The 533952-nt window shown below is 45.5% G+C and overlaps 11 protein-coding genes and 6 long non-coding RNA genes across 34 annotated transcripts; 6 read left to right on the top strand and 11 right to left on the bottom strand.

The window, feature by feature from the left end:
- Window positions 1–7908: 7908 nt before the first annotated feature.
- LOC135400277 (uncharacterized) lies at window positions 7909–8754 on the top strand. The gene is made up of 3 exons (XR_010424573.1): window positions 7909–8079; window positions 8325–8424; window positions 8485–8754. It is a non-coding gene; the product is annotated as an uncharacterized LOC135400277 (long non-coding RNA).
- A 21261-nt stretch (window positions 8755–30015) lies between these two features.
- Window positions 30016–50653, top strand: LOC135400265 (uncharacterized). 2 transcript variants are annotated; one of them, XM_064632049.1, is made up of 2 exons: window positions 30016–30105; window positions 46069–50653. In XM_064632049.1, exon 2 carries the CDS (start codon window positions 46127–46129, stop codon window positions 50588–50590), a length of 4464 nt encoding a protein of 1487 aa, XP_064488119.1. In that variant the 5' UTR covers window positions 30016–30105; window positions 46069–46126; the 3' UTR covers window positions 50591–50653. The 2 variants fall into 2 exon arrangements, with proteins under 2 accessions (XP_064488119.1, XP_064488127.1); XM_064632057.1 differs by lacking the exon at window positions 30016–30105 and adding an exon at window positions 42425–42488.
- A 12862-nt stretch (window positions 50654–63515) lies between these two features.
- On the bottom strand, window positions 63516–66822 carry LOC135400254 (uncharacterized). Of its 3 annotated transcripts, XR_010424568.1 has the most exons (6): window positions 65518–66822; window positions 65409–65453; window positions 65332–65355; window positions 65173–65277; window positions 65082–65114; window positions 63516–64922 (listed from the first exon to the last, which is right to left on the bottom strand). It is a non-coding gene; the product is annotated as an uncharacterized LOC135400254 (long non-coding RNA). The 3 variants fall into 3 exon arrangements; XR_010424567.1 differs by having other exon boundaries at window positions 65409–66822; XR_010424566.1 differs by having other exon boundaries at window positions 65173–65355; window positions 65409–66822.
- A 5298-nt stretch (window positions 66823–72120) lies between these two features.
- On the bottom strand, window positions 72121–104078 carry LOC135378366 (lysosomal protective protein-like). Its single transcript, XM_064611393.1, has 11 exons — window positions 103934–104078; window positions 97033–97223; window positions 91129–91291; window positions 89696–89947; window positions 87251–87342; window positions 85876–85972; window positions 85626–85787; window positions 85404–85534; window positions 76949–77108; window positions 75286–75378; window positions 72121–72572 (listed from the first exon to the last, which is right to left on the bottom strand). The coding sequence occupies exons 2-11, from the start codon at window positions 97200–97202 to the stop codon at window positions 72489–72491; spliced, it is 1404 nt and encodes a 467-aa protein (XP_064467463.1). The 5' UTR covers window positions 97203–97223; window positions 103934–104078; the 3' UTR covers window positions 72121–72488.
- Window positions 104079–116950: 12872 nt separating this feature from the next.
- LOC135378365 (mpv17-like protein 2) lies at window positions 116951–134917 on the bottom strand. 3 transcript variants are annotated; one of them, XM_064611390.1, is made up of 4 exons: window positions 134758–134917; window positions 134585–134666; window positions 129907–130143; window positions 116951–119517 (listed from the first exon to the last, which is right to left on the bottom strand). In XM_064611390.1, exons 3-4 carry the CDS (start codon window positions 130128–130130, stop codon window positions 119169–119171), a joined length of 573 nt encoding a protein of 190 aa, XP_064467460.1. In that variant the 5' UTR covers window positions 130131–130143; window positions 134585–134666; window positions 134758–134917; the 3' UTR covers window positions 116951–119168. The 3 variants fall into 3 exon arrangements, with proteins under 3 accessions (XP_064467460.1, XP_064467461.1, XP_064467462.1); XM_064611391.1 differs by having other exon boundaries at window positions 134810–134917; XM_064611392.1 differs by lacking the exon at window positions 134585–134666 and having other exon boundaries at window positions 134810–134917.
- Window positions 134918–138400: 3483 nt separating this feature from the next.
- LOC135400249 (uncharacterized) lies at window positions 138401–338334 on the bottom strand. The gene is made up of 3 exons (XR_010424565.1): window positions 338238–338334; window positions 138796–138856; window positions 138401–138550 (listed from the first exon to the last, which is right to left on the bottom strand). It is a non-coding gene; the product is annotated as an uncharacterized LOC135400249 (long non-coding RNA).
- Window positions 167353–173218, bottom strand: LOC135400243 (uncharacterized). Its single transcript, XR_010424563.1, has 3 exons — window positions 173117–173218; window positions 168885–169203; window positions 167353–167635 (listed from the first exon to the last, which is right to left on the bottom strand). It is a non-coding gene; the product is annotated as an uncharacterized LOC135400243 (long non-coding RNA).
- LOC135400232 (endochitinase-like) lies at window positions 221367–226843 on the bottom strand. Its single transcript, XM_064632009.1, has 3 exons — window positions 226506–226843; window positions 224693–224902; window positions 221367–222429 (listed from the first exon to the last, which is right to left on the bottom strand). The coding sequence occupies exons 1-3, from the start codon at window positions 226758–226760 to the stop codon at window positions 221626–221628; spliced, it is 1269 nt and encodes a 422-aa protein (XP_064488079.1). The 5' UTR covers window positions 226761–226843; the 3' UTR covers window positions 221367–221625.
- On the top strand, window positions 246911–273999 carry LOC135400224 (endochitinase-like). The gene is made up of 5 exons (XM_064631998.1): window positions 246911–247257; window positions 263792–264038; window positions 267679–267905; window positions 272251–272411; window positions 273500–273999. Exons 1-5 carry the CDS (start codon window positions 247021–247023, stop codon window positions 273813–273815), a joined length of 1188 nt encoding a protein of 395 aa, XP_064488068.1. The 5' UTR covers window positions 246911–247020; the 3' UTR covers window positions 273816–273999.
- LOC135400219 (uncharacterized) lies at window positions 282560–283201 on the bottom strand. The gene is made up of 2 exons (XR_010424561.1): window positions 282897–283201; window positions 282560–282838 (listed from the first exon to the last, which is right to left on the bottom strand). It is a non-coding gene; the product is annotated as an uncharacterized LOC135400219 (long non-coding RNA).
- On the top strand, window positions 291401–299513 carry LOC135400213 (E3 ubiquitin-protein ligase MARCHF2-like). The gene is made up of 5 exons (XM_064631977.1): window positions 291401–291597; window positions 292318–292540; window positions 294022–294131; window positions 298006–298229; window positions 299207–299513. Exons 1-5 carry the CDS (start codon window positions 291544–291546, stop codon window positions 299334–299336), a joined length of 741 nt encoding a protein of 246 aa, XP_064488047.1. The 5' UTR covers window positions 291401–291543; the 3' UTR covers window positions 299337–299513.
- On the top strand, window positions 299996–328900 carry LOC135378507 (E3 ubiquitin-protein ligase MARCHF2-like). The gene is made up of 5 exons (XM_064611550.1): window positions 299996–300104; window positions 306268–306495; window positions 310686–310795; window positions 318625–318848; window positions 328712–328900. Exons 1-5 carry the CDS (start codon window positions 299996–299998, stop codon window positions 328836–328838), a joined length of 798 nt encoding a protein of 265 aa, XP_064467620.1. The 3' UTR covers window positions 328839–328900.
- An 18406-nt stretch (window positions 338335–356740) lies between the features above and the next one.
- LOC135400207 (uncharacterized) lies at window positions 356741–359967 on the bottom strand. The gene is made up of 3 exons (XR_010424558.1): window positions 359886–359967; window positions 357664–357910; window positions 356741–356849 (listed from the first exon to the last, which is right to left on the bottom strand). It is a non-coding gene; the product is annotated as an uncharacterized LOC135400207 (long non-coding RNA).
- Window positions 359968–389492: 29525 nt separating this feature from the next.
- Window positions 389493–437408, bottom strand: LOC135378362 (casein kinase II subunit alpha-like). 13 transcript variants are annotated; one of them, XM_064611383.1, is made up of 12 exons: window positions 437280–437405; window positions 436955–437007; window positions 436437–436592; window positions 436200–436242; window positions 425903–426150; window positions 425211–425322; window positions 421710–422117; window positions 417585–417686; window positions 411964–412064; window positions 408618–408766; window positions 406944–407018; window positions 389493–390413 (listed from the first exon to the last, which is right to left on the bottom strand). In XM_064611383.1, exons 5-12 carry the CDS (start codon window positions 426022–426024, stop codon window positions 390310–390312), a joined length of 1173 nt encoding a protein of 390 aa, XP_064467453.1. In that variant the 5' UTR covers window positions 426025–426150; window positions 436200–436242; window positions 436437–436592; window positions 436955–437007; window positions 437280–437405; the 3' UTR covers window positions 389493–390309. The 13 variants fall into 13 exon arrangements, with proteins under 13 accessions (XP_064467453.1, XP_064467458.1, XP_064467451.1 ...); XM_064611388.1 differs by having other exon boundaries at window positions 425903–426118; XM_064611381.1 differs by lacking the exon at window positions 436437–436592.
- Window positions 437409–460625: 23217 nt separating this feature from the next.
- LOC135378361 (DNA topoisomerase I, mitochondrial-like) lies at window positions 460626–495964 on the bottom strand. Its single transcript, XM_064611375.1, has 18 exons — window positions 495844–495964; window positions 495371–495404; window positions 487402–487603; window positions 486014–486278; window positions 483771–483971; window positions 483507–483595; window positions 483149–483242; window positions 482158–482294; window positions 481985–482100; window positions 480338–480582; window positions 478941–479128; window positions 475321–475609; window positions 472623–472877; window positions 471892–472006; window positions 471355–471482; window positions 466549–466643; window positions 464004–464153; window positions 460626–462778 (listed from the first exon to the last, which is right to left on the bottom strand). The coding sequence occupies exons 1-18, from the start codon at window positions 495880–495882 to the stop codon at window positions 462676–462678; spliced, it is 2745 nt and encodes a 914-aa protein (XP_064467445.1). The 5' UTR covers window positions 495883–495964; the 3' UTR covers window positions 460626–462675.
- Window positions 495965–501501: 5537 nt separating this feature from the next.
- On the bottom strand, window positions 501502–515625 carry LOC135378360 (mRNA cap guanine-N7 methyltransferase-like). Its single transcript, XM_064611374.1, has 10 exons — window positions 515449–515625; window positions 515233–515359; window positions 513202–513333; window positions 510289–510413; window positions 507923–508107; window positions 507443–507607; window positions 505646–505763; window positions 504582–504704; window positions 504485–504518; window positions 501502–501824 (listed from the first exon to the last, which is right to left on the bottom strand). Exons 1-10 carry the CDS (start codon window positions 515491–515493, stop codon window positions 501790–501792), a joined length of 1089 nt encoding a protein of 362 aa, XP_064467444.1. The 5' UTR covers window positions 515494–515625; the 3' UTR covers window positions 501502–501789.
- Window positions 515626–515808: 183 nt separating this feature from the next.
- Window positions 515809–530895, top strand: LOC135378359 (GPI transamidase component PIG-T-like). The gene is made up of 11 exons (XM_064611373.1): window positions 515809–515998; window positions 519141–519318; window positions 520280–520508; window positions 522214–522300; window positions 522376–522463; window positions 523423–523517; window positions 524798–524999; window positions 526869–527024; window positions 527134–527383; window positions 528041–528220; window positions 530702–530895. Exons 1-11 carry the CDS (start codon window positions 515815–515817, stop codon window positions 530847–530849), a joined length of 1797 nt encoding a protein of 598 aa, XP_064467443.1. The 5' UTR covers window positions 515809–515814; the 3' UTR covers window positions 530850–530895.
- The last annotated feature ends 3057 nt before the right edge of the window (window positions 530896–533952 follow it).

Below are 533952 nucleotides of genomic sequence, written 5' to 3'. Positions count from 1 at the left end.
CATTTATTTGCATTATTTGAATCCACCCTTCTTTTTAAAAATCCTGAAGCGAGTACGTATACAGTTGAACCTTGTTACAACGAAGTCGCACGGGAATCGCAAATTGGTTCGTTATATGCGATATTCGCTGTAAAAGTACAGCATTTAAATGCAACTAATGATTCTTACAAATTCCCGCCGGAACACACGTAGCGTCCGCAATATTTCAAAATCAATTCAAAACACAATAAGGCAAACACAACCGTTTTAGTTGAAGAAATCTGTAATCTTCTGTTGCTTCGTGGCAACGGCGCTGTTCACGACAATCAGTTCAACCTTGTCAAGTGAATGAAATGCATCACAAACGATTTCATCGGACGCCGTCGGATGTTCCAGAAAGAAGTCCTTCAGTGCACGTACCATGGAGAGGGCCTCACAGTGCGTTAGACGGCGGTTCGTGTCTTCCAGATCTTCGCACTCATCGTCACTCACCGCTTCTGTAGATTCGCCGCTGCCTTCCTGGCTGACCCCAGCAATGATGTCGGTGTCCATCAGCTCACTTCCCACGGCAACGTTGTTATCTGCCGACACAAAATCGTCGAAGGTGACCTCGTTCACGCTGAGACGTCTCCACACATTTGCTTCGAGATGATGTCCCATATCTTCTATCGAAGTTTCCGTGGCAGGGGACCCGAATCCAGCCTTTAGAAAGTAGTTTCGAATCGTGCTCCTGGTGACATAATTCCAGGCCCCGTAGAGCATCTCAATGGCAGCCTTCACAGTTACCAGTGTGGGGGCTCGCTGTTGATCCATGTCAAACACTAATCTGGACTAATCAAGCCTCTTGCGGTACTGGCTCTTCAACGACCAAATAATACCCTGGTCTAGTGGTTACATGTCTGACTCAATCGCCAGTTTGTGGTATGTAAATGAGTCAAAACCAGAACTACGCAGAAACATGACCTTCAGCTTATCTGGGCAAGAAAGCAGTCTTTCTGGGCAACAGATCAGCGTTTACTCCAATCAGCTCCACCGCTACAGAACACGTACTTGGGCACCAGCTGCAAATGCCCGCCGCTCTTTTTGAGCTCGAGAAGTGCTTGGCATCGGCTCATTTGCATAGCAAAATTTAGCAGTTTATATACAGGGTGTTTGCTATAACGTGTCCAGAAATTATAATTAAAGCGAGCGATAAAAGAAAAGCAAGTGGCACTTTTCTGCTACTTGAGTAAGAAACCGGTACTGCTTCACTAGTAGCACCTGTTTCTTAGTCAAGTAGCTGAAAAGTAGCGCTCGTTTCTCTTTTATATCGCTCGCTTTAAATAAAATTTCAGGACACGTTAGAGCAAACACCCTGTATAAAAAAGTATATGCTCGTTTCAGGATATTTATAAAAGAGGGTGGACTCGAATAATGACTGGCTCCAATTCTGCTATCTCACATTTTTCCGACCCCTGTTCCCCACTTTTTTTCTGCTGTCCACTCTCCATCTGTCCATGTCTGTACGCCGCTCATAGCTACAGTTTCTCCGCGACGCTAACACGGAGTCAAAAAGAAGAGTGCATCCCAGTAAACCATATATATCCCAGCAATATCCATGTCATATCCTGATCTGGATGTTTGGTTAGCCCAGGGAGCATCTTGTAGAGCCCAGGGATATCCCTGGGGTATCCAGAAAACTAGCATTTCGGCCTTGATTGAACGTCGCAGAAACGTCCCAGTGATATCACTTTGAGGCACATGGACGAACATGAGAGGTGAACCACTAACCCTTTGCCAGCAGGCAAGATATGTCCCATCCTCAGTGAATCTTTTGAATCCGAACATCCCAATCAACTGGCGTTGCCAACTGAGATTCTGCAGCCGTGCTAAAAGTGATGTGTTCCAGCCATAATTCAGTGCAATGCGTCACTGGCACCTGTCGTTAGCTCGGCAAATCGGTGTGATCAGCGCAAGTGCCGTACCCCCACCAGCCTTACTCGGGCACTACGGGTGGGGAAAATTTCTCAGCAACGTCTATGAGCGTACTGGATGGAGCATATACTAAAATGCAAATACTTGGGGCACGTTCATTAAAGGGACTATGAAATTTCCCGAACCCCCATACTTTTTTTCGATTGAAACTGTTCTTCCCGCAGAGAAACTAATATGCCACAAATTTTTCCGGACGAAATCGCTCCACTCTGCGAGGAGCGCGCGCTGGAAATGTCTCTTCCGCGTTCCTCCTCTCCCGCGCAAATTTCCCTGCCGATGGTGTAACTGTACGGACCGCTCTTCGGTTCCCCGTTACGTCACCGGTGTTGCACAATGGCAAGTAATGCCGCGAGCTCGCGCTGTGGCTGCCGCCACTGCCGAAATCTGCCGATCACGCGAAAGCTGCTGTCATGGAGAGTTCCACTCCCGATGAACGCATACGCGGGATCCTACGGCGCATGCTCCTGGCGGGATTCCTAGGCTCGGCAACACGTCACGATGACGTGTTGCTGAGCCGGCCGTGGTCGCGTCAAGTTACCCGTTGTGTCTCCGCTCGGCAGCTCGTCACGGCGCGGCGCCAGCTGTCCTCCCTTCGCCGCTCCGTTTAAATTCGCTCCCGAGAAATCCGCTCGCGCGACGAAAGTAAAATTTCGGTTCTAGACTCAGAAAAATGTCTTCTTTCGAACGAAACGAAGAAAAAAATCGTTTCATAGTCCCTTTAAGTGTAGTGTGGCGTAAAGCGTTTGTAACAGTGACGACGTCTTTGTAGTTAATCCGTATGTCTGCAATGGCGTCAAAAGTATATTCGCTAACGTTCCCAACGTCCCTTCATGCCAAATACTGTATAAGTAGTAATTTTCGCGAGGAACTAATTTTCACGAAATTCGCGAACGCTCTTTTCTTCGCGAATTTAGAGTTCCGCGAAATATTCGACCCAATGACACAAAAGTACGCGAACGAATTATGTAAGAAATTTGACTCAGGACGCTGAGGCAACTTATGTACATGGGGTGTCTTACGCTATTACACTGCATTGCCTCACAAAGGGTTGAGTTCTCCGCTGCAAGTGGAGAGAGTAGTCCAGCCTTCACGAATCTCGCGCGGGTGTCGGCGTACCGCGATTTCCCTTGTAAGTCTCGATAATCTAGCAAGCCCGTATGGGTTTTAGCACGCTGCCACGCGGGTCGGACTCTGTACAAGTTGCCGCATCACTATATCGAGTGCCAATCGTACCTGCTCTATACAGTGAGAAGAATGACGGGAGACAAGACACCCTAATCACCGCCCTTTCAGCCAGAAGGGCTCAAAAGGAAGACAAATGCAATGGGCTATTACACAGTTGGGATACCTTTTGTTCCTAGAAGTTCAAGGTGGAGGTCCTCTATAAGACGCCTTATGCACGATCGACGCACCGCGGTACGGCGAATTTAAGGTTCCGCGAATAATTGCCTGATCCTGGCTCCTCACAAATTCGCGAATTATTGAGTCCGCGAATTTAACCACTTATACAGTGCTATTTTTAATTCAAACTGTCGTCTATAATGTGATTATCTGGTAAAAAAAGTTGCAAAACGGAAGGTTCCCGCGTTTGCTTTAAAGGGGCGGTCGCATCCGGAAACCCATTATGAAACCGATACCACTGTCCTCCATAATGTAAAATCCTGATCTGGGCACACAGATGGCCGACGCGAACACAAGACTAAATTGTGTTGACTCATTGACTGTGTTTGACGTGTTGACTCAATCGACTCTTGAGTCATGTGTTTGTGTCGTCCCTATGTGTGCCCAGAATGAGGCTTTTACACTATGGAGTTCATCCACCAGCGGGCCTCCATAAACGCCATCTTGTCGATACCACTGTGTTCGGCATGGCCAACAATCTACCTGGCAAATTTTTTCATTGAAAAAGTGCTTAGATATGAACTAAACGAATTTCAGAAATCAGCAGCTGCAGAAGCTCCAGCAGCGTGACGTCACCCCGTAAGCGAAGGAGTGAGAGGGTGGCGCACAGAGGAGGAAAGGCGCCATCTAGACGCCTGCACCGCCACGGCATCGCCGCCACCGCCGCGTGCCATAATGGGCCGGTTACAGAATGACGTTTTCTCGTTTTTCGAGAGAGGGAATTCCGGCATACCCTCAATATCCGTCGTCTGCTCTTGTCATGTATTCTGCAAAATAACAGTGAAACTACACCAGTATTTCGTATAGTATTTTCGATACCGTGGTGAATGGTCCGCGAGGAATTAAGTGACTTATCACTTTTTACGGGACAGTCGCATCTGTTCCACATGCTAAAACTCCCTAATTGCAGTAAACCAGAAATGTCCCAGAGATGTCCAAGAAGAGTCGCGCACGCCACATACGTTCGAGACGAATACCAGATGTTTTCTGTACGTCCACATTGTCATGTTGAAATTTGTCCCATCCCAGGGACATCTGCAGGATGTAGAAAGAAAGAACCAGAGCGCGGTATTTTGCAGACATCTGGGGCATGCGAGTTTACTGGGTTGCGGAGAAGTTTCCTTTGGCTATTTCTGGTAGTCTGTGTAAGCCAAGCCATTTTGGGAGCCGACATCTTGCAGCTCTTTGGCCTCACAGTCGGTGTTTCTCACAGGCAGATCATCAACACCTCCACATTCCGCATATTCCGCTGAACCTCATCAACACGACCCACGTCTTCTTGCGCATGAACACCGTCAAGAAGTCCCTCTGTTCCCCTTACTCTGATCCGCACCCTGTCCTCCATCGGTTCTAGAAAACATTCCGCATCTCATCGACGGACGAGAGCACACGATCAGCACAGGCTGAAACCGGCGTTCGTGGAAGTGCCAGCTTTAGCTCTTTTTCATCAGTCGGTCCACTGCTAAGATGTGGCTGAGCGTCTTCATCTTGTCCTGACACAATTCTTGGTGTGCTTGCAACCATTCCAGGCAATGGACTTGAAAGGTTTCCTCCACAATACTGCGAATAAATTCACAATAAATTGTCTTTTCCCAACGCAGACGAAAAATGCAGGAGAGTAAACCATACATGATGTTTTCCACATATTGGTCAAAATGACAACTCGAGTGCAATGCGCGCTCCCTTTAGTAGAGTGTTTTCCAATAAACACGTGCAAAGAAACGAGAGTGAAACCGACACGGAGAAGCAACCCATTGCCTCTAGGAGTGCACGGGCACAGAGAAAGGAGAGCAAAACCGAAACTCGACGCTACAGGGAGCACGCGAGGGGATGACCGTTGGCTGCTGGCCGGCTCGTTGTAGCCGGCTCGTTGTAGCAGGGGGTGCTACGAGCTCGTGCGCACACGTAGGTCCCACGGAGGGGCGCTTTTGTCAGTCGAGCGCTGGCTCTCGTAGGGAGAGGACATGCGATCAGTCGCTCTGCCGTCGCCACGCCACGCCAGTTTGAGGCCTGGCTGTCGACGGGAGTGGACGCTCCGTCACCGTGGCGGAAAGGTGATTTGCCATAGCGGTTAGGCCTTTTTCCCGATGTGTCAGGTCTTGGTACATTTTTACCTAGCTCTGCGCTCATCTTAAGCCTTTTCCCTGCATGACTTGTTTCCCCGCATGACTTGTTCACCATCATCTCCATTGAGTTTCGTAGCGTTGTACGTCTTAAGCCTTTTCTCCGTGCCATCGCATGTTTAGCAGTGTTCATTTTTGACTGCGGGTAGCATTTTGTGTTTGTCATCTTGTGTTACCTGTTGAATTTTGTAGCATATTGTGTGGTGACGCTGCGGTTAGGCCTAATCGATCGCCTTAAGCCTTTCCCCCCAATGTGTAGTGTTTTCTCCGTGCTGTTGCATGTTGAGCGGTGTGCAGTGGTTAGGCCTAAGCTCCCCGATGCCTAGCTCTGCGGTCGTCTTAAGCCTTTTCTGCGTGCTGTCACATGTTTAGACTTGTTTAGCAGTGCCTTCCTTGTGTTCGTATGCATTCTTGTTCACACCGTGGTCGCACTGCGATTAGGCTTAAGCACTCGTCTTAAGCCTTTTCCTCGATGTTTTGTACGCGCTTTCAGATGTTTAGACTTGTTTAGTAGTGTGCATTTGTTTAGCACTGTCTTTTTTGTTGCAATTTTTACCCGCCGCTAGTATTTTGTAGTTTTTCTGTCTTCCACACGTATCGCCATGACGGGGAAAGTGGCGCCATCTGGTGTGATGCCTTGCAACTACCAGCCACCAACGAGCAACGTGGTGGTCGGTGGTCAGCCACCCATCCCGGAGCGATTTTGTCAAGCTGGCATCATTGAATTTCAAATAAACCGTTTCTCTCCACTCTATTTCTATCTATTTTTTTAATTTTTTATGACCATGAGTATTCGAAAACATGCAGGGTGGTCTGGACACGAGTTAGATGCTCCCCAATTGATGTGGTAACTCACTGGATGGTCCCAATTACTGTGGGGGGTCCTAACCCTATTGAAAAATCCCGTATGAGACTCATATGGTTCCTATATCAGTTTGTATGGTTCCCGTACAGATTCGTATGGGTCTATATTAATACATATGGACCGCGTATGAAGTCATATGTAGGCAATATGGCATTCTTATGGGTACCGTACGGAGTCATATGGAGTCAATATGATACTTATGTGGGCCTCGTATGAAGTGATATGGGACCGTATATCACATATCTTTCACCCATATGAAGTGATGTGGCAGCAATATGGGTTCCATACGACTTCGTATGTGACAGCAATAGTACACATTGGATGATTGGTTGGATGATGTCGCTTTTTGCTGAGAGTACAATTAGTTATACCCTAACATGGATTTCTCCTGCTTTTTAACCTGTTCCCGTACTCAAAGTATCGATTCTTCAGGTATTTATCTGGAGTACACGGATAGCCTGCTCATCATCCATCAGCACATATACGACAAATTCGGAGCGCCGTCACTCCCGCGGCGTTTGTCGGATTCACGCCAAAATTTGCGTCCAAATAGGTCTCGAATAGTTCTATGATCGGCCAAATCACACCGCGGTCGGGTCTTTAGCGGTTCGGAAACTGTGGGTGAAGACGCGTTCGCGACGCTCTTTTTGCAAACTTTGGGGTCCGTTTTAGGAAGGAAGCTCGCGTTCGACGATGTTCATTTTTTTGTAACATGCTCTACATGACGTACCAAACGTGACAAAATTGAGCGCAGCTCTGTAACTTTAGCGGTTCTCCAGTTCCCGGTTTCCGTGTTTGCATTCCTCACGATACATGTGACGGGCGGCCGCATTTTCCTAAAACCGCCCCAGTTACAGCTACATAGTCGTGTGTAACGTAGTTTTGAAGGTCTCGGTGTGCTCTTTTTAATCGAGTTTGCCCTATAGGCCCGAAAAGTTTCGTTCTCCAAGATGAGATATTGGCTTTGTAGTTTTTCGACGCCGGCGTGCTGGGTGACGACGCCCCGAAACGCTTCCCGCTGTTCAGTGCTGTAACTTGCTTACCTAACGCCCGATTTACCCAAAATTTTGTGTGTGCATGCTCCGTACCCTGCACTACAAGTTTCCGATTCGGACCACCCGTCAATTTCCAGCGGTTAGGGCGTCATTCCGAAAATTGCTGACGCCGACTCCCGTTCTGCGACATTTGTCTCAGTGTTTGGGTTCGAACCCCACGGCAGATCCGAACCTCCCTCTGACGGGCACACGTGCTCAAAGCGGGCAAGGTGTAGGAACTTGCGACACCTTTTTATCTCCCTCCGTTCTCTAGTTAGGATCCCGTGGCAACGGCGGTTTCCTTATACATGGGGCGCGGGGCATTTTTTTCGATATTGGGTGTTTCTTGGCGTAGGAAGGTGAATGAGGTCTCGTTTTGACGGGGAAAACGTCCTCTTTCCGATAGCATTGTTGCCGTGCTCGCGCCGATTTCAGTTCTCTTGATATAGCACGAAGAGCGCCGCGACAGTGGCGCCCCCGATGCCACACTCTGCATCCGCCACTGCTCTCAGTCGACGTTGAGCACCGGAGGTGAGCGGACGCGTGTTGTCGTCGTTCCTGTTCTGGGTGCTTCGGCGTGGCGTTGGTGGCTCGGACTGTTCTGACTGTGTGTTTGTGCCTTGCTAGTGATGTCTGGACATGTTTCTCTGTTTGTACGCCTTGGAAGATACGACCAGAAGCCGTTGGATTTCGTGAATGGAAGGTTAGTGTTGAGGTTGCTGTGTCATGATTCATGCACGGTTTGCTTGGTAACATTCCTAGCGTGTGGGTTCCTATTACTTTATGCACTCAGTGTGATTTCTACCCTCTTGAGTCCTGTTACCTTGTGCTGAACTCATTGTGGTCGTTGCTGTAGTCGTTAACCGATATCGTCACTTAACATCGGGTGAAGACGTCACATGTGATGCTTCATTGGCCTGTTACAAATGTGGAATCTTTGAATTTCAGACGCTTTTGACAGATTTGTTTCTGTGCACAAGACAAATGGGCTGTCGCACTCCCGACGTAGGAAATGAACACACACGTCGCTGAGATCTTAAAAGACAAAGTAAGTTAAGCTACAGGTTATTGCAAAGATTTTTACTGAGTTGTGTTTCCTGCGAAACAGGTAGGGTGTGCACTTCACCCATGCAACTCCAATGTCTGCTTCATGGCAGTGCAAGCTTTTACAACCGTGCCCTTGAATGTAACAAGCCAAATAAACTGGATAACAGAGAAAAGTTTCCTGGTTCTTTTGCCACTATGTTCGCGTAAAGCTACCCAGCTTATCATACCTACATTTTTCTAAGATCTGTACTGCTTTCACAATGTATCCTCCCCTTTGGTGCTTTGTGTGTAGGTGGATTTTGGTTCCCCACTATGTGTCAACCCTGTATAACCTTCACTCCGTATCGTGATACGACCGTTACCCGACCAGCGGCTTCTTCAACGTGGTACATAACCTTATGCTCTCTGCGCCCCGTATAAGCGGTCTCATAATTCCGTTGTGGCTCACACAATCACGTGGGTCTATGGGTCACATGATAATTGTATGGGACACATTTATACGGGATTGTTGGATATGGAGATTCTCATACGGGCCATATGAGGACCCCGTATGGTCTATATAACTCATATGTCCATATGACACATAACCCCATGTTCAATAATGCCATATATATGGGACCCGTATTTATTCGATATGGGTTTTTTCAATAGGGAATTGCTGATTAATTAGTAATTTAATGGTGTCCAGACCACCCTGCATGTTTCCCGATACTTGTGGTCAGTATTTACTACTCACATCACAGCCCCTTATTCAACTTCAACTTTAGAACCCATCACGTTTTTGAGGTTGAATTCCTATGATCGGGTCAGAGGTCGGCGATGGATTTCGAAGTTGAAGCCAATGATGACTTTTGAATTTGAATTCCAGCGAGGGCTTATGTTGTGTCCACCGCATAGCTGCGCAAACTCACTCATGAGGGACCTCATGAGCGCCCCTTCTCCTTTGGTAGTGGTGGCCCACAAGTTGTTATAGTGCAGTTTAGTAGGGTGCTGAGCTGCACTTCGGGGCTCTATATGCCATTTGCAACGATCACGGCGAAGCGTTATCACCCCAAGAACACACGCGGTCCTCAGGATGTCCCCATCATGTCCTCGTTCTTCGAGGTTATACCCAGAACGTCCTGAGGATAACACTCTTGTACTGTCAATGAAGAGTCATTCAGATACGTCCTGTGCCCATCCCTCTGGGTAGCCTGCGGGACGAGAAATATTACTTTATTTAGTTTACCTGCTCACACTCCCTAAACACATTTGTTTAGTTTTGGGGGCCGATGCTGGGACCTGATTGAAAATTCTCTGGCTCCAAAAAGATGACTGTCTATGATACCTAGAGCATTTCTCATGGAACGGAGAGAAACGCGGGATTCTGTCGCACTATTTTGACTTTCAAAGGTTCTACCTGAATGTCTCAAACCAAAAGGAGTAAGAAACATAGACTTTGCATTGATGCAGACCTAATACTTCAATCAAATCCTCACTTCGAGTATTTTTCTTTGCATAATCGAAAGAAACATGGACAGCTCACCCTTCGTTTTGTGTCGCGGGTGAGCAGGACTCTCGAATTTATGGAGGGTCACGTTATAAGCATTAAATAGTATCTGTTGTGGCTTCCGAAGAGAATTCTCGTACCTTTCGGAATGGGTTTCTCGGACTTAGTGCCAGTGACAAGATTTTTTGTGACTCTTTCATATTTCTCTGCTTTCTTTTTAAACCGTTGCCCTCGTTGTCCGTTATGGATTGTACTAGAAACGAACAGCGGGATTTTATTGCGGAAGTTAATCAACATATATTGGAAAACAGAAGTTATCAGGACTGCGTGTGGTTTCGTATCATTTATATAGAAGGAAACCGGAGGCTGTCTTCACAAAGACAGCTTCGGGTTTCCTTTTATTACTCTCTCTGTAAAACACTTTGTATTCAATAAAAAGAAACACTATTCAGGGTTATAAGTAGTACAAATAACGATAGGTGGGTGCAGGTGAAGTCGTCCTCACAAGGTCCTGCAAGTGTTCCAGGTTGACACCCTGAGGATGTGCAGGTGATGTGACCTGGAGTCCCACTTTAACACTGAGGTATCACTGGGAGGACCAGTTGATGACTTCCTGAGGATGTCATCGTCGTTCGGGGTTGACATCCTGAGGACCTTCACAGGACGTTTCGGTGTTGTTGGGGTAAATCCGTTAGTTGTCACTTTTGCAAGACACTGTTACAATGAGGGAAGTAGCAGACTTTAGGGGACCCGCACTCCCTTTCTGTGACTTGGTTTTACTTATTGCTAGTGCGGTTGCTATATGAACCATGTAAAATTTGCTGCCTACCATTTACCACTTTGGTATTGGTGTCCCACATGTTGTTATCATGCTCTGTTACCTCTGTTACTGTTGTCTGTCACTTTTTAAAGACTTACAACAAGGGAAGCAGCACATTTTAAAGGGACCTGCACTCCCTTTCCGTGACTTTGTTATTGCTATTGCGGGTGCTATGAACCATGTAGAATTTACTACCTGCATTTAGTACTTTCGTAGTGATTGACGGCATGTTGGTATCGTGCATGTTAAAGGGCTGCTGTGCCGTGCTTTAGGTTTTATATTTCGTTCACTAATATAAGCAACTAAAGGACCAATCCCTCGTATCACTGGTTCCAAAGCCATAATAACAAATAATGCTTTAAAGTTCACTGGGATTGTAGCATGGGTAGCCACGAAATCCTTGAAAAGCAGCACTGGGCCCCATTAATATGAATCAATGCCCTCATATCGCTGGTGCCAATGTCATAATGATAAGAAAATAGGTTTTAAACTTCACAGGAAATGCAGCAGTGGAAGCCGCAAAATTCGAAAAGATAGCACCAGGCCCCTTTAATATGGACTACCCTCGTATCGCTGGTGCCAATGTCATAATGATACGTTTTAGACTTCACGTGGATTGCAGCAGTGGATGCCACAAAATTCGTGAAAAGTAGCACCAGACCCCTTTGATATGAACTAGTGCCCTTGTATCGCTCGTGCCAAAGTCATGAAGATAGCAAATAATGCTCTAAAATTCACTGTGGTTGTAGCATGGGTAGCCACAAAATTCTTAAAAAGTAGCATCGGGGCCCTTTAATATGAATCAATGCCCTCGTATCGCTGGTGCCAATGTCATAATGATAAGAAAATAGGTTTTAAACTTCACAGGAATTGCAGCAGTAGAGGCAGCAAAATTCGCAAAAAGTCGCACCAGACCCCTTTAATATGGACTGGAGCCCTCGTATCGCTGGTGCCAATGTCATAATGATAAGAAAATACGTTTAGACTTCACAGAGATTGCAGCAGTGGATGCTGCAAAATTCGCAAAAATTAGCACCGGACCCCTTTAATATGGACTAGTGTCCTCGTATCGCTGGTGCCAAAGTCACGATGATAACAAAAAAAAATGTTTTCAACTTCACACGGATTGCGGCAGTGGAGGCCGCAAAATTCGCAGAAACTCGCACAATCACTTTACCTTCAAAGCCCATCACACTGACTTCAACCTCAAAACCCATCACACGAACTACAACTTCAAAATCCATCACACCACACATAGCCCTTCATTCAACCTCAACATCACATGACATCATTGCCCTTCATTCAACATCACACATAGCCCTTCGCTCAACTTCAATATCACATCACCTCATAGCCCTTCATTCAACTTCAACATCGCATCACCTCATAGCCCTTCATTCAACTTCAACATCAAGTCACCTCACAGCCCTTCATTAAACTTCACCTCATCTCACCTCATAGCCCTTCATTCAACCTCACATCATTCCCCATGATTTGATGGTGAATGAGGTGGGTGAAGGCAATCATGAATGAATTCGTCGACCAATGTTCAGAGATAGCGCTGACGCACGGAGAGTGCCTCACAATGCTGGCTGGTCCAGATAGCTCATTTTCTTGTTATTTTGGTTTCGTCAATGATTCTCCTTTCCCACTCTTCGGCCAACCAAATTTTCCATACCTCCGAAAGATGAAATCTGTCCTGGTGCTTTAACTTCAAAGAAGCCAAGGATCAAAGTGAACTGTCTGATCATGGAGCATGCGAGCACCGGAATCAAACTGTCAGCCGTCCCAGTTCGCGAAGCTTCTGACCATGGTTAGGTCAGGAGAGCCTTTTACGTATTTCACACGTTCGAGAGTGGGTCAGTTCATGTAGAATATGCACCCGTGGATTCTGACCAAGGTTAGGTCAGGAGAGCCATGCGGTCGCCCGCAATTCTCCGTCAAGTTAATACAAGTGTAGGATGAAAACCGTGACCTGCTTCTTCCTATTTCCTTCTCACTATTGTTTCAGAGAGTTGTGGCATTGTAGCCTTCTGATCAGCAGAAGCATCGAAAATGAAGTGGAAGGGGCTCTTCCTCGCGTGGCTCCTGGACAGAAGACGGTACGCGGTTCAGCAATTACGCTTCTTGAAGTTCCAGTTTTCGCGCATTTTTTTGCGTCCGCTGTCATTGTGCATTTGAGTAAATTCACGATTTCCTTTTTGTGCCAGGCAAAAAAAAAAAAAGAGAACGTGCTGCCACATCGTCTCCGCACTTCCACTGGACATACCTATGGAAGTTTCCAACGTGCTCCAAGCTCGTCCAGCCAAAGATTCATATGGCTCAAGTCTGACATCATTCAGCATATACCTCCATGTCGGATCGTAAGCACTTCCGCAGCACTACCGTACATCCTGCGGTACCGCCAGTCTTGCTCCGACACGTACGCACGCAGAGTAGGAGCCGCGTTCTTACGCGCTCGTCGCCAGTGTACGCCTTTTGAAGTAGAATTTTCTAACGTCACATGAAAAGTCTAACATCAGGCCATGTCCTGCCCAAAATAGAAATGAAATCAAAAGGGGCTTTTTCGAAAAACGGACGCGCAAAATCCTTTTCCTTTATCCTTTTTTTTTTTAATATGCCTAAACATTTGCCTGTTTCAGCAGATAGTAGGAGGTGTTAGATTCAACTCTTTAATAGGAACATACAATATGCAAGAGACGGGCGAGTCGCCCGTGATACATGAGTTCGCTCTGTCCCAGCAGCTTCGACTGAGGAAAAAGCGTCAGACGTAACGCGAGCTCCCTTATGCTTCTCAGCCTTTAGGTACGTACCCTCATGTGGAAAGCTTCCAATACAATTGCACGTACGGAGAGCACAGGGAACATCCAACAGGAGGTATACGCACGGTAAAGGCACATGCAAGAGCATTAAAAGCTGAGTGAACTGATACCAAGTATGGTAATGAGGGACATCTACAGCCAGAGAAATCACGCGTCGAAGTTGGAACAAACCTGCGCGAGGGTGCATGGTGCCTTTTACGCATTTCACACGTTCGAGAGTGGGTCAGTTCATGCAGAATATGCACCCGTGGAGATTAAGCAAAGTAGGGTCAGGAGAGCCTCTTACGTATTTCACACGTTTAAGAGTGGGTCAGTTCATGTAGCTCGTGGGGACTGACCAAGGTTAGGTCAGGAGAGCCTTTTACGTATTTCACACGTTTGAGAGTGGGTCAGTTCATGTAGAATATGCACCCATGGGGACTGAACACGGATAGATCAGGAGAGCCTTTTACGTATTTCACACGTTGGAGAGTGGGTCAGTTCATGTAGTATGCACCCGTGGGGACTGACCACGGTTAGATCAGGAGGGCCTTTTACGCATTTCACACGTTCAAGAGTGGGTCAGTTCATGTAGAATATGCATCCGTGGAGACTGAGCAAGGTTAGGTCAGGAGAGCCTTTTACGTATTTCACACGTTCGATAGTGGGTCAGTTCATGTAGTATGCACCCGTGGGGACTGACCACGGTTAGATCAGGAGGGCCTTTTACGCATTTCACACGTTCAAGAGTGGGTCAGTTCATGTAGAATATGCATCCGTGGAGACTGAGCAAGGTTAGGTCAGGAGAGCCTTTTACGTATTTCACACGTTGGAGAGTGGGTCAGTTCATGTAGTATGCACCCGTGGGGACTGACCAAGGTTAGGTCAGGAGAGCCTTTTACGCATTTCACATGTTCAAGAGTGGGTCAGTTCATGTAGACTATGCACCCCTGGAGACTGACCAAGGTTAGGTCAGGAGAGCCTTTTACGTATTTCACACGTTCGACAGTGGGTCAGTTCATGTAGAATATGCACCCGTGGAGATTAAGCAAAGTAGGGTCAGGAGAGCCTCTTACGTATTTCACACGTTTAAGAGTGGGTCAGTTCATGTAGCCCGTGGGGACTGACCAAGGTTAGGTCAGGAGAGCCTTTTACGTATTTCACACGTTTGAGAGTGGGTCAGTTCATGTAGAATATGCACCCATGGGGACTGAGCAAGGCTAGGTCAGGAGAGCCTTTTACGTATTTCACACGTTGGAGAGTGGGTCAGTTCATGTAGTATGCACCCGTGGGGACTGACCAAGGTTAGGTCAGGAGAGCCTTTTACGCATTTCACATGTTCAAGAGTGGGTCAGTTCATGTAGACTATGCACCCGTGGAGACTGACCAAGGTTAGGTCAGGAGAGCCTTTTACGTATTTCACACGTTCGATAGTGGGTCAGTTCATGTAGAATATGCACCCGTGGAAACTGACCAAGGTTAGGTCAGGAGCAGTGATTTCCCCAGAAATTCACTGCTGGGGGGGGTGCCGAGCTTTCAAGGGGGGGGGGTATGCTTGGTGAAGGTCCACTTGCGGAATTTTTCTTAGACACAGAAATAATCGTGGCACAGTGCTGTACATATCTGGACAGCTTTCCCGGTTTATTTGTACATGTTATTACGTTAGAACACAGTACATTAGAATACAGATTCATTATGAACGGCATTTCGACATTAAGATGCATAATCACACGACCGACAAAGAAAAAAGACTAGCGCCTTGTCTCACGAAGCTCAATGAATACCTAGCAACCAACGGTGAAAACCTTAGAAAAAAAAAAAACAGAATACCTCGCTTGATTGAGTTGGGCGCGAATGGTTCTTGATGAATGATGATCCACATTGAGTTTGCGTGCCCGCACGCATTTTTGCTCGTATATGCGTGCAATATATGCACTGAACAGTCACTTTCAACTTATTTTGGACAAATGCATGGTACGATCATCTGCATGTCTGTGGTCCTACAGCTCAAGCTTGATACAGGATGTACAGGATGTAATTCGCTGCGCCGGACTCACTACCAGAACGTGTTGGTGGCCAGCTGGTTGGGGTCACCTGAGAAATTTCAGGGGGGTGTTGCAAAAATGCAGGGAGGGTGTACACCCCCCCCCCCCCCTGGGGGGGTGTAGGGAAATCCCTGGTCAGGAGAGCCTTTTACGTATTTCACACGTTGGGGAGTGGGCCAGTTCATGTAGAATATGCGCCCGTGGAGACTGAGCAAGGTTAGGTCAGGAGAGCCTTTTACGCATTTCACATGTTCAAGAGTGGGTCAGTTCATGCATGTAGACTATGCACCCGTGGAGACTGACCAAGGTTAGGTCAGGAGAGCCTTTTACGTATTTCACACGTTTGAGAGTGGGTCAGTTCATGTAGAATATGCACCCGTGGGGACTGACCACGGTTAGGTCAGGAAAGCCTTTTACGTATTTCACACGTTGGGGAGTAGGTCAGTTCATGTAGAATATGCACCCATTGAGATTGACCAAGGTAAGGTCAGGAGAGCCTTTTACGCATTTCACACGTTTGAGAGTGGGTCAGTTCATGTAGAATATGCACCCATGGGGACTGACCACGGTTAGATCAGGAGGGCCTTTTACGCATTTCACATGTTCAAGAGTGGGTCAGTTCATGTAGAATATGCACCTGTGGGGACTGACCAAGGTTAGGTCAGGAGAGCCTTTTACGTACTTCACAAGTTGGAGAGTGGGTCAGTTCATGTAGAATATGCACCCGTGGGGACTGACCAAGGTTAGGTCAGAGCCTTTTACGTATTTCACATGTTCAAGAGTGGGTCAGTTCATGTAGAATATGCATCCGTGGAGACTGAGCAAGGTTAGGTCAGGAGAGCCTTTTACGTATTTCACGCGTTGGAGAGTGGGTCAGTTGATGTAGTATGCACCCGTGGGGACTGACCAAGGTTAGGTCAGGAGAGCCTTTTACGCATTTCACATGTTCAAGAGTAGGTCAGTTCATGTAGACTATACACCCGTGGAGACTGATCAAGGTTAGGTCAGGAGAGCCTTTTACGTATTTCACACGTTCGATAGTGGGTCAGTTCATGTACAATATGCACCCGTGGAAACTGACCAAGGTTAGGTCAGGAGAGCCTTTTACGTATTTCACACGTTGGGGAGTGGGCCAGTTCATGTAGAATATGCGCCCGTGGAGACTGATCAAGGTTAGGTCAGGAGAGCCTTTTACGTATTTCACACGTTCCAGAGTGGGTCAGTTCATGTAGAATATGCACTCATGGGGACGGCCAAGGTTAGGTCAGGAAAGCCTTTTACGTATTTCACACGTTCGAGAGTGGGTCAGTTCATGTAGAATATGCACCCGTGGAGACTGACCAAGGTTAGGTCAGGAGAGCCTTTTACGTATTTCACACGTTTGGGAGTGGCTCAGTTCATGTAGAATATGCACCCGTGGAGACTGACCAAGGTTAAATCAGGGGAGCCTTTTACGTATTTCACACGTTTGAGAGTGGGTCAGTTCATGTAGAATATGCACCCGTGGAGACTGACCAAGGTTAAATCAGGGGAGCCTTTTACGCATTTCACATGTTCAAGAGTGGGTCAGTTCATGTAGAATATGCACCTGTGGGGACTGACCAAGGTTAGGTCAGGAGAGCCTTTTACGTATTTCACATATTCAAGAGTGGGTCAGTTCATGTAGACTATGCACCCGTGGAGACTGACCAAGGTTAGGTCAGGAGAGCCTTTTACGTATTTCACATGTTCGACAGTGGGTCAGTTCATGTAGAATATGCACCCGTGGAGATTAAGCAAAGTAGGGTCAGGAGAGCCTCTTACGTATTTCACACGTTTAAGAGTGGGTCAGTTCATGCAGCCCGTGGGGACTGACCATGGTTAGGTCAGGAGAGCCTTTTACGCATTTCACATGTTCAAGAGTGGGTCAGTTCATGCATGTAGACTATGCACCCGTGGAGACTGACCAAGGTTAGGTCAGGAGAGCCTTTTACGTATTTCACACGTTTGAGAGTGGGTCAGTTCATGTAGAATATGCACCCGTGGGGACTGACCACGGTTAGGTCAGGAAAGCCTTTTACGTATTTCACACGTTGGGGAGCAGGTCAGTTCATGTAAAATATGCACCCATTGAGATTGACCAAGCTAAGGTCAGGAGAGCCTTTTACGCATTTCACACGTTGGAGAGTGGGTCAGTTCATGTAGAATATGCACCCGTGGATTCAGACCGAGGTTAGGTAAGGGAGCCTTTTACGTATTTCACACGTTTGAGAGTGGGTCAGTTCATGTAGAATATGCACCTGTGGGGACTGACCAAGGTTAGGTCAGGAGAGCCTTTTACGTACTTCACACGTTGGAGAGTGGGTCAGTTCATGTAGAATATGCATCCGTGGAGACTGAGCAGGGTTAGGTCAGGAGAGCCTTTTACGTATTTCACACGTTGGGGAGTGGGTCAGTTCATGTAGTATGCACCCGTGGGGACTGACCAAGGTTAGGTCAGAGCCTTTTACGTATTTCACATGTTCAAGAGTGGGTCAGTTCATGTAGAATATGCATCCGTGGAGACTGAGCAAGGTTAGGTCAGGAGAGCCTTTTACGTATTTCACACGTTGAAGAGTGGGTCAGTTCATGTAGTATGCACCCGTGTGGACTGACCAAGGTTAGGTCAGGAGAGCCTTTTACGCATTTCACATGTTCAAGAGTGGGTCAGTTCATGTAGACTATACACCCGTGGAGACTGACCAAGGTTAGGTCAGGAGAGCCTTTTACGTATTTCACACGTTGGAGAGTGGGTCAGTTCATGTAGTATGCACCCGTGGGGACTGACCAAGGTTAGGTCAGGAGAGCCTTTTACGCATTTCACATGTTCAAGAGTGGGTCAGTTCATGTAGACTATACACCCGTGGAGACTGACCAAGGTTAGGTCAGGAGAGCCTTTTACGTATTTCACACGTTCGATAGTGGGTCAGTTCATGTACAATATGCACCCGTGGAAACTGACCAAGGTTAGGTCAGGAGAGCCTTTTACGTATTTCACACGTTGGGGAGTGGGTCAGTTCATGTAGAATATGTCCCCGTGGAGACTGATCAAAGTTAGGTCAGGAGAGCCTTCTACGTATTTCACATGTTGGAGAGTGGGTCAGTTCATGTAGAATATGTCCCCGTGGAGACTGAGCAAGGTTAGGTCAGGAGAGCCTTTTACGTATTTCACACGTTTGAGAGTGGGTCAGTTCATGTAGAATATGCACCCGTGGAGACTGACCAAGGTTAAATCAGGGGAGCCTTTTACGTATTTCACACGTTTGAGAGTGGGTCAGTTCATGTAGAATATGCACCCATGGGGACTGACCACGGTTAGATCAGGAGGGCCTTTTACGCATTTCACATGTTCAAGAGTGGGTCAGTTCATGTAGAATATGCACCTGTGGGGACTGACCAAGGTTAGGTCAGGAGAGCCTTTTACGTATTTCACACGTTCAAGAGTGGGTCAGTTCATGTAGAATATGCATCCGTGGAGACTGAGCAAGGTTAGGCCAAGAGAGCCTTTTACCTATTTCACACGTTGGAGAGTGGGTCAGTTCATGTAGTATGCACCCGTGGGGACTGACCAAGATTAGGTCAGGAGAGCCTTTTACGCATTTCACATGTTCAAGAGTGGGTCAGTTCATGTAGACTATGCACCCGTGGAGACTGACCAAGGTTAGGACAGGAGAGCCTTTTACGTATTTCACACGTTCGATAGTGGGTCAGTTCATGTACAATATGCACCCGTGGAAACTGACCAAGGTTAGGTCAGGAGAGCCTTTTACGTATTTCACACGTTGGGGAGTGGGCCAGTTCATGTAGAATATGCGCCCGTGGAGACTGATCAAGGTTAGGTCAGGAGAACCTTCTACGTATTTCACATGTTGGAGAGTGGGTCAGTTCATGTAGAATATGTCCCCGTGGAGACTGAGCAAGGTTAGGTCAGGAGAGCCTTTTACGTATTTCACACGTTCCAGAGTGGGTCAGTTCATGTAGAATATGCACTCATGAGGACGGCCAAGGTTAGGTCAGGAAAGCCTTTTACGTATTTCACACGTTCGAGAGTGGGTCAGTTCATGTAGAATATGCACCCGTGGAGACTGACCAAGGTTAGGTCAGGAGAGCCTTTTACGTATTTCACACGTTTGAGAGTGGGTCAGTTCATGTAGAATATGCACCCGTGGAGACTGACCAAGGTTAAATCAGGGGAGCCTTTTACGTATTTCACACGTTTGAGAGTGGGTCAGTTCATGTAGAATATGCACCCATGGGGACTGACCACGGTTAGATCAGGAGGGCCTTTTACGCATTTCACATGTTCAAGAGTGGGTCAGTTCATGTAGAATATGCACCTGTGGGGACTGACCAAGGTTAGGTCAGGAGAGCCTTTTACGTATTTCACACGTTCAAAAGTGGGTCAGTTCATGTAGAATATGCATCCGTGGAGACTGAGCAAGGTTAGGTCAGGAGAGCCTTTTACGTATTTCACACGTTCGATAGTGGGTCAGTTCATGTAGAATATGCACCCGTGGAAACTGACCAAGGTTAGGTCAGGAGAGCCTTTTACGTATTTCACACGTTGGGGAGTGGGCCAGTTCATGTAGAATATGCGCCCGTGGAGGCTGATCAAGGTTAGGTCAGGAGAGCCTTCTACGTATTTCACATGTTGGAGAGTGGGTCAGTTCATGTAGAATATGTCCCCGTGGAGACTGAGCAAGGTTAGGTCAGGAGAGCCTTTTACGTATTTCACACGTTCCAGAGTGGGTCAGTTCATGTAGAATATGCGCTCATGGGGACGGCCAAGGTTAGGTCAGGAAAGCCTTTTACGTATTTCACACGTTCGAGAGTGGGTCAGTTCATGTAGAATATGCACCCGTGGAGACTGACCAAGGTTAGGTCAGGTGAGCCTTTTACGTATGTTACACGTTCGAGAGTGGGTCAGTTCATGTAGAATATGTCACCGTGGAGACTAATCAAGGTTAGGTCAGGAGGTCTGGCAAGTGTCGTACATGCCACAACGGTGTACGACACTTTTTTTCAGTGTCGGAGTAGCGATCCCGCTATCTTTTAAATTGGCAACGGGACAAACGTGACAAAAAAAACGTTACAAATAGGGTAGCGGCGGACTCTGTCCACTACCGCTACCAGTGCCTTTGATAATAGAGAAGACGTGGAACACAGAGAAAAGAAAACGGGAGATGACGGCGGAGCGGAATTTACGCTTTCCTTTTTCTTTTTGTTCGTTAGCCGGGCAGTTTGATGTGACGATCTTCCTCAATCTCACTGACTCTCAGAAGCTAAGCGCAATCGAATTATTAATTACGAATATGATCTGTCTTATTCTGTGCACCTTGAACTTTTTTAGCTCACTCTGCGAAACACAAACAGGTATGTATAACATACTGCATAACATGGGCTACGAGGTGTTTCTGTCATCCAATCAGTTCTGTCATCACCAAAACTCGTGTGAGGGTTTGACATAGCACATTTCAAACTGTGTTTTGCAACCTCGGAGCAGATAAATCGAGCGTCGTGCCTTAGGAACAGGAACAAAAAAATATATCTGAAACACAATGAGATATCGCCATAGTCAGAGGACTACAGACGTAACGCCGACTTTGCTTGAAGGTGTTTGTTCCGCAGGTGAAGCATTTCTAGCAAGATAAAATTACTTTAGTTACACACAGTTATACACGATCTAGTTATTTTCTCACAACAAATGCGTTACACATATGTAAGTCCGTCGAACTCAAACGTCGGGGGGCGCCCGAACTTCGCAGAGACCAGAAAACACACGACCACTTCGTAGCTTTGAAAAGAGACGACTATTTTATTTACAAAAAGAAGGGAGAGACAGAGGCACAAGAAACAGTGACCAGATGCGCCTCTCGGAAGACGTTGCTTTGGGTATCAGGTTACACTGACCCATTCGGGGACGTTCCAGCGAGGGGTGCAGGTGCAGCGCCCATTAAATAACATGAACTGGTTGACAAGCCCCCGTGGCTCACATGAACAGTAAAAAAAAACACAGTTCGACTGGCATCGTCAACAACATTCTCCATTACGTTGCTACACGTTGTGATATTCGCCACATTCGGCCATCCTTATAAAATTTCGTCCTCGAAATTTCCATCATAGCAAAAACGTAGAGTTATACATTGCTAAATGAAGACACATAAGACACATAACAGGCTATGCCCTTAAATGCATGGTGGGTACATCAAACATTGAACAGGTTATAGTCTTAATTGATTAACATAGCATTTGAAACATATAGCATCAAAAATAAAACACTTCAATGTAAATTGAACATACGTGGTAAAATGCAATATGTTACACGTTTACGTTTACTCGGAATCCGAGTCTATGTCGTCATCATCATCTTCATTCCCTGAACGCGAACTCCATAGCTTGAGTTGGTCGGCATGCGCCGATAGTGCCCTAACGGCGGCCTTTTTGTCCGCTCAGACGAGTGATGCGGTAGGTGTCGTTAGGTAGCACTGCTTCGATAACCAAGGGACCACGATACTTTGGTTGGACCTTGGTTGGCTTTCCGCCGCTTACGGGTAGTCTTCGCACTGCGACTATATCGCCAATTTCTTATCTTGGGGCTTTTGATCTTCGTAAGTTGTAGTGTCGAGATTGCTTTTCTTGTTGCTGCTTGTTGTTTTTGCTTCTTCGCGGATGGTTTGTATGCTTTTGCTTGATCCTTCGTCGACATCTAAGTCACGCAAACGACAGTCTTGGTGTATTGCAGTGAAACCAAATAGCAACTCGAATGGCGTCTTTTGAGTTGTCTTGCTTCGTGTTTGATTCAGGTTCCGTTGCACTTCATCTAGGTGTTGGTCCCAGTCCTTTTGATCAGGTCGTTCAATCGACATTGCAATCCTTGGTATGAGTGTTCTGTGTATCCTTTCGACTTGTCCGTTTCCTTGAGGTCTTTGAGTCGACACCAGAACGTGCTGGATGCCTTTGCCTTGACAGAATGCTTCGAACTGGCCTGAGGTGAACGCAGTTCCCCTGTCAGTTACAATGCGCTTTGGGATGTCGTAGTCATTTATGTATCGTTCTAAGGCTTTTAACATGTTCGAAGTTGAAGTGTTTCGTGATGGGTAGAGTCGTACAAATTTCGTGAAATTGTCAACTATTACAAGGAGTTCTTGGTTCCGGCTTCTGCTTACAGGAAAAGGTCCTAAGTGGTCCAAATGAAGCACTTCAAAAGGCTGTGCGCCTGGAGGAATCGGATTCAGCTTACCAGGCTTCTTCCCGGTTTCACCTTTGTGGATTACATACTCCAAGGCAAGCCGCCATAGCGGTGGCTAGCCTTTCCCTCTTATTTTTTTTATATATTAAACATATTCCCCCACACACACTCCAAACAGTGTGAAATGAGCCGCTCAACGTATTTCCTTAATCCTGGAAACCAATACCGCCTCTTAATTTTGTCGACGGTTTCTTCGAGATGGCTATGCCCCATGAGGTCATGGTGTTTGATAACCATCGCTTTGCGGTTACTCTTTGGAATGACAAAAAGCCATTTCTTCGCGCCGTCGTTTTCTTCAACCTTGTAGAGCAGTCCATTCTTGAGTGTGAAACCTTTTACATCCCCTTTTTCTCGCTTTGTCCTGTCTTCGGCTTTCTTTTCTAGAATTTTAATTACTCTGTCAACGTATTCGTCTGCATGCTGTATCGCAATAACACGTTCTTCCTCGGTGACAGAGTACCAGACGTCAAGTCTGTCTTCGAAGTTTTCGTTTTCTGGAACTGAAACTGGAGCTCGACTAAGCGCATCAACATGCTCCATTTTCTTTCCCTCTCGGTGGTGGATGGAGAAGTCAAATTCCTGGATGTAGTCCATCCACCGTGCTATCTGAGGTATCTTCGTCTTCGCGGCATTCATGTAGACTATGGCACGGCAGTCCGTGTATATCGTGAAGTGTATGCCTATCAAGTAGATGCGTAGCTTGTCTACTGCCCACATCACTGCCGTTAGTTCGAGTCGCGTCGAATGGTATCGTGTTTCGGCTTCGGTGGTTCTACGGCTGATGCAGAACACCAGATGCATGTTTCCATCATCACCTCTTTGCAGTAACATTCCTGCCAATCCATCCTTTGATGCGTCCGTGTGTAACTCAGTTTCGGCATGACGGTCATAGAGAGCCAAAACGGGAGCTTTTGTTAGCTCTTGCTTCAGTTGAGTGAAGGCTTCTTCTTGTTTCTCACTCCACACGAAGGACTTTCCTTTCTTTGTCAGCTCCGTTAGAGGAGCTGCTTTGGTAGCATGATACGGAATAAATCGTCGAAAGTAACTAGTAAGGCCCAGAAATCTTCGAATTTCGTGAACATCTTTAGGTTGTGGAAACTCGGCGATTGCTTCGAGTTTAGCTTCACCTGGCTGTATTCCGAAACTTGTGATCTGAAATCCTAGGAAGCTTACTTCGGGCATTAGAAATGCACATTTGCTTAATTTTAAAGTCAATCCTGCTTCTTGTAGAGCTTTCAATACGCTCTCAAGATTGCTTATGGATTCTTCGAACGTTTTCCCGGGCACTATAGGATGTCATCAAGATAACAGACAGCTATGTTGAACCGGAGCTGTCCTAGTACAGTGTTTATCAGCCGTTGGAATACACTAGGAGCGTTGCATAAACCAAATGGCATGTACAAGTACTCGTAGTGGCCATCTGGAGTTATGAATGCAGTTTTCTCAATTGATTCTTCTGCCATGGGTACTTGAAAGTAGCCCACTCGCTAAATCGAGGGTTGTGAAAAACACGTTGCCGCTTAGGTGATCTAACTGGTCATCGATGATAGGGATGGGAAATCGATCCTTCTTCGTTTGTTGGTTCAACCGTCGGTAATCGACAACCTTGCGATACTCTCCTGTTTTCTTTTTAACTAGAAGACATGGGCTGGCGTATGGCGATACAGAGTCTCTTACTATTCCTGCCTCCTTGAGGTCCCGAACAATGGTGCGCATGTGCTCCCTTTCATCGTGCGTTGCTCTGTACGGTCTGCTGTAGACTGGCTTAGTATAATCAATTTCTTCGATTTTCATTTCAGCCATCTTTCTTTTTTCGAGTTCGTGGATGTCTAACGCAAAACAATCTCGGTAAGATGTCAATAATGTGATCAGTTGGCTCTTCTGTTCTCGTGTTACCGTCGGTCCGCATTGTACTTCGTGTTCCATGGTGCATCGCGCACCTACGGCATCCTCGACTGTGAGCACTGGAGAAACATCATGGACTTGTTCTATGTCCTGTGCCGTGCTCTCGTCAACGTCGTTGAGCTCGCAAACGTGTGTGGAAACTGGGTCTACTTTCACCGCTCTACCGAATGAAAAGTTCTTCTTTATTGTTATTTCATCGGAGCTTCTGTGTATGATCGGTATTTGCGTCCTTCCATCTCGTAGCTCAAGCAGACATCCGATATCATGCTCGTGGAGGTTAAGCTTAACAGTCCCTGAATTATGGCTGCCTTCGGCCTTTACGTTGATCAACTGCACGGAGTTTAGCGATGATGTAATAGAGCCTTCGTTCACCAGAGTATATTTAATTTCACTATCATCCAGTGTGAAATCCTTAAAGGGGCCGTCCTTACGACTGTCGATTAGTTTCATGGAATTCTTCGCTTTAAGTCATGACAACGTTGTCGAGATCGATCAGCGTTCGTCCCACGAGTACATCGTAATGAATGACATTATCGTTCACAACATAGGCTGGGACTTCAGCTGTGACGTCGTCGATGCATATCTTAATGGCGGTCCTGCCAATTGGCATGGTTTTCTTTTGCGCGAGTCCATATAGCGCATCCTTCTCAGAGACATCGAAAATTTTCAGTCCACATTTTGCTGCTGCGGAAACTGTAATCATGCTTACGGCACTACCTTGATCAATAAATGAAGTCACCAATATTTCGTCGTTGATGACGGCTTGTTTTACGTATTTGCTGGGGCCATTGTCGCCGACGAAGAGGGATCCTTTCGTCGCTTTGTCACTTCCCGACTTGCACTCTCGCTTTCCGTGACCATACTTGTTACATGACGTGCAGTACTTTATCCTCTTCTCTTTGGGGCAGTCCTTAGCTATGTGATTAGCGTATTCGTTACAATTGAAACATTTTTGGTTGCCCTGCGAGTCCTTTGCAGGGGCCCACATTCCTCCTTTACGAGTCTGGATTGAATTTTCAGTTGCACTGATACCGACTTTTTTCTTGTTTTCAGGGGTTGATTTTTGAGTTCCTGGCCAAACATGTCATTTCTTTCGTTTTCCAATCGGACGTGACGCTTTAGATCATGCAGTAGCTGTTCTAATGAGTTGTGATGTTTAGGCATAAGTATTTGGTACGCTGACCTGTCAGCAATACCTAGAAGGATCATTTCCTTCGTTTCGTCGTCCTTTAGCTCACAGCGTTTACAGAGATGCATCTTATCCATGAAATAATCAAGCACTGATTCGCCCTTAACTTGAACTCTGTTGCGCATTTCTTCGTACTTAGTTACGGGATTAGTAACAGGCACAAACATATTCCTAAAATGGTACTCAAAATGTTCCCACGTGTCACATTCCTTTGACTTACTGCGATACCACGTTGCTGCAGGTCCCTTTAACTTCGTCTGTACCACGGTTAGCCTCATAGGCTCAGTCCTTTGGCACTGGATGGACAGCTGTTTAAATGTCTCTAGCTACTCTTCTGCTTGCTTCTCGTCACCGGCACCGTCGAACACATGGAGATATCCTCCTTGGAGATATCCGGCATGATGCGTGCAGAAGGGGCTTGACCATCGGTCCTCTTCGATGAGATTAAGTCGTAGAACATCTTGTCACGAACTTTGTCACGTTCTTGCATATACTTGATAAGTTTTTCCAGCTCAGTCATCGTTTTTGCTGGAACGTCGCTGCCGTCGTAAGTTTCGATAATCGTTGACGAGCCGTCTTCGTCGCTTAAACCAGATTGCTGCTGGTGTTCGTCGCTGGTCGTAACGTTATCTTCGGTGCCGTTAGTTTTCGATCCCTGAGGGCGTCTTCGTTGCGATCTCGGCATTGTCTACCTTCGGTGCTTACGAGCTAAAGTCCAGATGAGTCAAAATTGATGAAAATGTTCACCTGCTCATCAGTCCAATCAGTCCTTATCCCGCTTCTGATAAAAATGTAAGTCCGTCGAACTCAAACGTCGGGGGGCGTCCGAACTTCGCAGAGACCAGAAAACACACGACCACTTCGTAGCTTTGAAAAGAGACGACTATTTTATTTACAAAAAGAAGGGAGCGACAGAGGCACAAGAAACAGTGACCTGATGCGCCTCTCGGAAGACGTTGCTTTGGGTATCAGGTTACACTGACCCATTCGGGGACGTTCCAGCGAGGGGTGCAGGTGCAGCGCCCCATAAATAACATGAACTGGTTGACAAGCCCCCGTGGCTCACATGAACAGTAAAAAAAACACACAGTTCGACTGGCATCGTCAACAACATTCTCCATTACGTTGCTACACGTTGTGATATTCGCCACACATAGGTTCGTGAGCCACACAAAATGAAGAAATAGTAATGTTATTCGGGAGTCAGTGTATGCCAGTGTAGAGGAGTCAGTATGGCAGTGTAGAGGAACTCGTACTGCCAGGAAATGTACAGTACGCTTTTCAAACGCTTTGTAAGGGAATCGATGGCGATGAAACTACCTACTCATCATCATTCAAATGAAGTTGTTGTTTTTGTAAGAGAAGCCGTCGTGTGGCTGGAAGTATGGAGGCAGGGACTATACAGGCAACAACAGTGACTCACAATTCCTGTGAGACCTACGTATTGCTGCAGTATGCCAGCAGCACTCAGCAGGCTCTCTATTTTTCTTGGGATCGAGTGTTGGCCCTGGCGAAAGCATGAACAAACAGTATGCCTTGCAGTGTACACCGCAGTGTACTTGCAGTGTAAACTGAACTCAACCCTAAATTGACATTAAAAAGTACACGAATGGCAACAGTGCTTGTTAGTGAGGTACATTGCAATTATTCTTGCATAAAGTATCGTTACATAACGTGCACTGCACGATTTCCCGTGCCACCGTAATGTAACCCCCCCCGTCCCCCCCCCCCCAAAAAAAAAACACTCGTCGCTGCAATTTTTCGGGAACCAAGCGCAGCTCACATATTTGCGCCAAATTTCGCGGATACTGAAGGCTAATTTGGCGCTGAATTAGCAGAAACTCTGACAAGACGAGTATTTGTACTTACAGCCTGTAATAAAAATATCACTGAGGTATAATCGACGCTTTTGTGCTTTTTCTTAACACACAATAGCTGTTACCTCCTGTAGCAGTTACAAGCCTGTGGTTGCAACCAAATTCTTCCCAATTCTGGTTGGCTTTTCCTCCACTGACTATCGACCCCCATTCAGCGTCGTTCATAACCTCATCATCAGGACACATCTCATCCTGCCCATTGTGCCTTGGGGTAGTGTGCCGCAGCTGATGTGGCGAATTTCCCCATTCATCATCATTAATTTATCTGTTGTTGTTGTTCCTGTCAAAATAAATAGATCCCCCCAATTAAAGTCGTTTAGTTCCATGTCCAACGCGGCAAGCTAAACGTTTTGAACGTGTCCATTACAAGCGAACATTTAAAACGACGCACGAACAATTTATTCATACATGTATTAACAGGGGTAAAAATGCTGGAACTATGTTGTACCATTGAGGGGGACCTGCAGCTCCATGCGTACGAGCAACAACATCACATATGCCAGTTTGGAAGTTTGCATACAAACAGTTGTGAAAAACCAAATGCACGTTTCATAACCTGCCTCTTTTTTTTTCGTAATAAACATATCCCCCCCCCCCTATGCATGGGTGTCGGAAGGTGAGGGAAAGCGGGACGTTAATACTTTTTGTTCTACATGGCCAAGCAAAAAGTTCAGCAGAAAAATAAAAGCGCGAAGAACCACTCAATCCGTTCGTAAGGAATACCTGATCTGAGTGCGTAAAACTAATTCACCATATCAAAAACCGGCACCAAGCAACCTGACCCGTGTATTAGATAAAAGCACGGTCATATGATAAAAATAGGAAGAAGCAATAGGTGCATGAGGCAAGTCACCGGTTCGTTTTATTGTGTGCTATATATATATATATAAATGAAGAAAAATAGCATACGCTCTTTGGCTGCACGTTGAACATATGTTTATAAGTCCCAAACATCGCCACACCAGCATTGGACAGCTGTTTCGGCCTTATTGGGCCTTCATCAGCATTGCGTAGGTGGGCGACGTTTGAGCGAGTGGCGTCGGAAGGTCACGTGGAACGTGATGTCCGTGAAGAGCGTATGCTATTTTTCTTCATTTAATACTTTACTGGCTTCGCACTGGGCTTTCAGAGGTGAGTCACTCACCCTGACGGGAGGACATCACGTTCCACGTGACATTCCGACGTCACTCGCTCAAACGTCGCCCACCTACGCAATGCTGACGAAGGCCCAATAAGGCCGAAACAGCTGTCCAATGCTGGTGTGGCGATGTTTGGGACTTATAAATATATATATATATATATATATATATATATATATATATATACACATTAACCGGCAATCTACAGCGTGCTTACGTTTTGATAAAGATGAAGCGCCCGCCGCCCCTGCGAGATCACATGCGCTGCGCTCGCGTGAACTGGCAGCGCACATGGGCTATAGGTAACGTGATAGTCTCGGGTGTTACACACTTGAGTACAAATACTTGGCGGCGAATAGAACGGTTCAGTACCCAGACAAGCAGGCTGAATTTCGAAAATTCTTTAATCCGAAAATAACCACATACGTGAATAAGTTAAGTTTAAGTTAAGTGTTAAATTTCCGTGCCCCTCAGTGCCCCTCGTGCTCAGTCTCTTCCGCGTTCCATGGAGTGCCTTATCCACCGGCTCCGGCTGAATGTTCCTTATACTGCTCGGCTGCTTCACAAGATAGGGAAGGCGGACTCGCCCAACTGCCCTGACTGTGGCGCCCTCGAGGATTCAGAGCATATACTGGTGTTGTGCACGCGATACTCTGATGCCCGATCGAAACTTCAGCGCTCGCTCGCGGCCCTAGACAGTCGCCCTCTTGGGTTATCTATGGTTTTGGGTGCCCGACCCCCGCATGAAAGTCTGGTTGCGCTGCGTGCCTTGGTCGCGTTCCTGTATGAAATTGGTGCCGACCATAAGTTTTGACTTTTGTGCCTTTGTTTCCATTACTGTTCTTCTTTTTTTCTTTTTTCACTGTTCTGACTTTGTGTGACTATTGCTATGTTTTCAGAGTTGTCTACGTGGTATGGAGTAGCCGGCTTCCACGTTGGTGGTGCCAATTTTCTCAATTTTTTTTTCTTTTTCACTCACTCACTCACACACGTGAATACTGAGTTTGCTGTCGCAGTTTAATGAGAACCCGCAAGGTGCGCGTTAATCGCGTGCTGTCGAAGGTCACGTGCCCGGCTTCAATCGAGGCGCACACGCTGGCAATGCTTTGGATAGGCCGCACACAACTCATTCTAGTCCACCATAGTGCAAGTAAGTCAAAAAACTGCGCATCCCTCTGGCTTGCTCCTATTACCGTTTGCAAAGGCCGTGCACTCGTTGGTTGTGTTTCGGTGGGTAAGCAAATCTGAGGTGGACCATGTGCACTACCACATGGTCTCAGCACCGGGGGCAAAACGAGACTATGCCAATGAAGTGATATATCCAAACGACGACCGCATGTTTGTCGAGTTGCACTCTCATTTGCAGGGATTTTCCCAGAACCCCCCCCCCATGAAAAATAAAACACGCCCCCAAATACTAGCAAAAAAAAAAAAAAGAAAAGGCCACTGAAGCAACAGATATGGGCATCACCCTTCTGAATAGAAATACTTTCCATTGGCTCTTCGATGTAGATCAGTATTTAAATGGCAATTATGTTTGAAATAATCTCCTATGTTGTGCCTCATAATGCCGAAATATGTATTAATCATAACGATTTCAATAATGACCACGGCTCAGGTCTACAACATGATATCTTACCCTTTCACAACCAACTTTGTTTTACACCAAGCGGCGTAGAAACTGCCACGCAAATAACACTTATTCCTACCTTTCAATTTTCGCGTAGCAACAACCCTATAACATTATTCGATACGTTCTGCACAAGATAAGGGACAAGAAACGAGGATAAAAAGTGCTCGAAGGTATCAAAAAGCACAGGTAGCCTGATACGTGATTATGTCGCCCGGCTGTTTTTCACTCTGCTATCTTATGTGTGGATTACCTGTCTCTAGTGACCTTTGCTATCCACTATATCTGCGACAAAGGCCGGTCGTCTGGGCACCCCTATAGTCCTGTGCTATCACGCGTAGATGTGAGGACGTTCAAGCTCATCCGGAACTCCTCGGTGTACGAGATAGCAGAACACATTTAATTTTTGACATACTTTATTATGCTGCACTCATCCCAGCGTTTAACTACTGCCTGGAGGGTGTACCTGGAAATGAAGTGATCGAAATCCCCGATGCAAACTAAAGTGCTGGAAACAAACGTTATCTGACAATAAAATGCACAGTCGCGCGGTGGAAAATGCAAACAGCGAACTTAGACTAACCTGGACATCAAAATGCAAATACTGAACTTGGACTAACCTAGTAATAAATTAGCCAACGTGCTGTTTCGTCGTGTCCGCTGCTGAGCCTAGCGGTCACTAGAATGTGGCTTTCATTCGCTAAAACGACTTGGACATACATCGAAAACCCGTCAATTTGACTGGTTAAATAGTGATATCGGATTTTTAAACACGGCATGTCATCTCACGAAGAAGTCGAGCATTCTCCTTGATTTTCCTTGTTTCGTGACCGTGAATTTCGAGAACGGGAATTTTGCAACCGGGAATCTCGAGGTCCTCCCGTGCCAGGATACCGTAAGCGCAGATAGGGTTTGCTGTCCTTGAGGCGGTAGGAGGGACGTGGTAATACCAGTGATACCTCCCAGACATTACATTACGACAGTTCGTCTCTCTACCAGCTCCCGTGGCATAGTGGTTAGGATGATCGCTTTCCACGCCGAGACTGGGAGGTGACACGGGTTCGAATCCTGTCACCGGCTGTGCTGTCTGAGGTTTTCCCTGGGTTTTCCGAAGACTTTCCAGACGAATGTCGGCACAGTTCCCCCTGAAGTCGGCCCAGGACGCGTACTAACCCCCTGTCCCCCACTCCTTCCTGCTGTACTCTCTCCATCTGTTCACGTCTGTACGCCGCCCATAGCCACAGTTGCTTCGCGGCGCTAACACGGAATTAAAAAAAAAGACAGTTCGTCTCTGCGCAGGGAAGAAGGTAAAGATTGGAGAAAACATGCGGTGAAGTGATGAATAAGGCGTATTCGGTTCACACAAGAAAGTACGCGTGCGCCTCACCTTCAAGTGTTACCCCCTTATTTGACAGAAGGACCAATGAAGTTGCTGCATGGCCCATATACGAGAGGGAGGGAAACTGAGGAGTTATGATCAATTTGCGTTGCGTATTGCAAGTAATGTGCAAGTGGGCCTGTGAGAAATATTTGGGGTGATCAATCCTAGCCACTTACTCTTCAGAGCGGTATACACGCCTCCCAAGACACGACAGTAGTATTGACTATTGTTGGTCGCGTCACGGGTCAGATAACCCCGCAGTGCCACGTTTGTCCCCCAAAACAGTTGCAATGACTTTGGGGTCTGATAGCCGCTGCTCTGGGGATCATCATTTACCAACGTACTGCTGTCTTTAGACCGTTTACACCACTCCAGTGTTACTGCAGTCAAGGGTCTACTCGGTCATCACCTTACTTCACTTGAAGCCCTTTGTAGATTTCCGCCGGTTTCTTCACATCCAAAACTTTATAACAGCACAACAACAACAAATAAATCATGACTATGACCTGGGGTGATTCACCACTGGAGAGCAGTACACTACCCCATTACATGCGAACATCACTACCTTATTAGATGTGAGATATGAGAGTGCAGTTAAAGTTATGTGGTGGTGGTGGTGGGTGAAAGGGCTCGCCGCTGTCGGCCTCACAGAGGTGAGCAACGTCACGACCGACGCCCTGGGGGAGTATGCGCCCTGGGCCGACTTCTAAGGGAAATGTGCCGACATATGTCTGGAAGCGTCTGAGGAAAACCCAGGAAACATCCCAGACAGCACAGCCGGCACCGGGATTCGAACCCGTGTGGTCCCCTCCGGGTACTGGGTAAAGTTATGTGCGAGTACAGCAATTGAGCTCTCCTCCAATGGCTGTGCTGCACGCTACTTCACTGTTAGAAAAATTTATACCTTTTGGGGTATAAACGGCTTGTCCCAGGGCGTATACCTTTTGAGGTATAAGTGCTATACCTTCCTTAAGGTATACTATCTGTATACCTCCCTGAAGGTATATTATTTGCACCTCAAGGGTATTTGCACATATACCTCCTAGGGGTATATGTTGAAGACCTTGTGGTATAATTGCGAAAAACGGTAATATTAGATTTAGTATTTCAACGTCATATCCGAGTGGCGGCTTCCCGGCCCAGCTTGCCACACATTAAAAAAAGGACAAGAGGAATGCTAACGAAACAAGAAAATAGCTGAATACGCTCGCACACAAACTCACAAAGCAAGGATGTGAATCCGAGAGGAAAGAAATGACGTAACAATTCGCATCAAATTCGAAACCAAGAAGCAACGCCAACAAATATTAGGAAAAATATTTCCAGCAGCAGTTGATGATATCGTCCCCGCCACAAATTAATATGATCCCACACGTTGCGGAAGAAAAGGTATACAAAATGGTGAGGGTATAAACGTAATAGAGAAGTACCTTATTGTACCCTCAGCTGCCATAGAAGGTATAGCCTCAGTGATCTATACCTCACACATCGTTTAAACAGAGTATAGACAGCGGTAATGATGCATAAATGTTGTACTTCAGACCTGATTTATACCTTTTTAATACCTTTTCTTCTAACAGCGTTATTGGATCCGCAATGACAGACGGCCGAACAGTGCGGGTGCAATAGGTTTACTGAGAATGAGAAAACGTGGGCGGGTGCGCATGCATAAATGCGCACGTACCAAAAATGATGTCGTTGTCGTTTGTTCCCCCCCCCCCCCTCGACGACTAGCCATCAACGAGGCTTAAACGGCCCCTGAGGTTCTGCAGCCTTGCTCGCGACAGTGGCTTCGTAAAAATGTCTGCGACCAGCTCGCTAGTTTGGCAGTACTGGAGGTCGATGACTCTGCGGTGAACTAGGTCGCGCAGATGATGATGACGTACGTCAATGTGCTTCGTCCTCGCGCTAATGCCTTCGTTAACCGACAGCTTGATGCAACCCTGGTTGTTTTCGAGCAAACACGTCGGCTCGTCCATGCTGTGGTCGAAGTCGATGAGCAACTGTCGCACTTCCTGTGAGGCATGCGCCGCTGAGACGTATTCAGCCTCTGTTGATGAAAGCGCCACAGACGTCTGCTTCCCGCTGGACCACGAAACAGGGCTTCCTCCTAGACTAATGAGGTAGCAGTTTGTTGATTTACGGTCCTTGATGTCACCTGCCCAGTCTGCGTCTGCGTAGCATACCAACCTTGCACCTCGCTCCCCAGACAGTTGCAGCTTGCAATTCAACGTGTACTTGAGGTACCGAAATACCTTCTTAACGGCGGTCCAGTCGCGCTGGCGGGGCTTACTGAAATGTCGGCACAGGTACCCCATTGCACACGCTATGTCCGGGCGCGTTGTCGTGCTCAGGTACAAGAGCTCTCCAACTGATTGACGATAGATCTCGTTGCTCTGCAGTACGTCGTCATCCCCAGTGAGTTTCGGATAGTCCACGTCCATAGGGATGTCACTGCCTTTAGCTTCTCCAAGCTTGTACTTCTCCACTAGGCTGGTGATCCTATTCCGCTGGTGAAGAAAGCGATTATCCCCGCTTCTCTCAATCTCAATTCCAAGGTAGTGACTGACGTGACCAAGGTCTGAGCTCAAAATGCTTGTTAAGGTCCTTCCAAACTGCAGTAATAGTTGAGTCATTTGGGTGACATATCAGCATGTCGTCCACGTACAAGAGAATATACATCACTCCACCATCTACAGTTCAGGAATAGAGGCAGGGATCGGCATCAGCACGCCTGAAGCCTTCTTCGAGTAGTACCTTGTTTGCCTTCACGTTCCAGGCTCTCGCGGCCTGTTTAAGCCCGTATAATGACTTTTTCAACTTGCAAACGAGATGCTCTTCCCCTTCCTGAACAAATCCCTCAGGCTGCTTCATATATATATTCTCTTCGATATCACCATTCAAGAAAGCAGTTTTAACGTCGAAGTGTCGGACCTTTAGCTTTTCTATCGCAGCGATGGTTAGGAGTACACGTAAGGTTGTTAGTTTTGCGACAGGAGCGAACGTTGCGTCGTAGTCTTCGCCGTACTTCTGTGAAAAACCTTGTGCGACCAACCTCGCTTGGTAGGGTTCAACGTTCCCCTGTTTATCTCGCTTCGTTTTGAATATCCACTTGCAGCCAAATGGCTGTTTTCCCTGCGGTAGCTGTACAAGATCCCAAGTGTTAAGCTGGTGTAGCGAGTCCATCTCTTCCCTCGCCGCTGTCATCCATTTCACTTTCTCAGAGGGAGATAGCTTCTGCATTTCCTTCCAACTGACTGGATCAGGGGCTGTCGTAGTCTTTCTTTCTTTCTTTCTTTTATTGCTCTCAAACAACAAAAAACAACATACAATAATAAACAGGACTGCGAGGGCAAGCCCTGTGATGCAGTCCAGGCAGGAACACAATTCAATGAAACACACTGGGCGAGGAGCACTGTCATGAGTACAGTTGGAAACAAAAAAGAAAAAATGCATTAACACATCCGAGTCGATAGGGAGAGTGAGGGAAGACAAAGACAGGAAAAATGACAATAACATGTTGCGATCTATTGAGATGAGCGGAAGTAGTATTTAATACTGCGCTTAAAAGCATTGGAGTTGGTAATTGTGCGCAAGTTTCGGGGCAGATTATTCCAGGTCTGGCTTCCAAAACATGCTAATGATAGTGAGCCATAATTAGTTCGAGGCGTGGGAAAATGCAGTGTATTGGTGTCGTGCCTAAGCGGGTAAGGCCGAGCAGGATTTTGTACGGGAATCTGGTGCCTGCTAGCAGGTGTGTGAAAGAGATCGTGCATGATCAGAGACACTTTGTACTTCAAAAGGTCGAAAATGTTAAGGACACCAAGAAGTGGAAAAGCAAACCTTACGGATTCTCGAGGACGTAAATTGAGTATAATACGGAGCGCCCTTTTCTGAGCCACCAGCAAAGGCTGTAAGTTGCTGCAATACGTAAGACCGTATACCTCCAGGCCGTAGGAAAGGTGCGAATGGAACAGCGCGTAATAAACAGCGAGCAAAGTGTTGATAGGGACAAAGGACCTGAGCTTAGCTAGAGCATACAGACCTGACGTGATTTTATTTTGAACGTGACTAATGTGCGCCTGCCAGTTTAGGTGTTCGTGGAGTATAACACCCAAGAACCTAGCCGTCGTTGCACGGGCAATAATAAGACTTCCGAGGGAAAGTTGCATGCCAGAAAAATCAAGAATTCTTTGGACGGGGTGGAATACAACATACGTCGTTTTCTGTGTGTTGGCAAGCAACTTATTCGATGTTAGCCACATGTGTAATTTTTGTCTGCGCGGTAGTGTACGCTAACCGATCAGATGGAGCTCCTTTGTTGCTCCTAGCTGACTTCCTGGGCATATTAGCTCCCACCTCCTTTCCTTGCACATCAGCGCCTACACTTTGTTGCGGAACAGGCGCTGGCGACAGCACTTTCACTACTACTTCATCGGATGGATCGTTTGCAGCATTAGAGGGGTTACCTTCCGCAATAAAGTCCGGTGAACAGCCTCCTCGTCGTGCTAGCGTAGGTGGTACCGCCTGGGACTCACGACAGAACTTCTCCATGACTGGAGTTTCGTCAATAACAACGCTGCGTGACACCTTCACCATTGTTGGTACCTCCAACTAGTATACGATATCCTTTCTGTGTTTCGCTGTATCCTACCAAGGTCCCTTCAATGGCACGAGCGTCCCATTTGTCGCGGTGTTCCTTTGCGACTTGCATATAAGCCCTACTGCCAAACATCCTCAGATGTGCCAGGTTCGGCTTCTTGCTGTTCCACAGCTCGTAGGGAGTCTTGTTAACCGCTTTACTCGGAAACTGATTGTGCAAGTAGCAGGCAGTAACAACACCCTCACCCCAGTAAGCCTTTGGCAGCCTGGCACCGAACAGCATGCTCCGAGCGCTCTCGCAAATGGTGCGATTCTTTCTTTCTGACACACCGTTTTGTTCTGGGCTGTATGGGACCGTCGTCTGGAGTACGATGCCAGTTTTTCGAAGGATTTCTCGAATTTTCCCACCAGTATATTCTGTCCCATTATCAGAACGCAGTGTCTTCGGATGCCTGCCGAACTTGTTCGAAACCAAAGCCAAATATTCTTCCACCCTCGCAGGAACCTCATCCTTGGACTTCAGTAGGTAAAGGACCGTGTACCTTGAAAAGTCATCTGTGAAGGTAATGAAGTACCTGTTCTTGCTTGGTGTTAGTACTGGCATTGGACCACAGACGTTCGTGTGCACCAAGGCCAAAAGATGTTCCGCCCTTGAAGACGCGTGTGAAGGCAAGGAAGCACGTTTCATCTTGCCCTTCAAACAACTGGTGCATTTAAGTAGCTCGTTGCACTGCTTCAAAACGATGCCGTCCGCTATGCCTTCCCTGTGCAACCTCTCTACAGCTGCTGAATGGCGGTGCCCTAGGCGATGGCGCCACACGGCGATGGTGAATGCAGTCATGGTGACTGGTAACTTGCGTTATGTGCGCAGTACCCGTACCTGCCGTCAAAAGCGTGTAAAGGTCGTTGCGGATCTCACCAGTCACGATCACGTCCCGATTCTTGGAACGACGCATCGGCCTCCTTGGAACGTCACTACATTACCCTGCTGTGCGAGCCTCTTGATTGAAAGAAGGTTGCTCTCGAGCTCCGGAACGTAGAGAGCATTTTCCACTCGGACTTTCTGGAATTCTGATTCGCCACCTTTACAATACAGAAGGCCATTCCCAACGCCCTCCGAAGAGACATGTTGCCCATTTGCGACGGTAATGGTTTCAGTCTTCTCCACGTAGCTCTTCGTGAAAAATTGCCGGTCATTGCACATATGGCTTGTGGCGCCGGAGTCAATGTACCAGTCTCCAGGAGAAAAACTGCTAGCAAAGGCCATATTGGGAGAGGATGACCTGCTTGATACGGCTGTCCGCGCCCGCTGCTTAGTACGTGTTCTGCGAGAGCCTTTCCGTTGTGCTTTCCAGTCCGGACAATCTCGTTTGAAGTGGCCAACCTTTTTGCACCAGAAGATTCCGTTGCGGCTGCCGTGGCTAAACTCTTCGCGCTGTTCTGGGCCTTTGATCGAAGCGCTGATTCTGAGTCGCCCGTAATGGCAGCAGACCCTTGCTTCCTGTTATATTCATCGACCAGCTTCCCTTTGACATAATCTAGCGTGAGATCTCCGTCCGAACGAGCATCAAGAGCGGTCACCAGAGCTTCATAACTGTCAGGAAGTCCACGAAGCAGAAGAGCAGCAACCTGGAAAGCGGTTGTCCCTGTAGCAGCTTCCTTCTTGTGCAGCGCAGATGTCAGTTCCGTGACTCTGGGCCCATAACCTATTGGATCTGCAATGACAGACGGCCGAACAGTGCGGGTGCAACAGGTTTACTGAGAATGAGAAAACGTGGGCGGGGGCGCATGCATAGATGCGCACGTACCAAAAATGATGTCGTTGTCGTTTGTTCCCCCAACAAGTGTACACGCGCCAACAGGGCTTCAACGTACGCTGCTTCGCCACACGATAGATGTATCACAAAAGGGAGTTGACCGGGGGACGTGTGCCCCCGAAAGAACTTCTGACCTTTTTGGACACCGTAGGACTTGGCTCCTCACTGTGAGACCACTCATTATTCCATTCCCCACATCACCACCAGCAATGGGGTAGAGTATCGCCCCTGGCAATGAAACTCTCCGCTAATCATCGTTCAAATAAAGTTGTTGTTGTCGTTACGCATGCTCAGAAACCAATCCGTGCTTTGGGTTTTGGCGGTGTTGGCGGCGCACGCTATTTTACATTTTAGAGTAGCCATATCGGACGCAACGAATCTGTCCGCACAGTGCTTACAGAACAGCGTTCCCGTCACGTAAAGTTGCTTTGCGTTAGTTGCTCGCAGCGCCATTACGGCTAGAAGTGAAGACTTAAGATCGCAGACGAACTACTTTTTTTGAGCATACGCTTTGTTGTTCCTAATAAAAATATATGCTATGGCAAGATAACTCCTGCCATGTTGGGAATGCTCACGCAGTTTCTCGTCGACAGCGAGAACAACGCAGAGCCGCAAAGCCAACTTTGCGTAGCCCCGCAATTTCTAATAAATAGCGAACATATCTCAGTTGTCTCGCGACGTAAACCCCGAATTATTGAAAATAGCGAACATTATTAGTACGGCGCAGTATGGTCCCAGATATCTTTGCGCCAGAAAATTGCAAATCAAACTCAAACTCTAATAAATAGCGAGCTCGCGCAAAACGCAAGAGCTGAGGTTACGTTCTGGGCATGTGCAGTGGGTGGCGATAACTCTCTTCTCGCGCACGCAAAGCTCCTGAGCCCGCTATTCTAACCGCCGTATTCTTGAACGAGCCTCGACTCGAAACTCGACTCGAGCTGCTCCTCCAGGCCGGTTTTGCGCTTCATAAATCGACCTGGACTCGAAACGCCCCTCGAGTGGAGGAATTCCTCCGTGCATTCCTCGAAAATCTCGAGGTAGCATCGGTGCTACCTCGAGAACGCTCCTCAACTCGAGTTTGGCTGGTGTCATGGCGGAAGACAGGTCGTTCGCTGCGTCCATCGACTGCGTTTTGTGCCACGATGGCATTTAACTGGGAGCTGACAACATTACCACTGAGCGACAACGTTCAATAAGGGGCCATCAAACTCCTTTTGACCATTTTGATGATCACGAGTTCCTCATATGGTATACGGTACCGCTTCGTGAAGAAAACCGTACGAAGCCTTTTGGATACATTGCCAGTGGAGGAAAATGTGTGCAATTGTGGGCTGCCTCTACCTCCTGTGCTACAGCTGCCCGTCGACATGTGATTTTATGGCGTTAGGACTTTTCGAACTGCCACGGGAGACATTGTGAATGTGTCAGAAACGACGGTGTGCCGCGTTGTGGAAAAAATCCCACACCTTCTCGCAAGCACACTTTCCAAGACAAGGTGTAATAAATTTTCCTTCTGTCGCGCTATTTAGCACAAAGAAGGTGTGTTAGAAGGATGTTTTCACGCAAAAAGTGATGCAAAAAAAGAAACAGTGCATTGACTGGACATCTAAAAAAAAATAAACATCTGATCTGCCTCCTGAATGTTTTTCCGTAATCTTTATACTGCATCAAGCTGGCCCAACCCCTCCTCCAGCTATCACCGAAACGGCTCAACAAATGTTCCATTCATGTTTTTTTTTTTTCGTTTTCTTTTTTTTTGCAGTTGTTGTTCCAATAGTACGAATTCCGTTTGTTGGGTGGGATAACAGGCTCTACCGTTTAGGCAGAGCGCGATTGAGGGCCATAAAAGTTCGGACGACATGCTCGTGGTGACCCCCAAGAATGGTCTCCCCGATTCTTTGCTCGGGATGTTGTTGTAAAATCTGTTTTGTTTGTTTGATTGTTTATAGCTACCCTCAAGGCGTTGGGTAAACGTACCCATCCGCTAACAAACAGTCATTCACGCCACATATTGTAACATAATAGAAGAGTGACAAGCAGTGACATCATCTTACATATTATTTGATACGAGGTGACCATGCCATTAAGCTAGCTGCTGCCGTTGTGGTTCTAATTGCCAGACCAGAAAACTAGGAAACCTATCAGTCTGTTTCCCTGTTCGAAACACCTGCACCCTTCTTCAAACACTTGCAGACCTTTCTGTTTGTATTTGTAATGCACGTTGGTCGAAATAAAGTAAAGAATTACATTTATTTTTCATGCCATAAGTGTGTTTTAAGCACCATAATTAACATTTTCGAGTGGTCCCGAAAGACGGCTGGGGACGAGACTACAGCTTTATTCGAGGACGGTTTCTCGAGGAGCGCCTTGGCGGAGGAATCCCCGAAGCGGGTTCATGAAACGCATGCGCTCTTCGAGTGGAGCAGCGCCACTTTCCTCCACTCCTTGGAGTCGAGGCGGAGCGTCGAGTCGAGGCTTGTTCAAGAATACGGCGGTAAAACTCCCTAATAGAGAGCTTTAGTTGTAGCGTGCGCTGTCGGATTGCGCACGTAAGGAAGTATCGTGTTCACTGCGCACGGGCTATACGCACAGTCATGTTTTGTGCATACGGATTTGTGCACCCGCCATTTCCTTGCGTATGCAAAGCGACTGCGTATAACATCGGTATCCAAACTCGCCCCAAAGCGAACTTGCGTCGCCTTCGTGCGAGATGTTGCGAGGGAGCTAAAGTGCAGCTAGAGCCACGGAAAGATGTAAAGCAAACACACCACGCTTTTTGTTCCCGTTTTTGATCGTCGGACAGCTTTGGCTCTTGAAGCCGAGAGCTGTGCTCAAGTCACAGTGCCGTATGGCGCCAGGGAGGTTTGGGCACTGCAATACAATGTGCTCGACGTCCTCAATATCCGTGTTGCAGGCAGGGCACTTGTTATCCATTTCGCCGAAGAGCTCACATTTCATTTTCTTTGTCATCGGTGACCCGGTGCGTGCTTGGAACAGTAGGGAGCTCCCCCGGTCGCCTCTGTAATGAGTCACTGTGCTTGGCTTGTCTTTTAGAGTTCGATAGGTGGTCAGGCTGGGTCGTTGGGCCATGTTCCACTTCCAAGACTCTACGTCGACTTTATCTACTTCTTTCCGCTCGAGTGTGCTCGACAAGAGATGGCGCCACAAGCACGCTCGCGAGCGCGCCAGTATGGTGAGCTAGAATCCGAGCCCTTGGTAGCCACCTATCGGCAGGCCCGTCGTCACGACCCGGTTTCAGTCGCAGTTCAGCACACCATTCATTCTAGCTCACCATACAGCGAGCAAAGGACACAGAGACGCGGAGATAGTGATAGTGATAGTGATAGAGAGAGAGAAAGGTCACCAAATGGCGCAGATAGCCTCGCGGGCACGCAACTTGGACGTTGCAACCGTTAAAGGGACTATCGCGTCCGTCCCGGTCGATTCCGAAACTGTAGTGCCTTTTCACTCCGCGTTCATCACTGATAATAACGCCGAAAGTCCGACGCGAATTGGTGTTGTTGTTCCTGCACTCTTAAAAATGAACTTCACCACATAGCACGCTCCAAGCCAACCATCATCCCGAGTGACATCGTTCTCTCCCTTGATTTGTTGAAAACGGGAGGCGTACGCCTTTTTGTGACACTTATGCAGAAATGTTAATTGTCACAAAAAGGCGTACGCCTCCCGTTTCCAACAAATCATGTCAGAGAACGATGTAAGTCGGGATGATGGTTGGCTTGGAGCGTGCTATGTGGTGAAGTTCATTTTTAAGAGTGTGTGCAGTTTGATATAAAACTTGGCAAGAGCAGACGACGCATTCCGGGATTCCCTCTCTGGAAACATCCCACGGACGAGGCCAATCACTGCGCTCCCTTTGACGCGGAGGAGACCAGTCATGGAGCGGCCAGAGGGACCTTGGTAGCCTTGGCGACCGACCGACAGGAGGGCGGGCGATCCGGAATGCTAGGGGACGGCGTCTTTGGCGTCTTTTCTGTGATCGGCTCGCGGAATGTTGTTTCTGGTTAGCGTTGAACGTGTTCGTACAGCCAGGAGCGTAATACCGTGTTTCACGCAACGTGGTTACGTCAGGTCTCACACTGGTAAGCGAAAGTCAGCGTATTTACCGAGGACTTTTCACTTAGTACTGTATATTGCGATGCGAACGCCAAGCAGACGACCTCGGAGCAGACTTGTGCGTAACGCGTTACTAGTAATTGCGTTACTTGTAATCAATTACTTTTTGAGTAATTTTTCGAGTAATCAATTAATTTTTGGAGTAATCGATTACTCAGTAATTGATTACTTTTCCGGCAGAGATTAACTTATCTTTCAGATGTTCTGCCCCCAAGTGAAGCCCCTCATGCCGTCGGCCTTTGTTGTCGCAAGCGCAGGTCACTGTAATAACGTTCTGGAATTTCAGATCTCTTCCTACACCAGTGTGGTGGTACCTGAAGCTTTGGAGGTTTAGTGAGTCATGGGGAAGTTCCGGGCAATCTTCTTCCACAATCGGGTCAACGTCATCCCGGGCGATAAATACAGTAGAGGTAGAGATCTACCTGTCCTACGCGTTTTTGTTTTTCCTGTTATTTTAGCTGTTCCGCTGTTGAACCTTTTTTTTTTTTTTTCTGAGGCACACAAAGACGGGTATAATTTGTGTGAACGCAGAGTAACGAACGGAGTAACGCGTTACTTTTTTACTCGTTACTCAATTACATTTGGAGTAGAGTAATTGGTAACGGTAATCAATTAGTTTTTGCGTTGAAGTAACGGTAACGGTAATCAATTACTTTTTTCGAGTAACGGGCACAAGTCTGCCTCGGAAACAATCGCCTGCGCTGCGCTCCCATTCGTGTGTCTTGCTTACGCCATCATCGTGTTGGCTGCAGATGGAATGCGAACCTTTAAAACTCGTTTATTTAATATGTAAGCTGTTTCCGGAAGAGAAATTTAGCCAAATTGACTCTGAAGCGGTGACGAACATTACCCTATCAGTATCATACATACGTTCCCGGATGCGATAGTCCCTTTAAGAATTTAAACCGAACTTCTCAAGAATTGCTGCTGTTCTTCAAAAAAGTCTAATGGTAATTAGTAACCTGTCTTAAATGCGTTACGTTGTACTTCAATATCACGTGATATCTATCCGCCAATCCGGGGACGACTCCAACTTTGTTCTTTGCGAACATTGAGGGTCGCCCTCTTTCAGTTCCTAAAAGTGTTCCAAATTAATTCGTACGACAAGTATGAAGAACTGAGAGGTGATGACCTGTATGTGTGATCACACAGCCAAGTTCTACATGATGGTACCTTGAAACATTTTGGTTATATTTCACTTTACAGTTCCTTTAAAGTAGAGAAACATAGCCTGTCTGGGATCTGTTATCGAGGGCAGAGCTGAGGTCGTGTACGAATGATATAAATTGTGTCTCGCAAGTCTTGCGGAATCCGTGCAGTGCGAATATATGATATGTTCTAGAATTAGTTACGGAAATGGGACGGTAGTTCAATGGGTATTGCTTGTCGCCTGACTTATGAAGCGGAACCACTTTCCCGATTTTCCAGTCAGATGGCAGATACCCCTGCTCCAGTGATTCCTTAAAACTTAACGACAAAATCACTGCGGAATAACACGAGGTATCATTTGAAAACTTTGGATTGATAGAATAACACCAGAATTGGATGTACCTTGAAAGAGTGAATGCTTTTCTCTATTCCAGAAGTATCTAACACAATGAAGTCCATACGATTGTAACTGGTATAGGAAGTAAGGGTGGATTAGGTACCGTGGAACGTGAGAAAGCCACAGAAAACACCCCATTTAGTACACCAGCAACACTGAGACTCAGGGATGGTGTCGCTAGATAAATTTGTTAAAGCTATGCAAGCGTTTCTCTCGTGATCACCAAAATTCCAAAATTTATTGGGGTTATTTTTGAGTAATGGACTTCTACCCGAGAAACGTCATCATGACGTTGGTAGACAGACTGAAATCGAAACAAATCGGAAGGGGAGGGCAGGGTTCCACGAATGGGCACTTGTACGCTGCCTCCTATTGAAAGAAAAGTAGGACCGAAGGTCGCGTCCCTTTCAAGGACCATCGTAATCCCCTCAAGACCGTGCACTCTAAATCGTTTTACACCTTTAAAGGTGTAAAATAGGTGTATTAACAAAGATCACACCCCTTTCACACCCTACAACTTTGTTTTGGAAGTTCCTGAGGGTGTAACGTCAGTGTACTCCACCCTCAGGTGAAATATGGTGATAGTGTGTCGCCTGGGTGTAGAAAGGGAGTATGTTTGTTTTCGTTCACATGAACAAAAGTAAATATATACAACAACAGGGAACAGGAAGTTACATTACAACAGTGCATGGCCTGGATTTACAACAAGACTACCATCTGGTAATGCATGCGGATTTAGAAGGACTGTTGAGATAGTGCTTAAATTTCTTAAAACACTTTGCTCCTCATTGCAAGACAGAACAAATACATGATAGTGCTCATCATACTCAACAGTAGTTAATGTTTGTATGAGAAAAATGGTATCAGAGTTAATAACATGTATGCCTGCAATCTCAATAAACACGGGTAGGTCCTACTCTGAAGATTCTTTGGCAACAACAGCCAACATCAAATGTGTTATCATTATCAACTGCACTTTTCACATAGACTATAGATTCTGCTTGAATCTCCTTGGAACCATCAGTAGATGTGGCATTTCTGATGAAGGGCTGCGACCACACATACATTTGATAAAATTGATGTCTTCTCGCTAATGAAGGGGTTATGTTCTTAAAATGTCGAGTTTTTCTAGCAACATCTTTAAAATGCTGGTGTTTCCCTTCAAAACGCGTACAACTATACAGATAGGAAAGGACCAAACATCATGATGAGTCGCGGATAATGAACAACATAATGCATTTTACAGTGGTTAGATATTTGTGGGTACAACACTGCAAAGCCTTGAAGAAACGAATAAATGCATCGTTCTAAGTAATGAACATGCATATGGGGGAGGTGCCTGCTCATGAGAAGGTCTACAGTTTCACGAAAAGCTATATACAGCTGCCATGCTTCATTGCCATGCACAGCTGCCACGCCATACATGATTGTCTGTATGTCGGCTGTGCATGTTTACACACATATTTAATCACCTTGATGTGCATACATATATGGACCTCAATGTGATTATAGGCAATATGCTGGTAATTGTGAATACACAGTTACCAGCTTATTTCCACAAACCCAGCAGTTTTATTCGACGTTACACCCTTTACACCCCAATTGCCATGAGGGTGTTAAAATACACCTTAAAAGGTGTGCGCCATGAACGTTTTGATTTACACCCTTTAAGGAGTAAAACGATTTAGAGTGTGCTTTCGGGCGCGACCTTATTCGCCCCTAGCTTCGAGCGTAGTTCAACTCTACCAAATTGGTGGTGCTGTCGAACACTATGACGTCATTTGTTTGCAAGCAGGGAGAGGTCTATTCGGAAAAGAAACAGCAAAAGAATTAGACTTAGCCTCCTTTACAGCGTTTCTGTACTGGAAGGCAGCTCTGCCTCCTAGGTTTGAATTTTTTGATGACCTCGATAACAATGCAGTAATGGACCAAGTCAGTTCGCACGGAATGTGAAAGTACATAATTTATGGCAGGTACTTACACCTTTGGTTTTATTATAGGTCACCTACCGCAAAGACACCACTGGCCGAAGTCTGATTATCTGAAAGCAACGAGGACATGGAGGAAGAAAGATCATTACGGTGGCAAGACATAAGGAAACAAATGCACAAGGCCATATGCGAAAGGAACACTCATGAAGTGCAGCACTGTCTTCGAACCGCATGCCATCTCAGGTTGTGGTTGGATCCGAGCGACGACGAGTCAGCTCTGCACAGAGCTGTGCAAAGCAATGCCTTCTTTATTTACGGTTTACTGCTGTCACACAAGTGCTGCTTCAAAGACGTCGATGAAGAACAATGCTTAAGTGGCCTGAACAACATGCAAAAATCTGAACTCCAACGACAGGAATTCTTTGTGACGAAGTACCACAAGTCTTACCTGCATTACCTCAAAAGTAGATCGCGCAGTCAGACGAAACGAGACCACTTTGAAACCCAAGTAGACAGCATGTTCGAAAAACTTGACAACGTCGAAATCCTATGCACCATCTTAAAAGTATCTGCCACTTCACAGCATCTGAGGATCAGATTCGATTTTGAGAGAGAAAACGTCCAGTGTATGGTAGGGTGTGTGAGCAGATACAATCTCGGAATTACGGACAACAGCACAGAAGAAATCTTTGTGGCAGCAAAGACTAAAAAGCAGGGCCCCCAACAAGTAGACGGAGAGCCAGATGAAGAAGTCTTGGGCACATTGGCCCACGAACTCTGTCATTTTGCCCTTCACCTTGTGTACAACAATGGCGGAAAACCTTATTTCAGCCATGACGTGGAGAAGAAGCTTCGTTATGGAGACATCGTCACAGACATCGAGAGGCGAGTCAGACAGAACGCAAGCGAAGTGGACCCAATTTTGCGCCTTGCCTTCCCCAGCAACAAAGAAGAAGAATTGATAGTTCGGGTTCCACACATCCTTGCCCAGTACGGGTCTCCTGGAGGTGGTATCCTCAAGACGCAGGCACCTGAACTATTCAATTTTTTTAAAGAGGTTGTTAGTCCGGACATGAATGATTACATAAGAGGTGCATGTCCCGGAAAAGACGCGGAAAAAATTCTGGAGCAAAATGCTAGGCTGGGAAAAGCACATCGGGTGGACGAGCTCAATGTCTCATTCGATGATCCCATGCTGTACAATGACTTGCAAGAAGTGCCTCTTCTCCTCCTTACAGCTCCCAACTTGTCGCTGTTAGAGGTACTTGTTCATGATGCCGTGAAATCAGCGGGGCGGCCGTATCTTTTCCTAGAAGCACTCCAGTGGGACGAAAAAATAACTGACCTCTTGTGCGATCATAAATCCAACTTCGTGATTCTGACGTGCAATCACAAAAGGAAACTGGAAAAGATATTGCGATTTTTGAGCGAGGTTTCGGATGTAGTCGGTACCAGAGTAATTCTAGCTGTTGGCGACAGGGACACAGAAGAAATTACGAATTATGTAAAAAGGAACCCTTTCTTTCGATCTGCTGGGAATCATTGCATATCTCGCATTGACAAAGCTACCTTTAAGAACGTCACACAAAGGTGCAAAGAACAAGTTAGAATGAAGTCTCACATACGACTTCAGGGTGACGAGTATGCAGTACGATTTAGCGAAGTAATGGATTCGGAAACATTCTCTCAATTTATTGACATTACTGTATTCTTGAAATTATGTGAATCAAGCTACATTGAAGTGGGGCCATCGGTTTGTGAAGGCATCTGTGGCTATTACGTGAAGCGTAGACTTGAAGCCGCACGCGAGAGGCAGCACGATGACCAGTATCTTTTGGATTCATGGGAGAAAATCACCGTTGTTGTTGGAGTCCCAGGAATTGGAAAGAGCGCGATGGCATTGTGGCTTTCGAAGAAATATAAGGAAAGAGATGAGAAGCAATGGGTGCTGCACATCAACCTCCCGAGAAAAATCGGGCTCGTGGATTCGGAAACTGATGTGAGTGACATCCAACAACTGGCCATTCTAAGCGGCGTAAAAACACAAGGACTGGAGTTCGCTTTGTTTCATCAGTGCGTGCAGAATGGTACTCCTTTTAATATTGTTATGATATTTGATGCATTCGACGAGATCAACGAAGGTTGTCGCAGGTATGTCCTGAAGCTTATAAAGTACTTGAGGGAAACCCTAGTTTATCGTATATATTTAATGAGCCGTACTATATTCAAGACCATGATACAGGATACCATTTACACCTGTCCTCTCGAAATCGCTCCGTTTTCGAATGACAACATGATCAACTACCTCGAAAGATACTGGAGGACAAACGGAGTGACTGCTATATCTGACGATGCATTACACGCAGCAGCTGCGAACACCGTCGCATCCTATACGGCAGAGATGAAGCATGCAGCGACAGCCTTGGAGAATCCACTTCTCATTCGAATGATTGCAGAATTGGAACAAGGTTCCGTTTTCCGCAGGGCATCAGCGCAGGTCGTGGAAAACAGTGGCATGTTTGAAATCTACAGGAAGTTCGCAGACTACAAGTACAAAATATACACAGCGGAGAAATTACAGCTGGACGCGCGTAATTTCACTATAGCTTCAGAATATGAAAATGAAATGAGAGAGAAGCAGTTCTACTACAAACTAGGTCTCCTTGCAGTAAGGGATATCTTTCAAGACAAACTGGACGGGATTCTGACCAATGATGAACTTGAGCAGTTCGAGCCACGGGGAAGACTCGCGGAAGACGTGGCTGAGAGTCGTGTGGGACACGGTTTAGTCGATGGGCTAAGCGACGGAACTGTAGGATTCATTCATTGGACGTTCGCCGAATTCTTTGCAGCCCATTTCCTATTCCACAGGGTAAAGGACAATATCTCGAAGGACGGTAAATTAAAGGACTTGACGACAGACCTCATGTTAGAGCTATATTCTAATACATTTTATGTGCCTATGCTGTTCGTCGATAGTTCCGCCGCTGCACCCTTTCCCCTGCATTGCGCCATTATCAATGGGAATGCTTCCTATCTAAGAAGTAATGTCACCGAACAAAACATGTACGACGTCGATGAGTTCGGTCGAACTATACTACACGTGGCTGCTTTGCACGCGAAGCCTGAGGTATTGAAAGTCCTCCCAATCAACGATTCACTGATGCGGAGAGATAAGTTCGGCATGACTCCGTTAATGTACGTGGAAATGACGCGGGAACGCGATGAGAAATGGCGTAGATTGAATATATTCTGTGCTCGTCTCTCTGATGTCGAGTGGGATGAAGTTATTCCAACCACATTCGAAAATGCATTGCAAGAAAGACGGCTAATGCGGTCAGTTTTCTATTGTGCTGCTGTCGACAGCCTCTGTGCCTTGTTAGATCTCCTTTTGAGACAGTTGTGCAGGACTCAGAGAGAACGTCGTCTCGAAATCAATCCTCATCTTTTGGACATTGATGCTATCAGGGACGATGATTGTAGGACAGTTTTGTTTTATGCAATGTCGTCGGCTATTTTCGAACTCCTCCTCCCTTACTGCGACGTTCGAGCTGTTGACAACCGTGGCCATACGCCATTCCTCTATAATATTCATAGGCTGACCGACAATCGGCAGAAACAGCTTAACCTCTCTGAGGTAACGATGCCGTTCCTTTATCTCCCAGCATACTTTTCAAACATGTGGGTGGAAGTTGGTAGCAAGCTCAACAATGGCCTCAGCGTGTGCAAACAGGAAACGCGGCACAAGGGAAAACGTATTGCCATTAGCATGGAGCTTCTCGACTTGCTAGCCACCATATACGCCATACATTCAGCGAACATGATGTGCACAAGTGCAAGCCTAACAGAGATCGAGACGTTAAAGTTGCTCCTGCTCCGGACACGCACGAATATGCCGGGCAATGTCCCACTGCGATGTACATATAATCATACAGCACCCGAGATCATCAAGTTGCTTCTTCCTCATGCGTGGATCCATTTGCGTGGAGCGCCGTCATCCTGGAACTGTAGCCAGGTGCATCTGAAACTGCATGGGACGACATTCGATTCATTCAGAACTTGTGGTCTACTAATCAGCCTTTATTACTCCCCCGAAAAACTCTGCAACATAGTGTCAGACTGGCAAGACGATGACACGTACGAGCACGCGTTTCGAGCCCTGTTTCCTTATGTGAATACCAGTGATGGACGCAACTACGTTCTGAGGTTCATGCGGTCGGGCGCACGTAGATCTCAGATGCACAGAAGCCAATACCTGCCTGTGCTCAAACACCTACTTTTGGCTGCGCCAGCTTCTCATCGATACGGCTGCGAAGCTCTGCACCACTGTATTGAACTAGGCCATGTAGATGTGATGAAGCTGTTACTCCCACATTCAAATATCAATGCTAAAGACACGAAGGGAAGGACACTTCTGCAAGTGCCTTGTAAGCCTATGGTTAACGAAGGTTCGTCTACGCCCTGGTTTCATTACGAGCCGTTCGGTCAGACCGCCTCGCTAACGGGGGAGAATGCTGCGGAGTTGCTCCAACGGTGGTTACTGAAGGAAGACGACGACGACGACAGTGTTTCCAGCGAGGAAACGTCGTAGGCGCCACACGCCTGTACAGCATACATATGAATGATAGCAGGTAATAAACTTCGTACGATGTTTCGTTCTGTCTTGTGCTTATGAATGTTATTATATTGCTGCACGTAAGCTTAGTCAACGTGATGCTCAATTAGATCTGTCGCGTCATTGATTTTTGAATTTCCACTACGCTAAGATTATTAAAGGACCGTCTCGTACAGCCTGGGTGGTTCCGCAACTTAGCCAAAATTATCTTCACGAGTATTGTACAACTGTACACATACAACCGTCAAAGTTTCATTCAGAATAACCGAGTCGTTTTCGATGAATTTTTTCGAAACGTGCCGTAACAGCAGACTACGAAACCTGCGCTTCACTCTCATGCAACATCACGCATGATCGACATCGTCCTGCGGCAGGGATAGGCAGTATTTAAATACATCATAATTAAAATACTATTTAAAATATAAATACATGTATTCATACCTTGTATTTAAATCCAGTCTTGAAAAATGTATCGATGATTATATTTAAATACCAGGGTTCGGGTATTTATTCTTCTAAATACAGAATATACTGATTCATGTCTTAAACTCGCCCTGCATTTGACTTTTCGGGAAGAAGGGCGAGTTTGGGGCCCAGTTATGCCGTGTTTGCGCTAGCATGCCCATGTGACAAGCCATTTTAGATAACAACAACAACAAATGAAGGGGAAGTGATGATGACATGGGGTATTTCCCCGTGGTAGCCACAGGACCCTACCCGCTTGTGGAAGAAAGATCCAACGCGAAAAAAGATCCAAACGAGAAAGAAGATCCATGCGGAAGAAACATCCATAGGGAAAGAAGATCCACACGGCAAAAAGGTCAATAGGGAAAGGGAATCCAAGCTATAGCGAGGAAGCGCATGAATGTGTATATCGGATCGAGAAGCCAGCCAGGATCGAGGCCATCGTATCATACTGCCAGTTTGTATTAAGTTTGACCCGATATTTCCAGGAAGACCACAGGACCAGGACCACAGAACTTGTGGGAATCCGCCCGTCGAATCCCACTCTGTTGAAGGGCGCGACCTGTCTAACACACCAAACCGCCACGCGAAACAAAGACGCTGCGGAATGTTCTGTGTCTACTGGTGTGTAACGTGTATTATGCAGAGGAATCCGAGGAATTGCAGTCCAGCTGAACCCGATTACACTCGAGTTATTGAGGAAATATATATCCCCCCCCCCCCCGATGCTGCTGAAAGCTATAACAAAAAATGTCAGGCCGTACGGCATATATGCCTTCTGTCAGGTTCGCAAAAATTTGGAGTCACGCACATTAGAGCTTTGCAATAGTCCCCAGCTTCCTCATCCTAAGAGAAGAAAATGGTCCGTTGTGAATCACCACTATTCGGACACGAACTGAGCAGTCTCTCGTTTTGCAGCAAGGTGTCATTGCATTCCGACAGCCAGCCACAAAGTCATTTCAAAATATCCCTAACTTGCACGCCGATATCAATAATTGAGTCCAAGTAGTTCACAACATCAGGAAACGTGGGGACGTGCTCTGCTACATACGTTGCTAATCTGTCCATCTCGGAAAGCAACAGTCTGTTCCTCCGAAGCACGCTTGGGCACTGTGGTCTTCCTATGGCGAGGGGATCAAGCCTCAGAACATGCATCCGACTCTGAGTGACATGCTGCGAGGTTCGAAGCCACTACAACAGCTCTGCCAAACTGGGGTGCCGCCTGTCGATTCGACTCAGTAGGCCGTTGTGTCTGTCTTCTACCATGTTCGTGATTCGAGGCCCGGTATTCTTGAATTGACCCCATATGTCTTTGATGATAGCATTTTCGATCCAGAAGCTCTCGAAGTACCAGGAAAAGCACCGGGTGATCGGAATCGCTTCGACTGAACTGACGGATTGTCATTCGGACAGGGAACCAGCAGACGGCTTGTTTGCGGTATTAGCGAACGATTTTTTATAACATCTTCCTTGCAGTTTACATATTAAGGATATATTATTACTTATTATTGTTTGCTTATTCTAAAAATATTGATTGTGAAGAATTCATGAAATACAGTAAGCAACAACAATAACGAGTGCTTAGGGTGCTTCGTTTTCGGGTTAAACCCGATTTTTCACGATATAGTTCCGTCCCGAACAAGTTTTCAAGATGTTTGTGCAATTCGGACAAAACCGATATCTACCCGAAATTCTTGTGGTCCTTCAACTTGTCGTTCTCTGTAAACTATCGGAAAAGTAAATCATAATATCAGCAAAGACAGCTCTTTGTGACAACCTATTTGTCCTCTATTTATGACCACCTCCTGCAGGAGTCAAAGACGAGCTTTTGTGGAGCTCGGGCAAGTGTTTGAATACCGCGGTCATTCACTACCATGGTTCCAGGCGGGAATATAAATCTTGTTTCTCGTCCACGTGTCACAGCAACGGCTTGTTTCATATGCCTTTCGTTTCACACGCAACTTCCCTGGTGACATATCAAACAGAGATCATGGCGTCCGATTTCTCCCGAATTCTCGGTTGTAAATAGCACCCGATTCCTCCCTCAATAATTTGAAAAATCATAAAACCCGAAAACGAAGAACCCTACTCGGAATGCTTAATAGTGGGATGTTTCGTGCTGAGGCGGCAACCTATCCCACTGCTTGAAGGGGAATGGTGAATGATGATGAATGTTCAGAGCTCACGCAGGAGCCCTGTTGCTGTTAAAAATGTGATGAGGAATTGAAGAGCTCGTACCTGATTCGCTGGGTTGGCTGGAGGCAGGGGCGAATGCAAATCATACCGTGGATTGGTACTACATGACTTCTTAGGAGGAAAATATGTACACAAGGAGATCCACTAGTGGATCTTCTTTCCCTACGGATCTTTTTTCCCTTTGCATCTTTTTTCCTGAAATCGACCCCACCCCACTTCACAGAGGTTAATATGAAAGGATGAATTATGATGATTAGATGACGAGTTTTTCACTGTTGTTGCGGACAATCAGTTGCGACAGCCGTATTACCACGGTCCCTTGATAGCTTTCTGGTCATGCAGCTCCGTCAAAAAGTTGGCCTAGGGACAACGTGAGGCGCGCGGCGGCGCCGTGATCGGAACCCGGTAGAATCTCCCACTCGGGCCAGTCATGGGAACGGCAGATGCAGTGTTGTTTTTGCGCTTTTCCAAACATCCTACAAGAAAATTGTTTGTTGCGATGGCTTTCTGCTACGTTGCAGCAGGTATAATGTGAATAACCGTTTTCTGTTCGGCTTTGTTTTATGCGGAAAGCTGCTTCCGATCACTTCGACTGGCACGGATGTATTGTCGCAAGTCTCCTATCTTCAAACCCTCAACCGGAGATTCAAGCGCCGTTTATGTGCATAGGGCACGGTGCTTAGGTGATCCGTACTTTATTTAGAGGACCTTCTGGAGTTAATCGTAGACAGTTACTGCGCCCATGACGGCGTACTAATTGACGCGATGTGCCGATCGCAATCACACCAGTCTCTCTTATGGTACAAGATGACTTACTCTTAATTGTTGCCGCGAAGCTAATGAAGACAAAAGTATGGTTTCTAAAAGGATCTCGACTGACTCGGACATGTCACGAAATTTAGTCGCTGTGTCCTTGTCGTTCATCTTTTGTTTTGTCACAAGCGAAAATACCAAATCAGGCCCATCGGCAAACCTACCAGCATGAGGCGCGAGCGATCCTGGGTGTTGGTAGTAGAGGTACGATAGTAAACAAAAAACCTTTACAACATGGGCATGGCTTGTGTGTGTAATAATAGGTTATTCATAATTTCAATGCATAATTTCTATCCATAAAAGCACTGAGTTCGTTGTTGGTGTCCACGGCGCACGCTTTCTTTTTGCGGGGCTACGGGGCCGTTTCCCTGCGCTCGTTGTCTGACGGAACGGCTTCGCTGTTTCGGCGTGCTCAGATAGGACGGCAGCCGTCATATGCGCGGCACTGCATCTTCTCGAAGCTTTGGCTTTCCACGCTTGTGCAGCACTTTGTCGCCGTTGATGACGAGCTCGTCATGCCACACGACATCGCTGTGGTCAAAGTGCTTCGTGCAGACACGTGCGTGAGGAGAGTCAAAACTGAAGAGCCACCTTCAATGCGAGGAATGGCACGTTTCCACTTCTCACGTTTTGTCAGGATCCGCAGGAAACGCGAACATGGATACCTTGCCACCTCCATGATACCCAGAGCGACATTTCGTAACACAGCGTGTTTCAGGCATGCTGCTAGCACACAGTTGTCACGCGACAATAGCCGAAATGCGTGTACTGCACTGGGAGACGCAGGCGTTTCCCTCCCGGGTTCCGATGCGAGCGCCACCACGCGGGCGCTCCGGTCCCTGGGCAAAGCTTCCCCATAAAGTTACGGAGAAGCTGCTTGACCAGGAAGCTATCAAGGGACCGTGGTATTACCTTGTTGCACGAAGCATCTTCGTCAAATTTGATACAAGCATTTGTTCATCGGCACCTGTGGAGATGCCGCTTTCCTTTGCGAAGGGAAACCGCCGAACTGCCGAACAGAAGATGCCTAAAAGATGCAGTATTCGAGAAACTTTTAATATTAAAATCGCCATGATAACAAATAAACGCTATTGTTCCTTGCTGATTTGTTATGATTATCGTTATTTCTGTAATTCCAGATGACATCTTCCTCACAGCATTTATGGTAGTAGTTACGGTATTTAAATACTCATACTGAATAGTATTTATGAAGAGTATTTAAATACCATTTTCAACAAAGTATTTTGTGTTTATATTTAAATACCAAAAAATGTATTGATGCCCATCCCTGGCGCCCTTCCATCCATGTGCGTCGTCAGCGACGCTTCATTTCGAAACGTGACCAGTGTGCAACGGGGAGTGTATTGAAAGCGCGCGTAATATATTTTCGGTCGGAGCTGTCGACTGCGCGCTCCCGATGACTGGCGACTTTAGATTTGTGACTGTGCTGTGTGGGGTTGTTCTGCGATTTTTAACTTGTCTCTGAGGATTAACATGGTTCTTCTAAACCAGCACATAGGCCACTTCTTAGAATGTGGGTTTTTCGCCTGAGAAGTGAAAGAAAATGTACGAGGGTTGCCGCGGTCCCCAAGTCACTTCTGAAAGTCGTCTGCTCACGCCGGTGCACTAGCGCGCGCAAAAGCAGACGATTTCTGCATCCAATCAGACTTTCCCGCAAAGCGACGTAGCCGTTCTTATTCTTGCCAACACAGATCGTGCTCTGCAACAGTGCTCTGCAATCTTTATCAACTTAATTCGGTTATTTAATAACCGTGACGCACTTTGTCGGGTAAATGCGCAGTATTCCATTTTCAACAAAGGACAATCGAATGGTACCCTTTATGGGAGGGGCAGTGGTACGAGACCGTCCCTGTAAGGAGTATTGTCGGAGGTATACCTGTCGCTGAAAATGCTAACGGTGTCCAAGGGGCCAAAACGCGCTATGAATGACCCCCTATCCAGATACGAACGGATGTTTTCACACCGCGCTTTACCCAATCTGTGCACAGTTTCCAGTTGCCTCGTCTGCGCTATATTATTTTTGATTGATGTTTAAGGTCTCCCAATCTATACATTTGGCTCCGTTTTGCTGTCGAGTGGTGGTTTTGGTTCTACGTAAAGCGCGGTGAACGACTGGGATTCCTGGAGAGATGCTTTTCGCATGATTGATGGATGGATACTGCGGGTTTTCCCTTACGGGTAGGGTGCATGAATGCTAGCAACTATTCAGCACCCTACGAACGGGCGGAAGCTCGCGCCACCTAGCCTAGAATTGAAACATTACGGTTTGAAAGATCAGTTACTACTCTCCATACGCGGATTATAATTTACAAAATTATTCCTACACCACCAATCATTAAGTCGGTCCTTCGTATTTTGTACTTTGATTTCTTTTTTCTATTCCGTGTTAAGCCTGGTTAAGGGTCCGACGGAGCGCGGCGCATCGCCGCGCACCGCGAGCCGCCGACGGTGAGTTCATAGTTCGACGGCACTCGGCGCGGCGGAAACACGCGACTACGCCAGCCGCCGTCGGGAGAGTAGAACAATGCTCTACATCTGGCGGTGGCCAGCGAGCTGTGCACGGCGTGGTCTCCCGTGGGCTCGCATTTCCCAACATGGCATCGGCCATTGAGCTTTTGATCGAAACTGGAAAGGAACATCCGTGCCTATATAACAAACGGCGGATGGACTATAGAGACAAGCAAAAGAAGGAGAACAACTGGGAAGACGTCCGGCTTTCTTGTTTAATTCAGTGTTCATGTTTGGGGGTACCAAACGTATTACAGTAATACATACATAACAGTGACAACGATGGGAACACGGATTGTCTTTAGTCGGATTCCAGCACGCGGGTACAAATATGACTGCTTTCCCACTACGAAATGTGAAAATCTCCGGTGCTGTTTTCGTTGGGCTGCGCCGAATCGTGTCGGACTATGATCCCGACAGGATGAGGAAGCGTGGCGTAGCGAACGCTGGCTGTCAGCACAGCGCGGGCGGCGATGGGTGAAGACGACGTCGGACTCGAAACCAGCCTTTAGCGTCGTGAAGCAACTGTGGCTATGTGTGTGGCTATAGACAGATGGAGAGAGGAGTAGGATGGAGTAGGGACAAGGGGTTTAGTATGCGTCCTTGGCCGACTTTAGGGGAGCTATGCCGACATTCATCTGGAAAGTCTTCGAAAAACCAAGGGAAAACCTCAGACAGCACAGCGGGTGGTAGGATACGAACCCACTACCTCCCAGTCTTCAGCACGACCTTGGCTACCACCAACGAGTGGAACGTACGTCTTGACCCTCTCGGCCATGCCGCTGGTGTATTTTGTACTGCTTCAATGTTAACATCGTCTCTATTGTTTCAAAAAACCAATGCTTCCCATCCCATCTGATGGATGGATGGATACTGTGGCTTTTCCCTTTGGAGCGGGCGGTAGCTTGCGCCACCTAGCCTAGAATTGATACATTACTGAGACTGAAATTACTTGAATCAGCTGTGTAAAGCGCCATCTAATGACTACGTCGAGAACGCCCATCTGCGCCTCCAGGGTTGTGGGCCCCTCGTTCATGCAATTAGGAAATGGTTCGTTGCAAGAACAACAGGACCATTCCAGCCGAAACCAGTCAGAAGTGTAACTCGACTCTCTTAGATTTCTCTGAAAAAATTGTATGCATTCCTTTAGGGGTGTGTATGTGGGATATAAACGTTTCTCTTTTTTTTTCTTTTTTCCACAAGATTTTGTTTTTGTTTTTTTTGCATTGGGGGCGCCTCGAAGTTGGCCCAAACATGAAAAAGTGTTGTCCGTTCCGCGCTTCCTTCTGACACATGCAGAGGATATTTCTGCGCTTTTATTGTCTGGTGTTAGAGGGGAAATGTCTATCAAGCTTCCCGAAGGGCATATGGAACGACAACAAATCTGGTTGCGTCGTGAAAGCTCAAGAACGGAGCGCGTTTTAGGGCCAAGTTACGATTAATTTTCGACAAGTTAGCCTTCTCGCAGGTGCCTGAGATTATTTATGCTCATAAACAAGTGTATGGAGATTAGCTTGACGTAAAATATCAAGCGGGTCTGTATTCATTGTTTAACTAAGCGATCCGGAATACTGACCATTCGTGCGATAGTGCTTTCACATACCTGAGGCCGCCTAAGAAGTGAAACAAATCGTCCCTTTCGTAGAACAGATCCTCCACTATAACATATTGAAAATCTACCGATGTATTTTTGATTAAACGCGAATTTTTTTTTTCGTCACCATACGCCACTGCAGCTCATTCGTTAGTTGAGGTCATCTAGGAAGTAAAAAAGTGACACCTTTGTGCCTTCTGTGAAAAGACACAGCCAAGCCAAGTCAAGTGAAGAGGCACATGCAGTAATCCCCGCAGTGCATTTCTCTATATGGGGCGTTCTGTGAAACGGCCACGCCGATCCTTCGCTCTGAAGTTTGGCTGTAAATCTGCATAAATTACAGTGTTAAGCACCTTCCATTAGACGTTTATCCTTCCCCGTACTTCAGTGACACACAGGAAAGTGCTGGTCTAGGTCACCTTCGCCTCGCAAACCGTCAAGGAAAGCAGACGTTTCTTCGCAGGCTCCAGAGTCATCACAGGCCTCCTTCACGTAGAAACAGGGCTCCTCATGGCTGTACTACCCAGCAGTGTCAGTTATACCTAATAGTTTTGGAATTTGGAATAAGCTTAGGCCGACGGCAAACTGGGAAAGCTATGGATGTAAACGAGCACAGTAAAGTTCAACATCCGGACGAACGTTAGTGCACTCAACAGAAACGTCCTCGCGTTGATGATGACGATGAAATCGACAATGACAATGACAGCGCGTCATCAATTGCAAGCGACATCTCTAGTAATGGAAACAACATGGACGATGATGGTTTCATCACAGTAGTTCATAAGAAAAATCGTAACGCGGGAATTCCTGTGATTCTCAAGTCCGTAAACCCCGAGCAGTCATTTCTAAAGGCGCACCCTAATGTGGTAGCAAAAGACGTTCTACGAGCAACTCAAGAACGAATAAAAAAGCACAGGATCGCTACTGATGGCAGCCTTGTGATAACAGTTGTCACACTCCCAGCAGCTAAAGCCCTCCTGGCTCCGACTAGCGTCGCTAGCATCGCAGTCATTACACGAGTACCAGACTCCTATGCCAGAAACATAGGAAAGATAAGTGGAATGAGAGACCAATATACGGACGAACAGTTACTAGAATACTTTCGCCCACTCGGAGCTATTGACGTCCGTCGGCAACGGTCCTATCAAGAGACAGAAGATGGTGACTCGCAAGTGCAAAATTCGCACACTGTCATCATAACTTTTAAATCAGAAATAAAGATGCCAGAAATAATCCACCTTGTATTTCACACATACCAAGTTGAAGAGTATTTTACTTCTACGCAGTGTTTCAAATGCCTACGTTTCGGCCACTTGGCTAGAAAATGTATAGGGGTCACACGCGCTACAAGTACTGCGCCGGCCCCCACCAACACAAAGAATGTACAACTAAACGTGAAAAGAAATGTGCTAACTGCCAGGGGCCTCACACTGCCACATACGGAGGCTGCCCCAAACGAAAGATTGCTGCAAGGTCAGTCAAGCATAATGCGTATGAAGAGAAAGTAACCAGAAAAGAAATTCGGACCGTGAATGCATAGTTGGTCCATATACCAGAGACGATACCAGAGAAGTCCGAAGAAAACTTCCCAAAGCTCCCTTGCACCTCTAAAAACCCAAAAATTCAAGAGGCTAACACAAGTGGATCTCAGCCCCGCCCAACAAGGCTAACGAAGGCTACGAAGGTTAACGAAGGCTAACCCCGAAAGGCTAACACAAGTGGATCTCAGCCCCGCCCTGCTGCAAAGCCTACGACATGCGTATGGGAAACAGAAGACACCAAGAAAAGCGTCAAAAACCATGTGCCAGCCCCAAGACGCAAAAGGCGCATTCAACTTGAACAACACAACGTCGAGCAACAGCATACAAAGCAAAGAGGCATGCAAGACAAAGAGGCTGAAGCTTCACACGACAGCCGCTGAGACCCCCAGCAAATAACCCCATTCCTTTGTGTTTTCATCATCTCATCATCGGTTTGAAATTTCTGTATTAAGTGTACTGGGGTAGCCAGTTTGACTTCGTCGAAACTCATATCCCCATTTTTTTCTTTATTCACATGAACCACATCACATCAAATAACCCCATGTGATGGATTCGCACTGGTTATGCAGGTAGTACCCTTCCTAAAAGCTGCACTCAAAGCAGTAGTAGCCTCGGTACCAAATGCACGGGATATCCCAGAAGTCAAGCAAGTTCTCGCACTTGAACCGGAGCTTCTGAGAGTACTCACCGCAACCCATCGTGGATAAGCTCTACTCCACAGCTTGCCATCCAATGGAATGCAAGTGGACTGCAAAACAAGCTCGACGACCTGAGAAACTTTCTAGATAGACACCCCGTCCCTGTCCTAGCTATATGCGAAGCAAAGATTAAGGGGACTATTCGCCTGGCTAACTATGAAGTGTACCTCTCACAAGGCAACAACCCTCGTACCTTACTGGCGGTTCGCAAAGGCCTCCCTTCCTGCCTTCTTTACGTCCCCAGTGCATGTAATATGGAATATGGCGCCGCAAAAATGAAACCGAAAGGGAGAACAGTCACCGTTATCAGCGTTTACATACCCCCTCATTGCACCGTCTCTCTACGGGAAACAAATAACCTACTTGGGAATCTACCCTCCCATACTGTCATCTGAGGAGATCTAAATGCTCACTCACAGCTCTGCCAGACAGACAGAAGAGGACGGCTAATCGAGGCCGCAATTGAGCAAACTGATCTCTGCCTGCTCAATGATGGCTCCCCAACATACTTGAAAAGACCCACCTATTCTTCTCCACTGGACCTCACCATATGCACAGGTGACATTGCTGCGCACCTAGGCTGGACTGTTGACATTGAGACAAAAGGAAGCGACCATATACCAATCCTCATCTACTATGATGAATACAACCCAAAGCCCCAGAGGAGAACCTTAAGAATATACAACTGGAAAAACTTCAAACAGCAAAATACACCATCCCTCAATCAAGGGCACACGCCAAAAGAATTTGCTCAGGAAATTGCAAATAACCTAAAATCAACCAGCAAGCAAGTCAACGTTCCAAAGTCTTATACAAGTATTGACACAGAGTATGAACGGCTGCGCGCAATTCGCCGCCGCGCAGAGAGAAAATACGGGAGAAACGGGGACATAAACTGCTGGATCGAAGCCAAAGCTACAAAAGTCAAAATAAAACGACATCTGAAGAAACTATCGATCAAGAGCTGGACAGATACCTGCAACAACTTGTCTCCGACAGCTACCACGAATAAGATGTGGACCATAGTAAGAAGCCTCAAATGGGTCCCCTCCCAAACACCACCCTTCCGCACCATCTCTCTGAAAACGAACAACACAGAAAAAGAAATTGCCAAAAGTTTCCTGGCAGCCCTAAACAAGACGTCAGAGGCATCCACAAGTGCCGTTTACCACTAGTCTCTACGGTCAGCAATTGTGGACAACAGTATGCAAGGCAAAGCCGCCCCCAAAGAACTGGAAATGGACTTTACAGTCCATGAACTTAAACGTGCTATCCAAGCAGCCTCCACAAAAAAAGACAGTCCCAGGTCCAGACGGGATATCCTATAAGTGCCTAGAAAACATAGGACCCAAAGCCTCGGAGATTCTCCTCGAAATCTACAACAAGAGCTGGAGTACAGGAATCGTACAAGAAGAATGGAGAACGGCACGCATAATTCCAGTCAGAAATCCCAGAAGCCAAAGAAGGTAATTACCTCCTACAGACCAATCAGCCTCACAAACTGCACTGCCAAAATCATGAAGCGAATGGTCCTGTCTCGAATACAATGGTGGTTGGCGCAAAGAAACTACCCACCCGAAGAATTCACCGAATTTAGAACATCCCGTTGTACAACAGACTGCATCACAGACCTCGTAACGGCCGTACAGCATAACAAAGCCTTGTCCATCATCACAGTAGCAGTCTTCCTTGATATCAAATCAGCGTTTGACTCTGTCAGCCATGCCCACGTACGTATTGCAAGCAGCAAGAAAATCAGGGCTGAATGGAAAAACATTCGCATGGCTCACCAGCTTTCTCACCGGCCGAAAAGTCTTTATGGACACCCCCCAGTCACACTTGTACAAGGAGTTCCGCAAGAAGCAGTTCTCAGCCCGACACTCTTCGGAGCTCGCCAGCTTGCTACCACCCAAAGTAAAATATACCATGTATTCCGACGACCTCTGCATATGGAGCAGTGGAAGACAGATACAGGCAATAGAAAACACACTTCAGCATGCCCTAGTCACCATCGCATTCTTCCTTGAAGAAAGAGCCGTGGACCTCTCAACCAGCAAAACCGTCTACTTACCCTTTACAGGAAAACGGCTGAAAAACTCACACACATACTCACAGTGACTGGAACCGAAATAAGGCGGGTCACTAAGCACAAATACCTGGGAGTCACCATCAACAGGAATACAACATGGGGTGACCAAGTTAAACACCTGGAAAAATCCACAAGGACCTACACCAACATAATGAAAATCCTTGGCGGATACCGATGGGGTAACAACAAGGCTCTTCAAGCAATGCACCGTGGCCTCATCAGGCAAAGAATAGCCTACAGCACCCCTTGTCTTCAGAATCTCTATCCTCTATCAGGATAACAAACTGCAACGTATCCTAAGTCGCAGTCTACGCATCTGCCTGGGACTTCCTAGAACTGTCAGAACGGATATAGTACTTGCCGAAAGAAGAGAGCCCCCCCCCCCTCCAAACCCTTCGAAAACAAGAAACTGAGCGCCATCTTATCCGTCTCCCCACAAGACACTACGAGCACCCCCTCATCGACAAGATAAAGCAACGCACCAAATATAGCATGTACAAGGCCATCCGATACATGGACCGCACCCTTCTTAAGCACCGTGCAAAAAGACACTATCAGGGCACGGCCCCCTGGCTCCTACTCCCACCAAATATCTCCACTGAAGTACTAGGGATTGACAAGAAAAACGAAACACCACAAGTGGCTCTAAAAGCATTAGCCATTGCACATATTGAAGAAAACTACCCGGTAGCAGTGCCGGTGTATACCGACGGATCCACATCGAAAAGCAGATCATCAAGTGCTTTCGTAACCGACGGCACAACAAAAGCGTACAGGTTATCGCACAAGACAACATCAGTAGTATAGGACTTATGAGAGTTAGTTTTCCTAGGTGCCTGGTTCGAACCTCCACAGCGTCTGGGCCGACTTTTTTTTCGCGACTTTTTCCCGAGCGCTGCGGGCGGCGCGTGTGCGGAGGGTTGTCCGCGCGCTTATAACATGCATAGACATGCAAAGAGGAGTCATACACAAAAAGTACAAGTGAAAATATATTTATTAATGCCAATTGTAATGCCAATCAAGTTGAAATATATTTATTAAAACCAACAGTGCTGGGAATTGTGCCAATTGTGATGCCAATCAGGTGAAGGAGAAAAATCCAGCCGAAAAACCTTCACGACCTGTAACAGAAGAAACACAAGACAGTACATGTAAAGAATATATGCATTTATTAATCTCCAAATATTTCTTTTAATGTGTCCTCAATAACATTTTAAATGAATTCCTTCATTTCCGACCTTGAAAGAAAACATAAAATCAACATCATCACATTTTCTCACCACACTATAACTCACGTTGGGCATAACACTGACCTGAAAAAGCGGCTATTGTTATTATATGAAACCACACTTGCATTTCAATAATACAGGTGGAGACAAGGACAAAGACAATAATGGACAGGTGGAGAGAGAACAACAGGAAGCAGTGGGGTACTGGGGGACAGTTGTATGCATCCTGAGCATCAGAGGGAACTGTGACAACACTTTAACTGATCATTGCCGTTGAACTATATACGCTCGTTACCCTTTAAAAACGTGTTCAATTTCTTCTGGCTTCGTGCTTCGCGACTGAAAACCTTGAAGGTAAAATACAACCTCCTTTTTCAACATTGCGAATGTGTTTTAGTATTTGTAGGTGAGGTAGGCACGATAGGAGTGCAGGAAAAACAGGCATTTTGCTTAAAATGCGATTTCCAGTGATGGTCAAGCACCAGGTGCAACGGAAAAGGAGACGCACCTTTATTCTTCACATCATACCTATATACGCCTCAGTAAACGAAATGGGACTGCCTAACACATACATTAGACGAACTGGGGCCCCGTGCGGTTCCGAGGGAGGGAACATGGCGAGGGATTGGAAGATAAGTATTGCGTCCTAAGGCTTCGGCTTTGCTGTGCGCCTTCACGATGTTGTAGACAATACGGTCCTGTGGGTCCTGCTTTTGGATGGAGTAGAGGGCCGCTATGGAGTTGGAGGACGCTACCCATGCCCCGGCTTGCGATTTTCTGATGTGGCGTAGAGCTTTCAAAACTGCATGTTGCTCTGCTGCTGTGGATGTTAGTAGTATAGGACTTATGAGAGTTAGTTCCTCTAGGTGCCTGGTTCGAACCCCCACAGCGTCTGGGACGACTTTTTTTCGCGATTTTTTCCCGCGCGCGGCGGGCGGCGCGTGTGCGGAGGGTTGTCCGCGCGCTTATAACATGCATAGACATGCAAAGAGGAGTCATACACAAAAGGTACAAGTGAAAATATATTTATTAATGCCAATTGTAATGCCAATCAAGTTGAAATATATTTATTAAAGCCAATAGTGCTGGGAATTGTGCCAATCGTGATGCCAACCATGTGAAGGAGAAAAACCCAACCGAAAAACCTTCACGACCTGTAACAGAAGAAACACAAAACAGTACATGTAAAGAATATATACATTTATTAACCACCAAACATTTCTTTCAATGTGTCCTCAATAACATTTTTAATGAATTCTTTCATTTCCGATCCTGAAAGAAAACATAAAATTAACATCATCACATTTTCTTACCACATGATAACTCACGTTGGGCACAACACTGACCTGAAAAAGCGGTTATTGTTATTATATGAAACCACGCTTGCATTTGAATAATACATACAGTGTGGTGGCGGCGGACTCCAGTAATCTGTAAGTGAATCTAAATTAATATAAACTTATTCATTTCAATAATACATACAATTCACTGGATCCAACGTTGGGTAATCTGAAAAGATAGTCACATTATCAACATCCATACTCGTTTTATAATAATACATACATTCCTGTGTCGGACTCCAATGATCTGGAAGAGAATCTAATTTATTATTGTAATCGTGTCCTATAACTTTTACTCACATTCTGCGGTTGGCGGCTGGGTTGGCTGCGGTACAGGTGTGTAAGCTGAAAAAGATATTAACAATTAATTATAACTAAACATACGCAATTATATTCCAATAATACATACATAACGGGGGAGGCGACTCTGGAGCTGAAACAAGAAATCAAAGTTTAACACTTTTTTCATATTCATTATATTTCCTTACTCTCTTCAAATGAAAAGGGGCTTGTAGCGAATACTGAAAAAGACAATATTCGTGAGAAAAAAGAACTACGTTGCGAATCAAAAATTTACTACTATCGTCGGACACCGGTGTGTAAGCTTAAAAGATACTAACAATTAATATTAACTAATCATTCAATCCAACAAAGTCATCGGACTCATATATTAACGTCAAATTAAACAAAATTCTGATAATACACACATACTGGCGGCGACGACTCTGGAGCTGAAACAAGAAATCAAATTTAAACACCTCTTCCATATGCATTATAATCACTTACATTCTTCAAATAGAACGGGACTTGGAGTAAATACTGAAAAAGACAAGCGCGCGGTGGGTGGCGTGCAGGTGAGGGGCTGTCCGGGTGCTTACCAGCGGGTCGACGGGCTCGGTGCACCCTTATCGTTGTGCATTTTTCATCCTGGGCCGACTTCGTTGGTGATTTTTTAATTTTTTTCCAGCGCACAAGTGAGGGGCTGTCTGTGTGCTTACCAGTGGGCCGAAGAGCTGAGCTTACACTTATGGTTGTGCACCGTGGGCCGACTTCTTTGGCTATTTTTCAGCCTGGGTCGACTTAGTTCGCTTTTTTTTTTCATGTGGCGCGTGGGCAGTTTACATGCAAGGAGGGGCATGCACAATGACAACACCAGGCCGACTTTTTTGGAGATTTTTTACCCTGGGCAGACTTCGTTCGCAATTTTTTTTTCAGGTGATGCGTGAGTGGTTTACATGCAAGTAGGCGAGGCGGGGCGGGGTGTCCGCGTGGCTACCAGCGAGCCGGAGAACTGCACGTGCCCTTATCGTTCTGTATTTTTCCACCTGGGCCGACTTCGTTCGCAATTTTTGTCAGACGGCGCGTGAGTGGATTAGATGTAAGTAGGGACATGCACACTGTCATCCCAGCCATTCGATGATACAGTCACACCTGGGCCGACTTCACTCACGATTTTCGCCCTGGGCCGACTTCTTTCATATTTTTTCCCGCTACAACAGCTGTGCGGTGGATGGTTTGCATGCAAGTATAGTAAATAGTGGCAGGAATTATGTTGTAACTCTGCGTGAAGGCGAAAAACCCACCCAAAAAACATGAAACGGAAGAAACACAATACACATAATAAGGAATATGGGAAGCTAAGTTGAGAGAAAAATTCATCCAAAAAAGAAAGCAGAAGGAACGCAATAACATAATAAAGAATATCGGAAGCTAAGTTGAATACTCCAACACGACACAATTAATCAATTTCTTATGATGTGAATAGCACACACGCAAGGAAATAATGAGAAATGCAATCAACAGCTAGTAGAAAACCAAAACAATGCACCATCCAACACGTAAAGAAGAGGTACACAAAGGATAAATAATTGAAAAGCAATCTATCAAAACGAGAAACATGCACGCACTTAACACTGAATAGCAGACAAACACTCTAAACGGCGCATCTGCCAACGTGTAAAAACAGACACATGCAGAAAAATAATATCGAAACAAACTATCAAACAAGAAACATCACAAATTTAATAAATTGAAATGGAAATAATCTATCTTTGGGAAAGCTAAGTTGAGAGAAAAATTCATCCAGAAAAGAAAACAGAAGGAATGTAATACATGTAATAAAGAATATGGAACGCTAAGTTTATTATTCCAACACGACACAATTATGCAATTTATTGTGATGTGAATAGCACACATGCAAGGAAATAATGAGAAACACGATCAACTGCTAATAGAGAGCCAAAATAATGCACAATCCAAACAAGAGGTACACAAAGATAAGTAATTGAAAAACAATCTAAAACGAGAAACATGCACGGAAGAATAGCAGAGAAACATTCTAAACGGCGCATCTGCCAAGTGTAAACAACAGACAGGAAAATATTATTGAAACAAACGATCAAACATTACAAATTTAATAAATTGAAATGGAAGTAATCTATCTTTTGAACTATCATAAAATCATCCTTGCAACCTAACAATATAGAATTTTCGTCCTTACTCAGGCACTATAAACATTACCTTGACAGAGGTATCCAAACACGCAGTACCGCTAAGCTTTACACAGTACAGCCAATCTATGCTACTTGAGCTCGGTGGGGTCACTCTCTCCATCTATACACCCCAAAAGCAAAGAAAGCGCACATCCTTTGTCAATCTATGGGGTGGGGAAACCCTCTCTCTTTTTCACATTCTTTCCTCCAAAAGGAAATATTCTTAGGACTGGTGTACAGAGGCGAAATTTTTTATTGATCAACTATCGCAAATAGACATTGGAATTATTCGATTCTCAAGAACACAATAAGAATTATATTAACAAACAAACAATAGCACGCAAAAAGAAAAAATCTAAGAATGGACTTTCATGTCAGTGCAAACTGGTTTTAGAGAACCATTATCTAAGCAAACGAGAAATATTATCGGTGCAAACAATACTCAACCAAAACGAGAAACGCTGCATTTAATGTATTTCAGATCTGACACAACTATTATGCACGCATTATTCTCAAATCACAAAATATCAATCGAGTGAATATCTGAAGCAAAGAGAGAAAATCAAATTTCTTCAATAATAGAAACAATACTCATTCGAAAACGATAATCAAATTTAATTACATCGTTTTATGATAACTTTGCAATAGTAATTTCTACATGCAGAAGCCACAAACAAACAACTCATCTGAAATGCAAATTAATGTAAAAATTTGCTACAGTGAAAATCAACGCACACAACTTAAAAATACTTTTCCAACTAGTAGAATATTTTTATTAATATCAATTGAGCGAACATCTGAAGCAAACTCAAAGCAAGCAGTAATTAATTTAGGCAAACACTTTCTGAAAAAGCAGGGCGATACATCAAACGAACACATCTGTTTCATTCAGAACCCACTAACAAAAAAAAAGAAAAAAAAACGAGTGAGAGAGGGAAGCTGAGCTCCCATGCACTTTCGCCAAGGTTACGCCCGCAGGGAGTAGGGGGATCCCACAATGGTCGTGGTGAAAGCCATAAACTGACTCCAACAACTCAAGCTGGGAATGGACGCCTTTTTTGAGCGGAAAACATCGCCATGCACCCACCTGCGGGCGACTGTCATGTTCATTGTGGGGAGATAATCGGTTTCAAGGTTACGCGGACGTTTGAGGTCTGGTAATGAGTACAATGCGCTTTCACTCTTTCCGCATTCTTCTTCCAATCTTCTCTTGCTACTTTCCCACGCAATGTACGTGCCAGTTCGTAAAGCGTCACCATTATTGGAGGGAAAGACACGACGTTCGACATTCCACCGCCAGGGGCGACGCGAATATGGAAAAGGTCCATTGAGCGTTCTAGCGCGTTTAAAGCACGCGTTTTTCTTACTCATCACATCATTTTGTAAATTGACTTTCATAATTCTCGCGACAGGTGGATATTAATAACATTCTAAACACGATAGCATAATAAATTTTTAATAAATAAAATGAGCACCGATATGATTTAATTGAGTGTCGAGGGACACTAGAAAACAGAACAGACATTTGCTATACATTCAAGAGATGGACGGATTTTGTACTCCTTACCATAGGTCATGGGAGGATGTGATAAAAAGCTGCTTCGAAAAAGAAGAGTTGCGAAATGATTCTATTATCACAGCATTTAAATACGTCCTAGACATGGTCGTATTCGGAGATATGGTGCAAATTATGGAATTCAAATTATTCAAATTCAAAGTTTTTTCTTTTTGCGTGCTATTGTTTGTTTGTTGATATAATTCTTATTGTGTTCTTGAGAATCGAATTTTGAATCGAATCGAAAATTCAAAAATTCAGATTATGGTGCAAGAACTTGTACGCCGAATCTACAATAGTTATAAAAATATTTGCACGTCAACATCGGAAGGACCACTGGGACTGATGGTGGAGTTTTTGAGGTTTGCTAACGAAGAATTGAAATACACTAGACCAAATGTAATTGTAATCATCGCAATGGGCGTTGCATTAATCAAGAAAGCAATCAGATCAAATTATCATATACAAGCAGTCTATATCGTGCGATTCATTACGGATTTGTTGAAATTACACTTAACGGTTGAAATGGAAAGTACATAAAAAATCTTATCACGTGATATGTTCCACTAGAGCCTCTACAGATTTAATTTCTTCTATCAGTTCTTGCAATGATGTCGAATGAACAGAAGTTCAATATTGTCGTGCAAGGTCTAATGTATCATCACTTATTGAGACTCAACAAACATATCAATTGCGGTGGACCATCGGACGATTTTCATCTAATACTCTCTTGTACGCCATTCAAGAGTCTTCGTACAAAGAAAGGAAACATCAATAAGAGACTGAGCAAGTTCATCGCGAGAAAGTGCAAGTTGTTAAAGCAATACAAACACGGCGACAACATATCGCCTGCGTTAATCAACGCTGGATTCAAGCGCCCAATAATCAGAATAAACTATTTGATCCATAACTTAAAAACCCGAGACTAGGGGACAGAAAAACGACAAACACAGACAAGGTCTCAAAAACCAGCTCGCTTGCTACCTCTCTATCCTCTCGTTAAACTATTTGATGTCTTCGGAATTCATCAATCAAGACAACAAAGGAAAACTTCAGTGTTTAGAATGGAATTGTAATTTATGGAAATAAACAAGTGTATAATTGAAATAATAATTGTAATATTCGCCATTGGCAAATGGCAAGACACGCAACATCTACCAGAGCTCTCCCTCCTACCCGTCTATACCTGTAACGACCTCTGCCTGTTAACCTGCACATTCGCCAGTGGCGCTGTGTCCGTACCCGGCAGTTCCGAGCGGACTCAACCTCATATGATAATTTCGTACGTCTCATTCACCCCCTGCAGGACTTTACTATTGCTTGTCGTTGCAGTAGAGTTGAAGAGTCACTCCTCCATCGTCTTCGAATGAATGTTGAACGCACACCCTCACTCCTGTATACAATTCGCCAGACGAACTCCCCCAATTGCACAACTTGTTGTGTGGAAGCTGACATTGAGCACTACTTATTATCCTGCAACCGGTACCTCTCACAAAGACTCATCCTCCAACGCCACTTGTGACAACTTGGCTACCGTAGCGTCTCTTTGACCACCCTGCTCGACCCGGTCCTGCACAACCAGGGGCGGTTTACGACTACCCCAGCTTTGAGCTTTCTTCCTTGAGCTTTCTTCGTGCCACCTGCCTCTCGTCCAACCTCTAAGGCCCCTTTTGTGTGTGTGTGTTTTCTCTTTTCTTCGTTCTTTTCTTTTTTCTTAATAGCAAGTCGGCCTACGCCTGACTAACTTTTCCTCATTGTTTTAAATAAACATATCCCCCCCCCCAACTTGGCAGAATTGTTGTAGAAATAAGGTTTCGAATTTTCATATGTACTTTACGGGTTTCAGCACGGGACCTATTTATGATGGCTTACAAGACTCCTGGAGCACTCTTTGACGCCAAATTTTATTCAGCAGGCTTATCATGCTGTTCAAAACCTAGGGGCCCAAGACAGGCAACTGCTTTGTACGCGATCCGGACCTGTGGCTGGTGGATCATGCAACACGCATGTTGCTTCTTCCTACCCACGCAGACCGAAATTGCTCTCCACAAGACCGTCGTTGCAAATTGTTATTAGCCGCATTCACTACTGCCACTAACCTAGCACTTGAAGAAGCGACACACCGTGTGAGAACCTGGCGAAATTTGTCGTCTGCTAAGGAATGCTCCTATTTACTTACTTACTCCTACGACATACTTCATGATGTAGGGAAACCGAGTGCCACGGACAAAAAAGGGGGACAATACACACGCAGATCCTCATGATGAAGTACCAGCTTGCCTGCACCCTATCTCTACTCTCGACACCTACAGGCTTCCTGGTATCGGCTGTAGCTTCCAGTTCTACGGGAGCCTTTCTGCCAACGACGACGCTTGAGTGAAATCATTCAGATTGACTATCCACAGCACTAGGAATTTCTTGAGCTGACTTCGAGGTACTTCGTTGCTGAGGAAGCGTAACCACCTATCACCGACGTTAACTTATCCAGTGATATGATGCAGTACGGTCACCATGAATGCAGTGAACATTTTTCTTTACTTTTGTTCCCAAAACGTAGCTTAGTAAACTGAGCTTCACGCATTACCGAGTGGCCTTGGAGAAAAATATGCACTGGGTTACGGACACTTCCCACGAGTGACAGTCAACCGTCCAATATTGCACGGTGCATGTACACCGGAATGGGGAAGTTCGAACGCCACAAGGAGATGTCCGAGCAACTTTTGCTTGTGCACCCTCTGAAAAGCGTCGCAGAGTTTAGCCCCGCCATATCCATTGGCTCTGTAAACTGCTCCTGTAACCTCCCGCCGCCCGATGTTTGCTTTCCCATAGTAGGCTGCGAAGTCACTACACGCGATGTGTGGCTCAAGGGGTCTCACGGAGTAGTACCGCATTTTCTGCTCAGAGAAACTAATGTCAGCAATGTCAGTCATGGAGTATGGCAGAAAATCACAAAAAGACTGTAAAATTGGCAATAACAAACACTTTATTTAACGAGGAACAGCGATTAGCATCTGTAAGGCAACTATTTGTGGTACTACATCACTTACAACAACAGTAAATCGAGCTCTGCCAATCTGAATTTTCTTGACGTCTAGGATTGCCCCGCATTACGTATGGATTGTATAATTGTATTGGAATTGATTGAGAATAGATTGCTGTCGCATTAACTATCTATAACCATTCTTACTGCATTAGGAATGAAAGCAAGTGGCGGCAGTAGAAAGGTAGCCAATATCCAATGCCATAGTTATTTCTTCGCTCCATTTCACCCAACTTGCTCGCAGTTCATCGGATGGTACGTACGCCGCCTGCACGCTATGACCCGTTTGAGTTTTAAAATGGCGTGTCTGTAAGGAAGTTCGTAATCATTTTGAGTGCTTGCGCAGGTTTGTCCTGGGGTACCATGTGTCCCGACCCCTGGAAGAAAAGTAAGAGCACAGCAAGTGTTTAATTTTCATGTAAAAATATTGTCTCTGGATCGAGGCATTGGGACACTTTAGTAGTAATTTGTACTTTAAGAGGGATACTAAAAATTTCGCGCCGCGGAATGAAAGATGCCGTTACCTTGAGTGCAATACTACAGTGAACTAGAAGAGGGCAGTGCAGCGAACGGAGTGGAGTGCGCCTTGGGACGGTTGTCAGAGCAAGTGGCGAAAGTAGGGCGGCACTGCTATCGCCAACTACGGTGCGCGGCCTGCGTGGGCATGCTTTGCAAAGCGTGTCGTCTGCGTCTCAACACCTTTACGAATTGAGATTTTCGTTCTCTTCTCTTTTGTTGCGAACATTAACTGCAATTATAATTAATTGTAATTACAATAATAATTGTAATTAATTGTATTGCAGCGCCGCCGCGATAGTCATGCGGAGAGCGCGGTCGTTCCACTGTCCTCTTCTAGTTCATTATACCAATGCAAAAGGAACGGAATTTATCCGTTGTGCGAATGAAAGCACTATTTACGCTTTCCATCTTCTCTCCTTCTCAAGAAGCGCGGCAAGGCTGAGCGCCCTGTCATTGGTCACCTCAAACGATCTCCGGCGATGATTGGGTCACTCGTTTGAGGAAACCAATGACAGGATGCTCCGCATTGCCGCGCTTTTTGAGAAGGAGAGACGGTGGAAAGCGTAAATAGCGCTTACGTTCACGCAACCGATGCATCCAGTTCCTTTTGTATTGCTCTAAAAGTAGCGGCATATTTTTCTGCGAGGAGAAAGTCTTCCCATTTAGTGCCCCTTTAAGGCGAGAATCGTGGAACGAGGTTCGCAATATCGCCCTGCTACTTGGTTTTCTTTCGTCGTGGCGCTTAGACATGTCAAACTCAGACCACTGCCACAACATCACTTAAAGGGACTATCGCATCCGGAAAGGTGTGTATGAGACCGATACGGTAATGTTCGGCATGGTTTCAGTCTTCTTGGCCCAGTTTCTCTTCCGAAAACAGCGTACTTATTAAATAAACGACTTATAAAGATTCGCGCTCCCTCTGCAGCTGACACCATGATGACGTAATCCAGGCACACGAATGGGAGCGCAGCGCAGGTGATTGCCTCCGATGTCGTCTGCTTCGCGTTCGACCGCGACATACCAAGTGAAAAGACCTCGGTAAGTACGCCGACTTTCGCTTACCAGTGTGAATGAAGGTTGAATGAAGGTTGAATGAAGGTTGAATGAAGGTTGAATGTGAAGTTGAATGAATGAATGTGAGGTTGACATTCACCGAATTCACCTTCATGCGTATGCTCCCTGTGCACGACACTTACGACCCCCTAATCGGAATACAGGCAGCGGAGAAGAAGAAAAAAGGCAATTATCATTAAAAACTACAGGAACACGACTGAAGCACGTTTGGAATACATCAGCACACTGTTTCCCAAGAAAAAATGCGTTCTAATCAGCTAATCAGAAGCGTTTAAAGTGCAATAAATACTCCAAATCAAATCGTTTCCCATTGTTTCCCATGGGAGCAACCGGCGCCAGTGGGCCCTTCAACATGGCAGCCGGTTGCCGCACCTCTCTCCCACGTGCCCCTCTCCTATGCGCGATCCAGCCTTTGTATATAGAGATCAGTGGATTGTACACACATTTGTCCCGTCTGTTCTATGCATCCTCCATCCTAGTGGCTCTACTTGACCCCGGGCTCTGGGCTAGCTTGGAACAGAACAGCTCTGTGTTCGTCACAGCTGCTACTCATTTTGAGCCAAGGCACCATTCACAATTTGCGCAAATACGATTGTTTGTACTTCAATAGCTCTGCGTAGTAAAACATCAGTGCGCTATATCGTGCGCTCTCAGTTACTTTTGCACTTCTTTCCTTTCATTGTCTCTGCGATGACTGCTCCGAAATACTCCGAAATCGGCGCCGTTCATTTTTCAGACTTTTTAATCCTCCGAGAAACTCCGAATTTCGGAAAAGTTGAAAACTCCGATAAACACCCTCCGAATGAAAACTCGGAGCCCTAGTTATGACTTAGTTCGCGCTTGCTTTGTATAAAGACACCACGCGTACTTGTGCCCTTCTCGGGCTCGGGCCCTTCAGGCTCAAAAAGATGAAACAGCCTGGTAGCCATCTTTAGGAAGGGCTACCGAAAAGATAGGGCTACCGGTAGAATGGAGCAGAACAAGGCCACACAACTAGTAATACGTAATGAATTACAAAAAAAAAAAAAAAAGCTATATGGGAAGCCACATTAAAGCGTGGCTTTCTTGTGACTTATTGATTTTTTGATATAGTAGTTTCAGTCTACCAAGTTGGCGGCGCTGCTATAGCATCTGACGTCATTTGTTTGTAAACAGGAAGAAGTCTATTCACGTCGGATCTTCGGCGTCATTGTCGATGATGAACGAGAAGTAAAATGGCACTGTAGTTTCGGAATCGACGGTGACGGATGCGATAGTCCCTTTATATCGGAAGACCTTGGCACTGATAGGAATAAGAAGCTAACTGTCATTGCAGCACGTTGTGTTTGTTGTTAGGCCGCCCGCGACAGTAATGAACGGTAGTTACCATACCGTACCGTACCGGGGCCGTACTGCGAATGATTCAGAATTTGTTCCTTCACGCACACTCACACACATACAAGGACGATGACGACAAAGCAGACCAATGGGTCAAAATGGGTGAAAAAGACTTACCTTGACCGTAGCAAATGTGATGTTCCCTTCGTACGTTTGGAAGAAACCAGCCACTTGCTTACCAAGCTTCCAGATCTTATAGCTGCACGTAGGCTATAAGGTATGAAAGAAAAAGAAGATACACGGTGATGTCTATACATAATAGAGCGGTGAAATGACATTGATCATTGCTCGACACGCTACTTAATTAATCGGTCATTCTATCACGACCACGCAAAATATTTTCGTTGGAACGGCATTCACTGCGCAATATGGACTTTACAAAAACGTTAAGCGTTATGCCAAGCGGCGTGAGCTTGGAGGCGTGACCCGATCTGCTGCCGTTACGTAAGGAGCACAGTGTGACGTAAGAGCGACGTTGGGGTAGTCTCGACCGGAGCCTCCCATCGGCACCCCCATCGTGTGTCACTCACCACGCCACGAAGTGATGTCAACCTCACTGATTCTCTTACGTGCTCTCTGAAGGAATTGAGGGGTTTCTTGAGTGCCCGTCCAGATCAATGACGTGTCGCGGGCGTTACAGGTCAGTTACGATTAGAGATGCCACGAACTTTTCGCGAGCCTGACAAACCTTCGAATTTCTGGACAGATTCGCCAAGGTTCGCAAACTTGACCTTCCTAATGAAAAGTTAAAAAATGCTCTTATTGACTTTTATATTTGACAAAAGTGAGTTTCAAATCGAACGAAACCAATGTACAGAACGTGCAGCAAATTTTAAAAGACGTTTGTTTGAGCAACCCTGACGGCGCTACACTCCACGACGGGTAGTAGTACCCATAACGGGAACCTTCCAAGGTTTTCATCTGTCTAGCGCAAACTCAACTGAACACAACTAAATTGACTTGTATCGTCACATTACAGACGTAATACCAACATACGTGGCAGCTTCTCGAGTCCTAAGACGAACGTTTTCGGATTTAAGAAAGAGACAGACGGGCGTTCCCAATGGCAGTCGAATCTCGGATTTTTTTTTTCTCGAATTCTGCGAACTTTTGCGAATTGAAATTTCGACAGGTTCCGTCACTAGTTACGATCATTGTTTTTGAACATTTATGGAGGAGACTTTCGCTACTCCTTTAAAACTAATTGCGTACTGATGCCTTTGTTTTCTAATATACAGTAACAGACAATGCAGTAAAGTACAAGCAACGTACCCAGTGCTACCCGGCATTTAACTCCTTTTGCTACCACAGTGTTTATTCACCATCCCCCACCACCCAACGGGAGTTCAAGAAACCTATTGAGACCGTTGTCACGTATCTTGGTATCCATAGTTAGCGACAAGATAGCAACGCATCTTCATCATGTAACCTTGCGACCGTTTGAATATGTTATTCCTGGCAATCTTGCTCTGTGTACAGGCAGCGCTCTGGTAATGCTGTTCGTTGGTGCAAAGCACGTCAGACGCTCCCAGAACGTCGATCTTTATAGACCGACCTCAATTTGTAAGTAGAAACCTTTCCACAATTTAATGCGTTGCAGAGCTAAATTTGGTTTGAAAGGAACTTAAAAAATAATAGAAAACATAGTACTTTTAGTTGCATCTGACTGGGCGAACCTACACTGAACATACACCTTTTCCACCCTAAGGCACAAAAATTACTGAAATCCCTGTAGGGTTCGGTTCAGCCGCTTTAGCACACACGACGACTACGGACTAACCTGATATCCGAGGGTGTTGACAAACCACTCGTCTCCCAGGAAGTTGCATGCCATATCCACATCGCCATTGTAAATAAGTGTCTTCAGGCCACCGGAGTCAACCAGCCCTTTAACGATCGGCTGCATTGTCGTGTGCTGCATCGTGTAATTGAGGACATTGCTGGAAGCATCGGAGTACGTGCATTAATGTGTTGACACTTGATTCTCACGAATATGCAACACTTCGATGTTAAACGTCGTTACAGCATTGTGTGAAGCTGAGACAGACATGTACAAGATACTCAAAAATGTATTTAAGATAAGAAATAAATACTAATGTGAGTATTTAATTAAGATAGAGTATAAATACATGAAAATTAAAGTAATTAAGATAGAGTACAAAATACTTAAAAAAGTATTTGAAATACAATTAAGATACTATTTATCCTTGAACGCAAAAAGTCACTGGTCAATGCGGCAAGTCGCTGCTATGTCACATGAATAACCTAAACCCCGCGCACAACGCTAGCCGCCGCCGTGTGATAGGAGTCATCTTAGCACAGGTCCCAGAAAGCTGACAAAAAGATACCACATAAGACATAACTGCACTAACTATATGTGACCCAGAACAAAGCAAACTTCTAGCAGGTCCCTGCTCAGCGAGGTCAGAATGGTCACCGCGTCAGGGCACACATAATAAGGAGGAGGAGGAGGAGTGTCGTTGGGAGGAACCCGAGAGGTCTGCCTGCCTGATTAGGCGGCATGTTTCTCGGGAAGGGAAAGGTGGTGGAGAGAAGGAGAGGAAAGGGTGAAGTGGAAGACCGAGAGGAATCCGCTCGGGGGGAGGATAGCTGCGTCCATGGGCCGACATCAGGGGAACTGTGCCGGCATACGCCTATTACACATCTGAAGGAAACCCAGGAAAAACCCCAGACGGCACAGCCGGCCCGCGGATTCGAACCGCGGACCTCCCAGTCTCCAAGCGCACGCGTTACCGCTGCGCCACCGGAGCTGGTTCACATAATAAGAACCCTCACTGGCCAAGGATTAGCACACACGGGGCAAGATTTCTAAATGGGGTCTTCCAAGGAGGGCCAATGTCCGGGTCTAGAGTCACTATCCGGGTCAAGTCCGAGGGACTCAGAAAATTTCCACTGAACAAGCAAGATAATGGAAAGACGATACACAGAAAGTTTGAGAGGAAGATCCAAAATATGTAATTAGAGTATCGAGTAGAAAATACCATAAAATGTATTTTAAATAGAGTATAAATACACAAAACAAAAAGTATTGAGTAGAGTACCAAAATACCGCAAATTGTATTTAAAATACAGTATTTTAAATACAATACTCCAAATACGTACAAGTCTGAGCTGAGATATCAGTCACTCCAGTTCTTTTGCAAGCGTCATGCTCGTCCCCTGCATTTCTAAGCTAGTCATGTCTCGCTTATCCGGAATTCAGGAATGCGGAAAACATGTTATCTGGACTACATTACCGGGAACGAACCTGCTACCATTGGCTTTTGCCTCGGTTATCTGGAATTCGTTATCCGTATCCGGACAGCAAGTACGGGGAGGGGGACCAATGTTCCAGAAACAACGTTATTCTGATTCGCTTATCCGCAAATGTGTCGACGGCCTCTGTCTTTGGCATGTGCCGTGTTTGCGTTGTCCGGAAAAGGGTCACATCTCACGGGAGCCTTCTGTACCGTTTGGCTCTGCTTTCCTCAGAGGTCAATCCCTTTTGACGAGTGCTGGCAGGGCACACAGTAGAGATTGCAGTCGAGAAGCGAAAGAGGTGTCCTGTATCCATCGGGCATAAGAAATTCACATGTGAACGTCGAGTGTTCAAGCCGCCGGAAAGCATCTCCAGACGCAGCTTGCTGGTGCCGCGACGGTGAGCAAACTTCTGTTAGAGCACCATTTTCATGACTTTTCGAGGTAACGATACCGGGGGCAATCATTTAATCGTTTTCTTTTGTTTTGGAACAATAAAAAGGCCTCCTAAATTTTGGGGTTTCCCTGGAAGTTTGCCCGATTAACTTATCCGGAAATTTCTTATCCGCACGAAAAGGGACGACTCCCTAGGTGTCAGGATAAGTGAGACATGACTTATATATCTGTTTTCGCCACGTCCTTTTCACACTATCTATGTTCAGTGCGAAAAAAAAAAATATATATATATAAGCCATACTAAGTCGTTATAAGCCAATTCAAGCTTGTATTACTGTAATTTGGTTTTGTGCTCATTATTGCCGCGTTTCTCAAAAGGTGTCAAAAGTAATAATAATCGCCGAAAATTGCCGCTAATCGACGAAAACCATAAAACCGACCTATACCTAAAGTTCCGCGTTTTCAGCTTTTATTTTTGGCGGATTCGGCGTATGGTTTTCGATGCTTATTAATTTTTACGCAATCGGCGTTTTTCGATGTTTTTCCTGATGTGTACATGGTTTACCCGACAGTTATCGGTGAACAGAAATCACAATGTAATTTCCGCATGACGCTCGTTCAACGTGGCGTTGTTCGCTGCGGTGGTGTTTTACGGCTAACGACAAAGCAAAATGACATTTTTCACAACCATCGTATTTCTGTACGGTTTTCTGATGTCTATCAAACACTTGCTGGACATGTGTAGCAACTTATCTCGGTCATGTCCTTGAATGTCCCTCTGTATTGGATTGTCTTCAGTCACAACCGAATGAGGGAAACTTTACCCGGCGTATGTTTTTCGTCGTTTTTCAATTAAAACCGAAAACGAGGAACACTACCCATACCCAAGCAGCACAACATCTTGGCCCAATATTGGCAATACTGGCCGGATACTGGTCCAATACTGGACCGACACTGCCAATACTGGTCCAATAGTGGACCGACATTGCCAATACTGGTCCAATAGTGGACCGACATTGCCAATACTGGTCCAATAGTGGACCGACGTTGCCAATACTGGTCCAATAGTGGACCGACATTGCCAATACTGGCCCAATATTTGACCGACATTGCCAATACTGGCCCAATATTTGACCGACATTGCCAATACTGGCCCAATATTTGACCGACATTGCCAATACTGGTCCAATATTTGACCGACATTGCCAATACTGGTCCAATATTTGACCGACATTGCCAACACTGGTCCAATATTTGACCGACATTACCAATACTGGCCCAATATTTGACCGACATTGCCAATATTGGCCCAATATTTGACCGACATTGCCAATACTGGCCCAATATTTGACCGACATTGCCAATACTTGTCCAATATTTGACCGACATTGCCAATACTGGTCCAATATTTGACCGACATTGCCAATACTGGTCCAGTAGTGGACCGACATTGCCAATACTGGCCCAATATTGGACCGACATTGCCAATACTCGTCCAATAGTGGACCGACATTGCCAATACTGGTCCAATAGTGGACCGACATTGCCAATACTGGTCCAATAGTGGACCGACATTGCCAATACTGGCCCAATAGTGGCCCAATAGTGGACCGACATTGCCAATACTGGCCCAATAGTGGACCGACATTGCCAATACTGGCCCAATAGTGGACCGACATTGCCAATACTGGCCCAATAGTGGACCGACATTGCCAATACTGGTCCAATAGTGGACTGACATTGCCAATACTGGTCCAATATTAGGTCAGGATGTTGTGCTGCTTGGATTAATTATTTTCGTAAAACGTCACTTTCATGCAATACTGCACGAAAGTCACCTCCATATTTCTCTTTCTTTTTCTAATCAGATCTAATCACAGTCACGATTTCTTTGTTGTTGTTTCCACGAACGTCTCGTTTTATGTTATTAAATAGGTTCTCTCAACCGTCTTATTTTTATTTTTATTTCGACCCTCTCTTCGGTAACTTGACATTGATCTGCGTACCTTCTGCTGTATAATTATTTTCAAAGAACCAGTAGCGGCGTCTTGCTCGTCACAGAGGTACACGGTGAACGCTGGCAAGGTTGCTGGGACGCTAACCTTACACGGCATTTGCTGGGAACACAATAAGTCCAGGGAATGAGGCACTATTTGAAATAAAACTTTAATATACACAAGCTTTCGTGCAGAACCTGCACTTCATCAGGTGAATACACAAATAAACGTACAGCAGAACCGGGCTATTATAACCTCACACATGTCTAGTTTACCCGCCTCTTTATGTTAATTATCTACCCCCCCCCTCACGTGCGACGGCAGAGTTGACAGGACCCCAAACCCAGAATTTATTACCCACTGGGTTACCCAATTCTGGGTTTGGGGTCCTGTCAAGTGTACCGTCGCACGTGGAGGGGGGAGGTAGATAATTAACATAAAGAGGCGGGTAACTAGACATGTGTGAGGTTATAATAGCCCTGTTCTACTGTACGTTTATTTGTGTTTTCACCTGATGAAGTGCAGGTTCTGCACGAAAGCTTGTGTATATTAAAGTTTTATTTCAAATAGTGCCTCATTCCCTGGACTTATTGTGTTCCCACTACTTACTTACTGGACTGTGCATCTTTTTTAGGGATCGGACGAATCCAGAATTTTGCGAATCGGAATCCAAGGAAGGTTCTGCGAATCCACGAATCTTACGAATCTCGAATCTTTCGAATCCTTTCTTTAAAAAGAGACTGAAAAGGTAAGAAAAAAAAAACGATTGAAAAGTGTTTTGAAGCAGAATATGATAAATTTTTTAAATGAAAAAACAAATAAATAATATCATCATCATATCATATATAATCATCGACTACAAAAATTACATCAATTCTCGAGTATGAATGATTTCCATAAAGCCAAAGCGACAATCAAAAGCAACGAACAAACGTGATTGGTGGATTCGAAAGATTCGATTCGCCGTTTTGGGCACGGGGATTCGGATTCCCGAATCTTGAATCCCTGCCTAGGATTCGTTGATTCGGTTAGCACATCCATAATTTTTTTTCCTTCAGTGCCCAAACGGCATTTGCTGCGAAGATATAATTGAAGAACTGAAAATATCTGTCAATCACAGCTATTACGAGCTTCTTACTCACATAGACTACGACCCTTATTCGTTCACCCGTGTCCATCTCCCCGCGGTCTTGTTTGTCACAAATCAAAATATTTTCTTAAAAAGCTAGTGAAGTGACAAGGTGCAAAGCTCAATTCAGTCGAGCAAAAAGAAAAGGAGAAGAGAAAGCGGATGAGATATAAAATTGCTAGAGATGGGACGAATCCAGAATTTCTCGAATCCGAACCGGAATCCAAGGAAGGTTCTGCGAATCCACGAATCGTACGAATCTCGAATCTTTCGAATCCTCTCTCCGAAAAAGGATTTAAAAAGCCAGTGAAAAAATTCTTCTACTGAAAAGTGTTTTGAAGCAGAATTTGATATCTTTGTTTAATAAACAACAAATTTCGGGAGATGACATACCACTCAGTCAGCACAAATTGTTGCAGTGACCAATAGTGCACCAATATTGCCGTGCAATATTGATGTTATGTTGCTAATGACCGCTTTCGTTGTGCTGCAATGATGTTATTGAAACGACATTGCAAAAATGTGATTTTGCAATGTTGATGCAACATTGCCAATGATTCGTTATTTTACAGTGTAGCAACGTTACAAAAGAAACACCGGGGGAGCACTACCGTATTGGTGATATATGTGCAAGTGAGCACAGTACGCTTACATATTCAGTAACCCTCCTGCTCTTGGGCAGACTTCAGGGGAATGGTGCCGACATTCGTCTGGAAAGCCAACGGGGAAGCCCTGGGAAAACTGTATACAGCGCAGTCGGGATTCGAACCCGTGTTACTTCCCAGTCTTTGCACGGTAGGCGATCATTCTAACCACTGTGCCACGCGAGGGTTCAAGGTCTGTGGTCGCACTAACGCTATGAAAGAACGCCATATCGACGGTCAGCGCGCATTCACATGTGCGTGAAAATGGATTGTAATTAATTTCAAGTTCTCGGTCAGATTAATTTTCTTTGAGATTATGTTGTCCTCGTCTCGGTCCTTTTGCCCATAGTCATCTCCCATAGTGCGTTCGCAGTGTTGTCCCGAACATGTCTCTCACAGTCTGAATTAATTCTCCCCATAAGGGTCACACTAACTGTAATGTTCCCTCACTGCAGCACGTGAAACATTGCCTGAGCGACATAATCGTAATGTTTCCAAAATGCGTTGTCTCAAAGTGCTGCACGAATATACAGGGTGTCCCAGAAAACGTGTGACTGAATTATTATAAAAAAAAACTACGCCTCCTAGAATCATGCGGTCAACGGCATTTGTTCTTACTAGGTTTTTGCCAACTGCTGATGTGAATGTCATGTATCGTAAGTTTAATTATGTAAATATTTGCGAACTGAACTCCGAAATTTGCCAAGTAAAGGTAACTTTTGTACCCCACCAATATGAGAGCGTGCGGAATTCATTCAAGTTCATGATAATTGACAGTGATATTCGCAAGCTATCCCATCGGAAAAAATAGCCGAACATCATGCTTTTCGTAGCACCGAATCATAACGCGCGACGACGTTTTCAGCGCAATCGCTCTCAGTCCGACGAAAGGAGGTTCCAAACCCAGCCCACAGAGTGATAGTATAGAAAAAGTGACAGTTCCTGAAATTGGGAGATGGAAAGTGCGATCCCAGCGAAAGTCGGACGCGGTAAACCATACCTGTGTTATGTCTTTCTGCGTTGCAGGTGTGGGCTGGGTTTGCAACCTCCTTTCGTCGGACTGACAAGGATTCCGCTGAAAAATTTGTCGCGCGCTAGCATGATGTTCTGCTATTTTTTCTGGTGGGATAGCCCCTGAATATCCCTGCCAATTGTCATTAATTTGAATAAATTAGACACGCTCTTCACATTGGTGGGGTAAAAAAGTGACATTTACTTGGCAAATTTCCGACTTCAGTTCGCAAAAATTTACATAATTAAACTTACGTTACACGACCTTCACATCAGGAGGTGGCAAAAACCTAGTAAGAACAAATGCCGTTGACCGCGTGATTCTAGGTGGTGTAGTTTTTTTATAATTCAATGACACGTTTTCTGGGACACCCTGTACAACCAGAGGCATTGTGGTAACAGTCCATTTGTGCATGAAACGTTGCCGCAATATTTGAACACGTCGTCAAAAACAAACTGATAAATGACGGGTGAACTTAAAGGGAAGTTCCGAAGATTTCATTCATTGTTTATTGGTGGGAATTACAGACAGAACAAGAACGTGCAAACATTGTGTTACGGGAGCACTCGGAGCGAGTGCCTCGGCAATGTTGCATGCAAAGCGTGCAACATTGCAGCAGTATGTTTGTTTCGATGTTGCTGCAATGTTTCAGACGTTGCCTAGCGGCAACATTTCTATTGCACATTTGCGACGTTTCCTCAATGTACAATGTGCAACATTGCTCTCGCAAGAGAATCACACTGTTAGCTCTACGCATCCTTTGAAATACAGCAGACACATTGATATAATGATAGTGCTGCAGCGCTCAGATTAGGTCGCTGATGCACTGTTTTGTGACCAATGCTATTGCAACATTGCATTAAAATTGACTGCTAAACACAACATCAGCAATGTAACTGCAACATTTCTTCCGTGTAGCACACGCACATTGCTTCGGAAACACAATCACACTGTTACCTCTACGCACCGTTTGAAATACGGCAAAAACATTGAAACAAATATATTGCACAAACGTTGAATTTACGTTGCTGATTAAGCGTTTTGGAAGAAATGCAATTGCAACATAGCATTGACATTGCTTGCAAAACGTTGCATCAACAATGTAAACGCCACATTACCTGAGTGTAACATATTCAACATTGCTTCATTGCAATGTTAGCTTTATGCAATCCTTGAGACACAGCATGAACATTGCAACAAATATATCGCCACAACGACGAATATGGGCATGAAACATCGCTGCAGCACTTCAACGTTGAGGTAACATTGATGAAACACATTTGCAACATCTTGTGCTGTCTGGGAATTACTTCTTCCTAAGTGTAACTTATTTAACATGTTGTTCATCGACTACATACATACATACAATACATAAAAAGGGAGATACATACACTCAGGAGTCTGAATTTCCTCCATAAAACTAAGAAACAATCAAAGCAAAACCCTGTTACTTTTAAACGTCTAATACGTGAGCTTTACGTTGTGGTTTTCGCGCTCCCCGGGGGTCGCCGGCCAAGCAGGCTTGGAGGCGCCGATTTTAAAAAGAAACCAAAAACGTGGTTGGTGGATTCGAAAGATTCGATTCGCTGTTTTGGGCAATGGGATTCGGATTCGCGAATCTCGAATCCCTGCCTAGGATTCGAAGATTCGCGGATTCAGTTGGCACATCCCTAAAAATTGCTCTCCAGCAAACTTTTGCATGCCCCTACATGAGTGATCAACTTTGCCAGTATAAAAATTCCCGAATCAAATCCAAGTTTTATAAACCGCTAGTCACGTGCACCATCCCAGTCGGTTACCTGCAAGATGTCCAGTTCAAGGGAGACTCCTGAACATGAAGCGCCACCTTTACATCAGGCCGGTTGAGGTACTTGTCAACATTTGCTTCATCAATACATGGCGGGGTAAGCCCTACTTGCGAATCGGAGACCTACAAGAAGCCAAGTGAATAAAAAAAAAGTCAAGTATTGATTAGTGGTATCAACCTCGTCATCCAATATATATTGCCATGACTGACATACCTGACTGAACCAACCGAGACTCTTTGTAACCATACTCCAAGCACGGTGCCTGTAAGATGCCCTTGGGTTGGCAATACTCCCAGAGGATTCATATTCGCACGGGTCGTACAGGTTGTACACATTGAGACCCTCAGAACGAATGACGCTTAGAGCATCGTTAACCTACATGTAAGAGTGTATACCTGCATTGTGATGGAACAATAGAAACAGCCCGCACTGAACTTTTGCAATAACTCTGAGGCTCGCTTACAGCTTCCAAACAGTAAACGTCACGTGAGCTGACGAAGTCGCAGGCTTGTTGAGAAACACTTCCGTTGCAACAGTGCTGGCTGAGTCTTGTCCAGAGCCTAAAATTAATGCTTCAGTATCAGATACGTTACGGGATCACAGGCAACAACAACGACACTTTATTCTGATCACGAGAGCTCGAGTATGTGTTCCATCGCGACATGTGGTAGACTCTACCCTATTGCTCGCGTAATTTGGTGCAGATATAATGATAGGCCTCACAGGCGGGGACAGAAGAAGAGTGTCCAGGAGGGATAACAGGGAATTCAACACGCGAGCTCTTGATTCAGAATGAAGAGAGTACCTTGTAAACTAGGCTATAGACCTTCACGTTAAAGTTCCGAATGAATGCAGACTGTCATAGCAGATCCAAGCCATAAAATATGAAACATTACGCCTTGTATAGCGAATAATAAACAGTCGTGCCTCGCTGATCCGTCACTCAGTTAACCGAAAAGCTCATTATTTGGCATGTGCGGTCGGCAACGAACTTTGCTACCCCTATTTATATATATATATACGAGTATATTTAATCCGGTTATCCGGAATCTGTTATCCGTACTCGGACGTGAAGTACTGGACACAACGTTCCAGAACCAGTGTCATTCTGATTCACTCATACGGAAACGTGTCAACGGCCTTGGCATTTGCTGGTGTTAGCATTAGTGAGTTTTAGTATAACGTTCGCTGTCGCTTTTGCGTACGTAAGGGATAGCGTACGATGCGCTAAAACTCTCCACTATTAGACAGTTTTAGTACATCGTACGCTATCACCTTTGCGTACGTAAGGAATAGCGTGGTGTTTCTGCGCAATGCGCGAAGCTCCCTTTATGTTTTGTGCGTGCGCAGAACCACCACGCTATCCCTTACGTACGCAAAGGCGATAACGTACGATGCACTAAAACTCTCTATTGTCTCCGAGGGCCTCGCATCCTGCGTAAGCCTTCTGTTGTATTCTCTGACAACTTTTGGACAGAGGTCTGTCACTGAAGACTGGTGTGGAGAGACAGTAGCGATGGCTCCCGAGAAGCGCAAGAGGTGTTTGATTTCCGCTGGACACAAAAAATCAATAAGCGAACGTCGGCTATCCAAGCCATGCGAAGGTATTTCTAGCCTTCAATTCCGGGCTGAACGAGCCCTGGGCGCTGATGTTGAAAAGTCCACGATCTAGGACGTTCTGCGGGAACAGGAGACGTGCTGGAACGAGAAACTGCATGCATCCCCCCAATTGATTCGCTTGTCCAGAAATTCGCTACCCGGACGATAGAGGGTGAGTACCGAGGTGACCGGATAAGCGAAACACTTACTACAATCAGTCACAACAACACAAAGCTTACGAAAGTCCCCAAAGTCCGTGGTAGTAACCAAAGAAGATGAGGCCGTTTCCAAGAAGGGCAAAGTCGAGGGCACCGTTTCCAACTGTGTACCCCTAAACACAGAGGAGATCCACCATTAAGAGATTTAATTACGTGTCATATCTTCCAGTGCCTTCGTCTTGGCAGACGTAAAGGGACGGTCGCATCCTTCACTGTTAAAACAGTGTGTGTATGTGTGTGTGTGGGGGGGGGGGGGGGTAATGGCAGGATAGGCTCGCCGTTGTTGGCCACACAGAAGTGGGCGTCGTCACGACTATAGCAAAAAAGAAAGAAAGACGGATGGAGGATGAAGGATGAAGGGTGGAGACGCGTAGAGGGTGCATGAGTTCGTCGGGGAGAGCAAAGTGTTAGAGGGGCCGTTGAGCAGGACCCGCCTTCCGCGGAAAGAGTAAGGTTTCTTGCTTTAGCGGAATGCTTCGAGATCGACTGGAAACACTGTTAAAACAGAACTTCACCACATAACACGCTCCTAGGGAACCACCATTACGAATGATATCGTTCTGTCTCCTGATTTGTAAGAAACAGGAACAGTCGCCTACTTTGGACACATTATGCATGTTCCAGATGGGCGCCTCCTGCCATTTTCAACAAATCAGGAGACAGAACGATATCATTCGGAATGGTGGTTGGCTAGGAGCGTGTTATGTGGCGAAGTTCAGTTTTAACAGTTCCGGCCGACACCGACAGGCATATGGCCGTCAAACAGCTAGTTGGAGTGCGTAATCCTGGTATACAAGACATCATGCGACCCTCTCTTCCCACGAAAGATCTTCCCCGTGTTATGCAGGCAATGCTCCATCGGTTACGCACGGAATCTGCGTTCACGAACTCGCAACTGTTCAAGATCGGCTCCAGGGAGGACTCCAGTTGCGATCACTGTAATCATCCTGAGACTATCGCACATATCCTGACAGAATGCCGCGGATACCATACTATGCGGGAAACTCACCTTCCCCACGCCAGGCCTGGCATACTGACGGACGTCCTCTTCCCTGAAGGTTCTTGTGCAGAACGAGTTACAAAAACTCGCGGCCTCGTGCGTTTTCTTCAAGAAACGGGCCTCGCGGAAAGACCACTCTAGCGCACCTCTCATCTACAGTGTGCCTCCGTCGCATCAGTATAAGTCATCCTGCCTATGCCTCATTTGGAAATCATCAACTCTCTTCTCCCCCTCTTTTTTTTTTTTTTTTTTGCTATAGTCGTGACGATGCCCACTTGAGTGTGGCCAACAACGGCAAGCTACTTCGACCCCCCCCCCTCAGTTTTAACAGTGTTTCCAGTCAATCTCGAAACTATAGTCCCATTTTATTCCTCGTTGACCACTGACCAGAGTATCGATAATCCCACGCGAAATGGTGGCGTAGTCAGACTGCTATTCGATGGAATACATGAACATGACTAGGGCAGACGCCGGATGTTGAGAGTATCCTGGAATTCCCTCTGGAAGGCGAAAACGGAATAGGCGAAACGGAAACTACACCACCAATCGGAGCGTGGCATTGAGAAAAGGGATGCCACGGCAGTGCGGGCGTCTGGATGGCACCTTTCCGCTCAGCGTCGCCGTCTACTCCTCCTGTTAAAGAGTGACGTCACGCTGATGTCCTTGCCGCCCACAGGGTGACACAAACCAACCATTGTTGTAACTGCCTTCAAGCGGATGCTTTTCGCAAAACCGCCATCTTGCCGTGGTCGCACGTCATAGGTATCTCCATTTTGAGGTAACGTGACTGTTTACATGTCGTTTTAGCGCTTGCCGCCATATTCCCGTTAGCATGTAAAGTCAAGAAACGAACGTATTTTGCCAGCGAAAACTATGCGGTGCTTCTTCTGAAACATGGTAGCCCATTTCTCCTCAGTTTAAGTACATCACATCGGCTCAGTGCGTCTTAACGCGGGGTCGTCATGACGTCTTTGGAAGTGGTCAACAGTACGAGCCCTCAAGTACAAAACTGCGTGTTTTACTGCGAGATTATCGGAAACAAATAATGACCGGGATCGAAAAACGTCCAAAATGGCGCACAGAAAGAGCAAACGCGTTGTTTACAAACGGTTTGGACGCCGATCACGGGCGCGGCCATCTTTAAGGTCACGTGTGCGGTGACGTGTGACCATGACCTGTCCAGAATGCATTGCGTTCGCCCAGTACGCTTTCGTCTATGAAGCAATACATTTGATGGCACCCCTGTGTTGCCGCCGGAGCCTCTGCAGCTACGGAAGCGGCGCTGATCTTTAAAATCCGCTTATTCAACACCTAAGCACATTTGGCACATTAGCCAAGTAGACTGTTGGGCGACGCCGAACATTGTGGTATCTGTTTAATAGATAAGTTTCCGGATGCGACCGTCCCTTTAAAGGTACGTCAATTACACATCGCATGTGACATCTTTGACGTCAAATTCTACCCACCCTTAAGTTGATGTTGTTATATCGCCTCAGCACGCGTTCAGTGAGCATAGGGACGTAGACACCACCATAGCTTTCTCCAGTGACATAAAAGTCGTTTGGAAGAAGTTCTGGGAATCCTTGAAAGAAATCTAAAATGGCGAGGTAGTTGTCGTCTGCGGTCTGCTCGTCATTAGAACTGTAGCTATATGGGCTGGACGGGTCGTAAGAGAAACCGACGCCAGCAGGGGAGTCAAGGAACAGCACGTTGGCCACCTATCGCGAAGAATGTGGAAAACTTTGTTAACCTCATCCCAAATGTAAAAGTTCTGCAGATCCTCTTTCCCTCTCTATAAAATGTCACACCACACGTGTACTGATATTAGCACCGCTACTACAAATTCGTTTGTGTCGTCTGCGAGCAAGTGCTTTCTCCCTGCAGGGGGGCAGGCGTTAGACGCGTGTCGGTAAGTTGTGGTTTTCTTCAGTACAAATCTGTTATTAGGAAGAATTCTTACATTGCGACACAGGGCTGGCTCAGAGGTATACTCATGCTTGTCTAAAACGTCATCCCCCTGCCGTTTAGTTTTGCAAAAGAACACGTAGTCGAAGACGTGTAGTGACATCACTGTGAATGACCCTGATTTAAGGACATGCTTCTGGGAGTTTCGTTTTCTTTCGATACAAAATAAAACACAATTTCGTCTCGAGACTTAAAAATACACAATCACATACATACAACGGCTCTTAGCTTAAAGGAGGCATTCTGTATGCCCCTTTCTCTCTTTCGTTGCGCACATAGAGCGTGCCGCGATATCGCCCGCTGTAGCCAATCACCGCAGACAATTTCCAACATGGATAACCTGTAGCTACGCGTGGCTGCCTATGAGGCTGATGGCAGCTCATCTACATGACTATGGAAAGCTTGGCCGAGAGGAGATGGTCTTCCTCTACACGAGTCCTGACGGGCGGTGATGTAATTTCCCAGCGGGCAACGGGCGGGAGTTGAATTGGCGAGATTCCTAATGACCACGTCACGTCGATTGGCGATCAGGCCTTGTTTAGTCTAGGTGGCGCCCTCCTCGGTAGCTCAGTCGGTAACGTCTTTGCTAGCAGAGCTCAAGATCGTGGGTTCAAACCCGGCCGAGGAAGGTAGCAATGTGGGGGAGGCAAACATTGCTTCCAGCACCGTCTGTCGGAGATATCCGACGCACGTCAAAAGAACCCCCGGTGGTCGAGATTATCCCCAGTCCTAAACTGCGGCACGAGCAACATGTCGCCATGCTATATAGGCGGTCAACCTTAAGTATAATATCACGGCACCATTATTATCATTTCTAGGTGGCGCTGAGATTAGTAAATGTTCGATTATCTCGAACTGCGTTAAATGAATCAGAAACATGTAATGTGACACCGTTTATGTCGTAAACTTAAGCGCATGAATATTATTCAAATACCTTGTTCCAGCTATAAGGGTTGAGATACAATGTGTCGTTGTTATTGGTAACGTGGAACGGGCCCAACTCTGTAAGCAACGCCAACATGGAACTACATCCAGGTCCTCCAGTCAACCAGATCAGAACCGGATCGTGCTTTGGAGAGTTTTGGCTTTCCACAAACCTGCATGGACCACACTACATGTTACTGTCGGGCTCCGCATAAGAAAGACACCTCGGGTGCTGTGCGGGAGCATTTTGCAACATTTTCCTAAAAACACTCGCGAAGAGCAAGAGTGACGCAAGTAAATACTACTGGGCAACATTACGTAAGATTAAATGTCAGCAGGCAAAAAATATAAAAGGCTGTTTTAGCGAAAGACATAAGCAAGACTAATGAGACGCCCTCATTTCCTTCGGATTTCTTTGTGCTCACTCGCGTGAGTAGTCAATTACATGATCTGTATTATTAAATGCGACAGCCTTTCTGTAACGGACTTTTGGGACGTCGGTGTAGCCGCGTCGCGTCATGCCGGTTGGAGACGGAGAGGGGGGCCCCCTCACTCTCGCGATGCGCACTTTATCCGTCGTTTGTTTCTTCATCGAGTTCCTCTATCGCGAGGAAACGTTTCGGCGGACACCCTGGCTCAGAATAGGTTCGGAAAACATAAGCCAAGCACCTGATTCCCTTGATGTGGCTCACATGCGTCAGACCACGCTGAAAGTTCCTCATGAGGACAGTCGTGAGGCATTGTCCCTCATGAGGCCAGTCGTCGTGAGGCCATCAATACGTGAGGGTACAACGTATTCCTCACAGATGAGGCCGTGAGGCCCTTTGTGAGGAGCCTCACCGATGAGGCCGTGAGGCCCTTTGTGAGGAGCCTCACCGATGAGGCCGTGAGGCCCTTTGTGAGGAACCTCACGGATGAGGCCGTGAGGCCTTTCGTGAGGAACTTCACGGATGAGGTCATGGGTCCATTCGTGAAGGGCCTCACGGATGAAGGGGAAGCCACTGTATCCCCTCCTTTGGAGAAGGTGTGCGGCAGATGACATCACTCTGCGCGAAGGGTCAATGGAAATTCGAAGATCTTCGAGGGTCGCCATGTTCCGCTCTTAGGTTTAATTCCTCCATATACAGGGTGGTCCACCAACCATGATAGAAATTCATAGTAAAAGACGTTGGCCCCGAAGAGACATGCGGTCAATGGATTTTTTTTTCTGCCAATAACTTTTGCCACATATTGGTAACATTTCTATTTCATTTTAATTGACGGAAATTTAATTTCTTGAATTGAACTCCGAAAATTTTCAAGGCAACCTGACGTTTTCTTTGCGGTAATGGGTTCCCCGTGGTCACTTTTCTCAGTATAGCACATAATCCCACTCGCAATGCAATGGCAATTGCCGAAATAAATTCGTCGAAAATTCGTGGAGCTGAGCCCTTGGCTCCGCCTCGTTTTTGACGGCTCTAAGTTTGAGCGCAAAGCTGCGAAGAAAGGAGGTTACATTGACACGCCACACGAGGGGGGAAAGGGTTACAAGCCTTACCCACGGAATAAACACCCGCGGTGAATGCGGGAATCAGAACTAATCAGAGCTGCAAGCATCAGTAAGAGTGGGGATTGAATGTATGGGCCGGGATTCATAACGGAGCCTTTATTTAGCCAATCTTTTTCACGGGACCCCTAAATGCCAACCGCTACTGTAGCGAAATTTTAGATGCCGTGTTCAGCTTTATTGATGACCTGCCTCTTGCTGAACACACCCGCGTGTGGTTTCTGCACGATGGGGCTCCACCTCACAGCGCGCAGCGTGCAGTACAGCTGCTCCGTCACATGTTCCGTGAGAAGTGGGCTGGCCAATTTGGTCCAGTGTCATGGCCCGCCAGGTCTCCTGACTTAACGCCGATGGACTTTTACCTCTGGGGTCGCATCAAAGAAGAAGTATACAAAAGCGAACCACAATCGCCGGCTGACCAGCAGGGGAAAATCACTGCTTTCTGCTCGTCGCTGTACAGATCCGAAATAAAAAGGGCCGTGGAAGATACAATTCGGAGAGTCCACCTGTGCATTGCAGCAGATGGAGAACGCTTTTACTTTAGATGGAGAACGCTAATGATAACCTAATCAAAGTACACAGGAAGTGTGTTGAATGTAAATAAATCCGTAGCATGTTGAAACAAACGAATTGAAAAAAGAAGAGAGCTGACAGGCGTTCGCGCATACAACTCTCTCTCTCTCTCTCTCACACACACACACATACACAGGTTCATGACAATAAGGTGGTGCAGAAAAACTACGAGACCGCTATCAGCGGTCATAGTGAAAACAGCCGCGTACGCACCCAAAAGCAAACAAACACACTGAGCAAAACACGAATAAAGGAAAAAGAGCGCGACCCTGAAACTGACGTGGCCAAAGCTGATACCTGGCAGCGGAACTCTTCTGCGGCTGCGGGTTGGGTTTGTCACCCTTTCCCCCTCGTGTGGCGTGTCAATGTAACCTCCTTTCTTCGTAGCTTTGCGCTCAAACTTAGAGCCGTCAAAAAAGAGGCGGTGCCAAGGGCTCCCATTCCCACGATTTTCGGCGAATTTATTTTGGCAATTGCCATTGCATTACGAGTGGGGTTATGCGCTATACTGAGTAAAATGACGTCGGGGAACCCATTTCCGCAAAGAATACGTTAGATTGCCTTGGGAAATTTCGGAGTTCAATTCAAGAAATTAACTTTCCGTCAATTGAAATGAAATAAAAATATTACAAATATGTGACAAAAGTTACTGGCAGAAAAAAATCCCTTCACCGCATGTCTCTCCAGGGCCTACGTTTTTTACTATGAATTTCTATCAGGGTTGGTGGACCACCCTGTATGAAGGCTACCATGAAGAATCTCACTTCAAAGGGGCATGCGACTTTTTCATAAGTGACCTTACAGATAAGTCATGACTCTCTTACGCGGTCACGTTATGTTGTTGCATAAGATAAAACCCCAAGAATAGGGAACACGATTTTGAAGTCGTGTTTTGAGCGCCACACTACCTCTTGTGGACTCATTTTTCTGCCTGTTTACTGGAATAGCAGCCCAGGGATTTCCCTACACCCCCCCCCCCCCTGAAATTTCTCAGGTGACCCCACCCAGCTCAGTCACCAACACGTTCTGGTAGTGAGTCCGGCGCAGCGAATTACATCCTGTACAGTCAAACTTATTCTGTAGGACCACAGTCATGCAGATGATCGTACCATGCATTTGTCCAAAATCATTTGAAAGTGACTGTTCAATGCATATATTGCGCGCATATACGAGCAAAAATGCGTGCGGGTACGCAAACTCAAAGTGGCTCATCAAGAACCATTTGCGCCCAACTCAATCAAGCACGGTATTCCGCTTTTTTCGTCTAGGATTTTCACCTTTGGTTGCTAGGGATTCATTGAGCTTCGTGAGACAAGTTGCGAGTGTTTTTTCTTTGTCGGTCGTGCAATTATGCATCTTAATGTTGAAATGCCGTTCATTATGAATCTATATTCAATTGTACTGTGTTCGAGCGTAATAACATGTACAAATAAAACGGGAATGCTGTGCAGATATGTCACCATTGTGCCACGATTCTTTCAGTTTTCTTTCTAAGAAAAATTCCGTAAGTGAAACCTTCACCAAGCATACCCCCCCCCCCTTGAAAGCTCGGCACCCCCTCAGCAGTGAATTTCTGGGGGAATCACTGTAGCAGCCTCGTTTGGAGAGGCCCTGTACCGCGTTTTCGAAAGCGCGTGCAGCTGCTTTCCCCCCGCTAATTTCGAATGATTGCAACTGGACACACGCGTGCTGTGTCATGCCAAAGGTGCCATGTGCGGTGTTTTTGTATTTTCTTTTTAAACAAATGTTACCGCTGCTGGGAATGTAATGAGGCTTTGTTTTTATTTTGACATCTCTTGTTCTTAACAGCATAAAGCTCAATATAAAGCAGCCTTTACCGGGCTCCCTAAAGTCTCTGCGACAGCAATAATGAAGGAAGTACTAAGGAAGGAACTAACAAAGCAGAACAAACAAATAACAATCAAAAAGATCTATGATGAAAAACCCGAGACTGGGGAAGAGACGAAAAACAGACGTTGAAATTGAGAGTTTGTGTGCGTCGTCTGTTTTTCGTCTTTTCCCCAGTCTCGGGTTTTTCATCATGGAGTTGTAAGAATTTTCAAAATCTTTCTTTGTCTCCACAAAACGAAGCCAGGAAAACTGGAATCCCCGTGACTGTAGCGCGCCTTTGAAATGTAAAAGAAGGAGAAGAAAAAACAACAACAAAAAGGCACGACCTGATTGCAGGTGCGATTAAGTACAATCGTTGTGCCCAAACACTTCAGCTGTGAGCGTATCCTCCGATTCTGGCAGCAGCGTCATACGGTTCTGAGAATCGAGTACAGGATCTCTTCAAGCACTATTCCCCGCCACCACCCGATCATTTCCGTAACGGTACATCTGCACTGTAGTATTTCGGGCTCCACTTTACTGATGCCAAACACTAACGTTAAACCTCACTGTGACAGTAACAATTGTCAGCACATTTATCCAAGCACAGCACGAAACCCTATAAACAGTTTAATGCCGCGCAGTATCATTAGTACCAACTCCCGACACAGTAGATAAACGCCGACGTCTCATGTGAACATGACGGAAAGTTCTTTTGAGGCTCACGTACGTGTCTCCTAGTGACTTGAAGACACCATGTGGGTCCTCATGAGGTGAAGGTACGTGAGGCCATGAAGGCCCTCATGAGGTGAGGGCACGTGAGGCCATGTGGGTCCTCATTAGGCGAAAGTACGTGAGGCGCCGTGAGGACATGAGGGCCCTCATGAGGTGAGGGCACGTGAGGATGAGGACTCCTGGGGCCATGAACGCACTCATGAGGTGAGGACAAGTGAGGATGAGGGCCCTCATGAGGTCAGGATACGTGAGGCCATGAGGGTCGTGAATAGCCTCATGAGGTGAAGCCATGTGAGGATGAGGATCGTGAGGCCTTTCGTGAGGCCTGAAGTGAGGTTCGTGAGGGAAAAATTTGAAATGGATTGTGAGGGTGAGGGCGACTGAGGTTAAGTTACTGGTGAGGGTGAGTGAGGCTGATAAAGTCCGTGCTTCGTGAGGTGAGGCTGAGTGAGGCCGCAGGAAAATGCCCACCTGTGGCCCCCAGTCTTCAGCACGACCGTGGCTACCACCTACGAGATGATGCTTTTACCGCTAATCAGCTGCATTAGCGGCGTGGAATGCTGTAACGTCGGCATCAGATTCGGCATTCGCGTACACAATGTTGTGCGCTAGAGTTACCTCACTTGCTGTCAGATTTAAACTGGAGGTTATGGGACCCCAATATTTTCGGATGGATTGTGACACTTTGGTATACGTGGTTTATTACTTGAACCCTCGAACAAACTTCCGCGTCGAGCTCTAACGTCGGAGGAGCGAGATCTACGGCAATTCCCATTGGTTCTCGCAAGGCGCATGAGCTCGCCCGCGTTGCCTCACTGACGGAGGTACCTGCAGGGATGTTAGTTTCGGAATCGCGATGGCAATTTCCTACGCGTCTATTATCCCCTTTGCTGTAAAACTGGAATGTCATTTCACATAGATGTAGGTGACCATCTTTTACAACACTGGGGCGAAGTGTCACAATCTCTTGGAACTGCTTGGAGACGTAGGCACAGGCAGGGCCCATGATCGGGTCCAGACAGTAATTAAGTTCCAGTTAAAACTCGATGATTACGATAAAAAGAAAGCAAGCGAGTTGGTGGCAGATATACATAACGTAAACCTGATACTAGGGAAAAATAAATAAAAAAGGACGCACACAAACACAAAGTTTGTTTTCGTTATGGATATCGATGCTTGCATCTGTCTAAAATCTGATTACAATAAGCAACGCAACTTTGATAATCTCACCAGTAGTGCAGTTTGCGGGTACCGCCAGCTTGCAAATACCCAGAAAAGTGCCTGAAGTTAATTGGCTCACTTAGTCCTGGGAGCGTGGTGACTTCATCCTCTAACCGCGCGCAGTGGCTGCTCTGACACAACACCACTACTGCGACGATGACCGCCAAGTAGCTGTTCATGATCCCAAAACGATATTCTTTCTGAAACAAAAAGAAAGGAGCATTATCACCGTCAAGTTGAGGGGCATGGGTCGTAGAACTTTCACTGGTACAACAGTGTTTTTTTTTAAATTCCCTGTTAGCACCGCGAAGCACCTGTTATACTATATGCGCCGTACAGACGTGGATAGATGGACAGGGGACAGCAGGAAGGAGTGGGGGACAGGGGGGTTACTATGCGCCCTGGGCCGACTTCATGGGGAAGTGTGCCGACATTCGTCTGGAAAGTGTGCCGGAAAACCCAGGGAAAACATCAGACAGCACAGCCGGTGGTAGGACTCGAACCCACCACCTCCCATTCTTCAGCGCGACCTTGGTTACCATCAACGATGAGCGGACGCTTTTATACCGACTCGGATATGCCACTGGCGAGTTGACCACATTGCATTCAGATTTATTGTATGGTGACGAAAAGGGGAATGTAGCCAGACGAAGAAGTAACTAAGCCCCGAATGCTTGTCGTGCTTCGCACAGCCCAGCTGACGGCCCCATACTGCACCGACAGTTTAAGGCTATAGTCTCACTCCCCTCTTAAAAAGAGGCAACTTTGAACCAGAACTGTAGCTCTCATTTTCTTCTGTTGGTGGTGAAGCTGGTGCCATTCGGAAGCTATGATTCTTGACTCGGGGGGACCGTCTTCCGATTTTCGGCCAGGCATGCGGTTGCGGCGCCATAAGGCCTGGAACATGCCAATATCTCCGATTATGGGTGGTCTTTGTACGAAACTGGCACAAAGGCAGAGCAGATAGCGGCGCACAATTTGTTGCGTTGTGTTGTTCTGTGATACGTGGAGGGTGGACCGTCTCGCTCGTATTGATATATGACGCCGATAATCCGGAAGCGCCTCAGAAAAACATGAAAAAATGCCTTTCTTTGGCTTCCTGTTTCGAGGTGTTCTAATGTCACCACACCAGCCTAGAAGTGGCAGTGGATGGGCAATTATGCGCAAAACCATTGCTGAAAATTTCAGCATGATTGGAAGAGCACAGCGCAGGTTATTACGTTCCCAAGCCATTCCAAAACATTCCGACCAAACCAAAACTATACAGGATTTTCGGTGGCCACATCGTGGCGGAGCATGTAACCCCTTGTGATCAACTCCAGTATTCTGCGAAAGGTGACGCTTGCGTCACTTGTGTTCGTTACGTCACGTTGGTTGCGTACTGCTCTGGCTGTGCCGCCGCTGTGCTGCGGGACGAATTCATTCACTCCGTGTTGACAGGTGCTGACTGTCGTGTTCTGATTTGAATTGTTGATACTGCGGTAGGCTGCCGCTTCGCACAAACTGGAAACGCGCGGCAATGACACGGCGACACGGCCGTGCAAGAATCCTCGGAAACCGCGGAGTTGCGGTCGGAAATCAGTCCGCAAGCTGCGTCGGCGGCTGGCGAGAGATAAACGGTAAGTTGTAACCAAGTGATTGTAACTTTGTACTGGTGCAGTGCGCTTGCTCTTATTTATTTGTTATTCCCCGTAGGCAATCCAAGCTGTGGTCTTTGCCCCCCTTGTATGGTCTTAGGCATCAGTGGTCTTAGTCTAGTGTCATTGCCTTGACTCTGGGGGCAGGATTGAGAAGCACCTGTATTACGACTCTCCCCCGATGATTTTTTTTCGATAGTTTGAGGTACAGCACAGGAGTAAAAGGGTGAGGACGGACAGCGTTCTCTAGGTTTGGAACTGTCTTCTGCTGTGTATCTCACTTCGATATTTCATTTCTGCCCATGAGAGCATTGCCAAGTTTTTGTTCTCGTACTGTAGTGTCGACTGTATTTGCTTGGCTGGTTAGTTATGTGTATCAAGCGTAAAACAACATCATAGAAACAAAGCACAACGAACCATTGCGCATCATTTGCCGCCATGCTTTTCACCGAGTCTGAGTTCCCGATTTTTCTGTTAGCGAAAAAAAGAAAAAAGACAGGAAATGGGGGAAATCTATTTTTCCCTTTTTTAGACGCGCCTTTCTACATTCACAACTGCAGATTCGCGGAAACCCACCCAGGAACGTTTCCTAAGCGTTTTTGACGAGCGGTCGTTGCTCAAAACAAATGAGAGCAGCATGAAAAGTCTACTCCGCAGCGATAATACCGAAAGTAGTTGAACCCTGGGGATATCGTCTGCGCCATGGTCTGCGAACGAAGTGCGGAAGTGACGACAGCGCTCTGCGGGTGATTTCAGCTGAATTCGTGCTTTCTCGGCGACGCATCGTGGTGGACGAACACAAACACGACAGACACGGACGGCGTTCAACTAGCAACCCAGGTTTATTTGACACAAATCCTCCGTACCGCTACCCGGAGGCGTGTTTCTCGACAAAGGTGACGTCTTCCTTTGATGAGTCCCAAGCAACATGTTCTTTACCTTCTACGTAGTGCTCCACGGCGCAGCGGGTGGATCTGAAATGACCAGTGTGTAACCAGTGTAACAGTCCGTTACGCGAGACCTGGAAATAGACCACCTCACGGGAGATTGACATCCACTGTGCTGCTGCAACTGGGTCAACGTGACACATGGCCACAGGACGAACGAGCAAGGAAAAACAACGAGAATGCGCACGCGTTGACATTACTTCGGTTGTTGTATCTCATGTCTCATTGTAAGAGAGAATCACAGGGGAACGCAACAAAGCTGTTGTTTAGAGCTTGGCTCTTGAGTGTCTCTTCGCTTGTATTTCTGACATTCTTGCAAGGTTTCCACAGAGTAACATATTGGCTTTGGATCGAAACAACTGTTGTGGACAGAACTAAAAATCGTAGCATCCTATTTTTTCCCCTAGTAAGCAATGCGTGCGTGTACAATGAACGCTTGCGGCATTTCGTACAACAGCTGTCTCGTTGCAATCTTTTCGCTACGCGACGGACAAACAGCCCTGCTGCCAAATGGCATATAGAACTATATTCGTTATTATTGTAATACTTATCACAATGAAACTGCAATTATCACAATAGGCTCGAATCAAAACAATTGCGCCCTTCGCTGCGCATGACGAATCAACTTCGGTCTCCCAGTGCCACTGACAACTTCTATGACAGCGAAGCCTGTTAGGGGCGGAAAGCAGGCTGTTACAAAACAATTGTCAGTGCTAGGCGTGAATAGAGAAAAGAATATAAGCCAATCCCCTTCCCCAGAGCACGCGCGTCTTTGTCTCTTTCCTTCTTCTTTCCAACTAGTTTCTTTGTTTTCTACATGTGGGGAAACTGAACGAAGAACCGGAGCATGGAAGGAGGGGGCACCACGATAAATGTTTGTTATGTAGGCAAGGGGAAGGAGTGCTGTCGCATCCATTTTGCTAGAATTTTTGTCGCACGATAACTATCTTGCAATGCAAATGCAATTTCTTGGATTGAACTCTGAAGTCTGTAGACGGATCCTCCGTTTACTCGCAAGTACAACGATCGTCTCACGACAAACTGTGGGCAATCAGCGCCGCGTAATGCGATGGAGACGCATATAAATGGAGACGCATTTCACGCAAATAAACTAGTGAAATGACCACATTTCGTGGCGAAAGATCACACCTCTCGTCATCTCACAAAGCGATAACACAAATCGCAGCCAAATAGAAAAAAAAATCTTCATCTACTAGCAGTGGCGTAGCCACGGGGGGGGGGGGGGGGAGCTAGGGGGGGCTCGAGCCCCCCTACCTGCCACGGACCGACCCACACAAATCGTGCAAATCCGAGAACATAATATATGTGGGGGGGGGGGGGACCAGTGTGACGATCGCGAAAGTTCTTGCAAATCATGGCGTCTATCTAAGAAGCACTCTTGAATGATTTTCAAAGTATGAGCTTTTCAAAGTACTTCCAATCTCGTGACACCACCTCATTGGTCATGACAGCCTATACATGTAATCGTACTGTGAACGTCTAAATAAACTATTTTCGTTCCTTTTTTTAATCCTCAGTTTGCAGTGTGCACAAGTATGTGTGTGTTGTCGACACAGGATCAGCGGGGGGGGGGGGGAGCGAGTTTTCATATCGAGCCCCCCCCCCCCCCCCTACCTTGGAGGTCTGGCTACGCCACTGCCTACTAGTCACAGTCGCTACAATGCCGAATACGGACAGGTTACATAGCGTATAATTGTCGACTTCCCTATTTTACTTCGGTTATGCCATTCCTTTGATTCTTATCATTTTGTGTGCGTACTGTGAGCTGAACTTCTAGTTTCAACAGAACTGGTAATTTCATAATTCATTTCAAGAAATCCTGTTTCTGTAAGCTGTATTGAGATAAAACTGCTACCGATCGGCACGTGAATAGACTCTTCACAGCTGACTGCAATTATTTAGTGTTTGCGTCCATTTTTTATGACGGTTGTTTGACCATTTTGCATTTGAGATCTATATTGTTATATATCTCAAATATATTATATTTTGCACAGTCTTCGTCGTACGCTACGCGCGCCACAGCAACTCCCGTGCTACTCAAAACACGAAAGCACGAAAATCAACTCGCCGTCTTGCACGACAGTTTCAGAAGACTTTTAGTACAATAGCATAGAGAAGAGACTCAAGGTCAAAGGGTCCAGTCAGCAGCTGTCCACACGCGCGTTTCTCCCTAACGGAGTCATCCACGGAAACCGCGACGGTGGCGCCCCGCCGTAGGAAGTCCGTAAGTAAATTCAAGATGGCTACCGTGAGACCGTAGTCTTAACCTCTGCATCTTGTGACTTATATTGAGAGGACTGTAGAGTAACCATTTGTCGAACGTCTACCAGAAGTGTTATAATTGCAACCCGAACTTAAACGCATTTTGCAGCTAGTTTGCAATGTAATTCGATTACTCCTTGCAATAACTTTTCGACTACAGTCTCATGGTTTGATGTGATCGCTGAAAATACGTCAGCGTCACGATCACGACAATCGCACGTAGGACGACTGCCTCTCGGACTTCACGACTGCAACATGCGGAAAGCCTAATAACGTCCTTCGAGTAGAGACCTCCCCGTAAACGCCCCCCCCCCGCCCCCCCCAAAAAAAAAGAGAGAGAGAGAGAGAAAACCGAAGCTTTTCTTCCTTCATTGTACCCAAAGTGACAAGACAAGCAGAATATCAGGACATAATTTCTTTTACAATATCATTTTTCAGAAGGCAACAAATTACTTCACGGGACAAAGCAGCGAAAGATCGTCGTCGACAGCACTTCCATGCTTTCGTGCATGTTGGCTGTTAGTATTTGGGAACAAATTGGTTTGGCCGCGGGACAACGCTTGGAAACGTGCGGATCGTTGAGGCCACGCGAAAGGCGAGCATTCTGCAAATACTGGAAACCGTTAAACTACTTCCCTGACGCCTTACGAGGCATCTAACGTCAACAGTCCCACAGGTGGGTGAATCCTGTGGGACTGTTGACGTTAGATGCCTCCCGTTAGACGGACATCCGACCATCAGTTTCACGCCATGCAAGCGTTTGTGCGATTTTGCGCAGACTCCAAGTTGGTGGACACAGTGTGACTGACTTGTGTGAGTGACTGACTGAGAGTCTTTGTCACTCATTGGTTTTATTGTAGATAGCCATTTGTGTTTTCCTAAGTGATCTGGAGTAGCCGGCTCTTGTAATGAGTGCCTATTTCTCCATTTTTTTTCTTTTCAACTCAACTCAACTCAACTCAGGCATCTAACGTCATGGCAAGTGGCGACACTAATCTCAATATGGAAACGTGCATAACAATCAAGCAACAGGGTCGCGAACGAAGACTAGTGCATGTGCACTCGTATCTCAATATGGGAAAAGCTTCGATGGGCAAGCGATTATCGTTTCCTCGCCGAGTGGTATTGACTGAGAATAACGCAATGCTTCGAGTCGCGGTGTCGCTGGATGTGAATTATTACGTTCCGTTACATGTGAAACATTACATGTGAGAAATCTGCAGGATATTTTTTTAATAACCTGCAATGTTCAGCGATAAAGGTGTGAACAAGAGGCAGGGATGAAAGCTAATGAAGCTGGAGAATGTAGGAGTATGCAAGCTTGGCTGGCGTGGACTTGAGAAGGGCAATATTTCATTGAGCTTGAGGAGCCACAGAAGGACACGGAATGAATTAGACAGGTACAGATTAAAAACCAGCAATGCATGCTTTTGTTCATTGCTGGTTTTGAGTCTCTCCGTAAGTGGAAACCCGAATTCATGATACAGACTGTACGAAGGCACAGAAAATATAGTGTGGCTCGCACACGAAACATGAGGTATGATATGATAGTTCTAGTTTACATATGCATAGAGTTACACAGAAGTGCATCTAGCATTGTCGTTCTCGGACTGCAGAAACGAATGGAATCAATAAAGCAGCGTCACATTCAGATCTTTAAGTTAATTGTGACGCCATAACAGTGCGTTTCGGAAGTGAATTTTTGAAGAGACAGTGGGTCTCTCCCATAATTTTTAAATAAATTGCAGAAAGCGACTTTTCAGTATACCAAAGAAATTACCATATGGGTCGTCTTTGCAGTATTCTCAGCAAATGTTCAATTTCCATTACATGTCCGCGTACATCTGTGCGCTGAAATTGTAAACGAGCTCATTATGCGCTATTCAACCGCCACTTTGTTCACGATTCGTATTCAACAAAATTTACTGTCCTCGTAGACAGGTTTGAGAAGTACCATCCCGTTCTCCCATGAAACTCGTTTTAAACGAGCTCAAAAAAAAGAGAGAAAAGATCCACACACTAACACACTCACAAGTGTCTCACCTTTAGAACACTCCTAGGTGGTGGTGGTAAGTCGTAGATGAGGCAGCAGAGTGAGGTTTGCCTGCACTTCTAAACACTCCTAGGAACAACTTGGAGAGATAGACTAGCCCAGTACACAGTGAGACGCCCCTAGAGAATCTCGAAATAAAAACTATGGTCCTTAGAAATGAAGCGGGACGTGATAAGATAGCTTGGTGTGTGGCGACCACTTGAAAGTGTGCCATGACAGATAACGTTCACCCGTTATGTGAAAGCTGAGAATCGAACGTGAGATGAGTACTGTGCTTCATGCAATCCTTCACTATGACCATGTGATCGTGAACAATGCAAGCGTTTCACGATGACATCGTAAATCATGCAACCATGCATACTAGGGACGTATTGTTACTGCACCTATCAAGACTTCGTTTTCTTTCGAGTGTCACTTTAAGTGCATTTGTCATAGTGTCATGCATTTGTCATGTTGCTGTGTCCGAAGAAGGCAGGATAGATGATGAATAGGATCCAGAACTGGCCACAAGCAAAGATTTTGCGTGGGTAACCCACCCACGCAAAATCTTTGCTACATAAGAATACGACTTTGCATGAAAATAGGACGTAACACCTAAAAACGTATGTCTGTCGCGCAACGAACAAACACAGCCGGCAAAGTTGGATAGCGCATGTATGGGGTTCGGAAAAAGACAAAAAATCACTGTACTCTTTGGCGCACTGCCAAACGCCTACGAAATGATATAGCACTGCAACAGACGAAGCGCGGTGCCTGCGCTGTGACCGTACATGATTTGCGTGCAGGCAACGGCAAACCCGACCATAGCAGAACAAAACCTCCCGGGGTGTTCCTGTGGATATCCTTTCACGGAAATTCGGATCTCCCTGGGAGACAGACATTTTTCCGACGGACGTCCCCCACATCTCCGAGTGGCCACGGTTCGGACTTCCCAAATATATCCGTCGTTTGTCCTCATAGGATGTTACGTGGAGATGTCTGGACATTGCACGGACTTACTTATTTACATGCACACATTGTGTGGATATACAAACATCCGTAGAGGAGAAAGACATTGATCCTCAGTTTTTGTAGAAATCAGCATTTTTCTGCCTGCCATTTTGTTTTAATCCCCGCCTCCGCACCTTTTAATTTCTGTTGCTCCTCTTTATTGTTTCTCGTACATGCCATGACGGAGAACGAACGCAGCGTTTTAATAAGAAAAAATATATATGAAAGCTCCGAGAAGACCACCCATTCCAAGAAGCTCACTTCGAAAGGCAGTGCCATTTCCTTCCAAAGAGAAAACAGATACTACATACTGCTTGACTCGCGAGCATCCCCATATTCCAGATACCTTCTCGCCTGTGAATCAAAATGATGGGTGAGTTGTCTAAGCTTAATTCGATTACGCACGCATACAACAAGGAATGGGGAAATTGATCGGTGTATTAACTTGCTATCAAGACAACGTCTGTGTTTCTTACTGGTTTTGGTTAGAGACATTCATCTGGTACATCGAAAGTCAAACTTCGCAGTGCTACATCGCCCCCAGTTTCTCTCTCTCCCGCAATAAATGATCCGTGTAACATCCCGACAGGGATCTAACTCGGACATTTCTTGAAACAGCCGCGACTGGACATCCTGTGGATACAGATCCTGGGACGTCCATGTATGAGGCTCCCAGTGATATCCGACGGATATATATTTCCGGATATGGACCTTGGGATCTGTTTTGGACGTCCACAGGAGAAATTGTTCCCATGGGCCTCGTGCAGAACCACGGGTTTCACCTGCAAACCCGTTCACTTCTTGTTAAAATCGCTGTACGCTTTGGCGCGCATTTCTGAACATCTAGCCGAGTGTAAAGGCGGCACACTTTGTCGCACGCCTCTTCCTCGCATTATCGGCCGCACGCCGCATATACTCGCTCATGGAACCAACACAGCATCGTAGGTCGTTTGTTCCTCAATGTACCTCTGTCTCGCAAAGAGGTCGTGTGCTTCACAGTGGACACCTCTCGCTCATGGAACCGACACAGCATCGTAGGTCGTTTGTTCCTCAATGTATCTGTGTCTCCGCAAGGAGGTCGTGTGCTTCACAGTCTATACCTCTCGCGCACGGAACCAACACAGCATTGTAGGTCGTTTGTTCCTCAATGTACCTCTGTCTCGCAAAGAGGTCGTGTGCTTCACAGTGGACACCTCTCGCTCATGGAACCGACACAGCATCGTAGGTCGTTTGTTCCTCAATGTATCTGTGTCTCCGCAAGGAGGTCGTGTGCTTCACAGTCTATACCTCCCGCGCACGGAACCAACACAGCATTGTAGGTCGTTTGTTCCTCAATGTACCTCTGTCTCGCAAAGAGGTCGTGTGCTTCACAGTGGACACCTCTCGCTCATGGAACCGACACAGCATCGTAGGTCGTTTGTTCCTCAATGTATCTGTGTCTCCGCAAGGAGGTCGTGTGCTTCACAGTCTATACCTCTCGCGCACGGAACCAACACAGCATTGTAGGTCGTTTGTTCCCCAATGTACCTCTGTCTCGCAAAGAGGTCGTGTGCTTCACAGTGGACACCTCTCGCTCATGGAACCGACACAGCATCGTAGGTCGTTTGTTCCTCAATGTATCTGTGTCTCCGCAAGGAGGTCGTGTGCTTCACAGTCTATACCTCTCGCGCACGGAACCAACACAGCATTGTAGGTCGTTTGTTCCTCAATGTACCTCTGTCTCGCAAAGAGGTCGTGTGCTTCACAGTGGACACCTCTCGCTCATGGAACCGACACAGCATCGTAGGTCGTTTGTTCCTCAATGTATCTGTGTCTCCGCAAGGAGGTCGTGTGCTTCACAGTCTATACCTCTCGCGCACGGAACCAACACAGCATTGTAGGTCGTTTGTTCCCCAATGTACCTCTGTCTCGCAAAGAGATCGTGTGCTTCACAGTGGACACCTCTCGTTGGTGGAACCGACACAGCATCGTAGGTCGTTTGTTCCTCAATGTATCTGTGTCTCCGCAAGGAGGTCGTGTGCTTCACAGTCTATACCTCTCGCGCACGGAACCAACACAGCATTGTAGGTCGTTTGTTCCCCAATGTACCTCTGTCTCGCAAAGAGATCGTGTGCTTCACAGTGGACACCTCTCGTTGGTGGAACCGACACAGCATCGTAGGTCGTTTGTTCCTCAATGTATCTGTGTCTCCGCAAGGAGGTCGTGTGCTTCACAGTCTATACCTCTCGCGCACGGAACCAACACAGCATTGTAGGTCGTTTGTTCCTCAATGTACCTCTGTCTCGCAAAGAGGTCGTGTGCTTCACAGTGGACACCTCTCGCTCATGGAACCGACACAGCATTGTAGGTCGTTTGTTCCTCAATGTATCTGTGTCTCCGCAAGGAGGTCGTGTGCTTCACAGTCTATACCTCTCGCGCACGGAACCAACACAGCATTGTAGGTCGTTTGTTCCTCAATGTACCTCTGTCTCGCAAGGAGGTCATGTGCTTCACAGTCTATACCTCTCGCGCACGGAACCAACACAGCATTGTAGGTCGTTTGTTCCTCAATGTACCTCTGTCTCGCAAAGAGGTCGTGTGCTTCACAGTGGACACCTCTCGCTCATGGAACCAACAAAGCATTGTAGGTCGTTTGTTCCTCAATGTACCTCTGTCTCGCAAAGAGGTCGTGTGCTTCACAGTGGACACCTCTCGCTCATGGAACCGACACAGCATCGTAGGTCGTTTGTTCCTCAATGTATCTGTGTCTCCGCAAGGAGGTCGTGTGCTTCACAGTCTATACCTCTCGCGCATGGAACCAACACAGCATCGTAGGTCGTTTGTTCCTCAATGTACCTCTGTCTCGCAAGGAGGTCATGTGCTTCACAGTCTATACCTCTCGCGCACGGAACCAACACAGCATTGTAGGTCGTTTGTTCCTCAATGTACCTCTGTCTCGCAAAGAGGTCGTGTGCTTCACAGTGGACACCTCTCGCTCATGGAACCAACAAAGCATTGTAGGTCGTTTGTTCCTCAATGTACCTCTGTCTCGCAAAGAGGTCGTGTGCTTCACAGTGGACACCTCTCGCTCATGGAACCGACACAGCATCGTAGGTCGTTTGTTCCTCAATGTATCTGTGTCTCCGCAAGGAGGTCGTGTGCTTCACAGTCTATACCTCTCGCGCATGGAACCAACACAGCATCGTAGGTCGTTTGTTCCTCAATGTACCTCTGTCTCGCAAGGAGATCGTGTGCTTCGCAATGTATACCTCTCGCTCATGGAACCAACACAGCATCGTAGGTCGTTTGTTCCTCAATGTACGAGGGGTGTTCAAGTCAAACCGGGACTTTTCATTTTTCGCAAAAGTAAAATGAACTTACAGGCGAGAAATTAGTTTTATTTTTCAACGTAATCTCCAGCTGCACTAATGCACTCATGTCCCAGCGTTTCACGAGGGCTTGGATGCCAGCAGCGTAGAAATCCTTACCGGCGCGTAGCAGCTATGATCGGACCGCATTCTTGACCTCGTCGTCGCAGCTGAAGTGGCGGTCCCCAAGGAACACCTTCAGTGGCCCGAAGAGATGGAAATCGCTGGAGGCGAGTTCTGGACTGTAAGGGGATGTGGCAGCAACTCCCAGCAAAGTTCCTGTAAGGTGCGTGTCGCGAGATGCGCGGTATGCTGGCGTGCATTGTCGTGTAGGAGGAAGACTCCTTTGGTGATGAGGCCCGGCCGCTTTTGCTTCAGCGCCTTATGCACATCCCTGAGAACCTGGCAGTAATATGCACTATTGATGGTGGTACCAATGGGCAGAAAACCAACATGAACAACCAGTGGCGTATCTAGGGTGTGGCAGGTGTGGACAGGTGCCATGGGCGCCAGGTGAACAGGGGCGCCATTATGTGGTCGGGTGTGAATGTGCCAGGTCGGGCACTCAACCTGGCACATTCATAAATGATCTAAAGCACCCGCCATTAGGGAGGTTGTAGTGTGAAACCTAGTGCAGACCACACGAAAACGCATCCCCAAGGACGTCATGTTAACCACGTTGCCATGGGCGCAGGTAGCTCTAGATACGCCACTGTGAACAACGCCAGCCTTGTCTGAGAAAACCGTGACCATGGACTTACTCGCAGACGGGATGCTTCGGAATTCTTGGGAGCTGGCGAGCCCGGATGCTTCCAGTGTTTTGATGCGCGTTTAGACTCAGGAGTGAAATGGTACACCCACGTTTCATCGCACGTGATGATCCGATCAAGGAACGGCTGTCCTTCAGTGTCGAAACGGTACCTTAGCTCCTGGGAGATTTCCAGTCTACTCTGCCGGTCAAACACGGAGAGCTGCCTCAGGATCCAACGGGCACTAACTTTCCGAAACGGAGGTGTTCATGAATGATAGTGTTCAACGTTCCCACAGAAAGATCCGTCTTTCGAGCCAGTTCGAGACATGTTATCCGTCGGTCCTTGAGGATCAGGCGCTCCACAAGTTGGGTGTTCTAGGGAACTCTGACACTGGGCTCTGAGCCGCCCCGGCCGGGATCGTCCTGCACTGATGTACGGCCGTCTCGGAACCGTTTCCACCACTCAAACGCTTTGCTGCGGCTAAGTGTATCGTGGCCATACTGAGCCTGAACTCTTCTGCGAATTTCAGATGACTTTACGCCTTCATTGACGAGAAACTTCATGACAATTCGCTGTTCGATGTGCGCGCTCACCTCATTGTCGGCCATCTTATCCAGCACGTGTCTTCTGTTTTGCACGAACTTTTGACCACCACGTGGTGAACGCGGAGGCCTCTCGCGTGTGAAAATGACGAAACAGAAGTAGCGCGAGCCAGTTGTACACTCAGGAGACAGAAAGTCCCGGTTTGATTTGAACACCCCTCGTACCTCTGTCTCGCAAGGACGTCGTGTGCTTCGCAGTGGATACCTCTCGCTCATGAAACCAACACAGCATCGTAGGTACTTCGTAAAAAATAAAAATAAAAAATCAGATGTCATCCTCGTGCTATGGTGGAGTAGAGTGCGTGGAGTCTATGTTGTGTAAGTCTCGTGTCTTGATGTCATGTAGGTAGGTAATGTCACGAGTAGGTAAGCGAGTGATGCACCCTCGATATCCAATATCGCGGTTTGTTTACATGCTCTCGTGTAGTATTTAGAGCACTGCAGGGAATGGAGTCATTAACATACAAGAATGAAATGAAAAGTCACTGAAATGTCATCGCACAACAGTAATAGCCATTATCCGAATTCAATACCGGATGATAATTTTCGTTTCCGTCTGTTTCCGGCAATGGAGGACAGTGGTATGTGTTTCCGTTATCTCCAATTTCAGTAATATACCGTTTCTGTTTCCGTTACCCTTCCCTGGTATCGGTTTGGAGTTTGTTTGGCAACGCGGCTCAATGCGCTGTGTAAATCGTAGTTTCGATATCTCACAACGCATATTACGTCTGAACATTTTTTCCGGTTTCGGTTTGGTTCAATGCGAGAAAAATATTTTGGTTCGGTTCAGTTCCGGTTTAGCAAAAAATACGGGTTTTCTTTTCGGGTTTGTTTCCGTTCCGATCACTGCAGACGACCCGATGAAAAAGGCGCTGGTTGCTAGGGGCAACAGAGGAGCGGGCCAACTGCGAAACGCGCATGAGTCACGTTTTGCGGAAAACCAATCGTCTGTCCACAGGGCCTCCAATTTCTTGCTTTTTGTGGGGCTGATTCTCATTGGAGGAAATTGCAGACGCGCGAGCTTTGAAGACGATGAAATCGCTCGGTGGGGCCGTTCCGGAGATACAGGCGCTTGAAATATGACAATTTTGCGTGAATTTGGAGTTATATTTTGGCTACCTTTCATCATATAACTAATGTTTTGGGGCACTTCACGACAGTTTTCAGCAATGAAACTTCGGGATAGCAAAGAAAATGAACTATAGAAGCGAAAAGTATGACTTTCTGAAAAACGACCTTTCTGTCATTTTTCGCGAGCTGAAACCCGCGTCCTCCGAATGACTGACTGATGATGAATAACAGTTCACATTATTGAGCAGTTTGTGCAAAATTTAAGTAGCTGGTGGTAATGTAGGAACAGTTTCAGGTATCAAAGGTATGTACATTTTGCAAACAGGTTGCCTCTATGAATGGGTCCGAGCAACTGTTACTGCAACCGATAATAATCAACAGTGCATCGCTGGACTGGACAGTATACATGTAGTAATGGGTACATAAGGTACACTCTGCTGACACATTGTTTTCTATGTCGCAGCTTGTGAAAGCCTGCGGCGTAGAATCCTATTGGTGCAGTACAACAGGTTTCTGACAAGAGAAGCAGTGAGAAGTATACGTCTGATCCATAAGACGTAGTTCAGTACGGAACCACTGTAATACACATTTTTCGATGTTTCATAACATTTGCATGTTTCCATGTTGCATAATATTGCCATCTTTACTGCATAATCTTTACACTGCCACGCTGAATCAAACTGCCACATTATATAGTATAATGCTCTTTCAATGTGCAAGTTAAAAGGACGGCCACATACACCATGGCCTATGCCGTTTTCCATCATTGATAATGCAACGGTGCAAATTCCCTCACCCCAAAAGGCCATGGTAATTATATAAACAAATTAAATGGATAAGAGTTGCACAGTTCCCCAGGAGCTGTGCTGACGATGTCGGCTACGTCTCCCGCAATAATCACACGAGTGTCAACAAAAGAAAAAAAAAAGTTTAGAATTCTCTTGGGATGTCTAGAGGAGATGACCATTAAACGTAGGAAATAGGGTCACTGTGATCCTTTAGCACCCGCATTTCAACAGCAAGATTGTAAGGATGACTGAACCGAAATGAAGACAACCGCTTCGCTGAACTTCAGGGAACTTGGGGCGAGGAAGCGACGCACATGTCATATCCAGGGAGGCATGCGCGTGCCCCTGGCTGTAAACAGCTGTTTTACCTGTCTGCTCACCAATTGGTGTTATAAAGCAAAGTTAGAATGAAGTTTTCACTGCTCTCAACATCCGGAATCCGCTATAACGGTATATTTTTCCAAATTTCTCAAACTACTTCATTGTACACCATATTGTACACTACACTACACTACACTATTATATATTTATAGTACCTGTGAGTATAATTCCGGTTAAGTTTCGGAATCGTAAGATCTGTATGAGGTCTTCCCTTTAGCATGTGTTTCACAGGGTTTGCATGTCATAGTACCACAGTTATAATTAAACAAGAAAGTGTCTGGTATGTCAAACAATCAGTTTACTGCAACAAGCATGGCAATCATTCTTGTGGTGACAAAAAAACAGTCAGAAAAGTAAAAAACCACCTATACAAAGTTTTGAACGAACTGGAATTCTGTGCTCGTATCTTCATACTTGTATTAATTCCTTGTACATAACGACGCATAACTATCAGTACAACAAATTGAAATGTGCATCATAGCATGGCTCCACATTTCCAAAATCGTTCACTAACATAGCTCACACGAGAACATAACATAACTGTACAATGCCAACGGTAAACATACTGTAACATCCGTGCACTATACCACATTAGCTTACACAGTGATATCTGCAAAATAATTACATGAAGCTCAAATGAAAAGTAACCAGTGACTGTGTATTGCAATATAAGGCACATGGTAAAACCAAAACAGTGTTGGCCTTCGTAAATATATATTAAGGCAGTTATATATCCTATGTTCTTCTTATCTTTGGACAGCCCAGCTCATTGAGCGCTTGTTCTAATATCAGGGTGTCTACCAAACTGTAGCCTTTAAATGCCCTGACTCTTCTAGGTTTTCACTGACTATTTCAAGCGAATTCCCTGACCAAAATAAGAGGGAACTTGGTGTCTGCTCCTACGTTTTGACGCAGTTTCACTCATAAAACAAATCATTTCTTGACTATTTGGATAATACAGATCATTTATTGAATTCAAACAAACAGAATTCAAATAAAAATGTTTCTCTTTTTTTCTTTTTTTTCCTGAGAGACCTAGTGCTGTGCCTCATTTATGATCCTTGTCTGTTTCTTTTTTGTTTATCAAAAGTTGCTTATTGGTAGAGCCTGAAGTTTTAGGGTTTAACCTGTTTCTTCCCCGAATTGAAGGTTGCCTCTTTAGGGTGAAACCCGATTTTTACCCAGCAAATTGCCCTCTCTGAAACATCTGTAGGAATGCACACGAGCTTGTTTTGGCAGCAAATGCAATTACATCACCGTTTGTACCAAAGCAGTACAGTTCGTTTGAGCGATACAGCCTGATTTCCCCCCGAATTTAGCATACTGGAAGTTTTCCACCCGAATTCGCATCAATTTAGATCACATGTTGAGGTCTCCGATTTTTACCCCCTGAATTGGGAAAAAAATGTTTCCCACTTTGTTCTGCCTCTGCTCTTGTTGTATTGGTGAAATGTTACCCACGGCAACGTTGCTGTGTTGTGGCCGCTAAGCCGCATTGATTGGCACTCGCGATTCGCTGCATATCATCTGTCTGCGATCTTCCCTGACTTCAGCTGCTTTTTGGCAACTTCCCTGACAATCCCCTGACATTTTTCTAGTTGTATCACAATTCCCTGAGAATTCCCGGCTTTCCAGGTTGATAGACACCCTGTAATATGTATTTCCTAATTCGTATGCTCTGACAATATGTTAATCTTCTTGTATCCCCACAAGGCTATCATAATTCTGATATGTATGTATCCCAAAAGGAATCACTGATAACAGTAGCCGACCAGGTCACAGGCATTGTTCCGCATCTTTAAAGGGATAGGGTAGCTTGCTCTCCAAGCATTAATTCCTAGATTTTTTGTTTCACCGGGTAATGTAATCCCTAGATTAACGAAATCACTGCTCCATTTTTTGCCAACTTGAGTGATATAATTAGGGCCTGAAGTTTTAGGGTTTAACCTGTTTCTTCCCCGAAATTGCACCCCGAATTGAAGGTTGCCTCTTTAGAGTGAAACCCGATTTTCACCCGGCAACTTGCCCTCATTGAAACTTCTGTAGGAATGCACACTAGCTTGTTTGGCCAGCAAACACAATTACATCACCGTTTGTACCAAACCAGTACAGTTCGTTTGAGTAACAGTGCCAGAGTTCTCCCCAAATTCAGCATACTGGAAGTTTTCCACCCGAATTCGCATCAATTTAGATCACATGCTGAGGTCTCCGATTCTTACCCCTGAATTGGGAAAAAGTATTTCCGAAAACTTCAGGCTCTAGGTATAATTTATTATCAGCATCATAAACAATTGGAATCCGCATGGTTTGAAATTTTCGTATGGAGAGACACAAGTGCAATGGCAGTGTCCGAAGATGTGGGAGAGGATGCTTAGACATCATCATCCCAGCAGAATGTCACCGAAACATCAGACAAGCTGATGAGGAGTTCTTCTGCTTGCTCCTCCCCGTAGGTGCTAGTCTGCTGCCGGCTATCACAACAAATTATGTATAATTCTGGAAATATGTCGCTCAGGGGTTCTCGGAAAAGGGCTTGCAGGAGAGTTGTTTAGAGTCAGTAGACTTGCCCTTGCCACATGTATTTATTTTAATTACGCTGTGGGAGTGAATTTTCCCTTTATGCTCTGTTTCTTTCTTTCTTATTCTTGTGTTTTTTATAAGTCTTTTTTAACAGCTTGTATTTTACTTCACTTTACAGTATTCTTGATCGCATTTTTATAGAAAATGTTCCAAGCTTCTACACAATGAAGAATCCAGGTCCAGAATTCCCTTTATCCCACATATCTGGCAAATGTAATGACTCAAGAACCCAATGCGCTCCTACTGGCACAGTTGGCGTGTTGCAGCGCATGCTAATACAAACAAGCACTACCGTCTTACTGTGACAGCACGTTATACTTAGGGCCTGACTTTTTAGGGTTAAACCCGTATCCGCCCGATATTTACCCCCCGAACGAAATCTGTAAAATTCGGGTTTAACCCGAATCTACCCGAAAACATCCGGGTCGCGTGGCACACTCATAAGCTTGCATTAAAATAAAGTTTGATAACATTGCTTATCATTAGTTCCATGTTAAGACAAATTTTTATTAAACAAAAAAAAAATCACCCTAATACACCCGGATTCCTGACGGCAGAATATGCCGTAACGGGATTTAACCCGAATGCACCCGAATTTTCAAATGAAAAATATCACCCGATATTTACCCCCCGAATTTGGCCAAAAATAAAACCCGAAAAAGTCAGGCCCTAGTTATACTCTACGGCAAGCGTGGTCTCACTAGTGGTACGTAATACTACTGTTCTGGTGCACAGTATAGAACTGCGAGAGTAAGCAAATTCAGAATATTAGCTGGAATTCCTTTTGAATGGGTAAGTATGTATTACTTGAAATTGTTCGTGGGTGGTATTCAATTTAACACAAAGTACAAAGTAAAAAAAAAGGATGCCCAGTGCAAGAAACAAGTTGGCAGACCTCGAACACTATCAGGGGCCCAATCTTGAACTCTCGCATAGCAAAAGTTAGTTATTTTTGAAGCTGATGCACTTTACACGTCACACGGCAGTACATGAAAAGCATTTCGGTAGGCTGCGATGTCAAATAAATGTTGCAATTGGCCTTCGCACAAGAACTGTGCCAAATCACGGGCAAAGTGATGCATTTAACGCACATAACTGGATAACGACAAGTCGAAGATCGTGCCTGTGGTACCGTCTGGAAGCCCGATCCCCGAAATGAAGGTGTTACAACATATGGCACGACACTGTAACGTTGTCGTTAAATTTTCTGTTCTGCTGGCTGCGGGAGTGTTTTCCACAGAGTGCACTCCCATTCTCGAAGTAACAACATGCTTTCAATCACAGTGTTTACAAAGGAGCTTCAAAGGTTCGAGGCCTCGCGAGAACCTTTAAGGACCAGCTGAGGTGTAAACATTGAGTGCCTTACCTCATTACCGTGCTTATCGTTGAGGTAAAGCTTGGGCACATTAATGTTCAAATACAAAAGTGCCTCACCCGCACTGCTGTTTTGTGAACATCTTTCTATACGAGCACCAATGGTTCTCTTTTTTTTCCTTGTGGGAGGTCCCTTCTGAAGACTTCTCAATTTCAATATCAGAGTGAGGTCTTTCATTACTTCTGCTATTTCTGTATTCATGACACAACCGAGGCAAAACGTGCAGTGGGAATGCAGTAAGCACATCCTAAAGCATAACTATAGAAGTGTTCAACTTAAAGGAGCAGTCTAGAGGCACACAACTTAATTTCTGTTTCTGGTCGGTCCCGAAAACAGTTTTCCCACAATTAGCGCAACCGTAGCGAAATTGGGACACCTGCAATAGCCCACCGAATCCCCAGTGCGCGAAACACCCTCCTTCGCCTTCACGATAGACACGTGATGAGCGCCGCCACACGCGTCACTATGTGACGCGAGTGGTAGGGACGCTCCTCATTGGACCTGGGATCACATGATCAAGGTGAGCAACACCGCGCAGGCCGGAGCGTCTGCAACCGCTTCGGAGACGCCAGGCGTTCTCCGGCTGTGTGATGTCCGAAACTGAGGATTTGAAAGCTGTCAACGACACGACCTCGATTTTTTGGGAACGCTGACACCACGGGAAGAACGAGTGGTGCAGCCCGAAATTAACTGTGTGTTGTACAGCGATACCCCAGAGCTTCCTGACAGTGTGCAGCCTCTCTGACCGTTTTCACCGCACAGTTGGTTCAGTGGCTAACAGGTGGCGCCACAATACCGCCGTCATCACTTGCTTTCTGCTACTGTGAGTTCTGAGATTACACAGAAGCCACGGATATATTACTCTTGTGATTGCAATCTTATTTTGTAAGGCTGCATATATGCTTTGTTTTTTTAGAAAACCTGATATAAATAGGAGAGAAACTGATATTCTGAGGCTGGAACAACATAGAAGGGACAGATACAAACAAAGCCTCAAATTGCCTAAGAATTCAACGATGAAAGATGAAAGTCACTGAAAAGGTTAGCCAGCTGTAGGGATCGAACAAGTGAATGTGTATATGAGTGAGCAAAAAATGTAAGAGTTTTTTTTTTTTTTTTGATTGGGTGTTAGCGCCGCGAAGCAACTGTGGCTATGAGCGACGTACAGATGTGGACAGACGGAGAGAGGATAGCAGGAAGGAGTGGGGGACAGTGGGGTTAGTATGCGTCCTGGGCCGACTTCAGGGGGAACTGTGCTGACATTCGTCTGGAAAGTCTTCGGAAAACCCAGGAAAAACCTCAGACAGCACAGCCGGCGGAAGGATTCGAACCCACCACCTCCCAGTCTTCAGCACGACCTTGGTTACCACCACCGAGCGGACGCCTTAGCCCACTCGGCCATGCCGCTGGTAAAAAATGTAAGAGTGAAAGGAGGGTGCGTGAGAGTGAGTGGCTGGTTTATCGTCCCTTCAGATGACGCACCCCGAAAGTCGCTGGAGAGGCGTGTTAGCTTAGCTCAATTCGTAGAGCCCTGGACCGGTAATCCAGAAGATGTGGGTTCGATCCCTACAGCTGGCTAACCTTTTCAGTGACTTTCATCTTTCATCACTGATATAAATCACACAAAGAATAGAACTCATCAAGACACAGCTTGCAATGTTCATAGCAGACGGCTTTCTCTACCAACGAATGAGGGGGCTCTCTACCATAAATGTCACACTAGAGTGGGTGATTTAAGAGAGTGGGTGGGCGACTTTGCAAATTTATTGTGCCGCGGTGAAACAACTTTGGACAAAAATATTTTGTGGGAATGCTTTTCATATACTGCTTTACAAGATGACAGCAGTTTTTGGCCATGTTAGATACCATTTTCATGCTCCTTTAAGAAGGAAAAGAAATCTAGTCCATCAAGTAGATATGTCATTAGACCCTGATGTTTTAGGGTTAAACCCGAATTTTCCCCGAATTTGCACCCCGAATTGAGGTTCACCTATCTAGGGTTAAACCTGATTTCTACCTGCAAAACTGCACCTAGGCTAGGCACCTCAAGGCATCGACATACTAGTTTCTCACAAAATATGCGACTGCCCCTTACTTCTGGCACTCTGGATAAACAGTACAGTGAACGTTTATTCTACAATAATGCCCGATTTCTCCCCGAACTCAGTCTGATGGTAATTTTTCTGCCCGAATTTGCATGAATTTTTTACATCAATTTAATGACCCGATTTCTACACCCCGAATTTGGAAAAATATAAAACCCGAAAACTTCAGGGTCTATATGTCATTGGAGATAAGGAGACGCAATAGCAGGCGAGGCGAAATACTGCAGTGCCATCATGAGCCATCAGTAGGGGAGCGCACTTTCTGCTACAGTGTAGTGTCATGCAACCAGTCTTAACAGTCACGGTCTTAACATATGGAAGCAGAGTGAGTATCATGGATTACATTATCTGGTGCAGGGAGAGAGCTTTTTCTCTTTGCGTCCAGCCATCCCATCTCCGGCACAGTAATATTTTGAGAGCTCACGGACTAGATTTCTTTTCCTTCTTGAGTTTGACATGACTATAGGGTTTCTCGTTTTTGGAGATTATATTTTACGGGGTTTAACAAAGGAGGGTGAAGATAGGTGAAAAAGAGAAACTATCCTGTTGTCTTTTGATGTTGAAATCAATTCGAACTTGTGTTGCTGTCTTCCGGTTTTGCGCACATTTTGCCACGCTTCAGTTGGTCTCAAAGAGTATAATCCCCCAAAACGAGGAACTTTAAGCATAGCACATGAAAGTATTGCAAGTATGAATGGCAGGCTGGATAAAATTACATGTACGGAGAGCACAATAAGAGATTCTCTCACAAGAATGTTCAGTGGTCTGTCAATCTCACTCAGGTTTGTGTATTTAGATCCTTGTGTGTTCAGGTTGTTTCTTCCAAACTGGAGAGGGATAATAGTGTTTGAAGCTAGAAACAGTGTAAAATCTGGTGATATCGTGTGGGAAAGCAGATTTTTCGAGTGGAAAAGACAGAAAGTGAAAAGAGGAACACATGAGATGGCGAGAGGCAGTGCCTAGTGCAAAGTATTTAGTGCTCGCCCATGCTTGTATGAGTGGTCGTGTTTGCGCCTTGGTGAGTTCAGTCCAGATTTGACAGGAACCGACCCTGATGCCAATGAAGGGGGTAAAAACGAGTTTGCATTTAACCCTGAAACACAAGGCTCTGAGTACATGGTAATCACTGAATGCAGCCATTAATGACCTATAATGTAGAAAGCAGTATAACTATTCACATTAACATCTCTGAAACAGGGATCTCCGACACGAAACTATTCATTAACAACTATCATCAAGAAGGCACCTCATCCTGTCTATGATCTTTGTACTTTACATAAGGTGTATAAACATCAAAACCAAATGACACCAGGTTATCAAAAAACACCCTGTACCTCAAGGGTAACACATAGAAGTTGAATACTTGAGCAGGAGGCCAGACGACCCATTCAACACGGTAGATGTGCCCTCCTTTGGTACACAACTCCTCCCATAAGGCAGCAGGCCTCGAACGTTCCAGCACAGCAACAGTGCCGAAATAGACAACGAGGTTCACAGGAGAAAAGACCACCTGGTCGTAGAGGACCTTAAGAACCACCGTGCGCAGGGCTCGGCCAACCATCCAGCGGTCTAGCAGCGCATACCTAGGTATTGTGGAAAAGAAACACGCACTAAGAAACACACACCTTTTCTTCCTCACTGTATACAGAAAAAAAACTTTCCACTATATACACACAAATATGGGACGAGCAGCATCTAAATATGCGCAAAATATGCAGAAATTGTTGTGATGACAATGTCACTTCAGAAGATTTAGCTTGGAACAGTATGAATATGAAACTTGCCTTAACAAAAATATGCTGTGCAGATGTATACTCGTTATGGGAAGTTTGAATCTGTGTTCATCCGTGGGCACTCAGTAATACTTTTTTTTTTGCGTGAAAATTGTGATACATAATACTGCTCCAAAAAGTTATAATATTAATATACAGTAATCAAATGATGTACTACAATGCAACCAGGCAATACTGTATTACAATATGTTGGTAACACAAATATTTTATTTTGAAGCGATTTATTCCCTTCTCGAGTTCCCCCACCCACCCCTTTTTTTTTGCTCTTCTTGAGGTGTGGGGCTGCAAAACAAGAAGAAAGAGAATACCTACTGTGCTCTTAAACATTTATTTAACTGTTTGCACTTTCTGTCCTATTGTTCAACTTTCTTTTTTGGCTGGTAGTCTAAAAAATTTACACCCCAACCCTCTTGCCCACAGCCCTTCTAGAAATGGCTAATCTCCCTTCTTTTCTGGAGTTGTAAAGCAAAGGCCACAAAACCAACCCATCAAAAAGTCCCTAAAAAATGGAACATCTCAAAGATGCTGTAACTAGTAACAATGCCTGGACGCATACCGCAGCTGACTCGCATCATGCAAGTATGCTGGAAGCATAATCGTCTTGTGGAGCAATATAATACCTGCAATGCACATTTTTGAATTATTACAATAAAAATACTTTTGTTGGGGTATGTTATAAACCTAATATGTACAAATATAAAAATGCAATACAGTACTATACTGATACAAAGTTTTGTGATGGACGCCTGCCCCTGCGTGGCACTACTATTTAGTTAGTTTAGCACTGAAGATGTGGAATCATGCATTTGGGCTAATGGAAAGTGAGTAGCTGCCTCACCTATTGTATCAACCCCCACAACCAATGGAGCCAGTGTCACCATTCTGCACTGCACACTTCTTGATCAGTAGTGTGCCAGCATGCTCTACAAGCACTGTGCCCGCGAGGGCACAATGTTGTGCAGCATGGTATATCCGGTGAATTGGTTAAAACCCAATGGTAGCATGACGACAACTGAGACAGGGCACAAAGACAACAGGCAGAAAACAAATAGTTGTCTTTCATTGTCGTTGTGCCCCGTCTTAGTTGTCACCATGCGACCGTTGGAAGGTTGTGTATATTACAGTGAGGTTCCCAGCCCTCTCAAAAAGAGTCACTATGATATAATTGAGATGGCAGTGCTTCCAGAATACTGCTGTAGGATTCTGGGGCTGTTGTCTGCTGTTCTTTGCATTATAATGCATCATTTGTCCAGACCTCAAAAGTTCCTCAGTTCAGCAGACCTCAAAAACGTGACAGACGATGGTAACTGAATGAATTTTGCCTGTTGTCGGTAATCATTAAGAGTGAGGGGGCTCTCTCGGTTGGAGACGTCACAGGGTTTGGGGGAAAGAATTTACGTTTGTGATTCTAATCTACGGCAGTTTACGTTTGTGACTTCTAATTTGATTTACAGTCATGTCTCGATTATCCGGACACCTCGGGAGTCGTCAATTTCCGTCTGGAGCCAAGAAAACTTCCGGGGAAACTGGAAAAATTTGGGACACTTGTTTATAGCTCCAGAAAAGGAAACAAGGAAAATATTGTTACTTCAAAACTTCATGCAAAGTGAGCTGTTTGAAATTAGTAGGCACGCATGGGACAGAATTTTGGTCACAGCCACAGCACCCGCTGCGTCACCCTGCTGTTCAAAGAAGTGTAACGTCTCAAAGTTGGTGCCGCACACATGTTTTTGTTTTTTGCAAATGCCTTTCATAGGCCAAAAGACAGGCAATACTTTCGGACGGCCTGGACACTGACGTTCACATGCGGACTTTTTGCACCCGGTGGATACAGGGCATCTCTTCTGCTTATTGTCTACCATCTCTACCGTGTGCCCGCACACACGAAAAGGGAGTGATCTCTGAAGAAAGGGGAGTCAAACAGTACAGAATGCCTCGGTGAGATGAGACCCTTTCCCAGCATAGTTCGAACCAGTGTTGTACGTAGCGCCGTTACTAGTAGCGGCGCTACCGCATCCGTTACGTTTTCTGTTGCAGAGTAGAGATCACGCTACTTTTTTAAATTGGTAACAAAAGAAGTACTTCCGTTACAAACTTGCGGTAGCGCAATCTTTGAGCGCTACCGCTACTTTCCGAGCTCAGGTTCGCGGCAACTCGAGTTCAACATATCATCAAGCCTCCACTCTGCCTGCCTACGAACAAGCTGCCCAATATCACAGCCCATTCTACGAAGACCAGGCATATAGCCCGAAAGGAGGGCAGAGGTCGATATCTTACAAAGAGGCTCTGCCCTCCATGTGTTCCCTATTTGGAATTAACCTTCTTGGAGATTCGGTGTATAGTTGGAGTTGTCCGCAAACTGAGGTCACTCCTACTGCATTGTGGAACCGTCCCAGCTAGCTATGAGTCATGGAGCTGCTACTTTTAACACAGGGTTGGGTCCACATGACATCGCACCACGTACGCTTAGGTGCTTGAGGGTTGCCATTTCCTGTCCGCTGCAATGGAGGGACCATGGCCTGCTACAGCAAGCATCTTTGAGTATAAGGAGGAGAAAGAAAACGGTAGCGTGGTGTTCAAATGTCTACTATGTGTCTCGGTGGGAAAGCTTATCTGTGCGTCAAGGAAGTCAACGTCCAATTTGAAAAAGCACACAAAGGTATGTTTACTAACTTCTCATTCCAGGGCAAGCTCAGTTCTTTTTGTAACAAAGCTGTAGAGCGTTTTAGTGGTAGGCTTGCTTTGTGCTTTATTTGCTTTAGGGGAAGAGAAAAAGATATGCGGGATATCAACCAAAGCGGCCTTTAGTAGATCTGTAAAAATGGTGTTAGAGTAGAGGAAGGAGCCAGAGAGAGGCGTCGTTTTCGGTGTTTTACTGCTTCCAAACCAAAACGAAGAATGAACCTAAACACAGGGATTCCATGCACGATAAGTAAGGCGCACGACCCCCCATCGTCGTCCTTAACACTCCCCCCTGCATGATACATCATGGCTCCACTTCAAGACGATGTAAAAGCTGAATGGGTCGTTTGATGAACGTGCTGGAAGATGTCCTAAGTGTACACGAACGAACTAGACCCGTCGCAACCAGTGTGTACTTGCTCCACTCGTGCGAGCTTCCAAAACATCCTTGGCTGTTGGGGGTCTGCCAGCAGAACGAGCTCGTTACGTTGAAGGTTAATAGTCGTTACAGAGCGACTCAGGTTTGCCGAATGTAGTTGCATCAGGTAATCGCGAGACCACTGCCTCCAATACCGGTTAAGAAGCCTCTCCCTAGTTTGCAGTGTAGGTGTGTTACCAGGATAAGGTGGTAACATTCACTTCTGTAAGGGCCGTAAAGCCATAAGTCGCTTCCCAAGAAGCAGGCGAGATGGAGACAAGGCTTGATAATCGTTGCGGTCTTCTGACAGCTGCATAAGCGATCTTGAGTTTACAATAGCCCCAATCTCTGTCAGCACAGTTTGCAACTGCTGGAAATCAAGCTCACTACGACGTAACATTCTTCTTAGGGACTCCTTCACTGAGCGAATCATTTGCTCCCAAAATCCCCCCCACCATGCAGCATGTTCGAAGATGAACTCCCAGGAAATGCGACGTTGGGCTGCACACTCTTGCACGTCTTGGAACTGGGAGGACATCATAGCAAGATACTCCTCTGCTGCCTTCTTAAAAGTGAGGAAATTGTCAGAGTAAACCTTGGTTGGTAGCCAACCGACGTGACGTGAATCTTTTGAACGCCATGAGGAAGGTGGCATACGACTGATCGGTGACCAACTCTAAGTGCACGGCTCTGGTCACGGCGCATGTAAATAATGCAACATACGATTTTAGGTGTCCTTCGGTTGCACTGTAATACAATGGGCCAAGTCCACCCCCGCAACATCAAAAGGAAGTTGTTGAGTAACTCTATCCTTTGGCAAAGGTGCTTCTTGTTCTACGCACGGGCAAGTCTTCAAACGCCGACAGAAGAGACAGTGATGTAAGGCGTATTTAACGGACTGTCGACCCTTGATTATCCAGTAATCCTCCCGGAGCTGATGAAGTGTTCCCTGTACACCAGCATGTGACATCCTCAGGTGCTCTCGAAGGATAATGAGACGTGTGAACCATGCTGGAGATGCTGGAGGCAACAATATAGGATGCTTGGAGGAAGGTGATTGCTGTGAGTATTGAAGCCGCCCTTGAAGACACAATGTGCCGTTGCTGTCCTTAAAATAACGAAAGGTCTTAAGATGCGGTGATTCGGCTGGCAAAAATCTTGCCTGCGTTACTCTGAACCAGAACTTTTCCACTTCCATGAGTTCTTTCGCCTCGAGAGTACCAGATCGATGAGCTGCAATACGCTTCGAGTTGTGGACGTAACGAAAAAGCCATGCCGTAACTCTGATAACAAGATCGATTGAACTACTGTTGAACCTCTCAATAACGAATGTCGATTTAACGAAGTCCTCTGTTTAACGAAAAATTTCCGTTGCACGTACGTGTCCCCATAGACGCCAATGAATTTTTGCGCTCAATTTAACGAAGTACGTTCGTTTGGTCACCTCTATTTAACTAAGTCTCTAGGCTCTTCTGCGCGTCTCTTTCCCCTTCACCACGAAGAAAAGGAGGAGAAACCTTCCCTCTCAGTTGACCTTGCGCGAGTTTTCGTTGGTTACTTCGGTTGTCACGTGCTGTAAACACGAGCGTGCAGACATGTGCGTCGCTGCCGTCGGTAATTATCGGTACGCCGACGCTGTTTGGAAACCGGCGTGAGGGTCTCTTCGCACCTGTTTTCAGACAGGAAAACACGTATTGCTGACATCTCGCAAAGTCTAATTTGCTTGTGTTGATGATGACGACAGTACGTTGTGGTTTTGTGCCTTTTCCGCCTTTTCATTACGTGTTTTTGTTTGCGCCGCTGATGCTGACGGTGGTATAATGGGCATGATGCCGGTGCCATTCAAGGTTCCATTGGCGCAGACGTCTACGTGACATGTACCCATTTCTCGTTCTTTTCGATATTCAACGGCGGTGTACTGTTGTTCTTTCCGGTCATGAGTGCAAGTGAACCAACCAAGAAGCTTTGATACGTGAGCGCGCAGGAGAAAGCAGTAGAGGTCATCCGGAGTTACGAAAGTTATGAACGCTCAGAGCGATATTGTGCACAAATTACGAGTTACCTGGCGTTATGTAATGAATAAAGCTTGATATTTTGTGCCAAGCAAGGACCCTGTATCGTCACTAACGCTGATTGGGATTCGGGGCACCGCATCTCTTCTAGAGACGAAACCTCTAGCACGAGCGTAGGAGGCCATGCTTCTGGGTTACTCAACCACTTGGGCCCCTGCCACCAAAGCTTGCAGTCACGGAAGTGTTGTACCTTGACTCCTCTCGTTAAAAGACCAGTCGGATTGTCCTGATCGGGATAATGTCGCTATGACTGTGGACACGTAGGCGTGCAGATTTCTTGCACTCGGTTGACAACAAACGTCTTCCACCTAGTCAGGGGTCCTTTAAACCAGTGTAGAGTTATGTGAGAGTCAGTCCAGTAAAGGCAATCGAGCTGTACTTGCAGGGCTGCACATACAAAACGAGACAGGCGCACCGCAAGGACAGCCGCCATGAGCTCAAGACGAGGTAAGGTATGGCGTTTGAGTGGAGCGACTCTGCTCTTACTAAGGAGGAACTGTGTGGTAGAGCAGGCATCTCCTGCAGGTACGTCCACATATGCTACAGCCCTGTACGCCTTTGGGCTGGCATCTGCAAAAATGTACATTCGCTTCGGGAGTTCGTCGTTGTTTCTTCTGATAAGTCTCGGAATGGACACTTGAGGGAGCTCAGACAACCCGTTGCACCATTCCTTCCAAGTCGACTCAATGTCAGCCGGTAAAGGATCCTCCCAATCAAAACCAGCCTCCCAAACTCTTTGTAGTAGCTTTTTTCCGGTAATGGTGAACGGCCCCAGCTGTCCGAAAGGGTCATGGATCTTTGAGACCGACTGCAGCACATGCCTCTTGTTATTCTTCTGCGACGGGATGTCGGACACAGACACTAGTGAGCATCGAAACTCATAAGCCTAAAGGTCCCACAGCAATCAGAGTACCTTTTTATTTCGTAAGATTCTGTCCTGATTCGACTGTCGTATTCCCATCCTTTATCATCTGTTGCAGCAGGTTGTTGTCATTCGTTAGCCACTTCTTGACTTTCATGCCAGCTGATTCGAATATGCTCAGTGTCTGCTCGTACAACGTGACGGCATCAGATGGAGCATGTCCGAACTGAGGTTCGTACCGGCATGTAGCACGTCATTCAGAGACAGAAATCCTGGCGCGCTGGAAGAAGCGTCAAAGACGATTCTGACCTTTGTTGTCTCTCTATCCCACCTGATTACTGCGAGTGCGTGATGGGGCATGCAGTACTCTGTACCCTTCAATGGCTCCTCCGGGTCTACGCGTTCTGCGTGTCAGTTTGTACTGGTACTGTCGTTTAACTTGATCGTACTCATTCTTGAGGTTCTGATCCTTTGACAACGTATGTGTTGCGTTTCTCAATCGGATCTTGGCGGTCTTCTTGTTATTTCCTAGTCTGTGCAAAAGCTCGTCCTTCCAGGGCAGATGAACCTTATACCGACCATCGACCAACTCAACTGTCTCTTCAAAGTACTGCAGCACGGGATTATCCTTGCTTACACTGGTGGAGTCAAAGATCCCAAGGTGTTCCAAGTCCCAAAAAGACTGCAACGTACTTGAAATCTCGTCATGGTTGCAACTCGATACTTGGGCGTGCAAGACGCTAGCTTGCTGCATAGAATGAGCTTGTGTAGGTCCTTGAAGGGTCCAACAGAAGACAGACTCCAAGGCAATGAGATTCCCGTGTAACTTTATTTGTTTCCCCGTAACCACTGAGGCATAGAAATCTGCTCCCAAAAGGACACAAATTTCGACCGTTGCATCAGGAGAGGAAGTGACGTCTGCCAGCTGTATTCCCACTCCTTCCAGACCCTTCAGTGTGCTCTGATCTATAACTGGCAAACTGTTAATACAAATTTCCGGAATCTCCAGCACTTCAAGTGACACCTCTTGATTGTCAAACTGCGACTGGAGAGTAATCTTGACTCTACGGTGTAGCGCTTCAACTCTACGCCTCCCCACTGTATTACAGTAAAATCTCATTAAGTCAAACTCCCGGTGAAGAACAAAATTAGGCTTAAGTCGAACGTCCATGAGTTCCCGTGCACGGCCTGTATTCCCGTAATGTAAATAATACCGGCTTTAGTTGAAATCGTTTAAGTCGAAATCACGGCTAAGCCGAACAAATGTTTTGTCCCAGGCGACATTTTTCATCTGTTTAAGTCGAATTTCACTTCGGATCGGTAAACACCACCTTTCTCGACTATGGATCGCCATGATCGGCCAAGTTCTTCAAGCCAGCCAGCACAATCCAATCCGATTCCGCCTGATCGAGAGTCGACGGGATCGAGGCTTACATGATCCCAAAACGAGCGCAAGACACTGTGCGCGGGCTAGGCTGTTCGGCGCCAAAAACGCTAGATAAGGACGGAGTGAAGTGAAAGTCAAGAACTGTGTGTACTGTGCGCGCGCTGTTAAGTTTTGTGCTACATGTCATTGTCGATGCTGAGGCAACGCAGGTTGAAGACTCTCACGCTTGCAAAAAAGCGGGAGCTGATAGCAGCGGTTGAAGCCGGCACAAAATCGAAAGGAGAGATTGCCACGAACTTCCGGATACCAAAGAGCACGTTACCACAATTTTTGCAAAGGGTTCAGGGCTTTGTGACACACAAAAGGTATAGGAAGCAAGGAAAGATATCAGACTATTTTCAGAGCTGTTAGAGCACAACCACAACCAGTGGTTTGTAGTAATTGCAGCAGTAGTGGCTATGTTTGTAATCCTTGAAGTACATCTGCAGAGTATTGTGTGAGTTAAGTTATAACTACAAATAAAGGTGATATTGATCCATTTGTGGACTATGCAACAGTTTAGGGACCAATTTTTATCAGAATTTGGCAGTTGTTTGATAAGTCAAAATACTGCTTAAAGGAGTACAGAGGACCATCCAAAACAATTTCAGATTAAGACGTCTGATGAAAGTGTGTGTGTCATTATACCGAATAGTGCGAAAGGTTTTGATGTGTTCAGTTTGTTTTGTTTTCGGCAAAACTATAACGCTGCTTCCTGGGATGCGCCGCAGTTGGCGGCTGGAAGTCTTGTGTCTTTTCCGATAACGTGCTCAATTGTCTCTGCACTCCGCTTCCATTTTGACAAAGTCAAGCAGTCTCTGGAGCAGCACCTGGTGCCGATTGGCCAAAGCTTCAGAAGGATTCCCTTGTGTACCAGTATGCGTACCTTCAGAGGGATTTCCCTGTGGATCATTATGAATCTTCCTCTGGAAACTAAGGACCAAATCCTCTGGTAGTGCTCGTTGAATGACAAGGATAAAGAAGCGAACAATACGATTGTGTACTGGTACCCAAAGCCTCCAAACTTCTCATGTGTCCTTGCACAGTATCATGCAGCCATCTCAACTCAGCCAGGTGTCGAGAAGACTGAACTGGCTGAACACTCAACAGTTCCATCAAGTGCAGCTGAATCAAGGAGTTGGTATTTCCAAATCGTTCCTTCAGCATCGCCACTGCCATACCATACATGTCGCCTGTTAATTGCAATCCCTTGATTGATGCTGCTGCTTCCCCTGTCAGAACAGACGTCAAGTACGACATCTTCTCGTGGTTGGTTATGCAGGAGTTATTGTGAACAAGAGACTCAAACTGAAGCCAAAATTCCTGCCAATGAGCTTGATCACCGGTGAACTTGGCGAGTTCAAGTTTTGGTAAATGAGGTCGGGACTGACTTATTGCAGCTCCTTGCTGGACAACAGGCGGAATGACTTTGGAAGCTTGAACGGCACGCTCCAGTTCTCCTCCGTACTCATCGGTCCTCGTTCTCACCTCAGGTCTTGAGGGCTGTACACAGAGCCGTTGCTTTAGCAGACAGGTGAAAGTAGCCACTCGGTCTTAATATTCCATGACCTTATGGAATTCTGCTTCAGCCTGATCCAATGAGAACGCAACCTCCAACTTGCTGTCGACGTCGCTCAGACTAGGAGGAAAAACGTTGATGCGTTGCTGTAGCACCTCGCAGTGACTAAGAAACTCCATAGAACGGTCTGTATTCTCAATGGCTTGTTGAGCCTCGTTCAGCACCATCGTAAGTCTTTGCCGAAGTGATTTCCTCTTCTGAAGAAATAAAGTCTTATTCACCAATTCGTCCGACCCCTCCGCCATTATGCTGGCCGAAGAGTTCCCCTATATCTTCTAGTTCCTAATTCCAAACAATCTCTCAGGTTTCGGCACCATTTGTTACAGTAGAGGAAGGAGCCAGAGAGACGCGTCGTTTTCGGTGTTTTACTGCTTCCAAACCAAAACGAAGAATGAACCTGAGCATGGGGATTCCGTGCACGATAAGTAAGGCTCACGACCCCCCCATCGTCGTCCTTAACAAATGGTTTTCCAAATTATAGCCTTCAGGCGACCTACGTGTAACCTCCATTGCACGTCGATTTACTATTTTGGGACGTTTGAAGTACGTCATCAAAGATGCTGTCCGTTTCTTTCCTAAAAAGTAGTGCATGAAGTATCGTGTTACCTTTTACAGATAACGGTAGCGGTATACCGCTACTTTTAAGAACGTGCAACATACTGGGATTTTGTTACTTTTTGTTCAAGTAGTGTGTATCCGTATTACGCTACCTTTTTCGGGTGGTGGGTACAACACTGGTGCGAACACAGCACATGCCAGGGACAGAGGACGTTGACACTTTCCTGAATGAGCAAATCAGAATGACCTAGGTCCTGGAAGATTGGTCCCCGTGCTTGCTGTTTGGATACGAATAATGAATTCTGGATAACCAGACAAAATCCATTGGTAGCAGGTTCATTCCCGGTAATGTAGTCTGGATAATCAGTTTTCCGGATATCTGAACTACGGATAAGCGAGACATGACTGTACTTACTTTACTTCATCAATTAAATTACATAGAAGCTAAATTAACTGCAATTGAATTAATTTAGCCCTACACCAAACTGTAATGCCATCACGTTTCATGAAATTTCTTAATTAAGTGACAGCCACATAGATCATGGGAAAGACGTAGATTCTGTGTTGAAAACAGCTGCTTACCAGTAATGACAGACAACACCAGTAGTGAGCCCAGCAGCAGCCATGTGCGAGGTGCGCACTGGATTCAGAACGGATTGATGACCTGACAGGATTTCATAGTGCTGCTGCACAATGTCGCCTGCAATGCCCATGACTGTTGAGAACGTGGCATTGGTGAGCAGGAGGTGACGACCAAACAAGGCACGTCCGATCGTCTTGAGCAATTGCAGAGCTCCGGTTTCCATTCTGAGAGGATATCTATGGGAGAAATTCAATGGTTCACTACAGATTTTTTAAAGGAGCACGCCAGTGACATTCAACATGGTTCACAACCCTGCTTTCGTTCATCAAGTAGTCTATCAGAAGCCACCATGCACAATATTTTTGCCGAGAGCTGCAATAACACTGTGCAATCCAATTTACAAAAACATCCAACGAAATCAGCCGTCAGCCCCACCCGACCTCCACGCGTGATGTCAACAGACCTGCGTGGGGAGCAGCCATAAGGTCTCATTGGCCACCAAAAATTTGTCTCTTCCTGCTACAGTGCTTCGGCCGCACCGGGCTATGTCACGGGTCACCCACCACGTGAACGTCATATCGACTTCCCTCGCTCACTTACACGCTACTGAAGGAGTGAAGGGCTCCAAGAGGGTGTGCATATCCGCAGTCAAAAACTCCAGAAAATTTACGGAGGGGCATTTCACTGCCCTATTAAAGTAGCACAGAAGTCATTTTTAGTACCCCATTTTCTTTGTATAAAACTGCTAAGCAGGCCGGTAAGATGCACCATAAGAATTAATTCACCCCATAGTCATAATTATCGCAAAAATTGAATTTAAACTATGTCGCAAAAAGCAACCGTGCGCAACGGCGGTGGACAGCAGTACCAGCCTGTGATCTGCCTGGAACCTCGCGCTGACGCTACAGGGCCATGCTCACCGATTGGTCTAGAGAAATGTTGTCTGCTACTCGGCTGTTTGGGGTTCTGAAAAAGCATTGCTCCTGACTCGGTCATGATTCGGCCGCTCCTTCTATCCCCATTTCTCCGGGGGAACTGGCAAAACTGGTTTACAGCTGCAATGGGACAGGCGCTGATCCCCACTGACCAGAAGACGAGTTGCCCCTGTAACGTCATCGGTGACATGGCATCATACTTCTTGTTATAACCAGAGTGGCGAGCTAAGGGTGAACGCGTGGAGCCATCTTTATGCAAGTTTTTTTCTGGGAAACAAAGTACACACATCAAAACCTTTCCCACTGTTCGGTAAGATGACACACACACTTTCATGAGATGTCTTTTTGGATGGCTCTCTGTACTCCTTTGAGGTCCTCTTGTACAAATACACCAGCTCATTTTGGGGCTGAAAAATGACCTCTGAATTTGCGCACAAGAAAACTTTAAAGTCTTATAAATTCGAAAATTACTTGTCCTACATTCATGAGCATGCGTGTAGCAAGGCTCGTAGCAAGAGACCAGATTTTTTTAAAAAGAAAATGCAATGTGAGCACAAATACAGAAATTATACCCACAAGAGAGGTAAGAACTTGTGAATAATAAAGCAGAGATAGTTTATCATCATACTGCATGTAATCCGATGTTCAATATAGTCATTTTATTTGTGAGAACAGATGAAGTGCTGGCTTGTCTATCAGACATGTTGTAGTAATAAAACGTTTCTCTGAAGCAGATTATGCTCTTGTTTGCCTTTGGCAATGGTATATGTCTTTAGTTCTGTGACTATATGGCATTATTAAAATTCAGTGACATTACTTATAATCATCTAGTGGATATTAGATAGTAATGTTCAATCCAAGTACGCTGCTTTGGGCGATTATTGTTTTTTTTACACGTCGCAACGAAAATAAATCTGGTCACGCACAAATATGACAGTTGCAAACACTATTTCGTATGTTTCTTTCGTTGCAATGTCCTTAATGGGAAGAATACAAGGGTAAAACAATGCATTAACAGTACTATTCTTAGCCTGAACACGAGTATTGTCACCCTTCCACTAGATAGAGGAAATGCAAGGCCTGACAAACGTCCTGTGTGCAAAATAAAGGCTTGACAACCCACTTGGCAAGTTACCGCACGTTACACAAGGAAATGTATTAGAGACAAGTTGCATTTGAGGTTTCCTTTTGGCCAATGTTAGTAACGCCATGTTATGATTTTTTACTACATTAGACTTTCTTGGAAGCAGCACAAACATCCGCACACTTCCCAAATATACCGAAGCGAAGCATGGTACTTCTTTTTTTTTTTATTCCGTGTTAGCGCCGCAAAGCAATTGTGGCTATGAGCGGCGTACAGATGTGGACAGAGAGTGACGACAGCAGGAAGGAGTGGGGGGGACAGGGGGGTTAGTATGCGTCCTGGGCAGACTTCGAGGGGAATTGTTGACATTCGTCTGGAAAATCTTCAGAAAACCCAGGGAAAACCTCAGACAGCCCAGCCAGCAGCAGGATTCGAACCCACCACCTCCCGGTCTTCAGCACGATCTTGGCTACCTCAAACGAGCGGGACACCTTAACCCGCTGGTCCCACGACTCTTGTGACAATGGCTATAAACAGCATCAATTGCAGTTATGTATACGTAGTTAAACTGACACAAAAACTTAAAGGTACCAAGATGGGTGCTTTCTACACAACTTTTCAATTTGATACTGTACAGCAGCAAAATTGAAGCATGCCTGCAAAGTTTTGAACTGATACTGCGATTGGATTCTCTTAAAGTCAAGTGCAGGCGACATCAGCTTGCCGCACGACAACATCACTTTGCACGCAGTGTGGACATCGCACAAGCCATGATTGACAATCCCTGGACAATCCCCAAGCAAAAAGCAATCAATGCAAACGTATAAACTCCCATTTCTGCACAAATTCGAATCATTTTGGACAGAATGCATAGCACAGAGTCTGCCTTCCCCCCCCCCCCCCCCCCCAAGTTATTTTGTAGCAGTGAAGGTGGGACCAGTTGGAATGTTTGTATCTCTCCAGATGCCACAAAATACCTCTCGTCAGGATTAGTTGCAGGTTCTAGATTCTAGGGGATGTGGATGGCTTGAACCCCCCTCCCCCTCCTTTAATTTCTGCCATCACACAGTGCCACAATTGACCTGCGTGCATGTACATGCTATCCAAGCCCTAACTCCCGCACTCAGAAAAATCCTGGATCTCCTAGTCTAGGACACTGCATTAATCCACCTGAAGTAACTCAACTAACTTTTACTACTCAGTGGTATTACAGCTTGCAACAAGTAGACTCTACAAGATGCAGTCATTGCGATGAGCTGGGAAATCCGAAACACAGCCCTCTCCATTACCCGCATTAGCAACTTTTTAGGACCACAGTTACAGTGTCCCGAATCAACTAGACTATCACTATGACAAAATTATTGGGCCCATGGTTAAACCCAGCCTACCAACCATCTCTACTTGAAAAGCACACTAGCCTTTCTGGACTTTTGGTCCTCACTGTGAAGCTCATAATTAAAGCGTGGATTTTCGTGCCAATGCATGTTTTTTTTTCTAGATATGGTTTCGTATCTAGACGACGCAAAAACACTTGGTCTTTGTTTGTGACTGATCAGAAGGGTTTCATGGTGCTTATAAATGCATGTTTTATACATTACGGCACATTTTGCATAAAGATGCATGAAAATGCATACTTTGACATATTTTTTCAGGTGTGAGAGCTTACTTCTATTTTCATGGATGTTTTTGCTGGTTTCCGGATGGCGTTGGGTCATCTTTTGCAAAAATTCTGGCAGGAGTCGAACATTTTCCATGTTCTGGTGCAGTGTCCAGCCTGCACCCTGGCTGCTCCATCCTCCACTGTGTGCATGGCCAATGGGCCGTACTTCACCTTCGCTGCATTACCGTTACGAAGATGGGCGGCGTTCACATTTTAATTGACATGATGCTGTGGGAAGCGCAAAGCCATGACAGAACATTCTTGAGCATGGGCAACACGAAAAACGTGAACATGTGCATGTTCGTGTTTTTTATGTTGCCCATGCTCAGGCCTGTTTCGTCCACCACCTAGCCTGCGTTTACGCAATTTGATCAATCACGGACGCAAAGCCTTCAGCTCCATGATTGATATATGTGGTGCAAGTATTCCTCGTTGTGTGCAGCAGAGCGAAGGCAGCTTTATTTAATTTGTTATCTGTAATAAAACTCTGGTCTCACTTTCCTAAAAAAAAATACGCATTTGGTGCACTGCTCTTGCACCAAGAACAATGAAAAACATTGCATATATTGAAGGTTTTTACTGCATATTTCGAAGATTTTCAGTGCATAGCTGCATGTATATTTCGGTATCTTTTAGCACATATTTCTCCACGCTCTACTCATTATATTCTCACATAATTACCGAGAGCAACAGGGTCGAATGATGAAACAGGGATGAAACACCCCAGTCATCATGTACTTCAGTACTTGTGGCATGTTCGTGCTCTCCTGCCACTCCTCTAATGTGGAGTGCGCTTTGACCTTCAGTTGACAGTAATGATAATTCGTCACTTTACGTCGTGAGACAACTATGATCATGACCATCACTGGCTACCCAACAACCTTTGGGCATCCTCAGTATCTGACGCGCTTTCGTAGGGTGCAAAGTCGCCATACACAATGCGCGAGTCTATAGTGCAGAGTGGAATGAATGGAGTGACTGAGGGAACTGTCGCTTACCTTGCATTATATCCAGCTAAAATTGTACTCCTCTATATACAAACATGAGCCCGAAACTGCTGAAGACATCTGCCTCATCTCGCTTCAAAGAGAAACAAGAAAGAAAGATATCGAAACTAAATTTCAAGTTCTCCACGTGAATGTGACTCTTCTATTTTGAACCGAATACGTACGTAAACGTAAGCATGACATGACTTGCACCGGCGAAGGAAGAAACATGCTTACTTTTGTTATTTGTATGAGATGACAGTTATCACAAAATGACAAAGTTACATGTATCCACACCCAACACGTGCGAACACTTTATACACAACAAGCACGCACACACGTCGAAAAAAAAAGAAAAAGACAATGGAAAACGAGAATGATGATGATGATGATGATGATACTGATGGCCATGCCCTTCGTAACCACTAATCTCTACGTATAAAGCAGAGTGTCGAACCGAAACGTTTTTCGTTCCGGTTCTATCATAAACGGTCCGGTACCGGTTCTGCTCCGGAGCAAAAAAATAACGGTTCATACCGGTTTTAATCGGTTCCGCTTCTGGTGGGCATATTCATTCCCAGAAAAAAATCAATGTTGCAAAATGTAAACCCGTTTATTCCGCATACATGGTATTTAATATTAATAGGCAGCTGAGAAATTGGTAGCTCCTGGTTCCGGTAGGTGACTGTCTGTTCAAATAGGCTTTCCCCTTTCTTGAAGCGCATGATACAGACTGACTTGTTTGTCGTGGTGTCATACGTAAAGTACTTCTTCTTCTTCTTCTTCTTCTTATGGGCTGGATTGGTGCGATTGCGTCCCATCCGAATGCCTGTTGCTGCTGCCAGCAAGCTAGCCAGCAAGCACCACGGCACCACCGCACGAGTACTACGAAAATCGAGCACTCACAAACGCGCTCGACGACTCCGTTCTTTTTCTTTTTTTTTCTTCGTGTCCTGTCCACAAAAGAGGCACCACTTCGTACGCGCTTGCCCTCTCGGATACATAAATGTATTCAACTTCGCTGCTCTCAAACAAGGGACTCGTTGCGCGACATTACCGATAGAGAAGCCGTTACGCAGCCTGCTTGGGTCGCTATTTATTTGAGTGTGTTTCCTCTTAAGGGGAACGTAACCAGAGAGAAGGGCTTGGGCGGATAAAATGAAAACGAACACTACGGCACATTGGTAGAGTCACAACCGGTCACATGTACCTCTAAGTCTATGTGCGCGAACGATAAAATGTTACACAGGGAGCCTAAGGGTCCATACCGACATACATTCCACCGTAACCGTAACCCTGGTATTTTTTTTAAAAAACCCTCGTACAGTATCCATGACATGACTTCAGAACACGCGACGTCAGTTTCACTCGCCTACTTGTAGTCCAAACCGGCGAAGTTTCTTCTTGGACCGAAAACCGTTAAATAAATTTTTCGGTTTCCCTCCTGAGCGAAAAAAATGTATACGGTTTCGATTCCGTTCCGGTTCGCACCAAAATAGCGGTTTTTTGCGGTTATCGGTTCTGGTTTTCGGTTCGCTCCGACACCCTGGTATAAAGTATAAAGGCTGGATCGCGCATGGGAGAGGGGCTCGTGGGGGAGAGGCGTGCCTTCGGGCCGCCATGTTGGTGGGCCCTAAAGTGCTGTGCACGGTGCTGTGTGTGCCCATAGAAAACAATAGGAGGCAACAGAGATTGTGAGTTTTTATTGCGCTGCTAGCATTGATCGTTGTTTGTCATCACATAATTTTGTAAGGTGCCAGTATACGGATGTATCCTAACAGTGTTTCACACGTGTCCTGCCGTTCGATTCTTAATTACGTTATGTTTTGCATTCCGAAACTAGACCGTCACTGCAGTGCAGCGCTGGGGATTGTACTACAGCACGTTTCCCAGCCAATATTTCAATAAGAAACGACTTGAGGTTAACAACAACCATGTATATGATATCCCATACTGCGTTCTGGACAAAAATTGTTCCATAAAGAACGGTCCGGGAAAAGATATACTCGCATGGCAGAAAGGGATCGTTCTGTAGAATCACAGCCGTTGTTTTAGCCGTGTATGCGTTTAGTATGATTTATATCAAGCATCGCCTTAGAGTCTTTTAGTAAACGACAGCGGTGCTTTGCCTCGCAAATATGGACACACCGAAGCAGCCCAAATAATTACTTCACGCAATTAGATCGCACTCGTTAGGACAGTTAATCAGGTAGTGATGTAAGCTTAATCAATTAAGTTACTTAGAAAGTGGTAACACCTCCTTGAGACACAGGACTTATCTCTTTTTGAAGTACAGCCCTTCTTTGTTTGCTTCTTCCTTTATTTGTTCTGATTATTTGCAGGCGCAGTTGTGCCAAACTGAATGTCCTTCTCCAGCACTCACATGCTTTTGTTGAATACAACTGCAGCGTGAGAAAAGCTGCTTGGGGACGGGGTCCTGCTATCCAGTGCTGACTTTGTCATGCTTGTTATGTGGAGCATGTTAAAAAATGCAGCTCCACGTATGGTCTTCAAATTGCAACAGGACTATTTGGAGCTTGAAACAGTTGTGATTTTGTCATTTAGGCCCTCGTGTACCCAGTCTGTGAAACGCAAACAAAAAAAGTCTAACACGATATGCTTTTGTAATGAAGATCACTGATGATGAGTAAAGACAATGCACGAGTTCAAGTTTATTCAATATTTTATATCATTCATTATATTATTCAACATTTTATGTCAAGTTTATTCAAGTTCAAGATTTATTTCTTGCACTTATGCGTTTCAGGATACAATGAACGTGCAGGGAGGTCTGAAAAGACTACATTTATTGTTTTGTGACCTTGCTACAATGACAATATATATTTTAGGAACGACAATGGACAGGTACACTCTCTAAATTTGTAGCACTCAATTTTAGGTTGGAATGAGCAATGAATAGCAACTTCCCTCCTGATATTTTCTCATATATGCTAAATTTTAAATTTAATGTGATCGAATATGTGATAATATAATAATAATAAATATATAAGAATATAATATGTGATAAATGAATGTGATCAACAGTAGATGTAAACATGAGTAGCCAGAGAAGTGCATTCTCAATAAATAATTTTCTTCTTATAGTGTATATGTGCATGCCTATTAAAGGGACTATGAAATTTCCCGAACCCCCATACTTTTTTTCGATGGAAACTGTTCTTCCCGCAGAGAAACTAATATGCCACAAATTTTTCCGGACGAAATCGCTCCACTCTGCGAGGAGCGCGCGCTGGAAATGTCTCTTCCGCGTTCCTCCTCTCCCGCGCATATTTCCCTGCCGATGGTGTAACTGTACGGACCGCTCTTCGGTTCCCCGTTACGTCACCGGTGTTGCACAATGGCAAGTAATGCCGCGAGCTCGCGGTGTGGCTGCCGCCACTGCCGAAATCTGCCGATCGCGCGAAAGCTGCTGTCATGGAGATTTCCACTCCCGATGAACGCATACGCGGGATCCTACGGCGCATGCTCCTGGCGGGATTCCTCGGCTCGGCAACACGTCACGATGACGTGTTGCTGAGCAGGCCGTGGTCGCGTCAAGTTACCCGTTGTGTCTCCGCTCGGCAGCTCGTCACGGCGTGGCGCCAGCTCGTCCCTTCGCCGCTCCGTTTAAATTCGCTCCCGAGAAATCCGCTCGCGCGACGAAAGTAAAATTTCGGTTCTAGACTCAGAAAAATGTCTTCTTTCGAACGAAACGAAGAAAAAAATCGTTTCATAGTCCCTTTAACTGAAACAATTATCACAGTTCCCTGACAAGTTTTAATTTCTGAGAGCGTACTGTAGAGGCTGCTTAGATCTACAACAGTTCATACAAGGTATTATATACTGTGAATGCCTTTAAAAATCCCATGTGACACATATGCCTTTACTTTCTGTAGGTGCTGTGGTAGTCAAAGTTTGTGGGCATTACGCAGGTTCTGCACCCATTTCTTGAGTATGTCGAGGCAGCTGTGAAGTAACCTGCATTGATGATGATTATTCCAATTTTTATGGTGCATCGACAACAAAGGAAATAATACATCAGAATCTCTAATACATCTCTAATTATTATATTGCTGGGTGAAGGAGCCTAAAGTGTAAGGTGTGTTTCTGATGTGAACATGTAAGAAAATATGCTAAACTGAGAGAGGCCAACCACAGTGCGTGCACTGAGGTTGTTCCTTCCTGTAAAGTAGAAACCAGTGGATGAGGAACGTGATACTTACCTGTACACCCAGCCGTATCACACTGCACAGATTATTCACTGGGTAGCCCTCATGACGAAACCTGTATAGAGAGACCACTTTTGCCTTAAAAACTGCTACAAATAGCACGACACGATACAAATTATTACTATCGTAACAAGATGACGATACAGCTCAGACACAAAAGGCGTTATATTCAAGTCGCGCCACACCACCGTTACGTAGGATTCTTTGTCACAAATCAAACCAAGGCACAAAACAATACCAAAACATGAAAAAATGTGACAATCGTGGTCTCATTATGACGTAATACCGAAGTGTGCGTGAAGGTAATTCAAAGAAATGAATGTGGCACTTGCTTCCGCAGAGAACACCGTGTACCATGCTAGCAATGCATGCAAAAAAGCGCTCGAGTACTCGCACATATTGATGACAACACTACCTGTGTAGTGTAACGTGTTCTTTCAAGCATATTTTGCACGCAAACTGTATTTGCCGCCGGGTTAAATGCAAGTGTGCTCGATTGAAGGTCGGAAAAGCGATCAAGCAACCTGCATCCAGTGCTCGTTTTGGGCAAAAAAACACTTCATAATGGTCAACTAAATATACAGAATGGACGCCTATTTATTCCTCGATAAAGAGTGACTCACCTGTATAAATTTAGGTCCTGTAACCTTGCCAGTACGGCTGGTACGACCGTAATTGCAAGAAGTTGCCATGATCGCTGTGGCGACTGTTGTGGGTACAGTAAGATGGCGGCCGGTTTCTTCACGCTCGCGCTCCCTATCCGCGATCCAGCCTTTTACAATCGAGATCAGTGCGGTGTGCTTGCTGAGCTTTTCGAGTGACCTCTTCCTCCTCCTTTTTAGTTGTACAACTAAACTAAGCAGTTATTCGGGTAAGAGCTCAGGACGACACACAGCCTGCTGAGGCTTGCAGAGAGCGGCTACAACAAGCAGCCAAGCTCAAAATGTGCGGAGCGGAGGCAGATGTCGACGGAGGAGGAGGCAGGTGCCACCATCAATATCGCACCAACCCCTTGAAGAACGAAGGAGAATGGTGGAACAACAACGGCGGACCGCAGGAAGCATTGACCGCCTATACTAGGTATACCAATCAGAGTTACTAACAATACGGACAATAAAATATGTGCTGGCTCATTCCCGTAGGCACTGGCTCCAATATCACAATATTTTGCGCACAAGTTTTTGCAGAAAAAGCATACAAATGAATAGCGCAACTATTGCAAGTTTTTTTTTTATTGCAGTGTCAAAATATTTCATAAATAAAGAAATGTCATGTTTGTGCAAGACGAAGTTAATTTCACAATGGATGGTTACAAACACACTAACTCAGCTTATGCTGGTGCATAACATTCCCTACATGGGAAACACTCGATATCATGTCCATGTTTCCATATACAAGCGCCATTTTCAACGACGAACATCGCAGCGTTTTACGTCGTCTGACCTCCTCGCCCAATGGCTACGAACGCCACACGCCCGGCGATGGTGGCAGGCTGCAAGTAAGGTCACTTCTTCCTTCTCACGACGAAGCTGGTCACGTGCAGCACGCGTTAGGGCCAGTTCTCACTTGGCGACGCCCGATGCGGCGTCGTGAGCAGGCGGCGGAAACAGACGCATATTTCCGGAGTCGGGAGAGGAGAGACGTCGAGCCAAAAAAACTGCCATGCCGACATTCTTTCACGACGTCGGCGAGAGCTGCCGAGAACGACAGCTGGCGACCATTTAGGTGACACAGAAAGGCCACACCTATTGATTTTTCGTCTGCTTTGGACGACTGAATGCGACTGTGGTGGGAACATGAAAATCGTGCACGCTAACGGGGCGGCGGAAATGCGCCTTTACTTCCGCCGCCCGCTCACGACGCCGCGTCGGGCGTCACCAAGTGAGAACTGGCCCTTACTATGGAGACGACGCTGCGCTACGCACCGGCAAGTGGCCAGTAATCCGCCCCAGGACACACATTAACCTAGGGCGTCCGTGCTGACGGCCCACCTCTGTGAGGGCCTGTTCTCACTTGGCGACGCCCGACGCGGCGCCCGACGCGGCGTCGTGAGCGGGCAGCGGAAGGAGAGGCGCATTTCTGCCGCAGTCTGGCAGTCTCGACGTGGAATGCCTTCATTATAACCACTAGGCCACGGGAGCTGGTCGCGCGAATAAACGAACGCAACATGTCTCTCGCGCAATAAGAAATGCCCCAATCGCAATGGCTGGCTGTTGTGCCGTCCTTCCGAGACGTAAATTCTGCAGCACAGCCGACGCAGGTTACAAAGACAACGCTATAGCAGTAGTTCGCCATCCTAGCAGCAATGAAGGTTCCCCAGCGGTTCATGTAAAATATTTGGTCAGAATCTGTTCTTGACTGCAAACTGTCAACCGTATTTTCAGTTCTTGCTCTCGTGCGATTGGACGAAGATGATGCTGGCATTTTCTCGCGCCATCTCGCGAGTTACGAGGGTGGTTCCATAAGTTTCCGGCCCGAGGTAGAAAATGCGCGCGAATTTGAAAATGCGATTAAGGACGCGTGGCGCCATCTGTTGGAGAGCCGGAGCACCACCCTCAACCCTCTCCATGCTTTTGTCGGTTGGAGGGCGGCATTTCAAACAGCCAGGGTGCACTCCTCAGTTAAAATGGAAAAAATCGAGTACCGCGCTGTGATAAAATTCTTGACCAAAGCTGGACTTTCGCCTAAAGAAATTAAAGCGCTGGATTGGCGCAAACCAGGAGAAGCACCCCCAAGAAAAGCCAAGGTCACACAATCCACAAAGAAGATCATGACAACAATATTTTGGGATTGTCACGGGATCTTCAGTAGTAAGTATTCAACCCAATTTCTACACAGAAAATCCATGGCAAGTACTGCACATTTTACTGTAAAATTACTTTAATTTTTTTTAATTTAAATTTTTTAATAGTGCAAAATTTAACTCAATGCAATACTTCTCGTGAATTTTCTATGTAGAAATTGGGTTGTAGAAAAAAATAACTAAACAGTAAGGGAGCAGACAGAGAGAAATAATTTATTTGAAAATCAACGACGCCATCTTGAAAAAATCACTCTGGTGCGTGAGACTGGGGCAGGACGCTTGCAGAGGCAGGTGGCAAGCTAGTTGCAAGACATCAGACGAGATGGCACCACCACCACCATGTGGAAATGCATGTAAGAGAGGGAACAACAAGAGACTAGCGTCAGGTAAAAATGGCAACACTGTTCAACAAGTCTAGGTATGCCAGAGCGCGTGGAAAAGGTCTAACCGCTACTGCTAAACAGCACGGAGCAAACAGTACACATCGGGGAACAGGCGACCGGTTAGGCCTAACCACAGCGTCATCACCTACGAAATTCAACAGCTAACACAAGACAACCACAAAATGCTAGGCTCACAACACTAAACGTACATCAACAGGCTTGGCACGCTACGGGTCAGCGCTAAACAAGTCTAAACATGCGTGTACGGCAAACATGCGAGATAAGGCTTAACATGAGTGCGGTCAAACAACGTACAAACATCGGCAAATCACTCGTTGGTCACCGCTAAAGAAGTCTAAACACGGGGCACGGCAAACATGCGAGAAAAGGAGCGCGGTAAAACAACGAGCAACATCAAACGAGCAAATATCAGCAAATCACTCACCTTTTCCCCCGCGGCGACTGCTCCATCCGAGAGCCAGGCAGAAACTGAGTGGGCGCGGGGACTGCGGAGCAACCGAGCGCACATCTGCTCTCCGCGACAGCCAGCGAGCAACTGACTGGGGCGCCGCGCCGCGGCAGCTACGCATGCGCGCGCGCTCTCTGCGCCACCCGTCCACTCGACCGCGAGCGCAGTGCGCGCTGCCTTTAAAGCTCAGCTCCGCCGATTTTCGACTGCGACAGAATGGAGCCATGCTTGGGCTGTGCGTTCGTTTCCGCACAGGGAGCATACATGTGAAAAATTTTCACCCATTTGTTTGTCGTTTTTAAGAAAACAATTTTTTAAATTTCCCTGGCACGGCGGTCCAGTGGTCGGCAAACCCTGACCAATCCCGGCTCGTCCTGGCTTAGCCGCGCTCGTGGCTTGGCTAACGCCAAATCGTCGATGCGATGGCGGAGATCTATGGGCGAAGGTGAATGTTTTGGGTGTGTTCTGTGATAATTGCTGTCGTTAATAGCCTCAAAGATAGTTTTGCCGGTCTTCTTTAACAAGCCTTACAGGATGGCCTCGTTGTGCAACGACGGCCGTCGTGAGCGGACATTCTGTGCCCGCACTGTGCTTCATGCTACCAACAAGGCCTAACACCTAACGTGTGACGTGCTCGTACGCATTCTCAATAGCTTTGGCAGCGCACTATGCGCGGACTTGCTGCGCGTGCAGAAAGCACCACCAAAGCTATTGAGAAGAGAACGTGCTCGAAGACGAAGTATTTCTTATAAGAAACGTGATAAAACGTGATCCCCGATAGCTCGTGACAGCTATTTCAGCACGATACAGCGGCCATGACGGAGTGTAAACACAAACTGGTTGCCAGGCAGAGCTGGCTAGGTGTGGCTATCCAATCCGCGCAGTTCCAAGTATGACGTCACAAGTGGAACCGCCGCCCGGTAGTTTTTCTCAAATTTCTCACGAAGGAGTATGGAAATTTGGAAAGCAATGTGCGTTTATGAATGAAGTTGGGACCACGGTTCTGAATATCACAACGTCTTCATACTTTCGGAACAGCAGCGGAGCTGCACTTTAAGGGCTAAACGCATGGAGCCCGAGCGCTCGGCGTGCGTGTGACCTCGTAAAAACTAGTTTTTCAACGCGCGCGGTGGGCGTACGCCGGAATCTGTCGACTATAGATATTCGCGCGCGTCTGGGCGCGTTTTCCGAGAAGTAGACAGAACCGTGGCCGTCGTGCGGCAGACAAGGTGGCGTATGAGCAGCTCGCATAAATTTTTGGGACATTATCCATCACACTAAATTTACGTGAACATTTTAATGGTATCTGGAATGAAGGAACGCAAGAACAACAGGAAAGAAGAGCACCGGCACGTTCTAACAGATATTTGTGGTCGACGAATATAGCAAGTAGGCTATACGCTCCGTACGCGTCCCATGCGTTTCGGGTGGTCGCCTCGCTGGCGTTTCTTCGCCGTGTGTGCAAGGCCATGGCGTACGCGCGACGTTTTGAGGCTGAGAAAACGTCCAATGCGTTTGGCCCTTTATACAGATAAATGCGCGGAAAATAAGGAGAGCGAAACCCGGTTACCGCTGGGAGGGCGGGCGCGCGCGCAGTGGAAGGAGCAGAGAGTGAAACCGAAACCACCCGTGGTCGGGTGGAAGGGTGGCGCAGAGGGCGCACGCATGCGTAGCTGCCGTGGCGCCCTAGTCAGTTGCTCGCTGGCTGTCGCGGAGAGCAGACGTGCGCTCGGTTGCTCTGCAGTCCCCGCACCCGCTCAGTTTCTGCCTGGCTCTCGGATGGAGCAGTCACCGCGGGGGAAAAAGTGAGTGAATTGCCGATGTTTGCGCGTTGTTATACCGTGCTCCTTTTCTCGCATGTTTGCCTTGTCCCGTGTTTAGACATGTTTAGTGGTGACCAACGAGTGATTTGCCGATGTTTGCGCGTTGTTTGACCGCGCTCGTGTTAAGCCTTATCTCGCATGTTTGCCCTACGCGCATGCTTAGACTTGTTTAGCGGTGACCCGTAGCGTGCCAAGCCTGTTGATGTACTGCTCGCGACACGGTTGTCTGAAATCTCCAACATGTGGCTGAGCGGTGCCCTATCGGCGGTGTCGCACACGAAGGAACTATACCAATACAGCCTCCTAGGGGACGCCGCTATCCCTCTCTCTCACTCTCTTGCTATGAGACGACACCCCGGTATCCGAGGGTTATTTCTCCCGACAGGCGGCGACTGCGCGCGGCCTCCCCTCCGAGTCCGTATTGGTACAGTTCCTTCGCATCCACATGGTGGTGGTGGTGCCATCTCGTCTGATGTCTTGCAACTAGCTTGCCACCTGCCTCTGCAAGCGTCCTGCCACAGTCACCCGCACCGGAGTGATTTTTTCAAGATGGCGTCGTTGATTTTCAAATAAATTATTTCTCTCTGTCTGCTCCCTTACTGTTTAGTTATTTTTTCTACAACCCAATTTTTACATAGAAAATTCACGAGAAGTATTGCATTGAGTTAAATTTTGCACTATTAAAAAATTTAAATTAAAAAAATTAAAGTAATTTTACAGTAAAATGTGCAGTACTTGCCGTGGATTTTCTGTGTAGAAATTGGGTTGAATACTTACTACTGAAGATCCCGTGACAATCCCAAAATATTGTTGTCATGATCTTCTTTGTGGATTGTGTGACCTTGGCTTTTCTTGGGGGTGCTTCTCCTGGTTTGCGCCAATCCAGCGCTTTAATTTCTTTAGGCGAAAGTCCAGCTTTGGTCAAGAATTTTATCACAGCGCGGTACTCGATTTTTTCCATTTTAACTGAGGAGTGCACCCTGGCTATTTGAAATGCCGCCCTCCAACCGACAAAAGCATGGAGAGGGTTGAGGGTGGTGCTCCGGCTCTCCAACAGATGGCGCCACGCGTCCTTAATCGCATTTTCAAATTCGCGCGCATTTTCTACCTCGGGCCGGAAACTTATGGAACCACCCTCGTAACTCGCGAGATGGCGCGAGAAAATGCCAATTTGCAATTTGCAATGCAATGCCAATGCAATTTCTACATAGAAAATCCACGACAAGTATTGCATTGAGTTGGATTTTGCACTACTTAAAAATTTAAATAAAAAAAAATTAGAGTCATTTTAAAGTAAAATGTGCAGTACTTGCTATGGATTTTCTGTGTAGAAATTGGGTTGAATACTTGCTACTATTCTCCTCATCGACTTCAAAGAGAGGAACACCACAGTGAATGCGACTTATTATGCATTGTTCAGTCCTGCACCGACTGCGAGACGCCATCAAGAAAAAGAGGCGCGGCAGGTTGAGTCGAGGTGTCTGGTTGCTCCAGGACAGTGCCCCTGTCCACACGGCTTCTGTTGCCAAGGCTGCACTGAAGGAGTGCGGCTTCGAAGAAATCCACCACCCACCCTACAGTCCAGACTTGGCACTGAGTGACTACTTCCTGTTCTCAAACTTGAAGAGGGGTCTCAGAGGACGGAGATTTCAAAACGATAGTGAGGTGCAAGAGGCAGTTTTCCAGCATTTTGCGGACCAAACTTCAGACTATTTTTTTCAAGGGTATAAGAATGCTGGTTGAAATGTGTCAAAAGTGCATCAAAGTTAAGGGTGACTATGTCGAAAAGTGATACACTTGTTTCGTCTCTATGACTATTAAAAGTTGGTTGGGCCGGAAACTTAGGGACCACCCTCGTAAAGAGATACTTCGGAACGATCGGCGAAAAAAATTGCTGCACATCGTAGTTGGTGCACAACATCCACAGTATATACCTGCCATCAATTTTGTTTCTTTCTCATGTAACGAGTTATGCCTCAAATAAGCGAGCAATCAAACAGGAACGTGGAGAGGAGTCTTAAAAACTTTCCCGCCCGAAGGCCAACGCGTTACGTCACCCTGCATGGAGCGGACAAGTAGTATACCACGCCGGTCGTAGCCACCGTGTTACATTCCCGAAACAAAACAATGGACATTCTGATCCCGAGACCGCGGGTTCGAGGACGACCGAGGACGCCAGCAACTTGGTGGCAGGGTACAAGATGCATAGACACGCCGTCTTCCGCGAGGGACGTTAAATACGGGGTGCCGTGTGGTGAGCCTTCACGTTAAAGAACCCTCAGGTGGGCAAAAGCAATCCACAGATTGACCGCTGTGGCGTCGCTCATGATCTCAATTGTCTCGCGACGTAAACCCCGATTATAAAAAATAAAACACAACAATGGACAAAAAAATTTGGGATCAGATTACTCAGACACTGATGCGGTCACCTGTTTCCTGAGAGTCAGGAAAGAGCCCAGGAATGATATGACTAAACGCACGGTGACGTTGGCCTACCAGAGAAAGATGATGATGATTGGTGTTTTATTGGCGCAGCGGTAACTTCGACCATAAACCAGAGAAAGAAAGAATACTTCCATGGACGCTCGGCATGAGGAGAATTCAGGGACATTCCCTCTGAACGCTGGCTTTGCCTTACTTTAGAAATGCCTTGTAAGATAAAGATAAGCAATGCCAGGGGTCACAACAGCTGAAAGGAGGAACTGTTGGGTAGGGCGGCCGGAGGCCGCGTGAAACGATTTATCATTGTTCCGCTATGCCGTGATAACCGCCTGATAACCGCCAGTGCGGTTATCAGTTGAATATGTTTTGTTTCTCTGATTTTATTCTTTTTTTTTTACCAGACGCCTGCTAAACACGCTGAAGAAGCAAGCTTGTTTCGCCGCTTTGGTTGTACGCCGATTTGAAAGCTCGCCCTTTTCGGGCTGCGGAAGTACAGCTTAGGAAAAAAGCTTCTGAAACGCTGGGATTTTGCATTGAACTTCTCTCAGCCTCCCCTGCTGCATAGGGGAACATGTGTTGAACAGAATCCTGGGAATAAATCAACTCACGGATTGTGTTCAAGAAATGTCCCCCTAGGGCCGCAGGGGAGGCTGGAAGAATTTAAATACAAGATTTCCAGCGTTATAGAAACTTTTCTCCCAAGCTGTGTTGACGGCATAGGTGGATAGAATATAAAATGTGGGTTTAGGAGAACTCGTCACAAGCCCGGTCGTCACAGGCCAACTGGTCATAGGTGAACTCGTCAAGGAGGCCAACTCGTCACAGGGCATCTTGTACGAGGAACTGCCGTCACGCCGCAATAATCGTCACAGTGAACCTGCCACCTGCTCACCGCACCGTACTTCCCAACGTGTGAAATAGTAAAAGGCTCTTTTGACCTAACCTTGGTCAGTCTCGACGGGTGCATATTCTACATGAACTGACCCACTCCCCAACGTGTGAAATACGTAAAAGGCTCTCCTGACCTAACCTTCGTCAGTCTCTCAACTTTTGTCCGCGCCCCAGCAACGGAGCCCCACGCTGAGTTTTCGTCACTTTCATGCTCTCCGTGCCCTTAGCAAAGACGTGAAATTTGTACGGTCAGCGGTCTTCGGAATCCGGGTTCGCGGAAGTGCGGGTCGGGCACTGGACTAATCCCTTTGGTAAAACACGGTGAAACGCATTCCCTTTGGAACGGGGTCAACCTTGCAACCAGTGTTCCGGTGACGAACCGCCCCCTTGACAAGTGTTCCCGTGACAAAAGGACCTCGTACCAGAGGGCCGCTGTGACCAATTATCCTGTGACGAGTCTTCCGGTGGCGAGTGGGATTGTGACGAGTGGACCGGTTCCCTAAAAAGCCCATCACACGCCTAATCATGAACTGCGCACAGCAAGCGTTATCGTTGTTCACAAAATTGGTGCGCGCAGGACTGCATGCGCATTGGCCGTCGCACTGCATAATGAGGACATAGCGCGTGCTACAGGTCGAAAATTTGAAGACCCTGCCCCTTAGGTCATGTCTCAGTAATCAAAAACAATCTTTTAAAATATGGATTAAAAAACTGGGATATTTAGTTCGGCCCACGTTGCGTTGCACGTTGCAAGCGTTGCGTTGTAAGCGGACTTTTTAAAAACGATATCGGGTGGGTGTGCAACCTTCAGGACGCTTATCAAACAATGCGGCCTTTCCAATACGCGGCTACATTCTGCTATCCTCGTGCTTCCGAAAATCCACTAAAGAGGAAGTTAGTGAGTTAATTTTGGAAATATTCATCTGACACATGTGTACTGTTGGTCATAGAATTAGCACCACGCTGCGTTTGTGTGTATACGAAAACAGAATGAATATGCCACTCATAATTACGGAATCCTGCTATATTCGATATGCTATTTTACCCACACAGTGGCTATCTCTCCCATTTATCAATGCTGCTCTTTGGGTAACCAAGAGCAAAATAACAAATGCGTTCTTCCACACAGTATATACGTCGTGGCGGAAATGATACGACCCATAGTATGGGCGTGCTTAACGAAAAGAAAAATTCGCTAGAGTCGCACGTTGATTGCAAGAAATTATATCAAAACCCCACAAAACAATGTGCTATAAATAAGCTAAGTGGTAAGAAGCTTTCTTATATCCTTTAATTAGTTGCAAGACTTTTGTGCAGCGGTTTCGTTAAAAGGTAGCTAATTAGCCGTTTAATGAGCTACTTTACGAAAAGGTCTGCGTCAGAAACATCAATATTTTTGCAATAGCCAATCCCGTCATAATGAAGATAAATGCGATCGCGAATAGCTCGTGGTGTGCGCGCACCATTCGGGTTTTTTTGATGGCGCCTTTCTTCGTCACGTTTTTTGATTAATGCAGGCTACAATTCTGCTAACTCGAATATTTCAGAAGTCATCCGTAACTGAAATCGCTTCTTACTGTGCACCCACACGACCTCAGGAGCCAAATTGCGTCCTTCTTGGTCCAGCGGTTTGGACTCTGGCTGCATGATCGTTCGGGACAAGCCCCTTTATGTATATTAGTAGTTGTATGTCTAATTATTATCTCAACAAGATTTCTTTTTATTGTTCTAATGATTATTGAAGAAGAATATCAGTACACTGACGGAAATATGCAATACAATTCAATATACACACGATAAAAAGCCATGGATTCAACCCTGAGTGCTGTGATGACAACGTGAAAACGCTGGCACTCGAGCGGATGTCAGCGCGATAAGCGCGGAATTTTATATTTGGCAGTGGGATCATAAATTTATGCTATCGTGACACACCGGAAAAGACGTCGAATAAGCAGTTAATCTACCCGCAGTTTCTTTTCGTTTGTACAGCTCTGACTTTGTGCCTGTATCATTATGCGTCATGAGTGTCTGCAGGCAGATAAACAACCTTCCCGCCTGTGTTTACTACTTGCTTTTAGGTGGAAAACGATTTTTCTACCGCGCTTAGCAAGGGCCAGAATGAAACCCAGATGGCAGGTTCGGAATTGGTTCTTGGAGTCGGTAGAAAAAGTTATTTTTCCAATACGGTTCTGTCCGTGACAAAGACATATCTCCCAAGCACTGTCGCAATCCGTGACCATGATACAGCCATACTGGGGATATTTATTTATTAGCACCCACAGGGCAAAGCAATATAGAGGAGAGTGGGTTATAAAATAATCATATCGATAACACAGGTCATAAGAAAGTCAAAAAAGCAACATCAATTCAAGGGATCCTGGAAAGGAAAAAAAAAAAAAACAATAGTAACGGTTAGCGATGTCATACGAGGTCTGTAGATAAAGTAATGAGACTGGCCGCTTGTCGGCTGCTCTGGCAACCCTGTGATCTCGTGTTTCACGTGACACCAAATTTAGCGTCTCAGCGACCTCCAGTAGGATATGTTTATAACACGTTGCAATGCACGTTGTAGGTAGTTATTCTTAATTACTGCGTTTAGCATGAGATTATTCATGTGGAACAGAGGGAGAATGTCGAACCACGGGTGGTGCAAGAAAAAACCTGTGTCACATATCCGAGGAAGAAGCAACCGCTGACCGACAAAAGCCGGTCCGGTGTCACGTAGCTTCCTGGGTTGCGACACCCATGTATGAAATGAAAGTAAATGAAAATTACTTTGGTGCATGTTGTCCATTTCCGCCGAGTCAGGAAATGCTTTTAAAATAAGGGTAGGGTGTGCCCATAATCCACCCGTGAAATCTGCATTTTGCTAGCTAATGTTACAACTCGCCATTTTCGCCTTCCTCCCACAACTCGGGAAGCCATCTTCCTCACAGCCCGAGAGCCCATTCATGAGGGACTAAAGGGGAGACAACGAGGTCAGCTTTCCTGGAACCACTGCCGACTCCGACCTGATTCCCCAGGGACGTCGCCTGTTTAAGCGAACGCTGTGACCCGCTAAAATGAGAACTCTTGTATACTTCTGTAAATACACTTTCTGTTTCGTTGTGCTCCTTGCCTTTGCCTACGTTCCTGCCCCAGGATGTTGGGATCGGCCTCGCTACCATCCGGCGGTTCGCAACACTAATGAGCACTATCGCACACACAGTTGACGAAGAGCGGTCGACTGAATTAACGTGCGTGAAATCTTACACACGGCACAAAGCATTTAGCATAGCGACAAGTCTTGTTCTTGCTTCCCATAGAACGCGAATAGCCCCGTCTTAGATCGCAGTGGTCTTCTCCTTGTCATTTTGTTGAAATCGTGGGACACATGGTTCATGTGAACCAAAATGGTGTGATGTAAGTTTCGCGTTTTGGTTTACTTTGCCCTCTGATCTGACGTGCACAGGGCGTATCGGTCACAAAGACACGCAGCATGGATATAGGAGAAAAAAACGGTGCTAAGGTAAATTAATAAATGCAAATGAGCATCTTTGGGGTTCTCTGCAACAGGAAGACTTCGCCCTTGCTTCCACGTCTCGCGAGCACATTTTTTTCTTCTTATTATGTGTGAATCATCCAGGCAACGTCTGTCAACTAATATGTACCAGCGGCTATCCACAGGTCAGTGAAGACAGACATGGGCCTGCGGCAGAAAGATAGGGCCGAAGAATGTAACTACAGCAATATGTGATTAGAAAAATCTTTAACGAGGTTCAAATTTAAGAATAAACTGTTGATAACACGAGGCAGAGCCGTAGCGAGGCAAGTTTGCGCCCAGGGAAGGCGAAATCTAAGCCCCCTCCCATTGCCGTCAGGACCCCTATAAACAAAGAAATGAAACGCTTGTTTGCGCTGTCGAGATCGTAAATTCAAATTTTCTTCGTTCCCGCTTTATCTTGTCCAACCAAACTGCCAGAGCCTGCCGTTTGGCGCCCTCTCAGGCGAGGGCGCCCGAGGCAGCTGCCCCTCTCGCACCCCCGTCGCTACGGCTCTGACACGAGGTATTTCCTTTTTCATAAATCACTTGCTTTGACTTAATTTCGGGAGACATAACTATTTCCGAAACTGCTCTCGCGATAGCGTGTAAGCAATAGGGAGGAATCTGGTTCCTATATTTAAGCTGGTTGTGGGTATAAACGTGCAGACCAGCAAACTGCCTACCAACTCAAAGACTCAAACAGCAGTTGCTGCAACGCATCCGCGATATCGATATGCGATTTTGAAGCTTCAACCAGCGAACTGTTAGAATGGTTTCCAGATCATGATGCTCACCCCGTACGAATGACAACGTACTCGTATTAGTTCCATGCATCTACGCAACGTTATCGTTACAACGCTCGAAGTACCGATCCTATAGAACTGTACGCGCGGCTTTTAGCAAAAAGAAAAATAAGAAAAGCGCAAACAGCAACCAGTGCTAAATGCATAAAATACGTAGCAAGGAGGAAATAGAATGAAACAAAAAAGCAATTGAAAGGAAAGAAACGTGGGGCGGGGATTCGAACCCGGGCATTTCTGGGTGAACGCCGAAGAGCTACCGGCGATGCCAGCTGAACACGAGCTGGACCCACGTAAGCCGGCATAAGCTCGTTCCGAGGCATCGTTCGTTGATTGAGAACTTTATACGCCCTGGGCAATAAATTGACGCTACTTGGGTGGCGTTCTTTGTCTGAGTTTGAAGTAGAATCTTTCATCTTCACGTCCCATAGTGGACATTTTTTTGGGATCTTAGCGTTTCGTAGATATTTGCAAGCAAAGGCGTACGGTCACCCGTTACTCCATAGAAGAAACGTGAAAAGACTAAGTTGGTCAAGCAAAAAAAAAAAAACTGTGGTTCTACTGGCGCGATTTTGCTATCAAAATGTCGCAGGGGGTCTCATTCGTTCATCCAGACGTGGACACTTTCTGGCAACACCGGGTTTATTGAGATGCAAGAGAAAAACGTGGTGCAATACATTGCACCTATGGGATATGCAGGTATAGCGGACTTTAGGCAGGGTGTTCCGCGATTCTGTGAATGTGGTGGCTAGACTTTTTCAAATTTCAGAAGTCGTTTTTATGATTCCACCTTCCTTTTCAAGTGAGATATTTCACAACTCTGTTCAGTTCATGTAAATGATTGTGGGAATACAACAAGCTTGGAATCCATTTGGTTGCGAAGTTTGGTTGCGAAGTTGCGAGTAACTCACCGTGCGAAAGGAGCCTACTCGCTGCAACTTCAACTGTGTGCAACGTCGCTGGAACGAAGTTGCAGCAAAAGTTGCATCGTGTGAATAAACCCTATAACATCCCGTGACATATATCCCAGTCAAACACGTTGGAGATATTCCAGATGGAGTCCCGTTGAGATATCCATAGGACGTCCACACAAAGTTTCAACGGGGCATCTCGTGATTTATCGGACGTGACGGGATCGCGAGGATATCCTCGGGACCGTGTTCTCTGGGTATCCTAATGCTGGTCACAGAATATCAGATACGCGCACGCCCTGCTCCACAGAATTTACACACACTTTCTGTGTTCTTTCTGTCACCCTCTACGTCCTTCCTGTATGCAATTGGTACACACCTTTCTGTAGAAAGTCTGTAGACAAGGTGTGAGTAGTAGGGACTTAGGTCCAACAACGATGTCCTTTTTCTAATCCAGTTCCAGGAATTCTATTCTAATCCAATTCTAAGCCAAAATCCACTTTTAAGCCAACACAATCCAGTTGTAATCCAACGCAAGCCAATTCCAAAGCCATCCGATTGGTCGCCATTAGCTCCGCCCACTTCACGTTGATTGGTCCACACTCAGCCTACTGATGGTTGATTGGTTGACCGTAGCTAGTTAGTTGGCTTGGCTCCGCCCACTTCACGTTGATTGGCCCATCCTAAGCCTACTGATCGTTGATTGGTTTACTGTAGCTCCGCTCCTTTATGCAAATTTGTTGGCTCCACCCACTTCACGCTGATTGGCCCATGCTAAACCTACTGATCTTTGATTGGTCCACCATAGCTATGCTAATTACTCGGCTCCGCCCCCTTTACGATGATTGGTGCACGCCGTTCACTGAGCCTCTATGCTAATTAGCCCGCTCCACTGATTGGTCCACGGTAAGCCTACTCATCCCGATTGCTCCTCTTCTCCACAGACTTCTAAGCCCCCTGATTGGCCTACGCTGAGCCCCCCATAATGGCTAGCAGCCCTGATTGGTCTACTGAACATAGCCTTCGCCAGCGCTCGCCAGATGGTGCGCGGATCGCTTGGCAGTGGCTTCAGATGGTTCTAACCCAATTGGGTATCTCTATCTCTTACGTCCAAACTTACCTCGTGCCACCAGATGGCGCGACTAAGGTGCATCAACTCCGCGCGGTTCCGCTTCGACGCGCCACACGAGCGAGAGAACTTCGTCGAGATGTGTTGCCACATGTTGCGCTCCCATTTCACCGCAAACAAGTTGCAGGACATCATACTCGAAATCTTGGACGAGTACCTGTCGGGTTACAGGGAGCAATCACTGCGTGAGCTTCAGGAACTATGTCAGGAAGAAATAAGAGTCCTGGAGACGATCATCAATCGCGCTAGGAGCTATGGATGAAAATAAAGATGCATCACACCTCGCTACACAGTCTGCTCAAGTTATTCCACGATGCGCATGCAGTTCCAGCACCCCGCTCGAATTCTCATCTCCATGTGTGGCAAGACGGTGCTCACGCAGAATATAATGAGACACCCAGAGTTATTTAGCATTGCACTGCAGAAGATACTCTACGTACGAAAGTATGCAGCTGGATGGGAAAAGGATTTCGACGGCGTGGAGTTTATGGACAGGATACCCGCAGATTGGGATGAACAATATCCCACTCTCATAGTTATTGACGATCAAATCACGGAAAAGGGGGTTCTATCGGAAGTACAGTCGCTGTTTGTGCGTGGTAGCCACCATAAGAATGTGTCCGTAATCCTGATCACACAAGCCTTGTTCTATCACAACGCCGCTTTTCAAACGATATCGCTGAATGCCAGTTATATCGTATTGTTCCGGAACGCACGGTCTGTACAACAGATCGAAACCTTCGGACGTCAAGTATTCGGGAAATAGGGGCTCTCCTATTTTCTCGACGCATATAACAAGGCGAGGGAGAAGGCGCACGGTTATTTAGTCGTAGAACTTCACTCGCAAACACATCCTCCCCGTAGCCTGCGAACGGGTATTTTACTGCACGACCGGCAGTTCCTGTTTACGGCCGCGAAATGACCGCCGATCTTAGAAGACATCTCACGCTCCTCAAAGTATTGGCCACCTGCAAATCGGCGCACCGCGTAGAGTTACTCAAAGAGCTCAGCTGTGACGACATTCGAATCCTTTCGGAAATCTGTCTGAACATTCTACGCGGAAATATCCCACTTTCGACGGAACTTCATAAAAACTTGAAGAAACACAAAAAATCCTGCGCTTCCTCGCTTACAAGTCACTTCATAAGTGCCCGCGGCAGTTGAAGAAATGTATTAGGCGACAACGAGGTGGTCTCATTCCCATACTTCCACTGCTCCTCTCAGGGCTATCAAGTCTCGTGGCTGGAGTCGCCGGGCGAGCGATATCCAAAGCCATCGGTCATGGCTCATAGAATAGAAATAGGTGAAGTTCTGAAATCCAACGATTCGGACGACGTAAAGGTGGGCAAAATACTGGAAGCCTTCTATTACTTGCTCAAGCGAGCTCACTATCATCCTCCTCCTCCTCCTCCTCTGGAACCTGTCCATTCGGCACCCGAACCGGAACCCAATCAATTGGATTTTAATCTTCTACCCTCCGGCGTTGATAAAGCACGCGCGAAATATGTGCTAAAAGAATTGAAGAAAGTTTTCACGTGGCAGGCAGCTAATCTTCTAGTATATAGTGGGAAACGAATCAATCGCTGAAACATTGTAGCCCTTGTGAGCTACTTAGCACGGCATAGCGCGCTCATCAAGAAACCCAGTTGGTACAAAAAAGTATAGAAAATTATAAGCGCTCTGAAAATGCACCGCATTGCTCGCTGGAGCAAATATGTGGCTCTATAGAAAGATCAAGGAGAAAGGGTTAGGTGGAGTGGATCGGTACCGGCGTAATCACAAGCTCACAAGCCGAGAAGCCATTGAACAGCTGAAAAAAGAAGATGCTTACACCCTTCACAAGCCCGTGAAGAAAAAATTTAAGTGGCGCTTCATCATCGCAACTCACGTGAGGGATTTATATCAGGCAGACCTTCTGGATATGCGTAAATATCAGAAATTTAACAAGGGCTTGGTCATGGATACGCTATCGAGGTACCTGTACATGGTCCCCATTCGCACAAAGCGCCCGCAAGACGTAACGAAAGCTTTCCAACGAGTTTTCCGTCATGGAATTCCGAAGAATCTCCTCACGGATCGCGGAAGCGAATTTTGGGGTTCCCCCATTCTTCAGTATTTTCAGTCGCTACTAAACCACTATACCACGCAGAGTGGAATGAAGGCGGCTTCCTGTGAACGCGTGCAGAGGACAGTTAGAGAAAGAATAGCCAGACATTTCACTAGTACGGGGAAGTTTAATTATATCAACGCGCTGCCGAAGATAGTGGCCGGCTATAACGACTCGGTACACTCTGTCACGGGCGAAAAACCGAAAAACGTGAACGCTGGAAATGAAGTAGCTCTGTTCAACAGATTGAATCGTAAGACGACCCTGCGCGAGAGCAAGTATAAAGTAGGGGACCAGGTGAGACTCGCGTTAGATCGCGGCGTGTTCGCCAAAGGCTACGATCAAAGGTGGACGGCCGAAGTGTTCTAGGTGTCGCGAACGAGAAAGACCGATCCACCCGTAGTGTACGTGAAAGATTCGGATGGAAAAGAAATACTGGGATCATTCTACGAGCAGGAGCTGCAGCCCGTCCACCATTTTTCCTCGTACGATAAGCGACTCATATCCACGGTGATTAGAAAGAAGAAAATTAACGGGATATTGCACTACTTGGTTCATTGGTTCGGATACGCCAAGATCACTATTCTTGGGTGCCCGCCAGCGATGTCAGAAAATGAATTTTACATGTATCTGCTCTCGAACGCCAGCATGGACTTGCACCCGTCCAACATGCTGAATGACTTCACGATCGCGTTAGATAAGCTGCTACACCTGGATGATTCGTACGTCGTCGGTCTAGAGGGATTTTCCATTCCCAACATCTCCCTGAACGTGAACCAAGCGCCGGATAACCTGATAAAGCTATCAAGGGAGAAGTGGCAAACAAAACAGCTGACGTTCGAAGACACGGACACGCTCTTGAATAAAATATTCCCCGAATATGGGATAGAGTGGACTTACGAAGAAGATCACTACGTGTTTAAGCTACCGTCGCGCGTGCGCTCGGTGAAATTAATCGACAGACCGCTGCATCTCGCCTTTGGAATCGTCGACATCAATGGAGATCACCCGGAGGGTGGCAGAGTACGCACCGTCCCAAACGTGTTACCGCTTGCGGGGGAAAGAGCCGTTATGATGCGAGTTCGCCGGGTGATAGTGATCAATAACGATCTAATTTTGGAACCCCAGTCGCTAATTACCGACACATTCAACGAATTCTTCAGAGCGACGAACGATACAGAATCAAGGGTGGAATACAAAGACAACACTCACTTGCTCTCTCTCTCCCGGCGAATTTCAACTTGTCGACCGAGTTCCTGGACCTCATTCAGGTGAAGCACATCCACGTTGAAGGATCCCGAAAGCGCATCACGTGTAATCCCATAGTGAAGACGTACTCTATCCAGATAAACACTCGAGAGATGGAAAGTCGGCGCATTTCACTTCCACCAAATTACTACGAAACACCGGAAGATCTCGTGAGCGCCATCCATGAGCGTCTGCAGCCGGAGGCTTCCCTCACGCACGATGCATGGGCGGGGAAGTGTTCGTTGAGCTTGCGGGAAAATGTGTCGCTTACATTATCCAATTACTTTGCGTACCTACTAGGTTTCGGCGCGAAAACCGTATTTACCGAAAACGATACGGGCGTCGACGAAGTGACCATAGATCTTCCCATTAACTGTATTATGATATACACGGATCTCGTCACGCCCTCCGTAGTGGGAAACGGGCGGCATCCGATACTGAAATTAATTTCATTCGTATACGATAGAACGAAAGAACAACTGAGTTTCAGCTTTCTTCCCGTTCAGTACTTTAAGTTAATGCAGCGCGAAATTTCCTCAATTGCCGTCTCTATACGCAACGACACGGGTCGCAAGCTACCGCTACAAAATCGCGGTAGATCGACGCTGACGATGCACTTTAAGCATGTACACTAAAGCGGTACCAATCTACGGATTCGGCGTTCCAATGGTATACAGGTCGCACCTGTACCAGAGGGGTGGCAATTTCTTTTCTCAGCTCGGTCGTTTCGCTATTCCACTCTTTAAACGCGTATCGGCCTACTTAAAAAAGACGGCTATCGCCGCCGCTAAGCGCGTGGCCAAAAATCTGTCGGAGGGAGACTCTTTCCAAAGTGCGCTTAGAAGATCGGCGAAAGACACGGGCCACGAAATTCTCCGAGACCTCGGAGGGGCCGGGCGAAGGGGGAGAAAACCGGACGTCTTCGACAGCATAAATCACGCCGGTTGCGCGGCCACAATTTAGTTGTGAGATGGACACGATTAATGTCGTACATCCCGACACTCCTCTGTTGGATAAGTCGGAAACACAATTATTTTCCGTGCCGGGAACGCAGTGGCATATACTGAAGGGGGAATATGAGGTATTCTACCCGGTCGCTGACATATCCTCCGTCATAGAGTTCCAGCTTTCGAATTTGGGGCATCACTATCTCGATTTGAACTCCGTGTACATAGTGACGAAAGTCCGCATCGTACGTGACGATGGTTCGCTACCAGAAACACACGCTGGCGATCGGACGACCTACGACGAGGTCTACCCTGTCAACGCGTTCGCAGTTCGCTTTTCAAGAGCGTAGCCGTCTTCTTGAATCAGACCATGATTACGAATAATGATTTGTATAGCTATAGAAGCTACCTGGATATTTCGCTTCACGCCAGCACCACGGAGCAAAATACCGTGCATAAAGCGGGTCGGTACACGCAAGAAGAAGCGCGTCAATCGGAAAACAACATTCGCGCTCGTGGACCGACCGAACGATACAACCTCACACGGGGCGGCAAGACCATCGACCTGGTTTCCAAGATCAACTCTGACAATGTCCTGCAGCCCAAGCTACTCATATCGGGAGTGGAAATTAGGCTTGTTTTTTATCAAGGCTCCGACGAATTTCGCATTATGAAGACCGATCAGGAGCAGCGCACGCATAAAGTGGAAATCATGAGTGCCGCCTTGTACATAAAGAAAATCACCGTGTCTCCCAGCCTATTCCTCGGGCACGAAACGGAATTGCAGCAGCGCAAGGCTCTCTACACACTGACCGGAAGTGAATCGCGTATTCGTTCGCTACCTGTTGGCAACCTGGATGCATGCCTGGAAGATTTATTTCCAGAGAAGATACCGTCTAAGGTGGTGGTCGCATTCGTGCCCACCCTAGCCTACCAGGAAGCATTCAATCGCGACCCGTATCGACTTGTGAACTGCGACATTGAGTTGGCAACGCTCACTGTGAACGGGACGCAGCGAATAGACAGGTTCGACTTCAACAATAACCTGAACCACTGAAGCTACTTCAACCTCTTGGAGCAGCTGTGCGAGAAGAACGTATCCTACGAATACGACCACTACGTTGGAAACAAGTTCCTATGCTGTACTACGACCTGGATCCCGATCAATCCTCCGTCCACCTGTCACCGATCAGGCATGGAAACGTTCGTCTGCAACTCAAGTTCCGACGTGCCTTGGCCGAACCCACGACCGTATTGATACTGTCCGAGAGTGTGAGCATCATGTCCATCGATAGCAACAGGAACGTCACACTGGATTAGCGATGTTCGAGCAAGATATCGAGAGACTCCTGAAGTACAACGATTACACTTCGGCACTCTTCCGTGGTGTATACGCTCGGTACGATCGTCTGCCCGCGCTGGATAGGCCGGGAATAATCGTGGTCAACACCGATCGGTGACAGCAAGCTGGGGAGCACTGGATTCTCTACGCGAAAATGAAGGATGACCTCATCTACTTTGATTCCTTCGGATTGCCACCCATCGAACCCGAGCTGAAACGCCTCGCCGTCGACGAGTATAGTGATGTCTGTATTCAAAGCCTGTATTCTCCAATGTGTGGTGTGTACAGTTGTATCGTGGCAGCGTTTGGCGAAAGGGAAATCACTGAAGAGCATTGTATTCCTGTTTTCCGATAATCTCGCCGGTAGTGCCCTAAAATCAATAAAGATGTTAGAAGAGTTGTTTGTTGCTTAAAAAAGTGTGGTGTCCTTTATTTTCTATAGCTCCCCAGAAACTATACTTGCTTAGTCGACGAATACGCGCTATAGCACCCTATCATATCATTCTATCAATATAGCTTCCCATCATATCAGCCTATCTTCCTAATCCCATCACAACAACACAACATTTTTTCTCTTAAAATCTTAAATACATTTATTTTTATTTTACTGATGATTACATATGGGACGCGGACTTTCGCTGGTCTCGGTCACTTTTTCTTCGCGTGAGTAAAAGTGATGTCGGGCGATGCGACTCTTTTACCATCCCTGAATCTCTCCTTCTTCTCTAGTTTTAGATCTGGTAATTCTCGCATTTCTTGCAAATCTTCATCTGTGAGTCGGTTAAAACGACTGGGTAGGTACACCTTTACGCGTTTATCGTTGTCCATCAGGAGTCCCACGTACTCGGCCTCCCCGTACATAGTGTTCACTTTGCGTAAGTCCAACACGTCGAGCTTTTCCTTCTTCGGAACAATGCTCATTTTCTGAATGTCCCCATCACCGGGTTTCTTTAGTTTATCCAGCTTCTCGAAAATAGATGACATATCTCGCTTACTTCTCAGTGCAAGTTTCTACGCGCGCCGAATGAACTGAAAATGAGGACAACTGTTACCTAACTTTCCTCATCTTGAAGACAATAGTGAAACATACCTTTCTCGTTGTGCGCTTCACCCGGGGTTGACCGATGGAAGTAGCTTCACAGACCTCAAATGAGTTATATATCGCAACTTTTATATAAAGCACCCCTGGAGGGGCGCAAAGGTGGTGCGATTTTGTTTACACAACCACGCAGGAACAGCCCGTGATATATGATGCGCGCGCGCGAAGGACATTTGGAACTTCTTGGAAACTGCATAAGCGAATCCTTTGTTTTTGGTTACAGAAAGCTTGTTTCGGCAATGACCAGGTGGTCCGCTTTGACGTGGGCTCATAGGAATATTTTTCTTCAGATAGACTTGTCTCATCAGGCAGAACAGTTTACTTTTGGTTTTAATACGCGCGGTCTCGGAAAACATGATTTACGACCTACGATTTACGACATGCAGCCGACTCATTCTCAAGGTGACCCAATTTCTCCGAGAAAGCGAAATCTGTTTATACCACCTTGAAACATACGCAACATTTTTTTCGCTAGGGCCCGCCGCGACGGGTGGAAGTGCGTTTTTGATATTAAACAGATGGCACCATCATGTTGGGGCATGTCTCAAGGTGACCCAATTTCTCGGAGAAAGCCTATTTAGATCACCTTGAAACATATGCAACATTTTCTTCGCTGAGAATAAAACAAAGCTCACCATAGAGTTCTATAACTCATTTTGGCCATGATGGGTAGAAGTGCATTTTGATATAAAACAGGTGGCCCCAACGTGTTGGAACATGCAGCCGACTCATCCTCAAGGTGACCCAATTTCTCGGAGAAAGCGAAATCTGTTTATACCATCTTGAAACATACGCAACATTTTCTTCGATGGGGATAAAACAAAGCTCACCATAGAGTTCTCATTTTGGCCATGACGGGTGGAAGTGCGTTTTGATATTAGACAGATGGCCCCAATGTGTCCTGATCCTCAAGGTGACACAACTCCTCAGAGAGCATGATTTACGACCGTGCGGAAACAAGCGAGCCCCGACGTGTTGGCGCATGCAGCGTGGATGCTGGTTTATAAGCCGCGCGATCACCTCAGGGGGGGGAAGAGTCTGCTTCAACTCGCTTCGAAAGTAAGTTTTTCGCCTCACTTGTTGCACATTTCTTACGGATCCGTTTATTTTCAGTGCCTCGGTGTGTATTCTGCTTTTTTGACCCTCACGATATCGAGGATGAATCGGTAGACGATTCTCGGGACGGCGCACCCCCTACACTCTAAAATAGGTACCCTATAACGCACCTTATATCGAGCTGTACCTGGTAAATATCAGGTACATGAGTGCTTTTCCGCAGTTGCTTTAAGAGATACTGGGCGAGGCAAAGAATCTCGCTTTGTATGTATGAGGTACAAGCATATTTATGAGGTACACGGTCAATTTATGAGGTACCGTGCCTTGTACTGTATAAAGCAGTACCTCTTGCGCGAAATCTTATTGTGCTCTCAGCACTTCTTGCGTTCAAGTAACGCCCCAAAGGATTCGATGCAGTCAGATAATGCATGTACATCGCACGGACTGGGCGATAAAGGTTAGCTGTTGATTTACAACTATGACTGTTTCATTCATGGTGGATGATAAAACATTTCCAGTCTATGTCGTCAGCTAAAGAGCCTCAACTGTGGTACTTTTGTTTAAATTGTCTGCGTCTGTTTCAAGTATATTACAAACACAGGCTAGACAGTGAGCAGGGAAAATCCCGTTCTGTATATGTGATGTTTATTGCTTATTGAGTATTTACATTGACAAAATAGAAAGAGATTGAACTCTCTCCGTGTGTTCGTGAAGGAGGCAGGTTTTCCTTTGGCCAACATGAAAACTAAAAGAAAAAGAACATTCCGGAGCAGATAAGCTGTCGACGAACCGACAAGCCAAGCCACACCTTCCAGTGGTTTCATGAGGTCAGGCGGGTGAGTGTCTTATTTTTTACTTATCTTGCCTCATATCTAGCGAATCGAACCTTTGATACCTACGGAAGGAAACATGCGTTATAAGTGCAACCGCGTCCGCGTGTGAATGTTATTTGTGATCAGGAAGCCGTCGTCTTCGCACAGTTAAGTTGACCGGTTAAGGGGCATCGAAAGGCCGGGAAGGAGTACCTGCTCATGGTAAGTTCCTCTTTAACGTTGTTCATTTCCGATACAACTACGTGCATGCCGTTTCCCAAAACGTGCATGTGTAGGGTGAGTGCACGGTAGCTCGCCAGAGTGCGTATGCGATTGCATTGAGGGTTCTAACAACCTAGAAGCGTTCCACGTCATAGTATTATTTCAGGCTTGTCCAGTGCTGTAGGTTATCGTCCCAGTTGTAGCACTGAAATATTTTTCGATGTACGAGGGGCGTTCAAGTCAAACCGGGACGTTCCATTTTTCGCAAAAGTAAAATGAACTTACAGGCGAGAAATTAGTTTTATTTTTCAACGTAATCTGCAGCTGCACTAATGCACTTGTCCCAGCGTTTCACGAGGGCTTGGATGCCAGCAGCGTAGAAATCGTTACCGACGCGTAGCAGCCCTGATCGGACCGCATTCTTGACCTCGTCGTCGCAGCAGAAGTGGCGACCCCCAAGGAACGCCTTCAGTGGCCCGAGGAAATGGAAATCGCTGGGGGCGAGGTCTGGACTCTAAGGGGGATGTGGCAGCAACTCCCAGCCAAATTCCTGTAAGGTGCGTGTCGTGAGATGCGCGGTATGCGGGCGTGCATTGTGTTGTAGGAGGAGGACTCCTTTGGTGATGAGGCCCGGCTTTCCGAAACTGGATGTGTTCATGAATGATAGTGTTCAACGTTCCCACAGAAAGGTCCGTCTTTCGAGCCAGTTCGAGACATGTTATCCGTCGGTCCTTGAGGATCAGGCGCTCCACAAGTTGGATGTTCTCAGGAACTCTGACACTGGGCTCTGAGCCGCCCCAGCCGGGATCGTCCTGCACTGATGTACGGCCGTCTCGGAACCGTGTGCACCACTCAAACGCTTTGCTGCGGCTAAGTGTATCGTGGCCATACTGAGCCTGAAGTCTTCTGTGAATTTCAGATGACTTTCGCTGTTCGACGTGTTTTTCGCTGTTCGATGTTCGATGTGCGCGCTCACCTCGTTGTCGGCCATCTTGTCTAGCACGTGTCTTCTGTTTTGCACAAACTTTGGACCACAACGTTGTGAACGTGGGGGCCTGTTGCGTGTGAAAAAGAAGTAGCGGAAGCCATTTGTACACTCAGGAGACAGAAAGTCCCGGTTTGACTTGAACGCCCCTCGTAGATACAGTGGCACGTACACTTGCCTTAACCAGCGGAGCGCGTGTCATTGGGCGCTGATAGACAGCTGGAAACGAGATTGGAATGATGCACTATCCCGTTGAAGGGAGGGTCGGTATGCACAGCGGAGATGCCGAAAAGCGAACTCATCCGCTCTGCGTATCGACACTCCCCTCAAGGGAATAGTGGATCATCCCAACCTCGCTTCCAGCTGCCTATTAGCACCCAATGACACGCGCTCCGCTGGTTAAGACAAGTCTGCGCGCCAATGTACCTCCTGTCAGTATAACGAACATGGCTACCCCATGGAATGGCCACCTCCAATAGATTCTTTCGAATCCAGCTCTCCGAGTAAAGAATAAAATTGTAATTCTATACTGGAGCAAAATCCGATCGCCTTGATAGATTCCTTGGGGTTATTTCACGACGGATCATGCAGGGTGGTTCGGTCGACCTCTCCAGTTTTTTTCTTTCAAAGATATATTAAAGCCTTTTTCCTAGGAGGCATATTGGCGCTGAAAGTAGTCGAAAATAATTTGTGGTTACTTTTTAATGAATTATCATTCAGATGTGGGCATTTCTACCATTGCGCTTCCTACGCGGTTTGACGCCACGTATCTTCGTAACTATTTCACATATTCAGCTGAAGTTTTTTCCATGTATTGTCTGGTGTGGATAGCGTTGTATCCTAAGTTCTGAGGATCCTAAGGTTTGCCTTTGAGGAGATAAAAAATCGCAAAATTGCATCATTTGTAAAATATCGAACGTTTCGGGAACCCCACAAGTCGTCCCACAGTTGTGATACCCCAAAGGAATCTACATCATTGTGTTCGTCTCGAAATGCCTTTTCTTCTCATAGCGAGTACATGGTATTGTGAATTAGTGCAATTTCCCCAACAGTCTTTTTGTGAGGGGTGTCTACAGAAAATGCGCAAATTCGACAGCGCGTATCCCATATATTCTCACATGTGACATAGTTCATTTTATTCACAAACGTTCTTGGTCGAATGCAAGCAAATGGTCGAAATGCCCACATCTGAATGATAATTCATTAAAAAATAACCACCAATTATTTTCAACTACTTTCAGCGCCAATATGCCTCCTAGGGACAAGACTTTAATATATGTTTCAAAGAAAGAATTGGAGAGGTCGACCGAACCACCCTCCTGATCCGATGTGAAATCACCCTTTGCTGGAAAGTCAGGCACCAAGAGTAGCCAGCTGGCAAAACATCCATGGGTCAGAATGACGTCTTCACTTAACGGCGTAGCGATGTAGTTTGCCATGTTAGCAATGCAGTTTGTCAACACTAATTATTCATACGATTGAAATAAATCAAGCGAAGTATTCGGTTTTGCTGTGCTGTTACTGCTCAAGCCGACAGTGTAGTTTTATCTCTGATATCTAAGCCTCACTTGTTTCTCAGCTGATACTGAAACTTGACGTTGGATCCCATAAAAGCTTTGATCAAGCAATGGTGGATATGACCAACATCCTGGCGGCTTTTTCAGCCATGAAGGAAAAGAATCGCCGACGTTTGTCCATGTGGACGTATTCTTACGTCCAAAAAATTCGAAGTATGACCTGTGTGGGATATCTAATCAGAAGATAGGGGGCACGCAGTGCCACGGCAACAGCAAGTGGCCGTGGCAGACGAACGTGGTATAAAAGCAGGGGTCTCGTTAAAACTAGGGTCATTTCGTTTGGCCTTGTCTCGACGGCTGAGAGGACAATAAATCTGGTATGTTTGCTTGAATCCGCTTTTGTGCTGCTTGTTCCTTCGCGCACGGAACGGACGGGCTGACGCCCCGGGGTTGTGGGAACGTAGGTTTCCACACCGGATATCAACGGTATGTAGACTGCTTCCTTTGTTTGAGACAATTCTTTTGGAAGGCACAAACACGAACTAATTGCGGCGTTTCTGTCCAGACCGTCCCTGAAGAGGTAGTCTGTCCGGGAGCGAAACTCTTTTTCGTGCAAGAGAGCCTTGTTTGGTGTAGTGACAGAGAGGCTCTGCAGCTGGAACCGTCGGGCATGCTTATATGAGTTTATGCTGCTCTGCTGCTTGACAGTTTACTACTTTAAAAAAAATAAACTTGACATACCCAGCTGCTTTTGGCCAGTTGTTACGCCTGCTGCAAATATATATTGTGGGCGACAACGAATTCCCGAAGCCGTACAGAAAGCCACGGCTTTCGCAGCCGCTGAAATCGCTGAAGCTCAAATAAAGAGCGGTACAGTATTTAGATCGCCTTTTGTCTTTGTCCCGCATGTGTTTGCAACACGTTGGTAACCTTCGCGTGTGTTACAGATGCACACTTCTGCGAGTGTGTATTACTACTACCGATACCAAAGCATAAACTAACAGTACATGATGCGCGTCGTGCATTTTGCTGTGCGTGTGATACGTCACGTATGGATTATGGCACCAGAAACATGTTCCTGTCCGTTATGTGTGGACTGTATACTTCTTGGACAACTGTATCCCTTACACGGGCGTACCTGTTAGACGGGCGTACCTCCTAGACGGCAGTACCTGTTAGACGGCTGTACCTCTTAGGCGGTTGTACCCGTTAGACGTTTGTACCCTTTAGACGACGGTACCTCTAAAATGGTGTTAGACGGCAGTACCTCTTGGACGGATGTACCTGTTAGACGGCAGTACCTTAAAACTGCTGTACCTTGTAGGCGCTTTCGTACCACATCAAATAAAAGGTATATTTTTGCAAAAATGTACCTTATAAAAGGGGGTTTTAAGAGGTACAGGTTTTAGAGTGTACACTGTCTGCTCATGTGATGCGATCGCACCCCGACGTGGATATATCCTTCCTGCCCTTCTTCCAGACTGACACTGCATTCAGAGGTATCATAAGAAAATACGTGCTATTCGCATCTGTTCACGATCACGGAGTAGAGGATTTGCGACAATATTTAATGCTCTCTAACGATATGCTCTCTATATTAAGAGCGCAACGAATACCCTTTAGGTTTTGCATTTGTTCCAATGTTTTAATGATAAAGGAAACTTGGGGGAGATAATCGCCCACTTTATGGCGTTTGCTCGCGAAGTCCACAGCGACGGAGCCATCGCGAATACTCTCATGGACGTGATTCAGGAGTCCACGGGGCGCGTCGAAAATTATCAGCGGGAATGGAGTGGGTTCGTGTCCACCGACGTCCAAAACGTTCAAATGTATATTTCCGCTGTGAAAACTAAAAAAATTTGGATGCACTGGGGCGCTTCCCGATCATTTGGCTAAACGCAGGAACGTGCTAACGAATATTCATTTACCGGCATGTAAGAGTAGTAATGACTGGACACAGACTGTCCGCAACTCTACAAGGCTTCTGGACACGTTGGGACCCCCCACATTAATCAGGACCCACCAGGGAGTCATCACACTAATTGGAGAGCATCTAGGACGTGTCCAGACCACCCTGTGCGTTGCGGACAATCTGTGTCCATAAAAAATAAAAAAATAGGTAGAGATAGAGTGGAGAGAAGGAGTTTAGTTGAAGATCAACGACGCCATCTTGAAGGAAGCGGCCCGGAAAGGCCGCTGACCATCGCCGGGCGACGGAGCACAGAGGCAGGTTGCAAAGCATCCCAGCTATGACCACAAGTTCCGGACATCCTGTGACGTCAGCTGTGACGTCATCATGGCATGTCTGGGCAAGTTAGGACAGCTCTGGACATGCAAGGAGAAAAACACTCGTAATACAGAGGCTGGGAAAGCAAGAGTATGCAAACCATCAATAGCTAACAAGAAAAAACAATTAGTTACACAACAAATGAGCCCACCAGAACGGGAGTGCAGAACGATGAGACTGCTCCATCCGAGAGGCAGGCAGAGAACTGACTCGTAATGTTTTTTTTTCTCCTGTATAAAGCCCCGCAGCTGCATCCCCTAGCGGTTACTTTCTCAACTAATCTCACAACAAAATTATTAAGAATCACGCCAGCGCTACTCCCGTTCCCAAGGCAGAAGATGATAGAAAATGCCGGGGATGCCCGGACAACAGCAACCAGCACCCGACGTGCACGGGCACGAAAATCGCAAACAAAGCGGGAACAAAGTTGACGAAAGCATTAGTTACACAACAAATCACCTCACCACAGCAGGAGCGCAGACCGATGCGACTGCTCTCCGTGACAACCAGCCAGAAACTGAGCGAGCGCGGGGAGCGCACGTCTGCTTTCTGCGACAGCCGGAGAGAAACTGACTGGGGCGCCGCTCCGCGGCCGCTACGCTTACGCGCTCCTAGCGCCCTCTGGGGCGACCACCTCCGAGAGGCTAAGAGTGAAGAGCATTCCTGCGCCCCCTGCTGGCCGTTCTCATTGGTCGTGAGGCTAAGAGAGAAGAGCATTCCTGCGCCCCCTGCTGGCCGTTCTCATTGGTCGTGACGTCATCCTATTGTCTCAGGGCTACCCTGTTTTTTTCCACTAATGCTCCTTTGGTCAATCTACAATGAAGCCACAGTATGACGTCATCATGCACCTGCGTGGCTCAAGGACGCGTACGCTCTAGACAGGGGACCTATTATTTATTGAATCACTATCCCATGATTATTTCCTTTATTCTTCTATAACGATTGAATAGAAAACTATTGCAGAAGAGCACCATGCATGAAAGCTGATCGTAGGAATTCCAAAGTCTTACTAAATGAGACTTGCAAAAGAACAAAATATCCTAACATAACTCCATCAACGACAAATAAGAGGACTAGGCACTCAACAAATAAGCACAGAGTACGGGTAACCAGGAGCGCAGAACTCAGGGCAGCACTATCGTCAAGACAACAAAAAAAAAAAAATACTAAGCGTCAACAAAGGAAAGCATGCATATCGGGGCATGTCAGGACACGGCAGGACAAATCGTACGACTGCTGGGCAACAGAGGAAAACAAACACTTGAACAGAGTGAAAAAGGCACTCACCATCATTTCTCCCGTTCACAGCATTCCCTCATTGTAAATCCGCTCGTCACAAAATCCACCTGCATCGTCGAACACCATTCACCAGTGACGAACCACACATCCGCACCCCATCAGAGGCAGACAGAACCCCACCGAAGCTACGCTCTTCCACTGACGGCCAACGCCAGGAGCAGAATTTGCGTGTCGAGACCCGTCAGTGTCCAAGAGAGAAGTGAATCCTTGCGCCCCCTGCAGGCCGTTCTCATTGGTCGTGACGTCATCCTATTGTCTCAGGGCTACACAGTTTTTTTCCACTAATGCTCCTCTAGACAAGGTCAACCTGAAACAATAGTCTCTCGGTATGACGTCATCATGCAGGTGCGTGGCTCAAGGACGCGTACGCTCTAGACAGGGCACCTGTTATTTATTGAATCGCTATCCCTAGATTATTTCCTTTATTCTACTGTAATGATTGCGTAGGGAACTATTGCAGAAAAACACCATAGACAAGAGGAGATTGTAGCATTTCATTCCCAAAGTCTTACTGTACAGGAAAAAAAAATGGTTCAGCAAGACATAAAGTCACACACCTGTCCCCCTCGCGGTTACTCTCTGAACTAAATGAATCGCAAAATTATTAAGAATAGCTCTACTCCCATTCAAGGCAGCACTATCGTCAAGAATATGCCTTGTACAGAAAGAAAAAAAACTACATGTAGAAGGAAAGCATGTCAGAACAAGCCCAGGCATGGTCAGCACATGTTTGTCAGACAAGGGGGGAAAAGCGAAAAGAAACAAAGAAGGAAACCAGCATCAAACTATTTCTAAGCACACGCACTCCTCTTATTCAAAAACAGTGCTCATCATAAATCTGCCCAGGACAATACACACTATTTTTCTATTGCCACACTTTTTTCCAGTAACGGTCAATGCATTGCTACAGACTGCGTGACGTCATCACATCCTGTCTGAAGAAGTCACCGGCAAAGACTCCTATTATTTATTGAATCGCAAGATTATTTCCTTTGTCTACGATTTTCACCCCAAAGGCTCATCATGGTCATTAGAATTACAGTAAACTGCCACTGCTCTTTTAAAATAATAAGTGAGACCACTCAACATCACCTCCAGGCTTATGTAATACATGACCCTTTCTATGCTCATACATTCGTTGTCTGAGGCTACACCTGCGAGCAAAAAAGGCGCGAAAGCCGGGGGCAAAGTTCCATTCGCGCATTGCGAGCAAAAAGGCGCGAAAGCACAAGACAGAACGCCTTTACGGGAACACGATAGCATTCCTATACTATATTAATGATTATTGCATTGCAGTTTAGAAAAACTACAACTAAACTATAATTTTAGGAGCCCATTAAAATTCTACTTTCTATGGAAACTATAATTGCCCTATTACTTGGATCGCTATTAATGAAGCGCTCCAATTTTTTCTCTCTTCCCATTTCAGCCTTGTCATGCAGGGAAGCAGACTCATATCCAAAATAATTAATTTACACTGAGGGTGCCGTGCTTCAGGAATTCCTATCCTGCGCTCAGATGCAAGCATTTCTTCACGGATACCTTTAACAGCTGACTTCCTCAACATATCGAACACCCAACAAAATCAAACAAACAATCAGAGAAACCCTCTTCTCAGCTGTACCATGCGATTGTCTTCTTCGTAAAATCGGTGATCTGAGGAAGAGAGCAGCGAAAAATTGCGCGCACTTGTGCTTGACTTAAAAAACCTGAAGCATATGCCAATAAACCAAGAAAAAGACACTCATGTCTGGTATCTGATAGTGCCACATACACAGACGCATTGCCCTTGTGTAAAGAAAGCACAGGACAGGGATACACAAATATCATTAGGTGAGCAGGGAAAAGGCTTAAGACCTCATGTCACCACACATCGCCACGCGGCTAGCACAACATGACACCAACAACATACTAGCGGCGGGAAGAACTGCAACACTGCTAAACAAGTCCAGACATGCCATGATGACGTCACAAATCAGGGGAAAAAGCACACGCATGCACGCACAGAGGACAACGCATTAAACACACGGAGCGCTCTGGAATAATCGTAGCGTTACCGCACATCGCTACGAAGCTCAACGTCTAACACAAGACGGCAGCAACAAGATATTAGCGAAGGGTAAAAATTGCAACACTAGTGTCTAGACATGCAACATCGTCTAGCGCAACAACAAGTCTAGACATGCGTCATCGAATGCGAAAACACTGGTGATCGGGGAAAAGGCCTAAGCCTGCGGCGGATCATCATAGAGCATACACAACTTCATTTTTCTATTTTGCGTAAACTAAACGCGGCCTGCTTGGAAAACGACGTACAAATTTTCTTAGGGAGCAGAGAAATATATAAATTTGTACTCCGTGCTCAGATACCAGCATTTCTGCTCAAAAACCTGCAAAATTAAGCTCTGCTTACTTCAAGATATCGAACAAAACCAAACAAACAACCCCACTTCCACTGGTAGAACACTATTCAGCTTTTACGCAGGAGGCTTTCTTCTACATAAAAAGTAGAGAAAATAAGAAAAGAGCAGCGAAATATTACACGCACTTTTGCTCGCATAGCTATAAGAGAATAAAATAAATAAAAGAACGACGCACACGCTAATAAACTGTGACAAAGACACCCATTTCTGCTATCAGATAATTATTGCATAATGCTAAATACTCATTTGCATTGGCCCTGCGTGAAGAAAGCACAGGACAGGGATACACAATCTATCTTAAGCGAGCACGGAAAGTCACTTCTACTCGAACAGCTTGTGGGAGCCTATTCCCACTCTCGGGGGCAAAGCCCGTCCATTCGACTCCCGTGGAAAGCGAGGCACAGAGACAAAGTCAAAATACAGGAAGAAACGTGATATTTAATAACTCACATAATCTTTACACCGAGAATGTTCTCCTAAGCCAGTCGTTCCAAGCACCGTATCCGAGGCCAGCCGCTCCAGGCTCTGATCTCGCTCACACGCGCTCACGGTTTTTGATCTGTCCAAGCCAAGGCCCCTCCCACAGCGCGTGAGGCAAACATCTGACCTAGACACAGGTTTTGCCTGGTGCCATCTATGTGTGGTGGCCGGATTCACCACAAGCTTAATACCATAAAGTCTGAATTTTTGCAAAGAAAATAAAGCCTGAACAGCGCTACGAAGGTGACAGACACATACTAACAAACAAACAAACACTTCTTCGAGTCTGTATTATCTTTTAAAAAATAACGAAAGCACACATAAAAAAAATCAAATCGGCTAGGTAGCCTACCAGACGTTGTGCCTTAAAGTTGGCTCCACGCAATGCGCGAAAGCATGCTGTGAAGCCAACTTGCGGTTTTGCTGGATGCACATGAAGTCCGATTCCAATTGGAAATCGCGCTAAGGACGTGCCAAACGTGGAATTTTCGCAAGATTAATCCCAATACCTGGAATTCTGTTCATTTTAGCGGGAATGCTGGCGCTTGTGCTCCATTATTCGAAATTTTCGAATATTCGAATTTCTCGATTATCAAATTTTCGAATACGAATAGGGTTCGAATATCAACAATATTCGAACAATATTCGAAATTTCGAATATTCGCACACCTCTAGTGAATACTGACACTCAACGATATATAACAAAAAACAAACAAATTCCATTCTCATGAACTCTCCTCTGCCGAGCGGCTTTCTCCTGCTCTACCTGGATGCTGACTTTTTCCCCCTCATCTACATTCTGAGTAAAAGCAGTGACAGAAGAAAAGAACCGCGAAAAATTACACGCATTTGTGTCACAGGACAGGGATACACAAATTTCCTTAAGTGAGCAGGGAAAAGGCTTAAGTCGTACCGCTCAGGAATAATCGGAGAATCACCGCTTATCGCTACGCGGCTAGCGCTTGAACAGCGCTACGAACATGACAGATACATACTAACAAACAAACAAACATACAAACAAACAAACACTTCTATTCATTTCTATTGATAAAGGCGTAAACCACACTACAAGAACAAAGCACGCTGCTTCAGGAAAGCGTATCAAATGCATCGCAACAGGACCGTCTCTCATAAAATAGCCTGCCCAAAACGAAGACTTCACCAGGTTCGCGAGGTAATTCCATTAAAAACGCTCTCGGTCTATCTACAGATAGCAATGCAAGCGCTGCTACCCTTATTTTTTAAGCCACTATTCCACGCAATAGTACATAAATGTATCACTCGTGTCACATGAAAAGGCACACACAAAGAACTTACTTGTCAAGTGGGATCCCTGGTTCAGGAAAGCGCGCGCGCCCGCGCGCACACATACACAGACACACACTCACATTTTCACACTCACAAACACAAAGTCTATTCTCACAACCACATAAATCCATCTTATTCCTCAGGTCAATAATTATCCTACCATCGTCAAAAGATGGCTCACTCTTGTATGCGATCGCAAAGCGATAGGTCCTCGTTCCGGATGTAATAGGATATCGCCACTCGGCCGACGCGAACCAAAAAAGAAAGAAAGGAATGCGCGTTCGCTATACCTCCACAAAGAAAACGGTGCCGTGCTTCTACGCAGCGCTCATCATACAGGAGTGAATTCTCTTCTTCGTTTTCCTTTTATTTTCTTGCACCCATATATTTTGCAAGAATACTATAGAGCAGAACGGACAAATGTGAACATCATTCGCTACACACTGTAGCTCTCATCATTTTTAAACCAAACCACTTAACATGTGTTCATAGGTCTTCACTAAATAGGTGAGCCGATAATGACTCAAAATGAAATGAAATCAAATAAAATAATCATTCCAGCATCGCTGGCTGCAAGCTTGGGTACCCTGCTTGGGTCTGCTGGCGCTGGAATAAAAGATTTATCGCGAGGGTACTACAATGGTGAGCTACAAGGGTGTACCTGTTAATCATCAGAAAGATATCGGGTCACTGATTTCCAAAATTGGAAACCTAATCAATGAGCCTGACCTAGAGAGCCACGTGGACATTATGCATACTGTACCCACGCCAAGGTCTGATACCATGAACATTATCATACAATTTAAACATAGGCAAGTGCGTGACACAGTACTTGATAAGTGCAGAAAGAAACGCATGACGACTTTTGATCTTGGATTACAGGGACAAAATTCTGTTTATGTCAACGAACACCTATGTCCCGCACTGAAGCGCGGGCTCGGGCTGGCTATTGCGAAAAAGAAAGAATCAAAGCTTGCTTTTGCCTGGATTAGAAGTGGTAAAGTTTATGTTCGAAAAACCGAAACGGCCCCCGCCGTATGCGTGTACACCAGTGACGATGTAAATAAAGTAGCTGGGTAGGCAGCATTCCTTCCCTTACGACTGTGACTGTATCTAATGCAGTTTTTGTCAACCATGTATGACGCCCCTGATGCATTGGTCAGACCGAGCAACTCACTTTCGTTTCTTCATGTCAACGTTCGTTCATTACGAAATAAGACTGATGAATTACAACTACTGTTGCAATCTGTAAATTTTTCATTCGATGCTGTCATGTTGTCAGAAACCTGGTTCCGGGATAATGAGGCATTTTCCATGCCCGGTTATTGTAATTTCTATCTTAACAGAAAAGACAAGTGTGGGGGAGGAGTATCTCTACTGTTATCAAAATGTACTGATTATGAGATGATAAGTGACTTCTCTTGCATCACCGATGATTATGAGATGGTTTGCGCAAAGAATAACACAACTGTCTTTGCAGTAGTGTACCGACCTCCTTCTGGAAATGTTAGTACTTTTCTTCGCTTTATTGAAACCCTGTTCTGCTTTATCTCTGTTAATAGGTACACGTTATATATGGGCGGTGACGTGAATATAAACTTACTTTCAAACTGTACGCCATCTGTTGAAATGTCGACACTCCTTGATACATATGGTTTTGTCAATTGCATTAAGCTACCAACGCGCATTACATTACATTCATCTACACTGATTGATATATTTATTACAAATGCCGACGTAGGTACTGTTTCTGCTGGCGTTATATCCTATGATATCAGCGACCACCTCCCAATATACGCCTTTATTAACACTCGTCGTGTTCTGCGGCAAGAACCAATATATTACACGTACCAGTCCATTACTGACACTAAATTGGAGAAATTTAGAACTGCGATACAAGAAGCAGATTGGAGCTCCATATTGAGCTGTCAGCGCGCTAACGAGGCATATTCTAAGTTTCTCCATCAATTTAAACAAATTTATGACTGCAACTTCCCGTTTAAGACGTGCAAAGTTAGTCGTCGTACGCGTAAGCCCTGGGCTACTCCGCAGCTGGTCAGACTTATTTCAGAGAAAAACAGACTGTATCAGCAATTTATTGACTCTAGAGATAATCATATACTTCGCCAATTTAAGGTTTTTCGTAATCACGTAACCGCGGCCATTAAACGAGCTAAATCAACTTATTTTAAGCAAATTTTTAGCAATGCACATGCCCCCGCTACCACATGGAATGCGATAAGAAACCTTACGAAGACAAGTCGCGACGAAATTATAAGTATCAAGGTCGACGGTCGTATGTTACATGGACATGAACTCTGTAACGAATTTAACCAACACTTCGCTAATATAGCAATGCGCGCGTTCCCTCAGCCTTCCAATGATGAAATTGTGTGTGCTGCAATGTCCGGTAATGCAGTTGTCCCCTCCATTTTCCTTTCTCCTGCAACTGATGCTGAAGTATATGCGTCTTTTATTAATAGCAAAAATAGCAAGGCATGTGACAGTGATAACATTCCAATTAAGCCGGTTAAGTTCATCATTGACCTCATCGTTCCAGTTCTAACCCATATCTATAACCTCTCTCTCTCTCGACTGGTGTTTATCCCGATAAAATGAAAATAGCTAGGGTTATTATTTTACCTAAACCTGGCAACCGTAATGACATTGGCTGTTACAGGCCCATTTCAATCCTTTCAATATTTTCGAAAGGTCTTGAGAAACTGATTCATTCTCGTTTAACACAATTTTTTTCTCTGCATAATGTGATTACAAATTCTCAGTATGGTTTTCGTAAAGGTTACTCGACAGAAATAGCACTTTTGCACCAGAAAGAGTTCTTAATAAAAAACCTTGAAAGGAAATTATATACCTTAGGAATATACATTGATTTTACAAAAGCTTTTGATTTTCTCAATCATTCAATACTACTGCAAAAACTGGAACGTTATGGCATCCGTGGTACACCACTATCATTACTTAAATCCTACCTTCACAACAGATATCAGTATGTCACTAACAACAACTGTACTTCGGGTATGCTACCACTGACTGCTGGCGTGCCCCAGGGCAGTGTCTTGGGACCACTGTTATTCAATATCTACATAAACAGTATTGTTACTACCTCACAGCATGGCACTTTTTTCATGTACGCAGACGATACGAGCGTATTTTTTACCGGCACTAACGTCGATGAATTGTTGACAAAACAAACTTATCTCTTTCTAGTATTAACACGTGGTGCAAGAGAAACCGCCTTGGCATAAATGTTGTCAAAACTAAAGGCATATTATATAGGCCCAAAAATAAACCCGCACCTCTGTCACTAAACATTGTCTTAGACCATCAACTCATTGAGATCGTAAAGACTGTCAAAATACTAGGTGTGCATTTTTCGGACAACCTCACATGGGATGCTCATATCGGTTATATCAAATCTAAAATAGGAAAGGCAGCGGGTATACTCTGTAGACATCGCCATAATTTACCAAAAGATGTTATGATTTCTATTTACAATTCATTGATAAGGTCGCATCTAACCTATTGCCATCTTGTGTGGAGCACCACCTCTCAAAATAACATCAAAGACCTGTATCTTCAACAAAAGCGCACAGTGAGGGTGATTGCCGGTGTGCCACCTGGCTATCACACTGCGGAATTATTTACACAACTTCGTATCATGAAAGTTCACCAATACTATGAATACCTCCTTTTGAAGTTCTACATATCGGCCGTAAAAAATAACAACTTTGTAATACTGTCACTATTCAACATGCAGTCACAGTTCACCCAAAGGACACGCCAGGCAGTCTACTGGAATGTACCCCGCTTGCGTACTAATTTCGGTACTCAATTGATACAGTATAATATTGCAACAATTCTTAATAAGTACATCAAGAACGGTATCGATCTTGCTAATACATCATTTACAACTCTAAGAGCCATGTTTGAATTCTGACAACTTGCAATTTCTCTTGCGACTAATATTTTGTTACTAGGCCTTGCATCAGAGTCATCTCTGTAACTTCTATTTCTGATTAATTTCGTTAGATTTATCTAGTTTTTGTTTTGTTATGTCTGTTATTGTGAATTCACATTGATGCAGTGCTAGCGATTTGTTTTGCGATTTGCTTTATTATAGTTTGCTTTATATAGTTGCACAATTGTTGTGATGCTGCTGTACGTTATTAAGGGGGCGTGCCCTCGTCAAGCTGCAGTATTGCCGCTTTTTGGCCGCCTCTAATCAACTGATGTAACATGTTGTGTCTATAATAAATAAAGAAAGAAAGAAAGAGTAGAAGTGACTTTCCGTGCTCGCTTAAGATAGATTGTGTATCCCTGTCCTGTGCTTTCTTCACGCAGGGCCAATGCAAATGAGTATTTAGCATTATGCAATAATTATCTGATAGCAGAAATGGGTGTCTTTGTCACAGTTTATTAGCGTGTGCGTCGTTCTTTTATTTATTTTTTTCTCTTATAGCTATGCGAGCAAAAGTGCGTGTAATATTTCGCTGCTCTTTTCTTATTTTCTCTACTTTTTATGTAGAAGAAAGCCTCCTGCGTAAAAGCTGAATAGTGTTCTACCAGTGGAAGTGGGGTTGTTTGTTTGATTTTGTTCGATATCTTGACGAAGTAAGCAGAGCTTAATTTTGCAGGTTTTTGAGCAGAAATGCTGGTATCTGAGCACGGAGTACAAATTTATATATTTCTCTGCTCCCTAGGAAAATTTGTACGTCGTTTTCCAAGCAGACCGCGTTTAGTTTACGCAAAATAGAAAAATGAAGTTGTGTATGCTCTATGATGATCCGCCGCAGGCTTAGGCCTTTTCCCCGATCACCAGTGTTTTCGCATTCGATGACGCATGTCTAGACTTGTTGTTGCGCTAGACGATGTTGCATGTCTAGACACTAGAGTTGCAATTTTTACCCTTCGCTAATATCTTGTTGCTGCCGTCTTGTGTTAGACGTTGAGCTTCGTAGCGATGTGCGGTAACGCTACGATTATTCCAGAGCGCTCCGTGTGTTTAATGCGTTGTCCTCTGTGCGTGCATGCGTGTGCTTTTTCCCCTGATTTGTGACGTCATCGTGGCATGTCTGGACTTGTTTAGCAGTGTTGCAGTTCTTCCCGCCGCTAGTATGTTGTTGGTGTCATGTTGTGCTAGCCGCGTGGCGATGTGTGGTGACATGAGGTCTTAAGCCTTTTCCCTGCTCACCTAAGGATATTTGTGTATCCCTGTCCTGTGCTTTCTTTACGCAAGGGCAATGCGTCTGTGTATGTGGCACTATCAGATACCAGACATGAGTGTCTTTTTCTTGGTTTATTGGCATATGCTTCAGGTTTTTTAAGTCAAGCACAAGTGCGCGCAATTTTTCGCTGCTCTCTTCCTCAGATCACCGATTTTACGAAGAAGACAGTCGCATGGTACAGCTGAGAAGAGGGTTTCTCAGATTGTTTGTTTGATTTTGTTGGGTGTTCGATATGTTGAGGAAGTCAGCTGTTAAAGGTATCCGTGATGAAATGCTTGCATCTGAGCGCAGGATAGGAATTCCTGAAGCACGGCACCCTCAGTGTAAATTAATTATTTTGGATATGAGTCTGCTTCCCTGCATGACAAGGCTGAAATGGGAAGAGAGAAAAAATTGGAGCGCTTCATTAATAGCGATCCAAGTAATAGGGCAATTATAGTTTCCATAGAAAGTAGAATTTTAATGGGCTCCTAAAATTATAGTTTAGTTGTAGTTTTTCTAAACTGCAATGCAATAATCATTAATATAGTATAGGAATGCTATCGTGTTCCCGTAAAGGCGTCCTGTCTTGTGCTTTCGCGCCTTTTTGCTCGCAATGCGCGAATGGAACTTTGTCCCCGGCTTTCGCGCCTTTTTTGCTCGCAGGTGTAGCCTCAGACAACGAATGTATGAGCATAGAAAGGGTCATGTATTACATAAGCCTGGAGGTGATGTTGAGTGGTCTCACTTATTATTTTAAAAGAGCAGTGGCAGTTTACTGTAATTCTAATGACCATGATGAGCCTTTGGGGTGAAAATCGTTAATATGCGGGGTGCTTTTTTGTTGAATTTTAATGAGAGAATCAATGTCATTAAGAGTAGGACAAAGGAAATAATCTTGCGATTCAATAAATAATAGGAGTCTTTGCCGGTGACTTCTTCTTCAGACAGGATGTGATGACGTCACGCAGTCTGTAGCAATGCGTTGACCGTTACTGGAAAAAAGTGTGGCAATAGAAAAATAGTGTGTATTGTCCTGGGCAGATTTATGATGAGCACTGTTTTTGAATAAGAGGAGTGCGTGTGCTTAGAAATAGTTTGATGCTGGTTTCCTTCTTTGTTTCTTTTCGCTTTTCCCCCCTTGTCTGACAAACATGTGCTGACCATGCCTGGGCTTGTTCTGACATGCTTTCCTTCTACATGTAGTTTTTTTTCTTTCTGTACAAGGCATATTCTTGACGATAGTGCTGCCTTGAATGGGAGTAGAGCTATTCTTAATAATTTTGCGATTCATTTAGTTCAGAGAGTAACCGCGAGGGGGACAGGTGTGTGACTTTATGTCTTGCTGAACCATTTTTTTTTCCTGTACAGTAAGACTTTGGGAATGAAATGCTACAATCTCCTCTTGTCTATGGTGTTTTTCTGCAATAGTTCCCTACGCAATCATTACAGTAGAATAAAGGAAATAATCTAGGGATAGCGATTCAATAAATAACAGGTGCCCTGTCTAGAGCGTACGCGTCCTTGAGCCACGCACCTGCATGATGACGTCATACCGAGAGACTATTGTTTCAGGTTGACCTTGTCTAGAGGAGCATTAGTGGAAAAAAACTGTGTAGCCCTGAGACAATAGGATGACGTCACGACCAATGAGAACGGCCTGCAGGGGGCGCAAGGATTCACTTCTCTCTTGGACACTGACGGGTCTCGACACGCAGATTCTGCTCCTGGCGTTGGCCGTCAGTGGAAGAGCGTAGCTTCGGTGGGGTTCTGTCTGCCTCTGATGGGGTGCGGATGTGTGGTTCGTCACTGGTGAATGGTGTTCGACGATGCAGGTGGATTTTGTGACGAGCGGATTTACAATGAGGGAATGCTGTGAACGGGAAAAATGATGGTGAGTGCCTTTTTCACTCTGTTCAAGTGTTTGTTTTCCTCTGTTGCCCAGCAGTCATACGATTTGTCCTGACGTGTCCTGACATGCCCCGATATGCATGCTTTCCTTTGTTGACGCTTAGTATTTTTTTCTCTTTTGACAAGGAACATTGTTGTCTTGACGATAGTGCTGCCCTGAGTTCTGCGCTCCTGGTTACCCGTACTCTGTGCTGATTTGTTGAGGGCCTAGTCCTCTTATTTGTCGTTGATGGAGTTACGTGTTAGGATATTTTGTTCTTTTGCAGGTCTCATTTAGTAAGACTTTGGAATTCCGACGATCAGCTTTCATGCATGGTGCTCTTCTGCAATAGTTTTCTATTCAATCGTTATAGAAGAATAAAGGAAATAATCATGGGATAGTGATTCAATAAATAATAGGTCTGTCTAGAGCGTACGCGTCCTTGAGCCACGCAGGTGCATGATGACGTCATACTGTGGCTTCATTGTAGATTGACCAAAGGAGCATTAGTGGAAAAAAACAGGGTAGCCCTGAGACAATAGGATGACGTCACGACCAATGAGAACGGCCAGCAGGGGGCACAGGAATGCTCTTCTCTCTTAGCCTGACGACCAATGAGAACGGCCAGCAGGGGGCGCAGGAATGCTCTTCACTCTTAGCCTCTCGGAGGTGGTCGCCCCAGAGGGCGCTAGGAGCGCGTATGCGTAGCGGCCGCGGAGCGGCGCCCCAGTCAGTTTCTCTCCGGCTGTCGCAGAAAGCAGACGTGCGCTCCCCGCGCTCGCTCAGTTTCTGGCTGGTTCTCACGGAGAGCAGTCGCATCGGTCTGCGCTCCTGCTGTGGTGAGGTGATTTGTTGTGTAACTAATGCTTTCGTCAACTTTGTTCCCGCTTTGTTTGCGATTTTCGTGCCCGTGCACGTCGGGTGCTGGTTGCTGTTGTCCGGGCATCCCCGGCATTTTCTATCATCTTCTGCCTTGGGAACGGGAGTAGCGCTGGCGTGATTCTTAATAATTTTGTTGTGAGATTAGTTGAGAAAGTAACCGCTAGGGGATGCAGCTGCGGGGCTTTATACAGGAGAAACAAAACCATTACGAGTCAGTTCTCTGCCTGCCTCTCGGATGGAGCAGTCGCATCGTTCTGCGCTCCTGTTCTGGTGGGCTCATTTGTTGTGTAACTAATTGTTTTTTCTTGTTAGCTATTGATGGTTTGCATACTCTTGCTTTCCCAGCCTCTGTATTATGAGTGTTTTTCTCCTTGCATGTCCAGAGCTGTCCTAACTTGCCCAGACATGCCATGATGACGTCACAGCTGACGTCACAGGATGTCCGGAACTTGTGGTCAAACCTGGGATGCTTTGCAACCTGCCTCTGTGCTCCGTCGCCCGGCGATGGTCAGCGGCCTTTCCGGGCCGCTTCCTTCAAGATGGCGTCGTTGATCTTCAACTAAACTCCTTCTCTCCACTCTATCTCTACCTATTTTTTTATTTTTTATGGACACAGATTGTCCGCAACGCACAGGGTGGTCTGGACACGTCCTGGATGCTCCCCAATTAGTGTGATGACTCCCTGGTGGGTCCTGATTAATGTGGGGGGTCCCAATTAGCTCTAATTATTAATTAAACGTGTCCAGAAGCCTTGTAGAGTTGCGGACAGTCTGTGTCCAGTCATTACTACTTGTAAGGAGGGTGAGTGTTTTAAATACAATACGCTCGCCCTCCTGCACCTGCAGGAAAGGAATTCGTGGAAAAAATGTGAAAACTACGCAGCTGGACGAATCTGAAGACAAAAACAAGATATCTGTGTACGTATACGAGTACGTCGATCAGGGAATGCACGTGTCGCGACCCCCAAAACTCGAGTATGAAAAGAAAATTCACTTATTGGCTATAGACGAGCATTTTTTTAATCAAGTCCCTCGAGCGGTTACTGATTAAGAAAAATAAGCGTTTCGTATGCGAGCGTTGCACGCGCTCTTTTAAGGAGGAAAAGAGCATGGCGAAACATCATCGCCTGTGCGCGGACGTAAACCAAATCATATTGGAATTTTGCGAAACGGGCAAAAACTTTGTAGAATTTATTAAAATTCAGTAAAATTCAGTAAACAGTTAAAATACAGTACAAGCAGCAGTACAACTATGTCGTCGCGTTGGACACGGAGAGTGTACTCGCGCCCAGTGGTGTTGGCATGCAGCGTCACGTCACCTCGAGCTTGCTCGTGTTCACTCACGACTCGAAGGTGATGCGCATCAGGACGCACCACGGTGAAGATTCCGCGAGGCAGTGCCTGAAAGCTTTGATGGAAATGCGGGAAGAGATGATCGCCCTGAACGCATGCCCCGCCAAAATGGTGCTGCATGATGAGCAATGAGCACGGCACAGAGCTGCCACCGACTGCGCGTACTGCAGGTGGGAGTTCACGCAACATCTGCCCCGTGTCCGGCATCACGACCGTTCCAAGCGTTGTACTGCCGGCGAGACAAATTACATCGCGACGCTGTGCAACCCCTGTAACGTGGCGTACACGACGAGGGAAAAACTACCCATCATGGTGCACAATCTGGCCTACGATTTGGCCGGACTGCTGCGGGAATTTCACCTTCTCGGGTGGAAGCGAGCTCCCTTCATCATGGCCAGTTCCATGGAAAAAATCCGATCGTTCGAAATTACCACCTTCCTATTCAGAGATACCATGCAGTACCTAAATTCGTCACTGGGAGAGCTCGTGGAAACCGTCAAATCCATGGGGGGCGCAGAGGCGTTCCAATGCCTGAAGCAGATATTTGGAGACGACTACGAAATTTTGCTTCGTAAAGGTGTATTTCCGTACAGCCACATTAGCTCGTTCGCGGTATACGACAAATTGACTCTGCCGGCAAAATCCGCCTTCCGAAACGATCTGACAGGGGAGGATATAAGCGACGAAGACTATCAGTACGCGCTGCACGTATTTGAACGTTTTGGATGCTCGAATCTGAGGGATTATAATGCATTGTACCTGAAAACAGATGCCTTGTTACATGCTGACATAATGCAGCACTTCCGAGGCCTGTGCTACGATGCACGCGGATTGGAATTGCTTCATTGCGTTTCTCTGGCATCCTATTCGTGGCAATGCGCTCTAAATTACACGCGGGCAAAATTGGAATTGATAATTGACGAGGACATGTACCGAACCATCGAATCGGGTGTTAGAGGCGGGCCCTGTCAGGCGAGCAGCCGTCATTTACGAGCTAACAACCCGCTGTGCAGTGGCTACGATCCCGATAAAGAGGAGGCGTACCCATATCGTACATAGATTGCAACAACCTTTACGGATTCAGTATGATAAAGCACCTCCCCGTTGGCGATTTCGAATGGGTCGAGGATTTTATGCGTCACCCCACGGATTCGGACGTGGGATACGTGTACGTGTGCGACTTGGAGTATCCAAAATCTATCCACGCGCTGACGCGGTACTTCCCCCTGTTTCCCGAGAAGGCGGTCGTCCCGAAGGAATGGCTCTCACCATTCCAACGGGGGCTCCTCGAAGAGTTAATGTATCGGGGGCGAACAGCAAAAAGCTGCTGCTCACGTGCAAGGACAAGGTCGAGTACGTGGTTCATTACGCGCTGCTCGCGCTCTATTGTAGATTGGGCATGAGGGTGACGAAAATTCACCAAATTCTAAAATTTCGTCAGGCACCATTCCTGCGTCCCTACATCGAGGACAATGTTGCCAGACGCGTCGCCTTGGGCACGACGTTCGAGAAAATTTCTATAAAATCTCACATAATGCGGTCTTCGGGCGTACGTTGCTAAATAAATGTAATATGCGGGATATTCGAGTAGCCTTCGATGAGGAGACGGTGAGTCGCCTCGGGAGTCGGGCGGAATGCGTGCGAATGGAAATTTTGTCCCCCGATTGTGTCATGTACGAAATGCGCAAGAGAAAAGTGCGATGCGATTTCCCCCTTCAGATTGGCTTCACGATTTTAGAACTGAGTAAGTTAAACATGTACTCGTTCTACTATGAAACCCCGCAGAGTAAGCTTACTTGTCCGGTGATTACCTGCTACTTTGACACAGATTCTCTGATCCTCGGCCTATTCTATAAGGACTACGAAGATCAGTTACGAGCGATCGCCGACGAACATTTAGACTTGTCTTCCTTCGATCGGGATCATCCACTGTACGGCGAGAGGAATCGCGGTAGGCTTGGCGCGTTCAAAAGGGAAACGGGTAGCATACCCAAGAGGAAGTAATATGCTTGAAAGCCAAAATGTATTCCATCAACTTAGCTGGGGGAAAACAGATAGCAAGAGCTAAAGGGGTCAGAACATTGTGCGCAAACACCTCCTCCATGATACGTACCACGATACCCTATTCAAGCACGCTAGCGTATCGCACGAACAGCTGTCAATAGTGGGAAAGAAACAGTGCATGTACACCATCAGAAATGTGAAAAGAAGTCTGATGGCGTACGACGACAAACGATATCTCTACAATGACGTGGACTCCTACCCGTACGGACTCCTACCCGTGCGCGCTGGCGCTCTACGCCAGCAACTGTACGGCGAGCATCAAGCTCGAGAAGGATAAGCACACGTACGCGCACAAATGCCCGGGCGACATCTTGGCCATCAGAGAGTGGCACGTCGTACCTATGCGGCCCGGCATTAACCTGGACAGGAATGCTACCGGATCGCTGTGCACGTGCCCTCACTCGTTGGACGTGAGCGACAGCTATGAAGATATCCAGTGCACGTGGAAGTGTCAACTCACGGAGGACGAAATTTTTCTCAGCCGCTGTCCCGGAGACAGGATCCGTCACTTCCGCGGAACCACGCCCAGCATCAAAGGAATCAACCTCTCCAAGACCGCCATGCTTTTCCTCAAACATGTACTCAATAAACGCTGAAATGTATTTTTTGTTCCCTGTCTGTTTTGATCGCGTAGAGCCATCTGAGATAGAGATACCCAATTGGGTTAGAACCATTTGAAGCCACTGCTGAGCGATCCGTGCACCATCTGGCGGGCGCTGGTGAAGGCTATGTTCAGTAGGCCAACCAGGACTGCTAGCCATTAGGGGGGGCTCAGTGTAGGCCAATCAGGGGGCTTAGAAGTCTGTGGAGAAGAGGAGCAAATCGGGATGAGTAGGCTTAGCGTGGACCAATCAGCTGAGCTGGCTAATTAGCATTGAGGCTCAGCAATCGGCGTGCACCAATCATCGTAAAGTGGGCGGAACCGAGTAATTAGCATAGCTATGGTGAACCAATCAAAGATCAGTAGGTTTAGCACAATCTGCCAATCAGCGTGAGGTGGGTGAAGCCAACAAATTTGCATAAAGGAGCGGAGCTACGGTAAACCAGTCAATGATCAGTAGGCTTAGCATGGGCGAATCAACGTGAAGTGGGCGGAGCCAAGCCAACTAATTAGCATAAAGGAGTGGAGCTACGGTCAACCAATCAACCATCAGTAGGCTGAGTGCGGACCAATCAACGTGAAGTGGGCGGAGCTAATGGGGACCAATCAGATGGCTTTGGAATTGGCTTGCGTTGGATTACAACTGGATTGTGTTGGCTTAGAACTGGATTGTGTTGGCTTAAAAGTGGATTTTGGCTTAGAATTGTATTAGAATAGAATTCTTGAAACTCGATTACAAAAAGGACGTCGTTGTTGGACCTAAGTCCCTACTACTCGTGTGACCGAAGGCTACAAAAATTAACCAGAAAGTATACAGCACTGCTACACGATAGCTGTATCCTTTCTGTCACCCTCTACGTCCTTTCTGTAGGCAATTGGTACACACCTTCCTGTAGAAAGTCTGTAGATAACGTGTGGCCGAAGGCTACAGAAATTAGCCAGAAACTATACAGCATTTCTACACGATAGCTGTGTCCTTTCTGTCACCCTCTACCTCCTTTCTGTAAGCAATTGGTACACATCTTTCTGTAGAAAGTCTATAAACAACGTGTGATCGAAGGCTACAGAAATTAGCCAGAAACTATACAGCACTTCTACACGGTATATAGTCACACAAAGTAGACCAGAAACTATACAGCACTTCTACACGGTATATAGTCACACAAAGTAGACCAGAAACTATACAGCATTTCTACACCATAGCTGTATCCTTTCTGTCGCCCTCTACGTCCTTTCTGTAGGCAATTGGTACACATCTTTCTGTAGAAAGTCTGTACTACAACATGTGACCGAAGGCTATACACTCTAAGAAAAAACGGTAGGACTTTCTACCCGAGTGGGTAGAACTGCGTTGCAACCAGAATTGTACTCAAATGAGTAGAACTGCAAGGGTACAAAGTTTCCACTTGTACAACAGTTGTACTCAAAACAGTTCAATTGTTATGATAACATAATTATATATACTGTTTGATGAAATCCGGCTGCCGCCATTCAAGCGCGAATTCATCCATCCGTAGGACTGCAGCTTCAGCCGTTAAAGCTACCTAGCGGATAGTAGCCGGCGTGGTTTTATGTTACACGTGAGGTTTGTCTGCACGTGCCGCAGGATAGGACTGCAGATAATTTCGACTACTTTGCGTTCTTTTGATGCTCCTGAAATCTCCGACACACGGTGCTGGAAGCAATGTTTACCTCCCACTGATACCGTCCTCGACCGGGTTTGGATCTACGATCTTGAGCTCAGCTTCAGTAATACTACTGAAGTTGAAATGAACCAGAATTCTTATTAAAGGACTAAGTTTGCAATGCATATTGACATAAAAGTTAGGGTAACATCTGAGGGACCTAGGCGGTACATGGAATGAAATGAACGACAGAAGCTCAGAACAATCAATACGCGAATGGAGCAAAAATATGAAATCACGGTGCAGCCGCCGACAAGAGAGAGTAACCATTCCTAAGTTTTGAAGCAAATAGTTATAGGCATAGTAGGTGGTGATGCCGATGTATCTGTCATAGAAGATTCTGATAAACCTCCTTTGAGGGGGGGGGGGGGGGGCACACGTTCAATTTGTTCGCTGCGCGTAAGAGTAGTTGGGTTCCAGCAAGAGGATGCATTTTTCTAAGTGGCGTAAAGCGAGGGAAAAAATACAAATAGAAGAAACGTGAGGGTTTCGAAAAATTCTGCGTTATCCGCAAGATAAAGCCAATTAGTTTACTCATAACAACAGATGTGATATTATCGAGGTGGGAGGCGAGCGATAGAGAAGACTGTAGAACAACGCCAAGGCCGCGAACAGAGACTACAGGCTTAATCGGTGAAGGTAATAGAGAATACTGAAAATTGATTGTATTAATTCATTTGGTGAACGATATAACGAGCGTTTTGGATTCATTCAGGTTCAGAAGATTATTCGAGCACCATTCCACGACAGACGCAACGTCATCCTGGAGCAATTGACAATCGCTAACACTTCGTATATCACGAAACAATTTCAAGTCATCAGCGTATTGCAGTGTGAATGAGTTACTCACACATGAAAGTAAGTCATTCACAAAAATGTTGAACAATAATGGACCGAGGGTCGACCCCTGAGCCACCCCAGAGGTAATAAGTTATGGGCTAGCCTAATGACCACTGATTCTTACGTGATTAAATCTACCGGATAGGTAGGAGTCGAACCAAGAGCAAAGTGAGTCGCAAATACCGTAGTATGAAAGTTTATATAATAATAATCGGTGACTGACTGAATCAAAGGCCTTGGAGACATGGAAATAGATGGTATCCGCCTGTGAGCGTAGAGAAACGCTTTGACCCACATAATGAAGAGATGGCATCAGATTAGGCTCAACTGACCTTCCTGACATGTAACAATGTTGAGAGGATGTTAACATAGGGCTGACAAATGAGGAGACATGATAATAAACCACTTTTTCAAGGACCTTCGAAAAGCGTGATAATAAAGAGATAGGCCTGTAGTTAGCAGGAGTGGATGGGAAACCCGACTTGTGTATCGGGATGACAATGGAATTTTTCCACAGTGCTGGAAATGTGCCACAAAGCAAAGATTTATTAAATATGGCGGTCAGTATAGGTGCAAAAATAGGTTCACATCCTTTGACAATGAAGTTTGGTACTTCGTCAAAACCGGAGGAAGTGTTCGAGTTTAGCTCACTAATGGCTTTACGTACTTCGAGTATGTCGACAGCGAAAGATGAAAGCAAGAGAGAAGTAGAAGGGCTGTTCGGGAACATACTATAAGGTGCGTTACCCTGTGGGCTGGCACTTCTAGAATACATAACATCGGAGAAGAAGCTAGCAAAGATGCTGGCGACTTCAGTAGGATCAGAAGTAACGATACCGTCCTTGACTATATTTAAGGACGCTTGAACGGGCGAAGTCTTATCTTTGACGTACTTCCAAAACATCTTAGGATTGCGACGCAGTGAACTCTCGATAGAATTGTGGTATGACCCTAAATCTCGCCTGTAGATCTTTTTTATATCATGAGTCATAGAATAGTTCTGATACCAAAAAGTAAGATGGGACTTAGGAATGAACTTGTCCATGCCGTCAATTATGACTTCGGTAAAGAGTGTAACTTCCCGATCGACATCAGCACAATCTGTAACTGGGGGCCAATCCACACGGGGGAAAATGTTGATACAGTTGGAGGTAAGCACCTTTACTGTAAATGTAAGCATCGGGAAATTCATGCTCATGGTGGCGTCCATTTGGAAGGAAAAAAATAATGGATAACTGAGGGGGATAGCAGTCAGGTTGAACCACGGGATCATTGGTGACCTCAAGGTCATGCATGTGGAAATTGCTGATAATTAGGTCGAGAGTGTTATGGGCATGATTCTTAAAGATATTTGACTGTAGTAAGCCCTGATAGCTGAGGAAGTCAAGAAGATATGATATCTTGAGCCTTAGGTCGCCAGAAGTCTGGCTGTAATCGTGATGATGCCAGTCGAGGTTAGGTAGATTGAGATCACCGAACAACTGGAAGTAAGCGTTAAAAATAGATTGTTTTTGTTGCAATGCGTGAAAGAAAGAACTGAAGTGTTGAAAATTACACTGGGGTCTAAAGTAACAGTTCCCAATAACAAAGCGTTCACCATCTTGCAAAGGAATTTCTACCCAGACGGATTCGGTGATCTGTTTCAAGGTCGAACCGACGGAAAGCAGGAAGCGATATATGAACAGCAATGAGGACACCGCCGCCAAACTGAGTACCTGAGACTGAATAATTTCTGTCACGCCTAAATACACGATACTCTTCAGTGAAGTAATCACTGTCGGGTAGGCCACTATGAAGCCACGTTTCAGTGATGCAAACAATGTCGTAGGAAGAGGCAGTCAGGTTGGCAGAAAATTTTCTGTGTTTTGTCCGCATATCTCGGACATTCTGGTAAAAGACTGTTAAGGGTTTCACAGTTTAAATTAAGAACGAGTAGGATCACTTGTCGAGTTACTGTCTGTTACTGTGTTTTACTAAAGAGCACAACGCAGCGAGGAAAAGGACGCAGCTAAGTTGGTAGAGAGTGAGGTGGTACACTGGAATGATTCTGTGTTTCCCTACCGGCAAGCCGCTCTGTGCTTGGTGCTTGCTTGCTTGGGAAGGCAAGGCGCAGCGGCGCGTGGGCGATATCTATCTTGCGGTTCAAGAGAGACGTATCTCCGCTCTATTGCGCATGCACCGGTGTTAGTTCCCCTTTCTCGAACTCTCACGCGAACGAAAGATGTCAGAACACCTAAACTAAGTGACCCTCGTGCCGGACTCTCACGGGAACGAAATACTGTGTAAGTAGCAATTCTCGCGAGGAACTAATTTTCGCGAAATTCGCGAGCGCTCTTTTCTTCGCGAATTTAAAGCTTCGCGAAATATTCAAATCAATGACAGAAAAATGCGCGAACGAAATATCTAAGAAATATTATCCAGGACGCTGAGGCAACTTATGTACGCGGTTTCTTACGCTACATTGCATGCCAAGCGTACCCGCTCGATGGGGTGACAGGAATGACAGGAGACAGGGCAATTCCGCAATGACCCAGATACCAGCTGAGTAAGGACCCCCCTAATCTCAGCCCTCTCGGGCAGAAGGGCTCAAAAGGAAGACAAATGCAACAGGTTATTACCCAGTTGTGATACCTTTTGTTAACTTCTTCCTGGATTTTCAAGTTGGAGGGCCCCTAAGACACCTTGTGCAGGGCAAACTCACCGCGGTACCGCGAATTCAAGGTTCCGCGAATAATTGCCTGATCCTGGCTCCTCACAAATTCGCGAATAATTGAGCCCGCGAATTTAACCACGTATGTTCCAACACCTAACCTAACTGACCCTCGTGCCGGACACTCATCGCGCCCGCCACACCAATCGTCCCCAAATGTGTGTGAGTGCACGTGTGAAATCCAGACCTATTACACGAAATAAGCATGATCACATATAAAAAAGTGACAGTTCTCAGTTGAGAATACCATGATATCCCATACCCCAATGGGAAAGAAAAGTGACATGAAAATTCAGCTGTCCAGCCTCATGAAATATATTCGCGTACATGCTCGACCATGGCCGGCGTTGCCAAGCCCGTACCCGGCCCGGACACGGTGGCTGAAACCCGAGCCCGGCCCAGGCCCGCGGGCCGGGCCGGGCCCGGGCTTTCAGGTAAGCCCGGGCCCGTGCAGTGCTCTAATTCTCTCGTACGCAGTACGGGCCCGTGCTTCAAACAACAGCGGGCTCCCGACCGAGTTGTCATAGAAACCTTCCGACTTCACCTTCTTTTTTCCTTCAGCGTAAGTTCTTAGCGCGGGTTTTGCACTGACAGCTTCTAGCCACTTCTGGGCCTCCCATACCCTTGTTCTGTCACGAACCTCCCTTCTCGTATACAGGGTAGCGTTATCCAAAGCCTTCTCGGTGATGCCTATTTGACTTTACAGTGCCCTTATCTTCTTCCTCCACGTGGTGTTGTGTCCTTGTAGATCATAGCTTTGTAAATTTTCTTTGGTATCCAGTGGTCAAGTAGCATCCGAATTCTGTCCTCGAATAGTATTTTCGCCACAGCTTCGCAGGCGCCAAAGCTGGACCATCCCATGTACCCTTGGATTGCTGCACTTGGCACCGTTCTGTGAGCTCCTAAAGCCGCGCGTCCCGTCTCCTTTTGTTTTCTGTCCAGATCGCTTGTAGTTGCAGACTTCATGCAAAGCACACCGTTCGCATATGTGAGGCCCGGCACGGCCACTGCCTTCCACAGCTCCCGCATCATGTAGAATCTGTTGTATGCACATAGTGCCTTAGTAGTAAAAGGGGGTGTCGATTTAAAGACAGGGCGATTCAGAGACATGGACCCCTGACCCCTGGGTCCTTCGCTAACTTTTTCCCTCTTATCGGCGAGCGCCGCGTGTGCGGAGGATTGTCCGCGCTGTTATAACATGCATAGACATGCAAAGAGGAGTCATACACAAAAAGTACAAGTTGAAATATATTTATTAAAGCCAATAGTGCTGGGAATTGTAATGCCAATAGTGCTGCCAATTGGTGATGCCAATCAGGTGAAGGAGAAAAAAAACAGCCGAAAAACCCTCACGACCTGAAACAGAAGAAATAAGACGCAAGACAGTACATGTAAAGAATATACATATTTTATTCACTATTAATATTTCTAGCAAATCCAGTCATCAGATTCTGAAAAAAAAAAAAACATAAAATCAATATTCATCACATTGCTTGCCAATTGTTCACTTACGGAGCCCCGCACCAACGACCTGAATGATGACCTATTATTATATGAAACTACATTCGCATTCAATAATACATAAAATACGGAGGCCACATTGGATAATCTAAAAAAGACATTTTAATATCAACAATCATACTTGAATTATAGCAAAAATAATCTGAAAGAGAATCTCATTTAATATCATATTCTACTTTCAATAATACATACAATACTGAGGCCACATTGGATAATCTGAAAAAGAAACATTTTAACGTGAGCACCATCATTGCAGCAATGGAGCTTTAATTACAAGTTCTGATAGATATAAGTAATTTCGAGCACAATATGGAAGCTAAGTTTAATATTCCAACATGACACAAATTTAATTAATCAGTTTCTTATGAAGTGAATAGCGCAGACATAAGGAAATAATTCGAATCAACACGATCAACAGATAGCAGTAATATAGAACCAAACCGACATATCCTCCGACATGTAGGGAAATAATAGCTAAACTATACTATATCAAAACGAGAAACGGACACCACATTTAATCAAAGAAGATATTCTTAATCAATATGATTACAATCAAAATTACAAGTTGTATTATAAAAAGTCTAATATTCCTATACGTGAACACCATCATTACAATAGCAGGATTATAATCACAAGTGTCGATAGATGTATGTAATTAATTGTGAACAGCAGAGACCCTGGAAGACCATGGGACACGAACGACACGACGACAAGAACACAACAGGAAATAAAATCTATAACATTACATTTAATCGAAGATATTCTTAATCAAAACAACTGAGGAGAATACCCGGCGTCGGGAACTTGGCGCCCCCATCGCCCGGCAGCCGCCGCAGTAGCCCCCTCCTGCACTCACGGTTGGGTCGCCGCAGGAGGGAGACCCCCACGTATAGCTGTGCGTGGCTTTCCCGTGTCTGGGGAATGGGGGATCCTGGCGGTTGAGTAGACCCGGAGGTTGTTTTGGACCCTTCGGGGCTCCTCCGGGAAAGCAACACACCGCTTTGGCCCCTGCTTCCCATAGACGGGTGGTCCTGGAAGGCCCGGCCAGGACCTTGTGCAGTCCTTTCACTCTCTTGAAACCTGCGCTAGGGTATAGTACAGAGGAAAGTGTTAGTGTGTATGGCACACTCCCTTAGTTGGGCTCGATGGTGGGCGACACACCTGCTGTACTGAATAATAATACTTCTGTTTATGGATAATCAACACTAAAAAAAACCGATCGGCGCCTGAAAAGGAGCCGCACCGAAAGAACTGAGCTAAATCTTTTTGATCTAACTCCAGATCCCTGGTTTCCTAAGTTTCTAGTAATCCAGTCAACCGAAGATGGAAAATCACTGGCAAAAATCTCTCCTTTCGCTGTGGCGAAAGACCTGGAAAAAGTCATTGGTAAAGCATACAACGCAAAAAAACTGAAAAACGGAGACATCCAGGTTGAAGTACAAAGTAACCAACAAAGCACTGCATTACAAACACTGAAAATCATTGGGAATACTCCTGTGAGTGTGACGACACATCGTAGATTGAACATCGTGATGGGCGTGATTTCAGAGGACGAGCTTCTCGGATGCACGGAACCTGGGATTGAAGAGGGTTTGAGTGACCAGGGTGTAGTATGCGCAAAAAGAATCATGATAAGGAGGGACGGCAAGGAAATTGCCACCAAACACATTATTTTGTCCTTCAAACTACACACCATACCCACCAATATAAAGGCAGGTTACCTGAGCTGTAACGTTAGGCCCTACGTGCCAAATCCGAGACGTTGTTTCAAATGCCAGCGTTTTGGGCACAGCTCACTTGCATGTCGCGGACATCTGACATGCCCAAAGTGCGCTGGCAAAGGCCACTCAGGAGAATCCTGCAGCAATGAATACCGTTGTGCTAACTGCCAAGGTAACCATCCAGTATACTCACGATCGTGCCCGCGCTGGAAAGACGAAAAAGAAGTAATCAGAATCAAAACAGAGCAGAATATTTCCTACAGAGCTGCTAGAACCCAGTACGAATTTCAAAAGAAAGGCAGTTTCTCCGAAGTGGTGCGTAGGGGAGTGGCACCACAGAGGAAATCCGTGGAGACTCAAACCTGCTCGCAGGTTGTTGAGCCTCCACCCCACGCTCCCCAAGAGGAAGCTGGGAGCACTCAGGTGTCTCTTGCTATAACGGAGGTCAGCCGTCCAACTGGCCAAAAAGAAGCAGCCACGGCTTCTTCTAAAGCCGATGGCATGCAGTCGATTTGGGATGGAGGCGTGACAGCCCCCTCCCAGAAAGGCCTTCAAAGCATGGAGGTTGATGATGACGACAGAATGTCGCAAAAGTCATCATCAAGCCTCCCTGAAATGCACCCAAAAGAAAAACGAGAAAAAGGCAGAGGAAGAGGAGCAAAGACAAGCGAACCACAGAAGCCACCCCTGCGAAGGGTCCAACCCCCTAAATGAAACAAGTGCTACCCAGTGGGAATAACCAAGTGTTGCGCTTCATTTTGTTACTTCTTGGAATTGCCGCCATTATGAACCACTTCCTCCAATGGAATTGCCGTGGTTTGTTTTTAAATGTAGACGATGTAAATGATCTTTTTGATACCTACAATGCAGCATGCTTTTGTCTCCAGGAAACTTACTTGAATACGACCTCTCCAACTCCTTTACGTAGACACAATATATTCCGAAAGGATCGAAATGACGCGAATCGTTCATCTGGAGGTGTGGCGATTGTCACACGAGCGTCTGTCCCAGCCAGAGCAGTTAACCTCAATACACAGTTGGAAGCTGTAGCAGTGCAGGTGTGCCTGGATAGAGTAGTCACTGTCTGCTCCGTTTATCTGCCGCCAACAGCATCCATCACACAAAACGATATAGAAGATCTATGCAGCCAACTTCAAACTCCTTTCATTCTTTTAGGCGATTTTAATGCGCACAATCCCCTCTGGGGTAGTACAAGGACTGATTGTCGGGGCAAGATGTTAGAAAAATTCTTGCTCTCATCATCCATCTGTCTTTTGAATACAGGAGCACCTACGTATGTACACTCCGCTACACAGTCTTTCTCGGCATTAGATCTGTCTCTCTGTAGTCCATCTCTTTTCAATGTTTTGGAATGGGCAGTGCAAGAAAATCCATTGGGAAGTGATCACTTTCCAGTAGTATTGAAGTATATGCCTCAAGTAGATATCTTGACAACGTGTCCCCCTAGGTGGAAACTTCAAGAAGCCGATTGGAACACTTTTTCTGATAAATGCAACCTCTCTTTAATCCCTGTTACTAGGATGACGATTGACGAAGCAAACCGTGTCATTACCAATGTCATCCTAGACGCAGCAATACAATGTATTCCCGTAACTTACGGTCGTTTGCCAAAGCGACCGAAACCTTGGTGGAACAAGGAGTGTGGAGAAACACGAAAAGCCCAAAATCGTGCATGGGGTAGATTTCGAAGATACCCAACGAGTGAAAACCTTCTTCTCTTTAAAAAGGCAAGAGCCAAGGCCAGGTGGACGCGCAAGCAAGCAAAGCGGTCCTCTTGGCGCAGTTTTGTGTCCTCCCTATCTTCCAACACACCTTCTAAACTTATTTGGGATCGACTTCATAAGATCAGAGGTGCAAACATGAGCCGTGCTACCCCTCTTTTAGTAGTTAATGGTCAGCCATGTCAAGGCTTACATGAACAAGCCGATGCTCTTGGTGAACATCTTGAAAGCGTTTCTTCTTCCTCTAACTACACCAATGAGTTCCTTAAAGTTAAGCGTAGTGCAGAGAAGAAGAAAATTTCAATGCATTGTGGAGACAGTCTGATGTATAATGAGCCTTTCACCAAAGTAGAACTTAATCGTTCCTTAGAGCACACAAAGATAACTTCACCAGGCCCAGACAAGGTGATGTACTCTATGCTGAGCCATCTGTCTGAGGCCATCCAAAGATGTTTTACTCCAATTTTTTAACCAGGTTTGGGTCCAGTGTATATTACCCTCAGCGTGGAAAATTTCTACTGTAATTCCTTTGTTAAAACCAGGAAAGGAACCTTCAAGCCCGGCCAGTTATCGCCCCATCGCTCTCACCAGCTGCATCGGGAAAACGTTTGAGCGTATGGTCAATGCTCGGCTGGTCCATTTCCTAGGGGAGAACAAATGTCTTTCTCAACTGCAGTGTGGTTTTCGCGCGGGTTGTTCCACAACTGACCACCTCGTACGAGCAGAAACAATGATCCGTGAAGCTTTCGTCCGTAGACAGCACTGCCTGTCGGTGTTCTTCGATCTTGAAAAGGCGTATGACACCGCTTGGCAGTATGGTATCCTACAAGACATGTACTCTTTTGGGATCAGGGGACGCCTTCTGAGGTGTATAACAAACTTCCTCCAAAACAAGACATTTCGAGTAGTACGGCTTGGGACAACACTATCCCGTCCTTTCATCCAAGAGAACGGGGTGCCGCAGGGATGCGTCCTTAGCGTCACTCTGTTTCTCGTGAAAATCAATTCAGTAGCTAGCATAATCCCACCTACCATGTCTTATTCATTATACGTGGATGACATTCAGGTTTCTTTCTGTTCCACGAATCTAGCAACATGTGAGCGACAGGTGCAACTAACTTTAAATAAGCTTACAAAATGGTCCCATGAGAATGGATTCAAGTTCTCACATGAGAAAACGGTATGCGTTCACTTCTCGAGGGTCAGAGGACTGTTTCCTCCACCTACTCTTAAGCTGAACGGACAGAACCTCACTATTAAAAGTGAACACAAATTTCTTGGGGTCATCCTTGATAGCAAACTGACATTCTTATCACACATCAAGAACCTTAAAACTAAATGCATTAAGTCCCTAAACCTTTTGAAAGTGCTGTCCCACAAATCTTGGGGGGCCGATCGTGACTCTACATAGGATCTATGTGTCCACAGTGCTGTCTAGACTGGACTATGGATGTGTTGTTTTTGGGTCTGCTCGGACATCTGTCCTGAACATATTAGACCCAGTGCATCACCAGGGACTGCGTCTGATAACTGGTGCTTTCCGCACGTCGCCAGTGGAAAGCCTCTATGTTGAGAGCAATGAATGGTCGCTGGAAAGAAGAAGATTTTACTTATCTGTTTTATATTCTTTGAGGGTAAAAGGGTATCCCAATAACCCAGCCATTTCCTCTGTTGAAGGCACACGCTTCAAGCAACGCTTTCTTAATAAGCTCAGCGTTGTTCCCCCATTTAGCATGCGTGCTCTTCAGGGATGTGAGGATTACAATTTCCCACATAATGATTTCACCGTAGTACAGGCCAGCCCACGGGTCCCGCCCTGGCAATCTCCTCCATGTTTTAATCGTTCCCTGTCTATGTTCAAGAAACATGGCACACCACCTGTTGTGCTCCAGCAGGAGTTTGAGTCCCTTAAAGAAAGTCTTGGGCAACACAGAGCTTTTTACGCTGACGGTTCCAAAACACGCACCTCAGTATCATGTGCAATAGTGACCGACGGATTCACACAATCATATCGTCTACCTCACATGCTCTCAGTGTTTAATGCCGAGGTATACGGAATAATCCTGGCACTGAACTACATCTTAGAAAGTCACACCAAGTCATCGGTCATTTACACAGATTCTCTGAGTTCTTTTCAAGCAGTAGGCAACATAGGGATGTCAAAAAACCTTCTTGTACAAAAGGCACAGTGCCTTGCTGCTAAGGTAATAAAAAAGGGCCTATCTTTGACATTCTGCTGGGTACCCAGTCATGTGGGTATAGCCGGGAATGAACTCGCTGATGCAGCTGCCACAGCTGCTCTTTCATCTGAGGTCAGTCGTTTTGATGTACCTTTTCAAGATCTCCGACCTACACTTATGAGGGCCATAAATAACAAATGGCAACAGCACTGGAATACCCTGCGCAGCAACAAACTTCATCTAGTTAAGCCCACCATTGTAAAACGGACAGAAATTTTTAACAGTCGTCTTCACGAAGTTGTTTCTGCCAGGCTGAGGATTGGGCACACGCATTTGACCCACAGTCACCTCTTCCGCAATGAAGAGGCTCCGCATTGCATGCGATGCGATGAGACAAAATCAGTCTTTCACATGCTCATTACATGTCCATCATACGACACACACCGACTTCACCATTTTCACGAGCTCTACACATATCATACACCTCTACATCCCTCCCTTTTGCTGGGGGATGAGGCTCTTTTACCATTTGAACGGGTTTTTAACTTCTTTCAAGACATTGGCATTTTAACTGCATTGTAGTTTTAGTTATTTGATTTTTATGTCATTTGATACTCTAACTGTAAAGTCTTGTTTTAACTAAATCACTATACTTTTAACTTGTGCTTTTCTTACCATTGTCTTGGCGCATTATGGCCTTCGTTGCTTATGCGCCAGGAAAGCCTGAATCATCATCACTGAGGAGAATAATCTATCATTTTAACTATCATAAAATCATCCTCGTGACTTAATCTAATCGAACAGTATACAATTTTCATTCTAATTGACACTACAAACCCTACTTTGTTTTATGAATCCAACACAGAAAATAGATATGTTAAAAATGAACTTCACCACATAGCACGCTCCTAGCCAACAACCAGCTCTAATGATATCTGCCCTGATTTGTTGAAGTTGGGAGGCGTATGCCTGTTTTGTGAGAGTTATGAACATTTTGAGCGCAATAGGGAATCTAAGTTTCATATGTTTTGTTCCAACATTACACAACTTTTAATTAATCAATTTCTTATTAAGTGAATAGCATAGACATAAGGAAATAATGAGGAACAACACAATCAACAGGTAGCATATAGAGAGAGACAAACCTGGGCACCATCCAACACGTAGCGAAATAATAGCTAAACAACATCATATCAAAATGAGAAACATTACAAATTTAGTACTGTGACTAGCACGGGCTTAACGCTGAATAACAGAGAAACAGTCTAAACGGCGCATCTGCTAACGTGTAAACAACAGATACACGCAGGAAAATAATACTGAAACAATCTATCAAAACAAGAAACCTTACAAATTTAATACTGTGGCTAGCATTGACTTAACGCTGAAGAACAGAGGAACACTCTAACGGCGCCACGTAAACAACAACAGAGGAAAATAATCTATCATTGAACCATCATAAAATCATCTTCGTGACTTAAGCTAATCGAACGTTATACAATTTTCATTCTAACGAACATGAAATTTACTTAAAACTCGAAGAAAGGGTCATCCGCGTCCTCGAAGACGTTTCAGCAACACGCCGGGCCCCAACCTCGTTCCCGAAATCGAACGTGATTCTGCGCCCGACGCGTTAACTCGGTACTGCGCGCGAGCGTGTTGCTTTTTCCGGAAACGGGTTCGTCGACGCGGATGACCCTTTCTTCGAGTTTTAAGTAAATTTCATCCGGAAAATATTCGTACATGGCACAGAGACTCCACATTGCGTTGTAGTGTGTAGAGGAAATATCAAACTCTTCGATTGAAATTCTCTGTCATCGCAAAAGAGTGCTTGTCAAAGTGAGCAAGCTAAAGATTGCGTATTGTGAAATTGCACTATCTACAACTCAGTCCGTAAATCGCAACACCCGTTCAAATTTTAATTAAACACTTAGTGATGTGCGGTAGTCTCCACTTCTCCTGAGAGTGAATCGATAAATTTTAGCATTTGAGCCACAATCAAATATATTGTATAGTATGTGTGAATATATGCACAACTTTTTAATCTATATGTTTAAGAAATGCAAGAAAGAGATGTGCAGTTTTGACTTTGAAAATTTCAACAAGAAAATGATCTTTAGTGTGGAGTTTGCGTTTTACCATGCTATGAGCTAAAAACTTATAAAACTTAAGTATGGCCTTTTCATTTGTAGTGCCCGGATGCTATGACACTAAGAATAGGGTGATAGTTTTTCAGCATGGCTACGGGAAACCTCGAGTACATTTTGTGAATTGGATATACGTTTATGCGTGACCTGTGCTGATCTGCTGATTATAATTAACATTACATATCTTCCATTGTGTTTATGCATGGTGCTCATTGTATATTGGTTACACAATCCTGATGACAGTTGTGTGATTCGCTTCTCCCAAAATCTGATTGCCACTTAGAATTTGTCTCATATACGTTTGTGTGCCGTGTGTTACGAAGATTACGTGATTAGAAATGTAGACTTCGCCTGCACGTCATGCTTGTAAAATCCTCCAATTGCAACGCGGTATTTGATAAGAGATTCCTTTCAACATATATTGTCAAAAGGTGTTATAGACATACTTTGAATTATACATTTGTCGTTTGCTCATGCATAAGAGAGCTAGTCCAACTGTGTGAGAAATATACATGTACTGTGGAATTTAGTTCACAAAAGATTAGTGATCCTCTTTTGTAAACAAAGACTGATGTATCATGCCTCTAAATTTCAATGACCGACCCTTCTCCGGCAATTCTACCCTTCGGTTGTTGAAGTTGTACAGAGTGTAGTCGGGTAAAACCTATTTGATGGTCAGCCCTGATTCCACATGAGAATTCTTGCACATAGTGTGGAATATTCGTTTCCTTAGCAATTATCGTTCTCAATCTAACCATGCTAAATACAAACTGTTAGAATTCATTATATTGATGACAAAGATTATATTTATTATTTCAGTTATACGCTTGTTTATTTCGATAAATTACAATTGTCCTATTCCAAACTCGGACGTTTTTGTTTGTTGTCTTGGTTGATGGATTCAGAATGCATTATATAATGATGTCTTATTGGTCGCTTGAATCCAGCGTTGATTAATGCAATCGATACGTTGTCGCTGTATTTGTATCGCTTCAGCAACTTGCACTTTGTTGCGACGAACTTGCACAATCTCTTATTGATGTTTCCTTTCTTTGTTTGAAGATTCTTGAATGGCGTACAAGAGAGTATTAGATGAAAATCGTCCGGTGGTCCACCGCAGTTGATATGTTCGTTGAGTTTCAATAAGTGATGATACATCAGACCTTGTACAACAATATTGAACTTCTGCTCATTCGACATCGTTGCAAGAAGTGGTAGAAGAAAATAACTGCGTAGCCGTGGTAGTGGAACATATCATGTGATAAGATTTTTTGTGTACTTCCCATCTCAATAGTTAGGTGTAATTTCAACAAATCCGTAATGAATCGTGCGATATACACCGCTTGTATATGATAATTTGATCTCACTGCTTTCTTGATGAATGCAATGCTCATTGCAATGATTACAATTGCAAAAGTGCTAAGCTATGTCTAGGCGTTCCGCGGCCAACCTCCAACCGCGCAGCTATTGCTGAAGCTAGAGAGCCACCTATATCTGTTTTGCGAGTAACCGAATCGCTCAGGCATTATACCCGTTTGGTGTCTCGACATGTCAAGCACCAGTTGGCCGGCTGGATTCGTACGCGAACAGGGTCGAGCATTCACCAAGCTCTGGCGCCCTACTTCCAAGAAATACCTCGGTTCAAGCCTCTGCCTGCATCTCCCATTCCCTCCTGGACGGTGAAACTCCCTCCACTGTCACCAGAGGTGCCAGGCCTCAAGTCAAAGAAGGATACTCCAGGGCCTGTTGTAATACAGCTCGCACGGGATGTGGTTGCTCAGTACTCCGAACTCCAGCAGATATTTACAGATGCGTCCACATCACAAGAGGCGTCGACATGCGCGTTCGTCATTCCGTCATCGGGAGAGCACCGTGCGATACGTCTGTCTCACAGGACGTCCTCAACTGCAGCAGAGCTCTACGCCATCGAGGCAGCTCTCCTACACATAACGTCAAAAGAAACCCCGACTTCATGGGTTATTTTCTCTGATTCAACATCTGGCCTCAAAGCAATGCAAGGTTCGACGACATCCTCACTTGCGCCGGTTGTTTACAGTGTTATCGCAGCATACAACTCTGCCGAAACAAAGGGTCACAACATGGTCACAACATCATCATCCAGTGGATCTCAGGGCACTGCGGTATCAGTGGAAATGAGAAGGTGGACCAGGCTGCTCGAATTGCTCACCATAAAAGAACTACTCACAAAATCTACTTCACGCAATCCGATGCGAAGTACTTGATGGCCTCCTTACGTGATCGCCTCTCTAAAACCATGCGGACAGGCGACGTCATGAATCACTCGTTCCTCGCGCGAATCGACCCCAACTGCGCTTACTGCCTCCCATCGAAGATGCCAAGGCCGTTAGAGTCCGTCATCTATCGGCTGCGACTCAACGTCCCGTTCGGAGCAGCATTCCTTCATAAGACAGGTGTCGTTGGATCGCCGAACTGTTCAACTTACAGAACTGTGGAGAACACGGATCACGTGCTGGTCACCTGCCGACGCTTGGACTCTAGTCGACGAATACTGAAGAACGCCCTCGTGAAACTTGACAACCGACCATTTAGTGTTGAGAAGGTACTGGGGAGCTGGACAAGGCAGCACCAGCAACCGGCGCTGTGTGCACTCACGACCTACCTCAAGGACATACGTGCTGATATAATCTTTTAATTCGTTCAGTGTTCCACACGTCAAGCGTCCTGGAACAGGTGGTCGCACCAGTGCGACCTACGTTTCCATTTCTTCCTTTCTATTTCTATTCTATTCTATTCTACAATTATATCTGGTCTAGTGTACTTCAATTCTTCATTAGCAAACCTCAAAAACTCCGCCATCCTTCCCAGTGGTACTTCCGACGTTGATGTGCAGATATTTTTATAACTTTTGTAGATTCGGCATACAAATTCTTGCACCTTAAATTCTGTAGTTTGTACCTTATCTCCGAATACGACCATGTCTAGGACGTATTGAAATGCAGTGATAATGGAATCGTTTCGCGGCTCTTTTTCGAGCAGTTTTTATCACATCTTCCCATGGCTTATGGCAACGAGTACAAAATCTGTCCATCTTTTCAATGTAGAGCAATTGTCTGTTCTGTTTTCAAGTTCGTGTCTTAATTAAAAGCACATCTATGCTCATTTTATTGTTTATTATGCTATCTGGTTTAGAATGTTATTAATCTCCACCTGCCGTGAGAATTATGGAAATTGAAGATGTGATGAGTAAGAAAAAACGTGTGCTTTCAATGATTCTATGTACAAGACCGCACTAGAATCCTCCTTTCCCTAACTTGATGTTGGTGTTGAGGGCATCGGCTTTCATCACTCACTTTATCGCTTGAATCCACTAGTTAATTGAAACAGACACGTTTCTGTACCGATTCTGTGGTGTATTCACGCTGCTTGCTTAGAAATGATTTGTCTGAATTAATTATTGTTTTGACTTTGTTTCAGGTGTTCACTCGATTGATATCCTATGAGTTGGGAATTATGTATGCATGATGTATTAATTGTGTCTGTTGATTTCCTCTATAGGAAAACTTTTAAATATTTCTCGCTTGCTTAGAAAGTTACTGCCTGAAATAATTATTGTCCTGTATTTGTTTCAATTGTTCACTCGATTGACATCAGTAAAAATAATCTATGAGTTGAGAATGCCTCATATTTCTGAGTTGCGTTTCACAAATGATGTTTCTGTGTGGTTCATCTATATAGAACTTTTTGTTGCAAGATATTACAAAAAATGATGAAATTAAATTCGTTTCTCCTTTTTGATTGAGTATTGTTTCTATCATTGAATAATTTCGACTTTCTCTACATGTTCAATGAAAAATATCGTCTCTGTACAAACTTAGCCGACTTGTACTACACTTTGAATAAAGACTTCCTTTCAAGGAAAGAATGTGAGAAGATAGTGTTAATGCCGACATCTATTTGGGCGATGTACAATAAAATATATCGCCTTTGTACTATCTTATCTGACGTTGAGAGCGTCCTGTTTGCTGGAAGAAGGAAAAGGAATATAGCCTCAACCCTTTGAGTGATAAAGCATGCGCGGCTGCTTCACTTTGGTCGTATAGATAGAGAGAAAATGTCTTCGGGCTTTGAAGAAAAACCGAGATCGTCTCAAATTGTACGGTGCCTGTGTGTCGGATGCCTCAATCAGTGTAAGGTATGTAGCGTTTGTTAGAATGAAAATTGTATAATGTTCGATTAGCTTAAGTCACGAAGATGATTTTATGATGGTTCAATGATAGATTATTTTCCTCTGTTGTTGTTTACGTGGAGCCGCTTAGAGTGTTCCTCTGTCCTTCCAAGTTAAGTCTGTGCTAGCCACAGTATTAAATTTGTAAGGTTTCTTGTATTGATAGATTGTTTCAGTATTATTTTCCTGCATGTATCTGTTGTTTACACGCTAGCAGATGCGCCGTTTAGAGTGTTTCTCTGTTATTCAGCGTTAAGTCCGTGCTAGTCACAGTACTAAATTTGCAATGTTTCTCGTTTTGATATGATATTGTTTAGCTATTATTTCTCTACGTGTTGGATGGTGCCCAGGTTTGGCTCTCTATTAATGCTAGCTGTTGATTGTGTTGTTTCTCATTATTTCCTTATGTCTATGCTATTCACTTAATAAGAAATTGATTAATTAAAAGTTGTGTAATGTTGGAACAAAACATATGAAACTTAGATTCCCTATTGGGCTCGAAATGTTAATAACTATCACACTATTGCAATGATGGTGTTCACGTATAAGAATATTAGACTTTTTATAATAGAACTTGTAATTTTGATTGTAATCATATTGATTAAGAATATCTTCTTTGATTAAATGTGGTGTCCGTTTCTCGTTTTGATATAGTATAGTTTAGCTATTATTTCCCTACATGTCGGAGGATATGTCGGTTTGGTTCTATATTACTGCTATCTGTTGATCGTGTTGATTCGGATTATTTCCTTATGTCTGTGCTATTCACTTCATAAGAAACTGATTAATTAAATTTGTGTCATGTTGACTTAGCTTCCATATTGTGCTCGGAATTACTTATATCTATCAGAACTTGTAATTAAAGCTCCACTGTTGCAATGATGGTGCTAACGTTAAAATGTATATTTTTCAGATTATCCAATGTGGCCTCAGTATTGTATGTATTATTGAAAGTAGAATATGATATTAAATGAGATTCTCTTTCAGATTATTCTTGCTATAATTCAAGTATGATTGTTGATATTAAAATGTGTCTTTTTCAGATTATCCAATGGGGCCTATTGTGGCCATGTATTGTATGTATTATTGAATGCGAATGTAGTTTCATATAATAATAAGTCATCATTCAGGTCGTTGGTGCGGGGCTCCGTAAGTGAACAGTTGGTAAGCTGTGTGATGAATGTTGATTTTATGTTTGTTTGTTTTTCAGAATCTGATGACTGGATTTGCTAGAAATATTAATAGTGAATAAAATATGTATATTCTTTACATGTACTGTCTTGCGTTTTATTTCTTCTGTTTCAGGTCGTGAAGGTATTTCGGCTGGGTTTTTTTCTCCTTCACCTGATTGGCATCACAATTGGCAGCACTATTGGCATTACAATTGGCACAATTCCCAGCACTATTGGCTTTACTAAATATATTTCAACTTGTACTTTTTGTGTATGACTCCTCTTTGCATGTCTATGCATGTCATAACATAGCGGACAATCCTCCGCACACGCGCCGCCCGTCGATAAGCGGGAAAAAATACGCGAAGGACCCTGGGCTCACCAGCACAGGGGTCAGGGGTCCATGTATCTGAATTGCCTTGTCTGTGAATCGACTTTTACTACTCCCTTTTACTGCCTTTTAACCCATTTACTGCCTTTTAACCCTTTTAATCCCTTTTACTACTTGCCTTAGCTGGCAGTACCCCGACTGCTTTGGATGCCTTATTTCGGATCAGCTTCTCATACTCCTGAACATAATCTTGTTCTGCCTTGAACATTACCCCCGGGTACTTTGTCTCAGTGGTGATCTTGATGGCGGGACACAGGGTTGCTAGAATTCGTGTTTGCTTGTGCCATAGCCTATAGCCTTGCGTTGTGGGTACCCTTAACTTGAGTATTTGTGTTCACGCGCATTCAGCCCCTTGTATGTTTAGTCCTCAGGCTCACGAAGATGTTGCTTCTTTCCACTGTACGGCAGTTTATTTACGAGCTATTATTGTGCTCATTTGTTGTAAAGGTTGGTCAGCTGTGATCTCCCATTGCGTGATACTTGCTCTATTTTGTGCTGGGTCAATTATTTTTTTTTTAAAAGAAGGAAAAGCGTCTTAAAACCAACGAAAGCGTTTCGAAGCGCGTGACGTGCGAAGTTGGGCTCGTGTTCATGAGTGGACGTGATTGAGCACAAATCATGTCCCTCCGAAGCCTTCCTTTGCCCACTAGGATTCGGAGGCGGAAAAGAAGCGTAAAAATTATAAAACAAATTAACATCGCTAGTGATTACAATATATAGCGCTTTTCCAATATTGTCAATGTACTAAACGCCTCTCGAACACCAACGCCAACAGTATTTCACCGCATTCTACAGATACCATGTCCCACTCCACCCAGCCCTTCTACTGGGTGACACTCCTCTTGTGCCCTTTGATAATGTCATCCAATTTTTGACCATGTGTGGATTACATAGTCAGATGTAGATGTTAAGTATTAATTCCGCTTAAGTCCGCTTAATTAATAAGTCCGCTTTTATCCAATATCACTGAACTCCTCATGTAAACATCTCATCCTGAATCACCTCATCGCTCACACTTGTAGATACTCACTTGTTATCGTCCGCCAAGCACGTTAGCCTGTTCACCCTCCTCTCTTCCTTATCCTGGTCCATCTCATCGCTCATACCTGTAGATAGCTTTTAACTACCACACACTCTCACATCCCACTCTCATCTCTCCCATAAGCATCTCTCACACACTCACCGTAGTTTTGGAGCCCTATGGCCTTTGTTGCCTTTGTGCCATTAAAACCATAATCTCTCTCTCTCTCGCCTCTCGATCTCGTTGTCCACGACAGCAGCTTCGATTGGGCTGTTTACTTTGTGAACATATAGCATATTGCACGCTGTGGGCTGCATTTTGCGAAATTAGCATGAGAACCGAGCGGATGCATTGCTACGTGCAAAAATACTTATGTATAAACCAAAACCAATTAATTACTAAAAAAAAGTCACTAAATGTTGAGGTGGGCTTTTCGTGGAACATGGTTCGCTGAAGGTCCCGACTAAGTATATTATATACCAGAACGTCTGGAGTGGCGATTCCCCATTCGAACCATCGCGAGCGGGTGACGCCGGCGGCCACATTGGCAGGGGCAAAAACTGACACCGCCAGTACGAATTGTTGCGGGCAAAGTTCCTTGTTTCGCAGTTGCGTCTTGCGGGGAAACCGACAAAAAGAATCAGTCCGTCTGACTATAGTAAGACGGACATACTATATGTTTTTATGAGCACTAAATCTTACATTTGGCAGGTGATACTCGCACTTGCCAGGTACTTATGAGAGTTTTATTCAGCGACTTCCAGCTGTATTTCACGGTCCATTTAAATGGGGCAGTTGGCCCGAACGCATTTTTTAAGCAATTATTTTGCATGTTGGCATAAAAGCACACCTTCTAGAGCTACCTTAGTCACCAGGTGTTCAGTGATTCGCTTTTTTCCTTTAAAAAAAAAGCATTCCAGGAGCTGTACTGCAAGCAATACAGCAGCACAGCTTGTGTGTGTTGAACTACCTTTTGTATTTTTTACTCTATAAGATGAGTCACAGAAGATTATGGGAGCCCCGTGTATTGTCATCCAGCAGCCCCGTGTGTATTGTCATCAAGCAAGGTAACTACCTAGCCTCTAGATAACTGGAGGTAGCCTCTTTTACACAAACTCTATCTTACATACCAGATAACAGCGCTCCAAAGGGCGATTGCTTTTTGTACGTGCATACCCTGCGAACAATCCTGAAACTCCGGAAGAGTCGCTACGGGGGAGCAGTACAGTCCTAGTGGGCTTACTACTTGATATGCCACTCACATTGATCATGATCAGAGAGCCGAGTCGCTGTAAGCCAGCGGCGACAGCACTCCACAGACCCAAATAATGACTGCTCACGGATGATATGTGCACGCAGCTCGGCTGTCACTGCCTGAAAAATAGCCATGCTCCCAACATCTGGGCCACCGAAAGCCGGCACCGGCGAATCCAAATTTGGAAGTTAATTTCCGAAATCAGCAATGCTAGTTGCTTCCGCTCCGCGCGTGCGAGCGGCAACGGCTCCAGGTACCTTACGGTGGCCCAATCAACTGCTGGTAGCCCAAATATTTGCGCCTCCCTACTCCACAGTAAAAGTGGAATATGGCATCCCAAAAAAACAATGTTCTGCTGTCTCAGACATGCCACTGTCCGTGCGACATATCCGAAAACGGTGCAAACGTTCACGCAGTGGGAGGACACCATGGGCCAGCTTCCACTGGAGACTAGCACGTCGGGCATCAAGCCAGCCAGCAGTGATACGCCGCCAGGTGAATTTCGTTGGCACTGCTGGCCTTGCGGGACCCGGTCGCATTTCCCTGTAGGCGGCGTAGAAATCACGGACGCTCCACAAGGAAATGTCTTCATCTGGGCATTCGACACGCAAGCGCCGCACAACAGCAACACAAGCACAAAAATAAGCAGGGAGTACTTCCGCCCTGGGGAGAAGCTCGGGACTTTCAAGGAACCACCTCCCAGCAAACCAGATACATCCAGCAAATGTCCGTAAGATATCCTGCCCAGGACATTTGGATATCCATTGGAGTTTGCCACAGATCCGTTTTACATCCATGCGATATCCCAGCGACTAGCATTTCTGCCATGTTTGTAGATCCACTGAAAGTCCCTGCGACGTCTGTCATGGATATTTGGATATATAAGGGAGATTACGAATATCGTACATATTTTGCTTTTAAAAATTTTGTGCATCACATATTTGGTGTTCGTAGAGTGCGTAGAGAACACTGCAACTGTGTACCAGCAAAAAATATTTGTGTGTTTTAACCCATTTGATACTATTGTTCCCATTTGGGGAACAAAATATTACCTTAGCCTAACAGGATTCATCACAGTACAGCAACACTGTGGGACCTGCAAGCATAAGAGCCGAACCCCGCCCGCCTTACTTGGACCACTTGGGAAAACCCGCAGTAACCTCTATTTGCGAGCTGGATGGAACATATACTGAAATACAAATCGTTACACACACGTTCGTTAGGGGTAGCGTGGCGTAAACTATTTGTAACGGTGATGAGGATGTATCTTCGCAATTCCTGTGTTTCTGCATCAACTCACAGTATACCCAACAACATTTCCGACATCCCTTCCTATCAACTACTGTGTTTTTAATTCAGGTTACCACCTCTATAAGGACAAACAAATCTTTCCTGGATCTCCCATAGATATCCCTAGGATATGCAGGCTGCCTGTCATGGGACATTCAAACATCCAGAGCGCGATATCCTTCCAACGTACCAGGGACATCTGTTGTCTACTGGAGTAAGCCCAACACGCATTGGGATTGTGCGATATCCCATAGATATCCTACAGATGTCGAGATATTCAGGACGTTCGCGACCTTGTAGGGATGTTCCAGGGATATGAATGGTTTGCTGGGCTGGTGGCGTATCCTAGGAAATACTGCAGTAATGCGCAGGCCGGGTGCTCTGACGCACGGAACGCCTCAAAGAGAATAGGCGATTGAAGCGCCAAGCACTTTTCTGGCACAGCCGGTACTCCCAAGCCACACGGTCACGGCTTCCGTGGAGTTGAGACCTGCAGACCCATTCAACGGATCCGCCCCACAGAAAGCCGAACGCGTGTCGTGTGATAGCAGCTTGTATTACCGCTGGCGGTGATGAAACAGCCGCTAAAAACCACAAGCGACTGTAATACCATGCTGCTAACAGCCGTGCCCGAAAAGTGATCGGCAGTTCAACAAACTTAAGTTCTCGCAGCACAACACTACAGCGGCTGAATACTCGAGGCCAGTTGACAGAGGACTGCACTGTCAAAAACAACTCCCAGTATTTTAACCTGAGGTCTTACAGGAACTTGAAACGGTGCAGCACAGGTTGGCTGAACATTTAAAAAAAGAGCGACACTTATGGACCTATTTAATCTTGCCCCAGAAACTGTACCGTAGTCTTCGAACGCTTCGCAGCCCCGTTCGTAGCGTGAAAGAGTTAGCGATATATATTGCGCTTGTCTTGCTTCCGCAAATTCGAGAATCCTGCTCGCCTATCAGTCAAAATGAAGGATGAGGTGTCTAATTTTCATTTTAATTACGTACAAAAGCAACACTGAAGAGAGGAATTGCTCGGAGTATTAACTCACCACCAAGATAACGCCTGTGTTTCTTACTAATGGCTTTGGTTTGATACATTGAGTAGGTCCCGAAATCAAACTTGCGCAGTGGTTGTGGTGGTGACAGAACTGTTTGCCGTAGTCCAGCACGTTCACAAACTCGCGCGGCGCTGCACCATCGCGCGTTTCTGTGGTTGTATTCGTTTATTAGACTCGAGCGACTCAACAGTCGAGAGAGTCCACACTTGATTTGCGAAAATACTGCGGCACGGCTCTGATGACGTAATATCCCCGGTAAAAATCCGAAGATTTAACACTATAGTAATGTTCAACTTAAGAAGGAAAAGAAATCTAGTCCGTCCGCTCTCAAAATATTACTGCGCCGCAGATAGGATGGCTGGACACGCCATAGAACGGAGGTCATGCTCGCTCCTCCGCGAGATAATGTAACCCATTATGCTCACTCTGCTTCCGTATTGGCTGTTTAGACTGGCATGACACTACGCTGCGCGGTGCCCTGGACACACATTCCCCCAGGGCGTCAGTCCTGACGTTGCTCACCTCTGTGAAGCCGACAACGGCAAGCCCTTTTACCAGCACCACCACGCTACGTGGTGGCGCTGCCGTATTTCTCCTGGCGCGCTATTTCGTCTCCGCATCTCCAACGGCGTATGTAGTTGACGGATTAAATTTCTTAGTTGAACACGACTATAGAGGTGCTTGAGATTCGACCCCCAATGACGTATAATGGCTCTCACACATCACAGACAGCACAGCCGGCGTCCGGATTCGAACCAGGGACACCTGCCAGTCTCGACGTGGAATGCCATCATTATAACCATTAGGCCACGGGAGCTGGTCGCGCGAATAAACGAACGCAACATGTCTCTCGAGCAATAAGAAATGCTCCAATCGCAATGGCTGGCTGTTGTGGCGTCCTTCCGAGACGTAAATTCCGCAGCACAGCCGACGCAGGTTACGAAGACAACGCTATAGCAGTAGTTCGCCATACTAGCAGCAATCAAGGTTCCCCAGCGGTTCATGTAAAATATCTTATCAGAATGTGTTCTTGGATGCAAACTGAACTGCAAACTGTCAACCGTATTTTATGTTCTTGCTCTCGTGCGATTGGACGAAGAGGATGCTGACATTTTCTCGCTGTGGCGTCGGTCATGATCTCAGTTGTCTAGCGACGTAAACTGAGATCATGAGCGACGCCACAGCGGTCGGTCTGTGGATTGCTTTTGCCCATCTGAGGGTTCTTTAACGTGCGATGAAAGCTCACCACACGGTACCCCGTATTTAACGTCCCTCGCGGAAGACGGCGTGTCTATAAGCAACTTGTACCCTGCTACCAAGTCCCTGGCGTCCTCGGCCGGGTTCGAACCCGCGATCTCGGGGTCAGAATATCCATTGTTTGTTTCGGGAATGTCACACGGCGGCTACGACCGGCGCGGTATACTACTTGTCCGCAGGGTGACGTAACGCGTTGGCCTTCGGACGGGAAAGTTTGTGCGACTCCTCTCCACGTTCCTGTTTCGGTTTGATTGCTCGCTTATTTGAGGCATAATTCGTTACATGAGAAAGAAACGAAGTTGATGGCAGGTATATACTGTGGATGTTGTGCACCAACTAAGATGTGCAGCAATTTTTTCGCCGATCGTTCCGAAGTATCCCTTTAACTCGCGACATGGCGCGAGAAAATGTCAGCATCATCTTCGTCCAATCGCACGAGAGCAAGAACTGAAAATACGGTTGACAGTTTGCAGTCTGCAGTTTGCATTCAAGAACACATTCTGATGAAATATTTTACATGAACCGCTGGGGAATATAAAATAAAACAATGGACAAAAAATTCCGGATCAGATTACTCAGACAAATTTCAGAAGTCGTTTTTATGATTCCACCTTCGTTTTGAAGTGAGATGTTTCACAACTGTGTTCAGTTTGTGTAAATGATTGTGGGAATACCACAAGCTTGGAATCCATTTGGTTGCCAAGTCTCCGTCTCGTTTTGCACGGAGTAGCTCACCATGTGAAAGGAGCCTACTCTCTGCAACTTCGATAGCGTGCAACGTCGCTGGAACGAAGTTGCAGCAAAAGTGCGCAAAAAAAGCGTGACAAGGCCCCCCATTCAGTCACTTAGGATGGCGGCTTTTGTGGTGGATGCTTGGTGGACGGCATCAAGGGCTTTGCTGATGGCCAGTAGCTCTGCGTCTGTTGATAGTAGGAGCCCGGCAATTAATTCCGCCTAGTTTGTGCCTCTTGCGGGAATGTGGTACGTGATGGCGCTCCTGCGTTGGCTGGTGTCTATGGCGGCATCTGTGTACACTTCAGTGATATATCCAGACACCACCTACACCCCCTAACACTCCCCCAAATGTTCAGTGACACCCCCTTAACTTTTTCAGCTGTGTACCACCTACAGGGGGTGCCCCTGCGATTTCAGCTTTAGACACATGTCGGTAATGATGTGTTAAGGTGTAATGACGTAACTATAATTATGGCCTCCCAATTTTCTCTAACGCCACTCCGTGCTTGGGATTCTGGATAAACCACTGGTACACATGCATGTAGTCCTTGTAGTTGTTGTGGAGGCAGTCGGCTGCGAGTACCCTCGCTACGATGTCCGGTATTTTGTTCTTCTTTTTGATGCCGGTCAGACTTGTTTGGATACTAATTTCGTTGTACGTCCAGGGTAGTTGTGCCCTGGCAGGGGCAGGGGTGTTGCTGACCAGGTTGAGGAATGTTAACAGCGCCGCCGAGAAACGGGTGTCACTGCGGGTTTGGAGCCTTTGTAGGAGTACTTTCCCGACTGCGCTTTTGTGGAGTCGGGCAATCTGCTGGAGGAGGTGCTGGTTGGAAAGCAGCTGCAGTGGTAGGCAGGGCCGGCGATGGGGGGGGGGGAGGGGGGCTTGCCACTCTTTGGGATGGGAACAAGGATGCTCTCGCGCCAGGTGGGAGGCAAACATTCTTGTTCCCAGTGGTTGTTGATGTACTCTAGAAGTCTTGAGGCTGCCGTGTCAGGAAGGTTGCGAAGGCATTGATTGGTAATCCCGTCTGCGCCCGGGACCGACTTTGCCTCGAGACTGTGGATGGCACAGGACAGTTCCGATGTGGTGAAAGGTGGGTCGATGGCACAGGGGGCTGTAGGTGGACTGCTGGCGACGGGAGCGTCCCTTCCGTCGCCGAACATGTCCGCGAACGTTTTTGCAAGGACTTCCACAGACGTATTTTTGGTAAGGGCGAGCGATGGGAACGGGTTGGAGGCTTTGGTGGGTACCATTAGTGCCTTTGCAACACTCCAAATCTTCCTGGCTGGTGTATTCCTGTTAGCGAGGCAGAGAACGCTTTCCACTGCGACCACTGGAGGGTGTTTCCGCGTCGTCGCAGAGTCGCCGATATCCGCCGATAAGTGGTTAGGTTTTCTGGAGAGGAATGTTTGAGCAGCGTTCTCTGCGCACGCCGGCGCCCTGCACGCAGGTTGTGAAACTTGAGATCAGGCCTGGGTCTGCCTGGAGCAGCTGTTGCGATTCTGGTGGCAGACGATAATGCTGTGGCGATGTCTTCGATGATGTTTTGTGACCCGGATGAGGATGTGAGGCACGAGCGGAAAAGCTCCCACTTTGTAACGGGGGACTTGCGTTTAGCGGCACTGTTCTTGTAGGCTAGCACAATGGTAATCGGGAAATGATTCCCCAAGTGTCCATGCCTATTTCCCAATGAGCGGGAACGTCGGGTGAGTGGAGCGTCACGTCAATGGCGCTGGAGAGTGGTGCGCGAAGGAAAGTGTGTTCGCCAGTGTTTGCTACCATTAGGTCACCCTATTCTAGTGCGTCCACTATGTCCTGGCCTCGGGTATCGGTTTCGTTTGAGCCCCAGAGGCTGTGGTGTGCGTTGAGGTCTCCACATGGCAAGAGGGGACCTAGGAGAGCTGTTCTCACTTGTTGGAGGTAGTCTTTGGGGAGGGCTGGAACATTTGCAGTTCGAGGTCGGATGTAGACAGACGCCACTGTAAGTGTCTGGTTTCCAAACTGCACTTTAACTGCCACAATTTCAGCCAGGGCTGAGCAGAGCTGAGATGTTGGAATTCGCAGTTGTGGCAGTTGTTTTGCCACAAACACTGTTGCACTGCAGTGAGGTGCGTACGGTATGGTTGGCATGCTGAATTTGTTGAACCCACGGAGGCCAATATTGTCAGGTAGCTTGGTTTCTTGCAGGCACATGATACTGTAAGAGTTCTTTATCAGGTGCTGTTTGAGTTGTGAGTTTCGTTCGAAGCGAGGCACAGTTCCATTGAAGTACGCAGTGGAAGCAGTCAGCTGTGGGAGTCCCATGTGGGTTACAGGCCATTATTGAACCTGCTGAGGAGGGTTGCGACCTGCGGCTCGATGGCATGACTTGGTGAACTTCTGGGATGTTACTGGCGTTGAGGATCGCCGCGATCAGGGCTCGTATAGTGGTCAGGAGTAGGGGCACGACAGTGAAAACAAGCTGCGCTACCACGTGGATACCTGGTATAGGTATACTTGTTTCGGCCGTGGCCAGGACCTGTACGCTGGATGCTGGGGGTGCTGCCGATGCCGTGGCTCGGGGCGTCGTCTGTATGACAGGCGGCGGCTGTGGATGTGAGCGTCCTTTTGCTTTCACGTCCCAGATGCTGGCAGGAGGTTCTGGTTTCTTAGCTACTTTAGTTGTCTTCTCGGGTGGAAGCCTCTTTGGTGGCGCTGCCGTGTTCTTCGGGAGCGGTGGGAAAGCATTTGTGCTGCGTCGGGGCACTGGAGTACGCCTGAGCTCTTGCCTCACCATGTCAGGTTGGTGTTGCCGTTCCGAATAGGCTTGTCTTCGCACGCGACCCGTTTTGCGGCAGCGGCGGCTGCTCTTCTCTTTGGGCAGCCACCATAGTTCGCAGGGTGCGGACCATGGCAGTTAGCACACTTTGTTTCCTATTGTGTGGTGCAGTCCCTGTAAGAGTGAGGTCCACCACAAGCTCAACAACGTTCGGGACCGCGGCAGTACTTTGCCACGTGCCCGAAGCGCTGGCAGCGGTAACACCGCGTTGGCGTGAAGAATTCTGTCACCTTGTTCTTGTTGAAGCCAAGACTCACTTCTTCTCGCATGGGTATATCGCTTCTGAAAGTTAGCACTACACTGTCGGTGATTTGGGCCGTTGTCTTCCCAGAAGCGTCCTTGACGAAACGCTTTTGCCGGCGGGCTTCGATAACGCCACTAGGTTGAAGGAATTTGAGCATCTGCTCGTCAGAGTAGGGAGCTCTGACACCGGAGATCTTTCCCACATTCTTAGCGTACGACTCCGGTATGCGGGTCGTGAATGTGGTGTTGCCAAAGCGGCGGAGAGGGGTGCAACTGTCACTGTTAGGCTTCTATTTTTGGAGAAACGGTGTCCCTTGATTTTCTTCTGTGTGGTCTTCAGAATCTCAGCTACGATCGTGGTGGGGTTTTCATTGACAAGGTTTGCATTGGGATCGACTGGGGTGAAGACGACTGGAATCCCAGTTTTCCTGTGTTTCTTGGAGATAACTGTGATGAATCGGTTGTATGCGTCATGTGTCATTGTGTCATTGTCATTTCCGGTTACGCGCTCTGCCCTTGGGCTACGAGATGATATCATGGACATGACATGTTGTCGTCGGTGTCGTTGTCCGCCTTGCGTTTCTTTGGCGTAGGGGGCGGAATCCCTGATTAAGCGTGGCTTGTAGATGGAGTGGACGACCTCTCGGAGAGGCTGGGGGCGCCGAGAGACATTGGGATCAGTAGGAGGGTACTCAAAATACTTTCCTTCCTCGTCAGGCACGCTTCCCGTTGTGTTCAGATTTTCAGGTCACTGGAATTTAACACTCTTCTTTCTTTCTTTTTTTCGGAAATCTCTCATTTATCCTCGTGTACAATAGGCTGGTCACACGCTTGACCTTGTTGTCAATAGCGAACTTTGTCAGAAAACGCTTCCTATTCATATTGCCAGGTGAGGTATACTGTAGGGGACATGGTTGTCTAAAATCAGCTCTCCGTGGTTTATCTCATCTCAAATCTCCAGGTATTGCAAGGCTATCACTTTTTAGTAGTAAACACGTGCAGCACATGGTCCACCCTCAAATACAATATTGGCACAACACTTTCAAGCGCAACCGATGTAATATGAGACGGCGAAGTACTGGCAGACGATTTTAGCTAACCGTGTCCCCAACAGTACAAGAGAATACCAGCATTGATTTCCTTGGTCACCAAAGGCGCCAGAGGTTGAAAGACCCGAGCTGACATACTACACGAAGGATTACGAAGTTTTGGGTCAGAAAATATGAACAAAGTTTACATGCGTTCACCAGAGTTCACCAAACATTACTTGACACCAAGACGTTGCAAATGAAAGACGAAGTTTATTCCTTTCATTTGTACGGCTGCGTTCAGAATACGCGTTTCACATACTGCTAATCTCTTAAATATTTCTTAGAGTATTTAGCGCTCTACTCAAATTAATTTCAGGTTTGAGTATTTTGTACTCTACTTTAAATACTTTTACGTGGAGTATTTAGTATCTTAAATGCTTTTGCGCAGTATTTTGTACAAGTGTGTGTTTTTCTGTAAAGAAATGCACGTATGCTCCCTACTCACGTCCGTCTCCGACTACGCTGAGGCCACAAATGTACAGAAGAAAAGAGGGAAAGTTTTGAAAATGTTAGTTTAGTGACCGAGTGAACATTGAGATGATGAGACGAAATAACGCACGTACGGCGCGACATGCACATCCTCTTTTCAGGAAGTTCGACACAATAAGACTTTGTTTGGTAACTCTCCTTATAATAACAGACAGGGGCAGGGTGTCGAACCGCAAAAAAGTAAGGGTTCGGTTCGGATTCACGTTGCTTGGATTTCATTAAGGTTCAGTTCCGGTTCGGCCACGGCAAAAATTTAACTTGTTCGCAAACCGGTTCGCAGCCCCAAACAGGTTCGCGGACCGGCTAAACGCTTCCATTTTATATCTCTCAGAAAACTGCTTTTATCAGGAAATGCGTGGGTAATAGTTTACTGCTGTTGTCTGCATTGATGCTTTTAGTGGTGAGGTACTTCCTTCAGCGAGAGAAAGGAGAAATGGATTAAGACTAGCAAAGAACGTCCCCGCTGATGAAGCGGTGTAGTCCCGCTACTTCCTGTTCTCCAAATCCTTTTTTTTTTTTTTTTTCACATGCACAGCGCCAGCAAGATACACTTATAGGAGGCCTAATAAGATGGACAGCATTTTACATAGACGAGGGTAATTTTCGGCACACTGCATTCGCAGCGTGAATTAATCGATCAGAAACCGTACAGAAGCATGTCGAAAATAAGTCTGTCAGCCTTTCTCTCTCCGAGCTCACAGCAGTGTACCAGTTAATCCCCAACACATAGGCAATGTACCACGACACAATTGCACTTCCAGTAAGCAGAACTACATTCACTTTTCAAACCTCATGTTTCTGACTTGTTTAATTTCTACTGCTCACGTGTAAAGGGAAATGTTGGGCGCTTACTTAATCACATATTCGTCCTATAGAGCTACACAACTGGCCTACTCCATTCCTGCTTCATTCGTCCGCGTGGCGTCTCCTCCCAGAAGAGGAGACGCTGCAGCGCGTGCGTGGGGCGCTAGCCGCGGCGCTCACAAGGACAACGCCAATGCTTGTGCCAGAACACTTCGAGGAACCTTCATCACTGTATTTCCGACCACAAGAGAGTCCTGTTGGAAGTGAGAGAAGTGGGGTTTCCGGGATCCCAACGCCCATGGAGAATGAATACCAAGTTGCTGGATCATCCAGAAGTCGACCAAGAAGTGAAAGACACAATCCAGAGAGGGGTCAAGGATTGTGACAATACATTTCATTGGCGGAAGAAACTTAAAAATGCTGTAAAGAACTGCTTTAAGGCTTGTGGGAAGAAAAAGGCGCATGAGAAGCATGCAACGACGCGCAAGCTCCAGGCATCACATGCGGCGGTTGCAACAGTTCGACGTGGGAGTACTCTCTGGTGTGAGCTACACCTCCGCCAAAGATCACCTCGCACTCCTGAGGGAGGAAAGGTGGGAGGCGTTGAGGTATATGGCGGCGAGGGACAATCTGGAGAAGGAAGCCTGATGCTCCCGGAGGCTCCTCTCTAAACATCTGGCTTCAGCGCAATCGCGCCCGTTGAGGCCCTCATAAACAAGGGCACCGAGCAAGGTGAAACAGCCACTGTGGCACGGGAGTTCTTCGGCAACATGTTTGAGAATGGACTCACGACAGGTGATTCCTTTTGTGGGGGAAAGCCGGGAAAAGGGATTGAACTTAGTTGCAAAGAAGTACAGCGGGATGTTAGAAGTCTGAAGAGTGGAAAGTCGCCAGGATCTGACGGGATTCCGGCAGAATTTTACAAACGGTATTGGAACGTTCTAGGCCACTCTTTGGTGATGGTGCTTCAAGGCGCACTTCAGAAAGGTTCATTTCCAGAAACCTTCCTAGAAGGAACGGTCACTCTGCTGTGCAGCGTAAGGATGAGTTGGGAGCCTCGAGACCTACAACGTCGTTAAATTTAGATAATAAAATATTAGCCAGGGCAGTCGCGGACCGAATACAAGTAAATATAGAAGAGCGTCACCATGACAGGGTGCTGCAGTAAAAGGTCGAAGAATCCGAAGGAAAATATGGGAACCAAGAGATGTTATAGAATGGACAAGCGGAAGGAGAATATAAGTATTCATATGACCTTAGACCAAGAAAAGGCATTTGACCGGCTTAAACACGCATATTTAAGAGAAACTTTAGAAGGAATTAGGGCGGAAAATCCGATAATAAACACAATAGGAGCAATGTATGAAAACGCAAGAGCTTTCAGGTCAAAAGAGGAGTAAGGCAAGGTTGCCACCTTTCTCCCCTGCTTTACGTGTTAAGTCATACACTTGACCAGTCATGACCTTGAGTCATACACAGCCATACACATGTGTAAGTCATACGCGCCCCCACACAAGAATCGCTCCGCGCTCGAATGTAGTGCAGCACCACCAAGTGGGGACTGGGGAGAGAGAGGGAGAGAGCCGGCACTACATCGCGAAGCGGGGGCGTCGTGCAAAGGCTGGTAGCCAATCGCAGGAGCCTTCCACGAATGAGTGGGCGGTTCCAATTGTAGGACTTAAGTTTTAACTGACTATAGGTTCTTCAATTTCCTCGGTAGTTCACTGCAGCTTGGTCATAACTGCGGGCCGGACATTCCACGAAACAGCAAATATATAACTCCTTGAGCAATACCCTTTATGGCAAAATGCGAGCATAGCCCCCATGGGACTAATAAAGATTGGATCGGATTACTACAGGACCGTGAGCTGCAATGGCAACCTCTGGGCAACGCCACGTCTGCTTAATGCCTCCTCTGACTCCTTCGCCATGAGGCGATGGCAGAGGCGATGTCGTCTGCTGCAGCCAATCGCTCCAGATGATTTCAAACACAGTTTTCTGCGGCTACTATAGTGGCTTCCTAAGCGGCTGATGGCGCGGCTATAGTATCCATAGCTACGGCAGGCTTTGTCTACATTGCTGTGTGTGAGGGTGGCGAAATTAAGGGGAAATGCATGTACCATTTCATCTATTCTTTTCGGTCTATCTCAGATCAATTTTAGCAATGTCATAAACCACATTAAATAATAAATGCAATTTCTCCACCTCGAGGTAATTCGGATTCTATGTCGAATATGATCACGAGCAACGCCAGATTGGCAAATTAATCCGCAAGTTAATTTTGCCTACGTGACAGTTCTTTGACGTACGATCAGATCTCTCAGATGAAGTGCATTGCCTTACGCAGGGACACGTTTTGAAGCAGTTTAAAGTATACAGGGTGTTTCATGAAAATCCCCCGTCTCAATAATTCGTGAACAGGTAGCGCTCGCGAAGAAATTTCTTTTTGGTAAAAATCCTTGGGACATCGCCCATGAACTGAGTAGTGAGCGGCTCATTTGCATACGCTCACTAATTATATAAAAATCTTAACTTTTGCTTCACACGCTTACGGAACCTCTGTTTACGCATCGGGACCTTCAGTGAAAAATATTGCAAGAAAAAAACCAGCATCGACATGTGACATCGACAGTGATTTTTTCGAGTAATTAATCGGTTTCGTTTTACATATTTCTTGCGCAGAGCAGTGCACCAATGCGCTCTTTGGATCAGCTATCCAGCTGTCAATTTCGTGTTCATCCGCCTGGTTGACACACGGGGGTGACGGAAGATTAGGAACAGCCGCAACAGACGCTTTGATTCTTTGATATTCCTTCTCAAAGCGACTGATAAACAACGCTGGCAGTTCTGTCGTTACGTAGGTGAGATAGCGTGCTCTTATCATGGATGATGACGATGTGAACTTTGTCGGTACACTCTTAAAAATTAGTTACACCACATGGCACGCTCCTAGTCAACCATCGTCCCGAATAACAACGTTCTCGCCCGATTTGTTGAAGACTGGAGGCGGAGCCTTTCTTTTTGTCCTTATGTACGGCATCATTGGTACTGAAAAAGAAAAAGAAAGACGTATGCCTTCCATACACTCTTAGAAATGAACTTCACCGCATAGCACGCTCCTAGCCAACCTTCATCCTGAATGACAACGCTCTCGCCACTGATTTGTTGAAAACGGGAGGCGGAGCCTATTTTGTGCCGTGCATATGTGCACAAAATAGGCTCCGCCTCCCGTTTTCAACAAATGAGGGGCGGGAACGTTGTCAGTGAGAGAGAAGAGTCTCCTGCGGTCTTGCGGCTGTTCCTTATCTTCCGTCAACCCAGTGTGTCAACCAGGCGGATGAACACGAAATTGACAGCCGGATAGCTGATCCAAAGAGCGCATTGGTGCGCTGCTCCGCGCAAGAAATATGTAAACCGAAACAGACTAATTACTGGAAAAAATCTCTAGTGTCGATGCGGTTTTTTTTCTTGCAATATTTTTCGCTGAAGGTCACGATGCGTAAAACAGAGGTTCCGTAAGCGTGTGAAGTAAAAGGTTAAAGTTAAGATGTTTATCTAATTAGTGAGCGTATGCAAATGAGCCGCTCACTACTCAGTTCATGGGCGATGTCCCAAGGATCTTTACAAAAAAGAAATTTCTTCGATAGCGCCACCTGTTTACGAGTTATTCAGCCGGGGGATTTTCGTCAAACACACTGTATAATTTTTAGTAGACTCATTTGCTTTGTACGACCCCCACTACTGACCTCCTTTGATAAGGAGAGCGTTTAAAACTCAAACCAATGGTCGTATCTGTGTTCAGAAATCATAAGTTATGTTCTCCGCTCAGAAGCGTCGAGGAACTAATAAGTAGAAAAACGTAAGCAGCGTCGCTAGAAAATCTGTGTTTGCAAATGCGATTTGTATACAGTGCTCTATACAAAGGAGGAACTTGAAAATGCAGCCTTTTTAGTGCTCTACTGTGCAATCCGTATGATTGCAGCATGAGTCCCGCGCTCACTCACTCAACATCTGTTCTTCGAGGCCACCCTCACAACAACAGCCACAGTTTCTTGTAGTCATAGAAACACCACATGCTCGTTAAAAAAAAAAAGAAGAAGAAGAAAACGAAAAGGGCACGGTATTATACGATGCTGACGTTGCTCATGCTACCCAGCAATAACTGGTCATGCATAGCGGTCAGCAGAGGATAGGGAAGACCGCAAACGCCACGGTAGTCGTCCAGGCTGATGTCCCAAGCCATCATTCCGCCGAGCGATGAATTGCGTATCAAGTCCGCCTTCAGTGCAAGACTATGCCTGTCGTCGAAGTTCACCCAGACGTTGCTCTTGTGCGCGTAAGCGGACAACGTGTCCATATCCAGCATGTGATCCCAACCACCGTCGCGTACCCACTGGCACACCTCGTAGTAGGGAAGCTCCTTGAAGGTAGCGTTCATTTGTGGCACAAAAGGCTTCTTGGAGACCTGATGCAAAGACCCGTGGAAAACGACCCCTACTATGATCTTTCTTGATGGAATGCCACTGTTCAACAATATTTCGATAGACTGTTGCATGCTCAATATACCCCTGTGCTTTGTAGGGGGCGCCTCACGATATGCAGGAACAATGACCAGGTCGACGAAGCTCGACAATTTCTTGCCCGAGCCGCGTAACCCGAAGACGTCAGCCGTTGAAGGAACGATGATGCCCAACTTTGTTCTCTGGACGCGGAACAGGGTTCCGGTCTTCTTGAGGAGTTTCACCATAGCGTTGCGCCTGTCGGGGGCAGTAGGGAACATGCCGCCGAAGAGGACGCCGTCGATACGGTTGCCCAACGTCCAGCGGAGGACGTTCCGTGCGAAATGGGGGACAGTGTCTCGGCTACTCGACGCCACGCTTCCCATAGCCGTAGTGAGGTTGGTGAAGGTACCCACTGCGACGTACACCTGCGTGAAGACGATGTAGCTGTGTCCTTGAAATTTTTAGACTAGGGGTTACAAGTAAGTACCGCCGTTGTCAAGTGAGCACTATACGTAAATAATGGGTTAAAAGCATTGCCACTCTTTGATAAATGTGCATCATTACATCATACACGCATTGTACGCATTTCACGCCAAAGTACTGAGAAAAAAAAACGTTTCTGTAGGTGTCGTACATAGCGAGATATAAACCCTCGAACACAAGTATACGCCAAGCTCTGGAATCTCTGTTGGATGCTCTGAAGCTTAGCGGTGCCTCACTTGGCGGAGGCGACTGCAGTGATGCCAAAGCCGAATGAGTTCCGGTATTTACGATGCTGATTTTCTATGCATCTTTTAGCCCTTGGAATGCGGGTTGACGTGAATGCAAATTATTGTCTTTCACATCTATTTAGAGCGGTTTGAGACGAAGAGAACGCAACAGTGACAAAACAATGAATACAGTCCCCACTTAACCAGCATTTCACGCACTTGCATTCGGAACTTGCATAGAAGACACAAAAGTGATAAAGATTTGTAGAGCTTCGCAGCTTCGATATATGTTTTTCTTTTCCTTAGCTGCACCAGATTTTAAAAAAAGCTATCAGTGCAGCATAGATACAGTTTTTGTTGATATAGTTGAGTTTTTGGCGAGGCGGACATCTTCTCGAAGAGAGTATATATGTTAATTACGAAATGAATATTTATCTAAAATTCATTAATTAACTCTTTAATGAGGGCTTTCGGGTGAAGGTGAGATAGTAGAATGGGAAACAATCCTCGTTGAAAGCCATTCTATTTTTTAACCAGTCCTGAAAGGAGCACATGCGTTTAAAATAAATATCGATATATCAAACCAATGAATATATCAATATAGAATTAATATATAAAATAAATATCAATCGTCGAATATAGCTATGCAAGTGAGTAAAACCGTGTGCCAGAAGAGCGTATGGCCCTCATCGTCGTCGGCATATCTGGGCCGCAAAGCATTTGATTCAGCCAGATGATCAGCACCCATTCCAATGGACCTTTTTCGCTTACGCGTCGTATCCTAGCTGCTCTCCAGCGAACGATGCTCGGTGCGAGCCAAAACGAATCCACGTGGGTATCACAAAGGATAGAAAACGGTCCGGAGTAGCCCCGTTCGTGCGGCTTCTCCACTGGTCCCCACTTCTGTGGTCTCCATACTGCGCCATCTAGTGAAGATGGAGATAGCCCTCTCCGGCGCCTCAAGGTCATGCGCATGCACATAGGGCATTGTGAAAGAGGTCCACGTGGCCATCTGACGCGGAATCAGCGCCGTGCTCCCTGCGCTCCTGAGGCGCACGGTTTCGGCTAATTTGCGCAAGAAAATTCAGCAATGGATATTTCAAAGTGCGTGCTCGTCTCCGATTTTTTAAAAATAATGGCTCTCAACGAGGGTTGCCTCCATTCTGCTATATCATTTCTGCCCGAAAGCACGTAATTAAACAGTTAATTCAATGGTTCCCAAACTTCGCCGCCCAGCAGCCCATAATAATATAGATGACCTCGTCGCGATGCTGGACATACACTGACATTTTATTGGAGCTATATTCAGAGCGAGTTCTCTGGGCGAAAAAGTCTTGCACAACGGCACGCCTCCTCACGGACAACGCACGCGAAACTGTTTTCTTAGGTTTTTTTTTTTTTTTTGCATCCGCTCTAATTCGAGAAGACGTCACTGCGGGTGCACCGTGAAGGCGGGGCGTCCGTATATGCCGCGATAGAGGCGGACGCGGTGGCCTTTAGTGGGAGCGAGTGTTGTTCTCAGGACATAGATTTTGGCCCTCGTGCACAAGTGAAATCAGGCGTGAAAGCGAGGCTGTGTGATGCATCGAAAGCGTCGCGTACCCCACATGCAAGCTCATTTATGAGAAACCTCCGGGTCTACTGCCATGGCTTTCCTGGTAACGCAGAATAGCGGCCACGGCGTTCTTCTTTCTTTTTTTGTGGGTCGCCTCACGACCCACAGTTTGGGAACCACTGAGTTCATTAATAAATTTGCGTACTTAGTCATCCATAGTAGCTACGTACTCTCTTCGAGAAAATGTCCACCTGACCGTATATAACCCACCTGCAAGAACGGCATCTACGCTGCTCTCATAGATTTTTTAAATAAAAAAATCTGGCTATCATTACTGCTGTTGTCTTTTGTGACGGCGAATATCCGCATTGAAGCGACCTCTCTGCTCACAAATTGACGTGTTATACCAGTAACAGTGTGTACCTGTATGCTGGGTTGTCGTTTTCGCAGATCTTGCATGAAGGAAAAGAAGAGGGGCCTGATTGCACTCTGGTACATGTCGTAGTTGAGCATATCGTTGAACCAATCTCGAAGACCTTCCACGTTGAACACCGCATGTGAGCACAGGTCCACGGGAATGTACTCTGGCGAATAGGACCATGGTGACGGACGGGAAAAGCTGCGAATTTCCACCTGGATATGAGGAGCAACAACGTTATTCACACGCTGTCCACACGCATTCACGCCGTGCTTCTATTTATGCAATGTATTTATCTAATGTGCAATATTTATGCAATGGCTATGCACGCCAAAAGCGATGAAGCGATGAAAAGGTGAAGAACGACTGTTTCTTGTCCATCACCATAACGTCATGCACATGTTTCCATAGGCATATATGTTATGTTTTCCCCATGCACTCTAAGGGGGAAAAGGAGTCAGCTGGGGAGGAATTAGGGTAAGGTGGGGCAAGATGAGACACGGGGCAACTTGACGCGACATTTTTTCCTCGACGCCGCCTATCTCAGAGACGCGTTGCTCCATGCGCATGAAACTTTACTCATAGGTGGCTCTACATGTCCGCTTTATTGCATGTGAACATTGTACATATTGGTGCATGCCTCGAAGAGAAAAAAAATCGGTTACTTCTGCCTGCAATGTAAAGACCCGCCAAAAAGGCTCGATTTTCTGTAGTCCTTTTTCTTGGAATCTGTGCAGCAGCGTTTCGCAGCCTTTTACTGTCAATGCAAGTTCACATCTTATTTCCTTATTCAATAATCTAGATATATGCAACATATGGGCACTCTTGGTTATCCGGTGTTGAACAGGAAAATTAATGCATCCGATGATATGCACGGGGCAAGACACGACGATTTAATGTAATTTAAATTTAATGTGATATAGAAACGGATAAGTCAACTATTAGGTGGCTTTATGCTTGGTCATCAGAGATTACTTTTTTGCATATTGCCTAGGATTTACCAGCAAATTTTCCTGTTTCCTATGATATTTCCAGCAAAGCAGAAGCGCACACAAAGGCGGGCGACCAGCGACACATCAGACCGGCGGTGCCTTGTTTGCAGAGGACAGTGCAGCAAAATAGCACCTGGTTCTGTGTGGTTTTATCGCACATCATGTGTGCGGTGGGCTCAGGGCGGTGGTGTAAGGGGCCCACGGGCTTCATTTTTACTGCTTGGATTGCACAAACTAATTTGTATACGAGAGAACTGATGTTCTGAAGCTGGAACAACATAGAAAGGACAAATACATACAAACCCTCAAATTGCCTAAGTTGCCTTTCATCGTTAATTTGTATAGTTCATTACCACGGCGTGTCTCATCTTGCCCCACGCGATGTCTCGTCTTGCCCCCAGGGTTGGGGCAAGATGAGACAACCTGCATTTTTGAATTTCTTGTTCTGTACTTATATTAGGCCGCCTACGTTCGTTCTGCATTTACAGGTCAGAAGCTCTAGACCCCTGAGAGTGTGTCTATACCTAGTTTTTTTTTTTTTAACACGAAAAATAAAAATTTCACGTTCAATTGCAAATTTCTGTCTCATCTTGCCCCATCTTACCCTAAAGCTTCTAAGATTGTAATTACTTCGCATTTTATTCCCCTGAAACGTATTCCCACTGCGCCGCAAAGAGTCCTGTAAGCATTGCAATGGTGTTGGTGCATTGTCACGAAAAGTACTAATGATTCTGGCAGTGCATCTAGCCCCTCAAAGCATAACAATTACTCGTTTTTTTTTCTCTCTTCTTCTTATGGTGTTTTATCTGAACGAAAGGAAGTTCACCTGACAAAGGGTGAGCGGTCCGAATCCATCGCTCGGAGTGGACCTTGCCTGGTCCTCGATACGTGGGACTTCGGCCAGGTAGCGCACCTTCTTAAAATAAGGGATGAGCGCCCCAGGAAGCACCACGAAGAATACCACCACAAGAATCATGCAGGAGCTCATGGTGTAAACGCACGATGACCGGATGAAGGGGTCGTCGGTGTTCACGTGAGCCAAGGACTTGCGGCTCAGCAGACTCATCTCCGAGAGCGGCATGGCTGCAGAGCTCACCTGTGTCGACCAGACAGTTGGAACAATGCACCTCCTTTCCGACGATTCTTCTTCGGTGTCTTACTACTACTACTTCTTCTTCTTCCCCTTGCCGATGCGACTTGGGCGTCCGAGTGCCAAATGGGGCGGAATAGGCTGAATCGAGTGTCCTACGCCATAAAAGAATAACTTTCTTGGCGGTTGAGGCAATAGATATACCATGGTCTCCTTGCTGTAATGCGCCATATGATTTTAGATAGAGAGAGAAACAAAGAGACACAAGCTACTTTCTAAAATATACTCACGAAGATTATCCCGATTATTGATTATTCGTGATAATTATACGATTTATAATGATTGATTGAACGTGATAATGATACTGATCCGTGACTGCTATGATAAGTACTAATAATATTTTTGGGAATATTTTGTTCTAAAATAAAAAGAGAAGGAGCAGTGACGCTATGAAAGAGGGAAACAGCAGTTTCCAGCGATTTTTCCAGCACCCAGTTCCACAGCCCCTGATTAACGCCCATCCCCAATGATCTTACAACACGTCCCCAAAATAGCTGCCAAAAAGGTTCAAGAAAAGCCTGAAAAGCCAGCAGCTCCGGGTGTTACACACCCCCTATACGGAATTCCAACACACCACTGAGACTGAACAAATCCTGGACAAATCCCTGTCGTCTACCGGGTGCTCCGCACAGCGTTATCGTCAAAAAATGTGTTGCACGTAAATGAAAAGCAATGTAACGAAACGGACACCAAGGAAGCCAATACACCATGCAAGTAGGTCAGCTGTCGGCGCAGCTCCCCAGATCCCCTCTCTCCCCTATTGCCTGTGGAGCCCGTCTCTCTCCCAAATAAGGAGGTTCTGTGTTCAACACTTCCAAGTTGAGTCGCGCGTGGTGTCTTCTGGGGACCCATGCCGGTCTACGAATACCCCCTTATTGCTGCCTTGTGAATGGATGGACGCTTGGTCACGTGGTCTCTCCAAACATTACGCTCTCCCCTGCACAGAGACAAACTGTCGTAGCGTGTAGACCTCTCCGTGTTTACAAACAAATGACGTCAGATGGTACAACTTGGTAGAGAGGAGCTACTATAGCAAAAAATCAATAAGTCACAAGAAAGCCTCGTAATAGCTTTTCATATTGTAACGTTTTTATGCAATTCCTTACATATTATTAGTTGTACGGCCTTGTTCTACTCCATTCTACCGGTAGCCCTTTCCAATGATGGCACAATAGGAACAATCCGGGGTAGTTGGTATAGGTTCATGATGACGAATAGCAGCAAGAAGACAAGGACAGGGTAGAAGTAGACAGGACATCCGCAGACTCTCAACTGAAGTTTAATCAAGGAACACTGCATCTTAAACGCTAACATCTAGGTCACTGACTGTCACCTAAAAATGTACAGAGAGAACAAAGGTTTATGCTGCCGGATGGGAGATAGCACTCAACATCTTATCCATGCGTAGAAAGTCTATTTCCACATCTGCCAACGTGACAGAAGGGGATCTGACACATCTGTCTTTACACGTGGCAATAAGAAATGTCTCCATTATCTCCCGCACCAACTGATCTTTATGAACTGCCAGCACCTCGGTCTGATTGAAAAAAGGCAAACACTTACTAATGATGGCTACCGGGCTCTTCCATCTTCAGGAGGTTGAAGGGTACGAGTTTCTCTCGGAGTGCACGTGGTGTCTCCTACAAAACAAGCGCGAACTAAGTCGTAATAACCAACCTCATTCCGCACGATGCAACCAACCCTTGGGAGAAGCCCTCTTTTCTTCCGCCGTGGACTAGGGAACGCGAATGAAGACACCAAAGCGACTAAAAACGTGACATCATTTGCGTGACTTCATTTGGGACCCTTGACTTTCGTGAAGGAATACAGTTTTGTGAAACGGCGGTGTTCTCCGTCCGCCTTGTTTCGGTTTCGCTATGTCTACCAATGTTATGATTACGTCACGGTGACGTTTCTTAGGTAGAGGTCTATTGAGAGATATCGGTTTTCCTATTTTCCCCAAAACTGCAAATCAGATATGAATATGCTTGACACAAAGGAATATATTTACCACAGGAAATTCCTGTTTCTCAAGCTCGTCGTCCTATGATAATTCATGGCTGTTACGTCGCGAGACAACTATGATCATGAGGGGTCGCGGTGTCGATGAACAGTCGATGGTATCGAGCTACCAAAGGGTTGCTGAGAGGAAGCCGAAAAAAAAAAAAACTCATTTTCTTTTTTTGGGCCACCCGGTTCTGCTACGTTCGCCCAGAATATGGACACTGTATAAACGGGAATATAGGTCGAACTTGTTTTCAAAAATGCACTGCAAGAAGTGGACCCTCGTCTGACATTCCGTGAGGGACAGGGAAAGCAATGAAAGGAAAGCTGGCACAGCCTCTCAACAATGGGTGATGAACGCCGCCACGCCGTTCATTTTTATTTATTTTTTACGCGTGCTTGTCCCCTGTACTACCGTGAGCTCACCATAACTGTATTGGTGACTTGTGCCGAGCAATGGCGCCATCTTGCTTTGCTGTCGTTTTCATGTTACACGCGAAATTAGCGGAACTCGGAGGCAGTATATACAGAGTGTTTTTTTTTTGTTCGTTACAGAATTTGGATTAAAAAACTAGAAGAGCAAAATAGATGCCGTTTTTGCCGTTGAGTTATATGGCCAGGCGAACATTCTCTGGAAGAATGTATGTAACTACAAGATCGTTAATTAACTAAAATTCATTAATTAACTCTTTAATTAGGGGATTTCGCGCAAAAGCGAGCTAACAGAACGGGAGATATTCCTCGTTGAAAGCGATTTCATGTTTAAAAACCCAAAAAACGCGCACGTGTGTTGAAATACCCATCGCTGAATTTCGCTATACAAATGAGCCGAAACAAGAACTACGCACTTTTCTATTGCGCAGAGAGAGCGACAGACAATCCACGTGAGAGGGCCACGTGCCTTGGAGCGATGGAGCTGATTGGTGTAATAGCTAGTCTGTTGGCCCGATCTCCGACCCAGATCAGGCAAAGGGCGCGTCATTTCTGCGCTCGAAAAGTGCGTAGTTCTTGTTCCAGCTCATTTGCATAGTGAAATTCAGCGATGGATATTTCAACACACACACGTGCGCGTTTAAGCGTTTTTTAAAACATGGAATGACTTTCAACGAGGAATATCTCCCGTTCTGCTATATCGCTTTTGCGCGAAACGCCGTAATTAATGAGTTAATTAATGAATTTTAGGTAATTTGTGACCTTGTAGTTAAGTACTTTCTTCGAGATAATGACCATATAACCCAACTGCAAAAACGGCATCTATTTTGCTCTGCTCGTAAAAATTATGTAATGAATAAAAGGAACACCCTGCTCTCTTAAAAATGAACTTCACCGCATAGCACGCTCCTAGCCAACCATCATCTCGATTGATATCGTTATCTGCCCTGATTTGTTGAAAACGGGAGGCGTACGCCATTTTTGTGACAATTATGAACCGCATAAGTGTCACAGAAAAGGTGTACGCCTACCGCTTTGAACAAATCAGGGCACATAGCGATATCATTCGAGATAATGGTTGGCTAAGAGCGTGCTATGCGGTGAAGTTCATTTTTAAGAGTGTGTATATACTGCCTCCGAGTTCCACTAATTTTGCGTGTAATATGAAAACGACAACAAAGCAACATGGCGCCATTGCTCGGCACAAGTGATCAGTAGGTTATGGTGAGCACACCGTAGTACAGGGGACAAGCACGCGTAAAAAATAAATAAAAATGAACGACGTGGCGGCGTAAGACTGGCCAGAATTTTATTAAATTCGCGGTCTGTTTCTCTTTCGGAAAAGTCGTATATCCATTCCCGATGTCGTCTACTCAGAGGCGGTGGTGGTGTACCAGTAATTAATGCAGCCGTCAACTAACTTTCATAATTAGTGAAAATAGGTTGACCGTGCAACTGCAAAGTTGCAGAGCACAACCGTGAGGAGTCTAGTCTGCTAGAATCGAAACCGCAGCGCTTCTGTGCCCTAGGAAAAAATATGCGAAAATGCACTGTTTTCGCGGCTTGCGTGAGTTCTGCGGCCGCTTATACCTATCGCTCTCTCGCTGTCACCCTTTCACAACTGACATCCGGCTATTCCTCAAAGCATGGGGCATCCCTGCTTCCTAGCGTCCTGGTCGATCCCGTATCTTTGTTTTGTTAAACCTGGTAGAACGTACACACTTATCCTTTGTTTGTCAGTTCTTCTGTGTTCCAGCCTCAGAACATCAATTTCCATAGTGTTCAACAGATGCCGCTTGCGTCGACCCCGTCGTTTGAATGCGTGTGCGAGTGAGAAAACATGTAACAGTGAAAGTGGAATGAGTGAGTGAGTGGATGTGATTTGTCCCTTCACATGACGCAACCTTGGAAGCCACTGGGGAGGCGCGTTAGCTTAGCTCAATTGGTAGAGCCCTGGACCGGTAATCTAAAAGAGGTGGGTTCGAGTCCTACAGCTGGCTAACCTTTTCAGTGACTTCCTTCCTTCGTCGTTCTGTGATGCTAAGTTCGTTCAGTGTAGAGATAACTTGATGCGTCGAGATAAGTAAGCGGAACGCGGCTATTGGACAGCGTTGCGCACGGTGCTCCCCGCTGTCCAATAAAAGCGTTCTGATTATCTTTGTCGACACATCAAGTCATCCCTACATTGAACGAACTTAGCCTCTCTGCTGCGTAGCATTCATTTGTGAGCGTCACATTTGTCTCCGTCGTCAACTGGTATTGCCATCCCGTCGCTCGAGCAACAGCTGGAACAACGTAACATCTTCTGTAGTATCTGTCATACCTATTTCTCTAGCACACACTCTTAAAAATGAACTTCACCGCATAGCACGCTGCTAGCCAACCATCATCTCGAATGATATCGTTATTTGCCCTGATTTGTTGAAAACGGGAAGCGTACGCCTTTTCTATGACACTTATGCTGTTCATAATTGTCACAAAAAAGGCGTACGCCCCCCGTTTTCAACAAATCAGGGCAGATAACAATATCATTCGAGATGATGGTTGGCTAGGAGCGTGCTATGTGGTGAAGTTCATTTCTAAGAGTGCAGTCTCTGCACGCTTGTGAAATGTGTGAGTGCTGTGGACATTCTTCTATTGATCTCTGGAAGGCGATTAGTTGTGAACATTTTATCTGGAAAAACGGTGTGCCCAAGGATGTGCAACAGTCACGAGACTTCCACTGCTGTGGACTGCCTGCGATCTTGTCTGTCCTCGTGCCTCGTCTGTGCCTCGTCTGTCCAGGTTCAAGAAATGGCTGCAAATATGAAACTATAGTCTTCCTCGTAATTGTGTCGAGCACCTGCAAACCTGCCCTGCGCGACCAACGCCGTATCCCAACGAATGCTCCTCTGTTGTTGCCAATACCGACCTCCCGAAACACTTATTGGAGGTGTGTGCCAACCGTGTAAAGGAATGCAGTTTCTGCTGCGGCAACTATTTCGAGTCTGGGCCTACCAATCACTACAAAGAGTGCATAGAGTCCCCAGTATCGTGTCGTTGCTGCAACCAAGAAAACATCAGACGCGGCATCATCGAGGAGCACGGCTTCAGTTGTCGTAAGACACCCAAGCCTTGTAAAATGTCCGCTCGGGCTGCACTTTCAAGGCAGATGATGAGGCGATGGAGCGTCACATGACGCTGGAGATGCACGCAACTGGAATTCATGATTTGAAGGTGCAGGTGAACAGCCTGGAAGCAGAAGTACGTCACTTGCGAGAAGTGCGCATTCGTAAAAAACAGGAGCGAGTGAAGGCCAGTGAGCAGCCAAAGGAAGAACTCCATCGACGAGATTGTTAAGATACTGCTAAGATATTACAGGCACAATTGGGCCTGCAGAGGCGCGCCGGATGTATTGAATATTCGTGAACAATGCAAGCCGCACCGACACATATGTACAAGACCGTATATCTCGTCATGGACTATTGTAGCTAAATGTCCCGTGCAACGCCGGACTCCCACGTAAACCTGGAAAGCCTGCTTCCCCCTAACTCCAGTGCGAACCAGTCCACGCCTCTGTGATTGGATGGCCAGTTGTGATGCGAGAGAGTGGGCCAGAGTGAATGCGTGTCCACGCTTTCATGAAAGAGGCCTTGTTATGTTGACGAGAGCGCGATGCCGGCTTAGTGTAATTGGTATAGTACCCCTGACCGGCAATAAGAGAGGTGTGAGTTCGAGTCCCGCCAACGGCACTCGCTGGTCAACTGGCGTTCTTCAGATCGCATATGATACTGAGCATATCCATAGCATATAAGTGGTCGATGTACGTAGACAGTCGCAGTGTCGTGGAAGCAAGTTTGTCCCCGTTATAGTTATTTTCACTTTCTTCCTGCAGTGTCTCTTTTCGACGCTGTCAATATTGTGTTCTCGGTTAGTTGATTGGTCATGGCATTTTGTTGCCCAGTGACTGTGAGGTGACCCGGGTTCGAATCCGGGCACCGGCTGTGCTGTCTGGGTGTTTTCCTTGGGTTTTTCCCAGACACTTTAAAGTGGGACTCCGGAACAAAATCACCACAAAGGTTGTGGTATATCCGTAATCTTTGGGATGTCAGGAAGATAGATGGAGAAGTTACCCGACAAAATAACTCGTTACAAGTTAAGTTACCGTGTGCAAAATGTAACTAAGTTAATAAGGACGTTCTTCAGCATGAAATGTAACTCGCAGTTACTGAGCTACTTAAAAAAAAAGAACGAGTTACTTCCAAGTTACTCCGGACACAAAATAGCATTACGCAGGTGCAGCGCGCGTGAGCAGTTCAGTTAGACCTTGAGTTGCCCGCGGAGGAGTGCAACACGCTTAGATAGTTTTCGTCTGTGTCCAACAATAGACCTCTCCCTGTTTGTAAACAAATGACGTCATAGTGTTCGACAGCGACAACATTTGGTAGGTAGGGGGCGCGCAACGCAAGACACCGATGCGAGCTGATAGCTCGCAGAACTGATAAGGGGGGAGATTTAACCGGCTGCCGAGGTGGGCGTGAGGGCAGTTGCCGCGGAGGCTAAAGGAAAGAGACTTAGTAGCGAACAATGGTTTGCTGCTCTGTGTTGGAACAAGTGGTTCCAGGTTTTTCCCAAACATGTAAGCCGTTTTGTAAGATTAATATATGTTTTGTTCGTTCTGCATTCTGCCTCTGTGTTCACTGGGTTGCGGGTTTGACGGGTCGGGTCCTACACCCGGGTGGGGTTCAGGGAGGGAACCCTACAAACTGGAGCCCAACGTTGGGGCCGACCCGTCTTGCCGCACGCCCGGGGGGCACTGACAGCGTGTGCATTTGCAGTGTTGTTTGTAGCACCTGTCGCTCGTGCCTTTCGCTCGCTGTCGCTTTTGCTGTTTTGTTCGTAGTTCGGGAGTGTGCACTTTCTGGCCATGCCGCCCAAGAAACCTCTCGATTCCGTCTACGAGGACGACCCGCCAGTAGCGGAGGACCTGCTTCGGCAGGTGACAGCTCTCTGCGCTTTATTGTCGCAGCAGCTTGCCAGTAGCACGTCCGCCGCCCAGCCGTCCTCGGAACCCCCGCTACACCTGAACCTGACGGTACCGACATTTTCGGGGTACAGCGACGCCAAGTCCGTCGAAGATTTTCTTGCCGACCTGGAGGCTTACCAGACAGCCGTTACCAGACAACCGACGAAGCCGCCCTATACGCCGGATACTACACTCTTAAAAATGAACTTCACCGCATAGCACGCTCCTAGCCAACCATAATCTCGAATGATATCGTTATCTGCCCTGATTTGTTGAAAACGGGGGGCGTACGCCATTTCTGTGACACTTATGCTGTTCATAATTGTCACAGAAAAGGCGTACGCCCCCTGTTTTCAACAAATCAGAGCAGATAACGATATCATTCGAGATAATGGTTGGCTAGGAGCGTGCTATGCGGTGAAGTTCATTTTTAAGAGTGTACCCGCTGCATTGGTAAGCTCGGCTGTTCTGTGGCGCGGGTCTCAACCCGCATTTCCGTCTATATGACTGAATTTCAGCGGCTGTTTCGGGAGGAATTTTTGCCCCCGGATTACGTAATGCGTATGCGTGAGGAACTCATGAGCCGAACGCAGCACGCGGAGAGAGCCTGTTGGAATATACCCGGGCAATTCAAGAGCTGTATCGCAGAGCTGAACCGCTCGCGAAAGAAAGCGAGAAAGTGGCCCGCGCTATTCGCCAATGCCACCCTCGTTTTAAGCCTTATTTGCGGGGGTGAGGCTTTTCTTCGCGCGATGACCTCGCTAAGGAAGCCCGTGTCATCCAAGCAGATTTGTATAGGCGGAATTGCAGTACCGCCCACCGCCTAGGCAGGAACAAACACTGGAGCCTACACTCTTAAAAGTGAACTTCACTACATAGCACGCTCCTAGCCATCCATCATCCCGAATGACAACCTTCTGGCCACCGATTTGTTGAAAACGAGAGGCGGAGCCTATTTTGTGCCGCACATAATGGCACAAAATAGGCTCCGCCTCTCGTTTTCAACAAATCGGGGGCGAGAACGTTGTCATTCGGGATGATGGTTGGCTAGGAGCGTGCTATGTGGCGAAGTTCATTTTTAAAAGTGTAGCTGCGCATGGAACGGGCCGAGACAGTCGCTACACTGTTAAAACAGAACTTCACCACATAGCACGCTCCTAACCAACCATCACACCGAATGATATCATTCTGTGTCATGATTTGTTCAAAACAGGCGGGAGGCGCCTATCTGGGACAGATTATCTTGTCCCAGATAGGCGCCTCCCCCCTGTTTTGAACAAATCATGACACAGAATGATATCATTCGGTATGATGGTTGGTTAGGAGCGTGCTATGTGGTGAAGTTCTGTTTTAACAGTGTAGACGCGGAACTAAACCCCCGCAGAACTGTTGGAACACACGGCGGTTCGTCCGCCGGACCGGTATATCGTTCTTTGGATCATTTGCATATGAGCAAAGGAACCGAATCAGGTCGGCACGAGCAGAGCCGCGCGAGCGCGCAGCCGATGATGCACGGCATGCACCGCGGCAGGACAGGCGCGACTCGCGAGCAGGTAATACCGCTGGAACACAACCCCGTTGTTACGGTTGCGGCGAACACGGTCATTTTCGTCGTAACTGCCCGCAACAGACCACTACCCCCCCCCCAGACAACCCCCGCAGGGAAACCCGGGACGCCGGCTGCGGTAATTGGGAATGACTCTGTTCTGTCGTCGGCTGCTGAAAACGTCGATAAGAGCACGCGAATTCTAACCATTCTATCTTGTCTGATAACGTAGTGGCCCCGGTCCCGCTCGCATGTCGAGCGCAGGATGACATATGCAACATCGGACCGTTTATCGTGGCGCGCGTTCTGGGTAAGGACGTTGCAGCTTTGGTGGACACTGGAGCGGCTGTATCCCTGATAGGTGACACCATCCACGATTGGTGCCGGGAGCAGAACATTTCCGTACGGACAACCAGGACCTGCCTAAGGCTTGCGCCAGATGCTGTGGTACCAGCCTGAGGAGCAGTACGTCTCACCTTGACCGTCGATGGACAACGTGTCAGACAACGCTTCATCTACCTGCCCGGATTAGCGGGACTGATGATCCTGGGACGCGACTTCATTATCCGGATGGGACTCGTCCTGGACTTACGTCGTGGAGGCTACCAGCATGCAAGCGGTACTACCTTCTACCCCTTCATGGAGTGGACGACGCCGGAAACGGAGCAGAACCGGACCGGTGAGGAGACCCAGGATTCCGGAGCTGAACAATCTATGCCCGTTTTGCTATTTTCCGGAGCAGAACATCAAACAGCGACGGTCGTACCTGCTGTCTTGCACGACGCCCTGAAAAGATTTCCAGGAAGCACGGACCAGCGACGCATGCTCGCTAAAGCATTGCGGCCATTCTCCTGTATGTTCACAGAGAGACCAGATCTAACCCATGCATTCGAGCACCGGATAGAAACCGGCGACGCAAGGCCCTGGCGATGTAATCCTCGGCCTTTGAGCGTGCAAGTGCAAGCTCATCGATGCTGCGCTGGACGAAATGATCGAGACCGGTGCTGTGAGACCTTCCCGTGGTTCTTGCACCGAAAAAGGATGGAACCTCATGGTTGTGCGTGGATTACCGCCGACTGAACGAGGTGACTGTAAGAGATTCGTACCCTTTTCCCTCGATAGACTCGATCATGTATTCGTTGGGGTCCGCCCACGTGTTTACAACTTAGGACTGCAGTAAAGGATTCCTGCAGATCCCGAAAGCACCGGATGATGTTGAGAAAATAGCATTTACCTGTCACAGGGGATTATTTGAATTTGTCAGACTACCCTTTGGACTATCTAATTTCCCCACTAGTTTTCAGCGAGTGATGGACGAGGTGCTTGGCGATGCGAAATACAATTTCGCTATGGCGTACGTGGATGACGTATTAATTTTTTCACGTACATTCCAGGAACACCTTTCTCATTTGAAAGTGGTGTTAGGACGCATGCAGGCTGCAGGATTGACTGTCAATCCCCGGAAGATGCAGTTGGTTACCAACAGCATCGATCTCCTCGGGTTCAGGGTGGAGTTCGGCACGGTCAGGCCGAAGAGGACAAGCTAAAGGCTATCCTAGAGTACCTCCGCCCGACGGATGTTAAAAGCTTGCAGCGCTTCCTGGGTATGATTGGCTTCTATAGACAATTTATACCGCGATGCGCAGACCTAACGCAACCGCTAACTTGCCTTTTGCGGAAGGGAGCACTATGGTCGTGGGGTGAAGCACAGGAACAGGCGTTTACCTCTCTCGCTAAAGCGATTGCGGAAACTACCCGCTTGTATCTCCCAGACCTGAACCGCCCATTTGTACTTCAAACAGATGCGAGCGATTACGGCCTTGGTGCAGTCTCGTCACAAGAGCACAACGGTGAAGTCAGACCCGTGGAATTTGCAAACCGTACGCTGACGCCTCCCGAGCGCAATTATAGCGTGACGGAGAAGGAGTGCCTAGCAATCATGTTCGCGCTACAGAAGTTCGACATGTATTTGGATGGTGCGAAATTCACTATTCAAACTGACCATCAGGCACTGTCCTGGTTAAAGCGGTTGAAAAACCCAGCCGGACGGCTCGCACGTTGGAGTTTAACGTTGCAGCGATATGACTTCTCGGTGGAATACCGGAAGGGAACCTCAAATAAGGCGACAGACGCGCTATCTCGAGCACCGTTGCCCCTTGAGGACGTCGTTATTCCGCAGGAGCTGGTGGCCGCGGTTAACCAGACCGTCTCGGAGGAGGAGCACTCGTGGGGACAGATTGTAAGCAGGAACGACATCCTGGAAACGCGGAGGACCGACGGCCTTTGTCAGCGTGTGTCAAGGTGACTGGAAACGGCAAACCTGGAAGGCACGGAAGACGCTGAGGACAGGTACGACTCCTATCAGCTGAGCGAGGATGGTCTCGTGGTCCGGTACATTCCCCAGGCGGACGACGAGGAGGTTAGTGATAGCCCCTTTCGAATCGTAGTTCCAAGGAAGCTACGGCATGAGACATGATGTTTTGCGGTATACACGCAGCTGTCCGATATGTCAGAAGTCTAAGCCGCGTGGAGGGCAGCCTCCCGGCTTGCTGCAACCGATTGTTAGCCAGAAACCTTGGCAGAAAGTCGCATGTGACGTAATGGGTCCTTATCCCAGAAGACCCCGTGGTAACCAGTATCTGTTAGTTATTACAGAGCACTTCACGAAGTGGGTTGAGCTTTACCCGCTGCGGAAGTTGGTGTCCGCTCGGATCTGGGACAGAGTGCTGGACGTTTTTTTCCGGTTTGGATTCCGGGACCAGCTCATCACGGATAACGCCTCGTACTTTACAAGTAGGGTGTTTGTCGATAGCTGCTCTGTGTTGAACATACGTCACGTAAATACGTCCCCTTATCACCCTCAGGCGAACATAACTGAGCGGGTTAATCGCAACATCAAGATGATGTTGGTATCTTTTACCGAAAGGCATAAAGATTGGGACGCCCGTCTTACGGAGCTTGCACTTTGCCACTCGTACGACGGAAAATAGGTCAACAGGATTTACCCCGGCTTATTTGAATTTCGGGCGTGAAACTGTGTTTCCCCTCGAAAACACATTGCGAACACGGCACGTATACCCTAGTTGTTCGTACGCGAAGTATGCAAATGATCTTCGCAATAGGATTTTGACTGCTATTCGTTTGGCACGAGAGAGTCTTGAGGTCGCAAGAATGGAGCAGTCTCTCCAGTACAACAAAGGTCGACGCCAGGTCATTTACCGCCTTGGAGACCTGGTTCTAAGGCGAACACATCCCCTTAGTGATGCAGCGAAAGGCTTTGCTGCCTTTCTCGCTGATCGATGGGACGGTCCTTATAGGGTAAGCGCACAGCTAACTCCGGTCATTTACAGTCTCGAGCGTTGCAGTGACAACGAGGAGACGGGCCCCGTCCACGTACAAGACCTCAAGGCCTTTCGTCAGCGCATCTCAGACAACGGCAGGTGGGAGAAGGAGCCCGATCCAATATCGGAAGGCCGCCCCTCCTTAAGTACACCCAGGCTTGGACTTCAATCGCCTGAAGAGACTACTGCCCAGGGCGGGGTTCCCGGGATTACCCGTTATAACCCTCGCCCACGTAAGCAACCGAGGTGACGTTTTTGTTTCTTTCTTTGTGCAGGCCTCGGCCGAGGTCGAGGACCCCTCGTGGTTACCCGACGAACGCTCCTCAGAGACGTCCAACCCCAGCTCCTAGGACGCCACTGCACCATGCCGCCACGTGGACTGCTCCAGCGGGCAACGTGAACTTAACCTTTTGCTCTCATCGGCGTTGGAGGGATCAGCTCAGGCCCCTTCGGACCGGTCCTCCTGCAGCGATGCCCGAACCTTTCCGAGGGTACACCCTCCTTGACATCTACCCAGAGGAGCCCCCTGCTTTTTATACTCGGGAGGAACATGAGAGACTCTGCCCCGTGTGTAAGGTTCTTCTGGTCAGCCCAGAAACTCACCGACAAAGTGCACTGCATGCCAGCCGCATGCATCTCAACCACCCCGTGCCGCCCACCCGTTTTGGACCCCGGGATATCCAGGCGGCAGTGGATCTCATCCGTCGCGAACAACCACACCTGCTGGTCAAGATCTCCGACGACGACCTCTTGGACCTCCCGGACATTTCCTCACTGTGACTACTTTGAGGGGGGGAGTGTGGTAGGGGGCGCGCAAGGCAAGACGCCGATGTGAGCTGATAGCTGCCGGAACTGATAAGGGGGGAGATTTAACCGGCTGCCGAGGTGGGCGTGAGGGCAGTTGCCGAGGTGGGCTAAAGGAAAGAGACTTAGTAGGGAAGAACGGTCTGCTGCTCTGTGTTGGAACAAGTGATTCCATGTTTTTCCCAAACATGTAAGCTGTTTTGTAAGATTAATATATGTTTTGTTCGTTCTACAGTCTGCCTCTGTGTTCACTGGGTTGCGGGTTTGACGGGTCGGGTCCTACACCCGGGTGGGGTTCAGGGAAGGAACTCTACAAATTGAACTACGCCCGATGCTAGAGGTGAACAAGGTCGCGCCCGAAAGCCACGGTCTTGAGGGGGTTACGACATGGTCCCTTAAAGGGACGCGGCCCTCGGTCCTACTTTTCTTCCAATTGCTTTCAATGGGAGACAGCGAACAAGTGCCCGTTCGTGGAACCCAGCCCGCCTTCCGATTTGTTTTGGTTTCAGTTCTTCTACCAATGTCATGATGACGTTTCTCTGGTAGAGGTCTATTCGTACGCTTTGCAACTTACTCCCTGTGGGCGCACAATGGTTCAGCTTCATTTCAATGGCAGCGGTTCTTACTTCCTGAATAAAATACTGTCATTGATTGAATATCACGTTTTATGGGAAAAAATGCCATGAAGGAACAGGAGAGAAAGCAAGAAAATATGTGGACGTGAGTGAAAAGCGAGTTAAAAGTAACTTGGAACTTAAGTTACTTTGGCAAAGTTAACTGAAAAAGGAACGAGTTCCTCTGAAAGTTACCACGGCGCAAAAGTACCGAGTTAAGTTACAAGTTACCAAAAATAGGAACTTAGTTACAGTAACGAGTTACCTCGAACTCTGGCTCAGGAACATGTGTAGGAAATATCTCGGTCCAAAACCGCGCAGATTTTACTCAATACGAAGCGAGCGCATCGCCTCTGTGAAGCGAGAGGGCGCTGAAAGCAACACACTGTTAAAGTCCCTCGATCGCTCTTTGAGAAGTAGCGACAACCCTTGCGGCGCCGACAGGGAGCGTTCGTTGGTCGAAGGTGCTCACGTGGTAGTTTGCGCCACTTCAGCCGTGTCGCTTTGCTTCCGTCCGCCATGATCTTCCCAAGTTCGCTCGTCGCTCAGTTCGTGCGTTCGTGCTCTTTGCGCGTAGTTTTTGAAGGCCGAACTATCGCGTTGAATCGCCTATCATAACCGACTGAAAATGACTGGCTGCTGTGCCTTCGGGTGCAATAGTCGTCCTGAAACAGGACAGGCAATGTTTGCCGTTCCAATGGGGAAAAGCAGTAAAGAAGTAGCAAGGCGGAAGGCGTGGCTGCACAAGATTGGAGGAAAAAACTTCAAGCCAACGAAAAGCACAAGTGTCATAGTCTTCATCCTTGTGACCCAAGCCGCCGTCTCTACTTCTCTGCTGACGTTCCCCACGTGTTAAAGAATTCGAGAAACCATTTATCACACGGCCAACAGATATATACAGGGTGTCCCAGAAAACGTGTCATTGAATTATGATAAAAAAACTACACCACCTGGAGTCATGCGGTCAACAGCATTTGTTCTTATTAGGTTTTTGTCACCTCCTAATGTGAATGTCATGTACTCCAAGTTTAATTATGTAAATATTTGTGAACTGAACTCGGAAATTTGCCAAGTAAAGGTCACTTTTTTAACTCACCAATATGAAGAACGTGCCAAATTCACTCAAAATCATGATAATTCACAGTGATATTCACGAGCTATCCCATCGGAAAAAATAGCCGAATATCATGCTTTTCGGAGCACCGGACCATAGCGCGCGATGGCTTTTTGAGCGCAATCGCTCTGAGTGCGACGAAAGGAGGTTCCGAAGCCAGCCCACAGAGTGATAGTAGAAAAAGTAACAGTTCCTAAAATTGGGAGAGGGAAAGCATTATCCCAGCGAAAGTCGGACGTGATAAGCCGTGCCTGTTAATTTGACTAAATTAGACACGCTCTTCACATTGGTGGGGTAAAAAAGTGACCTTTACTAGGCAAATTTCCGACTTAAGCTCGCAAAAATTTACATAATTAAACTAACGTTGCACGACATTCACATGAGGAGGTGGCAAAAACCTAATAAGAACACCTATAGATGGTTAAGATTACCTATGAAGACAACCCGATTGTGACAACCTGACAAGAACAACCTGACATGACAACACGCGCTGAAAAAAAGACCCTTTTCAGGGCCGTTCCAATCAGTCAGCATGAGGCTTGCAGCTGTGTTAGCAGGAAATCCAAATTGTGTGTTTTTTCCCTTATACTTGAGGGTGGGAAAATTATAGTAGCCAGGCATAGGGGCATTAGTGGGAAAAATTACGGTAAACCGAGGCATTACTTGGAACAGCTACCTCCTTACAAGACGCTGTGCAGAAAATGAAAAAAGTGTGGTGTAGTTGAGGTTGAAGTTTGTTTGATTCTGAAAAAAAAAAAAGAAACGAACGAAAAGGCTAAGTTGCAATTCCCTAGCAGATGCATTACAGAGAGTCACTATCGGTCATGCTTGTGCAGATGTTTTGTCTTTTTATCTTCCTAACAAGCAAACGGAGTCGTGCAGGACTGGTAAACAGCACTTCCGAGAAATAGATGAGAAGTCTTCCTTCGAAGACGTTTTCGTTTGGTTTTCATTCAAGCGTTTCACTGCACAGCCAAATGGTTCTTCGTCATGCTGTAACACTAAGCGGCATGCTCCTACTTCTGATTTGGGAGTTCAAAAACAAGTCAAGGACGTTTAGCATTCAAAACGCACGCACATACACAAAATTTCGGTCTGCTGAAGTGAAATTAGCAGGCGGCTAGCAAGACAATGTATCAGCGAACCGAACCGGCGTCGATACCTGGGAAGAACATGGCGGGCGGAGGAGTGAAAGGGAGAAAAATAAAGAGGGCGAGGGAAGGGTTGTCGCTACTTCCCAAAGAGCGATCGAGGGACTTTACACACTGTCAACGCCACCGAGATACAGAAGGCCTGCTTATTGTCTCCTCTCCCTCCTTCGCTTCGTGGACATATACCGGGTGTTTCAGTTAAATCCACGGGATAAATAATTCGCGAACGGGTGCACCAATCGACGAACTTTGTTTTTTACAAGTATCTGTCCGATACCACCTACAAGCTGCGCACCGTGTGAATGAGTGGGAGGCGCTCAGTATTTAAATAGAAATTCAAATTAGTGTCGTAAAAAACATAACTTCTAACACAGGGCGCCGTCGGCACTAAAATGGGTACTACACTCTTAAACCCGTACCTTTTATTGTAACTTTTAGAACCATGTAACTTCTATATAGACGTAGATTTCGAGATTTCTTATAGGTTACACCACTGTAACGTATATTTAGAGGTTAAAAGCGACCAAAGTCATGTCTTTACAACACGAATAGAAGTTACATCTCGGAAAAAACAAAAACAGCTTGTTGTAACTTATAAATGTACCCTCTACTCCGACACTGTAACTTCTAAGCGAAATCTCCAACGATAATTTCTTTGTTAGTTTCTTATCGTTTGTTTTCCTTCTGTTTTTCAGCATAATGCCGCGTTTCAGCCTCCCATTCGAGACGACAGTTGCGAATCTACGCTGTTATTTTTTATCTGTTTCAGCGTCATCTATACGTCGACTACGTGTTATCAATGCTGTATGAACACAGATTATAAGTTCGCAGTCTGGAATACTGATAGTATGTTTCTTTCTAAAGGGTGGAAAACCATTGTCAATGCCGCAACCACCAAGATTTCCGATTTCTCCTGCGTAGCCGAGCCTGGTCTAGGTCTATCCACACAGAGAGCGGTTTCCTTCAGACGCTTAACGCTCGTCGTCCGTCCGTTAACAAGTGTAATCTGTTTTAATCAGTGGTTTTCCTCGCGTTTATCATAGTATCGTCAGGAACAACGGAGAAGCTAGATGTCGCTAGAAAACAAGGATATTTTCGGTGTTCTCAGGGGAAAGTGTAGTGAGTGCGAAGATTGCAAAGAATATATAACCGAAAACGAACGTCACCACCGCAGCCCTAATTCACACACTTCATACACTGGGTAAGTGTACATTCTGTGCTAGGTACGTGCGTTATTTTGATAGCAAGAGCTCTTAGCGCATGTTTGTTGTGATTATGGCAAGCGTTTTGCGGTCCTGCATATGAACGCCACTTACGCTTCTGCTCTTACTTGGTCGCCAAGTCAATACACCGGTGTGCATTTTGCAAGCTGCGGATATATGCATCGAGATATATAATTCGCAGCTTCCTACTTGTTGTATTCTTACGATATTCTAAGACTCAATCGCGGAGTGAACGCCTTCCCGCATTTATGCTGCTTTGTACCTTGTGCTTCGTACGGATTTGAATGGTTCCGTAAATGTTACTCTCATTGCCCAAACTTTTGTTCCCAGGATCCCACATGCAGGTTCACATACCGTCACCAGCGCAATGCAGTACCTCACAAACTCGTCCCAGAGCGCCTCCAACGCTGATAACGCAGTAATGTAGTGTCTCCTGCGTTACTGTACACTCATATTCCTCAAGGTTATGTGCGTTTTATGTAATACTGTATTGCCATTTGCGCTCGCCTCTGCAACACGAATGTGGAATAAATTTTTTTCTGCTGCAATTCTCCATTTCGTTGGGTCTGTTCAGCTTAGCAAACATAGGTCAGTTGTTTTGACTCGCTGGCTTCCTCGCACTTTTATGCATTGCTTCTCACTTAGAAGATAGTTCTTTTTTCCACATACATGGTAAAGCGACCATGGTTTCTCCTCACATCAGAATCGCACTTGTGCACAATGTGTCACCTCTCGACAGACTTCTGTTTTTGTAATATACATATGTTCAAGATTCCTTTTCTGCTGGTTCATTTTGGTACCTTGATGTGTTCTGTAAATGTCTGTCCATATCCCACGCACAGGGCGTTTGTTTTTATTCGCATCACACCAGCGCTCATTTGACAGGTGGGTTATGTTAATTTTCGCAAATTAACCCATCCGTAGTTACAAACATTTCCGACATTTCCTGACGCATGTGTTTGTAACTACGGATCGATTAATCAGCAAAAATTCACATAACCCACCTGCCAAATGAGCGCTACTCTGTTGCGAATAAAAATGAACATCCTGTATAAAAAGCCGCACGTTGGCGTAACCTTTACGGGCAGGTGCTGGATTGAAGGCCGTAACCTCTAATTAGCGGGTTTCCTTGTAACTTTTATAAAAGGTACTGCTCAGAGGGTACCTGGTAGCTTCTGAAATAGAGGGTAAAATATTGCGATTTTTTACCCTTTACTAAAGGGTACCGAGTTAAGAGTGTACTTCTTTTGGGCCTTCAGTGGACTCCTTTCAGAGAAAAACCTGCCACCGAAGCGGGCTATTTGTTGCTGTAATTAATTGGTTTCGATTTACATATTTTGTCGCGGCTAGTCTCAGTGAAACGCAAAAGGACGCTCTTCCACTCCCTTATCCACCAATGAATTATGTCCTTACACCAATGAATTACGTCTTTTTGCGCTTCACCGCGACCAGCTGCGACAAAATATGTAAACCGGAACTAATTAATTACTGCAACAAATGACCGGCTTTGGTGGCGGATTGTTCTCTAAAAGGTAGCGCAAAAGGACGTAATTCATCGGTGTAAGTCATTGGTGTAATTCATTGGTGTAATGACTTAATTCATTGGTGGATAAGGGAGTGGCAGAGCGTCCTTTTGCGCTTCACTGCGACCAGCCGCGACAAAAATATGTACACCGAAACCAATTAATTAAGGAGCGGAATTAGGAGGAGCTTCCGCCGCAACGTTGACGTTACCCCATAACTTTCCACCTGTAAACTGCGCTCTCTTTTCTTACTTCCTACACCTTCGTTATCTGCCTCTATTTTTTTTCTACTCCCTGCGGTGTCTTTTTTTATACAGATTTTTCATAAAAATCTATAAGGGCAATAGACATCCTGTTTTCACTTCTATCATCTCTGGGTCGGCGGACGTTCTTGGCCATCTGTTGCTCAACCGTCGAATGACTAGTTACCTACAAATCGTTAAATAACTTTTTAATTATAAAACCTACGAAGTTGTCCCAACGAGGACATCTGTTCCTTTCGGTCACCTGATATTGTAGCCGTTTTCAGAACAAAAATCCGTTCGGTAGATCGTCCGCAAAAAATTCGTGAACGAACACCATTGTGTTCTTTATTTTGTTCACTGCGCATCCTCGGAGACGCGTCTTTCCTTCACCCCCATTGTGAGAGGGTGAAAGAGCACCGTGCCGCCTCATGCGTCGAAGATGAGCTGGAACTTGCGGAAACAAAACAAACAGAAATGTCTCGGGTGACGCTATCCGAGCTGCCCTTGTCTTGGGTTGCATTTTCTGTTCTCTATTAATCTTTTTCGAGGACTCAAGAGGCGATAGTGTGCTCCTTCACCCTCTCACATTAGGGGTGAAGGAAAGACGCGTCTCCGAAGATGTGCAATGAACAAAATTAAGAAGAAATTGTGTTCCTTCACGAATTTTTTGCAGGCGATCTACCGAACGGATTTTTGTTCTGAAAACGGTAACGATATCAGGTGATCGAAGGGACCAGATGTTCTCACTGGGACGACCTTGTAGCTTTTATAATTGAAAAATTAATTAACGATTTTAGGTAATTAGTCATCCGACGGTTGAGCAACAGATGGCCAAGAACGTCCGCCAGCCCAGAGATGATAGAAGTGAAAACAGGATGTCTATAGCCCTTATAGTTTTTTTAATGAAAAATCTGTATCGAAAGAAAAAAGACACCGAGTATATATATATAGAACACCATGTCTATAACGACTCTGTACCTTGTGAGGACAATGTCTCAACGTAGTTCAACGAACAAAGGACACTGCGCCATTCTTTTCGATGCACTCAAAATGGACGATGCGAATGTCGTCTTGTGAGTACGACCAACCGGAAAGGAATAAGAACTTTAGACGACGACGAAGAACATGTGAAGAGGCACGGGATCAGGAAAACATTGCATAGCAAACAGAACAACGACCATAGGAGAAGATGACTCTGGAAGGGAACAAGCGTCCTCATTTCATCCACGACGACCCATTCGTAAAAAACACATGCGTGTACTCCATCAGCTCTTGCATGATCCTGATACTGGTGTTCTTCATCGTGCTGCCTGGAGCTCTGATGCCGTATCTGAACCGGATCCGCTTCATCCGACAGGTGCCTAAGCTGGAGGACAATTCCACCGAAGAACCACTGTCCGCCGGTCGCCCACTCATTATGTGTCAGGTAAGGAGAGTCCATAAAGTCCTTATGGGTCGTGATTAGAAACCAATACATGTCCACAAAGATGGGTTAAGCCAATAGACAGAAGACTTGTTCGTTTAGCAATTTGTCCAACAGACAATTTCAAGAATTCCCAGAGCTCCTTGCGCACCCGTTGCATCCCTGGCGCTTATTGTCACTGGGAAGAGAGCCCTTGAGGTTATGTCCTCGCTCCCCTTGACACTTTTTGGACTTTTTCGTCGAAAGAGGAGAAGTAGAAACAGTCTATCTCCTCATTTCTGAGAAGTAAGTTTCAATACTCAACAATATTAATGAAATATCGTCTTCAGCTCGAGTTCAACCGGATTTGGTCCGTGCCACACGGTGGGCGTCCTAGCCACAGAGACACACAAGCCAACAGTAATCAGGAGAATTGTGACATTCTCACAGCCCTTTTGCCTCTTATCTTAGCTGCCTTACGTTCAATCCGAAAGTCCCTGAAGTACAAGTGTTACTCACGCTGGAGCCCCTTCTGAATAGTTACCAATAGTGCCCCTCGGATGACACCGATGGCCACTAGCTAATTCAGGACTTTCATTTTCCAGTGGAACTGTAATTGGCTTCAGAACAAGTTAAACGGCTTTCGAACTTTCGTCTATCGTCACCAGTTTCCCCTCATCCCTCTTTGCGAAGCCCGAGTGCCGACTTCTTCCAGACTTTCAAATTAAGTATGTTATATACCTTTCTGAAAGACGCACAGGGCTTAGTCGGGCGACTCTGTGTGAGAAAAGACATTCCAAGTATTCTCCTTAGGGGGTCATCGGATGATGATTTTGAATATGTCGTGTGCAACGTGCGTCTGCGCTCTAGACGCATGACTGTTAATTGCTAGTGTATACATAGCTCCCTCGGTACACATCGAAGACCGCCTGTTCACAGATCTTTTTCGGTTTCTCCATAATCATTTCGTCATGTGTGGTGATTTCAACGCCCATGGTACTGCATGGGGAAGCTCGCATGATGATGTACGAGGCCGGTTGTTACACCAATGCTTGGACGATTTTGACGCCATCGTTTTAAATGACGGCTCTCCAACTTTTTTTTCGCGGGCCCTTGTACTCCAGCTGCATTCATGTCACCTTTTGTCCTACTTCGTTGGCCCGGGAAGTTCACTGGGTAGCTGATATGGACACCATGGGGAACCACATGCCGCTGCTTGTCTGCCACACTGGGCTGCGAGACCCCCATAAGACCAAGCAAGTTACTAACTGGAAGGTTTTTAACACGACAGCTGAAGATTTATTTCGCTCTGCGACAAGTCTGGACGATATTAACCGTGCTCTGGCGTCCAGCCTGTCTACAGCAACCAAGCAGGTTCCCATCCCAGCAACGTATTCAAATGTTGATGCCGAGTTTGAACGCCTAAGAAGAATACGACGCCGAGCGGAACGCCGGTTCCGTCGTTCTGGAAGCCATCAGGACTACCAGGAAGTATGTAAGCTCCGTAGTGTCATCGGAAAACACCTCCAGCGCCTGGGTCACAAAAGCTGGAAGTCATTCTGTTCCACGCTTTCCCCTTATGTACATACCGGCAGAATATGACAGATTGTTAAGACTCTTAGTTGCCCTGTTGAGCAAGAGACTCCCTTCAGAGCTCTCGCGCTTCATTTGAAGATCTCAGAAATTGCAGCTTGTGAAGAGTTCTGCTGTCTGCTCACACGGCCATCTTGTGCCACTTCGACTGGCGCCCACAAGCAATCAGTTGTTGATGCTCTTAGTGGTATTTATTTCGGCTGCATGGCTTGTGGCCCTGTAATGGACATTGAGCTTACCATCAACGAGTTGCAGTAAGGAATCTCCCACTCTAGGAAAGGATCCTTTTCTGGGCCGACGGGATTACGTATGAGGCCATAGCCTCGTTAGGGGCTGCGTCACTTGAAAAACTGCTCTCTTAATGACTCCTGGAAACTGGTGTCGTGCCCGACGTATGGAAAGCGGCTCGTGTTATCCCAGTTTTGAAGCCAGGGAAGTCGCCAAGAGAGCTGGCTTCATTTCGTCCCATTAGCCTCACCAGCTGCGTGGACAAAGTAATGGAAAGGCGAATATTGAACCACCTTGACTGGTTTCTGGAGTCCCGGACGCTCCTACATCCGGCGCAGGCAGGTTTCAGGAGAGCTCTTCGTGCAATAGACTGTGTCTTGAATGTGGTAACCCACGCGGAACACGCTAGATCGGAAGGTCTACTAACCGTGGCGGCTTTCCTTGATATTAAGCGAGCCTATGACACTACAAGCCGCGGTCATGTACTCCATGGATTTTTCTCTCTGAGCGTTACTGGGCGAGCTCCTCCGGTGGATAGCCAACTAACTACGTGGTAGAACTGTTTTTGTGATGACTTCGGATGGTGAAACGTTTCATCAGAGCACAACAGCAGGTGTCCCACAGGGTGGGGTCCTCAGCCCACTCCTCTTCAACGTCGTTATGCCCTTCTATTCCCTTAATGTTTATAGTCAACAGACAAAAGTCAACAGAATCCACAGACTTTCTAGAGACTAGCTGTTGATCTTGTGTTGACACTGCTAGTTTACTTCCTGTTGACTTATGGCCCATTACTTTCTGTAGACATTTGTCTGCAGAATGTCTGTGTATTTTTCTGTTGACTTTCCCCACAACTGTTGTGTGCACCATCCCACGTATGATGTGAAGAGTTTTTGTGGACTTTCTGTGACTTGAGCTAAGTTGAATGGGGGGTTCCCGAAATCTACCATTAAGGATAAACCGCTTAAGAATAACATAACATAACATTTTTTATTCAAGTTGTATGTACAGTTTTATATCGTGGGTGACCTAAGCCTCTAAGGCTTGTGGGTCACACCAGTCAGACAGCAGCTAAACTCACACACAGTGTACACTTGTACAAACTTTTGTACACTTGTTGTACACTTTTGTACACTTGTTTGTACACTTGTACAAACATTACAAGAAAGAAAATCTAAAGGTAGTCACATCACTTAGTGACTGAAATTATAAAGATGTAAACAGAAAACGCTTTATCTGTTTAAAAGCCTTACGTCTGGATGATGCTACCAAAAATTGGTTAGGTATGGCATTAAATGTATTGGGAATATAAAACCTCCTGTGACCTCTCCCATAATTGGTTCGAACACGGGGCTCTTGATATATAGGCAATAAACTTCTTTGAGACCTTTTCCGAACAATTACTTTTGTACTATAGTAATGCCGGGTTATTACAGAATACCGAAAGAGATTACGAAGCGAAAGAATAGTGAAATTGGCGTTTACACCAGACGTACTGTAGGCGATGTTTTGAGAGATGCCTTTAAGAATCTTGTCGATATTTGCTATCCACGTTCTAGGCGCACTTCCATACAGTGTAATGCCATACCTCAAAACACTTTCACCTAATGCCATGTACACCATTTTCCTAATATATGGGGAGGAACAACTTCTCATTCTAAACAAATACAATGACACAAGCCGAAGCTTTTTACACATGTAAAGGACATGTGTAGACTAGTTATGATGTTGGTCAAAAAACATACCCAGGTACTTCATACTTGGCGAAAACTGTAACGGTTTACAAGCGCATTGGTTGCAACTCTCATCATGCATAAATATTGGAAATACATCTCTCTTCTTATGCGGGCTTCCAAAGCACACTAGATTGGTCTTGCTTTCGTTTACGAAAATTTTGTTGCCTTTATACCATTTCATAATCTTAATAATATCTGATTGAAGATCACGCGCGGCCTCCTCAACCGTCTCGCTTACGATTATAAGGGTCGTATCATCTGCGTACTGGAAGATCTTGCTATGCAAACCGATCCCACTAATATCATTCACATATACATTAAAAAGCAACGGTCCAAGTATTGAACCCTGCAGAACACCAGTGTTAACCCGAGTCAATGTACTTTGAAAGCCACACACAGACACCAGCTGTTGCCTATCTGATAAATAATTTGAAAAAAATGAGAGAAAAGGTCCTCTAAAGCCTAGTTTTTCCAATTTGTATAACAGTATTGAATGATTTAACTGTATCAAACGCCTTCATCAAATCTAAACATAACGCAGTGGCAATCTTGCCATCATCAAGAGCAGCTGAAACTAAGTCATTAAAGTCCTCTAGTGCGTTTATGGTGCTTATACCTTCCATAAAACCATACTGTGTCGGTGCAAAGAAACTGTGTGTCACAAGGAACTGCATTGCAATCCGTGCAACATATTTTTCTATAATCTTTGCAAGTACAGGCAGTATCGATATAGCCCTGTAATTGGTACAAACATTCTTTTTTCCCTTTTTGTAGAGCGGTCTAACTATTGCAGTTTTTAATTCTTTTGGCATTATCCCGCTGCCAAGACAACCATTACAAATTGCAAGTATGACAGATTTCAAAATATCAATGTGACACACAATGTCTCTGGGTCTGACACCGTCGAAACCTGCTGACGTATAGCAATCTGTTTTTTTAACAATGTCGTAGAGATCAATTTCGCTCATCTCTGGTAAATACGCAGATTCACAGCTATATTTACCAAAGTAGTCAAATTTCCCAGTATCACATGCAACTAGGTTGCTGCCTGTGGCACCGAATGCAACGTTGAACTCTTCAGCAAGATTGGAATTAACGGTTTTACCAAAGTTCGCTTCTATTGTCCTGTCTATACCTTGTGGTGGTGATCGCATTAAAAGTTGATTGATGAGGTTCCAACTCTCCTTCTTATTAGCCTTTGCTCTATCAAACCGCTCTAGAAAATATTTCCTTTTGGCCTGTCTAATCATAGTAGTTACCTTCCTTCTCATGATTTTATACTCTTCCTTCAAATTCGTATTATTTTTATATTTTCTGCATTTTTGCCATAGGGCATCTTTTTGTTTCAAATGCCATATGATTGTAGAATTGACCCATGGAGTATTCGCCTTCTTCCTTCTAACTGTAACGCGTTTTTTTGACTGTGTATATATTTCGTTCATGTGGTACACAAACGACTGATATAGCGTAACGTGGTCTCTACCATCAAGTAAGCTCTTCCAGTCAAAAGCTTTAATCAACCAATTTACCTTTTTATTATCAAGCGTGGTTTTGACATCCTCTCGTGGGCTTCCACTTACATTATCATTCAGTACCACTAGAGATACAAAATAGTGATCTGCGACTTTCTGTTGGATCACAGCTCCTTTGCATTGGTAGCTACTCATTCTAGCGTTTATATGGTCAATACACGATTGCGTTAATCTACCAGATAAAAATTCCTCTCGAGTGAAGTCTTTAAAGGGACTATGAAATTTCCCGAACCCCCATACTTTTTTTCGATGGAAACTGTTCTTCCCGCAGAGAAACTAATATGCCACAAATTTTTCCGGACGAAATCGCTCCACTCTGCGAGGAGCGCGCGCTGGAAATGTCTCTTCCGCGTTCCTCCTCTCCCGCGCATATTTCCCTGCCGATGGTGTAACTGTACGGACCGCTCTTCGGTTCCCCGTTACGTCACCGGTGTTGCACAATGGCAAGTAATGCCGCAAGCTCGCGCTGTGGCTGCCGCCACTGCCGAAATCTGCCGATCGCGCGAAAGCTGCTGTCATCGAGATTTCCACTCCCGATGAACGCATACGCGGGATCCTACGGCGCATGCTCCTGGCGGAATTCCTCGGCTCGGCAACACGTCACGATGACGTGTTGCTGAGCAGGCCGTGGTCGCGTCAAGTTACCCGTTGTGTCTCCGCTCGGCAGCTCGTCACGGCGTGGCGCCAGCTCGTCCCTTCGCCGCTCCGTTTAAATTCGCTCCCGAGAAATCCGCTCGCGCGACGAAAGTAAAATTTCGGTTCTAGACTCAGAAAAATGTCTTCTTTCGAACGAAACGAAGAAAAAAATCGTTTCATAGTCCCTTTAATGACTTGCTCCAAACCATATGTAGATAACATTGTGGAGTAATCCGCAACGCCGTCCTTATTTGGACATAACAAATCTAGGTTGACATCTCCTACCATAATGACATTGTCCTCGCTATTAAAATTACGGAGGTAATTACCCATTTCAACTAAAAACAGGGGAATGCTTGTGTTGAGGAGCCTATATACCACTACAACGTATACCGTAATGGACTGTTTTGAACAACGAAAAACCATTACTTCAGCGCTGGTAAACATACAAGGGACCTCCTCTGTTAGCCAGTCCAAATGTACAAAGCACATAAGTCCTCCGCCCTTTCTGTTTGCTCTAGACATTGTCAACCTTTGAAACATAGGAATATTATACGCATCACATACATTGGTAGGGGTATTAGCTTCTGTTAAACATAGCACATCCATGTTAGCCATATCCCCTAAGCATACGAATAAGGTGTCCCAATGCTTCGGTACACTACGTATATTCACATGCAGCAGTTTTAAAACCAAGTCACAAGACACTAAGCTTTTCTTCCAGGTGTCAACTGTGAGGAAACGGGTATCTTCTGGAGCGCCCATTGTGAATTTACTCATTTACAGTCAACTTATCCAGATCAGATTCACTATCTACTTTTAGGGCCCTTTCATTTTCTTTCTTACGGACATATGTCACACCATTACGGTGCCACACGTACTTGTAGTTCAAAGCCTTTGCCTTGATTCTGGTCAAATTGAACAATTTCCTGTTGGCTTCAGTCATGTTTTCCTGAACATATATCCGCTCATTATCCGTTTCTACTTCTCTCAGTCTACGTTTCATCTTTAGCCATTCTTCAGCATCCTTTCTGTTAATAAACCATACAATCACAGGCGCTGTGAACCCTACTCTTGAGGGCACTCGATGTATGGCTTCTATGCTATCGGCCGTCAGACGTTTAACATTAATCTTCTGAGCTATCTCGTTAACCTTTTCCATGATATTTTCATTTTCAGTTTGTAATACCCCATGTAACTCAATGTTGTTACATCTTGTGTACTGTTCCAGGCGATTGAGTTCAGATCTTAATTTCTGAACACCCTCCGCTGTGTTTTTCTCCTCAATATGCGATACTCTTGATTTTAAGCTTTTCATTTCTTTCTCATATAATAAGACATCTCAATAAGACATGCAAGAATAAACCGCTTAAAAAATACACGGTTAAAAATATATCTCCTAAAGTAAACCGCTTTCTATCCACGCTTAGAGATCACCGTTTAATAATCCACCATATGTGAAATACGGGTTGAAGCCTCCCGGTCAACTTCAACCCTACCGTGGGTGCCCTAATAGCCAAAAGCTGTTCCCTATTGTCAAACAAGAATGGCTCGGACACAAGAGATGTGACTTACATCGTTTAATCCTCGCCTCCAAAGCACAAAACTCTCTACCACGACCATCACAGCCCGATTGTCCCAGTCCCGTTGTTTTCCCCCGCGTCCCTTCTCCTCCTGGGGTCCTCCCTTGACCTTGGGGACTTGCGGTCGCCCAAGGCCAATACGGAGTGCTAGCCTCCTACGAGGGTGCCATGGAGGACCCCACACCTCCCCCCACCTAAGGCCCAGTCTTGGGGTCCAGGAACTCGAGGAGATCTTCTTCCAGGGACGCAGGGCTCGGCGACGAGTCGACCGCCATACGGTCTTGGCCCGTGGTCACAGGCACAACTGGGGGATCAACCGGCTGTGGCGCTAGGATGGGCGCTGTCCCTCTGGGGTCCGTCCCGGCGACGAGGTCCGGGCGGAAGGCCCGGAGGATTTCGACGGCGGCTGCGACGGCCAGGTTTGCGGTGACCGCAGCAGGTGCCACAGGCCCCTCAGGTGCGGGTGCTGCCGGCGTGGCGTCCGGGGTACCCTGCGTGGCTCCAGCGAGGGCAGCGACGGCGCTAGCGTGGCGGGGACCTCTGACGTGTGTAGGCCGGTCGATGACCAGGCCCCCGCACGTGGTGCACAGACGCGCAGCCTCCTCGTTGCTGTAGACCGCGGCCGGCTCGCTGGGGTAGCGGTCTTGAAGAGTCATCCCCCGGAAGGTGGCAGCCACGCCGTCCGGATCTGCACCTCTTAGTGGCCTGGGCTGGTGGCGCCACCGCGTGTGGGAGTCCAGAGGTGGGGAGTAATGCATTACAAAGTAATGCATTACCGGTAATGCATTACTTTTGAGTAATGAGTAATGGTAATGAATTACGCTTTGCCAGCAAGTAATGAGTAATGGTAATGCATTACATTTCGACTGAGTAATGCAGGGTGGCATTACTCATTACTTTTGTCGAATGTTCATTGCGCCACGTGAAGATTGGGGACATCCAGGTTTTCTTCAACCCGCCTTTAACAATGAGCACAGGGGAACAAGGAAAGAGAAAAGCGCAGCCCGGGGAATTCTGCAAGAGTTCAACAGTCAGCGGTGTGTGCTACAAGTGTATACATGATGATATCACCGATTTTCGCTTGTGCGCATTTGGAGTAAGGAAAATCAATGAAATAGAAACATAGCCTCTGTGAGGGTAATACGTAACAATTGCTGTAGGGATTCACTGTTTTGGTATGGTACCGTGTTAGCTTCTCTTGTGCTGTCAGAGATAGTTTTTCTGCCAGGACAGAACTGTAGGCTGTAATGCTAGAAAAGGCATCATCTGCAATAAATCTTATCTATAGCTTTTGCCTATCAGACTCGCTTGCGGGGATTTAGTGGCACCGATTTGGGGATACTCGGGTGGCTATTGCCTATAGCAAAAAAAAAGCAAGGAAAAACCTTATGCATAGCACCTTTGAGGCTTATGCCCTAAAACGTAAATGTAATGCCAGAGTAATGCCATTACTTCGTTAAAGTAATTGCATTACTAATGCATTACTAATATCCAAAAAGTAATGAGTAATGTAATGCATTAGTTTTTTATACAAGTAATGAGTAATGTAATGCATTAGTTTTTTATACAAGTAATGAGTAATGGTAATGCATTACAAAATAAAAGTAATTTCCCCACCTCTGTGTGGGACACGAAGCTGGCCGTCGTGTCCCCAACCTGCGCCGTCCAAGTTGCTGCCGACCGGCGTTGAGGAGGAGCGGGCTGGACTGGTCGCGCCAGCACCCGTCGGTCCCATGCGCTGCCCCGTCTACTCCCGGAACGGGAGCGGGAGGCACCATCCTTTGGTCGTGCTATGCTGCCAAGAAACCTGCAAGCAGTTGTGCGGAAGCACGGCATGGTTAACGAACGCGCAAATTGTATGCATGCGACCGCAGTCCCGCTTCTCGTGCTCCGCCGCGGGTGGAACAAACGTCCTAGCACGCCGCCTCGGGTGTGAACCCCCCGAGTTTTGTTTCGGCTCTCTGGACACATCGCCGCCCTCAGAGTCAGCCCCCTGATCGCGTTCATGGTAGCGCTTTAAATCACCAACATGAACGGGACCAGCCTCCTCCCCCGTTTCCACACGGCGGATTCGATATGTCAGGCGGGATACCCGGGATAGTACCCGAAATGGCCCCTCCCAACGTTGAGCCAACGATGCAGCAAAACCCATCAAAGCATTGCTCAGTGGATGCGTTCGCCTTAGGACCAAATCCCCGACTTCGTACGACAGGGCACGATGCCCCTTATCGTACTGAAGCGCCTGATCAGTGCGAGCGATGTCTAGGCTCTCTCTTGCGCAAGTCACCGCGTCCGAGAGCCGACTACGCAACTCGCTCGCGTACTTCGACAGGCTACGAGCAATCAGCGTGGTCTGTCTCAGCACGTTCTCCATCGGAAAACTAATCTCTTTCCCGAAGTTCAGGTACGCAGGAGAAAACCCTGTCGACCTATTCACCGTCGTCCTGGTCGCAAAGCCCAACTCAGGTAGACGCTCATCCCAATCCTTATGCTTGTCGGTTAACGCCACCAACATGCTCTTAAGGTTGCGGTTCACCCTTTCCGTGATATTCGCCTGGGGATGATATGGAGTCGTTCTCTTGTGCCGGATCCCTAGGGCCGCACAGGAGTCGACGAACACCCTCGCGAGGTACGAGACATACACCCCAAGCTTTCACCTGTCGCCGACGACGGATCAGGGCTAACCCCAACTCCCGCCCCCGGCTCTACTCGTTTCCCTGCGCTAAGCGAGAACTCCGCTGGCGGTGGGGACAGTTGCGCTTGTAATGACCCAACTCATTACACCCATAGCACCTGGGCTGCGCGCGCCCGTGGTCCGCCGGTGGCAATCTGTAACTGGGGACTTCCCTAACCGGCTGTGTCTGCCGACTCTGTGCCCTCCGGGCAGGAAGACAATTCCTCTCCCCACGCGGACCGTCGTGAGAGGTTTCACAAAATCCCGCACGACGCCTCTGCTCGAAGGAAAAGGGATCCAGCGCCCGAGGCCCCCCCCCCCCCCCCAAAACGAAATCGTTCGCTCTCCCTCCCGTACGCCCGGCATCCGCCAACATGGATGCCACCTCCCTTCCCCTCGGAGCAGAATCCCGTACTCCACCCCACGCACATCCCGGTTCAACCGACTCTTCGGGTCGCGGCGGTGGACGGTACTGCAACTCAGACAAAAGATCTGCCTGAATTACACGAGCCTCTCGTGCAAGCACATCGAGAGAGTCGAACGTCCTTCCCCGGAGATAAGGGCGGAAACTAGGGTGGCTCTGCCGTATGACACGAGAGACCTTTTCCTGCTCACTAGCCCCGGGGTCGGCCCTACTATAGAGCTCCTGAATCGCCCTCACGAACTCTATTAGGCTTTCATCGGCATGCTGGGTACGACGAACTAATTCCTCGCGCATCCGCATCGCGTAATCGGGGGGCAAAAACTCCTCGAATCGCTGCCTGAAGTCTGCCATCGAACTGAACGGCTTCTGCAGCCTTCTCCAGCGCGCGGCATCCCCCACCAGTGCTACCGGCACTACCTGCCTTAACACTGTATCATCAGGCGCTTTGGACGCTGTCTGATAGGTCTCCAGTTCCAACAGGAAGTCTGTGACCGACTTCCCGTCAGAATAGCCCGAGTATGTAGGGACAGCCATACTCGGATGGAGCCTCGGGGGAAAAGAGGAATGCGAGCTCGTTTGCACCACATTCATCTGTTGTGTCAGCGCGGCAACAAGGTTTGTCACCTGCAGCAAGACGTTAGGGGTATCTGCCGCCATCGTCTGGGGAGGAAGAGGCTGCGAATTTTCAACAGCTTCTGCGCTAGTTCCGGCGATGGCGCCGTCCCCGCTTTGTTCTCCCGCGACCTCGGGGTCAACCCGATGTATTAAAAAATACACGGTTAAAAATATATCTCCTAAAGTAAACCGCTTTCTATCCACGCTTAGAGATCACCGTTTAATAATCCACCATATGTGAAATACGGGTTGAAGCCTCCCGGTCAACTTCAACCCTACCGTGGGTGCCCTAATAGCCAAAAGCTGTTCCCTATTGTCAAACAAGAATGACTCGGACACAAGAGATGTGACTTACATCGTTTAATCCTCGCCTCCAAAGCACACAACTCTCTACCACGACCGTCACAGCCCGATTGTCCCAGTCCCGTTGTTTTCCCCCGCGTCCCTTCTCCTCCTGGGGTCCTCCCTTGACCTTGGGGACTTGCGGGGACCATTAAAAATAAACTGTTTCAAAATCCCCTCACCATCTAGCACTGAGGCGGATTGATTGCAATTTGCGCCGGGTTAGATCAGGTTATGTTAGGTTAGTTTAGTTTGTTTTCGATTAGTTGGTGATAGTTTAGGCTAGTATGATCATGTGAGGTTAGTTTAAGCCCCTTGCTTGCTGTTCACTTTGATTTGGGCCATACGACATGACTCTAGCACTGTAGCGTGGATTTGGGGGGATTCTGAAACGATTTATTTTTAATGATATATTCTTAACCGTGGATTCCTTAGCGTGTAGTGAAGTATTTCGCACGTACACATGCTTGATGCCACACAGTGTCGCGTCGCACAATTGACAGTCAATGACCGGCTGCAGTTTGAGTTCTTCTGGCGACCCACGATGAAATGCTGGACTTCAAAATTCATTGCATTTCGGCGAAAGCGACGTCTCTGAAGCGCTGGAGAGAAATGTGTCTGAAATAGAGCGTTTAATCGCAAATTAGTAATGTTCAAACGCAAGTGAGCAAAACTGAGTAAAATGGTCATAGCAACAACAAAGTTGGTTCACCCAGCTTACTGTTCAACAAAGTAAGGCCTGCAAAAAGGAGAATGAAATTAGCAGAATCAACACCAGCCACGAACTGATACTTGTACACTTACCTGACGGGACGCAAGACTGCAGCCGCTGCTCGAAAAAAGAACAAATACTACAGCACAACAGGCATTGTGTGAATACAAGTGAAGCTTATTCACACGCTTCGATCACACAGCTTACCTCTTACGACGCAAAGTCACATACTCCTTTGTTCTTTCATGGCCTGCAAAAAACGGCAATGAAATTAGCAGAAGCAACACCGGCCACGAACTGATACTTGTACACTTACCTGACTGGACGCAAGACTGCAGCCGCTGCTGGAAACAAACAAAAACCTACAGCACAATAGTCACAGTACGAATACAAGTGAAGCTTGATCACACACTTCTATCACACAGCTTACCCCATACGACGGAAATTCGTATCCATGGACGAGCGAACGCTGAGATAGTTGAAACATGTTGCAACCGTTCCAACGACATTCCGATGATGCTAATGGCGATGTCAGCCCCCCACAGCACAGCTCTCGCAAAATCTGTATCAAAATGCGTGTTACTGCGCACGGAGCAATCCGTGCCTCTCTATTGGTCGGACGCCACAAGCGTGTCCGGATTGGTTGACGGAATTTGAAAACCGCACTTCGCGCTTCCTCGCCTGCGTGCTGCGTACTCCCTCGGCGGTTTCATTTGAAATTTGAACGGTGGACGCCGGGTCGGCGGTGTCTTTCGTTGGGAGGCAAGTGCGTTCGCCGACTTATCCGTGTATTATGGTGTCTTTGATCGTGCTGTACTGTTTCTCGACACAAGCATCAGTCTACGAACAGCCAATCGGATTTCAAACTGAAGTGTTGTCGTGAATTCTGGCTCGATGAACATGTTCGAGAGCGTCAGATCTGCATAGCGGTGACAAGAAAATAGGATTCATGAAGCAGCAGCATTTTATGTTTGACGTGTAGCAGGCAGGGACATGATGATCAAGAGATTGTGCGCAACTATGTGACAGTTGTTCGTTGCTGGGAATACGCTGTGTCGATATGCAACTTTGAACTTTGTTCCAGTCTGCTAGAAAGCGCTACGCAATGGACTCTGTACGCTCAGTGCACGTATATGCGTCAACCTGCCCATTGTGTCAGTATAATGGCTCAAATAAATTTCTGTTCATTACGACACTTTATTGGAAATATATTGTATACTGAACTGAAGTATAATAATACGAGCAACCGCCTTGTCAAAGTCATCGAAAATGTATTTAGAGTTTTAATATGTAGCTAAAAGGTGACAATATGGCATTCAAGCTACTACATTTAGTCACAAGTTCAAATTCAAATACCGCTTTGTTTAGAGAGACGACAACACGGATCTCTCTACCTCCCAGGAGGGGTGTACACACCACATGTTTTTTTACTACACACCCTGAAATTGCTAATATTTACCCATACGGGTTTTCTCCCAATGAATACACCCACAAATATTCCTCTATAAACATATACCCCCTCCCCCACAATGGGATGCTCGGTACCCCATAGAGGTCGACTTCTGGGGACATTACTGGCCGATAATCAATAATTAATAATACAGAATTCATCTATGAAAAACAAAAGACGGTTGAAATAAGTACTTGCTACATAGGTGCACAGAAAGTCCACAAACTGTCAACAACTACATCTATATACGTTGTCCACAGTAGGTACACATAAGGTAGTTCAAGAGATTGTCAACAGCTATTCCTGTTGACTTGGTCAACAAGAAGTCAAAGTCAACACACTGTCAAGACAGGAAACTAGAAGTCCACAAGAGGTCTGCAGAAAGGACATATCCATTTTCATAAGGATGGCTGCTCTACCATCTCTCTTGCCAAGGGGGCGTCAACATCACCTTGTATGCTGATGATATATGCATATGGACATCCGGCAAGCAGTGGCCAGCGCTACAGCGGCGCTTGCAGTGTTCCCTTGATGTTGTTGCCGCTTTCCTGGAAAATAGAGGCATGGACCTCCCTCATGAGGAGACTTGTTTTGTTTTTCTTTTGTTTTTTGCCGTTCACTCGCCGGCATTTGAAGAACATTCAGTTTCATATAAGTGGGCATGTCGTGCGGCGTGTTACGCACCATAAGTTTCTTGGTGTGGTTCTTGACCGCTCTCTGTCCTGGAGAGCGGAGGTTCGTTGTCTGAGAGGTAGAGCTGAGTCTCGGCTGAATGTCCTGTGATACCTCTGTGGTACCCGCTGGGGACTTTCTACAGGGGCGTTGCTTGGTCTACACCGGTCCCTCGTACGACAGATGTTGATGTATCATCTTCCAGTGGTGCATAACCTTTGTCCCTCGTCCGAACAAGTGTTGGAAACGGTCCTTTCAAAAAGCATGAAAAAGTGCCTTGGTGTCCACAAATCAAGAGCCCCTGTCATGGTTGAAGCCAAGGAGCCTTCGCTGGTCTTCATGCGGACGGCACAATCTCTTGGGTACTACACGAGGCTCTCCACTCGCCATTACCGTCACGCATTAGTGCGCGACATTCTTGGGCAACCAGCATCCTGCTACTGCCAAGCTGTTTTAGCTCACCGCAGCCTCATTCACAATCATAAAAAACTAACTCTACCCGCAGTCCCACCATGGGCCCTTCAGGCACCACCTGTGCATGTCAATGTCTCCGGCTTGGCTTCCAAAGAATCAGCTACAACAATTCTTCTTCGCCAACTCAGTCTGAGCATGCTTCATCGTGATGAAGGCAGAATTAAAATCTTTACTGACAGCTCATCGACACAGACCGGCTCTGCCTGTGCATTCGCACTTCCTGAGCTGTTGAAAGAGGCGCAAGGCTGTCGCACCAGAGGTCAGCTGCTGCGGCCGAGCCGCATTCCATTCTTATGGCGCTTTCCTTCATTGTGTCCCGCCAACCCCCGATTCACTGGACCATATACAATGACTCCAAAACCGCCCTCCAAGCTCTGCACTGCACCATCGGCTCGTGCTCCCTCGTTACACTGGTGTGTGACGTTCTCAGGGAGTATTCGTGTGCTGTCACACAGGGACATCACATCACCTTGCACTGAATCCCAGGTCACTGGCGACCCTGGGAATGAAGCTCCCGACCTACTTGCGAGACGGGCTCATGTGGCACGTGGTGTACCGACGCACCCTACGTATTTTACCCAAGCGGACGCAAAGCAAGCAATGGGTACCCTTATGAGACGCCTGTGCAGTGAACACTGGCGAAGAAGTGTTCCTTCTACGTCGTTCCTGCGCAAGTTAGACCCAGATCTCCGTTTTCATATGCCGTCAGCGCTTCCACGACCCATCACGTAGTTCATCTACAGGATCCGTCTCAACGTACCATACAGTGGCCGACTTTTGTTTACGCTCGGCAAGGTTTCGTCCACCAACTGCGGTCTATGTGACGTAGTCGAAGACGTGGATCATATACTACAAGAGTGCCCGAGGTACAGTGCACACCGTTGTACCCTTGTGTCATCGCTGGCCCGCCTGGATAATCGGCCATACTCCACCGAAAAGGCTCTTGGGTGCTGGCCCGGAAATCAGCTCATACCTACCATACGCGCCCTTGTGCAATTCCTCGTCTCGACGGATCTCTTTGACACTCTGTGACGCTCCTTGTTTTTTGTGCATTGAGATTTCGCACGTGAACTCTCCTACACTGTTGCTTTTGGTGCCAAGTTTTGTGATGATGTTTTCATCTATTCCGTTTCAAAGTGTATAGGTGTATAGGTATAGGTTTGCGTAGTTTCCCTTTCTTCCTTTTTGAATAACGCGTCCTGGAGTAGCCAGTCCCGAGTGGCTCGGTACTAACATCTCCATTTTTTTTTTACAATAAATCAAGTTACCGTAGTTGAAAGCGGCGTGGTGCTCTCTGAGATTCCCTCAAGTCGTCTATTACGAAGCAGTGTGATAAAGTCCATGTCAGCGAATTGGGTGGCTCAGAGTGAACTAGACACACCTTTAACAGCATGCTGCACTCCAATATGCCATGTGTCGAAACCGAGTAACATAAAAGTGTTTTATCCGAAGGTTGCAGTGCGATTTGGGTAGTGAATGTGGCCTTAAAAAGAAAAATAGCCTAAGAAGTACGCTCCTTGAGAGAGCAGTTGACTCGTTTGCATCCCAGCCAATGCTTTCTCGACGGCTGCGATGTATGACTTCGGTATCGGTCATGTAATAAAAATAAGTCCGAGTGCACCGAAGACAATGGTGCGTCAGCGTCCGAACGAGCACATGACTCCACCTGTCATGTCCAGAGGCTTCCCATAACTGCCCCCGATACAGTGACTGTACCCCACGCCATGTCCTAACTCCACTCCCATCCGTAACACCTATCCTTGCACCGCACATATTGCTTGCGTTCACTCGAAGTGCTAATGCTCAAAGAAAGTGAGAGCAGGAGAATCTTCTGGCGGCATCGTTGTACGTCCCTTCTGTATACGAACACATTCATGACTGTTTCTGCAGGTGAATCCATTAAGCTTTACTCGAAAGGACCCATGGCGTTACTCGGCTCAAGAAATTCCTGTGCAGCTGTGCAGTCATCTTGTTCTCCCTGTGGTTGGTCTGGGGGACTTTTTCAGCGACCTTCAGAACTACGACAGCCTAAGCCTTCCTCCAAAGCCGTTTCACCTCGATGATTTCCTGCGCCTGCGCAAGACAACACCCAGACTGAGGCTCATCATGTCCGTAGGCACCTTTCACAATGCGTCAGGTACACTGCACTGTAGTAAAGATATCCAGAGTGCTTAAGAACACTCCTGGTGCTACGAGTGTCGTCTCGCTGAATGCTGCACGATTCGGTTCTTGCCCCTGGTAGTAGATGTCGCTTAAGAATTCAGGGGCACTGCCATAGCGCAGATGTCTTCCTCCAGCACATAGTTCTAAACAAAACAGGACACCCGCGGCGAAAAAACAAAAAATAGAAGCTTCAAATGTTCAATAAAGACTCGTGGGACTCGAAATGGCTACTCTGATAACCTTACAGAGGAAATTCAGCAAATGTATATTGCAACAACTCAGACCAAGCATCAATACTTACGCTCTAGCTATGTATACCTCTACTTCTACAGCTGGTGCGTGGTTACTACAGCAAGCGATGGAGGGACACAAAAATTAGAGAGGTCGGTCCCTTCGGAGTGAGACCTGCTCCACCTAAATAAAAATCACTCGCGCACACACATTTGTCAACTATCAATAGGGTCATACAGGTCTAACTAAGTGACTCTAAACGTGCCTTATACCGGGTGTTTCAGTTAAATCCCCGGGCAAGAAAAATTCGCGAACCGGTGCACCAATCGAATAACTTTCTTTTTTACAAGTATCTGTCCAATACCGCCTACAAGATGCGCACCGCGTGAATGAGCGGGAGGCGCTCATTATTTAAATAAAAATACAAATGAGTTTCGCGAAAAAAGCTAACTTCTAAAGCAGGGCGTCGTCGGCATTAAAATGGGTACTACCCCTTCTGGGACCTTCAGTAGATACCTTTTAGAGAAAAATCTGCAACCGAAGCGGGTCATTTGTTGCAGTAATTAATTGGTTTCGGTTTACATATTTATGCCGCGGCTGGTCGCGGTGAAGCGCAAAAGGACGCTCTTTCACTCCCATGTCCACCAATGAATTACGTCCTTTTGCGCTTCGCCGCGACCAGCCGCGACAAAAATACGTAAACCGAAACCTATTAATTACTGCAATAAATGACCCGCTTCGGTGGCAAATTTTTCTCTAAAAGGTATCCACTGAAGGTCCCAAAAGGGGTAGTACCCATTTTAATGCCGACGGCGCCCTGCTTTAGAAATTAGCTTTTTTTCACGAAACTCATTTGAATTTTTATTTAAATAATGAGCGCCTCCCGCTCGTTCACGCGGTGCGCATCTTGTAGGCGGTATTGGACAGATACTTGTAAAAAAGAAAGTTATTCGATTGGTGCACCGGTTCGCGAATTATTTAGCCCGGGGATTTAACTGAAACACCCGGTATATATGTGTGTGTATATATATACCGGGTGTTTCAGTTAACTCCGCGGGCTAAATAATTCGGGAACAGGTGCACCAATCGACGAACTTTCTTTTTTACAATTACAATTCTTTTTACAAGTATCTGTCCGATACCACCTACAAGCTGCGCACCGTGTGAATGAGTGGGAGACGCTCATTATTTAAATAAAAATTCAAATGATTTTCGTGAAAAAACATAACTTCTAAAGCAGGGCGCTATCGGCCTTAAAATGGGTGCTACCCCTTTTGGGACCTTCAGTGGACATCTTTTAGAGAAAAATATGCCACCGAAGCGAGTCATTTGTTGCAGTAATGAATTGGTTTCGGTTTACATATTTTTGTCGCGGCTGGTCGCAGTGAAGCGCAAAAGGACGCTCTTCCATTCCTTTAGCCAGCAATGAATTATGTCCTTACACCAATGAATTACGTCCTTTTGCGCTTCACCGCGACCAGCCCCGACAAAATATGTAAACCGAAACCAATTAATTTCAGTAACAAATGATCCGCTTCGGTGGCAGATTTTTCTCTAAAAGGTGTCCACTGAAGGTCCCAAAAGGGGTAGTACCCATTTTAATGTCGACAGCGCCCTGCTTTAGACGTTATGTTTTTTACGAAACTCATTTGAATTTTTATTTAAACAATGAGCGCCTGCCACTCATTCACACGGTGCGCAGCTTGTAGGGGGTATCGCACAGATACTTGTAAAAAAGAAAGTTCGTCGATTGGTGCACACGTTCGCGAATTACTTAACCCGGGGATTTAACTGAAACACCCGGTATGTATATATATATATATATATATATATATATAGTGTGTGTGTATTTGTGTGTGTATTTGTGTGTTTAGTGCGTTTTCTTTCGTTATAGGTTTTTATACAAAAGCTGTGAGAGCGGGCGCTGATGTCATTTGGGCAGGCGGGTTATGCGGCCAGGCGGACATCCTGTACACTCTTAAAAGTGAACTTCACCACATAGCACGCTCCTAGCCAACCATCATCCCAAATGACAACGTTCTCGCCCCGGATTTGTTGAAAACGGGAGGAGGAGCCTATTTTGTGCCCATTATACACGGCACAAAATAGGCTCCTCCTCCCGTTTTCAACAAATCTAGGGCGAGAACGTTGTCATTCGGGATGATGGTTGGCTAGGAGCGTGCTATGTGGTAAAGTTCATTTTTAAGAGTGTAGGACAGCGTACGCAACTACTGGACGACTAATTAGATAAAATGCATTAATTCGTTTCTTAATTAGATGTTTTCTGGGAAATGTTAGACAGCAGAATTGGAGCTAGTCATTATTCAAATCCATCGTCCTTATTACGTACCCTGAGAAGCGAACGTACTTTGAGATAGTGGTTGTCACATTTCGCTATGCAAATGAGCCAAAACCAGAACTATACACGCTTCTCGAGCGCAGAAACAACACGACCTTCGGCCTCGGTCGGAGGCCAGTTCATCCGGCCAACGGATTAGCGCCTACTCCAATCACCTCCATGGCTCCAAAGCACTTGACCCTCTCAAGTGGAATGCATGTCGCTCTTTCTGCGCTCGAGTAGTGCGTAGTTTTGGTTTCGGCTCATTTGCATAGCAAAATTTAGCAATAATATATCTCAACGTACGTTCGCTTCTCAGGGTGTTCAACAAGGATGATGGATTCGAATAATGACTGGCACTAATTCTGCGGTCTCGCATTTCCCAGAAAACATCTAATTAATAGGTTAATTTTAGCTAAGTCGTCGTAGCAGTAGTTACAAACGCTTTCCGACAGGGCGTCCGCCGGGCCACACAACCCGCATCCACAAATGAGATGCATCTTTGCTACCCTCATAGCTTATTTATGAACAATCTGTAACGAATAAAAAAATACTATGTGAGCCGTACCAGCGGTAGCGTCAGTCGAGGGTCGGTCTGTTAAGAACGCAATAAACGCTACTCTGAGCTTCCAATCCGGTGGGCGTCTCGCGCATTTGCAGAGACAATTAGGAATATAGAGACTCTATATCGAAGTTTTGACAAAGTGTAACAGAAAACATGCTACATGACCGAGCAAGAAAGGGGTACACTTCTTGCACTTCTATAAACTGTGTACTCATACAGACATCAGCTAATACAAACATAAACTCTTTCAGTTTCTCATAGTACCGTGCAACGCAATTTGCAGTGAAAGTTTACTTCCTCGCCAGTAAAGTCGCAATGGCGACAAGGTGGCAGCAGTAGTAAAAAGAACTGGCGTCATGTCCCCATTATCCACGAAGTGCCATACCACTAAAAGGTCAATCTACCATAATAGACCCAGTCTGACATTTTAAGGAAGTGCCATGGTTGTTCCTTGCTCAGCCGAGCCTTCCCCTCTTCCAGCATTCTTCTACTCTGTAGCATTGTCACGTGATCGGATCGGCGTTTTTGCGAGAAACCTTCTTCGCTGGCTGCTTCTGAACAACCTCGACGGCATTGTGCTCAACGGCATGTTTCCAGCACCGTTCAAGATGAGGAATGGTATGATCCGGCTGCTCAAACGCATCAGTACGCTATTCAGGCATCGAGAGCTTGTGCTTGTCCTTCCACCTGAGACGGAACTAATCAAGGTATCGCTAAACTGCACAAGTTCAGTTAGCACTGCAGTACTTCTTTCATTCAAGAGTGTCGAAAAATAGATTGTTATCTTCCTGCTGCTGTTTTACGAGCCAGCAAATCTGCCTTAAAGGAGCAGTGAGGTGACATTTAACGTGGCTCGAAACCCTGTTTCATTCGTCATGCTGTCCATCAGGAGCCACCATGCAAAATATTTTCGCTCTGAGGTGTATTATAACTGCGCAACCAATTTTACAAAAACAGTCGGAGAAAGCACTCGTGTGACGTTGAAAAGTCTCCGTACTTTTCCTCTTTGTTTCGTTCTTCTCAGCTTAGGAGCCGTTCTACGTCACGAGTCACGTGCCCAGGGACCACGTTAGGTCACGATGTTTTCTCGTTCTCCTATGGTCATCTGCGCTTGTCGTACCTTCACAGGAGTTCATTTTATTCGTTGCAGAACACGCCTCAGCGAAAAATAAATTAAAAAAATGAGGAGTCACCTCAATGCTCCTTTACAAAAGTGCCACTCCAGACTCGGAAAACAGCGTTCATTTTATTCAGTCCATGAAAAGAAGGTGCCTCAAGGATTCTATACGCGAAATTTCAGTCCTCTTTACGAACGCTGTGCATTTCTGTCAATTTTTGAAGATCTGCTGAGCCTCCACAAGTTTCGATGACGTAATCATAAGCCCACAAATTACAATGATGTCATGTTCTGGAGAGGGCACTCGTCTCCTAGCAACGACGCTGGCGTTCGGGGAGGGTCACGTGGTGGAGAAGTCACGTGACGCTGATCGTAAGAGGGGGAAATGGGAGAGATGTCTTCTCCCTCCTTTTGTTTTCTCGAAGGTCAGAGCCTCCCGTTTTCAACAAATCAGGGCAGATAACGATATCATTCGAGATAATGGTTGGCTAGGAGCGTGCTATGCGGTGAAGTTCATTTTTAAGAGTGTAGAGCCAAAATATTTTGCAGGAATGTAAAGTGAGACAAGAAGATTTCAGTAACATAACTTTGGTAGGATTCTGAAGACACGAGATGTAGTCCGTAGTGGCACTTTAAAAGAGCGGTGAAAGACGATGCCATAAATTTTTCGTTTTTGGCTGCGACGGGTTGCGCGAGGAACAACAAGCGTTCTTGCACAAAAACAATGGTTGTGGCTGACCTGTAGCGTGTGTCCGCTTGACAATTTGATCTGGACGCGCTGTAAGAACCCGTCAACTTCTTCAGAGAGCAAGTAGAAGACGAGTGAGGACGACGTTACTCCGTGGCGTGGGGGGACCGATCAGGGAGGGTAGTTTGGTCAGTGAAGATATAACTTGATGCGTGGAGAAAAATAGTCGGAACGCGTCGATTGGACAGCGGGCAGCACCGTGCGCAGCGCTGTCCAATAGGCGCGTTCCGATTACTTATCTCAACGCATCAAGTTATCTGAACGAACTTAGCCTCCCAGGCGCCTCGTTCACAGCTGTGTTCTACGCTGCTGCTACGTCACGGCCGCAGATCGAGACGCGCAAGGTTGATTTTTTGGGTAGTTCTTTTAATCTGAACTTTGCACAATGATAAGACAACGTTCAGTGAAAATATTTTGCACGGTTACTCCTGACAGAAGACTCGATTAATAGGCTACAACAGTTTGTCCTGTACATTAGAGAGGGCAAACTTTGGAGAAACCACATGACCATGTGTCTGTCCACTCACAAGACAGCGATAAGGGGGTGTTCACAGTCCGGCATGGTACTCAGCTTTGGTTCGCAGAAGAAACCACAGGCGGATAACCTTGAGCTACTACTTCTTATTTGAGAGAGCGACGAATAAGGTCACTCCACTAACAATAGGTGAGAAAGAGAAACTAGGAAGCTGTGCAGACAGTTGACCTAGTTGCACAGCGTATTAAAGGGAGACTTCCGAACAAAATGGATTTCAAGCTCGCGATATTCCCATCATTTACACGAACTGAACACAGTTGTGAAATATCTCACTTGCAAAGGAAGGTGGAATCATAAAAACGACTTTCGAAATTTGAAAAACTCTGGCTCCCACCGAACGTCGATGGAAGTACTTCTTCTTCCTTTCTCTGCCCGGCCAACGTCACCGTGCATTAGTCATACCATTCCTGCGCTGTTTTCTGACTCTCAGGGAAGCAGGTGACCGTTGTTTCTTTCCATTTGTGTCTGAGTGATCTGATCCCCAATCTTCGTCCATTGTTTTGTTCCGAGTATGTAACGCAGCGGCTACGACCGGCATGGTATACTACTTGTCCGCTCCATGCAGGGTAGCGCAATGCGTTGGCCTTCGGAAAGGAAAGTTTTGGAGACTCCTCTGCACATTCCTGTTTCGGTTTGATTGTTCGCTTATTTGAGGCATAATTCGTCACACGAGAAAGAAACGAAGTTGATGGCAGGTATACTGTGGATGTTATGAACCAACTACGATGTGCAGCAATTTTTTCACCGATCGTTCCGAAGTATCACTTTAAGCAGGGTTTCGAGCAATCTTAAATGTCCTTTCACTGCTCCTTCAATAGTTGCGATTCAGCGAACAATGTGAAGCTGATGAATGAACAGTGTGTTGTCGATGCACTAGAGAATGAGTTATGAAGCCCAAATTTCATTAAAAGGAACCATTTGTACAATGCCTCGATGTATCATTTCGATGTTGTAGGTGGCCACATCGTGCGGAACACGTGTTAGGCTTCCTGAGACTTTACTTCTCCTTAGCTTCTGTTGGTATTTTCATCTGTTGCTCATGAGATAAATTATTTCTTTTCTTGATACATTGTTAACGTGTCCTAGAATGTCATAAAATGGTTCATCTTGGGGGTAGCGAGCAAGGCAACCGCCTTAGGCCTCCCGCCTTTGCAGGCCATAGTTATAGATATCCCACGCTCATACATGAATATCCACCATGGTGGAAAGTATGGTGCAAAATGCTTCCGGCTTCTAGTTGAAAGATATACTACGGTTTTCTCTGAAGAATGTAAAAAATGTTACAAAATTTGGGACCCAGTCACATCACCCTGCTTAATGATGTAAGATGTTGTACATTTAATATGGCGCATAGTTCTGGGTTCCAAAATTGATTAACATTCGGCTTAATATTGGGCATAAATGAAGAAAAAATACCATTCCGAGGCACAGGGGTGACACAAGGTTCAGATTTTGTAAAGTGGCAAAATCGCCATCTTGTCCTGACCCCACGTCACTGGAAACGTCATCTTGAAGTCATGTGTCCTTGTTTATGTTCCGCTTAGGCGCTGGCCGACATTTCTTTGTCAGCATAAAATCCTGTGTAAGTGCTTGTGTAAGTTACACGACGCTCCTTACTCGACGTAGCAATTCATTCCTGCAAGTTCTCAGTGCCGGCTGAGTGAGCTCACGCTGGCTGAGTGAGCCTTAGCACCGGCCTCGCTAATAATGGTTGTGAATGGCGTGCAGGACTATAGGGTTTATTCACATGACGTCATCCGCAGGAGAGCGCAGATTTGCCGCCATTATGTATGTCCTCAGGTTATGACTGTCCAGGCCTTCACCCACATCGCTTTGACCGTACATTTGGTGTTTCAAAGTTATTGTACTGTGTGAAGATTATTTGTACCATAGTCCATGTTTTCATTTCATGTTAATGGTCCTCTAAATAGCGCAAAGGTAGCGAACGAAAACCGGAACCAAACTTCGAGGGGCCTACATCATGGCGGCGATTTCGCCTTTTCGAACCTAGTGTCCTCTGGAAGAGTGACGTCAGTGAATAAACTCTATAGGCCACATGCGCTAGCCGACCTGCTTAACAGCAAGAATTCTGGATAAGCGTATGGTATAGATCGAAAGACATCACAAACCGACGCACAGGAACGGCAAGTCGCGTTGTGTACACACGGTTCGGCCGCAGATCTTGAGCACAGCCATTTTTATGGTCGCGCGTATGATTACGTTTGCAATGACGTCAGTCCAAGACCTGTCCAGAATACATTCCGTTCCCCTGGCACGCTATCGTCCACGGAGCGATACGTGGTAGGGCACCCCTTTGTTTCGAGGCCATTGTTGAGATCCCAGCATGTCATGAATAGGGCTGACCGTTAGACGCGACTCGTCCTCTTGTAGCAGCTGCATTGCATCTTCTTGTTCATTTTTTATCTCCTCGACTAAACGAGTTGTGCTCCATGACTTTCGTTAAACAACGATGATTATTCTTGTACTGCAATCGGACGAGCAATACACAACTGTATGAGAGTGATACTGAAACGAGACATGTCAACAAAAGTATTCGATACGTACACTTGAGAAAAAATGCAACAAATGAAAGCCACAGTATACCTGATGGGGTAACTAGTCGGCCATTTCAACCATGTGTTTCCTCTGTAGCGACCACTTGCGGGTCAAAAATTGGGTCACTTCTTCGACTACGCCGTCATTCCTCCCATGGCCCAGTTCGATCACGTCTTTCAAAGTGGCCTGCCTAAAACCAGAATCATTGCAGCTATCGCTTTTGCAGGGGCACACTATAGTGGCGACGACAAGAAAGGGTAGGCTTTCATTTTATCTTCTATGATAACACGATGTTTACGTGATATCTGCACCTTCTTTCTCGGGTGCATGCGAGGCGTCGCTTGCCTTCAACGATACACTAGAAACAACCCCACAATAACCATGGGACGGACCGGCATAAAGAATGATACTATAAAATATCATTCGGCAACTGCTCCGAGAGTATTGAGCCAATACCCGGCAACTAGGAGTCTGCTCCTTGACTGGCTGTCATGAGCATGTTTTCAAGTGCCTCCCTCCTCAATCCCGATCTCGTGTCCGCTCTAATGGCGAATTCCACTGGTCGATCTGGAGCGAGCACGTGAATCTGCTGCAGAGCAACAAAATCTGGCACGGGGTGACCGAATCCGAATCCATTGGCGAAAAACAACCACGCTTCGGCCAAGAGTGTGGTGGAGTGGAGTGGAGAAGTCACCGTTCACGTCCGGCAACTTCAGCGAGTCGGTATCATCGCAAGATCCGGGAGTGACGACCGTGATTCGTCGGAGTTCGGCTGAATCCCAGCTTCCTCATCAGAGAAAGTGCGCTCCGTCGCGGAGCGAGATGATCTCAAGCGACCAGTGAAACATGCCTTCTCCGCCGTGGCACAAAAAAGGAAAAAAAAAAAAAAGAAGAACGCTCCAGATCGACCAGTCGAATTCGCCATAAATTGATCCGCCTCAGGGTTGGTAGCGCGCCGCTTCCGGCGACGTTCGTGTGTCCTGGGCATACTTCATAGGTACCGGTATTTGAAGGAGTCTGTCTGTGGAAGAACCCAGGAAAAGCAGCAGGCATCAGAACCGCGATACGACCCAGACTGAGCGTCGCGCTGCGGTAGCAGCACGCGAGACCCACGGCACGATGCAAGCTGGTCACGTTGAACAGTTGGAATTGGGGACATTGGGAATCGTGGCACTCGTAGCTTGAAAAATGGTGCACAGACGGAACTGAACCATCAATGTATCGGGTTCTTATAGAAGACGCGCTTGCTCGACAAATGCTGCGGCATTTATGTGCTGCTTCAATGATGCAGCGTATTATACCGCCGCGTTTTCTTTTGCCGTTTATCGATAACATAACTGCGCAGGCTGGCCGGATCTGTCCCTTACTACGAACTCTGTCAAAGGAAGGGCAACGCGTCGGAGCAGAACAAGACAACGACCGTAGCCCCGGCGAATCCTTCTTTTACCGACCCTGACACCTTGGAGACCCACATCGCCCAGCTCGTGCTGCAGGATGTAGCTGGATTTTTTGTGTGGGACGTGAGTGTGGATGACGTCATCGGCATCTGTGGTCGCAAGCACGTGCTTCTGGAAACTGTCTACAACACTTCCGTAACGGCCAATTCTCAACGCTCTCGTTCGGCAGTCCGCGCGGGAAGGTCCTCCGAGGAGAATGCATGACACACACGTTTCTCGCAAGTAAAAGGAGGGACATGTCACATGCATCGCGATGAATAAACGTCAGGCACGAATTGGCGTGTCAATTAACGTCAGTTGTCAGAACCAAAATTCAAAGAGTGTATAGAGGCCATCTAAGGCCATTGCCACCCGGTACTTCTTCAATAAAGTTCAGGGAGTACAACGAGGCGATGTCTTCTTACCACAATATATCACAATATAGGAATATCTCCGCACGCTGCCCCTTTCAAAGCGCACGTGTGAGGATGTCTCCTTTGTGCATCACACGCCAACTCCACAAGACCGCCGTTTGTAGTCTCCAAAGTAGAAGTTGTGTGCAGTCAACCACTCACTGCATACAACCCATTGCCGTTTTTGAAGGACGGTCACCGACTCTGAGCACTTTGAAGCACTTTTCCGGTTCAGTTCCAGGGCGCAGAAATAACGGTAGTATTTGATACTACAAAGTTAGAAACTCGGCTCGCAGGTGGGGCCTGACCCGAAACGCAAAGACACAGAGCGCATGGCCAAAAGGATTGTGAGCATCGTGTACCACATTAGCATATAGATGGAATTTTGAATAACATTTGCAGCATATGAGGCAGTTTTAGCCTTCAACTAAGGTGTCCATCACACCTTTCATATCTTTGTCCAAGTGCGTTATGAAAAAATAAATAATTAACGCTGAACCGTTTGGCAGAACCGGTTTGGAACAGTAAGTTTCATTAGTTCCGGCTCAGGTTCAGTTCCAAAATGGCAAAAAAATAATAATAAAGAAATAGTGGCTCCGGTTTTGTTTCGGAAAAAAAAATAGCGGTTCAGTTGTGGTTTTCGGTTCGGTTCGGTTGCGGTTCGACACCCCAACAGGGTTCTACCGAACCCTGTTCTTGGTGCCGTTTTTCTCCTTTTTTTCAAATTCTTCGAGCTCCCTTGACGTATGCCGGAAGGAGCGCGTGGACAGTTCGCTCGTAAGTTTCCCTTGGACATCATCTCCGAGACTTTCCTATATTCTACGCACACCACCATATCCGCTTCCTCGTCGTCATGCCCGTACCGTCGACTTGCCTGCGAGCAGAACCACTTACCAGATGTAAGAAAGGAAACGCACGCGTCCGCTTGAAGAGGCCGAAGTGGCCGACATGGAGATTCACTTCCCGAAGCGAGGATAACCTTTGTGAAATTGTAGAATGTTGCACATAATTTCATCGACGACAAATGGCTATTCAGCGATTGCTGCTCCCTAATACAAAGATAGGGGTAAAAAGAGCTGAAGTACACAACAAAATAGTACTACATATCTTTGGCTTGACACAATAAAATGTGCATACTATACAGTTAACGAACCTGCAAAATTAAAAATAAAATAACAAAAATAAGGAGGACACCAACAAATGCGCGAAGAAAAGTGATCGGACATCCAGCGGCGAACTGCTCTGGAGAGCTTGGTGCCGAACCGATATTTCACGTTGGGCGGCAGCAGCAAAAAGCGCAGGGCTCAAGGAAAGAGTACAAATGCATTATTCGATCCTTCCTGCCTGGACAATGCTTCATCACAAATACGGACATGCACTCCTGCTTTCCTGGACCTGCGCTAGTTGTGGACCTGGACCTCCGCCGCGTGAGGCGAACTATAGCCAGCAAGTATGGCTATACACCACCATGAATGTGACTGGTACAGCTTCATAGTTATCGTCGGCACCCGTCGTCTAAATGTTTGAGTAGTACTCGGTGCAGGATTAAATCGTCCAAGGATAGATTCGACCATCGCTGGAGGAGGAGGAGGAGGAGTGTCGTTGGGAGGAACCCGAGAGGTCTGCCTGCCTGATTAGGCGGCATGTTTCTCGGGAAGGGAAAGGTGATGGAGAGGAGGAGAGGAAAGGGTGAAGTGGAAGACCGAGCGGAATCCGCTCGGGGGGAGGATAGCTGCGTCCATGGGCCGACTTCAGGGGAACTGTGCCGGCATACGCCTATTACACATCTGAGGGAAACCCAGGAAAAACCCCAGACGGCACAGCCGGCCCGCGGATTCGAACCGCGGACCTCCCAGTCTCCAAGCGCACGCGTTACCGCTGCGCCACCGGAGCTGGTAGACCATCGCTAAGGTCTGATATCGGAGGATATTTCGAGCAGGATACTTTCCGCCCAAGGGGGAGCGCGAGCCAAGACCGCCCCCGCGCGTTTCGCGGCCGCGCGTAGAGAGGGGTTTCCTTCTCGCGTTTGAACATGCGTGAACATGTAAAATACATCTTATACCCTTTCCACATCTTTTAATACATCCCCGAGCGGGGAGTTTTAATCGTCATTTACCAACGATCAACTCACCTATCAACTTTCTACACAAAATGGGAGCTGCATGGAAGCTTTTCACTCGATGTTTTGGAAAGGAATATGATGATGAGCGGGAGACGGCGGACGAGAAAAAATGGCGACTTAAACAAGAAATATATGAAGCAAAAGCAGAAGCTGTGAGGTGGTTCCTCGCACACGAGCATCTTATAGAAATGAAGCGTCGTTCCGCGAAAAGTCAAGACGATCAAATCGATTGGTGAGATGTACAATAAATCCATTTCTCACACCATCACTTATTCATTGTCTCATTTACTCTTGCATCGTGATGTCTGACGCAGGTCGATTTGCTTTTATCCACCCTGCAAGGGTTATTATTTGCGGTCCTTCAATGTCGGGTAAAACCTATCTCGTTCGTAACATTTTAAGAAATCTTACAGTATTCACTGTAGTCCCAGAGCAAATCTTTTACGTTAGCAAATATGATGCGACCTGGCAAAATGAATTCGCAAATGATGTTACATTCCAGAAAGAGCTACCAAAGACATGGGATGAGAGCGTGCCTACTTTGATTATAGTCGACGATCTCATGACTGAGAAGAATGTGATGCAAGAAATGGTTCATCTCTATACGAGAGCATCACATCATAAGAACGCATCCATTGTTTTTCTTTGTCAGTACTTATTTCACAACGACGTCAACTATAGAACATTATCTCACAATAGCACATATATAATATTATTTAATAATTTAAGGTCACGCACGCAGCTGGAACTTTTAGGACGCCAGATCTTCGACAAAGCTCAATTACCATACTTTATCAGTGCATTTGAGCAGGCAACAGAGAAACCATTTGGTTATCTAGTGATTGACCTACACCCTCTGACGCAGTCTCAATTTCGTCTGCGAACAGGCATTACTGGAAACGTTCGACAGTTTGTTTTCTTGCCAAAATGAAAACTCTGCGTCATCATTTAACTTTTCTAAAAGTCCTTGCAACATGTACTCCCAAAGAGCGCGATGAGATTTTAAAGGAGGCGCCACCTCATAGCATAGAAGCTCTTTCTAAAGTCTGTAAGAATATATTGAATGGTAATATTAAGCTACCGCCCAGATTGTTCAAAGAGCTGGAAAAGTATAAACACACCATTCGATACATTGCATATAAAACGCTGCACAAATCACCAAAAAGACTAAGATCCTTCCTCTATCGTCAGAGGGGTGGATTAGTGCCACTAATCCCCTTATTACTCACGGGATTAACCAGTGTGCTCGGTGGTGTCGCAGGTCGTGCTCTAGCAAAGACGGTAGGTGTCTAAAAAATGGCTACAAAGGTTGAGGTATTGACTCCTATCGAATCAATTCTGGAATCTAACGAAAGCGATGATATTAAAGTAAAACGAATGTTAACTGCTATGTACTACATTATAAAAAATCATCAGAAACCATCTAATGAAACAGAGCCAGCATCCACAGTACAGGAAGAAAAAAATGATGAGTCACTTCCAATGGGACGCTCATTTGATTACAATTCGCTTCCTTCTAATGTCAACATTAAAAAAGTAAGACGTGTAGTCTCAGTGCTACCTAGGAGCTTGACTTGGAATGATAAGGGAGAAATCATTCATAACAACCAAACAATCGCTGGTTCTAATATAAAAGAATTGGTGTTGCATCTGTCCGGACACAAGAAAGGGAAGCCTGCCTGGTACCGAAAAGTGGCAAAGTTCTTGCAGCCACACAAAATACGTCAGAAGAGGAAAGCAAGGAAACGTATACTCTGGGAAACGTATAAATCGCCCCAAAGAACAAAGTTGCTTTCATCATCATCATCAGATGAATATATCACAGAAGAAGAATGAATTATAGGGATCCAAACGCTGGTTTGGGGGGGGGTTGCCCGATACTGCAGAGGTCGAAACATCTCTAAGAAACAGGCAATCGAAGAACTACAGCGAGATGATGTCTACACACTTTACAAAGAAGGAAGACGTAGATTTAAGAGAAGAAAGACCATCTCACTGCACATCGACGATCTTCATCAAGCAGACCTGATTTCATTCCTGCAGTACAAGAAACAAAATAAAGGATTTTCCTTCATACTCATTGTGATAGACTGCTTATCAAGACGACTCATGGCTACACCCATTAAGACCAAGCGTGGTGAAGATGTGAAGAAAGGATTGATCAAGTTGTATAGGAGGCCATAAAGTCTATCCAAATCTCCTGCAGGTAGATAGAGGGAGAGAGTTCTATAACAAACATGTGAAAGCATGGTGTAAACGTCACTCAATAGATATGTATAGCTCTAGATCAATATACAAATGTGCTTTAATTGAGAGGGCGATCAGGACTATTAAAGCTAGACTTTATCGTTATTTCGCCAGTAAAGGCCATCACAAGTACATTGCTGTTCTCCCAAAGATCATCGCTGACTACAATTCATCATATCACTCGACTATCAAGATGGCCCCGAACGACGTCGATAAAAATAACGAGATTGAACTATTCAATAGACTTCACAGTAAAAATGACAACAAACCAAACAAGATTACATTGAATATTGGTGATCAGGTGCACGTACTCACAAGTAGATCAATTTTTGACAAGGGGTACATTGGGCACTGGTCCTTAGTTGTCTACACGATCACATGATACAAGAACTCGGATCCACCAGTGTTTTACATAGCTGGACCAGATGGGGTCGAAGACGATGCAACTTACTATGCCAATGAATTGCAACGTGTAGTGAAATCGCAAGACGACCCATACCCGATTGAACGCATAGTAAGTCGAAAGAAAATAAACGGTGTCACACATTATAAAGTGAAATGGCTAGGTTACGATGACTCATTTAATTCCTGGGTTCCAGCCCAAGATGTCGCGAAGTTCTGATTTTTACATGTATCTCCTATCCAATGATTGCATGGATATGCACCCGAACAACAGTCTCAATGACTTTACAATCACTCTGAGTGCACCACTACAAGTGAATGAAGAATATGAAGTCGGCCTGCATGAACTTTCCATCTCTAATGTATTCTACAACGTTCCACGGACTAACGATGCTACTATACATATTACTTCCAGAAGCATTATTGAGCTGCGTAAGGAAGTTGTTGTGATATCGACTTTGGAACACGCGCTGCAAGATTTTTTAAAAGAATTCAATATCGCATTTGGTTATGTTGATGGAAGGTACACATTCCAACTACCTCAAATAATTCGTTCTATTAAGTTTTTGGATGAAGAACTGCAACAAGCCATGGGTGTGTCCACTATACAGGGTTTGAAAGTTGCAGGTGCTAAAGTTCCACGTCAGAACATGTACATGGGAGAGGAAGCTATCTCAAAGATGCTTTTAAAGGAAGAGGTGACTATCATTACACAATATGCTCCAATCATATTCATACCAGGTCGCCCTATCACTGTCACACTAAATCGCTTCTTTAAAAGATATGAAATCGGTGGAAAGATACTATTTCAAAACAATACCTATACATTATTGGTCCCACGTCTCTTTGTTATCCCTGAACAACTCAAGAGACTCCTCAAATTAAACTCCAGTAAACTGTTAGAAAATACAACACAATACATTGGAGATCCATTTACATTCAGTTTTAGTGTTGTTCTAGAAAAAGTAATACTTGCAAGGGAAGAAGTCCAAATTCCACCAAATTATTACGAGACACCACGTTCGCTTCTACAAGCTATCAGAGGTGTGATAGGCAGCAATGCTATACTAACGTACAATGAAGATACACAGCTGTTTACTTTCACTCCACTTGATGGAGTAACTATAGATCTTTCTGAATATTTGAGTAATATGTTGGGTTTCGCACCAATTCAGTCTATTGCAAACACCACCACCGGAACCACACCACTCAATCTTAAACCATTGTTTCATAATTTCGTGATTTATTGCGATATTATCGAATCATCTCATATAGGTGCAAAAAAGTTTCCCATTGAACTGGATCGCATTCTGAAAACAGTGGGTCAGCGGGGGGGTTAGAGGGGTGGAATGGCTGGTGGTTAGCAAAAACGGACCATGCTCGCCAGCGGACAATGTCAAATGGTAAGGGGACTGGAGGACAATGATTCCAATTGTGAACGGGATCGCATTCTGAAAACCGCGGGTCAGTGGGGGGTTAAAAGTGTGCATCAGCATCCAAGCTGGTTAGAAGTCGAGCAATGGGTCGCCTTTCACTTGTAGAAAGTGTGGTGGACAATGCTTCGAAACGGCCATTGCATTCCGAAATACAGGTGGCCCAGGTAGGGTTGGGTTGAGAGGGCGATGTCAAAAGGTAAAGGGGGATTGGAAGAGTCTTTTTTGCTCGGGTAAGATGCTAACAAATAAAGCTATGAGGAAAGCATTGTACCTTTTCATTTGCAAAGATGTCGCAGGTCAACGTCGTACACGCACAGTCCCAGCTGGCTTTGAAGGGGGAGTGTGAGTTATTCAACATACCTCCGACCCAAGTTTCAATAGAATCATGCGAGGCGCAAGTTTATTATCCTGTTTCTACAATCAGCGGAGGAGAATCGACGATCGAATGGAACATAACAAATCTCTCAGACTTGTATCTCGATTTATCATCTCTGTATTTTAATATAACTATGCAGATATTGAGGTCGGACGGGAGTGAACCAATTACCCGAAGAGCAGATGGTATCACTGAGGACATTGTATTCCCAGTCAACAACTTGGGTGCCGCTTTATTTAAATATGTAACCATTCACTTGAATCAACGTCTTGCAAGCAGCAACTGCTTGAACTCCTATCGATTAATGATTGATACCCTACTTCATACGAATACTCATCTGGAGAAGACTTTAGATGATTGTGCAATGTATACATATGACACAGGAGAGCATGCAGCAAATGATCCAGTCGCTCGGGATGCAAAGTTGCGCATAGCTAGGACAAGTGGGGGAAAACTATTTGAAATTGTCATGAAAGTTAACACCGACCTCACAAACCAAGGGAGGCTTTTGTTACCCGGTGTGGGGGTTCGAGTGACTGCTCTACATAATACGGATAGCTTTAGATTGCTAACTGGCACCAATGAAACTCATAAGCATCAATTGAAAATCCACAGCGCGGCACTTGTAGCACGCAAAGTCAAAGTTAGCAACTCAAGTTTTATTGCACACCAGAAAGCCCTTAGATCATCCCCGGCATGTTACATCATGCGTGGACTAGAAAGCAAAGTCCGCTCGCTTTCGCCAGGCCTTCATGATGCAATCTTTGAAAACTTATTCCCTGATAGAATTCCTGATCAACTTACTGTATGTCTAGTTCGCACCGAGGCTTATCAGGGTGATTACAAGTCGAGCCCCTTTTGTTTCGAACATTTTAATGTTAGTTCTGTAACACTATCAGTTGATGGACACAGGAAGCAACTATCCTATGACTGGGAAAATGACCTGGGTAGAGCAAGCTACTACGAATTCTTGTATCAACTGAATGAAAAACATGTCGAGTTGAGTTATGAAAAATATTTAAAAAATTCCTTTATCATGCATTGGAACTTGAGTGCTGACGAAAGTTTTGGTTCCTACTTTAATCCATTGCGGAAGGGCAATTGCAGGATTGAAATGAAGTTTGCTAAGCCATTACCTTGCGCAGTGTCGGTTATACTTATTAGTGAAGCACCCAAGATTTTATCAGTCGATGGTGATCTTGTTGTTCGAGTGGACTAAGCATGAATGTGTTTGATCTGGAATTATTGTTTTCTCTGAACCATGAAACTTTGAATATGTATCGTGGGACCTTCGCAATTGATATGGTACCAAGTTTAACGACAGAAGGGTTTATAGTTATCAATACACACCCACACGATGGTCCAGGAGAACACTGGCTATTGTACATGAGAGACAGGAATGACAAGTACATCTATGTGGACAGCTTTGGTCTACCACCGATTGAAGAAGAGCTGCTAGATCTACCTGTTGATCAGTATTGCGAGAAATGCATTCAAAGCATTTACAGCTCACACTGTGGACTTTTTGTTTCTTTCTTTGCTTCCCGCCTTTGTAAGAATTACCAACTCAGGAGCATTGTTTCCTTATTTGACAATAACCTTGTACACAATGACCTCAAGATAATAAAAATGATTGAAGAGGAATACCTCATTTAAAGAAAAATGTCTCATTTTATTTCTTCAATGTACAGACCTCTTTCAGATAGTCCTCCAGACTCGACACCTTGCGACAACCATCTTTCTTGCGACGCACGATGTATTCCGAGTGTTGGATGTAAAAGTTTCGAATTATTGGTCGCTTGAGTCCGGCATTAAGTATGGTTGGAGAGATATTGTCACCCTGACGATACCGTCGCAACAAGTCACACTTGATGGCGACGAAGCGTTGGAGCCTCCGACTAATCTTTCCTCGTTTCGTCCGCATCGGAAACGGGAGAATTTGCATAATGAGACGAAAATCACCCTCTGGTCCGTTGCAGTTCAGATAGGAGTTTAATTTCATCAAATCCTTGTACATCAGCCATTGTACCGTCAAAGCAAATCGTTCACTGGGCTTCATGGTTGATCCGAGCTTGGATGGCAACCGAGATAAGGTCGGATGTTATTGTCTAGCCAATGAGATGGATTCGATGACCACAATCCACCACAACGACAGCGTCGCAGATGCTCATCATATTGTATAAAGAAAGTTCTGGGTGGTGGCTTCAATGTCTTCACAAGAGGAAGATCCCCCGTCAGGAGACAATCAGAATCTTAACAAAGAATCACATTTTTAGAGAGGGAAAAAACGGGAAAACTTTCTATACATACAATCGTCCTCGGAGACCGCGTAGCACTTCTGCGCTTCCATCGTCGACTGTGAGGGGGATGTTGAAAAGGAATCCGATGGAGAGGATGTGCATACTTTCCCTATTGGTTGCGTTTTTCCTTAGTTTGCAATTGGTTGTTTACTACAAAGACTTTTGCTACATGTGGATTTCTCTAGCCCGCCCCCACATCAACATTTTCACCCTATAAATTCGAGCATTGCGTGCAGTGTTTCTCCAACAAGTTCTGTTGCCCTGGTTGCAGTGCTTGTTTCATTTTGCCTGCCAAATTTTGTTTGGTGTGCTACCCTCCTGCTCAAGTTCCAGGCCAAATTTTGCTTGGTGTGCTGCCTCCTGCTCAAGTTCGAGACCAAAGCTTGTTTGGTGTGCTGCCTCCTCCCCAAAGTTTGCTACTAGACCTGCTGAGAGTGAGTATTTTTCTTGATTTATCTTCAGATATTATAACTGAGGCCTTTCCATTTTCTTTTTTTTATTTAGTGCCTCGCTGTGGAATTTGTGGGTATGATGGTATTGATCAATTAATACAACGTATTGAGGAGAGGGAGCAAGCTTTGCAAATTGATGCTGGTGGTGTGGAAGCGAATCATCCGGAGTGGGAATTGGATTTTAATATGTTACTGAATGATGGTCTGTTTGATTCGGATACTCCAATAGATGCCATTCAAAATGACAATTTTGCCGAATTAAACAACCCATTACCACCAGAGCCAAATGTCGATCAGGTACAAGAGCTCTCAGAACATATTAGAGGTGCCCACCCCGGCGTTGAAGTTCCATACCTACCATTCTTTCTAACTCAGAGTGCATTTGGTGGTTATAATAGATGTTTTGTGCTGTTTGCTTCTCCACATGATGACAGTGTGGAAGATCCGATCGATTATGTTCTTTTGTATCAGCATGATATAGTGAGAATGTTGCAGGATCAGTGTATACCGTTCCGATTTTATATGCGACTAATTTTGCATATGGTGAAAGAAGTAGGTGACAATATCACAACTAACATCGCATACATACCAACAACATCACAAGAGATACATAATCTTTCAGATATAATGATTGCACTAAATGAGAGCTTTTCTGAACTCTCACAAAACCTGGAAAACTATCAACGAGTTGGTAGTGGGTTTGTTTCCAGGGATGTTTTGGAACTTGAGGCAACTATCACTAAATTAAAGAAGAAGCGCATTGGGTGTAAAACAGCTATACCCGATGAGTTGAAAAAAAGATGGAAGACAATTACCAATGTGGACTCTCCACCCAACGCCCCTCACGAGTGCTTTAAATATAATACATTGGCTTTGTTGCATCCTCAGAAGAGGCGTAAAAATAATTGGCAAACATATACAAAATACTTGGAAAATTGTGAGTCAGATCCTATTGCTCGTGTGAGGTGGTGGCCTGAGGGTCCAGTCTCATATTCTGATATAGATCTCTGGGAAAATCGTAATCAAGTTGGTGTGTTTATTTACAAGTATGAAGATGGGACATTACATGCCTCTCGCATACCAAAAACGGAATTCTGTGATAGTGTTAAGTTGTTGGAAGTGAATGATCACTTTTTTGGTATCAGAAATTTCAATGCTCTGATGAGTCGTAACGGTCGGGTATTCTGCGAGAAATGTACTCGTGGATTTTGTACAAATGATTCGCTAATCAGGCATATCGTCGTGTGTGTAGGAACTTGAAGGAAGTCAGCTTACAGTTCCCACCACCGGGCAAAAATATAATAAAATTTAATCAATATTTCAATATGTTCGCCTATCCTTATGTGATAGGACTTGACACTGAGTCCATTCTGGACCCTAATACAGCAGTCAAAAATGCCGTACAACGCCACGTAATGAGTTCATTTTGTGCAGTTCTAGTACGAACTTACGACTCGCAGATCATTGCAAAAGATGTATATTTGGGACCTGATGCTGGTTCCAAGTGTGTAGAATATCTCATGCTTCTACACGACATCGCAGCAATGTATAACAGCGAACCAGCACCTATAATTTTGTCAGCTGAGCAAGAGAGTAAACACAATGCAGCCATTCAGTGCGAGTACTGCGGCGTTCTCTTTGATCAAGCTCACCCTAAAACTTGTCATCATGACCATAGTAGGTATGATGGCCCAAACTTTTTGGCCTCTTTGTGCAACCAATGCAACGTTGGTTGTGCAAATAAAGGTAAGATACCAGTGTTGGTACACAATTTGGCCTATGACATCAGTTCTCTGCTTCGTGGTTTCCACGACATGAAATGGAAAACACCACCCAAACTTATTGCAACAAGTAGTGAAAAAATACGGAACTTTGAGTATGGTAATTTCATTTTCCATGACACTACTCAATATTTGAATCAATCACTGTCCTGTCTTGTTGACAGTTTAATGGTTTCTGAGGGTGTTCAAGCATTCAAGTGTCTGAAGCAGGTATATGGCGAAGATTTTCTTCGTCTGACTCGGAAAGGTGTCTTTCCATATTCCTACATTAAGAGCTTTGATGTGTACAAAGAAGAAAGTCTTCCACCCAAGGAAGCTTTTTTTAATGATCTAACTAGGACACCTGTGAGCGACGATGACTATGCCTATGCACAGGATATATTTAATCACTTTTCTTGCAGGACCCTCACCGATTACAACAACCTTTATTTGTTATGTGACACACTGTTGTTGTTGGATGTAATGCAGCATTTTAGGTTTCTATCCATGAAGACGTATGGGTTGGAAGTGCTTCGCTTTGTGAGTTTCCCAGGTTTCAGCTGGCAAGCTGCTCTGAAGCACACTTCGGCGGAAATAGAGCTCTTCACTGATGAAGAAATGTACCGTACGATTGAGGGCTCCATTCGTGGAGGTATTTGCCAACAATCGAAACGCTATGCTCGAGCTAACAATAAGGATTGCCCTGATTACGATGAAGAAAGACCATCGAGCTATTTGGCCTACTATGATGCCAATTCTCTGTATGGTGGTTGTCTCACAAAGTGCCTTCCAGTTGGAGGGTTCGAATGGGTGCCTGAAGAAAAGTTCTCGAGTATCGATTTTGTTAATCACCCAGAGGATGCAGCTATCGGTTATATATATGTATGCGATCTAGTATACCCTCCAGAGTTGCATGAGAAGACACGGTATTTCCCGCTGGCGCCGCTCAAGCAGAAGGTGGACTCAAGTTGGCTGTCAACGTATCAACATCAACTAATTGAGCAGCTTAATTACAGGACATCCGCTCAAGAGAAGTTGCTTCTCACATGTATGGACAAAACAAGGTATGTTGTGCACTATCGCTTGCTGGGGTTGTACTATAGACTGGGTATGAAAGTGAGCAAGATCCATAAAATACTACAATTCAAGCAGAGCAAGATATTTGAACCATATATCATGATGAACATTGAGCGTCGTAGAGCAGCACAAACAGAGTTTGAGAAGAGCTTGATGAAGCTCTCTATAAATAGTATCTTTGGAAGAAGTCTTCTTAATCCTTCTCGTTTCAGGAACATTAAGGTAGCCTTTAGTCTAGAGGAAGCTGAGCGGTACAGCAGTTCAAATGACTGTGTTCACTTCGAAATTCTCTCTGAGAATTGTGTGCTGTACGAATTGAAAAAAAGAACTATCAAATGTAACTTCCCATTGCAGATTGGATTCTGCGTGCTTGAGCACTCGAAGTATGTTATGTATGAGTTCCTCTATTGTACTCTACAGAGCAAGCTCTCCTGTACAGTCATTCCCATGTACACGGACACTGATAGTTTTATCCTAGAGTTGATGACTGACGATTATGAAGGTGAACTGAAGAAAATTGCAGATGAACATCTGGACCTGTCATCATATCCTGGAGATCATGCATTGTACAGTGACAAAAATAAGGGTAAGTTGTTTAGATTCAAGTGTGAGACTGGTGGTCGTATAATTGAGGAGGTAGTTGCTCTAAAGGCTAAAATGTATTCGATAAAGTTGGTTGGTGATGATCAAATAGCTAGAGCAAAAGGAGTGAAGAAGGATATACTTCGCAAGCATTTGCTTCATGATGTGTACAAAAATGTGTTGTTCAACAGTGAAAAGGTATCTCATGTGCAAAGATCAATATGTAGCAAACGTCAGTGCATGTATACCTTGGAAAATACCAAGCTTGCTCTCATGCCCTATGATGATAAACGCTATCAATTCAATGCCATCGATTCATACCCTTATGGAAGTTGTCAAATCAAGGAAGAAAATGTGTGAGTATGTTTCATTCTCATGTTTTTAATTGTCATCCTGTAGCATCTTTGTTGTCTTGTATGTTTCTTCTGTTTCAGGTGTGAAGGTTTTTCCGCTGGGGTTTTCTCCTTCACACAGATTGGCAACACAATTGGCAACATAATTGGCAATCCCCCCCCAGCACCATTGGCTTTAATTGACATTACTAAGCATCATTGGCTTTAATTCGCATTAATAAAATATTTTTCACTTGTACAAATGTGTATGTCTATTGCTTGCATGTCTTCAGGAGGAAAGTATGCTATGTTAAGTGCGGTAGGAAAACTCCCCGCTCGGGGATGTATTAAAAGATGTGGAAAGGGAATAAGATGTATTTTGCATGTTCACGCATGTTCAAACACGAGAAGGAAACCCCTCTCTACGCGCGGCCGCGAAACGCGCGGGGGCGGTCTTGGCTCGCGCTCCTCCTTGGGCGGAAAGTATCCTGCTCCAAATATCCTCCGATATCAGACCTTAGCGATGGTCGAATCTATCCTTGGACGATTTAATCCTGCACCGAGTACTACTTGTTTGGTGTGATTGATCACATGCTCCAGCGGACGTCCAAGTGTGATATAAAGAGGCGCAGAAAATATGAATGTCTTAAAGAAGCAGCGAAGGCCTCTTTGATGTAGTCTTCGTTCGTAGCGGGGGATCTTGCACGAGGACGATGATCGCAGCTGAACTCTTGCGCGAGAGAGGGGTCCTTGTCTGCCACACCCTCTAGGAACCCCTCAACTCCTCTCAGAGAGCCATAAAAGTGAATTAATGACGTTGACGTCACTTTGTGACGTACAGGGTACCCAGCAGGTATAGTGTCGCGCCGTGTCCGTGGCAGACGAATTTAAAGTGGAAAATGAGACCTCGCTGCTACACTGATGCTACGTCATACTCACCGGATTGCGTTACGCCAGGAGATCGGGAGTGGGACTCCGCAACAGAATCACCACAAAGTTTGTGGTATATCCGTAACCTTTCGGATGTCAGGAACATGTGTACGAACGATCTCGTTCCAAAACTGAGCAGATTTTATTCAAACGAATGTATTTCGAAGCGAGCGCTTCGCCTCTGTGAAGCCAGAGGGCGCTGAAAGGAAAACGCAAACCTTTGAGGATCGCCACTTTCCTCCTCTCTCACGCGGTCTACGGCGTCTTGCGTCTCTCATTGGGCTTTCGCTATCACGTGGCGCGGAGCCTGCTTCGTAGCCACCATTCAGGCTGCAGAAAGCAGGAAGACGTAGGAAGTGCCAATGGCAAACTATACGACTGCGCTTGTTTCTGAGTCTCCCTGTTAGTGTTTTATACAAAAAGTAGTTGCTGTGCGTTCGGGTGCCATACCCGATATGGCGAAGGCAAGAGCATTTTGCGTTGCCTTTTCGAGCGGCTTTTCAATACGTTAACAGCATAGCAGGCCGTACAAAATTTCAAGATTGTTCGAAGTAACCCAAAGTATGGCTTATCGGAGCTTTAATAAAGGACGGTCACCTGGGGGGGGGGGGGGGGGGGGGGGGCAGCTACTCCTACATGCCATCGATATGTCTCTACTATGGGAAAGATACTTTTTTTTTTCCCACAGTGTATGCTTTCTGAAACGACAAACAACTTAGATGCAAAATAGAACAAGCAAACGAGTACAAGGACGTCCTTTTAACCAGATTCTTCAATGAGAAGTTTGTAAAAATTGATAAATAATCCGTCCAGCGGTCATCATCTATAGCGCGTGCGACGCGTCACTCCAATGTACCTGCTCATTGCCACAAACACGTGGGCGCTTCAATTTCATGCGTTTGTTTAATTATCTTTCCCTTGACATTTCAGTTTTCATAGCGGGACTAAATTTCACAAGGACATTCGACGAAGACATATTCGGAACGCGCAAACAAAACAAACAGTAATGTTTTGCTTGCCTGAACACGGCTATAACCAACACGGCTGTCGTCTGCTACGGTGCAGCAATCCAGGCGGCGCCACTGTCGAGGCGAAGGGAGAGAAGCGAGTGTGTGTGTGGGGGGGGGGGGGAGGAGTTTGTCGCTACTCTTAGTATTCAGGGACTTTACACACTGCTGACATCATCCGGCATCTTTTCCCGGCGCTGCTTCATTTGACCTGCTCGTGTTTTGGAAGGATACAACCTTTTTCCAAAGCGCACTCGCTTCTATCCCGTTGCAATCGACGTCATAATGGTCGGCTCAATATGTTGCATGAGTGGTTACGGCAAGAGATTCGCTACACCACGGAAATGGCAACTACATCGGACGGCCTTTTTTGTTTCCTTCAAAACGCAAGGAAGAATGCAGGTTTCGAAGCAGACGACAATGCTGGGTGACGTCACGGTATCCCCCTCCCGACGAACCGCCGTAGTATGGAGCCCTGCTTTCTGCTCTTTGCATTTCGATTTCGGTTTGCTATTGTCGTCATTTACGAATTAATTACTCGCGCAAAATGAATGCGGATGTCGTATTCGGTATTGAGGGCGTGGTTCGTGTTCGGTATGATGCTCGCCTATTTTTTTTTCGAATCCTAAGGCAGCGTTCACACAGGGCAACTTTTTCCGGCAACTATGAACAATTTTCGAGTTGCTGGCACTCGGCCGGCACCGGCAACCTCCAGCAACTCAAATTCCTCGAAACTGCTCGGAATCGTTCCGCGACCGAAAACTTGAGAAGTTGCTCGTGCACCGGTCAATCAGCGAGGGGAACATTGCCACCTGACTCCTGATGGCGTGGTAGGTTCCGTTCGTGGGTTCATTGGTTCAAATCTTGCAGGTGCAGCTGAGAAATAGTTTTTTGTTTGCTTGTTTTTTAGCAACGTCACGCAAACATGCCAATAGTCATTTTTTGAAGATCACGATGATCTTTTGGCGTAATAAACTGACTAAAATATGATAAACAACAGCTAAAGAAAAGACGCCACAGTTCGATTCGAACCCACATTCTCCGGTCGCCGCAAAGTTGCTTGTGGGTGGAGCTAGCGAGCTGCTACGTATGAACGCGGTCTCGAACTTGCTCATAAGACGTTGGTTCGAGTTGCTTCGAGTTGCTGGAAAAAGTTGACCCGTGTGAACGCTGCCTTACGAAGTCTCTCTTCTTCAATATGCCGATCGGCTTTTTGGTGCGCTTAGGACTACTTGACGAAAGAAGCGGAGTTTCGAGCAAAGCTAAGTGTCATTTCATTGCTCTTGTAATACTGCCAACCTCTAATGCAACTCACCGACCCGTTCAGTTCTACAGAGAGAGGGAAACTTCATGAGCTCTACAGTTAGAGAGGGAAAAAGCATCTGTCACCGGAACGACGACTTCGACTTCGAGGCTCGATATGAACAAGGGAAAAACTGCTTTAAGCTACAATAATTGTTTTTATTCGAGGGGTATTCCGTAGTGTTGTCCCGCTCCGTTGCGTCCGTTCGTAACACCGCCACCATCGTCACCCCAAAACGCTCCTCTAGCCCTCGCGACAGTTTAGGAAACGCAGCCCGCGGCTTTCCATCAATCTGTCCTTATTCCCATCTCCAATGGTGGACCCCCGTTGCAGTCCTTATGATGGTGGTGGCGGTATCGTGCTGTGTAAGGTAATCGGCGTCAATGTCTAAAGGTGGTCAACTTTGGTTAACGTTGCTACTGTCCAGAAGAGCAGGGCCAATAATGAACGACAGTACCGGCAAGAAGGAATTGCCGCAAATCAAGCGCGATGCTGCAAGTGCGCGGTACCGATCCCATTGAAAACAAAAAATGCACCGACGACATCAGGTGAGAAAAACGCGTTCTACATAAAATATTTTGTCAAACATTCGTGAGAATTGTTGGCTTTTCTTTTTTGCATTGCGTATAAGTGTACTCCGTTGCTTGTAAGAGTTTATAAAGGAATAAATTATTAGTGTAAGGAACCTTGTTCGTTTGTCACCTTACAGCTTCTCTACGAGTGGACTTACTAAACAGGACTAGCTAAACGAGACTGTTTACGGACCGCCTGTTGCCCCCAACATAATTTGTCACATAAAATATATACATATATATATAGTGTAACCAACCCCCCCCCCCCCCCCAGGTTGTAACAGCATCACCATGACCAGAACATTAACGGTGTCGTAGATACAGAAATGGCTGCCACCCCGATAGTTTCCGTTTTATTGGCCGTTAGTTCGCGCTACAGGTGAACAGCAGCTCCCAGTACTTCTATTTTTCTTCTTCTTCTTCTTCTCTTAATATTCGTCTCAACTCTTCGTGCGTGTTTATGTTCGAAAGACTGCGGTGTAATGAAGACAAGAACAAAGTACAAAGGCACGCGCGCTACCAGCCGTGTCGGTGTGTGTTTGAACCACGTGTCTGCTTTTGACACGCTGCAAGGTTAGGCTGTTGGGACGCTTCTTCGGAGGAAGCTCGAGCATTCCAGAACTGCAACCCGAGACGAAGGGCATGGACACGTCGCTAGGAACCAGAAGGAGCTTGGATAGTGACCAAAACTCCATGGTGAGATGATATGATTGAACGTTCTTTTACAGTACCGCACAGAGTTTCACCAGTAAAACGTCGGACCGGGCAAATCGGCAAGTTGGTGTCCGATGATCCAACTTGATCTCAGTCGTCCCGTTCTTGTGTTTTCTATAGCAACGCCTTTCGGTCAAGTTGAACAATTTCCCCCTCTTTTCGCGGCCGTAAAATGTTAGGTACTGAGTGTGTAATTAGGTACTAAGTGTAATTTTCAAGGGTAACCCGGAAGGCATGGGATCGTCAACCGAGATGTGTTCGATACCGAAGCCATTGGGCATGTGCTTGTTGAAAACTGTTCACGCAAGCCCGTGTTGTCCATCTCGACGTGGAAGTGCTCGAAACTTTCAAGGAAATCGACATTGCAAACTCCTAAACGTATTGAATGATTTATCACTCCGTTTCTGGTTTCTAAAAGTTTGATGACGCCTGTGTTCGCATGTTATCGTTTGTTAACTGCATGGTGTCGCTTCGAGTTCCTTCATATATCGAGCCTAGCCAGTTGTGCAATAGGCCAGGATGTCTCAAAAGGCCAACGATACGGATTGCGATTTGCTAGCATATGTTGATGTGACTTATCTAAATGACAAGGTAGCTGGTGGTCGTCGTTCCAAAACATAATTTGCTGTATTCAGACGGAATTTAGTGTTGGCGACATGTGGATTTGTGTTCTATTGTTTCGTCTTCTTTAACCCAATACAGAGGAGCAGCAACAGCAGCCTTTGTAGCTGTGAAGCTAACCCTTCAACAACGACATCACCAGCAGTTGTGGCAGCATCTGGAAGCGCGACTGCTGCCGTGGCTGTAGCGGCCGACGCGCAGAGCACCTGCAGCAGCAGTAGCAGCGGTGAAGGGCAGCCGCTGTGCCGCATTTGTCTCCTCGGCGATGACAAGCAGCCTCTTTTGGAGCCCTGCAACTGCAGAGGTAATGCTTGTTGGACGCCATAGTCTTCTTACTCAGAGGACCGTCGAGACCTTATGATGATAATGTCGAAATTGTATTTTACTTGTATCGTATTTAACCTATAAGTATAGTGGTGCACAAATGAAGTATTTTTCGGCAAAACGCACGTACCGCAAGCTAGTAACCAAGTAGTTACCCGAGAGGCGACCTCGCTCTCCAAATATTGTCTAAAAATTGGTTTGCCATTATTTCTTTGCCATCCAGGCTCACTTAAGATAGTCTTTCGAAGATAAGATGGACAAACAGTGTACCTGATTGTTAACATTACTAACGTCCGAATTTAACCAATTTCTTGTGGTTGCTATTATTAACATGGCGTTTTCCAACATGAAAGCTCACACGAATCGTGTCATCTCATCATAATACTGAGGAAGTATTGGGTACACGAATGTGCATTATTTTAGTTTTTGCATGCCAAAGCCTACTAGATTTACCCTTCAAAACTAGTCCATGAAAAACCTAACATAAGCGTCAGGTAGTATATGGTAGTCATGGGTATCGAGAGCAGATTAGTCCGAATGACTGACACAATACAATACAATACCATGACTGACAACCATCCATGACTTCATCAGGCGCTTTGCGGGATTCAACGCGGTTATTGATTGTGACTTGTTTCAAGGAACAGAGAGCACGATGAGTTGATGATCTCAGGGCTAAGAACATCACGAAATGGTTCTTCAAGTCAAATGAGCTGTGTTAGACCCAGGTAGAAGAAGCAACGATTTCGCTTCCTGCAGTACTGAGCTTGACGAAGCACATGAATAAAATAGATAATGATAAAACAGATAAAAAGCCAGCTAGCTTGTGGCGTATATCCATGACGAAAACCCTCGATGCTATGGAACAAAAAGGGACGCACACTTAGACAAGTGAACAGCTGTGTTTGAGACTTGTGTACGTGTGCGTCCCTTTTTGTTTCCTGGTCTCTGTGGTTTTCGTCATGGATGAAACATATGAGGTTTCTACAGCACTCAAAAAGTAAATACTTCAGTGTTGCTACAAGTCCAGCGCACACATTCGATATGTGATCATTTTGGAGCTCTTGTATTCTTCAGGGGCTTTAGCAGTGAAATTGATGCGGATTTTCTTCTAGAGGATCTGAACACAGAATAAGAAGGCAACAGACTCGTGACTCCTGAGTAACAAATTAGTGAGCAATTGGAGGCACAGAAAAGGGGAAAACAGAATCGTCACCGAATAAAGCCACCGGCGCGTGTCGTACATTCCTGGCTCTTTTGCGTCGTCTTGGGCCTTGCCTTGACGGCAATGGATGTTGCATAGAAATCTACACAGAACGCAAAGAAATCTCGTGAACAGATGCATTCATGGTATTCCATAAAAGAGCTGCCGGAAGCACTGTTAGTGACGCGCATAGGAAGAGGGATGTGTTCATCCACGTTATCCTCTTCTGAGTTTGAGACATTGATTTTACCACGCAGGGAGTATTGGTTCAGTGCATCAGGAATGCTTAGAACGGTGGATCTCTCGTACTGCCAATGGAAAGTGTCAGATTTGCCAGTTCCAGTTCAAGGTGCAGAGAAGGTCCCTGGTATGTCGCCTGTCCTTCTTCACCTCAAGTATTCTCATTTAGAACCATGATTCACTTATGCGAAGTTCACATTGGTGAGATAAAGTAAAAAACTTAGAAGCATTGCTCTGCATTAGAGAGTGCCTGCCCAATGAGGCAAAATCTGCCGTTCACGGGGGCGCCACTTTCCTAGGGTCGGAAACACAGACAGTCAGAGCAGTGACAACCTTTGCCTGCCTTGTAAGCGTACGCTGCCGTATGCTCGGTGCATACGCTGCTCTACAGCGCTTTGCGAAGATAGTTGTCCTGGATGGGTACATGCCGTTCAAGCCTCCGCTATCGAAAGATGCCGCGCCAGTTAGCGTTGGTATGGTGTCTTTGGGGCATCACGTCATGTTCCCGGCTGTCAGACGCCACCGGTTGTAAACTACGCTCTGTATGTGGGAGGACGGCGTCATGACCGATACTGCTGATATCGCATCGAGGTCGCTATCACCAACCTAGGAAACTAGCGCCACTATTGTGGATGAGGCGCCTGTGTTTCGTAATCATTGGCAGGCTCAGACATAGCCTCCTATGTGTAGCATATAGGAGGTATTGTCTGAGCGCAGAAACCGGGAATACAAAATGGTGCTATGGCGCATAGCTGGGCGAACTCATTCATGAGGGCCCTCATGAGTGCCCCTCACCCTCACCTCACGCCTTTGAGGTGAGGGTGAGTGAGGGCAAGCCCGCGATCAGGCCATCCGTGAGTGCACTCATGAGGTTCTTACCCTCATGAGGTCTCCTGTGAGTGCACTCATGAGGTTTTGCCCCTCATGAGACCTCCTGTGAGTGCACTCATGAGGTCTGAGGGGCGTCAGGTCTGTGTGAGTGAAGTCACTGGTGAGGCCTGAGGGGTGTGAGGTCAGTATGAGTGCATTCAGAAATGAGGTTAAATGACGCTTACGAGACGTGGGCAAATTATGAAGGCACTAGTGATATGGTTCCAGCGATCCAGCTACCGGCAGAGTGCACTTTAAAGGGCTGGTGTTCCCGTTTTTAGCAATTTCGTCTACGTCGCGCTGGGAACACAGCCAAGCGCCCTGAACTGACGGATTAATTGGTGATATGGTTCCAGCGACCTAACTACATGCAGTGTGCACTTTAAAGGGCTGATGTGCCCGTTTTTAGCAATTTCGTCTACGTCGCGCTGGCAACAGAGCGAAGCGTCCTGAGCTGACTCATTAGTTGGTGATATGGTTCCATCGACCCACCTACACGCAGTGTGTACTTTAAAGGGCTGGTGTGCCCGTTTTTAGCAGTTTCGTATATGTCGCGCTGAGAACACAGCCACGCGTCTTGAGCTGACTAATTACTTGGTGATATGGTTCCAGCGACTCGACTACAGGCAGGGTGCACTTTGAACGGCTGGTGTGCCCGTTTTTACCAATTTCGTCTATGTTGCGCTGGGAACACAGCCAAGTGTACTGGGCTTTGTTGTGTTCCCAGCGCGACATAGACGAAATGGCTAAAAACCGGCGCACCTGCCCTTTAAAGCGCACGCTCTCGGTAGTTGGATCGCTGGAACCATATCACCAAGTAATCAGTCAGCTCAGGAGGCTTTGCTGTGTTCCCAGCGCGACGTAGACGAAATTGCTAAAAACGAGCACACCAGCCCTTTAAAGTGCACCCTGCTGGTAGTTCGGTCACTGGAACCATATCACCAAGTAATCAGTCAGCTCATGGCGCTTTGCTGTGTTCCCAGCGCAACATAGACGAAATTGGTAAAAACGGGCACACCAGCCCTTCAAAGTGCACCCTGCCTGTAGTTGGATCGCTGGAACCGTATCACCAAGTAATCAGTCAGCTCAGGACGCTTCGCTGTGTTCCCAGCGCGACGTAGACGAAATTGCTAAAAACGGGCACACCAGCCCTTTAAAGTGCACCCTGCCGGTTGTTCGGTCACTGGAACCATATCACCAAGTAATCAGTCAGCTCAGGACGCTTTGCTGTGTTCCCAGCGCAACATAGACGAAATTGGTAAAAACGTGCACACCAGCCCTGTAAAGTGCACTCTGTCTGTAGTTGGGTCGCTGGAACCATATCGCCAAGTAATCAGTCAGCTCAGAACTTTTTGCTGTGTTCCCAGCGCGACATAGACGAAATTGGTAAAAACGGGCACACCGATCCTTCAAAGTGCACCCTGCCTGTAGTTGGATCGCTGGAACCGTATCGCCAAGTAATCAGTCAGCTCAGGACGCTTCGCTGTGTTCCCAGCGCGACGTAGACGAAATTGCTAAAAACGGGCACACCAGCCCTTTAAAGTGCACCCTGCCGGTTGTTCGGTCACTGGAACCATATCACCAAGTAATCAGTCAGCTCAGGACGCTTTGCTGTGTTCCCAGCGCAACATAGACGAAATTGGTAAAAACGTGCACACCAGCCCTGTAAAGTGCACTCTGTCTGTAGTTGGGTCGCTGGAACCATATCGCCAAGTAATCAGTCAGCTCAGAACTTTTTGCTGTGTTCCCAGCGCGACATAGACTAAATTTGTAAAAACGTGCACACCGATCCTTTAAAGTGCACCCTGCCTGTAGTTGGGTCGCTGGAACCATATCGCCAAGTAATCAGTCAGCTCAGGACGCTTTGCTGTGTTCCCAGCGCGACAGAGACTAAATTTGTAAAAACGTGCGCACCCTGCCTGTAGTTGGGTCGCTGGAACCATATCGCCAAGTAATCAGTCAGCTCAGGACGCTTTGCTGTGTTCCCAGCGCGACATAGACTAAATTTGTAAAAACGTGCACACCAGCCCTTTAAAGTGCACCCTGCCTGTAGTTAGGTCGCTGGAACTATATCGCAAAGTAATCAGTCAGCTCAGGACGCTTTGCTGTGTTCCTAGCGCGACGTAGACGAAATTGCTAAATACGTGCACACCAGCCCTTTAAAGTGTACACAGCCAGTGGTTGTGTCGCTGGAACCACATCATGCGTCATTTGATCTCATTTCTGAATGCCCTCATACTGACCTCACATATACTGTTAAAACAGAACTTCACCACATAGCACACTCCTAGCCAACCATCATACCGAATTATATCATTCTGTGTCATGATTTGTTCAAAACAGGGGGGAGGCGCCTATCTGGGACAAGATAATCTGTCCCAGATACGCGCCTCCTGCCGTTTTCAACAAATCATGACACACAATATCATTCGGAATGATGGTTGGCTAGGAGCGTGCTATGTGGGGAAGTTCTGTTTTAAGTGTACCTCAGTGTGAGACCTGGCGCCCCTCAGACCTCATGAGTGCACTCACAGGAGGTCTCATGAGGGACACAACCTCATGAGTGCACTCAGTTGACATTATGAGGGTAAGACCCTCAGGGCTTGCATTTGTGAGTGCCATGAGGGTGAGGGCGAGTGAGGGCCTGTGCTCGTGAGGGCGGTGAGGGTGAGGGCGATTGAGGGCATGTGTCTGTGAGGGCCGTGAGGGTGAGGGCGAGTGAGGGCCTGTGCTCGTGAGGGCGGTGAGGGTGAGGGCGAGTGAGGTTTCACCAAAATGCCCAACTATGGCTATGAGTGGCCATGGGCAGGCATATTCTGCATCTTGGTTTCGCGAGCGTGGAAGGAGCCAGGAGAAAACAGTCCTGCACGCGGAAAGGAAAGCACTGACCATATAGCTCATCCTACACCACTGAAAACTACCATGTATTTCGTGTGACAGTTTAAGGCGCTTTGAAAATATAGCTCGGAATGTACCTTGCTGCCCCGCTGTTGCTACTGCTACAACACCAGTAGCATCAAGTTGTTGTAGTCATGATCCGGAATAGTGATGGCCCCCTAGCATAAACATGTTATTAACACGCCACGAGGTAGCATGGAGTTGCATCACTAATGACTACGCTTTCCCCGTAGCCCGTACGCTTGCTGTTCAAGGACCCCGTTGCTCGCCGAGGAGTGCTCATCTATCTAGGTCTGGGCGCAGTGTTCTCTCTGAGCATTGCCTTCATTTTCTCCCTGGCCTGGTTGTACGCGCTACGGTTGGCATCCTGCTTGGGGGACCGTGCTGCTGCCCTTTTGGTGATCCTGTTGGCACTACAGAACGTAGTTTGGCATTACTTCCCTTTTCTTTGCTTCACGTATGTACATTCCTTGTTGCTACTGACAACATAAGCTTTCCTCGAATCGTGGAATGTAAGGTTTCAAGTTGCGTTGAAACCTATGCGTAGTAGCTACGCACTCTAGCTGGACTTCGCTGCTGTTGGAACTGCCTTAAGAAAGCAGTGAAAGACCTCTTTTCGTTTTCGACAGTGGTGAGGTCCAAGAGAAACGACCGTTGCACAAAAATCGTAAATGACCTGTACTGAAGATCTGCACGGCGCCCAGAAAACCCGCAACTCCTTCAGGTAATGAGTGCTGGGTTTGACGTCACGGGTACCCCATTAAAGTGCCGATCACAGCTGCCCGTTACGCGGGTGCTACATCACAGCAGCAGATCGTGCATCAACTTTGAAGGTCATGTCCAGGCTGGACTGATCATAGACTTTACCGGGAAAGGTCCCAGTGGGGCCCCCCGGCAATGGGTACCCCACCCCCAACCCCGGAAGGCTTTTTATGAGGCGGTTATGAGGCCCCCGTAGGCCGGTGATATTTTTTCCCGGTAAGATTTATCGTCCCGGTCCGCTTTGCGCCCTTCAGGGTTACGAGCAATCCTATTCTGTAAACGTGTAATGAATATCAGTTTGGTTGCACGAAACCACTGGAACAACCGCGCTTCCTTTACAATGCGAAGATTACACTCCCAGTGGAGTGCAATAAATGAAAACATGATCAATGGTTTTTGCGCCAGAAACGCTTTTCCTACCCTTTGGGTTTGGTTGGAGCTTTACGTTACAAATTAAGATGAGGTGCCTTGTAACCGAACCATTGCTGCAAGTACAATTTCGAGATCAGTCGACGGTTCCCGACTATCCCTTAAAGGATGCCATCTGATACGTCTGACAAGGATACAAGGATACGTCTGACATCTAGCGTTGCCGAAAATGGTTTCCGGTTCGAACCACTAACATCAGCGCGCGTGCCAATGTGGTTACACATCATTTCCATATTCTCGTAGGTATGCTTTTGAAGCCATCAAGAAATGGCGCCGTGAGAACACCGTGCTTCGTGTGATCCTCGACCCTCCGGACCATCCTACTGCCACAGGTGCAGGGCCGCAGAATACCGTCCAGGTCTGCGTCTCCTAGAAGTAGTTCCACGGGATCTGCCAAGAGTGATCTTTGGATGTCCTTTTATCCGTACCCTTGTTAGGTCATTTGTTTTAAGTGTCACGGTTGGTGTTTTTTTATGGGACCCGTGTCCCGTCTGGTTTCTGGGTGTTGTTACTGTTGTTGGTTATGTGAAGTAAAGTATGTTCGATTTTCTTTGTCGGTGGATTAATTTAGTACAGGAGTTCGCTCTATGTAAGCTGAAACTGGCCTTTCTTTTCGAACCTGTAATGATAATAGACTCTGAAGGGACATTTGAAAGAAAGACCCATAAGGAGGAAGGCGGCACGTCCTTGGAGATTCCAGTCTTAGTTCGGACATTCTGCGCGAAATGGTCCATTCGGGCCCTACCATTTCCAATATTCAAAATTGTGCGTGTAGAGTGCCTACGCAAATGAGTAGGCGTGGAGGTTCCGGAACGAAATGTCGGAACGCACAGCGGCCCGAATGGGTCATCCGACTGGCGAAGTATGGCCCAGCTACGAAAGCACAAATGAAAAACAGTGCTAGGTGCCTCATTTATACAACTGAGTTTCGGGAATTCTTTGGGCACATGATCGGCCAAAAGAACACAAGGCCAGATCGTGAAGATTGTGATTGCATGACGACAGATATGGAATAGAAGTCTAGCAGCTACTATGATAACCCGCCATACAGCTACGGTGCTGAACCTTCATCCTGGTCATTTCACGACCTACTTAGAGACCTGGACAAATGGCACCTGCCTATGGGTGAGCCGGGTCATGGGTTAGTTACGCTAGTGGCCGCTGCAAGCGCCACATAGCATTGTTGGGAAGAGGAAATGACATGTGCACTACTATCATCATTGCCACTGTCGTTCGTCTGCTACACAGGGCTATACTTGGCCGTTGCTAAGCACGCGCTGACCTCTTCCGTACCTCTTCGTCGTTTTCAACACAGCCCATCGTACATTACCGCGGTTTCGGCAAATCATGTGGTAACGAATGGTGCTAACTAGCGCCAAATCTCATAGCGCAGCGGCTATTGTCAAAACTACTACCCCGGTGCTGGGAGTTTTGCGGATGTCCAGGTCTCTAGTATAGTAGTAGGTAGTGGGTCATTTTACCCGATGTATGGAAACCGAAGATGGAGGAACCTTTGACAGGCAGACTTGAGCATAGTGATACAGAAGCATTTACATAGTATGTCGCATTTGCAGGATTAAAAAAAGTCTCCGTTATAGGCGGAAGGTTGCGTGCACTGATGCTGATGCCGTATTGACGGTGAATATGTCGCATATTCTATGGTATTTTCCCTAATCGCACCTGATCTATAACAACGCATTTTCGAAAATAACTTTCCATGTCACTTGTTTGTGCAGGCGCATGTTTATCTAGAAACTGCTCATATTCCTTCGCGATCTGGCCTGGTGTTCTTTTGGCTGATCATGTGGCCAAAGAGTTCCCGAAACTCACAGTTGTATAACTTGTATAGGGTAAGGTGGGGCAAGATGAGACAGAAATTGGCAATTGAATATGATTTTTTTATATTTCCTCTTATTCAAAAAACTAGTCATGGGCGCATTCGCAGGGGTCTAGAGATTTTGACCTGTAAAGGCAGAACTGACGTAGCCGGTGTAAGGTAAACACAGAACAAGAAATTCAAACATGCAGATTGTCTCATCTTGTCACAACCCTAGGGGCAAGATCTACCGCGTAATCAACAAAACAAATCAGTTTTTTTCTTTTTTTCTTTTTTTTCTTTTTACTATCTAAGCAGACAGAGTAAAGCCCGTGGGCCCCTACACCAACCCCCTTCAGCCCACCGCCCACATGCTATGCAATGAAGCCACACAGAACCTGATGATATTTCGCTCCACCGCCCTTTGCAAACAAGGCACTGCCAGTCTGATGTATCGCTTGTCCAGCGCTTCTGCTTTGCTGGAAACATCATAGGAAACTGGAAATTTTGCTGGAAAATCCTAGGCGTTATGCAAAACAGAAATATCCGAGGAACAAGCATAAAGCCACCTAGGGGTTGACTTATCCGTTTCTAAATTACATTAAATTTAAATTACGTCAAATCGTCGCGTCTTGCCCCGTGCATATCATAGGATGGATTAATTTTTCTGTTCAACACCGGAAAACCAAGAGTGCCCATATTTTGCATGCATCTAGAAGAATAAAAAATAGAATGTGGACTTACACTGACGGAATAAACGCTGCTGCGACGCTGCGCGTCTGGGACAAGATAATCTGTCCCAGATAGGCGCCTCCCCCCTGTTTTGAACAAATCATGACACAGAATGATATCATTCGCAATGATGGTTGGCTATGAGCGTGCTATGTGGTGAAGTTCTGTTTTAACAGTGTAGGTAACTTTGCAACCTTTTAGGCACAACATATAGGTAACAAATATTACCTCCTGAAAGGTATAACTGCTCCACCCTTTTATTTCTGAGAGTGTGGTGGGCAGGGAACTATGTTCTCCATATTCGAAGTTACCGAGCGAACTGACTGCAGGGAGCGGTTGATGCACTGTCGTTGTCTATTTTACATATCGCTTCTTTTCAACAACGGTTCACAACTGAAAACGCATGCGCGTCAACCACACTGCAACTTCCAAGAATCGGTAGTGACCTGTAACTATACCCTCGCATCGCGCTACACATTTGATATTTCACTCTGTCTCATTTTCGTATCTACGTTAACAAAGCGAGTACATGCGCAAAAGCGAAAACGATCTTGGCCCGTTTGCACGAACGTTGAGGAGATTTTCCGGGTAGTGTGTGTGTGTGTGTGTGGGGGGGGGGGGGGGGTCCTCAGTAGCTACGGACACACGCTATATTGCTTGCCGTTGCGGGTACGCTTGCCATTTGCAACCGGCGCCCTAATTCGAACCCGGTGACCCGGGTTTGAACTGGGGCGCCGGTTGCAAAGGGGGTAATAGACGCCTAGAAAACCGGCTCGCGAATACCGAAACTCATGATGTGGTGGTGGTGCTGGTGAAAGGACTCGCCGTTGTCGGCCTCACAGAGGTCAACGTCACGACTGACGCACTGTGGGAATGTGCGTCCTGGGCCGAGTTCTAAGGGAACTGTGACGACGTATGTCTGAAAGCGTCTGAGGAAAACCCAGGAAAAACCCCAGACAGCACTTGCCGGCACCGGGATTCAGACCAGTGTACCTCCCAGTCCCGACGTGATATGGCCAGCACGTTGAGTCACGGGAGCTGCTCCGAAACTCATGTGGCTCTGACGTCACGGCAGGCGTCTCCGCCAGTTAGGAAGCGCGAGAGAGAGGTCACGTGCTTACGACTCCCAACGGGATGGCCGGAGCTTGACGGGTACGTGTGTTCAAGGGTTTATATCTCGCCAAGTACGACACAAAGAAAAATAATAAGAATTTTTTCCCTCAACACTCTGGTATGCAATGCAATGTGTACATGATGTAATGCACCACATCTATCCAAGTGTCACAACACAAGTTCTTTTGACCCGGTGTCTTCGGTAGCCGATTGTGTATCTGCACAGATGAGGATTGCTGAAGTTAATGACTGGCGCAAACTAAATTATATCTGTTTGAACGTATCAAAAACTAAAGTTGGGTCTTTCACAAGAGAACATACAGTCAACCTTGCTGTACGATTATTCCCTAGATGGTGGGAATATACAGCGAGCTGGGCTTATACGGGACATCTGTGTGATGTTTGATAACGCTTTAAAGCTTGATCGCCATGTTTCTTGTGGCTCGTGTATGAGGACACTCGTATTTCTAATTTTTCTGGTCTGGGGTAGCCAGCCTGACTTTGTCGTGACTTCAATCCTCCCCCCCCTTTTTTTCTATCACATCACATCACATCACATCTGATTTTTCCCATTATCATTCACTCATCTGTCTCTTCTATAGTCTTGTTCGTAGTAAGCTAGTGTTTACCACTGTCATGTGGAACAGTATTTCCAAGATTTAGTCCGATTACCTTGAAAGTGTACAAAAGAGACTTGTTAGATATAGATGATATAGATATGATGATATAGATATAGATTACATGTAGTTAATAATGACTGGCTCCAGTTCTGCTATCTCGCATTCTTAGAAACATCTAATTACTAAGTTAATGGATTTTAGCTAATTAGTGGTCCAGTAGTTGCATACGCTGTCCTACAGCATGTGCGCCTGGGCGTAAACCCGCCTGTGTGCAAACGTTACACATTTTGATCGCATCGTAAAATTAGAAGACTGGGTTCATCCAGCACCAAACTTTGCAGACTGGTAGCCATTTGTCTGAAGTTTTGTTGGAATTTTTTCTGAGTATTACGGTCCTGTAGAAGAAAAATTAAAAATCAAGCAAAATCTCGCCCCATGCATTTTCAATGGCCTATCTCACTCAAAAGCCGCCATTTTCTGCTCTGTGCGCTTCAGTTTCATTTCACCACACACAGGTGGCACTAGCATACAGAACAAGACTGGAACAAGACGATTGGAGCATAACGTCAGAATCGGCATGTGACATCGTTGTAGGCAGCGCTACCTGTGGAAAGCGAGGTGAATGTGAAGCAGACACAAGAAAAAATGGCGGTGTTTGTGTGGGATAGGCCACTGAAAATGCATGGGGCGAGATTTTGCTTTATTTTTAATTTTCTTTCTACATGACCATAGCGCTTACAAAAAATTCGAATGAAACTTCAGATAAATGGCTATCGGTCTGCCAAGTTTGGGATGGGCCAAACCTAGTCTTCTATTTTTACAGTGCGATCGAAATGTGTAACGTTTGCTAGAATAACTCTGTAGCTCATCATATAACACTTCGCGACCCGTTTTCACAAAGTCACGAGCGCGCGCGCTCGATTGCGCGTGCGCTGTGTTATGAACGTGCCTATGCTGGCTGCCGCACTGCCCCACTACAAAGGAGGTGTTATATTTTACGCATCGCATTAATATTACGTAAGTAATAAAATAAATATTACAATATATGTTAAATACGAATAACAAAAATAAACAAATGATTGGCAAATAAATGCCGAGATTTCTTTATGGAGGAATACTCGCGTAGAGAGATCTACAACTGCATGAACATAACGGAGGACACTAAAATGTTCTCTACAATAGACTGATTTTTTATTTTGGTCTATGGTCAGATTCAGCCCACCAACGCTCGGTCCTAAATGCACTTCTAACTTTTTTGGACAACGTAGGACTTCGATCCTCACTGAGAGGCTCATCAAGCATGTTGCGTTATATTTTATTTTATTGACTTCGCAATCCTGTTCTACCTGCAGCACCACCGTAAAGTTTACGCGTTCATTCCTTATGTAACAACTTCCAAGCCGACGCTTATTTTGAGGAGAGCGACTGGAGCGCCACTCTGACCCCTACCGTCGGAATGCTACGACACGCGGCCGCTCCCGCCTCGTATGCGTAACTGATAGCAACGGGTAGGACGCATCAGAGTTCGCCGAAAGGATGAGTTCGAAATCGAACTCTGCTCGAATGGAACCGAACTCTACTAAAATCGCAAACTAGTGTTGCGTACGCATAGCAGCAAGAAGATGGCTACGGCAATGACTTGCCCGCCCAAGAAAAGCCCCCGGAAAAGGTGTCCCCGAAAGAAATGTCCCCAACTGGCAGCGTTATTCCGGCTGCCGGCGATATGCAGGCGGTGGTATCTTTGTTGTACTTCAAAGCCAGCTAATTCCTAAAATATGAAGCCCTGAAATAATTATTCGTGACTACTGCCGCAGTTTACCGTTTTCAGTCATAGACTTGCATTGCGGCTATGTAATATCCAAGTATAATTAGTGTATATAGTATAAGTAGACAAATATCGGCATCCGTTCTAATGAAATAGAACACACAAACTTTGACCAGATATAGTTTTCGTCTTCTTGAATTTGCTTTGCATTTTTCCGCTTTTTATGCTAAAAGTCGACTGTGCAGTCCACGCCTCGGATAATTGTCGCTGTGTGACAGTAAGATCTCGGGTCTAGGGACGACGAAAACAGACACACGCAGACAGAGTTTGGAGACATCTGTATGTGTCGGTTTTCGTCGTCCCTCGTCTCGGGGTCTTACTGTCATGAATTACACTCACCAGCTCACTTGTTTTTAGCAATTCTTTCACTGGGTCATCGTTACCAGAAACTCCATATAGCCTCGTGCATGTATACGTGCGCAACCTCTGGTTCCGTACGTATATTAGAAAAAGTTATAGACGTCTGTTTGAACGAGGTGGACATATGATAGCTGATTCCAAATCTAAGTAGTCGAGAAGTTCACTCACGCTGCATGCTGTTCCCGAAAATGCTTCGAAATCATCGGTACTGCGTTGCCTAATGGCTGTTTATTCTGTGTCCATGGTAGCGCCGTGAACATTCGGCACGTGGAGAACACAACCAAAGGTTCCAGGAAAGAGCAACTATTTGTGTGTTGAACCATAAAACAGTTTGCGTTTCTTTTAGAAGTCCCGTTATTATTGTTCAACTGTCATCAATTATAGCGACGAACGTTCTGTTAAGACCCCATTGAATTCGATAAGCACCCTGCGAACTAATCTTTGCCTCGTTCTCGTTAAGCCTGGTTTTTCTCAGAATGAAATTTATACTTTGGCACCCCCAGTGCACCAGAGAAGCACACTAAACACCCTTACAAACAGCGTCATTCGCGACATACACACGTTCTGCATATGTACATCGTGCCGCACATCGTACACGTGTTTCAGCAACTTTTTTTGAAATAATTTGTCGATCTTTTTGACTTTTTTCTATCCCTAAAACAGATTATAAATGATAACGCCACACCAAGTTAGCCAGCGTAGACTGAGCGTCGTCTGCTAGGGAGCGGCCGTGTGTTGAAAAGGTCGCCACTAGCGGCGCTGACACACAAGGTTTGCAGCGCCACCTGGCCCAGCGCAACAGGGCTATAGTACGGCGCCTCGCATTTTGAAAATCTAGTGAGCACCCTTCAGTGCAGGACGACGAAGACGAATAAGAGAAGCCGTAATGAGGAAGAAGCAGGGGAAGATGAGGAAGAAGATGTCCTGGCCCTGTGTCGTGGCGGCATGTTCCTGGCGGCGTCCGGCTCGCCCGCGGATGCCATGACCAGTGAAGGCGCGGCAGTCTGCCGCATCTGCTTCCTGGGAACCAGTGCGGGTTTACTGCTTCAGCCATGTCTTTGCAGAGGTAAACAACCTTCTATTCAGTACGGAAATATCATGGCAAAGGCGGTAAGGGAGAAAAATGAGGCGAGTCTGCATCACTAATCCTGTCTCGCTAATAAATATTTCCAAAATACACACACATTACGGCTCACCGCGGCCGACAGAACTTCAGAAACACGTGTCTCCAGCGACTGATTCAGATGCTCAACTGAATTATCGCTTACCATTTAAAGGAATACACTGACCGTGTATTAACACGAGCGACATTCCCCAGAATACTCCAGCGGAATGCACAAAGCGTCATAGATTTCTGTTGCCGCATTTCTGCTGTCAGGCAATGAAATATCTTTTCGTACTCTTTCAACAAATATCGTGAGGCTCAGCCACAAGATATTCCGTAACAGACGATAGGGCCGGTGGTGTCGTCTGCTACGCCTCTCACGGTGATCAGGCACGCGGCGGAACTTCCACTAGAATATTCAGTGGGGATGTCGCTCGCGTGGATACACGGTCAAGAGCGAAAACTTCTTCTCCACACTAAAACCAGAACTTTACCGCATAGCACGCTGTGAGCCGCCCATTGCCACGAATGATAGGGCCATCGCTTCTGATTCGAAGAGCAAGGGGGCGTACGCCTTTTTGTGTCGATTATCATGTATCCAAACTGACACAAAAAGGCGTACGCCCTCTCTCTCTTCGCATCAGAAGCGATAACCCTCGCTCCGATCGTGCTATGCGGTGAAGTTCTGTCTTTAGCGTGTCGCGGAATGGAAGATGCTTTTACCTTGACTGGAATACAAAAGGAACGGAATTCATCTGTTGCACATAGAAGTAAAATAGTGTATACCTGTCGTTTCCTTCCCCCTTTCCTTCCCCAAGCTCAGGGACATGTTGCCAACGTCATCTGTTGCGTCTTTTATGATTTATTGGACAAGTGGTTTGAGGAGACCAATGAGAGCTCGCTCCGCACTTTCGCACTTCTTGAGAAGGAGAGGTGGAAAGCGTGGAAGGTGGATAACGGTGGAAAGCGTGAATTATGAGCTGCGTTCTTTTTACCTGCACCTCCTGAACTAGTTCAAAGAGTCGCATTCTTTTTGTCATGCCCTCGCACTGCACCTGGGTGTCCCCATTCTTTTGGGGGAGTATGACCTATAGTTCTGCCCTAGTTCCCGATTTTCTTGCACGACGCACATCCCGGTCGTGCAACGGAAGGGTGCAGAGGAGCAGACGAGAAGATGGCGTAGAGCACTTCCTTGGTAGCTTGGCCCGGTGTTGTCGGATAATAGCGAGCGTGTCATTCAAGATGGGGAGTGTTTGCTTGTGACATGAAGCAAGATTTTATGCGCACAACTTTTTAAATATTTGTCATGCTTCTTGTCCGCACAGTTAAAGCAGAAATAAACCGTAAATACGCGCGCTCGCCACCTAGCTCTTTTGTATCCTTTCATCTCAACCGATTTCGCTAAACTGGTGCCATCTCCGAAAGCCACAGGTTTTTCCGTCGTATTTAATACTTATACCGCGGAATTTAATCCTTATACCGTAGAATTTAATCCTCATGTCGCCACTTTTAATCCTTGTTCCGTGGGATTTAATCCTTATGCCGCCACTTTTAATCCTTACACCGTGGGTTTTATTCCTTCCTCTGTTAAATTTAATCCCCCTCCTGCAAATTTTAATCCTTATGCCGTGGAATTTAATCCTGAATTCTCGGGTTATCTGGTTATCTTGTCATTACTCTTTTCACTTCAATGCAATAGTGTCCCGTACTATCCTATTGTAGTGCATAGAGCAGTAAAAGTCACAAAAAAGCCAGTTTATGGCTGTCAATAAGGAAATAGTCAAAAGAGGTCATAAACTATGCAGGCTGAGCATAGCATAGCATCCCGTAGTACACCCTAAGAACTTAACTTCACTGCATAGCACGCTCTGCGCCAACCATTGTCAGGATTCCCAGGAATGATAAGCTTATAGCTTCTGATTCGAGGAGAGAGGGAGGCATACGCCTTTTTGTGTCAATTATCATGTATCCAAACTGACACAAAAAGGCTTACGCCCCCCTCTCTCTTTGAATCAGAAGCGATAAATCTATCATTTGTGGCAATGGTTGGCCCAGAGCGTGCTATGTGGTGAAGTACAGTTTTTAGAGTGTAGAGCATAGCGTAGGCATAGTCGATTTACATCCATAAACAAGGAAATAGTCATATGAGGTCATAAATCGTGCAGGTAGTCCCATGCTATCACATAGCAGCGTACTGTGCAGTGATAATCACGAAAAAGTCAATTTATAACGGTAAACAAGGAAATAGTCACATCAGGTCATAAATTATGCAGGTAGTCCCATACCATCACATAGTAGCGCATTGAACAATAATAGTCACAGAAAGTTCATTTATGGCCGTAAACATGGAAATGGTCAAAACAGGCCACAAATCATTCAGGCAGTCCCAATTTTCTACGTGGCAGAATTTCTACGTGTTGTATTTGACGATAAAAACCCCCGAACGCAAGAACGTGTTAAAGGGGAACTGAATTGCAAAAAATTATCCTTCCACAAAGAAAGATGGCGTTACCTTGCAAGTAATACAAAATGAACGGTATTCCTCGCTTGCATCGTTCGTGATTTGTGAGCGAAAGTTACCAGAATTCATTCTTTCTCGCTTCATCTCCTTCTGAAGAGGCCGACAGTGCGGAGCGGGCTTTCATTGGTCCCTCCAAACGTCATGCCCAATCATCGCGGAAGATCGTTTGAGGAGACCAACCAGAGGCCTCTCCACATTGTCGCGCTTCTTCTGAAGGAGAGAGAGAGGGAAATCTGAAATTGGCGGTTTCTTTCGCTCATATGAATCGACGCAACGGATGAGACCCGTTTCTTTTGTATATTACTTTAAAGGTAACGGCATATCTTTCCTCTGCGAGGAGAAATTTTGCACTTTTGTGCCTCTTCAAGCTACACTCTTAAAAATGAACTTCACCGCATAGCACGCTCCTAGCCAACCATTATCTCGAATGATATCGTTATCTGCCCTGATTTGTTGAAAACACGGGGCGTACGCCTTTTCTGTGACAATTATGAACAGCATAAGTGTCACAGAAATAGCGTACGCCCCCCGTTTTCAACAAATCAGGGCAGATAACGATATCATTCGAGATAATGGTTGGCTAGGACCGTGCTATGAGGTGAAGTTCATTTTTAAGAGTGTACGACGTCAAACGAGCGAGAGCCACGGCCATTCCCATTTGTAGTTGTAAGCACGTGATCTCTTCCACAGTGTCCCACTTGCGGTGATGCTTGCCGTGATGTCAGAGCCGCGGAATAGTTCACATTGCAACTTCTCTCCATTGCGGGTACTGTATCGACCGATTGATCGAGTGCGGATGCGATTGCCGTACGACACGCTGTTCAGACACATGTGTTCTTGATACGGAAATCGCTTGTGTTTGACCAATCACGCCTCCACCCCCCTCCACCACGACTCCTCTCTCCAGTCAGTCATGAACGGGCAGTGATGCGTTTGCACGGAGCGCCTTCGCTCATTGGTCAGCTGCGCAACCGGAGATAACCGCATGGAGTTCGGTCGAACCCAGCTCATGTGGTGCGTGCGCTTTTCGGTTCGCCGTACTTCGTTATCATGACAACTGTGCCACGCCGCATCCGTAACGCGTGAAAATGCATCAGTGTGAACGTGCGCTGCGTGCGCTTGCGGGGGATCGTTGCCATGGAAATGGACAAGCTCTCTCCGCAAGGCCGTTTGTCCGACGCACCGTAAGCAGTTGAGTCAACTTCAACTCTATCGACGCTAGCAACGCAAGCACAAGCCGTCTGCCCAATAGAATCCGAGAAAGGAGCGCATGCGCGCTCTTACCTTAGAGACGCTTTGCACTCGTAGAAATGAACTTCACCGCATAGCACGCACCTAGCCAACCATCGTCTCGAATGATATCATTATCTGCCCTGATTTGTTGAAAACGGGAGTCGTACGACTTTTTGTGACAATTATGAGCTATATTACTAGCTATATTACATGGAGCTATATTTATCTTAGTTTTTCGTCTTTTTTTTCTGGAAAACAAATTGCACACATCAAAACCTTTCGTGCTACTCGGTAAATTGACACACACACTTTCATCAGACGTCTTAATCTGAAAATATTTTGGATGGCCCTCTGTACTTCTTTAACATTCTCAAACTGAGCTTCCCTTGCTCCGTAGGCACCATCGGGTACACGCACCGATATTGCATGCAGCGATGGGTGTCCGAGCGCCGCGAGGATCAGTGTAACATTTGTCTCTACGTGTATTCCATAAGGAAGGAACCAAAGGTAAGCACCACACGGAAACCCTTTTACACGCTGGTGACTCCCATTCTCCCGTAGTAGTTCCAATAGCGTTGCGTACAAATTCTCAATTTACTATATGAGTGACTCATATCGGGGGGTTCTGGCAGGAAATGGTACCTTTGGTATTGCATTTGGGAGAGGGAAACGAGGGGACATCCTCCTCTCCCATGTATAGTCCTCATAGAACCCCTCCCGAAATATTTTCTGGATACGCCGCTGGCCTAGTTTTAGCAAGGCGTCGCACGCAAAAAAAAAAAAAAAAAACCGGTACATGTACGACGGTATTACGCTAATGAAGTCGGCTCTGCTATTGTTGACAGTCATTTTGCGCAAGCCAGTTTTTAGTGCCCCCATTTCGTTAATTATTTGAGGTTAATGACGAACGTTTTCACATATCAATTCTAGGACCGAGTGCCAACTGGAAAGTTGTATGACAGTGCCTTCGAAAACCTCGCGTTCACTTGTTTTCAGTCAGTACTCTAACCTTTTCAGGTGCCAAAAAAAGCGGAAGGAGCTTGAAAAAGAAAATAAAAAGGGAAAACACGTGACAATACGCCTACGCGCCGCGATTCTACACGGCGTGTTTCCTTTTCTTTCTTTTTTGCTGCACCAGATTTAAAAGAAAAACTATAAGCGCAACATAGATCCCGCTTTTGCACAGTGCCGGTTATACGGCCAGGAGGACATTCCTCTCGACGCAAGTATGCAATTTCTATTACCTAAAACTCATTAATTAACTCTTCAATTAGGGACTTTCGGGCAAACGTAAGATAGCAGGATGAGAGACGGTCATCGTTGAAAGCCATTCTATTTTAAAAAATTCTAAAACGAGCACGTGCGTTGAAATACCCATGTTGCAATAGCCCAGTTTTAATATGCAAACGACCGAAACCGTGCGCATCACAAGCGCAGGAAGGACAGCGTTCATTCCACGCCAGGGGGTCACGTGCTTTGAAGCGACGGAGATGATTGGAGTAGGAACTGATCTGCTTGCCAAGGCAACCGCATTGCGGCCCAGATAAGCCTCCAAAGTCGAAGGTCATGCGCCCCTGAGGCGCGCGGTTTTGGTTTCGGCATTTGCAGAGCAAAATTCGGCAATGGACATTTCAAAGCACGTGCTCGTTTCAGGATTTTTAGTAGATGGAATTGAATACACGGGGGGGTTTCTTTTTAGCTGCAATAAGTTTTCATAAAAAGGGGAGTTGCCTTAGGACGCTTTTACTTTTGTCAATGATTACTCGACGGGGCTGCTATACTAGGAAACCGTATTTTTTTCTGAATTAGGGGACTAATTAACGAAGATATTTAATCAACTTTTTAATTATTGACAAAATGTCCACATGTATGTACGCGGACGACACTTGTTTTGTTATCAGTGGTAAGACAGTTGACGGAAGTTAAAGCTGCTATTTCGAGTGAGACTAACTGCATTGCACGCTGGTTTAGAGCGAATCATCTGTCGTTAAATATAGATAAGACATGCTTTGTTGTTTTTAGAAAGCCGTCCACAGTCGGCACGCAGATTGAGTTGAGTATTGAAGGTCAATCTGTTAAACAGGTAGAGGAGTTTTAATATCTTGGTGTCTTGCTTGATTCGTCTCTCACCTGGAAACCGCATATCGATTACATTGCGAGAAATGTAGCGCGGTCTTGTCACGCTCTCTTTTTGGCTCGTCAGTGTTTTTCTATTCATGTAACTAGACAACTTTACTTTTGTCTCGTTGAATCTCATTTGTCCTATTGTATAACCTCATGGGGAAATACATTCCCTGCTTATCAGGAAATTCTATTTAAGTTGCAGAAAAGAAGCCTAAGACTGATAACTTTCTCTCACACGAGGCATCCATCGGTAGACCTTTTCACGAGACTTAACATACTACCATTACCTGATTTAGTTCGCTTTTGGTACCTGAAGCTAGTGTATAAAATAATAAATACCGGGGAATATCATGGCACAACAGGGTTTAATTTGTGCCCTAGAAATAACAGGAGTGTACAACGTCTTATTTTCAAACCTTTTCGAGCAAACAATGTTTATGGGAGCCGGTTGCTAGAAAGCTATGGTATCAGATTGTGGAATATGCTGCCATCCGACTTAAAATGTGGCAAGCATTTTGTGCGCAGCTTACGTCGCTTACGTCGCTATGTGATGAACAGCTCAACCATTCTTTCATCTTAATTATTTTGCTGTAAAATTGTAGTGTAAGTGTATGTGGGTAATACTTTTAATGTCGTTGCACTGCTTCTCAGTGTCTTTCTATGTGACTGTGAATTAATGTTATTGAGGATGAGCTGTGGGAGTCAATACTAGCCTGTGCTAATGACACCCATAATTCCATCCCTAAGCTTTGTATTTAGTAATTTTAATTCAATAAACAATATTACAGTTGCGATAATAAAGCCTGATCTCCGTATGATCCGCTCGAACTATACTGATGAAGCGCAAAAGTAATCGCAGCGCGCGCTGCAGACCTAACTATTCCACCTGCGCCGTCTGCTGCAAACCGCAAGTGATCGTCAAAGGAGTGACAGTGACGTCCACATCCCCGCCCTCGCGTTTTCATTCTCACCCGGCCTGCATTTCCATCCCCAAATGCACTATCAATGGTATCAGTTCGGGAGGTGTAATTCGAATCCCCTAATCGTCTTGCAGTAGGCCGCACCATCTGTGTGCGTTGAAGTGAACATAAAACGATTTCGGGGAAAATTGTGACTTTTGTGTCCTACCCGTGAAACACGAGCACGACAGACGACATTAGAGCCTAAAGCCATTCGGATGTCGAATGTCATTATTCACAAAGCTCGTGTCCCACGTCCTTTTATGAAGAGGATGCGGCCCACTTAATAAAGTAAAATACATGCGATACAGCTACCGCTCGAAAATACTTTAGTATCTTGAGATATATTGTTAAATTTATTTACATGTTGATCACTTTTAATATATTATATAATACAATAATTTGCAATACTACAAATAACACACTACTACTAATAATGATAATTTAATACAACTTGATACAAATACAGCCTGAAAATAATATGTTGAGATATACTTATAGTGTTAAATTTATTTTCATGTTGATCACTTTTAGTGTCTTAAATAATGTGGTCCATTAACGTACTTGGCAACTTGCAAAACAATTACGTCTGCTCTTGGTGTTGTCGTGCGTCTTTTGAGTTTCGTCGGTGGCATTCCAACAGCTTGAATATCGTGACGACACACTTGTGTAAACTAAAATTTAAGAAACTATCTCGTGTTGTAGAGTGGTCTTTCCTTTTCTCTTTTCTGTTAATTGTGCTTAGCCTTCTCCTCAAAGTGGACAGGGGGGCGCAGGTGACATATAAATTGTCTTATTAAAAGAGCAGCTATTTGTTGCTACGCGGACAACAAGACGTGACGCAAGCGAAAGCTCCCTTGCGACTATATCAACGAATATCCGGATTTCGATATGTTCACGTCGCCAGGTGATCGTGATGCAGATGTCGTTGTCCCCAAGTGCTGCCACATAACAGTAGCCATCTTTTTCTGAGTATGCCGTTTCAATGACATCTCTTTTTTCTCCGAATTTCGGATATTACTCCGGCTGTCAAAAACAAACGACAGCGAGAAACTCTGAATTATCAGACAATAATGAAGTTCGCGACAATCCGAAACCTCACCTATAGAGGTTACTTTAGTGTGTGGGCAGCATCACCTTCATCGTGCTTAATGTCCTTGAAGCGACAGTCCGGACCTCCGGAGGGTATTCGGATTGCGACGACATTCGATTGTGCTCCACACGTATATCATCCACGTAAAATAGAAAAGGTGAAGGCTTCTTCGTTTTAGAGAAAATGAATTAAATCCTACGGTTAACCCATATCCGGTTTCGGATTCTCCGTGACGTCACCGTTGTTCCCCACGTAACAATTGTTCAAGACGACACAACAACAGTCGGCGATTTGTTGAGGCGCAAAGTGAGATTTTCAGTTGAGACTTGACCCAATTGGGATTGGCGATTTGGTTTAATAACTTACGTTATTCCGAACTTTGTTGCTTGTGGCATTTGTTATGCAGGTGTTGCTACTGTAACTCAGAGAGATCCACCTGACAAATGTTTATGCTGCGTAGGCCAAATCTGTGACGAGAACGATGTCGACACTTAATAATACTTACTTGTCTCTTCAAAAGGCATTGGTACTGCACCGAGCTTTCATCCAGGACAGTGAATACTGGCTACCGCAAGTGTTTTAGGGGTTCGGTCTCCGCATAACACGAAAAATGACAGTGCCGTTGTGTTTTCCTTCTTGTTCTCACGATGCACTAAGCAACACCTATGCCATCATAGCTCAACAACACAGTCACATATGCAGGAACCAGTCGTCACCATTAATACAAAGCAGGAATGCCGTGCGTATTGAAAGTACGGGAACCAGGAACGACGACGCACAACACACAAAGCACAACACATAGCCCACCGAGAGGAGCTGAGCAGACGTCACAAAGGGCGGAAGAGAACGCTCCTGACGTCACAACTGTTCGAAGTACGGCTTTCATGCAAAAGACGCAAATTGAAAATTGCATTGCAACTTCTCGGAGCCAAATGTAGACGAAATATTTTACATAGTGGCTCGGAAAGATATGAGGAAGGATCTGATAAGGCCTATGTACTTCATATCTCTGGTCCAGACTGTCCCTTTAAAAAGGGCCGTGTGCACTCTTAAAAATGAACTTCACCGCATAGCACGCTCCTAGCCAACCATTATCTCGAATGATATCGTTATCCGCCCTGATTTGTTGAAAACGGGGGGCGTACGCCTTTTCTGTGACAATTATGAACAGCATAAGTGTCACAGAAATGGCGTACGCCTCCCGTTTTCAACAAATCAGGGCACATAGCGATATCATTCAAGATGATGGTTGGCTAGGAGCGTGCTATGCGGTGAAGTTCATTTTTAAGCGTGTGGCTCGAGCCGAAAACGGCATTCGCGATCCGAATAACCTTAGACGATAATAAAGACAAGACGAAGACGGACACGAACAGCGTCCGTCCTCGTCTGTTTCGCGTTGCTTTGATTTGTTTCAACTCGACCAACACACTCTATACACTCTAAGAAAAAAGGTTGTGAAAAGGTGGTAACTTCTATAGTTACCGCCTAGGTCAACATAACGTCTGATAAAGGGTGTAAAAGGGTGGTAAAAGCAATTGTCATATATCCAAATTCCTACAAAAAGGCGTACGCCGCCCTCGCTCACCGAATCAGGAGCGGTAACCCTGTCATTCGTGGCAGAGAGTAAGGTACACTCTAAAAACAGAACTTCACTGCAAAGCACGCTGTGCACCAACCATTGCCACGAATGATAGGGTTATCGCTTCTGATTCGAGGAAAGTGGTGGGCGTACGCCTTTTTGTGGCAATTTGGATATATGATAATTGCCACAAAAAGGCGTACGCCCTCCTCTCTCCTCGAATCAGAAGCGATAGCCCCATCATTTTTTTGACAATGGTTGGCGCACAGCGTGCTATGCGCTGAAGTTCCGTTTTTAGAGTGTAGCAGATAGAACATTGCAACCTTTTAGGCACAACGTATGCGACAACTATTACCTCCTAAAAGGTGTAACTCCCTTTTTCTAAGAGTGTACACTCTAAGAAAAAAGGTGTGTAATGGTGGTAACTTCTAGAGTTACCACCTACACTCTAAAAACTGAACTTCACCGCATAGCACGCTCTGCGCCAACCATTGCCACGAATGATAGGGTTATCACCTCTGATTCGGAGAGAGAGGGGGGCGTACGCCTTTTTTTGTCAATTTGGATACATGGTAATTGACACAAAAAGGCGTACGCCTTCCTCTTTCCACGAATCGGAAGCGATAAATCTATTACTCGTGGCGATGGTTGGCGTAGAGCGTGCTATATGCGCTGAAGTTCAGTTTTTCGAGTGTAGATCGACATAGCGTCTGATAAGACGACATCCATATAAATGGATGGAAAAGTGTGGTAAAAGCAATTATCATATATCCAAATTGCTACAAAAAGGCGTACGCCCCCCCCCCCCCCCCCTCGCTCACGGAATCAGAAGCGGTAACCCTATCATTCGTGGCTATGGTTGGCGGACAACGTGCTATGCCGTGAAGTTCTGTTATGAGACTGAGGTAGCAGGTACAGTGCTGGACAAAAGTTTACGGAACGCGCGAGCGGCGTATTTTCTCCGCGCAGAGACACCCTAGCGGCGAGCGGAAGCGGGCGAGTCCACTCGTTCAGAGGGATGGAAGAGTGCGCTTGTGGCGACCCACCGTGGTAGTAGTAGTAACTTTGCTTTTGAGTGTAACGAACGCCAAAATGGTTTCGTTTTCGGTCTACTGCATCGAGCGCGAGTGGCTATCGCGGGAGGAAGTCTCTCCGCTATCGGAGAGATAACAGGGCGCTGAGATGAATTGAGGTGACAACGGGCTCGCAGTGCCTAGATTTTTTTTTTTTTTTTGTTAGACAAAAACAGAAGAAAAGAGCGTATACCCTTGAACACACGCACAAAAAAAAAGAGGCAGGGGAGATGATACTGTCTCAATACTTTGTCGGCCCCCTTTCGCAGCAATAACTGGGGCCATACGCACAGGAAGGGAAGCGTATAGCCGACGGACAAGGTCCACGTCTTCACGTAGCAAGGGCCACTCTGCTTCTATAAATTCCCAGAGTGTGTCCTTGCTCCTTGTAGGCGTCCGTCTCTTGCTCATCCTATTCTTCAGGCTGCCCCAGACGTTTTCGATGATGTTTAAGTCCGGGCTCTGCGCAGGCCATGTCAGCTACATTACGCTGAGGCGTAAAAAAAGAAAAAAAGCTAGGCACTGCAGCCCGTTGTCACCCCAATTCATCTTAGCGCCCTGTTATCTCTCCGATAGCTGAGGGACTTCCACTCGCGCTCGGTGCAGCAGACCGAAAACGAAGCCATTTTGGCGTTCGTTACACTCAAAAGCAAAGTTACCACTACTACCACGGTGGGTCGCCACAAGCACACTCTTTCATCCCTCTGAACGCGTGGACTCGCCCGCTTCCGCTCGCCGCTAGGGTGTCTCTGCCCAGAGAAAATACGCCGCTCGCGCGTTCCGTAAACTTTTGTCCAGCACTGTACACTCTTAAAACTGAGTTTCACTGCATAGCACGCTCCTAGCCAACCATTATCTCGAATGATATTGTTATCTGCCCGGATTTGTTGAAAACGGGAGGCGTACGCCTTTTTTGTGACACTTATGCTGTTCATAATTGTCACAAAAAAGGCGTACGCCTCCCGTTTTCAACAAATCAGAGCAGATAACGATATCATTCGAAATAATGGTTGGCTAGGAGCGTGCTATGCAGTGAAGTTCATTTTTAAGAGTGTAGAACTTTGCCTCCTATTACCTCCTAAACGGTGTAACTGCTCCACCTTTTTTTTCTGAGAGTGCACATCTTCTTGCACGTAGACGACAGTGTCATTTTTCGTGAACGTGAGGCACGGGTGTAAAACAGGATGGCCAAAATCATGGGGTTGGATTTTGCTTCACTTTTAATTTGAACTCTACGCGACAATATGTGTGACAGAAAAAAGAAAATCAGACAATGCGAAGTGAGTTCGACCCCGACTTGGCACTTTTGCAACGTGATTGTTCACCCTGTCCTTGTAGAATGTGTTGTGAAACCAGACGGATAAAACGAGGAAGTTGGTAAGAGTTCATATCTGAATAATGCAGCACAATTGACGGGACGGAAGGTTAAAACTGTTGTGTTGTGAAAGGCATACAAAATAACTAACTAGCACAAGATCTTACCTGTGGAAATCTCACTGAATGTGCAGTCTTTGGTGGCCGCCTTCTTTGACAAAGATGGGCGAAAGGAACCCCTGATTTACCTGTTCCTGGGTCTGCTGTTCAGCAGTAGTCTTGCGCATGTCTTCGGCTTTTCCATCATCCTGACGATGAACCTGTGGCGCCAGCTGGCATGGTACATCAAGGTCTTGAATACCGTCACCCTGTCTACCGAATTCCTTGTTTGGGCCACAATTCCTACAGTTGCCTTCAAGTAAGGATACTTATATTTTTACACCAGGAACAGACAACAGCTTTCGTTTACACCAGCATTAGTATTGCACTCTACAGGGTGTTTCACGAAAATCCCCCGGCTGAATAATTCGTGAACAGGTGGCGCCATCGAAGAAATTTCTTTTTGATAAAGATCCTCGGGACATCGGACATGAACTGAGTAGTGAGCGGCTCATTTGCATATGCTCACTAATTAAATAATCATTCTAACTTTTAAATTTTACTTCGCACGCTTACGGAACATCTGTTTTACGAATCGGGACCTTCAGGCAAAAAATATTGCAAGAAAAAAACGCGTCGACTCTTACTGATTTTTCCGAGTAATTCATCGGTTTCGGTTTACATATTTCTTGCGCGGAGCAGTGCACCAATGCGCTCTTTGGATCAGCTATCCGGCTGCCAGTTTCCTGTTCATCCGCCTGGTTGACACACGGGGGTGACGGAAGATAAGGAACAACCGCAAGACCGCAGGAGACGCTTTAGTGTTCCTTCTTCTCTGCACTCTTAAAAATGAACTTCACCATATAGCACCATCCTAGCCAACTATCATCCTGAATGACAACTTTCTTGCCCGATTTGTTGAAAACGGGAGGCGGAGCCCTTCCCTTTTTCTTTCTTTTTTTTTTTCTCCTAGGTGCGGCATAATCGGTACAAAAAAGGCGTACGCCTCCCATATTCATCAAATCAAGGGTTGTCATTGTCTTTGTCAAGTTATCACGTTGTCATTCGGGATGATGGTTGGCTAAGAGCGTGTTATGTGGTGTAGTTAATTTTTAAGAGTGTACCCCAATAGTTCACAGCGCTCATGGCGCATTCGTCATCATCCATGATACGAGCCCGCTATCTCTTCTTGATCTTGTGATGTTCCTAGGAAGTGAGGTTCCTAGAATAACTAAATGGGCTCTCCAGATGTGCCCATCGAGTAGGCCAGTCGTATACTTCTACAAGCATCTTCTTTGTGTGTGTATGAGCACCCCTGGAGTGACAGCGGCCGTTTGAAAGAATGGACAGCACGACATGTTTGAACGCCCCCACCCAGAGCTAAGTCAACTGTTGACGAACCAACGTCTAGCACGAAGGTATAGTGCGGAGAAAACTCTCTTTTTAGCAATTTCCCCGTTTTCCCGACTCTTCCCAAAGCAGGGAATAGCTGTGGCCTGCGGAGGCTAGCAGGGCACGTAAACTGAGGCGACAGATGGGAAGAGGGAAGGCGATCACGACTTCACACGAAACCGCCGATTCCAGGAAGCCGTTTCATTACTTGGCCGGCTTTTCCCTAAGCAAGGGATGTGAGTGGGAACGGTGACCGGAGAGTCCATAAAAGGGGAGCAGCTCCATAAGAAGGGAAGGAGAAGTGAGGGCGGACGACCAAGACTCGACACAGAACCGCCTGCAGCAGGAAGTCATCGCTCGGACGGGGAATCCGGAACAACTGGTGTCGCAGGGCCCGACACGGACTTCAGACTGTGCAACATCTCAACAAGCAGCTCGACAGCGTCCATCAACACTGTGCCGTCACAGATTGTGCCCCAAGGACAACGTCCAATTGTGGTGAGCCGACAGCCTGTGCACAGATCTCTTGTGTTAGATTAAATTGTGTGCCCATTATTTACTGGTGTTGGCCTCGTTCCTTCCACAAACTACCCCAAAGGTACCCCTATTTCGTGTGCTGTCGTTCCTACCGGGAGCGGTCATCACATTGGTGGCAGCGGTGGGATACCATTGCTTTGGGGCATTAACGGAGACCCTTACATAAGGACCCCTCCGTTAAAGTGCGTGGAAGGAGAGTGGAAAATATCGGGATATCTGGTACGTTCAGCCGGTCACAATGTCCTTAGAGGTGTCATCCAAAGGTCCGACAATGGGTCCTAGCATTCTTGCTTTCAGCCATCTCATTCCTAACCTCTCGGGAGATGGATCGGGCGTTAGAGATTTTCTGAATATGTTAGAGCAGGTTGCAAAGATGGGAGTCTGGAGCGATGAGCAAATTATTTGCATGTGCAAGTGTAAGATGACCGAATCAGCTAGGGAATTCATATGGAATGATGAGAAAGCTAAAACGGCCAAAACGTTCGAAGAGCTCAAAACTGTCTTGATTGAACGGTTCGACACGGAACCTTACAGTGTGCGCCTCCAAAAGTTCATGTGTGCCGCACAGCAGGTTGGAGAGGACGTTCGATCGTTCGCTACACGCATTCAGGTTTTAGGCCATGCAACACTTAGTAAAGGAAGTGGTGTCACAAATGACACAGCGAGCGTCGCGAATCTATTGCTGAAGGAACAGATGCGGACACAGTTCGTCAGCGGGTTGAGGGAACCAGTACGCCGATTCGTCCTTTCTCGGAATCCAAAAGATCTCAACGAGGCAGTCGATGTCGCGGCCCAAGAAGAGGCCAACGAAGTTCTCAGTAGTGGCGTAGCTCGCATTCGGGTAGTACAGGAGAGCACCAACAAGGACAAGGAGATCACAGACCTGAAGGAAAGACTAGCGACTTTAGAGAAACTGTTAGTCGCCCAACAACAAAGTTCCCAGACGTCCTCCCGTCCCTTCCGGCGTTCATATCCCAGGCGATGCTACAACTGTGGCGAGGCGGGTCATCTGATGCGGAATTGTCCGCATAACTCGCGAAGTGTGCCCGTGGTTCAAAAAAACGAGTAGAATCCCCCTTGGCAAACTGTTGCAAGGGGGGAAATGAAGAAAACGTAGTTGTATGCGGTGGAAAGAGTAGCGCAAGGAAAACTAGCGGGTACCGAAGACGCAAACGACACCGCAAACAAATCGCAGTAGTCAGATATCCAGAGGAGACCAGCCCGATTGTTGAATGCACAGTACACGGATGTCGTCTCAGATTTGTTGTAGATACCGGGTCTCGAATAACGCTGATTAGCGAACGCACCTTGGAAAAACTGAAAGAAGAAAACGGGAGCGAATCAATTCCGGCGAGCAAATTTCGTCATAGTGGATTTATGAGGATATCAGGAGGGAGAGTGAACGTGAAGGGTTGCTACACGCTAAACTTCACTCTAGGTAAGTCTACGTAAAGTCTACGTCTAAAGTCTCCCTGGGGATCTCCTGCCCTGCTGGTTGAAAAGTCAGATGGCACGTTTAGGTTCGTGGTTGATTATAGAAAGCTAAATAGTGTAACCAAAGTCGATCCCTACCCACTACCAAACATCCAAGAAACATTAGACCAATTGGGTTCCGCTAAGTACTTCTCAGTTGTTGACATGGCATCAGGATTCTGGCAAATTGAAATGGATCCTAATGATAAAGAAAAGACATCTTTCAATACGCCAAACGGACACTATCAGTGGAATCGTATGCCCATGGGTTTGGTTAACAGTCCAGCCGTGTGGCAACGCACCGCGGATGTGGTTTTAGATGGACTAGCAGGTAAAACATGCCACGTCTATATGGATGACATCATCATCTATAGTTCTACATTCGAAGATCACATTAGGAACATCGAGACCGTTCTAAAGAGGCTTAGCGGGGCAGGGCTAAAGTTGAAACCGAAAAAGTGTCAGTTCCTGATGTCCGAAGTCAAGTATTTAGGCCATATCGTGTCCGCTGAGGGTGTGCGACCTGATCCTGCGAAGGAAGAGGCCGTTAGAAATTTTCCCAGACCAACGAATGTGCGCGGTGTCAGGGAACTCTTAGGTCTGGTTGGGTACTATCGTAGACATATGACAGACTTTGCGAAAACGGCAAAACCACTGACACTCCTGACTTCAAAATACACTAAGTTTCAATGGTCTGAGGATGCAGAAAGAGCATTTCAATGCCTGAAAGACACGTTGGTAACAGCACCCCTTTTAAGGTATCCTGATTTCGCGAAACCTTTCACATTATCCACAGACGCATCTCAATACGCCGTCGGAGCAGTGCTATCTCAAAAATACGGAAATCGCGAATACCCTGTTGCTTTTGCAAGCCGACAACTTAACAAGGCAGAACAGAACTATAGTGCAACAGAAAAAGAATGCCTAGCGGTAATATGGGCCGTCCGTCATTTTCGGTGTTACCTTTATGGCAGAAAATTCACGATTGTAACTGATTGTCGGCCACTTAAATGGTTAATGAACATTAGAGATCCAAATTGTCGACTGGCCAGATGGAACCTGCAGTTGCAAGAGTACGAGTTTGATATAGAGCATAAGGCTGGACGAGCACCATACGAACGCCGACGCATTCAGTCGTTCCGCCTCGGCACAGATAAACATGATCACCGCGTACGTGCCAACTATTGACGGGGAGAAAATCAGGAAGGAGCAGCTCGATGACACGGAGATGGCAGGCATTATAAGCGAAATCAGGGAATCAGGCTCCGTCACGGGGTATATTTTGAATGAGGCCGGCTTACTATGTAGACTTACGCGACATTCGTGTCGCAGTCGACAGGCAGTGGAAACCGGGCGGGTGGTGATTCCGAAAACACTCGTGCAGGATGTCTTGAGGGCCTTTCATGACGCTCCTTATTCGGGCCACTATGGGACAAAGAAGACCCGCCAGAGGATTGAAAAGAGGTACTTTTGGATAGGCATGGAAAAACAAATCGCCGAGTATTGTGCGCGTTGCAACTCTTGCCAACTTAGAAAAACCGCAAAGCACAAGAAGGGGGCACCTCTGCAGATATTCGACGAGGTGAGCCATCCGTTCGAAAGGACCGCAATGGATATTGTAGGGCCGTTACCGGTTACCACTGAGGGGAACAAGTATGTACTTGTCTTTGCGGATCACCTCAGCAAATATGCCGAAGCAATTCCCATTCGAGATCAGAAAGCAGAAACAGTTGCTAGAAGTTTCGTAGAAACAATAGCATTAAAGCACGGTATTCCAGAGCAGCTTCTCACAGATCAAGGCTCGAATTTCACCTCTAAAGTCATGTCAGAGGTATGTAGATTGTTGGGCATAAAAAAGTTGCGAACTACACCGTATCACCCGGAAGCAAACGGAAGCGTAGAGCGGCTGAATCAGACCATCAAAGGACTTCTGTCGCATTTTGTATCGCGAGATCAACGGGATTGGGACCTATGGATTCCGTACGTAATGTTCGCGTACAACTCGGCTACGCATGAGAGTACAAACGAGACTCCGTTCTATCTGCTATACGGGAGGGATCCCAACTTGCCACAGGAGGTTTTCGCATCGCCCCGGGTCGTGAACTATGGCACACTGGACGACTACAAAGCAGAACTGACTCAGCGTTTGCAGGTAGCACATGATATCGCGAAGGAGACGCTAGCAAGGGCCGCGGACAATCGAAAGAAAATTCATGACGCAAAAGCCGAGGACCCAGAATTCAATATTGGAGAGCGAGTTTACCTTCAAGTAGGTCATGTTGAAAGGGGCACCTCACGTAAACTACAGCCTAAGTGGGAGGGCCCCTACCGGGTCATGGAGGTCGTAACACCTGTCGTCTATCGGCTGCAAAGGGCGGGAAGGAGACAATCATCATTTACGGTGCATGCAAATCGGCTAAAGAGGGCTCACGGAGATGGTCCCTATCCCGATGACGAACTGCAAATGATATCGAATACGGCCGCCAATTCCGAGCAAGATGATAAAGCGGCTGATTCTAGAGAAGCGTCTAAACTCCAAAATGCTGACACGTCAGAAGCGTGTGACATACTCCCGTCAGGTGTGGCATGGCCGGATCACTTTGCGGCGCTCGAATTGTGTGAGCGTATCTCTCAAACCGAACAAGTGACAACAGATGTAGATATGCCGCTCCCGACGCCCAGAATCACAGAATGTAGATATCCCCTCCGAAGTCGAGGTATACAAGTTGTAAATATTTAATGAATCCAAAATAGTTGAAATAATGTACATAGTTTCCCAAGTATCTAAGACTGTGCTGACCATGCCAGGTATCAGAAAGGGGCATGTAGTTGTGGACATCTGTGTACAGCTGTCCGGCACTTTTGTGAAAGACAGACTTTCAAATTACAAGACGCCAAGTGTGATGTAAAGACAAACAGACTGTATCGTTTGTCTTCAAAAAAAAGAGGGGGCGAATGTGATGTTCCTAGGAAGTGAGGTTCCTAGAATAACTAAATGGGCTCTCCAGATGTGCCCATCGAGTAGGCCAGTCGTATACTTCTACAAGCATCTTCTTTGTGTGTGTATGAGCACCCCTGGAGTGACAGCGGCCGTTTGAAAGAATGGACAGCACGACATGTTTGAACGCCCCCACCCAGAGCTAAGTCAACTGTTGACGAACCAACGTCTAGCACGAAGATATAGTGCGGAGAAAACTCTCTTTTTAGCAATTTCCCCGTTTTCCCGACTCTTCCCAAAGCAGGGAATAGCTGTGGCCTGCGGAGGCTAGCAGGGCACGTAAACTGAGGCGACAGATGGGAAGAGGGAAGGCGATCACGACTTCACACGAAACCGCCGATTCCAGGAAGCCGTTTCATTACTTGGCCGGCTTTTCCCTAAGCAAGGGATGTGAGTGGGAACGGTGACCGGAGAGTCCATAAAAGGGGAGCAGCTCCATAAGAAGGGAAGGAGAAGTGAGGGCGGACGACCAAGACTCGACACAGAACCGCCTGCAGCAGGAAGTCATCGCTCGGACGGGGAATCCGGAACAACTGGTGTCGCAGGGCCCGACACGGACTTCAGACTGTGCAACATCTCAACAAGCAGCTCGACAGCGTCCATCAACACTGTGCCGTCACAGATTGTGCCCCAAGGACAACCTCCAATTGTGGTGAGCCGACAGCCTGTGCACAGATCTCTTGTGTTAGATTAAATTGTGTGCCCATTATTTACTGGTGTTGGCCTCGTTCCTTCCACAAACTACCCCAAAGGTACCCCTATCTCGTGTGCTGTCGTTCCTACCGGGAGCGGTCATCACAATCTCTCTTGATCTTGCTTGATTCTCTACGGAACTACAGAACCGCAAGCGCTGTTTACCAGTCGCTTTGAGAAGGAATACCAAAGCGTCTCTTGCGGCTGTTCCTAATCTTCCGTCGCCCCCGTGCGTGAACCGGGCGGATGAACACGAAATTGACAGCGGGATAGCTGATCCAAAGAGCGCATTGGTGCACTGCTTCGCGCAAGAAATATGTAAACCGAAACCGATTAATTCCTCGGAGAAATCACTAAGTGCCGACGCGGTTTTTTTCTGGCAATATTTTTCGCTGAAGGTCCCGATGCGTAAAACAGAGGTTCCGTAAGCGTGCGAAGTAAAATTTTAAAGTTAGGATGATTCTTTAATTAGTGAGCTCATGCAAATGAGCCGCTCCCTACTCAGTTCATGGCCTATGTCCCGAGGATCTTTACTAAAAAGAAATTTCTTCGATGGCGCCACCTGTTCACGAATTAATCAGCCGGGGGATTTTCGTGAAACACCCGGTATATTGTATTAGTGTTGCCATTTCTAGAGTCTAGGCTCTAGAGCGAAACCTTCACTCATTACCCAAGTGTTTCTGCAGGCGTGACCTCACGAAAATCGATATCATGGGGCACATGTGTTGCCGATTGCCTTTATCTGGACCATATTCTGATTGACACTACCCAAGCAGCACAATGTACTGAAAGTCGAGTGCAATAGGGGTGGACGGTATGTGTCTTATCGATGTTCCTCAGTTTCACGAGTCTGTTCAAGGCCTTCCACCTACCCGTCCACCCCTATTGCACCCGACTTTCAGTACATTTTGCTGCTTGGGTAACAATGACACCCGTTGGACGACCCTCTGTTTACAAACATGTGACGTCACGAGATGAGCGGTTCGAGGTTATATTTTGCTGTGGTTGGCAAGAAGCGGGAAAAACGCGTCGGCTGATAGGCCGATAAAGCTGATAGTGCCCACCAGCATACTTTGTGCGGCAGCGGTACGTAATCAATGACGTAGGCCAGCAGCTCGTCTATAGACGAGCTGCAGCCCTATAAAACTGGAGCACTAGACCTATAGCCTAAATAGCACCACTATATATGGACCACTATGGACCACTGGCTAAATAGCACTGGACCTATAAAATGTCTGTCTGTACATGCAAGCCTTGATACACAGGGTGTCCTCTGAGAAAGTGTCATTAAATTTCTATTAAAAAAACTGCGCACGGTAAAATTTTGAGACTTGTAGTATGACACTCCTGAAGGTTTTTGACACCCAAACAAGCGGTTTGCATGAGTGTACACTCTTAAAAATGAACTTCACCACATAGCACTCTCCAAGCCAACCATCATCCCGAGTGACATCGTTCTCTCACACGATTTGTGGAAAACGGGAGGCGTACGCCTTTTTGTGACAATTAACATTTCTGCATAAGTGTCACAAAAAGGCGTACGCCTCCCGTTTTCAACAAATCAAGGAAGGGAACGATATCACCCTGGATGATGGTTGGCTTGGAGCATGCTATGTGGCGAAGTTCATTTTTAAGAGTGTACACTCTAAAAACTGAAACTCACCGCAGAGCACTATGTGCGCCAACCATTTCCAGAAATGGTAAGGTTATAATTTCCAATTCGAAGAGAGAGGGGGGAGTATGTCTTTTTGTGGCAATTTGGATATATAATGAAAGATGGAAGTCACTGAAAAGGTTAGCCAGCTGTAGGACTCGAACCCACATCTCAGTTCATCTCAGTTCATCATCAGCTCTCTCATTGGATATATGATAATTGCCACAAAAAGGCGTACGCCCCACCTCTGTATTCGAATCAGAGGCGATAACCCTATCGTTCGTGGCAATGGTTGGTGCAGAGCGTGCTATGAGGTGTAGTTCAGTTTTTAGAGTGCACCTCATTAATTAGGCTAATTACATTAATTGAATTCAAAATTGTGCCAAGGAAAGGTAATGTCCTTTTGTGTGTGTGTGTGTGCGTGTTAATTACACTCTTAAAAATGAACTTCACCGCATAGCACGCTCCTAGCCTACCATCATCCCGAATGATATCGTTATCTGCCCTGATTTGTTGAAAACGGGAGGCGTACGCCTTTTTTGTGACACTTATGCTGTTCATAATTGTCACAGAAAAGGCGTACGCCTCCCATTTTCAACAAATCAGGGCAGATAACGATATCATTCGCGATGATGGTTGGCTAGGAGCTTGCTATGCGGTGAAGTTCATTTTTAAGAGTGTAGAAGGTCCGTAGCCACAACATGCTATCCCAATCGCAATTTAAGGTTTCTTCAACTATCCCCCCCCCCCCCCCAGTTATTTGACACCCGAAAACTTGCCATCTCTGCAAGTGCGTTTTCGGATTTCATCGCTATCGGCAATGCCCGAAGGCACTCCCACTGCGCATGGAAACAGCGTGAGAAAAACAGAAATAAAAAGGAAGGGCAGGGACCGGCCCAATCACGCGTTTTGGCTTCGCAAGCTTATCCGTTCGCAGCAATCACTTACTGATAATCATCGACATCGGATGTTCTATGTTGTTTTCTGCGTTGTCATCTCCTTCTCCCCATACTTTTTGGCGGGGCAACTTGAACGAGCGCGCCTTGATGAGCGACGTCTTTTTCTTTTCTTTTTTTTTTTTTTAACATTGTGAAAGACCCTGTATTTGTGACTGAAATGGCGTGTTGTGGCTATGGGCTTTCTCTTTAACGGGAAAAAAAGGGAAGAAAGAAAAAAGCGTTACCTTCCTTGGCAAATTCTCGAGTTCAATGAAGCTAATTAGACTAATTGACGAGGTACACTCACAGAAAACACCTGTTTGGGTGGCAAAAACCTTCACAAGTGTCCTGCACTAGGTTTCCCATTTTTATCTCACGAAGATTTTTTTTTTTTTTTTTTTTTGAAATTTAATGATACTTTCTCACCGGACACCCTGTATATAGGCCTAGTTGTTCTACATTGCTCGAGTCAAACGCTATCTCATTTTTCTTGCAAGAATGGCCTGGGAGAGCTGTCAACGTTGGCGACAGCTGAACGCTGACTGGCATATAATTCTGCCCGGAGACGGAGGCACGAATGCCCAGCCGGCGATGCCTACCTCTGCAGACGGTGCAGTCGCGTGACATGCTGGATTCAAGACCTTATACTTCGAAAGGACATTGAATAGAAATTGTCAAGAATCATTTTTGATGGGTGGTCCATTTGTAATCGCGTGTTGTATTCCGATGAAATTAATCGATATTGGGGGACTATATGCCACTGAGAATAGCTGGTGGATCATTGTGGATCTGAGAATAGTTTTTGGTCATGGTGCCAAGTTCTGACCAACTATATAAATACTGGTATAATCCAAATATTCGAGTTCACACGATTCGAGGAATTCATTCGCACATACAGATGTAAACACTAAAATACACTAAAATTCGGGGGAAACTGTTTGTTTTCGATTTTTTCAATAAGCTAAAAGTGGAAAAAAGTGAAACATTTCCAGACAGCATTTTTTTTACAGTATCATTTCGATTGTGCATTGCCAATTTCAGCTTTGATTATAGAAGGCACTAACGCACCATAGAGCGAAGCAGCGAAGGATGACTCTAGCGATTTTTTGCAAAGCGGGTCGTCCGCGGGACAGATGGATCTTGGAAACATTTCACCACATGCGAATTAGAGACTCCAGGCACGTGTCGAGAAGTATGCAATTCTCATTATGCCTCACGAGACATCTGCTGTCATGGCAGGCATGAGCGTCAAGCGAAACTCGTCTCAGTTTGGAAATGTCCATATCAAACTACACAAAGTGGGCGGAGGAACGCGGGCAAAGACTAGGGTACGTGCGCCCCAATCTCAATATGGGAAAAGCATCGAGATCTCCACAGGAAAGCGTTTCCTCGCCCAGTGGTAGCCACCAAGAATAACTTCGACTCGGTGTCGCTGGATGAGAAATGTTTTTATCCCTGTAGTGAAAATTCTGAAGGAACTTATAGGAACACCCTGTATATACATGATGTCTCAATTAAATCCCCGGGCTAAATAATTCGCGAACGAGTGCGCCAATCGAATAACTTTCTTTCTTACAAGCATCTGTCTGATACCACCTACAAGCTGCGCACCGTGTGAATGAGTGGGAGGCGCTTATTATTTAAATAAAAATTCAAATGAGTTTCGTGAAAAACGTAACTTCTAAAGCAGGGCGCCGTCGGCATTAAAACGGGTACTACCCCTTTTGGGACGTTCAGTGGACACCTTTTAGAGAAAAATCTGCCAACGAAGCTGGTCATTTGTTGCAGTAATTAATTGGTTTCTGTTTACATGTTTTTGTCGAGGCGTGTCGCGGTAAAACGCAAAAGGACGCTCGTTCACTCCCTTATCCACCAATGAATTGCGTTTTCTTGAACTTACTCCGCAACGGGGAGTGCTGAAGCAAAAGTAACAGCGTCAGACAGGCTTCGCCAGACCCCAACCCGGTTGTCTGACTAATATGCGCCCTTCAGAATAAGCATGCTTGATGGCACATTTCGTATATGTATTTCCAAACTTTCTAATTTTTCAACAAAAAAAACGTGAAAGAAAATGCTTTTTTTAGTGATTTAAAGTTTCCGGAAATTTTACATGTCTATTCGCACATGGGAACTAACCCTCTTGCGACGCAGACCCTGACGGACTGGACGAGCATTCCACATCAACTACAAAAACTTGTTGAAAAAGTTGGTTGAGTCACTGTCCTGTCTTATACCTATGTATTGTTGGCCGCCGAAAAACGGCATGAGGCATATCACGTAGGAATCTGATGACTGCCAGTGACTGTGGTTGACCAATAAAAGAGCACATTAGCTTCTGTTCAATTTGCGAACCTGTATGAAACGAAACCAGCATCGTGGGCTGTCATTTGATTTGGCCATAAGAAGGGAGGCGGTGGAATCGTTTTACATTCAGATCACCCAAAACAACGTGATGCGTCGGCCCCTGGCGCTTTCTCCAAAGGGTATCAGTTTTCTCCAGGCGGAGCTACGGAGATAGCTTGTTACCATCGTCGTTATCATAGTTTTCGTCAACACCATCGCCATTGTCGTCATCCGGCACGAGACTGTCCGGTGGGGCCACTGATCTCTATGTATAAAGGCTGGATCGCGCATGGGAGAGGGGCTCGTGGGGGAGAGGCGTGCCTTCGGGCCGCCATGTTGGTGGGCCCTAAAGTGCTGTGTGTGCCCATAGAAAACAATGGGAGGCAACAGAGATTGTGAGTATTTATTGCGCTGCTAGCATTGATCGTTGTTTGTCATCACACAATTTTGTAAGGTGCCAGTATACTGATGTATCCTAAGAGTGTTTCACAGGTGTCCTGCCGTTCGATTCTTAATTACGTTATGTTTTGCATTCCGAAACTAGACCGTCACTTCAGTGCAGCGCTGGGGATTGTACTACAGCACGTTTCCCAGCCAATATTTCAATAAGAAACGACTTGAGGTTAACAACAACAATGTATATAATATCCCGCGTTATTTTATTCCCCCCATTCCACCAAGCACTGGGGTAGAGTATCGCCTGTTGCGATGAAACTCCCCACTCTCCAAGGCCGAAAATAAAGTTGTTGTTGTTGTTATAATATCCCGTACTGCGTTCTGGACAAAAATTGTTCCATAAAGAACGGTCCGGGCAAAGATATACTTGCATGGCAGAAGGAGATCGTTCTGTAGAATCACAGCAGTTGTTTTAGCCGTGTATGCGTTTAGTATGATTTATGTCAAGCATCGCCTTAGAAAGAGTCTTTTAGTAAATGACAACGGTGCTTTGCCTCGCAAATATGGACACACCGAAGCAGCCCAAATAATTACTTCACGCAGTTAGATCCGTTATGACAGTTAATCAGGTAGTGATGTAAGCTTAATCAATTTAGTTACTTAGAAAGTGGTAACACCTCCTCGAGACACAGGACTTATCTCTTTTTGAAGTACAGCCCCTCTATGTTTGTTTGCTTCTTCCTTTATTTGTTCTGATTATTTGCAGGCGCGGTTGTGCCAAACTGAATGTCCTTCTCCAGCACTCACATATGCTTTTGTTGAATACAACTGCAGCGCGAGAAAGCTGCTTGGGGACGGGGTCCTGCTATCCAGTGCTGACTTTGTCATGCTTGTTATGTGGAGCATGTTCGAAACAATGCAGATCCACGTATGGTCTTCAAAACGCAACAGGACTATTTGGAGCTTGAAACAGTTGTGATTTTGTCATTTTGGCCCTCGTGTACCCAGTCTGTGAAACGCAAACAAAAAAAAGTCTAACACGATATGCTTTTGTAATGAAGATCACTGATGATGAGTAAAGAGAATATACGAGTTCTAGTTTATTCAATATTTTATATCATTCATTCCAAGTGTCTCATTACGGCCAAAGTCTCAATACGGCCGAAGGCAGTCTCATTACGGCCGAAGATGTCTCATAACGGCCAAATGTCAAAATGTGTATTGTAACCTGCATTGATATGCAATGTCGCAGCCAGGTATGGATATATATTCAGCAGGGTATAAACCATGCACTGTGCCCTTAGGGCCCTTATCATATTTATATACACATATTGCGAGACAAACGGTATGTTATCATACCACAGCACAATGCAACATATTGTGTAATGTGTACTCCCACAAGGTAGTGTAGGCTGTGAAGCAGGCTACTATGTGGAGTTAGCTACTTGTAGAGAGCTAGATGAATATTGGCTTTGTTGTGACGCTTTTGGAGCCATCCTACAGTCATTGGCCATGACAGAGCACCTATCTCAGTGATGTCAGTTTATTTCCATTCGCCTTACAATGATACAATTCTTGCTTCTGGAATGAGTAAACCTGCAAGAAGCGATGAGCAACCATGAATAGGCTAGAATATTAAAAACAACAACAACAAGCATTTGTCTCTACATGGCTCGTTTTAATGTGCACAAGCTGCACACGTGTTGATACGTGTCTGCTATTTCATACAAGGTTAACATAAATATTCATTTAGACAAAAGAATGACAAGCCTTAAAAATGTGACTTCCTGATAAACACAGAGCATGACCATGATATGAATATAGGTTCAGTAGTTCATTCCCTTAATGGAAACATGTGAATATCAAATAGTAATACATTACAATTCATGAAATGATGCATGCATAACTTTCCATTTCTGGTTTCTTTTTTATAAAAGTAGTGCACGAATTAACATTCGTGCACTACTACAAAATTTCTCACTTCACAACAGAACCTTATGATGATCTTAACAGCTCACCTCTTCGCCAGGACTCCCTGGGCAGCAACATCCTATTAGCCATGTTGTTGTTTTTCTTTTTCGGAATCCTTCGTGCAGCCACATACCATGCCTGGAATGGAAAACCAGCTATAAATAACAATGTATTTGAATGACTTCCTCTTGAAGTATTTATTCTAATCAGATATGCTTTGTGCCTACTATGGTGCGCGAAGGCACATAAGTACAACATTTGCAGACGTTCGACGTAAGCAGTTCTTGGAGATCAATTCAAGTACGCCGACTTCCGCTTTTATTTTTGAAGAAATACGACGACAAATTTTAACAAATGAAATATGGCTCACAATTATACTAGTAAATGCTGCTGTACGGTGATGCATTATCGGTATCTTATCGTCTTCGAATAAATTTGTTGTTCCTAAACGCGCAACCAACTAGAAACGGCGCAAACCTACGAACGGATACCGAGTTACATCTATTACAGGCACTTCAGCTGTTTTGATTAATTTAAATTACTCTTATGAGAATCCAACTATGTGTGGACAGCACACTACTAAGACAGGCAATCTACGAAAGCATTACTCACCAGAATTCCTGCTTGACTTGGTCTTGGTCAACACTGCGCGATATACGTTGGGGCTGTGGCGATTCATTCAACTCGATTTTTACCGGAACAACAGGCGCTGCTCGAAAGACAACGACGGAAAATAGAGAGCCGCTATAAAGTCCGCTAATTTGCACATTACAGCACTACAAAGCGATATATGAACACGTCGCAAACAGCAACCGCTCGCTCACACTCACACAAGAAACGAGGTACCCAACGTTGCTGGACACCATCCGAACTCCGATGTGAGAGTAGCAAAACAACAAGATATCAAAACACGAAAGGAAGAGTATTGATCCCCCCTCCTTCTATAGCATGCAAAACGTGATTTGCGCTGAGATGAACATATATGTTCATGACGCGAGTAATTTTCACTTTTCACTGATCCAAAGGAGGTCACGTGGGATTGCTCGACGCTTGCGAAATTGCGAAATCAACAATGAAAATGGCGAAACGAAACTTGTGAATCGTGCATTTGCTCTTCATGGTAGCTGCCAAAAAATCGAATCAAACTTATGGGACACTGGATTACAGGTATGTTGGCATCTTTTTCATTCCTGCATATCATTACACTATACGTGAATACATGGTGTCATGTCATGGGTGTCATGTCTCACGATGCTGGGGAAGTAGTTGCATGGGGAAGTGTGCATGGTTCTAGACTTTTAATTCTTGATCGCGTAATCGAAATATCGGCACCTCTCGCATTGTGGCTTGCATGTGACCAACCAAGTGCTGTTCCCTTACTAGCGCTTCCTACAAACGACAAAACGAAACATGTGGGAATGTATATTTTTGATTACTCATATGTAACAAGAAAATGTATCGTTTTCAGGTTGCTGCCACTACTCCATGTGCCCGCAATTGTCTTGCGTGTATGATTACACTAACGGCGTCGCCCACCACGGCGGAAGTGTTTTGCGTACACGCGTTTCAGCATGAAGCCTGCAGGTAACATCTGATGTTTACCCTTCGGATATTCTGAATTTACATATTGTCGCTTAGAGGAATTCCGAATGCCCAGAGTGACACACACTTTTAACATTGTGACATCAGTGCAGTGGCATAAGCTCTAATGTAGTGCCCCACGAAAATGAACAAGGGGTAGTGGTTTATCCAGAATCCCAAGCACGGGAAGGGTGTTGGAAAAAATTGTTGGAATAGTTACGTCATTACAGCTTAACATATCATTACAGACGTATTTGAAGCTGAAATCGCAAGGGCACCCCCTGTAGGGGGTGCACAGGCAAAAAAGTTAGGGGGGGTCTGGATAAAGCACTGACGAGGGGGACTCCTCCACCCCATGTCAAGCCTCATAAAACACCTCCTGAAATAGTTTCCTGGCTATGCATCTGCATTATTATGACGTAATTGTCATTGTTGTCCATAATTCTTGAATATGTTTTGAATATATGAAAAAAAAAAGTCTGCTTGACAGCATATGTCTTATAGTCATCATCAAACAAGAGCATATGTCATTTTGTTCAGTGGCTTATGTACTTTTTTGTAAATTTCAGGTGGACGTAAATTGTAGAAGGCAGCTAGTGGGGGAGAAGATCATGGTCATAGGTCATGTGACTCCTGGAGCTCCCAGTGGGCTCCCTTGTGAAGTACTTTTCAGAACACACACACATACAGTTTGCTCACAGAACCAACGAGTAGGATGTTGCTTGAATACTGAGAGAAAATGGCGTAACACATACAAATATCGTGTGACACATATGACAATAAAAACATTTTTCACGAGGGATGCATGAGACACTGTCGCAATATTGTGTGCATGAACCATTGTGTGTGACACAAGCCGTGGGGGCACACCGCCTCGGACACATTCTGGGAAGCATAAAACACAGTATATACAGAGCTACTATGGTGGATGCTTCTTTTTTCTTTTTGGCCGTTATGAGACATCTTCGGCCGTAATGAGACTACCTTCGGCCGTATTGAGACTTTGGCCGTAACGAGACACTTGGGGATTAAAGGATTTTCGGCCGTAATGAGATTTTCGGCCGTAATGAGACTTCGGCCGTAATGAGACTCGGGCCGTAATGAGATGTTACCGGCAAGGTAACGTTCCTGGGAGTAACATTAGATACCCATTTCAAGTTCACAGCACACATCTCAAACATATGTCGGCGTGCGGCTTACGGCCTTCATGCGTTATCCAAGGTCAAATATGTTTTTCCACTCCATACACTTGTGTCATTATATTACGCTTTCATACATCCCCACCTCTCTTACTGCATCATATCATGGGGATCCACATATATCTCTCGTCCCTAAACAGCTTACAAAGAAGAGCAATTCGCATCATTACATTCACTCCCACAGTATGCAGCAGTCGGCACCTCTTCATATCACTGCGTATTTTGCCACTCATGCAGCTGTTGCATTTGTCAACAGCTTTGTCAGCTCATGCATTTGTCAGGTGTCTTCAACAATCAGTGTCTTGCAGTAGTCGTTCCATCTAGATCACCTCGCTCCGGTACTTTTCTCCTGCCACGCACAACAACCAACTATGGGAAGCAAACATTCACCTTCGTTGCTGCCAAACTATGGAACGCCTTGCCCGATAACCTAAAGTCAGTACATTCGTTCCATCGTTTTCGGATCATTTTAAGGAACCGTTTCATGAATTACTTACGCATATTCATACACATTCTTTTCATGCACGCTTTTTCAACTATTTGTCTTCTTTCACCCATGGGCTTTTTCGCCTACGCTGTTCACCCTCATAAACGTCACATTTTTGCTCAATCTCAGTTGTTTTTTGTTTGTTCTTTTACTTTTGTGCGTATTGTGCTTTGTCCCATACTGTGACAGTACATCGTTATATTGGATACCTTGTTCTGATGTTTTCACCACATATATGATATTCAGATTGTTTCCGGGAGGCCCCACCTCTAGCTATGCTACGGGGCCCCCACTGTGTACTGTGTATTGCAAATACTACTAATAAAATTGAAATTGAATTGAAATTATTCAATATTTTATGTCAAGTTTATACAACATCAAGTTTATTCAAGTTCAAGATTTATTTCTTGCACTTATGCGTTTCAGGATACAACGAACGTGCAGGGAGGTCGCAAAAGACTACATTTATTGTTTTGTGACCTTGCTACAATGGCAATATATATTTTAGGAATGACAATGGTCAGGTACGCTCTCTAAATTTGTAGCACTCAATTTTAGGTTGGAATGAGCAATGAATAGCAACTTCCCTCCTGATATTTTCTCATATATGCTAAATTTTAAATTTAATGTGATCGAATATGTGATAATATAATAATAATATATAAGAATATAATATGTGATAAATGAATGTGATCAACAGTAGATGTAAACAACATGAGTAGCCAGAGAAGTGCATTTTCAATAAATAATTTTCTTATAGCATATATGTGCATGCTATTAACTGAAACAATTATCACAGTTCCCTGACAAGTTTTAATTTCTGAGAGTGTACTGTAGAGGCTGCTTAGATCTACAACAGTTCATACAAGGTATTATATACTGTGAATGCCTTTAAAAATCCCATGTGACACATATGCCTTTACTTTCTGGAGGTGCTGTGGTAGTCAAAGTTTGAGGGCATTATGCAGGTTCTGCACCCATTTCTTGAGTATGTCGAGGCAGCCGTGAAGTAACCTGCATTGATGATGATTATTCCAATTTTTATGGTGCATCAACAACAAAGGAAATAATACATCAGAACATTGGTTTGGGTGCAACCAGTTAAAAATGAATATGTTGTTTAATAAATGCATTGTACAAATGTTAAAACATCAGTTTAAAACATGGTTTACAATCCCTGTATCTTCTAAAAATTAAAAAGATTAAAAACTATTCTAAAAAGAATATGAGGAACTCTTCTAAAAAGAATTATAATCTCTAATTATTGTACTGCTGGGTGAAGGAGCCTAAAGCGTAAGGTGTGTTTCTGATGTGAACATGTAAGAAAATATGCAAAACAGAGAGGCTAACCACAGTGCGTGCACTGAGGTTGTTCCTTCCTGTAAAGTAGAGACCAGTGGATGAGGAACGTGATACTTACCTGTACACCCAGCCGTATCACACTGCACAGATTATTCACTGGGTAGCCCTCATGACGAAACCTGTATTGAGAGACCACTTTTGCCTTAAAAACTGCTACAAATAGCGCGAACCGCTACAAATTATTACTATCGTAACAAGCTGACGATACAGCTCAGACACAAAGGCGTTATTCAAGTCGTACTACACGCCGTTACGTAGGATTCTTTGTCACAAATCAAACCAAGGCACAAAACAATACCAATACATGAAAAATTGTGACAATCTTGGTCTCATTATGACGTAATACCGAACTTGTGCGCGAAGGTAATTCAAAGAAATGAATGTGCACTTGCTTCCGTAGAGAGCACCGTGTACCATGCTAGCAATGCATGCAGAAAAGCTCTCGAGTGTTCGCACATATATTGATGACCACACTACCAGTGTAGTGTAACACGTTCTCTCAAGCATATTATGCACTCAAAATGTATTTGCCTCCGGGTAAAATGCAAGTATGCTCGATTGAACGTCGGAAGAGTGATCAAGCAACCTGCATCCAGTGCTCGTTTTGGGCAAAAAGCACTTCATAATGGTCAACTAAATACACAGAATGGACGCCTATTTATTCCTTGATGAAGAGTGACTCACCTGTATAAATTTAGGCCCTGTATCCTTGCCAGTACGGTTGGTACGACCGTAATTGCAAGAAGTTGACATGATCGCTGCGGCGACTGTTGTGGGTACAGTAAGATGGCGGCCGGTTTCTTCACGCTCGCGCTCCCTATCCGCGATCCAGCCTTTTACAATCGAGATCAGTGGGTGGGGCAAAACCGAGGAGCACGCACAGCTCCAATGTGTCATTGGTTCTTCTGGGAGAGAAGACACTGACCCCGACTGAACCCCAGGCGGTTACGTCCCATTTCGCCTAATGCGATTCTTAGGACTAAGAGGCTGAGGGCGTGCCATCTCATTAGGCGAAATGGGACTACCAACAAGTGGGCGTTACTATATGACTGATTGACGTCAGCAGGGAATGGCTCTGCCATTGTGTGCAATCTGCACACCTTGCAAAGTGCTAATCAAGCGTCGCCAAAAAAAGCTGGCTGTCCAGAAGGACAGAGTGATGCGGTTCTGCATCAGAGCCTAGCGCGCGGCGCCTGTGGCTCGACAGTCTACGAGCTCTTCTTCGAACGACACATCGGACTTATTTTCACTTTCGCCAAGCCTTGCGAATAACATTGCAAACAATATCAAATCAAAATGTCAAAATATCACTTGTCTTCCCAGTGGTGTCTACCTCTGCTTGTCTTTTCGTGCAACTCGGCGAAGGTTTTTCTGAGACCCTCTGGAGAATAACGTTATAGTCTGGAAGTTGTGGCTGCCCCGTCTACAGCTGTTTCCGCCATTATTAATCCTCTTGTCGCACATTTTAATCCTTATACCATGACATTTAATCCATTTGCCATCGGAATTAATCATCCTTTCATTATTTTTTATCCTCATTTCACATAATTTAATCCGTTTCTCATGCAATTTAATCCAAGTGACTATGTGTGGGCTACATGACTTTTTTGTGTGTATTTTGGGACAATTCCCATGTGTTCGCATATTGCACATGCTTTTCACTAATATTGTGGGTTTCTGCACCATAACGGGATACAGTGGGACTGTCAATCTGGATTACGGTGTTGTGGGACTATTCCCATGTCTACGAGTATTACCCATGGTTTTCATTAAAAACGTGGGTTTCTGCATTGTAATGGGTTACTGTGGGACTCTGTATATGGATTACGATATTGTGGGACTATTACCAGGTGTACGGATATTACCCATGCTTTTCATTAGATATGCAGGTTTCTGCACTGTAATGGGTATAATGTGGGACTGTCGATCTTCATTACGATATTCTTGGACTATAAGCAAGTCTACGGTTATTCCCAGTGCTCTCCATTAAAAACGCTTTTTTGCACTGTAATGGGATACTGTGGGGCCGTCAATCTTCATTACGATATTGTGGGACTATTTCCATGTCTATGGGTATTACCCATGCTTTTTATTCAAAATGCAAGTTTCTGGAGTATAACGGGATAGTGTGGGATTGTCTGTCTGGTTTAGGATATTGTGTAACTATTCCCATGTGTGCGGGTATTACCCATGCTTTTCATTAAATATGCGGGTTTCTGCACTTTAATGGGATACAGTGGGACTGTCGATCTTGATTACGATATCCTGGGACTATATGCATGTCTATGGGTGTTCCCCTTGCTTTCAATTAAAAACGCGGTTATTTGCACTCTAATGGGATACTGCGGGTCTGTCAATCTGGATTACGATATTGTTGGACTATTTCAGTGTCTATGGGTATTACCCATGCTTTTCGTTCAAAATGCGGGTTTCTGCAGTATAACGGGATACTGTGGGACAGTACCTGGACTACTCCTGTGTGTGCGGGTATTACCCATGCTTTTCATTAATTATGCGAATTTCTGCACTGTAATCGGATACTGTGATCTAGATAGACAGTCCCATAGTATCTCATTACAGTGCAGAAACCCTCATTTTGAATTAAAAGCATGAGTAAGACCCGTAGACATGGAAGTAGTCCGACACTATCGTGATCAACACATAACCCTATTACAGCGCAAAAACCTGCGTTTTTAATTAAAAGCACAGGGAATACCCGTCGACGTGGGAATAGCCCCACAATATCGTAATCAGGACTGACAGTCCCAGAGCATCCCATTACAGTGCAGAAATCCGCGTTTTTAATGAAAACCATGGGTAAAATTCGTGGGCATGGGAATAGTCCCACAATACCGCTATCCAGATTGACAGTTCCACCGTATCCCATTAGTGCAAAAAACCCGTGTTTTTAATGAAAAGCACGGGGAATACCCATAGACATGCTTATTGTCCCTGTGGTAATCAAGATTGCCAGTCCCACAGTATCCCATTACAGTGCAGAAACCCACATATTTAATGAACAGCATGGGTAATACCCGCACACATGGGAATAGTTCCTAAACAATCCCAGTAGACAATCCCACAGTATCCCGTTATACTCCAGAAACCTGCATTTTGAATGAAAAGCATAAGTAATACCCATAGACATGGAAATAGTCCCACAATATCGTAATGAAGATCCGCAGTTCCACAGTATCCCATTACAGTTCCAGAAACCCGCATATCTAATGAAAAGCATGGACAATATCCGTACACATGGGAATAGTCCCACAATGTCGTAATTCATATACACAGTCCCACAGTATCCCATTACAATGCAGAAACCCATGTTTTTAATAAAAGCATATGTAATATCTGTAGACATGGAAATAGTCCCACAATATCACAATCCAGATTGGCAGTCCCACAGTATCCCATTGCAATGCAGAAAGCCACGTTTTTAATGAAAACCATGGGTAATACTCGTAGACATGGGAATAGTTCCACAACACCATAATCCAGATTGACATGTCCCACAGTATCCCGTTATGGTGCAGAAACCCACAATATTAGTGAAAAGCATGTGCAATATGCGTACACATGGGAATTGTCCCAAAATACACAAAAAAGTCATGTAGCCCACACATAGTCACTTGGATTAAATTGCATGAGAAACGGATTAAATTATGTGAAATGAGGATTACAAATAATGAAAGGAGGATTAATTCCGATGGCAAGTGGATTAATTGTCATGGTATAAGGATTAAAATGTACGACAAGAGGATTAATAACGCCGGAAAAAGCTGTAGATACTTCAACTCGCAACTTGGACTCTTCCTTTCGACTGGCAAACTGAGTGACCAAGCTATGACCATCGATGTTACCAAGCTGTTCATCTTCAGTTGTATTTGCTCATAGACATCAACGAGTGAGCAAGATGTGTCGTTTTTGACAACGCGACGAGGAGGCAATCAACTTGAAGTCTGCGAACGAAGGCTTCTCTCATACGTATGCTGTCGGACAGCTGATGCACCTTAACCCTTTCGACCCTGGCGTCGTCAAAATCGGACAGGTAAAAAAAGTGCTCGTGCGGCTCGGAAACAAAACCGAAACCACTGGAACCGACATAGAACTGTATGTTGGGCATACCACGCGTTGACGGCATCAATTTTCTTTCGTTAGTCGCGTGCCGAGACGAAGACGCGGCGCTAAAAATGGCGGAGGTGGGTCGGTCATGAACGCGGAATGGGTGAACTTTGTCATTTTATTGTGGCTTTCTCTACAGGGTAACGACATTTATCTTTTTTATGACATAAAGTGTGACCTAAGTGTGTGCGTTGAGAAACTGATCGGTACGCGCTTCCCTTTTGTATTCCGGGGTGTTAACCACTTCGGCGATTTTGACACCATCAGGGCTCAGCGGTTGTGCAAATAGGGCGCGTATGTTGATGGTTCATGCAACACTTTTCGCATAACTTGCGATCATCTTCTTGATTTTGGTACTTTCTCGTGATTTTCAAATAGTGGCCTGTCAGACCATCACTCTGGGGGGAGGGGGGCCTCTTTGTCGAAGGACATACATGAGGGGGAGGGGTACGGACATGCCTTATTGCTGGATTAGGTCGGTGCGAGGCGAGGGGGCGATCGAGCAAAGATAAAGCAGCGAAGGCAGCGAAAATAGCCCAGAAGTGTATGAGGGCACGAGTAGTGAACCATCGTGATAATGAGAAGAAATGTGCGCCAGTGTCACATCTCTTCTCAGCTGACAGCTTGACCAGGTGACAGCTTGCAACGATCTACAAGAGTGACGCACCATATCGATGCATTTCTTTTCGGAGTATATACCAAAAAGCGTGTTGCTCGTGGAATAAATTATCCAATGTTCGGTCCAAGTTTTTTTGCAAGACCCTCATGCTTGGGATTCTGGATAAACCACAGCACCCCGCTGTCTGTTTTGGGAAGAATACGTTACTCCATGTCTGTGGAGCAAGCCTGACAAATGCTATGAAGACCTATTACCCCGTTGTCGTAAGTGAGTATAAGTGCAGCATCACTCTTAAAAATGAACTTCACCGCATAGCACGCTCCTAGCCAACCATCAGCTCGAATGATATCGTTATCTGCCCCGATTTGTTGAAAACGGGAGGCGTACGCCTTTTCTGTGACAATTATGAACAGCATAAGTGTCACAGAAAAGGCGTACGCCTCCCGTTTCCAACAAATCAGGGCAGATAACGATATCGCTCGAGGTGATGGTTGGCTAGTTGCGTGCTATGCTGTGAAGTTCATTTTTAAGAGTGTAGAAAGCGTCGATAAAAATCCTAATCGTTGTAGGTAAACCCTACGAATACGACGCAATCAAGTAAACCCTACGAAAAATTTTGGTTTCGTACCAATATCCTCAAATATGTATCACGTGAAGACGGTTTAGCCTTCGTATGTTCATGCTGCTTGTATTCGAATACTATCGTCATTAAACGCGCGTTCAGTCAGTCCTACCATTCACTACAGATTTTCCCGTCTATTTTAGTCCAAGTGCCATCTGAATTAGTCCGGGTGCCATCTGAAATAATCCAGATGACATTTAATTTAATCCGGATGCCATCTGAATTAATCCATGGTGTTTATAAGCACTATAATCGTGTACTCACACGAGGGACATCCCCGCACACTCTTAGAAATGAACTTCATCGCATAGTACGCTCCTAGCCAACCATCATCTCGGATGATATCGTTATTTGCCCTGATTTGTTGAAAACGGGAGGCGTACGCCTTTTTTGTGACGCTTATGCTGTTCATAATTGTCACAAAAAAGGCGTTCGCCTCCCGTTTTCAACAAATCAGGGCAAATAACGATATCATTCGAGATGATGGTTGGTTAGCAGCGTGCTATGTGGTGAAGTTCATTTTTAAGAGTGCAGAATATTCTACAGACATGTAGTGGAAGGAAAAGTAAAAAGCTGCTGACAGGACTTAAATTCTGCTGCGTCTTATGCTGAGCATTCGCACGGCGCCGAGATATCGACTGTTAAAGCAGACGCAAAGCAGACGACACCATTGGTCATGTTGTCTGCTACAAAATATCTTCTGACCAGAACTGCCGGATATTTCGCGCAGTTAGAATAGCGCGAAAAGGCATGGCTCAAATAGCAGACGACACCACTGGTGCTGTCGTCTGCTACAGAACGTCTTCTCACTGAGCTGCAGGATATTCCACGCGGTTAGTAGAGCACAAAATGCATGACTCACATAGCAGACGGCACCATTGGTCCTGTCGTCGGCTACGGAATATCTTGTGACTAAGCTGCGGGATGTCTTTCCGTGCTCTTCAAACCGCAGAGAATATCCTACGGCAGAGTCACAAGATATTCCTTCGCAGACAGGAACACTGGTGTCGTCTGCTATGAGCATCATGCCTTTTCGCGTTCTGCTAACCGCGCGGAATATCCTGCAGTTCAGTCAGAAGATATTCTGTAGCAGACGACAACACCAGTGGTGTCCTCTGCTATGGGAGTCATGCCTTTTCGTGCTCTCCTAACCGTGTGGAATATCCGACAGCTCAGTAAGAAGATATTCCGTAGCAGACGACAGCACCAGTGGCGTCGTTTGGTATACTTCCGCTCCAACTCCCAATATGTCAGCGTCGTGCGAATGTTCCACATAAGACACGGCACACCTTGAGTTCCATCAGCAGTTCTTTTTTTACTTTTTCTTCCACTACTATACTCTACAAAGATGTCCCCGTGTGAACACACGGTTATAGTGCTTAAAAACACCATGTATAAATTCAGACGGCACCCGGATTAAATTGAATAGCATCTAGATTTTTTCAGATGGCGCACGGATTAAATTCAATGGCGCTTAGATTATTTCAGATGGCACCAGGACTAATTCAGATGGCACTTGGACTAAAATGGACGGGAAAACCTGTAGATTCGCAGCCCTCGTCTCCCATATGCCCACGCAGTCAACAACCATTGAGCCCTGGTGTCCTGTTTTGACGACACGTAGCCATTTTACGAAATAACTATGAACTGAATATTTTTTTGTGTGTGTAAGCATAATAATGGGTGCACAGTAGTAACAAAAAGTAAATTTTTAAAAATCTGGCTCAAAATAAATAATTCCAGGGCCGAAAGGGTTAACGTCTTTTTTTTTTAATTCCGTGATAGCGCCACGAAGCAACTGTGAATATAAGCGACGTACAGGCGGGGGCAGACGGAGAGAGGACAGCAGGAGCAGTGTGGCACAGGGAGATAGTATGCCTGGGCCGACTTCAGAGGGAACTGTGCCGACAGCAATTTAACTGAACATTGTCGTTGAACTATGCTCGTTACCCTCTAAAAACGTGTTCAGCTCCTTCTGGCTTCGTGCTTCGTGAGTGAAACTTTGAATGTAAAATACAACCTCTTTGTTCAACACGGCGAATGTGTTTTCGTGTTTGTAGGTGAGGTACAGGCACGATAGGAGTGCCAGTGGTGGTGCACATGCAGGGTGCAAGGAAAAAGGAAAACCGCCTTCTTTCTTTACGTGACACGTTTATACGGCTCAGTAGGCGGAATGGGACAGCCTGGGCTGCCTGGCACATATACATTAAGCGAACCGGGACCCCATGCGGTTCTGGGGGAGGGAACATGGCGAGGGATTGGGAAATAATCTGATAGCATTAGGCGAAATGGGAATAGACCAAGTGGGAAGACACGCTCCAGGTTACATTCGTTTCTTCGTCCATCATAATTTATTTTTCTCGGGCTCTGGTATCCTGTCGTCACCTGGCTTTTACTCTGGGGGAATCGCAGCAAGCAAAATAAAGCCATTTAATTCGAACGCGTGTCCTGTGTTGTCCGTCAGTGTCTAATATGTCTCCTTGCGGTCGTTACCGTGTTTTTGCAACATATCTGCCGGAAATATGCAGAAGGTATCAGGGCCTTGGGGAATTGCTTCTTAATCTTGTCACGTTGTCTGTGTGTTCTGTTTCATGACCGCTGCCGTTTCGATCAAACGGTGTTCGATCAAATGGCTTTCGTCCAAATGTTCCGCGTTCGATCAAACAGCTTTCGACCAAACGACGTTTGATCAAATGTCCCGGAATCCCTTACAAAAACGAAACAGTTTCTTTCGTAACTACTTACAAAATGAAAAAGACACACACAAGTCAATGAAACATCCCTGGGGCGTATAGTTCTGCAACCGAAGAGAGGGGTGGGCAATTGTAGCATGCGATGAAGATAGAATCCGTAGTTGCGGTACGCGCAAAATACAGAGAAAGTCAGTTCTTTTACGTAACCATTTAGAGTTGTTATTCTCCACTTGAATCCACACATAGAGTAAGAAAATGGCGTTCCAAAAACGAGCATCCAGGAGATCTTGCGAAGCTGGGTAGTGACAGACGAGACGACTCAAATTATGCAGAGTGAACAAAGAGGGCGCGAATAAGTTAGCAGCATAGAACATATACAGCGTGCTGGTTAGTTTCAAACATGGAGAAATAAAAAAGACACACACACAGTACAATTATTTTCTTCCGTAACTACTTACAAAAAGGAAAAAAAAGAAACAGAGTATAATTATTTCAAATGATTTATTTCAGTGCGAGGAGTAGAACAAGCAGCAACATTTCTTTCCTTTTTACGTACTTGCGTAACTACTTACGAAAAGAAGAAAAAAAAGAAACACACAGTACAATTATTTTAAATGATTTATTTAAGTGCGAGGAGTAGAATAAAAGCAGCAACATTTCTTTCCTTTTTCATGAGCTGAGACAATGTTCACGCATAAGAGCGGAGCGAAACGTCGAACTGGCCACAAATTTGGTAATGTAATGACACATCCATGAAGCATAATCGTCAAAACTACGCACTATGAAAGATGAAAGTCACTGAAAAGGTTAGCCAGCTGGCTGTACCAATTGAGCAAAGCTAACACGCCTTCTCAGCGACTTCCAGGGTGCGTCATCTGAAGGGACAAACCAGTCACTCTCTCTCACTCATTCTCCTTTCACTCTTACATTTTTGCACACCAATCTTGTTTTGCAATTTCTGTTGCCTCGTTTTCGTGTCATAGGTGGGACTTACTCCAAAGGAAGCAAAGGTTGTGCTGAAAAGCCACATTTAAATGGCGTGGAGGGAATGATATGTTTGAAGATCTGTAAAGTTTCCGGACGCGATCTTTTCGGAATATGTGGGAATTTCTATGTGGTGTCGCCGCATAAGCTGGGACTGGGAAAGTTTTGTCTGCGTACGTGTAAAGCAATTAAGAAAACTTCGTGTATGGCGACGTTTGGTGACACGCTATGCTACGGTTTTGGGAATAGAAAAGAAAATCTGTATGTAGTCTGTAATGTGTGCTGTCCGGACTCAGTACGTGTACTGAGTCCTCTACCGCGTTTGCAAACCTGTGAAAGAAAGTGCGTTGTGGCATCTTGGTATTAAATTCGTGTATGGTGTCATGTGAAATGTAACTCTATCCTCTGTTCCTTAGCGGATGCTTCACAATTACGACAAAAAGCTCCCGTTTCCCAAAGCTGTTGTGCACGCGAAGCGGGTGGTAGAAACGCGCGCTACGACGCTGTCGTGCAACAGCTGGAATCCAAATGTGCTCAATTACATCATTTCCTCACGCTGCGAGATGTTCGTGGGAAGTAATAATAATCAGTGCATACCATTAACAATGTAGATCTCGCAGTCGTGCCTTGCCAGCAGTCATACAGCTTATACTACCATCGATCCTGTACGATGCCAAACAACAACCTTTGTGCTCCTTCGGGTGTCTTTCTATCTCAAATAAAACAAAACGTACTTCCGCGATTCTTAACAGCTTCTTAACTGCGAGAGCACTACGCTTATTTAGACATTCAAGCCTTCGAGCAAACGCGGATCCCCCTTGACGGCGGCTTCCCCACATTGTAAAATGAAAGCCTCCCGCTTTGCACCAACAAGAACTCCAGGCGAAAAATGCAAAGAGAGGTCGTTCCTTGATACACGACAATCGTGTTTCTTTATCAAAATATTTTTTCCTGCTTGCACTGGACACACTAGTAAGTCTGACACAGCGCATTACTATCACGTCATTTCAGAGGAGCAAGTACCTGACTAGGGAGCCTCCATGGGTGGCTGCGGCTTCTCCCTATACCTGACGGAGCGCGAGCGCCGCGCCGCGGCCACAATTAGACTCGAGGAATCGGGACCACACTTTTTCAACGGCGGCGCGGCAGAGTTCGGTCTCCTTACTTCTCCTCCGTGTACCGGAAGGAGCAGAGGACAGCGGCTCACATATCCCGAGCCGAGCTAGGGAACCTCCATGGAGGCAGCAACCCATGGAGGCTCCCTAAGCCGAGCGCTACCGATGCGCCATCTATTAGGCAAGAGCAGAGGCTGCAGCGCTCCGCCTCCCGAGTCCTCCTATTGGCGCGCTCTTGGTCAGCAAAATCAAGGATAGTCTTACGTTAGTGCGCTAGACGTGTAAGCGATTAAGCCTCCTGGCTGGTGTGAACTTGGTGGGCGAGTTCCCCCCCTTGGGGGGGGGGACTCGCAAAATCATTTCATATAGCTGCGCAGGAAGGTGCAGCTCTGTCCCGTATACAAGCACTGACGATGTGCACCCCAGGGTTTCTTTTGATGAGCTGCGTAGTCCGAGCAAAGCAAAGGGCAGGATCCATTAACAGGGAGCTTTATGCGTCATTATGGCTGTCTTGAGATGTCAAGAGAACCCCACCACAAGGTCGTTTGCAGACGGGTAATATGCTGTAGTATGGCAGCTGCTCGTGCCGAGAAGCTGGGTGAACCCTGTGGGGACATGAGCTGCTTTCCTCTGTCGATGTGTCGCCGAAAGGGCTACTTTTGACTGCGAGGGAACCCCCGAACGCGCAGCTTAAGTTCACACGAAAGCCGCACTCGCCCATCCAGAACACAAAACAAGTCAATCAAACATGCAAAGGTTTATTTTTACCTTAGGCAAGACCATAGACGCCGACTACGGGGATGCGCGGGGGCCCTTGCCCCCCCCCCCCCCCCCGGAACATGAACTAGGGAGGGCGCCGCCTCCCCCGGGAAGTCCCGCTAAGAGACTGACACCAACCTTTGGGGCTCAGCGCGCCCGGGTCAAAAGAGCGAAGAGGCACCAACCCCCAAAATGCATCTTGCAATTTGTAAAATATGTATCCGCCCACCATACTCATTATCGCAGTAGAAGGTGAGGCGAAGAAACACAGAGGATGACACAACACATACCCTGAATTTCGCCCAAAGCAATCAGATCAATGAAACGAAGCAGTCGAAAAGGTACCAGCAGCTGCCAGTCTTCGGAACGCATATCCGTTGGGAGTGGGTTAAACTCCTGCTGCTCCATTTCATTGACCATGTTCATTATATTGCGCGCAATTCGGGTCACACACCGAGGATTCAATGCATTTTGTTCCTTTTGCACTCAGTTTTCAAAGGCGTAATGCCTTCAGTTGTGCACATGTTCACTGTTTACGTTCTCTCTGTTTCTTCTTTTCTGTTCTTCCTTCCTTATTTCTATACCAGTTCTGCATACATCATAGGATCCCGCCAGAGTGTGTAATTCTTCAGCTTTAGTTTTGTGTTCTTCATTTTTCTTTTCCTTTTCTTTCCTTCTTTTTGTTTTCTTTTGCTTTCTTTTTTCTTTGTCTTTTTTGTCTTCCCCCTTTCACTTTTTTTAATAACAAGCCGACATCCGTCTGGCTGACCTTTCCTTCCTTTTTTTTCTTAAAGGGGCACTAAACAGCTCCAGGAATATTCTCCAGTTATCATGCTCTATGAAAGAACGTGGCTCACGATATCCAATTATGAAACTCATTTACTTCTAGCGAGCGCCTTTACCACGAAACAATGCCATTCAAAGAGCACAATCCGCGTGAGTCTCTCCTTCCTACTCGGAGAGCCCCTACGTCACACGTCTCGCACGTGTAGCAAAGCTGCATTCCAGTCACTGGAGATGGGGGAGATTTCGGACTCCTAGCCAATGACGGGCCTCGTTGACACAAACAGCAGCGTGCGGGGAGAACCGGTTGTGAGAACACCGCTGTGACCTCGCGGAGCAATACAGCGCTGAAAACATAGTGCGCACATGAAATGGAATATTATGGGCTTTTGGTACCTTTTGATCTGGCTACCTTGGGTTTGACAAGTGTAAACATATGTTTAGAATTGACCTCAATACCCGATATTAAAACAAAACCAGTGTATAGGCGCCCCGCATTTTGAATGGTTGATGGTGCGCGACGTCAAAATGACGTGTGGCTATTGTCGCCAGGGCATCGCAGGGCGGGGCATGAGCGCGAAAGAGCCCAGTGAATGTGCGGTTGGTTTGGAGCCATTACTTACTTTTTTGCGACAAAATTTTTTGCTAAACGTCACTGTAGGAAACGAATCACACTGCATTACAAAAAAGTGCACCTTGCATACCTGTTTATTGCCCCTTTATTAAACATACCCCCCCCCCCGCCAGAGTACTTACTTCGCGGTGCGCCCTTGCCAACAGTTAAAAAGCCAACAGTTGACCAGCCGTTCAAATGAGCAATGGCGGACCTTGCTTGTCGAATCCATGGACTACAACGTATGAAACGAAGCCATACATTTAATGGGTTGCATGTGGTTTCTCAATCCCTTTAACGTGTCAGCAAGAATGTTACCGACACATTTGACTTGTTCAAACGCTGCATTGAACTACACTATAATGGCCATATTGTTAAACGGTCCTCGACTCGACCCTCCATGGAGCTGCTCGTCGACACTGGTTTTGTGGTTCCAAAATCGACCTTGACTCGAAACGTCTTCCGAGCGCTTCGCGCTTTCCACGAATTCTGCACGGTAGCGCCGGTGTTTCTTTGAAGACCAATATCTTCCTGTCTCATCTGTGAAACTGTCCATCAGGAGCCACCATGCAAAATATTTTCGCTCTGCGGTGTATTATAATTGCGCAATGAAATTTACAAAAACTGTCAAAGAGAGCAGCCGCGGACGGCCGACACAATCCTCTCCTAACGCAGGGAAGTACCAGCGGCATGGCAGAGCGGCGTCCCGCTCGTTGGTGGTAGCCAAGGTCGTGCTGAAGACTGGGAGGTGGTGGGTTCGAATGACGTTTTCCCTCGGCTTTCTGAAGACTTTCCAGACGAATGTCAGCCCAGGACGCAACTAACACCCGCGTCCCCCACTCCTTCCTGCGGTCCTCTCTCCATCTGTCCATATCTGTACACCGCTCATAGCCACAGTTGCTTCGCGGCGGTAAAACACACACACAAAAACGTAGGGATGTCCCCCCAGTGCCTTCTTCCTTTGTTTCTTCCTTCTCAGCTCAGCTGGAGGGCGAACACCAGCGAGTGTATTACGTGACGCTTTCACGTCACGTGTTGGATAGATTCTGGCGTGGGTTGAATTATCCGTGGCTTCTGCGCGTTGTTTCGTCTGAGAAGACTGCTGTGATCGTTTTGTACTGTTCAGTGCGTGAGTGCAAAACTAACGCGACTAAAACAGCGACAGCGTACACTTGCACCCGGTTAACGCGAAACTGCGGAACAAGTGGCTTGTCAGACTCGAAATGGTAAAAACAAATTCCCGTCACAGCCGCGTGTGCAGCAAGCACTTTACAGAAGCTGGCTTCTTTTATCCAGTTGGTGACGCCTTGTTCGGTAATTTTAAATTACATTTGCAACAGAGGTAGCTTAGGAAAGCCTGCAGTATACCTAATGGCGCTGGTGCTTACTGGCCGTCCCTTTAAAGGGCAGAAGAGCAGAAAACTTGCTTGGGGAACGGTACCAAGCAGAAATCTGCCCCTCCGACAGCATGAGAACTACGTGGTAACGTCGGATCGTGCGAAGGGGCTAGAAATAAGCGGCAGATGAGTAGTGTCTGACTTATGGAACGAGACAGGACAGCAGTGTACGATGCACTGCCGTTGTGTGAGGGACTTTTGTCCGCTTATTTTTTACCTGCCTGTGAAGTACATTTACTTATTGATTCAAATGACTTCATTCGTTTTAAATATGTCACGTCATTCATCTTTTGAGCTGTAGCTGCTGGACTTCAGGAGTTTTCTAGGTAAATTGGACTGCATGTTCATACTGTTAACCAGACTCCAGGAGGGCGACAAGAGCTGATTTCATTATCCAGAGTCCGGACCCCAGAATTCAGACACTCATCTCCGAAGAAAAAGAAGCCGTCTGCTACACATGAGGCACAGAAGAACCAGTCGATATAGCCAGTGCTCGACTGGACATTGAGTGGGATAAGTGAATGAAGCTTTTGAAGACTTTGCAGCAGAGATTCCGCTTTGACCTATTACCATATATTAATGACATTGTCGCAATTACTGCTGGGTTGGCAAACATCAGTAAAATGATCTCCTCTGAGAACAAGTTTCCATTCACCTGAAAAATGAAACATCAGACTTGTTGTTGAAAGCTTGTTTGTATTTGCTTTGGATGTGTACACATGCAGGCTTTTGGCCTGGGTCAACATTAAAAAAAGAGAGAGAGGAGGGGGTCACAAGTGTGATGTCGCACAGAGTACCATGCAGATATCTTCATGTGAGTATGTGTCCTTACCCAAATGCAGTTTTGGTTTTGTAAAAAAACATTAGTGAAATCCACATGTATGCTCTTCTAAACTCAGTATGCAGGATATATATTTTTAAAAAGAGAAAGAAAGATAAACACCTTGCAACTAATTCAACAAAGGCCTTCGTCAAGGTTCACACTACAGCTAATGAACTTGCCGTCTTTCTCATACACCAGAGAATCTGCTGACTGTACTTTTGTTACTCTTATCTGCATTTGAATTTGGGGGAAATGGTGGCTCGTACACACATTTTCGCTCTGTCACACCAGTACTCGCTTCATAAATGCAGTTACGTCTCCAGATAATTCGTCCACATCATTTTGGTCCTCCATTTCACGTGAGTCAGGGTACGTGGCATCACAGAAGTTCCAACACAGTTATACGCAAACGCCGCACACGCAGAACAAGCACTCATAGAGCTATGCGTAGTCTGCTCTCCTGCTTCGCATCCAACAACTGACGTCACAGGCTGCTCCCCGCAAGGTGGCGACACCAAAACCTCTCGAGGCGAGTGCCCCTCTACGTCACGAGTCACGTGCTCGGGGACCACGTTACGTCACGACATTCCCTCATTCTCCGATAGGCTCTTTTCCCCGTTGAAGTTTTTTTAAAGGTGTGCAGAACAGAGGCCTCGGGCGCTCACTGTACGTTACCTGCAGTTGTCGTTCTTTCGCAGGAGCTCATTTTATTCGTTGAATAACACGTCGCAGCGAAAGACAAACAAACACAATCTTGGGGGTCACCTTAGTGCTCCTTTAAGTGGAGGAGCGCCTCCACTCACTGTAGTCGAGGCATGCTGTCGAGTCGAGGATCGTTTAAGAACATGGCCGTAAGAATCGGAGCTGCCGAATTTTTCGATGGGAGTAGCGAGAGAGCTTACAGATCTGTGGCCGTGTTCGCTCATCATTCTGAAAGACGCAAACCATTTCGGTGAAGATAAGATCACGATAGCATTCATAACATGAATCAGAAACAATGGACATGATGACGAACAAGTAGGAACTTCAAGTTTTATTTTTCTGCGTTTCACGTTCCAGCTTATTATTTTTTCGTTGCCACACGGTAGTTTGTGATGTCCCGTGGGTCCACAAAAGCCTCACACGAGCATGCAGTCGATTCTTCCACAACCTTTGCAAGCACCAGATTGCGAGGACAGTGCCACGTCTACGTCTGAGTCACTTTGAACATTTTTCCACTGTCTACACACAGCAAATCCTCCACGATTTCGAAGGCACAAGTTTTGCTCAGTGGTACAATGGGGCAGCGACATACGACAATGGCAAGGGATGGTAAAGAAGAGGAGGCGGTACGTAGGCTACGACGGGGAAGGTGTTGTATACTCTGCCTGTGATAGCGCTGGAGTATTGTCCCGTGGTGAGATCGTAGGTTCCTCCCGTGACATCTTTGATGACACCCAAACTGTAAGCCATACCAGCGAGTAAGAAAAAAAGAAGCAAGCGGCCCATCTACAGAAAGGAAACGGCGACAGTTTAGTACAAATGGCACATACGTACACTTCACAACGTATACGCCAAACGTGCGCAAAATGAGTAGTAGACATGCACATCCTCAAAACGAGCCTCTTTGAGGTCCATTTCCATCTTAAAAGGGCGCTAAAATGCACTTCTGCTCAGGGCATGAAAGATAGCGTTACCTTGACAGCAATAGAAAAGGAACGGGATTCGTCCGTTGCCACCGTTACGCCCTCTTTAAGGAAGAGAGACAGACAGAGCCAGACCCGGTAGGTATGATGTGTGTACAGGTCCCGACAAAAGTTTACGGAACACTGGAGTGGTGTATATAGTCATCTGAGCGACATGGTTGCTGCAAACAGGAGCAGATAGACTTACAAACAGGTGACCGGGTACGCGACGCACCTCTCAGTAAGTGTGTCCACTCCCGTTCGCCGCTAGGGTGTCGCTGGTATCAAGAAATACGTCGCTCTGGTGGTCCGTAAACTTTTGTCGGGATCTGTACTATGACGGATTTTTGAGATGACAATATATTCACAATCACGGAAGAATGACGTCGGTGCGTGGTGACGTAGCAAAAGCCGGTCAATACCCATTAACACCCTTGTCTGGTGAGATCAATTCACGGTGGATGGTCCCTTGCGCATCGAGAGAAGCTATCAGCATTGTCTATACATGCGATCTGGTCCACCCTTGTCCTGCTCTCACCTAGTATCTCTCGTTCGGCACTTTGTCGTTTAGTCGACCAATCGTACCGGACACAATATGGCCCTTGCCCTTGCTTGTGCTTTTACTCGCTTGTTTGTGCGCACAATTCGTTTGCGCAAGAATATGTGCACCTCAGACATAACGTGCGTCATGGAAGCGCATCGCAGGGGGACCTTACGAAGTCCATGGTGCATAACAGCGATGGACGTGTGATTGGTACTGAATGCACAGCTGCGAGTTGACAACCTGTCTGTGCAAGAACAGCGTAGGATAGCAGTCAACTACTGACAGGCACTGCTATCGGATGAGGGCACATGCCAAATTACAAAGGACAACCTCGGAATACAGTTTAACACCACCTCTGTACAATGCGAGCAGATTGGACATGTACAGCTTGCATCAGAGTTAACTTGAACGCCATTCCGGTCTGCGGACCCTGGTGGCGCTTAGTAAAAATAACGGCAGAGTTTTCTTTTTTTTTTTTTTTTCGTCTATTTAAAGTTAGAGAGGTGACACTCGTTATGAAGGCGTTGTTTTCTGCTAGGCTCTGCGAGGGTGGGTCTCTTCCTGCTTCGCAGGCTGGAGCAGTGTTCAAGTTAACTTTGACGCGTGCCGTACGCTAAAACAGCCTGCAATGTGAAAAAGTTAATCCAGACACCGATGTTCTCGAGAAGGACCTCGATACCGAGGCGTTAGATGAGGATGCCAACATCTCCATGTTTTTCTTTCTACTACAACAGTTACCATAGGCCTCGAAAACAAAAGCAACAATAAGGTTAAGTGCGGGACCAGTGCCGGATTTACAGTGGTGGGGGCCCCGAGGCACTGTGCTGTAGAGGCTCTCCCGTGCATTCTATGTATTATTCTATGTATTCGTGTATTATATGTCTATAAATGACATCGTTTTGTTTCTAAAGGACGGCGGCCGTGTGGCACACTAGTCCGAGATTTTGCAGCAGTAAAGTTTTGTCATATTTTGAACATTTCGTAGACAAGTGAAATAAATATTCTATTCATGTCTATCGAATGTGTTATTCGGGGTCGATATGCGTGGACGGAGGACAAATTTTTACCAAGTTTCCGTTTCAGGGATGCGTTTCAACTTTCAAGCATGCAAGAAAGATTTCCCTTGGACAAGACCTTTACTGGTGGGGGCCCCTTTGCGGTGGGGGCCCCGGGGCACGTGCCCCGTCTGCCCTCCCCTAAATCCGGCACTGTGCGGGACTTCATGCAACGTAAAGTACAGGGTGGGTGCAGATAAAGTAGCTCCACATCCATGCACGTATGGCGTTGTGGGGCTACTTTATCTGCACCCACCCTGTATTTACTCTTCGAACCAGAGCGCTTCCTTTGTGTGGGTTGGTCTGGCGCGCTTGTTGACGGGGGTTTTGGTCAATTGGAATTAGATATATGAAGAAAATATGGAGATGGCGGTTCCACAAATGTGGTTCCCTCTACTCCATGACACTTAGAGCTGAGTGCTGAGCGATAATGCAACGTTGGTGCGATGTTCGATCTCGGCACATAAGAAGGACGACCGCAGCACATCTGCTAAGCGCATAGCAGACGTTTCATGCATTGGCACTAAACAGTACAGTTTCTTTCCTTCATGTAGCTCACGTCACAGGTCACGAAAGTAAACGTCACGATGTGACGATAGATGTGAACACAGTTGAACATCCTACGTCACGTCACGAGTCTTTGGCTGAAGAGACGGCTGGGAGCAAGTTGCTAAGCTGTAGCTATCTCGGCAGCTGACAGAGGACTATGATAAACACTTCTTGGTGTCTATGTTTATCTTAGCCTCATAGTAGCCGTCGATGTTTCCGCAATACAAAGATGTATACGTAAAGTGAGCGAAAATACACCATGTTTAGCACTCACCATACTTTCTCTCGTATCCACCATCCTTCGACCACACCACTACGAACTGCCCTACCCCTTCGTCCTACGTATATATACAGATCCACATTACAAAACAAGGGCACACAACAAAACTTCCTCCTCTTCTTCCAATACACGCCTTTTTCTTTTCTGTTTCTGCCTTTTCTTCTTCTTCTCTTTTCTTTTTTTTTTTTTTTTCGCAGGCGGAAGTGAGGTTGTTTCACTCATCGCCTATCAGGTGGCGTGCCATTGTGACGCCACATAAGCGCCATTAGGGCTAGCTGGCACAAGTTGCCGTCCGGTAACGAACGTTTGCGACAACCATTCCAGTAACCCCAGCTTTTGTGTTTGCCCGTTGTTCCTTTCGTGGCTCCATTACAATAACAAAAGCGGGCGTCGTAGGCGACTGACTTTATCTTCTCTACCAATCTTTTTCAAACTGTGTCCACGTCAAAAAGAGAGAGAAAAAAAAAAAAGGAGGCGTGGTCGTGGCGAAATTCGTGGACGCTCGTTCAGCCACGCAAAAGGCACGAAATGAAAGGGAAATAAAAGACAATAGATTGAAGGGTGCTTGTTTTAGACCAAGTTTTATTATATTGTGCTCGAGCCTGTTACTGCATTGAAAGTTGATGACGACATTCGATGGTTTCCAAGGTGGGAGAGCGATGTGGTCCGATCTGGAACGGAAGATGAAAATTTTTGATAATGTGCGGGTGTGGTTTTGATTAATCGTGAAGGAAACGAAAGGGGTTGGAAGCGCATTCGTTGTCTGCGCGTGATGTATATTTGCGTGTAGTTATATGAATGTAGGATAGGAAGTCGGAAATCTGGCTACAAAGTACGGGGATCTTTTGGCACCAGTGCTTCGGAAGCTGGGAGAGGGAACGGAACACCGAGGAAAAATGATGGAATCAATATGCTTTTATCGCTCTATTTTGCTCTCTCTTTTACGGGACTTACGCTGTAGTTATGTAGAACTCGCAGCTTGATACGGTTTCGATGTAGTTTTTTTTTTTTTTTTATATGTATCAAAAAACAGTGCGATAAAATATTTTTGTTTCTACTAGAAACCGCGGCTTCAGAAATACAAGAGCTTACTGTTCCGACGTGCAGCAGACAATGGACATATGTAATAATGGGAATAATGGCTCAAATATAAATCTCCAAAATTTGGCGGTTGTGACTTCAAGCTACGCTCTATGCGTCGAGCTCTGTTTCTCTCTCTGTCTCTCTACATACCAGCTGTTCAGACCTCCTACGTTTTTACAGAAACAGGCGAAACCAACAACAGTGTTCTCTAAGGACGGAGTGTTCGCTAACGCCTACTAACTCCTAACTAAACCAACTTCTGGGCGTGGAGTTACAATTACCTATGCCTTTCGTATTCCTACACACACACAACGGGAGTGTAAAAGTACCGAAGCAAACAGTTGTCATGCCATGGGAGTTTCCTGATATTTGACGTATTTTTTACGAAGGCTTCGTTCTTACCCGGGTAAAATTGTCGAAGAAGCGTTGTTCAGCCATCTCAGCCGTAGAGGACACCTCCGTAGACTGGTGCATGACCGTACACGTACGGATATGCGGCTCCAACCACGGCGGCTGGGTTGTAGACGTGTCCCGTGATGGCGCTGGAGTACTGGCCAGTGGTCAGATCGTAGGTTCCCCCTGTGAAGTCCTTCACGACTCCGACACACAACACGGAGGAAAGGACGGAGAGGAGGACAATAGCCAGGATCTAAATAGGACAATCAATATTAGGACGAGAGCCGTCGATATATTGACCAGAGAATCTGTTTCTCTTCTGGGCGTAGGGAGCAGATGGGAAGCGCTCTACGAAAACGATACGATAAAGAGTTGTCAAATCAAGGATCAGCAACTTCATGTCAGCCATCTCAAAGGCAAGCAATTGGCTTAATTATGATGCTTTCGGAACCCTTTGCGATCTGGTGATGATGATGGTGATGTGGTAATGAAAAATATGGGTATGTGAGTTACGACGAAGTCGAACTGGCTACCCCGGTACGCTTACACGCAGAAAGTACAAACAGATGAGAGAGTTAAAATATGGGGGCACACACAGCACAAATTCAGCCAGTCGTAGAATTTCCACAATCCCGGTTGTATCTAGAAAATCCTCAAGTGCCCTCAGCGCCTTGTCGGACGACAAAGGACCTAACAGTTTCGCGATGTCGAAGGCTCGGAAGTCTACACGAGAGAGGCTCGCCTCTAAAGCCCTTCGAGTATCAACGTATTTCCGACACCTGAGAAGTACGTGCTCTACGTCCTCTACAACGCCACACTCACTACAGTTCGGAGGGAGAGTCTCGCTTCCCCAGTTTGAAGACGCAGTCACAACGCTGTTTGCAGTATAGGTGGGGATCAATTGTACTCACAGCTTAAAGAGGGTCAAAGAAATGCCCTCAAGCGAGAGAACCCTTTCCTCAACAATACGATATGGCATCCTCATCGAGACGATTTGATTCATGCAGAGTACGAGAGATATAGTTGGAGAAATATATCCGGAGAAATTTCACCATGATTCTGTAGAATTGAGCCAGATTAAATCGCATCACGGTGTTCGACTCTGTATGAGAATGTCTAGCTATACGAAGGGTTCCGCGCTTTCGGTTTTTATTTTAGGACGGACTCGGCGTGTGCTTTTCGGTGTTTATTTATTTTCACGAAATCGGTGTTTTCGGTGATTTTTTTCTGGCGTGTGCATGGTTTACGCTGCAAATATCGGCGAATATAAGCTGCAACGTGATTTCAAAACTGTCCTCAAAAACGTCTCAGCGCAGCCTTAAAACCCTAAACCAATACAAAAACTAGCCTCTGTGAGACATCACAAAAGGCCCCCCTTTTGCTCCACAGCAAAGTGGTGGTACCTAAATCGTGAAAGCAGAGCTCATTTAAGTTTATTGTAATATATGCAGCCATTGGAGGGGGGGGGGGGGCAGGCAGCGATTAATTCTCCCAATCTTTTCTCGGACATTCATTTGTATTCGGCGTTTTTCGGTTGAAATCGAAAACGCGGAACCCTGGTTATACGTCAACATATTGTAAAACCGGTGGGGAATCAACGCTTCGTAAGCACTTACTGTACTGAACTCACACAGAGGCTCACGTATAGTGACTACAAGTTTTTATGCCGCGCAAAAATGTGTGGTCACTATACGTTCATCTGTGGTCACCTCCTGCATTGCGGTGGAACAGACGCGTTAACGTTGAATAGGCTATTCAACGTTAACGCGTCTGTTGCACCGCGCACCAGGAGGTCTCATAGCGGCCAACTTATTCCTTCGCAAATAAGTTAGTTAAAACGGTGCAAGCGAGCTGCTGTACTGCAGAAAGAGGTAAGATTTCGAGCATTGAGATTGAGGGGAAAACAGATCGAGTCGACGCGACTCCAGACGACACAAGATTCAAGTCTTATCTCAAGTCTTGTGCCATATCTTCATCATTTTGTATCTCTGTTCCTCAAAGAAATGTTAGCTCTTTCTTGTTCCTGTTAGCTTGCCACGAGACTGCTGCGATTACGGTGTTAAGACTGCGTTTTTGTTTCACTGCGGTCACCAATTATTATAACTATGAGTCGGCTGTGCTGAGAAGTGCAAAACATGGTGCATTGGGGAAAGAAAACACGGGCGAATGGTTATACAATAAGCGACAAAAGAAGCAAACGTTAGTACACTCTTACACACGTGTCTTACCAGCTTAGATGCCATGGTGGAAAGTGTGTGCGAAACGTCTGCAACGATGAGACTGTGTTTTTTCGGATGGTGGCAGACGCTTATATAGGGAAGACACCCGTCACGCCCATCAGCTTTCGCCATATACACCCTCGCAAGAAATAAGAAATAAAGAAGAAGATACGGGCTTGGCAAAAGTTGCGCGACCACGAAAGGGAAATGACTTCGTTCCGTGACTTTTTTTTTTTTTTTTCTCGCGTTTTCTCCTACTTAAAATGGAGGCATTTATCGTCGGATCGTCCTCACATGTTTCTTTTTAATTGGCCACTCCCATCTCTCAGCAAAGACAGTTCAAGGTCAGACGAACCTCCGCTTTGGCACGTAACGGTTTTTTTTTTTTCTCTCTCAGGTGATATGGGGAAGATGAAAAAAAAAACGCATATTCATTGACGGTAAGAAATAGAGGCGTACGCATCAGTCTTGGGTAGTAACTAACACCTGTACCACACGGGCAGAACAAATGACATTATGGTCTCATGCCATTCAGGTCCCGAATGGCATTATCCAAGAATGTCGTGCCGCACGTCAGTCTGTAATGACATTAAACCCCACGTTGTCGATGCCGCCGCATAGTCAATGAAAATTTATGCCCGTTTAAGAACTTTAAGGTTATTAAACAGGTCGCAAGTGCACGTAATATTCTGAAATTTAACGATGTTAACTTTATTTTCATGCGTCGATAAGCTGTAATATGCCCGATTAATGTGGTCACGTAAAAGCTATTTGCCAACAGGCACCCAATTCAAAACAAACAATATGACATTTTGTTGCACCTACCTTATCGTCAGTATACTCGTCAAAGGATACTCGTGTAACCTAAAATTACGAAATAAACTCAGGCTGCACGGTATACGAAGTGGATTTGTGCAAGAATAAAGCAGTTACTTTGCGCAGATCATGGGAGCGAAGGTAGGCATTTCATCGGTAAATGAGTTGTGACTATCTCATTAGGCAGAAATTGTCATTCAGACAAATCTCATCAAATCTCTCTTAAATGACATTAAGACGTAAGGAATTAAACACTTAATGTCATTTTTTCGTGTCCGTGAGGCAAGTGTATAAGTTACAAGTATCTCCTAACTAAAGTAGTTGCCACTTTTCGTTACAGTAGCTGTGAAATATAACTAACTGAGTTACTGAGGCCATAGCCCCTGTATACTACATGCCTGCCCAATGAGGCAAAAGCTGCCGTTCACTCGACCGTAAGGGGGCGCGCGTATACGTTCGGAAACACGCATAGTCAGAGCTGTGACAACTTTTACCAACCCCGTAAGTGTACGCTGCTGTATGCTCGGTGCATACGTTGCTATACAGTGCTTTGCGGAGATAAGCGGAGGAGCCCACGCTGTGCGGGCTCTGTCATCGCTCGATAAACCAGTGGTTACCCAAAGATGCCGAGCCAGTTAGCGTTGGCACAGTCTCTTTTTGGTGTCATGTCATTTCTCCTCCTGTCAGACGCCACCAGTTGTAATCTGCAATATGTGCGTAGGAAGACGGCGTCATGACCAATGCTGCTGAGATTGCACCGGAGTAGCTATCACCAACCTTGGAAACTAGCGCCGCTATTGTGGACGACCGGCGCCTGTGCGTTCCGGAATCATTGAGCAGGCATGTAGTAGTCCACTATACATGTAGTATACCGGGCGTTTCACCTAAGGTGATAAAAAATTCTAACTGGCTACGTACTCACCGGAGGATTGTCGGACTTTCGGCAATTACCTTCTGGAAACATTTGCCACCATTGAGGAAGGCTTTGGACAATTTTTAATTGCGGAAAATTTATTTTTTTCACTTGAACTTTGAAAATTGCCAAGCGAACCTCACTTTTTTTACAGAAATATGAAGTCCTCCACGGATAACCACGCACCCAACCGCAACTATGCACAGTATCGCAACAGAAATAGTCTTTAAAAAATTTGGAAAATTTCGGCTTTAGCCCCTCCTGCTTGATTGTCGCAAAGAAAAGCGCACGATATTTGCGCGGAGAGGAGGAAGTGTTCCCGCCTCTTGTTTTACCTTTCTTTGCGCCGCGTTGACCTTGATGCTGGTGACAGTCGACTTATCACAAAGAAAACAAAACAACCGTCTCATCACAAAGAAGCCAAGACAAATGAAGGTGGGGACACTTTCTCGTCTAGACGCAGATTTCGCGCGCTCTTCTCTGCGAAAATCAAGCAGGCGGGACTAAAGCGTAATTTTTAATAATTTTTTTTCGACTGTTTCTGTTGCGATGCTGTACATAGTTTTTGTTGGGTCTGCGGTTATCCGTGGAGGACATCATATTTCTGTATAAAAAAAAAGTTAGATTCGCTTGGCAATTTTTTGAGAGTTCAATTGAAAAAAAAAGAAATTTCCCGCAATTAAAAATTGTCCAAAGCCTTCCTTAACGATGGCAAAAGTTTCCAGAAGGTAAATGCTGAAAGTCCGACAATCCTCCGGCGAGTACGTCACCAGTTGGAATTTTTTATCACCTTAGGTGAAACACCCTGTATAGGAGGCCATGCTCAGGTATTGCAACGTTTTCCACGCGTCAGTTCCTTAGCACCGTGTTTTGTGGAGTCTTCAAATTCCCCGCCGTTTTTCCAAACCAAGTATTCCACGATTTTTGTCATCTCATACGCAGTCAGGGTGGCCTTATTCCTACCGTGCTGCTAGGGTTCATGGGAAAATTATCTGTTGAGAACACGTTATAACCACTAAGTATAAACTATAACTATGCTTGGTCAGTGCAAGCAGGCGCTCCAGAGGTCAGCCTGCCTGCTCCGGCACACTATCCAGCTTATGTACTACTACTTGGACAGTACAAGTGCTAAAAGGAAGCTTTTTAGGGTTGCATTTATTCGCCCTTTTTTTTTTACACGGTAACTGGTAACTAAGTTAGCTGTGGTTACATTTTTTTAGTAACGTATCTATGACCGGTACACGTGAGGCGATTCCATCCCTGTGAGTGAATAAGCGTCCTTTCAACTTCAGGAGCCATTGAGCTTCAATGACCCTCCTATAGGCACTTCTTCTATCGAGGAAATCCTCGCGCAATCGTCCTTCAATCCAGCCCTAATATCGTTTCCTACGGAAACGAATCGAATGTTAATATTTCAAACACAATTATGGCGTAGAAAATGAGCCTATTAGGATCGTTTTAGTGGTAGCGTTTCCTCGAGCCTGAGGCCGTCGGAAACACAACGGGTACAGAGAGAAGTGGACAGGACGAGGCTCAGGACGAGTAAGTATATGAGCTTCGTCCTGTCCCACTCTCCGTGTACCCGTTGTGTTCCCATCGTCCTAAAGCTCAAAGAAACGCTACCACCGAACCCGTTACAACAGATCACTTTCATTTTGTTACTTTGTTCACAGGTTTTTGTTTACAATAACGTGCTCTGTGAGAACACGGTGGAAAACACTGGAACACACAGACAGACAAACACAACCACAAGTGTATACTTTTCTACAAGTGTTCTGTGTCGTCTTACAGAACTCCGACGTGTCTGTGCTTCGCGCTTACCATTAATTGATCCTGTCGTATTAACCTCTGTGAAGTGGGGTAGAGTCCTGTGGATACCACGGGGAAACATCCCACGACATCATCACCTCTCCATCATATATTGTTGTTGTTGTGTAGTCGTACACTTCGAGAACAAGGAAGGAATCATTTTGGGGTGGTAATTTCACGAATAGTCCCTTGACGTGCAATTACTCCCTATGTTCGTCCCCGGAAACTGAAATTTACTCACTTTCTCTGCAAATAGCCCCTAAACTTCCGACATGGTCCCCCGAATGCAACGATCTCTGCAAATAGTACATGCTCTGCAGAAAATTTGGTGGAACAACGCGATACACAGGGTGTTTTTGTTTTTTCGTTACAGACCTTGTATAAAAAAGCTATGAGAGGCAGCGCTGATGCCATTTTGGCGGGTGGGTTATCCGGCCGGTGGTCCGGCCAGCCGGAAATCCTGTAGGACAGCGTAATCAATTATAGTGGACGACTAATTAGCTAAAATGCATTAATTAACTTATTAATTAGATGCTTTCTGGGAAATGTGAGATAGTAGAATTGGAACCAGTCATTATTCAAATCCATCTAAGCGAGATATAAATTGTCAAATTTCGCTATGCAAATGATCGAAACAAGAACTACGTACTTCTCCAGCGCACAAACGAAACGACCTTCACCTAGTCTGGGCCGGAGAGCGGTAAAGTACGGGTAATTGGAGTAGGTTTACACGTAAGGTGTGTCAGCCTATTTGCGCGGCGACACGCTGCACGTGCCGCAGGGTAGGACCGCGGATAGTTTCGACAACCTGGGGTTCTTCTGATGTGCGCCGGGGAATCTCCGGCCGGGGCCAACGTGTGGGAGACACACATTGGCCATTGGTCTATCCGACAACAAATTAGCGGCTACTCCAATCAGCTCCATCGCTCCAAAGGACGTGACCCTCTCACGTGGAATGCTTGTAGAGCTCTTTCTGCACTCGAGTAGTGCGTAGTTCTGGTTTCGGCTCATTCGCAACGTTTGAGTGCTACCTCCCCACATTCCTACCGTCCTCGGTCGGGATCGAACCCGCAGTCTTGAGCTCAGTTTGCTAGCACGCTATCGCCAGCATGCTGCGACTGATCTACCGACGGCAAGATTTCCTTATTGCGACCGATCTCCGCTGGGTTTAAACGTGAATCCCAGGATCGGTGAACAGGACACATTCGCAACTGAACCATCGAGCTTGCGCTACTTGAGAAAGCGCACTGATGATGTATAATTACATATTTGTGGCATGCAGCTATGAAGGTGAGGACTGTCGGAATTTCCAGATTACGCAAGACAAGAGATCCGGTATGAATGGGAAGCAGCAAGGCCAAAGTGATAGCAGAGAAAGCCGCTTTATAAGTAAGATGCGCGAAATCTCCCCAAGCAGCACGATGTACTGAAAGTCGAGTGCAATAGGGGTGGACGGGTAGGTGGAAGACCTTGAACGAACTGGTGAAACTAAAGAACATTGATAAGACACATACCGTCCACCCCTATTGCACTCGATTTTCGGTACATTGTGCTGCTTGGGTCTGTAAAAAAATTCCGATAAATAAATGTTAAGAACTCTCCGATAAGACGAAGCTGCACAAGGGAACCTCGTTACAATAATCGAAAACGAGCATTAGCATTCTGAGCTATCGAATATCCCAGCCTACGTAAGGGTCTTTCATGGGCCCTTTCTGAAGCCCCTTTGTCTATTAGACATCTATTTATTATATTGGTATAAATTATTAAATTTAAGAATGGGGCTCGGATTGCGTTGTTCTTCTGTGCTTGTCATTGTTACTGATGCATGTCTCGTGCATTACCAAACAAGAATACTAGCAACTCCGTAACACCCTTGCATGCGCTGCCCGTTATGAAACATGGCCATGAAAATTAGAAAACGCCCGTGCTGCTCATGAAAGCTGTGCGCTGTTGTCAAATTCCAGACAAGTGAGTGGCAGTTCGCGTAGGGTTATATACTTACAAAATAAAATCGAAACAGCTGCCAAGACCATAATACAGGCTGTTTATTTTTATCCGTTACAGACTTTTTATTGAGAAAAGGTATGAGAGCGGTATAGATGCCGTTTTTTTGTGTGCGTGTTATACGACCAGGCGGACATTCTGCCGAAGAGATATGGAACTACTATAGATCACTATGCTCCGAGACAACGTACGAAGCTACAGTCAGAGAGGTATATCTCCGCCAGTGGAGAATGTAGTCCGGACATTGAGAGTGGAGAAGATTGCGGACGCCAGGCAGACGAGGAAGCTGACTCACATGTTTTGTTAATGCGAATATTTTACGTGTTTGCTTTAAAAGCATTCGCGCATGTTCAGTACGCCGTCTCCGGCAAGTGTTTTCGCAACATGAACAGCGCACAAGAAACAGTTTGAAGCATGCGGGCGCACTACGTTGTGACTCGGAGGTCCCATGGAGCAGTCGCACTCAGTCGCAGACCTCTTTAGATTTGTAGGTGGAGTTGACCTGTGCCGAAGTACAATTAAAACTTTTTATTTAGAGGTTTACGGGAAAATGTGAGATACCAGAATTTGAGCTAATCATTATATGAAGCCATCATATTTTTTAAATCCTAAAGCGAGCAACTACGTTGCAATATCCATCGCCAAATTTTGCTATGTAAATGAGCTGAATCAGAAACAAGCACGTCTCGAGCACAGGGAGAACAGCGCTCAATCAGCATCGGAGGGCCCCGTGTTTTGAAGCGATATGCGGCTGATTGGAGTGAGCGCTGATCTGCTGGCGAGAGATAAACCTCTTAATCCACGCCGAGACTGGGAGGTGACCCGGGTTCGAATCCGGGAGCAGGCTGTGCTGTCTGTGTGTTTTCCCTGGGTTTTCCTGGGTCGGTACAGTTCCCTGTGAAGTCGGCCCAGGACGCATGGTTCCCCCTGCGATAGTTGTGACGTTGCCCGCCTAAGCGTGGCCGACTACGGCTCGCGTTTCCATCATCACCACCGCCACCACCGATACCAGACAAATGTCGGCACAGTTCCCTGTGAAGTCGGCCCAGGACGCATGGTTCCCCCTGCGATAGTTGTGACGTTGCCCGCCTAAGCGTGGCCGACTACGGCTAGCGGTTCCATCATCACCACCGCCACCACCGATACAAGACAAATGTCGGCACAGTTCCCTGTGAAGTCGGCCCAGGACGCATGGTTCTCCCTGCGATAGTTGTGACGTTGCCCGCCTAAGCGTGGCCGACTACGGCTAGCGGTTCCATCATCACCACCGGCACCACCTATACAAATGTCGGCACAGTTCCCTGTGAAGTCGGTCCACGATCCTGCGGAGTTGTGCGTGACGTTGACCGACTACGGCAAGCAGTTCTATCACCACCGCTGCCCATATAAGCCGCAGAAGGCGAATGTCGTGTCTTATCCTCTGCTCCTGATGTGCGTATACGCACATTTTGCTATGCAAATGAACCAAAACTATAGTTTTGGTTCATCTGCATAGCAAAATTTGGCGATGGATACATCAAAGATACGTGTCTGTATCGGGATTATTTTAAAAATTATTGTGGTTTTAAGTAATGACTGGTTCCTATTCTGCTACGTCACATTTCCCGGAAAATTTGTAATTAAAACTTAATAAAGTTTTGTGTAATCTAATAGTTACAAACTCTCTTCGGCAGTTGAGTTACAAACTCTCGTGGCCATATGAAACGGATAAAAATAAACACCTCGTACATTTACCATTGCCCCTCCTTCGGCCTCTGTGGGGTTCCCCGTACATTTATAAAATCGTGTGGAGCTGCGAGGAATTGTTCAATTTCCATGAAATAAATCTGGTGTGGTAGATTTCAGTGATTTCTATAGTGCTTAATGAGGCTAGAGTTTCTGTTTGGGTCTTAGAAACTCTTCTATAGCGCTCAGAAGAGGATAGAAAATCCTGCTTAATTCCTTCGTTGACCATTCGCAAAATAAAGACACCTCAAACGAGGAATCTAACCTCATTAAGCGATACAAAAATATACCTAAAATCAATACGTACATCGAACAATATTTCGTGCACGATCAGCCATCTATACCTCATGAGATGGTTATGATACCATAGTTTATGGTTAGCCGATAAGGTAATTGGAGTCGATTTACACGTAAGGTGCGTTAGCCTAGTGTGGCGACATGCTGCACGTGCACCAGCAGATCATTTCGGAACGGTCGGAGAAAGAGAAAAAATTGCTGCACATCGTAGTTGGTGCATAACATCCACTGTATACCTGCCGTCAACCTTGTTTCTTCCTCATGTGACGGATTGTGCCTCAAATAAGAAAACAATCAAACCGAAACAGGAACGTGGAGAGGATGTCGCTGAAATGTTTCCCTTCCAAGGCCACCGCGTTGACGTCACTCGGCATGGAGTGGACAAGTAATATACCACGCCGGCCGTGCTGCTGTGTTACATTCCCGAAACAAAACAACGGACGAAGATTCGAGGTCAGATTACTCAGACACTGCTGGAAAGAATCAGCGGTCAGCTGCTTCCCTGAGGGTCAGGAAACAGCCCAGGAATGGTATGACTAATGCACGGTGACGCGCATTAGTCAAGTTGTAGCATTAGAGTCGGCCTCGGTGGCTCAGTCGGTAGCGTGTTCGCCTTCTGATCCCGAGATCGCGGGTTCGAACCCGGATCGAGGACGCCAGCAACTTGGTGGCAGGGTACAAGTTGCTTAGACACACCGTCTTCCGCGAGGGACGTTAAATACGGGGTGCCGTGTGATGAGCTTTCATCGCACGTTAAAGAACCCACAGGTGGGCAAAAGCAATCCACAGACCGACCGCTGTGGCGTCGCTCATGATCTCAGTTGTCTCGCGACGTAAACACCCAATTATTATTTGTAGCATTAGAGAAAGAACGAAGAAGTACTTCCATCGACTCTCGGTGGAGCCAGACTTTTAAAAAAATTTCAAAAGTCGTTTTTATAATTACCCCTTCGTTTTCAAGTGTAATATTTCACAACTGTGTTCTGTTCGTGTAAATAGTAGTGCATCGTACGCTATCGCGTTTGCATACGTAAGGATAGCGTACGGTACACTAAAACTCTCTATTATTATTTTCTCTGAGCTGGACTACCAGAGCTTTCTTTATCGCGAACTGGAACATCGAGAAGATACTGCACTGAGCTATCTTCCACTCTGCAATCCCGCCTTTGATAACAACCTCTGTCGCATTCTAGAAACCCTATAGCTGCACGTTACTTCCACCACGTAGATGGGTGCTGCGAAGGTCCCTTGCCCATCCAACAGTTTTCCACGGGACACCTTATCTACCTTATAGTGGAAAGAAAACGAAACACATTTCTCGCACCCAGGAGGCCAGAGATGGACGCTTGCAGTAAAGCGAACTGCAAAACGTTACGTGGATGACAGTCAAGTGCAGGCTAACTAGTGAAGCATGATTCAAAATGAAACCCCGAGACAGAGGAACACGCAGACGAACGCGACAAATTCTCGATGATTGTCTGTGTCTGGTGTTCGTCTGTGTGTTCCTCTGTCTCGGGATTTCTTTGCATCATGTAAAACGAATATTTTTTTCGTCTTTGAATGAACATCCGCAGTTATTTGGCTGCAATTTGCTTCCTACAGAGATACTAAAGTGCAACACTTTCTCGTCGCTGAATGAAATACGCCGTTATCTTGAAAGTAATACAGAAGGAATGGGATTCATCCGTTGCTTCGTTCGTGATGTATGTGCGAACGAAACCTCCAATTTACGCTTTTCCTGTTCTCTCCTGCACAAGAAGCGCGGCAAGGCGGAGTGGTCTGTCATCGGTCTCCTCAGACGATTTGTCCAATCATCGCAGGGCACCGTTTGAGGCAGCCAATGGCAGGCCGTTCCGCATTGCCGCGCTTCTTCATAAGGAGAGAGGGAGTGGGAAAGTGTACATTGCGGTTTCGTTTGCGTATCACGAACGTCTCGTTCAAAATCGCGAACGATGCAACGAACGAGTCTCGTTCCTTTTGTGTTCCTGTCAACGTAACGGCAACTTCATTCTGCTTCTTTTTTGCTCAGTTTTGCATTCAGTTTCGCTCCGTCTGTTCCCCACTCCTTCCTGCTGTCCTCTCTCCATCTGTCCACATCCGTACGCCGCTCATAACCACACTTGTTTCGCGGCCTTAACACGGAATAAAACACACACAAAGTTTTGCACTTTAGTGCCCCTTTAAAGGGGTGACAGTTGCCTCCGGAAGTTTGTCTATGAAACAAGTGACACAACACAATGCTTGACATCGTTCGACAGTTTATATAGGCAATTTTATCTCCATTTATCTCCACTTTATCTCAAGTGCGTAGATACTAAATAAGCCAGTTTTTGCCTCCTGCAACAGGGACAGCTCGAGTGGCAAAGACATCATGGTGACGTGCTTTCATGCGCAAATTAGTGGGCAGTGCGCTGTCGACTGGCTTCGCAGACGATTGTTTCCGAGCTCTTCTGCTCCACGCCTTCCAGACGACCTTTGTCAAAGGCGTGACATCATTGGTCGGTTACGGTGTGACGTTCTCTGGTTTTCCCAGAGAGGGAATTCCGTCATACTCTTAACATCCGACGTCTGTTCTCGCAGCGTATTTCATTAAATTTCACACAAAAAAAACTTTTTTTTACTTCCGTGTTAGCGCCGCGAAGCAACTGTGGCTATGAGCGGCGTACAGATGAGGACAGATGGAGAGAGGACAGCAGAAATGAGTGGGGGACAGGGGGGGCACAAAAAACTACGCCACCAAATCGCGAGGGACTTTCGGTGCCATGGTCAGTGATCAAGGAGAAATAAAATGCCACCATAGTTTCTCAATCGCTTGCGACGAAGACGACCGTCCCCAGTGGTTTACCTAGAACTTCGTCCCTGGGGGTGTGTCAGACTCTGTCAGTGGGGGGGGGGGGGGGGGGGTGACGTCACAACATGCAGGATGCGCCCATGTGCTTTTATGGTCTTCGACGAGATATTGCGTAATCTCACAAAATTTTAGGGGTGTCTCCGATATTTTTTGGGGTGTGGAGGGGGTTCGGATAAATAACTTGCCGTCCCTTTAAGGTTTCAATATTCCTTTTATCCTTGGGGGAGGGCATGTTACCCTGTTATGCGTTAGATGTATATGCCTGCTATATGACTGTTATACGTAGCACCCCACGTTATACCAGATAAACGTAGAACACGGTTCTGTGTACCGTTGTGAACCTGTATCTCAAGTTTCACAGTGAAGAGGGTAATAGCAGCGGAGAAAATGGGCACCGCGAATTTCGGAACTCATATGCGGTGGTGGTGGTGGTGGTGATGGTGAAAGGGCTTGCCGTTGTCGGCCTCACGTATGTGGGCAACGTCACGACTGACGCCCTGGGGAATGTGCGTCCTGGGCCGACTTCTAAGGGAACTGTGCCAACATATGTCTGAAAGCTCATATGCGGCTCTGACATCACAGCCCTCACCGCCGCCAGTGAGGCAACGCACGACAAGTCACGTGCTTACGGCTGCCAATGGGGATGGACGCAACTCTGTGCTCTGTCACTGCACATTGCTCGGGAATGTCTTCGGGGGCTTGCATCTCGCTAAGTACGGCACGTATACGAATAATTCTTTTCTTCTCTTATTAGTATTCTGGCGTGCGGTACAATGCATCCATGATGCAATGAACCACATCTATGAAAGTGTCGCAACCCTTTGACATCGCAACCAAATGGATTTCAAGCTTATGGTATTTCCCCAATCATTAGAGAGCTTTAGTACATCGTACGCAAAGGCGATAGCGTACATAAGGGATAGCGTGGTGGTTTTGCGCAATGCGCGAAGCCCTCTTTATGTTCTGCGCGTGCGCAGAACCACCAACGCTATCCATTAAGTACGCAAAGGCGATAGCGTATACGATGTACTAAAACTCTGTAATGACTCGCTGTCAGCGGACGTAACACCCAAGTGCAACCGTAACCGCAGCAGTGTGAATCAGCTTTATAGAGTTTCAGAATAGAGTACCCAAGTTCCTTGGGGCACCAAGGAAATACGGTGTATGTGGGTGTACCTCGAAATAAAGTTTTCGAAATCCCCGTTGCAAAATAAACAACCGTAAATAAATATTATCGGAGTATAAAACGCACAGTCGCGCGGGAAACTGCCAGCAGCGAACATGGACTAACCTGGACACAAAAATGCGAACACCGAACTTGGACTAACCTAATAAAAAAACTAACCAACGTGCTGTTCCGTAATGCCTGCACTGCCAAGCTTAATGGCCGCTAAAATGTGGCTTTCATTCGCTAAAACGACCTGGACAGACATTGAAAACCTATCAATTTGAGTTGGTGTTGTCAAGTTTTTAAATACGGCATATCATCTTACGAAGCAATCGAGCATTCTCCTTGATTTTCCTTGCTTCGAGAACGTGAATTTTGAGATCGGGGATTCGCAACCGGGAATATCGAGGTCCTCCCGTTGTGTCGAGTGACAGCGCGGAGGACAAAGAAGAAGAAGCACGTGTTTTAGCATGTTTTTGTAGTCTCATGACGAAGAATAAAGTTGGGACGCAACAAACTGTGTCACTGTGTACTGCGCAAGACACCGTTTGGGTTCTGGGCATGTGGAGTAACGACCGCTTATTTCTTTGGGGCCCCAAAACGCCTGGGTAGCCTATTCTGAAACCGTATTGTCATGAAGTTCTGCCGAGTCGTGAGCTTGGTCAAGCAGACAAGTTGAAACCGTGGGTTTCTGTTGCGCCAACTTTACCACGAAAGAAAAGAAAACACTCTCAGCGTATCTAAATGATCACCACAGTGAGAGCGACATTCCCTCTGGCAAAGGCACACTGGTGTATTACTTAACCTTCGCCTTGGGTGGAGCCAAGTCATAAATCAAAAGCACCGGCAAAACAAACAAAAAGAAGAAAAAAACGAACGATACGGTCGCGTGGATGTGCCCAGCTATTAATCAGTCTGCGATCGCTAGTTTATTGTGAGTGAGTGGCTTCAATCTAGTTGGCAAACGATTCGATGGCCTTGGTGGTCTCCCAGTCGTCACCATACGAGCTTTATTTAGCTCGTTGTTACATAGAGCCACGGGTTGTTCACCGCCCCAATTAGGCATGCGAAGCACATAAGCTCGTCTCGACCGTTTTTAAAGCGGCAGTCCAAAGTACTTTTTTTTTTATTTATCGAGCCACGTGTAGAAGCAGACAGAGGATCCCGCTGTTTTACCTTCTGGTGAGGCTAGTGACTCTAGGTGAGGCATTATAGCCTTCGGCATTGGCGTTCAATTCTCATTTTTTTCAAGACGGGAGAAATCGCCAAGACTTTGCGCAATTCCCAAGTATCCGCGGTATGGGTGGAACTCTTTAACCAACGATTAGCTTCATCCTTGTACAGCTTCTTGATCAACGGTATAGGTGGACTATCGTGAATTAATGTTGTAAAGAGGCGAAGCTTTCCTTCGTTGAATGCAAACGTAGCTACATTTTACCTTCCCTCATTTTTTGCGTTTCTCCATTTTTTATCACAGCGGATGTCTAATAAATGAGAAGCGATAGGCCCCTTCAGACATCCACTCGTACACACACACGCACACACATTTATTGGGCCAGCACGTATACATAACTGACGAAACCGAACTACTACGTGTCTTAACTGTATGCAGATCATCACGGTGCACGTGGTGTAGAAGCAGCGTAAAGAAACGCCATCATCAGTCGAATACCCGTCACCAGCTATCCGATTACTCAATTTCTAACTGCGGGCTACAACTAAGATCCCCAGGGGGGGGCTTAACCCCATGCACCTCGTACCTGTCGTCTCTGACATCCCCTTTTCCCTTTCGGCGGCAGTATGGCAAGATATCAGAAGAGCTTGTGATACATATGGTGGGGAGGGGGGTACCATTGGGGGGTACTACCAAAGGCACTATTTTGGAAGGGGGAAGGTTTGAATTCACCCTGTTTAGAGGCGAACGCGTTAACACTGTCAATGCCGTAGGGTCAGTCGGGAGGTATACCCACGATTCTAGTATCCGCGACAGCGGTGCTTGGAATAGATACATCTGCGCCTGCGCTGATATTGAGTATACACATCCGCACATCAGCCATCACTGCACCCGCAGGGAAAAAGATCTGCCAGATAGAAATGTTACGCGGCAAACGCTTTTACTTCTGATCATACAAATTGTTTAGGGATGTTACGTCATCCACGTTTGTTGAATAATAGTACTTGACTGCCCAGCAACGCAACGGATGACCCACTTCGGCACACCATTTTGGTGTCGCTAAGTGCTCTCGATTCCGGCTCCGCATCTAGGCTACATCTAGAGAACGTCGGCAGAGGCACTAATGCTTGTTTGCGGATAATGACGCGGCTTTGAAAATGCGCGATTTCCACCCGCTAATCCAGGTGACGCGCAGATATCGCAACCTCACCCGCTTGTAGAACTATGCAGTTGGGGATATGTGAGACTGTAGCATAATCTGAAACTATATGTATCAATCTTACATATATCGAAATCGCTTTACTTTTTCTTCGTTATTATTAATTTTTATTCTCGGCAGTTTCCGTCTCGGTGGCAACAAAAAAAAACAAAAAAAAACCGACTGTTCTGTTTTTAAACTGGATATGTCAAACTGATGTTCTCAAACTGCATGGTTCATTGTTCATTCATGGTTCAACTCATGTGGTGACATTTCCCGAGGGCGTCAGTGGTGACATTGCCCACCTCTGTGAAGCCGACAACGGCGAGCCCTTTCACCAGCACCACCACCACAACTACTGGTACGCTACAGGTTTCTTCTCTCGAGTGTATCCATTACGTACAGCTGCAATGGGACAGTTCACATCCATCGCCGAAAGACAGCTTTTCCTAGTACAGTGCCGTACACTTATTTGAATGATTGTCCGCGATAACAGCGACGGAATCAGCTTTCGATTTTTCGGATTCCTCCAGAAACTGCCGCAGTGAAGCCTCGCCTGGAGCACACTCGAAGAGAAATACAGGAGATGTAACTCTTTTCAAATGTTTGTCACTCAGGTCAATCTGGTTTTGTGGACGAACGTTAACTCCTATAACTTGTGAAGTGTAACAATCGCACTCACTCTAAGAAAAAAGGAGTAAAACGGGGTTATTTACATCTTGTAGTCTACCTAGATTGCAATTACTCCCTATTTTAGTCCCCTAACCCCGAAATTTACTCCCCAACTGCAAATAGTCACTGAACTTCGCCAATTGTCTCCTAAATGCAACAGTCTATACATAAATATGTACCTTCGTGAATTTGATGGAATAAAGCTATACAGGGTGTCCCAGAAAACGTGTCATTGAATTATAATAAAAAAACCACACCACCTAGAGTCATGCGGTCAATGGCATTTGTTCTTACTGGGTTTTTGCCACTTCCTCATGTGAATGTCGTGTAACGTAAGTTTAATTATGTAAATTTTTGCGAGCTTAAGTCGGGAAATTGCCTAGTAAAGGTCACTTTTTTACCCCACCAATCTGAAGAGCGTGTGTAATTTAGTCAAATTAATGATAAATGACAGGGATATTCAGGAGCTATCCCACCGGAAAAAATAGCCGAACATCATGATCTACGGAGGTCGCACAGAATAGCGCACGATGAATTTTTCAGCGCAATCTTTGTCAGTCCGAAGAAAGGAGGTTGGAAACCCAGCCCTCCCCGACATCGCAGAAAGAGATAAAACAGGCACGGCTTATCACGTCCGACTTTCGCTGGGATAATGCATTCCCTCTCCCAATTTTAGGAACTGTTACTTTTTCTACTATCACTCTGTGGGCTGGCTTCGGAACCTCCTTTCGTCGCACTGAGAGCGATATCGCTCAAAAAGTCATCGCGCGCTATGGTCCGGTGCTCCGAAAAGCATGATATTCGGATATTTTTTCCGATGGGATAGCTCGTGAATATCACAGTGAATTATCATGAATTCGGCACGCTCCTCATATTGGTGGGGTAAAAAAGTGACCTTTACTTGGCAAATTTTCGAGTTCAGTTCGCAAATATTTACATAATCAAACTTGGAGTACATGACATTCACATTAGGAGGTGGCAAAAACCTAATAAATGCTGTTGACCGCATGATTCTAGGTGGCGTAGTTTTTTTATTATAATTCAATGACACGTTTTCTGGGACACCCTGTATAACTTAGCTTAACTTGGCAAGTTTCCACCCACACAGAGGAAGAAATAGATAGCGGTTGTTTCTTGCAAAATGGTGCCCTATGCATGTCGTAAGATTTTATATCACTCGACATATCACGGTTGACGGTTTAATTACAAGTGTGATGTGATGTGAGTATTTTCATTCATGCACATGTATTATGTACATACATGGGACTCTTAGAACAGAGCGTGAAAATGCAGTCCCCACTCTGTGACATTCATTTAGTCCCTAAAGGGATTAATTTTTGTGGCAGAGCATTGAGTCCCCAGAAGGAGTAAAATTACTCCTTTTTTCTTAGAGTGTGCATTCAGGTGTATAACTTAATTAACCCTTTCAGAGAGTAAACATTACGCGGTGAAGTTGCAAAAAGGCAAGACAACGATGTGATAAAGAGATAAAGTGCGCGTGCAATACCGCTAGTGAGAGTTCAGCAGCGTGAGCGCCAGTGATGGACAGCAGTTAACTACATGTAGTTCAACTACTCGTTAAACTGCTGTATGATAGTTAAAATGTAATAGAATTATTTGCGTATAGTTTACAGCAAAGTGTAATTAGTACTAAGGTTACTGCAGACAATGACTACGTATCATTTTCCATCTTTACCTCCGGCTTGCTCCACGGCCCTCTCTTCGTCTCGCGCTGACACTCAGAGCTCTCGGAAGGAGCCGATAAGGTCATTCGGAACCCCATCAGGACATGCAAGTGTCCTGTGCACCACACCTTTGAGACATCGCTACACACAATGTACTGTCAAAAAGGAGGAGGAGGAGGAGGAGTGTCGTTGGGAGGAACCCGAGAGGTCTGCCTGCCTGATTAGGCGGCATGTTTATCGGGGAGGGAAAGGTGGTGGAGAGGAGGAGAGGAAAGGGTGAAGTGGAAGACCGAGCGGAATCCGCTCGGGGGGAGGATAGCTGCGTCCATGGGCCGACTTCAGGGGAACTGTGCCGGCATACGCCTATTACACACTTGAGGGAAACCCAGAAAAAACCCCAGACGGCACAGCCGGCCCGCGGATTCGAACCGCGGACCTCCCAGTCTCCAAGCGCACGCGTTACCGCTGCGCCACCGGAGCTGGTACTGTCAAAAAGGTGTCACTTCCGCGTGCGTTCTGACGATGTATGCTGATTATGTGAAAAGTTGACAACGTTAATATTCGTTTCTGTAATATAGAGTCAAGATAAGTAGGAAAAGTATTCCCCCATGACGTTATACAATAAGTTGAATGTGATTCTGCAAGACTGAAGTGTATACAGGGTGTATCGCCTAACCTAAAAAATTGTAACTGGCGACGTACTCGCCGGAGGATTGTGGGACTTTCGGCAATTACCTTCTGGAAACTTTTGCCACCATTGAGGAAGGCTTTGGACAATTTTTAATTGCAGAAAATTAATTTTTTCAATTGAACTTTGAAAATTGCCAAGCGAACCTCACTTTTTTAACAGAAATATGAAGTCCTCCACGGGAAACCGCAGACATCATAAAAGCTATGCCCAGTATCGCAACAAAAATAGTCGAAAAAAATTAGTAAAAATTCCGCTTTAGCCCCGCCTGCTTGATTGTCGCAAAGAAGGTGCGAGGAGGATGAAGGATTGTTCCCGCCTCTTGGTTTACCTTCCTTTCCCCCGCTTTGACCTTGATGCTTGTCACAACCGTCTTATCACAAAGAAAACAAAACAACCGTCTAATCACAAAGAAGACAAGACAAATGAAGGCGGGAACACTTCCTCCTCTAGACGCACATTCTTTGCGTTCTTCTTTGCGAAAATCAAGCAGGCGGGGCTAAAGTGAAATTTTTACTAATTTTTTCGACTATGGGCACCGTGCGCTAGAGTTTTCTGTCGACGGCACCGGCCCCTCGAGGGGAAACGCGGCGTAAAGCCCTGGTACCAGCCAGCAGAGTCTAGCAGTGCTGTGCTTTAGTGCGCTAGTTTCGCCGTTGGAAAAGAGCGATTAATTTGAAGCTGCCTGCATAGAAAGTCAAAGGCGAAGATAAAATGGAAACTAATTCTATGATGTAATCTGCCACGAAGTTAGTGTGAAAGAGAGGCAACATGCCGTAAAGTTTTCGTCCTTCTCGCTGTATCGTCCCGCCGGTCACGTATTTGAGAGAGCGCTTTCACGGCAATCCATTCAACTTCCTGCTCAATCCGTTTGTTGATGTTTGTTTATAACGAAAAAAATCCGTTGTTTCTAACTCATTTCGTGCATGTAGTATATTTGTCAGTGACCAGTTGAGCGTCACGATGCGGACTTATAGCACAGCAGCTTGCGTGAAACAATTGCGAAATACAATGACCAATGAATATAGTGGAGCTTGGCTTAAAATAAGGTCTGCTATTTTTCAGACAGTATTTACCCTTTTACTCGGACCCTAATTTTGCGGTGTGTCGGCAAAGACTGGCTTTTGGAAGCCTCGTCTTCCTCCAATATACAGCGTGCATGCGGACACAGGGGAGTATTTATGGGAATTATAATATTATGGGAAGTATTTGTCCTCCCCGAGCTGCGTTTTGCAACCCGTCATCATTTTATGTAGGTGCATTCTGTCCCTATGATGTTATTATCGTTGCCAAATCTTGCGATCTCGGTTTACAAGTGGTTCTTTGCTCCTTCCTATTCGTCAAAAAAGAAAAAAAAAAAGGAAAAGAAAAGAAATCATGCGTTTGTCGAACAGCAAATAGATGTTTCCTCTTAACTCTTGTCGATTTCTGTTTTATTTTTTAGCATAGTTTACGTCGTGTTTTCTTTTGAATGATATTGCTGGCTGCTTCTATGTTGCAGTTTGCGACAATGTGTCTGATGCTATGTACGCCTATACGAAGGTCGCTGTGGCCGTTCTTTAGCACTAATAAAATGTTATTATCATTACATATCCGTTTTCAAACAAACAAACAAAAAACATGACTTATTTATATCCTGAAACAATCTTGATTGACTGATTGATTTTTATTATTATCACCGTGTGTCAAATGCAGGCACAAATGGCTAAAAGGGCATCCCCTGCCTTGAGCAACATCTATGTGAGATATGTGTAGAAGGATGCAAGATTAGGAACAAGTTGACTAAGAAACTTACCACCACAGTGCATCAACACGTTAACGAATTATGCATCACAAAGAAACGAAAAAGTTTTTTTCCCGCTATCTTCATAATATATATTCAAATTTGTTGTTGACAGTATTATTCATGTGAATTCTTCAGTGCGAAATTTCCATCCTCATAGCGCAGGTGCTGGACGTAGCTGGTCTCCGATTTGTAGTCAATAATTGGTAGTCCCTTCCGGATGCACTTAACTTCACGTAAATACTACACGCTTGTCTGCGCTACACATTGTGTCACGCTTTGTGCATAGACACACAATGTTCCACGTGCAAAAAGCTTCCCTACATTTTACGTGTTTCGTATTGCGGAGCAGATGCCCTTTCTACAAACCACTTCCACACAAGTAGTCTCACGGGTTAATGAGGCCAAAGCCCGAAAGCCGACATATAAAATTCGAGAAACCACCCGTACGCACCAAAGCTACATACGCGAAGGCGCCGATACGGCGTTAGTACTAGACCGTTACGCACGAAATCGCCACGGGTGTCGCTATCGATCAAGCGAGCGCAGCGCCCCCCAGCTAGTACACAGTGCCCATATCTGTTACGTTACTACGCATAGTTCTTGTTGGGACGGTGGTTATCCATGGACGACTTCATATTTCTGTTAAAAAAAAAAAAAAAGTGAGGTTCCCTTGGTAATTTTCAAGGTTCAATTGAAAATAATAAATTTCCCTCAATTAAAAATTGTTCAATGCCTTCCTCAATGGCGGCAAAAGTTTCCAGAAGGTAATTGTCGAAAGTCCCACAGTTCTCCGGCGAGTACGTCATCAGTTAGAATTTTTTATGACTTTAGGTGAAACACCCTGTATAGTTGCCTGGTTACGCGCACAGCAGGGCAATCTTCTTCAAATCTTCTTTGCGACAGATTTGATGTTCGGCTTGTCAATGTTGGACACCAAGGTGCTTCACATCCTCTCCTCTGTCGACCTTCAATACTCCACTCGAGATGAGGTCCTGCTAAAGACGGCTTCCTAAAAATAAAGAAACACGTTTTATCCGTACTTAAACGCAAATGATTAGATCTGACCCATTCCGCTATGATGACGATTTCGGCTGTTTCGCCAGAGGAGATGAGACAGGTGTCATCTGCGTACATATACTATGTGGACATTGTTAACGCAGCATGTATATAAATCATTCTCATGCAAGCAGAACAGCAAGGGCCCCAATTGTATGCAGATCGTGTGCGTATACGGCAAACGAGTGGATGTATATTCGTTTGCACTTTGCAGATATCAACACAGCAGATCGGTATCTATCCGATGCGGATAAACAGCAAGAAAGCATAGCGAGTTTGAGTAGATCGGAAGGTGTTCACGATAACGGTAGCGAAAGCATGATAAACCAATCGCCCTGTTTCTTTGAAGCCTCCCAAGCAGCAAAATGTACTGAAAGTCGAGTGCAATAGGGGTGGACGGTATGTGTCTTTATCAATGTTCTTTAGTTTCAACAGTTCGTTCAAGGTCTTCCACCTACCCGTCCACCCCTATTGCACTCGACTTTCAGTACACTGTGCTGCTTGGGCTGTGACATCACATTGCTAAGCTTGGATTTGATAACCTCCTTTATCGTCTCGTTGTCGTAAATTTCTTCCAATGTACTTTTTTTTTTATTCCGTGTTACAGCCGCGAAGCAACTGTGGCTATGAGTGGCGTACAGATGTGGACAGATGGAGAGATGACAGCAGGAAGGAGTGGGGGACACAGGAGGTTAGTATGCGTCCTGGGGGGCGCGGACAAAAGCTCATCGCATTTGCAACGGCGTTTTCTCGCCGTGCGATATATACAGGGTGTTACCCTATAAAAGTCTACCCGTGCCGCCATGCCGTACTCGCCAATTACTTAATGCAGGTGGCACATTGTGCGATCTTCATATAAAGCTCATAAGGACATTTAATCTTGGTGAATTTCGAAGTGATTAAGCGCCGCAACACGAAGTTATAACTCAAAACGTGAAATTCCCGTAGTGAAAACAATCAAGATGGCGGCGTTGAGAAGAGCACTTGCCATGCTGCTCCCCAGACGACGACGTGTCGCATATCCTGCCAGCCTGATGGAACTGCAGTTTTCATTTCGCTTTCGTGTAACTGTCGCATTTTGTTCAGAAGTAAGCAACGTGAGGTACGAAAAATGCCGACGTACTCAGCAGACGACACCCAAAAGGGATGTCGTCTGCTTACTGAGAGGCGCCATCTTGGCTGTTTTGCCTACGGGAACCTCACGTTTTGCGCTATAACTTTGCGTAACGGTGCTCAATCACTTCGATATTTGCCATGGATGAATGTCCTTATGAGGTTTATACGTAGACAACACATTTTACCGCCTGCATTGAGTAATTGGCGAGCACGGCATGCCGACGCGGGTAGACTTTTATAGGGTAACACCCTGTATTTTGCGATTGCATTATGAATGATTAATAATATAAATTGATAAACTACTCTTCAACTGAGACTTTCCTGGAAAAACTGAAACAGTAGAACCGTTTATTATTTTGCTTTTTATATTTTTTTACGCTTCAGAGGCGGATGCAGCTTCCCACCGCTTCCAGGTGCCTCAGGAGATCTCCATGGTTTAAATACTCCTGGCAAAGGTGCTTGAGTCTCGGTTGCAGGCGGACGGTCTCTCGCCTCGCCCTCTTTGCTGGATGATTTCCGATAGTTGCTTGGAGCAGTGTTGTGTCGGCAACAGCTTGGGTCAGATTGCCCGACTAGCTTTGCGAAGCCGTTGTTTGCAAGCTTCGCAGGCGTTGTTTGTTGTTGTTGAAGTGTTGCATCCAGCACGTTCCACACAGGCGGTGGAAAATCTGGACGCCTGCGACGCATTCTTATTAGGAGGCTGCCGCTTCCCGCCGTGACAGCTCGGAAGGTCCCGTTGACGTAAGAGTTCGAGTACTGGGTCGACTTCAGTGGGAACGGTGTCGCCGACATTGGTCTGAAAGCGTCTGAGGAAAACCCGGGAAAAACCCGAGACGGCACAGCTGGCGAGAGGGATCGTCTCCCAGTCTCCACGCGGCGGACCAGCGCAAAGATAAACACAAGATAGTTCTCATTTATGTTAAATGGGCAGTTACAGGGCATAATAAAACAAGGACAAAAAGGCAAACTTACGAGCTGCATTTAAATTTTACAGCTTAAAAGCTGTCGTTATAAAGGCTAACTGTTTGGTTCAAATTTTAGATGGCTCAAAAATTCCTCGTCATTGAAACATGCACATTTTATCTTTCAGTTCGCGCCCGCACACTAGTCTAACACGTAAGCGACTACATAATATGTAATTCGCGTTTGGAATACGCGCTTTTCGCCGACCCATGCCGTATCATCATTCGCTGTAATACTACATTTCTGCGGATGTGCAGCAAAATACACCCACTAATGCATCCCGGCACTATTAATAATTCATAATACAATCAACCAACATATCGTACGGTGAGAAAATGCCGTTGCAAATGTGGTGAGCTTTTGTCCGGCTTCAACGCTGTGAGGGTGAGCGTTTGTCCGGGATTCGCGTCCTGGGCCGACTTCTGGGGGAACTGCCAACATTCGTCTGGAAAGTCTTGGGAAAAGCCAAGGAAAACCTTAGACAGGACAACCGGCGGGAGGATTCGAACCTTCCCAGTACCAACGAGCGGGACACCTTAACCCTGGTTCTAAAACTCTCTCTAGTAGAAGCCCGTATTGCGTGTGTTTTCCGTCCTTCATGTTGTCCGCGTTTTTTATGCTCCGACTTTACGGACATGTACCAACTAGCCCATACAACCATTGTCGCTAGTATCAAACCAGCCACTACATTGTCTAATTAATGGAAATGGAGTGCACACAGCAAACACGGACGAAGAATCGACAAGTGCAAAAAGTGCTTGTCGTGTCTTCGTCCGTGTTTTCTGTGTGCACTCCACTTCGATTAATTATGCATCACCAACTTTCCGTCGTCACGACATTGTTGTTAGCGCTACACATCGCCATTCCACTGTAGCACACATCTGAGGACCACACACGGCTTACGGATGCAGTAAAGCGAGATGAAACATCCACGGACCGAACTGATACAGCAACCGTACTGCGCCGATGAGCTATGTATATCAGACGCATCTATAGACAAAGCCGATAACGACGGCATATTCTTCTTCCTAAAATGACTGTGAGTGTGTTTCTTGGGCAGCAATGCATTATCATGGAACACTTCACCCAGAAGTAGCGATACTACCTAAACTGGAAATCCATAGATCTGCCGGGCTTGTAAAAATACCCCAGCAGCAGAAATTCAATTATCCACCACCAAACAGCGCAGTTGTTGAACGACTTTTCAGCATTGCCGCACAGATTTTGACGTCGCCGAGCGATGATCTGATAGAGTTTCTGAAAGCATGATCATATTGAGGATATATTTTACTAATTGCCAGTAGTCAGAATAAAATTCAAACGGTTAGGAGCATTTAGTTTTAATAACGAGCTTTCTTGCAGGTGCACGGGCCTGACGTCGTTTTCGAATTTTGTCTATTTACTTAATTGCCAGTAACAAGAAAGCAAAAAGCAGGCACGCGCAAGCAGAGCTGTGAAGTAATTAATTAGAAGTAAATAAGTTACTGTAATAAGTCCCTTTTAGATTATTTAGTTACTGTACCTAAATACGTACTTTCAAAAATGAGTTTAACTGCTACTGTAATTTAACTACATTTTGTCCGTAACTTGTACTCACTTTCTGCTGTGGTTTAACGATTATATTGTAAATTTCTATCTGCGGAATTGTCTCTTTCGAAAGGTTGAGTCTTTTTTTACTGCGATCATGTTGTTCATTTTGCGCAGGTTTACGCATCCATTTATAGCATGACACCCTCAAACAAGGTTTTAACTGTTCGTATCCACACATCACACCCAATCAATTATGTACATTTGTAAACTCTCTGTGTTTGTAAAAGTTTGTTTTATATGTAGTATCTATATGTACCACTTTAATTATGAGTACCATGCCTAGAGCCACATAGCGACTGATTCAACGTCGGTGTCAGACGTGGAGGTCAGTGTCAGCAAACTTGACCAGTGCAAAAAGGCCAAAGTAGTTGAAAACAAAATAGTTTTAACTACCGGTGCCAAAATGTAGTTCTAAGTAGTTATAGCTACTGAAGGGGTAGTTGCTGTGCATGTCTGGCAAGTGCACACCGATCTCTATATTTTCATGTCAGGGAAAATTGGCGATTTCTGAATCAAAAAGAAACACATTGGACGAAATGCTGCAAGAGCTTCCAAAGAGCCCCGCGCAAGAGTAGTATTCCTGTTTCAAAAGTGGACCCTACGCTTTGAAGGCGATCGCCGCCCACACCTGCCACACCGCAAAAGCCCGTGTATGCGAAATCATTCCCGCTGACCAACACCTGACAATCGGGATGTTGCAGGGGATGGTCGCATAGCATGCCGGTACGAGTCACAAAATCCTCACTAAAGATTTGCAAATGCTTTTTTCTTTAATTCCGTGTTTGCGCCGCGAAGCAACTGTGGCTATGAGCGGCGTACAGACGTGGACAGGTGGAGAGAGGACAGCAGGAAAGAGTGGGGGACAGGGGGTGGTTAGTACTCGTCCTGGGCCGACTTCAGGGGGGACGACATCCGTCTGGAAAGTCTGCCGGAAAACCCAGGGAAAACCTGAGACAGCACAGCCGGTGGTAGGATTCGAACCCACCGCCTCCCACTCTTCAGCGGGACCCTGGCTATCACATTTGCATTTGTATCCTACCATAACAACGTCCCAAATCCCAATGAATTTCTGGCGAAACGCAAGATTATCTTGCCTCTCACACCCTCCCTACTCCTCTGACCTTGATCCGCGCAACTTGTCGATCGTTGCCGTAAGTGAAGAAAATCATTTAATAATAATTAATAATTTAATAATTGGGGGTTTACGTCGCGAGACAACTGAGATCATGAGCGACGCCACAGCGGTCGGTCTGTGGATTGCTTTTGCCCACCTGAGGGTTCTTTAACGTGCAATGAAAGCTCATCACACGGCACCCCGTATTTAACGTCCCTCGCGGAAGACGGCGTGTCTAAGCAACTTGTACCCTGCCACCAAGTTGCTGGCGTCCTCGGCCGGGTTCGAACCCGCGATCTCGGGATCAGAAGGCGAACACGCTACCGACTGAGCCACCGAGGCCGGTTGAAGAAAATCAGGCGCGGACGCAATATGAAGTTGGAAGAATCCATTGTCTAGCGACGGGAAGACACAGGACAAAAACACACAACTGGCGACTTGCCGTGTTTTTTCTCTCTTTTTTTTTTCTCTCTCTCTCTCCTTTTTTTCTCTCCTGTGTCTTCGTGTCGCTTGAGAATGGAGTCATACCAACCAGCCCAGCTACTGTACCGAGTTGGAAAAGATTGCAGCCAGGAGACACATGAGGTCTATTAGAAAAAATGCGTTCGGGTGCTATTGGAGAACATAATATTATGTCCTTATTTCATTTCACATTGAATTAAACTCTCGTGAGATGTAAACATGACCCGAAGACGTTACGTATACCACATTTCAAACAGTACGTCGATTTTAGGCGGTAGAAAGTTGAAGGGCACTAAGGGTCTAAAAACTTCTCCTCGCGGAATGAAAGAAGCCGTTACCTTGACACCAACGCAAAATGAACGGAATTCATCGGTTGCGTCGTTCAATTGACGCGTTTCCCTCTCCTTCTCAAGAAGGGCAGCAATGCTTAGAGACCTCGGATTGGTCTCCTCAAACGATCTCCCGCGATGGTTGGACAGATCGTGTGAGGAGACCAATTAGAGCCCGCTCCGCATTGCCGACGTTCTTGAGAAGGAGAGGGAAAGAGTACATTGTGGTTTCTTTCGCTCATAAATCACGAACGACGCAACCGATGAATTCCGTTCCTTTTGTTTCGGTGTCAAGGTAACGGCATCTTTCGTTCCACGAGAAATTTCCGCACTTTAGTGCCCCTTTAAAAGAACACGATGCATCGGGTCGGCCACGCAATTGGGATGTTCCGTGGTAGTCTTGGGGGTGGTGTGTACGTGCTTGCCACCGTATAGTTATTACGGCCGTGCGAAGTTTATCTGCTGCTGCAATTCGCGTAAATAGATGCAGCGAGCTCTTAGCTCCGCTACAGCGCACATCTGTCGCAATTTCGTGCTGTGGAACCCGAAGAAACGGGAACAGATTGACATACGCCGTGTGTCAGGAAGTAAGTATCTTCCGCGACGCCGAGTCACTTTGCATGTCATGATGCAAAACGGTCAGTGTCGTCGTGTCGCGAGGATGTCACATCGATGAAAAGGGCATTCTGACGGATGATTTTATATCTTCGGAAAAAGATGACTGACAAGAAGGTTAATCAGTTATATAGCCTCCAGTAAAGCTATAATGTTTATACGCGGGACCACCAGGCAGTGCCGGATTTAGGGGGGGGGGGGGGGACGTACGCTCCGGGCCCCCACCACTGCAATTGTCACTGTTTCTTCTGTAAACGATACAGCATTTAAGATCTGGCCAAAATCACATAAGCAGCAATAGCTTTCGTGCACTTGGAAAATACCACCCCAGTTGAAAGAATCCTGCGGAAGTTCCGATGTCATAATTTAATTGTTCATGTTTTTCGACATCTTGAGGCTTGTGTTGTGTTCATCTATTGTGTCAGAACAGTTACTTTCCATCGTGCACGGTTCATGCCTGACCAGGGGCATGAGGTTAGGGACATGTTCAAAGCTTTAATGAATTTACTCGATGCACATAGCATAAACGTCAAGGACTGTTGCTGGCAATCTTACGACAATGCTGCGTAGTGGAAAGTACAAAGGTAATCAAGCCTTAGTACGGCAGAGAAAAAATATCTGGCCGTGCGGGTTCCCTGTTCAGCGCACTCTCTGGATCTGGTAGCAAATTACGTAGCTGCCGAGTGCTGCCCCGCTGTTGCTGGCTTTTCCGATTTCCTCGAGCAGGTATACGAGTTCTCTACATCATCCCACGGTAATGAGCAACCTTACCTCAACGGTGTACAACGACAGCTCAGAAAAGCAACCCGTTCCAGTACCGAAAACAGTCACCAGCACCGTAAGGGGACAGAGACACTGTCTTTTCTTAAAGATGCTGGAAGTGATTGCTAGTGATCGAGATGAAATGGCTGAAAAGCGCTTTAAAGCTGGCGGTGTCGTTCACTTGAAACACGATTTTATGCGGCGTTTTGGGACGATATTTTAGAAAGAGCGGACGAGACCAGCAAAACGTTACAAAGATCAATGATCGACCTGAACAATGATATGAAGGCGTGAAGCATTCGGTGACTTCCACGTGGTTGAGGAAGATGTAACTGAAACGTTGGAATTTCCTGCAGTATGAAAGCACAATGCACCAATGCAATGATCCAAAGCACGGCTGACGCCACTGGGTTACGGAAGTGTCCCGGAAGCACGGTTTAGCTGCCCTTCCGAGAAGTTCTGCAGAAATAGCTTTCACCCTTTTCTTTATCAACGACTGGCCGCGTATAAATAATTGTCGTCCAGGTTCAGTCTCTTTGGAGAAATCTGCGTCCTCCAGATAGTACACTTCAGTCTCTTTGGAGAAATCTGCGTCCTCCAGATAGTACACTTCAGTCTCTGTGCTGAGGCATTTTTGCAAGACGAGGTCTGCAGCCGAGAACAGTTCCTCTACACGCTGATTGTAGCGAAAAGAGTGAAGGAAGTTTTCGCTAATGTATTGCTCATTGTGATGATTAGCAACAGTTCCTGTAAGCGCTCATTTTCGAAACTGAATTTCATAACGAACAGTCACCGGAAAACCATGACGCTGTTACGCATATACAAACGGAAATTCTTGAACAGCCTGATTCGTTACTGATTTTTCAGTAAGGAAGTCAAGGAAGATTTCAATTTGTGCTAGCAGCGAAATTTAGTCTTCAATATTTTGCAAGATACGTGTAGTAGATACAAGATCTTAGAAGATGTAAACTGAAAAAGCTAAGGTGAAGTACTCTTTCTGGAAACTGGGTGGAAATGAACGAACAAACTACTGTACAATGAGCTTTTTCATGTATATATCGCATGGAATATTCCCACCAGGGTCAGGCATGTCTATGGCAATAATTTATCCTGATGAAGCACCATGAGAAGCACTGACCAGGCCGAAGGGCCCCCACCATGTACGCTCCCCTGGGCCCCCACCACTGTAAATCCGGCACTACTGCCAGGTACACAAAATACACGGGTAAAAGACAGGCATCTGTCCGAGCTCCTCATGAGCTCGATCGTGAAGGAAGTTACTCGTCATGCCTTGCACGTCACTAGATCAAACGTGGAGGAACTCACACACGATATATTTTGCCATTCACGGGATCGATTGCGACAGCGCACATGAGACTTGCCCCTCACGAGCTCGATCGTGAAGGAAGCAACTCGTCATGCCTTGCCCTTCACTAGATCAAACGTGAAGTCACACACGATATGCCTTGCCATTCACGAGGTCGATTGTGACATGTCACAATCGACCTTCGTCTGAACGTCTGACAGTCTTCACAAACGTCTGAATTCCCACCAGTTTTTGGCATGAAGTGAAAGTGCCCCCCCCCCCCTCACTACGGACTGAATCTCGTGTCTTCAGAGTTTTACCAAATTTATGCATTGCAATCCACGTATCTCACACTGTGTTTTCCCAAATTTTTTTGTTCCTCTTTGTGACGCGGAAGGTGTCTTCCCAACACCCCTCGAAGCTCGATTTTAGTCTCCTCACCACAGCTGCTGGGACTTTTCCAACGTGGGACTGACAGCGGAGACGCACGCCGTTGCTACGAGAGACTTGCATGCTCTCAGTGACGTTGCCCACTTTTGGAGAATTTGCAACTTAAAAAAGTTCTGCAGGTTCTTTAGAAAATTTGTGGATGCGCATAATACTCACTAATCGCGTATTAATCAGTCTTTGAGCATTGAGCATGGCATTTCCCAAATGTGTACTTCAGCCACATATTCCCCCAACTGCTGTATGTTTCGCCCTTGCAGCTTCATGAGCCACATCCAGCAACAGGTACAACGTAAGTGGCTAGTCTGAAGCACCACCCACACCTATGGTCCCGAGGGAACGTTGCTTTGGGTGGTATTTACACTCTCGACAAAGGACAGCACTGAACACACTATGGAAGTCTAACAAAGCGTGGAGTGAATAATTCAAGTATGATAACCTCAACACCAATGCATGTTGACATTCTAGAGGGAATATAAATGGTTCGTTGCACTTAAGTTGCACCTTTCTCTGAATTAACGTTTCTGAACATTTCATGCATGGTCTGCTGAGGTCACACTTTCCTGTAAAACTCAAGCAATGATATAACCCAGTAAAAGACAGTCTGGATCTTCCCTTGCGCCCAACACTGCAAACTTTTTCTTTCTTTCTTCTGTATTAGAAAGGGGGTGCCATAGCCACATTTACCAGCAGTTAATTCAGTTTTAAGACACCAAAATAGCAAGACAGAAAAAAAGATGTCAAATCATCATTTGGGAACAAATTTGCCATAAGCTGTTTGCACACATTTGAGTGTCACTCCATGGACAATGGGTCATGAAGCTGCTTATGTATTCTCACTACTTCTCCAAGGCAAAACGAAACTTTCCACCGAATGTGACTCATTGCGCAAGAGGACATCTCCCAGTGCATCCCCACCCACAACACCTATAAGCCGGGTCATTCACACTCCATGCTCGAGATGAATTTCCATTCAGTGGCCCGCACACACCGTCCAGGATTTTGCTACACCACATTGATCTCAATTAAGACCTCTAGGAACGTCCACAAAAGAGAAGCTGGAAGCAATAGGCAGAAAGAAACATGTCTTTATTCAACATCCTTCTCTCTTCCCTAGCTTCTCTCATTTTCTGCACGCACAAACAAGAAGACAGGGGAAGGGTGAGGTGAGGGAAAACAGGCAACTGCTAAACTAAAATGGGAGGAGAGGAGGGGGGGGGCAAGAGAAAACCTGCGAGAAGCACAATAGGAGCACTTGCGCTTTCCCAGCAAGGCATGTGTGTGGGTATGTGTGGAACAGTCTTTCAATATCAACCAACTGAACAAATAAAAAATGGAGTGGCATGTGCTACCCAAAAGAACAAGGTGGATTAAAACAAAATGACAGACAAGGCAAACATTCACACACCAAAGAGGAAGGAGGAGGAAGAGGAGGAGGAGGAGGAGGAGGAGGAGGAGGAGGAGGAGGAGGAGGAGGAATGGGTGGGGGAGGGGACCACGAGTCACTGTTTTGCTTTCTTATGTGGAGGGAAGAGAGAAAACGAGCGCGCTGGAAGGAACGCATGTCAGAAAAGAAAAAAAAATGCTTTTTCGTCAACAATGTTCACTTTCTAAAAATGTTTTTTTTTTTCGTTTTTTCCCTGGGGACGTTCGCACTCCCGGTTCTCTTCTTCAGCGATGGCAGAGGCGGCATTGATGATGTCTACTGTCTTTGTCTTGCCCTGGAGGTGATGTTTCGCTTTCTTTTTTTTCTCTCTCTCTCTCTCTTTTCCTGTGTGTGTACTTTTTTAGGGCATTTCGGGAGGTGAAGGTCCCCGGCCCCGGGGTGCCGAGACCTGCCGCTCTCAGGTGTGACCCGCCGGGGAGGGCTGTTTGGGCCGAGTGCCTTTACGACTGGGCCGATGTTGTGTTGGGGAGGGAGGCCACGCTGGGGGATGTGACCGGAGATGTGGGTAGGCCGCTAAGCGTGTTCGAGCCCAGAGCTGCCGTGGCTGCGCACAGAAAAAGGTACAAATTAAGGATCCACTACGACACCGGAACCTTTCATTTAAAATCTCACTTGTGGTTCCAGCCAGCATACGAAAATTCTACGATCAAGCAAAGCATCACTAAGTTCTGTTTATCATGACCACCCTCATTTTCAACCACCATCATGGGAGCCAGCGCAGACTCAAGAGATTAAAAGGACTGTCGCATCCGTTCCAGCAGATTTCAGAACTATAGTGTCAGTTTATTCCTCCTCGACCACTGACCACAGTATCGAAAACCCGACGCGAAATAGTTGCGTACTTTGACTGTTCTTCGATGGAACACATGACAAGAGCAGATGCCGGACGTTGAGAGCATTCCCTAAGTACAATCTCTGGAAAAACGAGAAACCGTCACTCCCTAAGCACCAATGACTGCGCGACCTTGACAAAAGGAATGCTGCGGCCATGCAGGTGTCTCACTGAGTTAAGGGGCATCTGGACGGCGCCTTTCCTCCTCTGAGAGCCGCTCTCCACTTAAAGCAGGATTCCCATAAAATGCGACAAGCGACACGCTACAGATTCTGTTGCTGTAGCCACTGTCGCTGGTGCAGCTACCTGATCCATTTGCGAGGCGGCAGCGGACAACGACAAAACTAAATTTGCACGAGAAAAATGTGAACCTTTCACTTGACTATGCGACATACCAGTCTTAAATATCCTAAAATTTCTATTGAACAGCCGCAGGGAAATAAACACCGTGAGAAATTTACACTACTGTAATTTTGTTATGATATGGCTGCGGCAGCACTGTAGTTCTATCCGTTACCACACAATGTACAAGAGATTTTGGTCACATACCATAACTGATTCAAACGGCTGCTTCCCACCTACAATTTTGAAATTACATTTTAATAAAGTTCACCTGCCACCCACATCTCTATCCTTTATGATTCACTTTAGTTACATACCACCAAATCTAGCAGATTTTGGCAAGCGCCAGGCAATGGTTTTTGGTGACCAGTATCTACGTGAAGTAGATGCAAGATTTTGTAGCCACGACAGAGTTTCATTGTCGCTCAAGTGGTTGCGCCGCCATCAAATTACTCGCTTGTCAAAGTCACTAGTAGCGCATTATGGCATCCGAGCTTTAGGGAGTGCCATTGCATCAACAGAGTTTCTGCGGCCTCGGAAGAAGCACTGATCTTTAAAATTCATTTAACATCCAGACACTTTTCTGGACAAAAAAAAATAAAAAATTCGCCGGGTAGATTGTCGGCCGATGCTGAGCATAGTAGTATCGGTTTTATAGATGGGTGTCCGGATGCAACAGTCCCTTTAAAGGAGCATTAAAGTGGTATCTAACATGGCCAAAAACTGCTGTCATCTTGTAAAGCAGTATGTGAAAAGCATTCCCACAAAATATTTCTGGTAAAGTTGTTTCACCACGGTGCGATTAATTTGGAAAATCGCTGTCGCGGTGACAGGGCCGGAGTGCTCCAACTGCGGACCACACCCATTCTACTGTGACGTTGGTGGTAGAGAGCCCCTCATTCGTTCGTAGGAAAGACAGTCTGCTACCAACATTGCGAGCTGTTTCTTGTTGACTTCTATTCTTTATATGATTTATATCAAGTTTTTTTATTTAAAAAAAAAAGCATATATGCAGCCTGAGAAAATAAGATTGCGATCACAAGAGTAATATATCCGTGGCTTGTGTGCAATCTCAGAATTCACAGTAGCAGAAAGCAAGCGATGGCGGCGGTGTTGTGGCGCCACCTATTAGCCACTGAACCAACTGCGCGGTGAAAACGGTCGGACAGGCTGCACACGGTCGAGAAGCACGGGATTTTCACTGTACAAGCGCAGTTAATTTCTGGCTGCACCACTCGCTCTTCCCGTGGTGTCTGCGGTCCCAAAAAATCGTGGTTGTGTCGTGGACAGCCTTCAAACCCTCCATTTCGGACATCACGTAGCCGGAGAACACATGGCGTCTCCGAAGCGGTAGCAGATGCTCCGCCTGCGCGATGTTGTTCGCCTCGATCATGTGATCCCAGGTTCGATGAGGAGCGTCCTCACCACTTGAGTCCCATAGTGACGGGCGTGGTGGCGCTCATCACGTGCCTATTGTGAAGGCGAAGGAGGGCGTTTCGCACACGGGAGGTTCAGGGAGCTATTGCGGGCGTCCCAATTTCGCGTTGCACTAATTGTGGGAAAACTGTTCGGCCGCCTAACATTCCATATTGACCAAAAACAGAAACAAAGTTGTGGGCCTCTAGACTGCTCCTTTAAGGAAGGACATTATCCCACCACAAGCTTTCTGAGGTGAAGGTGCATAGTTTTTTTTTTCTTTCTTGCTGCAAGGACGATTAATACCTCTGTCACATGGGCAGTCTTCAATGATCACTGAACTGAATGGTCGTTGAACATGCGTGTAGCGCCACCTAGTGTGTAATGTGTCAACCTGTCAAGGAACATTGGATCCAATGCTCTTTGAGAGGTTGACATGTCACACACTTGGTGGCACTACACGCGTGTTCAATGACCATTGGTTGGCAATGATCTGTGTGGCAGGGGTTTAAAAGTGGTGTCTTTTTGAAATGTAAATAGTGTAAGGTGACAAACAGGTATGCCGATGATGCTGAGGTTGAGGCAGGGTCCCATATTAACCATATTACAATTAGAATGCTACTCTCCCACCCCAACAGAAAGCACTCCACATACAGAAATGCAGTACAGAAACTGTGATGATCGTCTGACAACCATTCTGCCCTGACCATATGGGATCCTTGGTTTCCCAAATGCTTGCCACTGCAGTTGCTTACAGATGCTTTGGGAAATTTCAAGGCCTCACGTGAACTTCTTTGGGTAATGTATCCAGGCTGAGAACTGATTCTGTACACACTACTGCTCCAGAAAACATAATAAGCAAAATAACTGGACCAACTATTTGTATTGCATGCAACATCCTGTGACAATAGCCCTCCTGCATTTGCCGCAATGCTTAGAAGGTAAGTTTCTGAGCATATTCGCTCACTTAACTTGATACGTGCACTTCACAGCAATGTAACTAGCTGTCGATAAGGTCACACTGAACTGGACAGAACGTGCGTGGTGAACACGTGAACACAGGTGGGCACACGTGCAGACAAGTGCAATGTGATCTTTTGTACGAAGAGTTGTCAGACGACATGTCGAAGAAATGGTATCGGGCAGTACCAAACCCGCTCCGAGTTCTCCGTGTGGCCAGATGAGAAGCAACGCCAGTCTACATTTGGTCTGATAGGTGAATACATTTATAAGGAATGACTAGTTTAGGAAGCAGACGAAGGGGATATTTGAGGCCCTGGTGCTCTTCGTTAAATGCTGTGCATGGATATGTCTGAATGTCATAAATGACAGTTATCGTGAAGAAATACTCCCAGAATTCAAGGGTTTTCAAGGGTGGCTCCAAATTCAAGGAATTCCAATGCCTTGAAATATGGACTTTCACATTCAAGGGTTTCAGGGCCCTGTGCAAGCCCTGGTCAAGGAGAGAGACTGGCATCAGAATATAAAATGTTATCCTCTAGTCAACGTCCAAACCATCATCCGAATCATCAAACAGCAGGATGTCTCCAAGAAAGAGTGCTGACTCAAGCTATTAAGCCCTTTCAGAGTCACGAAAAGCGGGTAGAACAAAGGTGTGTCTCCACTGATAGAAAATAAAGTGCTTGCTCAAGCAGGTATGTAATAATAATAATGATAATCACGATTACTTGACTGCTATGATCAAACCTTTGACTGTACATAGATTTTGTACTTGACTATGTCACCTCAGCTGCATGCATATGTCAACTATTAAACGAACTGAAGCATTTAAGGACATTCCCACCAAACTGTTGCTGCCGTGAAAAACACAAGTAACTTTCTTGATCAATTCCCTTGTCAATGCATTATCCCACCCGGCCACTGAACTGACATGGCACAAGTACAGAACAGATTGCATAAAACTGATGATCACTCAAAGCAATGGTATAATAAAGGAAGTGGTGATAAGGAAAGTGTTCCATCAAGGTCATATCACACACAGCAATCAGGCAGTATGCATGATCGATAGTGATGGAGTTTATGTACCACACTGGTAAACGACGCAACACCACTTCTAAGTGCAGCGTAGCTGGGTGTGGATTGATTAGAATCATCCTTAAAGGACGGTCTCGTACAGCCAGGGCGGTTCAGAAACTTAGCTGAAACTATATTCACGAGTACAGTACACATACAACCATCAAAGTTTCATTCAGAATAACCAAGTCCTTTTCGAGGAATTTGTCAGAAACGTGCGGTAATGGTAGACAACGAAACCTGCGCTTTACTCTCATGCAACGTCACGCGTGACGTCAACCAGTGGGTAAGTCACCGTTGCCATAGCAATTCTAACCTGCAGAAGGACCTTGGGTTCCCCATAAGCTCCCATTTGCTCTCGATATGGGGACGCTCAGACGTATATCTCCGCGAGCGGAGAATGTAGTCCGTGCGTTAACTGTGGTGTCCCCGAGAATGTGGCGCATAATCGGATACGTGGAAGCTAATTCACGCAATTTCTTTCCGCGAGTATTTAATGCGCTTTTTTAAATAAACACGCACTCATTCTCCATGTACGTCGTCATCGACACTTCATTTCGAAACATGATCAGTGTGCAACGAGAAGTGTAATGGAAACGCGCGTAATATATTTTTGGTCGGAGCTGTAATGCGACCGCGCACGCCGATGACCGGCAACTTCAGATTTGTGATTATGGGTGGGGTTGTCCTGCTACTTTTAACTTGTCTCCGAGGATTAACACAGTCGTTCTAAACTAGCACGTGGGCCACTTCTTAGAATGCGTGTTTTTCGCCTGAGAACTGAAAGAAAATGTACGAAATTGCAGCAGTCCCCAGTCACTTCTGAAAGTCGTCTGCTCATGCCGGTGCACTAGCGCGCGCAAACGCAGACTATTTCGGCATCCTATCACGGACTTTCCCGCAGGGCAACGTAGCCGTTTTTGTTGTTGCCAACACAGATCGTGGCATGCTCTGCAATATTTATAAATTTAATTTGGGTATTTAGTAGCCCTGTTGTGCTTTTTCAGGTAAATTTGCGGTATTCCATTTTCAACAAAGGGAAATCGAATGGTACACTTTATGGGAGGGGCAGGGGGTACGAGACAGTCTCTTTAAAGGGATGGTAGCATCCATTCCAGTCAAATGCGAAACTTTAGTGTCTTTTTATTCTTCCTGGACCACGGTATCGAAAACCCCACGCGAAATAGTGGAGTATGTTTATTCGACGGAATACATGACAAGAGCAGACGCCGTATGTTGAGAGTATTAAAGAATTCCCTTTCTCGAAAAACGAGAAAACGTCACTCTCTAAGAACCAATGGGGGCGGGACCTTGACAAAAGGGATACTGCGGTCGTGCGGGCATCTCATTCAGTTACGGGGTGTCTGGACGGCACCTTTCGTCCTCTGAGTGCCGCGCTCTCAATCCTGCGCTCAGGGTGTGACATCATACCACCTGAGCTTCTGCGGCCGCGGAAGCAGCGCTGATGTTTAAAATTCGTTTATTTAATATCCAAGCACTTTTTGGATGAAAAAAATTAGCCGTGTTGGCTATCAGCCAATGACGAACATAGTGGTATCAGTTTCGTGGGTGGGTTTCTGAATGCAACTGTCCCTTTAAAGTGTCACTATGGGCTAAAAGAAAAATTTATTTTAGTTTGTATTATAAATCAACCTCCCACAAAGTACACAAAATATCAATGCTGTTGCAAATTACGCTTACGCATTTGCACGAATTTTCGAAGGAACCTAAATAACTTTAGTATCGGATTCTCCAAGAGTTTGCACACCCTATACAGAGATTGCGCACCCTATAGCGTCATACTTCTCAAAAATATAAATTAATTTTATGATAATCCTACATCACATAGAGGTAACATTTTTCTGGAGTATACAATGAGACGCACGTATCCCAACAGTGCAAATTCCATAGGATTCTGAAAACTTAGATTTAGTCCCACTACATGTCTTGTCTTCAGAATTCAAATTTATGCCAACGTAATCTACGTGCCTCACAGTGTATTCTCGCTAAACATTGTTTCTTCATGCGATGCAGAAGTATCAAATTAATTTCTAGTTTTGAGAAGAGTGACATCACAACGTGCACTGCCACATGTCAGGCGACATGGCTCCACCCAAGGCCGTGCCTTCAGTCTCCTCTACAGCTGCTGGCCATCTTCAGACTTTGGGCAGAGACACAGACCACGAATGTCCCTCACTGATGCTAAGAGGTAGACAGCAGAGGATATTATGACATCCCGAAGAATACGAAACTTTGAAGGTCTGCGTGTTCTTATGATTACGGAAGTGTGTAACGTGCAACATCAGCATTTATATTCTCTGTACAGAGTCTTTGAGTGAGGTTGATTGAGATTGATGAGTGAGATTGAGGTTGAGGTTGTGGTTGAAACTGAAATAAAAGTTTTTTTGTGTGTCACGAGCAGCACTTTAAACATACCGAGTCTGGCTACATAAAGTCCCTGACTGCTGCAAACTTTGCCTGAGAGAGAAGCTTGGGTGGAGGGCAGCAAGGTGTTCATCGAGGTTAGTTTTGCAAGTGCCTGTAGTCGTGACCATTTACAAAATGAAGACAATCTCGTAGGGAGAGTGTTTACCTGCAAGCCTCGACGTATTTCATGGGAGTTTCCAGAATGCACATCACATCTGTTGCAATAGACCTTCGTTTATGACAAAGTCAACGGGATTCAGAAAAAACTGGAGGTGATTTGACACGAGCGAGTGTGTCACAAAAACAGCGACCAGCTACGAAAGTGCGCAGGACACTACGGAAGTATTGCACGAGCATACTCTAGAACACTATGCAAATAAGCCTGGGATGAGCACCTTGGCAGCATTTTTATTTTGCTGTGGTTTCTTTCATTCTTATTTCGGGAAGCGAGGCCTCGACTTCAGCGTGAGCCTAGGTTGTCGTCCACATGGGCTTCTGCCAGCTCACCCTTCATATGGCTCGGCCGGTTACGGCTCGGAGCAGACTTCAAAAAACCTGGTTCAAGACACGTGTTTCGGCCAAGACAGGATGGAACTTTGAAAATGAAAATATAAGGAAAGCTTTTCGTTCTAACAAGGGTTTACTGTATGCTTTCTTCAGCAAAATAATGTTCTTGCAAAGTGTGAACACTGGGCTTAACAAGGTTTGTCCACGATTAAATGCGGCAAGAATGGAGCAAGAATGCAGAGCTAGGCAAGCATCCTGTGGAACATTACCGCATTAGTACAATAAATATTGTACAAAACATCCTATTAGTCACTAAAAATGTCTGAAGCTGCTACGTTTACAGAGGGACTTCGAAGAAGACTAAGCGCTTCATACGAATCAAACCAACTGTATATTGTTTATAGTCGTGCACCCTAGTTGCCAGTACTTTTTCATTGCGCGATCACTGTTTTAAAATACAGGTTTACTTTAAATTTAATAAATTTATGCAAGGACAAGTGGTTGCGTATCAAACACTTAGACTACAATGTACAAATGCCAATCCATAAGATTTATTGTGCATTTTAGTAGGCAGGTTAACCGCTTATTGTACAAGAAATGTAGCAACTGAGGTAGCTTTTGTGCTCCTCTAAGTGTAAAACAGTTTTGAACACAAAATCTTAATACTGCCTATAAATTGCAGCACTTCATAGTGCTGAACAGAATCCGTGTCACCAATAAACAATTAACAAAAGTGGAGGAAGCGACAGACAATGCTGTTCTGACCACATAAATGGATCCCAGACCAACATGTAGAACCTAGAGAGCAGCTCACGTTGAGGATGCTCATGATGGAAATATGCAACGCTGCTCAGGATGATAGATGCACCAGCTACATCGGAGGTTGAATTGAACCATCACCAAACAGAAGGACTGGGGAATCCCAAGCAAATTCATGCACCAGACTATTGGCGAGTTGCAAGACCAACAGGTACAGTATCATGCACCCCGTTCACAGAGCAAACGCGGTCCCAGACAACAAACTATAGAGTGTGTCAAGTCAATCCAGATAATTTCAGTGGAGTAAAATGAATTCCTCGATACAATCCAGCATGTTTCACGGGGATGCCAGTTGGCACTAAAGGCCTGCACTCCCTGTAGATGTGAACAGGTACTCACGGAACACCCGTGAATCCAGATTCAGTATGTGACGCGGTAATGGACGCGGATGTCAACGTAGCGGAACAGAAGCCTATTGGTTGCCGATGCCTATCAGATGAACCGCACCAAAGTATCAAGCCAGTCACAATTTTGTAGCCACAAGCACTGAGCAAGTGCCTCGACATGCTCCTTTAATGGCCAAGTAGCCAAGGGGGTGGTCCTCGGAGGGGAGGAATGACTACGGCTACTGTACTTTCCCCGATCTTGAGGACGTGGTAGGGAGACACACAAAACACAAGCAGACAGGACTTGTGTTCTGTGTGTCTGTCCCCACCACCGCCTCACGCTCAATAGAAATGATACCGTCCACATCGATACACAAGCTTGTTTGAATTTTAATGCTCTGCGCATGGACTATGGCTAGTCTCGAGGCCATTCCAGTCGACGCAGACACCTCAGGATCTAAAGGGCCATCAAATCAAGGAAACAGAGCTTTGCAGACAGTTCTTTGCAGATACATTGCCCTGGGATGAGATTTTCTGGAAGCAACATGCATCAAACGGCTTTATGCTTCGCATCAGAGGATTAGACAATTGCTGTAAAAGCCTTATTGTTCGTGAGCCCCTAATTTCCACAAATTCTACGATTTGGACAATTAGCAAATTTTAAAGGTGTGCACAAATTTTTGAGCTAGAACTGACACTTTGATTCTTCAAAAACAATTAACATCATGCATCAACTTCATTATCACAGTTGGTTACTAGTAAGCACATTAACTGCTTTGCAGCACAACCATGTGCAATTCTGCTTTCATTAAACCCGCTAAGGGCAATCTTGGGCACACCATAAAGCTCAGCAATTGATCCACAAACTTCAGAATCTTGATTTAGCAATATTTAGTGGCAAAAAATTTGGTTCACTAAATTAAAAGGTTTTACAGTATCCCAACCGAAATGAAAAATAAAATGAATGAAAAACCTACCCCAAAAAACATCCTCGCCAACACTTTACACATAGGTTCACCTGTAAGACAAGTCGGCCTACATTTGTGGAGACATGCTGCTCGTGCCGCAAGGCAGGGTGCAGATAATTTCGACCACCTTCCTTCATTCTCAGATATGCTCTCTTCAAGAGAGGAGGATTTTTTAAAGGCATGCAGAACAGAGGCCTCAAGCGCATGCCGTCCGTCGCTTAAGCGCGGACCCCTACAACAGGCGACAGCGACACACTACAAGCGACAAAATCGATGGCGGCGGCGCCACACGAGCGACAAAAAAAGCTCTGTCGCGGCTACAAATTCTTGCATCTACTGCTCGTAGATATTTGTCGCTTGTCGCTAGAGACCGTTACCCGGTGCATGCCCAAATCCGCTAGATTTGACGGTACATAACTGAGATGAATGATAAAGTATAGAGATATGGGGGGCCACAGCGTAGAGTGGGTGGCAAGTCTACTTTATTAAAAGGAAATTTCGAGCTTGTAGGCTGGAAACAAGCCAACTCTCGAAAGTAAAAATGGCGGAACAAGGAAAAAAAAAACAAGACTAAAGCGCGGGAACCGCAGCCACCACCAAGAGACGGCCCCGTAAAATACATGTACACATAATTTGGCGCTATTAATTGACTCCATTTGGTTCTGTGGCGTATACAAACTAAAATCATTTCACGTCGTGAGGTGTTATGTTGGGAAATGCAGATTTTTTCCCCGAAACGTTGTTTAGCTGCTCGCTTATGTCGCCTCTCGAATGGGTCGGGAAACAGCAGCACTGGCACCCGCGACAGCGACAAAATCTGTAGCATGTCGCTTGTTACGGGGTCCGCGCTTTACGCCGATCGTGAGAGCTCATTTTATTCGTTGCAGAACATGCCACAGCCAGAAACAAAATATGTGGGGGGTCATCACAGTCCTCCTTTAAGTGTAGGTCACAACCCACTAGATTATAACGACCATGTCATAGGCACCCCTTCCCAGTGCTGCATTTGGAAGCTAGCGGTGGCGCTAGTCATCGGCCCAGTTACTGCTTCCTCAACTTCTGCAATACTTCGTACTTCAGCTTACCTAAATATTTTTGTACAAGCGGTGGATGTCCCACAGGAGATGATTCTTCCTAAAGTTGATTATCATCATTCTAGGCGTTTTCATAGGAGCGGTTGCTGTCGTCTGCTATGGTAGTCGTACGTACGCCCTTCTGCGCGTTCAAAATTCAAATTTCCATTGTCCAATCATGATGTAATCTCACGGGCCGATGGGTAGCGCCCCTAGAGGATCGTGCGGACGTGCTCCTCATAGGGGTTGCCGATTATGACACTGTTGTTATAATCTAGTAGGTTGTGGTCTAGGTACATGTTAATTGGGACACCTGGTAGAACGGTGCTGTTACAAATTCGCTTTCATCAATTTAACAGGAAGTGTGATGAACGCTTCCCCGAGAGTCATAAAAATGAATGTGGTGTTTACCAAGTTCCAGGCTATGCTTCTCCTGTCATTATAGGGTATTCCAGATTTCCCAAACATTCGAAACAGGGATTTAAGAGTCAATTTACGAGTTATTTCGGAGAAATTTTGTCTCCATGTACAGAAGGCCGATTGCACAGTTTATTTCACTCAAATTTCTGTGAATTTACTCATGGAAGTGTGATGACCAATTTCCACACCTCCAAAACTAGAAAAAGGTGTTTCCTGAATATTTCTGGCCCTACTTACACTCTATTAGTGGACATATTTACTTTTTCATAACTCCTATGAGGCTTACTACCAAGCAATGGAATTCCCAGCAAGTACTAAACCCAAGCATTTTGTGTTTACACACTGATGTAAAATCAGAGTTGAACCACACCACCAGCTTTCTTAGAAGGTAACAGTATGGCAGGTAAAAGTGGGAAATAGAAGCGGGCATACTAAAGAACCAAACAGTACGTGAACCCTCAACTTCACGTCTTACGCAGGGTGCTTCACATCACATGTCACACAAAAAAGAATACGAAAAATCTGCTTATCTGAAAATTATGAGGTCAACAGTGTTTATCTTTTACAAACTGTTGCCACGACATTGGAGCACTTTGATCAACTTTCAGTCATGAGAAATTGAGTTTTCTGGATTCAATTCCAAAATTTGCCAAGTCAATGTCCAGTTTTTTTGTTTGTTCTTTTGACAGAAACAGAAAGCACATGCCAGATTTACCCCATCCCTTCACAAAATAAACTCCCTGCTACAGTGGTAAGAGCTAAAAAGAAAATGCAAAAGCCATCACCTCAGAAGGCGAAAATTATTAGCCACGTTCAGTTCTCAAGTCTAATTAATGCAAGAAGCGGTGGAAGAAAACGGTGACCCACCCCTTCAGTTCCATTTTCCATGCTTCTGCTGATAACGGCAGCAAGGTTCAAACGCCACAGTCATCTGAAAAAATAGCCAGGAGGAAACAAGAAAAGGAGAGTCACGTTTTTTGTTGTTTTTTCTCGCCGCTTGTTGCATTAACTTGATGGAAAACTGAAAACTGCCGACAATTTGCGCCTCTCCAAACGCTGGTTTTTGCATTCACCCCCCCAGCTATTACCACTTTAGTAGGGAATCGATTTTGTGATAGAATAGGGTAACTCTGACATGTGGACTGGGATCCGACTGGAATCCGACTGGAATCCGACAGGAACGACCTACCGCATTTACTCGTATCCATGACTAACTCATTTCGTTGCAATCTTATTGCATGTCTTGAATGCTAGTGTAAGCCAGCATATATTTTGTCTCTATATTTATGCATTCCCCGTCATGTACCGCCCCAGGAGGGTATTTGAGGTTATTGTCATAAATAAATAAATGTGCCTTCTGGCAAAAAAAAAACAAAAAAACACGACATTTTGGGCTCCAAACAAAGTGCTCCATGTCATGGCTAAAGTTCGCACAGTTGTCCCCATAATTTTCGGGCAAGTCAATTCTTTTATATTTTTGTGACAAGTTAGGTGAAACACCCTGTAAAATGATGAAAGGAAGCCAAACCAAGCAGGATTCCCTGCAGCTGATATCATTGTGCTCTGCAAAGGCACAAAATGACCAGAAGAGTACAAGACGCAACTGGCAAGAGGATGTCGCTTCAAATGCACTAAATGACTCAAACCATCCAACACTGGTTCAGATTGGCTTGCGCCGAGGGAGGAATTTGACAGCTCCATGTAAAATGAAGTGGCCAATATTAAACCAACACCACAGTGCTTGTTGCAAACACTGTAAGTGTTAAGGTGGAATCAACACAGCTAGCTGCACTTGACACAAGAAATAGTTCAGACTAGTTCACATTCAGAATTGTTCAAAGAGTAGTTCAGATATAATCAAGAAACTAGCTGAAAACTATCTGGAAACTGGTGCGAAGCAAATGATGATCTTGTAGCTGTCAAGACCACACTGGGCTGCTCATTCTGAGGCCCACTATGGACATGGAGTCACAGGAGGTGCCAGCTCAGCTCTTCATGTACAAAAAGGGCCCAGATAAGACAAACAGCAATAATAGCATTTGTGACCTGAAGCTATTCATACCTTGGACGATCCCAAGTAATGAAGGAATTCAAATACCCCCAAACGCAGTCAGGATAGTCATTGGGTACGTTAAGTAGGTGCCCTTCTTTTGGTGCACCCACAATAGGAGTACGAGACACCTGGAGCAGCCACTTAACAGCAAACAGCTTTGGAGCATTATACTGCTCTCTTGGTGATACCACTTCCTGATGTCTGCTAATGCAGTGCAGACTAAGGACACAGTGGCTTTGTTTGGACCACAGCGGTTTTGAGAACATTTTCTCGCAATAGCAAATGCGATGTAAAGAATGGGAATTTGTAATAGGTGCCATAGCAGCAATTTTCAATGGAAGTGACTGCTTGATGTAGGCATGACCCACAAATAACAGCCGACATCTACGCATGGAAGTTGCCCAGTAACAGGAAAGTATAATGGCAGTTTTTAAAAAAATGATACTTTCCCAAAATGAGAGAATTCAATAACATAGTGCATCCGTATTTTGCTTTCAAGCGTACCATTCAAACTAATCAGAGTACTTTTCTGCCAGCGCCAGCCCCTTGCTCCCTGTAGGTTGCGTGGTCAACAGGAAATATGCCCCGTCGAACATTTCAGGCCTTAGTGACTTGCCGTCTGCTTCGGTTCACCCATTTAAGATGGGAGCACGAAAAGCTCTGACACTCCGGGGCGACACAGCACCAATGGCACATGTGTCGCATTAAGCGAGTGGAGTATGAAACATTCACGCTCCTGGGCGCCTACTTAATGCACCCATTATGGACCAATACAGTGGCAATGCAGTGGCCTACGAAGAGCAACACAGAAGGTAAGTGCTAGTGAATGCAATCCAGCATTACATCCCTACAGAAGGGACAAAGCCTTTCCATAGAATATGTATATGATTTCATTGCCTTGACCTGTGAAGCGCTGGCTTGTGAAAAGGGCTTAAGTGACATAACTGATCACAGACTGAGAATGGATGATGCCAGGACCTGTTAACTCCACAACACTATGAAGTGAGCAAGTGACAAATTGAATAGTAATATTCCGCCAAGGCAAGGCTTTCTGCGGCTTTCATGGCAGAAACTCCCACAGATCCTGGGCCGGGGGATTCTGCCAATTTGGCACAATCCATTACTACCACTTTGGTCCAGTGAACGAATTTTTAAGATCTTCATGCACCCATTGATTACCTACAGCAGAACAGACTCCCCATTCTGGCACACGTCAATTTCCAACCTCACCAGAGGAGGTACAGTAACTCCAGCAGGTAAAGAACGTGCCCACCAAGGTCTGTGCCTTGGCCACCAACAGAATTCACGTGGACTTGCGGGATATTGACCAGCATGATGATGTGTCCCAATGACAGGTTAGAAAACGCCAAACAAAATCCATGTCACGCAAGTAAATTGAAAGAAAACGAGTGGCTATTGCAAATAAATTAAACAAGTTCGAACAGCACAATAATGATAATTGGTTGCGGATAAAGTCCAGATGAGGACATGAGTCACTGACATGACAGATTTAGCAACTTGGAGCAATAAATGAGTCTTTTGGCTACCAGCACCTGTTAGACCTTGCAGATTGAGGGAAAACTATCAACTTGTACGACGACAACAACAAATACCTGCGGTGACAATGAGCCACAACCTCTGCAAGCAACGCACAGCACAATGGATTTTTCAATGACACGTTAATGGCAGGCTTCCAAATTAAAATGTATTGCAGAATGAAGCAAATGTTTCACTGCAGCTACAGCAAGCACAACTGTGTACAGCATTATTTTTCGTTAGCATTAACATACCCAGTGTTAGTGTGCCTGTGAACAAAATATTGCCTACATTCTGTATAAGTCTATCCAAATTCTGTGGTCCAACAAACTTGTGGTCAGAGGAAAAAGGTAGACTTATACGCAACAATATACAAGAGAGCAACATATCCCACTTCACATTACTCTTTGGCTTCTAAGGCAAATAGCACAAAAAATTTTGCCAATATATTGCAGCAGTAATGAGGAGCGTTAGTGTTATTTTCCCTCTGTTAGTATGGCTCCTATTTAGTGCATAAGTCAACCACTTCAGTTTTACGGTCAGACTTTTTTGGAAGAAGGTTGACCTATACACAATAACATATGGGGTATCGCATCCAGTGCTGCAAAAGCTATTAGTGAAAAATAATATATATATATATATATATATATATATGAGACCTGTAGTAATTACCTGTGGGAAACATTTGCTACACACTGCAAGTAGCTTTATCCAACTTTAATTGAAAGAGGTTTGTACTGAACTCTAAAAGCAATGCTCTTTGCTTTTGGAAAGTTTAAATCATCACTTGGACAAATGCAATCGTTCAGCCAATTTCTCGGAAACCTTTCAAAAAAATGGAGGGATTTGAAACTCGAGGCTTTGAATGAATGGAAGGGGTTGTAATGAAAGGGAAGCGTTACAGAACTTGCCACATTTCTGGAAGTACATGGACCAACTTGCTCAGGGTAAATGTTAATACTGTAACATTTCACTTGCATGCCACTTTTCTACCTTTGTGTTCCTCTGTCTCGTCGATCATATCTTCAACGCTGGAGCCTGGACATAATTCTATGCAAAAAAGATCAGCGACCACTTACAGCGGCACACAGCTCAGTACAGCAGTTATCACTGTTTTTATCGTCTCTGTACAAGTTTGCAATGACAAGCCCCGACAAATCCAAACCACTGCAAACTTCAGGATCGACGAAAGTTGCTTCTGCCCTGGCAGGTATCTTGTTTACCCCTGGTTAATTGCTTCTGCTTTGCCTCTCCAATTTCAAAGTTTAGAAGGACGGTTGTTTAAATGTTCTTGCCGCAGAAGCCTCAGGTACGTAGCTGGTTCGCACTCCGTCATCGCTGTGCTTTGTTAAACCTCAGAGTGACGTAGCTTATTCTGTTCATGAATCAATGGCAAAAAGACTTGGGTATACAGAGTTCCTCCTCCAAAATGAGTTTACTGTTCAGAAATTAAGCGTCCACAAAGTGAGGGAGATGTTTCGTCCCACAACGTGCAGCTCATAAAACGACGAAATTCTGTCATTAAGGGTTCAGAAGTCGACCGAAATCGTCCATTTCTGACTGGACTACGGAAAATCTTCCACTGTTGTTTTCCGTGCTTTGCTTTGTCAAGATGCTTATGACCCTTACGAGGTATTTTGTAAAGCAACCCTGTACGTTCACGAAAGAACGCAGGCTGCTTTTTGTTCTACCTCAATCAGCAACAATCACTGCTGCAGCTTTTGCTGCACACAGCAAAGTTTCATCAAGCGGAGGTCAATCTCCAGGAAATACTAAGCATCAGGGTAGAACTATTTCCATACACATCCTCGTACTCTTGCTGTCGTACATACCCACCTTTCCGATACTGAAATGTTGCAGCTGGCAACAAAGAGTTCACAGACTATGAATTCCTTTGTCCACCCCACTGTTCAATCTTTGGTTCGCAAGAGGTAACCACAACTTTCTTAATTGCAGCAAATAAAGCAGACAGAGCCAGTAAATTAAATTAACAAAAACTCCCTCAAGAGCAACAGTGCTGGTGTGAAACCTTCGCATGGTAGACGTACTTCACACGTGAAGATTGGACACACACAGCCCACATAAACTAAAAACAACTAAAAGTGTCTCTTCCACGGCATCTCACAGCAGCTCACGGCTGCATAATTTCAACTGTAATTTAAGCAGCTTAAAAAGCAAGGGCACTATGGTTCTTTAAAGCCCCAGTCTAAACCCCCGTATAAGCAAAAGGGCTGCACTGAAGATCGGCTTAGAGGGTAGCGAGGAGAGGAGAGCAAAGGAAAAAGAGGAGGAAGTGCAGCACGAAAGGAGGAGACACACACCCGTAGGGGGAGGAGAGCTGCCGTGGGCCGTCAGCCGTTCCATCAACTTACTTTGTTGCTCCTTGGAGACTGGGTCTGAAAGAAACGGTAGGGAGCAAACATAAATATAGGAGCAATGCAGATTTACGTCTAATGCTAGGACATCATTTCTGTCCACACACACCCGTTCAAACTACAGAGGAGGAAGATGAAGTGCAGTATGGGAAACTTCCATCACTCGAAATCACGAGGGGGCAGAGCGGTCTTTCTCGGAATTCGTTCGGAGCTAGTTTAGCTTCGTGCAGACGACATAGCTCGCAGAAACAGTACAGTAAAACCCGTGGATAGCGATATCGCGTATAACGATATCCCTCGTAAAACGATGGTTCATGATTTTACCGTCAAAATATACATTGTTTATATGGGGAAACGACCCGCGTACAGCGATGGAGGCCGCGGTTCCGAGTACTCTTATAACAATGTGGGACGCTGTCTCGTGCGCGTAACATCGCGGCGATTTTCACCGCGATAAGATACAGTACAATCTCGATAATACAAATCTCAAGGGGTAGCGAAAAGAATTCGTATTATCCGAAATTCGCATCAAAAGAATTAAACCCGCGAATCGCGCGACACCGAATCGCGCGAACGTGTTCTAAAGCAAGCTTCTCCTAAAGCACGCAGGTGCTAGGTGAAGCCGACTTGCGGAATGGTGACGTGTAGTGTTGCCAGAGGATGTCCGATATGTTCCCTGATTCTCTCCACGAGTTCTGGTCGCTGTTTTCCCAAGCCAGTGCGATGTCACACAGCTTCACGTTTTTTCTTAGCATCTGTTTCTTTTTGTTTTGCTACACGCAGGGTGGCGCGCGACGTTTCGGGGATGCGCTATTTAGGTCAGCCCTCGTTTAACGATGTACCCCGTATAACGATGGAATTCGCGATTAACGTCAGTATCGTTATACGCGGGTTTCACTGTACAATTAGAGTCTGAAATTTTCAGGAAATATTTTTTTCTAAATTCGGGGGGGGGGGGGGGGGGTTAAAAATTGGGTAAATAAACGTGTGCTCCAAATTCATGCGAATTCGGGTAAAAAAGCTTCCAGGATGCTACATTCGGGGAGAAATTGGGCTCAGTTACTCAAACTAACTGTACTGGTTTGGTACAAACATTGATGTAACTGCATTTGCTGCCAAACAATTTAGTGTGCATTCCTACATTGAGGGCAATTTGCAGGGTAAAAATCAGGTTTCACCGTAAATAGGCAACCTTCAATTCGGAATGCAAATTTGAGGAAGAATCAGGTTAAACCCTAAAACTTCAGGCTCTAAGTACGATGTAGGTATATAGAGAGGTGGAGTGTTTTGCCAATGTCATATCTTGCACAGCAGTCAGGCCTTGTGCACGATCGATAGTGACAACATTTATGTACCACATTGGAAAACGGCGTAACACTCTGCTTAAGTGCAACGCAGCTGGATGTGGATAGTACATATCTATGATATTTCGACATAGGGGTGCAAGTTATGTGTACTATTTTTGACACAATTACTGAAGCAATTGCCGAAGTCTACTCTTCAGGTGCAAAAGTATTAATGCCATAAATATTGGCAATAAACAGTCAAAAGCGCAGCAACATTTTAGGCAACAAGATTCTGCACGCATGCATATTTACAACTCTAACATAGTGCACTCACAGAAGTAGGGGTGCTCCATGGCTTCTCGTGCCGTTAGACGTTCCTGGTGGTCGTAACGGAGCAGTTTGTCTAAGAAGTCCAGTGCCTCTGCTGTCACCAGGTGTTGGTTATCGCTGTGCACGAATCGCTCCCACCGTTTGCGTGAGTGCCTAAAAGGTTTTGCAAACTCATTATGCAACCCCCTCCACAGTACACAAAGTTTCACATGCTACACACTGTGCAAGACACATTCACAAAAATATATCCAACAGAGGATGGGGCTCACACCAGAAGATTATTTCTATGCCTCCGAAGTTTATGCCTAAGTGGGATATAACTAGGGCAGTGTTTTAGGGCAAAAGCCAGTAAAACCCGAAAAACCTAACGTGGCAAAGCGCAAATTCATCTTACTGATTCATTTACCGATTTGCATTATCGTCACTCCGGGTAAAACCCTTTAAAAAAAAACTCTGTAAAGTGCAAATTCAGCCACCAATACGGCACGAGAGGATGCTATGTTCCGCATCTCATGTTCATGTAAAATGTGAGAAGCACTCCTTTTATATTTTCCACCCGAAAATCTGCTTTTCCTCCTGATACTGCCAGATTTTACCCCGTTTTACGGCCCCAGAAATAGCACCCGACTTTTAGCAGCCCTCGATTTTCAAAAAACATGGAACCCAAGACCCCCAGCCCTAGGCATAGCAAATCTTGTATTAAACCCGGTACAGTTTGCGCTAAACTTTCGTAAGGGTTAGGGGTGGAGGACTCCCATGAAAGCACGGAGCTAGGAGGTGGAACTGCCCATGAAAGCAAGCGCGAGTGCGCGACCAGAGAACGTCACGTTGGGAGAGGGAGGAAATTGCAGTTGCTGGCACTACACGAGAGATGGCACAGCTGTGCTGCAGTCTTGTTTCGCGCTCTTGCATGGAAAGTTAGGAGAAAAGCCGTGCTCTTCGCAAGTCGTACGGCAGCTTCTACAAATGAAAACAAACTGATGAACGTGAATAATGCTCGTCTTGACAATAAACATCTCACGTGATGATTAAATTGTGTTTCTTGTTCAGCGCAATCCACGGGAAGCAATTCCGTTCTGTAGGCTCTCGGCTCCGCTGAGTCCGGAGCGCTATGACAGGTGAACACATGCAGCAGAAGCGCTTCATGTTTTTCTGCTTTTATTTTGTCGCCACGTTTATTTCGCTCACCCTTTTGCATTAGAGAGCATCTGGAAAAGGAAACTACTGTTCCGCTATTTTGCACATTGCTTTCTTGTGCTCTCTTCTGTGAAGTTCCGAGATCGGTTGAAAACTAGAAAAGCTAGACTACAGGCGCTGCCAGTTACATGTGCTCTGACTGCCTGTGAATGTGCCCAGTTCAGGATGGGATACAGATGTTTCGTTCCAAACTGCAACAGTGGGTACAAGGCATGCGAAGCACACTAAAATCACTGAGAACATGCAAAATAAATATATAGTAATTATTAAGGCCCGTGGTTTTCTGCTGCTCCAAATTCGAAATTCCGCAGCATCGACTTGTGAATTCCGCGATTTTCCACAGCAAGGAATCAACAGTTGCTTGAAACGGGAAACACTTCATTTTCTTGGATCATGTGGGAACAAAAAATATTCAAAGCACTGTTGTGGCTCAGCATTACGTGATATCTTGTGTTCTCCTCTGACAGTGAATGCAGTCTGTCGCCTACAATCATTTTATACCTTCTGGAAGATCTTTCAGCATCTACAGAGATAATAGGAATTGACAAATACTTGATCGCAACAGACACTAAATTTGGAGCAAGCATCCTCATTCCGTTCCAAAACCAAATTAGTGTATGTTGAAGGGTCACGTGTACCTTGGAGTAGTTGGGAGCACTTTTATCTGACGCTCTTTTGTGTGAGTGTGCAATACTTCTCCCGAGACGCTGCACGTCGTAGTAACCGCCCTTATCGCACCAATCACGTCCTTTGACCTAATCGGATCTCTGTGAAATTCTGTGCAAAACGCCACAAAATTTCGAGCAAAGTGAGGGATTACGCAAAATTCCGTGTCAAACAAAGGATTCCGCGGTGAATTCTGGATTCCGCAAAATTTAACGGAATCGCGGCAAACCCAGGGCCTTAGTAATTATACAGGAAGATGTTTTAAACAAGTACTTTGTTAGCCTCTACTTAAAATCACTGACGGAAGCACATTCAGAAATGACGGTGTAATGGTGATTTAAATACGTGGCAGTTTCATATGCTCAAGTCTGCCATTCGTAGGCCATTCTGCTCATATTGCCGTGTCATATATACATAATCGCATCATAACAGCGTAATCACGCTGGCACAACTTGATTGGACTGCAACCAAAATTAGCAGCATTAGCGTCCGCCTTCCGAAGTAAATCTACGTGGACTGGATTAACAAAGTGCTGGGCCGTCAACGACTCCGTTCAAGAGAAACTGAGCAGCCCCCAAACGCAAACCGCCGAGCCAACGCCATCGAGCGATGATAGCATAAATAAAAAAATCCTCAAACTTTACTACATGCAGGATTACTATAGACTTCCTTGATGCAGGAGAGGAAAAATGTTTTGTCAATGTCATATCTTGCACAGCAGTTGGGCACCGTGCACGATCGATAGTGACAAGATTTATGTACCACATTGGAAAACGACGCAACACTCTTTTTAAGTGCAACATAGCTGGATGTGGTTCTTTTGTTTGTTTTTTTTGTATTGGGGCATGAAGGTACCTCTTCGGGCAAACCAGTGATCAAAAAGACTAGCATCCACATTATAAAGGAACCTGTATTCAGATCCGACCGCCGAGCCAACGGCTTCCAGCAAGGCGATGCGCGATAACAACACTGCCGGGCAAGCAACAGCATGACGTGACCACAAGCTTCATTAGATTTGCGTCCTCGTGCAACAGATGGCGCTGCGGGCTGGAGTGTGCTAAAGTCCCTGGATTCGGAAAAGCGACATCTTTTTCCCTTTCCCGCCGCGACCTTGGACCCTTAATAGCGGCCACAGCATAGGTTTGCATGGTACGACTGCCATGAACGGTCCAAGGTCGAGGCGGCAGGATCAAGGGATGTTGGTACTTTTCCCAATTCAGGGACTTTAGAGCGTGCTCCTTGCACATTCGCCGGTCACAGGAGAAAGTGAAGTTTCACCTCCTAAGCCTTCTTTCTCAGTGCACAAAAGTCAAAATTTGCTAATGATGTAAAGCTGATTTTAAAAGCAGTCATTGGCTGTGGTAATGGTCAACACAGTCCAGCTCTTCGGGGAACCCCGTAACATGCACCCCAAACCACAAAATCTGATAGAATACAATTTCGGCAAATGACAGACGTGAAAGACGCACACAAAGCTGTCACATTACCTTCCTAAAATGTCGTTAAACCTTGGGTCCAACTCAATCTGGTATTTTTCCAGGTACTCAAATAGTTCTTCTGTGCCCAGAACTTTGGCAATACGCACCAACTGCAATGCAGAAAAACAGATGCTGCAAATTCACTGTGCACCACGTATGCAGAAAGTGTAATAGCTCCACTTGTGAGACAGTCGTTCCTCTGTTCAGGTTGCTGTCAGACAGACAGACACACACACAATAATGCACAGGGACACGATTCACAGTTCCTTAAACACGTGTAAAGGTTACAAAGAGGAAGAGCAAGTACAAAACACAAACCTTAAAGCTCACAAAAAATTTTTGGAAGCACTAAAGGAGGTTGCTCTTTATGCATTCCATTTGTCAAAAATAAGTTCATTATATCTCATTAGATTAATTGTCTCATTTTATTATATATTGATCTTAAAAGTTAAACTTTTTATAGCATGCAAAGCCAACCGTTTTGGGTTCAGCGTGGTAAATCTTGCATATCTGTATGTTGGCGTGCTGATAACAATGCAGTCTGAGACAGCACCACATCTGTTACATTAAACCAGATCAGTATTTTGCTCAAAACTGCAACTAACATTAAAACCCCTAACGACAGAGTACATAAGCTGCATTAAAGGATCAAAGGTGATACGAAATCCCAAAATATTAATCAAGAACGCATATTATGCAAATCAAAAGTAGAAATGATATGATGCACAACTGAAAGCCACTGATAAATGTAAACATGCCAAATGAACTAACCCCAACTTGCTAGTCAATGTGTGGTTAAAATATCTGTACTGGTCAATAGAAGACTGCAGAAGTTCAAAACTACTTAGAATTAAAATCATGGTGCTTGTATAGGTACTCAAGAAGATCAAGCATGAAATAAGAAAAGCATTTCAAGACGGACAGCACTCTTCTGAAAGAATCCATAATCCATTTACTGTGAGCATCAAACACAGTTATGTGTGAAGGTGTGCGCGGATAACTATGACAGTATTCGCATCCGCACTGTACCCGTGCATGTAAGATCAGCGACTGCATCCGCAACCGCGCTAGTGGACATTGGTGCAACCGCAGGTTGAGTAGGTATTGAGTATATCCGCACGGCGGCAGTCATTGTATTTGTAGACAAAAAAAAAAAAAAAACACGACAAAAATGTTATGTCACAAACGTTTTCACTTTTCAGCATGCAAACTACTCAGGTTAAGATGCTATCCACACTTCTAAAAAAAAAAACAGTTAAAGTGACAGCATGACACACTTCGGTACCATTTTGGAAAGTGAAAGAATTGCTAAGAAGCAAGCGAGACAGCTTCTGAGCAGAATACATGACAGTAAAATCATTGTGTATATATGTGCGTCCACTTTTTTTTTTTCCCCTAGTCTCCGAGTTTTACTGCAATTTATACCATTTCCAGTTCACTGCGGCCTCGCAATTATGGGTCCACCTAGAGGACGTAGATACACACTAACGCTTATTTGCGAATAAAATGCGGATATCCGCGGGTACCGCAGAGATCCAAGAATTTATCCGCACTTTAACCGCGCGAATTTCTAAACGTTATATTTCTATCCGTAAATCAAGATGCAGTGCAGATATCCGCGCGGAATGCGGGCATAATCGCACCCGCGCACACCTCTGGTTATATGAGCACCATCTTAAAAGTTTTCAATAAATGCAGTATAGACGATTTACAGGGGGCTCACGGAAGTGGCAGGAGTTTTTACACGCCGACTAGATTTGCTACAAGCAGTGAGTAACCCTCATAAAGACACAACAGGTTTGCAAAGCAAATGAAAACATTTATAGTTGACAAAGGAGAGTATAGACTACGACTACATGAACTTTAATACAGATAGCACTGTTCAAACAAACAAACAAACAAAAAATCCTCAAACTTTGCTATGTACATGCAGAATTACTATAGACTTCATTGACATAGGAGAGGGAAAATGTTTTGTCAATGTCATACCTTGCACAGCATTTGGGCACGATCGATAGTGACAAGATTTATGTACCACATTGGAAAACGACGCAACACTATTTTAAGTGCAACGTAGCTGGATGTGGTTTTTTTCACTATCGGGGCATGAAGGTACACCTCTGAGCTAACCAGTTATCAAAAAGACCAGAATCCACATTGTTGTACAAAATTAAACCTGTATTCAGATCAAGGGCAAGCATTGAAGCTATCATTAAACAACCAAGTTTCCAAACAATATGTGAATCAGCCCCCATTTGTCTGCCCCCACAGCATGTTTTTACACTGCCCATAATATTATACTTAGGGTTCTGCGTTTTCGGCATTTGGCAAAATATGCCAATAAATACCCGAAGAATATTTTTTAAAAATTTGGCATGTTCCGAATCTTGCATATGGTGCTGCATGCCACAAATGCCGGTACTCGATTGTGTTTTTTCCTGCGTCCTACGGGGCTGCTAACCTCTAGTTCAGTGATTCTCAAATGGGGGTCCCCGAAGACATTTCTAGAGATCCGCGAGACTCTTGCTCATCAGTGAAATGAGTGCCGCCAGAAACGATATGAAAATGACCCGGCGCGCGCAGAGCATGTACCTGCGCCCGCACATGAGGAGCAGTGGAAGCATCGTCAGCATGTTACAAGCAGAGGGCAATCTCTAAAACGCTGTGATTGGTTGTGGTCTGTTAAAGCTGTGCATCATATGGCCACCTCCTTCCCTGGTTGTGTGATGTTTTTGCGAAGAATCGCGTACGACCGTGACTGACTACCACCTACCATTACGTGTCGCACAATCTCGGCAGTATAGCCTCTGTTGTCATTTTCGACAACATATGCATGACAATATGCCTTTTCGAAACTTACATGCCCAAAAAGCAAGTGCAGAAATCGCCAGTGTCAGTGCAGACATGCGCCTTGGTAAGGGGATTCCACCACCTATCAATGCACCCATAAAAATGTCCTCTCTAATAAGAATTTGTATTTCCTCCTCACCACACTCGCTGTCCCCTTTCTCTCATGTACATTAGTATAAATATCTCTACCAGGTGTTCAATGTATCGCACCTGATGAAGGACGGACTCCGTCCGAAAGCTTGTTTTTCAGTAAAATAAATGTTTCAATCTCTTTAAATACTTATTTTGTCCAAACTTTGATCATTTTTTTCTTGCATGCACCAATCATCTCATTTCCCATTGGCAATTTGTTGTATTCACAGTTCTCAGATTCACGCAAACCCCCACCCCGCACGTGCTGAAGGGGTCCTCCATCAAATCCTCAAGCCCAGAAGGGGTCCCCGACACATGCATTAGCTGAGAACCGCTGCTCTAGTTTATGGAAAAACACTCCCCTGTAACACTTATCAGTGGGCCAACAGGGTTCAAGTGCTCCTGGAGCCCCTCAACAAAAGAAAGGACCTTCCTTGCGTCCCGATTGTCTTTCTACTAAGCTGCTCTCCTTCCATGAATCATGCCTGTACTTGTCATTGGTCAAAGAGTAGAGATGACACTGCATGCTTAGGTCAGGCGTTGTCTTTTTGAGTTGGTTGGCACGAAAACCGTAAGGCAGTCTCTTTAGCGGCTGCGAAATGGGACTCAAGAGGAAAGCTCCTGGTGACTAAGAAAATCCTGATCTTGAAGTATCGTCTGTAGCAGGGATTGACGGTTCGCTATGTGCAGGTATGTTTCAGTTCAGAATTTCATGAACTAGCTGTATTTCACACTGTTTTTAGGGAAATACTTCCTCGCTGTGTAACGCTGCCCAGTTATTATAGCTGCAGACTTTTTTGGCACCCTTTTTTTGGCAGAAATGTCTCGATATGCCAAGAATTTCCGAATTTGACAAAACACATCAATGGCGAAAAATGCCCAACGAATCTTCGCAGGAATAAATGCCGAAAATGCAGAACCATAATTATAATCTAGATGCAGTTAAAAAATCATATTTAGTCGCACCAAGAGGCGTTGAGTCTCGTCGTACATTCTACTACCCAAACTAGTTACAATACTCCATAATGCAGTAATATGTAAGTGACTGCATCTGAAGGTGGACGAGAACACTTTGCACGCAAGAAACGATGCTGCCTTTGAACTGAAATCTGTCTGGATTTGAGTCAGGAATGATTTTGCTGCAACCATCATGCATGTCACTGATGTATTATACCATAAAATCGGCGTGATCCACCACGAGTTGCACCTGCCAAGGCAGTTCCACGCTGCCTCTAACACTTCCAAATTTTTTGTCAAATATCGAACTGAGGATAACATACACAATGTCATTATATTTGGTAAAGGTTGTATCTCGCTCCAGTAACAGCTTAAATTGTGAGTTCAGTAGCAGCATATACTGTAGAGAGAAAAATGTAACAGAAGCGCAAACTGCAAGTGTCAATTCAGATATCATGGAAGTTAGTCAAGTACGAAACATCATGTTTTGTTGTCTAGTAAAGCTGGATGCAGTGGCACCAAATTACTAAAAGGATTCCTTTATCAAGCAGTATCCCACTTGCCAAAGAACACTGCTCTTGAAACACAGGGGTATTTCACAACAGCACACAGTATAACGTTTTGACAAAATTTTGGTCCACAACATGCACATACTTTACTGCACAGCAATCTTGCGGTTCAACGGAACAGCTTTCTTTGAAGTTAGAGGTAGATTATCTTAACAAAAACGTTTGCTTTACCACCACTTCTTCCGAATGCCACAACTGTAACGATGTGGCGTGGGAAAGCATACAGGAAAGCAGTGAAAGGATCTTTTCACATGGGAGACACACAAAACGCGAAGGAAAGTGCCAGCCCTACACCCAGAAAGTCTGTTGTACAGCTTGGGACAAAAGTTTCCGGAAACACCGGGGTGTCACGTTTCTCCACTGGAGCGATACCCTGGTAGCAAACAGGAGCGGACACACATACTGAGAGATGGATTGAATAGCCGGTCACCAGGCTTTTATTCTATCTCTTTTTGATTGCAAGCATGGGGCTGCTCCGATGAAGAAATACGTCAGTGCAGTGTTCCGTAAACTTTTGTCCCAAGCTGTACTTTCACGAGTTCCCTAGTACAGGAAGTTTTACTTTCATGCCCAACTGACTCAGTAGCTCCATTTGTCATCAGATGGAACGAAAGTAATCATGCTCAACCAAAAGACTCATACTCCAAACATGAATATTCTTCCTGCCTATCCCCCAGATAATTTCATTAGTCATACACTCCTAGCTTCAGCAGCTCAACAAATTTATTTTGATGATGCTGAGCGAGTCAAAATCCACTTATTCGTGCACAACAAGAAAAAACTATCTAAGAGACTATTTTCGCGGTGTGCAGGTCAGTATGACCACAACTGACAGCACAGTTTCACATAACAACAGGGATTGGCAAGCACTGGTGCCAAAACATGCATGTTTATCAAAGCTTGGCTCAATTTGGCGAAAACAAGGCTGGTTGCACTGGTACACTGGCTGCACAGTGGAGTGAACCAGTGAAAGGTGCAACCAACACATTATTGCATCTCCACGGTTATCCTAAACTGGCCTCAATAGTACACGGTGACAGACATATTATTGCTGCACTATTATGAATGAACTAACTGCCAAGAGGGTGCGGGAGAAGTAAAATTAAAGAAAGGTTAACACACCTGGTCATAGTTGTCGTGGCCATGGAAGAAAGGCTCCTTCCTGAAGATCATGCTGGCTAGCATGCAACCCAGACTCCACATGTCCAAGGAATAGTCATACATCTACACAAAGTGAAACACTGTTAACCAAAATAAACGGGCCACTACGAGAACATTCTTCAGATTTTTTAAGTAGACAACATAAAACCATCAAAAAGTTACACTATTACACGACCAATGTTTTGCAGTTTTGTGTTCCAAAATAGAAATGTGGTACACAACTAAAGAAAGTTTATGAACCCAATTTCTTTTAATATGCCCCATAAACGGGCTGCATGTTAACCCAGTATTCCCTTGAGTGTTTATGGATACTCAGAAAGACAGTTCCTGTATGTTTTTTTCTAAAATCCATAGATCTGATACGAGACCACCATATCCATATCCCACTGCAAAAGATGCACTTCACAGCAGGTACCAGTTGAGACCAACAATCCAAAATCTGAACTGTGTGCTAAACTAAGGTACTGTAACCTCTCTGTTGCCCATTTCTTGTTAAAGGTAGTAGTCCACTCACGAAATAGTGAGTGACGTGTATGAACGCTATGTTGTTGTTCGAACATTGCTGAAAACCTATTCTAACTTACCCCGAGCTATCACAATCAAACCTGTGCCTTGTTAATAGAGGCTCGCAAAAGTTCAATTCGTAATAACTCTGATCAAAGACGTGTTTTAGTAGTAAATTTGTTGTATTTATCGAGGGCTGCCTATTTCCGCTGTCACAAAATTTGCTAAACCTAATGTGCCGCAAATATTAATACATTTTGCAGTATTTTGGAAAGTTTTTAGATGATAAATTTTACTGAGAGAAGAGTTCTTTCTTAATTCTTCAACAAACACACTAGTGCATCAGCATGCAAAGTTGTACAAGTTACAATGTGCCGAGATGTGCGCCGTTTGAAAGGAATCCACTGGGTGCAGCTAAATTTGATCCGTGTGAGTAGACCCTTACACAATAGAGGGTTGTTGGAGGAACCTTCACTGCACATGCAAATACAGTAGGTTTTTTTACACAATTTCTTGGACTTTTCCTGGTCAGAGAGTCATGTCATATACACTTTCGCAACCCACTTTAAAAGAACACCTTGCTCCACCATCATACAATCAATACACCATCAAACATAACAGCCATCCCACATCGCAGGACCAATACTTTCTTAATAATAATTGGGGGTATACGTCGCGAGACAACTGAGATCACCAACGCTTTCTTGAATTCATTCATACCAAGAACAAGTGCGGACTCCATATTTGTTATTGTCAGAGTTTCCGGTGATTATATTTTACGAGGTATTACGATGTAGGACAAAGATAGGTGACAAACAGAGGTTACACCCTGTTATCTCAATATGTTATGAGCCAACTGCTTCTTGTACTACTGTAATTTAGTTTTGCGTTCATTTCTGCCCTGTTTCGGATGGTCTCAAAAATAACCGAAATCCAGGAACCCTAGTTCTTGTGTATAAACTGACCTTTTTGATGACATAGGTACTGACCACGACCCAGTTGTAGCACTTGCCTTAATGGTACTAATAAATCAATAAATTTGTATAAGTGTGTATCAACCATATCCGCAATCTTTCATTTAAACTCTTTTCCCAAGGCCATACGGGAATCCCCACTTTCTATACCTGTTTTACATCCGAACTTCTATAGTCTGGCAAAAATTAGCTAGCTACTGTTGGCTCTACACATAAGCCAAGTAAACACTAACCAGTGCGTCACATGTACATTATTGGGCACACCCAACAGACTTTTGTGCACATATCTAACAAGAATGAGTCTGGAGAAAAAGACCCAAAACATGCAGTCTAAAATTAGCATTATGAGGGCAAAAGACCTACAATTCCTACAAATGTCAGGAACAGGTGCCATAACTTTGAGGCATTCGCGCTGTTGGTGGCTTGCCAGAACAACTGACAACAAATGGCATTACCCAACATGCAACGCAGACGCTTTGAAACAGCCAAGGGTACTGATGTGCTTTGGGAAGCCTTTCGTCCAACAACTTTCTGATCTGAAACCTGCTAGTAAAACTGCACAAGTGTAGTTGTGGGGCACGTAAAAAAATAACCCAGTGCTACATTACAAAACTATGCTTCCAGACAGGTTGTGAGCAAAATACACGCGATGTGATTAGGAACATACAGAAGCAGAGTATGGAACTTTCACTTATCCAGACAAGTCTGACTCAGCCCAAACAAACACAGGTAACAACCAGAATGGAGCTTCCTGTTATCTGCGATAGCTGTTTAGTGATCGAAATAACTAACCAGTAGTCATGGACAATGTGCGTCAAACCTGTACTTAAAGTAAAGTACCATCGTTGGTACTTCAACCCATTCGCTTCCGAAGCCGGCGATCTGCCGGCCTCCAGAAAAGCGCTTGTTTTAAAAGCACTCCAACAGATCACGACACTGTCAATGCTCCTGTCATTTGGTTAGTCCTTTTAAAGACAGATGGCAGTGGCAAACCAGTATTTACAGTGGCAATTTGCACGGGAGCGCGTTTCTTCTATGAGAACGTGTGATCGCGGAGAAGCAGGAGTCTCATCAGTGATGAAACACTGCAGCTATTATTCGAGAGAGACAAATGTGAGGATTGTGATGACCCAGAATTTAAAAGAAATGATGAATTACAGTATAGAGATGAGGATAGAGTCAGTGAGGTGTCCCATCCTGACGTTTCAGCGATATCTGCGCCGTAGATTCTAATGCACCAAGGTGGGTGGTTTTTTTTCCCTGTGTGTTTTAAGTTATATCAGACCAAGGAGGTCCTTGAGGTGCATTACATTAGCCTATGTTTGGGGAGCAGAATAAAGTAAGAATTATTCTCCTCTCTTTTGTAGCGCATATTTTGCTTTTCATTCCGTTGTATCTATGCCGGAGGTTCGTTAAATCAAGCTGCATTAAATGCTGCGCACATTGGGGTGACTGATCGTCCAAGGGATTAAGTAGAGTACAAAGTACCATACTGTAAACATACTTAAAGTACAAAGAACTAGGCTAAGTACGTCAAAATAGTCTTTTACTAATTATAGTCTAATTATAGTCTATAGTCAAACTAATTATAGTCTTTTATGGACAATGATAGTTTCCATGACTGTATAGTGCAGTGATTGTTGTAATGTTATGTACATGTTCATTTTTCGTTTTGTACTCCCACTACTGTATGCTGCAAGGCGATGTAGCGTAACAAGCATAAATAAAAACATTAATAAAATATTCATGAAGTGCACCCCAAATTTAACTACATCACTTCACGTTTCACCGTTTGGTGGCTGCAATGAGTGAGAAATTGTGTGAATTTTTTGCCAGACTTTAGAGAGAATTTTCGGCAGGTGTTTGTTGCAAGACTGTCCAAGCTTACTCGTTATGCATGATTTGAAGTTAACCAGATGGCATGATTTGCATTTACATGCCCACAATTACATGGCAATGCACAATGTTCTGGTGCTAAGACGTGGGTATGATATGCATGAGGCATACTTAAACAAGTATCGTGGCTATTTAAATAAAATAATCCATGTTATTTACAATGCCAACGAGGTAAAATGTAAAACTAAAGAATGAAAGCATATATGCCTCTGTCTTCTTTTTTTTTTCCCTTTGAAGTCAGTCACACATTGCGAAATAGAATGATTTTTAACTGCCAACAGAGGGAATAGTGTAAGAAAAGCAATAGAACCACGCCCATGGAGCATAGATAGGGCAGACCCAAATATTGCCATGCATAGCTTGTGTGTGTATCTTTGCATTCTTGAACAATGTAAGAGTGGTAGTTCTTATTACTTTTCAATATTTCAAGCCAGTAAACAATGGATTTCCTTCAAGATGCCCTGTCATGACACAACGGGTATTTATTGATATTTTTCAATTTTTGTCCACAGTCGAAGTTGGGTACTTGATGGGTAAGTACTCAAGAAAAGTACTTGAGGTACAGTACACAGTTTGAAATGTGTTTAAAGTAAAGTGCTACTTGAGTACTTGGTACTTCACATACTCCCCATCACTGATAACCATCACAAAGCACATCCAGAGTACCAGGCTGCCAACGTGATGAAATAGAAAGGCAGTGTTTCAAGCATACCTGGTAGTCTACGAGGAGTTCGGGCCCCTTGAAATATCGGGAGGCGACCCGTACGTTGTACTCTTGCCCTGGGTGGTAGAACTCGGCCAGGCCCCAGTCAATGAGACGCAGCCGCCGGCACTCATGGTCAATCATGACATTGTGAGGCTTCACGTCCCGGTGCATGATTCCCATAGAGTGAGAGTAGTCCAACGCCTTCAGCAGTTCATACAGGTAGAAGCGGATGTCATAGTCCGTCAGCGTCTGGTACAGCTGCTTGAAGTCTGTGTTGTTCACGTGCTCGAAGATGAGGGCGGGGGTCCGAGACACTGGGTCCTTCACCACTGCCTGCAGGGTTACAATATTGGGACCTCCGCGCAGGTTTTCCAGGATCTTGATCTCGCGCTTTATCTTCTTCTTCTTTACCGGCTGCGTGGAACATGTCACCATCGTTGAGCTAGTGTCACAACTGCTCGCCACAGTAGCTAACCTTCGAAGCAGGCAAGAAATTTACCGTGTTACAGGGATAGTTTGTTCTCCGAGCATCAATTTGTAGATTTTTATTCGCGTTCCCATTATTTACCGAACAGCTGTTTCACATTTCCCATCACAGAGCGGAATAATTTATTATGCGCATTATCAATCACTGGAACCCTTTAAATTCCCACAGACATCTGTGTGTTTGCCCCCTCTCCATGGTTCCCACTGAATTTTGAAACAAAAATTTGAGGGTCTTTCAAGGACCTTTTACAGCTCAAATGTCATTCTGCCTGGGATGTAAAGTACAGTTTATGGCCAGGGCACCAACATTTCACAAAAATATTTATAAGCCATAGTGATCTGCTCACAAACGTGATTGACGACTCCTGAATGTTAAAGATCATAGGATAGAAAGGAAGGTTGGTGAATACAATGCAGAGCAACGTTCATTTCTCACACTTCTGGTTTCTCCTGCTGGTTCCTATTGCAATGAGTGCTAACACTTGTGGTTTTGACACTACAGCTCCGACTCCGGATAAGCGGAATTTGCACTAACAGCTCCACAATAGTAATTAAAAAAAAAAGATGCAAAATCAAGGGTATTCAAGGACTGTGGAAAACTCGAGTTTTCCAGGCCTTGAAAACAGCATTTTCAAATTTCAGGGTATTCAAGGATTTCAAGGACCAGTGGCAACCATGCTCACGTAGTCCCCTCAGAACGGCTCTTCACTGTACGACCCATTCTTTACATCACAGCGCAATGTGATCATTCCACACTGGCAATAAAGAAAAATGTATGAAAGCAACAAAAGTACTGACAACAGTTGCATTACCCAAATTAGAAGAGTACAATTTTAAGCACACCGTTAGATAACGCATTTGTAAAAATAAAAATAAAAAATCTGGTGCTGTGCCTAAAGACACCTTGCTGGCTAATTCTGTCGTCCCATGAGAGTGACAAACTCCCCACAAGGATCATCAGACTCCTACCTTGGCATCCCTTCCCAAAATAGTACCCCCAGTAGGAAATGCAGACAGACTGATGTCAGGAGACTAGCCTGCTGCTCTAAAAATGGCACCCAATACCACACCTCCATTCCTCCCACTGGGTGCCATCAAGACACAAACAAAGCAACCGGTGAATCACTGCATTCGGGCAGGAGTCGAATGAAAAGAGGTGCCCGGAGCACGACAACAGGCTGCTGCAGGTGAAGGACACAGAGCGTGCTCTGCATCTGGGCCTAGGTTTAATGAGCCACAAGTCTGCCCAAGTGCAATGTGAACACCAAAGCTATCAAAAAACACATACGGCGTACCTAGCGCGACATTTCTCGGGAAAGCTCCGTTCCACCCAATGCCGACCCATGAAGTTGACCGGGTATTGACCAAACACCCTTTTGACTTTACAAACCCGGCATATCTAGGGGTACAGAGGTACTACAGCCAGAACTATCGTCTGTACCACATGTATAATTGATACAGGGTGTTTTGCTAACACGTCACAAAATTTTATGAATAAGCATACTTGTCCCAAGATTATGGGGTCCATGGTATTTATCTTTGGTTAACTTTTGCTACCACTTTCAAGCACAGTAATCAATTTCCAGTCAAGAAAAATTGAATTTTCTGAATTGAACTCCCAAATTTGCCAAGTCAATGCAACACATTTTCGGCACAAACAGAAACAGCATGTCGGGTTTACCCCAGTCCATTACAAAACACACTTCCCACTACGAATCATGGTACAATGCACAACAAAAACATGAATGTTTTCACAACAATAAGATGTTGTGAGGGGTTAATGCAGGATACAAGGTGCGTAGCACCACAGCAGTGGCACTTAACGCCTACCATGTCGCATTGATACTACTGCAAGTGGCACGATGTGTGTGCTGCAACTAATACCCCTGTCACATGGGCAGTCTTCAATGAACATTAACAACTGCCACTGAAGATGCGTGTAGTGCCACCAAGCGTGTAATGTGTCGACCTCTCAAAGAGCATTGGATTCAATGCTGCCTGATAGGTTGACATGTTACATGCTTGGTGGTGCTATGCATATCTTCAATGGCCGTTGATCTTAATTAGCATTGAAGGCTGCCCATGTGATAGGGTTATCATACCCGTCACACGGACAGTCCCCAATAAGGATTGAAACCAATTGCCATTGAACATGCATGGAGCGCCACCAAGCATATAGCGCATCAACTTGTCAAAGAGCATTGGGTTCAATGCTCACTGACAGGTTGACATGATACACGCTTGGTGGTGCTACACGCACGTTTAGTGGCCGTTGATTTCAATTATAATTGAAGACTGCCTCTATCACAGGGGTACAAATTTTTGCATCTTTTCAAATAGCATGAATAGCAAAGGAGTTCACGAGGGGTACATGAATGCAGTTCATACTGCAATGTCATTGGCATTACCAGTTTCCAGGTATGCAAAATATTTACACAGGTCCGAGCTCTCGGTGCACTGTAGAGTAAAATACAGGGTACAGCTACTGATAAAATTTACCCAACATTGCTTCGTAATTGACTGTTTTACCATAGGGATTTGGAGGTTTTGGTTGTAACTCTGAATTGCGAAGTTGAATCACTTTGAAATTTACCACAATGAAACGTACAAATTAGAGCTCCATGTAGATACAGGAATTTTCCACCTGCATTGAGTAATTGGTGAGTATGGCATGCCGGCACGGGTAAGCTTTTATAGGTAGCTACCCTGTATATTAAGCTTACCATTCTACTGTGTGACATTTTGTAAACAGTGTCATGTTTTTACAAGCAGTAGGTACTCCAAATCAATCAAATCAATCTTACAATGTTGTGGACGAAAATGATTTGCTTCAAACTGCTTGCGAACTAAAGACTGCTACTCATACACGCTTGCAAAGTTTGAGATATAGAGTAGCCTGGAATTCAGACGTGTGTCACAAGCAGTACACTGCTCCACACCACATCACCAATTCCATTGTATGTTATTGGTGGACATTATTACCACTATCACAATGGTGAAATGTTGCAAAAGGTCACTTACTTTGAGAATCTTGACAACACATTTTTCGTTATTTGCAATATTGATGGCTTCGAAGACTTCACTGTACTTGCCACGGCCCAACTTACGAGCCAGTTGGTAGTCATCTTGAACACTGAATTGGAATAAGAATTTGCATACGTCATTGCTTTTGTCAACCTTCAGTGAGGTAAAGCTTCACTATGAGCCACATAATGTTCAAGTTCTATTACAGTAGGCCCTATGCTTTCGCGAGGGTTAGGGGCAAAGGACCCCCTGCAAAAGGACCCCCGAAAATTTGCGAATAATATCAAGCGGTAGACGCACCGTGCTTTGGACCTATATTTATCAGTCTCCTTGGTTCCAAGACACAAGAGATACTGGAAACACACCACTCTGGGGGGCCCCGGACACGCTATGGAATCGGAAAAATGGCAGCGGGCACTGCTGGTTAAATGCTTTTGATGTTTGTTATTGGCTCCCATGGCCTGCGAGGGGTTCGAATTTGTGAAAGGCAGACCACAGAAACTCAAGGACCGAATGTATTTAAATTATTGCCAATGCTCTGCCAAATGTCGGCTTCGATCACAGACAATCACCCACATCCACCGAGCGTCCGCTAAGAGACACGGCCGACACGAAGTGACAAAGAAAAATTAAGTAGCGACAGCAAAGGCCAACTGGTCCATCCCCAATAAACTCGTTCTGCACTTAACTGAGCATGCAATGAAGAGCAGACATACCCCCACTCTACGACGTGTGACTCATAGTCCCAGTAGTCCCGGGGGCGGTGGGAGTTGACGTCCGGGTATACGCGCGACCTGCTGGGCAGAGGCATGGGGGAAGCACCGCCCAGGAAGGCCCCACTGTGTCTTCTTCCGCTACTAACGCTCCTGCAGACTCCTCTGCCAATGCCAACGCCTCTTAGCTGCCTGCCCACAACACCACAACACAACAGCCAAACCTAAGCCCAAATGAACAAAATTGCAAGAAAACACGTTAAAAGTTCATTCAGAGCATTTTACGCTGATGTGCCCTTTGGGCTCCATGTAGCATCATGGCAATTTATTCATTTATTCCTATCTATTAACGACGCTGAACCAGAGCCGTTCTGAAGGGGGTGCAAGAGGGGCAGTAATCTCGAGCAGGGGTCACAGAGAGCCTAAACAAGTTTTCACTGTAGCATTTAGGATATTACTAGTTTGCATTTTGTCTTAGTTAGAATTCTCCTTAGAGCTTTGCAGTGTAGAACATTTCTGCAACAGAATTGCCTTGTCATGTCTACAATACATATGCTAAAAAAAATTGTTCTGGATATATATTGTGCCATCTTTAAGCAGTGCTTCCAAAGGGTCTAGAGGGGAGGTTTCACACTCATCCCGCCCCAGACAGAAATTGTCCTCAGGACAGCTCTGCATTGAACCACTCTCACGGGCGTCCCACGCACAAAACTATAGTCAGTGACAACATGAGTCATACACTTGACCCCGCCCCACACAAGAATCGCTCCGCGCGCGCGAATGTAGTGCGGCGCAGCGAAGTGAGGACTGGGGGGAGAAAGAGAGAGCCGGCACTACATTGCGAAGCGGGGGCGTCGTGCAAAGGCTGGTAGCCAATCGGAGGAGCCTTCCATGGATGAGTGGGTGGTCCCAATTGTAGGACTTAAGTTGTCACTGACTATAGTTGTGTAACTGTCTCCAGAAATGCAAGATGCGAAGGCACACGGGAGCCCAGATTGGCTGCAAACTCCAACGACATGAACAGCATGTCGTTGTGAACAAAATACCAAACACCAGAGCTGAATGTGCACGTTTTGTCCAGGGCGAGCACAAAGGAGAAACTCTTGCAACATAATTGACGGAAGTGCGGTCAAATATTAAATACCCCATTCAAAGTCCTCGTTCCCTAAGTTATTGTGGTCATCATGAGCCAAGGCCCATTCCCATTTGCTGAAATCAAACTTATTGTGTATGAACAATAATTTCCCTTAACAACAACAACAACACGTAAAGTTTACTCTCCTCTTATACGTCTACAGGTCCAACTTGTTTGAGCGGTGCCAGTGGAAAAAACAGAATACTGGCTCAAATAAAGAAGAAATAATTTATATAATGAGAGACATAAAAAAAGCCAAAATTAAGTACACAATTTTAACGATAGTAGTTTTCACCCAAAATGCCCAAAACAGTCTGAGGAGAAACGAGACAATGGCGGAAATCTTCTGATAAAGTTTGCAACACAGAGCTGTCTTACTTCTTTTACTATGAGACAGTTAAATGTCGCCCGCGCATTCTATGTCCACAAGACTTACTTTTAAGATTCCATTTAAACAACTCGAGGGCTGTTTTGGTTCAGAGCTATGTTGGTTGCAAGTGAGGACTGGGGGGCGAGAGAGAGCCGGCACTACATTGCGAAGCGGGGGCGTCGTGCAAAGGCTGGTAGCCAATCGGAGGAGCCTTCCATGGATGAGTGGGTGGTCCCAATTGTAGGACTTAAGTTGTCACTGACTATAGTTGTGTAACTGTCTCCAGAAAGGACCACATTAAATAGTGGTTAGAACATGGTAACATTACAGGGAGGAAGGAAGGCAGGTAGTGCAGGGATACTGCATGTCACATGCATATTGCGGGGGCATTGTAGAGTCCTACAGGGCATGACATGTTCGGAGCCAAAGAGTGACAATGTTGATCCCGGCTGTAAGAGCATGCTTCAATGTTGTGTAAATAATTGCCCGTTACACGTACTTCTACACACCAGTAAAAAAATTGGCCGGATTTTTGGACATTGTGCATTTGTGTAAATGCATCTAAAAGGAGTAGCTGTATTGGGTCATCACTGGTGGTTTTTAACTAAAGCCTTTTAGTTTTGCGTGAAATCGTTTATATATATGCACAGCGTGTTTGCTGTAATGTGTCCAGAAATTATATTTAAAGCGAGCGATAAAAGAAAAGCAAGTGGTACTTTTCTGCTACTTGAGCAAGAAACAGGTACTGGTTCACAAGTAGCACATGTTTTTTAGTCAAGTAGCTGAAAAGTAGCGCCCGTTTCTCTTTTATCGCTCACTTTAAATAAAATTTCTGGACACAGAGCAAACACCCTGTATGTATGTGTATATATATATATATATTTACACACACACACACATACAGAGGGTGTATTTTTATTCAATACATAGATTTTATTAAAAATTAGCAGAGCAAAATAGATGCCGTTTGAGTTATACGGCCAGGCTCACAACCCCTTGAAGGAAGTATGCAACTACAAGATGACTAATTACCTAAAATTCATTCATTAACTCTTTAATTAGGGAATTTCGTGCAAAAGCAGGAGATCAGAATGAGAGACGATCCAGTTGAAAGCCATTCCACATTTTTTAAACCCTGAAACATGCACGTGCATATATATATGATATCCACCCCCGAATTTTGATATGCAAATGAGCCGAAACCGTTGCGACCTGGAACGCAGGGGGTACAGCCCTCATTTCACGTCAGAGGGCCACGTGATTTGGAGCAATGGAGATGATCGGAGTAGGTGGCAACCTGTGGGCCAGATAAACCGCTTTCCCGCCCAGATAAGCCTCCGTCGGCTAAGGTGATGCGCTTCTCAGGCGCACTTTTTCAGTTTCCATTCATTTTCATATCACAATTTGGGGAAGATATCTTAACGCAAGTACATGTTTCAGGATTTTTTAAACGTGGAATGGCTTTCAACTAGGATGGTCTCTCATTCTGATCTCCCGCTTTTGCCCGAAATCCCCTAATTAAAGAGTTAATTAATGAATTTTAGGTAATTAGTCATCTTGTAGTTGCATACTTTCTTCAAGGGGATGTCAGCCTGGCCGTAGAACTCAACTGCAAAAACGGCATCTATTTTGCTCTGCTAGTTTTTCAATAAAAATTCTGTAATGGATAAAATAAACAGCTGTATAGTTCCTGTGGTGTTTTACACAATTTCAGCACACTGCCAACACAGTCAGGCGAAAATTAGGCATCATAACACAAGTCAAACTGTTATGAATATGTCAATTAAATAAAGTAAAAAATACTCAGATACACACATTCTAACACACACTGTTCAGTATATGGCTGGATTTCAATTAAAAACTAGCTATACTTCTAATGGTGTGCCTTTCCTGTATTACAGGGAAAATATTCTCTAACATCTAAAACTCTCTGTTGTGTACACACATAACAGTCACGATACTCATATAGTCAGGACAGTCAATTTGCATCCCCAAGCACGAAAGAAGTCCGACAGAGCAAATCCGACAGAGATAGGAAATCAAATGGCATTCTCATACCAAGTGCCACAAGCTATATACTTACTTCAGATGTTCAATATATCCTCTAATTTGACTAATTAATGGTACTCAAGATAAAAATCTAAGGCTACCAAATAAAAAACATGCATTATGTTGGGAAAAGTAACTAAGAACACACCAGCACTTTGTCCAATGCATCTAATTCTACAGAGACGTCTGCATCTGCCACGCAAGACACCACTCGTCTGTGAACACATCTCAGACTTTGGTTCTAGCAACCTCAACAAACCATCTAACAGAAGCCCTTAAACCAGTCATTAATGGGTCCCCCACTCAAAGTGCGAGGACAAGAAACAACAACTCCGGAGCAGGTTAAGTATGTCTGTAATGGCATACTCATTACTCAGTGTCTGCCAATTTATACAAAGATTTCTGGGCACAGCTCCAATTCTGTCAGACAGAAGAAGAAAACTCATTCTGCTCTCCCTCTCCCTTGCATCCGATTATGGCCTTGTCTTACACAGGCACTGATGAGAAATATTATGCTGTCACAGGCACTACACTACGGCCTTATGACCAGTTGTAATCATTTGACACAGAGGAAACGTCCAAACTTTTTTTGTTTTTGTTTTTTGTATCTGTCCTTTTGGGCTCCCCGAGTCTCCCAAGTTCAAAATGAGCGCATGAACAAACATTTCATAGCACAGAAAATTAAAACAGGTCCAGCACAAAAAGTACACTACAGAAATACTATCCAAACATACTAAGGCAATTTACCAGTGGCAACTTTTATACGCAAAACAGCTGGTGAGCTACAGACATCATTCAAAAAGGAACATGTTTCGCAGCTGCAAGCCACAATAACACACATCCTTTCACCGTCGATTCGTAAATATTGTTAGAATTTTAGAATGGAACCTGAATTTTAGGCAACAAAACAAAAACGATCATGCCAGAGAATCTACATTAATTACGAGGGTGGATCAAAAAAGCATCCCGGCTTAATTTATATTCCCAAACATGTAGAAGACCTACAGATTTGCACTGGGCTAAGTATATGGCTTCAGAAGAGAACTATGTAAATGGTGCCTAAGTTTCAAATCGTTTCGTATTCTACTTTTCCAAATATAAATCCAATCTGCATACTTATTGGTTAGCCAATGCCTAATTGCCACGTTAAAGTCAAATAAATCCCAATAATTAGTCTTAATGAATCCCAATAAATCAGTCACATCCCCAATCAGTCACATCTGCCTCAATAATTTCAATCTTTGCAAATCGTTCAAATGGGATAAATACTAGAGTTGACCAGTATAGCACAGGTTAGGAAAAGTGGTATAGCAGCACTAAGCACAAAATATTGCCTTCTGCATTGATTTTCGGAAAAAAATCCACACAGGTAATTTACTCGCAAGTGCACTTTGTACTTGTCCAAAGAAGCCCAAAAATGCAGTACATCAGCCACGATGTTAACAAGTAAAAGACATAGGACTTCTTGGCCAAACAAGGCAGGTGCAAAGAGAACAGGTTCACAGAAAGTGAACACCTTGGTGCTCATACTTCAAAATGAACACTAGAAGACGAAATTACAGAATGCTGTAGAAAAACGACCCAAAACTACAAAAAAGCCACAAAATAGACATTATAATAGATTTGATCGAAGGGAAGCAAATGAGGCATGCTCCATCAAGATCAGGTTGTATGCCTTCCAAATCCCCAGATATGTATATATTTCTTCGTTTCCATGGGCGGGGACTCGTACCCTTCTCCGAATAGCTAACTTCTTATGGTTGCAACAGGGTAGGTCATGCATACCGTATTATTTTGTGAGAAGCAAAAAAAAAAAAAAAAAAATAGGACCCTTAAGTCAAGCTCTCAAATTTGGGACCAAAATAGTCTTGAAGACCCTATAAAGTAGCGGCAGTTCAAAGTTGGGTACCCCCACTGTATATTAATATGCAAAGTAGCTTCTCTAATGAGATCTTAAAGGTCGTGACAGTTAACCCAGAGCTGATATGAGTAGTCTGCTTCCTGCATCGACATGAACCTGCCATCCCACAGTTTTACAGCAAAAGGTCTGATGGTTGCATAGAAAACCAGGACCATACCATACCAAAACTAAAGCTTCTACATCACAGTGCGCAGCAGATAGCCCCCAAGAAAAACGGCCTTTTCTCTGAACCAGTAGGAATGAGTGTGCATTTCAAGGGACAGATTAGTGTCCTATTTATCGACCTTAACAAAGCATTTGATAAAGTTCCCCACTAACGCCCTGGATTGATAAGACATAATTTGCATCTAGCCTCGCAAGAAACATATACTCTCGCTTATACAATGCTAGTCAGTCCACCACCATAATTTGAAACCTGTCACAAAATACTCTAAGCAATCCAAAGCAGTCCAAAACAGAGCAACACAATTCATTACCCAGAACTACAGCACACTCTCGAGCATAGCAGCCTTGAAAGAACCCTCTCTCCCACATACATTAGACGGAAGGTTCCAATGGGTGTGCATTTCTTCGTAAGCTTCACAACAGATATCCTCATCCTCATCCTGTGCACTGCACACCTACCCCCAGAATAAATCGGCTGTGATTGCAGTGAAGTGCTCTCTAATCTCAGCTGTATCGCTGTTGTGCGACACGGCGCCGTATGGAGAGCACCTTCTCAACAGCTCTTTGCACTGCCACCATTTTGATTGCTTTGATTATGGTCTTCGTACATTCCGCATTATAACTCTGCACGGCAATGCTAAGCCACCTTGAAATTTACCAGGACTGAATCGTTTTCAGAGCTTTAGATGTGCGAAACACTATGATCTGCTTGCGCAGAGTACTGTAAAACCCTTTAATTTCGCTGCCTCGATTTTTCGTTAATGGGGCTCATCTTTGTGGCCACCAAATTCTGCGAATTCTGGATGCTAAAAGCTGTGGCTTGATTGGCTTACTTCATCACAAGTGCGAGATTGCCACTAGCACATTCGATAAGGAACGCACTGCGCCACACTTGTGCTGTAAAGCAGTTCGAATGCGTACCAGCAACCTGTACAACCAACTACGAAGATACAGTTTGTGATTCCAGCATAGTGTTCAAAGTGTAAAATCATCCTGGAAAATTTTGCGTGCTCTTAAAATTCACGATAATTAACTGCTCGCCAACGATAAGGGTTCTACAGCAACTGCCGAACTCGGCATGATAATACTGGTCCACTTTTATGGGTCGTTACCAGGGTTGTTAAGCAACTTAGTAAAAGTATCTGAGTACGTGTACTTAGATACTTTTTGTGTATCTTGAGGAAATATTAGATGCATTTTCAAACACGTACTTCTAACTGTAACTTAATTACTTTTTTCGGTAACTTGTACCTGCCTTTTTTAGTATTTTTTGAGCAAAAACGACGAAACACCGTCGCCGAGCAGGAGGTGGCGTGAAGGGCGCGCCGACACTAGGGATCCTCCATGCACGTGAGAAGCTGCAGCAACCCGTCAAGGTTCCCTAACCGACACCGGGCATGAGCTCCACTCCTCCTCGCCCTTTCCGCACATGCTCACGCCCTCGCACGTGACATTGCTTGTTCCTCACCACTCCCTTGGCAGCCTTGGCGGTAGTGAAGAGAATGGCAGAGTTTGAAGGCGTCGACACCACCTCGGGCGCGGACACCGTCTGTGAGGCTCTAACTACGAGCAGCCCAAGCAAAGTTGGCTCCGTTCTGTCAGAAGTACCGTGGCCACAATATGGAGAGCACTTTAAATTCATCGGAACGAAGGAGAACGGGAACCTTGAGCTGAAATGTCTCCGCTGTGAGCCGAAGACGAAGTTTCTAAGCATCTCACCTGTCCCTGTCTCAGTTACCCCCAGTTTAGGCGTTCCTTTCAATGTTTTGCCTGCAATTCCGTACGATTACCCAAGAAGGAATGTCTCTGTGGCTCTAGAGTGACACCTATTACGAGTCAAAGGCGAGAAATATGGTCTGCGTACTGAATTGCAAAAAGTAACTCCACCCGTACACAGATACTTTTCCAAGGTATTTGTAACTTATCTCAGTATTTCTTCCTGTCAGTAACTCTAACTGTAACTTAAATACTTGTGAAGCTGAGTATCTGTAACTTAGTTACTTTTGAAAAGTAACTTTAACAACCCTGGTCGTTTGGAGTTTTCTGGCGCAAGGATATACCCTGGTCGTTACCAATAGAGGCAGCAATGTCATGTAGTTGTTTCTATGCTAACAAGGACTTGCGTGATAGCTGAAGTTGTCTGTCCAGAAATTAATTAATTGCACATTGGGTGTTTGTGTAAATGAAACAATCCCAGTTTCAAGGTACACACTCAGAAACGAGACACTCCAGATAAGCAGTGCTTGCTTCTGCCATCGGACTGACGCAATGTCCAGAACATTACTGTGGCACCTGGTGTGAGAGCAATATAAAACTTTTACTTTCGTACACTTCTGGTGCTGATTATGCAGGTTACAAGGTTTATCAACTCAAAAGCGGATAGACTCGTACCAAAAAAAAAAAGAAGAAATGGAAAAAACAGTGGAACAGGTGTAGGTGTAGGAAAAAGGTGTAGGGACCGTGCGTTGGAGTTCTGAAGTGACGAAAGCAGCCTCCGTGGCTGAAAGAGGTGTCAGGCAGTCGCATAGCTTTGACAGGCAAACGCTGATGAATGTGTCGCATTGTGTGGCATTTTCATTGGAAGAAATGTCCACATTTTGTTTCTTTTCTGGACCTGTTTTTACCTCAATGGCACGGACAAAGTTTGGCAGAGAAGACAAAGCCAAAAATGCATTGTATGGGACATGTTTGAAATCTCAAATATCAAAGTGGCAGCCGCCAGGCAGTGAGACCACATTTCAGTGCAATATTTTAAAAGCTATGACAAGGGACAAAAAACACAAAGTACTAAAAAGTTGTGTGTAGCACTGTGTGTTGGTATCCTGTTCATCCCTTGTAGTAGTTGTTTTTAACAGTCACGGGTAATTACCGACATGGGTGTTACAGAAACAGTTATTCTGCAAAAAATAGTAACTGAGTCACAGTTACTCTTTTTGAAATGACAGCTACAATTACCGCATTACAGTGAGTTACTTTACAGTTAATTTTTAAAAAGCCGAATAAATGTAACTAAAATTTTTTGTTCTAGCACTTGTACTGTCTAAGCACAGTTGTAACGTGCAATAAACAGAGAATTTCTTATGGTCCACAGTAAGGCCATGGGAGTTAGAGTCTAAGGCCATCCTGGCTGTGTATGAGATGACAAAATATGCGGAATTCCTGTTTGAGAGAAACGGCAGGGCATTTGACTAGTTACTACAAAAAGTAACTACCTACAGTTACAAGTTACTTGTAGTTTAGTTACTATCCAAGACTGGTTTTTGAAAGACTGACCTGAAAGGTTTTATAGGCCTGGATTCTTAGGCCTAGGAAGCTTGTATCTTAACAGTGAAACATGTAAAGAAGGTAGATTGTTGCAGATACCGTAATGATTTCAAATACACAGAATCGCAGAGTGTGATAATCTATTTGCACAGCGCGTTGATAAACATCCACTTATAGAGATGATAGGTCCGAATGACTTCTAAACCAACCAACCTGAATCAGTCCTCAGAACTTTGTGGGCAATTGGAAAATGGACGTGTCTTCTGTGGATATTACGCTAATTGTCTAGGCCTTTTATTTTGTCATATGCGCAGAGGTTATTTCCCGCGAACTTCTGGAACACGCCACCAACTCATCAAGCGATCTGACATCAGGGGAGGAAAAATGCAAATGACCGATTTGAGTTCATGGGTTGAGAGCAGAGCCTTCCAGTAAAGCCACCGCTGAATCATAAACTGTGTAATACGCTATTTCAAATTCATTCGAATCAACCGCCACGTCACAAACAATATCGGTTTTCACCTGCAAGACTCACTTTGCATTGATTGCAATGTCAGCACCATCTTGAAACATGTGTTGTTCTACCACACACTTAACAGCTTCCCACTTTTGAATTGGAAAAAGGTTGAAATAAGAATTTCTTCTTGTTACTGTTAAAAGGCCTCGTAAAATGTGAGACATTCCACAATGAAATCACTACGAAACAGCTATCAAAAAGCCTCCCAACGGCCTCCCGCTTGCCACACTGTCACTAGAGTAATCTGTGCACCACCAGTAGAAACACACGGCCCCTGCAGCTTATTTCACATTTTGCTGAAATGCGATAGCTCACGGTGCCGAGTGCCACTAACCCTCAAACTTGAGTAAATGAGGGGGCAGGACTGTTGGTGTAGCCACCCATCAGCTCCTTTGAACATGTTCGGACTGCTTCGGTTACATGTTACTTTGGAAAGCAGCAAAACCAGAAAAAAAAAGTATACAAAACACTCCATATGATATGTGCAGTGCATGTCAAGTTGTGTGCCCATGCCTGTTTGTGAGATGCTCTCAAACACACATGGCATTAGCACAACAAGTATGTGTAAAATGGCATAAAATGTGCACAAGAAATTACAAGTCAATATGCCTGCAGCAGTGATTCCACGGCTTTCCTGAGGAACATGCAGCTGAAGTAGGCGATACACTGCAGGACACTTAAGCGCAACACAAGCATTCCGCCTCTGCACTGAACAGGATGGTTGTGTTCCTTTGTCTCAACAGATTCAGCACTCAACATAGATTTCCCTTCTCCCAAACTGTGTGCGTGTGTGTGTATTTAGAATGTTCAATAATATTGGCAATAAAACGGAGGACAAAGGGTAACACGTACCAAGCTTGCAAATGTGTTAGTTGGAATTCGGCTGAAAATGCACCTGGAAAGCAAAAATGAAAGGAAATCAACATCAGGGGATAATAGATATGCAATTACATGACAGGAGAAAGCACGGGAGGTAACCACAAAGCAACATGCACGAGTGAAAGTAATGTCGGAAGTGCGGGGCTTGTTAGCGATGCATGTATCATGCCTTCCGGTACACTTGCAAAGCGATGGACACATATAGATTACCTCAAAAGAATAATCGAACTTGTTTGCCCAGGGAGACGTCACCCATTAAGCCCAGCGCATCTGAAAGGCATAGCACGTGGTCGCCGTGTGCTACACCCAAAAGGAATTCACAACTATCTGCTCAGATGAGTGATCAGTCCAAAGGTGCAGCCGTACCTAAAAAAATCTCGTCTTACCAAGCCACAAAGACGCAAAGAAATATGCCCAAATGTAGGCACTCCCACGAAAGAGGCACTCGCCAAATGAACGTTAGCCAAAAATGTGCGACACAACGCGTCCAAGTCGACGAGGCGGCAGCCAAATGGTACGAAAAATGACAAGTAAAATGCTTTAAATCAGCGCCGATGATACACGGCGAAGAGTGTATGTAATTATCCAGCATAGTTCACCTTGGCATAAAGCGTCACATTTAAAAATGATACCGGTACATGGGGTTTCAGGCTCTAACCACGTTGAATGAATCAACGTTCACTACAAAGGAGGCCTAAGAAGTGATCAAAAACTACATGGTAACTTACGGGATTTAGGGCTAGCACGTTGCCTGTACAAGTCTCGTCAGCGCCAGTTTGGTCTTGTAAGGCGAAAAAGGTTAATTTAGTGCATACAAACACACCCACAGAGACGGCCAGGGGCAAAACTGCACGAAACATTCGGCGCGTGCCGGTTACTAAGCATAAAAACGGTACGATCAGCGGCAAAAGGGTTCACTGAAGACACCGGTATGCATAGTTATCGGTGCTGCGGCTGATTTGGTTCTCGCGCGATCTGTTCTACGGGATCAAACAGGCTACGATCGGGGGTTAAGTAAGTAGATATGCTAAAGAAGTGTTCACTGATACCTACAAATAATTCACCAAGGTCACGATTGGTTACAAGAACTGTATATAGCCCGTCGAAGAATAGGGTTAAACCCAGTACAACATTACAAAATGGCGCCCGGCCCGCCGAGAGCGAAGACGAGGCCAGAGAACACGCAACAATTTATGAAAGCGCCCTCTGGACCGGTTGTAAAAGGCGTAGTTCTTGTGGCAGACGCTAGGTTATCGCGACCTGCAAACCACCGGGCGCTGCCACCGGGTCACCAGGCAACGGAAATTTCGTTTACAAATGATTTACAACGATTTACAATCGTTTACAAATTCTCCGATGCGAAAACCTGTCTTTCATTCTTTCTTTCTTTCTTTTCTCTTTTTTTTCAGAGGTTAATTGGAGCACACTTTCAAGGTGGCTTTTGTTTTTCTTGCATCCTTGAGATTTCAGGTTTTTGTATTTATACTAATTTGCAACTTCAGTACCGATTTTAATGTGCACCATATTGTACTCAAGCGGAAAGACAGTGGACATGCCTTTCTTTTCCCAGTAAACACAGCACGAGTGGAACAAAAGGTGTAATAGAAAATATTTAGTGAGTCGCCCAGGTCGCCTAGCTCCTTTCTTTGTTATGTGGTTGATGGGTACAACAAACTTTCCAGGCAAACCCACCAGGAACAGCCTTGGGGAGTACTCACAGCCTAAGCCTGTGTTTCTTCTCGTGGCGGGTCGGGTGCGGATGGTATTTCGAAAAAAACAAAACAAAAAAGAAACAGAATACCTGAACAGAACTTAGAAAGCGTATCTAGCACTGATGTTAATTTAGATAGTTCTATGCAGTAACGTAGCCAGAAAAATATTTCGGGACGGGTCCTACGGGAACTTTACATGGAGGAGGAAGATTTCATCCTCGATTTCGCTCTCCCAAATACACTACCAAAGGTATGATTTCGCTGGAGTTTGAGGCATAGAACGCCAGCCCCCGCCTACGCCACCGGTTAAGATTAAGATTTCTTGCAAGATGCAATTGGACCGTGAGGGCGAGCCCTGTGGTACGATCCTGTCACAGTAAGAACAAAATCCTACACACAAACAAAAAGAGAGAAAAAGGGTGGGGGGGGGGAATAATTGTGCAATGAATGTACACTTTCAGACCAGAGTTTCAACATTGTTATCACGATATTAAGTTGGACACAAACGTTCGAATACTGAAAACTTATCAACGGTTCGTATATGGCAATAGGAGGCTCATTTAAGAGACGAGTACAAAAAGACGTGATTGAGAAGAAACCAAGCGCCAAAAGCAGGGCACTGAAACGAAAATGGTACATTTCTAAGGCAGCAAGGTGACTGTACATTTTGTGCTGCTCCGGTCTGCGAACCCATAAAAGAAAGTATGCATCAGTAGAGAGATATTTCAGAAGATCGAAGATGCTATGAACAGAGAATAGAGGAAGCGCGAATGACCCAGAATCCCGTAGGCTCCATGAAAGCATAGTTCTCAGAGCTTGTTTCTGGGCTAAATATAATGGGTTAAGATGCTAGCATATCTGACCGGAGATCAGAAGACCCCGGTTCGATTCCTGGCGTCAGCACCTCTTTTCCCTGAGTTGTTTGAATTCGTTTATTTCTGGGCGTTTGAGGCTTACGTGTCTACGTCGTCCCTAATTGAACCTCTGTATGCAATAAGGGGATAACTAGAGAAATCTCAAACCGCAAAAAAAAAAGGGGGGGGGGGTCTGCTCTGATTGTCCGTCCCATTGACACACATTCATTTCCCTTTTCTTACGCTCCTGTAGCCGGCTAATAAATTGCAATACGGTCCAAAGGGTACGGTCCTACGGGGATAAGTCGACTTATCCCCTTATTGCATACAGAGGTTCAACTGTGGTCTGCAAATCGCCCTGCCTCGTGTCTGAATGAGAGAGTGAGTGAGAAAGACGTAAGAGAGAATGGGAATGGTGTGGTTTGTTCTCGGTTCCCCCTGTAAATGAGCCACTACTCTAGCTCAAGCGAAAAGGCGTGCTGCTATGATGTGGCGGTTAGGGTATCTGACCGGAGATCAGAAGACAGGGGTTTCTTCAGTATGGATCTATGTCACCAGCTCGCTTGCTTCCCAACTGGTGTTCTATCAGTGTCTGCATGGGTTGAGATGAGAAGTGTACGTCAAACCGTACGCCTCGAACCGTATTTTATATGTGAGTGTACTAACACGTAGGAAGTGGTAGTCGGAACTAAGTGCCTTAATTTTGCGAGCGCATAAAGCCCACCAGATATTTTGCTACGTACCAAGTCAATATGTAGTTGCCAGTTGAGATTTTCTCGTAAAATTACGGCCAAGAAGCGCACAGAAGTAGCACGTGTAAGGACATTGTCTCCAAAAAGGAGCTCGTTTTCAGCAAAATCGAGACTCTTCTGGGAAGGGTGAAAAACGATGTATGACATCTTCCATAAATTAATAACGAGCCTATTGCACAGAAGCCAGTGTCGGTATTTATATGAAGGGAGTTTGCCCTGGAAAACAGTGTTCAACACTGTTTTCCATGGCAAACTCTCTTCATCAGATCGTCAGATTCTATAAATATGTTCGTGTCGTCCGCATAAAGAAAACAACTAGTAAATAGATAATTAGGTAAATCATTAATATAAACAAGAACGGGCCCAGAATTGAGGCCTGAGGCACACCCGCTCCTACGAACCCAATATAAGAACAGCTCTCATCGTCAAAAACGAATTGATTCCTATCGCACAGGAAACTTTCAAGTGATTTTAATGGTGTCCCTCTAATACCGTAGCGTTCCAACTACTGTAGAAGAATTTTATGGTTAATTAAGTCTAATGCGTTTCATAAGTCAACGAAAATACCCACAGTTAAAAGTTTTCCTTCGATATTCATTCTAATATTTTCTGTGGCTTGTATTAACGTACTAGCGGTTGACCTGTTTTTGCGGAATCCAAATTGAGACACGTAAAGTAGTTTGTTGATTTCGAAACAAACTTTCCAGTCGTGTCAAGATTAGTTTTTCCATAACCTTACTCACTGCTTAGAGCAATGAGATTGACCGATAGTTAGAGGTGTCAGTACGATCGCTTTAAAAAAAAAGGTACCACCTTAACAGTCTTTAATACCTGAGGGTAGGTACTTTCGATGAATAATTCATTAAATAACTCAGAAACAGGTTCTGCAAGATAAGGACAAAATCTTTTGAGAAAGGTAGGGGAAATGTTGTCATGTCCAGAAGAATTGAGCGGTTTTAAGCGACGGTTTCAAGACTTCGGTTCTATATATGGCACTAAACGTGCACCATTAAAATTACATATATGAAAACAGAAGTTAAAAAATTAGGTTAGATGAGTGCTGAAATGTAGATTTCATAGCTTGATTGAGTGCATCCTGTTTCAAACGAACGCAAAATTTCTACCCGGAAGGCCAACAGTCATATAAGAAAGATGAAAGGCTTGAACGCAGTTGAAAGACCTCAGCCTTTCGAAAGGTGCAATATGACATAGAGCCAGTAGTTTAACATCATTGTTGGTGATGCTCTCTCAAATTTGTTCAGGTATAATCTGTTCTCTACATATCACTTTCGTTATTGGCATTTATGAACATTTATGGCATCGAGTCTGTTATGCAGATGATAGACTTCTGGTATACGAAGAGCATTATTTATTTATTTATATATTTATTTACACATATTGCAGATGGCTTAGCCGTCCAAGCAGGACAGGTTTTTCTTCTTCTTCTTTTTTTTTTTTTTTAACAAGTAAAGCAATGTCTAATGCTCCGCTCAAACGCACGAACATTCGAGGATAAAACACATTCAGAAGGCAAGGAATTCCACTCCTGTATGGTACGTTAAAAAAAAAAGAACACTTTATATGCATCAATACGTGGCCTGAATGAATACATTTATCATGATTTAACCTCGCAGAGTGGTGCAATTATTCTTAACTATGTTACTGGAGGTGTTGTAATATTTGGTCACATTAAACGCGCACGCCTTAAACTAACTCATAACTCAATTGCATTTGAGGAGTAGCCGTAGCGGAATTACATTTTAGCCTCAGTAACTTTTCCTTTAGCTTTATTACCTTCGGAGTCATGTAACTGTGACTTGATTAAATACTTAGAATAACTTACACAGCTCTACTCGATCGTCTCCATGGCTTATGGCTACAGCAACGCCAACCCGCGTGACGTAAGCGTCACGACTCAAATAAGAGTCTGCCAATCACAGCCATGCTTTCAGGGTCGTAGCCATATATGGTCGGCCAGGAGCCGCCATCACCCGCATGGGCAGCCATTACTAGTCACAGGCCTTCTGTGTTTGAAGTCGTCTGCGGCGATTGGCTGAAGCAGACGACGTCGCGATATGTGTACGCAGCGAAGGAAGAAGAGGAGGCGTTGGTGTAGCCAACGCCACCTAGATACAGAAGGCCTGCTTATTGCCTACTCTCCCTGCTTCGCTACGTGAACATACAAAGTCAGAATTCATCTGCTTCTGCACACTAAATTTACTCCTACATTTCAATGATATCTGGAATGAATGAGCGAGGAAAGCGTAGGAAAGAAGAGCATCGGCACATGCGCGTCCCATGCGTTTCGGGTGGTCGCCTCGCGGGCGTTTCTTCGCCGCGTGTGCAAAGCCATGGCGTGCGCGCGACGTTTTGGCGCTGGGAAAGTGTGCCATGCGTTTCGAGCTTCAGTCACTACGCGCAGACGACGGTGGTTCGTCTCCATGGCTACGACGCTGAAAGCATGTTCGTGATTGGCTACGGCCGTTGAAAACACGATGCCGATTGGCTGACTCTTCGTTGTTACGTCACGTCGACGAGTGAGCAGGCTTTCTCGCATAATCGCATTCCTTTTCCGCGCCGGAGCCTGGTGTGTTTCTGGTGTCCATGATTGGGCCGATCGTGTCACGTGGTTTTTACTTCCAAGAACGCACTGTCCATGTTGAGTCCCCTCCATCCAAAACCGGTTTCCTCGGTTGCGAGCTGGCTCGACTGCGCGCTGTTCTCCAGCGGAGAAGGGGGAGATTGGCGACCCATTGCTAGGCGACGTAGCCGCGCCGGACTCAAGATGGCGGTCTCGCTCGCCGACGTGGCTCAGTGTCGCTACTCTGCTCCCTATAGTGACTCTAGCTTTCTCTAGCTATGTGGTTTTGGCTACACCGGCTGAAAGCATGGTCGTGATCGGTGGGACTCTTAGAACTACGTACGTCGCATCGATTAGATATCAGGATTTGTTTAGACTGGGTGGCGTGGTTGCATAGCCTATACGCGGGCTCTTGTCGCAGACGACGCCCGCCAGCAACGCCTATTGGGTATTATTTTATCATTTTGTTATTCATACTGCATATTATATTATACTGCATATTATACTGCATATTATCAGATACTTGGTGCACATTTGAAAGATCCTTATCACGTCCATCCGTGAGAAAAGCTTCAGAAAGCGTATCCAGACGCATTCCTTTCATTGCTCTACAGGGTGTGAGATGATTTCCGGACACACTTCAAAACGTTATTAAAAATTACCAATCACAATGCAAATTGGCACAGTGCTGTAGCTGTGTCGAAAGTTTTATTTGAGCTCACCCTCAATGTTCTACCGCGAATATGATAAGAGTTACAAGCTGCAGAAAATCCGGGTCCATGCATTTCAGTGGCCCATACTGCCGTCGTTAGGCTTAGGCCCTCTCCGTTTCACGCACGCTCTATCGAGTGTTGGAGCGCCACGCTACCCGAAACACGTGGGTCGCGGTCCAGTGCGTCTGGGTCCGTCTGTTCGCCACAGTGTTTTACCGAAACGGAGACACTACGATTGCGCTGACGCTGAGTCCACTGTGATCTCCGTTCAGTCGAATGCACAACTGGAGCCTCCTTGCGTACTCCTCAAATGTTGTGACGGACAACGAAGAAATAATGATACGAAAAATAAGGACAGCAGCAGATGTAATTGGCCAAAATCGCAAAGCGCAGACAAATGTACGAAGCAGACCGAGCGACATTGCAAATTTTCTGCATATCGCTTCATTCTGCTCGGGATGTAACGGCCTATTATGTTTTTTGCTGAGCATAAACTCCAAGGCAACGTATTTAGTATCATTTTACTATATTTTCGACACCAGTTTCGGATTTGGACGCGGCGCTCCATCTCCCGATGCAGCATGAAACGAACAGCGCCTAAGCCTATAACGACGGCGGCATAGGTCATTGAAAATGCATGGGCTCGGATTTTCTGCAGCTTGTAACTCCTATCGTATTGATGGTAGCACATTGAGGTCGAGCTCAAATAAAACTTTTTACAGAAGTACAGCACTGTGCCAGTTTGTATTGTGAGTGTATTATGTACAATTTTTAATAACGTTTTGAAATGTGTCCGGAAATTTTCTCACACCCTGTACAGTACCTTCCCCGCGCGTAAATAGAACCCTGCGCTGATCGGAATTATGTGACTCGCGTCTGATCCGTATATACCCACAGGTGCAAGCAGAGGCGGATCCAGGATTTTTCTTAGGTGGACGGAGGAGGGGTCCTGCAACTCAATTGAAACTCTATGTAACGACAGAAAGTGAGGGGGTCAGGACATCCTGACCCCCCTCCCCCCGGGTTCGCATCTGGGAGCAAGACCAGCATCCGGCCCGCGTTCCATTACAGAATTAAACCCGCAACCCGCTCATTTTCTTTTCCAAAATCCCATCCGACCCGCAACCTACGACGAGAAGATACACAGGCGTGAACTATGACGTGATTACTCCCCAAGGCTGTCGCTAATGGGTTATGTCTGTGCCTCGAAGGTTTGTTGTATACCCGTCAACCACATAAGGAAGCGCGGACGCAACGTGGGCGACTCGTTAAATATTTTCTATTACTCTTTTCGGAAAACATCTTATCCGCGTCTAGTCTGCTACCCGTGCTGGTGTCAAAATTGATACCTGCGTCCCTGCGAATCACACCCCGCAGAAAAGTCGCGGGTACTAAAATACTGCAGACAGAAATTTACAGCTAACTCGTCTCTAATAGAGCAGAAAGTAATATCCCTGTCACACGGGAAATTGAGTGTCATTTCCAGCGAATGACATTCAGACGTTCGTGCTGCATAGACCAATACAGCGAGACGCACGCACAAACAAGCAAACACAAAACAAACAAAAAAAACGAAAAAAAAAAACTCAAATAATAGCGAGGACGGCCCGTTAAGTATTTTGAATCGCAGATGGTACACTGTACAATACATACAGAGTACAGTACAGTAGAGTTCACAGTAGTGAACGCTTGATTTATGATCGTACAAAATATATCCGAAGGAGGAGGAGTGTCGTTGGGAGGAACCCGAGAGGTCTGCCTGCCTGATTAGGCGGCATGTTTCTCGGGAAGGGAAAGGTGGTGGAGAGGAGGAGAGGGAAGGGTGAAGTGGAAGACCGAGCGGAATCCGCTCGGGGGGAGGATAGCTGCGTCCATGGGCCGACTTCAGGGGAACTGTGCCGGCATACGCCTATTACACATCTGAGGGAAACCCAGGAAAAACCCCAGACGGCACAGCCGGCCCGCGGATTCGAACCGCGGACCTCCCAGTCTCCAAGCGCACGCGTTACCGCTGCGCCACCGGACCTGGTAATATATCCGAAATCATTAGTAAATCGGGAATTCGGGGGTGTAATCGGGTTTTCCCGATTCGGTTATCGTTGCTCTCTCCACTCATCTCCTTATGAACACGGGACCTAATCAGTTTTGACCATCTTTAACTGCTGATTTGCATTCCACTTTGCTCTACGCTTCTCTTGTCAACCTTCTCTTCGACGGAATGCGTTGTAGCGTGTAGCCCGGACGCAGTTTAAAGGCAGCTAGTACAGTAGTAGTTTCAGCACAGTATAACTATCGCTGTTGTCTCTGTACACGTTTGACATAACAATGAATAGCCCCGAAGTCCAAGCCGGCAATACTTCATGACTGCCCAAGGTTGCTTCCGATATCGTGTTCATCTCTATCGGTTTTGCCCCCCCCCCCCCCGTTAAAACCCACAACGACGGTTGTTTGCGTGTTCTTGCCCCAGAAACTCCAGTTACCTTTCCTGCACACATAGCCGGGTTGCCCCCGATCGTTGCGGATGCCTGGTGCCTTGTCCAAAAGGCCTTGGGTATTCCAGGTTCCTTCCCCCAAATTGCATTCCCTGAGTTAAAGGAGATATGTCTTGTCTCACTAGGTACCGTTCATGAAATGAGGAAATTCGTAAATCGAGGGCTCACAAGTGGAGGGTCGACCGTATTAATAGGTCCATTATTTCTTTTGTTGTTGTTGTTGTTGCCTTTTTTATTCCGTGTTCGCGCCGCGAAGCAACTATGGCTATGAGCGTCGTAGAGACGTGGACAGATGGGGAGAGGACAGCATGCAGGGGCGGGGCATGGGGGTTAGTATGCGTCCTGGGCCAGAGAGGGGCGTACGCCGTTTTGTGGCAGTTACCATATAGTATCCAAATTGCCAAAAAAGGCGTACGCCCCCCTCTCTCTTCGAATCAGAAGCGATAACCCTATCATTCTTGGCAATGGTTGGAGCACAGCGTGCTATGTGGTGAAGTTCTGTTTTTAGAGTGCGCTTACCACATTCAATGCATTAAGTCGTCTCGAAACCGTTGTCCGAACTTTTGTCAAAGCAGCACGAGTGTGTGAGCCAAGATAATGAGGGAGATTCGCCGGGTATCGTGCTCTATACACGAAATCACAACGCACGTACTTATTTATTTATTTTATTTATTTATACATAGTGCAGCCATTGAAGATGGCTATGGCAGGAGCACAGGCTTACAAAGACAGTAAAAACTCACTCAAACCAAGTTCCCCAACTCGACCTCTGTACTCCACTACTTTATACTGAAATGAGAATATGGCCAACAAGAACTTTAATATTGCGCTCCATAACTTTGGGACACCTTATGTAATTATGGTCTTATCATTTTTACGGGTTAAATGCCTTCACCGGATTCGGGAGGGAAAACTACTGATGCATTCTGCTATCATTCTGCTTCTTATACATTCGAGCGTTAATTATCGGGTTATTATGCTTTGCTTTCTGGTCAAACATACACATATCACCACTATTTATTTATTTATTTATCATCACTATTTATAGGGACCAACACTATATGTACATGTTGTAACATCAAATGTGCCTCGCATATACTTGTTGTTGCACTCAAATCATATCTACACCACATAGTATCTGTGTAAATTGCTAGTATATGGGCACGTGATACGTGGTAAAACCTCATGCCTGACTGGAATTCGGGGAGAAATCGGGTTTAATCCGAATTGGTCCTAAACTGATTCGGGAAGGAATAATCGGGGGCAATCGGGTCTAACCCGAAAAAGTCAGACCATACTTATATTAAATGTCTGTATGCGGGAACGTGGGCCCGTTGGTGGGTGGTATGAATACAAGCACATCGAACACCTTTTTACCGACTGTGATGTATATGCGGATGCAGTACACAATATTTCGTTAGAGGGGTTGGAGCACTTTCATATGCGTGGTTCGTTACACTATAGACGGACTGTACTACACGCCAGAATACTGAGGAAAAAATAATTCTTCTACGTGTCGTACTTAGCGAGATACAAGCCGTCGTACACACTCCCGAGCAAAGCGCAGACGTCAGAGAGCTCAGAGTTGCGTCCATTCCCATTGTCACTGGCGGCGGCGAGAGTTGTGATGTCAGAGCCGCACGAGTTTTGGTGTTCGCGGTGCCCATTCTCTCCGCTTCTATTACCCTCTTCGCTGTGAAACTTTCAATGCCGGTTCACACGGATGCAAAGAACCGTCTTTTACGTTTATCTGGGACAAAGTCGGATGACCTGTCGCAACCCCATTGAGCAAAGCGAGAAAAGCGAACAGAACGTGAGCTTACTAAGCGTATCAAGACGGGCTAGTTGGTACAGCTACACTCTTAAAAATGAACTTCACCACATAGCACGCTCCTAGCCAACCATCATCCCGAATGACAACGTTCTCGTCCCTGATTCGTTGAAAACGGGAGGCGGAGCCTATTCTGTGCCGTGCATAATGGCACAAAATGGCTCCGCCTCCTGTTCTGTAACACGTTTCACAGATTAAACGTTTTCTTAAAACACGTTTAAACGTGTTCTGTTAGATATACGTTCAACAGCACGTATACGTATTTAAACGTTTTCCCAGGATACGTTTAAACGTTTTCGTTTGCATAAACGTACAGAGGCACATCTACGTATATAAACGTTTTCCTAGGAAACGTTTAATGCTCTACACATTCTCGCTCCTATAGTTATTCTATCTTCGGTCTGGAAGATGACTGGCTTGGTTCTTTGGATGATTGGTTTTCAACTCATTTCTGTTTGCCCACCGTTTTAGGCATTCAAGAACAACATTACTTCCTCTTATAAGTAGAACTCGGAAATCTACGTGCCAAAACCATGAAAATAGACAGATATTTAGACCCCCAAAAATACCTAAACAGGCAAGAACATGCAAAAACAGACACGTTGTAGCACATGCCAAAACTACTTCTAATGTACGCTTCACGACGCAGACTTTATACTGTGGAACTGTAGCGAATGCTACAGAACCATTCGATGGCGCCAGTGCCTGACTGCGACGCTGTGCAGCATCAATCCTCCTTCCTGCACCGCTAGTTCAAGCTCACTGGGTATTATCGTTGAACCTCTAACATATATCCAGTTTAATGTTATTTCTTCAGTTTATTTTTACTATACTCGTTTTCTCTTGTGTTTACTCGTTTAAGGCGCTATGGAGTAGACGGCGTTCCATGTTGATATCCGTTCATCGGCCACATTTTCTCTAAGACGTTTTGTCAACCACACTCTACCTCAGGTAGGCGAATTTAATTCACTGCGGTGACGATGAAAGGTCTCGCCGTTGTTGGCCTCACAGAGGTGGGCAACGTCACGACTGACGGCCTGGGGGAATGTGCATCCTGGTCGACTTCTATAGGAACTGTGCCGACATATGATTTGGTCGAAAGACATTTCATCGAAGATCGAAACGGCAGCGGTCGTTTGATCGATTTTTTATTGGTTCACTTGGAGTGTTGAACGCCGGAGTTCTAAATGCCGTTATCCTAAGCAACATTTAACTGAGTGTAACCCGTTTGCTCGTAAACACATTCCTCATGCTAACCCACTCTGTCAAATAATAATTGATTTCAAGTATTAAAGGTACTGTAAAGCAGCACCGATCAAATGTCATTTAGTGTGGTTATTAGTCCAAGCCACCAGGACAAAAACTGTGCAAGTTTCATTCCAATCGACGGTGCAGTTAATTAGAAAATTGCAATTAAAGATTACGGACAACACTGTACTAGGTATTCGAAATGAATCCGTACTTCTGGCACATACGGCGGCAACCACATTGCATGCGTATAACACTGGGCCCGACATAACAATCCACCACAATCCACCATAAAATCCGCCCCTGCAATCCACACAACGATCCACATCTGAATATAAACGGATAAGCGAACTGAAATGAAATGCTGAGCCGTTGAAAAAAATGTGTTAGACCTTCAAGAAGCCAGACAGCGTCAGGACTGGTTTGTTCACAGAGGTTCACAGAGAGAGTTTGTTCGTTCGAAAGAGGCCGCGAACAAAGGGAGCGCGCAGGCGCAGCAGAGAAGTAGGGAGAGCCCCCATCGAACAGCGGCCAGCACTGGGTTACTTCGCAAAAACAGAGGTTAACAGGTTAAAATGTTAACAGGGGTTTCAGAATGCATAGGTAAACAGGAAAACTAATAATATGGTTACTAAAATAACGAAGTTCCGATGTCATAGTGTGTAATACCAATTTTCAGTGTTGCCCGCTGTACAGGGGGTTGTTTGACACCAGACGTCGCACCGCTCCACTACGCCGCATCTTTCATGGCAAATTAAAAATATTTATAGTGCGTTGTCGGTCGTATGGTTCCGCATATGGTATTTAGAATCAACAAAGTCTCTAGTCACATCACCGGCATATCATGCTTGTCTACTGCTTTACAGTACCTTTAAACATTCTTGGCAAATAAATAAAAAATAAATTAATGACATTTTTCAATTATTTATTCCTGTTGAATGTGGATAAATTTTAACAATGTATTATTGTTTCTAACAATCAACTGACCATTGTATAGGAGAAAGAACAGTTTTAGTTTATTTACTTTGCGCCTATGTGCAGGTGAATCTAAATTTAGTTCTTGCAACAGACATGTAACCGAAGAAGTCCTTCGAAACCTAGACAAGAGAAGCAGGGCAGCAGATCTTTGTACTTTCTCTATTTTTTCGGATAGCGTGCATGTGCAGTGACCCAGATTGCAGATGCATACACTAAACGAGGTTGAACTAAGGTTTTATATGCTGCTAATTTAATATATTTCATTGTGCCATGGCGAAATTTCCTTCTTAGCATCCACAGACTTCGAGTGGCTTTCGCGCACATATGGCTATCCCGTTTCAGACCGTTCCCTTTAAATATGTCACCAGCAATGAGAAGGGTGCTCAGAAGAAACAGACTATCGGCTGCGCCCAACCTGGGGCAACTTTCTTCAACATGTGTCCGACTGATTCGTAAATTACAAACGTCTGCAAATAACCAGCGGTCTCCCTGCAAAAAAAAAGAAAATAAAAAGAAATCATAATAATAAAAATGAGAAAAAGCAGAGTACCCTGATTGCCAGCTCCGTATGCTCGAGTCAAAAGTTACAGAAAAAGAGGTGCGGATGACACAGTGCATGCAGTTTTGAACTCCCTTCGAACAAACGTCTTTCGAACAAACGTCTTTCGAACAAACGGCGTCGATCAACCGGCTTTCGATCAAACGCCTTCGATCAAAAGTCATTTGACCAAACGGCGTTTGACCAAATGGGCGGCACCCATTGACTCACGATAGATAAAAATAAACTTCCATAAAAATTCGTTCTGACTACATACAAGCAGGACTAAGCTGTTACATAAACTTCAAACTGACACATTAAGCGGCCTTGGTAGTCGCCATTAATTCCACCTTTCTCACCCTATGACCTTGTCCCAAATGCGGGAGAGGAGGACCCGGCCTTTGTGGTCTCCCGCCTTTGGGTGCATATGAGCATTCGGATGTTCTGGACGTTTGGTGCTTATGAGCAGCTTCTCCCCTCCTGCTCACTTCCACCAAACGCTCAAAACCACCAACTTTTTTTCGGTGCATATGAGCGTTTGGAGGTTATGAGCATTTGGTGCTTATGAGCTACTACCGGAAAATACTGTCTGACTATGCTTTCCAATCAACATTGACCTGTCACGTTCATTGACCTCAACCTCAAAATGCAGGGTATACTGCTGGACTCAGAGTTGTCTTTGTACTTTTGTGTCCATTGGCGCAGCGTCCCCACGTTATGCTAGAACTGAAGTTTGTTACCAATAATAATGGGCCCAGCCGCAAAGTGCTTTGTCTTTGTACTTTTGTGGACGGCGGGAAAAATTGTCCTCCCATTGGCGCGCTCCGGGTGGGCGGGACGCGCGAGGGAGAGGGAAAATCTCAGGCCAGCTCTCTAGAGAATAGTCCGTGAGAATAGTCTGTGAGTGTACGTAGCCCACGCTAACTGTAGAAATAATCCCTAACACGAAGCGCTGCAAAAAAAAAAAAAAAAATGACAGCACTATAAATCTTGTGTTACAAACAGGTTGATCTTACAATGCAACCACCTGTTTTTAACACAAATGACATAAGAGAACTGTCGGCTTTTCTTGGACTGCGCTATGCGTTACAAAGTAACTAAGTAAATAAAAATGAGATGTTGATTTGCCACCTGCATTTGTATTCCATTTATACCGCACGTAAAACGAGTCCCTCGTATTTCGATACAAGTAATTTCTGCTTAGCGATGTTAGAGTTAACGACGTAACACAAAGGGGTCAAAAGATCCAAGCCTGGCGAACCCTCAGGCGAGTCAAGAGATCCAACAGGTCAAGAGATCCTCCGTGTCAAGAGATCCATCGGTGGATCTCTTGACTCGATGGATCTTTTGACCCGTTGGATGTCTTGACGTGTAATGCCTGGCGCATCCATGTTTCCCATTAATAAAGATAAGAAGTTGCTTAAATAGCTATCCGTTTCGAAAGGCGTTGCGTTTCGTGTTAACAAGACGTTTAAACGACCTTGACATAACGTTCAACCGCTTCATTTTAACAAAACGCTTAAACGTTTCCCATTAACGACACGTTTAAACGTTTCGCATTAATGACACGTTTAAACGTTTCACATTAAACAAAACGTTTAAACGTTTCATAAGGAAACGTTTTCCAGACTATACGTTAATCTAAACGGCGTATAAAACGTTTAAACGGAAACGTTTTAAACGAAAATCGGAGAAACGTGTTAGATCCCTAGCCCTATTTTGAACCGATACGTGCGTCGCTCTGGAGCTGAATCGGAACCGAACCTTCATGTCTGAACCCGAACCTCAACCGAACCGATAAAATATTCGGTTCGACACTCTGGCTTTTTAGCCTTTGTTTAGCCCCAGCTCTCGCTTTTATGCAAAACATAACCCGAGAGCCAACGATGGCGTTGGTACGATTAAAATGGCAGCCCATCGTTTACCTTCTCATTCAGAAGTAGGAAGAATTTCTTTTCTGTAGTAACAAAAAAGAGAAGAAGAAGAAGAAGGAAGATGGCGTTAAAACGGTTCTTTTCGCCGCCTCTCATATACAGCTCATCCGCGTTTTCTGCGAACTGTGTGCGCTCACGGTTGAGCAGTCAAAATGGTCCCACACAGTGAGACCTCCTGGAGCCACAAGGCGAGTCTTCGCTATATGTCACTGTTCCGCGTGGCGATTATTGAGGGCAGCGCGAGCGACTATTTAACTGCGGAAAGGCTTCAATGGCCGCAGATCTGAAAGCAGAAGACAGCGACAGGATGGCGAGAGCAACGGTAAGCGATTGCTAGCATTTCCCCCATCCAGGCGCTGAGCCGTCGCACGGTAAGCCCAAAGCAGTGTATGAAACTCAAACGTTGCCACGGGCACACGGGGACAGCTGTTTTGTCGTCATTTGGTCTCATGGCGCGGTTTACGCATACACTGTAAAAACATAACTTCACCGCATAACACAGTGGTGGTAAAGCCTGTTTTTAGAGTGTAGGCAATGCTTGTTGCGCCGGTGCAAAGTTGTTGTCGCGTGCGGTTCACGCTTACACGTCTTCGCAAAACAAACACGAAATATGATCCCCTTTTATGTACACGCCGAAGAGAATACAGTTGTGCCCTTCGACTCCGACAGCTTTCAAAATCTGATCAAATTATAAAGTATTTTCAGTAACGGTTAATATATCTTGCGATCCGAACTTATTCCAGCCAAATCGACTCTCCATGTTTTCTCGGGATTATTGTGTTTCACCGCAATCTACTCTACTATTTTGTGTGTGTGTGTGTGTGTGATGGGGATGTGGTGATGGGGATATGTGTGTGCGTGTACTTGTCAGTGTTGTCATGTTGGCGCGTTATTTAAGATTATGTGTCAGGCTATTTTTCTCTCTTCCTTCCTTTCTTTTTTTTCCAGTGTTGAGGGTAACTCGTTACGGTAATTAAGTCACTTAACTCGTTACTTTCAGTAAATTCTTGAGGAACTCGTTCCCTTTTCTAGGTAACTTTGGCGAAGTAACTTGGGGGTAGGCACTTCAGGTTCCTTTTGTTCCATTCTAGCGCATAAATAATGCGATCTGCGTTGTTGCGGGGTGAACGTATGTTTCAGAGGATGGTGGCTAGCTGGTAAAGATTCATAGTGCAAGAACACATTGAGCTTGAGGAAGGTAAAAGACAACACACACACCGTGTGTCGACACCAGAGTTCCGGAAGCGAACCGAAAATCTGAACCGAAAACAAACAAAAAGTTATTTTTGGGCGAACCGAAACGGAACGAAAACCGAAACAAAATTTTATGCTCCCGAGGGATACCGAAAATATGTTTTCGGTTTAAATGGAAAATTGAACTGTTTGGCCCTCAAGGGGACATAACGCAAGATCTCAAGTGCACAATACATGGCATCCATCAGTGTTTAGGTAGGAAACTCCAGAAACTTCACATTACAACAATGTGCCAGAGCGCAAGACATACTCCTTGTTTTTGTCTATAAGTCACATGGTAGGACATTGAAACCTCTCTTTATTCGCTCTCTTCGCTACAATCAATTCTCTTTACACCACGTGAAACTGAACAGTTTCGAACTGGTTTCGAACCGTTATCTTTTTACTACGGAACTGATCCGTTTTCTTTGAACCGAAACGAAAACCGGAACGAAAAACGTTTCGGTTCGAAACCTTGGACTCGACACGCCTTCGTGTGTGTGTGCCGTCTTTTACGTTCCTCAGGCTCAAGGTCATCTTGCAGTATGATTCGGAAATTCAGGTGGCGTTCATAATAGCGACGAGCAGTGCATTTATAATGACGGAGGAGGGCACTCTGTAGCTACATCAAATGCTACACCTGACGCGGTTCTACGAAATACGTGCAGAGGATGACAAAATTCTGATGACTGCTTTATACTCCTTTAAAATGAAATCATCAAACGCCCAACCTAAGGAAGCACATATACGGCTTCTTTCATCGTACCGAAGACTGATATGATTTTCAACTACCAAAACTATTCCGAAATGCCATGTATTCAGAAACGTCTTTATATACTTAATTTTATTAGCTTGTCCAAAAACAGCGCGATAGCCTTCTAATATGGTACAATGGTTAGTACAAAACAGTGGAAAATTAATTAGTTAAACATTGTACAATCAAAAACGTCAATGTCACAAATTTCATTATCATAAAGACGCTGCACACGAGCCAGGGGACCCAGTGAGCTAAATCTTGGAACATGAAAAACATGACACTGGCGGAAAGCTCCCATTGCTGCATGAAAACTAATTGATTCAATCAAGCACTGGCTATCGAAAACGCCACGAACGCGTGTGCACAAAAATCTCGACTTCAGCGTCTCGCAACCAGCGTGTCTAAATTGCAACGGCTCTTATATCCATAAAAATAGCGTCTCCCGAGATATCTATCAAAGTAAATTCTAATAAATCGGGCGTTGTACATTTTCTATGGTTGATGCCGAAACATTTCCACTTTGCACCACCTTGTTGCGACACCAAGATCTCAATTAATTATACACAGGTCATGAAGTGAAAAGTGCGAGTAACTTTACGTAGCGAGTAAGTTGAAAGTAACTCGTTGCTTTTCCAAGGTAACTTAGGAACTTCAAGTTCATTTTTATGACTACAGTAGACTTCGCTAGTAGCTTAGTTGCATCTTGTACACGGTAACTTGTAACGAGTTTCGTTCGTCGAGTAACATCCACACGTCTCTGATTTTTTGTTCGTTGATTATCTCGCCAAATATCTTCTGACGCACCCTTCTGCAGTGCCGTATGGTTTTCAAAGAGAAGCAGACACAAAATGTAAGGAACAACAACTACGTTACATAATACGCACTACAGGGTATCTTCGTCGTTCAAATAAATGAAACGAAATGAAATTGGTACACACACATTCCCTTCTAGAGTCGATTTCTTTTGAAACTGCCGCCTATGCTGCCATGGAGACCTGTCCCGCAGGCCACCTCCACAGGCACCCTAACAATACAACTTCACCACATCACATGGTGCTAGCCAATAATCATTCCGAATAGCATCCTTCTCCATCCTGGTTCGTTGAAAAGGGAGGCGTACGCCTTTTTGAAAAGCGGTCGCACACGGACGGTCGCAAAAAAGCCTGTGTGCTTTCTTCAAATCTCCGGGATTCGGGAAGGTCCCTTCAGGTCCTTGCTGCTAAATATCAACACGGAAATCATCAGCGTGCTGGGACCTCGCATATCTCCTGAAAGTTTACAGTCTGTTGAATGTCCGTAGCCGTGCACAATTTTCAGCGTTTCCCCAAGTTTCCTCCGTCGTAGCGTGTGTGACACCTATTCCCAAGGGAACATTGTGTCTTTTTTAAAAATTGCTGGAACCCCTAATGCGAGAGGAGAACACAGAAAGACAGGACTAAAAAAAAAAAAAAGAAAGGCGAGACGAACACAGCATTGAACTACAACCAAGTGAACAAGTTTCATTATCAGAAGTTGCTTTTCATTGTGTATTTTCACACGCTATGTCAAAATAGACCTCTCCCTGTTTGTAAACAAATTACGTCATATATGTGTTCGACAGCGCCACCAATTTGGTAGAGTGGAACTAAGCTCGAAGCCAGGGGCGAACAAGGTCGCACGCGAAAACCACGGTCTTGAGGGGATTATGATGGTCCGTGAAAGGGACGTGACCTTCGGTCCTATCTTTCGTTCAATAGGAGGCAGCGACCAAGTGCCCATTCGTGGAACCTAGCACTCCCCTTACGATTTGTTTCGGTTTCAGTCTGTCTACCAACGTCATGATGACGTTTCTCGGATAGAGGTCTATTGCTTTGTCCATGGCCAAACCCAGTCCACCAACGCTCTGCCCTAAAAGCACTTTTAAAAGTTTTTGGACACTGGGACTTCGGTTCTCACTGTGAGGCGATTCAATATTCCATTTCACCACATTGCCACCAGCAATGGGGTACAGGGTATCGCCCCTGGCGATGAAACTCCTCACTCATTATCATTTAAATAAAATTGTTGTATTTGTGCACGGCCTTTCTCGCAGATACTGATGTGCATGATTGCTGTGGCATGCCTGCTCCTGCCTGCCAATGGAATGCCTGGACATTACGGACACGGCGGCCACATGAGCGTCAAGGTGTACAGGGGTCCGTCTATGGGACACGGGTACCACTCTTTCGCTCCATTCGGATACCACGTTCACCTTCCGCCCGACGATCACGGCCATGGGTACCATCACGGATGAGAGGTACGTGTGGCACCCGGTCTTATTCGCAGCACGTGGTAGTGATAGTACCACAATTATTTGGCGACTTTAGTTTCACTTGGAGAACACATCATAGAGCATTGATACGCGCTGTAGTTGATGAGAGCGTCGTTCATCTACACTCTCGGGGGGTGGGGGGGGGTGGTAAGAGTACCGTAATTTCACGCGTATAAGCCGCACCGCAGATAAGCCGCAGGACGCGTTTTTTGGGACGTTTTGAAAATTTCCTGGCAGATAAGCCGCACCCGCAGATAAGCCGCGGGCAATACGAGGCGACTGATTTGTGCGACAAAGGAGACCATAGAGAAGGCCATAAACCCTGTGGTCCATACTCCGGGATCGGCACAATGTGCAACAGAGGAGGTCAGGTCTGGAGTTCTACCAAGATCGGATTGTGCCCTTGTCGGGTGTTTTTCGTGAACTGATGGGTCAGTGATCTTCCAGAAGACGTGAATTACTGTCCCCACTTTCCTTAAAGCTGCTTGGGGGAATGCACCAGGAAGATCAATCTACTCGAATGTGGACCCGTCCCTGTTACGCACTGTTCGTGCATCGGCAGGGCAGTGCTGTTCCAGAGACACTGTCGACCCTTTCGTTAAAATCGGCGTATGAGGAAAATACCAGGAAAAAATAGTCATCAGATAAGCCGCACCGGTGGATAAGCCGCAGGGCGCCCGTGAGAAAAAAAAATCGCGCATTAGCCGCGGCTAATACGCGTGAAAATACGGTAATTGGGAAGCAATTACAGCTTCTAGTCCCCTAGATGGCAATTAATCCTCCCAGCCTCAAACTTACTCCCAGCACCGCAAAGAGTCCCCAAACTTCGTATAAACTAGCGTGCATTTAGTCCCACAAGGGGCTAATGGCTGCGGCAATGCAATCCAGTCGCCCAAAAAGCTAAAATGAAAGTTATATTTTTTAATACTTATATTGAAGCTGGAATATCGAGAGGCCGCAAAGCCAGAAATGACGAACCTCCGTACCAGATTTTTCCAGCACCCCCAAATATTTTGCAACGCCCCCCAAAATACCGGTCAGAAAGGCCAAAAAACGCCACGAAAGCAGCAGATACGGGCGTCACCCCCCGACATGAAAATACTGTGAACATATCCTACTCTCAATCAGCCGCTAAGACGCGGCTTGTGTGGATTTCATTTATTCGTCGATTTTTGAAGATGCATGATAGGTAATTCGAACATTTTTCTTAACGCGTGATACCAGCACAGGAAATGTCACGCAAAATATTTCCTTTAGGAAGCGCGCATTTCCTGAGAAAAAAAAACAAAAAAGTTTATAAGAGGGCGCGCAGCGGCGGCGATCTCTCCGAGCGCGTTGTTTGTATACCACCAGATCAGCCAAGCACTTTGATTGGCTGCCGAGAACCGTCTCTTTCGACTGCTCCGCTTCAGACGTGTGACGGGCGGCGCTAAATATAGTCGCAGAAAGAAGGAAAACAACACAGCGCACATCTCACTGCTATTGGGTGGATGACGTGACGTCGCAGACTGACAGCCGAGGGAAAGAGCTTTTGTGACCCGCGAAATTCAAACCTCTTTTACGCACCAGGATTGTATACGACAGTCACACTTTTTGTGCGAATGTGTATCTCGGGGCTTTTTTATTAACTTTTCTGACGAAAAAATTAGCCAAGTAGATTGTCGGCCGATGCCGAACAGTGATATCGGTTTCATATGTGGGTTTCCGGATGTAACCGTCCCTTTAAAGCTGCACGCGGAACGTGAAGCATAGTTTGCTTCCAGTGCTCATAAACGTGGGCTACCTGACCAAGATCAGGCTCTGCACGCCGTCACCCGTATCGCACTCACCGTATATTTGGTGTTTCAAAGTTATTGTGCTGGGTGATTTGTAGCATATCCAAGTAATTTCCACGTTGTCGACCTTAGTAGTCATCCAAAAAGCATATGGCAGCAAACGAATGCAGGAACATCACTTTGAAGAACCTACAGTATGGCAACGAGGTGATGTCAGTGTCCTTCACCTGGACTGGGCTATTTTCGTTTTCTGGTGTGGGTCTCAAAAGCGCGAAGAACGGCCGTGGCGGCGCGAAGAAACGCTAGTCAGAGAGGTGCGGGTTCGGTTCATGCCGCTGACATCGCTGGCTTCATTTTACAGGCTCGTTTGTCTCGTTTTTTCCCCTGCAACGCGATAACACAATGCACAAAACGTTAGTTTTAGTATACCGTTGATAAGGTTATCGTGCCTATCGGAACCAATCGCAGTTATGCGTGACTCAGAATCTTATTCACTGATTGGTTCCGGTTGATACGGTTCGACGCAAGCCACGTTATCAACGGTCTGCTAAAACTTTCTATAGCTGAAAAGGCGTTCCGATTGAAGGACAACACGCAATCTGTTCTCATGTGGCGAATAACGTACGTGGAGTGAAAAATAATAAATAGACTGTTGTAGTAGAGCACTGCACAGGCCTAGATTTATCGGTCCGGGCAGTACTCGACTCCACGAAAACTTACCCGACCCTAGACCGATCTAGCTGCTGAGAACCCAGTCCGGCCCCCATTGCCCTTCCATACCCGAACCCGGCCCCACAGATTCATGCGATCCGTCCAACCAGTCCGATCCGGACGGACTCGCAATGGAAAGACACTGTGTTGTAATGTAAAGTTCACACCACAGAAATGTTGAGGGATCGAGTGGGGTAACCAGTGGGATGGAGTACCGCCGTGGCGCGATTAAACAAGCCCTCATAATCAACCAAATAAAGTACTGCTGTTGGTGAGGTTAATGGTGTGAGTACACGTATGCAAGGCTTTCGGATTGATTGATTTTTAAAAGAAAAAAATGGAGATGGTAGTCTCGAGCTACTCGGGACTGGCTACTCCAGGACGCGTTATTGAGAAAAGAGGGCTTTCTAAGATGAAGTACCGCGTTTAAAGTAAAAACAAAAAAAGTATAAATAACGCTTTGGGATGTTGCATGAAACATCGGAGGAGTTTGGAAGCCCGAGCAGTTTTTACAATCCCTGGATTTCTAAATGCGGATCGCGGTATCGCGGGACAGGATTTTTTTTGCAACTAGCCCCATGATGTCATATTGGACTGTATGCACCTGGACATCCATGTTACCACAAATACAAAACAATGCGCGTATCCTGTCAGCCTCCACCAAACATTCTAGGGAAAAAATAAATACACGCATAGAGAGAGAGAGAGAGAGAACTGCTCACGTGACAAAAGTTTCACTGCACTTATTGTAGGTGCATTCTTTTCGCTTGCACCTCCTGCGCCAGATCTGAACTGGGTTATTTGCGTGCTGCACTTTCCTGTTGAAAAGAAAGGCATTCTTAATAAAGTTCCTTTCAGCTGGAAAGTGCAGCTCCCGAAAACCCGTCTTGCGTGGAATCCAAGGTAGTGCAGTCCAGTGCAAGTGAAAAGAATGCGCTTAGTATTGAGCATCTGCACCATGTCGTGATATAGACTTCGCGTTGAAATGCAACACTTCTTGTCATTTGCTATGGAATATCTTGTGGTTGCACTCCAGGCTATTTCCCGCGGTTAGCAGAGCACGAGAATACATGACGTTCAGCACTTGTACTTACGCGGCAGCTAAAAGCAATGACATTTTTCGCATCTTTCGGCGGAGTATTCTGGGGAATGCCGCTTGTGTGAATACATGGAATGGTGAATTTTGCTCTTCTGTTCATCCACAGTAATTGGTTCTGTTCTGGCCTAGAGCAGCAGAGTCTAGTTTTCCGAAAAGGCTGTCTCCATTTTATCTTTTTCCTTTAAATATACGTATTTGGGAGGATCAAAGAACAGAGAGATATTCTGCAATATTTTCTGCAACCTTGTGGATCAGAAGACTCCTTCTGATTTTGTAGGAGTTTTAATGCTGCTTGAGGGCTGTTCTCGGCTATGGCTTGCGTGGTTCACATGAGCCAGCAACTACAATCTTTGTCATGTGTCGTGGACGACGAGGTTGGTTCGACCAGATTACCCCCTCCCGAATCAGTTCCGGACCTGTTCAGGTTGCTCCCAGAATTCCAATCACGTACCAGGTTGTACCATGCACGTGTCACATGCACTATTTCGTAGCACTTGGTACGAATGCGCGATGTAGATATTTGAGTGCAACAATAAAGTATGCAAAGCACATCTGATTTCAGAACATGCGATGCTGGTCATTATAAATCGTGGGGTACGTAATATTTGACCAAGATAAACCAGTATCCATATGTTTGACCGGCAAAAAATAACCCGGTAACACTTTGAATGTATCAGTAGCATCCAATTCGTGGGTATTTCACCCAAAAAAGTCAGACCCTGGTCATAATGGACAGCTAAAGAAACATGAACACCATACAAGAACAGCTTTGTGTGAAATTTTATGTATCCTGTCATTTTAATGCTAATCCCGACTGAATTTCAGGAAGCAGCTCAAGTGCCCAGGAAAGCACCGAAAAGGAGTAGCAAAGACACAGAACAGACTAGTTGGAGCTGACATCTGCAACTTCAGAAACGCGTATATATTTGCATGCTTGTTCATCTGTTCACGCTGTGTCACCACTGACAGAATGCATCCACAAAAATCGGCTAAAAAAAAGAGGACATGCACTTTACTGCTGCTGCCAATATAATGAGGCGTTTTACATTGAACAGTGTTTGGATCGCAAGGGACAACGTATGTATGATATATGCGAATGAAGTACATTTATAATAAAAAAAGTCCAGTGCAATCTCACCAACAAACCCTTGTTCCACAATCTTTGTCTTAACTTACCATGAAGGAATACATATACACAGGAGTAGCAATATACATTAAAAAAAAACACCCAAAGTGGGAAGTGGAATATGCCCAACTAGTTACGGCACCTATACATGTACAGCAGCTATAAATTGAAGAAAAGATTTTCCAGACGCCCGTCGTCCAATGCGACTAAACAAATGACTCGCTTGCGGTGGCTTCAGGAAGATCTTTTCACCGTCAAAACATAGCGACACCAGTGGGCGAACAATTGCATTTTTTTTCACCCGTACGAGCTTTTGGGTCAACCATGGCCCACAAACGGTCACCACAATACGGACACACTGTTGATTACGGAAACATGATCGAATAAGGACTGTGGCAATTCACTGCCTATCACATCAACAGAGAATGGACACACACCCCGTATGGAACCACCACAGTGAAAAAGTGTGCTAGAAAAGAAAGGAAAGCTGCACACACAAAGTTTGGTGTGAGAACCCCCACCTTAGATACTGTAGTGCAACTATACAGTGACTATTATGTTCTAGGACACGGTGCAACCCTAATAAAAATCCAACGCTTGCATTACATAGCTCAGTGGAAAAGCCAAAAACCATGCAGACAACAATGTCTGTATTAGTAGTTGCTCCAAAGACTTCCCGACACTATCATTCAGTTTCTCCCCCCAAAACAACACACAACCCGCCCCAAAACACGATGGTTTCAGAAGGAAAAAAAAAACAACAAACTGCTAACCCCCCCAAAATGTCACACACACACACACACATACACACAGCACACAGCACAATCAAATGAAATCTAAAATGTGTTTTGTGCACCTCACGTCCAGTCACGCTTGTTTCTCGAAATATATATATCACCATTTCAGAGGCTGTTTTTACTGAAGAGCACTTCAGATACAGGTCGGCATTGGAAATAAAAACATGCAATAAATGTAAAAAAAAAAGGAGAAAAAGAAAAAAAGTGGGTAATAAGAAAATGTTGTCAAAGCCTCAAACATTGACTATGTACGAAAAGGAAGACCAAAACAAAACAAAGCGGATGTCACGCTATATCTATCACGATACAATACTGTCGAGCCCGCTTTGTCATGAGTACACAACAGTACCTAATTGCGAGAGACAAAAGTCTCTCCTTAGGCAACGCAATTTTCGTTCCGAAGATGACACACCTTCACGGACACGGTTTGTGTGCAAGACGTCACGAGTGACGAGCAACGGGAGTAATACCTCCCAAGTGCTGTATAGTTCGATCTCAAAGTACCACGCTAATCTTCACTAACGAGCTGTCAGCTCGAGCTCCAGAGTCAACGATAGCTGCACTTGGCTGAGCTAGGAGGGCTTTCATGTTGTACATGACGCAGACGTTCCTAACAATATCGCCCGTGCACATGCACGATAATATCGCATATCGCAAAGTCATTCGTCGTCTGCACTTATCTTGCGGAGGCTGTCCCACGTTCATTTCTGTCAAGTTGAAGAATGGCAAAAGTCAAGTGCAGCCAATTTAAGCAGAGCCCAAGCGGGCTCGACAGCACTGGTGTGAAAAGGAAGTCACGAAAGAGGACAAAAAAGGAGATGAACGTCCAGAGGACGACATCAAAGGAAGACAATGAACTGAAACAGAACGAAGACGACACCTCCTCTTCAAGCTACTCTGTATGCACACACACACACTCCTGTCATTGTTCTTTTCATCCGAGTGTCACGGCGGTCCATCGATGGCAGCTCAGACTAATGTTTGCACACACACTAACAGCATGCATGCCTCACTGACCCACAGCGCACCTAGAATACATAGTCGGGACCAGCCATCTCGATAGCCCACCGGAATTTGTCTCGCTGAGTCTTGTTGTAGATCTTGTCGATGGGGACCTCCCACTTTTTGCACCTGCAGATTTGGCAAAGTCACAGCGTAAAGATAGATACCGTGGTGCACCGGGTAAATCTAGCAATAGTCGCGCATTCGTCGTGATACAGCTTCAAAGGCGGTATTAGTGTTTTCGGGGAAGTGTGAAGATAATGGTCTCCGGGTATCTTATTCACGGGAGTGGCAGCTAAATGAACTTTTGAAGCACTTTCTGGAGGAGAAAAGTCTACGTTTTGGTGCAGCTCATGTTCAGAATTGTCTTAAACGCGCATGTCCACGTCCCTCACTACCTCAACATCACTCCCAAATGCAGCCGGATCTCACCAAAATTTGGGCCCCCGTTCGCGGTAAGTCTAATGGTTGGCAATGAGAGATGTTGTAATGGTAAACCACAGTAGCGGTATCGTGTTTCTGTCAATAAATCAATCAAACACCCTCTATGAGCTGTTTTGTTATTACAAGTGTGACGGTCAGAAAACAAGGTAGCACCTCCACAAAACTTTTCTCCTTCTTCCAGAAAATTCCTGGCCGTCCTAATTCTGGTGTATTTAAGGAAAACATTCGGGGACCCCTGCTTTAGGAGGCACTTGCATAACGCAAAGCATATGTCATGTGTCGTCGTTATGGAAGCTGTTGCAGTGTAGCATAATACCCATGTCACACGGACACTTTCCATTCGCATTGAACTGAATGTGGATCCGGCGCTGCTACACGGACATAATCAAGTAGGATCGAAGTAGGACAAGTAGGATCAAACTCTGATCCGGCTTACCCCGATCAAGTTTGTTAAACGGGATTGAGATTCTCAAGATTGCTTGAAGACCGCCATTGGCATCCTCGAACTCAGCGAATTTGTATAGTAGTAAACAAAAAAATTACATTAATTTGCAAATGATCCTATACCAGCCCATGGAATTTCACGGAAATGATTTTAGTCCACGTATGACAGGCGACTGCGTTTCCCAATTTATTTAATCTCAGCCATTCTCAACACCACACCCCCGTAAAGGCTTAGTAAACAGCACAATGCGGATATTCTCGACTTTTTAGGAACATATTTGTCAATCCCAGCGCACTGCCTGTCGACAATCCAACCTTTCCATACGCAGTGAGTTGGACCGTGTAGTTGCATCGCGCACCGAGCGCTCTTGAGAAACTCTATGTGGATCGAATTCAATCCGCATTGAAAGTGCCGTGTGATAGGGGTATAACACACAACCTTTGTGCAGCGAGACCAGGCCCTTACCAGGCTACAGTGATACGTGGGTCGAGATAGTTGAGCTTGGAGGTGCCCAAAGCAATCTGCTTGTTCTCCTCCTTGTCGGTCGCCTGCACTTCCAACTTCTTCATTTGCTCCTCAAGCTGCTGCAGACGTTTTTTCTTGCGCTCCAGCAAGCTGCATCCACACATACGAAGAATTAGCCCCCGAAATACGACCGTGCTACAGAGCAGAAAGCATGTAGTAGTCTACATTTCTTCAGGTATAAAACGGTTCTACAAGTTGCACAAATATATACAAGGAAGGTCCCACGTGAACAGTAAATGGTTAGAGGGAAAAAGACAGAAAAAAAGAAGGAGAATGTAGGTTATCACTATGTATGAGCTTACACCGACAGATTGTAGTTTAGCTTACGATAATGTTAGACCAAGTTTATTGTGCATACTTAGGGCTTGAGGTTTTCGCGTAAAACCCGATTTCTCCCACATTTCTACCCCCCGAACGCACGTTCGGTGATTCGGGTTAAACCCAATTTCTCCCCGAAACCATCCCCGGTCCAAGCGTGTATCATGTTCCGCGCAACAAGGCGACAGAAAAGCTAAACGCAACGGCGGCACTCTGGCTTACTCTGGCGACCCTGTTCCGCCGTGAAAGGGTGAGAAAAGCCAGAAGAGCACATGCAGAAGAGGGTAGGAGGGAAAGAGAAAGAGCCAAGAACGCCTTGAGTTGGACGCCTTGCGCGCGCCCTACTGGCCGGCTGTGTACGCTTTGGAAGTTTCGCTTTGCGACGCCATCACTATGGGACGGCGAAAAACGACAGCGGAGGAATGGATTCACGATTTTCCGGACATGGAACTAAGCAAGAAGGCGAGAGGCTGTGCGAGCCCAGGATCTCTGGCTCTAGTATGTCGGCACTGCTCACTACAACTGTCTCTGGACCCCGCCAAAAAGCCCTACGACCATGTCAGAGAGCACGTGGCCTCACAAAGACACAAGAGGATGAAAGAGCAAGCAACGTCTGAAGAAGTCGAATCGAAGCAGGCGACCATAGATGACATCCTCATCCGCCGTCGTGAACGTGAGAAAGAGTGCACAGGCGCTATTCACGACTTCGTGCGTGCGTTGTGTTTCGCTGGACTCAGTCTACAACACGCGGATGGCGCGCTTGGGGACTTCGTGAAGCGCTACTGCCCTGCCACAAGAACAATGCCAGGTGCCAAGCAGCTCCGTGATAAGCATTTAAAGGAAGTGTTCGAAACGCAAGTAGCGGTTATAAAAAGAAGAATTGACGGCGCGAAGATATGCATAACTGTCGACGAATCACCGGATGTCTTAGAAGTACCGACGGTAAACACCCTGTTCACCTACTTCGACGCTGAAAGTAATGAAAAAGCGGTGCATCTCGATGTGTCACAAGTGAGTGCTTGCAACAGCGTGACTGTAAGCAGGGTGCTCTCCTCAGCTCTCGAAAGATACGGGAAGTCGTGGGAGGACGTTGCAGCAGTAGCTAGTGACTCTGCAGAATATATGAAAAAAGCTGTGAGAGACGTCTGCGACTGTGAAAACCTGAGCATCTTGCACGTCAAGGACATTCCCCATCTTATACACGTGGCTGTCAATGCAGCCTTGTCACACGAGTCAGTGGCTGACGTAAGAGCTACAGCGATCAAGTTTGGAGCGCTCTTCAAACACGCCAATCAACTCTACCAGTGCCACGTACATGTATGTCTGTCGAGCGGCGTGGAACTGACTAACATAAAGAAACCTCCCAGTGTTGTTCCAGTGCCCTGGTACAGTTTACAGTACAGTACATAGTAGTGAAACACTCAAAATGAGTGTAATGTTGTTTGTGAACAAGTGCCTACACTGAACGTTGAAGGAGCGTCTCACCTGCAGATCCTTTGAACTTTTGTGCAGTCTTCTTCTAGTCATTTCTACTTTCCTATATGCAGTATTCATTCATGCTGCTGTGTATTTTCTTTTTGGTTTCAGTACGTATACCATAACGTTACTCAATAAACCCCATTTTTACCTGTATTGCACTCTTGTCGAGATTTTTGCACCCGATTCCACCCGAATTTGGGCACGCCCTTTTTCACCCGATTTTTACCCCTGCGAATTCTGTCAAAAATATTTCCCGAAAACCTCAACCCCTATGCATACTCCGCCTGAGGAAGGGGCGGCATCCCTCTCGTGTGCAGCTTAGCAGTGGCAGTGGGGGATTTTGATTTGATGTCTGGGAGGTTGCCTTCAAAAAGTTAAGATTCTTAAATAATGCCTACAGCCCAGGAACAAAACAGGGTGTCCCAAAGATGTAACTTCCCCAAGGCATGTATTGTAAACTCCTTCCTACAAAGTTCCTGTAAACTCTGTAAAGGCTGAAAGACCTTTCAGTAGGTATAAAATGATTTACAGTAATGATTCAGAAAAGTAGGTGATTTAGAAGTCAGTGCCGCAGGATTCTGAATTTGCCGCAGCAGCAAACTGAGGACCTTACATATGCCATGTTGTCCCCATTACTGATATCTGGGTCTTATCGACCAATCACGTGCAAAGAAACTGAACCACTCACAGCTTGTCCTTTTCATTCCTAGAGTTGTTGTAGTCAGACTTAAGTTGCTTCAATTCCCTCTTCACTTCTCTGATTTGTTCGTCCTTTTCATCCATCTGCAATCAAGTATCAACCAAGCATTGGAAAACATGGTAGTAAAAGCACCAGCCATCCGAATCCTACGAAAGGTCAACTGTAGTGTTGAAGTCATACCACACGGGAAACTCCCTGCATGGTCGATAGCAACAATATTGTTTTATCACACGTAAGAACGACGCTGGGCTCTTTACGTGAGCACAGTGTAGCTGGGTGTGAACACATTGCTACACTATATTTTTTCGAAGCAAATGTTCAGCGTTTGATTTAATGAGCACCAACAGTTTGACCAGCACGCCAACACAGAGGATGCACCATCACACAAAATAAGTGTACTGTTCTCGTCACATGGAGCCAGCTGAGATTTTGCATGACCTCTGTGCAACGCCAACACCACCTAGATAGAGAAAGCTTGTTTACTCGTCGACGTGACGTAACAATTAAGAGTCAGCCAATCAGGATCACGTTTTCAACGGCGGCAGCCAATCACGAACGTGCTTTCACCGGTCGTGGCCATGAAGACGAACTACCACCGTCTGAGAGTGGTGATTGTACGTCCCAGCGTACTAAATGGGAAGACTTGGAAATAAAGCACAAAACGGCCCCAGTCTTTCTCGAAACTGATTTTCTGGAAAGCACGTTGCACTTTATGTCTAAATACTCAGGTCTGCAGGTTCCAAGTAAGCTGCAATCATTTGTGGGTTCTTGAATTCGCAGAACGGTGAATTGCAGTAGCAGACGAATTCTGACTACATATGTCAACGCAGCAAAGGAGGGAGAGGAGGCAATAAGCAGGCCTTATGTATCTAGGTGGCGTTGGCAATGCACGCCTGACTGGCGAGATACTGCAAAAGCTTGCAGGTTGCTTGTAATGAGGTCCTTTTAACATGACAGCGATGAATATTGTTAGACCCTGGATTCCTAGACAAATGCCTATTTTTTTTCCGTGTGGTTCTTATAGTGCCTTTTCAATACAGGAGCATGAACTGGGTGCTGGGGATCGACCTGTTAGTGCCTATTTTGACGTAGGTGCTTCAAACTCTAATTAAACATAGAAAAATGCCTATAATGGCCCTAAAGCGGCAGCGAAACTCTATTGTCCAGGCAAAACTGACATCTGTCGCGTCCTTTCCAACATACGAAACTTCCTAAAGGACGTCATTGCGCAGTGGGATTTGCCAGAGTGCGTGCCTGTTTTCGCGCTGACCGACAACACGCGAAACTTTGTTGCTGCCGTCGCACAATGTGAATCGTGGACCAGCATACCTTGTTTCGCCCACACTCTGCAACTCAGCATCGAGGCCGCTAAAAAACAAACGGCTGGCTTAGGCAATTTGAGGCTTTGTTTGTATCTGTCCCTTCTATGTTGATCCAGCCTCAGAACATCAGTTTCTCTCTTGTTCAACGATATGTGCGGCAAGGCCAGATCTCTGGTTGGTCATTACAAGCGTAGTGCACAGGCCCGACACCGCTTGCAACAAATCCAAGAAACCATGGGCACTAAGCCACTGGAGGTGATGCAGGATGTTCCAACAAGGTGGAACAGTGAGTACAAAATGATTTCCCACCTACTAGAGCTACGCTCTGCAATTTCTTTGGAACTCTCAGAAAGCAGTACAGTAGGGAACCTCAGCTGCACTCAATGGCACCAAATGCAGTCTGTGGTTGGGGTGCTGAAGTGCATTGACGAGGCAACTACTGAGGTGTGCATTGAGGGGCCCACTCTGCCTCTTGTGGTCCCTTTAGTTCACTGCATACAGACTCTGCTTTCAAGGAAATCCAAGGAAGGTATCATGGGATCAGACTTTGCTTCAAACCTACTGCATAGCGTGAAGTCTAGGCTTGTGGATATCAGAATGAAGGACACGTTTACACTTGCCACCATGTTGGATCCCAGATTTAAGCATGTCTGTTACACGGGTCACTCTGAAAAACTGTGGGCAAAGGGCCTGCTGGAAAGGACCATAGAGAGCTATGCTTCAGCAGAAGAAAGTGAAGCCACAGTGTCATTTGAGGAAGCCCCTACTACCTCATCCGTAGACCCTGAAGTTTTCGGGTTTTATATTTTTCCAAATTCGGGGGGTAGAAATCGGATCAATAAATTGATGTCGAAAATTCATGCAAATTCGGGCAGAAAAATTACCATCAGACTGAGTTCGGGGAGAAATCGGGCATTATTGTAGAATAAACGTTCACTGTACCGTTTATCCAGAGTGCCAGAAGTAAGGGGCAGTCGCATATTTTGTGAGAAACTAGTATGTCGATGCCTTGAGGTGCCTAGCCTAGGTGCAGTTTTGCAGGTAGAAATCGGGTTTAACCCTAGATAGGTGAACCTCAATTTGGGGAAAAATCGGGTTTAACCCTAAAACATCAGGGTCTACTCATCCGCTGTCTGGGATGTGTTTGGTGAATTAGCATTAGCATCTGGTGTCGCCTCCCAGAACGTACTGAAGGCTACAGGTTGAGGAATACCTTTGCACCCCCGTCTTACCTCCGTTCAGAAGATCCGCTGATTTGGTGGCAGTGCCACAGCAAAGGACAATACCCTGCACTGGCGAAAGCTGCTCAGTTCTACTTATCAATCCCTGCGATGCAAGTGTCAAGCGAAATACTCTTTTCTGTCTGTGGCCTCTACCCAACATGTTGAGCAGCTAGTCTTCCTTCATGATAACATGAAGTAGAGAGCGGTTTGTACTAACAAGAACTCGTCTTTTTTACGACTTTCATAATTGTTTTGCATACCATGACTGTGTTGCTTGGTGCTCAAACTGTGCCTACTTCATGCTGGCACGAGAAGTCTTTTTTTCTACACTGGAACCACATACAAAGTAGGAAGGATGTGACAGTTCGTTTCCTAGGGCTATTCGAAAAGTATTTGAAATCGATTCGATTCGTATTCGATTCAAACCGAAAAACCACTATTCGCACAGCACTAATCGATAGGTCATCAGATGAAGGGCCAGAAAGGAAATAAGGCCCGCATTGAAAGTGAACACGAAGATTATAATCCTGGTGACTTTTACTCCAGTAAATGTTGTTCCAAACTTCAAAGCTCGTTTTCTCAAAATGGGTTTTTCTGCTACTTACTTCGCTCGTGGAGAGGATAGCTTCACAACCACTAGGTCTAACTTCATCCTGTTTGTTTCGCTAGACTCGTGAGAGATCACTGCACATCGTGACACTCTCATGTTTTCAAGTTCGATGGCCACTGGTTTGTGACAGGAGTATTTGTACACGTAACAGAATGACTGGTTATAACCACACAACTAAAAACAATCCAGAAATTACCAAGCGCGAAAAAAAAAAAAAGAAAAAAAAAGAATTATAATCTCACAAAGTGGAGCAATCATTTGGGAATATACAGCAAGTCGCGGCATGCTTCTATCACAATTTTTTTAGATCTCCAGCCTCTCCACGAGACAAGAAGGTGAAACAAATTATAAAAATTCGTTTTAAAAAATCTGCATGGAATATCCCCTTGAAACTTGGGCAGAGTCATTTCAGCCACACCATGAACATTTACACCAATTTTCATCAAAATCTGCCTAAAAATAAAAAAAGTTGACCTCGAAACCCACGTTACCCCATAACGCCTCTTACAGGCGCTTAAAACCAGGTTTTCTCATGCCTAAAAATCCCAGCTTTAGTTATTATGCACACATCCTCCCACAAATTTGGGCAAGCCTTAGGCACATAGGAAACTTCTGGATGTTCACTTCACTTTGAGAACCTTGAATTTGGAATGAAATGAGTTCTTAGAGTTAAAACAAACGAACAAAGTCTGTGATCAAGTGCTGTTTTGGACACATTGCAAATAGAAACTCTACCATAGAGCCCTGCACGGGCCGACTTTTCCGGGCCCGACCCGGCCCGGCCACATCGAAAAATGGCCCGGCCCGGCCCTTCATATTTTTATGCGGCCCAACCCGACTCGGTGACCCAGTGAATAGAGCCCGGCCCAGCCCGGAATCTAAGTAAATAGATCCCGGCCCGGTGATCCGGCGAGTAGATCCCGGCATAGTATTTCCAGCCGCGACGTACTCGTTTCTGGCGATTATCAAACAAATTTATCAGTAAATTTATAAGGATAGAAGACAAACATACAAGTGATGGCAGTTTAATACCATAACCACACCAGACCAAATTAAATCCAGAACGTACGCGGGCATGGGTGTTATCGTTACACTGTCATGATTTTGCGGAGGTAGAGGATGCTGTCGACAAACTCCTTTCAGTCCATACACCCCTCTCACCAAGCTTTGCCAAGTGATTGTGAAATACGTGAGGAGTGACGAGTAATGTAAAGTGGCTTTCAGAATGTTCTAGAGGGTCGAATCATATGCCTAATTCAGTATCCCTTGCTTATCTTTGCAAAATATGCACAGGAATGACGCAAGCGCATGATGATATAAACTAATGCATCTCCACTGTGTGGAATTAGCTGCGTGGCCCAGCCGGGCCTGACTCTCGGAAACATATTTGTCGGCTCGGGCCCGGTCCGCGGTGCTAGCGTATTCTGTCGGCCCGGAGCACACAGCCAATAACAAGCCCGACTCGGCCCGCGGGCCGGGTCGGGGGCCCGTGCAGGGCTCTACTCTACCATCCACATGCCTACACACTCAGTTCCTTCATGTCTCACACATATCTGGGATGATCTGAGCGAAATGCACCATGGAACTGAAACAATGAAGTTTCCCACTTCAGAAAGCTCTAGCACTCAGGTCTACCTACTTTTTTCTGCAGATTCTCCATCTGCTTGTCAAAAGTCTTGGGTACAGCCCTTTGATGGTTACACAAGACAGCCACTGCACGGTTTGCCCTGTTGTAGGCAAGAAGCCGTTCTGGCAGCGACATGTTCTCTGTTGGGAGACAACGTGAGCATGCCCATGTTAGACAGCACTGAAACTGACAGCATGCTACTTTCCACGAGTCTGGAAATGTGACTTTTTGGTAGTTTTGTTTTCCTGAACAAAATACGCTACCAAAGTTTTCAGCTAAATACTGATGTTAAACGATGATCAAACTTGATGAAATTAAGCAGCATAAATGAATCACAGAACTTTTCAACTCCAAATTTCAGTCACGGTTAATCAAGCATTACCTTTCAAAAGCACCCCCACAACACTGTGGGCACTGGAATATGAACAACCAAATCTTTTAGGAAGAAAAGTGCAAAACGAAAAATGTTTTTGGCTTTGTAAGATTTCACACAGTTAACTAACTCAAAGGAGTGAGAACCAACAGCCCTCAAAAGAGACCAGAACTTACCCTCGGTGAGCAGTTCAAGCTGTTCTTGCAACGTCTTGGAAGCATTGTACGTACGGAAGACCTTGGCAGTAAGGCCTTCCATCAGCTCATTGAGGTGTTTGTTCAGAATGGTTGTCTGTGAGAAAATAAGCGTGGGATACTGTGAGCAAGCTTCGCAATGAAAACCTCATGCCATGGCAGAAACGAGACATGAAAACACAGACAAGAGCAAGGGCTCAGTGAAGTCACAGCACAGGGTAACTGGGGCTTGTGCACAATTACCCTAGTACAGACACTGCTTTGCTACAATAGAAGACGACACAGTTCTTTTGGGAGCTAAGTGTGAACTATGAGAGCTACAAAATGTGCTCAATCTGAACAAATTTAGAATCAGATAATGTCCCTCCAAAAATTGTTGATAAATTAAGGGTGGGTGTAAGGATATGCAGGAGAAGCAAAAGGACAACAGAGTGAGAATTTCATGGGGATAACTCATAGCTACTGTTAGAACAATACAAATTCCCTCACTTCTATATGCTCTGCTGCAGAGCTTGTTTGACAGGAAGAAAACGTGAAAGATACTGCTGCTCCAATGACAACCAAAAAAATTTAGGCCACCGGTCACGTTTCTGCTCTATCAAGCCAAGCTTTGATCATAAAAGTCTGAGGCGCACAACGAGGCACATTCGCAAAGGTTTGTCAACAATCAGAACATTCAAGGACAAGACCAAACTTAGCGAAAGAGGACTCACATTAAGCCGGTCAAAAAGGTCGTCACCAGGTTGCTTGTTTTCCATGAACAGCTTGAGATTCTTGTACACCCTCTTTTCAACGGGCACCGCATTCACGTAGCGGATGGAATCTTTTCCCAGGAAGTCAAACTCCACCACGTTCTCCTTGCCATCTTTCTGGTCGAACAGCGTAAGATGCTCAACCCGCAGTGAACAGCAGCCCACAGTGTCTGCTGTCTCGCCTTCTTCCTTCTCGTTACCCGCTCTCAAGGCCAACTGCGAATGAAGGAAAGCTCATGGCTTACTTGGAGGGCTGTGCGAATAGTGATTTTTGGGTTCGAATCGAATAGTAAAATCTTCGAATAGTAGCGAATCGAATAATGACGAACAACCACACAAAAATGTGTGCTTATTACTGAATAGTAAGCAAAAGCTTGCATTGTAACCTGGTGCTCAGTTGTAGTTTGTGAGACTAACTGCGAACTATATACACATATTTCATTGATGAATACATTTGTACTAGACTTGTCCTGAAAATTGTAATTCCATACAAAACACTAGCTGGCTGTGTGATTAAATCCCTCTTTCTATGGTGTAATAGCTGGTCCAGCCAAAGCTTAAAATAATTAAACAAACTTAAACATCCCTGCCAACATTTGCCAAAAAATATTTCTCAGAAGTGGCAATTTTCAGTGATCCCTCATATCGCACTTTTAAACCATGCCTGCAACCCCGCGGCACTGGCAGAAGTCTAAACTAGGCTTCGCCTGATGCTCGGAGACATGAGGTGAAGCCAACTTGCAGGATATCACGTCTGGACGAGCAAAACTAAAGTAAGCTTCAGCTAACACTCAGAAGCATGAGGTGAAGCCACCTTGCAGGATATATTTGAGGCGCAGAATTGTAAAGTAGGCTTTGTCAAACGCTCAGAGGTATGAGTTCAAGCCAGCTTGCGAAATTTCGAACCTTTTCGCGTATTCGATGAAATGTTATTCGGTCCGAATATCGAATACGTATTTGCACACCCCTACTTACTTGGCTTACTATAGGTGCCATCTCTTTGAAAGAAAAGTGCGGCACCAGTTCTTAAGTACATGCAAGGTGTAGACACACCTCTGGACCAGTTGCAGTGACGCGACACCACCGACTCCTAAAACAGAACGGCAAAGAGCAGACCTTCTCGTCTGCTACAGAGAGTTCTTTTGTATGCGCGCAGTAGTATGGTGGTGGTGTAGCCCGCTTTCTTCTGTTTGTCCGCATTTTGTTTGTACTAGTAATTCGTAAATGGGTATTGGGAGATTCTCGTTCCTTATAATGTCCTCTTTTAACTGCTCACAATGACGCCCAGATAATTGTTTCCACACATGGAACGTTCTGCTTTGGACGGACAAGTAATACTAAATTAAGGACTAGTAATCGCGTTTCTGCAATGTGCACCTATGTTTTCATCCAGATCAAGTCTGGTCTACGAATACTCCCTTCATAGCTGCTATGCAAGCAGGCAGATAATCAGGCCACCAATTCAAGACCGAACTCGCTGATTATGTTTTACCATATCTGAAAGCAGTTTGCTATCATGTTTATCTTTGTGGCACACCCCTGTGACATCTGCCAGGATGTAGCAGCCCATGCTCAAGAGCTACGGTATCCTGCTAGACGAAATTCTGCATCTGGCACGTGACTTACAGTCAATATACAGTCGCCGTCCGATTTTTCGGACTCGTCGGGGATCGCGCAAAAGTCCAAATAACCGAGCAGTCAAAAAAAACGAATTTCGCTTCAAAATAAACTTTACTAAGCACTAGTAGGCTGGAAAAATTTGTCGACGCTTTCCTAACGCGCTTCCAGCTCTGCCTGATAACATCAGCTTCTATTTCCCGAAGCGACATTTCGTCACTGTACACTGACAGAGACACCGCCATCATCAAGTCTGCAAGTAGGCTTCACCTAATGCATGCGTGCTTTAGGTGAAGCCTGCTTTACAGCGCTGTCGCGCGACTCGCGGGCGACAGCACGTGCTGGGCTTTTTGAATCAAGCCGTTGACAAAAAAGGAAGACGCGAAAGCGTTACGACAGACCACTCCTACTCAGAGGAATGAAAAATGAACAATTATTGCCTATTTTTTGCCTCAATATTTTCGTTGGTTGATTTCTTTTGATACGAATTTTGGATGATACCAATATTTTACGTCACCCCAAGAGAGAAATTCGCTGATTGGGCAAACACAGTCCGAAATACTGAGCGATGGGGCTGCACGGCGTCTGAAATTTTGGACGTTCTTATACATCAACTCTATGGGACCCGCGGCCGTTCCACGAACTAATCCGAATAATCGAGAGTGTAAGAATCTGTATGTACAACACCACCACACAGCCCTTTCAAAGCTGTGATTCCAACAACAGAAGAAGGACAGACTCTGTTCGAAATATCGGATGGCTCTCATCTTGAGGCTCTTCCCTTAACATAACCCTTAGCAGGTCGTCTTTGAGCATGAGGATGAACAGGCCGGTTTGTGCAGCTCCAGCATGTACAAAAGTGTGTACATGCTAATATGCAGAAGATGAATGTGGGATTTGTCGAGTTTCTGGCTACTTGTAGAGATTTGAGAGAGTCCACTGTCACTTAACCACACAACCCGAGAAGGGAATGCCCAACACCTTACTTCGCAGGTAAGATTTCCTTGAGTATCAGGAGCAGACACGAAGGGGGCAAACTCACCTTGTCAATGAAGTACAGAGCAACAGCACGCTGTCTGATACGCATCTCCTTGGACTTCCAGTCCTCCTGGTAGGTGGCCCGGATCTTGTCGACAAGAGACTTGAGCTTTCGTGCTGTCTCGTATTTCTGCATGTCTTTCTCCCCCTTCAGCTTGGAGCTAGGGTTGAGCATGATGTATTTGGTCTGGCCCAAGATGTTCTCCGTCCACGATGAGAGCCACGACACAGTGTTGTCATGACGCACCTCTTTCCACTTGTGGCCAGGCGGTGGCGGGGGGACTTTAGCTTCCCTGTGTAATGGATGTTGTGCTGTTTTAGAATTTCATACTCTTCTTTGACACACATGCTGGGACATTGCCCACAAGTTTAGTTAAGAGGCAGGGACAGACTTTAAGATTGAAAAACGTGCAGGACACCACAAATTTAAGAGACCCGATAGATACACGTGCACACTTCACAATTCCACTGTGCTAGTAACCATCTGCATTGCTTCAACATTTAAAATGAATGTGGAGATCACCACATACTTCTCAGCTTGGACAGCGATAAACATAGAAGTGCAACGCAATAGAGTTGGTGTATACTTGACGCATGCAACATGGCTTGCGGAAAGCACAAAAGATAACACAGAACAAACAGCACAATTATTGGAACGTCAAAGTGACGGTACACATATGCGCCGCAAGTCCCCATGACTGCTTGGCTAGGGCTAGGCTACACCACTAGACTGAACTGGCATAGGCTTCGACTGATTAGCCGGCTAGTAAGTTCCTGTTACAGCTCCCTCTCACGTTTACATTTCGAGACTGAAATTTTAAGTTTTAACCCGATTCTTCCCAAAATTGAAGGTTGCCTCTTTAGGGTGAAACCAGATTGTCACCCCGCAAATTGCTCTCGCTGAGACGTCAGTAGGAATGCACACTAACTTGTTTGGGAGCAAATGCAGAGCGTGATTTCTCCCCAAATTTAGCATACTGGAAGGTTTTCCACCCAAATTTGCATGGTGAGCAATGTTTATTTACCCGATTTTTACCCTCTGAATTTAGAAAAAATATTCTCCGAAAATTTCACGCTGTATTTATACTTTGATGAACACTGGTGAGTCTCGTTCACTTCGGGTTTCGTTTCCTCGTGACACACTCAATCTCCGTGGGCTGCAAAGTAGTCTCCTACTCCGCGATTTGGCGCAAATACAGCAAAAAATACCCTCTACTGTGCAGGATGGCGCAGCACCCCTTGATTGGAGCAAATGGCGCAAACAGCGCACCACTTCCATCACTGCTCCGGTCTATAAAAATAGTTTGACATTGGTTCCAGTGGGATTCTCTAAGGTTTAAAAGCACAACAAAATGTTCTGTCATGTCATATCACGCACATCACTGTAACGTCATGCATGATCGATAGAGACAGATTTATGTACCACACAAGAAAACGACCCTACATTCTGTCTGAGATGTAGCGTAGCTGGGTGTGGACAGTCTGTTGCTTCGATAAAAACATGCTTCGATTATGTAGGAAATTCTTCGATTTATGAGCGTTACTAAACTAGAGCTCCATGCTGCCAAGCACTACCTAATTTGCTCTCACAATGGCAAAATCAAACAAATGTGATACTTCCATCACCATGTTTGCATGCATGCAAGTTGAACGGGTTGTGATATTTTGGCATATATGCAGTTCATTATATTTAGGGCCTGACTTTTTCGGGTTTTATTTTTGGCCAAATTCGGGGGGTAAATATTGGGTGATATTTTTCATTCGAAAATTCGGGTGTATTCGGGTTAAATCCAGTTACGGCATATTCTGTCGTCAGGAATTCGGGTGTATTCGGGTGATTTTTTTTTGTTTAATAAAAATTTGTCTTAACATGGAACTAATGTTTAGCAATGTTATCAAACTTTATTTTAATGCACGCTTACAAGCGTGCCACGCGACCCGGATGTTTTCGGGTAGATTCGGGTTAAACCCGAATTTTACAGATTTCGTTCGGGGGGTAAATATCGGGCGGATACGGGTTTAACCCTAAAAATAGGGTTTGTGGTTTTCGGCATTTATTTTCAACCCAATTCGGGGGGTGTTTATCGGCATTTATATGGGGAACTATAAATCGGATTTTTTCGGCATCTATATTCCGCCTAAAAAATAAATGCCCGAATACGGGCATCTATTTATTTCCCATGAAGGAGAGCCTATTTTGCGCGCGAAGGCTCGCTCCTTGCGATTAATAACACGCAGTTTAGAGAACGCGCGCTCAACATTAGCGCTAGAAACAGGAATAGCCAGTATGCTTAAGGCGCACTGCGATAACAAAGGCCATGTGCTGGAACCGGCCGTCCTAAGCTGAATAGGAGATGTATCCATCTGAGGGGCAGGGCATACAGCATATTCGAAAGACTCACGCTTTATATCATCCATACGAGATTCATCTCGTAGAAGTAATAAGAATAAGTCCTCATACAGTGAAGTGCCTTGAAGTGCCTCACGAACGGAAACAAGGGTCACTCCAAGTCGTAACTGGAAGGGAGTAGATAGAGGAATACAAAGAACACAAAAATGAACTAGAAGGCTAGGGCAGGGGATGAGCGATCGGCTTTTGAAACCGTTTGGGAGTTCCGTACACTCGTGATCTCTTTTTAACCGGACAACAACAGACATCAAAGGTTCTGAATAGTAAATTCACTAAAGCTAGGTGTGTCACTAAGTACGTGTGCTGCCAAAAGGCTGTCACCGACCGCACAACAGAGCTGAGATCATCCTCCTATAACCGCTTAAGCACAACGAAACAAGGGCACAGCCCGAAGATAATGCCACGTTGGAGAAATAGTCGACAACAGGAGATTCCAAGGGGATTTCCCTTTGCGGTTCCAGGAATGGCAGCTGTCAAGGTACGAGAAATTCCGATTTTTTCGGAATATTCCGAATCTGAAAAAAATCATTCGGGGGGTGTTTTCCGGCATTTTTCGGAAAATGCCGAAAACCACGAACCCTACCTAAAAAGTCAGGCCCTAATTATATTGTGCATGCATTGCCCCACACAACTGAATATTGAAGAAAAGACATTATTTTTCTACATGTCGTACTTGGCAAGATGTAAATAACTGAACACATGTACGTGTCAAGCTCTGACATCAGAAGAGCTAAGGTTACGGCCATTCTGATTGGTAGAAGTAATCACATGACCTCTTGCACTGTCTGACTACCGGTGACACCTACAGTGATGTTTTCAGACGAGTTTCAGTGTTCACTGTTGTAGTTTCCTACGCGACTATTACCCCATTTGCTGTAAAACTTTTAATGCAGATGCATGTTCATGGAAATAATTCCTTCTCGTTTATCTGGGATAACATGGGGCAAAGTGCACAACCTCTTTAATAACGAGATAACAATGATTCCAATACGATGACATATTTGACTCCCGACTCCATTCCCAGTCATCGTCATCAAATAAGACTGTTGTTAGATTTAACAAAACACCCGGATCGCACAGTGCAGTGGTACGAGTGAATATCAGGAGTGGCCAGCACAAGAACGCACAAGGTGTGATAGGCTCCCTGGCATGTCAACATGGTTGCTAGTCATGAGAGTCTGGCACCAAATAAAAGTGTCCACTCAGAAGCTTACTTTCCAATGTTGATGATGACATCCTCTGGGAGGACCCGTCGCTTGAGCATGCCCATCTTGGGGTGCTCACCACGGCCCCTGAAGAGACCAGGGGGCTCAATCTTGAAGTTACCAATCTTCTGCTTGTGCCCATCAATGATGCAAAAGCCATACTCGGCAACCAGGGCATCGTTCTGGGCTTTTATAGCCTGAAATAAAAGTGACAACAACATTCTTCTATAAAACAAAACATTGGGAGTTTCGGGTATCAAGGCTTTATTTACAAGAATTCATATGAAGCCCATGAATAAGGCCCTTCACCATTCTTCTATCGCATTATCTACCTCGGACCAGCAAAACCCATAAGGATTATGTTTTGCACAACCTCAATATTTTAATTCTGCGACCAAACAGTGGGACATCCTACAAGCAGATATGACAGCTTAAAACACTACAGGACTGCTCGAATCCCCACATCACTCACCACCAAACCGGTAACCGAAGTTTTTAGATCGATTCGGTTCAGCTCCAAGATGGCGCTAGTATTTATGGTTCAGCTCCAGCTAAAAATTCCGGTATTTGGTTCAGTTTCCGTTTGACGCTGTGGTAGCAAGTTATCGTGAACGTCAACAATACGCTTAAAAGCATTGCTAGACATGACAAGCCACGCTTCCGAATCCAAAAGCAGTCTTAGACATAGTGTGGAGATCACAATACATGATAAAGTGCAACGAAGACTGGACAACACGACACTGAAGACGCACTCACTTCCAACTGACATTTAAACGGGGCCCGTTGGGGGTAATGTGGAAACTGAGACCACACACCCGTATATACCTGTTATACTGTACATACATGGGGCTACTAGCAGCTAAGAATAGAATCGGAGTTGTATTTAAGGCTGACCACAAATTGGCGTCACTGATAGGGATAGTGAACTGCCCCCAAGAGAAGGTGGAATGTTCTATACACCACGTTCATAGATTTCAACCTTGTGCCACAGGGGTAGTTTACCGTTTCTAGTTATCGCGCTGAAGTTCCTACATCGGCCAAACTGGTCGATGTATAAACGACAGGCTCAGGGAGCACCAAAGGTATTTTGAGGCTTGCTTGCCGGTCACCCTCCAGTTTGGCGCACCAATTACATCACTGCTCCAGTCTATAAAAATGGTTTGACATTGGTTCCAGTGGGATTCTCTAAGGCTTAAAGCACAACAAAATGTTCCGTCAGTGTCATATCACGCACATCACTGTAACATCATGCATGATCGATAGAGACAGATTTATGTACCACACGAGAAAACGACCCTACATTCTGTCTGAGATGTAGCGTAGCTGGGTGTGGACTGACTGTTGCTGCCTACTGTCGCACAAAGCACACCTACACGCTTCAACAATGACCACACACCATGCCTCACCTGCTTTTCCTCCTTGGACATGGCCTTGCGCTCCTCCGACTTCTGCTTGTAGTATACATCAATCTCTTTGAAATTGCACTTCCTGAGGTCAGTAATAAGGCTGCGTTCCGATTCTGTCATGACCTTGCGCCAATCCTTGAAGAAGTTGCCGTTGAATGAGTCCTTAGACGTATAGTCGTGGTCCAACATCCGCCCATAAAATCCGGCCACTTCCTCGGCATCTTGGCTCAACTTCACAGGCTTGCCTGCAATTTACGAGTGTATACTTTATTTGTAGCGAAACCGAGAGACTTCTACAGTGGGAGGCGGATGCAGTCCAGCTCTTTGATCAAATTTCTGGTTCCCGCCAGCTTGCTCACTGAAACACGTGCAAAACAAGCCGCGGATGCAACCACCAGCGTGAATGTCTTCGATGGAAAGCGCGTATAGTGAATGAAATTCTTCTGGGAGGCTGGGAACTGTATGAATTGCAACAAGAAGCCCTGTGTTTTAGGGTAAAACCTGCTGAGGGGTGCTTAAATTATGTGAGCCAATATGGTATGCCAACATCCTCAGATTGCATAAAAATGTTATAATAAATAAGCTTGCTAGAGAATATTCTCAGTATTGTTTGCCTTTTTGAGATAGAGCTAGAGATGGAGATAGAGAGGAGGAGGAGGAGGAGGCATCTCGATACTACAAAAATTGTTTTGACGTTGTTTCCAGTGGGATTTTACAAGATTTATAACACAGCAAATGTTCTGTCAGTGTCATATCACGCACATCACTAACATCATGCATGATCGATAGGGACAGAGATCATGTACCACACTAGGAAACGACGCCACATTCTTTGTGAAATGTAGCGAAGCTGGGTGTGGATCAATGGTTGTTTAGATAAAAATGTGCTGCTGTGGTAAACATGGAAGGTAAGGACAATGACTGAAATGCATCGTAAACCTATACTATATCAGATGTATGTAACAGCATCAATGTAGGTAGCCTTCGGCGCTGACAGTGTCGAATAGAGTCTACAAAACGTACAATGGGCCGGAGGGATTGTGAAAAATTTCTACACCTATCTTGCCTTATATCCGGCGCTGTGCTACGAAACTACAACACGATTGCTGGCCATGTGTTTGGTACTGTTGCTCACTCGAGAAACAACGTTAAGGACACAATTACAGAAGTGGATTTCCCTCAGATTCTGAATTCTGATGCAAACGCTTTCCGATCACATTAAAAAATGTCATAACAAGTAAGGCTCCTCGAGAAGTTGGACGCTCTTTCAACATTGTTCCTTGAGCAGAACCAGATATTACAACATGCTACGCGAGTAGGTCAACGGTCTGCACAGCTCCCCAGCTTCCCTCTCTCCCCCACTACCCATGGAACGTCATCACTGGTCCCTCTCCCAAAACAAGGTGGCAATGTTTCAATGGTAGGTGCACGCAGGTTCTGTGAACCTGCGCCAATTTATGCGTGCCCCTTACTGCTGCCTTGTGAGTGGACAGACATGTCACACGGTTTCTTCAAACTTTACCCTATCCCCTGTGCAGAGACAAACTCTCGTAGCATACGGTTTCTAGGGAGCCGCAGACATCGTGTCACTTGTTTCACTGCACTCCACATGCAGGCGATTATCAAGCTGAAGGAATGTGTACTAACCATCATAGTAAAAGTGGACATGACTGGGCAGGGGTTCATAATCCGGAGCAAATACCGGCCCCTTGTGCTCCAGAGTTCGCCACTTCTTGCCGTCCTCGTGCCTCTCCTCCTCCCACCTGGGAACCACAAGAGACAATCGGCATTTCAAAGGAAGCTGGAGAGAGGACTCGTACCATTTCCACACGTCTGCCTCCTGCTCCTCTTTCTTTGCCTTGCCCTTCTTCTTGGGGCTGTCTGTCCCATCAGACGCTTTCTCTTTGGCCCTAGTGTTCTCTTTCGCCTTCTTTGTCTTCGGTGTAGACTTTGCAGGCTGGGACAAAGTCACTGAGTATTATTAATAGAGCCTTCAGTTTCCGGGAAATATTTTTTTCTAAATTGAGGCGTAATTGAATGGCGTGTAAATGAACATGTGCTCTAAATTCATGCAAATTCGGGCAAAAAAACTTTCAGTATGCTAAATTCGGGGAGAAATCGGGCTCAGTTACTCAAACGAACTGAAATGGTTCAGTACAAACGGTGATGTAACTGAGTTTGCTGCCGAACAAGTTAGCGTGCATTCCTACAGACGTCTCATTGAGGGCAATTTGCCGGGTAAAAATCTGGTTTCACCGTAAAGAGGCAACCTTCAATTCGGGGAAGAATCAGGTTAAACCCTAAAACTTCAGGCTCTAAGTATGCTGTAGGTATATAGAGTGGTGGAGTGTTTTGCCAATGTCATATCTTGCACAGCAGTCAGGCCTTGTGCACGATCGATAGTGACAACATTTATGTACCACATTGGAAAACGGCGTAACACTCTGTTTAAGTGCGACGCAGCTGGATGTGGATAGTACATACCCTAAGAAGCCCCCTTCAATTTGGGGAAAAACTGGGTTAACCCCAAAAAACTTGAGGCTCTAATTATTAACGAGGTACCTATAACCATCGAGGAACAATTCAGTGCCTCCTAACACTTTTCGAGTTTGCTCTATGGGTAAGCCCTTGGGTATTTTGGCAGTAGCACACAATTATTCTGCCCACGCTAGTTTCCCTCAGATTACTTGTAGCAAGCTAATACTATTATGAGCCTTTATTCTAGGATGGGGTACCTGCAATTTGATTCAGTATACAAAGGGCAACTTTCGAGATATTCATACTCACATCTCAATATTTGTACACCCTTACCTTTATGTCATCCTCAAAGTCACTGTCATCTGCAGCTTTCCTTTTCTTCTTGGGTCTCTCTTCAGATTTTATCTTCTTGGTGACCTTCTGTGCTCTGCAACAAAGGAAACAAGCACGTCGGAAGTTATTAGTGCCCAGGCCAGCCTGTCACCTCGGCACTGTACAAAGTCCTTCGCTTTTTATCACCACAAGTGACATCGAGGCACACGGTAATTTTTCTGTCAACAATCTCTCACAGCCCCTCAACTATATGCCCTGATCAATTTGTGGCAAGTGACATAGCCATCCTTAGATGTCCTCACAAACGTAACTATCATGCAAGCAGAACAGAAATGATACAGTATGTACGGACATGTACCTAATAGAAAGGGGAGCATCCTCTTCAGAGTCAGAGTCTGGCGGGCGCTTTGCCTTGTTTTCCACTTTGGGTGTAGGGAGCCGCGCAGACTGAAAATCATGTCTGTAGTCAGCTTGTGTTGTCGTTAACCATAGTGACCTTTCCATGAAAATTTGTTTGCCAAAAGTGCCACACGTAAGCGCGAATATCAATGAAAATCACACAATCGTCGCCAGTTTCCACGCAAAACTAAACCTGAGACACGAACCACCCGATGATACTTACCAGAGGAACGTCGTCGTCACTGAGGGCCTCCCCCTTAATCTCGTTGATAGTCTCTGTCTCAAGGGTCATACGCATTGGGGGCGACGATACTTCCTGCTTCACCTGCATCCTCGGCGGCGATAGCATATCCGGCTTTCTGGGACTCGCAATTTCCTGTTTTACTTTCACATCAGCCCTTTCAGACGAACTCTTGTGCTGATGCTATAAGGAAACAATCACGCTACAGCTAAGTAAAACATCTTCGACTTACTACGATATTGATATCGAAAGTCTCTACTTCTTAGTGGTCACAAAGCATGAACTCAGCAGATAATTAAAAAACACAAGACGAGTGCAGTGGTGAGAGACGGACATTTTTCCTTAAAATACCATATTTACTCACGTATAGGATGCACCTGAACTTGAGGGCCCATACGCGGTCACTTTATTTTTTTCCGCGTATAAAAGGCAAGAGAAAGGCGCACCGCAGGGCGACTATGTTCGCATGCCTGGCGTCTAGCCCCTGACTGTTCGCAACTCACCTCCTCTTATATGAAGCTTTCACGTCATTGGTTCAAGCATCAGGACTCTCCTCCCTGACAACGGCGAGGACAGGGAAAATGACCCTTGCGATTTCGAGATCGTCGAAGGAGACATGGACTCTTATGGTGGAATAAAACGGAATTTTAGTGTGCCACGATTGTCAGGTCTTATTTTTTTTTCACTCCCATATAGGACACACCCCGTTTGGGGTACAATGAATTTAGGCAAAAAATATGCGTACTATACGAGAGTAAATATGGTACACTACCCCTAGAGCTTTACTGAAGTGCTACTTAGCAAGAACAGTTTTGTAATTCTTGAGAAAGTGAACTTTATCATATATCAACGGGTTAATCACTAACTTGAGAGCTACACAGTTGAGTTACATAACTTCAGTTGAGAACCCATGCACTTTGTGTACACAATATGTATTATATGGACGGTAGCAGACAATGGTGTCCCGTCAGTCTCATATTGCAGTCGGCACTTTGGGCATCGAGCAGAAATGGTAGCAACAGGATTTATGTACCACACATGAAACGACAAAACACTCTCATGCCAAGTGTCATATAGCTAGGTGTGGACTAATTTCAACGTGGGACCATTGATATGGAAGCACTGGAAGTTCAGATCAGATGCGTCAGATGAATGTTATAATATGTTCAGAGTCTTGCAAATTCAGGGTGTAAAAATTGGGCGCTGTTCTAATCTGAGACTCGGAATCAAACCAGACGCAGCTTATGCATGCAAGTAAATCAAGATGATGACCAGCATTCTGCACCAGTGAAGGCCCATATTATTCATACAGAGGACTCCCACTAAACAAAACAAGGGTAACCTTGGGTTGATTTCCTATACACGCAATGATAAAAATCGAATAATTGGAACGACCCGTTTTGTATACTTCGGGTAAACGGGACAAAGTGGAAGAACAGCGACGCCGTCATACCTGGAAAACTACCACCTATGTCTCCCAACTCAAACAGAAGTCATAGCCAATGCAATCCAATCCACCAGTCACTCGTACTGCGTTAGGCTTAACTCACGTCCGCATGTGTCTTCATTAAGTCTCCCAAGAATCAGACACTTAAAGCACGTTTGCTTGTGACTATGCTGCAGATAATTCAGGAACGTGATTGCGGGAGCAAATTAAAAATAGAAACCGCAAGATTTGATATGCCAAGAAGATATGAAGTCAACACTGTCGTCATGGCAAGGACACTTCCCGCACACTGAACGGGGAAGCGGACGGTGCCATACGATACAATGGCACAGGTAATCTCGAAGACCTCGCTGCAGGCAAAGGATGCAGAGTTTGCCAGGCAGAACAGAAAGATAATCCTCATTGGAGACAATTGATGGGTGCATGAAATTTCTTCCAAGCCTCAGGCATGCATGAATATTTAAAAAAAAAAGAAAAAGAAAAAGGCTATTGTAAAATGTGAAGAAAACAGCCATTAACTCTTATGTTCCTAGCCATCCACACCAGTGGAAATTGACTGTTTTGAAATAAAGTCACATTTAATAAAATCTGTGTACTTTGCTTGAATGAAACTACCGATAAATGGAACAATATTTCCACTCTCTTTGAAAGTTCATTTGAGTCCACTGCATAGGAAACGTGTATAATTTTGCAAATCTTGACCTTTCGGTATAGAGATATGAAACCTTGCTGTGTTTATACAGTAAAACTCAATGTGTTGGTAGTACAAATATGGCACCTTATCCTTGTGTTTGTCCTTATGCTTGTCTTTGTCACCGTCCTTGCTCGAGGACAAGGACTTATGGCCTGATGAGGACTTCGAGGATGACGACTCCTTCTTAACCTTGACATCTTCGGCAGCTTTGGAGGATGGTGACTTGTGTTCTTTGGATGGATCCTTCGAGTGGTGATGACGGTCACCGGTCTTCAGTGATGAAGAGGAAGAATTGTGCAGGCTGTTGCCGCTGCTACCATCCTTGTGCTTTGATGATGAGCTGCTACCACTAACAAAAGACGCCCAGAAGAATATTTTAAGCCTAACTCAAGACCATTTCCTCGAAAAGGAGACGAGAAAATACCGTAATTTCACTCGTATAAGCCGCACCACAGATAAGCCGCGGCAATTTGTGCGACAAAGGAGACCATAGAGAAGGCCATAAAACCTGTGGTCCATACTCGGGGGTTGGCATGGTGTACAACAAAGGACGTCAGTTCCAGTGTTTTACCAAAACCGGATTGTGCCCTTGTTGCGTGTTTTTCATGGATTGACGGCCTACCAGAAGACATGAATCACTGTCACCACTATCGTTAAAGATGCTTGTGGGGAAGGCACCAGGAAGGTCAGTCTACTCGAATGTGGACGCGCCCCTGTTACGCATTGTTTGTGTATTGGCAGGGCAGTGCTGTTCCAGAGACACTGCCGGCCCTTTCGTTAAAACCGGCGCACGAGGAAAATACCAGGGAAAAATAGTCTTGAGATAAGCCACACCGGTGGATAAGACGCAGAGCGCCCGTGAGAAAAAATGCGCGTGAAATTACGGTACATCAAAACCATAATATGCGGTAATAGTGAGATATTGGGAAAGCCACAATCCCATTTTCTCACTTTCCTGCACAGAGGTATCACGTGAACCCACAAATCCTTCATCCTGTAAAGTCAGCCCTACAGTGGTAGTAAAACTCGACCCCAAATAGCATATGGCAGATCACTACGAAAATAACACTTGCCAGCAGAAAGTAAACATAAACATGATTCTTTTGCTAACATACATATGATCCTGAAATATTCTGACAAAGTGGTGCCAGACTCGATCTGCTGTACCTTGATACAAGCATGTCACACAACACAGGCACATATTGGTCCGGTTGGGGAACTGCAATTATGGCGACGATAAACAAACGGCATGCTGTTTCAGAGACACAGTAATTAATTATTAATGAATTAATTAAATGACATAGTACCTAAAGCCCTAGGAAAACATGGAACAAAGGGAAATCAAGACAGCAGTATAAGAGCAAGCAATATCTGTCAATGACTTTTCTATAGCGCACACACACTGGCTCTCCACTGAAGATGTAATAACTGCACCAAGGTGCCGGTCTTGTAGCATGGCTGCATTAACTGACCCTGAGGAAGATGACTTGTCCTTATGTTTGTGATCCTTGTCCTTGTGCTTGTCCTTATGCCTGTGTTCATCCTTATGCCTATGCTCCTTATGCTTGTCCTTGTGGTGCTTACTGCTGCTGTGGTGTTTGTCGGGGGATGACGACTTGTGGTGGTGATGGTGACCGCCGTGCACAACACCATTTACACCATTAGTCAGACCAACTGCAACACAGCAAGCGTGTTAGAAATGTCACAGAGCAGTACGCTGCCATACCAAAGTCAAAGGTTGGTCAAAGTTTGTCCAGCTCATGCGAATAAACATGAAGAGCAAAAATGACTGCCAAAAATATATTTTACACTATACTTGCATCCTCTGTAGATGTGAGCCCCATGTCCAACGTATCATACTGATGCCTAAAGGTGTTAATGTGGTAAAATATCTATGACATATTATTAATGTTCCCTTATCTTGAGTCGTACATAATACTAAAGTGTCTCTCTCCAGGAATATAATATTAGGCGAACAAATTTTGATTTCTTTTGGTCACAAAGACCACTACGACTATAACAATTTTTGTGCCAGTGGCAAAGCAGAAATAATTGTGCAGCTGGTCAGATTTTGCACAATAATTTCTGTCAGGGAAAATAACACATTGAACTTAAGTACGATGATAACTAAAACTTTGCAAAGGACAAGGGCTGCTGAAACCTTGAGCATCACTGCCTCAATGTGCACTGATTTCAGGTCTCAGCACATGGCAGTAACTAATTGGCCACAACCTACATGTTACATGGCTATCGAGTCTAGAGATCCAGTGTTTTTTTTCCCTCTACATTCACATATTCTTAAATATACTTACATGATTACCCACAATAATTTTCTATGACGATTTCTGATGACGATAAAGTAAACAGAAAGAGGGTTTGAAAGCTTAACTATATGATGCACTATATGGACATATGATGCACTAAAAAAGTAGAACTAGGAAATGAAAATGTACAGGAAATAGCAGTTTTTCATTTTCCATAATTTATGGAAATAATCTCGGCAGCTGAAAATTCTTCACACAATTTTTAAGCACTTCGTACATTGTTGACAAAAGTTCCTGCACATGCTGTTCCTTGGGTACCATCTATGGTGCAGAAGAAGTACCATACTTTATCTAAAGCTGTCTTGCGCGAAGCATCTACACGAAGAATCAGTGTAACGTGGTGAACCCCATCCTTGCCTAGAGGTAATCCGCCATTGGAGTCACTGAATAGGGTATCTTATTTATACCCCTGTCACACGGGCATTTCGATCCTTCTCGAATCCGATCTGCATTGAACTTCCCGAGCACGCTCGAGTTTTGACGCTGCTACACGGCCACTTTCAATGCGCATTGAATGGTTGACCTGTGCAAATGAATAAACGGAACTAATTAATTTCGCGTTTCCTATATAACAGCGATATTAGTGGTAATTTATCGTATACCGATGTAAGCATCATTTGTAGCTTCGCGCGCATGTCCGTCTTAAGTTATGACAGTTCACCAGGGTCGAGGATGCAAATGGCGGCCGTCGAGCAGTCTTGAAATTCTCAATCCTGTTATGGGAACTGTCTTGAGTCAAGCAGGATCAAAGTTCGATCCTGCTTGGAAGCGGCCGTGTAGCACCATCCGATCTGCATTGGGTTCAAGCAGGTTTGGTCGAGCAGGATTGAAAATGCCCGTGTGACAGGGGTATTAGTGGCACTATTCGACATGAGGGCATTTTGAGGCCCTTTCCCAGGTCTGCTTGGAAAACTTCCAGCGCCTAGGGTTTTCGCTTTTTCTGTGAATTGTGCTTTCCCCTCAAAGCAGACAAGGAAACGCAGATGGCATACATATTGTCTTCATGAAAAGGCAGCTTGATGTTGCAACACTGACAGCATGATTGGACAAAGACGAAAGCTGCTAGCGGTCATGTGGAGGCATAGCGGGATTCCGAAGTGCTCTCGTGGCCAGGTAATCGCGACGTAAATGTCATCTGCAATTTCCGCAGTATGACTGAGCGGTTTAGGGAGGCAGCGTCCCATTCTTTTTGCAAATATGTCATTTAACAGCTGTAGCTTTTTCTCAGAACTTCGGATATTAACAGCCACACAACAAATAAAAGACGAAAAACTCTGAATCCAAAGAAATTCATAAATTTTTGGGCGCTTGAGGCTTATGTGTGGTCACCTCTAAGTGTTCTGCCTCAGCTGCAAACACGCCAGTTGCTTGCTTTCATCCAAGCTGCCCCGGCACATTTTGGTTGGTTACCACATGGTGACTGACAATGCCGGCTAACGGAAGTGGAAGAGCGCAATCAAGCTGGTGCCCCCCCCCCCCCCAATCCGTGTCTCCGGTTCCAGCCTTCAACACTGGTCAAGCTTGAGCCCGCCGGCATGCAAGGCGGAAAAGCTACGAAAAAAAGAAAAAGAAAAATAACAATAGAAAATAAAAGCGGACAGCATTGACCTCGACACGACATCCTCTCCTCTTCCTCCTCGTTTGACCCTGTGGAGCAAGTCGAGAGGGAACGTGCGTGGCGATGTTCGAGTGTGTTTTTGTTAAGAAACATGTCGTGTACAGAGAAAAAATTTTTTAGATGGCTTTCTGTGCTCCTTTAAAACGCAAAGAATGTTCTGTCAGTGTCATATCACGCACATCACTAACATCATGCATGATCGATAGAGACAGAGATCATGTACCACACTGGGAAACGACGCTACATTATTTGTGAAATGCAGCGTAGCTGGGTGTGGATCAATGGTTGCTTAGATAAAAATGTGTTGTCGTGGTCAATGTAGAAGCAAAGGAGAACGAGTGAAATGTGCCGGAAACCTAGACGATGTCGGACGTACATAACAGTATCAATGTAGCTTTCGGCGTTGACAGTGTCGAACGGCATCAGCAAAACACATAACGGGCCAGAGGGATTATGAAAAATCTGCAATTTGTAAACCTATCTTGCCTTATATCCTGTGTTGACCTACAATGTGACTGTTGGCTGTGTTTGATAGTGTTGCTGGCTTGAGAAACAACGTCGACCGTATTGAAATTCATTGGCCCGCTACAGGAAGGTAAGGAACGGGAAGTGCATGTGTGCCAATGGGACGGATGATCAGATCAGGCAGCTTTTCTTGGTTTGGGATTTTTCCACTTATCTCCTTATTGCATACAGAGGTTCAATTACAGCAGTGGATTTCTCTCATATTCTGGGTTCTGATGCAAACCCTTTCTGACTGCATGAAAAAAAAAGAAAAAAAAAAAGGAATCAAATATGCCCCTTTCCTCGAAAAGGAGAGAGAGAGAGAGAGAGAGAGAGGCACCTCGCCTTCGTCCGGTCCTTGTTTCATGCTTCACAACTGCTCTCCCCAACGACGCAGTGACATGGCTGATGAACTGCACGAATCCACAGAAGCGGCTCTTTTCACTATGTCATATTGTCCTCCGTGTCGCGACCTTTTCTCTGACTTCCGCAACTTTTTTTCAGTTTCCCTGACTTTTCCAGACGCATCGAAATTCTCCGATAATTCCCGGTTGGTAGACACCTGCACTTCTTGTCCCACATTCATGCGGAATGTATCATTTTTGGAAAGATTACTGACACACAAGGTCACAGGAAAGCTGTAGACAGGTGACAGAACTGAGGAATCACCTATCTGAACCATGAAACCACGGAGTGAAATACATAAAGGCAAGCAAATCATATAACATGGGCTCATGCAATGCCACCTAGAGTAAACAAAGTCAAATTGCGGTAAGGACATAATGTAGTCACTATGATACCGCCCCCCCTCACGACATGCTTTTGCAGCTATGGAGATCAGCCGCTATCACCCATGGGAATATCCGAAGAGTCTGAGATGCGCCGCTGAATACCGCACACCAGAAGTGCTGCCTCAATGGTCTCTCTTCTGAATTCTCCGGGCGGGTAAATCAAGGTAAGGCAGGGCTCAGGCCAGGCCTGGGCCTAAAAATGCGGCCCGTGCAGTGCTCTACCTACACACCCCAATAGAGAAACCTCTATTTCTGCGTATACATAAGCCGGAGCATCCCCCCCACGACGTAGTATTCAAGGTAGTTTGGCTACCAGGTTTCAAAAGTTTGGGCCGCTGCCTAGCATACACAGGGTTTCGAGACATGCTGGCTTGCCTCGCCATATTCCAGCATGTCGGAGAGCATAGTAAGCAAAATGCAACTTCAAGGAAAATAATAATAAAAATCCATGACTGACGATGCCGTATGTTCGTATATGCCATAGTTCCATCACAAGCATTGTACTACTAATTGGCAATGATTACGCAGCGGAAAAGCTAAGAATTTGGAATGTAATGCTAATCATTACCGTTCCTTTGAATGCGACTGCAGAAAAGGAAGACATAAGAGCCGTGCTTAGCAACACCAAAGGGAAAATAAAAAGCCCTCAACTGACAATAACCTTTAGTTACATCTTATCTTTATTATTATTTTATATTATAAGTTTACTTACAACTTATTTAGTTACTACAGTTTCTTGTGAAGCTGAATCAGATCGAGGCTTTCATTCTTAACTCCACTGATAATAGTTCAGTGTTTTGGGAGCCGATACAGAATTGGTAATGCAATACAATGTTAGGGTGCCCCAACAAATGTGCACTAAGATTAGAAAAACACTGAGAGCTTTATGCGAATGACACCAACTGACAAATGCCATTAGCAGCCCCTTGTTGTAGTTGCCAGTGTTCTGTCACTGTGCCTAATAAATTAATGAAGTAAGACTAATTTGCTAACACTTAAAATATTGGTTTAAGGGCCGAGGTGTCCAAGAAGGTATGGTTGGTGTAAGCTTTTTTCCAGCGAAAAAAGAAAGTCAAGAAGAAGAGAGAGAAAAAAAAAAAAAAAAAAAAACATGGGACAGTGTTCCAGTGCGCTGCGATTGCAGGGGCATTCCCACATGACACTCTGTTTCTTTTGTATTTCCTGGGCTTCCCTCTATAACACACACACAAAAAACACACTCATCAAGCGTGCCTGGGTGGAAACACCTTGGTCGGACGTTTCTCAGGGCAGTCTACAACTTTCAACTTCACACCTAGGCCCTTATATCAAAATTTTAAAAGTTACATAGTTAATCAGGGACAATGAAAAAATACTTGAGACTAGGATACACGACTGCTGACAACATTCAGTTGGTTTCATTCGCATCGAGTGCTCAACCTTTTGGTAAAAAGGAACTGTTCAATGTATCTCTTCGTCACGTTAAATAAGCTGTGCAAAGGGGTTGCGGACACTAGCACAGGAGCATGTGTTGGCTAGTGCCACTGGTACACTCTGCAGAGGCAGTGCAGTAAAGTTGGAGACAGAGAGAGAGAGAGAAAAAAATAAAATATGCAGGGTACTTTTTTATTCAACAAATAACTCTGGAATTACAAGGCGATGAGAGTAGCATAGACACTGTTTTCGCAGGTGGGTTATACATAGATACTCGTGCTTTAGCGTGAAACTGGATAAAACCTGTTCTTAACCTTTGATTTATATTGTCGTCAGTTATGGTAAAACACCGAACATGAACTTGCCAAAGTGCAAATTCAACCATCGATACAGGCACTGGAGAACTTGCAACTGCTAAGGCACAGTACCTCGGCATACTGCATTATTCGAAACACTGATTTTTTTTCCCACCCAAAATATCTGCTTTTTAACACGATATTGCCCTATTTTATACCTCTCAAAATAAAACTCATTGTTTGTCACCCCCCCCCCCAGATTAAAAATAACAAGACAAGAGAGGGCCTAGTTATACAACAGTGCACATATTCTGCCAAGTAGAGTATGTAACTACTAATGTCCAATTACGTAAAATTTAATAACTGACGTTTTCAGGAAAATGTGAGATATCAGTCATTAATTGAAGCCACCCTCTTTTAAAAAAAATCTCTTAACAAGCACACACTTGAAGATATCTATCACCAAACCTTGCTATGCAAATGAACTGAAACCAAAACAAGTGCAAGAAGAAAAAAAGCCCATTTCATATCAGAAGGCCAAGTGCTTTGAAGCAGAGACCTTGATTGAAAAAAAAAAAAAAAAAAAAAAAAAAAAGACCTCCGCAGCCCAGATAAGCCACCCACGCAGGTCGTGCTTTTCTTCCACGCCTGGTGTTTCAGCTCATTTGTATAGCAAAATTTGGTGATGGATACCTCAAAGTATGTGCTTGTTTTTTTTTATAAAGAGTGTGGGTTTAAAGAATGGCAGACTCCAATTCTCCTGACTCACATTTCACACACACAAAAAACAAAACGAATGAAAAAGCTACTTAATGAATTCTAGGTGATCAGCCATGTCGTAATTAAGCGACAGTGTGCCCGCCCGGCTGTATAACCCACCTGCAGAAACAACATCTGCACCGCTCTCATGGTGTGTTTAATAAGAAATCTGTATCTAACAATAAAAAAAGAAGTGTACTATGTACTGCTGTCTGCCGGTACACACAAGCATAAGCTGACAACCATACAGGCTGGCAAGCAATCCTGAGGTCTAGGAAAAGGTGAACTTCTACGCACTAATTTACAGTGCTCATCACCTAACTTGTGTCAGCACAATAGCAGAATGTTGCCACTGAGAGACACTGAATTCACACTGCTGCCACAGCAATCATTTCACTGACTCTTCTTGGAAATATATTTCCTGTGGCAGCTTTGTCTTCTGTTTTTCTTTCTGTGGAGTACATTAGACTTTGCTGAGGCAACTTAAGCCTGGATCTCACTACAGAGAGTCGTAACAAGATGCATTATAACTAATGATCTGTGCTCTCGTTGTAATTAATGCACTTTTCAAGGAGGAACCTTCAACCGGTGTTTCCCTCTGGCTCCTGCGTCTCTATCATTCCCAGTGAAGGTGTATTTTGAGTACAATAAAATAACAAATGACTGAATGAATAATGTTGACCAAAGATGGTAGAAAACTGGAATGATCATCCCCTCAGAAGTGCATTCGATTACAACTTGCAAGGGCTCTCAATCTCACGAGGGTGAGGTGGAGGCACGGTGAGGTCAGACCGGCCACTCCACCTTCACCCTCACGGGTATGAGGTAAATTTTGCAACAGTGAGCCTGGCGTCAAATCATTTCAAAGGACTTCCTCCTCACAAGATGAAGAAAATGTTACTCTTCTCTATCCTAAGACTAAGAACAATAAAAGAAAATAGAATAACAATAAAAAAACAACATAAGTTACCTGACAGCCTCTGGTATGTATTTCTTTTTTGTGCGTGTGCTACACTGCACAGTAATCAAGGAGAACCAACAATCCTGCAACTGCCTGAATCAAACCCTATCAGACACTGAATCTACATCACGTGTTGCCAGGAAGAGCTATCTCCCCAACACCGGACAGAAATGGGTCATGCATCGTACCCTCTCGTTTGCCACGATCTCTGGACTATGACGCAAAGAATCATCTGTGATGCGCATTACCTCCGTGACGTCAGCGAGAAACCAACGAGCACGCTGACGCGCATATTCGAATCACTGTTACGCAGACGGCCTTGCTGTTAACTATACTAGACTTCTGCTCTTGCCAGCTCCGTATACTGTCCCAAAATAATCCGTCAAATCCGCTATTCGGCTAAATTTCTTGCGACCGGTAATCGAACCGACGTCGAAGGTCACCGTTTCCTCCCAACGCCGCTCGGAGTGCCCCTCTAGCACATTTTACCGGTCGGAACTTTCTACCGCTTTCTACGCTGTACAGAACGCGAAGCGTGGGACCACGTTGACGGCATCATCAACCCAGTACTCGGATGCCGACGTCGGCACAACACAACTTCCATCCCAGGCATATATTTCACAAACGTAACAAGCTGAGGCATTAAAGGCTTTGTTAATGTACGCGAACTTGGTGTAATCGAACACTGACAGTCTTCCGTTAAACTGACCCCAACTGCCGGCACTTTGGGAAATCGTATTACCCTAAAAAGAGAAAGCGCCTGTGTCCTGCTTACCAGTATTGAGATCACCAGAACCATCATTAGTAGCCTGTAAAAGAAGACAGTCATTATTGAAATCAGAATGCAAAGGAGAGACCCGTAAAATTCGCCCGTACACGCTTCCTATGGCTGCCACGCTGGACTTAGTCGCTGAGAGCACAAAGCCCAGCGGTCGTTCAACTTAGAATTCAAGCGCAAAAAGTGCATCCAGCGAAATTACGCATTAACAATCGACTTAGTTTTGTTAAGAGACACGTATTCAATCAATTCTAGCTGCTAGCAGGCTCAGAAACACTTCGACTGAATCCCGTATTCTTCTAAACGAGGCCCAGAGAATGCCACTCGGGACTTAGAAATTTCGTCGCCATTGTGACTTAGAAAATCGAGCAAGCTTCGTTCATCAGGGTAGCCACTTTTAAACAACGTATGCGCAATGAAAGCTTGATCAGATGATGTCTTAGTTGGAGGTGTAATCAAGATAGACTTACTTTACTTTCTCCAACGAAGTCGCCGCCGAGTGATTCCATCTTCGACACTCTGCCCTCGGTGAAGAAAAGCTAGCTATGGCGACAAAGACCCTTCGTTCCCGTGTAGACTAAGTCCGCAATCCGTCGGAGTGCGCATGCGCCACAGTCGGCACGCCAGTGAAGAAGTCCTATTTCCCCCTTTGTGCGCATGCGTCAGCTGGAAGCGGCGGCTAAAAGAGAGCGAAGCGAGCCAGTTCCCTGAAACCACGTTTTTCTTCGGTTAGGATTTTGTTGTACAATTATATTCGCACATTTGTAATGCATTTGGAGGCACACCAGATGCTTCGCAGCAAACAAGTCAGAAACAAGAACACAGTTAAGCTGTACACAGCCCGCACGTTTGACACAGAGCGACCTCGATTTCTACATTTATCGCAGCACATTCATTTTACGTACATGTACACTGTAGCCGTTCTGCGAACCTCTTGTCCCGTGTGCTCGCAGACTGTACTACATACGTACTTAATTGACACACTGCGGACTGTGTCCTTGTCCCGTTAAGCTGTAAATGTAATATTCGCTACAGAGACATGATAGTACGAGGGCGCAAGCTGTAACAGACTGCGATTGTATATGCAATGTATGTATTTGGGGTCAACAGCACGAGAAAGCTACGCAACCAGCCACACTTGATAGCATTTGTCAGCACCCAACCCATCCGGACACAACTTATTTTACACAATTAAGCAGTATCCACCATACAAAAGAGCTGCTAGGCATTCAAAATGCTGTAGAAGTCCTGATGTTTTTTTCCCTTAAATTCCGTGCTAGCGCCACGAAGCAACTATGACTATGAGCAGTGTACAGATGTGGACAGATGGAGAGAGGCCAGCAGGAAGGAGTGGGGGACGGGGGGGGGGGGGGGGGGGGTAGTATGCATCCTGGGCCGACTTCAGGGGGAACTGTGCTGATATTGGTCTGGAAAGTCTTCGAAACACCTCAGAGAGCACAGCCAGTGGTACGATTCGAACCCACCACCTCCCACTCTTCAGCACGACCTTGGCTACCACCAATGAGCGGGACGCCAAGTCCTGATGTAGGCTAGTCAGTACCAACGCATGACAAGAGGTGGTTTGCAGCAAAAGACCCTGCTACAAACCGCCTCTTGTTATGCAGTGGGGCTAACGCTTTTGATCCTGAGCATGCGAGTGGCTTCGGTACATTGCCCGGAATCCTTTCCACACAACAGGCCTCCTAGGCCTCCTTCTGCAGGCATATCCGTTCTGAATAAGCTGTCTGATTATATAAACACTCACGTTGCCCGCCATCCCTATGTAATCCTTGGTGGTGACTTGCCCAACATTGACTGGTCTGCTCTCGCTGCGTTGACCAACGATGAATGTTCCCGTGCTCTCGTTGATATGACATTCTCGTTCAATTTACTCCAGCTCGTTAAGGAGCCTACGAGAACGCAGGGCACTACCTCGTCAATATTGGATTTGATGTTTGTATCAAACAAGATATTTACTAGAGAAGCGGAATGCAGCATCCTTGAAGGCATATCGGACCACAGGATGGTACTGTTAGAATTTGGGACCCTTCACCAAAAACGGCAGCAGTTAACAACTCGCGTATTTAATGACTTTTCTAGGGCAGACGACAATAGTGTAATTGATGAGCTTTCCAACTTCTTTGATACCTTCAGTGCCCTAGCAATTTCATCTGTGTCAGTGAACTCCCTGTGGGACCTCTTTAAACGAACAGTGCACGAATGCATCCGGAATTTCGTGCCCCAACGATGTAAACGGTTTCGTTCCGAAAATCCATGGATAACTCGCTCAATAATTCATAAGAAAAGGAAAGTACAAAGATTAGTTAGGAAGGGCGACAAGAACCTATCTCTTGATATCAGGCAGCTTCGTGCTGAACTGAGAGCGGATATACGGGAGTCAAAACCAAGGTACTTCAACATAACACTACATAATCTGCTAACATCGGACCCATCCAAGTTCTAGAGGCACGCCTCGCCGAACAAAGATAATCAAATAATGATAACACATGGCGATAATATTGTTCACGACGGCTGCTCCATATCCTCTCTACTCAATGAACATTTTGCTGGCATATTTACCATTGACGACAGGTGCTTACCATCTGTGCCCAGTTTTCCCACAGAACCAGTGCCACGACTTAGCATTTGCGAGCAAGGAATCCTTGCTCTACTTCTTAACTTAAACGCCAAGAAGGCCATAGGCCCAGACGGCATCCCAAATGCTTTTCTAACTCGGTACGCCGAGTGGTGCACCAAGTACCTTTTTCTTATTTTTAATGTATCTTTGACCCGTGGGGAGCTCCAGGACGATTGGAAGATAGCCAAGGTTGTTCCTATTCCTAAAACAGGTTCCAAACTAAATATTGCAAATAACCGGCCGATATCCCTTCTGAGCACATGTAGTGAAGTATTAGAACATATCGTATATAAGCATATTTCAAAATATCTGGAAAGTAAGAATTTCTTCTCTACCAGTCAACATGGCTTTCGCCACGGTCTAAGCACAGTGACACAGCTTGTGAACATTACCCATGACCTTGCCAAAGTTGTAGACGCTCGTGGACAAGTTGATGTTATTTTTCTGGATTTCGCTAAAGCATTAGACAGAGTCTCTCTCAGGAAATTATTATTAAAATTGAAGGAAATTGTAAGCGATGAACTCTTTACCTGGCTTTCCAACTACCTTGACAATAGAAAACAGTTTGTCCATGCGAATAACGCCAACTCGTCCTTCATACCAGTTACATCCGGTGTTCCCCTGGGCTCGGTCCTGGGTCCCTTGTTGTTTTTAATTTTATAAATGATGTTGGTATGGGTATCGATGTTAAAATGAACTTTTTTGCCGATGACTGTGTATTGCATAAGGAGATCAATGGCGGTGATGACTACGCATGTTTAAATAATTGTTTGCAGAAAATGGCTGACTGGTGTGAGACATGGCAGTTACCTCTTAACATAAATAAGTGTGTGGTCATGAGTGTCACTCGCAAAAGGAAACCGCTCACCTTCAATTATTGTATTAACTCAGTGAATCTCTCAAGTGTCTCCGAATACAAATACCTGGGCGTTTTTCTTACATCAGACCTGCGCTGGAATAAGCTAATCCAATACATAACAAAGAAGGCTAACAAGAAATTATGGTTCTTAAAACGTCATTTTCGTGAATGCACAGCTCATACTAAGTTAACGGCATTCAAAACATTAGTCCGTCCTATTATGGAATATAGTGATATTGTTTGGGACCCGTACACCATTGCGAATATTCGATTTCTTGAATCCGTTCAAAGGAGAGCATTACGTTTTATTTTCAAGTCGTACCATCGTCTCATCTCAGTTACTCCTCTTTACGCACGGAGTGGCTTAATACCGCTGGAAGAGCGTAGAAAGACCCATGGGCTCCAGTTTCTTTTTCATTTACTCAATGGTCAATTTCGAATCAATCATCAGGACTATATCACTCCACACGCACCCAGATCCACACGGCTAAGCCATCAGCGCACACTCAAACCATTCCAGTGCAGGACTCACTGCTTTAAATATTCGTTCTTTCCTCGAACCGTCAAAGAATGGAATTCTCTGTCATCTGCTCAGGTCTCACACCACTCTGTCACGGCATTTGTGAAAGGGCAGTTACGTGATGTGACATATGTGTCTTGTTGGAAATTATTTTGGACTTTCTGTGCCCCTCCTACTTGGACCCTTTCAGGGTTTGTAGTATTTTATAAATAAAAATAAAATAAAATAAACAGATGTAATGATGTGCAGATGCCAAATTAATACAGCCATCTTTGTAACACTACTCACACATGTTCTCCATCCGCAAGACCTGGGAAAGACCCTTATGGCACGACACAAGGTAAGATAAGGCAGAGAAATAAACACACACACATAAAAAAAAAGAAATGCAGCTAGTTACTCCAAATCACTTGTGTCAAGACAAATGAAATTCTAAAATGTGGAAGGAAGTGATAGGTGCTCCAGAGCAAAAACATTACCTCCAACCCCTTCAGCAATCACCTTTCGAGGCTATACTGCCCCAGAATGTGAAAATATTTTCCACTAAAACGAGACGTAATGAAGACGCAAGTTTCCTACAAATTTGAAACACGGGGTGTGTTCCTGCACCTACTCAGTTAACTCGGGAGTAGCAGTCTACTCGAAGCAGCGTTTCAAAACCAGGTCAAGCTACTCGGTGACGTCAGTACCTGGGCTCAAAAGCTAGGTCAAGTAAGCTAGAGAGTTAGCTCGATCAACTCACCTTCCAAAGTTCAGTACGGATGGGTAAGTCCGAGTAGTGATGCCACACAAGCCTAGCTTCCTTTTTTTTTCTCGGGGACCTCCGAAACAAAACTGGGGCAACGTGGGAAAGGCTAACTCTTACGGGAGCACCGAGTCGCAGGGTGGCCCATCATAACACCATTCGAAAGCAAGCAAGATGGTACAGCTGTTAAGCTGTTAAGATGGTAAGCATTGTCAAATGCGAAACAGGCATCCATATCCATACCGGCGTGATTAACTTCCCCGGTCCACCAAAATAACCAAGACAGAGTTGGGGTAGTTGGTGCATGGATCCAGTGGAAGCAGGCTTGTTTATTACTAAACTAGTTGGACGTCAGGGGTTCTCTTTGTGGTGTGTTCTGGCGCGGTTTCATCCACTGGAGCCACCAAAATAAGTTCACCTTTTTTTTTTGTAGTTCAGTCGTGCATTTTGTTTGCTTTGCCTACGTCTTTTACATTCCTTAGACATGCTAGCGCATGAGATATGCAGCCAGAGGCGGAGAGTTTTCATTTTCCCGGAGGGGGCAAGGGCGCACAGCAAAGTAAGTACTCTGGCGGAGGGGAGGGGGGGGGGAGTTAAACACTGGCCGGATGGATGGCACCTTTGTTGGGTGGTAAGTTTTGACGAAGATTCTCGAAATTCAAATCAGGGTACAGTGTCGCGTTCTCCGTGCCAAAAGTCCGCGCAGCAAAACAATTTAACAGAATTTTGCACTGAAGTGGTACTTTCCACATACACAAATTTAAAGGGGAACTTCGGAACGATCTGTGAAAAAATTGCTGCACATCGTAGTTGGTGCATAACATCTACAGTATACCTGCCATCAACTTTGTTTCTTTCTCGTGTGACGAATTAGGCATCAAATAAGCGAACAATCAAACCAAAACAGGAATGTGGAGAGGAGTCTCAAAAACTTTCCCTTCCGAAGGCCAACGCGTTACGTCACCCTGCATGTAGCGGACAAGTAGTATACCACGCCGGTTGTAGCCACTGCGTTATGTTCCCGGAACAAAACAATTAAGGAAGACTGTGGTTCAGATCACACAGATGGAAAGAAACAACGGTCTGCTTCTCTGAGAGTGAAAAAACAGCGCAGGAATGGTATGACTAATGCACGGTGACGTCGGTTCGAGCAGAGAAAGGAAGAAGTACACTTCCATCGACCTTCGGTGGGAGCCAGACTTTTTCAAATTTTGAATGTAGTTTTTATGATTCCACCTTTGTTTTCAAGTGAGATATCTCACAACTGTGTTCCATTCGTGTAAATGATTGTGGGAATACCGCAAGCCTGAAATCCATTTGGTTCCGAAGCCCCCCTTTAAGCATATTGCAGGCAGTCACAACATACTCTACGAGAGCATCCTTTATAGTACATAGAGGTACACATCACAACATGCGACTGTCGCTTCTGCAAGGACAGCAACCACGATCTTGATGGAGGAATTTTTGCACCGTGAAATTTCGTGCCACAAGTCTTGTTTGAAAGCATTACACAGCCACTATCCAGTCCATGAGTATAAAAGGAAAGTGGACAAGAAAACGCTGATGTCAAATTATGTCTATCAATGGCTTCACAGAAGATGATGATCCGAAGTACATGAGAGATGTATGAGGAGCACACTGCCTTCTGTCGTCCTTATTTCTTTTGAAATGCGAACACTATGTAGATACCTGAAATGAGAAATGAACTGACATGTAGCTTAGATGCAAAAGAGTATATTTTTCTAGTCACGACGTCTTAGGATGTAACTTCGTTTCTGTTCAGTTCACGTCTAGCTGCCAGCTCAGGATTGTAAGAGAACAACTGCGACATATTGTGCAATCTTCGAAACAGTCTTGTGCCGTAGGTGGCTTGTAACCGTAACTAGTAGTTACTTTTCGCAGTAACCAATTACGGTGACAAATTTCATGTGGAAGGGATGTGTTTGGACTGATGTGATGGAAGCTTACTGGTGGTAACTACAAAAGACAACTACCACATAAATGTAACAAAAATGTGATGTAACTGTGCTTGACAGTATGTACAAGTACAGCAAGCATGACAGTACAGTTTTGAATGTTGTGTTCATACTGATTTCGATCCTAGAAAAGTAACTGTATTGCAGCTAAGTAACTTTAATGTGGTTACTAACATTGTTATTTCTTAAAGTAACTTACACATGAATAGTCGAAAACGAACTTGGCCCTTTTTGGTGCTGGCTGCACTGAGCCAGCTCCAGCATCATGACACCACATGCATATTAATGGACGCGTGTACACGCAACAGTGGAACAAAGCCCCGTGATGGAGATTGCCAGATGAATCTTGCTTCCCATTTGAACGTTCTTGGACTTTCATCATGGCAATGTCTGGTCTTCTTTTGGGCTGGTTGGAGAGCAGTAGACCCGCCAGCAACTCTGTTCTGTGGTGGAAGCATAACCACCGTGCGGACCTTGTAGTAAGGCTTCCCCCTGTTGTGCGTTTCAGGCCTTCTCATTCACAGTGCGAACTGTCCTCTCAGCCAACCCATTCGACTGTGGCCCGTACGGTGCAGTTCACATGTGCCGAATGTCGTTCTTCTATGTGAATTCCTGGAACTCTGCCCCTGTGAGTGACGTGCCATTGTCCAACAACAAACGCAGTGGTAGACCAAAACGGGCAAAAATTGTACGCAGATGTTCCACTGTTGACGTAGTGGATGCAGAAGAAAGAATGGCTTCAATCCTGTCCACAGCAGCAAGGATCACTTTGCCTTCCAAGGGACCAGCGTTGTCCATATGGTTGTGTAGTTGCTGGCCAACTGGGTGGTTCTTTTGACTGTGCCATCTCTGCCGCCTGTTCGCACAGTTCACATTGACGGAGTAGTCGATACCTGGCTACAACATTAGTGTCCTTGCAAGTGCCTTACTAGAGTTCGTTTTGAGGTGTGTTTCGTGCAATTCTGACCGGAATGCCTTTGCCACCCGAGGAATGACCATCGGATCACCTCACAGGATGAGTCCCCCATCAACTGTGAGTGCTTGGAGGTGGCCCCAACAGGGCTGCAGCTGACCTTGTTTGACTTTCTTTGACTGACTGACTGCCTGAATTGCTTTGTTCTCTTGGGCAAGCCAACCAATGGCCCGTGGTCTGTTTTCCAAGAGAAATGACTAACGCAACGATCGACCTATGCTTCTACCGATACGTCGAACGGGAGGGTGCCGCGATGAGAGGTTGTGTCAGGCAGCGTTCACACGGGGCAACTTTTCGCAGCAGCTATGAGCAATTTTCGAGTTGCTGGCAGTCAGCCAACACTGGCAACCTCCACAAACTCGAGTTGCTCGCAATCGCTTCCAAAACGAAAACTTGAGAAGTTGCTTGCGCACCGGCCAATCAGCGAGGGGAGCATTGCCACGTGACTCCCGATGGCGTGGTGGATTTCATTCGTAGATTCATGGGTTCAAATCCTGCAAGGCCAGCTGAGAAATAACTTCTTTTTTTTTTACTAACGTCCCAAAAACATGTCAACTGCCATTTTTTAAAGATAATAATGATCTATTCACGCAAAAAAACTGACTAAAATTTGACAAACAGCAGCTAAAGAAAAGACTCCACCAGTTCGATTCGAACCCACATTCTTTGGTCGCCGTAAGGTTGCTTGTGGGTGGACCTACTGAATTGCTACACGTAAACACGGACTCAAAAGTGGTCATAAGATGTTGGTTCGAGTTGCTGGGAAAAGTTGCCCAGTGTGAACGCCGGCTCATGGCAGTTTTTCTTTTCAGTTCTACGATGCCAGATACCATGGCATATCATTCCAACCTCACTGCCAGATTTGTTGCATTTGTAACAAACTTTAATACAAACAGATTACAAAGGATCATAGAATACTGCACTGATATGTGGCACCAGCATACCCACAGCCTCATGAAGAGAGAGGGCTAAAGACAGGGAAAACTCCTCCCAATATTGCCCCCTCCATTCCAGTCCTAACATATACACGTAAACCTTTTGCCTTTTACGTTTATAGCAGCAGTGAAATGTGAATACACAGTGGACAGCTGAAACCACATACAAAAGGTTACTTATCATGACAGCTCTTGGCTTTCACATACGTGCATTCTGTGCTGTATCTTTCCACCTTAGTTTAATTGTAAAGACTACTACAGACTACTCTATTTGTGAAAGAGCAAACCTGTACATTTTATTATAGCTGTTTTCAGTGTGTCAACCCACCTAGAGTCTATGCATGTAGATTGCTCGTGAGATCGCTTGTCAATGATGTGCTAACAGCTAAAATGTCATTGTCCTGTTACATGGGTATGGCGGAGCATTTAATGGGATGATAAAAAAAGAAAAGAAGGACAACTTACTTAGTGCTTCCCATTCTGCCTTGGACAGAGTTCCCTAAAAAGAAAATTAACAAATGAGATCTACTCTCTGTATATAAGATAGGCATGCTACACTTACCACTTGGACTTTATCATTGTGGCCTTCCGCCTCCCCCTTTAACCTTTCCACTTCCTGGGCAGCATATTCATAATCTTGCGGAACGTTGCCCACTGAAGCACAGTCCCTCCCAGGGGGGTATGTCTAAAGAGGTGTTTCAAACAAAAGGGAGGCAGTTCAATGCAGTGAAAGCTTCATGCCCAGGTGCATTACCATACCTCAGTAAAACTTGGTTATGAGCATGCTCTCTCATGTTTATCATGGTCAAAGAGCTGAGCATGAGTGGACTTAAGTGATGCTTACAGCCTTGTGCTTTCAGGTAAAACCAGTTTTTACTTCCCCCGATTTGCGCCATCGTTAGTTAAAGTAAAACCCGAAAATCTCCCAAAATGAAGTTGCCACAGTACAATTTCAGCAACGAATGCAGGCACTGCAAAACACTAAGTGTGTTCGGTTCCTCCACCTGGTAGTGCCTGATTTTACCGTACTTTACAGCTTCTGAAATAAAACTCGGTTTTTACTCCCCCCTCCCGATTTAGAAAAAACAACATAAACACTGAAATTGCAAGGGTCTACAAATGCGCCATGAGCTGAGCACGAGTGTGTGAGCAAGTGAGCATGAGTGAACATGACTCAGGACTGAGCTTCATTCATAGCGGCTCAAGAAGATAAGGAGCTCAGGGAAAGGACGCGCGCCAACAGTGAACAGCAGGCATGTGTGGCCTCACTCAGGAAGCAAGTGTGTACGGGCAAATTGTGTGCATCCAGAGAGCTGGGCTGAGCACGAGTGAGGAAGTGGAGAGCTGAGCGGGGAGTGAGTGACCATTACAGAGCAAGAGATAAGTGGGCGAGAGTCGCAAGTGCCAACCTCTGTGCATTACAGTGGCATTGCTATTCACATGCACAAAATATAGAGGACTAACATTGAGGACGGCGCTCGAGAGGAAAGCGTAAATTTCAAAACACTATCAAGGCAGTTTCCATTGTGTAACCTTCAAGGAAAGTATTTTCAATGCTGTTCGACAATGACAAAACAGCAGTAACCATAATGGAAAGAACAAAATTTAATGAAAGGGTTCCCTCGCCTCTAATGCCTGCATTTTACGAAGCAGCATCCTCCCTTCAGAATCTTCTTTGAACTGGTCAAAAAAATCTTCAAAACGTTTCTTGTACACCAGTTCCATGCCATAGCCACGTGCCAACCTGGCAAGCAGAAAAGGCACAGTTAAAAATATAAACTAGTTAGTGGGTAGATTCATTGGTAATCAACAAATCGTTGCCGGTCATATTTTTTTATTTTTGCTAAAAAAATATTTTTTATTCTGCGCATAATGAGAAGGAAAACAAGCCAGACTACCAGGACTCTGCAACAGCTTGTTCTCAGTCCAGGCGGCTTCAAGTGAATGGATGTTATGTCACTGGCTTATTTTTTTTCTCGCTTTGAGGTACTAGAACTTTGAAATGGGCTTCCTCCCTGAAGCAGTAATTTTCCTCGTGACAAAAGGTATGGTACTCTTCGGTCCTGACAAACTACATATTTCGAGTAGTGTAGAAAATATTCTGAAAATGCTACATCGTGCCTATTTAAATGCAAATTCACAGCAATATTATGTGGGTGCCACGGCTCTGGTTTTAGCACAACTGTTTCTAGAAGAAATATAACATACTTTGTTCTTTCATTCAATGTACACGTACTATAATGCATTCCGTTACCTTCAGGTATCCCTACGCATCAATCAAGGGCTACGAGAAAATCACTGTTTTCAGTGGCGTGCTTTTCACAAAAAGGCCAATCTCAAATTTGTTGATATTTTCCGTAAAGACAGTTCAGTCATCGTGCTTTTATAATATGGAATAAGTACACTGCTGATCTCATTCCTACGGGTCCCGCGACTTCTCTTTTAAAACACAATCATTTGGCATCACGGCACTGGATCTAGTGTAATAACACAAGAGAAGCAAGAATATAACATGTATTTACAGTCTTATAACGTACAAATAAAATGCACCAGACAACTGGCTACAGTCTTTAACAGATACATGTTATTTGGTCCTATTCACACCTGATCTTTTGTCCACGTTCAAGAACGAAGCCGTGGCACTGATTGGACAACGGTCCAGTCACTTTCTTTGTTTCTCTGAACACACTGTACATTCTCTGTTCTCACAGGGAAGCTGATCAGGTGACGTGAGACATAGACAGGTGCGGCTGAAGTGCCACAGCAGTAGCGGAGGCAGATAAATACACCACACAGCAAAAATATTGTGCATGGTGGCTCCTGACAGACTGTTTGATGGATAGGTACTCCTTGTTCCTTTAATGCAAGAAAGTGCACTTTTCTGGTCCATTATATTCCCATTATGTGTTGTAACATAGAGCCTCAAAGAATAATCGAAACTCTCATATTCACTGAAGCTGTGAGACGAGTGCTTGAGAATTGAGACACTGGAAATCCTTCGTTATGCATCTGTATTTTTTGGTGAAGTTACTAGACATGCGTTGGGATGGGTATTGCCTCGGGATCTTAATGCCACAATCCCACGTGACATGACTTCTCAGTGCGTATACAAGTTTATTTTCTGGGCACAACTCCCAAGGAGCAAATAATTAAACCACGTCCTTTGTACTGTTTTCGTGGCTCAGGTACTCAATTCTGCTATGTGGAACACATAAACCGGCACATAAACGGTGTAATGCCAGAAACAGGTGACGGGGGGAGAGAACATAGGAGACGCAACAGTCACAGATGTTTCCTGTCAGAGAGGGTGTGGAACATTATCTCGTAGAAGGCTCGTAAGTCTCGCGATCCACCGGTCCATCATGGAAACGTATTCTGCATTAGTACGATTTTCGCAATAAACAAATACAGAAGTCCGCTTACTCTTTGAGTAAGTCAATATGAACCAGAAACTCTGGGCAGTCCACCACACCCTCCAGGTGGAAGTCATACCGGGCACCAAAGAGCGGAAACTCTTCCTTGTTCTGGAAGGTCACCGAGAACACGTCATTGCCAAAGCTTAGCCCATCTGACTCTTGCACACGGCGCCTGTAATACAGTAAAGCAGGGCGTTTACATCACCTTGAGCAAAAAACTGTGCACTCCGGGCTATATTACTCCACACTCCAAAAACCAGAGTTTTAAGAGTGCAGCTATCTTGAGGACTTCCCAGCATTTTACTATGGCAGTATGCTGTGAGATATATGTTCGTAAAAGCATCCTCCACAAAGATTTTGCACGTACAAGAGCCTGCCAAAGCAGCCCACCCACCATACACAAGCTTGCAACTCCTCAGGTAAGCGTGATTCAATGATGAGAAGCAGTACCGCTACTTTCTTTGAGACTTTGAATCTTTGTACATACACAAGGTCATAGGCATCGGGTGTAGTTCCAATGAAGAAGCCGCCAGGCAGAAGACAATCGGCTGCGTTGCGCAACATGCACTGAGCCTGGGGCAGTGACTCGAAGCTGTAATGCAGGGTGAATTGGCAGCTAACCAGGTCAAACTGCATTGCTTCTCCACGTTTATAGCGCTCTGCCAGTAGTACCTGTGCCAAATGAATAAGACAGAAAGCATGTGTACAGCATATGTTCTGCCTATCCATAGTCCAGGTACATATATAAGCAACGGCTGATACTGAACCTCCCCAATGATACTTTACGCCAGACATCTGCCATACTCACCACCTGTACAGAATGCTCAAAAGCAGTGTAGGTTATATTGCTCCGTAAACTCAACCTAAATATCTGAGCGACGGAAGTGAATCGAACAAATTACTGTGGCCATTCAGTATCAGCATAGGTACTTTTCTACCTCTTGCAAAGGAGGTTACTATGAACAAGTGGAAGCTATTGATGGCTATGGGTTTCAAGTGTATCAGTGATGCTGCAGCCAAATGATCAGGGGACCACAACTGTGCAGGAAGTCAGGCAGTGCAGATACAAAAAAAGGTCAGGAATGTACAAGACAGGTTCAGACAGAATGGCATACGAGCGACCCATGCACCTGGACATCCACAATGTTAAATGCTGTGCAACTTCTAAAGGTCTGCAGCCACAGAGCAACTGCAAATGGTGTCCGTAAAATGCTGAAGAAGAAGCACACTCAGCATGAAGCTATAGCATCTAAACTCAGCTAAAGTCAGTCTGTTTCGTGTGTTCTGTGTGCACTGCCTTTGATGTTGAATTATGCCTCACCAACTTGCACAGCTTTCCACTGTTACCACATGTTTCATCGTGTATCCCAATATCATGCAAATAATTATGCCAGAGCACAGAATTCACATGAAAGGGATTTCAGAGGGACCATTGTCTTTTCTATGAGATTTCCCACCGGGTAACTACCATGCAATGCCAATGTCTATGCCCTTCGATCAACAGAAGTTGTTTTCACTTCATTCATTAAAATGAAAACAGCAGCTAACTGCTACCCACTTTGTACAATTGTAAGCAGATATAGGAACCACACACTGTCTTGAAAACAAGATCTTCAATATGTATTGCACTGCATGTTGTACTGAAAAAAAAGAAAAGAAAAAGGCTACGGTCAACAAATTTTATCTATAGGTTTTGCCTACTAGTCCTGTCTCTGCAGGAATTTCCTGGCACTGTTTTCGGGAATATTCGGGTGGCTATTGCCAATAGCAAGGAAACAAGGTAGAAAAATTATGCGTGGCATGTTGGAGGTTTATGCATTAAACACATAAATGTAATGCCAGAGTAATGCTGTTACTTTATTAAAGTAATGACATTACTAATGCATTACTAATATCAGTCAGTCAGGTGTCAGTCTTCCCGCTGTGCATGTCCTCAGGGCACGTATACTAAACTCCACAGGTGGAAACACTTCGTGGAACAATTCCACAACAGCCATACATTTAGTGGGTTGCATATGGTTTCTCAACCCCTTTAAGAAAGCTGATTCTTGTACTTGCAGTTGCACAGTTTTGTGTTCTCTAGTGAGATGGATTGAAAACTGGCATGCTAATGCTGTCCCACTATATATTCAAATGGGTATCCAGAACTGGGCATCGTGAAACAGCTCTGAAGGTGAACTTGATGACAGAACAACTGTAGTGCCCAGCTTTTACAAGGTCATTCATAGTGGATTTGTCCCAACTAAGTTCAGAGTTTTTTTTTTTTTTTAATTTCAGAAACATTTCAAACAACAAGATGGATTACACAGTCAACAAACCACACTGTAATTTCCAGCATATAACATGCATGTTCTATGGTAGAATTTGGCATCAGTACCGCTCCCCATACGGCAGTGCGTGTTACAGGTGGTTATTTCTGTCAGCATGCTTTGATTAACAGATTGTGGGTTCCAATAGGACATCAGCAACTTCGTGGCATAGTAGAGTTACTTAAGACACGTTTCTGCGAGTGACGCTATGTGCAGAGTGAGTTATTGGTCAGAAATTACAGCACATACACATCTCTCTTCCTGCGATTTACGAAGAGGCCACAGCTCTTGGCCCATCTGTTACATGAGAAAAGTCTTTAGCCTGATGCAGAGTGCAGGAAGCAGAATCATTTATCCCTACTTTGTTTGTAGGCTTTTCATGACTACTAAAAAAAGAAATAAGAAAGAAAAAAAAACATAATGCACTCACAGTGCCAGTCAAATTGTAGATCTCTAATCAGTAATCTCTGATCTTTAGATAGCATTTCGCTAGAAGATCTGGTGGTTATCAACGATGTGGTAAGAGACAACAGGTCTGACTCACTTTTGTACAATCGGCTTCGATAAATTCTGCCTTGAACATCCTTCCCCTTTCCCGCTGTCTGCGATGTCGTCCTTCCATGTCACGATACCTCTCTTCTGCATGCTGCAGCGATGTTCCCGCAATGTCTGAAACAAGGCCAGTTGGTTGCTCAGTCGCTAGTGACACATACGGTTTAGCGTAGTACTTCATGTTTCAGATGCAACACAAGAACAAAAGCGATGTAGCTAAAAGGCCAGAACCTTAACTACACATAGCAGATGGTAGCCTAAACCTTGAAGCGCATATTTTTCACTGCAGATCCGCGAATGACCCCACAACCCCGGGGTCACCTGATAATTCTGATGAGGTTTGGCCACTCTGCTTTCACTCATATGAGGATGAAGGCCAATGTGACATAGAACAACCATACCGACTAAAATTTTCAATGCATGCCAGACTGTAGGTTGCATCTGATATAACACCTTAGATATGTTCCTCCTCACATAAGTTACCACACGCTGTTAGTTACTCCAGAATTAGAATAGGCATCATCCGTACGAGACCCACATAAAAATAATTAGCCAATAACACGGAATCTATCCGAAACACACATCCGGGCACTATCATCCAGAAAGCACATTCGTGTTCATCGTGTTTACATAAATTGTGACTATAGCTGATCACCACTCAGAAAGGACTGAGAGAAGGCGAGACAAAAACAAACTTAACAAACACAATGCAAATTCGCTATATGGTTATTGCTCCTCAGCTTAAAGTAGCACAGTAGTCATTTTAACACCCTGTTTTCTTCCTATAAAACTGTTAAGTAGGCCAGTAAGATGCACTATGAGAAGTAATTCACACCACAGAGTCATAATTATTGCAGAAATGGAATTTAAAGTACACCGCAAAAAGCGACCGTGCGTAACGACGGTGGAGCGCAGTACCAGCCTGTGATCTGCTTGGGACCTCGCGCTGACGCTACAGGGGGTACGCTCGCTGATTGGTCCAGAGAAATGTTGTCTGCTACTCGGCTGTTCGGGGTTCTGAAAAAGCCTTGCCCCTGGCTCAGTCATGATTCGGCCGCTCCTTCTATCCCCAATTCTCTGGGAGAACTGGCAAAACTGGTTTATGGCGGCAAAGGGACAGGGCGCTGACCCCCACTGACCGGCAAACCAGTACGAGTTCACCCTGTAACGTCATCGGTGACGTGGCATCATACCTTCTCCTCCTCGTTATACCGGGAGTGGCGAGTTAAGGGTGAACACGCGGAGCTATGTTTATGATAGTTTTTTTCTGGGAAACAAATTGCACACATCAAAACCTTTCGTGCTACTCGGTAAAATGACACACACACTTTCATCAGACGTCTTAATCTGAAAATGTTTTTGATGGCCCTCTGTACTCCTTTAAGTTGCAGGGTTCCTCAGGTCTTCAAGGGACTATGAAATGCTTTTCTTCTCATTTTTGTTTGACATAACGGACATTCCTCAACACACAACGAAAGATGCAATGAGGGAAACATCTCTGAGTTTGAAGAGTACGCACAGAGACAGAGACTAGTGCAACACAGAAAAACATGGAAGGTACAGACAAGACAGACTCGAACCAGCAAAGTTTGCTGATTGCTAGTTTTGAGTGTTGCCATAGTCTGTGTCCCCGTGCTTACTTCTGAAACTCAAGGAGATGTTGTTTCCCTCATCACATCTGCACTGGCTAGATTGCCTCCCATCTCTTTGTTCCACACAACCAAAGTTCTACGTTCGGCAAGTGAATGGTCTTCTCGTGAGAGGATTTAAACGAAGTACCCAAGTTATACGAAGCTGATACACCTGGTGACGCACCACGGCGAGCGGCGGCAACAGCATCATGTGGCGAAACTTGACCCTGTCACCGGTGTGCCCGATTATGCAACCAAGGACGTCACCAGAACCGCATGGTACCGTCCATGACCGTGTGAGCCATGTGCAAACCCAAGGTAAGGAGGCTCCGGGAACACGCATGTAGTAGTCAAGAAGCGAGAGGAAGGAGGAACGTGGAGGAGGAGACCGGAGTTGATTTCAACTGCGCATGGTTAAAAGAGGGCGCGCTTTAATTTGGAAAACGTTTCTGGTGCGCAAGCTCCTCAACAGGAAGAACAATTTCCAGCAAAAAATTTACGGTGTGTTCAGGAAATTTCGAAAGCCCCTTTAAAGGGGTTGGGACACTTTCAGAGATGTGGTTCATTACATCACGGACGCATTGTATGGCATGCCAGAATACAGAGGAAAAATAATTATTCTTATACCCCACCACAGGGGGTACTGGCTTAGGCCCGTGTTTGGTGAGTGGCGCCACCACGGACCCCAGCCCCATTCCCAAAGTGATATTTGTACCTGCTTTTATTAAACAGCATATTTATTTTTAACTAGTTGCATCCTAACTTATGTTTTGGCGCATTACGACCTTTGTTGTCGATGCACCACAAAAACTTTAAAAAAAATCACCACCATCATCATTCTTCTACGCATCATACTTAGCGAGACACAAGACTTCGAACGCACTCCCGATCAAAGCGCAGACATCACAGACTGCGGAGTTGCGTCTACTCCCATTGGCAGCTGTAAGCACGTGACTTCTCATGCGGTGCCTCACTGGCGGCTTGAGGTCTGTGAAGTCAGACCAGCTTCAGTTTCAGTATTCGCGGTGGCCATTTTCTTCATTTCCATTGCCCTCCACGCTGTGAAACTTTCAATGGAGGTTAACATCGATGCAAAGCACCGTCTTTTACATTTATCTGGGATAACTTGGGATGACCTGTCGCAACCCCATTAAGACTTGCCTAATACATCTTCTCAACAGAACCTCAGGTTGAACCATCAACACACATTTTCACCGAAGTCATTTTCCCTATCCTCCCCTTCCTTAAAAAAATAATTTAAGAAAATCACTTACCAGCGCAGACGAGGTAGGAAATATCGCCCTTTTTCCACTTGAGAAGATCTCCGCCTTTTCCAGCACCCAGGTCAAGCACTGTAAACGTGTCTCCGTCGGGCTTGTCTTCCTTTCTCTTGTTAATAAAATCGCCTGAAGTTTCAGAAATACGTTATTGCTGTTGAACATTCCAATACTGCAAAGCAGCGACGGTTTACGCACGGAGATAATTAGGATCTGCAGCCTAGAAACGTTGGAGACCCTATCATACAGCATGACCCACAGCCCCACATGTGACGTGTACAGTGCTGGATAAAAGTTCACGGACCACACTCCGGCGCATTCCTTCCTCAGAGTGATATGCTAGCAGCAAATGGTACCGTATGAACTTGCAGACAGGAGACCGAGTTACCTAGGCACATGTCTCTAAGTCACTACAGTCCCATTCGCTGCTAGCGTGGCACTCTGAGGAAGGAATGCGCCGGAGCGTGTTCCGTGAACTTTTGTCCAGCACTGTACCATTTGATTACATGTTGCTCAGAACAGAACAGTGCAAATTTTCTCGGCCGACTATGTCACAAACATTTGACAAACAAAATAAATTATTAACAGCTGCACAGGGTACCAGAAACTACGCTGACAACAACATACCGCTGTCACCAAGAATATCAGTCCCTGACTGGACAAAGCAAAACTAGAGCAAAATTGTTCCCCGCTCTTGCATCGTCGAGTACGAACAATTTTCAAAACTGTGAGCCTTCATAAAGTAAACGATGGTGTGACTAGTTACTGAAATTACAGAGATAGTCAGGGAATTCTAAAGTGACTAACTAGATGGCAACTAGTTCATTACTTTAAAATTTCGTGGTTGTGTCTCTAATTTCAGAAACGTGTCGCATCTTTGTTCACCACCTACCTCAGATTGGTATTCAATGTGAAAGTTGCTCTTTGGCAAATACTTACAATTTACAGTTCCGTACTGGTTAACTGCTTGCTCAGTAAGTGATTACTTGTAACTAAGTTACTTCCCAAGGCAAATAGTAATGTCGATACCTCGACAAAACTCACTCATGCCCAACGTGGCGCATGCTGCAATGTCCCCAGAAATCGACCTTTTGGGGGGGGGGGGGGGGTATCGTGCCTCCAGAGGGGTGGAGTGGGGGGTGGAGCCTTTCTTTTTGTCCATATGTACGGCATCATCAGCACAAAAAAAGAAAAAGGCGTACGCCTCCCACGTTGTTAACGTTGTCATCCGGAATGATGGTTGGCTACGATAGTGCTCTGTGGTGAAGTTCATTTTTAAGAGTGTAGAGAAGGAGAAGGAACACCAAAGTGTCTCCTGCGGTCTTGCGGCTGTTTCTTATCTTCCGTCCAGCCCTTGTGTCAATCAGGCGGATGAACATGAAATTGACAGCCGGATAGCTGATCCGAAGAGCGCATTGGTGCACTGCTCCGCGCAAGAAATATGTAAACCGAAACCGATTAATTACTTGGAAAAATCACTAAGTACCAATGCATTTTTTAAAAAATATTTTTTGCAGAAGGTCCCGATGCATAAAACACAGGTTTCGTAAGCGTGCAAAGTAAAAGTTAAGATGTTTATCTAATTAGTAAGCGTAAGCAAATGAGCCGCTCACTACTCAGTTCATGGCCGATGTCCCAAGGATCTTTACCAAAAAGAAATTTCTTCGATAGCGACACCTGTTCAGGCATTATTCAGCCGCGGGATTTTCGTGAAACACCCGGTATAGCTGTATATGCAGAACTTTAAAGGCGGCCGCTTCCCGATGGAAATAGTCGGGAAGCGGCAGCAATATGCTTTTTGAATTCCACACACTTCGCAATGCGCTCATCACCAGCAGGTTCCCCACCGTGTGCCAAACAGCACGTTGTGAGTCTTCATTAGCGTCAATCTCTCATGTACTACCTGGGTATGCGCCGTACTACAACGATGTTTTAGTTTCAACTATATAAGTGTGTGTAAATTTATGACTGTGTCGTTGGAATATTCGTGGACTACAAGAGCCACAGCGAAAACAGCCTTGTACTCACGTATCAACATGCTCTTCACCCAATTATTGAAGTTTCGCATGTGAAAAATACGACTTTGTTGTCTTTGTTCCAGGCCTCCATTTTCCAGGCTGTTGTAGTGATTTTGAACAATCGGTGCGATTCCAGGCTGTAAGGATCACACGTGAAAGAATGAGTACCGGCAACCAAAACGATGTACGCGTAACACAAGCGTGTGCACTGGTAGCCTGACGTTACCTCATCTGCTCCGTCTTTACTCGGTTCGGGCATTGCAGACGCCATGGTCGTTAATTACGTATGGAGCTCCAACAAGACGACATAAATGTGGCAAACTTGTTTCAAGGACCACCCTTTACATCCCGAAATATGCAAACGCACAAAACACCTTTCGCGCACAACAAATGCTAATGCCGATTGCGATCTGAAAGCACGAATTCAAAAGGTCAAATTGTAGAGTAGTGCACAAAACATAATAAATCTGACGCACATATAAATTATATGATACAAAATTTAGACGCCTTTTCGGCGACTTTTTTGTAATACAGTGGAACTAGAGAGAAAATCGTTCAAATTTCAAGTAAGCCAACCGGCGTTTGTTTAAAGATGGCGACTCGCGTGAAAATGTTGTGGTGTACATTGTGTTTTATAAATTTGTTTGCAGCAGTTATTTGCGCGCACAAGGACAGTTTTACGGAAGAGTTGTTTATTCAGCCGTTACCTAGTGGTCACGTATATAATTACTTCTTATTTACGACGAGGTGGGAGGTTGATCGCGAGTCGGAAACATGTAAGCATACCGGTGAACTCCTCACTGTTTTTCATTTTTCTGTGCTCTGATTATGTCTAAATGCCACAGATATTTTATTGCTGTCAAATCGACGTGAACTATGTTAAGTCCCGCCGTCTCGTTTCGTGAAGAATAGCCTCATGAAGCGAGATAACGGGACTTGACACAATATAACGATTGTTTACACAGGCTCATCCAGTGGCGGATCCAAGGGGCGGTTGGGCGATCACCCCCCCCCCTAAAAAAACGTCAGTTTATACATTGGATCCCCCCCCCCACTACGCGCTCCGACAAAGAAACCGCCCCCCCCCCCCCCACAAAAAAAAAAAACGAGGGTCTGGATCCGCCCCTGGGCTCATCTGAGCTGTCAGAAGCCGAAAATACACCTCCGAACACCTACATGAACTTGTTTTAAGAACCAATTACTATTGCGAGCTGTTTATTTCTCCCCGCAGTGTAATTCGGTAACGGCAGCGTAGTAACAAAACTTTGCTTGTAGTAATTGGGACCCAAGGAACACAGAAACGGCGAACATGACACTTAAACCTCTCAACGGCTAGTTCCATAGATCGATTAAGGGGGTTGGGACACTTTCATAGATGTGTTTCATTACATCAATGACGCGTTCTACTGCACGCCAGAGTACTGCGGGAAAAATAATTATTATTCTACTTGTCGTACTTAGCGAGATACAAGCCCTCGAACACACTACCGAGTAAAGCGCAGACGTCAGAGAGCTCAGAGCTGCGTCCATTCTCATTGACAGCAGTAAGCACGTGACTTCTTGTGCGCTGCCGCGGTGGCGAGGGCTGTGATGTCAGAGCCGCATGAGTTTCAGTACTCGTGGTGCCCATTTTCTCTGCTTCTATTACCCTTCTCGCTGTGAAACTTTCAGTGGAGGTTCACATCGTGCAAGAAACCGTCTTTTACATTTATCTGGGATGACCTGTCGGAACCCCTTTAAAAGGCGGCGGTAGATAGAAATGTACCCACAATGGGGGGTCGCAATGACACCCTCCTATTCCTGGTGAGAGATGTGATCATTACATCATGTTAGCTACGTGTATCAAGCCTCTCTCAGATACACAAGGATACACACTCACCCCCTCCACATCTTCTCCCAGGTATTTACCTGTCACGCTCACATTCACATCCGCCCCAGTGGGTGAGTTGGTAACGTATCTGCCGTGTACCAATATTAAAGGGACATCAAGGTCCCAAGCCATTTTGGAGCACCTTCCGGAGCAGGAAAAAACCCGTTTTGGAGCAAGAAAACAGTGCTTTGGAGCAGATATGCTACATCATCACGTGCGGTCATATACACTTCATTTTTAATAGACTTTCAAAAGAGTGACGTAGGTGTGGTCACCGAAGCCGAAGGCAAACTCCTTCTAACGATTATCATATGCTGCAATCAGTTGAAGTATCATACGTGTAATGACAAAATTTAGACCAGGATTTTGAACAATGTTCGCAAACAGCGCAGAGCGGTGTGAAAATCTAAATATTTCAAGTGGAGTATAATACAGAATTGAATATAGATTACTGGGAAGAATTTCTAATTAGTCATTTGTGCTCTGATATTTTGCAGTTACTGTGTCAAATATAAACGACACAGTTAAAGAAAATGCCAAAGCTTACTGATGGGAAATTATTATGTGTACTCTTAACACTATGACATCTTTTTAGTTATTTCCACACTCAATTTGTCCACTGTGCTTTCACATAGTGCTAGAATCACAGGCTGAGCATGTCCAATATTTATTTCAGGTTTCTCGTTCCACAACAGCAACGAATTGATGGTCAATTGCGAGTGTTCTCGCAATCTTTCGCGTTATCGTGTTAGTGATATCATGCAACATGTTGGACAAGTTACGGTAACACAGCACCGAAACACTGCAATGGTTTAAAAAAATGAAAGAAAGTGTGATAGTGATCGGACCTGTGTCTTCCATACTGTCCTATTCCTAATTATTCCGGTGGGGGAGATATGTCTATCACTTTACTATAGATGATCCTCTGTTCACAAACATGTGACATCATGAGAACACCGGTTCAAGGTTATATTTTGCTGCGGTGTGCAAGAAGCGGGAAGAACGCGTTGGCTGATAGCTGCCCACCAGCATGCTTTTTGCGCGGTGGCGGAATGTAATCGATGACGTAGGGGCTCAGGTTGTCTATAGCCTGGCTGCAACAGGCTGTTCACAAACTCAAAGTAGTTTCACCCTTCAGACAGCGCATGTCAGGAAAGGGTTTCCCAATAGCAGGATACCGGCTTAGCACATGCAAAATAGAAGTGAAACTGTACGAATAGGAGACGCGGCTACTGTCGTGCGATGACTTGCGCTGCCCGCTAACTAGACATGCGCTAAACGACCAGAGGGGCTCAGCTGGAGGCTCGCCTTCGCTTTTAAAGGAGCAAGCGGATGTTCGGTGCAGATTCCTGATATTTTGTGAAAATGTAGCAGGATTGGCCCCTTGGCGCAATTGGTGCAGCAATCACATCGCTGATGATGCCATTACCTTGGCACCAACACAAAAGGAACGGGTTTTATCTGTTGTGCCATTCATGATTTATGCGCGAACGAAACTGCATTTTACGCTTTCTCTCTTCCTGTCCTTCTCAAAAAGCCCACCAATGCGGAAGGACATCCTATTGGTCTTCTCAAACGCTTTGTCCAATCATCGTGAGAGATCATTTGAGGAAACTGATAGGACGCCGCTTCGCATTGTTGCGCTTCTTGAGAAGGAGGGAAGAGACAAACTATGGTTTTCATTCATGTGTGGATCGATGGATCAGTCCTGTTCCTTTTATGTTGGTATCAAGGCAACGACATATTTCATTCCGCGGGGAAAAATTTTTGCACATTACTGCCCCTTTAATGCATCCCGTTCGGACCCTGCCGAGGATGCCAGCAACCATGTGGCATGGTAAAAGCTGCTTAGTGACACATCCTCCTGATCTCGCTTGTGCTCACTTTGTCGTCGCATAGTGTTCGGCCTTACTCCTGTGTGGTAGCTTGGTTATGTCTCTTCTTCTTCCTCTTCCTCACAAATACTGGCTGTGATTCACAAAGGGAGATTTTATTTGATTTATCTTTTACATGTGTTGATGGTTTTATACCTCTTTCTCTCTTTGCAGTTCAGCACTACAGGCTGTTCCCACTCTCACTGGGTGAAATCATTCGTCAAAACCACGTGCAAGAATTGCATTTGGCGTTGACGCAGGGCAGGTGGCAGCATCGGAAGTGGGGATATCCTTTTCAGGATGCCCCTCCAGGTGCACACATTTGGACATGGTTCAAAGAGAGTGCACCAAGGTACGGTAACGTGCACTGCATGCGTGCACCTGCTACATATCATCGGAGTTACAAAAACGAATGGAAAAAAATCACGAGGTTACAGTTAGTTTGTACGTAAAAATAGTAACTGGGTTACGGTTACTCCTTTTGAAATGTAATTAGTTACAACTACAGTTACCATGTTGAAGTAACTTATCAGTAGACCCTGGATTCCTAGGCAAATGCCAATTTTTTTCGTGTGGTTCTAATAGTGCCTCTTCAATACAGGAGTACGAACTGGGTGCTGGGGAACCTCCTGTATCAATTTGATAGTGCCTATAAATGCCTATTCCGGTGTTAGTGCCTATTTTGGCATAGATGCCTAAAACTAATACCTGTAATAGCCTAAAGCGGTGGTGAAACTACATTGTCCAGGCGAAATTGACATCAGTCATGTCTCACGTCCTTCTGAAACCATCGATCACTTGAAAGAAGTGAGAATCTCAAAGGTGCTGGAATGTAAGCTGAGAATTGAAAATCGGACTTTACTATTAGTTCAGCCAAACATGGTAACTGGTTACGGTTACATGTTACCTTTGCAGAAAAGTAACGAATTACTGAAAAAAGGAACTTGCTGTAATTATGAGGATTGCACAGACACAGGCTGATGGACGAGATTCTTGGAGAACACAGCCTGAGTTTGGGCAGCAAACATATAAGGACGACACAGATGACAGCTGCCCAATCTGGTTTCTGATGTACGGAGGATGTACACATGATTTATGTTCTGTCTGGGGATTACTCTTCATGGACCAAACATCCTGAATAGCACATTTAATACACCATTCTTAGCAATTGTGGTCCATTTGTACAGTATGCAAAGCCTTGCTTGTCCACATGGCACACTGTTAATGAAATTGGCACAATAAGATTACCTGAGTGAAGACATTTTGCACCAGTTGAAGAGTGCCATGCTCTAACGGGCCTCCCTCTCTCCTAGCGTGGATGGTGTATGGAAGAACCTGACCAATGCCTTGTCGGGCCAGCTGTGCGCCTCCCTCAACTTTGTTGAGGAGACGGTAACGGTGAACCCTAAAAGGACCCTCAGGCCTCAGGGGTGGGTGAGCTCAGCCAACAACTCGCTTCTGCGGTATGCCATGTTGCCCAGGGAATCGGTCTGCACAGAGAACCTTACCCCATGGACAAAATTGCTGCCATGTGGGACCAAGGTGAGCAGTGAAGAAATTATTACTGTAGGGTGCGAGGGTCATGTTTATGCCTTTGCAAATGCATTGCTTTCATAGCAGAAACCATTTAGTCACTGTGCAATTCGTTTGGAACCGTGAACACCATTCATAGTTATTCCTCATCTGGTTAAATACCATACAGAGTGAATGTTTTCATTAGGTTTGCAATAGCCATAATAAATTCTGTGTGTTCCCATGTCCCGTATAATGAACACACTATCGCCTGTAATGTGACTGTCCTTGTGGCCTTCCTGATTTCAAGTTTCAGGTCTGAACTCTGCCAAGGACACTAGCATGGTAGGATAGGTATGGTGCAGGTTGCGTCGATACATTGTCTGCTAGTAAATTTGATCCTGACACGATTGTAAAATTAATCTGAATCATTAAAAAAAAATCAAATCAAAGGAGTGAGGCAAAAACTATGCACAGGGTTCACACAGGGCCTTCAAACCCTTGAAAGCCCTTGAACCTCAAAGTCCATATTTCAAGGCCTTTTAAGCCCTTGAATTTGGAACTGCCATTGAAAACCCTTGAATTCCAGGGTATTTCTTCGCGATAACTATAAGTTAATGAAAAATGTAGTTCTGCATGTAAGATATAGGTCACGTTGTATCTGGGACGATGTGCTGCATGTGCCAGAAGGGTAGTACTGCAAATAATTTTTTGATCACCTAGGGTGATGGTTTAAGTGCACCACAAAATCTCTGACAGACTGCTGCTCGAAGAAGCATTTACCTAGCCAATGTATCATAGCAGCATCCCTTCCCTGACTATCTCTAACGCACTTTGTAAGCTCCGTGAGGGTAATCTACTTCATACCCCGCTTAACGGCAACTGCAGTGAACTGTGATATCACATAAGATAATTCGTGCTCAGAGGATAGTGGAAGTCTACTTGAAAACATGTATTCAAATCTTTCAACTCCAAAATGCCTCCAACACTCAAAATCATTAAACCGAGGTAGGGAGTGACTGTTTCAGGTTAAATGCCTTCCTCAGATTCGGGGGGTAAAAATCGGGTGCTATTTTTAAATCTGTAATTCGGGAAAAAATAAGGTGATAATTGTGCCTTCGCGTATATCGGGTGTTTTTTTTTCTCCTCTTGTCTATTAAGTCGTTTCCTAATCTCTTTTTTTTTTTTTTCGGGAGGGTAGGGGTGGGGGTGACCTACCAGCGCAAGTCCCTGAAGGCATAGACACACATGGGTGTATTGCTGGGAACATAAGTGACCCATTCTTACATGTGTCACACGTGGCGACCTTTGTTCGTCTTCAGTGGAAGCGTCGCTTGAGGATTTCATAGTGGCTGGAATTTTGGGAGAAACCGTGTTTGACCCGAATTGGTCGGAGGTCAGTTCGAGGGGGAATAACCGGGCGGAATCGGGTTTAACCTGAAATTGTCACTCCCTAAAACGAGACAGTTGACAAACCATGTGCACCGTTCATGAACGGTACGAATACTCTCAGGGGACCGAAGGGACCAGATGTTCTCACTGGGACAACCTCGTAGCTTTTATAATTAAAAAGTTAATTGTTCAAAGTTAATTCAGACATTGCCTTAGGAGTTTGCTGGTGCCCCCTAAGGAGTGCCCTTCAGCATAGCTTCAGCATATTATTTCTGGTGTTCTAAAGTTCCCACCAAACACGATGACTAGCTCTCACTGTACGTACTCTTCCGCCCATCTCAAGGTTGGTCTTGGCACGCTATTGCACGCTCTTCAGGTGTTCACTGCTAACTACCTCTCGTTGGCTGTTGACTTCAAGCACATTTGCCAGGTTAGTATCGTTGCTCATTCTGACAAGTCAGAAAAGGCCACGCTGAAGGGTAACAGTGCGATTGCAAATTTGCAGGACGCAGTATGCACGCAGACGACCCTGGAGCTGCAGTTGTCAATATCGCTCGTGTTTGACACAGTTGCGTCACAGAAGGGCTACCAGAGTGAGAAGCTTGCTACTCTTTTGAATGACCACCATATTTCGCTGTGCTATAAGAAATTGGCCATTCTAATAATTATTGGTTAGAGAGTACGCTAAAGATCAAATTTTTATTTTTGTCCACTGCTCCTGTTCGAAAATGCAGCTTGGGGTGTTTATCGTTCAAATGCACATTTGAAAGAAGTGACAGGGCGCTGACAAGCTGGTGCATGATGAGAGAGGCGGTACCCGAGACGGGGAGGAAGAGAGACGACACAACAAGGATTCTCGAACACAGCAAAAATTTTTATTTACCAGAGCTCTATATATTCAAAAACCTCCGGAGAGGAGGAAGAGGAATGCAGAGGCTGTAAGCCGGTTTTCCCCGAGACCCAAGTTTTGTGCAAAGAAAAGAACACTTGGCGTAGGTTGCTCAGGGAGACCTGTGAGATTAGTACACGTGGCAACTGCGTAAGCAAGCCTTCCCTCCTTCCTCCTCCTCTTCTCCGGAGGTTTTTGAATATATAGAGCTCTGGTAAATAAAAATTTTTGCTGTGTTCGAGAATTCTTGTTGTGTCGTCTCTCTCCCTCCCCGTCTCGGGTACCGCCTCTCTCAAAATGCACATTCGTTCAGAAGCTACAAAGCTGGCAGGAATTGACTCTTACATCGTTTCAAACCTTCACTTTGGAGTCTGCCATTGGTAATTTTTATTGAAGATCAAAGATGCTCAAATGTAACAGTAGGTTTGTTTATGTAGTATAGCTTAGTTGGTCTGTCTGTGTGGATTATACAGTAGGTAGTCAGTAGAATCTGCTGGAGCAAACCCAGCTGCTATAATACTGGGACACATCAAGAATAGCTCAGACAAAGTAAATGTCACATTTTGCACATTACGGTCTTCTTGTTTACAGCCAATTTTCAATATCTTTTACTATGTGAATTTAGCTTCCTGGTAGATAACAAACTCTGTTTGTTCTGTCAAGGTTGGTCACTGAGTAAGTTGTTCGGTTCAGGGTTGAGAACCACATGCCCATTGTCATCAATGAGTGCCATCTATGTGGAGACAACCAGCAATGGGGTGAGCTTGTACCTTTGTCTTAATTTTACCATGGCTGTATCTGCAGCCAGTCATCCTACATGCTATGTAACAGCCTTCTGATACTCAATTTGGGGATCTCGCTGAATCAGTCTCAGATGCTGAGCATTTCTACAGCTGAACATTTTTTTCTTACAAATCACGTCAACTTCAATTTAGTGACATGTCAAGGTTAGAGAAAACTGAGATGCGTCCAAAGTTTGCTTCCATATACAGTGAACCACCACCATTCCTGCAGATTTTGGTCATAAAGCGAATAGACGAGTTCAGTAAATCCCAGAGTGCTTAGTGTCGCTTTGAACTGTGGGAGTTTACTAATACGAAAGAAACGGGTGGCCTCTAAGCTGTTCCGATTTCTTCCCTACTGGTCCATTGTCCACGATGTGTCAAGGTCAGCGAAAGCGAAATGTGAAGGATTATTCTTCATTCCCCCACTCAGCAAGCGCCCAGGATGCAGTGCGTGCTCAAAGAGCACTGGGATTTTCTGAACTCGTCTATTGTCATACTAACAAGAAACGCACCCTCCGCTGACCGCAGAGATCGCTTTTCTCCGGCTGTTTTTAATATGACAGCAGCAGCACTGTGACCGGGTCCCGCGTTCTCAGCGTTTTCACGCACTACAATGCTTTGGCGGTCCTAAAAGCGCTATGAATAGTTCTGAGGTGAACAACATCAGGAGTCATCCCAAACCTTGGTGCCCTACTTTAACACGTGACACATATTATTACTCTTTGCAAGCTTTGCCAGTATGAACAAGTTTGAGAAAGTTTGAGAACAAGAACAGTCACGAAAAATTTGCATATGGTTCAGTTCAGCAGCTCGTTCAGCTGAAGGGCTAATACCCTTGCTGATTGAGTCACTGCACTATGCGAAGCCCCTCTTGAGGTATGTGGTAGCCTCTCCCTTGGGCCAGTCTGCGGGTCATGTGACGCAGTCATAATAACGAGAAGACCTGTGTTTTACCCTACTTGTGACAAAAATGCTGGTCATAGTTGGATGAGCCGATTGTCATACTAACGAGGTGGATTTACATGGCGGCAGAACAGTTCCCAAGAAAAACGGTCATAAAGCGAGTATGTCAGATCATCGGGGGTCATATTAATCAGGGTTCACTGTATAAGTACGAATCTGTGGTGTACACAATAGCGATACCAAAAGTGATGATTTTGCTGACATTTTGTCGTCTGCATGTTCGTCTGTAGTATTATGACTTGCTAGTGCGCCACCATCCTCGTTTCGTAACTTGGTGTTCTGTGCTGCAGTCAGTGGGCACATTCAAGTTGTCCCCTCCTCCTGTGCAAGTGATTGCATCAGAAGCTTTTGCAACACCACGCACGTTTGCAGTCTACGACTTAAAGGCTATAGTTGAGCAGGGGCGCATCAACTTGGTGGCTACTTATGCGAAACCACACATCTTTTGGATCACTCGCCCACCTCCTGTTCACATTACACGCTACGTGCAGGGTAAGTTCATATAGCCATCCCAGTCGTACTAGTTTAGCTCCGCAACAAACCATTATTATGTCCTTCGAAACAGGCAGTATTTTCCATGATCCAACTAAAGATTCAGATGTTCAATGTTCATTTATTTCTTCATGATCCTCATGCAGAAAATTTTGTAATTGTTGTAGGAATTTGGTTTAATATAACTTTGCAGTGATATCGCTATTCCTTGAAATAGAAGTGGAATGCAAGCACCTGAAAGTACGAGAACTTGTCAAGGACTGTAAGCAATAATCCCAGTAAATATAAAAAATTTGCAGAATTAAAGGAAACATGTGAGATTCACAAAATGTACTTTGAGAACAAGAACTACAAAAGCGCATTATGTATACAAACAAGAAAAGCATGTTGTTGATGTCTGCCTCATATAGGGCCGGCTTAACCAATGCCGGTTAACATTTGAACCGAGATCAATGGTCCCTTAACTTGAATTTAATGCTTAACTCTGCTTCACTAAAGGGAATTATTGTCACAGAAAGGTTCATCACGTCACCAACTAATGTATGTAAAAAAGAATTGAGTATTAACTTCAAGTTTCAGCAACCCTTGATCTCAGTTCAAAGTTAACCAGCATTGGTGAAACTGGACCATAGCGTGGTACACCATTGATAACATCTCCAGCAACATAGAAAGGAATTGCAAACTCTGTGAAAGGTTCATTCTGCTTAATCAATTTTTTACCATAATAGTTTGTGAACTCATCCAAGAGAGACTGCTTTCTAATCTTTTATTTTAAGTTTCACTTCTGTGGCCAAGTAACGCATCAAACTGAAACCAAGCCTATTGTCTCTATTATAGTCTACGCAAAACGAAACGAGAGATGACAACTCAGAAAGAAAGCCCCAAAAGTTAACCTGCAGCCAGTGACATCACTGCAGTATGCGACACCCGGTGTAGGGGCACTTTGCATACCCCCCCGGTAATGCACCCTTTCCATACCTGCTTGGTTCCCACTGGTCCTTGAACCCGTTGAATACCCTGGAATTTGAAAATGCAATTTTCAAGGGAAAACCCTGGAATTTTCTCAGTCCTTTAAAACCCTTGAATTTGCGTCTTTTTCTATTCTCAGATCTGCAGCTCTGCTGTGCAAAATCTGCTTATGCTATGTCGGAACCATAGTTTGAAACCATAGGAGTTAGCACTCATTGCAATAGCAGTCAGTAGCAGAAGCCCCACCATCAGTAGTGAGAAATGAACAACACCCTCCGTTGTATTCAGTTGCCTTCCTTTCTGTCCTATGATCTTTAACATTTAGAAACCCTCATTTACGTTTGCGGACAGATCACTATTTATGATAAGGACCCCTGCCAAGGGGTATTATTGAAGGGGTATTATTAATGAAGGGGCCTGAAAAGGTGCGGTACCAGCTACTTCATTGAATGCAACAGTCCCCATGCACCTATTCTGTCGTGTGATAACTCCAGCATATAAATATTTTTTGTGAAATATGGAATGGCCATAAAACTTACATCCTGGGCAGAATGATGGTTGAGTCTTGAAAGGTCCTTGAAACACCCTTGAATTGATGTTCCAAAATTGCCACGCTCGGTGGCTCAGTCGGTAGCGTGTCCACCTGCTGATCTCAAGATCGCGAGCTCAAGCCCGGCCGAGGATGGTGGCAACTTGGTGAAAGTGCTGACCAGTTGTTGCAGGTCAGATACGCAGTCAAAAGGTTTTGAGAAGCCGAGAAACAGGAGATCGACACAACCTTCACAGTTTACAGTGTCAGATAATAAGTGTGCTCTATTAGTTACAATCTGCTAGTTCAGAACTACAACGAGTAGCTACCAGCTACCCAAGGTAGTTATAGCTTTGCGTTTGCTTCCATAGGCTATGGCCTGGAGCGTGGCGGCATCACAAGTCACATTCACAATGAACATCCCACACAGCCTTTAAAGATTGTGTACGTCGACATTGTACCTTGGTTCCTTAGGGTCTACATTCATACGCTCAAGGTTGTGTCTCGAGGCAAAGCTCTTAAGCCAGGTGAGTTAAAATATATGTATTCATTGGTCCAAAACAAAATCTTTTATTCGGAGCGGTCCCAATTTGTGTGATATTAGATGTGACTAATATGATGTTGTGTTTCTTGCAGAAAACGTATTCTATGAGCCTGGGCAAGATCGGCGCCGCTCGCATCACCTAGAGCTGACCTTGGAGCTTCCACCGTCATCGAAGACCACCGTGTCATTCGAGTTCGACCGAGCATTCCTCAAGTGGACAGAATATCCGCCAGATGCTAATCATGGGTTCTACGTTGGCTCAGCCATACTTAACACTGTCTTCAAGAAGACTCCAATGAATTACAGTGGCGACGTTTCACTTTGTCCAACTCTGCGGCACTGGTAGGTTTTTCGTGCATACATTTCGGAGGTCGTCCATGCAAAACATGATATGGAAGAAATTTTAAATGAAGAACAATTTAAACTTGCATGAGATGGATCAAACTGTTGGGTGCAGGACCTAATGCATTTTGCCAAGAAACTTATGTGCACAAAAATATGTGGAAACATCCTCTACGAATGTCTCAGTTGTCAATTGATTTTGCGACGTCACTTTAGGGGCATCGGAAGGTAGGGGCAAGGGGGTGGCCTCGCCCTTGAGCATAGGCTGTGGGAGCCTTGCCGCTCCCTTTTTTGTGTCTAAATCTGTTATTCACATAGAGAAACACTAGCCATTGCAGCCATTGAGCGAATGCCACAAGTGGAAGATGCTCAACATATTTGGAGTCATTCATGGCTGCTTGTTCTATTACGCTCTTTTTCTGTATCCAAAGAGCTCTTAATACAGTGTCCCTGCACCACTTTGCAGCTTTGGGCCCATCATTTATTGTAGCTAGAGCCACAGTCCTAAAGTTTGCACACCAATACATGTATGATTTTTGTTTTGCATATTGAATCTTCAACCATTTTTACGTTGCTGCCACTTAGATGCATTGAAGGAATGCTGTTACTCTCGAGCTCACTGTAGAACTTTCACTGGCATTCGTAACCCAATTACAGCTTGACTGGTAAGAGCAGTGAACCTGGGAGTACAGAAAGTTACTTCTTACGGCTGTACACGGAGACCCTGTTGGTGTCCCTGCCAACTCCAGACTTCAGCATGCCGTACAACGTTATCTGTCTGGCATGCACTGTAGTAGCCTTGGCCTTTGGACCAATACACAACATCACAACTAATGCGTATGTATTGAAACCATCTATCCTTGCTTTGTTTTGATTTTGTTCTCTCTCATATATCTTTGCTTGTCGCCCTTCGCCGACGTCATGCAGAGGAACCTACTAAGGTTGATTTTGTTTGAATCCTGCATTAATCTATCGGTAATTGATGTCCACAACTAAAAGAGTGGGCTTCAGGGGACTAAACCATGTTCTAAGAGCGTATGAGTAGACTTCTAAGTTGTAAACATAGATGCAACAAGGAGGCTGAAGACTCATTGTATTGACAACCATTATGTGTATGTTCTCTTACAGTGCAGACACTCTTACAGATTGGACATACAAAAAGATAACACATAGCGGTGTACGGGAGAACTTCTGTACAGTGAAGGTAGTCGGGCCGCTAAAAAGTTCACCATATCAGTATCTTCACTGTATCGGCAGGTTATGGTTGGGGTTTCAAAACAGGGGACCACAGGTTTACTTCACTACATCCGTATCTTCACTATACTATGCAGGTTCATGTACTGTAGAAGTCACCTTTTTTTTCGCGTGGCACTCTCTTTCATGTTTTTGTCGTGGGCACAAATTGTCAAATCACAAATTTCCTACAAGTGGCACATCCCTCTTTCGATGTTAAATACCGAAGATGAATATTGCACAATACTCAGTCAATATACAGCGCAGTCCCTAGCCTCACACAAGGTGTAAAATCCAGTAAGGTCTTTGTACGAGATTAGTCATCATTTTAGCCTTTCACCTGGGTTGACTGCAGAGAGTAGCGTGCATTCTAAAAAACTGCACTTGCATTCGCTCATATGGCCAGTGACCAAACCGGGGAATCTCCTAGCCTTGAGCGTATTGTTACTCTAACTCGCTGAAGAGAAACACTGCGATGCACCTTTCTTGGAAAGTTACCTGATCCGAGACTGGTCCCTGAAGTGATAGGAGTGAAAAACCGAACAATGACCCTCACATCTCTTGTGAATTTAAGTTCCCGTGAATCTCTTTTCAGGTCAGTTGTACCCAGAAATGCGAAAATATTGACTCCTACTGTACCCTGTTTTTACTTTAGTAGTTAGGCTGCTCAAGCTTTATAGAAGTTTTCTCCTCATGAAATTTAGTGGATGCGCCTGGCCACAGAGTGCAGGTGCCTGCATATGGTCTTGCGTGGCCCCTGTGTTCAGTGAAGCATATTTGTCTTTTTTAAAACTGTGGTGCACATTAGTTGGGACATCGTTTATACGTACTTAGGGTTCTTCGTTTTTGGGTTTTACTATTTTTCAAAGTCTGGGGGAAAATCGGGTGCTACTTACACACGAGAACTCAGGGAGAAATCGGACGCTACAATCTCTGTTTGATATGTCATCGAGGAATTTTCGGGTGAAACGAAAGGCATATGAAACAAGCCACTGCTGTGACACTGGGCCGAGAAACAAGAATCTTTATATTTCCACTCGGAACTGGGGCAGTGAATGACCGCGGTATTCAAACACTTGTCCAAGCTCCACAAAAGCTCGTCTTTTTTCTCCTGCAGGAGGGGATTATAAAAGAAGGACAAATAGGTTGTCACAAATAGCTCTCTTTGCTGATATTATGATTCCCTTTTCCGATGGTTTACTTAGAACGACAAGTTGAAGGACTGCAAGGATTTCGGGTAGATATCGGGTTTTACCCGAATTCTTGAAAACTTGTTTGGCGGGGAACTATTGTGAAAAATTGGGTTTACCCCGAAAACGAAGATCCCTATTTATACTCTAGGAGCCCAGTGGCTCTTAAACTTTGTGAGGTCAAGGAACCCCAATGCTTTTTTTTGCATAGTGAGGAATCCCCCCCCCCCCCCCCCCCCAACTTGACATGTGATCACATAGAACAACATGCTAAAGATTACTTCACAAAACAATGATCAAAATGAACTATTGTGCATATATTCATAAAACTATTCGCAAAGAACCTCGCTGGAAACAACATACTGTGGGTTACTTTCATGAGGTGTGAATCCATATTCTTCGCAGTATAAATGGTAAAGCCCGCGTATAACGGCTCACTGTGTTAGGTTACACAGGAAACTGTAGAAAGGGAAGGCATTCCTCTGCCACGAGTTCTTAACCAATCCCAAACACTTCCCCAATTCCGTGGTTGGATGTGTCAGACGAATGTGACCTAGATACAGAAAGCCTGCTTAATGCCCCCTCTAACTCCTTAGCATGTAGACATTAGTCACTCAATCGCTACAGCTATCCATGCGCATTCCGTAACACTGGAGGCTCTACCGTGGAACCCTCCATGGGACATCACGGAACGCAGTTTGAGAACCCTTGCTCTAGCCCTTTCTTCTAGCCTTTCTCAATGTTGAGGCTGTGGATGCAGGTTCATGTTTCAGTTGTAGTGTTACATGTTTTAAATGCACGGTATTGTAACATGTCCTGATGTGCTACACGGATGTTGGCAGAGGAACTGTAGAACAGTAGGTTTATTTATCTTTTGTTGGTCCAATTCGCGCAGGTTGGTGGCAGTAGAAGTGAAGAAGGCTGAGGAGCGCTCGCTCGTTGGAAAGTTGAAGGCAAAGCTGAGGAAGCTGCTCGGGAGGAAGAACGAAGAACAACAAGAACAAACAATTGATAGCGAAACGGAGAGCAAAAAAGAAAAATGAGATACAAATATTTAGTCGCAACAAAGAACATTTTTCTAGGAATACATTTTTCTGCTTATTAGAAGGTTATTTTCCCTGGTACTGGTGGTGCTGTTACATTTCTTCATTGAATCTTTTTATCATTTCAAATTGAGAAATTTGTGTGGGGGGGGCAGAGCCGTAGCGATGGGGGTATGAGAGGGGCAGCCGCCCCAGGCGCCCTCGCCAGAGAGTGCGCCGAACTGCAATCCCTGGCAGGTTGGTTGGAGAGTATAAAGTAGGAATCAAGAGAATTTGAATTTACGGTCTCGGCAGTGCACATGGGCGTTTTCCTTTCTTTGTTTACAAGGCTTCTGATGGCAGTAAGGGAGGGAGGGGGGGGGGGGGGGGGGGGCGCTTCAGATTTGCCCTGCTCCGGGCGCAAACTCACCGCGCGACGGCTCGGGGGGGGGGGGGGGGGGCAAAAAAAAGGGAGGTGGGCTCAGTCGTGTCCAAGCCGTAGTGTTTTATATGAAAACGTCACAATCTCCATTTCCTCTGCCAGATTTTAGTGACAGAAATACAAGTCTTTATTCATTTATTCATTCCATTAACCCTTTCGGCCCTGGAATTGTTGCTGTTGCTGTGCACCCATATAGTATGCTTAGATTAGAAAAATATTCAGTTCATAGTTATTTCGTGAAATGGCTGTCGTCAAAACAGGACACCAGGGCTCAATGGTTGTTGACTGCAGGGGCATATGGGAGACGAAGGCTGCAAGTCTAGTGAATGCAAGCAGCATGAACATATGAAGTCTAAACCGTCTTCATGTGATACCTATTTGAGGACCCCCCCCCTCCCCCATTGGTACAAAACCAAAACGTTTCGTAGGGTTTACTTAAACGATAAGGATTTTTATCAACGCTTTCTATGCTGCACTTATACTCATATAATATAATAATAATATAACATATAGTAATATAGGTCTTGCATAGCATTTGTCAGGCTTGCTCCACCAACATGGAGTAAAGTATTCTTCCCAAAACAGTCAGCAAGGTGCTCTGGTTTATCCAGAATCCCAAGCATGGGGGTCTTGCAAAAAACTTGGACCGAACGTGGGATAATTTATTCCATGAGCAACGCGCTTTTTGGTATGCACTCGGAAAAGAAATGCATCGATATGATGCGTCACTCTTGTAAATCGTTGCAGCTGTCACCTGAGAAGAGATTCTGATAAGAGATGTGACACTGGCGCACATTTCTTCTCATTATCACGATGGTTCACGCGTGCCCTCATACACTTCTGTGCTACTTTCGCTGCCTTCGCTGCTTTATCTTTGCTCGATCGCCCCCTCGCCTCGCCCCGACCACATCCAGCAATATGTCCGTACCCCTCCCCCCATGTACGTCCTTCGACAAAGAGGCCCTCTCCCCCTGGAAGGCCACTATTTGAAAATGATCAGAAAGTACCAAAATGAAGAAGATGATCGCAAGTTATGCGACAAGTGCTGCATGAACCATCGACATACGCGCCCTATTGCACAACCACTGAGCCCTGATGGTGTCAAAATCGTCCAAGTGGTTAACACACCAGAATACAAAAGGCAACTGCGCACCGATCAGTTTCTCAACGCAGTGATGTTTCGTGGGTCTCATTTTATGTCATCGAAAAAGATTATTGTCGTTACCCTGTAGAGAAAGCGGCAATAAAATGACCTCCGCCATTTTTAGCTCTTCGTCTTCGTCTCGGCACGCGACTAACGAAAGAAAATTGATGCCGTCGACGCGTGGGATGCCCAACATATAGTTCTATGTTGGTTCCAGTGGTTTCAGTTTTGTTTCCGGGCCGCACGAGCACTTTTTTTTACCTGTCCGATTTTGACGACGCCAGGGCCGAAAGGGTTAATTAGTCATTTATAAGGCCCCCCGGAATTCCTCGCGGAATCCTTCGTTATGCACGGAATTTCGCGGACTCCCTTTACAACGACCGATTTTTCGGACTTCTAAAAGCCACAAAATCGGTCCCAATTATCCAGCAGTCCAAATTTTCAGTCAATGACACAAACCTCTCCCAAAATGATTTTTATTAAAGAAAACTCAAAAAGGCAAAAAAAAAAAAAAAAAAAACTATCAATGCGCGTCTGCTTTGCTGCGCGTATGCGAGAAATGGCGTCGCGACGCGGCTAATGTCATGTTGTCACGGTAGACATTTCCGAGCGTATCGACGACCGCAAGTATTGCTGCCGTTGAAGGAGTAGCAATAGCCCTCGCGTCATCGTCGTCGTCATCATCAGAGGTAGGAGCCTTCCGCTGGCAGGTCGAGGACTTGTGAAACGATTTGCCCATCAGTCATTTTGGCACAAAATTCTGCACATTCATCCACTTCGGCGTACGTTTTCAAACGTTACACTTGCAGCTATTGTCATACCTGAGCTTCGGAGGTGCTCTACCAATGCCCGGCCGTCCGCCGATCCGTCGTCGATGGCGATACCAACTGTGCTCGTACTCCGTACAAGGTACTTGCGTACTGTCCTTGCAAAATCCGGCTTGACGAAAACTGTTCGCTATAGTGCTCCCTTTCACTGCTTCCCACGACTCCCACAAGTCGGCAAGAATATGAAGCGCGGCGACATGCGTACGTTATAGTTAGTTTCGTTTTCGTAGCACAGCACAACACGCGAGAGCAGGCGGGACCGGTAGAGAACCTTGAAATTTTTGATGATTCCTTGGTCCATGGGCTGCAGGACACTTGTTGTATCAGGAGGCAAGAACTCTAAACGTGTCGCCTGGACGTTCTGTACTTCGCCATGTGCTGCGCAGTTATCGATGAACATAACACTCCTCTTGCCGACGTGCTCGCGTCTTCACCGCATTCGTCAGTATCCACGAAGTCGATCGAGAGAGTTTTAGTATACCGGCCATAGGCTACCGGTGGGGCCGGTATTGACGGCATGCCTTCTCTGCGCAAGCGCGAGCGGAATACCGGCCTCCCGGTCCTACCGGCCGCCGGTCGGAGGGGCGAAATACCGCGCAGCCTACCGCCAGCGTACCGCTCGCTACACCGGCGAGATCGACAGCAGCGCCGCCGCTCTCCTTCCCGTCTCCGTGCGCTGCTGTTGTGATCGCTACCGGTGAAATGTCGCGC

Source organism: Ornithodoros turicata, chromosome 1 (assembly GCF_037126465.1).
Source record: "Ornithodoros turicata isolate Travis chromosome 1, ASM3712646v1, whole genome shotgun sequence".
NCBI lineage: Eukaryota > Metazoa > Arthropoda > Arachnida > Ixodida > Argasidae > Ornithodoros > Ornithodoros turicata.
Note: the sequence above shows the minus strand (reverse complement) of the source record. Positions and strands in the feature narration are given on the sequence as shown.

What these genes read in the sequence shown, in the direction of transcription:
- LOC135400265 (XM_064632049.1), top strand. Translation starts at nt 46,127, where the DNA reads ATGGAGGAAGAAAGATCATTACGGTGGCAAGACATAAGGAAACAAATG.
- LOC135378366 (XM_064611393.1), bottom strand. Translation starts at nt 97,202, where the DNA reads ATGAACAGCTACTTGGCGGTCATCGTCGCAGTAGTGGTGTTGTGTCAG. An exon ending in CACGGACTTTGGGGACTTTC is followed by an intron (nt 85,973 to 87,250) that starts GTAAGCTTTGTG and finishes CATTAATTTTAG; the next exon opens with GCTCTGGACAAGACTCAGCC. An exon ending in TCAACACCCTCGGATATCAG is followed by an intron (nt 75,379 to 76,948) that starts GTTAGTCCGTAG and finishes CATACCTTATAG; the next exon opens with CCTACGTGCAGCTATAAGAT.
- LOC135378365 (XM_064611390.1), bottom strand. Translation starts at nt 130,130, where the DNA reads ATGGAAACCGGAGCTCTGCAATTGCTCAAGACGATCGGACGTGCCTTG. An exon ending in GGTGTTGTCTGTCATTACTG is followed by an intron (nt 119,518 to 129,906) that starts GTAAGCAGCTGT and finishes CACAATACCTAG; the next exon opens with GTATGCGCTGCTAGACCGCT.
- LOC135400232 (XM_064632009.1), bottom strand. Translation starts at nt 226,760, where the DNA reads ATGCCGCTCTCGGAGATGAGTCTGCTGAGCCGCAAGTCCTTGGCTCAC. An exon ending in GACCGCTCACCCTTTGTCAG is followed by an intron (nt 224,903 to 226,505) that starts GTGAACTTCCTT and finishes CCTCATATCCAG; the next exon opens with GTGGAAATTCGCAGCTTTTC. An exon ending in AACGACAACCCAGCATACAG is followed by an intron (nt 222,430 to 224,692) that starts GTACACACTGTT and finishes GTCTTCACGCAG; the next exon opens with GTGTACGTCGCAGTGGGTAC.
- LOC135400224 (XM_064631998.1), top strand. Translation starts at nt 247,021, where the DNA reads ATGACTCTGGAAGGGAACAAGCGTCCTCATTTCATCCACGACGACCCA. An exon ending in GCCCACTCATTATGTGTCAG is followed by an intron (nt 247,258 to 263,791) that starts GTAAGGAGAGTC and finishes CTGTTTCTGCAG; the next exon opens with GTGAATCCATTAAGCTTTAC. An exon ending in CTGAGACGGAACTAATCAAG is followed by an intron (nt 267,906 to 272,250) that starts GTATCGCTAAAC and finishes TTTCCTCTGTAG; the next exon opens with CGACCACTTGCGGGTCAAAA.
- LOC135400213 (XM_064631977.1), top strand. Translation starts at nt 291,544, where the DNA reads ATGGACACGTCGCTAGGAACCAGAAGGAGCTTGGATAGTGACCAAAAC. An exon ending in GGAGCCCTGCAACTGCAGAG is followed by an intron (nt 292,541 to 294,021) that starts GTAATGCTTGTT and finishes TTTACCACGCAG; the next exon opens with GGAGTATTGGTTCAGTGCAT. An exon ending in TTCCCTTTTCTTTGCTTCAC is followed by an intron (nt 298,230 to 299,206) that starts GTATGTACATTC and finishes ATATTCTCGTAG; the next exon opens with GTATGCTTTTGAAGCCATCA.
- LOC135378507 (XM_064611550.1), top strand. Translation starts at nt 299,996, where the DNA reads ATGATAACCCGCCATACAGCTACGGTGCTGAACCTTCATCCTGGTCAT. An exon ending in ATGGGTGAGCCGGGTCATGG is followed by an intron (nt 300,105 to 306,267) that starts GTTAGTTACGCT and finishes TTGAAAATCTAG; the next exon opens with TGAGCACCCTTCAGTGCAGG. An exon ending in CCATAAGGAAGGAACCAAAG is followed by an intron (nt 310,796 to 318,624) that starts GTAAGCACCACA and finishes CTGAATGTGCAG; the next exon opens with TCTTTGGTGGCCGCCTTCTT.
- LOC135378362 (XM_064611379.1), bottom strand. Translation starts at nt 437,086, where the DNA reads ATGTTTCGTGCAGTTTTGCCCCTGGCCGTCTCTGTGGGTGTGTTTGTA. An exon ending in CATGGAGCACCCCTACTTCT is followed by an intron (nt 407,019 to 408,617) that starts GTGAGTGCACTA and finishes CGTTTCTTTCAG; the next exon opens with ACCCAGTCTCCAAGGAGCAA. An exon ending in CAGCTCTCCTCCCCCTACGG is followed by an intron (nt 390,414 to 406,943) that starts GTGTGTGTCTCC and finishes TTCTGTGCGCAG; the next exon opens with CCACGGCAGCTCTGGGCTCG.
- LOC135378361 (XM_064611375.1), bottom strand. Translation starts at nt 495,882, where the DNA reads ATGGAATCACTCGGCGGCGACTTCGTTGGAGAAAGTAAA. An exon ending in TGTCCAAGGAGGAAAAGCAG is followed by an intron (nt 479,129 to 480,337) that starts GTGAGGCATGGT and finishes CTTTTATTTCAG; the next exon opens with GCTATAAAAGCCCAGAACGA. An exon ending in AGGAATGAAAAGGACAAGCT is followed by an intron (nt 464,154 to 466,548) that starts GTGAGTGGTTCA and finishes GTGTGGATGCAG; the next exon opens with CTTGCTGGAGCGCAAGAAAA.
- LOC135378360 (XM_064611374.1), bottom strand. Translation starts at nt 515,493, where the DNA reads ATGGCGTCTGCAATGCCCGAACCGAGTAAAGACGGAGCAGATGAG. An exon ending in CCCGATGCCTATGACCTTGT is followed by an intron (nt 507,608 to 507,922) that starts GTATGTACAAAG and finishes ACTGTATTACAG; the next exon opens with GCGCCGTGTGCAAGAGTCAG. An exon ending in GTAAAATGCAGGCATTAGAG is followed by an intron (nt 504,705 to 505,645) that starts GCGAGGGAACCC and finishes ACACCTCTTTAG; the next exon opens with ACATACCCCCCTGGGAGGGA.
- LOC135378359 (XM_064611373.1), top strand. Translation starts at nt 515,815, where the DNA reads ATGGCGACTCGCGTGAAAATGTTGTGGTGTACATTGTGTTTTATAAAT. An exon ending in GTCACAGAAGGGCTACCAGA is followed by an intron (nt 522,464 to 523,422) that starts GTGAGAAGCTTG and finishes TGTTCTGTCAAG; the next exon opens with GTTGGTCACTGAGTAAGTTG. An exon ending in TGGAGACAACCAGCAATGGG is followed by an intron (nt 523,518 to 524,797) that starts GTGAGCTTGTAC and finishes TCTGTGCTGCAG; the next exon opens with TCAGTGGGCACATTCAAGTT.